The following is a 576,716-nucleotide window of genomic DNA, read 5'->3' on the forward strand; positions in this document are numbered from 1 at the left end:
CACTCAGGCTTCAACCCCTCTGGCTCCTGAGAGAGTCTGATAATAAGCCTGAATTACTTTGCCTGTTTCAAATCCGGTGCTGAATAAAAGGGTTTTGTGTCTTATCAGTCTCTGCTATCTGTCTCTTCCCTCTCTGCCCTGGGAATCAGGATACAATACAGAGGAAAAAGAAAAGAGGAACATTCTCAAGTGCTCACTACAGATCCTTGGAATGAGGGCACGACACTGCACCCGTGAATCTCTTTGTGCAGCATAATGTCTCATTGAATCAGGATAGACTCCACATCCACACACCTGAAATAGAGCTCTTATGAGAGAGGGAAAGGTGTAGGGGGCAGGTGTGCTACAAGGTGGGCTCTGACCAATGCTGCTCAACCTTGTCAGACAGCAAAGGGAATACACCTCTGCCAAGCTTTTAAAGAACCATTACTGTCATAGGGAGTGGTCTGACACAAGCTAGGAATGGGACTACAGAGGGAAATAACACGATAACCTTGGCTTTGTAGTGCACACACTCGGATATGCTCTAATGGTGCCAGAAATACTGGGTGCTGCTCCAAGCTGATACGCAAAACTTTTGCACAACAAGATTCAACCCCTTCTGGTTCTGATTTTCCATTTACACGTTCTACTGGACCTTCAAAAATGTGAATGGCCTACAAGCATTATCAGGCAGTAAGTTCATTTGTGACGGACAGGTCAGCCTCCTTAGAAAGGTCTTACAAAAACAATACAAATCCAAATGATGCTACTCTTAAAACTATCTTAAATTCTTAAACTTTAATTTCACATTGAAGGATAACAAGGCCTTCATATCAAAAAACAAGACTTTTTCGCTAAATAGTCATTTCATCATTCATTCTCAAATGCAGTTCCTAACTTAAACCATCCATTGTTTTAACACTGGCCAATATTTGACAGTTCAGAGTATTCAATTAGGGTGCATTTTTGTTTTTTGCCAAAACACAGACCACAAGAACTCTAATGTCTTCTTTCAGTGCCAATTCTTCAAACATGCACACGTTGACATGCAGTGTTAATGCTACACACACTTAAAAGTTTAGATAATGTAACTGGTTGCCTATACACAGGGTCCAAAATCACCACCTGCCACTCGCCAATTGCGGTGTAAAAATCGTATTTTGCGAGTAAAATAAATTAGCTCAGGTGCCATTGGCGGGTGGCCTGTTCAGTACAAAACATAGCCTACAGTAAGTTTTTGACCACAATTTGTTTTGCATTGACTGCACATTATGGGCATGTGGCTGTAAATAATTGTGCAGGGCTACTTTGATTGACCCTCGCTGCGCATCATTGGCTTGGTCAGGTCGCCTTTATTTAGCAAGTCCAGTTTGCTAAAGATTTTTTTGGAGGAGTATGCGTTTGCACTGGTATCAGCGTTGCGCCTGACCATTTTATATGTCTTCTATTTGATATTTACCGTTTAAAAATACTTTAGCTAGTAAACTATTTGGCCTACCTGCCATTGGCAGATACACCAAAAAGTTAGTTTTAGACCCTGCCTATACATTAAGAATAATGTCCATATGGGCTCAGGATTCTTTGAGTCAAGTAAAAGTAGTAGAATCTTTTAACCTTTCTTTTCTCGTCCTGAGCCATAGAACATAACGGTGATTCCTACGTTCTTTTGTATGATGCAACTTTGAGTTGTACATTCTGAAAAGGCATCGAGTTCACTTATAATTTTTCTACTGATATTGTGTTCTTCATTATTATTGGTAACAGGACTCTTTGAGCTCAATTATGCCAATTATTGCAATTAGGCTTTAACACAATGGCACACATTTCTGTATTCAGCTTTCCTCTTCTACTCTTTTGTTTTGTTAACAAAGGTTGATCTTACATTTTGGCTACTTTTCTCTTAGCCATTTACTCTAGCCTACCTCTGTCTTGAGGAAGACATGGAATTATATTACTGAGAAATATCTGCCACATGCAGACTGCAAATGCATGGCCACAAAAGCAAACTTAAACTTGTTGACAGTACTATCCAATAAATTCAAACTTGACTTAAATAACCAAAGTATAAAAAGATTAAAATGCTCCGCACATTTTAGATACTTAATAATTATGTCAGTGCTGTTTAGAAAATATGGAAAGCAACTTGGCCTTCATGGACCAAAAGGAAAAAAAAGCATTACCATGGGTTGGAGGAAAATATAAATGGAAGTGGAAGAGCTCTGTGGCTTTTAAATCCTTGGCCTAATGGACTGTATTGACCACATTAATAAAACAGGATATGTGTTTCTAATGTCCTCTCCGCGGTGCATTAGACTTTGCTTGGACTGTGGTTCCATTTGTTTGTCTGGATGGCGGCTGGGTGCACACAAAAAACGAATATGATCATTTGCAGTCTGATGTTGAAAATCTTTACCACATGCTACACAAGGTTTAATAAACATTACAAGAGGACAGCATCTAGGAGGCAGATGCCTCAAGGAGACCTTAACACCAACCAGCTTCCTCTTTGAAAACGCCCCCACCAACCCTCATTTCTTGCCATTTTACAGAGGTTTTGAAATAATGCTATAAAGAAGAGCCATCTGTTATGCCAGCTTTATATTCTACGATTAATTAAAATAACGCTGGCAAAAGATGTGTGCCGTGTAACAGTTCAGCAAACAAAGCCCTGTTCCATCATGCCAGTTCTTCCAGTTAAACATATTTCAATTCAGCTTTGGTAAGTACACTTCAATATAGAACTGTGAAGTTTCGTTCTGCCTTAAAGCAACTGTGTAAATGGGCCTATAGCTATACAACTTTACAGCTTGTTTTCATGTTCGCCTTCCCTTTTGTCTGTCAGTTCCTGTCTTATGGTTTTTTATGCCTTTACTGATAGACTGCCTGCTGACCTCTGCATCATTACAAGAGTCAAAGAAGCTCCTTTCCTCCCAGCCTTCTGTCTCTCAAAGTCTTCAAGTCAGAACTTCCACGACCAAAGCCCCTGCAGCTAAGCTAATTATCAAAGAAATCAAGGTCTGGTGCACAGATAGCCATTACATATAGTAGATATATCTCTGTGTTTGGGTTTGCACTTAAAATAAAGACATTAAAAACTCTCCAATTGGTCTAAAAGACGACCTTTAAACTTTTTAAACCACTCAAGCACAAACTCAATGTTGCGCTCGGGCCTTTTTCACCCTTGAGCGAGCATAGTAGAGGGGAGATTCATGGCTTTGCTAATTAAATTTTTGCAAACCTGGTGGAGCCCCTGGCAGCCATTATCTGCCAACATGATTTTGATTAACTGGACATGAATACACTATTATCTAGAGTTACTGTTTGGGGCTTATAAACATCGGCCCCCTAATTAAAAAGAATAATGCATCGCATATCATGTCCAAAGCAATCTGCATCGTGCTTGGCTATCATGGGGAGAAAAAGAGGGAAGCCAAACACCTTTAATTTTTTGCATTATAAAAAATCAAAGCTAAATGATTATTACCTATTCGTTGTGTATTGCAGAAAGAGAACAGTGTTTTGATCTTATACAAGACAACGTAAGCCTTGTTCAGACAGCAAACCCATGAGAATGTTTTTCACAAGTTTAAATCACTGTGGACTCTTTATAATACATGATCCAGATGATGCACCATTATCTCTGATAGTCAGTGATATGTAGGGCGACATTCTCAGTATGAAGGGAACATTGCTTAGAGTGTGAAAATGTAGAGTAGTAAAAAATGTAGCCTGGTTGAATAATCTCACTCTGAACATACTGTATGTAGCAGATTCATTTTACATAGCATGGCCTAATTCTCTCTGTGACAAATTGTAAACAAAAGCAGTTGTTTGGCACCAACTACACAACTCTATGTTTACTATAAAATTCATTAATGAAATGTCATGTTGCCAGGTCTTTATGCTTTGATAAAAAGTCAGTTCTTCACAATACACAGTGACTTTGTAGTAGAACATAGACGGAGTGATCAGTGAAAAAAATAGGTCAATGAATAAAGTGAGAACTATAATGAAAACCAAGTCAACAATTGCCATTATCAACTTTTTAGATACAGTTGGCCATGTAGGATGCTAAGCAAGATAAAAGTCTACCTCCAGTGGATTGTAACCCAAGGCTTGGTCTATGCATTTTTTAGAGGTTGTAATATGGAAGTGGGAGAACAAGAAATAAGTGGAGGGGAAATGTGGTTTCAAATGTTGTGTTAATGTCCCACAATTCCTTCTTTATTCGCACTGTTGTGGAGTTGAACCAAGAATATTTCCAAAACTAAACCCCAGAATTTAGAGGGAAATGGCACTTGACATGTAAAGCGGGTAAAGACCATACTCTTTCTGTAATTTATTTTAAAGAAACTAACAAATCTACCATAATTAACTACTAGCAAACAAGCCAGTGGAGGCAGACACCTCTCGCAGAGCATGGCTCATTGATGGATAGCCGCCTGCCTTGGCCTGTTTTGAGCCCATTGATATCAGAGATGCAGGTAAAATTTGATTCACAGAAAAAAAAACCACTGATTTTAGGAAATACTAGATTCAGTAACACATAACTCTCACTTTTTAGGCCAATCTGGTTATGGCAGATGGCTGTCCAACAATGAGTCTTCGTCTGCTCAAGGTTTCTGCCTGATGTACAGAAAGTTCATGTTGCCACAGTTTCCAAGTGCTTGCTGATTTTCAAAGACCATCTTTTTTTTGTCAAGTGTCCATTATTATGACGTGGCGCCATCTAAAGAAAACTTACAATGTCAGTATTTAAGGTGTGGATTTTTTTCTGATATCAAAATGTATCAAAGCCAGAGAGATTCAAAACATATCACTACATTTAAACTCAGAATAGTCAGATATGAAACAAGTTCCATGTTCCCACTTAATTAGCTCATTTACTGTCAAAGTGACATTTTGGAGACAGCAAAGAGGTAGAAGCTGTTCAGCAGAAAAGCTTACGAACACAGTACACAGTATTTTCCCCGGGGACATGTCAGGGTAGAAGAAAGAAGTGAAATATAATGAAAGACTGCCCGTCATTGGAGGCCTACAGGCCTCACATCTTATTCAGAAATCTATTGTGTGTTACTCACCTGCAAAGCCAATCCTTTTAGCCATCCACCACGAGACAATGACACTTTAAGAATTACTGTTTTAATGCCAAGGATAGGGTCACAAAGGTATAAAGGTATTTTAAGGGTTTTCAAGTGCATTGCTGCTGCAGGATATGCCTTTGTGAAAAAGAAAGGGAAAAATCTTTTGCTTTTCTGGTGGGGTAGGTGCATTTTCTTTTTTTACCTATGAAAGGCAATTTATTTTCCCATTTATTTTCTTATGGCAACTGAATTAGAAAGTTCAAAACATTGGCAAATGAGTACCAAACATTAAAAGTGGGGGTGTTCCTATTTCAAGTCAATTAAATGTTTAAATTCAGAGTAGTCGACTAGTCTAAAGTTATGAAAACAGTCAAAAATGAACACAATTTATTTGACACTACTAAACAAGTGATCGCTGCATCTGCGGTTAAACATTTTTTAAATTGGTTTGCTGCTATTTTGAGTGTGGCTAACATTAGCAGTGCTAGCCAGCCTTCCGACTTGATGCTGGTGGAGATGCGCATGCTGGTTAAGCATTGCCCCATTAGATTATACCAGTTTAACCAGGTACAGCCTTCATCCAGGCAGTGAAGCATTATGGCAGTAGCCAATAACAGGAGTTAGAGCCCTTGCTAGAGGTGTGCAATTGAGTCACAGTTAGGACACAATATTTAATCTGCATTGGTAGCCTAGTGGTTATGTTGCGTGCCCCATGTACAGAGGCTATAGTCCTTGTTGCAGAGACCACAGGTTCAAATCCAATCTCCACCTTTTTCTGCAACAAATAACATGCCTTGCGGGCCTTAATAAATAAAAAAAAATGAATTTGCGGTCAGTTTAACTGACTAGTAATGCTGGTACTAACAATGGGAGGGGACGACAAAGTGTTTAGTCAACTATTTTTGCAGATTTTTAATTAAAAGATCTTGATTAAGAAAGTGTTTGATGGCTCCTTAAGGTTGGACCCAGCACATGAATCTGGCTCTCTTTGAACTGTGGCTACTCGTGTTTTCAGTCGGTCATTGTTACTTTTTGCCTCGCTAAGTTTTGAAATGCTATTGTATAAGAAGCAAATTACATATGTGACTGTGTAAAACTGCTGACATTGGACAACAGCATCTGTCATCCAAATCCTGAGCCAATTGGATGCAGCCTGCAGCCAACAGGCATCTACCCCCATTCCCCAGGTGCACTAATCACCTGATTGAAACCAATCAAGGAGTCAGTCAGAAGGCAGCAGGAGACAGTCATTCCTAAAACAGTCAAGGAGAACTTGTGGAAGAAAAACACTGTGCTTTCAACACTGGACACAAAGCTGGACTTAACTGAACTGAGACTTCAAGCCCTTGAGGAGCTGCTGTGCTGAGGAGGAATGTGTCAGGGCTGAACACTGGTGAGACATCCACAATAGAACATTGATTAAATTGCTGCTCCCAAGTTGAGCAGACGTGTAATTTAGTTACCTGTTTGCCTAAACAGGTCAGGCCTTATTGCCGGAGCAAAGAAGATGGCGAGCTAAAGGAGCAACTTCAAAAGACTCCAGATTCCCTCAAAAGGGTTAGGGTTAAAGGGTGTGGTACCTAAATAAACATTTGAATTCATTGGACATCTGCACACACATAACAAATAACTGCAGTACGTGTAATGTGTTTGGTGCATTGATTTATACGAATAGAATTGGGAATATTTTGCATATGTTGTATGGAGGGTAAAAAGTGCCCTTAAGAATCTGTTAATTGAAGGCCTATTTTCTTTTATTTAAATTGCGGTATTTTCCTTGATGAAGTTCAAGTTCTTTTATGTTATTTGTTAAAAATTGAACTTTGAAATACAAAACCGGTTATCAACATTCTGTGTCGTGTGTTTAATTAATTCTCCACCAGCTCCAAGAGTCTAACCTACATTAGCCCAGTACACCTTAATTTGTTACAGCTTGTTTTTTGATGATTTATTATTTATAAATACTTACTTTAGTAAATTTTGTATCCTGAGTGTTACAACTGGGTTTAAAACCCTTAAGGTACAGGCGTTTGTGGGAAAGCAATCTTCACAAGGTAGTATTCATTTAGAGGAATACTCATGGTTAGAGAGACGGAATATAAAACAAAAATGCAACTTTGATGTTGATGAAAACTGTATTTCTTCTGTTTTTTTTTTTTTTTTTCAGCTATAGAGTTTAACTTCAACCCAAGCAAATTAACTGTTAAAATTGGAGATTTCACGTCGCAAGAATATATATATATAGACTACAGAGACATTTAACTGGCAAAATCATAAAAATAACTTCACAACTAATCAAAGAACATGTTGCCTTTGTTCTACTTTTGGTTTCTTGTAATGAAAACATTTAAATTTTTTCCTAACCTTTTGACATTGAGTATAAAGTGAAAGAAAATACGTGTTTGATGTGTCATCAAAGGTTAATTAGTTTGAAAAATGTGTGCTTGTGTGCTTATATCTACTCCTATTGCAACTTACAAGTTTATCAGCATTATAAGGTATTGAATGAATAAATGGAGCAGAGTAGGAAAACACACAGGATTTAATTTAGATTTGTTCTATTAATACAAATGTTGCTTCAAGATTTGTTTTAGGAAACAGATTTCCAGGAACATATGTTGAACCACCGAGAGTAACATAATTCAACATGGATGAATCCGAACCATAAGTTATATATAATTTAGCATCAACTGATTAAAAATGCCATGAGCCAGTTAAAAAAAAAAGCTTCCTGTGATCTCCGACTGATACAAAACCACATACAGCAAACCTTCGAAACGGTCTTATGTCAGTCCAGCTCTGGAAAAAGACGTGCAATTACGTTTGAGGATTGCCCTTTGAAGGTTGCCCTTTGAGGATCATATCTTTTACTCTGGCATCAATCTCAGGAACTGGTACGGAGCTTCCACAGGATGTTAACGCAATGGACTGTAGATATCATCCACACAGCTTCAAAGAGACTTAAGATTTATTGATATGTTTTTCATCCCCTTGTGGTAGCTGCTTAGCTCAGGTGCTCTGGAATTATGTGCATCTATTATGCACAAAGATAGTACACTGCCCGACATTAGGTTTGTTCCATTAAAATACTACTTTTATACTTAGAGTTTTAAAGCCTTCTTTCACCCAATAACTGTTTTCTGTCTGAATACTTTACGTTTTAAGGGTTAATTCCACCAAAAATACTTACAAAGTACTTCTTTTAAACAGTTTCTACAATGAACTAACTACTGACTGCCGAAAAGGAATATAATTCCAACGCTTTGATTTCCAGACTTCTACTTGAACTTTTTTTTTATTCACATCTTTTTATTTTCATGTTGACACATTAGCCTGCACTGTTAGATACACACAACAAATACAAGAGTTCAGTGTTTTTCTCCATACTCCTCCACTCTCACCCCATCCCAATGAAAACACCAACAAAAACAAATGTACAGAAATGAATAATAATCAAATGAATGTCATTAAATAAAACAAAAGATAGAAAAACGTTTTCAGTTGGTGAAAATATTCTTGCACATACACAACACCTACATATTTATATAAAATGAAACACAAAACACCAGAAACTAAAACAGCGACAGTTATGCTGTCAGTAGCATAACGTGTGTCCTGAGGTCTTCACTGTTCCAAGTCTATCATTGAAAACCACTGGGGGATCTTTCAGAGTAGGAAAATAATGGGAACCAAAGGCCTTGAACCATGTGTTCTCGGTTGTATCTTTCTAAAGTTAGTTTCTCTAAATGTAACAACAAAACTTTACCGATATGTCATTTGATGAATACTGAAACTATCATGGACAACTTCCACTACATATATAGGCCCAAACTGTCATTCTTACTGTCATGAGAATATATACATTTACCACTGTTTTTCATTAGAAAATGTCTTATCAGTATTGAATTATTGCAGCAGTGCTCTACCATCAAATGTGTACCCTGCAGTTTCATTCCTCTTGCTTTATTTGGCATTCTCTGTCCTGTGCTCTGATTTATCTAGATTCTAAAGCATGGGCCCTACAGCAACCGAAGCTTCAGCTCACTCCCATCCCCCAGTGTAATTTTGTTTTGGCCTGCCATAGGCCACAACATAATTTGACATAACAGAGTTTTACCTCCTTCTTGTCTGCAGAATATTGTGACCTTTCATTACAAAAGCCCCAATGTATCCAGTTCATCACCATAGCTCAGGGATTAGGTCCAGGGGATGGAGTGGATTGGTTTGAGAGAAACCTGCAGGAAGCACTGTTCTTAATGCTGGCACTGAAGGGATGTTTTAACGTGCTCCAGGGCTTTCAAGCAAAGACCCTTCCCCTCAATTAGATTGATTCAGAAGCCTGTGGCTTTAACCTTTCCTGCAGCACAATTTGTCTAGTTTCTCTCTGATTTCAGGATGTCTTAAGCAGTCTTACAATTGCCTGCAGATTCCAGAATCTGTAAGCTTTTCGCCCCTCCTTTTCATCCCATATCATGCATTTACATACACAAGATATCCATTTCTGAGAGGTACAAGTAATGATGGATAACCCAACATGCATTTATATTTAAACAATGGAATATGTTGATTGCAAGCGGCAATCTCTGACAAATGAAGCCAGTGCAGAAGTGTAATAGACTGCAGATCGTCACGTGTCCACTTGAGACTGTCTACAAAAGTCCCATACACACTCATTCAGAAAAGCCCATTTCTACAGCAGAAATTTTCACAGGCTGGGACAATAATTCTGGTCTTAAAACTTTATGCTTTTATAAGCACACACTGTACTGGGAGGGTTTTTTTATTTTTATAACTCATTTGTTTTGATTTTGGTCTGGCTGATATGTCTGCGGGTACGTAGTAGCTGTTTGTGAAGAGCGTGAAGGCCTGCCACAGCTCCAACTCTTTGCATATGTCGAGGTTGACCAAAAGATAGTTTGAGACAGCATTTCCAGCATGGCAACCGCCATTGATTTGCTTCAAAACTCCCGTTCAGTAACCAATGGGAAATGTCACTGATACTGTTTGATACAGTCCACAGTCAATGACTCTCAAAATACCATTTATGGCCATTGAAAAGCACATTTGACAGGTGCAGCTGACGAACAACATGGAACACAATAAAGCCCACACAGCTCACTTGTGTTTCCGCACTAAGTAATTGGTTTAGTTTAGAAACCAGAATCTGTAGGTTAATCTTTCAGCACGTATTTGCTGTTTGCAGAAAAACTGTCCAAATGGAGAGCAAATCGAACCAAACTCCAACCTTTCCTCTCAAATTATTAGGGGGACTTCAAACTAAGGCAATAGACAGAATAGGATATCTTTATGGAAGTCCTATCTTCTAATCCTAAGCTACACAGTTGCTCCCGCAGGGTTTGTATTTGTCATCTGACAATAGCTAATGGATTTCAAGATTTAGGAAACGATCACCGTTTGCAGTTCACTTGTGAAAACTGATTCCTTTTTCTTTACCATATTCAATGTTTTACATTTTAAATGATCATTTCCAGTTCTGTCTCAGCATTCATTCCACTGGGACTTTTACAGCAAATGTTGCAAAAACATCTGCTTCACAGTTTTGCGTAGAAGTATGGTACTTCATGGTACCCAGTGTCGAGTGAAAGATGCTGATCTGGGACCTTATAAATAACCATTCTCAAAGGCCAGAAAGCCAATAACTACTAGCAAACAGTTGTTGTTTTTCAAAGAATCTGTGTGTCTATCTAAATGAACTTAATGTATTTGCCATTAAGAGCAGATGAAAATGGCTCAGAAGTGAGACTAATTAGTGTTATACCTCGCCTAAATTGGCAGTCGTGTTGAACAAGACTGACAATGACAAGGGCCCGGCAGTGATCTCTACGACACCGATTCAGATTAATTAATGCTGTTGTTGGCTCGTTCCTACACTCGTCCGATTGAAATAAAATCAATTACAGCCCCTAAACAGCTTAATTCAATTGCCTAAAAGCTTTTCTTCAATGAGATAGAAATGGAAACACATTATGGGAATAAAATCAACTAGAGTCATTGTCCTTGCCCAATCTAACCTGCAGCACTTGACCAAACCAAAAAGAAACACCCAAAATGCATTTCTGAAAGAGCTCTTCACTTTCAGTGTTTCCTTTTTGGGCTAAGATGCTTTGTGAGTGGCTATACTCTTTACAAGTATGCAACTTGATTATCAGAAACAAAGAAAATGTCCCCACTTTAGGAATGTCTTTCAAGGTTGCTACAGGACAAAACCCTTCAGATGCTAAATGGTCATGGTAAGAAATGGTGACCGTGTGCAAAAAAACACATTCGTAGAACAGGCAGAATCAAAAACAGCACCAATGGCAGAAGTATCAACCAGTCAACTTTTATTAGCATAAAACCCAATCACAACAAAAGTTATCTCAGCAAATTTTACAACAGCGAGTCTAGACTGTACTAATTGTTATTGTTTAAAAAGACCCAGCATTGATCTACAATGAGCAAGCACTTGGCAACAGTAGCAAGGAGAAACTTCCTTTTTTAATTGGCAGAAAACAAAAACTGAACCATCTGACGTGACTAGGCAAAATTGTTTTCAATTAAGTTAATTGCACATCAGACTTTTTTAAAAATAAAGAATGATATGATATTTTCTTGTTAGAAAGCACTACTAACACATATGCAGCAACAGATCAGCAAAGAGATACGACTCACACTTTGTCCACAGGGGGTGCCAAAATCGACATAACCCAGAAGTTCCTCCCAGGAGCTTTAACCCTCCCTTATTTTTGTCCAAAAACACAATCATGTTATGTAGATTATCACACAATGTAATACGATTTTATTTCGGTGTGAAGCTTGCGGTTCATATGTGAGAAATAATTTAAAGTAGAGAAAAAATGAAAGCTGAGGCGATCAATGCTACCCTCCTATGGGGAACCTTGAGGAATTAGAACCAGCAGGTGGATAATTGAGCAGTGCAACATGACATGCATAAGTAAGAGCAGAGGGGAATGAGGAGAGAGTTTGACACCTTAGATTAACCACCCTATTGATGATGACAGTATGCACACTCAGCAGATCCTTGACGCAGCATCTTGTGGTTGACAAAGGAGACGTCTCTATTCAAAACCTCGTGTGGTTTTTCGATTCCAGAGACCAGATGCGGCCCCTCGGAAGAAACAGTTCTGCTTGATATTTTTGGAAAGCCTTGTATGAGAGATGACAGGGTTGTAAATATTTATAGAAGTATATCCTCACTCTTGCGTTGAAAGAAACATAAACAGCAGGGGGGAGCTGCATGGCTCATTTGCCTAAGGAAATAGATTGATATAATTGCTGAGTTATAAGGCTGATAAACTCATTGGTGCTTAACTTTAATCTCTGCTTACTTAATGGCCCGCTAGCATAGATTGTTCAATACAGGGTATAGATAAAGGTTGGCTATCCTTGTGGTGATTTGCTGTGTAAAAAAACACTTTTTAAACTGACCTTAGTGGATTTGACTTTGATGACACCGTGACTCTCCGCATTGTCTCTGCTGCTGCATTCTATAAACAGATAGTGGCTTAAATAGGATTTTCTTCCCAGGGTGCGGTGGCAATAATCCACTTTGTAACGTTACCTTACATGACAGGCAAATTTCTCAATTTCCCCTAAGTGGTGTGGAGTCAAGACTTTGCTTAGGTTTGCGTTTCAAATGTGACCACACACACATATATTTGTGTATTAAGATGTGGAAGTCCAAAGCCAAGATTGAGACTCATGGCAGTTGAGTGTTTTTTTTTTTTAAATGGTATCTAAAACTTCACTTTCCACTCCAAATCCGGTAGAGCCATTTGGCCATTTTTCCCTCCCTCTTTTAAGCAGTGCCCGGCCATCTGTAGTTTCCTGGAGGGGTCTTCAAACATGACCATATATGCACACAAGAAAACAACAAGAAAACATATCATCAATCATAAAAGCTTAAGGCCAGGAAGGCTGCCGCAGCATCATGCCATTCGTCTCTTTCTCTTTCATCCCCTCCATCTTTCCTGCCTCTGTTTTATCCTCCCTCCCTCCATCCATCACTGCCTTAGCCCATCCTTTTTACTCTCGCCTTAATCCCATTTTCCCTTCATCCACTTCTCCTCCCTCCTGTTGCTTGCTTCCGACTTTGAGTCTCCGTTGAAGGCCAGATTTTTGTCTAAATGTTTACTGTTGCTAGGAAACATGAAAGTCCTTAGACACAGGACATTGATTTGGTCTTTTTGATTTGTGTGAGTGGTTGACCACAGAGCAGGTGTTTCTCTAAGTCATTTCCCAAAGCAATGGATACAAATCTGTGAAGCCAATGAAAGAAGTTTGTGTCAAAGATCATATCAGAGGAAAAAAAGGTTCAATACACTTTGAAATCAATAAAAAAAAGTTTCAGAAAAACACCAAAAAACGTATTTACCTGGCCATGATGAGACTCCCGCTTTTTCTGTTGTCTAAAAGGAAATATGAGTTCATGATAATTAAGATGTTCCAATACCATTTATTACTTTCAAATATGGGTTTGAGATCAAAGAGTAACCTAAAGAGCTTACTCCGACCCTACAACGTTTCACTGGTTTTACTGATGTAAATCACTGGTTCTCAACTGGTGGGTTGGGACCCAAAAGTGGGTTGTGAAGCCATTTCCGTGGGTCGCGAATGTGTGCATGGAAAAAGAAATCTCTTAAAAATTCTCGCTTGTTAAAGCTTCTTAAAACTGTTTATTTATCCATTTATGTGTTCTGTCAAGTTTTGTACCTTTCGAGGTCCAAACTGAACTGTTTCTTAAATCTAATGAATCGAATTGGTTGAAAAATATCAGAAATTTGGTGTAAATTACTAAGCGAATGTGTTTTGGTGAGGAAAAGATCCTTGGATAATTTAGTTCAACAGGCTATGGTTTCCTAACCCTAAAACAAGCAGAGCACCTACAAATTTAGCTAACCAAGCTATCCAAGGAACAGGTCTCTCCAATGTTTTTGAATTTTGACTGCAATACCCATTTTAAACACTAGGGGGTCAGAGTTACAAAATGCTCCTTTCCTTTACAGTAATTAGAAGAGCTCACAAAGGTGAGTTTGTTGATTCTAAATGTAAGGCTCTGTTGTCTTACACATTTCAAAATATTGAAATGGGTTCATGATCTCAACAGATGCACACAACAACACTCCTCAGCATATCTCCTGACTGACTATAGCTGTCTGAGCTGTGAGTCTGAAGAGTTATTATACCACCTGTAGTTACACACACTGGATCACATCCTTCATTCATTCTTGTACAATAATTCAATCTATATTTATGCTTTACAATATGAAATATTTTGTGAGAGCTGGTGTCTTTCTTCTTTACATACTCTGAACATCGTGCAGTATAGCTTTTTGATGAGTTTGTCTATCTTACCTCTCTCCTAGCCTGCTCCCTGAATTTAATCTAAATTCAATTTTCACTTAGTTTTTGTTCTGTGATGAATTGTTTGAAGTGTTGTGCAGTGCAGTGCATACCATGGCCTAGGCTTTTGCCTGAGAAACACGGTCAAAACAAGTAATAAAATAAAAAAAGAACACTGAGGACAGGAGATGTAATCCATGTGTGGACAGCGAGGCAGCTACATCTGCAGCTTCCAAAGAAATAATGGCTCTGGGAAAATGGCTGTAGTTTTTCAGCTGCGGAACAGTTTAATCACATTTTTCATATGATAGGGTAAGTATTAGAGGGAAGATAGAGAGAGGAAAATGTCTCAAGGACAAAAGCATGATGCATGCTTTGCAGTGTGATGACTGCAGATAGGGCCTATCTCCTGGATATCTTTTATTGCTTTTATATTTGCTCCTGTCCTTGGGTTCTTCATGAATTGGAATTTGTTTCCTTGAAGTGAATTTCTCCCTGCATGCAGAGAAACACATTCAAATTCTACTTGGGACATTTCAGATTACAGGTTTAGTCTTGTAGTGGATTGCTTCAAAAATGTGACTGGATCTCAAAAAGTTATTATTTTCCTTATTTAAATATTACTTTTTTTGTTGATATGACATCTTATCTAATTGGAAAAAAAAAAATTAAATCTTTTCAAATACATTTCACCCAGATAAAAAAAATAAAAATTTTATCTAGATAAAAACAGGCTTTTTTAAATGGGGTGTGTATGGGACCTGCTTCTGCAGCGAGCCTCAAGTGGACCTGACTTTAACTTCAGTCTGTGGGGGTTTTCAAAGGAGACTTCAATGACAGTAGTGTTAGTGAACACGCAGGTCGTGCTAGACAATCAGACCATATAGTGTGAGCATATACATCCTGAGCTTTGCTCGTGCATTGTAAATAGTACAGTGTAACCTGGAATTCCACCACAACATTTTAAGAACTACAGTGTATGTATTCCTGGCCTTAGTGACCACTATGGAAGGATTACATGGTCATAAGACTACTGACCAAAACAACCAGTCAACTTCTAAAACACAACCTTTACCTTTAGACCCTCCTACAACTGTTAAATACCATAAAAATTAAAAACCAGACAATTTTGTAAGGACATAGCAGGGGTGTAGCGCACGATTATGGGCCCTGTGCGTACGCATCAAACTGAATAAATTGCATCCACGACTAGTAATTCTATTCTCTTTGAGGGCCCGTTTGGCATATCCAGTTCAACACCCCAGTCCCCCATCATGCCACCAATTTCTAATGTCACAGAGGGAAGAGGCTGGTGAGAAAGCGCTTACAAGATGGTCAAAAAGTCCTTTTTAGCTGTCCAGCAGGCCATACAATACACATATACACGTTTACAACCAACTGAATGAATAAACAAGCCAAAGGTGCTCCAGCTCATGCCAGCTGCCTTCCAGATGTCATATGGGAGCGGCAAAACCGTGGGGTGCTGTCACTTACCCTGTGACAGGGAGCATGCAGGAACCTAATGGTTTGACCCCACTGTCAGCTGTTACCACCCAGCAGACCCCACCAAGGACTGCTCAGGAGGAGTGCAGCTTTGTTGTTTACTCCTCCAGAGACAGCTTGATGAATGGATTTCTGAGTGAGAGGATCAATTATTTGCCCCTATGGATTTGTTGTCTGCGACGGTTGTGGCCGGATCCCATGTGTACACAAATTGTTTCAATAAATAATCATTCCAACATGTCAGGAGACAATGCATAAAACATGCCCTCCCCATGCTCATGGCTGCCAAACAATTTTCTCTGGTAGGTAGTGGGTGTACATGATCAAAACGTGTTCTTGCCTCATGTGTTTTCAATCAACAGGGGTGGTTGGTAAATCAAACTCGGCTACCAATCAGAAAGCAGCTCGTTTAAAAAACAAGATGGAGATGGTATATGTAATTTTCTTTTTTTCTTTTTTTCTCAAGCTGAACTGCTCACCACAAGGACAAGAATGGTGAGACCATTTTTGGTAACACTTCAAACTAAGGTCACAATATTTACCATCAATTAGTTGCTTAGAATGCTGAATTAGTAGCATATTGGCTACTTATTGATAAGTGCTTACCTTGTTCTACATGACCTTAGTATATAGCTAACATGCCACTAATGAAGAGTTTGGCCTCAATACCCTCCTAATTACTGCTTATTGATAGTATAGTAAGTTTTGCTTTATTGGAGAGAGCTGGTAAAGAAACAGGAGGTTCATGGGTTCATGGGCAAGGCAAGCCCAAATAGGCAAAGTAAGTGACATAACAGAATAACAAGCCTATAATAAGCAGAATGATGGATATTATCTTGAAGCAAAGATGAGAAAATTACTGCCTTACAGGGTCACATATTGTGCCAAAAACATGTTTTTCAACACTAATTTGGGTCTCTAGTCTGTCTACAAACCCCCCTCAAGCATTAGAAAAGTCCATCTTCTCCATCTTTTGCCTGCTGCACTTTTTTATAAAATGTGTGCTCAAACAGGCTGTTTGGAGATTTTCCCTTTGTGACATCACAGAGTGCAGTAACCCCTCCCCCAGATGGGTGACACTCCCACAGCTAGGTGTTTGTTTTGCCCTCTGTGTCCGTCTTTCCATAGGGCATGGTGCAAGAAAGCCCGAGCCACCTCAGCCCTTCCAGAGAGGGGGCGTGGTCAGACACAGCTCATTTGCATTTAAAGCTACAGACACAGAAACAGCCTGTTCTGAGCGGGGCTGAAATAGAGGGGTTTATAGGCTTTTCTGGCAAGAAACTTCACAGACATGTTTTTGGGGAGCTCTAAAACTTATTTAAACTGAAAGGAGTATAATATGTGACCTTAAAAACAGTTCTGATTGAGTTTTATGACCAGCTCGACTCACTCCAAATGATCACAGGAGCATGCCCAAAATCTAAACAAACTTTCATGATTTTAGTCAGTGTCTGTCAATTTGAAATGGCTTCAAATGTTGTTGGATGTATGGCCATCATTAAGCATTGTAAGGTTTTTTGCCAGAGAAGAAAGTAGGAAATTTGCAAAGAATGACAGTGAACAGCACTTTGATACTTAGATAAGCTAAATTATTTTTGCATATAAAAAATCCCAATGAGGTGAGCTTTTTTAAATTTAAGAAATTAAGCATCATTTTAATTCTATTAAAAGTGTGTGCCTACGATATCTGTTCGAGTCACAGAGTAATGAACCGCCATGATTTGACTGTAACACACACATAGAAAATAAAATATGTATATCTTAATATAACTTATGGCTTCATATCCTCACTAGATGCTTTTATTGGCCACGTTGAAGCAAAGTGGCACTTAGCTCCATTACACTAGCAACTCGGTCCTTTGCAAAAGAGATTAGGGAGAATTTTTTTAAGTGGTTTGTACTTCAAAGAGTTTCAAATGGCTGCTTGTGATAGAGACATTTAAATTGTAATTTTTTTTACCCCCCATTCTTACATAATCACTACAATCATAATTCTAAAATATGTATGGTAATTTTGGAGCAACCTGTTGGTGGTCCTGCAAGATCTATTGAAGGTGACTACAGTGGATCTAGTATTCCTTTTGTCCGCCACTGACGTTAGACGCTGCAGATGGAGCCCATACCTGCCGACGTCAGATGGCTATAAAGGGAGTTAATCATCTGAAATTGCAGGCGCTACATACAAGCTGTTGTGGATGACATATGCTGTAAGAATCGTAAAAATCTACCCTTCATCTTTGGGCTTTACTGCAATAATGATGTTGAAATTGTACTTTCTTTTGGAAATGCAGATGTTCCTGCAGTTAACACTGAAAGAGAGACAAGTTAAACATACAGTAGGAAAACTGTATGTACATTCTGTTGGGGTGCTTCTGGTAATTATCACAAAGGAGATGACAGAATAAGGATGTGCTAAAAAAAAGAAAAGGTGCATCTTCACACTGAAAGTACAGCTAAAGACACATTTCAGTTCTTTTTTGTCTAGTAGCAACCCGATATATGGTCACATTCTTTATTTCCCCTGTAATATTAACTGATAGTTTATACTCCTTCTTCCATTTTTGCAACCGTTTTCAGGACCAATGTCCATCACATGCCATTGGAAGCACAACAGCGTGAACTATTCAAAGACGGGTCAGAGAAATGGTGAAGATTCCCAGAACGCAGTCGCTGACAACATCATCCGGTTGACAGACGGAGAGGAGCCAAATAACTTAAACCGAGACTGATGTGACAGGGGAGGCCACCATTAAGACGCTGACCAGTTGACAGACTGTGTCATACGGACAGACGGACAGAGGCGAGGAGACGACAGCGAGAGACATACACAGAGGCACCAGACAGAAAGCTGAGAGAAGGTTCTGATTGGTGACAGAAAGATGGACAGATGGGGAGAGGAAGAAGAAGTATGAAACTTCTGATTTAACGTGATATAAACTGTTTAAAAAGTGATGTGCCAGACACTTTTGAACTTTTCCCAAATAACACAGACATGAAACTATTGGTGAATATTTCACTCAGCAAATGCATTAACTATGACATTAAGTGCATAGACAGGCAGATATCAGAATAACAATTTAAATGGAAAGCTTTTTATATGTCTCCTTTATTTACACTTGAATATATGCAGTCTATCGATAGGCAGTACTAGGGTAGGTACAATTACAATCACATAGCAGATCTCTATGTGACAGCACATTGGTTATGTTGCCTAAGTGTCTATTTAGATAGTTAATTTATGGCTTCAATTAGACCTTGATGTAGGTACTACAACATTAAATAACTCTCTCCCACACACTCTCACTCGCTCTCCGTCTCTCTCTCACACAGACACACACACAGTCATGCACACACACACAGTTTACACAGCATCGTGCTTAGAGCGGTCTTTTTTTTCTGCAATTACCTGACATGAGTAACACAAAAATTGCTTATTTCAAATAAACAGGAGATTCAAGGGGAGTATACTGTGATACTGACGTCTGGAAAAAAAAAAAACACGTAGTTCGTATATACAGGACAAAATCAGCAAAGAGGTGAAATGTACCACTTTGTCCACCGGGTATATGTCGGCACCAACCAATTTTGTGTGAGTATATAATAGTTAAGAGTGTGAGGTGTTTTTTTATACTTGCACTTTCCTAAAAGCTATAATTACATCAGGCTTTCCCGCAATTCACACATAGTCCGTGCGCGCCGCGGTCCGTCAGCGCTGTGGTTTTGCTCCGACGGCTCGCGCCCACTCACACTGGATCCGTTTCTGGGATGTCAGCGCAGCGGAGCGCACCCATGACACATCACAGGAGAACTACAACATCCCGCGGGAATTAAGAGAAAAACATGCAAACAACATGTTGCTTTGTCTTTCTGAAGATGCATTGTTGTTCATTCGGTGTCTGTTTTGACGTCATGTTGATAAAGTGATGAAAAATACGATCGCAAGTCCGTATATTGTGTTTTATTTTTAAAATTGACCAGCTGCTCTGTGCGTTTCCTTGTCTGACTTCCTGTCCGGGCTGTCATATTCTGTCCAGCTTGACGCGTGCCTGCAGCGTACTCCGGCGAAAATAGACTCGCTGCGTATTTGAAACGGAACAGAGCGCCGGAGACGGACCGCAGCGCGCCCTGTGTGAACACAATGATTGACTAGAGTGGAAGCTAAGTACAACGTACTTTCCCCATCTGTACAGAGTATGTGTGAATTGGGCTTTAGAAAACAATGTTGCAACGACATCTGGCGGAATAAAACTGATTGAAGTTAAGTCATGAAACTTTAAAATTATCAGTAAAAAGGAAGCACCTGCGAGATATAAGACAAAAGCCAGTCAAAATGCAAAATTTTCAGTCCGATGGGTATGATTTGATTATCCCTGTGAGTCTGTCTGGAAGTGGAACATTGAAAACAAGCCGTCCACTCACAAGTATCACACTTCTGCATGTGGCTAAGATTACAAATTTCACAGTGGCTGACTCAAAGATAATGCAGTCCCCCGATACAGCCTCCCAAATCCATTCTGCCACCATGTTTCCATGAAAGATATCCAACAGCATCCCCTCCTCAAACGGAGACTCTATCACAAACGTCCCCGTTTGGAAGACATGGACAATCTAAACAATTTGGAGCACTGTGCATGAACAGTAAATCATACAAAGTGCGAAAACTCTTTGTGAAGTGAAAGTTTACTTTATCTCCATGTTCATATACAAGTAGATACTCTTTTATCATAAGCGCTGGTCAATGGGCTACATATTGGGCACAGCACTAACACTTAAAAGGAGTTCGTTTTTTGCCCTTGCCATTGTTATGGAAGCAAAATGGCAAGCTGTCAGTCATGTGAATGAGTAATGACAGAGCGTGTATGACATGATGATAAGAGTTGTTGTTTTGATGCCGGCAGAAAGAGGCAAACAAATACTGTTGGCGTAAGACCGAGAGCTTCATCAAACAAAGTTAGAAAAAAAAAATCAATAAACAGCCCTTGCATTCTTTTCACATTATTTATAGATTTGCCTCTCGAGTTGTTTGGGTTCCTCAAAATATCAGAAAGCCCAGTAACAATGGAAGTGACAGCTGTGTTTTGCTTTGCGAATTAGACATGTGCTTGTTAAGCCATTTTCATCACTCAGGTCTGTCAGGCGTTTCAGCATTCTTGGCGTTGCTGAGTACTGCATTAAAAGGGAAGAAATCTTTAATAGAAGACTGACCTGTCTGAAAATAGACATTGCTTCTGTACTTCGGTAAGCATCGGAAAATTCCAGCGCAGCATAATAATGACCCCACGCACTGTGGAGTATCAAAAGGAAGTGCTTCTAAAAAGCTTCTTCTGTCTTTTAACCTGATGGAGTTTTAATCACAAATTCCTTTGTGTGACCTTGAGTTTCACCTTCTGCTACCCTGAGTAGAGCACATCAAAGAAATCTTCAACCAGCACATCTGGCCCTCTAGAAAAAGGATGAAAAAGTGATGCAACCTGAGGCCTTTTCTAATCTCTTGTGGTTAAAGGGAGCTGGAAATATGAAAGGACAGAATTGTGAGAAGAAACGAGACTGAGAAAAATCCCTTAACCTTATTCGGTGTGCTTTTTCCTCTTTGTGCCAGTTAAATGTTTTATTATTAAATTAAGATTTAATTTGAGTTACAATTGTTGATTCTCTTGCAAGTATAGGGAGCATTTAATTGCTAAAATGGATAGTTTGGCGTTTTTGAATTGGGTTGTACGAGGTACTTCAGAATAGTAAGTATATTTGCTGCAGGAGGTTCCGGTCAGCGTGGTCCCTTTAAGGACAGAGCGCCCAGAGTGCCGGCAAAAAAAAATGGAGTCATCTGAAAGACCTTAATTTGGTTCCATCTTTCAATGAAAATGTGAATAAATAAGTCACCATAGAACTGTACTTTCGCCTGTATGTGTCTTTTTCAGGACAATGTGCATGTCTAGTTTCCTGGATCATTGCAATGACATGATCTTGATTTAGAGCAACACATTACATGCCTGGTTAATGTGTGCCGGTATTATCATCATGCAAGGGTCATCCTATCCACCCTGGGGATGTTGTGAATGGAAGAAGAGTTAATGGGTTACCCGGTGACCGTTTCTATCCATGCTTTACTCTAATGCCACCTCAATTTAATCACTACATTTAATAGATGGTGCTTGCAAGGTGTATTATATGACCTATCCTTGCAATTTGTGTTTCTTTGATTGCATTATAAATGTATATATTTAATGAATAAAAGGAGTGTTTGCAATTTCCATAACATATGTATTCTTACAGGAAACTATAGGTTGAAAAATTCCTTGATCCAGTCCCGCAGTCCCATTACTATTATGGATTACATTGGAAATGAATGAACCCGTTTGGACAAATAGATGGCTATTGTTTTGACTTAAAGAAATGTCTCCTAAAGCAGCAGCCCTTCCAATGGAGACCAACGATGGAATGGAAGGTCATTTAAAGGGCAATGCCATCCCCTAGATGGCCTTCTCACTTGTCAAACAGCCATGTTTGTTTGATTCTTTGACCTGATTCATGGATAGAGAACCATGTCTAAATACCCTATTGAGTTCAACTCAACAAGAGGAACTTTCCTATTTTTTGGTGTTTTGGTCATTATGGATTCTCACAACATTTAATATTATGAATAACTCTTATCCTATACAGTCAAAATGGATGAGTTATCATCAAGCGTTCTGATGAAGAAAACAGGTTTTTAAGTTTGTAAATGTGTTTATTTCTGCTGTAAAAATGTGCTTTTTAGAATAGCTGTGTATGTGACTTGTGGTGCTTTTGCAGCCAGCTTCAAGTGGACACTCATGGAACCGCTTGTATTTGAAATTCTGCATTGTCTTAATTTTTGTCAACAGCAGAAGTTGTCCGCTGGTTTAACCATAACAGCTCTTGGCAGCTACTTTCAAAACCTTTGCCTTCCAGAAAAATTTGCCCTTTTCGTTGTCCTTTACACCAGAAGGAACTTTTTGATTGTAAATGACTCTTCAGATGGCATTTAGATTAAAATTACCCAACGCAGATGCTTTCAGTTATTTTTGCCTGATTGGATGTCTCCTCAGGGTTGCCATCCCAGATGTGTTTGACATCTTTTAAAGTTCTCACACTGCTTTTTAGGGGCTGAACAACTCAGTGCCTGGCCTTGCAGTGTGTGCTGCATTTGTAGCATTATTGTTGGGGGCAAAATGTTAAGAAGAACGCCAGAAGTGGGTGCTACTTAGGAATGTTATCAGCTTATGATCAAACAGTGTGAGAATGCTCCTTAGAGCGGTTATAAAGCAATGCTTTCATCAGTAGCTGACTTTGATGAGTGCCCCGCCCATTTCCACACCCCTGACATAGACCCCAGCCCCTCTTATTGACTTTCCCCTCATCTGCTTGAACATATGAATCCACTTAAAGTATGAATACAAATGGGAGGCATTAAACAGAGAGCTGTTTGATTATTTAATCAGACAAAATTGCACTAAGAAACAGTCACACGGCAAACCTGATAGCCTGATTACACAGAGGAGGGGGGATTTGGGGCTGTGATCAAGTACGTGAAGGTGCAGGAGAGATAGGATGAGAATTACAAAGACAGAATGAAATAGCTTTAAATGGAGAAATTGAACGGAGAGAGCGAGCACATCAGATAGGGCATTCAGAGGCATAGAATTACAGAGAAAAAAAAAGTGAAATGAGATTAAAATTACGGCGAAGAAATGGACTGCAAGTCGAAAGAAAAAAAAAACAGGGAGTATGAATAAGAAGATAGACGATGCAAAAAATGAGTTTGATAAGAAAGAACATGTTTAATAAAAGCCGGAAAAGCCGACGAGCATCTCGACTAAAGATCCTTTTAAAGGTAACAGGGAAGATGGGTTCAAATATGGTAGACCAAATATGATCATTCATTTTGCGAACACAGGAGTCATTGCGGTTTAAATCAAGAGGCTATAATGATGTGTGACGGCGTGAGCGATTTGCTCAAGTTTCAGACGCTTTGAGGTCAGTCAGAGGAAGTCTGATACTGCAGATACTCCTTTAGATCTTAATGATAGAGCAACAGCATTAACGCAATAACTGGCTGCACAGAAAAAAAAATTGTTTAACCAATGGCAAAATTTAAGAGGCTGGATAGATAGAATGAGAAACTTTGGATTTCCGGTGATTGCTGGTTTGTGAGAGAGGGAAATATTAGGCAACATATTAGGCAACAGCATGCTTCTGAAATGCTATCTGTAACTGCAGAAACAAAATAAAAATATTGGGGGTGAGGCTTTTTATGCCATTCTTTTTAGAGATAAGACATTGGCTAGAGCCAGAAATTAGAGAGAGAGAGAAAGTTAAAAAACATGAACAGATTGTGCATGACATTCCTTAGGCCGGCTATACACACTAGCCAACCCCCCCTACTCCCAACGATCAGGGTGCGTGAGATTTGAGGCTTGTCGCAACCGATAATTTTGTCGAAATAGTCCTCGTGTGTGTTGTCACTACGATTTTTTTGACTGCTCCCAATCAAGTCAGAGCCTCTCCGATCTGACATCTGAAATATCAAGTATGTAAGCATGTTCTGCCTCTGACAGAATGCCCGCAATAGCCAATGAGAACGAGCAGACTGGAAAGCATCACCAACCGGATGCTGCGTACTTGCAACTTACCTCCAGTTCTCGCTGCAAAGTGTATAAGCAGCGCCTAAACCGTCTTCTCAGCCAGGATTTCATCCGTATTTTTTCTCATTTTCAATTTTTGTCACAGCAAAACAGAACGCAAGGCCGGACAGCCAGCTGTCCTCCATTTTTTTTTTTTTTTCTTCGGAAGTCACATTTGATCACGTGAGATTTTGTGAGATCTTATGTCTGTGAAATCATTATGACAAACAGCCGGTGTGTGGTCTGATGTGTTCGGATGATTATAATCTTAAACATCGGATGAAACTGATCTTATATCCGTGGGCTCCCCAAAAAATTGGTTAAAATTTGAAAATTAATCTAGTGTGTAGCCAGCATTAGACAGAGTTAATTTAAGATGTTTTCAGGTCTGCAATTATTTAGCTTCGCTTGAGGGAGGCTGTTGAGCAGAACCAACAGTTACAGCTTAGTTGCCCCAAGTTTTCAACCTTGCCCTTGGAAGAGCCAGGAGACCCTTATGTAAGGACACGCTAAGAATGAGGAAACAGATAATGGAAAAGATGGCCAGTGGGCAGGTCATTTCGCCAGAGGCAGGGTGATATTACTGGCATGCTGTGAGATTCTGTCTGATCTGGTAGGCATGGGTCATACTGAAAAAGAAGCATAGCAATTCTTTGCTGCTATGTAGGGACATTAGGCACGATGAAACATTGCAACATGAGCAGTCTTATTTGTTATGGGAATATGTAAAGGTCACAGCTCCATGATGAGGTGATTATCATTACTGGAATAGGGATTAGAATAGCAACAAGCACATTATGAGTTAATCTTTGGTCTTAAGGTCCTGGAATCAGCAGAATAAAACAAAGTGGTCAATATCACACTGAGAAATATTGAGCCTATAATGCTTTGGTGCACTCTGGAATCATTTCAAGGTTCAATATAAATTATTAGAACAGGCCTCAGCCCATTTATTTTGGCTACATGGTGGTCCCTGTTTTATTCTCTGAGTCTGATCGAAAGTTCTTTTGGATTGCATCCTAATGGTTCCATTATACAGTATATCACCTGGGTACGTTTTACAAAAAAAAGTTCAGCTTTATATCTATTTATCACTGACTGTAGTCTTGGACTCCATTGCACATTCTGGACAAAAAGAACAAAATACTATGAAATCAGAGCACACAATTGGATAGCAAGATAAGTGAGACTTGTAGTCTTCATTTTAAACGATTGATGTGATCATGTAAGTGTTTTTGACTTCTAGCTTAATTTGATCTAATCCTTCTTTTGCTTCACTTCTACCTCCTGTAATCCAGTGTCCTGTTACAGCTAAGTACGTTTAAGAGCGACAGGAAGTCAATCACAGTTAGTCCGGTTATGTAACCAGGAAGTTGGTGAGCATGTGGCTGAATCAAGCTGCGACCTCCAATGTTGAAAAATGAAGACAATGGAGAAGTGTTCAAACCTGCAGTACCTCAAGTGTCCACTTGAGGCTGGCTGCAAAAGCCAGCGTCCATGTTTTTTTAACAGTCTGTGGGTTGAATGGTGATTGCATTTGAGTTAACCCCGTGAAATCATCAATTACATCTCATGCATTTGGTAACATCATGGGAGTGTAGAGATTATGTCAACATTATCGTCATTTGCAGAATTAAATTATTATTACTTTATTACTCAAAGTCACTTTTGCCTTTTTAGGGTTAGTACAGGTAAGGTAAGTATGTATAGGTAAGTACACCAATGCTGGTTACAGAGAATAATTTCAAGTTAAAATATTACATTTATAATTGATTACAAGCGAAACATGATGCTACGTATTTAATTTGGAGTTTAAACTCAACTAATGATAAACTAATAATACTTTAACATAAAAAAAAGCAGACTGCGTAGGTTGGTCCGATTGCGTTGCCTCCAATGTGCCCAGTCATTACCCAATTACAGAAAGGTCTTCATTGAAATGCAACAGTTATTCATGTAATCAGGGAGAACCTGACAAGTGGAGATACTGGAATCACAGGGTGTGAGATGAGGGGGATGAGGAGTTAATAGGGCAACTTCCAGGCTTACAAGTGCTTGAGTCCTTAGTCCACGTATAGCCGTCAAAATCGTTCCATTGCAGGTCAGGTCCTCAGGGCATCCACTCGATCAGTAATCAAGATACAAAGCACAGGTTGGGGCGCATAGAGTCGAAAAGCACTTGTCAAATTATCCACAGAGCATTGATCCGGTATTGATCTCCCCGCGCTCACACCAGATGGGAGGGCAGGACTGGGCGCTGTCCCTGATGCCGAATGGCATTAGAATATCTTGTTCAGGCTGGAGCTTACAGAATAGCGTTTTATCTTTTTCCCAGGCAGTATGAAGCTGCGACAGAGGGAGACAGATGACAGGCGATGATGAGACAGATAGTGTAAAAGCGGAGGAGAGGGCTAGAATCTTTTGTCAAACACGAACATCAATCCCTGAACCGAGGAAAAGGCCTGCAGCAGCACTTACCAGCTACTTACAACACCCACCCTGATGTCCCTTCTTTTTTTCTTTTTTTTGTGCTAGTTTCACACCAATTCACCCTTAACTTAATATTACTATGACGACTTCCATGGCTGCCGTGTATCCTTGAAAGGTCACATGTGATGACAGCAGGCCTCTGGTGACCTTAATGAGTGAAGAGCCCTGACAGCTCTAAATGTCTGTGAACTCCCCAGCTATAGCTGAACTGATGAGCTAACACTTTGGCTTAGTTCTTATAGCTTATAACTGATGTGCTGTGTGCTCCATACTGAAAATGCTTAAAAGTTTGAAAATATGTATGCAAATCCTCTCCTTAAGTTGACTTCTTTGAGTCCAAAGTGAAGGTTGCCATTACCTGTCAACATCAATGTTCAGTATTTTGAGTCTGCAGCAGCAGGGCATCATCGCTCCCGGCTACAAGTGATACTGCTTGCTGATACACAGCAGGCCGCTGCTGTCCACCTTTATAAACCTCACGCTGCAGTGACATAAAGCCCAAAAAGATGATTTGCATGATAAATGGATTTATACAAATTGTGCGAACCTATCTCTGCAAACTTAAACACTGATGCTGCTATTCTAAACGTTTTTCTTCATTCAGAGGTATAGCATTCAGAGATAAAACACCACCAGTGGTGCTTTCACACTTGCACAAATCTCCTGAAAACTTTCTGAAATTTAAAAGGAAGAATGTGCAACTTTTCCAACCAGTAGATTCTGCCCTTGAGCACCAGCATTAAACCAAAACCAACAACAAACTGCTGTTTGGCGATGCCTGCGCTATTCTGAAGCCTCTGCTCTCCTCCAACGGAATTCCTCCAACCCCCCTCCACTCACGCTCACACCAACAAGTTATCAATTTGAAAGCACCATAATTAAGCACCATTAAGCGCAAGCGGCAGACAAAATTGTCCTTTGCTCAAGCTGCGTTGTTGTGTTAGCAGGCTAATGTTAGCACACTTTGGTTAACTCGTAGCTTCATACTGAACAAAAATTGACATTGAATGACTGTGATCTAAAGACACTTATGTGACATCCAAATAAGTAGGGATTAGACTATGTTATTATTCTTTTCTCTAGTCCTTGACTAAAACAGCTTTATACACAAGGCCGTCCCGTCCATCTAAACATGGTGTAAACACAGCTCTGACAACTGTACAGCTGTCGGGACTCGCACTCCTCACTCATTGTAGACAGTCATGACTCAGAGACATTTACAAAGGATATACTTGATTCCTGGTGTATATATATGTATAAAATGTTACACATTCTGCCTTTAAGGATAAGCTAAATGTGTGAATGCAAACAGCTGAATACAGCTGAATTTTTCACTCTGACTTTACCCGGGATGTTTCTTGTCAGCTGTCTAGTAAAGATTTTAACTAAACAGATGGCAGATAGAGTTCTTTCAGCAGGACATTGAAAAAAACAAAACAAGAAATGTTGTCTTTTTGAAAAACTCGTACTGGCAAAAACAATTAGTTTGTGGAGCAGGACTTGAATGATTCCAAGACGGTAGCCAAATCGACTTAAATCCAAGAGCGGGTTTAATCCTGAGTGAAAGATTGTGCTAACATTAGCAATATGGTGACCATTCTGAGAGAATTAAAGGAGCCTTAAGTTGCTGGAGGATGTTGCTGGTCTCGTTGTTTATTCATGTGCTTTTTCAGTTCGACTTCATTTGAAAGCAGAGGGCAACAGGATACATGGGAACAGTTTTGGGACAAAGGAATACAAAGGTCCTTGGCTGAACCCAAGCCAAAGACATGGTAGCACGGTATGCCTCCCAAGTACTGGGCAAATGCAAAGCCGCTATTTTTACTCACTGACGGTGCAAGACACACTGTTCTGTTCGGCCTAAGGGCTGTAAAGTTCCTTAATTCAAATGCAAAAGGTTAAGGAACACGTGACCGACACAGCTTGCGCTCAGGGTTGACTTTTTTTGTTTCTCAAGCTTGTGGCTGGCAGATGTGTCAAAGGATAAAGGAAGGGTTTTGAATTTCAGATGTTCACAGTGCAAGTTGCAGTTCCATATCAATATTCAAAAATGTATGTTTCTATTTTTTATCACAAGTCATTTTGTCAGAGTCAAATCTTTCGTCTTCAAGGCAAATCGAGTCTGAAATGGAAAGGTGCAATCTCTGGCATTAGACAGTGCAACATATTGAGTTGGCTGGAAATGCATGGATCAAGTTCTTACTCCTTAAGTAACATTGGCATGCAGTACTTCCTGTTGCTATCCTGCAACATATTGAGTGAAGACTTCTGCACATATCCTCAGATACGGGGCATTGTGCAGACAGCATTAGTAGTAAATCGGGTGTATCAGGCGGCAGCAGTTGTGGGAGGACAGTCAATAGATTTCCATAGCATTGCAAACAGCAGCAGATGGTGGTGATGTAACGGGCGATCAAGTCGCAGGCAGCAATTCTTTATGCCCTCTTGTTCACCTTGCTATCATGCAGCTTTTGCATAGAAGGCAGCTGTCAAGAACAAGCATTCACCCACTCAGCAGAGCAGAGTAAGAAAAATTAGACTGGGACGCAATGTGCATGATCAAAACAGCTGCATTTTTTGAGAAGCTCAAAAAAGAGGGCAACTTGGAGACATTTATGTCAAGAAATCGACTACATAAGAGACAAATGGCTTTACAGTTAGATCTGTGCTCTTTGAGGTAGATGTAAAAGAATCTGAAAAGCAAGATTTTTCAAAGAGAAGAAATTCTCCCAACACGTGCATAAACATGGGATCTAAATTTGATCAAAAACAATCAAAAAGTAGCACAAACCCTTCAGAGTTGTGTTAGAGGGAGCTGCAATTGCAAATTGCATGAGTGTATCACTTATAAGTCACTGGTATAAAATATAAATTGACATATCTGGTGACAAATCCTCTCTACTTCGCTGTTTGTCGCTGTCTGAAAAATGTGGTGCTCCCTCTAGAGGAATCCTCCAGTAACACACTTTGAACATAGGCAAGTATATTTGAAGCCTAAGAGGGGTAGGGGTAACAGCACCATGTGTCATGAGTATGTCTTATGACAGTGTAGTTGCACTCAAAGACCTTTGGTGGGTGCCAAAGCACACCAAACAGAATTCCTACATATTGTTGCTTTGGTATTTCAGTACAAACACAGGAATTAAAAGTTTGTCTTTACCCTGTACATATACACAAACAATTACTTATCTACTTTAATACCGATGTTAAAGTATCTTGATACTGTATATATTTATTAACTTTAAAAAGTAACGCATCAGAGTGGCAACATTTAAAGAGCCCATATTATGCCCTTTTTGGGGTTTGTATATTTAATCTATGTACCTACTTTTGTACGTTCACAATAGCTGAAGTCCGAAAAAAGTGTCTGTTTTCATGTACTGCTCCTCCTTGTTCCCTCTCCGCTCTGAGTCCGTCAGCTACGCTCTGCTGAGCCTCCACTGTTAGACCCCACGTGGGCCAAGTCTGCTCTGATTGGTCTGCCGATCCGCTCTGTCGTTATTGGTCAGTTGCTCAGCACGCGTCTCGGAAATTTCAACATGAGCTGCAGGGCTTGCCACAACGAGCCAATGGGCTTAGATCAGTGATCTCACACTGACAATGATGCCGCACTGACAAATTTTTATCAAGGGGGGCTAGAACCGAGCGTTACATGCAGCTCATGCTACAGCTAACAGGAGGACGTAGGAGAAGCCGCGTTTCCGCGGACTTTGAATTTCTGCACATAGATGTGCCTAAACATGCACAGGACACTTGTAAAACACACTAAAGGGCATATAAAACCAGAAAAAGCAAATATGGGACCTTTAAATCTTCTAGGCTTATTTCTTTGAGGAGTTAAAGTGAAGATGTATGTCCAAAGGCACAATTTAAAATTCTAACAAAAGCTTCATGTTGTGGGCGTCCTCACAGTTTGAGAAGCATTGGGTTAATGCAAGGGTGACCTCAGTGCTCTGCTTAAACTAAAGCTTTGCTGCTTTTATTGCTGCTTTCGCGTATAAAGCTAAACTAATGGCCCACTTAGCCAAGCAGTTATGTCCCAGCTCCTAATGGCAACATTTGCAGGAAACTGTGCTTAGAAGTTGCTTGCGAGAAAATATAAACCAAATCGTAAGTCAAACTTTTCACTTTAAAAGATTTGTCTTCAATCATGCAGCACAAATAGGCATTTGATGGCACAAGTGATTGCTGGTTGGTTTGTTTTTTAATGCACGGACGCTTTCTTGAGTCTGCCATAGCTTCCTCTTTCCTTCACTTAATTTAACTCCAAGCTGCAAATCAGTGCAAATCACACAAAACAACAGCATGTGCTAAACAGACAATTGTAGAGTGATTTTCAGCCGTATCAGTCTGCACCCCTTATACCCTTAGTTGTTTTTCCTGACATTATTTGACACTTGTTGTCAGTGCTTTTGCAAGGCCTTTCATAGTGACAAATGTTTAGAATACATCTGGGCAATATGAATGACAATATGGTTTAGTTCAAGCCCTAGAACCACAGATTTAAACATGTCTTTAATGTAGCAATATGTAAGATATCTCATGAATGAAATCATAAATTAACCTTTCTATATCACCAGACATTAAGGAAACATGCTATTGAAGTGCTGGCTTCTCCAATAGCAATGCAGCAGGCTGTATCTCCACCTTCTAAGTTTAGATTCCAGTCCTGAATGGTCTGTATTTGTTTGGACCAGAGAAGGTAGGCGGATTTAAGGCACCACCCCATGGGCGTTTTGGGAAATGCAGAGAGGTCAGAACGCAGCAAGGTTTCAAGACAGACGCAGAGCTGGCTAAACACTGAAGCTTCAGTGTCTGTGACATGGCAACTTGAGTGCGCATCGACTCTAGGGAGGGGGAAACAGCTCTCATTTTTTTCGTTGTTTTTATAACAATGACAATAAAGATATATTCTCTCTCCAATGTTTTGGAGAGAGAGTGTTAGAGTTACATATTGCTCCTTTAAAGTATCTGAAGTGAACCTTTTTTTTTTGGGGGGGGGGGGGGGATTTTAAAGATAAGTCCATATGTAATTAGTACTTACTTGCAAATTTTATTTAATAAACCCCAAAGACTGTCATCTCTTCTTCCTGGTTAGCATCTGGTCTGATGCAGACCAATAAAATGAGATGTCCATAAAAGTCATTTCCAGTGTGATTTACCGGCCTTTTGGATATTTGCCTTGGCAATAGGCAGTGACACGGTCTGTGCTTAAAGTCCCCGTTGGGGCGGTATGAAGGGTGTGTCGAAAATGTGCACATGTACTCTGAGGCAACACTATCACCACGCCATCTGTAGTCACTCCACAGGAACATAACCAGCACCATTTATTGCACATACGATTACTGGTTGGCATACCTTCTTTTTTTTTCTTGTCTTTTACAAGCCATCTGCTCAGGAGAGGTGAGAAGGGAATTGTGAAAAGAAATACTGTAGCATATTGATTTCTCTGCTTTAACACATAAATATCCATTCTTAGCACTTGGCTCGCTCTTAATTGTGTGAAGTGAGCCTGTGAATTGTAAGGGCTGTTATTAGTCTGATCTTTACAAAGTTGAAAGAACAAAGGATTAGCTGTTGTTTGGTTAAAACTAAAGGGAAGACTGAAGCAATCCTTTGAGTAAAGCTGTGACATCCTGTGCAACACAGACCCTCAACCTCACAGTATTTAGATGACATATTGTTCCTGTTTGTTCACAAACAAGCCGTCTGTTTGAGGTGAATGATTGGAGTTGGCGAGAGTATCTGAGGGGGCCTTTTTTTTAATGTGTGTCTGTTTGTTTTTGAGCCCATGCCCCCATAATGTCTGACTCATTTAAAAGCTTTGGAGTCATTTCTAAGAGGACGGAAAGAGTCTCTGTCTCTCTGTGTGTGTTTGTGTATGTAAAGCAGAGAATAAATGTCAGACTAACAATTAATGCAGCCTTCAGAGGAGGGACTTTGTATTCACATTGTTGGACTAGTTTCCAGGGGTTGTATTCACAAAGCTTGCTAAGCACAAAGAGTTGCTCCTTGTGACAGAATTCCAAGAAAACTCTTTGAATCAGGACATTTTCTAAGAATAAAGGTAGGACTAAATCCTTGTAAAGATAAATGTTATTCACAAAGCATCATATGCCTTAAGAGAGCTCCTGAGGAGAAAAACTGTTGGTTGAATTAGTCAGTAAGGACATTTAAATGTGTCACAAGCTGAGGAGAAAATTGAGAAATGTTCTGCAAACACTGAATGAAAAACATTATTATTGAATTATAGTTGGGCTGAACAGACACAAATTATTTATGCAGACGATTTAGTCCAACTTCGACTTTTTTCAGTGCAAAGTGTGACATGAACCCCTTTTTTCAAAGGTCCCCAGAACTAAAAGTTACAGGGACTTCTCTTCAAGGAACTACCAGGTGCCAGACTTTGATTATAAACAAAGGTTGGGGCGGGGGGGACAGTGGGCTGTCAGCTGCAGTCTTTTAAACACAGTGGGTGATCTAAAACAGAGCTGCAGGGGCTGCATACCCTGGCCTACCCACCTAGCAGGGTCTTTTTTAAGGGTAGATCTTTTACCCCAGAACTAAATTTAGACCCTGGTTCCTTTGGTTGAAAAGCACATAGTTCCTCAAAATGTCCTTAGTTCTGGGGGATAGTTCCTCCAGTCGAAAAGGGGCTATGCCCTGAAATATAACCATGTCAAGATGATCAGTCTTCTCCCTGATGTTCTCTTTTGCTTTTGTAGATCATATGGAAGCATCTGTATTAATTTCAGTCTGTACTGTTTTAGAACTGGATAAAAAAAAGTCCTCACATGAGCTTTAAGGCAAGATAGGAAAAACTATTGTGGTAGGCTGACATTGCCTTTGCCGTTGATGTTGTTCTGACAGGAAATCAATGCACTAATGTCAGTATATACATTTTAAAGCTGAACGTTTATGATGGGCAGAATAAGTTGTCGTTAATTGTCCTTCATTGTGACAGGTTTGGATTTAGTTTGTCTGAAATGAACAGGCCAAAATTTCTCACTCCAATCAGGTTGCACCTTATTGATGAATTGTAGGACTACAAGAACTCACAGGCTCAGGCATGTTTGAGTTACAGCAATCCAAACACGAGAAGACTTGAATTTGGAGTACAAAAAGCAGGATTAAGTCACGGCTGCAATGTTAGCCTAACATAACTGTTTGCTCTCACTTTGACTGCTTCCACACAAACTGTTCTTTGCACTTGTGATTTGAATTGGTCTGAAGAGGCAGCAAATGGAGACGAGATAACTTGCCAAAGCGTGCAGCAAAAATCACACTGTGCCACTGATCCGCATAAACACAACATCAGCTGTGCCTCACTCTGAAACGGGTTCATTTGGCAGTAGCGGAGCACCTTTGGGCCAAAGATCAATGACTGACTTTGTAGCTGTCTCATTAGGCGTGAGGTGTGATGTCCTGGGTGACGGGAGAAGCTGAGCTGTCAACTGATCCCCACCTGGTAGTGATTTAGATCAGATGATGAAGAAGGGGTTGTATAAAGTACTGACATTTGTGTTCCTCTATTTGCAGAGTGGATTCGCTTATAGGTGATGATGTCCGTCCAAATTATTTCTACTTTCGCCTACAAGCAAAATCCCACCATTTATAGGCAGAGGTTGGGAACATTTGATCTACGTTTAAACCCTCCAGCATGGACACCATCAGTGAGGGAGGATTTAAAACTGGCGAAGGAGGCAACCCAAAGCCTAGTTTGGGCAGTTTAGCTCCAGACTATGTAAAATAGTTTTACATAGGCCAAAAACCCCTGTGCTGTCCAAAGATCTGCTATGATTGCAGAAGTAAGGGTGTGTTTGGAGAGGCAATGGAGACTGAATGGTTTTAGTTTGATTAGCAGTTAGCCACTGAAGAGGTTGGTTTGGCCAGGCATAGCTGATTGATTGATTTGTGTGGTATTGAAATAATGTTAGTATGCAATAAATGCTCTAAAATCCTTTGACCTACCTGACAGAAATTGTGTTTATTGCACTGAAGTCTTTGTGCCATTAGCTGATAAGTACTCACTGACCCTCTCAACCACAAGTCACATTCAAACAATTCAGTAAGACAGCTTTAATAATCCAACAAGCTTTCCCTCTGACTCTCAATTTTCTGATCACGTATGCTGCCTATACATCTACTGGTTTCTGTGCTCTATGCGTGTGTGCGGAATTCTCCCTCCTCCCGTTGCACCGTCTTATTACAATACTTGAGATGGCGTCTCCTGCCTTGTGCATAATGTATGTCCCACAGTGCAGTGATGTACACCCTCTGGGTCCTCTTCTATATACTCCTTTTAGTATTAATGTACTCCCTCAGAATCTCATATGCTGCTTGGACTCATTTAGAAAGCCCCATCACACACAGAAAACTGATATATTGTAATTTAGACAAGCCTTCCTGTAAGAAGGTCCTGGGTTGGTATGCAAAGTTGGACAGGACGATTCCCTGCAAATTCCCTTGGTGTGTTCTTCCTGTGTCTTTTGGTTTTTCATTTGGATTCTCTAGTTTTCATTCTAATACTGCTAGATGTATATCTATTGAGTTGTTTAAGCAGCATGCCAAAAAAGCAAGCAGTCTGAGGTAACATTGTAAAAAATGTCGATAATAAGATGCTCGTCAATACCACATTTTAGTATGATACAATCGCCATTATTTTAATGATTGGTAATAAGAAAAAGAACCAAATATTTAAAAAAAAACTTAAGATCATATGTCATATTTTAAACCTAAACCTGCTGAGAAAACAAAAAGGATGTGAGCACTGTCTAAACTGCACAAATATGTTGGACACATTTCAATAATTAAATGTTGTCAACGTATCTGTGCAATTCAGACAGTGTGCAGATGTTTGCCTGCACTTTTTGGCATTGAAATCTATGAATAACAAAATACTGAGTGCCTACAACATCTATTTTTATTGCTGTGATATCAAAATTAGTATGGGTATTGTTTGATTTTTGGTAGAATCCTTACAGAGTTAAAAAAATGGGATCATGATAATCCTAGTCTTGGGTGTCCCTGTTACAGTCTTACTAAGTGTGCTTAGATTTGTTATAGTCTAGTTTGACCCAGAACCGATACCATCCATGAGTGGCAGGAAAAAGTCCTTAAGCCTTTTAAAATGTAAATAAATGTCACTGACACATCAAAGGGAAATGTTATTAGCATGCTAGGGGAACTCAAAATATAGTATCACATCATCTGCATATGGTGTTATGCAAGTACTGTCCTGAAATAACAACAAGAGCTGCTATAGCTACCTCTGCACTGTATTATTGCAGGACATAGTTTACCTCTTGGCTTCATGATTTAAAAAAAAAAAAATGACCGACTGTAGGGGAAAAAAGCATGCTCTGCTGAGGTAATATTTGCCCATGTTATCCTGTCTTTCAATCTGCCACATCTGCTGCACCCACTGATGGGTTAATGAGGGGCATACATGTCCTGTCCTATTTCCTGCAATCAGCTCACTCAGACATTTTGACAGGAGGCAATTATGGACGAAAAATACTGAGGAGGCTGCAAAATTGCTTAGACACACACACTCAGATATGTCTATTCCCAGGGTCAAAACTGCATGAGAGATAAGGCTCGGTGCATCTGATTGGCATACACTTTGGAATTAAGCCTGACATGGGGAGACTCTGGACCATTTGAACCCCAACCTCAATCACTTTTACTCACACTGAAGCTACTATATTTTTGCAGATGATTTGGGGGTCGTGAACAGATTTGAAATCCATATATCTGTCTTAAATGTTTTGTAGTGAGCATTTAGTATAGACCACAGAGTGAAAAAATAACCTTCTTTCAATACAGTCAACCCTTACATTCACCCACATGTTTAAGTCATATGGGTCATTGTATATTGCTTTTTCATCTTGAAATGCACACAATAAAATAGAAGCATGGCTTACATAGCTGTGCTGTTATGTGACATACTGTATGTGTGAGCACATATATAAGGAGGCTAAGATTACCTGCTGCTGACTTGGGTAGAGGTTGGAGCCATTAAACAGTCTGCCTGTGCATCTCCATCTTGCTGAGTGATTGAGCGATAAGGCAGTCAAAAATGATGCAGGCCAGTCATATATCAACCAAATACTTCATGCAGCCCACCTCCACAGCGTTGCTTCCCTCCCCCCCAAGGTGATATTGACTAGAGCTTGATAGAGAAGGGCAAGAGAAAAATGTTCACACTCAGCATGCTAACATCACACTTTAATCAACATAAAACATGTCACATGCTATGACTGCACTCATTTTTGTGTTGTTGATTGAAAGAATAACCATTACTGCATCAGAAGTTGTACCATGTTACTAAATCGTTTTCTTATCTTCAAGATGTGTCAAATAAGGACTCGTTGCATGCACAAGACCATTATTTGGGTATTTTCAGTAACAATCGGACACTGCTTGTAATTACTGCAGTCTTCCCTCCAAAAAGCTTAACAATCAATGTATTAAGAAACTTTTAAATAAAGGGCTTAAGAAACACATTAAAGCCCCCCAGAGTAATTCACAGATGCCTGGTTTCTGACAAGAAGCTGATTTAAACCCGTGAAGTGTCTCCTAATCTGGCCTTCCACCTTGGGCAATCTGTCATGATTGACAGTGTGTGCTCAGTAGTAACAACACAAACATTCAATCTGACTGTTAAGGTCCCACAAGGCATTTAATTCCTCTCCAATGAGACAGCTAGGGAGTAAACCCTGTGATTACAGGTATAGCACTGGTTAAAGTTCAGCTTGGCAGGATTCTGCTCTCTGGTGATTCAGGCGCATTAGCAACCCAGACACTCAAGATGATTTGCATGCATTGTCAGCCCCTTTAGAACATCACACAAAGTACTTGAACAGCTTGCTGCTACTGGGGCCAGGAGGCCTCAGACCTCCCTGCTGTCAAAGATTTGTACACTCACAACCCTAATCGTGCTTTTGGTGGTAAGACTAAACCGTATCTGAATAGAACGACTCTATAGGCAATTTGTTTAGTTATCTCACTTAATAGCTTTAGTTGGCATTAGTTATAAACGACAGTATAGCATGTCTGCAGATGTTACACAGGATACACAGAAGTCGTTAGTCGTTAACTAATCCCATTCATACACATTCATATGCTGCCGCCGAAACAGCGGGAGCAACTTGGGGGTTAAGTGTCATACCCAAGGACACATCGAACATGTTGCTGCAGGAGCTGGGGATCGAACCCTTGACCTTCCGGTTGAGAGACGACGACTCTACCACTGAGCCACAGAACACAAATAAGCTTTTAATATAAGTAATAAGTAATATAGTATATAGTATAAAACTAAAGGTCAGTTAATGATTGGATTAAATATCCACCAAAAATTCTCTGCAAATGTTTGAAAAAGGTTCAAACTTAAGATATTTTCCATATAATTCTATTCAATTTAAGTTGGTTTTGTAAACAAAAAATAGTGTCACTTGTTTTTGAAAAGCCTCGTTTTTATTTTTATTTCAATGAATGAACATGTCTTTGACAATCTCATTTAAGTCATCTTGTTTTCTATGAACGATAATAACCTTGTGGGTACACTCGCTAAAACCTGCCTAATCTGTTTATATTTTCAGGCAATAGGTGTTACACAAACCAGCACAATGAAAAAATATAAATAAATCATAGTGCACAAGTCCAAGATAAAGAAAATAGTATTGGCAACAAATGGGACTACAGCAAGCAGAACCACTGAATCAACAGACGTAGAGGAAGTACTGGCATCCTCTTCCATGTTTAATTTCTATGTTTGGGTTGGGGTTAATTGGCATCAAATAAAAAATGTTCATCTACACAAGTCAACATGTCAAAGTTGTGGTAGACTTATCAACTTCCATTTATATGCACTTGTATGATAAATTAGAAAATACTGTGTAACCTTGTAGCATTACTACCGAGATCCCTCAGGTTTCCGTTATGGGACCCCTCCTTTTTTCTCCTGACAATTTACCTTAAGTTATTTACTGACATGGTTTGTCTGAGAAGTGCATTGAAAAAATTAAGGAATAGGCTGTACATATAACTGACGCAAACTTGAGGCACATACACAAAAAATAATGCTTTGCAATACTGTTTGTGTGTCCATCCTGCATTTTTCTTCATGTCTCGTTTGCTTCACTAAATACATCTGCAAGATAACACAACCAAGCAAGCTACTTCTAATCCATCAGGACATCTGCTTGATCAGGCTTCTTGTCAAACAGAATGAAAGCTCCTTCCTCAAACAAAATAGCCATGTCAGCATTAGATAAAGGGGCCACTTCAGCTCTGTGTGCAGGGCCAGTGAGCATTAGCCAGTCCCTACTTGGCAGAGACTGGGAACTGTGAAGATCTTCATCTTGATATGTTAGCTGGACTTAGATTAAGACTTGACAAAAACTATGCCCTTGCCTCTATTAAGTCCCCTTGAATTTAGCTTTGACACAATCATATGTCTGGACAATAGTGCATTATCTGATGGTGACAGCGATTTTAGGAGATAAGGAGGTAATTTGGCTTCTGTTGAAGAATCTACGCTCTTTTTGATCTTTTATTTTAATGCAACATTCTGAATTTTAATATAGCAAAAATCAAATAAACCCTTTGTAATCTTGTGTTGTAGTTACTTGTTGAAAAGAGAGTGAAGGGAAACTCCATCTAGATTTGTTGTTCTCTGTTCTGTGTTCACATAGATGGGACAGCACTTCATTCAGCTTCAGTTTTTCAGTTCCATGTTTTCTCCATCCCTCCCTCTCTAACCGTTAGTCCTGCCACCATGTGGGGGGGCGAGTGAAGGCCCTGCCCACTGAGGGGGGCTATGTCTTGAGGCATAATAACAGAGTGTCATCACAAGAGTATAACAGACTTTCCAAACCAAAGAAAGTGCTTTCTATATTTCGAGATCATACAGAACCAATTTTGAGATGCATATCATTTCTTAAAATTTATTGCAGTTTCTTGTTTTCAGATGTATATTTGCACTTGTCTACGGCTGTCTCTGCCTTACAGAACCCTGCTAGTGAATCAGGACAGGAGGGGCAGGGAAATGTGGAGACAGGAGGGGAGGGAGAGCTGAGGGATGAAGGAAGTCTGTCTTAAGAGAGCATTGTTTGTATCTGAATATATCTTATTTTTGCTCAAAGTCATGTCTTTTAATACTCCTAATCTAATAAACATTTTGTCTTGATTTTAGTCGAAATAAAAGTGTACTTTGATTGGTTGACTGCTCCCTGCAACGCACAACTGGCAACAGCTTTGTCTTCAACAAACCATGTAGCAGCTTGTTTTTGTATAGCTTTAAAATAATTTACCAAAATATGAGCAAATGAGGTCACAGTGAATCTTAATTTCAAGTCTCTTTTCCAAAAATGTCACTATACTAAAAACCCTATGCCAACGACAAATCACAGCTCCAAGCAACAACGACATCTTATTGTGTGCTTAATGGATGCCTTTTCCAACCATTGATATTCCTATTTTCAGTGTGGATGGAAGTTGAGGGTAAGCCCTCAAGGGCATGACGTTCTTGGGGAAGTGTACCACCTGTCAATTCCTTTGAGGGAATCAGCAGTACTTTCAAGCTAAAATAAGCCCAATGTAAAAATGAGAGGGTGCAAGATGACACTATTATTTCAAGTGAAAATAACATTTTACATTCACAAATGATGAAATTGTGTGTTATCAATCCACAGGAGTTTCTTTGCAAGATTATGGACTTAAAAATTAATATAATCTTTGGTCTTTTTTATGCCACCTGCTGTCAGACTGATTTAATTTGAAGGGGTTTTATCTTAAATGTTTGACTCCTAGTTGCATCAGTTCCAGCAGACCTGCAGACCGCCCCCCCTTGCGTAAAGAGCTTAGATTTAAGACGCATGAATCACAGAATTATGGTTAACACAGGTCAGGTTTTTGAAGATGCTGTATATATTTTTTGATAATAATGATGTACTTTAGCTCCTCGATTACTTTTGGCACTGGATGTTGCAATAACTTGATAAAATATTTTAGTATTCAGTATTTTACCTTGAAGTGAATCAGATGTTTGATTTAGGCTCATCTGAAGTGCAAAATGGAGGGAGAAATGGTTATGATGTAATCCTGTCAATCAATGGGAATGCTTTGAATTATGGCTCTGTATTGGTAACATGATACTCAGCGATGAATCATATCAGTGTATAAAAATTAAGATTTATTACAAGCCAATATTATATACTTGCATCTCTAAAGCAGAACTCACATGTGGTTGAAGCAGATAGGTCCACCAACACACCTATTTATGACATATTCAATTGTGTGCTATCCTGGTGAATAGTTATTATAAGATTCCAAATTGGCATCCAGTGTATCACAACAGCATAAATTACTGGGTATGCTTTTTAATATACTTGCTTGTTTCACAATTTTAAAGGAAGAATGTGCGACTTTTAGATCTAGAAGATGTCGCCCTTGAGCACCAGCAAGAAACCAAAAACAAACTGCTGTTTGGCGACACCTCCGCCATACTGAATCCTCCACTCTTCTTCAGCGACACACCTCCAACCCCTGTCCCATCGCATTTGCACAAAGGAGTCATCAAATTGGAACGCACCATTATTAAGCGCTTAGCGCAAGCGGCGGACAAAAGTGTCCTGGTCTCGAGCTGCATTGTTGTGTTAGCCGGCTAATGTTAGCATGCTTTAGATTGCTCGTAGCTGAGCTAGCTAACATGGAATGACCAGGATTTAAAAACCCTTACTTGATGTTCAAATAAGCAGTGAGTACAATGTGGTATTCTTCTTCTCTATAGTCCCTCACTCAAACAGCTTTTATACGCATGGGGATGAGTCGTCCGTCTGTCCCGTCCATGTAAACATGATGTAAATACGACTGAGACAACATCACAGACAGCGGGACTCGCATGTCTCACTCAATGTAGACAGTCATGACTCAGAGAGTTATTTTCAGAGGATATACTGGATGTCTGCTTTATTTAAGGATAGGAAACTAAAATCAGTATGTTGTATTGTGTCTCTATTAAAGTATTACAATGGAAAAACACAACACCAGCTTCTTATCAAACACAAATAGATGTAGTGGTACTGAAAATGCCAGATCTCTCCCAGGCTGAAAGGACAGAGAGTAATCAATTCAGTTGTAGTGGTTGCTTAGTAACTGAGGTCACGCTTGGATATTTTCATAGGTTATGTATTTGTTCACAATGATGTCCCTGAGCAGTACACTAGCAAAGCTACTTCACCAGTTAAATCTGTCTAGCCTTGTGCACACATCAACACAAAGCATTTCAGTATTACTATCTCCCCACAGAGAATCAGGAGCTGCAAGTGGAACAGCTACGTGAGCGGCATGGCAGGCTCGTATTTTACCTGCAGGCGCTGACTGTCAACATCTCGACCACAGAATTACAAATGACGGAGCAGTTCCTGGAATCACGACCATCAGTTTCTGCACACCAGAGGATGGAGGCAATCCAGGGCTAGTGAATACTGTGTTCTGGTGGTATAATGTGGAAATGGAATTATTGTAATGCCTGATATTTTATTTCCTTTTTTCCCTTTTCTTTTCCTTCTTACTTCATTTTCTCCCTTTTTCACAACTTTTTCTTGCTTTGATTTTTGCCCCTTTCTTTTTTTATTTTTTTGTATTTTCCTTTCTTTCTTTGTCCACTTTTTTCATTTGTTTCCTTTTGTTCTTGTTTTCCTCTGACCCCCCCCTCCTCCCCTTTCCTCCTGCTTTCTTTCTTTCCTTTCCTTCCTAATCCTTTTCCAGTCCTTTTCCCCCGGCCAATCTTTTCTCCTCTCCTCTCCTCTCCTTCCCCTTTCTTATCTTTAAAAAATATATATTTTCTGGCCTATGTTGGAAGGAGAGAGTGGGGGATGGCATGCAGTAAAGCAAGACAAGGTTGGAATCGAACTCACAGACGCTGTGTTGAGGACTACGGCCTCTGTACATGGGGAGCGCACCATCTTTTGCCTTGCTTTTATAATCCATTTTTTATTTTATTTTGGTCTTTCTTTCATTTTTCAAAAGTGTTATTACTTTCTTACTTTTCCTCTTCTTGTTTCTTTTCTTCTTTTCCATTTTCATTTGTTTCCATCTTTTCCCTGTTTTATTTTTCCTTGTTTTCGTCTTTCTTTCTTTCTTTCACCAAACATAAATTACAGCTGTTATAGTTATCTTAAGTTGGTCCATCTGTACTAAATATATTCTTTCCCTCTTGTACTGATTCATTGGATATCAATGTGATGACATTTTATGCCAACAGTTTTGTATTTGAGAGAAGAATGGCCTCAAACACTATTTCTAACCTTTACAATTAAAGTGACTTTTAGCAGACACTACACACATGGCTATTGCTTCAAATAGAGCTCTACTATTGATGCTCTGTGTTAGTGGTGGTATAAAGTTTAGACTGAGTCCCAGGTCATGGCCTCTTAGTGTTTATAAACCAGCATAAGACTGAGACTGTTCTTAATTTGAGGAACGACATGAGGCAGTGAGGGAAGAACTGAAACAGGCATCAGGTGTTTACTAAATGTTTTTAGGGTAAAATTAGATAAAGGAATTTTCCTGTCACAAAATCTCCCCCCAAGCATTAGGAGTTCTTTGCATAATAAACAAAGTCTGTCACTAATGTTCATAATCAAACTGCGAGAGTGTTTGTCTGCAGCAAAAGAAATGCAAAGTTTAGGGCAACAGTTGTTCACTAAATGTTGATACCAAACCTGCTACATGGAGTCAAAGCCTCATTTTTTCATATTGCTCTGTTCAGAGTGATGAAAAAAGAAGCTGATGCGGAAGGAAAAAATTCTGCTGTTTGCCCAGAGTCTATCGTTCAGACTATTTTGGATATTTGCATTGCCATACTCCTGCTTCAGACAGAAGGTTTTAAAATATCCCACCTATTCAGCTTCTTCTGCCTATTCAACCATAAGGCAATGTGTCACACTCATAATTGTATCTAAATAAATATCGCTATGCTATCTGGGAAATTTAATGCTTTATATGATTTAACCAAACCCACTCCTGAAAAACAGTAGGCCTGTGAGTTTACAGAGGGTTATTGCAAAGATTATGAATCAAAGTCTGTTTAGTGGAAATACAAGCTACTGCATACGAGAGAGCAGGAGTATTTGTAGTTCTCTTGTGGATCAGTGGGAGCTTAGCTTGCCTCAAGAGATGTAACTTAAGGCAATGTCTCTTTTGCCTGAAGACAACAAGCTTTAAAGTGAAAATAATCTGGGTGTGTGGCGTTATGTTCAGAGGGAACTAGAGACTTTTTTTTCAGAGGCAATGCAATTATCTACAAACTCAATAGCTAGACATAATAAGAAGCGAACATGCGTCCAACTGAGTTGAAAATGTTATAGCTTGAGGAAAACATTGCTTTGCTCTTGGGCTTCATGAGTCGACTTCTCAAATGCACCGAGATAAGAGGAAAAACAGGAGAGAGACTGGAGGGTAACAGCAGAAAGAACAAGAGTTCTTATTGAGTATCTGAGATCAGCCAGAGGCTGCTGAGATGAAGAAACCAACGCAAGGATCCACAGTAATATTGACCTCACACTGGGTCATCATTTTTTGTTTTTTTTCTAAAACTAAGTTTGCTATTGATGGCTATGGGAAACAAAATGGAAGCTGTAATCCCAAACTCTTCATACAGCCTACTATACATTTTATACTGTAGCTAATGTTGTGTCGAACTCGCAAATTCTTCTTTAAGCATCTTTTTATTTTCAAAATGTCTACAATGACTAGCATCATAAGTAAAATGAACAAACACAACAGTACATTGAGCATCAACATACTCCCACCCCAACAATCACAAGAAAGTTGCCACATGGTGAGTGGGGCCTTATAGAGACAGCAGCTGAAAATAACCGTTTCAGACAGAGGCTGTAATAAGGGTTTTCACAGATGCGAGTATAAGACATGAACATTTAGTTTTCTGAGCTACAAATCATGCAAAGCTACTCATAGGTTTCACAGACTGATAACATGAAAGGTGAAAGTAAATAGAAAAAGGGATATTTAACATCTTTTTGAGCCAAATTATATTATTGATGATGAGATATTTTCTCAAAGGCGATCTGAACATTGCAAAAAAAAGTCACTATTGGTATAGACATGAAGCTAACGAGGCAAAAAAAACCTCTTCAACCATTTCCTGGTAGCAGCTTCTAGCTAGCTTGTACCCATCATCTGTACAGTTGTTGCATTTTTTGATTAGTTCATATAAAAAGTACACATTGCATCAAATTGTCAAATGATCAAATTTTCAACAAAAATGTGAAACAAAATCCTCCTTTTCTTTTAGTCTAAAGGCATCTTCATGAATATGTGGATGAAGCAGTCCAGCCTCTGTAGTCTCACATTTGTTGACTTGAGGAGAAAAACAATCAGTTCATTAAGTAACCACTGGGTGGTGCTTATTTTGTTTTCCATAATGGCCCTCTTGGCTTGCCATCTGACCACCTGTCAGGCAGCCATTTTGTTTGTCCTTGCACACCTTGGTACAAAGCACATTGAGAAACGTTGGGGTCAAAGAAAAATCAGTTTTAGAGCACATCTTAACTTTTCCACATAACTCTGGACTGATAACAAGGATCTATACGATAAAGGACCAATGCAACAGAAGGTGGCGATAATACTCCACCTGGTATCTTTCACCATTTAAAGAAAAAGTCAAAGAATCTGCTTCCATCTACCTCTGGATTCACTTTAATGAGCTTTATCTGTAAGTATAGAATTAATTAAATTATCATATTTTTCATAAATGTTTATGTTTCGTATGAATGGCTAGCCCATGCTTTTTGGGTTGTGCTCTAATATTTGCCACTATTTAACCTCTTTACAGCTTTTAGATACCTGTGTTTGGCAGGTGTATACTATGATGTAGGCTTTATGTAGCATAGGAAACATGCTGAAAAATGTTTTTTAAGATGGCCTACCATTGGTTTCATTCTATATTTATACCTCTAATGAGAATCGGTGGTACCCATATCACCTGAAGAAGACCTCTGGTTGAATGGTTGTGATTGTGATCAAATACAATTTTTTTGTGGCTTTCGAGCATTTGAGCAGACATTCATTCTTACCCAAGTAATTGCATTCATTGATTGTAGGGGGTCGAAGGAGTCATTTGTATGTCTAGTTAAGCTAGCTGTTTTGTTGATGATGGAAGAACACTGTGCTCATCTCTGCTTCAGGCTCTGCCTGCTACTTCATTATTCCACTGCAAATCAAATATCATAGATACCTACGGAGCTACCTCTGGAAAGTAATGTACATCATTTTAAATTAGCTTTGCCTTTCTGCCATCATACTCCAGTGTGACAGTTTAAAAGAGCTCACATCTAAAGAAATAATAGGAAGATTACTGTAGAAGGTCTTACTTAAATCTCAGAAGATTTTGTGTCCTCAGTTCTTATTCCTAAACACGTACTTTACATAAACGTTCAGCAAACTACTGCTGCAGTAGTTGTACAATTAAATAGAAGGGACGTGTATGCTCAGTCGACGCTTTAAAGTCATCACTTTTGTTAGTTGGCACAAGAATTAATAGTCAGTTAAAGAGATTGTTAATATTTTCACCTACAACGCCGGTCAAATGTTGTGCTGAAACTTCAACTCAGCGACCCACCACTGGCTGGGGCTGTAGCTACTGTATAGTGGCTCTGGTTAATGGGCCTGCTCTGTCAGAACTACTACCTGGATGTAAACAAGCACAGCCAGCAGATAGCATGTTGTCGGAGCAGTGGGGTTTGGCAGTATTTTAAGCATAACAAAAATGGAGACAGTGTGGTATTTTGGCTGTGTCAGGTTTAACTAGGCTATCGACCGGAGCAATCGTTAAGCACATTTAGCACAGGCATGTGGATGTTAAGCTGCAGGAAGGACTGAAGGCTGGAACATTCTACAAACTAATAACATTGTTTCCTTATAGAAAATTGTAAGTAAATTGTGCTCAACCTCAACTGTTTTCTGGGTGTTTTCTTGTCTTAAGACTAGACAGTTAGTCTGAATTAAGATTTGTATTTAACCAACTAGGAAATTAGAAAACTAGGAATTTTAAAAAGTTTAAAGATAGAGTGAAATAGAAAATGGTTGGACAGGCTTAGGCAGCTGAGAGATGCAGCAAGATTTGAAGGTGAGAAGGCCCTGCTCTGCAAAAGAACAGAGGATGCTTAATGCATTATTATTATCTCTATACTTGAGACTGCACCAAATCCTTCACTGTGTTTATTAACACAATTTTACATAAGCATCAAACAAAGGTCACAATGAGCTTCAGCAGGCAGTTAGGCTTGATTGGAAAGACTGCAGCATACTCAGTTAATGTTGAGAGGACCTAAAGGCCAATCACCACAATCAGTTGAAGGTCGTGTGGGTGAAGTCGCAAACCTTTGGGACATGTCACTTAAATAAATACGGAGGTAGACAGTCTTTGTCCCTGTGGGCATGTTGCATTATGTTGTTTGTGCTATTTGTGTCGTTCATCAGTCACTTACAATATTTGCACACTGTTTTTGTCTTGTCTGCTGGCCCCTGCTTTGAAATCTTCACTTGATTTGTAATGTCTGTGCCCCTCTCTTCTTCAGTTACTGACATTGAACATGAGAAGCCAAATGCAGATAGCACCCTCTGCTGGTTAAAAACCAGTATCGCAATACAATTTTTGTCTCATCGATTTGAATCTTCCTATTTTTGTGTCAATTTTAAATTGTATTGCGAGGTATTGTTAGATCTCTAATTGTATCTATTTTAAATGAAGTATACTGTGTGTCCTTGCTATTCTTCACTGAAGTACCAGGATTGCTATGTAACCTCAGATGAACCTCTGCCTGAGAATTTCACCTCAGGTCATAACACTTTAATGCAGAGCTCATCCCATATTAATTCTATTTTTCGAATGTATATTTATTCCAAGGCTAATGTGACTTTGCTTTTGGTGCTTGTCTGTTTGCATTTAGTATTCATTTATTAAAACATAGCCGAACTAAACTTGAAATATAAAGAGAAAAAAACAACAGAAACACTATTGTGCACTCCAACAGTCTAAAGTACTAGCAGCTGTTTTTCTCCAGCATGGTGGCACCATATGTAGAGGAAAAACAGAGTGCAAAAAGCATGTGCATCATCTGTTCATAGCAACTCTACATTATTAAAACATGAACAGGAAAATTACCATATGGGCAGTTTTATCTCCATAAACAAGCAGAATCATGTTTTTTTCATTTCTAATAGGGTTGTCCAACTTTTCCATATTTGGAACTTTTAAACTACAGCTCTTTTTTATAGTCTTTTGTTTTTACCTTAGGCTTCCAACAAAGAAACTGAGAGAGCAGAGGTGGGCTATACAAATTCACAGTTTGTAAAATATTACATTACAGAGTCTCGGAAGGCCCAAAACTTAATATTTATGTCTCTTACAAACAGAAAGAGAGCAGAGGAGCAAACTCTTGCTTACAAGTTTCTGGTAATTAAAACGACAAAAAATATTTCAATATTGGGTGCGGACTTCTATTTATGTTGCCATGGTAACACAACATGTATTGATATTACTCTATTTTTTTACTAGTATTATATCGATGTTTAAAATTCAAGTATCGTGACAACCCACAATAAAATGAGAAAATGGTTTTATTATTAGTATGATACATGTGTTAATGAGTGAGAAAGTGTTAAAAAAAGAGAAATACATAAACTTTTAGCAACGTTTTTTCTAGAGCCCGACCGATTCATCTGCCAGCCGATAATATCGGCCGATATTAGCATATCAAGTGATATCGGTATCGGGTCATTTTATCGCAGAGATGCGCCGATATTACTCCATTTATTCATCAGTCAAATAGCATTTCATTTCAGTGTCGTTGGACCAGCAAAGTTCGCTATATGGATTACAACAAGCATTACACTCTCCAGGGTGTCAAGTGGTGATGTACCTACATGCGCAGTTACTCAGTTGAGTCACCATCTTGTCTTTGTTATACTGTTTATCTTTTCCACAAATGTTTGATAGCTGCATTTAAGGGATCAAAGCAATACATGTGTTTATATCTATATCTATATATCTCAACAGATAAAGATAAGAAAGATATCGACCAATATATCGGTATCAGATTTTTTTTTTCTCCCCAATAGCTGCATTGGTATTGGCCCAAAGAAATCCCACATCAGTCAGGGCCTAGTTTCTTACATCAAGAAGAATCCCTGCAACTAATTTGAACTGTCTTGTCATACTGATGATTTGAACGATCTGGCATCATTCTTTGTTTCTTTTATGTTTATTTACAGATATTAGAAAAAGTTTAAGCACAGATATAATATCTCTACCTACTCTTTTTAGGATTATAGTCCGTGCTCTTGAAGCCTTTTTGCTTCTTTCAGTCATCATTATCATTTTAGATTGACTAATATACACAGAGAAATGCTATTGTTGTATACTGTGTCCAATGAGCTGCAAATTTAATTTGATTAACAAGGTGAACCAGAGGATAAGTTTTGTGCTGCTTTAATATAGTAACAGCCTTGATGCTTGTTATGTTTTGCATAGGGTTGTACCACAAGGTGGCATTGTGAAGACAGATGAAATACAACAGAGCCCCGTGACTCAAAGGGGGGAGAGTATAACTGTGTAACTGGGTGTTTTTCTTGAGTCTAGTCTGACTTCATTCAATGTCACAGGTCTGAGGATAAAATAGAAAAAAAAAAAGTCCATCTGTAAGGTATCTAAAGCAAAAGTGTCTAATGTATCACCTTATCAGCAAGATTTATTCTCAGTAGAAATATATAACTTCTGGAAGTGAGAAACTCAATTCGCTCAACCTGAATCATTAACACAAACCACCACAGGCAGGGATGAGTCAGAGGATCAATCTGTTTGGACACACACACAAATGACTCACTAAACAACTGTTGTGCAGAAGTTCTGATAAACATTCAACTTTTAAGCACTGGCAGAAAAATTCAAATTTAGCACCCATATATTTTTGTGTGAACGTTGAATAGTCTGATTTTTTATCACATTTTTTTCTGTCATTTGCTGTCCATATAAAAAGAATAAGGTGAGGGTTAGTCCAAAGTCCAAATTTGAGCCAGACTTAAAATATAACTTGTGCATCTTGGTTGGAAAAAGTCGGTAGCATCTCTTCCTGTGATGTGCTGGGAAATTTTCCAATCAAGCTAATACAAAAACGAAATCAACCTCATATGTTTTTTAAACTTTGGTGCATTGATGTTATCGACACAGACTTGATCATTTGAAACTGTTCATGTCAATTCCAGGAATTTAAATAAGCTTTTTGAGGCTTATTTTTGCATTTATCCCCATTCCTTTGCATTTCCTGCAACCAAACTGAGGATACAAAGTTGGCAACCCCCACAGATTCAGTTTCCCAAGTACTGTATAAAACATGAACGTAGTCTCAGTCACCCATTTGTTTCTGAAGAGCTGTTTTGAAGCCAAATGACGGTGGCTGCCATGTTGGAAATGCAGACTTTGCCTTACTTTTGGACAATAAATAAAGTTAGAGTTGAGGTGGGCCGTCATCCTCCTTGCAAACGGGTACAATGCACCCACCTGTCAGTCACTGTGTCATTGTGCACACACATTCATGGCTGTGTGTCATGGCTTTTTGCAAAGAGATTTACTACAAGCAGGTATATAGCTTTGGGTTTTACTCTATGTGCAGCTAGCATATCAATACCAAGATGTCACGATGTTTTCAGTTCCCAAGTAGGGACTGGCTATCGCTCACTGGCCCTGCACATAGCGCTGAAGTGTCCCCTTTATCTAATGCTGACATGTCCATTTCATCTGAGGAAGGAGCTTTCAGTCTGTGTGACAAGATGCCTGATCAAGCAGATGTCCTGATGGATTAGAAGTAGTGGTTTGGTTGTCTTGCAGATATATTCAGTGAAGCAAACAAGATGTGCAGAAAAATGCAGGATGGACACACAAAAAAAACATTACCCAACATTAATGGTTCTTTTTTTTTTTTTTGCATCATCTAGAAATATCTGACTGCCAGTTTGTGCAAGTTACTGTATATGTATAGCCTGTTCTTTAGGCCGTAGAATAGCAGTCTGGTGTGCACTCGTGGGAGAGCCTAGAAGAGAGATCACAAAGTAGTCACAACAACAGTGTCTACAAGTGGCTGAATAGAGCTCTGGTGTGCATCAGGGTGGGGAGACGTTGTATAAGCTGTCTGACACACTCATGTGATCTCCCACTGACATCCTATAAACAAAAGGACAGAAAGACATTGTGCTGTAGGATGGTACATTTTTGCAGTTCTTAGCCCATGAGAGTGTGGGATAATCTGACAAAAAACCTGAGTTTGTCTAAATTAGAAAAAAGGGAAGGAAGGGTGCAACATTGCAGTACACCCTTTCAACAAAGGGAAAATAGCCTCAAATGCAGGGTAAAACAACAGGTGGTTGGTATGTTACTATATCTGTTAACCTTGTAAACTGAACTCAGTTAAATCAAATTTTGTCTCATTGCATCACACTTATTAGCCTGACACATTAATTCAACCATAACACAACCCAAGAGTTTGAAGAATGGTGCAAGAACATGAACTTCTCATTGCCTCTCGTGAGCATGGACCGCTAGCAATCATGATTTAGTTTAGCGGTATAGCTGCATGGGGCCCCCTAGCAATGAGAGAGTAGCACACCAATTGGCAGCAGCTGATTTGGTATTAGACCATTTTGGGTATATGGTTCGACCATATGGTCATATCTGTAGAATCGTCCTGAGCCAATCCCAGTCCTTCCTTAAAAGAAGAGCCGCTCGGTCCTATCCAGTTAATGGCGTGCAGCAGTGTGTTGAGGTTGAAGTTGACTTTACGGAGGTATGCAGCCTTCAACTGAAACAAGACATTTGACCTGTGACTTGGCTTGGTTTCTGAAGAGGTGTCATGAAGCCCAATGATGGAGATCCCCATGTTGGAAATGTTGACTCTACTTGACTTTTGGTCAGTCTAGAAGAGTTCAAGAGGGTTTTTACTCTCCTGGCGAACAGGTACAATGTGCCCAACTGTCAGTCATGTCAGACATGCCCCTGATAATTCAAATTTATGAATAAACATCAATACAGATGAGGTATAAAAATATTCACCCCCATACTGTGTGTAGCAATAAAGAAGGAGCTACTGATACCAACCATTTCTTATTATGTTCTACAAAGTTGTGAACGCGTCTATTTTTTTAAAATGGCATTGTATGTATGTGATTAACCAGGGAATCTTTGGCTTTTGCAGCCAGCCTCAAGTGGATACTCAAGGTTCTGCAGTTTTTGTATTTTCGATTGACTAGAATTCCCTCGAAATCAACTTCAGGAGACACACGTTTAAGGAAGTGAATTTGACCACTCACTTGTTGAAGAATGAACCTGTCGGCTGCAGCTGAAGGTACCCGCACGTTGGTATCCCCCAGCTGTAGCTTTTCCATTTGAGGCAGCTGGCCAAAATAAAGCCAATTCTTTCAAGGCAGCACTTTGAGACGGTAATCCACGCCTTTGTTACCACACGGCTGGATTACTGTAATGCATTGTATGTGGGCGTTAGTGGGTCCTCCATCGCCCATCTCCAGATGGTACAGAATGCAGCTGCACGTCTTTTAACTGGAACACGTAAATGTGACCACATTTCCCCCATTTTAGCCTCACTCCACTGGTTGCCCATACAATTGAGGATCAATTTTAAAATTATTTTATTTGCTTTTAAATCTCTTAATGGTCTTGCCCCGCCCTACCTCTCTGAGCTTCTACACCCGTACACGCCCACCCGCTCTCTCAGGTCAGCTGATCAGCTGCTCCTGAGGGTGCCAATAACCAAGCGGAAGCTCAGAGGGGACCGTGCGTTTGCTGTTGCAGCTCCAAAATTCTGGAACGATATACCTCAGCACGTTAAACAGGCCTCTTCTCTGCCTGTTTTTAAATCTCGTTTTAAGACCCATCTCTTTTCCCTGGCCTTTGACACACACCAAGACGTCGACTTATTTATTTATTTCTTTTATTTCTTTTTTGCGTGCCTATTCATTTTTACTTATGTTTTATGTCTTTTAACTTCTGTATTTCACATGTAGTTTTCTTCTCATGTGAGCTGTTACGTATTTTATTTATTCTTCTGTACAGCACTTTGGTCAGCTGTGGTTGTTTTAAAGTGCTTAACAAATAAAGTTGGATTGGATTGGATTGGATTGGATGGTGATAAGTTCAATTCTGACCTAAAGATAGTAATAAAGAAAACAATGCATTTCCACTTACTCCTACTCTAATCATCAAAAAGTCTGAAAAAAATCAGCAGGTTGGCCTCATTCTCTCAGCACAAAACTATGAAATTGTCATACATTATCCCCCTTAAGACCAGTAATTACATTTAGCCAGTTGTTGCAGTGTGAATCGGTGCCTGCCTTAGCATTTTTTTCATAGTAATTGTTTCCTGTGATTCGTGTGTGTTTTTGTCACAAACAATGGTGTTGTCACAATGAACACTTCTCAACAATATGAACGGAAGCGTCCTGAAAGCTGCAGATGGATGGTGAATAGGAACACTTTGTGCAGCTGCAGAGGCAACGTGTTGGGCTGAAACGTGCCAAAGCTGAACACCAAGATGATTTCTTCTCTTTTCCCCCCCGAAAGACGTCATGCATCCAATCTGCAGAGGACAGAGTAGAACTGTGGAAGTGATTTAACTGAGAGCACGATGATAGAATTCTTCATCTGACTCTATCTCGCAGGTGCTTACTTTCATCCCCATCATTTTCCTACACACTTCTAGAAAACATTATGATGAATGTGTGGATCACAACAACAAAATTTTTCACCTTGAGTCATGTGAATTTTGAAAATACATTAAGCAAAAAATCATTTAAAGCACAGTTAAAGCCTTTAGACAAAATTTAAAAACTCGATTTACTCTGTCTCTGCATCATGTCCTTGTTATGAGATGAAAAGTGCCGGTCTCATGAACAGAGACTAGATATTATTCCACACTGGTGATTTCATGCTGTTGGAGGTTGTCAGTCACAGACGAGCTGAATGTTGTCTCTGTCTTATTTGACATGGAAAGTATTACCTTTGAAAAATATCATGCATGAGGAACCGTCTTTTATCACTTTGCCATCCCCTCTACTATCCTAGAAACTTCAGCGGGACACTTCTTTGTGCCCGGGAGAGCGGCTGACCTTCTCCACCAGAAAAACTCCACAGAAGGAACCCTTAAAAATGCTTCCATGATTCAGGTTTGGATTGGAAACTGCCTTTGGGATGTTGACATGAAGAATTAAGGTGAGTCTATCTGGTCAGAATGACTTTTTTTTATTACCTCCTTGTTGCTGCTTGCTTCAGTCTTTTGATATATTCTGCAGAGAACAGAAAAAAAACAGTAAGCCCACCATGATTCCGGATTGTAATTTACATGAAAACAATCATAACATCATACCGCTTCCACAACTTGTTAAATTACATTTTATTTTTAGTATTTTTTTGGGAGGGGGGGCTTTATTATAGGACAGTGGATAGAGTCGGACATTGGGGAGACAGAGTGGGGAATGACATGCGGGAAAGGAGCCACAGGTCAGACTCCAACCCAGGCCACCAGCTTGAAGGGCTACAGCCTCTGTACATGGGGTGCGACCTAACTGCTAGGCCATCTGCGCCCCTAAAATAGTAAGGGGGTGTTCTTATACTGCATGTTCCAGTCACTTGTTCCGCAAAATCTATGGGAAAAAAACACCCAGGTCTCACCTTACACAAACTAACCGATTTAAAGTTTACAGTGGTTACATTCTTAAACATTTCAAAATTGCATCCACCCTAAAAGAACGTGTATAACATGCACTTTGGATACGTTTTTTTAATCCTAAAAATGGGCTGCAACCTTTATACCTGTGCAATCAATATACCAGTTTAAAGCTGAAAAGAGGTATGTCATTGTGTAACAGCATTTCACCCAGAAGTTGGTGCTACAACCTCTCTAAAGCTTCATCACTGATATGGAAGACATGCTTGCATCATGCATGAAATAACCTATCCTCTGAGTTGTTTGTACATCATACATGTAACAGCCTTTTTAGAAACATATTTTGGTGTGTAAGAGTGTTAAGTCTGCTCCCTCAAAAGCAGGCTGAACTTCAGAGTCTATTATCACTTTCTGAAAATCTTTGCAAACTTCAATTCATATCCTCTGTATGTAATATGGCAAATCTATTTGAACTGGAGCTGGATATTAAAGGCTGCTGTCACTGTTGTCTTGCCGAACCATTTCTTCCAGGCACATTATTCAAAAAATGTTTACTGCAGGTGCTTGGCCCTGCTGCTTATTTGTTGAAATAAATTCCAGAGTGCTCTAAATGCTGTCACTGCTGCTGAGCTGTGCAGGTATTTCACAACACTAACCATGTGGCCCACAAAGCCTACAGAAGGGTCTTTGTTTTAAGGTGTGTGCGCTGTTATACATCCATAAAACTGTGTGTGACGAAGGGCGGGTTGGGGGAAGGGGGGGGTGGCGTTTGTGTGCTTTGCAGCAGGGCACAGCATGGCCATATTCTGTTAATGGCGCTGACTGCTACTGTGGGAGTCCGCAGCAGAGTCGTAAAATTACCAGGGCTGTTGAAGGTGCAAGAAGGAGCCAAGCCCACTGGTTTGATGGTTTTCTCTGGAGATACTAAAGTTTTTATCTCCTGGGATCATAAAGTGAGCTCATGGAGCTCCCAAACCCAATCCCGTGGAGTATCTCCACTTCATATTTAACAAACTGGATTATTTTCACGTAGAAGGTATGGTTTCCAGGCTTTCTCAAAGACTGAGCGGGCTCTCCTGCAGAGACACACCTGTTCACATTTTCTCTGATTTTCTCTGAAGAATTTATTAAATTACGCGCTGCCTTCCTGTCAGTGTGAGACCAAGATTGAGCACAGACTCTATACTTCCCAGCTGTCCTCCCTGTCAATCCTAATGGTTGTTGCTACAAATTTGACACCCAGAGGGCCAAAGCCGGGTTCCACCACGTAAGATTTCCCCACGGCGATGCATGACCGGGCCCATCAGGTGTCCTCGAGAGCATATAAATGCATCTTAGAGAGAAGAGGGACATCATGGCACTTTTATCACATGTACTTTGGGGTTTTATATATTGCTGAAAGGCAAAACTCTGGAGGAGACAGTAATGTCTTTTTGATGTGAGGTATGTTTCAAAGTACATTGTATCATGGCAGAGTGGATAAAAGGGGAAAAGCTTAGAAGAGAGTGTGCCAAACCTGTAAATTCAGTGACTATATTCTTCAGACATTATGTTTAGAACCCTTTGTGCAAATTTTATACAAGAAAATGATCTCAATTGCAGATAAAAATTTCTTCAATTGTAATACCTTATACATCTTGTTGGAGCATTTTGCATCTTCAACGCTATAACTATAGTATCTCCAGGCCCCGTGTCCACCTAGCATTTGTTCTGGGCAAAAAAAGCGCTGTAGCTGTGCACTCTGGGATCGTTGTGCGCAGATATTAGAAGCTCTGCATGTCCGACCTGTTTCTATGACAACAGCCTGTTGACAACAGCTGCTGTATGACCGACACTGCGCCGTTGCAGATGTTTTATTTGAGATGGTTTTTACCCAAGCAGAACTGTAGCAAAGAGGATTTGGGTTGAAGACACAATCCACAGGAGGCAAAAATATGGGGAATATCATACATTTTGAAATGAGCACCGGTGACGTGAACAACGTCTTTCTGAAAACACAAAAAAAGGCGGCGCGCTGGGCCCTGCACTTGTTCTCCGGGCAACCGCCTGCTCAAACACTAGGTGGACACACCTCATTTGCTTTGTTTTTTTGTTTTTTTTTCACAATTTATACCTAGTGAGTAGTTCTGTGTGTAGCCAAATGATCTCTAATAACGTAGCAGATGAAGTGCAGTGCAAATACTTTAAAGCTCCATTTTGGAACTTTCAGTTTGTGTTGATTTAAGCCCCTCCTCTGTGGACAAAGTGGTATCTGCATTTCTGATTTAGCTCTGCACATTTTTGAAGTTGTGTTCCATTTTTTAAAACCAAAAAAAGTCATCCTGCTTTCTTTTAACAGGCAAGTCTATCTTTCATTGATGGAATTAGCTTTGTGTTGTGTCTGCACCGGTGCTTTTCCACAGAGTTCCTAGCTGATGAATTTTATTTACTGTTGAAAATATAAAATCTGTTTCTGGAACTTACTTTTTATCCTTTTATCTTACACATACCCAGCGGCAGCACTTTCAGGCATTACAGTTTACTCTACAGAATTGTTCAATCTTTATGTTGCTTTTGACTCCCTGATAGTACTTTTATTCATCAGTCATTATTTATTATTTGTCAGGCTTTCTTTGCACCAAGCCTTACCCTCACCAGCTGGTTATGTTAAACCGTTTCCAACAAGAGTTCATATATTGTCTCATGTCAGAGTGTAAAGCTGTATAATAAAAATCATCAAACCAGCCAAAACTTCTCCGTTTGTTCCAAGAAGTGAGCTCAACATAGCATCCTAACCTGTGCAAGAGTTGCACCGACTACAGTTCACAAAATAATTGTTGACCACAAGATTTGAGGACATAATGTTGCCTATTATGTTGTTCTCTGATACTTTCTCCAACACACACACACACCCATGGCAAACATTGGCGAGTATCCAGCTGTGCTACCTTTGAGATGTGCAACATCCCAGCAGGCCTCTGTGTTTCTCATCATTATCTCTGTCTCTATTTATGAACTCATTATATTTTGGTGCAGTGGCCCCAGCTGTTACTCCTTCGTACCGTTAAGTGCATAAAAATCACACACTGTAAGTGATTGATGTAGCGTGAGAACATGCCAAAATCAGTGGCACGCACATTTGTGTATCTGGTTTGCTCTTTGATTTATCCTCCCACTTTATCCAACTTGTTTTTCTTCTCATGTTCTTAGTGTGTTTAAAGCATGTCCTGCAATGTTGAATAACTTTATTGTAATTCAGACTGAGCATCCAGACGATGTTTGTCGAACATGTGCTATGAATTTTAAAGCTCACGTGAGGAGTTTTTGAACTGGTTATGAAACGGACTGAAACGAAGACTGATGCATCTATATGATCCACTAAAAGCCTGCAGGTTAGGTGTCATATGAAGTGATTCACAGCACGCTACCAAAACAGCCTTTTTCGACAAAGATTCCCGATGAGTGATGCATTTGAAGATTAAAAGAAAACAGGATGAGGGGTTTGAGATTTTGCATCAGGAAACACTCATTTCACATTTACATCACAAGATCGGTAGAGTGATGGAAGGGAGTGAATCTCCCACAGGGGGCGCCAAAATCAACACAAACTGAAATGTCCTCATGGGAGCTTTATTCCGTTCCAAAATGTATGGGTTTTTTTTTAAAGAAAATGTAATTCAAAAAGGTTCCATATGGTTTCCTGCATAACAGAAAATATACAACCAACACCTAAAATAAAGATGAATACACTATTACTTGTGAAAAATATAGATGGTAAAATCTGGTCTATAACACACACTTTTAATACCATTTCTTTTCATCTGAGTGCAGCCGCAACCATCACACATTGCACAGGACCTGACCGATTGAAGCTCCGCCCCCATTCATTGTGTGTTTTAAACTGTGCTTGGATACATAACGACACAGATCAGGCTGGTTGTGCCACGTTTAAACATATTTTTTTTCCCCTCATTAGGTCATAATCATGCAATTAAAGAAAAGGCTGGTATATTGTTGAGTAAATAAATATTGTGGAGTGCTCCTTTTGATAAAAAAGACTCCTCAATTGATGCCAACGTGTGAACAGCGGAGGCGGGCAGTGCGAGTGGGAGCTGTGGGTTTGTTCTTCACATCTATCGCTGTAGGCTGAGAGATCAACTACCGCACTGTAGCTGGAAGGAGAGCAAACTCCACAAAGTGAAAACAACTTCTGTCTGTATTTGGGTCCATTCCCAAGTTACTCGCTCAATTAACCATTCATGAGAGAATCAATGCAAAACTGCAAACTATTAGAGCTTAAACTCCAATCATATTCCCCGCTTGATAGCCATGGTCAGGGCTGTAAACTTTGCATTCCATTTTTTGGCACCCATGTAATGTTTGTCTTTCAAGGGGCTTTGCTCTTGGAAACTGTCACTCTGAAACTGACAGCGATAAATGAGCCGAGCGCGTTCAACGCAACACCATCTAAAGGCTGACAGTAAATTATTGCAGTATGTGATCATCAATAAATAAAGTGTAAGTCACTTTCTAGCAAATCCTTTTGTAACTGCGTCCAGAGGCTTCCTCGCTTTTGAGTGTGTAGTAGAGCGGTCAAGATAACCTTTTCATCTTCAGTTCTATCAAGCAGGCAGACAACATAATGAATATTTCAACACTGACTGCATGACTTTGATAGATTCATCCCAAAAAAGTTATCTTCAAGTTCAAGTTTTGGCTTTGGGAGCTCTGATGTTATATCAGAGCAAGTATAGCTGTATTCTTAAATGTGTGTATCAGATGGGGCCAATTTTACCGCCATACTTTTTCATTTTCACGATAAAGAGAAACGTGCATCTGCACATATCTGTGAGAAATTCTCCTGAGATGTCAGTCTTTGGTTCATGATCCTACTCGAACTTAAGTGCACCAGAATGCCTCGACATGTTTTCTGTTTCTCAACCACATCACTTGCTAAGCTCGGTTGCTTTTTAGAAAATGAAATTCCGTTCATGCCCTTTGTGAAAGTGTGCCACGCAGCATCCTGGGTATATCAAAAAAGGGCAGCTTTTAAATGAGCCAGAGCTCAAATGACTCTCAAAGATACACATGCTTTGGTCACGCAGTTTCTTAATCTCTCCCAAATAAACTAAAGTGAGAATGTGTTTGAGTGTAAGATTCACTGAAAATGCAGGACTGCCAATGAAAAGCATTCAGTTATTTTCAGCACAAATTAGGCAATTCATTGTGAGTCCTAGATAATTAAAGTGTTTTATCTCTGTGACATTTATAATGTCCATCTCCTGCTCGGTAAAGGGCAGCAGGACTGATTAGTTCTAGTTAAATTTGTAGCTGGCAATGCCGTTTAAATCTTTAAAGACGGGCATGGGTGAAAATTGAATACTGAATCAAAAATGATAGTATCATATTCTCATCAGTGAAGTGAAATAATTCCCTTCTTGTGTTAACTGAGTAAGTTTGGTAAATTACGATTTAAAAGCTCTCCAGTCACAAGTTGACCGAAGAAAGTGGGCACATTTACGGGGGGGGGGGGTTAAAGAGACAGCAGCTTAGTAGAGAGTATTTGTAGACGCTAGTATAAGATAAATAATGAGTTCTTGATCTGCAAATCATTTCAACCCGTTTAGCTCTCAAGAATGTTTGTTTTGAAAAAGCATGTCTTCCTTGGGTGCTCTTTTTCCCCACACTAAGACGACTTGCTTATTAGAAATGGGTGAAAGGCTGTGTTATATGCTGGGATAGATCCAGTCCCTCAAAATGTTGACAAGGATAAGTAGATTGGAAAATGGAAAAAGTTAGAAAGAAGAAAAAGAAATAGACTCATATAGCCTACACGAGGTTTTGTGCAAAATACAACAGTTGTGTGCTTTCACACAAGCACAAAACTTCAGAAAACTCCCTGACATTTTCAGGTTGAGCTGCATGTTTGAACACAAACAGCCAAATATTTCACTCTGACTTCCCCTGGAATTTGTCCTGCCAGTTCCCTAGTAAGTCGGGGTGAATAATCCCCCTAAATATTAAATAATTTGGGAATATTTAGAAAAATCCCCCTTGAACTTTATTATGTTTCATTTTGGCCAGTAAGATTTTCCCCTGCTCTTTTGTTGATACCATGAATATGTCGAAGTACACGTAGAACTGATATATATGTAAAGGGCAAGAATTCTCATCATAGCGTTGTACTCTGTTGTTTTGTCTACCATTACCTTGTTGTAACTTTTGTGCGTCATATCTTGCCTCCTGAACTAGAAATGTTCAGGAGTGCATGTGTGAAAGCGGCTTCAGAAACATTTACCTTAGGATCCAATGTATACTGTTTCTTATTTTTTCTGTAGGAAAGCAGTAAAACCTGTAACTGCTAAATGACTGCCATGACCATTCAGAAGCTTCACACACCACTTATCTCCTCATTGAATTCAGCCGTGGTGTGTCAAATATTGCTTTGCAGCCTTGACAGCATGGCTATGCTCCATCCTGCTCTGTGGTCATATCTACAGCTGAACACAGTCACTGGCCTTGTTGGACGGAGCCCCAGATTTGTCAAAGACCAGCTTATGTTCATGATTGTTTCTTCTGTTGCCCGGCAACTGACCCCCTCTCATCACTGTATACCTCTCCAGACGCGGTGCTTCGAGAAGGATCAGCACGTTTGACAGTAACTGTCAATGGAGAGAGTGGGCTTTGACTTTCCATGTTATATGGCTGAGAGAGCTGATGGAAGTGTGCTAACCTAAGAAGTACATTATTTTATGTATCCCAAACTGTGGTTGTTTTTTTTTTTTTGGTCAACGTTTTTTAATTGAATTTTTAACATGAACAGAGCACAATCACAACATAACTGATACATAACAAATGGAGAAGGGTCTAAATCAGATTAAAAAAAACACAAGATACAGCCAACTACGACACATCAAAAGAAAAATAATGAATTAAAATACAAAATAAGTAAAATACTAAAAAAACAAGTTCACAGAGTACTATGCATACAAAGCAACATCATTTCATGTGTTAAGCGGCCTATCAAGACTCTCCACATACAAAATAAAGGTCTGCCAAACTACATCAAACTTTCCACTTGATCCCAGGTGTGTATCTTAAAGGTAAAATAATAGAATTGAATGACAATGTTTACATTCAAATATCTAAATTAATTAATAAATTGACCAAACCTTTGTTATATATTTTTGTTGTTGAATACTAACATTATCTCAAATATTTACAATAGTTATAGTAAGCCAGAGAAATCCATAGTTGTGTAACTGTGTCTTGTCGCGGCAGCCATGACGGAGAGAATCACTCCCATGATTCCCCGCCAGCCTCGACGCCATCTTTTGTTATTGTTTTGATTGAGAGCCCCCAGGCGGCGGATTTTGCAAACCGTGTGTTAAATATTTCTATTTTGAGAAAATGCATGACTTCACAAATCCACTTACCAAAAGGGCAGAGTGGGCCACACTGCTTTATTGTGGTTTTGTGAAAGTAATTTGACAATATACCAAAAAGACCAATAAGAGGGCACGGTTCAATGACTTGACCTTTGATCTCTGAGTAAATATTGAAGACGAGAATGTTAGAATCTGTGTTTTTTTTTGTTATTGTCATTGAAAAGGCCAAAAATACATCTGTTTGCCACATCTCTCCCTCTTCGCATCTCATTTTGTATAATATTTTTTCCCCGTTTTAGATTTGACATGATACACTTTCATCACTTTCAATATATTCCATGTTCACTCATTTTATAATTCTTCCGCATAGTATTCCCAAATTAGACAGAAAAAAAAACCTCTGAGCCACTTCTTATTTTCATGTATTTGATCCTTTCAACTTGACATTTGAAGAAAGAAAAAGCCATTCTTCTTGTTGTCAGCAAGGAAACATCAAATCTGCTCCCACAAATCAAAAGCTTCTTATACTGTACCTTGTCATAAAATGCAAATAATTAATAGAAGATTCTTATGACAACCAATGCTTCATTCCCACCGACCACTGATGAATTAATTTCATTATCAAACAAGCGCCTATAGAAGAAAACCTGATCGAAAAAAAACAACCGTTCACAGGTTAACATGTGAAATGAATGACGTACTGGTGAAAAAAGGGTCGAGGACTAATGGCAAACTGGTGAAAAAGGTCTAAGACAGCTCAACACTGACCCACAAATTCACATATAATTGCCTCAGTAGCCATAGCAACTGTAATGAATCATGTCAATATTTCACCAGCTGCCAAACTCTCTCTGGCAAGTGTTTTTTTTTTTCAGCTGCTTTTTGTACATGTCGCATCAAAATTATGGAGATTGCTAGCTGTAGCAAATGAATTACCAATTGCCCAATTCAAATCTCTTCCCTGTATCAAATATATACTGGTTTGTGTGATGGGTTCTTTTTCTGATTTGTCACAGTGCTTTACTGGAGAGCGCAGAAATTCTACCAAGAGGAGACTAGTAAACAAAAAAACTAGAAAAGATGCTAAAAAGCCGAAGTTTAGAGTACCACGTTTCTGAGCTAGATAACGTAAGCAGTCCGAAAGACATGTTTGGTCCTCTTTTGCCAGGATTAAGGGGCCTGAATTAAACATACCGCTTTTTTTTTTTTTCCAGCTGAGAAAAGCACCTGGTAAGCTTCGAGGAAAACATCCCATAAGCCTATGTGCTGCTGGGATAAACAGGTACAAGCCATTCAGAGACACGCTCCAAACACGGCATCAGAGGCCCATCGGAAATAGACCGGTCCAGCTGAACAGGAGAGGATTTGTGCCACCAAGCCAAGTACTCTGGAGAGAATAGACACGGGGAGGGGGAGAGGGAGGGGAGGGGTGAATAGCTTGGAAACTTCCCTAATCTCCCCGTCAGAATTCCTAGCCAAGCTTGTGAGAAGGAGGCGTAGTGCTCATTCCTACTAAGGGAGGATGTGCACTGTGATCTCCCAGCTATTGTTTCAATCAGGCATGGGTACCCTGGAGAGAGTTGACAGGAAACAAAAGTTGAAAAAGAAAATGGGGTCATTGCGAAGGATTGCATGATCAATTGAGTGTTAAATCTTTGTGAACTTTGTAATTATTTAAATCACAGTTTTTATAAGTGTGGGTGCTACAGAATTATACTGAATTATCAACAATTACGGTTATCAAACTTACAATACTTCCATAATTCTCAATAGCACGCATTTTAAAATGAATTTTTATGATTGATGGTATCAACAGGTACCAAAGCTTTAAAAAAAACCATTAGATCTTCAGTCATACTCACTGCCATGAGTGAAAGAGAGATTCCACTTTCTAAATTACACACATACATTGGAACCAAGCGGCAACCTCCGGTGTTGAAAAGGGAAGCCAATGCAGAAGCGCAAAATCCTGCAGTTCATCAAGTGTCCACTTGAGGCTGCCTGTAGAAGCACAGGAAGTCACATACACCCCCCATTCAATAAAGCCTAATTTCAAATAATGAGATAGGTGTAATAAACTAATTTCTGAATCGACACACACTGAACGAGGGGTGCATTTTTTGATAACTCATATGTTTTGATTTTATGAAGTATACGAGTTATTCACCATAAGGCTTGTAGCTGACCTGTTTGACAGGCGGTTTGTCAGTCAAGAGGCTTAAAACCAGCATCAGCCCCAGCTCATAGCCTGTTGTAAGGTTGACTGAAAGTTAGGGTGAAACAGCATTTTCAGCATGGCGACGGCCATCATTTGGACTCAAAAGCCCTCTAAACTAAAAATATGGTTGATGTCACTCAGGCTTTGTCCATTAATATTTACAGTCTAAGATTAGAACTGAAAAGTCGCCAATGTATTTGTGCAATTTGGACAGTCTAGCATAGGTTTGTGTGCATTTTTTGACAATGGAAAAAAAAACAATCTTGGGTTTCTGGGACTATCTATTTTTGTTGCTGTGGTGTGGAAATGGGTATAGATATCGTTTACATTTTCTTTCTAAAATCAATCCGAGTTGTTTTGAAAAATATGGTGTCATGGCAATCGTATCAGCAGTGACCCCAGCTAACCTTACAAAAGGTTTTCATCTTTTCAGAGCTATAAGAAAAAAAAATGGCCAACAGGGTACCGCATGGACAGTCTTCATTCTCAGGTTGTCGTGGCTCTCTCACTCTGGCTCCCTCCTGATTGAGGTTCATTCCTTTCACCTGCTCTCACCTGCACACCAGCTCTCCATCTCCTCATCAACTCAGCAGTATATATACCCCGGCTCTCCATCCACTCATCGCCAGATTGGTGTATCAACTACTGCGGTAGACGATGGCTCAGGCTAAATTAAGACTTTGAAAAATCTTAGAAATTAATTTTTTTGTGCTTGTTTTGGTTTTTGAGTTTCATCCTGTTTTTTCCTTTGCTTCAGGATTCAGCCACCTGCCTTCCTGCTCAGCCATCTGCCTCAACCTGCTCTCTGGACTCAAGACTGCTCAGCCACAGTCACACCCCAACTCTGATCTGGTCAGCCTTCACCCCCTTCACTCTGCTGACCTCCAGAATAACCTTCAACCCATCTCCATCTCCATTTGCCACAATAAACCTCATTACCAATCAACCCCTCTGTTTATGTGTCCTGCATCTGGGTCCTAAATTCACTGGTGGTAACACAGGTGCACACAGTTTCAGGAACATACCATGGAATATCAAATTAAAACCCTGCGGCACACTGAAAATAATTTTACTGTATTTTATTATGGGCGAACAATGCATTTCGCCTGTAGCTTCTTCAGGTTCACCCAGCACTGAGGAAGTGTTACATTTGTGCTGGAAACTACAATATTCACTTGTTATTTTACTTGGGCAACAACTTGTTAAATGAATCACCCGTACTGTACATAATGGAATCTATATTTAAAGTGCCATATATTCCATAAAGCATATTGTTTTCTCCTTTTTTCCCTGTTATATTAAGATGAATCACCCTGCACAGGATGCCGCTTGATTTTTGAAACTTTACTCGCCTATCTGACATCCCCAACCCCGCCACCCAAGACCTGCTGATTGTCTGAATCACACATGATAACCTGACCCCGAGCACGAAATGTGCTCCTCTCCAATTCAAAGCTCTCAGGGTTAAGTCCGTACTATTGTTGTTAGGAGCGCTGACATTTAATGCTTGGCTTCCCTCCTCTCTTTCTTTTTTTTAATGACAAAGGCCACCTCTATATATATAACTGTCTGCATGAAAGTAACAAAACTCAGCTTGCTTGGGGGCCTGTTTTCACAGAGACACGTTCTATCTGGTATTAATGTGTGCAAAGAGCATTTGGAAATTCTATTTACTCTGACGGATAACTCAGACTTTTATTCCCTGAGTCTTCTTGTAATGTAAATATTCCAATTTCTCACCTTAGTCCAAATGCAACTCTCGGAAACAACCATTTTTTTAAATGTTGTAATTTCAAGCACAGGGCTGAGTATCACAAATTGACTCCCCCTCATTTCATATACAGCACCTCTTTATCATGTTGTAAACTTATTTTGTTTTGATTAATTTCAAATTGCTTGCTTTGCTTCAGTAGAGTGTGAAATGCACTTTCCCTTTTGTACTTTTTCAATTTCTATCATTGAGAGCGAGGGAGGAAAGAGCACGGGGCAGGCAGAAGCGAGTGAACACATGGATGTCTGGTGTAATTAAGAAACTGAAGTATTAGAACAGGCAGTGCCTTCACCAGCTATAATTCATCAAACATGGTCTTAATTAAATTGTTTACACAGATGTCTGCAAGCTGGTTCCTGCAACAGTCATTCCATTCTACCAATGCTATATTATGACTGGATGCAGGAGGGAAAGTTTGGTGTTTACTTCAGTCTGTGTAGGTCACCATAAAATAGAGGAATGAATTCTGATGAGCTCGTTCAAGTGAGCGCTAGATCTCTTTAGAAGTGTGGAAGTCGCTTTGAAAAAAACAAAAGAGAGGCTCCGGTTCTTTGGAGCGGCAGCTGAAAGGGAGGAAAGCACTAATGTTTATGCAATAAATACCTCACTGTCAACACATAATTGAATGTTGATGGGCAACATGCTCGATGTTTATGACCATTCTGAACGTACTGAACCCATATATCGAGAGCCTACTTAGCATAACTCAAATGAAAGACAGTAGCCGACTCGGTGTCTGGAGCTGCAAACGTAGTTTTTAATTCTTTATGGTTGACTAAAATTGAATTTTAAAACGTTCTTGGCCCACACAGGGGACGACTTTGTATTTAGAGTATTCTTTTCATCATATGAGGTTAGTGAAATGATTCCACATGAATCACAGTCAACGGGGCTCCAGAGGAAAGAGAAGGGCTCAGGGCTGCTCCCCTTTTTAGGCACTTAAAAAAACACTGATTCTTTAAAGTCTGAGTCACACCCCCGATCCGGGCCACAGGAGGAATGCAACCGCTGTTTCAAACCCTCTCTTTTATTAGCCCCGACCAGACCAGTGGTCTGCCTGCCCTCATTCCCAGTGTTATCTCAGGGATTAAGGGCTCGCTCTCTTTGACCACCCTCTCTTCGCCTGGTCACACAGATATAAACAAGCACTCTGAAGACCCCCCTCTACCCATAAAAAAAAAACATAGGCATGCAAGCACACACTCACCCAGCAGAGTTTGATGGGAATTACTGACTTTATGACGGGATTTAGTGGATATAGTGTGTCCTTTTTTTGTGCTCAATATATCTCAGAGTAGCTTTTGTGGACAATATTGTTTCATAGAAGAAACGAGATTAGAGTTACATCCTCTTGATACTTTATTTTGTCGACCAGCTGTGGCCAGAAGAACTCGACCACAAGCTGATTAACACCGCCACCACATAAAAGTCTCATATTTCTACAATTTTGGTTAACCAGCTGTAAATTCGGCTGATAAAAGTAGAATTTACAGGCTGTAAAACCAAAACAAGGGGCTAAAAGAGGCTAAAATGCTCCAACTGGGATAAAAAGATTTACCAACTCTAATCCTCAATACAGTCTTGTTAATAAAATTACTTTAGAAATACCTGTAATATTACACATTGCAGTTTAACTTGAAGCAATGATTTGAAAAAAGGTTTATTGGGAAAATCCTCAATACTGTGACGCAGCAGGATCACTTGATCTTTGACCTTAACGGATCGCCTTCCACCATTTGGATGGAACGGTTGTGATCCACAGATCGATGAAGAATTTATCATCAGGGTGTAAACTAAAATGACCACCAAATCCCTGTGCAGAGTGTCAGTGAGAAGATAGAAGGATTTAAGTAGTGTGTGTACGTGCCGTGAAGATCAGCCGTACAAATATAGATAATATTGTTCAAGTCTTTCCTCAATGAATGGTCGGTTTCTCAGTTCACTCTAACCGTGACTTTGTTTACGATGTCAAAGTAATCGTTACAGACATATATCATTCATTTAAAAAATATCCATAGGTGTGAATGTGCTCCTCATCATTGGAAAGTTTGCAACTACAGTCTCTTATAAATACTGTGACACAGTTGCCACGTCGTCTCTACAGATGTTCTTTTGCTCCACTTTAAGTGAAGGTGTTTGTGAATTAGAAGCTTTTCGTTAATGAGACGGATTTTGGGAACATTTTTTTTCCCTAAATGACTGCATCATGGCTCATTTAAATACGCACAACCAGCACCTGTGTTCACAGTTAGGGTGACATTTAACCACCTGCAGGTGTTGTGTGAATTAGCCGAGTCTTCATTTGCACGGATTGAGAGGGCGCAAAAGCGACACAATCCTGTAGTGGATCAGGCATTGGAGGTGTTTGTGTCATACACTGTATAAGTCATGGACGTGGTCTCCGTGATTACACACATTGGGTTTTAAGGAGGCTTTTTAAAGCCAAACATTGGCATTTTCCATATTGGATGTGCTATCTCAACTCAACACTGGATCAATCTAGTAGCATGCAAAGAAGTCGAACCAATGTGGGCCTCACGACAAATAGCTACAAAGCTCCACAAAATAGCATTTTAACATGGGACCCAAAGGGGATCATTTTGCTTCTGCAGCCAGCCTCTAGTGGACACGTGAGGAACTGCATTTTTTTTGCATTTTGCTTTGACTTCATTTTCTGATCACCGGACTTTGTGTGCAATATGATAATGTGCTCATGAGTTTATCCTGTTTTTTTTTTTGTTTTTTTTACATATTCCTTCATAGTCAAATACACCTTCATACAGGCTGAGCAATGTGATTAAAGCACAATTCTGTTGTCAACTCCTTGACATACCCATGAGTCTCCCTCAAATCAGTTTTGTTCATGCCTTTCCGGGCACTTGAATTTTAATATCAACGTATTGTCATGCACTGTCAATAATGTCAGTAATGGAATAAACGGAGCTACAAACAACATCATCCTCTGATTTGACTGGCGTCAGAATTTCACTTTACCATGCAGACCATCATTTTAAAAGCCATATTGATTGGTCTTCCTATTTGCTGCATGTCACTCAAGCTGAAGATGTGAATGTGCAAATTGCAGACTGTGAAATTCCATCTTAACATCCCAAATCACTTGATCACAGCAAGAGGCTGCAGTCGGTGAGTAGTTATGGTGACAATATTTTATTAAGTCTTTCTTTTGTATTTTTGAAGGTTTCAGCTAAAAACAGCTCAGTTCATCATGTACAGACAGCTCTTTCAAGTTCTCAGGGACAAATGACATGGCCAATTGTTCGAGGTCAGACGCTGAAAACGGTAATCTACTGGTTCAATCATTGCAATAGCAGTGTACTGATTGAGGCCTTGTTTGTGGGCAGTTTGCTGGAAAACAGTAACGATAACAAGTCTGTCCCTCCACAACCCATCAACCCATCCAGCCAGCATCACAGCTGTGTACAACCCAGTGACAGGTCGACAGAGCTCGATAGATTTTGGTTGTTTTTAGGTCAAACTTAGAAGTTGACTTTGCAATGGTTTGTTTCTCTCTGATGCCCTTGTTTGACGTCATGTTGCTCTCATTGTTAAGTTCAACACAGGAATTTAAAGATGTCATCCAGAATCTGCTGTAAATTTCAGTTTCTTATGACTATGAGAGGATTAGATTGCTCCTAGCACAATGTACGATCCTAAAGGCAGGTATGATGGATAAATATGGATTAATTTCAACTTCTTAATCAGCCAAATGACAGTCATCATTATCAGTAACATACCCATCCAAGTAAAGAGGACAGTAAATGGGGTTAAAGATTGAAGCATTTCATCACAGTTGGGGCGGCTGTAGCTCAGCTGGTAGAGTCGGTCGACTCTCAACTGGAAGGTGGGGGGTGGGTCACTTTACAAAGCAGCCTCTACCGTCAGTGTGTGAATGGGTAGGTGTGACATGCAGTCTAAAAGCGCTTTGAGTAGTCAGAAGACTAGAAACGCGCTATACAAGCTCAAGTCCATTTACCATTTATCATTGCTTTTTTTTTTTTTGGACAGTATCAGCCAAGAGGGAAATACCTGAAATCTTACAGATATAGGGCTTCAGTTAGAGATATGCCATCCAGCCTCTCCTGCAGGTCTAACTCTTTTGTTTCTGTCTCGACACAAAGTGCTCACATACCCTCATGCAAGTACACACCAAGAGACGACAAATTAGCTGTCAGTTTTGCTCGCCATGTGACCTCAAAAGCAAAGAGAAGGGAGATAATGATCTTAGACTAAGGGCAACTGAAGAAAAAAAAACACACACACACACAAACATACATCCACACATTTCACCCCACACTGTCCAAGGACTTCAAGCTTCGAGATTGACGGATAAAGGGGGACTGGCATGAAGAGAGAAAAGGGTAAATGTGATTATCTTCCTGACAGGCTTTAGCTGTCTCAACCTGAGTTGATAAACTATGATGCATGCATACAATTATAGTTGCTATGATGAAAACGGTGGATCAGGACGGCACACCACCTATAAATGAAAAGAATGTTTCGTTGGTTCATTTATCATTCGTAAAAGGTATTACAGAGCAGTCATCTGCATAAAACGAAGAGGCTTATAATATATTTATAAACTAGACACTTTATGGAATTGGCTTACCTGCCCTCACCTTGTAATGGTGCTACATGTACTTCACTTTACAAAATAAGATGGGCATATCCAGACAATGGCGGGCTCTTCTCACTCACAAGTAAAAGTATGTATGAGTGTTTTTTATTCAGTCATCATTCATAATCATACAATAATTATAAACAATATAGACAATACTACATAAATGCCTATACCACATTCTTATCAGATAAAGCAACCAGCTTCCAGAAGTGTAAAGAAAAAAACAACAGATCAATCATTCACACGTTTAAGCCTCAACAATAGCTTTACGAACATTTTTTTTTTCTCGAAAACCAAAAATGTTTTTTTTACTTTATATTGGAATCTTTCCAAAGTTCACAACAGTAGAAGCTGTAGATTTGTGTTGGACTTTTTCTTAAGATTCATGTTGGATCTGAAAGAGTTAGCTTTACTTTTTGCCTTTTTAATTTTTTTTGTTTTTAAAATAAATATTGTATTTTTCTGTTATCTGCACTTGGGTCATCCTCTTCGTTTTTTCCACTGCATTACAGTTTCCACGTGTAGATCCACACAATTCCACACATTAGGATATATAACTAAGAACCAGTGAGCAATAGATTATATGCAAGGCCTTATAATTGAATATAATTCTAGATTTACACAGGATTATTTATTTAATTTTTATATAGTCATTAAGTTGTTTCCATGTTCATTTATTATCAACCACAACCCCAAGGAATGTGTACATTTGCACATATTTTTCACAAGTCATCAAGTGTCTATCCACTCAAAATCTGTAACTGTTGACCCTTTAGAGTCGTCTCTGGAAGTTGACCTCTCTGATATTGCTTCCATGTTTTTTGCACTGAATGGAAAGCAAAAGCGCAACACTTTTATGAAGAAGAGAGAGGTTAACCTGTGTGCATCAAATAGTCATTGTCTTCTATACAGCAGAGATCTTTATAAGGTAGATAAGAGACATAGTGTAAGTAACATAATATGTTAAAACTCGTTACACCATTCACTGGATTAGTTAAAGTGGCAGTTAACAACACAGACAGGAATGCAGCCAACCATTGTCACTGCCACACTGTCTCTGCAATCCAAACATTCTCCTCACAGAGTCACTGTGATTGGCTAGCCATGTGTAACCTAGCCCTGATTGGTTGTCTGATTCTTTAAGATTTTATAAAAACCAAGAACCATTTATTCAAAGTAACATTGCATTAAAAAAAAAAAGACGTTTCATGATTTTTCACTTTATTTCAACACAAACTTTAAGAAGATAATCAGGTTCTAAATTTCAGCTCAGGATGACATGAATCCTGCACAAAATATGCAATTCCTGCAAGTCTGGCCCTCATAATGCAGGAAGAGTCCCTGTAGATTTATGATGATGTCTACAATGCCCCTGGTTGTCACACAGCAAACGATTTACACAGTTGAGTCCAGGAGACTGTTCGGGATCATCACATCAGAATGAGCAACCTGAGTCTGGATCACCTGTGCACCAGCTCCCTCTCTCTCTCCCTGTTCGCAACACACACATAAATACATACATGCATGCATTCAGGCAGTATGTGTGCCGTGAATAGCGGAGGCGATTGTGTTACACAGCAGTGTTTCCCACACAGACGAAAACTGGGCATCCCGCCAAGATATATTAACAGCCGCCCAAATATTTTTGCCAACCACATAAGCATTTTATTTTATTTTTTGAAGATTCAAATAATCAGTATTCTTATGATGGTCTTGTAGGTCACATGGAGGCCTTAACATTCATTACAGTCGGTTTCATAACCAGATAAAAACTTCTCACAGTAAGTATACGTTTCTGAATAAAATTCTTCCCCTTAGCTTAAAAATCCCCCAGATGTTAAGAATTTAGGGAGGAACCAGTGATTAAAAAAAATGAATTCCAGGCCCTGATTATGATAAATACTGTAGATTTAAAAAATGTGGGCTATGTTACAAACCTCCATAACCATGGGCCAAACCATGCTCTTACCGATGTATTTTCCCCCCAACAAACCATTTAGCTTTGGTCAAAAACAACCAAGTACCTTAAATACATCCAAGTGTATAACTACCCAAAGCATGGGTTAAAAAATGGTGTGCACCCAAAAGTCCTACAATGTGTAGTGTTTGTCAGCAGGCTTATTTTTAACAGGATTTTGCTTTTCATTGCTAATATGAAAGCTATCTTTCAAAAATGACTGGATTCATGTAGCATATTCATTATTTCTTACTAGACCATGAGGCTCAATATTTGCCCATCAGATCCTGGAGTTCTAAATAGATTGCCCCATGTTCAAGCTTAGGCCCACTGACTAAGCTGCTGTTTCTGATTGTTTGGAGGGAGAACATGTTGACAGTTGGCACATTTGAAACACAGAGGAAACACATTTGAACAGTATTCTTTTTTTGTAAAATCACTGAAATCATAAATTGTGTTATTTATAATGAAAAGTGGCTAGCAGAGACATTGGAGGATTGGCATTTTGCTCCATTTCATCCCATAGAAATGAACTACAGCATAATGGGAGAGTGCATTGATTGCTCTAATCAGGCACCTTCAGCATATTATCTTCCCATTGATACTGGCACTGAATGTATCTGGAACATTTTTGGGCTTAAATGGTTGACCTTTCCAGTACACCATCAGCCTTTAATAAAGCAATAATTAAGAGTCTCTTTAGGATCCGTGAGGGCTTGCCAGGTTCCCAAATATGGGAGGAAGACTCTAAGCTGCTCAGTGACGGGAGGAAAATGCAAGCCATCATTTATCTGGGTAATGAGAAATCGCCCCAAATCCCCCGATGTATCATTGAGCAATGATACTATCCAAACACATCTTTCATTGGAAGAAAGGGTAAGGAGGACCTTCTGTCTCTTAAAACCTATAAAGCCATAGCATAAATTCTGGGGCAGATGGATGAATTTCCCTGAAGCCCTACCATATTCTTCTCTCAAAGGAGACTGCTTGCTCAAAAATAATACATGATAACAAGGCCCAAAGTAGACAATTCATCTTCAGACCTTTGTAATTATACATTTGAGAGTTTGCTTTTCAGAGAGCAGTGATTCCCGGACTGTCAGCCGTTGCCCAGCAGAGCTATTTTGGTCTGTCTACCTCATGGGCTGATACATTGACTCTGCTCTGATCCCTTTGTCCATCAGAGAGACAGAGCATTTTCAGCTTAATGCAACTGGACCCTGGCTAATGACAGCAAATAGCCCTGTCGGCAAGATGAGAGCAGCTGAGAACAATACTTAATGTTGACATCACTTGCTACGGGCATCTATTTCGGGTTTCTTCCTTTTATAGTGTGTGCTGTTGGAAATTGCTCTGTTGCTCCCCAGAGAAGGCACATATAAAAGCTTTAGAAGAGGAGGTGACCCTCTGTGCTCCGGAATCATTTCCAATCCCTTCAGACTCCAACTTGTTTCTCAGCAAGTCCCCAGCTCACCTCTGCTTCCCTTAACAGCATGCCGCCAAAGAAGATTGAGCCAAAGAAGCCCGAGCCTAAAAAGCCCGAGCCTAAGAAAGATGCCGCTCCGGCCGCAAAACCAGCACCGGCTCCGGAGCCACTGCCTGAGCCACCCAAAGAACCCGACTTTGACCCCAAGAGCATCACCCTTGAGTACTCCTCTGACCAGATCGAGGAGTTCAAGGAGGCCTTCACCTTGTTCGACCGCACACCGACCGGGGCGATGAAGATCACATTTGGCCAGTGCGGAGACGTGATGCGCGCTCTGGGTCAGAACCCCACCAACGCTGATGTGCTCAAAGTGCTTGGTAAACCACCACCAGAAGACATGAGTACAAAACTGGTGGACTTTGAGACCTTCTTGCCAATGCTGCAACACATTTCTCGCGCCAAAGATCAAGGCAACTTTGAGGATTTTGTGGAGGGGCTCAGGGTTTTCGACAAAGAAGGAAATGGCACCATCATGGGAGCCGAGCTGCGTCACGTCCTTGCGACACTGGGAGAGAGGATGACGGAAGACGAGGTGGACAGACTGATGGCCGGACAGGAGGATGCCAATGGGTGCATCAACTATGCCTCCTTTGTAAAGCATATTCTCTCTGGCTGAAAGGGACATTTAACCTGAAAGACTTCATCCTACCTTACTTATCATTTTGTCAAGTAAGAGGTGAGGGTGTCACCAAGTGTGTGGCATTACTCTGCTGTCAAGAAAAAGCAGTTAATGTTGGCCTTCATACCTATGATTATTTATTTTTCCATAAACACCCTGAAATATAATGAAATGCCAGTGAGATAAGTAAATGGACGTCCTCACAGAAAGCTCCATTAATAAAGGAAATATGATTACAAGCTGCCTCGCTAATGTCATTTCAGTACACCCAGCATTTAAATGTGAAGAGAAAATAACGATTCATGCAGGATTGCTGATAAAAGTGTTCATTTCGTGCGTCTATTCAACTTTTCACATCAACTGTGTTAATGTGATTAGGAAAAAGTATTGTTCGGATGAAAAGAACAAACAAATCGGCTTTGGCTGCGTCTGAAAATAGAACAGATTTGATTCTGTTTTGCGTTGCACAAAGAGGGTTTGAATGAGCGTGCTTGTCATTGTGCTTGAGGGGCAGCTGCTGTGGATCAAGATATACTCCCACATTCTGGACGCACAAACACACACACACACACACACATCCAGTTCCATTTGACAACTATAGGACAGGTGCTCCAAGGACAGGCCCACATTTCCTTGGCAGTGGCTGACAGAACGTTTTGTGTAGGATTTCTAAAGCAAAAAATGTATGCCAGAGTTCTAAAATTTGGTTTTCAGCATATAGATAATAGTCTTTAAAATACATTTTTTCATGATTAAGAACACACAGAAAATGTCTGGGCTCCTCAAAGGCCCAGTGAACGGGCCCTCATCAAATTTAATTTTACAATATCAACACATGCATGTTGGATCAGCAGTGTTGGCCTCCTGGATAAGACTCACCTCCTCGTCCTGTCTGCGATAGGCATGACGTTAACATTACAAAATAAAAGCACAAACCATTAAAAAAAGAGGGGCTTTAAATGTTGAAACAGGCTTAATTTTACTGAAGCAACAATAAATACAAACAATATTTGTTGCTTTAATAACTTTTGTTTGAGTAATAGGGTTTAAAATTAAAATGTGGTGGTCATTGCTTTAATTTACGATGGACCATGGTTTTTGTGAGGGGGCCCCCATGCTACAGGGCCCAAGAAAGCTCCCCCCCCCCCCTATGGAGCAGCCTTGATGTCTCATACAAACAGACAAAGAGCAGAGCAGAGATCATGTTTAAATTGCACAAATACAGTGGCAATGTTTCAGAACCAAATTAGTAATTAAAGACAAGAAAGTACCCATTTTAGGGTGACAAGGACTTCTATTTCCATTGCCGTGGTATCCAAACCACCAAGGTATCAATATGGTACAATTTTTTACTAGTATCGTAACAAAGTTAGAAACTTTGGTATCATCACAACCCTACTTATCATGGGATATGATCATCAAAGTGATGGAGTTAAATCGGAAAATTAGGTGAAAGCGATGTTGTAAATGATTCTTTCCTGAAAATTGTAAAAGAAGCCAGCAAGTGTTTTCTCAAACATCCATATCCACCACACTGCAATTAAAAGATTTTAAAGCTGCATTAAGCAAATTCTTACCACTGGGGGGCGTAAGTGACTCGGATTAGAATCCTACTTGTTCAGCTTTCTTCAAAAGTCAGTGGCACTCTTGCCCCCTATCATTTTGGGCTGAGTAGGTAGAAAACATTTGACCTGTTGTTCATGTAATGGAAACAGTCATGGTTTATGTGAGGGTCTGTGGAGAGCTGTTGGAACTCAACCTCACGGACCAGTGAGCTCAAAGTATTAAAAGGCTGAAAAAAAAAATGCTGCAGTGGAGTTGATAGTACACGGGAAACCCACATGATGAGAAATCTGTTACTCAATGTCAAAAGCAGACCAAGAGCAGGAAAAAAAAAAGACATAAAAGGTAGTATGTGAGCTTTGGGATTTTAGGTTTAAAAGCAACAGGGGTAACAAATCTCTTTCACAGTTCACAGTGCAAGAGATTTTCAACAATCGATGCCCAGCAAAGTTACTTAATGGTCAACTGACAGGAGAACTCCAATTTAGGCTGACTCAAGAGGACTTTCATGTCAGTTGCTGTAACAACATTTTAAACACATTTGTGGTGACCAACATTTCGATGAATAAGCCTTATTAGCTGTTCTTACACATACACTCCTGAAAATGCCTAGAACATGTCAGTAAAGTCAACCACTGATATCTCCCTGAGCTGTTTGTTCACACATGTCTCTCATAGCTTGAGGGTTTTTCCTGTCAAATGGGAGGGTGGGGGTTGGGAGTCTCAAGGGGAAAGACATGATGTAAAAAGGATGCTCAGAAAATGGCGGACAAAGTGACAGTATTACACTATATTTAAAAAAAAAAAAAAGCCCTTATAACCATGCTATGTGTAATTAGAGGTATTGAAAAAGTCAGCGAACACACGCACATGACTTATTTAGGTACTGAGTCGTTAAAAAATCACTAGATACTGTATGTGCATCGGATGCTGATGAAGAGACCAGTCAGGCTCGAAACGTTGTGTTCTTTAATGCATATATCAAATCAATAAGTATATCTTTAGGAGCGTTGGGATGCTTTATGCATCATATCTAGTAATTAGAGGTATTCACAGAGAAACCAAAAGTTCCTCAAGCTTTAAAAAACTTTAGTATATCAGTTAAACAAATACATTTTTCCAACATTATGAGTTTAAACTGGGTCTCATTTTCTGCCAACAGCGTTGAAGCCAATGGATACTCTCCAAAAGTTTATTTTATATCATGTATTTTACTTTATCATGAAGCTGCCTTGTAAGTTCCACATCTCAGTCACTGGGGGGATTATAGCAAACTATTCAGTTTATAAAGTGGTTAAACGTTAAAACTGTGCCAATACTGCAGTTCATTGATAGACATAGGAAATATGTCTAAGGAGTCTAGGTTTACTTTGCATCACTATCCCAATTAATTGAATTCCAATGTGTAATAGCCTTTTGATATACACCGTGTTTAAGGATCTATTTTTGGCTCACTGTAGAAGGAGTAGGAGGATGCAGCTAAACAGGCAGAAGTGGCACTTCGTCTATGCAGCTGTCAAGTACATGCAAAGGAGGTTCTTAGTGCACTGGGCATCCAGCTTCATACCCGGTTGAGAGGCAGCCAGTAATTTGCTCCCATCGTGATTAATCAGCAGCTGTTAGCTTTAAAGTCCTTTGTCAAATATGTGCAGCTCTTGGCTGAGAGGATCCACCAGCTTGTGTTCGTACATTTCGTTTTTTTAGTTGTGGGGAAGATTTCCTGCGCAAAGAGTGGACACAACATGTTAAATGTTTATTGAGTGTGTCAAGCGGTGACGCCTCTAATTTTCATAGCTGTGATTTATGTCGTCGTCGGGGTTTTGGAGAGCAAAATATTAAAATGTCAGAAATACAAACTGTTCTCTGCATGGCTCTAACAGCCCAGGTGGTGGCATAAAACAACACAGTATAAACACACACACACACACACACACTCTGATACACACACTCACACGGAAATACCAAGTGGCATTTCTCATTTAGAGTGGTAATTTGTGAGATCCTCATATTATGCCAAGGGCAACATGTGGTGTGCTGTACCAAGCAGTTATAGCCACCTCACACTGTACTTTATTTTGGGTGTCAAACTGTGTTACGAGGCCTGAGTTGTCTCTTACCATGAATTTTAATTTTCTATACTGGTCTTGCATTGCTGTTTATCTTCTGCCATAAATGCATCACATTGCATTATGGGAAAGATTTCTCCACTAAGGGGAATATAAACCCTTTATGAGCTGGTATGTCTTATGAGCATCCTTTAAACATAAGAACGAGTGAAATGGACATTTATCTCTCAGTTCTGCACAGCTCTGGTTAAGATTTCCAGATGTGCAATTTTAACACTGCTTAGCTCAGCAGTTACAAATTGCCATGAGGGTAATGACAAAGAAAAATGACAACCTTGATTATAAAACAACCCTGGAGTCAAACTAGGTGTGCCAAGGTCGAGGGCAGCCACCATCATTTGTTGGCAGTCGATCATTTTTCACAGGGAGCAACAAATTCACCGCTCTATTAAGAATAGATGAAGTAATTTCATTTACGCAGAAGTCTGACTGGATTTCTGATTACAAGAGCAGGAATCATTGATTGATATGGCCTCTTATTATGTGAGCCAAATTCTTTAAATATGATGAGGCGTCAAATTCGACCTATAAGCTACAAACTCCTGTGAACAGATTGCTAACTGCTCAGTAGCGTAGACTGGATTTAATAAGTGGTTGGAATCATTGTGACATCACTCTTTTGTTTTTTAACCCTCTTTTTGAAGCCTGGAGTTTGGCATTAATGGTCACTGCCATTTTGGTTTATTGACACCAGAAGTGACCATATTTGGACAGCATGGCAGATATTTACAGTCACTTAATTTGCTTTTGAAAGGTTGCCATGCCAATGACTTGTGCCATGCAATATAGCTTTGTCCGCAATTTCCCTCCACTGAGACTAAATGTAAAGCTCCTGTGAGAAACTTAAGGTTTGTTTCAATCTTGGCGCCCCCTGTGGAATAAACGGTAAATTTGATGATCTTGCCTTGTTGATGTGTAAGTATGTGTAAGTGTTTTCTGAAAAAAAAAAAATCTAATTCTGCTGTCTTTATGGAATTAGGACTGAGTGAGTAAGTGACGTCACCCATCTGTTCATGCAGGGAGCTTTGGAGTCCCATCGGTGGCGGTCACCATGCTGGAAATGCTGTATCACACTAACTTTGAGTCAACCTAACGACAGAGAACTGGAGCTGAGGCGAGTTTCAAGCTACTTGAGAAACCTTTATATTGTGTCCGCTGGTCATTCAGGTCACCTACGCTCCTTATTGTGACTAATGCTTGTCCCTCATATAAAATCAAAACGGATGAGTTATAGAAAAAATTCCCCCAATACATGGTGTGCCGCTCGAGACATCAGCTAATCAGACCTATTTAGTGTTTGAATCAGGCTGCAAACACGTTAATTTCTGCTTTAAAAACTGATTTTTTAAATGGGTGTGTATGTGACTTCCGGTGCTTCTGCAGCCAGCCTCTAGTGGACACTAAATGAACTGCAGGATTTTGCATTTCAACATCTGCTTCATTTTTTCAACATTGGAGGTTGCCACTTGAGTTAAACGTATCTTACCATCAATCTCTGTCACGGAAACTGTTTTGGTTGATTACTGTTAATGACAACTACCCTGCTGACGCATTTACAGGCATTAAAAACAACTTTACAGGAACAAAAAGTATTCATGCTGATGGTCTTTATTTGCTTTCATGGCTCAAATTGAGGCATAAGTATAATTTCAGTCAGTTTCATAACTGTTGTGTGCTAAATTAACTAATTCTCAAATTATTTCTTTATGGCAGCGTTAAATAAAAAATGTCCCTTCTCCTACATTGAAAAAAGCCATAACGCAGATTTGTACAACTTTTGGTGCGATTAATTCAGCCGCCTCTGACTAGCTGATACTGTCATTGTGATGCACAACACCAACCGGCTTGTTAGCACTAACGACATTAGTGTGCACGTGTCCTGTTGACTGATGACTGTTAAGTAATCACCCTGATGCTGTGCTTAACAGAGATTACAGCTCAGATATGTAATGAACCACTTCTTCGCATTTAGACGGATTTTGTCCATAAATTAAAGCGGGCTTCTGTCCCGAAACCCTGTGGGCTCTTAAAGCACAACAATTAGGTGGATTAATCAAACAACTGGAATTATCCTGGGGCAGCTGTATGCTAAATCACGGTGTTAAGCACATCAATTAAACACTTGATAATTATTTGCTGCAATTTTGTTACTTTTAAAACACATGCAGGTTAACATTTGAGGATCGTGATTGGAAAGAAGTAACACATTTTAATACAGTATGTGTCTGTTAGATAAGGCCTGTCATGGGAGACAGTTGGAACAGCAAAGCCTCTATATAATAAACAGTCTGTATCCTCACAGCTGCTTTCATTACCGCTCATTCAACACACAGCGCATCCAGGGATCAATACTTCTTCACCTTGAGCAGTGGAGAGGCAAGATTAGATGCAGCTCCAAGGACAATAATGAGTTCTCCTCGCCAACACGTGAGTCCATAACATTTCAACCAATCGTGCTTGAGAGAAAAATCAGGGCCAGGTGCTGCAGCGTTTTAACATCGTTTGTGATATTTGCATATAAATAGAGACAATTTGTCGTAAAGGAAGCATTTCAAGCAATTAGTCTTCAATATGATGGGAATATGACAGGATTTTTTTTTTTTTTTCAGCAGCAACGAGATTGAAATAGTGGCACATGGCTCAGGAGACGATACATGACGTAGAAAGAACGAGGGCAGAAGTGGCAGACGAAACAACAGAGATTTTTTTGCCTTTATATCAATGCAGTGTTTGGTTCAACACATTCACAACAACAAGACAAGGGTGGAGAGCAACATATAACAGAAAATGTATAAGAAGCTGATTCATGACATGCAAGGAGATCGCTGGTTGGTGAATGGTTGCCGGCATGCAGTCTATGGTTGTGTGCCAGTTTCTTGAATAAGAAAAGTCAACACTCCCTCCCGCTATAGAATATGTTGAATTTTCCTGATTCTTTTCTGCTGTGTTCTCAGGGGTAAAATCAGGGTAAAAACTCAGCTGTTTGTGTTCACACATGCAGCTAACCTAGAAAATTATCCATAGTTTTGTGCATGTGCAGAAAGCACCATTGAGTCACATTTAGCCATTTAGGGGGGATGGATTTTGACTGTTCAACAGCACACCACTTTCATTTTGGTCCCGCCTCGTCTCGTAAATTACTTGTCTCATCGGACTAATTCTGGTCAATTGTTTTTGAGCATTTGGCGAACATAACTTCCATTCATAAAATGAACACTGGTTATGAGCCTGGTCAAGCTGTTGATCAAATTGTGACTGGCCATGCCTCAGCTATCTAAGGAGCAGCTTTTTGAGCCAGGTTTTATAATCGTTGAATGATCATTTTCCCTTACATATCAAGGGATGTTTTGCATCATGTATAGCATCCATCCATCTATTTATCATTTATCTATACCGCTTGTCCTGTCGGAGTGGTAGAGGGGATAGAGTGGATCTCAGCTGTCATTGGGCGAGGGGTGGGGTACACTCTGGACTAGTTATCAGTTATCATGTAAAATTCAAGTATTTCAAATCAATTTACCAAAAATGTAAAATCAAAAAAAAATAAAATCTAGCTACCTCTCCTTAGTCAAGGTAAAAATCAGAGGTACACACAGTGATATTATGCAACAATATAGTATACCTGTGTTCTGAAAAACATCATTTTCTTTTGGTGTCGGTGTGATTTCAGCCTTCAGTGACTAATTATGGATTATTCAATAATAACTCTGGAGCTGCCAGGTTACAGCTCTTCCTCTGTGGTTTATGGATTGCACGCTGTAAAGAATTCTCTCAGATTTCCCTCATGGTTTCCTAAAATATGTTTTAATTAGAGTGTCTCATTGCATTATAGGCTGTTGAAAAGCAGAAGAGACCATCATCATCTACCTCATTTGTCTTATTTAAAGTTCTAAGGTTAACTCTTGAGTTAAGGGGGGGTTAGGCAGTGGTGATTCTACTGTCTATTAGACAAGAATTCATTGGGGGGCCCTTTCTTTGGTCTTTGGTTTTCAAAACAGCAATGCATGCTATGCTTAGCAGGGCAACGAGAGTGAGTGCTCCGTCGGACGGCTCGCGCCCACTCACACTGGATCCGTTTCTGGGACGTCAGTGCAGCGGAGCGCACCCATGACACATCACAGGAGAACTACAACATCCCGCGGGAATAAAGAGAAAAACATGCAAACAACACGTTGCTTTGTCTTTCTGAGGATGCATTGTTGTTCATTCGGTGTCTGTTTTGACGTAATGTTGATAAAGTGATGAAAAATACGATCGCGAGTCCGTATATTGTGTTTTATTTTGAAATTGACCGGATGCTCTGTGCGTTTCCTTGTCTGACTTCTTGTCCGGGCTGTCATATTCTGTCCAGTTTGACGCGTGCCTGCAGCGTACTCCGGCGAAAATAGACTCGCTGCGTATATGAAACGGAGCAGAGCGCAGTGCCGTCGGTGGCACGCGCCGGAGACGGACCGCAGCACACCCTGTGTGAACACAATGATTGACTAGAGTGGCAACTAAGTACAACGTAGTGCGCGGCGCTGACGGACCGCGTCGCGTGCGGAGTATGTGTGATTTGGGGGTTAGGCCTTCATTGGTTAATTCTTTGTTATGTATTAGGATGCCTAGTTAAGCTTTAGAATTGGCCAACATTTATTTTAATCCACAGTGGCTGAATCTGCATCATACTCAAAACAATCTCATCGCTGTTCTCTTTGGTGACACCTTTGGTTATAACTAGGAATTGCAGTTGGGTTTTTGGATGTAATCTTAACAGAGATCCAAACGGCATCAATTGGTGGAGTTTGACTGTTGAAAATTGTTTATTTTTCTACGTATTTGGGCGTGTTTGTGTAGAAGTCCACTGACTTTAGTCATCACTCTTTTCCTCTTAATGAAGATGTTGTAACCTTTCTTGACTCTGTCATCACTAGACAAACGTATTAGGCCAACAGAAAAATGACTTTACAAACATGTCTTGAACTAAAAAAGATATTGAATATAATAACTTGAATCCAAAATTAAACCCAAGCATTCAAACTTCCCCCAGAGGTTAATATAAAGATTCTTATTTCCTTCCCTCGAATGCCAAGAACTGTAAAGGGCCACAACAGGGCAATAATGTCTTTCTTGTGCTTTATAGTAAGACCAAGGCTTATATCAGAGTCACCACTAAGCCGTGTTTCACCTTTGAAAAAATCCTTCATTTGACATTTATAATCCTGGCTGGCCTATAAATAAAAATAATTTCTAAGTGAGGACATACTTTTTTATGCCAGTTCCCTTCCTGTCTGCCTATAGGGAAGGTGAGCCCTTGCCTAAACCCCTAGAGATGTCTCCTCTGCCTCCTCAGCAGCATGAGGCTATTCGTTTTCTGTAGTTTTTGCTCCTCAACAAGGAGTCACGCTGGCAGTCAGCTGGGAGGGAGGAAAAACTATAAACCAACTTTTATAAACCCAAAACTAGCAAAACACTTGTCTAACGTGTAGGTCTGAAGTCCTGATGTTAAAATATTGATTTAAATTTGACTTTCATTGTTCTATTGTTTTCAGACTTTTGTCCATCTGTGTGAGACCAGTACTACATTGAATCCTGCAGAGAAGGACAATTGAGATTTCAGTTTATTCAGCTTTCATCTCGATCACCCACATAGAAGTTTGAAGTTAAAAAGTCAACGGTCACTATGAAGTCTAAGCCTTGAAGAGTGTACTGACACATTTTATTTTGGAACTGGAGGGTCGCCGGTTCATGCCCAGGTGCGGACCGAAATACGAAAGTTGGTCTGGTAGCTGGAGACTGCGGAGGTGCCCTTGAGCAAGGCAACGCACACCAAAAGCTCTGGCGTGTGTGGTTGAAATATCCATCTATCCATCCATTATCCGCTTTTCCCGTTCAGGGTCACAGGGGGGCTGGAGCCTATCCCAGCTGGCATTGAGCGAGTTGTGGGGTACACCCTGGACTGTACACGAGCCAATCACAGGGCTGACATGTAGAGACAGACAACCAGCCACATTCACATTCACACCTACTGGTAATTTAGAGTCACCATTTAACCTAACGAGCGTGTCTTTGGACTGTGGGAGTACTCGGAGAGAACCCGAGTATGCACAGGGAGAACATGCAAACTCCACACAGAAAGACCCTGTCCAACGGGGATTTGAACCAGGAACCTCCTTGCTGTGAGGCAACAGCGCTTAATACTGCACCACCTTGCAGCCTGTAATACATACTGTATGTCTCAATGAATTGCCCTCAGGGATTAATAGAATATGTCAAAATAAATAAATTAAGAATTAAACAACAATGTATTTTCCTCTCCAAAGGCCAGCATGTTCTACAATGTGGGCTTTAATATACAGTATTATGTTTTGCATTCTCCTCAGAAAATACGAGAAAGGATAAAAGAACTATCACTGGATTTGACAAACTGCAAAGATGAATGCTAACTGGCTGCCTTTTGGCAAGTCACGCTGATTGGACATATTCATTTAGCATTTTATTCACTTGTAGGGATGCTACTGAACCAGTTTTTCTATGTTTGCATGTGGGTGTGCATAAATCAACAAAGATATTAGTTTCCAAACTGACATGTTTTGAAACCCTTTCTGAAAGGACATACAGTCTCTTGCTGAAAAAAAACAAAAAACTTTACGCTTCAAAGTATCACTTCTCAGCATTAGAAATATAAAAGGAAATGTGCTAAAATATCCCACAAACAGGAAAACATGTTGACGCCAAGTGCCCTGAACATCCATGTCAATCACAAGGAATTAAGTCATTGGGTTGTACGTCTTATTGATGTCTCGCACTTCTAAAAGGGAACACTTAATGTAAATCTATGTCCTCAGGTCTAATCCTAATTGAGTGTTCTAGACAGTGTTTTCCTTATTTTTTGCCGTAACTGAGAAACCATTGTAGGGATTACAGACGCAGCCTCCGGCCAAAACATCTAAGTAGCACTAAGAGGAAACACTTTCTTACATTTCTCATTAAATATTGCAAATTTACTTAGCTGCAAGTCCGCTTTGAATTCCAACATGAGAATGATTACATTTGCACTTCATCCCCCCCCTTTCCCTCCCCTTACAGGTGCAGATTATCACTCTGCCATTGTGCATGTGACCCCGGACAACTTCCCACTGAACCTGTGGCAGACATTTTAATAAGTGTTTTTTTTTCTTACCAGGCAGGGGAAGAAATAACAAAGTAATTATTTCAGGGAAGGAAATTAATTAATCCGCTGAAGTAGTTAGTCTTCATTACAGCAATGAGGATGCTGATTTCCCCCACTTCTTTTTCCATGTGGAATTAATTTCTTTTGATCACTAAGCTTTCTGAAAAATACATTTAATATCAGCATCAGTCGGAGCCACAAGCCATTTAAAAAAATTATAAAAAATAGACTGTTAAGTTCTCTACCTAAACAGTGACGTTTGTGATGAAGACATAGCTCCTATAATATTTGCTGTGGATAGATACACATGGTGGATTAAGAGAGAGGTAAATGACAGCAGCTGTTGCAGAGACAGAGTGGACAGATGACAGATGTTCCCAAAGCTGGAAACCGCTTCAATCACACCTTAATGCATTCGCAACGCTCAGCCACCAAGCTAGGTCTCACACTATTTAGAGTCAAGGTTTGATTTATTGGGGGGAAAAAAACGGCTTTGCACAAACGTGAGCCAGAAACACACAGATAGGGGCTGCCGGCTGCACAAGCATCTGTATATCAGGCACATCCTTTTTTTTTTTTACTTTCACTTTTTAACTTCATCAATATGTCCAAGAGCAGATCTATCAGTCATCATATAGAGTCTGCTACACCTGGTTTACATTTACTTTCCTAATGTGCAGATGAGAAAAAGATAAAGCATTCAAGTAATGCTTGTTTTATTATCTGTAAATATGTTTGACATATTAAAAGATACATGCTCAATACCTTCTGTATCAATATATATAGAATTTCACATTTAACCTTTCTCACCTCAACCGATTCCCAATTCAAGCACAAGACGATGTACACAATCTTTTGGGGGCGTGAAGGAACTACACATCCCACAATCCATTGCAATTCCAACGAGACCCAACAAACAATAATTTGACATGCTTCTTTCAAATCATACACCTTTTTTCTACATGTATCTTTATTGGTAGTGTTTATATTGTTAATAATGATGTCATATATTGTAGTTTGTGAATGTATAGTGTGTTGAACTTCCTGAAACTTCAGTAGGCGGAGGCGGTAATTGCTTTCTCCACTAATCTGATTCTGGGCATTGTAGTTATTTTCATGGAGATAACGGAATAAACCATGTTTTTCTTCAAATGAGGTTGATATTATTTCAACTTCTACAGAAGTATAAATCATTGTTTGCTTGTGGTTAGTCTACCACGGATGGCTATGACATTATGGCTAATATTCAAATCCTCTATGGAGAAAATGAATGGGAATTTTGACTATCAGAGCCACACTGTTGAGCTCTTATGCTTTATTGTACTTTAAAAATATGCTTGCAACAACTGCTGGAGGGTAAGTGTTGGACAGCTGGAGTTGCAGCATGCTGCAGAAACAGGCTTTTGTTTGACATTTTCCACAGCAAAGCTTCACAGTGAGTGATGCCTTTGACTGTTAAAATAAAGCAGGATGAGATTTTTCATCAGAAAACACATACTTACACATGTACGGGACAAGAACACCAAAGAGATGAAAGGTACCTCATTTACGCAGGGCTCGCCATGATTGACACCAACTGAGAGGTCCTCAATGAGCTTTAAAAAACACAGGTAAATGTGAGAAAGGGTCACGTGTTCATCTGCAGGTCAGTGTGTATATATTAATTTCTAAAAAGCCAGAGTCGACAGTACATACGTATAAAAAAAAAATTAATTTAGCAAGCACAGAGTCACTTTATTTCTGATGTGAAGTGACATGGCTGTTGTTATCACATCTGCTCACAGTGTAATTGAAACTGAAGTAATGGTGGAGTCTCCTGTCCTTCCACTCAGTGCTAAGAGCTCTAATACACAACAGTCCCCATAATGGCATCTATACTTTGCCTTTAATGGTCGGCTGCTGTGACAGCGTGCTATTTTCTAATAACCGAGGATGTCTTTTCTGTCTATATGAGAAGTTCTTTGTGGACTTTCAGCACATCCGAGTAGAAAATTGGATATGGATAGCCAAGGGGAGTAATTGATACATTTTTCCTCGTGTTGTTTACACTGAAAGAAAAAAGTCCAGCCAAAGCATGGTTTAACTATTTATAAAGCTTTCTCTGCAAATATCACCCGCAGATATTTTTTGTCAGAGTAACGTATATAACAGAAGTGCCACACAACCTAGTGTAAGTAGTAAGTAGGGCTTACTGTAGCCTGCAGAATGTTGCAACACAGACTTTAATCTTTGGCTGAAGGCTGGATAGAGGTCATGTAATTCTTCTTCAGGTCCCAAACAATAGGCCCATCCCAGTCTTTACTTGTCCTCCACAAGTGATGAGGTGTGCCGTGCTTATCTGTACGGCAATTTGTCATTGACTCAATTTAGAGAAGAAAGACTTATTTTAAATAGCAGCCAGCTTTATTAATGCTGACGCCCACAGATTGAATCAATTCTCCTGTATCGATCGAGCGGCAACCTCTGGAATTGAGAAATGAAGGCAATCCAGTGCAGTTCCTCAAGTGTCCACTTGAGGCTGGCTGTAAAACCCAATGAAATCCCATTAGATCCCATATTAAAATGCCCATCTTTTAAAGCAATATTAAATACAGCCTGGCTTAAAAATGAATTTGTTATCAATAACTTAGGCGCTTTGATTTTCTTAAGCCTAAGAGTTGTTCATACATTTGCATAAATAGGAGCGTGTCTGAGTTCACAGACTCAGACGCGCGCAGAGGCGCACCTCAACTCAAAACTCTTTGCCTGTTACTAGATTGATTGAAAGTTTGAAGGAAAAAGCATTTCCAATATGTCGACTGCCTAATGCCTCTTCAAAAACATATGGGTGACATCCCTGAGACTAAGTCCATGTTTTATACAGTACAGTAGTGATGCATCGAGCTAGCAACGCAATATTTTTAAAATTACGTTAAACTAAATGTTTACTGAATTTGTAAATGTTTTGTTTCTTCTTGTCCTTGTTCTTGTTATTCAAAGAACTAGTTGCATCATGGCACACAACTTTCACATTTGCTTAATTTTGCAGTAATATCACATTAGAGTTGCAATGACTTCAGCATTATGCATTGGAGTTCTACCTTTTAGACAATTCAATCCATATACTGTCAAAAATAAACCTTTAAAAATAATGTGCCTAGTTGCCTTCCGTCCTTGAAAATTACATTTAAATGTCATATATATTTCAAAAAAAGGAATAATAGGGAAATAGGCCTATTTGGTTAAATCTTAGAGTTGAATCCCGTTTCTCCTGAGCATTTATTCCAGGAATCTCATCCTCACTTTGATGTGAAGTCACTGTAAAACTGCAACTGGTTGATTTTAACCTATTTTGCATGGGCTGCAAACATAAAATGAGAGGTTAATATGTGAGCTTCGGGCAAATTCTTCAACTGCAGAAAGAGCCAGAATCCAGGTTTTTCTCTGCTTCAATTCTTAATGCCAAGCTAAGCTAACTCCACCTCCTCCTGGCTGTCACTGCCTATGTGATTTGAGATACTAGAATGGACCAGAAACCGAATAAGCATATTTTTTTATTCAATACAAAAAAAAATGAATGTGTGGATGATATTAGCTCCTGGACTCAATTTCAAACTCTCAGTGTGTCCTTGTGGGCAAAGAGCTGCCTTTTTTAAAGGGTGGAAAAGAGGAGCTGATGTGATTGTTACCGGTCCCTAACAATCCGTAACACACCCACTGAAATGCAATGTATGCTAATTTATTCTTCTGAATTTCAAACCATTACCAGTCGCTCTGTGAGTGCGCTGCATGCCTCCAGCCAAGACCGTACCCAAAAAAAAAAAAAATCTGTCTGCACACTCCCTTTTTTTCCCCTGAGCTGTTTCCCATGATTCACTCAAATAAGGCCCTAAATGTACAGAGATCTGTACAAGCTGCACCTTCTAATGAACTCCGTTAGGGGTCTAGCGTTTTTGAACATAGTAAGAGCTGTACACTAAAGAGCAGCAGGTGATTCTTAACATGCTTACGAGATATGCTTGGGACCTCAGCATGCGGCAGACAATCTGCAGGAGTCCACCGGCCCCCTGGAGTATAAAACATTCCCCGTAGAAAAAAAAAAAACGCTGAATAGAATTATTATACTATGTAGAAATGTTCTGGTTAGATAGCCTGAAACCATTCCGTCATAGATAATTAATATAAAGAGAAAGTCAATGGCAAAACATGTAATATGGATAAAACAACATAAATGTTTAAAATACAAGGGTAAATGATTTATAATTAATTGAAACTATATTATTTTTTATGCATCAGTTCCTCCTCATTACCTGCAGGTACAAAGATTTTGACAACTGTCCATCAACCGGGGCCTATTAGCTTAAAGGAAGAATGTGCAGCTTTTTGATCCAGTAGATGTCGCCCTTGAGCACCAGCATTAAACCAAAAAAAACTGCTGTTTGGTGACACTTCCTCTATTCTGAAGCCTCTGCTCTCCTCCAGCGACACATGACCAAACCCCCCTCTCCTCCCATTCACACGAAGGAGTTATTAATTGGAACGCACCATAATTAAACACCATTTAGTGCAAGCAGCAGAGAAAATTTTTCTTGGCTCGAGCTGCAATAAAGATAAAGATAAAGATAAACTTTATTGATCCCCCATGGGGGAAATTTGTGCAATTGCCTGTGGCCTGTGTTGTTGTTTTAGCATGCTAATGTTAGCACGATTTAGTTAGCCTGTAGCTTCTCATTGCATGTAAATTGGCGTAAAGGCTGTGATCTAAAAATGCTTACTTGACATTCAAATAAGCAGTGAGTAAGCTATGTTATTCTTCTTTTCTCTAGTCCTTGACTAAAACAGCTTTAATACGCAAGGCCCCATGTCAACATGATGTAAACACGACAACGGTACAGATGGCGGGACTCGCACGTCTCACTCATTGTAGACAGTCATGACTAAGAGAGATACTTACATTGGATATAACTGATTTCTGCTATATTTATGTGTAAATTGCATATTCTGCCCTTAAGAACCAGCTAAAATTTGTGCACATCCACCTGTGCAAGTTGGGGAGAAAAAATGATGGTCAATTGTTGTCTGACCTTGTGGTGAACGAAGACCTAGCAATTGAACTCATAGCCTTAGGTTTTGGCATTTTCTGTCAAGTGCACAAATAGAATATGACCAAATTAGATGCACCATGGTTGTTACTGTCCTTGGCAAGAGGTTTAGGGCAAAAAAAAAAAAAAAAGAGCCATTAAGGTTACTTTTTTTTTTTCTTCCGCAAAGAACATCCTATTTGGCAGCACTGACCATCTTTCCTTAAGGCTAGGTTGCTAATTCAATATGAGCTAACTATCGAGCTAATTAACTGTAGAGATAAATTCAAGGCATGTGGCCCGAAACAAACTCCAACAAAGTAAAGCAACACAAAATAATCAGACAGTCGATTTGTAAATCAACCTGAATCTTTTTGGGTTTTTTTTGTAGAAGTGCACGCAGAGAGAGAGAGAGAGAGAGAGAGAGAGAGAGAGAGAGACAAAACACACACTCAAGCTCTGATTTGACAGTTCTGACAACCACCCGGGCATCCATTAGAGGAAGGGGGGAAAAAAAGGCTGCAATGCAGGTTCGAGAATGCATAAAAGAGAGATTGCCTCTAGATTCCCACTGGCTTTACCTTTCCACATCTCAGATCAATATTGTCTGTCTTTGCGCGAGCTTTTGATAAATGGGGAGTCAGTGCTGTTTCCTGCCTCGCACCAACTGTGCTACTTTGTCTTTTATCCAAACCGAACTTGAATGCGTGTCATAATCAACTTTTTCAAAACTTCAGTGCAATTACTGTGAAAACTGAGAGCTAATGAGAGAAAAGCGCTGCACAAGTTCAAGTCCATTTACCATTTTACATTCCAAACTGAAAACAACGATTCGAACCACTCACCTCCATTCAGTTTGCCTCCATCATTAAGGGAGCACAATGCTGGACTTTTAAAATTATAGGAGACGTTCTGATTTAATAAATAACTCAATAGAGAACTTTTTAATGATTGTAGATATGTTATGTCTGCCTGGGTATCGACTACCGACTCTGTCTGCCTCCAAAGCAGTAAATCACATCAAATATTGAATGTCAGAGTTTTCAGAGAGTGTTTGAGTTTCTTTACAATCTATGGATAAAAAACAAACTTTGTCAATCAAACAGGCTGCCTTTCAAATATGCCAGTGCCATGCCAGTCATGTTCATGTTATAATACATTGTTTCTTGGATTACACCTTAATTATAAGTCAAACAATCAATATAAAGTTCAGTACATGTCAGTGTCAGTGTACACTGGTTGCAGCAGTACTGCTGTCTTTTTTCAAAGCTTTATTACAGGTGACACTGGTCATAATGTGGGAGCTTGATGTCATTGTTACTACGGTTTATTAGAAGTTAATTAGCGTTGATTGAAAGTGAATTCATTGTCTTTTGTGTTTTGGTATTTTTCAATATTCTGTAACAATTATCTTTAGCGTTATTGTGGTACATCTCGAGGAAGAGTAGTTTCTACCACAGCAGTGGCCAATAGGGAGTCATAATAATTAATTATATTAAATGGTAGGAGTACAGCGGCTCAAGTTGTTTCCTAATAAAGATTTTTTTTTTTAATTTAAAATTGGCTAAAATCACGATTCACCAATGCATTAACCTTGACTCTGATACATTCGGTACATGCATGCATGCACACACACACACACACACACACACACACACACACACACAACCCAAAAGTCCTTTACATGGTTACAAAGATAAGATTAGGAAAATTAAAGTATAGATAAATAAATCTAACAACTCACTTGACTTCGGTATATCTTACTGCAACACAACCAAAGGCAACTGAAGACGAAAATCATTACCTATGATGTAGGCTAGTAATAAATATTACTTGACATAAACAAAGGTGTGGAGGTGGACAGCAGCACTGACAAACACTATTAGCTTCAGCAGTCCACAGCATCTATATGCTGCGGGGAATTTCACCCGACACTAAAACAAGCAGAGGAAAAATATTGGCTATAATGATGCAAATGTATTTTACACAACAGGAATATCAATTGAAAGTTGTTATTTTCCTTTTTTTTCCTTTTTTTTTTAAGTTATTGCTTGAAGACTATTGGCAATCGCAAGCGCAGATGTATTATCAGATAGGCCTCGTCGGCTTCTTCCACATGGAATGGTATTGAGTGCATATTTGATTGTTTGCTGGCATGAGCATGGGATGTACTGCCCCGAGCTTTTCAGTCGTTTTTTTTTTTTTCTTCATCCCTGCATCAAAATTGTATAACACTTATCAACAGTGTGTCAGATCTTGGAGTTTTGAGCTCTGCACACGATGCTGTGCAGACGTTGAATCGAACGTCTTCACATATTCAACGACGGCAACAGAATTTATTTTCACTCTCTGCCTTTTCTTTCTCATGTCAAACAAGCAAATAGCAACTAGAAGCACAAAAGGCAAACAGTTGATCGAAACGTACTTTTCATTCAACACAAACATAGAAAGATAGAAAGGCATACAAATGTTCCCTGGCAGGAAAATATTGGTGGAAGGTCTATTTTCACCGTATTGTGCCTCCATCTAATCCCAACAGAATGTAACCATATGCTGCTCTTTCTGACGACACATTTACAGCCGCGTAATCCGTCAAGTGTCAGAAGGGGACCTAACACAGGTATCGACATTCTGGCAGCATTGGCGTGCCGGTGTGACTCATAGAGCTCTTCTCCTGCTCTCACAGTAGAGTCTGCGTTGGGAAAAAAAAGCAGACGTGTTAATCCGACTGTTGATAAAACAAACTGTAGCTTTCTTTGAGCGAGATGAAGAGTGTGAGTGATGAGAGGGCGCAGACTGAAACAGTTTGAAAGTGCTCCAAATATCTCGTGGTGTGAAGGCGAAGGGGCGTCGGAATTTTTCTATTTAATTCAAGAAGAGAAAATCTGAGTGACTGGAGGTTATAGTTTTTTTGATGTAGTCACTCTCAATTCAGTTTTATTTGTATAGCACATTTCATACAAACATGAACTCAATGTGCTTTACAGAAGACATAAATAAACAAACAGAATACAAACTCATTCAACATGAACAAATAGATTCAAAAGCACATTTTGATTCCATAACACATTTATAATAAGGACCCTGCACAACATATACACCTGTTCCTACTAGAGCACACAAACAGGACAATACACCCAGGGGCGTGTACAAAAGGGTGGGGTGGTATCTGATTGGCCACCCCAAAATTCCTAAACTATGATGACTCTGACCCTGACAGAGGCCTTAAACTATTAGGTCTTTCATTGCAAAGGCTGCAAGTATTTTTCTTTACATTTGAATGTAGCATTAGCACACTGTCTTACTTGCAATGAACTAACTGGTGACGTGTCGCGACCAAAACTTTGCTAATTAATGTGTTTTTGCAAGTTAGACTGTGCAGAGGTTTGCAGGCAATTTTTAAGTACTTTAAATTGTGACTTTGAAGATAAACCTTCGTTTTGCCGTTATCTTGTGTTATAAAGTAGAAATTATTGGTGAGGTTAGAGAGCATAAATAATGGATATTTATTTGTGTATGTTCGTACAAACATTACATTTCAGGTGACCCCTGGATTAGTTCAGTGCCCTATAGTTGGGCCACCCCAGTCAAAGAAGTCTGGACACGCCCCTGAATACACCAGCCATACATATGTACACACACACATGCACACAAAGATAAACTAGCAGCCAAAGGCACGAGAGAAAAGCAGTGTTTCAATACTGCTCTTAAAAGAACTTAACGTTTCTGCAGACAGTTTGTTCCACAGATCAGTGGAACAACAAGTGGCTTAATGCACCTTTACAAGATTTAGTGTTGACTTTAGGTAAATTGAGAAGACCCATACCTGGGGATCTGAGGGATCTGATTGGGATCCGATTGGATGGATGGATGGATAGATTGATGGATAGAATAGATGAAAGAATAGTTAGACACTTTATTGATCCCGAGGGAGATTCAAATAGTCAGTTACTTGGTCAGAAAGATAATGTGGTGCCGTACAATTTAATAATTTCTAAACCAGTATTTGATTCTGTACTGAACTGGAAGCTGTCAAAAACGGAATCAGTTTCATTTGAACATAGTATAACAAGAACAAATGTGTGGGAGGAAAAAAGCATACGGAAAAAATACTGAACAAAGCAGAGAAGAATGTAAGAGAATTGCATTATGGTCCTTGTAATTGACGGTATACGCCTTCACGGACATTCACACTGACAGCTATAAGAATTCATGAATGGAGAAAAGAGAAAAACTAATCCATTAGCGTGTTCTCGGGAGCAGGATCTCTTCCAATGTGCACCTTATCTGTCTTTGGGAGACATATCTAACTACCACCCCATTGCTCTCCCATTATACGCTGCCACTATGTGGCATTTTCACAAAACCTTTGCTTCTGTGAGAAAACACGATGGCCCCCCGATTGAAAGCATGTTAAAAAGGTCACGAATCAGAATAAATGCCAACAACGCCAAAGTATTCCCCCTCTAAACAAACACTCAGGAAAAACTGAGGCTTGCTGCACACACAGGGAGAGCCCGGGCTGGTTGAAAGGACTTGATGCAATGTGAGCTTGGCCTTTAATTAAATAGCAGAGGATTGATTTTTTTTCTTTCTTTTTGGCCACAGCTGAATGGGACAGCATGGAGAAGCTGGGTTTCATTATGGCATGTCAGAGTGTCCAGAATCATTGGATTACTTTAAGAGGGGAAATAATAGTACATATTTGTCTGCAAAGTCAATAGACTCTGAGAATCCTAAATATTACTTGTCAGGCCCTGCAGGAGTTCAAGGACCTTTTCATTGTGATTATGTGATGCATAAAAATGCATTGATAGTTGCAATGGTCACCCAGAACTTCCACCACATACATGTGCATTGCTTGTCTGCTCCGCTCAGTTATGGCTCCATGCTCCCTGGCTGTGTTCTCCGTGCACAGCACAGCCAGACAGCTGGTCTAAAACTGTATAAAAACCCTTATAAACACAAACACAAACACACAAAATGTCGTCGTTCTCAACCGTCAAAACGTAATGTTTTATTCTGAAAATAAACCGGATGTTTTAATGTGGTTTCTGTGTCTGACTTCCTGTCCCGCTCCATCTTTTTTTTTGTGGTAAGTTGATGTGCATGCTTTGGCATCTGGCAAAAAAATAGAAACCTTGCATATCTGCTAGAGAGGGCTCCAGACTGCCGGAGCTGAGACAGAGCTGGGACGCAGCGCATGAATTTGTAAAAATAGTAACAACTCTTTTTGGTGTTCTTAGTAGCTTTACAGCCCGTCCTAACAGCGAGCGACATGAGCGAGCGTCAGCAACAAAAACAGCTTGATTCTATTGTTCACTATTGGAGTGTTGAGGAAGGGGGGGGTGGGGGGGCTCTACACGGCATTGACACCCACTTTTCAACAGAGCTTGTTAGCTTGTTTTGCAAAGTGGAAATAGTGGTGCATTAATAATATCCACATCTGTGATTGAAATGTTTGACTTTGACTTGTGTCAACAATAGAGAAAAACCTTTTTTTGGGCTCACTGGAAGAGTGTTGTGATTTGAACAGCTTGTAAATACAAAGCAACACACTTCAGTTTGTACACCATCAATATAAAAGCTGTAGATGTTAAACTGTTTGCAAGGGGGGAAACTGAAATACACAGTGAGCATGCTTAATGCAACATAATATCCAACATAGCATGCTGTTAAGATAAGGTGTTACAGAACAAAAACACCCTTGATTAGAACAATTTTCACACAATCTGCTTCATTTGCATAAAGTTATTAATGTTTAAAGTGCACAACACAGGGATACATGTCAGTTAGAATGTCAAACCTGGTCTTTAAGTACAAATGTTTCTACAAAAATTATGAAGTAACAGATGTCATCTAACTTTTTTTAACAGTAAAAAAGCATGTGAAGTTTGTAGAACTTTCCTTACCACTGAACATTTCTAAATATTAGGAGTTTACTCGAAATTAAGTGCCAATCAAAATCTTGATTAAAATAGCCTCAGGGCGTTGGTCTTTATTTACTCATAAAATCAAAAATGTTCATCAATACTGGCAGCTAATGCACCTGAACACACCGTATACACGCACACACCAGACATTCTTCAGATGTTTGGGTAGGAAAGTACCTGTTGAGATGACTGATGTTTGTGTTCAACCCCAACACATCAGGAAGTTGACTTGCATGAAATGTAGTGACATTATTTGGTAAATGTGAGCTTTTCATGTCCCAGGTAAGTAGGTCTGATTAATAATACGGGGTTAAGGTGATAGGTCACATTTGCAGATAAGCTGGACAAACTTTTACGGCCCTGCAGAATTTGAGGGGATTGGTTGAATTTGCAATCGTAGTTGCATCACAACATTGCAACTTCCTGGAGCGACTGACTTGTTTATTTTAGAATATGTCACCAAATATCAACACTAAACAGATATATTTTTGTTTCTTTGGATTGTTGGTTGTCAGTGAGAGACGGAGCACAGCTTGCATGCGTGACAAACACCAGTTATGGCTGTTGAGAGAACATCCTGTGCATTTGACTTCCACCCCTAAAGCTTGACAGCCCAACTTGCCAGGTATGTATCCAGCGCGACTTTTTGCCAAGGTTATAGAGACATTTATCAGTGCTGAGTTCCTGCTGAACACGAGAGAAGAGGAAGAAGAATAATGAGGGCACTCTTCTGGAGCACAGGGCACTGTGCTGAGCCTGACACCTGATAAACAAAGTGTTTGGACGAAGAACGTCATCATAGAGAACACGGTTTGATTGATCTGGTCTTCCAAAAATCAAGCATTCATTATCAACCGATCAATCATTATTTGTATAGCGCCAATTCATAACAAGTGTTATCTCGAGACGCATTACAACAGAGCATCATGGGATAATATGCAGGAAGGATCTCTCCTTTGTATTCCTCGCGTTCCTGTTGTCCACACTTCCTTGCGGCTGAGGTGGAGGTCGGAGCAGGCCGTGCATGAATGAGGACGGGGGTGGTTGTGGGGACGAGACAGTCTGATTGTGGAGGCTGGGCGTCAGGGACGTCGGGTGGAAGTAGTGTCAAAATCGCCTCACCGAAGGTTGCAATGCATCTCTGGTTAAAATACCCACAAGGCAGAGGTCACAAAATAATATGTGACTTCTTGGGTATTTCCAATATATTGGTTTGTTTTGGTTCACTTTTGGTTTGCCAATGACAGCGCACAGGTGAGTTAAGGAGTGGATACAATTATTGCACGCGATTCAAACCTGAAAAAATGGCGGACGTCGAGGCAAGGAATATAAAAAATATCATCTAGTGAGGAGAAACGAAGCTTGTTCTTAAACTAGGGTGAACCTTAGGTTGGCTTTTACATGCGCTTGCAGAGTGCATCTCCCTCGAGGATTATTGGCAGATTCTTATGATCAGTGTAAAAAAAAATCAATAGGACAAGTACATTCATTTTTAGCATACTTTTGCAGGGTCTCAAATGACCCGAACTGTATGGACAGAGGTCACGGAATGATGTGTGACTTATTGGGTATTTCCAATCCAGCATGGATGTCTTTGGGGAGGTCGTAGGAGCACCCGATGCGAGCACACACTCTGCTGCAGTGCGATGGCTTGAACCTATGTACTTCTTGTCATAGTGCAGAACTATAATATTGAGCTACTGAGATGTGAAACAAGTATATTTACCAACTTCTTAACCTTAAAGTCAACATTAATTCACAGCACATGCAACAAGGCTTTTTTTCCGGCACATCCAATTGCAAAATGTGTCCCAGCAACGTTTTCTATCTAGATCAACACTCAGTTTGAAACACAGCACAAGTAAATGGAGCATAGGATGCAGCATTTTGAGTGTAAAAAAAAAAAAAAAAATCTGGTGCTGTTTTAAGGAAGGAATTAATTTGGATAAAGTCACATTGGTTCCCTGAGATTTTTTTAACATCCATAATGGCGGTATTTTGTCAACATAATGACGAAGTAAATGGTGTGGGGTAATAAACGAGTTTGTTAAATGAAATGGAAAATGAAAGGTTGATGTAGTATGAGTCGTTCTGCGTTTTCATTGTTTTTCATGCCCCACCGTGCTCAGCCCACCACCATCAGTGTCACACAGGCAGACCTGGCTGCAGATGACGGTGATGACCTCCAAGAGGAGACTCGACCTCAGTGAAGAGTATAGCCAGGAATGCAAAAATATGAGCTGGATGTGTTTTTCCACATGAAATCACGTGTTGTAAATATGTACACTGCAAAAATCTTACCAGGTGTACTTGTATTAAAATATGTTTTTACCATTTTTTTCATCTGACAAGTCCAGATAAACATCTTAAAGATAGAGTCAGAAGCTTTTTCATAAAAAATGAAATCTAGATGTATACAAAAGTATAGCCACTCAATCATCCCTAATGGGCTTCCATACACATGTGGTGGTGACTGTGTCTGCAGAGACCCTTTCCTCTGCCTGGATTCAGGTGTTTTGGTTTGTTTTGGTTGACATTTTGGACATTTCTGGGCGGGGAGCTGATGTGTTTCCCCCCCAGCCAATGACAGCGTGGACAATTAGAGAAAAATATGATCTAGTGGGGCAAAACGAAGCTCGTCCTCAAACGAGGTTGAACCTACATATAAGGTTGGCTTTTACCCAAGGCTGTGCAAACAAATGTGTTTAACATATTTGAATGCATAATGTGTTATTAAGTTGCATGAAATGACTCATGCTTTCATAAGAATTGTATGGAGCCGGTGCATGAACACAACTCAAACATAACATCATGCAAAAACTTGTTGAATGACTTTTATGAATTATAATAAAATGTAACAGGTCGCTTACCTTACTGTGTTTTATACACTGTCATATGAATTATTTGATGAGTTTTTAAGTAAATAAACACCAAGCATAATTTTTATTTATGACTAAAACAACAATTCATTCGTAATAATATTTACAGCTCTAATTAGCGTTATTTATTATTGAGTGTATAGGCTACAAGAGATCACAGAAACATTTGCAGGGAAGAGTAAACATAAGCCACATTTCTTTCATATGAAAGCGATTTGAGCTACAAATAATTATTTAGTTTAATTATTTTCTAATGTTGTTGATTTGTTTTTCTTTTACCAAGCCAAAAAAATGAAAGCATCTTCTACTTCTTGTTTGTTTTTTCAGAATCCTGAGCTTCTGTAGTGACTTTAAGAGACAAAAAGCTCTCCAGAGCCTCCGAGTAAAATGAAATAAAATAAAGAATGTAGCCTCAAGCTCCAGGAGAGTACAGTGCAACAACAAAGAACAATCTATTTCCCACACACTTGGCAACAGCTTGACTTGATTGATTAACTGCATTGCTCATCTCCTTGGGTCCTTGATATTAGAGGGGAGTAATAAGTGCCCATGCCTCTAGGTATTTTGGAGAGCTGTTCAGGGCAAGATAGGATCAAATTGTTTACTGCGGGGAGAGGAAGCTTTTCAGGATTCTTTTGGCCATTTACAATGATGAGTGTACAACTGACCCTACAGATATTCTCAATTCTTTTCAAGATGTTGCATGAAAGAGGATTAAAACTTTAGTTGATTCACAATGAAATGATGATACTTAAATATTCATTCCTTCCCATGACGGCAGAGAGCTAGACACAGGAGATGATGTCTTCATTGCATGTCAATATGTGTCCAAAAGATTTAACTGTGGAATAATCCTTCAATTTTTATTTTCACTATCATGACCCAGCTCACAAGACGTGATAAACAAACATTTATATCCAATAAATTACAACAGCATATTAAATGAATTGGCCTTGCATTCCACTGTGTGCTGCATAAAGATTTTCACTGTCCAACCTGTCTAAAATATCCTGACGGACATGCAGCATTGCTGTGTGTGTCAGGTGGGAGGAGAAGGCAGCATGGGCGGTTCTAGGCAGGGGCCAACAGGGGCCAGTGCCCCTGTAACACTGAGCTTGCCCCCCCCCTCTGGCCACCCCTCCAAAAGGAAGAGCCCCCCTAATAACACATTAACACAGTATTTGACTCATCAACCGGAATCACAATCTAGTATTAAATTCTGTTACTGAAACAAATATCAATCATGGTATTTCATGTTGTGGTATTTAATGATGTGCGCTATTATTTGGCATAATATATTTTTTAAAGCGATCATCTTTGTCTATTTTTCATCGTCATGTTCCCCTCTGACAAAACAACTGGCCCCAGTTTGGCCCCCTCAGTAAAAGTCGTCTAGAACCGCTACTGGAAGGCAGGTATAACGTTGGCAGACCCATTCATACAGCCTAGTTTTAAATTGATATAGACTGAAAACGTCAAGGTCATTTTTTCTACAGCGATTTGAACAAAGCTGCACAACTTATTTTTTTTGCTGATTTAATCCTGTTCATGTGGACGTAGTGCAACAACAAAAAACTCATTGTGTTTCGTTTTAATGTTCAAACATCGAAAATGTTCACCATGCAATGTGCTTTTCATCACTCTGTCTGACACCTACCCAGTGGCAGTAATTTTAGACATTTAAAATAAGCACAAAGAAACAATCGATCTTTCCAGTGATAGTCTCATTTTCTTTTGTAGGTCACAAAGAAGCATCTGTTTTAATTTCATTCTGTTTCATAACCACCTACAAAACCCTCACAGGAGCTTTAACTCATGATGATCATGATGATCAGATGCTGATATAAGATGATCTGGTGGTGAGGATATCACTGCAGGTCATTACAGATATGTTTCATCTACATTTTGAGTTTTAGCACAGAGTAAAGGTCAGATGATTATCAACAAAAAAAGAAACACACTTCCCTTGAGGATAAATGAACATACACAAAAGAAAAAGAAAAGTCAAAAAGCAAGACTGATCGTCACAGTTTGTGGTCTGTGTGGCCATGTGTGAGTTTAAAGGGTCTGTTCAGTGGCCATTAGTCTGTCCTTCCTCGCTGCACTCTCTTACAGATCCTTTTATTCATTCTCCAGCAGCCCGCTTGCAAAGAACCGTCCTCCCTCTCTGCCCTCCATCCTCCTAATGCCTTCCTCTCTTTGCTCTTCTCGCTCCAACAGTCTCCTCTCCCCCCACCCTCTCTCCTCTCCATTTCCTGGAGCTACACCAGCCCCGTCTGGCTCCTCATGCTTCATAACTAGTGTGTCCTCCTCTTCACAATCGGCCCGGTCTTTTGCCCTGTGCTCGTGGTGGAGGAGAAACCTCTGCTGCGTCCTTGGGGGAGTCACACCGGGCAGGAGGATTAATGTGATGTTTAGGTGTAAGCGTATCGTCCATCATCCTGTACCACTTCCAGGATGAGGCAGTAGGTTCTCTTCCCTCCGTCAGCCATCCCTGTGGGTGGTTCCTGTAGCTTCGAAAAGGAAATAAAAAGACATTGTATTAGTTTAAGGAACTGTAAAATGTCATGAGCTGCCATAAAAAGGCATGACCTGAACGTTATTTTTTGAATGCTCTCACTCTCCTTTTAACTACTTGGCTGTGTGTCTCTTTCATTCTGGCTGTATAAATATTAAAGCAGCATGGTCAATTAGAATCAGAGGTGACTCCCTTTTGACTCTTGAAAAGTGATCCAAACTTGCAATTCCTCACATCCAACTGCCTGTTCTTTGAGCGCTCTTGTTTCAGTGACTGTGTCAAAAAGATCTCAGGTTGGTAAGGCCTAGCATGTTTTGGCTAGCATGTCCAGTTTTCTGTCCCATCCAAGCTTTCCTTTGTAGTTGTTAAGAAAATAATGGGACACACACACACACACACACACACACACACACACACACACAAAAAAAAAATCTTTGAAAATGGAGTCAAGCTAACTACAATAGCACAAAGGAATAATACATTTGCCAGGTTATTTCTTTTTAATTTTGCAGAGGAAAAAAAAAGACGTTTTGATGATGTTCTGGGTTGTATCCTCTTGACTCAGGCCGGGCATACGCTGTACAACTGAATAAATATCGAGGTGGAATGCCAACCCACACTGCCCGACTGAATCTTTTATGACGCACAACGAAAGCTCACAAATGATGTGCTCACATAATTGTGAGTCGATTTTCCGTGGAAAAGTCTTAAAGACAGAAGTCAAAGTTAGAGAAGAAGGAAGCTGTTTGTTTTGCACGCAAAGATGGTTCCAATGCTAAAAAAGCATAAACATGCCATGGCCAGTCGCCATTGTGTTGCTTGGGTCTCGCCATGGTGCTTTCAGATGCTGCCTGTCATTTTGAACAAGTGCAATCAGTGTGAAAAAATTGTTTGGGACTCAGCTCGTGTTTGAGAATATGCTGTTGGAAGCATCTGATTGGGCAGTGATTGCCCCCTAGTGGCCCCCTGTACAGTGCACAGTAAACAACGTGGGATCCTCTCAACTTCAAAATGATGTGTCACAGGTTATATATTTAAATTTGTTTGATCAAAATTGAAAGTAGAACTCTAGTGTTTGTTCAGAATTTCTGTGGTGCATAAGTAGCCAGAAACCCAAATTTTTCAAAGCTACGGTCAGAAACCTTTAATTTCTGTAGATTTTGGCGAGTCCTGTGGATATGTCTTGTGTCGTTCATTATATTGTCACGTATCTATAAGCAGTATTTTGTGAAAAAAAAAAAATCCTCCTGCTGTCTTTTAACTGTTACATATAGGCATTTCCAGTCTTCATGCCGTAAACCGCCAGAAAATTCAGTCTGTTTTATAACCAGCCTTTAAAATAACCTCACAGGCGTTTTATGAGTTTTCCCTGAACCTTAGTAGAGCTCCCTGGAAATGAATAACCTCTATATTACCAATACCAAGATTGAGACTTGTGCTCCAGGGAGGCCCCAAGCCTTAATCTTCCCAAGGCCTCTGGTATACTAAATCAGCCCCTGTATACAGCACACATCACATTATGGTTACTTAATGAGAGCTGGTTCAATCCATGGAGAAAAATATAACATTAGCTGGATTTCTATGTATTTTGTAAGGACACCTCCAAGTATTAAATCAGTTGTAAAAACAACTAAAAATGTAGTTCAACCACTTTTGCCCAAAATGTTTTGCCTTTAAAAAATTGGCAGTACAAAGTCCAAGATGCACTATTTTTAAGGTCATATTGAGTAGTTTATTGGGAGAATTCCAACTAATGACTCAGACACAGAAGAAGCAGTGAGTCAACAGGCAGTGCATGACACATCACAGACAGGGGAATACTGTCATCTGACTCAAAGGGCACAGTCCCTTCACCCCTCACAGTTTGTATCCCGACTCCTCTATGAAAGGTGAAGAGACAGCTGGGTGATTTACAGTCGGCTATTATTCACTGCCCTTTTGTCACAAAAATGACTTCTTCGTCTTGGTTTTAACAGTAAGTGATGGAAAAAAAATAACTGAATCTAATGTGAGGGCAGTAGGAAGACACTTTGACAAGTGAAAATACACACTGCCATCAGTTATGATAGTGTTTGGGTAAATCTGCCTTATGAAATGTCTTATGCTGAATCTTCATGGAAAATATTTCATTACAGACTTTGAGGCTTCTCATACAATACTACCATTCTACAAATATTATAATAATATCTTTATTTATATAGCACCTTTAAAAACAAATGTTTACAAAGTGCTGTGACAGACAAAGCAAATACAGCAAAAACACAACAGAACAGAGATCAACAGAGAGGGTAAAAATGCAAATAACAGGAATAAGACAGATTCAACAGGCAGGTATGGAGAGGCAGTTCAGTACAGTGAAGGAAAATTAGTTTAAAATCAATCAGGAGAGAACAAAATTAAAATTGAGGGAGAGTGGGACGACATATTGCACATAGCATGTCATACGTTTTTATTATCTTAGCAACATCAGCCAACATTACCAAATGTTTGGTTGTTTGGCTTATGGTGTTATGACCAGCTCGTCTAGGCCATAGCAGTCAAGAGAGTTCCACACAGTAAACTTGCTTTTTAAGTATATTTTATTCAATAACAAACCGAAAAACACCATGGCAGAAGTTTGTCCGTCTTGGATATCCAGAAGGGGAGAGAAGAAGAAAGCTGTGGAAGCCTGGCTGATATGCCCTTCCACTCAGGTGAAGCCCATCTGTAATCACAGGTAGGTGGGCGGAGTCTCCCAAGTAAACAGTAGGCATACCACCACCACCAACCACTGGGAAGGAAGCTAAAACTAGAACAGTACCAAGCAAAACACCATGGCCAGGGCCGTCACAATGGTGCGAACTACTTTCATGGTAACAGAAAACCGGCGTTGTGAAACATATATGCTAGCCCTTTAAATCAGGTGTGTTTACTCTTTTTTTCTTCTGTTGATTCTTTTGTATGTTTAATCCATTTTGTTGATTTCATTGAACCAAGTTATTCTTGGGATAGTTTGAGTATGACGGATTGTATTTTACACCGATGATGTGACAGTTTGAAATGCATGGAAGCCCAATTTAGCATGACATTGTCCTTCCAGTCCTTAGGTGTGAATATTGTGAGTTTCTCACAATACGTTACGATATCATGTGATACGCAGCATGTGGCCCAAGCTAACAATAATATCCAAATACAGGGATTCTGTGATAATTTATATACTGCAAGCTAATCATGTTATGATGAACCATGACATGTAATTAATTGAAGAATATAATATGCCCCTAAAAAGGGTCAAGAGCAAGATTAATGTATTTATTCACAGCAATTTGGTCTCAGTTTCACCCCTTAATATGTTCCGTCCGTCCTTTGACTTATCCCTCTCTGACAGTATCCTGTTGTTGTCTTTTATCCCATTGTCTTCATCTTCATTGGCCATTAACTCCCATTCATTGTGCTACTTTCACTAGTCATGAAGTAGTGTTTGGGGCACCGCAGTGTTTTTTTTCATCAAAAATTGTATCAAAGTATCAAAAATTGGCACCAACAATTCGAAAATTGCATCACACAAGTTGGAATGATGATTTATTGCCATGTCAACATTTGGACCCATCCCTGAAGCCTATTGAGACCACCTCTAATCGAATTAGCATCTGCAAAGGATATTTTTTAAAATGTCAAAAAAAAGTAGATCAGGTAACCAATGAAATCAAATGCAGTTATCATGTGCGATGATGCACGAACATTTTAATCTCATTAACCCAAGTGAGTCATCTTTACTGTGTAGAGCTGTGGGAGAAGGAAATCACACTTCACTAAATGTAGTACTCAGGGTGTCTTTATAGGCCTCTTCACACACAACCATCGAGCTTGTTAATCATGTAGCCCATAAAGGCTTTAAAATAATCATTATGTTATTTCACCTTCTAATTAAATGAAATCACAAGTTAAAACGTCTTTATTTATGGGAAGCTGGTATATACAGAGCATGCGGCTTGTATGAAGACAGTGACACGTTCCTTATTGCATCGTCTTGAGTCCACATAAATACATCAATCCTTCCATTCTCTAAACTGTTTGTCCTGTGCAGGCCGGCAGTAGCTGGAGCCTTTCCCAGCGCGCACCGGGTGAGAGCGAGGGTTCACCCTTGACAGGTCGTCAGCCTGTCAGAGTGCTAACACATGTAAACAGACAAACACATTAACACTTGTGGCCAGTTTAGAAGGCACCAAATTGCTTTACTCGGACGTCCTTGGACTGAGAGGAAACCATCCCATCAGAGGAAACCCATAAACAAGCGTCAGGTGTCTACTGAGCGGCCTTGCTGTCCTAATGCAGTATTTAAAAGTTAAAAATAGCTACTGTTTAGCCCCAAACACAGATATGTGAGTGTATTATATTATTTAATTCACACACAAATTATCTACCACTCGCAAATTGTAGATTCTCACAAGCACATTCACTAATCTGTCAAGCAACTTCAAGCATGAAACTCAACTGGTATTGTGAATGTGTAGTTTCATGCATTCACTACACCGACAAAACGATTGGTGAAGAACATATTGGTAAACGGACTTGACCTTGTATAGCGCTTTTCCGACTACTCAAAGCGCTTTTACACTGCATGTCACACCCACACATTCACACACTGATGGTAGTTGTCGCTATGTAGTGTCAGCCATCAGAAATAACTAATCCCATTCATACACCGCCGCCTTTTAGCAGCGGGAGCAATTGCCCAAGGACACATCGGATATATGGTGCCCAGCAGGGGATCGAACCCTTGACCTTCCGGTTGAGAGACAACGACTACCAACTGAGCCACAGCCGCCCCATTGGTGAACATAAACATAATAAGTGTGGCTTGATGTGGCTCAGTTGGTAGAGATGGTCGTCTTCTAACCGGAAGGCCAGGGGTTCGATCCCCAGCTCCTGCAGCTACATGTCCGATGTGTCCTTGGGTAAGACACTTAACCTCAGTTTGCTCCAAGTAGCTTTCACTGCTTCGTCAGTGGCATATGAATGTGTACAGATAGGATTAGTGACTTCTGTAAAAGCGCTTTGAGTAGACAGAAGACTAGAAAAGCGCTATACAAGTTGTAATCCATTTAAACATTTGTTTCATTACATATCGAGAGATCCCACCGGTTGCGTGCACTACATAGCATATATGCAGATGTAGTTTGTGCTTCTATTTGAAGATACAAAATCATTGTGTCAACGCTCAGTTGTCAAAATAAAATACATAGTAGTTTGCAGATATATATCTTCATCTGTGCAGACAATTTAAATACATCATACATGTCGTGTGTGTGTGTATCCACAAGTACATGCATAAACAAACCTACAGTACAATATAACACAACTAAATGCTAACCCCTCGTTTACTTGGTGAGGTTTTTATTTTCATTTTATGCCTTTATTTTAGAGACAGGAGAGTGGACAGAGTCAAAAAACTGAGGAAAGAGAGTGGGGAACAGCTCTTGAGTACATAAGCCTCTGTAGAAAGGGCCCGCACTCTAACCGCTAGGCCACTGGCACCCAAACTTTTTTTTTTGAAAGAAGGAAGAGATTTCTTGTCAGAAAACACAAGGAACACATGTTCAGGAGAAGATCAGCAAAGAGAAAAGGGGTACCTTTTTGTCCTCCACGTGGGGGGGGGGGGCGACAAACTCAAAGTTTCTCACAGGAGCTTAAAGCAAAAAAAAAACTTTGTACAGTAATTGAAGGTTCATGCACACACAGACATAAGCACAAAACTTTAAGCGCACCAACTTTTGCATGAATAACACCTTGCTCATCTCACAGAAGCCCATCTGGCAGCTTGGAAACCAAGTGACCCTCTCAATATGGAGCAGGTCAGTGATTTTGTAATGACTGCCATTAGTTCTTGCAGCACAAATTCGAAGTCTTTCTAATTATCTGAAGGAAGAAATAGAGAATGGGCTCCTGCAGGAACAATTGTGTAAAAGGGAAAAATACTGGATTATGACAAAAAAAAAAAAGGTTAAACAACGGAGAAGAGGATTTTGGGGGGAAAGTGAATGTAAAGAGAGTGACACAAAGCTCAAAAATAACTGCATTAGTGGTCGGGTGTGGTGTTTAAAGCATGGAGAAATGAATGGCAGCGTGCTCCCTACTCATGTGTGCGGATTGACAGAGCTAATTATAGCCATCAGGGAGTTCTTGTGTTCAAAAGAACAAGAATAAGCCAAGCAACGCTGAGAAAATCCTCAGCAGGTGGAAACAGCTGTGCATGAATCCCTGGAGGGCAGCAGCACATTCGTTAGCACGCGTGACTCTTCTTATTAGCTGAACTTCTCTTTGCATAAGAACTGTAACACTGTGTCCTTGTCACTTAGAAGGTTCAACAACTATCACTATTTTTACATATCTGAAAATGAACCTCTCCTTACGGAAACTTCATTTTCTGAGAGAAATTCCTTTTTCCCTTCTCTGCACTTTACAACTCTTCTTTTTCCCTACAATGTAACGCAGACTAAACCACAGTCACTGAGCGTATAACTGCAGTTAAAGGAGGTCGAGCGTCTGCCAACAAGTCAAGGTGAAAAACATTCAAAGGATTATTATATTATATTATTTTCCTTTTAGATGTTTTCAGCTTTTTTCTGCCTCCATGTTTAAGAAAAAAGTATAAAGGCAAACAGAAATAACAGCCAATTCCACCTTTTCAATTGTAGCTATAGTCGCCTGGGTGGATCCAGGTTACTCAAAGGTGTACTAGAGTATTGACAATTCACAAGAGGTTACCTGACGATGACTAACTGACTTTCATGCTGAGGAGGCGAGTCTGCTGAGTCGGAGGAATGAATTCCACTTATGTCTCAGTGGGAACTATTTTAATGAGAGCATAAGAAATTATATATTTCTGAAAACGTTCTTTACTCAACGTGTTATTCAAGGCAAGCAAAAACAGCCTATCAGGGATCAAGTGTAGACAAAGAGAAGGGGTTGACTGGGAGGGAACCACTAAGGCAGCAAAGAAACAGAGAATGAGCTTAGTGTGTGACGGATTAAATAGGTCGCTCAGTTGTTGGTAGCAAAAAGCAAGCTCAGCTGCGATACTGGCAAAAGTTATCCAAACACATCGCAGATCTGTAAATGAACACTGAAATGGGATTGGGTTAACGTATCCAACTTTTATCAGATAATCAGCGTGGGTTTATTTCAGATAAGAGCAACATTACTGTTGACATATGGAACTATTTCCCTCCTTTTATAATCATTATCCACATTTAATCTTCTCTGCAATTGTAAATGGTTGATTTGAGTGATTTTTCAAATGTTCTATTTCAATGTTTATTTGTCCCTTTATCACGATGCTTTTGATATCTCGTGTGAAGATCGTTTAAGCGCCTTGATACAGGCCTACACTAACAGTGAACTCCTTGGACTTGCAGATATGTTGAAACATATTAACATAGAAAGTGATTCCAAAGACGATGTAATGGACTATACCCTATTAGGATCGTGAGCTATTAATTGCACTGTATGGGAAAAAATTCCTAACTCCAGGTCTCCACCCCCCCATCAATTGATTTTTCTTTCATTCCATCACACAGAGCAGAAAATGCCCACTCCATCTCAATTGTCAGAGGTAGCAGGATCCACTTACAGGTTCTTCTCAGGTAATTGCAATGCAAATGAGGTTCTCCAAAGACAAATTAGCCACCCTGAAAAAGAGAGGCCATGTCCTCTGTTGGCTGTGGGGTCTAGTGACTGGTCCAATGCTAGGTTAAAAAAAGAATAGTTTTTGATTAATAAAACATGAAAGAGAAATCCTGATGATCTGCATGGGTTGACAGCTTTGATCTCCTGGTATCTCTTGAGAAACACAAGCATTCCGCGCCCGCTAGGCTTTGTGACATCCCGCTATGAATTGTCAAGGCAATGCTACGTTTTAAAATATGAAGAGAAAAATAGCTGGGGGCTAATGGGTTTGCCATGTGTTCTGACATGTTCCAAGTGAAAGCTCCTGTCAGGATTTTTTTTTAGACGGTTGTGAAACAGACTGTCATTAGATATCCTGGAACTTTTGATTCGTGTCAATTGTTGAGCCCCCTTGTGGACAGAGCTGTATGTCTTTGCTGAATTTGTTCTATGCATAAGTAGGGTATTTAAACGGAAATATCTCACTCTACTTTCTTTAAACAGTCAATTATATCACTTGCCTCAAATACTTTCCATGCAAAATGTAAAGTAACACTTTGTCTGCACCATGCTGATACCCACTTCATTTGACAACTACCCCACAGTAGCAGTTTGAGACTTAGAATTACCAATACAAAAATATTCATTCTATATGCTGAAGGGTCTCATCTGTTTTTATAGGTCATTTAGAGGCATCAGTATTCATTTCAGTCTGTTTCATAACTTCATAAAAACTCCTCACAGGAGCTTTAAACAATAGTACCATTACTTTAAAGATTTTCTGAAATGCCTGTAACTGATGCCACTAGGACTGTGTGAGACCAGGGGATAAGAAGGATGATGCAAAACCTGCCTTGGTTTACATGTGACATTAAAAAATGTCTCACTTGCACATGTACAGGACAATATCTTGCCAATTTGTCCACTGTGGTTGCCAAAATTGACGCTAATTAAAGATCCTCACTGTAGCTTTAAAGCAAGTCCTTTACATTTAATTTATTGATCTACATCTATTTTTTCTCCCTCTTAATTAACAGATTTTTGTCTCACAGTGAATGTTTCTAAAATAAGAATAACATGTTCCCTTGGTTAAATGTCGATGTAGAATATGTATAAACACGCATAGTTTCCGCTCTTTGACAGCAGCATTGGTTAGAATGCACGTCCACTCAGCCCTTGAAACATTCAGTCTCATTCAGTCTGTTAACATTAGAGTCATGTCGGGTCTCCAACTGGGATAACACAGAGCGAAATCACTCATGTTAATTTGTGCATACACAAGGTGCAACCGTGTGAGTAGCCTTGCATTTTAATGAAGCTGACACCGAACTCTTGGGCGGCAGTGTGTTCAAGTGTGAAAATATGCTGCTTGGATGCGTCTTTGGCACTAAAGCATTAGTTGGCCCCGAGAAGGGGACACAAATTGTAGAGCATGTCCGCAGAGGATGAATGTGTGTACTGTCTTATTGCAACTCAATTTAATACTGTGGTGACTAATGAAGTCCTAATTAGCCATTACTTACTCTTATCTTTTGCATTTCTTCAGTAACAGCTCCGATAGATACTTGTTCTTCCTATTATTTAGCGATATGCTGGGATTCTCAATCCTGCAGCGTTAGATACTTTACAGCAGCAGATGAAACACCAGATTGCATGTACTTTTTTATACAAATATCATCATATTTTGCAGCATAGTTCGACAGATGTTCGCGTGTCTAAGATTTTAATGAACATGGACTCAACCTGCTTTGAGGGGCAAACAACAGAAACGCCATGGGAGTTTTTGACTCTTTTTTTACTAACAATCTCATGAAAGGCTGGTGGTGTTGCTTTATCGGATGTTTTGCAGCAGTGGTCCACAGAGTCGTCCCAATTTCTATAGCTCATTATCACCAAACAGACGAAGTAAAAAGGCAATTAATGAAAGGTCACGCCCGTCACTTCCTAGAACCTCCCACAGAATGTACGGCACCTTGCCAAAACCTTCAGACAAATCAATGAGACGGTGTCCCCGGGGATTTGCCGGTGACAAAACGGATTACTTACATTATTCAAAAGATGTTCAAAAACACGGGCCTCAAAAGGTTGACAAAGTCTGGAGCAGAAACTACGCAGATGAAGCTGGAGTATACGTTTTAAAAATTATTGTACATTTTTGTGACTTAGTTTCACTTCAACACATTGCTTTAACTCCTACAGAGCGTAATATAATGCATTCCATGAAACCACAACAATATAATACAAGACGTCCTCTTAATTGAATGACAAAAATAGGCACTTTGTATGCTGTTTTTTCAGATGTGAAGACATTATTCGCAGTATTAAAATGTGTTTTGGCTTTCAAAAATCAAAATAAACCCTTAATGCAAAAATCAAACTGTTCCTTGTGGGAGTGTCACACACATCGGGGAGGGGTTACTGCCCTTTGTGATGTCATGAAGGTAAAATGTGTATGTGTATGTTTACTTTCGAACATTTTTAACTTTCTACTCCTGTAGATTCCTTGGAGACGATTTGTGGACATTTCTCACAGTTCAGTCTGAATGTCTTGAGAGCTGAGGATGTTTGTTGTTGTGACATTGATCGGCCCCTTTAACCCGATAACAGATATGTAAATTACGTCAATGTCAGACCCCATGCCCATATTACATCAGAGCTGTCCGATCTCTAACTTCTGTTTTAAGACATTAAGGCATTGGTATGATACATTTTAGTGGGGATAATTATAAGTACGTCAATTAAAGCTCACATTGTGAAAACAATGTTAAAAGCTTGATGGAGATATCTCATCCAGTTATGTTTTGTGTATTTATCGGGCTTCTTTATGTGCATTTGAAAATGTGCATATAAGAGGTTGATGTAGACAATTAACAGCGACAACACACTATTTTCTCCTGTGCTCCCATGGGACAGGAGTCATAATGCATAAACATGTGTTGTTGTGACACAATAGTCAGAAAGACAAGTGGATACTTTATTCAAATGTGGAACACATGGAGGACAAATTGTAAGTCAGACAACAAACTTGACTGAGCATAACATTATCAAGTTTAATGTACCGGCAGAGTAAATTGTTGTGTAAGCCAACAACATAAATTTGCATGTGGATCAGATGATTCCAGAACTTCCCAAGATAGCCATCTATGACCTGTTCAAAGTGACTGGAGATACGTTAGTGGCATCATTAATCAAAGGAGGCATCAGCCCACGTGTTTCCCATGGAATCCTGTCAGACTGTCTTCCTGCCTCAACTTTTGATAACAATGCCCACTGCTGCTGGGCCTTTGAAAAACTCTGAAACACACTTCTTTTTATTAAATAAACTCCACCATTTTTTTGTCGAGCCAATCTTTGTTCCCCCTCTCTGAAAATCGTTCAGAAGAACAATCACATTGCTTTTTGTGTGTGTTTGTGTGTGTTTTTTGAGCTCTTCTGATGGAATAAAAGGAATACTGGTGCGATAATGTTGTGGTAACATTCATGAAAAACATGTTCAGCGTCATTAACTATTTGCTTTTCACACCCACAGAGGATTGATTTTGCCACAGCACAATTGGATTATGCTGCACAAGCTGTTTCTGGTGTTCTAGAGGTCTCTATGTGGTCTCAGCAACTATTGTTTTGTGACTGGAGAAGGCTGACACCCAATTACTCTAATCTTCTATAAATTGTGTTGACTAGAGAGTTAATTTTTTACAGTTGAAGGCCATGTTTAGTTCTGCGTTCAGACGGCGTTTTGAGAACAACTGCCGTGCACACTGATCAACAAAAATGACCAAAAACCCTGTTAGTACACATGCCAGCCCAGTTGTTGGCGGTGTGACTTCGTAATGAAAAACACATGCATGCACACCTACTCATCTTAGGAACGGTGGGGTGTATACCAAATGAAGCCAATGCTGAAGTGCAAAATCCTGCAGATCGGGAGGCTGGCTCCCGGAGCACCAAAAGTCACAAACACACCACATTTAAAAAAGTTTTTACAGCAGAAATGAACATGTTTACATCCTGGTGCAGAAAACAGTATTGGTCTGATTAGTTATCGACCTCAGGGACACACACTGTACGGGGGTTGATTTTGTGAACAATAGGTAGCTGACATGATGATTGACAGGTGGATTGACATGTCGTTACTAAAGTTACTAAAGAAGTTAAGATGACTCAAGTTAGGCTGAGACAGCATTTCTAGCATGGCGGCTGTTGCTGATGAGCCTCTGGAGCCCCCCGCAGTAACAGATGGGTGATGTCACTCAGACTTTGTCCCTTATTTACAGTCTATGGTATTAACATACAAAAATGGATTAAGGCTATCGCCTCTTGGCTGCCCTCTGCTGGCTTTTAGGTGGATTCAGTATTGTGTTCATGTAAGTAATGTATCTACGCAGATCAAAGTGATGGTGCAGAAAATCTACACTTTGCTGGAGAAGCTTTAATTTAAATTCAAGAGTGAGCAGGCACATCAGAACTTGGGCGTCCTCCATTGTTGTTGTTGTCCACCAACTCGCATATGGCTATTGACTGGAAGCTTAATGGACACCATAATAGCTGTTGTTGTGCAAGCAAACAGCCAAAAAGCAACAAAATGTAACCCTTTACTGCCGTTAATGTCATGTAAACAGGGCCTGAAGCTCCTGTGAGGAGCTGTTATGATTGCTTCCATGGCAAATATTCAAGGTGAGTGAAACACTTGACTGTTCAAATAAAGCAGGATGTCATATTTTGCTTAAAGGCTTTATATGTGATTTTTCACACTTAAATGTAATATAAATCAAGTATATCCTCTGAAAATAACTCTGTGAGTCATGACTGTCTACAATGGGTGTAACACGCGAGTCCCACTGTCTGTGATGCTTTCCGAGTTTTCCGAGTCCTATCTTCAGTTTGTTTACGTCACCCGGACGGCCGGCCGACTCATCCCCTTGCGCATAAAAGTTTTTTAATTGAGGGACTAGAGAAAAGAAGAATAACATACTGTACTCACTGCTTAACTGCGTTTCTAGATCACGGTCATTTCGGGTAAATTTACATGCAGTGTGAAGATACGAGCATAGCATTAGCATGCTAACACAACAATGCATGCTGTTTCATGCTGGTGCTCAAGGGCAACATCTGCTGGATAAACAAAAATCACATATAAAGCCTTTAAAAAATCCACTTATGCATGAACAGAGAAAAAAAACACCAAAATGATGAGAGGTGCAGCTTTGTCCACACGGGGCGCAAAAATCAACACATATTGAAAGTCCCTAACAGGAGCTTAAAGTTTGACCGACATTTCCATTCTCAGCTTCCTAAAACTTCTCCGATTTAAGGAGCCCAATATGCATCGAGGCAACACTACCCTTAAAAAAAAAAGCAATGTTATTCTACATATTATTCTCTGTCCTTTAAGGCACCCTGCAGGTATGTGTGTGCTGCATGCAAACATCTGAACAGAGAAGCTGCTTGTAACTAAGAACATTTTCAATTTGAAAGACTTACCCAATTCACAGGGAAAAGTTATGTGCTGCTGCCTGCAAATACAGAGTGATTCATTCGGTTCAGAAGGTTCATTGTGAAGTACTTGCAGATGGCCATGGAAAATAAATGAGATTTTCAAAGTACGTGTAGGTGGAATATTTCTGTGTAAAGGCGCGCTGCCTTAAACACAATTATATGTCTAACCCCTGGCAGCGGGTTGAGAGACAGAGATAGCAATAGTGTTTGCATACATCAACTTCTCTGACATCTTGCATGAGTGTCACTGAATAGGCGTGTATGTGGTTACAGTGGAGGCAACCCGTGGACCATACATTTGCATAAGCATATTCAGAGCGGCAGCAAGACTACATACAAAAGTTTGAGATGATTCGGTAATCTTATCCAACGAGCAGTTGAAGCCGCACACAGGGAAAGACACGCTGTTTGTGTTGGCATTGATCGTTGCCCATTAAGCCTGAGGATGCATCGGCTCTGTTGAGGAACTAATTACGGTGGATTCCATCCAAGACGGACCCAAAGTACATCCCTGGACTGAAACGCAAGTGTTTGTGTAGTCTTGTCCCTTGATAGAGGAAAAGAAAATCTACAAATGAAGCAGAAGAAGAAAGGCTTTTTCTTTTGACAAACACATTCTAATCTGAAACTCTGTTTTCATCTTTCTGTACGAGCATGATATTCACAGGAGCGGAAAAACTAGAATTTGACTGCTGATTAATAAGTATTAGATTGATTAAACACTACAAAAGACTACAGCAAACACATTTCTGCATTTATCTGAAAACCAACAACTTTCTTTCTATTGGAACTGTTTCCATTAAAAGTTTCTTAATACAAAGAAAACAACAAACTCCGTCTCCCTTTACTCGTCAAGTAATGGGAAATAAGTAATTCCACGTCCCTCCCCTCCAGAGTTAGCTTCCACAGGTAATGGCTTTCATGCTTCACTGTCAGAGAAAGTGGAAAATATGACAACTACAGGTGACCGTCAGCGGTGCACAGGGGATTAACCACCTGTGAGGGTGTGACTTTACAGAAAGAGGATAACAGACAGTCATGGACAAGTGGCTTTTGCTGCAGGTGGTTAAAGCAGGGCAGAAATAAATGATTTTATCAGCTGGACTGTTGGGAGGAGACTTTTCATAGTGAAGGCAGACGGGGACTTTTTTTTTTTTTTTTTTTTTTTTTACATGATATGGAATAAAAGTCCAGAAAACAGCAGCTGATACTGATGATGTTAATCTTAGTGATGTAAATAATAGACATTGACTTCCTATATAAACACATGAACACAATGACTGACTTTTCTATGAAGAAATACTTTTTCTAGTTTGATTTGATTTTAACCCATAAATGACTCGGATGGTAAGGAAAAGTCAGAGAGATTTTTTTTTTCTGCAGGAGATTTAAAGAAAATACACAAGCAGGCTGTGGGAACCGTAAGAACATGTCTTCACCAAGCAGCAACATCTGGTGCTGATAAATGAAGCCAATGCAGTAGTACAAAGAACTCCAGTTCCTCGAGTGTCCACTTGAGGGTGGCTCCAAAAGACCCTGAAGTCACATACACAAACAAAGAGTTGTAACAAATTATACTCTTTTTGTAAATTGTCTTGAGATCATTTTTATGAAGGATAAGAGTCATTCATAATTTGGCGTGTGGATGATCTGAATGCAAGCTGCTCGTTGGAGCGGCTTCCCAGGAGGTCTAAGGCCCACCTCAGCTCCTCCTCTGTCAGATAGGTTGACTGAAAGTTAAATCTTTTAAGTATTTTTTGATAGACATTGACCGATGACACGTTCAAAGTTTTATGCACAATTTGACCAGATAGACTCGTGTAAAAAATATTACTGGTAAATGTACTTGGACTTGTGTAGCGCTTTCTGGTCTTCTGGAAATAGCTAAATGAACAATATTTCCCAATAAATACCTAAATCAGAACTATGTTAACTATTTATGTGGAAATTGTATAGTTTGGACCATTGATATTTCTGGGTTAATCCAAATAATTTAAATCAGTTCACACTTTAAAAAAAAAACTTTATTTGGTCATCGCCCTGTGCAAATAAAGATGACACCCCACAGCTAAAAGTTAAGACAAAACATATAAGACAGTTTTGAAACCTAATTAGCTACATGGTGTTGTACTTTGCAGTTCAAACTAAAAACTCAACAGGGGACATTTAGCATTAAACCCAGTACATGTCGTTTGATTTTACCACAGTGGATTATAATATAATTAATTAAGTTAGTCATATCCATTTAATTGTATTTTTCACGACTAATCAGGCATACAAAAAAGGCTCACGTGTCACGGTTTGTTCATGCATGTGTGTGTTAGGTTAATGAGGAAAAATAACCTGCAAAGAGAGTTATCTCCCACTCTTATCTGAATTTATTTAATTGCCTCTCTGCTTATTAAAAATGTGTTTTTCAGACGGTATGATTTATAGTCAGATGGCGGGGTAGGAAATGGTAAATTCATTGCCGTGTGTTGCACCAGCTAAGGCACCACCTGCTCAACAGCATGTCCAAGGGGAATCACGGCAATCTATTACAAGCTCTCTCCAGAGCACAGCTTGTTTTGTCGCTCCATGCCCGGTGGGTAATTTGGATCCGAGCCCACTGTTTTCTAAAACATCCAGGACACTTCTCTGACAAAATATTTCAAAAGCAGAATCACACTCATTTCCATCAGTAAATAAAATGTAATTATTAGAAAGTGCTCTGTTACACATGAAGATGCTTTTTGGGAACACACACAGTAGATTGAGGATAAACATAGCTCATTAAGCATTACCGTACATGCAGTGTTACTACTTTCCAAAGGAGTCTATCAAATTATCAGTACATAATTTTTTTTTTTTTAATTAAAAGAAACTATGTTCTAGGCTATACAAAACAGTGATTTACATTTTTGGTAGTTTAAAGGTCCCATATTAAGCTTTTTCTGGTTTTATATGCCCTTTAGTGTGTTTTACAAGTGTCCTGTGCATGTTTAGGCACATCTATGTGCAAAAATTCAAAGTCCGCAGAAACGTGGCTTCTCCTACGTCCTCCTGTTAGCTGTAGCATTAGCAGCATGTAACGCTCGGTTCTAGCCCCCCTCGATAAAAATTTGTCAGTGCGGCATCATTGTCAGTGTGAGATCACTGATCTAAGCCCATTGGCTCATTGTGGCAAGCCCTGCAGCTCATGTTGAAATTTCTGAGAAGCGTGCTGAGCAACTGAGCAGAGCGTAGCTGACGGACTCAGAGCGTAGCTGGAGCACGGAGGAGCAGTACATGAAAACAGACACTTTTTTCGAACTTTAGCTATTGTGAACGTACAAAAGTAGATATATAGAATATACGAACCCCAAAAAGGGCAGAATATGGGCTCTTCAAGTAAGTAATGTTGTCACACTGACTGAGACACAGTGGCCCACCTCTATTAAAGCCACAATATGCAACTTTTCCATCTTAAAATAGACATTTTAAAGGTTGATTTACTAGAACAATAACTTTCAACAGGGAGAATGACATCTTTGCCATGTCTCCATCACGGCCAGATTAGCCGTTTACTGCACTATGTAACTTTGGCAGTGGGCCGAGGTATTTTTTTAGATCACTTGTTCACACTCAATCCTTCAAAGAAGCCTGTTAGTCCATCTCTGTATGTATATATGTATGAATCAATGGCTGAGGCTTAGAGGAAAGGATATTGATGCGTGAAGCTAACAAGAGACATAGAGGGAATGACCTAGCAAGAAGCCGAACGTACATCCCTACAGATATAATTCATAACAAATTACGACTTAACGCTAGGCTGTATTGTTATGTGTGACCCTGTTGTCTCATATTTTCGTCTCCACCTCAAAGCACACCTTTACAAAGTTGATAGGGGGGGAAATCGTTCCTTTACATGATGAGTCGATCCGATTAAATTCTCCAGATCTACGATCCAACTCAGGGATGATCCATTAAAATATAAATATAAATATAAAATGTTCACTAAAGTCGTCAATCCCGACTGCAATGTTGGGCCATTAACCTTAGCCATACAAAATTATTATAGGCACCGTGACTTCTGCGAGTTGTGGCATGGAAAAAGTGTTTTATATCCTTGTCTACTTGGGCAATTGCTTGCGAGAGTTAGCATGCTAGCACAGTTGTCAATTGGCCATCTCAACTGGTGAGATTTGTCATTCTGTCGTATTTAGCATACAGACCAGAATACAGACTTCTGGAAACTTTGGCTTCCTGGATATCAGTTCACATGACATGCAAATTCAAGCCTCTGCGGACCAATTCATTCAGATCCTTCACATTAAGATAGTCAACTATTTAGATTGGTTTATCTTTACACCTCTACAGCTCGCACCTTTTAAAGGCATATATATGTGTGTTGAAAGATTTCAAATCAATCAATCAATCAATCAATCATTATTTGTATAGCACCAATTCATATCAAGTGTTATCTCGAGACACTTTACAAAAGAGCATTATGGGATAATATGCTGGAAGGATTTCTCCTTTGTATTCCTCATGTTCCTGTTGTCCACACTTCCTTGCCGCTGTGGCTGAGGTCGGAGCAGGCCGTGCATGAATGAAACAACAACAAAACATTAATTTTGCATGGCAGCACTACAACATGTGTGTAAGATTTATTTTTACCACACTTTAAGCTAAGCTCATCATAATTCCTCCACATACCTAGTCTGACCTCCAGCACCAAAACAACTCAAATGCAACTCATTGCCAGTCCGTTGTTATTACTATTCTAAGCGGTCCACCTTAATATTTAAAAATAAATATGACATTGTGTTGTTATTCACCGAGTCGATAAATGTAGTGAAGAGAACAGACCAGTGTTGATGTTACTTCATAAATACCAGGCGGGAAAATCCAGGCATGCAAAGACAAAAATAGTGCACTCCAACCTCTCTGTCAGTCTTTTTTTTCTTTGCACACATGCCAGACCAGACACTGACATTTCTTTCATGGACTGATGGATCTGTGTGGATCTGTGTGTCAACATAGCAGTAGAGAGTTGCAAAGACAAGCTGGGCTGTCATTTTGACCAGTTATTTTCTGTATGTGGCATCAACGTGAGTCTTTTTTAAGGGGTGTTTTATTTGATCTGAAAAGTGTTGCCCCAAAAAAGGTTTTGTCTCGTGAGGAAACACATCAGACAAGAATAAGCTCTACATTCAATTTTCATTTCCTTTTCAAAAGTCTTCTGAGACCAGCACAATTACCATCATCAAACCTGCAGTGCTCATCAACCCTATCCAGCCATTATTCTGGCTTTGATATTTGTTTACACATGACATCCATTATTGCATCGCACCATTAGGCAGTAAGGTGACCTGATATTTTGCACAGGAGCACAGTAGACAGAGGTGAAACCAGCACCTGTCATCATACATCTAGGGAGAGGGTAAAGTTGTTGCAGCAGAATGGTCTTGGAAAAGTAATTGCACACATTAAAGCCAAGTGGTGTTTGAAACTATTGCAGTTTAGCTATAGCTAATCAGAATAAGCCCTTTAAGTCTTCACTGCAATGTGTTTTCACCAAATAAATCTGTTTACTATCTTGTGAAATATAGCAGCTGTGTCAGTTTCCCTAAACTTGAATATATGAAGATTCAGGTTCCAATGTAGAAGCAGTTTTATACATGCAGGGCACCATTTTAGCGATGTTAAATATGCTTTTTCTAGTGATACTTTTAAAAAAATCAGTTAAGTAAATCATGATAAATAAACAACACTCGGTTAGATATTTAAAATAAAGCTTGCCAACATTTCACATTTTATAACTTGACTGGTGAACTTTGTCTGGGCTGCAGTTTGGTTATGTCCATGCACCTAAACTACTCTGCTAGATCTAAGAAAAAAGATGTAGGTTTCAATTTGAATGAGTAGAGTAAACAATGTGTTACATAACTAACACTAACTAACCTATAATACAGAACTGATGTTAATTTGTCTTTTATTCTAGACATTAGTTTAATTTCATAACCCAAGGTTGGATTGATGTCAGAACCAGACAGTGGATTGACTTCAGAGAATTGTGTTGATTTGACACCTAAACCAGACATATGAATGATGTCAAATCCTGTCATGGAAAAGATGTCAAAACATTGGATTGGTATTAAATTCCGACATTGAATTGATATCAAAACCAAACTTTAAAACATGTTATTGATATATTCCAAAACTTGTCAATGGAATTATGCTGGTTAGACGTCAAACCCCCACTTTGGATTGACATATAAACCCAACATTGGTTTGACACCCAAACCGGACACTCTATTGACATTAAAACCAAATGTTGGTTAGACGTCAACACCCAATTTTGGATTGACACCAAAACCCGATACTCGATTGACATAAAAACATAGTGTGGGTTTGATACAAAACTCTGTTGGATTGACATCAAACACCAACATTGGGTAGATGTCAAATATTGATGTTAAAACCTAACGTTGGATTGATGTCAAAACCAGACGCTGGATTGACATCAACTACCGATGTTGGACTGACAGCATGTCACAATAGTGTGTTGATGTCAAATTCCAGATATTTGACTTCAAAACCCACAGTTGAGTCCAACAGTACGGCCACAGATGTAACCTATTATGCCATATTTTTTTTTAATTTTAACCAAAGGGACACTCATCCTTATAGTATTAATGGTTGTGTGATCCAATAAAATAATTAAACAACCAATTAAAAACAAGTATAAACAGCATAATTTAAAAAAAATAAAAATAGGCTACGCAAGGAAAGTACCAATACCTTAGCTTTTTAAATAATTACAGTACTGTAGAAAATTAACTTTGCTACATTGCACCATGAGTAGTCTAACTGTGTTTAATAAGCTGTTGGTGTAGATAACTATTAATCTTCATAACAGAAGTCTCACTGGTTGCACATTGGAAACAGTATCACTGGTTTAAATGGCTATGGTTATAGCATTAGACGGATATAAAGCGTCTCTGTGGTTGGGATCTCCAAAGCCCTTTATATATGATCAGACTTTACCATAGGCTGAGATAATGATGTTCCATTTTTTATAGCTCGTTGTACATACACAGGGACAGGTACAATACAGTGGAATTATTCGACTACTTTAGATTTACAAGAAGTTCCCACACCACTTACTCAGTAGAATTCCCTCGCTATCATGTTGTATGTCCAAGAAACATGAAATTATAACCATGGGGGATTTATTCAAAAGGTGTCACCTCACTAATACCATTTCCTGCTTGCTGTATGTAACACCTAATTAACTTACCTCCAGTCCTATTCCTAGATTACGACTACAGTCCCGTCGTATCTCCTCTTAGAAAGATTACCTACGAAGAACGAGTGAAAAATAAGTTATAAATGTCCTGGAGCTTGTCTTCGTCGAATGCGAGTTGTCATCCGACGCATGACTTCTTTTTATCAAGGTAGCTTACTACCTTCATTCTTTTGATGTGTGTCATCCACGCAGTAATTGATTCCACTCACTTCTGTCATGCTTTTGCCTGCAATTTGCACTGCAATATGCCACCCTGAACTTTTTGAACCCATAGCATAATGGAAAAGCTGTAGGGCCTGTGAAGCGTGAATTATCACCTGGTCTTGCACATAATGCTGCTGGCACAAGAACACAGACTCGCAGCGTGTCTTCTGCTCTAAGAGAATTACATTTTTGATGAAGTTAGAAAGAGGAGCCATTGTTGCTTGACTGTGTAAGCTTCAAATGCTTTAGCAACTTAGTAATAAAATAATTTCATCTCTAGTCTTCGGAGCATCCGTCTAATTGCCTCTGTTTTCCATCACCAACATATAAGGCTGGAATTTAAACCTTATTTGCTTCTCAGCAGAAGAGATTGTGCTCATTATAAATGGGTATGTGCATAACTTTTAGCTGCATACATTGGACTAAAATGCCAATAGTCTTAGAATTGTACACGTATTAAGTTTTTAATTCTAAAAGAATATCACATTTTCTCATGTATAGAGCTGGTAAGAAATACATTTTTTAAAGTGTGGCATGAATGGAAAGATAGAACACACAATTGGGTGTCTTTTCTGTCTACCAATACCATCTAGTTCCATTTATTATCCATTAAGGCTGTGTTTTTGTCTGTGCTGATGCTGCCCTTCACTTATACAAAACCCTTTGACAGGGGGGGAAGCAAAGTTTGCCGCTGCCATAATCAAGAAAGTATTTGAGATACATAGTACTTATATAAAAAATAAATGTTGTTGTGTTTATTCTGTCAGTCTTCTGATTACTCGGATTCAGTGATATTTCCAAGATGAAACAAGTCACAAATTTGGTTTGACAAGCAGGGAGGCGTTATGTATGAGAAGAAATTGGGTTCATATTATGTTTTCTTTTTTCCTTTCGCATAAGTGTGTTTGAAGAAGGTGTGGGGGTTGGTGGGATGAAAACAACGTCTGTCTTGTAACTTATTTCCTTTTTGTCAAGTATGACAAAGTGTAAGTCCTATAGTTTTGTTCCATGTTTTTTTTGTCTGAAATATCAGTTTAGGCGAAATGTCTTGCCTCTTTCTTATTTAACAGTTTGACAAACATGCTGCAGTCTTGAAATCAGGGATGTGTGGGATTAGACGTTTGAACAGTTAAAGTCAAATGCTGTCCAAACTGTAATACACCTTCCTGCCACTAAGCGGGGCTGTACTTCTTGTTCATGGCTATTTATACTGTTGGTATTGGAAAATGGAGATAAAGTTGGAAATGCAGTAGGCAGTGTCAAATTAAACTAGCGTCTCGGTTGGAACAATGCATCACCAGCACAGACGTGGGGCTGGTGGAGCTAGCACTGCTAGCTTTAGCCACTCTCTGCAAACCAATTAGAAAATGTCTTACTCATGTTAAGCAATGTTAAATATGTTGCTCAATTTAGACGATTTTCTGAGTGTTTTGCTTTGGACTTGTCTGTTCCAACTCCACCTACACAGAACATGAAGTGTAAATAGGGCCTCATCATCTATGGGGGCCCTAAAATTTGCCGCGGTTTGTTCCCCCTCCTCATCAGGCTGCTGCCTATATGATAATTATCATTGAAGTACTGAACATCCAGCGTTTCTCAGATATAGACGTTACAAGGGCATCACACCGAGGTATATTATAATCTGAATATATTTTAGCAATAAATACATTTATTTATTTTCTGATAGATATGTCACACTCGCTTGTTTCCCTCTGATGTTGTAGAGTACCGTACGTGTGTTCTGTCATGTGAGCCGAGGTTGGAGGTGCAGAGGACCTCATAACATATTCTGCTCAGGGCCCCACCTGGGTGAAGAGCAGCCTTTGGATTAGTCATCTGAACTGAATTTAAATTTGCGTTTAACTGACTTTTCAATGAGTCACCAGGAAGATCCCTTCTTGAAATATCAGTGAACATTGATATACTCTATATTGGTTGCTTTGGTGGTTTTGTATTACCTTTGATTTGTGTTGCTAGTTTCTGCCAAAGCTGCAATCAATCAATCAAGAATCATTATTTGTATAGCGCCAATTCATAACAAATGTTATCTCAAGATGCTTTACAAAGAGCAGGTTAAAGACCTTACTCATCGTTATGTCACAAAAGAGAAATGGGATGGGGGAAATGGGATAAAATGCAGGGAAGGATTTCTCCTTTGTATTTCTTAACGTTCCTGTTGTCCACATGTCCTTGCCTCTGAGGTGGAGGTCGGAGCAGGCCGTGCATGAATGAGGACGGCAGTGGTTGTGGGGACGACACAGTCCGATGGTTGAGGCTGGGCGTCAGGGGCTGAAGGTTGGGGTAGCTCCATCTACTCGAGAGCTCGGCGTCTGCTGCCTGAACAAGGCCTCCTGGGCTTCCAACACACTGACGCTACACAACACTTTCTTTCACATACTTAGCATGTGCTTAGTATTTTTAACTCTTGCGCGACACAAACGAACCAAACTTGAACTTAAAATATTTCATTATTTAAAGCCGCAGGGAATAGAGTGAATATAACATGCCTGATGCAGCAATGTAACGATGCAAACAGAAAACTTTTTGAGAATGAAAATAGACTTGACCCCTGAAAAACCTCCTATATAAAGTCGTCAACAACAAAAAAAGGCACAACACTTCACACAGCTAGAAAACAACATAATGCAAATACTAACCCAGAAACAAACAGAGCCTAAAGTAAAGGAGGGTAAAAAAAAACAGAAGATAAAGTAAAGTTACTGTGCTCTTTTGCACTAGCAGTATACACTGTAAGCTAAAATGTTTTTCAAAGTCAGCTTGGGGCTAAAAGTCATTTGTTTAATAGTTTTGGCGCAGCATGAGGCCAGCAGTCTGCTTTGCAAAGAAAGAGTGATACTGATAGGAAAGGCCACACCTTTAGAACACCCCGCACAATGCACCATATAGTGTGGCCCTAAATAGCCTCTGCAGAAGTGCATTTTGCTCAGATTCAGTGCTTACCTCCACAATAAGGACACTGAAGCAGGATGACTTTCTGAAACAGTGCATGGAGACTTGAGTGAGAACAATGGGAAAAGGGCAGGAGAGAGGAAAAACGAGGGGTAGAGATTGGAGAAAAGAAAGAGACGCCTTAATCCACTGATCGTCTCTTTACATCAAATGTCTTTTCTCTCCTCTCCTCTCACATGTCTTTGACTATTCACAGTTGATCTTCTACGTGGCCGCTCAACCTTTTTTTTTTTTTTTTTACTGTGACTCTCTCTCTCTGCGTGGTGCAGTACAGCTCCCCTTCAGAGGAGACAAGGACTGGAGAGGATCTGAGTGGATCTCTGCTACCACCTAGAGGTTTTAGGGATAGTGGCGTCACATCAGATTTCAGCTGTCAGAAAGACTAATCACCATGCAGAAAGCATTAAGACTCAGACTGTGGGTCTTTCATTTTAAACTGAGTGGAAAATTAGCAATCCAAAATTATGTTTTTGGTATCAAAATCCTTTGATTTACAACGTCACTTAAAATCTAAACTTTTTCATACATTTACGGTTTTTGTTCCAAGATGTGACTCGTGCATTTATTTTTTTCCTTCCCTGCCCATTAAAGCCCACTGGCTGCAACAGAAACTGTGGAGGCTTCAGTCGGTTAAAGGTTCACTTTCAAAGCTTCTACACCCGACAGAAATTTTCCAACACCACCTTCTACATTTGAGCTTCCACTACCTTCATTTTAGAAAAGGAAAAAAAAAATTCACTGCTCTATTACCACCGCTTGAAATTTACATAACACTCCCAGATAGGCAAGAATATGATATAATAACTTCACAGGGGCTTATTCCTTACCTGGTGAGACCAGGAGCTTCTTTGATTTTTTTTTTTTTTGCCAGTGCTTTAAAACCATCAGGGCTTCTGCTGCTTGGGGAGAAGCTCATAGCAAAGCCGGTGAATGGAGGTGGGTATGGGTTTTTTCTAGAGTTTTAAAGTTTCAAAGGTTGTCTTCTTGGAGGGCAATGTTGCCGAGCAATGTGAGGGCAAACAAGGAGATCTGTACAGTCACCTCAAGCTGCCCGGTCAGTACTTATCCATTCATTGTGATAACTTCACAGTTGCAGAAAAAAAAAAAAAAACACTGGTGGCAAAAAATGTAACCGAATGAACAGAAGCTTTAAGGGTAAAAAAAACAAAGAAAGTGAAGTCGGTTGTGTGGCTGCGCATCACATGGACACCCTGAAGGCAAAAGCACTGGGTAGAGTAGGGACGTAACTCAATTCCATCCGGGATATCAACTCCCTCTCCCATTATAATGAGCTGATGCTGCTTTTAGGAGCTCGCACCTCCCGGTCCCTTCTTCTGAAAGGTGCAAAATGGAAAGTTTTAGTCACTCAGCCGTCAGCGTGTGCAAAACACTCCCTCCATAAAATGTCCCAGCCTCAGCGGTTTTTAGGATGCTGGCGAAGCAGGACACCTTATATTTAATAGGATTCTAATAGGACTATCACATTTCTCTGCAAAAGACTAATCCATGCGATATGTATGTAGTTTCTGCAGAGCCATGTTATGAGTCAACCTAGCCTGTTACCACATGCACAGACACTTTAAGATAATGAAACGTAACACATGCAATGTAGTGATCCTGAGAGCACAGCCAAAAAAAAAGTAGCTTGAGGTATCTATGTTTTTTTGCATCAAAGTGCACTTTTTTACACTTTCTCAACTAGTTCCATTTCCCCATTTGGAAGGAAATCTCAAAGTGCATAACAATGATCATGAACACAATTCCTACATAAGGTATGTATGAATTCTTGGTGACCCTAGCGACATTAATTTCCAATCGGTATTTTGTTTTGTTTTTTGTCTCCTTTGCAGTGTCCTGGTTGCTTCTGTAAGAGCCGAGGACTGTCTGACAAGAATCTTGCAACATCCTGTTTGACATTCAAATCGAGGCCAGATAAGCTGCGGGAGTGCTGAATGCACCAATTTCTTATTAGATAACATGTAACACAACTACCTTTGTAACAGTTGAAGAAGGTCAAACATTGAGTCATCCTGCAGCCCAGGCAACAACACGTTTTTGTAGGGAACTTTACAGTGTAAACACTTTTTGCGATCTCTCCCTGGGATACAAAGGGGGGCTTATGGTTAATTGAAGATGTCAACAAAAAAATCATGCTAGATAAACCTTTAAAATAATTACAAAGCGCCTTTAGAGCCTTTAAGCCCTTTAGATCCAGAGACAGAGGAATAAGAGCTGACCACTGGAATCGGGGATTTAGAGATGCTCAAATCACAGAACTGGCAGATAACGTTGAATGAGAACAAAGCTGTGCAGACGAGACAATGTCTGCCCTTTGAAATATGTTGATTGGTTCCTGCTTTTAAATCTTGTAACAGAGTTTTCTGAAGAATGTAAATGCAAACATGGTAAAAAGAAAAAAACAGACACAGCAGTTGTTTTTCTGGCAGATTGGGGGATTCGGCTCAAATAGTGTCACCCAATAGTGTATCATCTTGGGGACTGAAGCTGTAGCTGGAGATAAACCTTAATCAGGTGAGGGGGAGCTCTGTAATATAATAACCTGAAGCTACAGAGTCGCCAAAGATGCGCCGATAGACACAAAAGAGCACCGTTTTGATAATCGTGGTTCAGGAGGCTTACTTAACCTCCATCGTTATCAAGGCCCACTCTCCACTGGATAGATGTGATTGGAGGACTTAATGAAAAATAACATTCAAGAATGGAAGGGAAAGAAAACAAGACATGGGTGGAGATGGATACGTTTTAAAGACACAGTTTGGATTTGTGTCATGTCGTTCTTTACAGTAATATACAACATATTTGTGATGGTGTTCGAGGTGTGCTTTTTAGTGATTGTCATCACTGTCACACACTGTATGGGGGGGGGGATTTTTTTGTGATATCCATAGTTAGACGCGTAGCTGACATGATTGACAGGTGGGCACGATGTAACGGTTCTTCAAGAGGCTTAAAACCCGCCTCAGCTCCAGCTTTCAGCCTGTAGTTAGGTTGACTGAAAGTTAGGTTGAGACAGGATTTCCAGCATGGCGGCTGCTGCTGAAGAGCCTCTGGCGCCCCCTGCAGGAACAGATGGGTGACATCACTCCGGCCTCGCCCATTAGTATTTAAAAATACAATTTAATTCATTTTTGCGTCATAAATAAGGTAGTCAAAGTGTGATCCCCCTCTTCTGGTAAATGGTATATGCTCTTTTTCTAACATGACGTCTTGGGCTTTAGCGTTTCGTATCGTATCATTTGGTATCATATAGTATCGTATCCTTCCATCGTATGGTATTATCTCATAAAACCTGCTGTGGCTCAGTTGGTAGAGTTGGTCATCGCTTAACTGGGAGGTCGGGGGTTCGATCCCCAGCTCCTGCAGCCACATGTCCGATGTGTCCTTGGGCAAGACACTAAACCCCAATTTGCTCTGCTGCTTTGTTGGTGGCTTATGAATGTGTGTGAATGGCATTAGTTATTTCCGATGGTCACTTTACATAGAAACCTCTGCCATCAGTGTGCGAATGTGTCGGTGTAAAAGCGATTTGAATAGAAGACTAGAAAAGCTCTATACAAGCTCGATTTACCATTTACCTATGGTAAATATCCTATCATAAGGTATTGTAACATATTTTAAATAACACTAATATGTATTGTAACTATCATATCCTACCGAGGGCTGCACCATGGATCAGTGGTTAGCATTGATGAGAGAATTCAGAGATTGTCCCTCAGTGTGGACTTAGCATGTTCTCCCCTTTGCATGCGTTGGATCTCTCCAGGTTTTCTCCCACAGTCCAAAGATATGCTCGTTTGGTTAATTGGTGACTCTAGATGTGAGTGGCTGGTTGTCTGTCGGTCTGAGGGTAAACCCTGTCTATCGCAATGTCAGTTGGGATCAGATCCAGCCCCCCCCCCCCTCGCGACCCTGAAACGGGGAAAGCGGTATGAATAATGGATGGATGGACATCTATGGAAATGTATTGTGTATTATTAGATCCATTGTATCTTATCTTAATACATGACTGCGTTCCTGTAATCTTCACTGTTCATTCACTGTTTCAACAAATTTAGACCTCAGTCAAAACCTGGCCGAATCTAAAGGCTTCTTTGCATTGATATGCAAACTGTATCAGCCGCACAAAGTCTGAGGCCTGCTTATAATTCAATACGACTCTCATTAAATGACTAAGCCAGACTGAAGAACAAAAGGAGCTTATCTGTCTAAACTCAATCCTCAATAGTTTAAAGACTGTATTTGACAAATTTTGTTCTTCTATTGTAACCAGCTTTTTGATTTATTTTAGATAAATGATTTCACATTTCTTTACAATGATGGAGTCTTTTAACCTTATCTATAAACGATCAAGATAAAAGAGCGGTTGGAAGTTCCTTTTTTTAGCCTGACACTTTAAAAAAAAAAACAGACACTGCTGTTGATGAAAAGACCCGCTGATTGAACCTGTCATGTCTTTGTCACCAGAGAGTCACTTCTCATTTGACCACTTTGACAACGTGTACACAGTTTTCCCTTGATGTTTTGTTGGGGAATGAGAGAATGCTGGATGGTCTCTGTGACTCTCTTGATAGCATGTTTAAGTATAGAGAGTCCCGTCTATGGAGTGTGTGCATACATTAAACCGCAAAATACCTTTGATATTCCCATTACAAACCTCTGACATTGTTGTAGAATTACAGACTTGACTTGATTTTGTTCATAGCATTCAGTCATGTGAACGCCCTGGAGGCCTTGTGGGCATAAAGAGCTTTCGGGAAGTGGCGGCCACCATTGAACGCTCAGTGGAGATGCAGCACTGCAGGCTTGTTCATTTCACCATCTCTTAAAAACAGCACATGTTGTTCATCACTGAACAATCGCAGCAAAACAGAGATATTAAGATAAACTGCAAGTTTGGGGGCACTTGAGACCTTTAGGTGGCTACCGCGATACTCTCAGTCTTTTAAAAAAAACAGCCAAGTCTATGCCAGAGCTTCCCTTCAGTGTATTATCCACACATCTAGTGGATAATACTTCTCCTTACAAAGCTGCAAGGATGAAAGCCCACAAAAGTGCAGGCAGCTAGTTGTGTTCTCATTGTGGCTGGGTCAATAATACTGTTTGGGAAGAAAAGGGCAACACATTTGTTCTCATCAAACCACAGGGGAGTGCCAATTAGCTTATATTTGCAAGTTAAGATCACCTAACATTAGCACCGGGATCACTGTCGGCTGTTACTTTCACTCAGTGTTCTGGGACTGTAGGTTAAAAAGCAGTTATATTTTGCTCAAGTTTACACAATATTTTAGGTCAGGATTAGGAGAAGACTGTAATTTTGTTCCCCAACATGACAGCCGAGCATCTAATAGCATTGTTACACAATTTACAAATTCACAAAATCTGCGATTTCCTGTGTCCTGCATTGATGTGCTAGCAGGCTAATGTTAGCACACTTTGGTTAGCTCATAGCTTCACATTGCACGTAAATTGACACAGAAAGACTGTGATCTAAAGACACTTATGTGACATTCAAATTAGCAGTGAGTAGTCTATGTTATTCTTCTTTTCTCTAGTCCTTTATACACAAGGCCGCCCCGTCCATGTGAACATGACGTAAACACAGCTCCGACAACAACACAGGACTCACACTTGTCACTCATTGTAGACAGTCATGACTCAGAGAGACATTTACAGATTTACTTGATTTCTGCTTTAAGCAGGTAAACCAGAAAAACACACACAGTATCCTTTAATATGAACTCTGTGACCAGTATATGTGAGACAGACATTTCAAATGTCTCCAGCTTGATATCTGGTCGACGCTCAAAGAGAATTAGAGCGCTTGTCAGCATCCGTTGTGGACCTCACTCGATGAGAAATGTCAGGCTTTCAATCAATCTCTCCTTCTCGCAGGATCCCACCCGCCTCGCCTCGCCTCTCGCCTCGATTATTCTCACAGAAATACTACACAGTGAAGTTAATACACACGCCTATAAGACGTGGCTTTACATTACATTACAAGATAGACATTAGATGATGGGAGGGGGGAAAACAATTGTGTTAAATATTAAAATAAAAAGCCAAGATTTTATTGAAAAAAATAAGCTTTTGGATTATTGAAATATGAAATAATCACTTTACTGCTAGAAACTGCATGTGCCAGGTAAATTTGGATGATTAAGAGTTAATCAACACACCTTGTGTGTGGACCTTTATTTTCCTTTTCACAAAAACACCATAGAAAGGATGTAGAGACTGATTTACTTACTGTTAGACTGTAAGTAAGTTAAGCCTTCAACAGCCAGAATAGCCTTTAATCCCCAATCCGCAGAAAAAACATTTTTATTTTTCTCAGGAGAAATCAGCCATTGCACATCTGTCCCATACGCACAAACAAATTAAGGGTCTAGCGCTGTGGTTGTGTATTGTTCAGCCAAGCAGAAAAAAAGCATTTAATAAGAAATTGCATGATGGATGATCATTGGGATTGATAAAAATCTCGACTAAAACAAAAAACACAGAAACACTGGTAGAAGAAAGTGGTGGAACAACAGATTTGTCTTTGTTCCGGCGCTTGTTTTGGGCCCTTTGCACGGGAAAAGATAAATCCTTGTGTTTCCACTTTGTACTCGTTCTGACTATGAGGCCGGTAGTTTTGTTTCTCTGACGATGAGCGTAGTGAACATATGTTCTCCCGTGTACAACAGATGAGTCTTTCAGTTTGTTTTGTGAATACTAAGAAGTCAAGATGTTCAGAAAATGCAAAGCAGTGATTTAAAAAAAAAAAGTCAGCATGAAAAAGGAGCTGTTTTCCATTTGTCTCGCAGTAATATAACATCTTTTATTGTTGTTTACATTTCTCAGTGATGTGTATATGTCTTATTGTTGTTTATGTCTTGTTGTTGTTTATATCTTAATGTGTATAAGAGTAAAGTCTAGAGCAGTGGTTCTCAACTCATCTCGCCACACGGGCCACCAACAACTCATGATGGGTAATTGCGACCCAATTTTTTTAAACCAATCAGATTTCTTTCTGAAGTTTAGACCTCGGACTGTACAAAACATTCATCAGAACAAAGAGATGGAAAAAAAATCAAGCATGTTTTAAAAGCGCTTCATAATCTTTTTGACACACACATTTGCCACCCACTGAAAACAGCTCTGCAACCCACTTTTGGGTCCTGACCCACCAGTAGAGAACCACTAGTCAAGAGAACAGTAGACCAGCTCTTTAAGTAAAGTGTCTTGAGATAGCATTTGTAATCAATTGGCAACGTACAAATACAAATGCACTGACAGATAGAAATCTGAGGAAGAGAAAAAAATCCGATAACGATATATCGGCTGATAACTTTCTTAGATCTGTAGAGATAGATGTTTATATTTCTTGTTCTTATTGTTGTTTATAACTTATAAATCTAATGTTTATATTTTTCATTCAGATGTCTCTTATTTCTATTATTCTTCCTAGAAATAAGAAAAACTGAACGCCAGAAATTCCTCCTGGGGTTTGATAAATTATTTATCATTTTGATTCTGATTCTGAAAATAAACAAAAAATAATTTCAATACAATTCCACTAAATCGGTGTGATTATTTTGAACCAAACATGCCAAAAGCTACACCTGTAGTGACAGTGAAAGTGTAACTCTGCAGTTTTGACTGTTCCTGCTGAATTGGGTGAAATGAAGGCTTCCATTAAGTGTCCAATAATGACCAGAATGAGTCTCTGCAAGCTGAGACAGAGGTGCTTCCTGCAGGGCTCTGCCAACACGCTCTGATGATATTAAGTCCAGTCTTCGCCAACGGATCAAACAGTGACCCTCCAGTTCATCAAATACTCCCGAGCTCGGCCATTCATAAAACATGCGCTCCCCAGCTAGCTCTTGGCGTAGGCTCAGATGTAATAAATCTCATACTGTATATTTTATAACCTAACTGGTCCAGGGTTGTATGGAGGCTTGTATTGAGACAGTGGCCTCAGATACTCGAGGCTGCATTTTTAATTATGGATTTAATCCTACATTAAAGACCCCTCCCCACACCATCCTCCTAATATGAATTTAACATCAAATGCAATATGCATTTCCAATATCTGAGAGCTAAAGATACATTTAAATGTATTTCTTTGACTCGTATATGTTTAAGTACTGCAAGTTCCCTAATCATTTTCTAAAAGTTGAACAGCTCTAGCATACTTATGACCCCCTTATCTTTCAAAATAGCGCCAGCACACACACACACAAGTTCCACAAATGAACCATTTTCCCTTTTACTGCCTCCTTGTTATCGCCTGTAAACTGCCCCCTTGTTACTGCCTCCATGTATTTCCAATTATTTTATATGTGAAAGAGGGCAAAGGGACAAATGGAGTGGAGACAAGAGAGAGAGAGAGAGAGAGAGTGTAGCAAGCCAAGACACTTTGTAATGCCATGGGCAGGTTATAAGGAAGATAAATAGCGTGACACCTTAATGGAGCCATACAGTTATCCTTTATGAATAAAGTGAGATTGCTTCATAAAAGGTGGCGTCCATGATTAACGATAGGGCCGCACCGCTTGCATCGATCCTGGACATAAAAGGACTCTCCAGTATTTACAGCTGTTAATGTTATAACAAATGGCATTATAAAAGTTGGATGCACAGTGAGGCCAATAAAACGCTACAGTCTTGGGAATTATACTGAGACTCTGGTGGCCGTTGCTATTACTGTGTTTCTTAGGTGAGTGGGCAATGCTAACAGTTGAGAAACGCTAACACACTGGAGGACTGAATGCAGCAGATACATGCTCGCCCCTGCGGATGTGTATGAATGAACTCGTGCAACTTTCCAAAGATCGATGAAGGAACTTCAAAGTCTAAAAAGGAAAGTTTCAAGTGGGTTTGCTGGGTTTTACTGTGGTGCATATTTCATACAAGAATCTACATTAAAGCACCAGTGAGGAGCCTTTCAGGTTTGTGTCCAATGCCTGTTGACTAAGCAGTATGAACTGTCTCTTTGCCACACCATTGACCATACAGTATGTTGATATGGACAACATGTCTCTTGCTCCGTCTGTTGTAGAAAAGTGAAGCCAAAAAAAAAAAAAAAAACCATTACAGGGTGCTGGCATATAGCACTAGTGATGTAATTTGGAGCCAAGACATGAGCAGAACAAAGCTAGCTGGTGGAACAGAGGAATTGGCGCAACTCCACCTTCTGCTAACTGAAGCATATATATATAACTTACCGATAAAATGTCAACTCCATCAGGTGGGTTCACTCACGTCTTCACTCACTCTACTCTGCTAATCCGCTTAGGAACAATGCGAGGGGGCCGCATTTGTTAGCAGAGCTGCCAATCATGAAGTTGCATCAGCTTTCTTTTGTGTGTGCATAAAATAACTAATTAAAACAAAATTACTCAAACTACTTGACTATCATGATAGACTTTGACCCATGCCCCAACTGTTGACATTGAGGGGGCGGGGTTTATAATCTTTACTGCAGAGGGAGGCTTTTGCGTTGCTATTTTAATAGGTTTGCATATTCAAGAGCACAAAAAAAGCTTAAAAGCGTATACTGATACTTGACACTTAACTCTACCATTCATTTCAAATTATGATTTTTTTTTCTCCATTTGATGTACACATCAGACAAACAATCAGAGCAGATTTGAAGCTTGGCATACAACCACTTTTCTTTCTGCCATGTATCTTCTGTTGGTGCTGAAGTCAGAGGTTAGTATCTCTGTGTGAGCGCACCGTGGTAATAAATGACTTAAACAGATGCAATCGTCCCTCCGTCTGCATTCCTACTGAGCGAGCCAGTAGCAATTTTCCAAGGTTTGAAGCCTGGATATTAACATCACAAAGTCGTGCCATGTTGGCAGCTGCGCCAAAGCTTTGCAGAACAAACAAAACATGTCCTCTCTGAAGCAGACATATTTGTAGAAATGAGTGCAAAGCTCTGACTCAATTAGACAAAGATGGACAACAGTGTGTCTAGGAGACTGGTGTTGGAACTCAATAATCATAACCCAAAAGGACTACAGCTGGTGTGAAAGAAGCTGCACGAACAGATGCTATGATAAAAAAAGGGGAATGGGAGGTGAGTCAAATTATGAACACTGAGTAAATGTTTTGCTTGAATATAACTTGTCTTGATGCAATTTCAAAGACAGACGATCACGATGAGCTGAGGTCGTGCACAACCCTGCCAGAGCTATTCTAGACCTTGATGTTGACGAGGCCTGCATTAAGGAGAGCCTGAAGCAATGGTGTGAAATCAAAAGTGCTAACTCACTGAAGCCGAGTCCATCCTTAAGAAAATCTTAATATGCAGACATCACCTGCATGCTTTAACAGGAATATCAATACAATCCCCTCACTCACTCACTCACTCACTCAATCAATAGGAATCACACTCTTCAGGTTTGAAAACCCTGTTGGTGTTAGCTGTTGGCACATTTCCTCAAAATATTATCTCACTCCTCTTACAACTGGTGTGTTCATAATCCAAGATAAATCATTGTATATATATATATATATATATATATATATATATGGAAGCTTTAAGTGAACATGCATGAACATTTTGTTTACTCTCGTGATTTTTACGTGTTTTCTAAAGATCTCTACTTATTTATCTCATATCCCTCAAGTTTCAAAAGCACAACATAAACATATAAAGATATAGGCCTTATTGATTGGTTTGAGCATGAACAAGAACATAGGCAATACATTTGGTCAACAATTGGCTACGAACACATGGAGAAACAGGTTACATCGTCTGCATAATGGCTACAATATAGACTGGTTACCAGTTAAACAATCTCGGAGACCATCAGCAGTCATGGTCTATCATCATCTGATAGGTGATATATGCCTCTGGGAACATTTGCACATTTCTCAGTAATTCAAGTGAGGCCAGCAGTGAGCGTAAACGATTTTCAGTGCAGCGTCTGAAACATCAGCGCCGTCATTTCATGGTCCATATCATCTGGTGAGTCACAATTAAACAATACAATATAAGCAGCGACTTAACTCTGGTTTACTTCATGTGGTATGAGCCTGAAAAAGAAATCAAAATTTTCTTGGGATTTACTCGCAATTAACAGGAATTAAATTTGAGAAATTACATCATTGTGCAGATTTGTGAAAAAGGAGAGGAAGCAAAAAACAAACTTTGTCAGGTCTGTTCTCAAGAGGAGAAGAATACAGCTTTTGAAATGCTTGTTTGTTGAATTGGGGACGTAGCGATCGTTTCTGAAGAAATCCAGGAAGTCATGGGTTCTAAACCCTGATTGGCTTTGTGACACAGAGTTTGGCAGACTTGTGGCTCGAGTGTAAAAATGTTGATTTAAAACCGATTGTTTGCTCCACTTTAATGCAGATATCTGTTTATGAAGACAAATAGTTAGAATACTGTCGATTTTCTTCTGCACACACCAAAGCCTGCTTATACCTGATTGGTCAATACAACTCCAAATGCACTACAAACGGAAACTAGAAAAGCTCCATGCTGAAACTCCAGACCCCCAATGTTGAGATTCTACATTTCTACATAGAATCTGTAAATAGAGATGACCACTTGAGTGGACTTCCAACCTCCAACCAATTATCTTTGACTTTCTTGTCCTGCTCCCTCTGTTTATAGTCCCCATATATTTGTTATTTAAAAAATCCACAGAGGAAAACAACCTCTTACAGGTTGAGTATGAGACTAAATGTCTTGTTAGGATGTAATTTCCTGCTCTGTGTCACTGCCTCTTGGGATGATGACCAATGAGAGGTGACGTGCCTCAGATCAATGCTCTTCTGGATGGCCTGTTGAACCTGGATCAATAGCTGCTAGTTGACTGAGGACTTGTTCTCTGATTCGGTGTTTCTCACTGTCAGACACTTGCTCATAAGTCGCAGTCACTCTTTCAGCTATCCACCCCCGCACACACACATAAATACACTTCCCTCTCCATCTCTTGCTCTCTCTCCTGGCTAAGGAGTTTGCTGGCAGTCCCCAGTGCGACAAGGTTAAGTCATCATGGCGTTTGACAGAGATGGAAAGGGTTATTATCTGACGCTGCTTCAGATTCATGCTGTGTGAGACAGAGGTGCATTTGGATCAATACAAGTATAAGTGCTGCAGCTGAGACAATAAGCTCGGTCTAGTACATCATATGTACTAATATAAATGTGACTCAAGAGGTCAAGGAAGCAGACAGATTTAATATCATTTGATTTTTTGATTTTTGATTTTTTTTGCATCCGCAACCTTAAATAGCTTTCAAACTGCAGGTAGACTGGTCTGAAATGATTGAAAATAAAGGATTTAAGAAATGTAATTTAACAAAATAGCTTTAGGTGTAAACATGGGGTTGGAAAGAAGAGTCAAATACAACCTTTATTGTTTGAGATTATTTTTCAAGGGGTTTCAAATTTCCAATTTTCCCCCCAGTGACCTGAACACGGTCGGCAAGAAACACACTCATGCTCGTGTCCAATTATGTTTTGAAAATGAAATTATCTCTCATTGGAAACCACTGACATTTTGTCCCTCACTTGCAAGCAATTCCAATAAAAAAGAAAAAGATACCGCAGAAGTAATTGGCTAATCGAGTTGCCGGTGACAGAGAGAGCAGAGGAAATAATTGCATTTGAATTGCAGATTCCTACAACTACATCCTAGGCAATGGAAGGAACAAACATCAGCATTTCACCCTAGGTAAGGGAGGGAGGAGAAAAAAACAGCCAGGACAGCAAGATGGCTGACTGCTGCTAGACAATAAACAGCTGACGCCATGGGTTGCCATGCACTGATGTGCTCCCACTGCTATGTCTTGTGAGGTAAATCTTGCACAGAGAATTTCTGCTCTCTCAAAAGTCATGCATAATCCCAGCTTCCCAGGTGAAATTTAATGATATCAGGCCAGTGGCTTCTAACAGCTTGTGAGGACCTTTGGATTCCCTGTAATTTGCATTTTCAGCTGTAAAGCTGCTGCTTTGCCTTTGCATGGGGCCTGTGAACACCTGGAGAGAAGCAGTGGTGTCATCAGGATGCTGTTGTTTTACTATCGTAGGGCTTTTAACACAAGGAACAGCTCATAAATCTGAATGTCAACACTCAATAAAAATGGATTCTGGTCTCTAACCGAGCTCAGTTTGTTACTCGCAGGAAACATGACTTCAGATTAGTTCTCCATATACTTAGAGCCCCATGTCAGGGGGCTATGTTGTCAGCTTTCTTGTTTATCTTGTACACACTGGGCGTGAAACACAATCAGGAAATGAGCCATATACAGATATTCTCCAGGGATATTGCAATTGTCACTTTCATCTTCAGGCTGTGATGAAAGGAGAGAAATCAAATTATGTTTCGGACAATATCCTCTGTCAAAGACGGTCGGTGGTTAACTTTTTGGAAGGAGGGAGAGAACAATACACATTACACTAAACCAGTCAATGTTTGATGACGCTAGCAGCTATGTGAGACTGTGTTTAGGCCTGGATGAAATTACATTTTGAGTTTACATTAGCTTGCTAAAATAATGATACTAACATTAATGTGCTGAAGTTAAATAAGTAATGTACAGTGTTAACCTCGTCATCTCTCTTGGTTTGGTTTGGCATCATGATGCACCTGAGTACAGAGCTAAAGTTATGGTACAGTGTATTAGCCAAGAACAAAGTGCAACAGACCTCCACTGCTATCCTTAGAGCTCAGAGTTTAGAGCTCCCTGGAACTGTAACATTGAACCAAAAATTATAATATTCCTCAAGAAACTTCCCATGGTTACAACTATCACTATCACTATGTTAAAGCTCCTGTGAATACATCTGTTTTTGTTGATTTTGGCACCCCCTGTGGACAAAGCTGTACTGCTTATCTCATTGCTGATGTTGTACTGTACATGTGTAAGTAGTGTTTTTTTTATATCAGTCCCCTATTGCTTTATATTAACAGTCAAATGTATGTAATATTTGCAACAGAAAACATGGAAAAAAGGCTGTTTTCTGCAGCGCAACGTTAATCACATTGTGTGACACCTACCCTGTGGCAAAGGTTTGGGGAATTAAAAATAACTATGTAGAAATAATCAATCTTTTCACCAATGGTCTTGTTTGCGCTGTTGGTTATATTGCTGCTTGAGTATAAATTTCAGTCTGTTTTGTAATATTCTCAAATTGACTCATAGGAGCTTTAATGTTCCAAGTTGGCCATGTTAAACATTTTCATCAAAAAGGCAGTTTTGTCTGATCTGCAGTAGGTTTTCACTTTCTCAACATTCCTCCCAGTAAAAGCAGGCAGAGATAAAAAATGTGAAATGTTCAATGTATTATTTCCTGACCTTAAACTGATCTCGGACATGGTGAGTTGCACATGTCCTGTACAATATGTTCCCTTTGTACTAGGGTTTGTATCTTCCCTGTTTTGTTTTTTTTTTGTGCACAGGGTCATCTATTGCTGCGATAGAAGATTTCAGACTTTATTGCACTTCACCAATCTGATCCGCACAATCCTCTTCACCATGACCCATTGTGAATGTCTCAGTACTCTCCAAGCTCTTGCTGTTGCCTCTGCCTGCCCTTAACCCCATGAACACACTCCCTGCAACCTGAAACTCATATTCACCCTGTTTGGTATTCCGAGGACAACACTCTGGACCCAATCTCCTACCAAGAGAGTTCTTGATTTGAACTGTACCATATTGATCTTTTGCTACTTTTTGGCACGGAAACTTTTTTTTTCCAACCCCACACCTTTTGGTTCTGTGGTTTTCATTCACACAATCCCATCCCCAACTGAGACCTTGTGTTTCACCCTGTCAGACTCTTGTGTTAATTCATCTGTGAGTTTAATTTAAGATTTCTGTCACCTGTGGAGCTCGCCTCAATCCATAAAAAAAAAAGCTAGGCCAATGTTCTGTTACACTCCAGTTGGGAATTGTGTATAAAAACCATGAAACAGCATCATGCGGTTGACTGATAAACTTATGTGACCCTTACTCAAGAGCCCTGACCAAAGAGTCCCCGATCTTTAAATCTTAGAAGATTAGATTAGAAAGAAGAGGGGCAATTCGGCACAAATCTTATGCTCTGTCTAACACAAAAGCCCACGGAGCACCACAGCGACTCTTACAATAGGTTCATATGATATAAAAGAGACAAATCCAACTACAACCACAATCTGTATGTCTGACATTATTCCTACATTGATCACAACCCTTAGGAATACGACGTTATTTCAATCACGCGCGCCAGGCGGCTTTTGAAGAAGAAACGTATTGTTCTGTCAGAGAGAGCATTGATGTGCAAATCAACCCTCACAAAGTCCTTCCTCTTGGCTGAATACAGATGCCGTTCACTTTCCATTAAGTAAATAGATAAATACAGTAGAAACAGAGACATTTTCCTCCCGGGGACGGACATGCTATGGTCCCTCAGCCCTTTCAAAGAATTTCAGAATTGGCCAGGGAGACACAACTTCAAAAGAGAGTCACTCCCAACTGAACCCATCTCTTGACTCTTTGATTGTTAGCTATTCTAGCCATGTTTGAGGTATTGTAGCGGCTATGAAAAAAAAAAAAAAGAAAGAAAGAAAAAGAAGTATGACCTCATGTTTTATTCATAGCTTCTCCACTGTTCATAAGATAAGGAGTGTCATTGTTGCACCAGCACAAATTTAGCAGAGCTTTCTGTGTGAATGTTTCACCTTCAGCTTTGGGAGCTACAGCATTCTTCGACTGCATATTGGTGGAATGATTTATGGGAAAAAGAAGCTCTCTTTATCAGGTGCTTTACCAATACCATGCACAATAATTTAATACTGCACTGATGTCCCTGATATGTTTGACAACACATTTCATATGTTTTTTTTGCACGTAACGCCATTTGCATTGGCGATACAATGCAACATGCATGAAAACATACACACCTACACGGGTATCTATGCATATATACATGCAGAAATAGCGAATCAAACATGCAGCAAACAGATTTGTTGTAGATGGAATTTCTAGTGAGGTCAAGGGAAACACAGAAAAAAGGGCTCCCTGGATTTTTTTTGCATGGCTGTACCTGGCTCTGATAGCTTGTGCTGATATATGTGCTCTGACATTTATGATAGCCTCACTGTATTCCCTAATTATTGAACAATTTCAGCATAAAATCCGATTTAGCGCTTTAAATGAAGCTGCCTGAAGTCATTTGGCACTGCCCGAGACTTATCTCCTCTGGTGGTTTTATTCATTTGTTTTGCTATATTTTCCTTGTGTGTGTGTGTGTGTGTGTGTGTGTGTGTGTGTGTGTGTGTGTGTGTGTGTGTGTGTGTGTGTGTGTGTGTGTGTGTGTGTGTGTGTGTGTGATATACAGTGTATCTTCCCACTGTATGGGCTCCGTAGATGTTTCAGCACTGGAGTCTCAGGTTGAGGCGATCAGTTTAATCACAGAGCAACATTGCCCCCTGTTGGTTGCACAAAAGAAAAGCTTTAAAAAAAATATCCTCACTGATGCAGCCATCATATGTATGCTGTAACAACCCTTACCCCCCACCACACACACACACACACACACACACATTTTTCGTTGCTAATGCTGATCACTGACCTTGTGTGCCTTTTGTAATTTTGGTATCACATTAGCAACACTGTATCTGAAGAAAATACACACCAGGTGCAGTAATATGGTCCCCATAGTGACTACAGCTTCTGGGTGGATGCGCGGGGGGGAAATTATTGTGATTGTCAAAAGGGCAGGCACCTTTCCTCTCTAATGTTTCAATGAGTTACACTACATACATGTAAATAATGCACAACACGATCTTACAGATTCATTGGCAAAGATGTTCAATAAAAAGGCAGACACTTCATTATTGTTGATGGTTGTGGTTTTTTGGAACTGCTGCTGCTTGTGGACAGACTTAAGTACTCCAAAATAACATCGGGACCCTCTTGATTTATAACCATGACGGTTAGAAAATGGACTAAATTGTTTTCATGTGGGTGGATCAGATTAGAAGGGTCAAGCAGCATTAATCCAAGCAATACACTTCAATCTTAGCTTTTAGACATTTCTCTTTGAAGAGACATTTTGTTGTCATCTCTTTTTCATGTGTGGGTATATATATATGTGTGTAGCCGGCCTGAATAAACTTTTATTTCAACTGAAAAATCTGCAACCTTGTTGTTTTTCCTTTTCCACTCACACTGCCTGACATCCAGACGTACAGCATATTGGATCAGAGTGTCTTTTCCTCTGCGTCTCGGAGCAATAATGTTATCTATTTCCATAAAAAAGCCATTACGAGCTAGTAAACAGAGGAGGTTAAAAAAAGCATTATTCGTCTCAAATTTCTCATCATCATACCATTTTCTGATTCCCATCTCTGTGTTGTTTACCTTAAATGGTTGACTTTTATCAGTATCTTTAAGTCCCCTTTAAACCTATGCCTGGCAGAGTGCTAACAAATACAAAAATAGCATATGATCCTGCAGGAAGGGTTAAGCTTTAGATCCTTTTGGGAGAGCGTACTCTTCCTCGTTGATGACATTTGGCATTTCCACAGAATATAAAATGGAAGGCGAAATTAAATTTGCAAATGCACAGAGCTCAGAATAAACACTGACTGACTGTGCCAGGGCTCTTTCCCCCTGCCTCTTTCCATTAACCAGTATTAAAACAAACAAAGGTGTATGTACAGAGGGAAAGCCGGTACGTGTCTCTAATATTAAATACATTAAGTATGTCTTTACACCGTAATAGCTGTCATTTTATGGGACATTAGGTGTCCACAGCCACTGTAGTTGCACGACACAACATCCTGGTGTGCCTTAGAAAAAAAGATAAAATATGCTCCAACCTTTCTTACAGGCAAAACAAGACAGAACATTCAAACCTAAATCAAAGTCTAGCTCTGAAATTTTGCGACTGTCTCTCTTAAAATAGTTTTTTATTTTCAGATGTTCATATTGAACAAAAAAAAAAAAAAAAAATATCCCAGCTGTATTTTGCACTAACACTAAAGCACTGCAGCCAGAGGCACATCACTGTTTGATTTAATACATAATCCATGTGACTCAGCGAGTGTTGTACTGAGGAGATAATCCACCTGGATAGACGTTTTCATGCTGGTGGCTGGTCCCTTCTTCTACATGCCGGAGGCCCATCAAAAGCTTCCTGTGTCGGCTGTTGAAGTGAGTCCAGTAGGCGATAGAAGCAGCCCTGATAATGCCGTATATATGGTACGGTTAATTTGTGCAGCATCCTGTGTTGATTGCAGCATATTGATTTATTATTCTGGTGTTGATAATGCGGTCTCCCATTGAGATGTTTATGGCTGTCACAAAATAACTGCACCAAAGTCTTGTAAACAAATTGCCTGCTATTTACAGCTAATTCATCATAGATTGATGAGGACTCTCCAATAAGGAGGTCTTAAAGTAGGTATGCATGCAAAAGATATAGTACATTTAAGTATGCATCTGATTTTGTGCATCACATACAGACTGGGAATGAGGGTTTTGAAAAGTGTGCACCATTACCTGAACCAGGCTGATATCATCTTACAATGATGTATGCCTCTGGCTACACTGGCCAACTTTTTAGGGCTTCCAGTGCAGCCAGCAATGCAGGAGGCACGGCCAAGACTTCTCTTTCCTTCCATGTGGTTCATAGTCTAACTAGAAACCTGTGAAGTGAGAAAGGTGTAGGTGGCATGAGAGTGATGACTGGATTTTTTGGTTGCACATGCATGCAGATATCTCTTTAAAGACATCTTGTCTTAAAGTGAAATGGTCTAAGGTGTTGGTTCCCAACTTTTTTTCCTTGGAACCCCCCCCCCCCCCCCCCCTCCCCCACCTCAATTTTAATTCTAACTTCCTAAATTCCTTCCTAACATTATACTGTATGCCTTCCACAGGCTGCAACCTCCAGTATTAAAAAATTAAGCCAATGCTGAAGTACAAAAAACTGCAGTTCCTCGACTGGTACCATTTAAGTTGTGTAAACAGGGACTTATCTTTGCTGTTAATCTTTGAGGTAATACAATTTAGAGTCAATTTTTATTGTATCTCACTTTGTCTGACACCTACTGGCAGCAGTGAATTCAGATATTAAAATAATCAAAAAGAGTCTTTATGCTGATAGTCTTTTTTTCTTTTGGGGGTAATAGAGTCATCATTATTACTTCCAGTCTTTTCCATTACCAGCAAAAGACTCCTCAAAATCCATCATAAAAATAAGGATTCTCCTCTACTGTACTTCTTCTACCTTCCCAAACAGCTACTGTATCTAATCGTGTTCCGCTGAGACATCCAAAATAAAACTTCCAGGCACATATTTAGTCACAGCATTAATTATCAGCTGCTCTAATTGCATTCTGCGTCCATCTAATTAGTTTGAAGGCACATATTTTACAGCAGTCACTGTGTGGGAGGGTCATGTTGGGAGCTGCAAATTAGGTCTGGGGTCTTGCTGATGAGCCAGGGGGGGGGCATTGCGGCAGATACCAGGGAGCACCATGACCAGATGAAAGAGATACAGAAGCACTCTAATAGCCCATGCTGCTGCAACATTAGTGACTCAAGTTCTCCCCCTCTTCCTCTTTTGAAATCCTGTACGGTACATTTAGTTTCTGTATCAGGTCAAGAGTACAGTTACATAAGCAGATCTGGACACTGGAGATAAGCAGTGTGATACGTATTGTTGTTTCTGAGCTCAGCTTTTGCAGTGAGATTCTCTTCTCAGGGGGGATGTACTTCTGCAGTGGGATGATAATTTCAACTTGTTACACTTCCCCTCTAATTCTCCGCCGTATCGGTCGCAGAAAGGTTAAGATACAGATAAGAAAGGATGGCAATGAAATGTGGGATGTGAAATTACAATTTTTAAGAGAACAAAATGCCTATTATGTTTGTGTGATGCCTCTCATATAAAAAACAACACTGGTTTGGTACTTACTGCTGAAATGAGAAAGCTGTATGACTTAGAAACCTCCTTTTGTTTTCTGTTCATTGTTCATAAGATCTTTTATAAGAAATTATTTTAAGCATATTTATCTTCAGACACAAGACAGAGTTTACATGCAGCTATGAATCCATATTGTGTTTTTTTGAATAAGTTTTACAAAAAATAAACTTTGATTTTATAACACATTTAAAGTTCCTGTGAGAAACTTTAGGGTAATGTCACTTTTTGGGCATTACATTTTTTTGTAAAATGTTGCTAATCTCCTCCTCGGACACCTACCTCCCTGCAATGGTTTTAGTCATGAAAAAACACTATATCAAAAATAATCAACCATTTTGCTGATGGTCTGGTTTAATTGTATAGCTCATATAGAATCAGTATGTCAATACTGTATGAGCAACTGTATTCAATCAGTATGAAGTTCAGTCTGTTTCAAAACCATCTAAAAAACCATCACAGGAGCTTTAAGAAGAATAACTCCCATTAGCTTAATAAAAGAGTACACAAGATAAGTTTTCTAAATCATAGGTATTACTGTAAAATAGGATACATCTATTTTAAGTACTGCAAAAATAATTATAAAGATATACAATTTCCAGTAGCAGTGGTTTAAATCTTAATCCTGGAAAACCCTACAGAGTTGTTTCTATGGACTCCAAAGCAGTCCAGATAACAAATCACCTTTGGCCTTTAGTCAAGACCATGGGACCGATAATATAGCTGTGTTAAAGGGTTTTAAGTTAAGCCCACTAATGGGTGCTGGAGGCTCATTTGCTGTTTTATGGCCTAATTTGTCATGTGCAAAAAAACTGCCATTGGGTAACACGTAAAGCTCCAGTAAGTCGTTTTTAGCTGGTTTTCAAACAGATTGAAATTAACCTGTATATGACCTTCTAAAGCACACAAGACCAATAATAATAAAATGTATTATTTATATTTTGTATTATAATTGCCTCATATCTCTGTTGTAGGGTAAGCCTAACATGATAGCGCCCCCAGCTGGTAAAAAAAAGAGTATCCCAGTGTATATATTTGTCACATGGATTTAAATTGTCCATATTTTTATACTTTTTGAATAGTACCACGAGGTGTTGTTACATCCTTAGTATAAATGTTTCCTGAAGTACTGTACATATAAAACAATTATGTAGTTTTTTAGCTAATTAAGCAGTTTAGCTAAGTTACCAGCTATTCTATGACTTGTCAAAGTGAAGATGTAGCCAAGGTTATTCCTATTTTAAAGATAAAGTGTCCAAGATCATTTTCAGTTTTATTTCCCAAGAAGGTCAGATGAGCTCTGCAACATTTCAGCCGGACATTTTTATACGTTATAAAGTTGAGGTTTTCACTATTCCAGAGAGACAATACATTTTACCAGCAAGGTTATGGACAGAAATGTTACAACCAGAGGAAGAGGAAGGACATAGGCAGCTATGAGTACCAATGATATCGAAATTAGACCATTAAGCCAATTACCACCAATGTGACCATGATTTGATAGACAAAACAGTTGGTGGGGGTCGATTTGTTCGAGAACGTCTAAACAAATACATTAAAGTTCTCTTTAAAACTCTCTGAGCAACTTTCTGTGGTGGAGTCCAAGTTCAGCGGCTTAAACACTGTAATAAAACACGCCTGGGGTGGGAGGAATATATTGCTGTGCTATTAATGCTGGTGACAGATGGATGGGGGGGGGGGGGGGGTGGGGGGGAGCGGGGAAGGGGGAGCTAAGAGTAATGGCAGTGAACAAGGCCAGAGTACGAGAGTAAGACCATACTTCTGACCTTGCCTGACTGTCCCACCTACCCCGTCTGTCACCAGCACGACTAACGGATGGGTGAGTCAGTGGGGCCCGGGATGTGGACGGTAAACACGGGTGACAGCTGACCTGGCAGTTCTTGATGGGGGGCGATGGAAGAGGATATGAGCAGGACGGTGGGAGGCTGGGGGATGGGGGATGGCGGGTCATCCAGAGGTAGATTTTCTAACTCTCTGAGTCTTTCAGAGATCCACAGACCAGGAGGTGAGTGGGGACATGGCCCTGAATGACAAAAGTCCATGGCTCCAGATATGAATTAGTTTCATGGATCCACTGCAGCAGAAATAAAAGACAATTGCCAGAGTATTCAGTGTCACATAGCTGGCTCTCTTTTAACCTGGATAAATTGCCAAAGTAACATATGCTGCACACCTAATATGCTCCATATGAGGTATGTCCTTTCCCTTTTTACACAGCATTAATCACTGTGAACAACATGGATATTGAAATGAGGAAATATGCACATGAAAACGTGTTAAACCATCATTACAAAGTGCTTTTTACAAGTCATAAAAGAAACAGAAACCTATATTGTAGAATAAAGATAGAGTAAATGTTTTGTTGAATAAAGGTGTGCAGCTTTGATAGCAAGAACTAAAAGCATTCTGTTGCAGTGTTTTAGGCCAGGATTCGACCTGCCTTTTTGGGTAATATTTTCACTTTCAATTTCAGACAGAATATCATCCATACTGCTACTTGATGAGAAAATTAATCTATTGTTCTTTTTCAACAGAGGATTTCACTTTGATTTGGCTGAAAACTGAGTCTATTTTCTAGAAATCTTCATTATTGGACAGTGTGAGACCTTAATGCACTTTGAATTTTAGGAGCTCTAAAATGAAGAGTTGTCACATTAGAAATAAACGGAAATTAGTCATTGTGTATTAGGTAGGAGAAGAGGATGTTAATTTAGGGGTGGCTGTGGCCACCGTTTAAACTGAAACACTCATAATTACTCCCGGTGAAAATTATCTTTCCTGATTTCATAAAATGTGCCTCTACTGATAGAGCCGTTTCTGGAGAAATATGAAATTCTTCAAGGCCTAACCCCCACACGTGTTACATCACTCAACAAATTATGGGAACAGATTTCAAGTTTCGGTATTTTGAGCTAAAAGAACTTATCAGTCGCCTGCTGTGCACATTTGTTGGAATGTGTGCTCAGCACCGACTAAAGCAATTTGTTAGACAGTGTTTGCTGTGCACCCTGTATGTTTTGTGGGTGTGCAATGTTGTGCGTTTGTCCTGCAGGTGTAACCCAGTTTCTAATCGAGGGGCTCTATGTTTACACCTGCAGAACTGGGGCAGTCTCCAGATAACTTAAACTAATCAATTAGCAAAGATAGCACATGAAAACACTGCCAGTCTCACACAGCTCTCAGCGCTGTCTCTACACAGATGCAGCTCATGCAGAAAAAACTGTAAGTTAAAGTTACATGTTCAACTTTGTGCATTTCTAGGATCTTCATGACACAGTTTATTTAAGTCATCCTGGAGGCACCACTCAATACAAATTTAAACTTTGGTACACAATGAAATAATCCAACATATAAAATGTATTTAAGTCTTCTGATGTTGATGATTCACTCTATTTTCCTTGATGGCACCATGAGGTTCATATTCGTGTTGTTTTTATTTTAACAACTCATTTCCATAGTGCTTGAGATAAGTCCTGTGTTCCTCTGACTTTTCCATCTTCATCATGATGTTAAAATAAGTGATAAAAAAATCCTCAAAATAGTAGATAGATCAAGCTGGATGAAATCGATTATCCACAGGTCCCCTTAAACAGTTTTGTCATGCCTTGGTATATTACATACAGCGCTATGAACATGTCAAAATCCATGATAAAAGTCATTAAAAACTCATTATATTTTAAATGTCAGCTGCACTTGGTTTATAGTGCTACTGTACTTTTACCAAACTAATAAATTAAAGTAAGATGGTAAACATTGTTAAAATTAAATCAGCTGAAAAGTGGCAAATATGTTAACTGCATAACTGCTAACATGTTAACATTGGCAATTAGCCTCAGGACAGCTAGAAAAACTGTTTGTCAAGCTCTTTAGTCATGCTTTTAGATTTACAGAGCATTATTATTATTATTATTATGTCAAATTGTATACATTAATTATGATCAAATTCATGAAACGTAAAGTGCTAACTAGCGGATTTTACAAAGCTAACAAGCTAATCCACAGTTTCCCAGTTTGGGATCAATAAAGTAATTCTATTATATTCTAAACTAAGATGGTAAAATCCGCTAGTTAGCTAAATCACTGCTAGCATGCTGACATTAGTGTTTAGCCTCACAGGTCAGCAAAAAATACTTTAACCTTAAACATTGTTGTCATGCCTCAAGATTGTACATACTGTAGCTCCACCATTAGGCTTTGTCAAATATCATCATACTATCAATGTCAGCTGGTGTATAGTACCGACTAGCTTATAATACTGTGCTAACAAGCTTAACTAAGGCGGTAATCCAATGTTTTAAAAAATTAAACCTGCTGGAAATTGGAAATTTCACGTTAGCATGTTGATGTTAGCATTTAGCCACACTAGCAGCAAAAAAAAACGTTTTTGTTTTTTTTGCTAAACAATCAGCAGGAGACTAATTTCCTGGAATTTATTTAAATAATAAATGTTATTTCCATCTCCCAAATGACTCTTGTACTATAGCCTGCCTATTTATCAAGGTGTGGACTGATGGAATGTTGAAAGAAGGCTATTATTTAGTAAATAGCTAGTTGTGGCTAAAGGAAGTTAGGTTAAGATTATAACTATAACTTTTTATATATTCACTTTGCTGAAGTAGACAATATATATTAGAAGGAATATTTTTTATCTATGTGTTGTATTGGGGCCCTACTATTATTATATAGTATTTTTCTACATTTCCATTTTAATATCTTGTATGACTGTGATGGATTTTGAACCTATTTATGTGTATAAACATAAACCTAGGCACAAAAGTCTACCTATGGGTACAAATAAAGTCACCTGAACCTGAAGTCTTGGGCAAATGAGTTGGGTGTTCCGCTGTTGAATTAGAACTGAAATGTGCAGAACAATAAAACCATCTTTGCATTATGGAATTTCCTCATATGCTCAGTGTGCAAAGCTAATACTGACCTTCTAATTCCACCCAGAATAGAACAAATATGTCACTCTCTCAGATCATGTGTGCTTTTCCTTTGGTACCTATGGGATCTCAGTCCTATTGCAGCCTACTAACCTGTCTCTACAGCTTTAAAAAAAAAAAAAAAAAAAAAGCTCTTATGGCTGTAGCTTCCACAGATGCACAGGTCAATGGGCCATTAGTGCCTCACAAACACACACCCACATGCACTTTTATTCGCATTTACACAATGATTGAGTGTACATCCAAGGACCTCAGCTAGCCTTAGCATTGATCAACTTAAAGATCTAGAGTGGATCAAAACATATACCTTTAAATAACTGACAAAGGGGTGCACAGTCATTTTCAGTCTTTCTTTTGTAGACAGTTCTGTACAGAGCTGTACTCACAGTCTGGTGTCTAGTGATTCTCAAACTCAAGGGGAAGAGCAGCAGACAGACTCTTCAATCATTTACTGACATCAAACAACACTCTCCGGTCCTGCTGAGAGACGCAGAGAGGGAATGGGTTAGGTTCTTCGCTCATTATGCCACAGAAATCTGTTTAACCATCTCCGTCTAGGTGCACTGGACGCTAGCTTGTTGTCTATCAAATTCAATTTTGCACGAGACGAGAGGCTACGACGGCATTCAGGTCGAAGCAATTTCCTGAGCAATAAATCTCATATGACCAACCACAGCTCTCCGTCGGCTAATAACAATGCAGCTTTCCTTTCTATACCGTTGTCGAAGTAGCAGCTCTCAGAACACAGCAACATCAATGAATCCAATCTAAAGCCCTGTTACCCTTCGCCCATTTTAGACAGACAGTGTTCAATGAAATCTATCAGTAGAAGAGGTTATGTCTGCGAACAAGAGCATGGAACCACACTACATATCCCCGCAGTGTCAGCATTTCCAATGTTAGGACAGCAAAGCTTGTCAAATTTGCCCTTTGGGCTAATCCTTGTAGCCAACAATTCTATCAGGAAATCATTATGACAGACTGACTCAAATGTCAAATAAAGACAGGAGGGAAATGGAAAGAAAGAGTCCAAATGCAAATGTAGGGGTAGCGGATTTTGCAGGGACTTAGGTGGATTTGCTTTTATGTTAGCTCTTAAAAGTATGGATTAAGGACTGGAGCAACAGAACTTGAACGGTGAATTAAATCTACAAATAAACTAACTCTGTGTATACATTTGGTGTCATTAGCAAGATGGATAGGCTTTGGATTTTACCTTTTGAAAGTGTAAGAACACAGCTAACACAAATGAATGAAAATGATTTTAAATTGTAGTTTTTGGTTTGCCAGTTAAAGAAAAGGGGCCTGTGTCCACTTGAAGTGTTTTGTTGGCCTTGTAGCTTGAGTTTCTTCTTTTTTGTGCTTCATTTTCTTGCTTTTTTGCCTTTATAGAGAGTCAGGAGAGTAGATAGTCAGAAATCAGGGAGAGCAAGAGAGAGGGGAATGACATGCGACAAAAGAGCCACAGTTTGGATGGAACCTGGGCTTTCTGCTTTGAGGACTGCAGCCTGTGTACATGGGTCACACAAACTAACCATAATACATCGGCCATTTATAAGGTAGGTGCCCTACAGCTCTCTTTTCTATACAAAACCAGTACAGGCCAACATTTAAAGAGCTCGGCAACCACAGCGCACAAAAAGGCTTTCAGCATGAGCTGTTTATTTTGTCGCTGCACTTATACCACTCACTTTTGGAAGAGGACCTCAGTTGTCAATGTCAATTCTCCCTCACCGACCAATCAAAATCAAGAGAGGGCAGGACTTATGAAATCAACTTTTGCGAACAAAGGAAAAAACTTTTCCTTGCACGATTCGAATCATACTCTGACCTGTTTGTTTCCAAGGGTACAATTTGTCCATCACTTCACAAGGAGCCAGTTGAGGTGTTCAGGAGGCATCTGATTAGGATGCCTCCCTTTGGAGGTTTCCCCGGCATGCCCAACTGAGAGGAGACCCACAGGTAAACCCTGAGTTTGCTGGAGGGATCATATATCCTGTCTGGCCTCAGACATCCCATTTGGAAAACTTAACTGGGGAGAGGGAGGTCTGGGCTGACTTACTGCACTTACCACTGCAACCTGACCTCGGATAAACAGAAGAAAATGTATGGATGGACAATTTCCAGGCCTCGAGCTGCTGCTAATGCCAGGTCATGATTCCATTAAAATGTTCTTTATTAATTTTCTTGAATAAGAGCTATTAGTTATTAGCTATAGTAAGCATATGTAGCAAACGGCCTTAGCGATCACGAGGCAGTGAAGACCAAGTGCTGTGAGAGAACTTTCATAACCTAGTAACAGTAGGTGGCAGTAAGTGCAAAGCCAGAGCAAAAAAAGTTGCCAGTCTACGCCTTTGGTTGGAGACTGTGATTGAAAAAAATAATCTAAATTGTGCTGTGTCATTTCTGTGTGTTTTGAATATTTCATTATTGGAGTACATTTTTTTATTGAAAATAATTATCAAGTACATTTAGTAATGGTTTAAAAAAGTTAAGATATCAAAAAATAAAAATGTAAAAATTGTGTTTGTATAAACAGTATGCTGATTGATTTGCATTGAGTCTGGTGCGTGTGTGTTTTGGATTAAGGTGGGTTTACAGGGATAAACAGACAGCGACTGGTTTTGAATGTTTCAGCACCACAGAGAGAGGCTGAGTTTGCGAGCAAATACACGCGGGGCTCATCTCATTTGTCTTCATTCTCTGTGTCTTTGTTTATCCTGCTTTCCTACTTTCATAGTTTCCTCTTGTCTTAGCTCCTCTTGTTTAAAAATGCATGCAAGAGATACAAAGAAGAGACAGTGGAACAGAAGAAAACACATCTTTGCCTTTCCAAAGTCATAAACAAAGTTAGCGACTTGTGACAGTTTGCGTAGCTTGGTCAGCTGCATTCCGAGTAAAAGTGCTGCCTCGAGAGTACAGATTGAAGCGTGCACTGTCCAAATAATAAGGCTAACTTCTTTAAAGCTACTTCTGAATAAGCTATGGCACGACTAGACGGAATATGAAAAATGAAATTGCCTGTTGTCCCTTAAGATCAAAATTCAAACAAAGAGGGCCCAAAGTGAAGATAAAGCACACATACAATATTTACACATGCAAACATTCTGGCAGTTTTTACAGATAAGTATTTTAGTACTGATTATCAGGTAAGCCTATCCTTCTGTAACATATTACACTGTTCTTAAGTAACATATTGTCTTTCTTTTGTGTAAAACATTGCAACAATAAACTGAAAATCAAAAACGTATAATTAGGGGAACTGAAGCTGTAATTGAAAAGAAAAATCTGTGATATAGTCTTCAAGGCTCTGCCATAATTTCAAAGTGATTATGTGAACAAAATATGTTTTGAAATTGCTCTCGCTTTCCCAGAGTACAAATGGATCAATTGAAAAAATTACTAATTCTGAGGCGAGATAAAACGGTTATAATGTTTTGTATCACATTCAGCTACAACTTTTCTGAAAGATAAAGTCATCATGGATCTTCATCCAAATTAACTTGAGAGAGTCTTTAAGATTTTTATTACATTTTGTTAAGAATATTGTTCCTCTTTGTATGTTGGTGTGAATCAGTCTTCTCTTGCAGCTGGTTCAGAACGAGGCAGCGCGTCCTCTGACTGGGAAGAGACGACTTCTCTCCACTTGGCTTCCTGTCAGCTTTAGATTCCAGTTTAAAAAAAAAAATATTTCAAACTTTACATGGGTTGTCCCGTTCTTATTTATCTGAGCTGTTGCACCAACATGCTTAAGTCAGAGCAGCTCGGTCAACACACCAGATGCACTCTGATTTCCCTAGATGCAGGCTTTAAAACCCGATGTGACAGAGCCTTTGCGATGGCTGCTCCAATTTGTTTTGGGAACAGTTTACCTGTTAACATTAGAACTGCTCAATCAACAGAAAAGTTTAAATCCCTGCCGAAGACACACCTCTTTGCATTGGCTTTTAATACAAGTTTAGCTTGAAGAATTTATATTCCTCATGGCTTAAAAAAAAGGACAAGTAAGATTTAGTTTGCAGCTGTACCAATAGTGCACATTAAAAGGTCTAAACATTAGATATTTGACTGAAATAACATGTCAAGCAACTAAAAGATCCTAAATTATTTGTGAGTTTGCAACATTTAGATTACCAATTGATAGGGCACCGGTGGAATAGTGGTGAGTGCGTTGGCCCCATGTACAGGGGCTGTAGTCCTCTGGGTTGGAATCCGACCTGTGGCTCCTTTCCCGCATGTCACTCCCCACTCTCTCTCCCTGATTTCTGACTCTATCCACTGTCCTATCTCTCTAATAAAGGCACAAACAGCCCTTTAAAAAACAGAATACCAATTGACAGGCGCATTAATAATGTTTTTACATGAAAAAAACAGGCAGAATTACGGTCAATCAATCAAAAAAGCTCTTACTGCTGATTCACAGATGTATTTGTGTACCTCTGCATCAAGTTGAGGTTAGTGTGTGTGTGTGCAGGCATGCGCTTACTAATCAGGTGGCATGTGAAATAGCACGTAAGTACTCAGGACTGCGAGTGTGGGTGCCGGGACGGACCCTGTGACTGAATGTTTCAGCACCATGGAGAGAGACCGAGAGGGCGGCCGTGTATTTGAATATTTCAGCACCACGGAGAGCGACAAGGAAAGAAGGCTGGTGCTTGTGTCCTTTCCTGTGTTAACTCTAGATTTTAAGAAAGAGCAGTGTGTTCATTACAAAAAAAAGAAAGATAATAAGTAGTCTCATAGAGTTAAGTAAGCATGCAGAATGTGTATTGGATTTTTTTTGTGTTTCTTTTTGTGTTGATGGACACTCTTGTTCCACAATGAAGTGCTATAAAGGGAGTGATTCATAGCTGCTCACAGGTAAGAAAAAATAAATAAAACCAGCTGTTCAAAATAGAGAGACAGCTTGAGATGTGTCTTTGAAAGCTTAAAATAAAGAATTAAATATTTGGTAAATCATTTCGTTTTGCCTTTTATCGAGTTTGTTGACAACTGCTTTCCAAAGTCATCGTATGATGAGGAGTTTTTTTGAGGCACATTTTGTTTTTTTTGCTCCTGTTAGCACGACAGTGAAAGAGACTTAAAAATAAAACCTTATGCAATTGCTACATACGATGTTGTACTTGTGTACTGCATGGCATCGGGAAATATGTGAAATGTAATGATTCAGCACCATGGACAGAGCACCAGGACACTCCAGGTCTCCTTTGCCCTCAGGGGCCAAATAGAGTTTTAACAGGAAATGTATCACTCGCAAAGTAAACATTTAACTCTATAAATTTCAGATATAAACAATATTTAAAAGTTAATGCACTGAATAAACATTCCATCTTTTTTTAAAAGATTTTTTGGGCCATTTTTATTAGATAGGACAGTTGAAGACCGAATATGTTGGAAGAGAGAGTTGGGGATTACATGCAGCAAAAGGCTGAGGTCAGATTTGAACCCATGGACTCTGAGATGAGGACTGTAGCCTCTGTACATGGGGCCCGCAACATAAACCCTAGGCCATCCGGCGCCCTAACATACTATCTATTCATTCTCTGGGCTTTGAGGGTTGAATATATTGTACAGACCGCTGGTTATAAACTCTCTAATCCTATTTACACATCATTCTTCATAAACTTTACCTATATGCAAAGTACTCGTATCATTTCAATTAATGGATTGTTGGTTCTTGTTTGTTTAATGTAACCTCTTCAGTCCTGTCTAGAACACAGTGTGAGTTAGTTATGCAAATTGGCCCAGTTTCATTTCTGGCGCAGTCACCCGAGGTGATTTATTTCAAGGTGGGATGAATTCTATTCAGTTTGAAGTCGGTTCCTGCAGGTGAAACTTCACTTTCAGTCAAAGTAGACAAATAAAATTTGCTTTTCTTTTCATTTGAAGGGAAGTGTTTTAAGTCGACAGGAGGTGTTCACATAAATGAAAAAAAATGTTTGTGGTGCACTTGCTGCCAGAGTCTTCAAGGCATGCTAAATGAAGACCTCAGGCTAACACTGAGGGCACTCATGCTTCTGTTTTTAAGTACAGTTGATGATCAGTGAGGTGATTCAAAGTCAACGCGGTGAGTGAACCATTGATCTTTCACTTTTACCTATAAATTACAGACAGGGCCTCCGGCTGCCCACTGAAGATTTGGTTTCAAAAAGTGTTTGAAACAACAACACAAAAAAGGGGGTGACTTTCAGAGACACCTTTCTGATATACTGTTAATACTCTTAATCAAATAAAAATACTTTGTTGGAAGCATCTTTTATTTAACAAATGAAGCTCTACGGTCAGACAAAAATAAAGATGGTATTGACATTAAAACAAGGAAAGAGTGCCAGAAAAATAAGGGGGAAAGTAAAAGCCACTTGATAATAATAGCAATATAAAAGATGAAAAGTAAAGAGTACTAAGTAAGAGATTTGAGATGACAGTGTTTTTTATTGGCCTTTATTGAATAGGACAGCTGAAGAAAGACAGGAAACATTGGGAGGAGAGAGCGAGGGATGACATGCAGCAAAGGGCCAAGGTCGGATTTGGACCCACTGCCGCTGTGATGAGGACTAAAGCCTCTGTACATGGGGCATGAGATACAACCGCTAGGCGATCAGTGCTCAATGACAATGTTCTCTAACGGTGGCTTTTGAGGTCAAGAATGAACTTGGAAGTTATTAAGGAGAAGAAGTCCTTAAAAAGGATAAAAACTAAAATCTTAGGTGACATGATCAGAGATGATCATGCCTTTTAGTTAAACCTCCAAAGCTACATGAACATAAAGGTTGTTTCTTTGATAATTAGGCTAACTTTTATTTTACAGTCAAACGATTGATTTCATTAAAAAAGGTCAAATATAGAATAAATGTTCTTCTTATTTTCATTTCTTCAGAATTAATTCACACATTATAATAAAAGACTATTCTTACTGTCTTACTAATTCATTATGGGTAGAGCCTGAGGCTGCCAACTGAAGTTCAATGTGTTTCAAACCAAACAAAAACATTCCTATTTTTAAATGTAAGTACTGAAACATCAGAGGTTATATTGAGGTAAGACTGCTGTTTGAAAGATCAATAACGTCCATATTTCATTAGATTTACAGTCAGCCCACACACTGCAAGTCTTTAAAGTGCTCAGAAAGAAAAAAAAAAAAACATTAACTGTCTACCCTGACAAAAAACAAAAACATAAAAAGACAAAGGCCTAGATGAAGACCATGCTATTACATGTAAAGCTCACAACAATGTAATGAGTGGTCTTTAAGGTTGTTATTTTCTTAACATCCTTTGATTTAAAAACATGACAAGATACAAGATGTTAGGCAGGAATGAAAATAACAATGAAAATTGCAAAAAAAAAAAAAAATGTTTAAAAAAAAATGTGCAGCCTTCATGAGAAAATGTTTAGAATTAAAGAGAGGCAAGTGTTGCGTTTGGGCATTTGAGTTATTTAAACTATTTTCTATTCTTCTACCTAAATTAACAGGAAAGTTAAAAAGTAAAACATATGCAGTATATGTTACTGCTTAAAGATAAACTTAAGAAATCTAATTATTTTTCAAAAAAAACTTGGAGAAAAAAATTAAACATTTTTCTATTGATCTTCTCTTGGGACATTTTCATAATGGACTAAACCACGCGACAGAAATGTTAACTCCCCTTCATTTGTGTCTTAAACAGGACACGTGCTCGTCCATGGTGGGATTATTTGTTGCCCCACACTGAACACAGACGGATTGTGTGTAGAGGAGCCGGGAGATGTCATCCTCACTACACCTGTGCTGCCGCCTCCTGGACGGACGCGACTCCTTCGCAGCGACTGTACTATAAGTGAACGGACAGCTTATGAGCCCCACTCAAAGCGAGAGAACCCACACACACGGAGCGGGGATGGCGAGGATACCACTGCTGCACCTCCGCGTCCTCCTCGCGGGGCTTTTACTGGCAGACCCCCTGACTGTCCGGGCGAACAGAGGGGCGACGTTGCCGGACGAGGAGAGAGACAAAGAGAGCGACGCGGAGACGCCATGTGAGGTGAAATCCGTTACCGTGTCTACGCTGCCCGTACTCCGGGAGAACGAGTTCAGCTTCACCGGCGGAGCCTCGGGGAACGTGGTCGGAGGAGGAGGCGGAGGGGGTGCTGGTGCTTCTTCTTCTTCTACTGGAGCAGGTGGAGGAGGAACTGGGGGAGGAGGAGGAGGAGCAGCAGGAGGAGGAGGAGGAGGAGGAGGAGGAGGGGGGGAATCCCGACTCCTGTTATTCGTTAGGACCGACCTACCTGGGAGAATTTCCGTCATGGATGATCTTGACAACACCGCGCTTCCGTACTTCACGCTGGGTAAGAACTGCTTTGGTTGCTGTGTTTTCCCTCCAAAATGACAACCCAGTCAACCCAGCTTCGCATATTGTGTGTATTAGTGTCCCAAATCATGCTCTCAAACACCCGACTCTTTGGCGTTTCGTTCCCTGCCCTGTTTCCAGCAGCTTGTTTCCTAGCTGAAACGTCATCTACCAGGCAAAAAGTTCAACAAATAACCCAGCTGGAATCATAAAGCTCTCTTCCCGTTATGTTGCTTTAAGAAGTGCTGCCTCTGCTTGGGATACAAACTACCAAAAAGTAGGCTACCACTCCTGTCCAAGTGTCACTCCACCTCGCGCCTGGCTTTCTCATTTTGTGGTTTAATATGATTATGACTTCAAATTTCATGCATGCCCCCCTCAGCATGGCGCCCTAATCAAGGAGTGCAATTTGGCCCTTCAAATAGGCATAAAATTGGTGTTTTATTCTCACATGAGCACGTGCATTGCTGGTGGTAGAAATTGGACAGCGTAAAACACTACAGGGCTGCACATACACACACCTTTCTTTTTGTGTGTGTGTGTGTGTGTGTGTGTGTGTGTGGGTTTAGTCACAGATCACTGAGAAAATCAAAACAGCGCCACGCCAGCCTTTGACAGGTCATCTGGAGTTCTCTGTGGAAGCCATTTACTATCAAATGGTTTTGGCAGTGGCATCCCTGATTGGATAATCATTGTGGATATAATAGCAGGAAAGTATTCCTACCTGCCTGACACCGCCTGCGAAAGATATTTGCTTTGGAATAAAAGGCGGAGTATGCATGAAAGGGAACTTGCTTACCTTGCGTTTTCCATGTTTTCCCACTTATGTCACAGAGTCATGCGAAAGATGAACGTCCTTATTCTCCCCCCCCACCATCTCCCCCATTTGGTGTGTGAGCCAAGAAAGTGTAGAAGTGCGGCGTGTGTTTGGCTCCGAGTGCTGTTTGTTAATGCAATAGGCCTCACAAGGCGGGCCATAATTTGCGAAATGCTGAATGTTTTCCAGTTCTGTTTAGGGCCACTGTGTTGGATCATTATGACAGAAACCCAGTTGTATGGCAAACACAGAGATGAAAGTCTCCGTAGAGGTCAGCGATGAGAGAATTCATGTCTCATTACTACATTTAAGGCCTGTGGTTTGCTGTGTTTTTTTTGCTCTGTGTCATTCACAGTATCAGGAGTGCCGACTAAACTGGCTGCGCGCAGCAAAGGCAGGGATGGAAGGCAGGCAGGCAGGCAGGCAGGCAGAGGGCTGGAGCATTAAGCTAGTAAATCACTTTCTATTCTCATTAAGGACAGCCGTTGACTGGTGAGAAAGGCCTCTCTGTCCTCCCAGTCAGCCAGCTAGCAAATTTGCTGCTTCACCCTTGCAGTGCACGACTACAAGCCGTGAAAGGGGTGGAGGAGGAGAAGGGCTTCCACAGTTTCAATGCAAGCATGCTGACCACATTGTGAAACTAAAAACCTATTTTTCGGCTTGTATTATCTTTGATGAAACAAAGTATTCCTCCTAAAAAAAAACAAAAAACGGAAATGTATGATGATAAATATCACCCGCTCAGACAGTGCTTACCATATTTGTTTATCTGAAATACCATAGTCAGAATATTTCTATTAAAGCGTGTCTGTTTGGCACCCGATGTGGACGTGGACGTGGAAGCACCTTTTTTATTCATTGCATCTTGCCGGTCAGATGTGTTGGTACTTCACTGAGAAAAGAATCTCATCCTACAATGCGTTTTTTTTTTTTTGCATCGCCAAGGAAGAGAGAGCACGACACAACGGGAGCTTCACATACACACACACAAGTGAGACATGCACACACACACACACACAGCGCTGTTCTCCTTGGCTGGCTATCAATCACGTCTCGCCCCTGTTACGCCTCTGTTACTACCTCTGAAGTCAATACAAAGGGTGGATCACATCGTCCCCCCCAATTATGCCTCAGTGACCGCAAACATGCATAATGAAAGCAACGCGTCATGGCAGTCTTGATAGGGCTTCAAGTTGTTTGACACCTACCCTGCTGGAGCCGTTTTAGGCTTTAAATATGACACCTTAGAAATAATCAGTCTTGTCGATTATTGTCTCGTTTGCAATTGAGGCTCATTTAGATGCATCAGTGTTACATTTGGTCCATTTCATTACCTGCTAAAACGTCTCACAGTAGCTTTAAATTACATGTTTTCAGGTCGCCCGCACACTATAGGCCACAGTCTTGGATGTAAAATCTAACTCTTGTCCCTCTGCTACAAATTATTCCCCCACTTTCTCCTGCCATCTTCTTATTCATCATACCAACAACAACAGTCAAGATAATTGCCAAAATGAAATCCAATTTTCATGCTACAAAAAGTGTACGATTATCCAAAACCATGAAACGTGTTCTGTCCAGTATTGACACTAAATGATACTACCGCACATCAAAATGTAATAGCATAGAGAGAGAGAGGGAAAAAAAATCAGAACACAACAATAGACATTTCCGCGTCACCCGCGTTCTCTTAAGTGTTCCATATTCAGCGGCGTAACACATAAGGTCATGTCGGCAGCTTTTTCCGCTGATGGATGTATTCGCGGCAGGGTTCTTCCTGTGAAATTAAATGTTGTTCCTGACATCAGAAAATCACACAGTGTTGTTGATTCCGTGGGAGAAAATGAACAGCGTGAATTACACAAACACACACAACAGTGAATATTTATAAAGCAGGATTTAATTTGCGGCATCGATATTCCACCTAAAAATCCCTTAAAATCTGAATTGCAGTTCAGTTCAGCTCAAAAAACACATGTTATGTGGGCTAAAGCATGGGTGTTTTTTTTCTGTTCACATAATGTTTAATACTCTCTTAAACATCATATGGGACTGTACAGTATGTGGCAAAGGAGAGAACCACCCACCAACTCTCCATTCGGTTGTTTAAGTGTCTGTTGTGTTAACAAAGTTACAAAGCAGTCTCTCAACTACAGGGCAGAACATTCCAGAAAACAAATGTAAACAGCTTTTGTTCTAACGTTTTCTCACTTACTGTGATGGCAGAGAATGAACATATTGAAAGTTGTTCGCCTTGTCTACACACTGCTTGCTTTTTTTCCTCGTATTTCGTGGACATTTTGACCTCTTGCGCTTACATTAACACAAATTCTGCTTCCAAATTTAAGCCACATTAGCATGCACTCAGTATTTGAGTGCATTCAGAGTGAGCTGTTCCACACCATGCTTTACATGTTCCTGGTTATAGACCACGTGTTTCATTTCCACCTCCTCACAGCCGCTGTGTTTGCAGCGTATAACTCAATTCACTTACTAATTATTGAAAAGGGTACCACAGAGATCCTCCTAATTAACAAAATGCCATCCGAGCCGTAATGAGCACAGGCTTGTGTCTGATCTCTCCGATGCTGTCAGATGTCCGACTGTTTCGTCGAAAGCGACCAGTCAGAGGTTAGAAAAGAGGGGCGGGGTGTAAAGGACAGCGAGTCACCTCTTCCAACTGTGGCCTGCCTGCTCGGCTTTGATTTATCACCTCAAGTGTCACGGAGAACGGATGAGCGGAAAGGGCAGTGCGGAGGAAATGTGCAAGGCTTCTTCCCCTCCCCCGATTTTGTTGTTCTGTTTGCCCTGCTTTGTCTTATTATGTGCTATTGAATAATAATAAAGCTAATATAGAGAGAGCAATGTTTGCACAGGGCATTGGAGTTGCTGGTATGTTTTTTTTTTTTTTCTGGGTTTATGCACTAAAGCGCAATGGGAAATCTTTTTTATTTATTTCAGCCCATTCAAGGAAATAAGTGTTTTATCTTTTCTGCTTCAGGGCTTTTCTAGTTTCTTGACCAGTATCGTCTATTTTACATTTAAAAAATCTGTGTTAACAGGGCTGACTGGATTTTTGGCACCAATATTAAGAAAAGAGACAATCCAATACCGATATATTGGCCGATATCTTTCTTCGATCAATGTCCAACCTGTAGAGCTAGATAGATTTAGATGTACACATTGCGTGCGTTGATCCCTCAAATGCAGTTATCAAACTCTTGTGGAAAAAACACACAGTATATGTATATGCATTTGTGTTGATGCATTTTAGCAAGCTAGAAAATTAGTTTTCATTACGACACCTTCAAGGAAATAGGTGATTTAACTTTTCAGCTTCAGGGCTTTTCTAGTTGCTAAACCACCATACCAATCTTTTACGTTCAAAATTTAAGTGCAACCAATTTTTAATGCTTAAATGCTTAATTAAAACTTTAAGTTTCACACTTTAAATTTTAAATGAATTCAGTGGAAAAAAAAAAAAAGAATCCCTGTGTTTCAATCATGATTGCACCGTGATTCTTTACATACCAAAACTATGTGTGCATTGTTCAGATTCATATAACAAGCTTGTAGAAGCATACTTTAAAATTCCAGATATATACGTCCAACTGGAGATGGGGGAAAAAAACGGTGTATGTAAAAATCAAGATTCTTCTCTTCTAAGATTTAAAATCAATTCATAACTTCCAAAAATCTGTTTATTTTGGCCAATCAGTCACTCCCTGCTAAGTGCTAAGGCTAGCTCTTTAACTCAGTAGAATTCCAAATAGAGCAGCAAGGAATTCAACCAGTCTCACAGATCGTCTTGAATTGAAAATCGATTCTGAATCGAATCGTGACCCCGACAATCGAAATTGAATCGAATCGTGAGACACCCAAAGATTTCCAGTCTTAATACCTACAGTTTTGCTATGTCCTGGACTAATGCTTCCATCATGATTCTTAAAAATAAAAAGGGTTAGAGCGCTGCATTTTTAATGCATTTTTAGTGCACACTGCTCAAAAGGTATTTCTAATGCAAGGAGAGAGAATTCCTATGCTGCTATGCTTTGCACACAGGATAGTTTTCTCCCCCTCATTAAGTGATGTGGGTTGTGGTAAAAAAAATCAATGTGGTTAGCAACATGGCTGACTCTGTAAACACCTCATTAGGAGTTCACCTTTTTAAAAACCTTCAAGCATATAAAGCTGGATCGAAGCCATTTAAATATCCCCCCTATCCTTCATCGTCCCTGTCCATCGTACTGGCATAAATCTTTACACGTTTCATTTTTCACCACATCTTGGTCTTTTTTTCTTCTTCTTCTTCTTCTTCTTCCTGCGCATCTTATCAAGTCAGGCATGTCATCCAGCCTTCTCCTCGCCTCTCCCCGCCTCCCCTCGCTGCATCATCCCAAGCAGGACTTTCAGAAAAACCTGCTCGCTTAGAGATGGGAGATTAAAAGCAACAGTGGTAGAGTGAGGAAAAAAAAAAGAGAGCCTGCGCTGGACCACTGAGCTCCCTGTGGCATAGAGACATGTGCACTGCACTACATCTCAGTCTTATGTCAGGGGTTAAGCTTAGCACTGCAGGACCAACTATGGAGAGGGGGAAAAGGTCAACAGGAGGGATGGGAGTTATTACACGGTGTGGCGCTTAGAGAGAAGTGCCAGTGATCTTTTCTAAAATGTAGACATTGCACTAAAATTAGCGCTTTTTGAGATTATGTTAGGAATACTATAAACAAACTGATAACTGATATTCAGATGGTTTTCAAAGACTATAGAGAAAAGGCTAAAAATGGACAAGTGGACGATTTGTCATCTTTTGACCATACATAGAGCTGTAGCTCCCTGTCTTATTGAGATGGATGACTCATTTGTAGCATACATCTAATGCACTCTGTCCATTGTTATCAGTCGTGTCTTTCGGTGCATTCGTATCAAGCAGCAAAAATTAAGACAATGCTGAAGTGCAGAATCCTGCAGTTCATTGAGGGTCCACTTGAGGCTGGCTCCTGTTGGCACATGTAGGACACAAAAGTCATATGTCCCATTTGTAATCGGTAGACCGCATGATCTTTAGAGCAGAGCTTCCAGTGCCAAGTAAGACTGTATTTCAATTTATCCTATGATGAGAGTTCCTGACTGAAATTGGTCTTTATAAAAATGGGCATTTTGAAAATACATTATAGGCCATATGTACGCCCAGTGTACTACCGAGGAAAGATGCAGTAATTCAAAATAAGGTGAAAGATAGCTTTTGATACTGTTTGAAAGGTCTTAAAGTGGGCTGCATAGTGGTGCAGTGGTTGCTGTCTCACTTTAAGATGGTTCCTGGTTTGATCCCTGTCTGGACAGGTGCCTTTCTGTGTGGAGTTTGCATGGTTTCCCCGTGCATGTGTCGGTAGGAGTGAGTGTGAGCATGAGCATGAAAGTCAGTTTGTCTTTGTATCAGCCCAGTGAATCGACTGCGGCGAACAAGTCCAGGGTGTAACCCGCCTCCTGCCCAATGACAGGTGGGATTGGTTCCAGCCTTTTACCCCAAACGGGATAAGCAGTATCTATATAATGTATTGGTAAATGTGTTAGAGTCTACATGGCCACAATAATGATGAAAGAAAAAACAAATGACATGCCTTTGCCCAGGCTTGATAATATTTGAAAATTGAGAGCTGCTGGTGATGACAGTAGCAGGTGTGAAGGATGGATGACTCTGGGTGTTAAATGCATCCACAGCTTTGTGTAGCAGTGGTGTATCAAGGATGGCAGCGCTGACGTTGTTGGACAGCTTTGCCGTGTGACACAGGATGTGAGAGAAATTAAAGGAATAAACGACTGTGTGTGTGTGTGTGTGTGTGTGTGTGTGTGTGTGTGTGTGTGTGTGTGTGTGTGTGTGTGTGTGTGTGTGTGTGCGCACAGAAAGGTGCTGGGCTTCTATCAGCCTCGTTATCAGCTTCAGTGGTCCTCTGTGTGAATTCCACCGGTCCATGGAGGGATGAAACGTTATTCCTCCAAAATATATATATATTTTTTTCAAATATAATACTGATGTGAGCACAGTAAGGTATCATTGGTCCAGAATGTTCTCTAGGTTGTAAACTGAGGTGAGGAATTGTGACGGCGAAGCCAACAGCGAGTGATTCACACTGTTTTTCATCCTCATTAGTCACACCTGTATGCAAGCATCAGCATTCAACCGGTTTCTCATCTCGTTAATTCCGTTGTTAGTCTTTCAGTTTGTTGAAATGTTGTCAAAGTACGCCTGTTCTTTGTTCACTTCTTTAACAGGTTTATAGATAGAAGACAGTGTCACTCTCAAACAGCTAAATAGATAACACATCCACATCATATACAGAATAACTAACAAGAGTCTCCTCCTCCAGAAGAGCATATTTTAACTGATCTCAGACTCCTCCACTGTACAGTATTTATCTTTTACTATCAGTACTGGGAACCTCTCCAACCATTATATCTATGTTTCCAACAGAGCTGCTGTGGTCTTGACTGTACTGTCGTCTCAAAAAAAAAAAAACATCCTAAAAATACATTTTGAAAGAAAATCCCTGATGCTTAGGCCCAGTGGGTGGTAAACTAAGGCCAGGGGACTCTCCTGGTGAGCAATACACTGGTGGAAAAAAAGCTGCTATTTCTTAAAGTGGAAATCAAGGCTGATTGCACAGTTTCACAGTTTCATAACTAAGATTTTAAAAACAGAACCAAGGAAACAGTCCACTCAAGAGGGTTGATGCAAAGAGTGCTTCTGCATATTCTGGCTCTTGTGCAGCTGCATAGATCCTTATCAAAAACTACAGAAACAGTTCAGTTGTCACTACAGATTTTTTTAACGTTAAAGGTCACATGCCATCCTCCTTTTCAGTTTAAATAAGTCTCAGAGGTCCACAAAACAATTCTGTGAAGTTTCTTGCAACGAATCCACTCCGATCCGGTATTTTAGCATGTCTATAAACCCTATTTCAGCCCTGCTCAGAACAGGCTGTTTCTGTGTCTGTAGCTTTAAATGCAAACGAGCTGTGTCTGACCACGCCCCTTACTGAAAGGGGATGTGGCTCCAGATTTCTCCCACCATTCCTCTAAAGTTTACAATGAGAAGACTTCATGACATCACAGAGGGCAGTAACCCCTCCCCCAGGTGGGTGACACTCCCACAGCTAGGTGTTTGTTCTGTCCTCTGTGATGCCTCGAAGGGAAAATCTTTAAACGGCCTGTTTGAGCACACATTTTCTGAAAAGTGGAGCAGGCAAAAAGGGGACTCCAGCACACTGAAATCTGAATTGCACAAATACTTGGGCAAATTTTTTTATTAAGTTGTCAAAATGGTTGTACAAATAGTGCTCTTTCTTGCTCGCTGCAGATTTGCTTAGAAACATGACTGAAGAGCTAAACTTCCTTTTTTAAAGCAAAAGTATAAAACATTTTTGTAATCTTGTAGACAAGCTGTTTGACTGTAGTCTGAACATGCCAAATGTTGTTTTATTGCTGCGATAAAAAAAAAAAAAATCTTCTTGGGGTGGTTTTGCAAAGAAACATTTCTCTGAAAAACAAAAAGATTGTAAGGTTGTATCACTTCACTCAACAAGACACTCATTCAACCGGCAGAGAGTGAAGATTCACACTCATTTAGTTTAATGGTTATGTGGCTGAGTAATGACATGGAAAGGATGAATGACTTGTGCTTAGTGACCCATGCTGCTGCTTCTCCTGTGCAGAAACTGTGTTTTGTAAATGCTTTGTTTGACTATCAGCGTCAATAGACTGCGGTGGTTGCTTTTGATCCTGAGATGATAATTTGATCATTACCAGTGCTGAGAGGCTCGTTGTAGATATCTTTGATGACTGAACAAAGAAGTTTATGTAAATACTTCTAATGAATGCACAAGCTCGGGTTCCCGTGCCTTGCCTTATTTTCTCAGATTAATTCAAACAACAGAATACAGAATTGTTTGCGTTTCATTCCTGTTTTATTAATTGGAAAAAGTTCAAAGATATTGTTCTGCAAAGGAGGGGATGAGGAAATTCAGCTTCAGATTTTTTGTTGTTTTCATGTGTTTTATGTTCTACATAAGTCTGATAAGATTGGACATTTTTGTGTGATTTGCTCCCCCAGGATAGACCAAAAAGCACATCCAAGGAAAGTGTGTAGACGTATGTGTAGAATATGTGATATGGAACGTGATACGGTACGCGATATGATGCGTGACACCAATTGTATGTGATACATGATACAATACGTGATAAAGGTGATACAATACTTTATACCATACGTGATACCATACTGGCTGTGGCTCAGTTGGTAGAGTTGTCGCCTCTCAACTGGAAGGTCGAGGGTTGTCAACATGTCCGATGTGTCCTTGGGCAAGACACTTTACCCTGAATTGCTCCCGCTGCTTCGGTTGTGGTGCAGTGTTTCCCACAGGATTTCATGAGACTACTTGTACTTAGAAATAAAGATATTATAGTTGATAATAATTCCCTGACGCTAGCATGGCAAATTAGACTATGGTGCCACAGTCTAGTTAATTAATGGGAAACACTGTGGTGTATGAATGGGATTAGTTACTTCTGATGGATGATACTACATAGCGACCCAACCATCAGTGTGTGAATGGGTACGTGTGACATGCAGTGAAAAAGCGCTATGAGTAGTCTGAAGACCAGAAAAGCGCTATATAAGCTCAAGTCCATTTACAATTTACCATTTAACATACATGATACCGTACGCGATACCATACGCGATATGCGGTATGATACGTGATATGGTACTGCTGAGTCAGCTTGGCAGGAATGATCTTTTAAGAGCATCCTACTTTTTCTTAAAAATTTAAATTGCGGTACTGGTCACCAGAGATACGATAATTGTATCACACGGTAAGGCGACTATGAATTGCCCTTTTTTTCATATTTGGTCCCACTCTTATTACTGTTATAAGACACAAATGAAGATGTCTGTTGTGTGGGTGATTGGGGAAGCTCTAAAAAAATGCAAAGTTTAAATCTAATATTTGGACATTTTAGCTGTGCAGCTGGTTTTAGAAAATGTGTTTTTTGTAATGATACAACCATTGGTACAGAGCCATTCAAGCCATTAGAGTTTTACACAGGACCTCACAGGACCACAGGACAGAACTTTAATGGATTCAGTGACAAGCCAAGGGACTCTCAGCTGTACTCTTATGTCTCTTTCCATGCAATTTAAAACCAGCAGCTTGCATTACATAAGACAATAGCATATAAAATGTCTTTTTTATGCAGACGCTCTTTTCTAAGTCCCACACAACTTATCTTGAGTTGTAAAGCCGACTAGTATCTAAGAACAGCCAGCATGGTGTGTCTAACTAGAGCGCATGCCGCAAGCTGGTTCCCCAAAGATTCATAAACTTTCAGCTTGTATATCGTGGAGGGGCTTTCAAGTCTGTGCACTGAATGCATAATTTGACACTGATTTATAAAAGCAATTCCATTTAGTTGCTCTTTTTGCTCCTTGGGCTCCTTGGCTGTGTCCCCCACCACACAATAAAAAGGCCCCTAGTGACAACAAAAAACTGTGTAAATGCATTTTCTCTCTCTTAGTAAAATACTTTTTATAAAGCCAGCCGGACGTTTGGGGCACAGGGAGTTCGGGTGAAATCCATCAACTCGCACAAAAAAATCTTTAAAAAGCGAGCATGATATACTGACACGCTACATTTTTTACTAAGCAGAAATTTGCCTATGGATCACTGAGGTCAACATCTGTTGGCAATAAATACTTCAGTTCACAGCAAGAGGGGCACACACACACCTTTCAAACAAATATTGGATTAAAGACTGAAAAGAGAAGAGCAGCTTTTCCATTCAAGGTAAATTGGATACAGAGAATAAATCAGCTTAAAAAAGGGAAATCAAAGTTTTCATTCAGTCATTTTAAGCTTAATATCATTTAACCAACCTGAATACTCTTGTGTGATTGTTTCGTTTTTTAAAGTTAGCAATCCAGGTGGAACATATTTTTCTCTTCACTGCCTCTTCAGAGCGATATTTTCTCTCCGGGTTTTAGTTAAAGCTCCTATGAGGAGTTTTAAGCTGGTTATGAAACAGATCGATATTAATATTAACGGTTTTCTGACCCCCAAAAAGCAAGTAAGATCATCAGCGTAAAGATTTGCTGTTTCTATATACTTATTTTTATTGTCTGAAACCACCAGCGGGGGAAGGTAGGCGTCAGACCAAGTGATAAGAGGCACCAAGCCAAAACAGAATATTTAGCATGTTCCACAGCAATGAAAGAAGCATGGGAGAGGATTTATTTATTCATTTATTAAAAAGCACTTATTACACATGAGCAGGACAAAATCAGCAAAGAGATTAGCGTTGCCTCTTTGACCACAGGGGGCACCAAAATCGACACAAACCATAAGTTCCTCACAGGAGCCTGAAGTCAGTCGGATTAATTCTGACGCCAACTATTCTGATGTTTACTTAGAACTACCGATCCCAAAAGAGAAATATTGTTCCTCAGAATTTTCTTTAACAGCAATTTACTTAATAGTGAAAATATTCAGGATGGCGTTGGATTAAAAAATAACAGCACACACTAGGAAGGAATGCAATCATTACTTCTTTAGGTTCTCAATTTTGAAAGATACGGCATCTTGATGGTATTGTTATAACCATACGATATTGATATCAGGGAGAAAAAAATCTGATACCGATATATTGGCCAATATCTTTCCTTGATCTATCTTGGATCTGTAGAGATACATAGATAGATAGATAGTGCAGTTATCAAACACTTGTGGAAAAGATATACAGTATAATGAAGACAAGACGGTTACTCAACTGGAGCAGTAATTGCGCATGTTCATGCATCACCGCTTGACACTGGAGAGTGGTAATGCTTGTTGTAATCCATATAGCGCTCTCTTGCTGTTGAAGAAAACTGCTAGTGTAATACAAAGCAACTCAAATGAAATACTTCTTGACTGGTGAATAAATGTAGTAATATCGGCGCACATCTGCAATAAAATTAGCCGATACCGATAGTCACTTGAAAGCTAATATCGGCTGGCTGATTAATCGGTCAGGATCTGCTTTATAGTTTGGTTGATAATTGAAATAACTTCAATTGTATTGGTTACTAACTGACATTTGGACTTGAGCTTGTATAGGCCTTTTCATGTCTTCTGACTTTCTAGCTTTTTACACCACATGTCACATTCTGTTATTCACACACTAATGGCAGAGGCGGCTATGTACAGTGTCCATCAGTATTAACTAATCCCATTCACAGGCCGCTGACATAGCAGCGGGAGCAATTTGGGTTTCAGCATCTTGCCCAAGGACACCGACTCTACCAATGAGCCACAGCCGGCTCAATATATGCAAAGCAATAAATAATGTGATACCTACCTACACAGGCAAAAAAAAAGGATGCCACATGTAACTAATCTGCGTAATTGCTCTAACCTGCTCTTGTCTGAAAGGCAGACCGAGCCAACGTGGGGACTTTGACCAACCAGATGACATGAATAAACAAAAAATATGCAGAATAAATCCACTCCTAATTGCATGAACTAAATGAAACATGAGCAGAGAAAGAGACTTGGAGGGGAGTCAGAGTAATATTGTGTGTGTGAGATGGACACCGTGTGCTCCTCCAGGCGCTCTGCTCTCACATTCGGATTCCTGCTCGTAGGCTCCAGTGCTGCTCAAAACGTGAAGTTCATCCTCATGTGTGAGCTATCAGGGTTTTTAAGAGCAGGTGGATTTTTTTTACCAGGCTGGGGCTCTTACTTGTGTGCAAGTCCTTTACTTATCTGGCTGGAAAATGTGTTGGAAATCCTGCTTTTACCTGCCTGCTGATACTGAGCCAGTCCTACAGTATATGCAGACTGCGCTCTGTGTGACACTGAAAAAAGCAGCTTGAACCGCAAGTTCTGCTTACATCTGACAGATTCCTCAAAAAAAAAAAAAAAAAAATGCAACTGTATTTTTTTGGGCATGCTGTTCATGGATTTTGTAACTTTTTTTAAGGGATTTTCGATTAAGTTGCACAAGTAATTCAGAGCAAATAAAACCATCAGTCACAAGCAATTTATTCTCAAAGTCCATTTTTTTCTCCATTCCTTGCCAGTAACAGAATGCCAACAAAGACTGTTTTAATCTCTCTGGATTAAGAGGAATAATGCAAAACAGAAAGAAAAAAAATGCATTGCTAAAAATAGCCTCTTTGGCCCATCATTTCCCACTTCCCAGTTTCAGACTTTTTTTCTTTCATATTGAATTTCATGCTCTGCCTAGTTATAAATTAGTCTTTGAGGTGATTTTAATGTCACAACGTGTCCTTTAGCTAAGAGGAAATCATTTTTTTTGTTTTTCTGTTAGCAAGTGCATCGGTGGGTCCATCCAAATAAAGATACATGAGGTGCTAAAATGAAAGTGAGGACCTCTGCGTAAAATTGTCAGCATGGTTATTTCTTTTTTCCCTGCCAGAATCTGGCTCACATGAATTCACTCTCACCCCTCTCTCCATCTCTGTCTTCAAACAAACCAAACGGCCTGTAAATGTCCTCCTACTGTTTGACAGGTTAGACTTGGAGATCATAGGCGGGATGAAAGCTCTCTTTCACTCTGTTCGGGCTTCATGCAGTTGCTCTCTCTCTCTCTCTCTCTCTCTCTCTCTCTCTCTCTCTCTCTCTCTCTCCTGTCCTTGCTTCTTTCATGCACACTCTTGTTCACCCACCTTTTATTCTGAACTTGTCATACTCTGTGTTTTTTTCCTTCTGCAAACATGCTGTGCTGTATTTTTCAATTGTTATAGTCATTTTTTGAAAAACAATTCCATCCAAACCCCACTTTTTTTTTCTACATCTGTTATTTGAAAGCGTTAAGGAGAGTATGTATTGTATCAATATGATGCATATTAGCTCATTAGGACCATATAATGTAGTAAAATAGTCCCAGCTAACCTAGTTAATGGAATTATTGAAATCACGAGGGTCTTATTTTGCAAACATGACAAGCAGCGTGTGTGTTTGAGAAAAGGCGAAAGGAGCGTCATTGTTCATATAAGCTGGTCACAATGATGCTTAAGACCCATAAAATTTGATTCCCACCAGAATTTGCTCTGCACCTTGGAGACGAGCCAGAGCTGCACAGCTCACTAACGTCATATTATCTCCACGGCTCCTACAAACAGATTCTTAAACCTTTTATCTATGCTGGTGTGTTTGTACCTATTTGCATTTCACTCCAAGCCGCACGATCTCTTTAAGATTTCCTTCCAGATTAAGATTGTGCACCATTAATCTACCCTCGACTGATAGCTTCCCCCTCTCCACCATATTTTTTTTTCTTTTAATGCACCGTCATGCACATCTGTACGAGTTCCAGGTGGCTTTATCTGCACAGAGACACATGTTCTAGCGCTTCTGTTTTTTTTGTTTTTTTTTTACCTCTCCAGTCGGCAGTCTGGATAAAATCGGCCCATTGATTTCTAACAAAACATAGACATTTTCTCCACTCTGAGTGCTCGGTTTAGATGTGAACCGACATTCTGTTCGACTTCAGGAAGGGTAGATTAAGTTGAGTTCAAGGCCTGTTGTTTATTGTTTAAGACTACGGTGGCATTGAAGAGGTTTCACCAAAGAATGTATTTTTTAAGAAAGCAGAAAAAAAACGAGTAGAATTACTACATTATTTGTTTGTTAGCAGGAATTATTGATAACTTTCAGTAATATATTTCAAATAATACCAACTGTTTTAGATCAGGTTTGTGCTCATGTTTTCAATACTGTTTTTTTTTCTTCTTCTGCACGGCTCATGGAGCAATGTTTACATTCATTGTCAAAAACATGTTTCCAGGTCTTTGTCCACACTTTCTTCTTTCCTTCAAACGGCATCAGACGAAAGGGAAAAGAGGTGTTTTCAGCACAAACGTGCGCTTCTTGATAAGCCTTGAGGGGTTGGAAAACAAGCATTTGGCCTCACACATTGTATGCTTATCCAGAGGAAGCTCATTGGTATTTCATGGCTGTATCCCCCCTCCAACCCCCCACCAACCATCTCCTTTCATAGGCACAGCACACAGTGGGCTGTTTCTTTTTTTTTTTGTTGCAGGTATTTTGTCTGGCTCTGGATTAGCTCTGATCTAACAGCAATTACCCTTGGAAGTGTAACACAGCATAGCATGCTCTGCTGAGGTCACTGCTAGGTGATGTGCCTTCGGACTGGGTAAGAGCATTGTCAAGTTGAGCAATGGGCTAACGCTGATATGCAGCCTTTGTTGTTCATCTATAGGGCCGTTATACATATTTAAGGGGTTTCTGTCATTGTAATTTTTGTGAGTAGTGGGCTGCTTTAAATCTGTACAACATAAAGCAGATTTGTTTAGGACTAACATCATAATTACCATTTCAATATAGCTGTCTTGCATAGACCCAATGGTGATAAAGCAAGTGTTGATAGCTTACACAAATAGGCATGTAGACATACCCTCCGCCCATCTGTTTTACAATACAACACATTCAGGCAGAGACAAATGTAGCACGTCTGTTTTAAAATGTTAATGTCAGCTCTTCTCGATGAATAAATCACGCAAGGGAAAGGGAAGCAAGCTGTTTTTAGTCAGTAAGAGGCAACATGGTAGCTTCAGCCCGAAAACCTTTGGCTGATTGTGAACCGATGTTACAAACAGTTTTCTCTTCCAACATACCTTAATAGCCTTAAGTCTGAGAAGTCATCAACAAAAAGATATGCCATAAAACATTAAAGCTACTCTTAGTGTTTTTCAGCTGGTTGTAAAATCGACAGAATTTTTGACTTGTGTATTCAATGACCAAAAGCAAATCAAACAAATAGCATGGAGGTTGATTATTTTTATATGGTTATTGTCAATGCCTGAAACGTTGCCGCAGGGTAGGGGCCAGGTGAATTTACACCACCTGCGAAAAACAAGATGTTTACAATTTCTACAGGAAAGATTCTTTACATTTTTTTATTTAAATTTTTTGGATTTGTATGCCTTAATTTAGAAAAAGGACAGTAGATAGAGTCAGAAATCGGGGAGAGAGTAAATGGGGAATGACATGCGGGTCAAGGAGCAACAGGCTGGATTTGAACTCGGGCCACCAGATTGGAGCACTAAAGCCTCCGTCCATGGGGCGTGTGCCCTGACCCGCAAGGCTACCGGTGCCCCACATAGCAAAGATTCTTAGTAAACATAAGCAGGGTTAGGTTTTTGTAACGCCACTTACACATGTAAAGGATAAAACCAGCAGTGAGATGAGATGTACTGCCCTCCCCACAGGGGGGCGCCAAAATCGACTTAAACATGAAGTTCCTCACAGGAGCTTTAAATTGTCATTAATTGTAGTCAAAGTCCCTTAATTTGAATCCTGACATCAACAGCTCGCATCAACCTTTTTTTCAAGAAAAAGTCAGGATAGATGAGGCTGTTTGACTCCCTTATCTATATATTTTAAAATTCTCTATAAAAAAATCCCTAAAGGCAGCAATTTCTCTGTGAGGAAGTCAGGGCTGCTTCTGATAAAAACTGCCAGAGGGAGAAAAAAATGACAATACATGATTTGTCTTTGCGCTTAATTTTTACAAACTTTATTTCAGACTCAAGCTTCAAATTAAAACTTTGAAGATGACTTTACCCGACAGTTGAGTTCAATTAAAACTTTTTTTGGTACCTGTCTGAACTTGTCATTTTCATTGTCAATGTCATTGTTACAAGATAATTTTCAAGTTCTCCCAAAACGCCTCGTTGAATTTGAACAGTTAGGAAGAAAGTTTTTAAGTAGACTGAGGTTTCACTGAGACATACTAACTAAAGGCTAAAGTGCAATGTAGGGCTAGCTAAGCTCATGCTTTCAATTTCCTTGTGGCAAAAAGGAAAATACACATGTTGAAGTGTGTACACTTTAAGACTTACAGACTGTATCTGAAACCGTATAATTTCATACTACTTATCCTAAATATGACTTCCCATTGAGACATCACATGTGAGAAATGCCAAGGTGTGTACTAGACTGGCTAGAATTTTTTGTTGTTGATTTCTATTTATGGACCCACGGATCAGTTAGCTTGGTGATAGCTTGTTCAACGTAGCTCGGACTGGAAATTCTTCATGTGGCCGTTAGTTTAGTACTTTGATAGCATAAGGTCAGATTAGTGAGCGGTATGTAGTCTATACTGTTTGAGTAAGTATTATTCAGTATGTGGTTTTGGATCATAGCATCTAATTATCAATGGAAGAAGCCTGAGTGGCACCAACCATTGGTTTCTGAAGGAGTGTTTTGGAAGCCTTTCCATAGAGGTCACCATATTGGAAATGCTGACTCTATCAAACTCTCGGTCAAACTAATGACGGGCAAAGAACTTGAGCCTTAAGCCTCCTGACAAACTGCTCGAATGACACAAACTGACATTTAAATATTGGGTGTGCATCTTTTGGAACCATCATCAAGCAGACAGTCAAGGAACTTTTTCTGCACTTCTGCACTGGCTTGATTTTTCAAAATGTTTTGCCACTTGTTCCGCACAGCCCTGTAAGGAGCTTTTTAAAAAAAAAAAAAATTGGAGTGAAGCGACGTTTGTGTTCCAAGCGGTGTGTCTTATGTCATTGCTGGTCTCGTCCTCTACATGTACAGTGCTTTATGATGACAAATCTCATCCTGCTTCATTTTCACGGGGAAATGCACGACTGACAGCAAGGCTTTGTCATGGAAATTGTAAACAAAGGCTGCTTTGGAAGCATGTTGAAAATCGCCTTATCTGACACCTACCCGCTGGCAGCAGAAACAGACATAAAAAAAAAGAATCTGAATGGAAATAGTCTATCTCTTTGGTGGAAGTCTTGTTTGCCTTACTAGCTCATAAAGACACATCAGAATCAATTCCTGTCTGTTTCATAACCAATGCAGCTTCAAAAGACTAACTTTTTAGTGGGTTTTTTTTTTCAATAGAATTATAAAACAAGTGATTTAAGAGATGTGTGTATAAATCTACCCACTGCTCTCTGTACAGATATAAAGACATCACTGTGGGATGTTGTGACTTAAAGGGGAGTCTGTAATTACTTTAATTAATGACCCAGCGGTGATTAGAACCTGTTTGTGTTAATGCGGCAGAAGGCAGTGAACATGATTACCACTGACATGACCTGACTCACTCATCCAACACATGGTTACGTGTTATTTACTGATTGGATGATTACATGTAATTCATGGCATACAATGGTTAAACAAATTGTTCTTAGTGTTTTTTTTCTTCTTTCTGGTAGGTATACTTTAATAAAAAACAAAAATATTCAATGTACTCTTGATAGGTCTGTATAAAGTCTTCACATTAACCCATCTATACCAATTGCCCATTGGTTATATATGTGTATATGTCGATGGTACTACTAGGTTAATGAAGCCCCTCTAAAATGGATCTCAAAATTGCACCATTGTAGTTCTAGGGATTATTTAATTACAATATAATTTGAAATGAGGAAAGCAGTGAGATCCTCATATATGGCTTTGTGTGTGGGGGGGGTGTGCCTTCCACCAGTTAATCTAACAGTGTGATCACTGTTCCATAACATGACCGCAATCAGGACAAATGCACTATTAACTCTGTAATGAGACAGCTCAACAAACAGAATTAATGGGTCCATTCAGAATGGCACTCTCCAGCAATCAGCACTTAGTTAGGCTTGTAACTACGGCTGTCAGAAAAAGGGGGAGCGCTCTGCCTGAGCTGAAGTGGAGACAAAAATGTTGATTGATTTTTGTTGTTTAGGCAACTTTGAAAGGAACATATTAGAACTTCTCTTGTGTGCTTTTGAAAACACGACTAAATCTGATACAAGGACACGGCAAAGGTGGTCTCAGTCTTTGAATGTTCATTGAATTCTGAGTGTATTTACTTGGCCTTGAAATCCTTATTAGATTCGTCAAACATTTAGACATTTTTAATGAGTCTAATTGAATCTACAGCTTTTCCAAGAGGCCGACGAGACTAAAGATCTTTTTGTTGATTTTATAAATTGAACCTTTTGTTCTTATGTTGGAAGGGTGTGAAATAACTTGCAAAAACACTTGCTGCAATCAGTCTATCAAGAGCGTGCTACCAACCATCTGCCTCTGAGTCAGGGAGCTGTTAGACAATGTGTGATCTCACACTTTAGTTTTTACAGTAAATACTTGAGACATTCTCACCTCACTTGTTTTTAAAGTGTGATGTACTGTATGTACTGTCGTGTAAATCTTGAGTTGATTTAGAGTTACCTTTGGACACAATCATTTAAAACAGAAAGCTGATATTTGCAAGGTTCGTATCTGTCCAGTCGTTGCAGACGGCTGTCCACAAATGAGTCTGGTTCTGCTCGAGGTTTCTGACTGTTTCCTTGACACTGTTGCCAAGTGCTTGCTCATTGGTGGATTAATACTCATTGGTGTGTCTCTGTTAATAAAAGGGGTTGGTCATGATTTTCGAATATATTCTTATCACATTTTTTTATTTTATGAGTGTCCTGGCCAAGAGGGGCAGGGGCACAATGAACAAGTTACTGACATAAAACGCAGATCAATTACATACACAGATCAATATGTTCTGAGTCAAAGAGGAGAAAAGTAATTTAATTTATAAAAATCATCATGTGATCTTATGTGATCTACCTGATGTGTTAGCATCAAGCTAACAACCTAAGAAGAACATCCCCGGTCCACCAAACAACATTTTTTTCTGTGTTAGTGTGAAAAATGTTGTTTATTTTTTGACATGATTTGTCACATGATCCATATTCTTAAAAAAAAGTATTGGAAAAATTGGAATATGTATCTAGACTTGTTGGTTACTGTCAAAACCAGATGATTCAACATTTTTAAACCCCTCCGACAACCCAATGATGGATTCATTCCTTCGCGCTTTCACTATTACATCCCCTGATCTAATGGGATTTTCCAGACTGACTATTATGATGAAGTAGGCGAATGATTGTCAGGATGTTGCCACTCATCAGTCATATTAATTGCATTTATATGTCATTATTACAGCCTCCTAATGGATGATAGCTGCTTGCAGGCTGTCTCGTTTCTCCTGAACCTAATTGAATTTGAGCCAATGTTTTCCTCTCCCCATGCAAACTGCAACTAGAGTGCTGTCTTTTTCTGTTGTCTCCATATAAAAAGGAAAACATTGCCTCCTTTGACTACTTAATGCTATTTGTCAGTTGATTTAAACAGGCTTCTTAGTTTCCAACCTATCGATCCAGCCACTGTTAAAGGTTACATGGCTTAAAAAAAGTCAACATCTAATATACAGGGATCAAAACAAACATATTTTTGGTGTATTGATTTTTCCTCACTGCAGAGATGGCTCCTAGACGAAACAGGAAAGCAGAGAGCCTGCTTCTCTCTTGTTTTCATTCTATTTAGTTATGCTGAACTGACAATGAGATACCCCAAGCACTCACGAGTTGAATGATGAGTGGATAAGAAAGTCAACCTGCAGAATTAATAGCATTCTTTTAAAGGTCAACTGAAATTTCCAAGACACTTTGAGAAATGATTTGGACACGATAGTAATTTAGATCCAAACTGACTGTTACGTCTTACATCAGAGATAATGCCCAACGAGGAATCCATAACTAGGTTTATATGGGCGATGTGGGGGTCAGAATAAAAATCATTGGCTATAACAAATGGGTGCAGTCTCAGTGATGTCATCCATTGGTTTTTGAAGAGGCATATGATGGCGGTGGCCATGTTCGAAATGCTATCCCAACTTAAATTGCGATCAATCTAGAAACAGACGGGGAGGTAAAGCCGAGGTGAAGCCTTCTGGCAAACACCTAGAATGCGTCCTTCAGTTGGTCAACTCAGCCACGCCCCTTAATCATATTTTGTCATAAATCAGGCTAAATAAAACCAGAATGGATGACGTTTTAAAACACTTGGACACTCCTAGTACTGCAGGTCTTTGCCCTTACCCCATGTGTTTACTTTTTAACACTGGAAGCTACTGCTTGATAAAGTTGTGAGGTTTTAATAAGCCATAATTTGGTTTCCTTGGTATGCAAAGGGTCTAACTAATAATTGTTAAACTGATTCCCATCCCTCAGGGTTTTAATGCAATGCACCTTTTTCACTTGTCAAGCATTTTATTTATCAGTTTATTTGTCTGGGACAATACATCTAATTAAAGTGATACCGATGCAATATAGGACTTCTAGCCATGGCTAATTTAAAGTCTCTGGCTCAGGATAGGCTATTTATAGAACGGATTTTAATACCACCAGGCAAAGGGAGATATTTCCTGTTTGTGACTCGCTTCTGCTTAACTGTGAGCCAGAAACCTAACAGTATCCTAGCAAGATACAAAGTCATTAACTTTGCATACAGCGGTCATACGGTAAATATATGATAGCTACAGTGTTTAGCTACAGGCCAGCTTAACCATCAATGTCATCAACCCCAAATATACTTCATTAAAGTCATGAACAAATTAATGAAATGCCTACTTTTGGCCTGCATATTGTACAATTAGAACCATCCTTCAAAGTTCTAATGCAATGGAAACAAGGTTCACTATTCCAGATCAGATCTTACTGTCGATGGCTTGGCAATGGTAGACATTTCTAGTCCGTGGCTCACCTCATAGAGCACCAGGAAGCTAACGGTATACTTGCACCATTCAAAGTCAATAATATTGTGTCCAGTTGACATGCTGTAAATATGATATGACCTCCCAACAGGTTAGCTAACCATCCATTTAATTATCCCATAAAACAACTTCCAGACTTTCATGAACAAATGAAAATGACCTTGCAGTATGTTATGAAACAATATAGCAATAATGTGTCTGTGTACAGTGTTGTTCTTACCAAATCATTACAGTAAGTCCCATTGACTGGTACTCAACTCAAGGTTTGTATTCTTCATGCACACCATAGCACTCTCAGCTGATTGATTTTAATTGCATCGTACACCAATGTGCTGTTTCATGATTACATTCCTGGTGCAGCGCTCGGCCTGTTTGACTGGCAGAAGCCATTTGATTAGCCGTGAAGCCATATCCCAGCTAAGGTCAGACAGATTCCTAATGATGTGTTGTGTGGTTTTATGGACTCCTCCCATGGGGATTAGGCAGGCCACTGTAATAAGCTGTCACTGAGGCTAGAATCAGCCATTAGAAGCCACTCGTAAATGTCCATATATTCTCCAGACGTGGAGGGCAAAGTGCCTCAATCATGTCACGATCATGACATTTCATGGCTGTTTGTTTGGCTTGCAAACGTTTAACCCCTTCAACTGAAATGGGCTTGTTAAATTGACTTTATTATCTGAGATGTAAAGTCAGGAATGCTGCATCAACTTGTGCAATCCACAACTCATTTCTTATTTCTCTGAGGTAAAGAAAAAAGGCAAGGACACACTTAATGCAAAAAAATATATAATGATCACAACTTTTTGCTCCTTTTCATCATATATATGTTTGAAAAAATGGAAAATACATTCATATTTGTACTTGCTGTTCTCTAAAGTCTGCCAAGGTCTTTGAATGCTTGTGTGAGTTATCCAAACCAATGTGGACGATAACATCCACCAATGACGGAAACTCATTAACCATATTTAAGAATAATACATGGAGTGAAAAAAACATTATTACAAAATTGTATTTCAATGGCCTTACTTTAACACATACAAATCTTGACAATATAGAAATGTTGACAACAATTCACAGTACTTCAATAGAAAACATATTCTCGCAAATTGCTTTTAAGAGTGCTACATCTGGTGACTGTGGTTGTACATTTTTTATTTGTAGTCTAATAAAAAAAAAAACAAGAACAGTCTTTGCTCTTTCTTTTCCAGAGTTGACAAGATATTTGTGATCATAAAATGTACTCTCTCATATTGGCATAAAATAATATTTAATATGTTTATATTGCTCTCCTTTGGTGTTGGATTTTTAAAAAGTGAAAACCCATGGCTACATTTTAATTTTATCAGGCCGTGTAAAATTCAGTTTGTTTTCTCAGTGACATCACCCATTGGTTTCCAAAGAGGTGTTTTGAAGTCAAGTGATTGGGGTCGCCATATTGGAAATGCAAGCTCCACCTAAATTTTGATCAAGAGGAACACAAGTAAAGACTTGGAGTTAAGGCCAGCCTTAATAAAGCTCCCTGGAAAATTGCTACATCCTGCCCACCTTTCTGTCAATCAAGCCCCTAATTGTGCAGATTTATGCAGAACTCTAAGACTTAATAAAATCAAAATGGATGATGTTTAAATATTTTTTTTTCTTCATACAGTGTGTACCAAGAAATAAAATTAGCAATTCAGACCAGTCTTTTTAGAACCAGGGTGTTAAAATGTTTCATTCTGTTGTAAAATATGGGCATTTTAACATAGGCGTTAATGAGGATTCATGAGCTTTTGGTGCTAGCTTCAGGTGGACACTCAAGGCACTGCAGATTCTTTTACACTTCTCCATTCTCTTAATTTTTCATCACGGGAACTTGCTGCTTGGTTTGTTTGGCATGGTGTGTAATTACTCTTGATCCACCTCATGGTGTTTACCTCTATGTGACAAACAGATCTTGTTATAATGTTGTCAGTCCCAACACACCATGAATGTTGCAGGTCTTCCACTTTCAAGCGAGTGGTTGTTGTCATGACTACATTGTCATCGGCTCGGGGCACATGGCATTAAGAGATGATTTCAATGGATGCCCTCAAAGCGGTATTTGAAATTCATCCAATGGTGTATTTCATTTCTGTTATGAATGCACTTCAGCATTTGTACTTTGTGCCCCGTCCTTTCAATTGCTGATGGTTGCAGCCAATGTTTAAAGCAAAGAGATGTAGTCTCTAGCCTGTTGCCAAATTGTTTTGCAGTTGTTGCCCTGCTCTGCTACAAACATTGTTATTTTTATGTAATGCACACAGCACCTTGGCCCTGTATTAGTCCTTTTTTTTCTACGCCATGTTGTGCAGCAACAAACAGTGGAACAGGTATGCCCTCTGGGGATGCTATAATAAAATCTAACGGTGAAACCCTGACTCACCGTCTGCTAGGGTCTTGTATTTGTAGCACCTGTGACCTCCACTTACCCTTTTAACTACTAAATCAAAAACTTTACACATAAATCACAGATTATGTAATGTAGTGGAGGAGTCCCCCATGTTGTTCATGAGTGTGACTTTTTACTTTTGAAACTCTTTTCTCATCTTTTCTTGATTTACCGTAGCATTCATCTGTAAATGTGTGACATCATTAGTCTATAGTAAAAGAAAAAAAAGGTTTAGTTTGTTTCATCATGTCTTCATTAATAAGTATTTGATGAAGCTCTAATTCATTGTGTAGATCAGTGTACTTCTAGTGGTTAAAGATACAACAGAAAACAAAAAGTACTCCGTCTTTTTCGATTCTCTAGTTTTTTGAACATTTTTAGACACTTTAAACACTGATTTCTTTGCTGATCCCTTTTTTATCCTTCTCTACATTTCAGATGCTTTCTTATGATTACCGCTATTTGCCTTTTAAAAGCACATAACGTGCTTTTCTTACCATAACTACGGTGTGGCATTTTAATTTGGCATCTGATTCTGGGTGTGAAATTTCCACAATACCCACAAGCAATTTCCATGTCATGCACTTTCAGCTTGAATGCTCACAATGCAACGTGACACTTGAGAGAGGCCAAAATAAACCGTTGTGCAACAATTCACCTTTCAGACGCATGAAGATGTATCATAAATGTTTCAAATCTAATTTGAGTCATTACTAGGGATGTTCCTAGCGACTAATTCCCCTTTAGATTAAACGTAAATTTAAGTTCAGACTTGTCAACAATTCGGGCATCAATGGCCTGGGGATTAGGGTTGAACCCCATTTGTGAAGGTTATCATACTCCAAGCTAGTGGCCAGGGTTCAATTCTGGCCTGTGGCTTCTTTCCTGCATGTCTTTCCTCCTCTTACACTATCCACTGTCATATCAAAAAAGGAATAAAAACACCAAAAATAAATCTTTGAAAAAAATGTATTACAATTGATTTAACAGCTTAACACAACAGCTTAAACAATTTTGAATTGGTTTGCCAAGTGTGGCTAACGTTAGCAATGCTAGCACCACAAGCCTTTGTCCTCCTTACCGGATGACGTCCACATGAATGTTCTTGTTACGCCATGCTCTGGTCGAGTGGTTATGTGCCAGTTCAACATTACACAGCCTACATATAAGTTGAAGTCAATCTTCTAGATCAAAACTGCCAAGCCGCTCTGCCCTATGAGATGCCATCCGTCCACTGTGCTGGTTTAAATCCAAGTAGTAGAGCAAATATGAAAGTATAACAGTAGCTATAGCCCTGGCTAGTTGTAAGCGGCTGTGCTACAGCTCGCACTCATAATGTGACAGGCATTGCAGGCCTGAAGAATATAATTAGTTTAACCATCTATTTTTTCTGGGGCAGGCTAACAAGAGTGACAAAGTAAATTTGTTTAGGCGGCTTATTGTTCAAATCTTTAGTGATTACTGAATCACTAATTTCTACTGATCAATTTGAATTCTGTGGTTAATTGACAATTACTTTCCTCAGAGGTTCCTTATTTTATAAAATCCCTCTTACAATTAAAGGTTAAAAACAAGGGGGGGAAAAGTCCCGTCAGCCTCAGTTAAGACTAAATATAAGCTTGCTTTTGTAACTCCCTGGGACTGCCAAGCTCCTACATCTACATTTGTAATGCCAGGTTTGGAGTATGAGTACTACTCTTATTTCACACTCTGCATAGCTCAGGGGGTGCTGCATAATTTAGTGATCTGTAGCGGTGACCTCATCCAAGTTGTGACAAGGAGCATTTATTATAGTCTTAGCCTTTTTTTCATATTTGTGTGGCCTCTGGGACTCTAAGCTTTTGTTCCCTTACCAGCCACATTTTCAAAAAGGTGATTGATGACGTCCCGCATGGAGAAATGTGTGTGTTTGAGTGTGTGCTTTGTTCCCTCTGTGAGATTTAAATGTCTCCATGAGGGACATTGTATGCCTATAATGTGTTAATTTAACTCGTAGTGTTTGTGCAGATCCTTTGGTCTTTGCCTTGCCTCTTTTTTTGGGGGGAAAAATAATTAGTATCTACTTTTTAAAGAAAACAAGTGATGATTAAGACATGCTTACATAATTTTAGAAAACCATCTATGTGATCCTTTTAATCACCACTGGCAGCACAAGTAGAGGTGGGGGAAAAAAGCGATTTATGTAAAAATCCAGATGCTTATCTTCTGAGATTTTAAATAGATTCATAACTTCCAAAAATAGATTTCTTTGGGCTAATCAGTCACTCCCTGCTAAGTGCTAAGGCTAGCTCTTTAACTCAGTAGAATGCCAAATGGAGCAGCAAGAAATTCAGCCAGTCTCACAGATGACTAGAGTAGATCCTGAAGTAATTCAAAAATAGACTTTGAATCCAAGCATCAATGAGTCCAGAATAGTTTTGAATCGAAAATAGATTCTGAATCGAATTGTGACCCCAAGAATCAAAATCGAATCGTGAGACACCCAAAGATTTCCAGCCCTAAACACAAGAGCTATGTTTTTGCAGCACCAGACAGTTCTCACAACACTGCTAACACATCCTGTCCCAAAGTGCAGTTTCAGCACTGGAGAGCTTCTTTTTTTTTTTTACTGCACTGTGTTGTACTCTTCTCTCAGACTATTTCCCACCGGCTCTCAAAGCGACATTCATTAACCCACTCTTAATAACAAATCATCTAGTCAACTCATTCATGAACAATCACACGCTATATGAAATCGCTTATTGTTAAGTCAATTAATTGAAAAGACTTCTTTTCAGCCGCTCAACACCCTGTAGACCCCTAAGTTTCCCGGTCAGGATTATAACCACAATACAGCAGCCAGAAATTTCTTACAATTTTGAATGACATCCAGTTAAACAGACGCAGTGAAAGTGGAAGATTGGAAGTCAAGGGTACATTTGTGTCTAACTATTATAAATTCCTACTTCAATTCTTCATCTAAATCACGTGTTTACTAGCTCAGTGGAATTGTGCCAGGCAGACAGTTTGGGTTTACCTGAGAGACTTTGATATATCTGTCCTTAAAATATGTTTCCACCATAAAACACAAGAGGAGAATGGAGATGTGTTGTGCTGCTCTAGGCAAAGAAACATGTAGAAAAAATCATAAGCAATGTGTCTTCTCATAAACAATGTACCACTTCCTGTAGATAATTCATTGACTTCATTGTCAATGGTTTTGAGAGAACTATTTCTTTTTCTCATTCCTGGAAAAAAAAAAAAAAAAGACCCATTTTGTCTGACACAGTATTTTAGAGCACTCTGTGTCTACATCAGAAAAAAAAAATGTGAATCTCATGAAAGTGGAATAGTTCTGTTTAATCTGAGGGCCAACGCTGGTGAAGCGAAGTTCTGCTCTTATTAGAATTTTTGTGCGACTGTTGCAAATTATGCAATCGTTAGTTCCAACTAAGTTCCATCTAATTGGACAAGAGACATTCCATGAGTACGGATATAGAGTACAACACCACAGGGACTTTTCACATTATGTATCACTCTGCATTAGCCAGGTGTTCTGAATAAAGTTAATTAAAACTGCAGCAGGCAGTGTTTGCAGAGTGAAACATGAGATGTTTAGTCAGAAGTGCTGACGTTGAGAGATTCCTGTTTTTCTGGGCTAAGCAAGCACCGTCTATCCGTATAGCAACTTTTTAAAGTAAGGCAGTTGAAAGTGTCTTACCTTAGACGATCTTTAAGAGTGTTTTATATTCTTCATGGGTTCTTTATTTTTCCTTTAACATGGATTGGTCATGGGTTATTTGCTTTGTCATGGTTTTAGTGATGTATTGCTTCCTTTTTTCTTCACTCATTAGCCCCATTTCCACCAAGCAGTTCAGATTGGTTCAGTACAGTTGGGTACAGTTCCATAAGGTAAACACTGAACTTGCTTGCGTTTCCACAGCCGACTGTACCATTATTTGTTAAACGTAGTGTAAGTCAGATGGAGATAGCTGTGTCTGCTATGTCCTAGCAGCAGAACACAGTGTATCCCGCTATTAATTAAGTTAAATGTGACACAGTAAAGGGAAGGTCAGATTGGTACCCTTGGAACCACAACAGAAGGGTACTAAGAAAGTATCACGTTACAGATCACTTATTTTGGTACCATTCCCAACTTTTGACGGTGGAAACGCCAATAAATGGGTACCGAACCGGAACGCTTGGTGGAAACTGGGCTATAGACATGGGCACATGCCAAGAACACCTTAAAATACATTAATAAAACTGTTCTAAAAGTTATTTATAGGCATATTGTGTAGGTTTGTGGGGACTTTGTGTACAACCAACACAAAAATATTTAAAAATCGATCTGTGAGTCCAACATTTTCCCTTTCAATGCTGATTTGGTTAGCTTGGTTTTGTGTGACTCCTGATGCTTTTATGTAACACTCAGGATACAAAATTTACTTTAACTAAAATATGTCTTTATAAATAATAAATTATCCAAAAAACAAGATGTAACAAATTAAGGGGTACTGGGCTAATGTAGGTTAGACTCTAGGAGCTGGTGGAGAATTAATTAAACACACGACACAGAATGTTGATAACCGGTTTTGTATTTCAAAGTTAAATTTTTAACAAATAACAAAGAACACTTTAACGTAATCAAGGAAAATACCACAATTTAAATAAAAGAAAATAGGCCTTCAATTAACAGATTCTTAAGGGCACTTTTTACCCTCCATACAACATATGCTAAATATTCCCAATTCTATTCGTATAAATCAATGCACCAACACACATTACACATACTGCAGTTATTTGTTATGTGTGTGCAGATGTCCAATGAATTAAAATGTTTATTTAGGTAGGGGAAATCCTACCACACCCTTTAACCCTAACCCTTTTGAGGCCATCTTGAGTCTTTTGAAGTTGCTCCTTTAGCTCGCCATCTTCTTTGCTCCGGCAATATGGCCTGACCTGTTTAGGCAAACAGGTAACAAAATCACACGTCTGCTCAACTTGGGAGCAGCAATTTAATCAATGTTCTATTGTGGATGTCTCACCAGTGTTCAGCCCTGACACATTCCTCCTCAGCAGCAGCAGCACATCAGCTCCTCAAGGGCTTGAAGTTTCAGTTCAGTTAAGTCCAGCTTTGTGTCCACAGCTGAAAGCACAGTGTTTTTCTTTCAGAAGTTCTCCTTGACTGTTTTAGGAATGACTGTCTCCTGCTGCCTTCTGACTGACGCCTTGATTGGTTTCAATCAGGTGATTAGTGCACCTGGGGAATGGGGGTAGATGCCTGTTGGCTGCAGGCTGCATCCAATTGGCTCAGGGGATTTGAATGACAGTTGCTGTTGTCCAATTTCAGCAGTGTTACATTTACTCCTACTTTTTACACTTGCCAATAAGTTACATAGCTAATACATCGCAGGTGCAACGATCTTATGTGATACAGGCTAAGTGTGGGATTTTGCAGTCTCATTTGACACAACAATCCTTTGCTCTAAATACAGATCATCTGGTGACTGGGACCTTCATCATGTGGAGCCTCTGAAAACACTGAGCTACTATTAATGCTAATGCATATTTAATCTTTTTTTTTTTCTTTTCCAGAGCGCTCTCTGTAGTCTAGCTGTGCCTATGATGGTTTTTGCTTGGCACATTAACAGCAGGAAACATTATGATTCTCTAATTGTAGCGATTTCTTGTTCTATGGATTTTTTTTGGCAACTGTATGTGAAAACCATTAAAAGTTGCATAATATATCTGATGTGTTTGGTTTATAAGAGGAAGCAGCCAGCTCTATATCAGGAACAATTCTGCAACTCCCAGTGCAGTTGTAGGCTTTGGGATATTTAACAGGAGGAACATAATACTTTGAATTACATCCATACTGTTGGTGGACTTGAAACAGACACTCATTAAAAAGAGTCTGCATTTCTGTTTGTATTTCTTGTTTGATTTGAAGATTATCTAACACTAGGGGTGAGAAAAACTATTGATACAGCAACGCATGGTCATCCTTACTCTTGTGATACGATTATCTAAAACACCGGCGCCAGATATCAAAATATATTAAAAATTTTTTAATATATTGCTCTAAACACATTTCCCCCTTATGTTATGAAAAAGGGTATGTGAATTGAAAGAAAGAAGTTGACAGCAAGATTAAAGAAGACAACACTGGCATCATGTCCAAAAGCAGTGAATAGAAATGACAGTATGAAGAGTGATTAGAAGTGAAACTGACACCAAGTTGCAGGGAATAAATATATTGGTCTTGCATTTTATTTTTTAATCAGATTTTTTGATGCGTCATTGAATTATTGTCTTGCATATATATCATATCAATTATCAATATATCAATATCAATTATGGCAGAATCCCTGTATGTTATCGTTAGCGCCGGCCACGTATCATGTACAGTTTCGTATCGTACAGTACTGTAAAGTACAGTACGGTGTTGTACCGTGTAGTATCTTAGGGTACAGTACCTTATGGTATGGCATCATAGGATACTTAGTTGTACTGTATTGTATCGTACAATACCATATACAGGACAGTACTGTTGTAGAGTACGGTAACTTATCGTATCGTACAGTAGCTATCATACAAAACAGTATTGTATTGTATGATACAGAACAGTACTGTATCGTACGGTACGGTATCTTATCGTGTCTTACAGTACAGTACCGTATCGTTTCATGCAGAACAGTACTGGTTTCATACAGTACTGTACCGATACAGTAGCGTACCATACAGTACTGTATGAAACCAATACTGTATGGTACGCTACTGTACCGGTACTGCGTCATACTTTATTTTATCCTATAGTACTGTCTTGTATCAGACAATATAGTATTGTATTATAATGTATCATATTGTGAGTTACTCTGTCATTCCTGAACTTATTTAACCCTTTGGAACTATTTTTAGTTTCTTCGGTTGTAAAAACATCAAGATTTGTTTAATGGTGATACAAGGTTCAGATGTATGTTTGCAACAAACTACATCTTTTTGGATATCCATTGATCGATTATTTCCATAATCAAACAATTAGTCCTACTATTTTCTAAAATGCCCCATAAAGTAATTAGAAATGGTAAAGACATTTCCCAAAGACCATGAGGTTTTAAAATTGTAAACACTTTGAAACCGGCCTTTTCACTTTACCTGCACAAATCATCAACACAACAACATATTGGGTTACTAATTCTAGTGTAATAAATTAACCATTGCATCTTTATTCAGATGGATTCATAGAATAAGAAAAAACATCCCAGAAGAATCCTACGCATGTAATGATGTTGATGCTACTGGTGACCATGAAAATACTGAAGAAGATTTTATTGAAGATGGGGTTAATGTTTATTAGAATATTCATGATGAGGGTGATATTAATGATCAAGCTGTTGATGATATAAATAATATCTATTCTATTCACCCTGTGCATTTGCACCTGTGCACTTCCGATCAGCACTCTCGTCCAATCAGACTTAAAAGCTGTTTTTTTGGCTCTTACTGATGTTGTCTCCTCCTTTCTACATCCTGGTTTGTTTTGTTCTTGCCCTCAGGTGTACGTTGCTTTGGACGAAAGCATCTGCAGAATAAAATTAAAGAGTTGTAGAAAGATTTTGTCTGAGTATATGGTATATGCAAAGACATGTGGTATGGTATATGCACTCTTGTAAAGACATCAACTTAATGGAAATGTTGACTTTGAATGTGGAGTGATCTCGGAGGCGGCAGCACATAAAAAAAACAGAGCAGAAGGAGGAGAGGGACAGAGCCAGAAACTCACTGAAGCTAAAAGGAGGATAATCCAAGTGGTCGACATCCGCTTAAGTAGCCTGCTTGGCACTTGACAAAACGTCGAAGCACAGTGTGTTTACATGCATTTTAAAGTCAGCAATACTCGCATGCAGAAGTCAACACATGCTATAACCAATTTCAAAAGTTGGTAACTCTTGCTGAAGTCATTTTTCATGGCTGGGAGAAATACTTCAGACACACATTTATCTTACCTTGAGCTATGTTTCTTAAGGCTAGCCTTCGAGGCATTTATCAGAGAGATGGGAAAAATGAGCCCGTGTCATTGGCTAGGTTAGTACTGTGCGTATTCTGTCACACAAAAAGCAAAGTGTGACTCCCCTTTGAGTTAAGTTGGTTGGGGGAAAAAAAAGAGCACTTTCAGGTTCGATTTCCTGCTGTATGAGACAGGCTTGCTTTGTGTTTGCATTCAAACAGCTGCATGTGTGGGTATTTACTGTCTTGTACGCGGCTGTTCTGTATGTTTGTGGTGTCTGCGTCTCTTCCGTTTGCCGCCTGTGCATCTTAACACTGTCTGCTGTCTAAAGGAAACAGAACTGATTGCTAATGACTTCTGACAGAGCCCGTCTGTTACGGTCATGTGATACACTCTCAGAGTACCGGATGCGTGCTTTATAGATGTGATATGTCCATAAATCCATGGGAGGAACTGTGGCCACATAGAGGAGGACTCTTCATTATTCATGTTCCATGATGGTGTGGCTGATTAGACTAAATATTTCATAAAACTAGGGCTGCGTCTTACAGCTATTCTGGATGCAGATTCATTCATAATTATTTAAATTAATCACTTTGTCGATATACAGGGTTTTTCCTGGCTGAGAATAAGCCTGAGAGGCTATCTGACTTAACCCTACATTTTCCAGATGCATGTTCGGTCCGTCCCCGCTCCGTTACGGCCGCGGCGCTGATAGGTGATTACTTTATTCAATGTGTGTGCTTCCGCTGGCTCCCCTGCGCTGCGTCTCAGCTCCGTCCCAGCTCCAGCGATCCAGAGCGCTCAGTAGCAGATACGCAAGGCTTCTATTTTTTTCCGGATGCTTGAGCATGACGGGACGGGATGTCAGACATCAAAATCACATTAAAACAACCGGTTTATCTTTCAGAATAAAACACTCCATTTTGACGGTTCAGAACAATGACCTTAAGTGTGTTTTAAATGGTTTTATACAGTTTTATAACACGTACATCGTATTATCTTGCGCTGTTACTAGCAAATTTGTATAATAACCACGAGAATTCCTCTGTCTCAGCACTCCAGCTGTCCGGCTGTGCGGCTCCAGTGCTCCATGCTGTGCACTGAGAACTCAGTCTGTGGGGTGTTGACGGATGAGGGTGCACAGAGCAGTAATGAAGCGGAGCAGACACGCAATGATCACGGATCTGGTGGAAGTTCCGGGTTACCGTCTGCTCACTCGTGCATACACTGCGTACAGCCCTGGCCTAACCAAACACTTTATGCCAAGCGAGATGTTTTCGGAACTCTTATAATTGGAACATTGAAGAAAGTCCAATTCTCACATTAAAGCCTTTTTCAAAAAAAAAAATAATGTGCCCTGTTAAAAATTACATTTAATACAACATAAAAGCTAATGTGTTGCTGCACAGGGTTGAAAGCTAGGTTGTTTAAAGGCACAGTACGTAGATTATTGCCAGAGGACTCTCAATCGAGGTCAAATTGTTGCTTTTAAGAAATTGACTGATTTTGCTTGATCAGTCAGCAAAAAGATTTAAAGAGTACCCAAGTATTTACTAATTATTTTTGATTAAATCAGTTTATCAAATATTTGTAGCTTTTTTTATATAAAGACCAATTTTGCCTGACTGTCAATCTTTAACATCTCTAGTTATTTGGCCATTGTGGACATTGTTGCTGTTTGATGCTTGTTCACATACAAAGATAGATATTCTGTATACTAGCACAGTTGATTTGAATAACTACCCATCACCACTATGTCAAGCAGCAGTTAGACAAACCCTAGACAGTGTCATCATTCTGTAACCTAAATACAGTATGAGCTTACGCCAGAGACGGAAACAACTGTCTGTGAACATCTGTAATACATTCAAAGCAAACACTTCCTGTGAGCCTCCGAGAGGAAAAAAGAAAGCGAGCAGCAGTGTGTGTGTGTTTGCTGTTTCATCTTCAAACAGTTTGCTTCTTGAAATGGTAGATATACCAATTACTGTATGACTGTGCCAGCCATCTACAGCAGACACACTTTTGTCTCATGTTAAAGTAGCAGGAAATAGAACAGAGTGTTAGCGTTAGCAGGCGAGACATTGGTTTTCTATGTATTGGAAATTGAGTGAATGCTTACATTTTAAAGAGGAACTCACTCAATTGTTTTATGGTTTCAACTGACATACGAATGCTGCAAAACACCAGAACTGTTCAGTTACTTTTGGAGAGAGCCATATTAGAATAAAAGGGAAACACCAATTGTGCCCAAACATTCACATTTTCCAAGAAATGTTAACAAAGTGCTTAATCTTAAAACAGAAGCTGTGGTTACTATGTTGCATCTTATTTTAAAGCTCCTGTTAGCAACTTTTGGAGGATTTGGCCCCCTGTGGACAAAAGCGTTGCTCTTAATTCTCATCTAATTTTGTCCCATGCATGTGTAAGTAGTGTGTTTTAACAGAAGATCTCATCCTTCTTTCTTTAAACGGTTATATCTATCACTCATTGAGAACATTTGCAGTGGATGGTCGTTTCAGCAGTTGTTTAGCACTTCATCTGACCTCTACCACGCTGCAGCAGTTTATTTTAAAATAAAAAATATAGAACTAACTTCTCTTGGTGGTTTGATGGTTTTGTTTCCTGTTGAGGATCCTAAAGAGGCATCTTTATTAAGTTCAGTCTGTTTCATAACCCACTAAAGTGTCCTTATAGGATCTTCAAATTCAACTCTTCTTAATGCCCTTGTTAGGGGGTGAAATGGAATTGATTTGTCTGGCATCACAGCAGCTCCATTTATAACATAAAAATTAAAGACGAGACACAAAACTTTAAACCTTTGACACAACATTCAAACATCAAACTAATACTGGATTCAGAGGCTCCAGCTCCAGATTAGATTTTAGGATTGACTGGTGCACAAGAGAGTGAGTGCTTCAGTCTTAACGTATCAAAAGGGGGGGACCCTGTATCTCATGTTTAATGGTAATACTTCAAATTCACTGTTCAGGGCATTATTATGGTCAGAGAGGATGCTGTTAGCCAACCTAAACATGTTTTTATTGTAGGCTGATTCACAGAGTCTCTCCAGCGGCCATGCCTACAATATTTGAGCAGATTTTTAATTGGTGGAGCCAAAATTCAAACTGTGTAAACAACTGTAACCTTTATGAAATCCACTTTTCCTCTGTATAAACAGGCTGTGTGGTAAAGAAAAAAAATAAATGAGGAAAGTTTCTCCTTGCCAAATGTTCAGAAGGCTGGATTGAGTTTGTTTTAGGCTCACTGTGCCGGCGGGTAAATGGGTTTGTCTTTAACCATGCAAAGAAAAATCAAACCAGCTCCTGTCATCCGAAGATTTCATAAAACATGGATGTATCCTCAGTGACGTCACCAATTGATTTCTGAAGAGGTGTTATGAATCTGACTGACTTTCACATTTAAAAAAAAAAAAAAAAAATAGAATCAGCACAAACAGGCATTTATTCACCCATCCATCACGTGCGATCCAAAATCATCTCATCTGAAGCGGCTCTGGCTCAGATATGAATCAATGTACCAGTCAAGTGAATCCAGGTGCGATTGAAATCCACTTACAGACCTCTGATCACAATCAGTGGCGGAGAAACCGCAGAGAGACAGGTCTACCTTAGCTTCAAAAAAACACACAGGGGCCGATGCACAATGGGGGAGCACTGTGGAAGGGAAAGCAGAGGAGATTACATCTCAGGCTCAGCATGTTGCTCTGCGGGAGGTGCTGGGGGTTCTCAGGAAAGAACACACGGGGCTGATTTCAGTGAGCTAACATGGACTGACTGCAACTAGTATGTGGTCTAGGTTAGATAAGTGGTGCTGGTGATCTTCTATGAGTGTAGTAGCATGTGGTGCACCAGGTGTGTTTGTGTAGTTGTTAAAAGAAGAGATTTTCTAAAACAAAGAAAGCTAAATTGATGATCTATTGGACCATTGGATGTCCTTAATGGAAACTGTTATATAATACATTTCACTCAAGATGTTAAGCTATCAAATGTTCTCATTTTGTGCAATGAGGAAGTCAGCAGGAGAGCACACCAGGGTGACATTTCTGATGTGATCGCTACATGAATCATTCGGGGAACATGGAGTGATAATTCCGACTGCTTTAACATCTTTTGGCTGTGTTCGGATTCACTTTTTCTTTTGTACCCTGTGGTGTGCTGTGAAAGTGTAAGGCACAGAGCAGTCGTTTTTTTCTCTATGAAAACAGTATTAAAACATTTACTGGCCACAAAATTGGGACAATAAACTTGAAGGATGTGATACATTTTAAGACCCACAGAAAACAAGAGGAAAAAGGAACAGTGAATATCTAGAACCAAAAGTAGGCATTTGACTCTTAACATAAAGGTCATTAGCATTTACTCACAGTTTTTCCTTCACTTTTTAAATTAAATTAAAAAGGGACATTAAGATACTTTGCAATACAATTAACAATAGATTAAAATAAGGGACAATTCAAATCGCTTCGGTCCTCCAAGCGCGTGGCCTGGGTTCAAATCCGACCTATGGCTGCTTCCCCCCACTCTCTCTGTCCCCAATTTCTGAATGTATCCACTGGTCTATCTCTGCAATAAAATGCATACTAAGCCCAAAAATAAACTTAAACTTAAACTAAAATGTAAATTAATTCATATTTCTCAATCTTGTCGCCTTAAACTTGAGGATTCTTTAACGAGTCTCTGAAATTCCCAATCAGCATCCCTAATCAAAAATGATGGCACCCGTTCAAAGTGTAGAACTGAGCATAAGTAAGCAGCAGCCCATACCTTTCCTCTCTCTCAAGGGACTAAATATACCGTCTCCCGTTTTCATTCCATGCCAGACCACTTGGCTTGCATTGATGGTTGATCCTGCCAGTGGAGTCTGCTGGAAGCCTCTCCAGGAGGCTGTCTGCCACCGAAAAAATAATTGATATCTTGCTGCAGTAGGAGGCCAGAGTGGAATGATGAAGACGTTGGAAGCCAGACAAAGAATTGACACCTTCATGAGATTTCTAGTTGTGGCTTTGTGAGTCACAGTTGTTTGCCTGTTATTTCCAGCCACTTATTTCTGTTGTTGCTTTTTCTCTTTCCATGCCTTTTCTCTTCAGAAAACAGAAAAAACCTTCTTCACAAGAGGATCCTGTTCATTTTATGTAACACACCTCCTCACACCAATTATGGAGTACTCAGTAAATTTAAGTGCAAAGTAAGGTTGAGCTACAGTTAAAGCTTGATTACTTGGTGATTTAGTTGGACTACTGTGCTTGTCCCAGTATACAAGCCCCATGGAAAATCAATTTATTGAAAACATGTCCAATTCCACTACAGTAGGTAATGTTATGCCCTTACTATTAGACCTTCTTCTGGTTGACCTATTGCCTCACACACAAATCAGTCAATAAAGAAGTAAGAAAAAGGTGACTGGGTTCTATATCAAACAGTGAAAACATGAACAACATTACTTTTCTGTACATTTTGGGTGTCTGTCCAAAAATGCTTGGTTCTCTCTCTAGCAATTGCCAATACTTTGATACTTTTGTGTTGTTTTCTTACCGGCTTTCTTCTTCACATTTACGCTGTTGGACTTCCGGGTCATTGGCGTTGGAACTGTTGAGCATGCACAGAATGTTAGACTAACATGTTAAAAGTTTTAGTCATACTAAAACAATGAATCTGCTTTGTCTTGAGTGCGTTTCTTTTTGAGAAAGGCTTTAAGACGAGAGTGAGTACAAAGGAAGTGATGGACGTGTGTCCATTTAATTCCAAATTGCCTCTCCATATTGTTTCCAAGCTGTTTCCATAATGGCAATTTGTCTCAAAAACGCATGCACAATTCCCTCATTGTGCACAACTAACAATTACAGATGCATTCATTCCCAAGATCTGGTGCTGAATATCTGAAAGATTTCCAAGAGTTCCATTTAAGAACTTTATTCATTTTATCACCAATCAATGTTGAATTGCCTCCAAGAAGCTCCGCTCTGAGACTGCTGTCTGCTGCTCAGTGTTTTAGGTGGAAGTGCAATTGTAAGCCAACATTTAATAGGAGACGTCTATTCAATAGTCTACATGCAGGCTGTCTGTCTGTTTCAGCAAGGCATTTTAAGTGCTTAATTATCATAAATACATGCACTTTTATCCTTTCCTGAGAAATGGAACAAGCTATCAAAATAGTCTGTCTCATGTGCCTACCCATGTGTCAGCTCTGATGGTGTGCATGGGAGTAATTTTAACCTGTCAAAAACGTATAAGCTAAAAGATCCACTGTGGAATTAGGTGAGTGTGGGTGTTTAAAACAGTTAAATTACAGCCAAACAGCCAAGACAACATTTTAATCACTGTTCTAGATTGTACTGCTGCTTAAAAGATAAGATAGGACACAAGGATAGGAATTTAAACCTCTTAAGTTATGCCATTGTTGTAGCTCCAGGAATGACAAGAACTGGTCAAATCAACATTCTATAGCAAAATCTGAATGTGGTGCAATATTTGATCTATGAAAAAGATTTATTTGAATGATTTTGGGATGGGTTTTGGTGGTCATCACGGCCATGTTGTAGAGTAGTTAATTCAGCATTGCTGATATCTGGAGCTTGCATGAATGGAGCATGGGTCTGATGAAGGTTGCTATGCTGTTTGAGTTATACTGGCTACCAAGGGCAATTTGGTGGTGGAAATTCAAGTTTATACACTCTGTTATTGAGAGACACGCTACCTACTCACATTTCCTAATACACAAATGCACAAAGAGAACCAATGGACATGCATTATTAGAAAGATGTCAGAGTGAGGGGGTTGCCCACAGGGAGCACTCCTGAGCTGGTCGGAGTCCAGTGCCTTGCTCAAGGGCAGTGACCTGGCACCTCTCCAGCAACCAGACTAATTTCCATACTTTAGACCGTATCAGAACTTGAACCTGCAACCCTCTGGTTCCGAACCCAAGTCCCTACAGACTGAGCTACTCTCACCCATGCAACCTATTATTCAGCTACTTATTCGAACAAGAGAAGCCAAAAGCAGATAGCGCACTCTGCTGGTGAAAACAGAGTATGTCAATGTATTTTTTGTTTCATCGATTTAAATTGTCTGTTAGTATCGTCCATTAATAGTAATGGACAATACTAACGGACAATTGCTAATGTTAACAAAGGACATGCTTAACATGTTAGCTTGCATGTTGTGTGCATGTACGCATTCAGCACAACCTAAATGCAGGTGCATCAGGTAAGCTGCTGTGAAACATGCCCCTTGAACACTACATACTACTTGTACCACTCTGCTACACTTACATTCAATCATCTTACAGACGCTTACTCATAAACATTTAAAGTAAAGTTAAAGTGAAAAGTAACTGGCATATGGTTGAGATTGTTGGGTCATTAGCTATGTTTGTTTTTGTACAGGCTTACAGACATTAAGTAGATAATGAATTGAATCAATACAACAAATGATGAGGGGCTGATTGTAGCAGCAATCAAGTGGGAAAGACAGGTTGAAGCTATTAAAGAGGAGTTGACATCAAATGATGATATGATTGTGAATCATTACTTCACGCTGCCTCAAATGAGAACTTATGGAATAGGTTCAAATCTATCTTCCCTTACAATAACAATTATTTATTATCAGCTGTAATGAAGAGGGTTGAATTGGACAAGAAGAATCCCTGATTGATTGCCTACAGTTAATACGTGAAAGACATTTCCCCCTGCAGTTCCTCCTCCATAACAGATGTCAGTGTGAATATTCATCATTCACTGTACTTTTTGCATACACTTTTCATTATGTCTGATTTAATTTTCTATCAACCGTGCCGCTGAAGGCTCCATGGTCCTCTGCAGCTTTTCCTAATCTTCTTCTACTTTTCATTTTTCATTGTCAGTGTTGCGAGTAGCCAGCGCTGAAAGCTTATACAGTACTGAGTGATATTGGAACTGGTTCCTATGCTGACGATAAGCCTCTTACGCTAATAAAGTATACCACGCCAAGTTGACTTGGATTCCCCACATGTCCGTTTATCTAGAAAGGAGTGAAAAACAAAATAAAGGAATTGTGTGCAGTTTCATTCATTTCACAAGGAGGTGGACAGGGTGTTTAGGACGTTGGATAAGGTTGGAAACCATATTTGGATTATTTGTTTTAGGTTTATTGAAGTGTTACTGAATTGAACAAACATTTTCTTTATTGCATTACTTTGCAATTTAGCTTTGTTAAATTTTGCGGAAAGGGTTCTGGATTTTCCAGTGAATGTCACAAAATATACTTTCTAATCTTGGAAGGAAACAACTCTTAAATAAAAAAAAATCTGAACATCTTGATTATCTTTTCAATTTAACAAAGCTATGATCCCGAAGCAACACTCGCTGCTGTGTGAGGCTGAAACCAAACAGTAACTCTTTCTAAACAGTAGGACCAGCATGCTAACTTTCTCAAAATACTACCCAAATGCAGACTCAAACTCTGACAAGAATGTACTGTTAATATTTGTTACCCTGTCATTTAGATCCAGGTACTGGTGGTAAGTATCGCCATTGCATATGCATATTAATGTGTATGATTCACCTACCTGCCAAATGCAATAAACCGGCACATGTTGATTCTGGAGTTATAACTTTATAACTTTTTTGGAGTTGTGTGGTTTACTTCTTTTACATATTGTGAAAAACACAACACAGATGGCTAAGGCAAAAGTGCTGCTGAATAAGAAGGTTGATTAACACACACACAAAAAACAAAGAATGATGAGCAAAATAAGAAAATAAATTAAACAGCCAAGAAAACAGTCTGGGATATGACAACTGCAGCTGGGGCTGTTTGGTTCTTCAATGTCCTTTGCCAGTCAGTACTTATTTTGTCCTATGTATTTTGGCAGGCATTTTAGAAGAGAAGTATAAAATTCATGAATGCAAAATCACTTTTTTTTTTTTTTTTTGTCAAACTGTCTCTTTGTGAAAACAGCAATCACAGTTGTCATTATACCTGAATCAGACCTGTTTGTTTGGTGAAAAATGTTCCCTTGAAAATCAAACAAGCGTCTAAGTGACTGTTATTGTCTGTATTATTTGTTGCAAACATCTAAACATATTAATTGCAATTATGAATGTATCTTTGTAAGAGATGAATCTGCTGTAAAAGGAGAGAAAAAGTTCAGTTCTTCATGCATACACCTGGAGAGACCTTGTTTCAGGTAGTAGTTTTCTGTATGAAACATGAACAATATGCTTTGCCTCCATTGTCATGCACAACACTTCACTGGAGTATTCCGCTTTTTTCATACTATTCCATTGATTCTAAAATGATTGTTTATGTTTGAAAGTTGCAGTTAGTGCCAGTAGTGTTGTGACAAAAAAACAATAGAGCTAAATATTTTCGTCCAAACTCATGTGATACAGTCCTCAGATAGCAGATGGCAAATATTAATATTATGGTAAAAAAAAAGATAATACGGTACTGTGTAGGGGTGTTCCTAGGCAACACATTTTTTAAGTCTGTTAAACAGAAATTTTAACTCAGTCAGATTAGTCTAAAGGTTTTAAAAATCACTCAGAAAACAGTCAAAAGTTAGCAGTCTGCAGGTAAACAATGGAAATGTGTTTACACGTTGCTCCGATCAATATTCCAGTTTACACCGAAACAGCATAGATACTTTATTTTTACATACATTTTTATCTCAATTTTTTTTGATCATAATAGTGCCAACCGTGGCACTTCTTCTACGTGATGCTATCCGCTCACGGTGCTTGTTTACATCCGGGTAGTAGAGCAAGGCGAGAAGGCCCATGAACCAGAAGAGGGGATTAACAACAGGTGGTCAAAACAGCCCTTTTTAAAATGTCCCTCATTTTTGGAGTTGATAAATAAAGATTTAATTTCTGTTAGAAAACACACCTTACATATATAGAGGAATAGATCATCAAAGAGAGAAATCATCCCCTTCGTCCACAGCGGTCGACAAAATGGAGAAAACCAGAACGTTTCTCGTTGGAGCTTTAAATATTTTTTTATTTTTAATGCTAACCTAAACAATTTTGCTATTATCCATAATACTAACCTATTATCGGTGTAAGCACAGATATTTCTTAATTTTTCTTTGACACAGTCATACAATGTAGTTATGTTCAAAAATGGATACTACCACAAGGGATACAGGGCTGGAAATGTCTGACTTAGAATTCATTTATTTGAAACAGTGCTGTGCTTTTTCCCCCCTTAGGCTCCACACACACCCAAAGGACCTGACCTTATACTTGTATGGTCTAATACCACTTTTTTGTGCTCTTTGTAACAGGCTCTCTTATTGGTGGTTAAAGGGTTCAGGGCACAACTTCTGTCCATGAAATTATTTTGCCTCATCATCAGATGACTACATCCAACAACAAGCTGAATGAGAAAAACTTTTTAGACTGTTTAAAACTGTTTAAACTGTAAGGTCCAAATAAGATCATTTAAAAACAGATTATTAAGACCAAGAAATTGAGTCTTTGGATAACCAAATAAGGTTGATATCTAACAATGTAGGTAGTAAGGACCTAGAATATTATTAAGCTTCACAGCCTCATGAGTGACAACATACTTGACTTATGATCATGCACACCCACACTCACCCTCTTGTTGTGTTGTAGGTCAGCAAGCCATGTTGGACACAGCTGGGGCATGACGCCTTGCAGTGCAGCACTGATTTATGTCCTGTGACAGGGGACCCAACTCAGCATGCCAATGGTATTAACTTCATTAATCAGGCGAGACACTGCCATGGCCACAGGAAATTAATTAACTCTTTAAAATCAGCATCGGCTCATTATTTATGGTGGCTTATTTATGGCAGAATAACGCATATCATCTAAACCTTTACAGTGAGGTTTTGGACGTGCAAAAATAGGAAGAGGACTCAGTTGAAATGGAGGAACAGAAGGAATAAAACACAGTACTCTTTCCGAGACTGTCAGTGTCAATAAAGTGTGTTGCACTGATTTTTAATTAGCAAAGGAATTTTCAGCTCTGAATAGCTGTCAGTGCTCCAGATGAACAGTTTTAGCAGCTTTGAACACACTCCTAAACGTCTGTCCATGAAAGGGCTGACTGCATAACGCGGGACATGAAATAGCACCACTTCCTTTACAATAGAGTAATAGCCCTTCTTCCTGGCCCTTAGCCATGACCCTGTAATAACCAATAAAATGCTGTGGATCCAATTTCATGGCCAGTTCTTATTTCTAAATCATTTGGACTATATTTCCTTGCAGAGAGATTTCCTTCTTGGAGGAAATGTGACTGTTTCAAGGACTTGGAATAGAATTCAGTAAAATGTTCTAGAGTGGGTAGCCATAGTCAATGCCAGTGTTGGACATATTGTGTGCCCAGCTAAATCCAGTGGTTAAGTCTGTCTGGAAGCACATACAGCCCCCATTGGCCAAGGACAAATCCTGCCAGTTGTTCCCCCCCATTTCTCCTTTCCTCCATTCTGCTTGCTTCAAACAACAACTGCTGCAGCTTCTATTTTTTATTAAAGAGTGCTAACATATTTCTTCATGTGTTTTTTTGCAAGTCAGCGAAGAATGAATACATACTTGCCCCTTGAGAGTAGTGGGCATTCTGTGTACCACAAGGCCATGGGTGCATAACTAATTCATCATGTTAAGTGTGCCTTGGTCGGGGTTAATTTCAACCAAATATAGAATAATTTACTGTATTCATAAACCTGCTTTATGAAGTACCTTTACTGTATATACATTACAAATAACCAGTTGAGCATGCTCATGTGTATGAGGAATTCTTGGAGGACAGTTTTGGGTCATAGGGTGGTTAAATTTGGTAATAAATTACATTGATGAGTGTAGTACATCAATTCCTTTTGGTGCATTACAGTAGTGCCAACCATGAACACTGAATTTGATTGGTAGATGGGGTAACTGGAGTCATTGTTAAAGGGCATCTGGGGCAATAGGTTGCCAACCCAACATTGTTTCATAGAAAACAAAACCACACTGAACTACACACTTACAACAAGCTTTACATTGTGAGGGGAATAAAGGGGGTCAGATCCAAGCGTGGTGATGGAATTGAACATTTTGGACATATGATGTCCAGCTTGTGCAAAATTTGGCAATCCAGACTGAAATTAACAACTTCAAACTAGACAGCAGTTTAGTTGTTTTTCCTAGAGAGTCTGAGAAGGAGCCAGACCTTGAGCCAATAAATATTTCAAGAAGACACCTGAAAATAAATGAATCGAGGGACTGCAAGATTATAGATCCTTCCATGGATATGAAGGATTGCCTTCATGCCAATGCTACCGGTAGTTTGACACAATAACAATATCAGCAAAAGAGCGAAGGGGAACTAATAGAAAATATAAAGAAGCAGTTTCATTACGTGCCTGGCGATCATACTGGTTGCATGCATAGAGTCTATGATTGTGAGCTTGTCATAGGAAACATTGTCAACCCCTGCCACTAACTTACAATAAATTTTCCAGAATATTTACAGCTACGTTCTCCCATCAGCTAGCCCCGACTACTTGCAGCAAATTCACTCGGGGGCTGGCAGGAAGAAAGTCTGTGTAGAGTTTGAGTGAAAATGTGGCTGTTTGCATTCACACATGCAGCTCACCCTGAAAATTAACTTTTTTCAAATTCAGGCTTCTTATGCAAGTCACTAAAAGATGCACTACTATGCCATACAGGCCATACTCTTTGCATTTTATCATCCACTTCTTTGTTGAAACTGAACAGCTGGCAAGTGTCAAGCACCACTTGTCAACCTAGATCACCTTCTCTAAGGAAATAAATAGCTTTAGACTGATTTACCTTTACCTTCAAAAAAGTTTTCAGTGCCAACATGATGACAAAATCCATTAAGGGGTAAAAGAACAGGCTGAGACGTATACAAGAAATCCAGGGCTTGTGCCAAGACCCGAATGGCTCCGTAAAATCTGTCCACGGTGTATGGCTTCTACTGAGAGTTCATGATGTGGCTCTTTCAGCATGGATTCTCAGATGTGCATTAATCCAACCCTCATGAGCTGCGACTACAAAGTAACTCTCTAAGCAGTGGAGAACTTTGTTGGGTCTTTACAATAGAGAATTAATAGAAGAATACCAGCACACCTGGGTAGCGTCACCCCTTTGACCGTTCATAGTCACACATAATTGGAACAACCCAAAATCAGAAAGAGAATACTGAAGAGGCAAGTCATTAGTATGCAGACAAAGAGATGTAATAAGTAATGCAGCTAACTGAGTCAGAGCTTTCTACAGAATACTAGAGCAAGACTTGAAATCATGAATCTCCACTACAGTTAAATGTTAATGAGCAAAATATTAAGTTCAGCAAAATAATAGAAGCACAACTAAATGGAGGCCGGGGGTGGGAACTTCAAATGTTGTGACTCCCCCTGACCTATTATGTATAAAAACCTAAACTGTGATTTTCTCCTACTCCCCAACTGCATGCTACAGTCCCAACTGAATTCCCAATCTGAATGCTTTTTACCACTGGTTTTTCAGTTGGATACGCTCAACACAACATGCTCTGGTATTTCAAAGCCATAACTGTCGTTGCAGGAGATTAATTTCTGTTGCTACAAGGCCATTACTGTTGGCCCTATTACAATGAGGCTGGGCATTCAAAGAAACCGTTATACAACTGAAATCAGTTGGTCCAGATTTGTTCAACTCAAAAGCATGCAGCCAAAACCCATATCACCCATTAGGGTCGGGTATTGGCAATGACCTCGCAATACCATACATGTTTTTTTTGCATAACCATATTGTCCATCAACATTTAGTCAACCAATACATTGTAAAGTTTTTTTTTCGATTTATTCATTGACACATTGGTAGATCCACAAGACACATTTGTAAAAGCTTGTCTTTGAGGTAAATTAAGTTCAAGTAGTAATGTGTTGCCAACCAAACCATAGTCAATCATTAGTTCCTGTCGGCTTCATTAGGGTCCTTCTGTCCAAGAAAGTCCTAGAGTTCAATTGCCAAGTTCATTCGTTGTTAGATCATGTTTCATGTATTTTATCATTCAATTGTATTCAGCCATTTTTGGCTGACTAATAAGAGGTATCTAACTCCCAACATATTCAATTTTCCTTTGTAGAGCTAAAGGCACTGAGCCATTAACTTAGTATATCCTCACTTGTATCCTTCCTTTGTGGGAAGAATGTAATATTGTTCCAAATGTGGCAAGTTTAAAACTCATATTCCAAGTCCTTGATTGGAAAAAAAAAGCTTTCCAAAAATGAGCAACACGTGCCAAAACATACTGAGATCTTCTTAACTTTATGCAAAATCAAATGAATTGTGACTGGGTCCATTTACATTTGTAATATGTGTTAATACTGTGCTGAATTACAAAAATTAAGAGCTTACATAATCTTTGAGTCACAATTGGAAGTATATCCAAATATACCAGCGAAAGCTTTTACAGTGCCGAACTGAAGAAGTGAATGAGAGAGGACCTTCCACATTACATATTTCAAAGGTAGAAGCTTTTTTGTTGGAACATCTTCATGTCGGCAAAAGTTATTTCTGTTTTATTTAAACTTGTTTCCCAAAGGGTAACATCGTTACTGTAGCGTAGTTTAATAAGTCAGTGCATCTTCTGCTCCTATTTCACCTTCCCTCAGTTGAATAGGCGTAAACAAAGGATTACTAAATCTTAATGTGTGTACTGTTAGACCCAAGCCTCCCACTTTGGCACTGGCAGACAACCCCCATTGGTGAAAAAGGCCTTACACTGTTGTAAGCAAGAGATGTGAAATCAGAAAAGGTCTTGTTAATGGGATTGTAGTGTTTTAGAAGAAGCCTATGCACTCAGCAGATAAGGGGACTGTTTATCCTGTTAATGTGTCACTTTAAATACATTAGGAGTAGGAGTGCGCCTGATTTTTTCCCTCTTTTTTTTTTTTTTTTTGGCACCCTGCCTCTCTAATTCTTAAGAGCGCTGGGGACAAAGCATTTAAAGATCCACACATAAATTACACTTTAACTGCCTTTTAGTGGGTTAATGATGCTATTTTCCGAAACCTAAATTATAATTTCATTTAATTGCACGATAAAATCTGCGAGGGGACATTTTTTCCATGAAAATGATCTAAAGGATGATTTGACCTTCAGCAAAATTATAGGCATAGATATACACACATAAACAGTACATAGGCATGTGTGTGTGTGTGTGTGTGCGCGAGTAAATTGTGGTTGACCCACACACACGAGCAAAAACGGACACAAGAACAATGTCACACAGGACACAATGTATTCACTGCTAATGAGAGATAATCCAGACCCCACTGTGCCACAGTGGGACCAATGGCATGCAGCTATTTATTTATTCTATTTGCACCGTCCCAACATTGTCACTGGTCCCAATGGTCCCTTAGTCCCACTACAGAACCGTTGCTTTTGTGTGTGTTTTTCTTTTACTTTGGTGTTGAAAATATGAAGAATGATGTCAGGCAGTGCTTGTGGGCATCATTTTTTTCTGTAAAAAGTACGATGCATCATGAGGCTGTGACTTTCACTTAACCTCTGTAATGTTTATTTGGTGGAAAACGGGATGAAATATCTGCTTTCTTTAAGACACTCTCTTTGACTGTCTAATACTGTTACAGCCACGCCTTGGTGTGTTCTGAAGTCATAAGTCACCTTTTCCTCCATGCTGTGAGGTTCACCGGCTGTGTCTCTGAAAAAGAAAATGATTGGATTTCAGTAGGAGGTGGTCAGTGCGCCGTCTACCAGCTGCCGCTGTGATTGAGCGCAGTAGGAGCTAGCGTGGGTGTGGACGTGGCGATAAGGCCTGAGTGGCACAGGCTGGGCTTTTAGTTAGCAGGAGATCCTTCAGAGAAACCCGCTAAGATCTCACAGGACACAGTTTTTTGTCACCGTGTCAAATCTTTTCACATTCATCTCCAATGATGTTAACAAGAACGGCTGTTTTCCATTTCTGTAAATACCTTTAGGACAGTCTGTCAGTGACTAATGTAGAGGCAGAATGAGATAACAGGGAAGTGTGATTTTATCAGTCGTATTGTATCACAACAGAATAAATAAGAATAATAAATCTGTTTCCTAGAACAAATGCAATTCATTTATGGACTGCTGTAATTCAGCGGCTGGTTAAGTTATCAGTGGTGGCATAAGTGCTCCTTATATGTTTCAACTTGAAAAATATCCGGTGTATAAAGGGACTACTGCAATGAGAAGCGTACAGGAAAATGAGGTGAAAAACAGTTCATCAAGAGAAACAGGTGGTGAGTCAACGGAATTGGAAACCACAATGCTGATTGAGATGGGGAGTATTGTGACAGCAGTGTGCAGTACTTTAAAGGCAGAGTGAATAAGGGGTTTTCTGACAGCCCTTTTCTTTGTTCATTTGTAGACTAAAATGTTCCAAATGCTGGATGTTACATTTAGCAGTAATAAAACATCAGAGCTTAAAACTACTTTAGATTGATACCAAGTATTTAGTTTTACACTTTTAAAAACCAGATATGAAACACATTGGAACCCTTTATTAATGTCAGAGAATGGACCACAGAGAATCTGAAGAATCTGTGATTTACTACTGCTATCAGATATACGATTGTGACGCTGGACACCAATGTATTTAGAAGGGGATTAAAGGGGATTATTATCAATGCTTGGCACTGGTGACCTATCACAGTGGATAAACAGCTGTTGTTGGTAATATTGTTCAAATTAATTACGAACACCCGATGTTACAATGGTGAGATGTAAAAGACTAAAAGTGACACATAACCCAAAATCTCTCTCTCTGGCATGCACTGACTTTTGGGTATTTTTAGCTGTTCTAAATTGGAAATCATATTTCAACTGAACACAATACTAAAACAGCTAAATTCATTGTGTGCATGGAAAGACATTTAAGTTGTAGTCCCCAATAAATCACATCTTTTGTAGTTTGTTCAGGTACAATTTTGGATCAGAGACTTTACAAAACATGGACGTAGTCTCTGTGACGTCGATGGCAGCCGCCATATTGAAAATGCTATCTCATCCAAACTTTGAATTAATCTAGACACATTTAAAAATATCTCCAATGCGTCCGTCTGTTAGTGAACTCATCCAAGCCATGAATTTGATTTTGTAAAAAAAAAAAAACAACCTCCAAATTTGTTGTTGTTTGTTCATCCAGGCTGTAACAATGACAATTAAATTAGACTGTCAATGCTGTACATCGCCAAATTCTCACAACATTTAGCTAAAATGTTGGGTTCCCTTTCATTCCTTCATGAACCTTTAATGGAAAATTGATGATGGAAAAAATGGTACATAAATTCATGTAAATCCAGGACTAATAATATTGACAGAAACACACACATATACTATGTCAGGCCTGTATATGGTTTTGACATTCCTGAGAGAGCAAAAGTCTTGATGCATTGAACTGTTCATTTCCATTGGCCTGTATGCAAATGCCAGCTTTTCATTAGCGTTAATGATGAGACATTAAGGTGGCATTTAGTTGCATAGGTAAAATAAATTGGAAAGGAGAACCCTTCCTGCCGTTCGTAGCTCATCCTTTATTTTCCTAAATATTCCATAGGTGCTATCGGGTCATTGTTGAATGCTAATGACACAATTAGCATTTCGGAAATGGGAGGCGATGACGTCCAGATCATTAAGTAGTTAATCAAGCATAGATTTTTTTTTTCCAATGTGGTCGCTTTGCTGCAGACGAACACTTCCTGTCGACAGCCAACGGAGGTTGAAAAGTGAAAACATGTAAAATGTGCCATTGTAACGGCTGACAGGCAGATTTTAAATGTCTAGGAGGAATGCAAATATTCTTGAACACTTTTGATGAGTGTCAGACTTATAAATCCTCTTTCCTTTTCCTGTCTTTTTTCCTCAAGTGCATCTCTTTCTATTTTACATACCCCCCCCTTTTCCCTTGCTTTCATTTTAGACCAGACATTGAAACCAATGAAATGATCCTTATTCTCATACATGAATTATTGAATATTCATCTCCCTATTGTGTTGTCACAGGGCATCCATACTGTAGGCAGCCTGAGCAATGAGAACGCAAGTCAGTGGAAGAGGATCACGTTATTCTGCCACGTATGTAACGACAGGAAGCAAAATGCCTTTAGGGTGCCAGCTTACATCATTGTAAATGTTGATGACACGGGCTTGTTGCCGAGCTGACAAACTGTCATGAAGCTGTCGCGCTTGAACAATCACTGACTCGGTGCCGCTCTGATCACCTTTAAACTGATGAATGCCAACGTTGTGGGAACATGTGTCGCTGTGTGTGGGCGAGCAGAAGACTAAATGTATGTGCATACATATGTGAGCTCCTGGTTGGTATACTCTGTGACAGAAATTTGTCAGCTGTCTGTCAGACTGTCGGGGGCACTGGTCATAGCCATTGAGAGTGATTAACATTATCAACAGCCTGGCTGTGCAATAATTGGTAGTCATGATGTTGAATATATTTTCTCTTGAAAAAATCAGATTGGAAGATTGAGTGGTAGATACAGTGTGGGCAGCAATCTCAATTTTACTCCACCTCTAATTTAAACAGAATTTCAAATGCCCTTCCCAAACTAGGGAGTAACTTGCTATGATACATTACAACATGACACAAGACGATACAACATCGAACAATACATTACAATACGAAATGACATGAGAAGACACAATATGATACAACACGATATGACTCCATACAATACAACACGTCCACAGTACTTTTCCCACGACAACGAAAATATTACAATAAAATGAGGTTGGCATACATTGCTGGATGGATATTTGTCCCATCCCTAATGCAAACACAGACTACAATCTCTGTGACTGGAAATAAAAGCAGTGAGAATTAAAATGATTGTATTCAGGCAATACATTTTGGAAATGATACATTGCCACTTAATAAGATTTAGACTCTATGAGCTCAAGAGACATTTTAAGACATATTAAAATGAGTCCCAGTAGAGTTTCAGAATGATAATGCCATATCAAAGTGAAATAATCATTAGTGCTGTCATTGTCTTAATGGATTATTTTCATTGTTCATATCTGGTCAAGCAGTTTGTCGTGAGGTGACATTTGTGATTCTGCTGTACCGGATTGCCGTCAGCTATGTTTCAATGTGTTCATTCATTCCTGTTCCTATACTGTATGGATCTATTGTAGCCAGGGCTTTCCCTGGTGCTTAGTATGAGGAACTACTAACCCAGACTAATTGGACTATTAAACTGTTTACAGAATATGTTTTAAGTTTCCAGGTGGGTAAAGCTTGATAAGGTCTTTATTTGAAGGCTAGTATCTTAACCTCTGTACAGTCTGTTTTTATTTTTTATTTGAGCAACCAGTTTACATCTACTAAACTGACTGTCTTTTAGCTCTCAGAGGGGTGGCTAAGCAGGTTTTGAAAATTCAGCATTTTGTTATGCTTTATCCATAAAATCCACTGTCCCCTTGCAGCTGATTATATTCACTGAAACGACATCTAGGGACTTAAAGACTTCAACTCTTTTTTTTTTTTTTCAGGAGACAGTACCTTAATGGCACTCTGTCTGAATTTCGGACTCAAGTGTGTATGGTTAGCTTGTCTCCGCTGAGCAGTGGCTCCAAGGCTTTTTTTTGTTATTACTCAGTGGTTGTGGGCAACCTCATCTCACCAGATATCCGACTCTGCGAGAACCAGACTAAGTGGAGAACCCTGTTGCTACAGGCAGAATGTAAAGGATATGAAAACTACGGTTTGATCTCCCAGCAAGCTCTACCCAAACCTTGCAAATGATGAAAAGAAAAGATTAAAGATCTTAACTGAAGCAGAGAGAGAGAGAGATTAAAAGAAAGGGGATGAAGAAAAACAGAGTAAGGCGCAGAGTGAGCACTTACATGATCACCGGCTTTTGTAATAAGAGTTCCGCTGACATTGAGATTTCACTTATATCTTAAGCACCTCCAGATAGGACTTAGCAAAGAGTAAAAGAGGCTTTATCGAGGATTTGGGCCAAGCTTTCAATGTCTCTTATCCAATGGTTGTGCAAACTTTTTTTTAAAAGCGGAGGACTAAATCAAGGTTTTGATATTTGTTGTTTGAGTGATCATGGCTCTTTAAAAAAAAACAAAAAAAACCTCATTCAGTAAATACTGAAAAATGAAAGGCCCACCCACTAATGTCATGAGCTGAATCAAGGGTCAAGAAGCTCCAGAGTATTTTCAGTTGAATCAGTGCACTTTGCCCAGATACAAACAATAGACCAGCTTTTTTAAACTATGCGATTATACAAACAGACCTCTCTTAAAATTACAAGAGTAAACAGAACGGCGAGCAATGATTAGCTGTTGACCCTCTTTGCCGTTTTCTAACCTGTTAGCAAGGTCCACGGGAAGAAGGTCCACTGGATCAGCTGGAATGGGGCATGTCACCACCTACCGTAGAAGATTCTTACATATTCAGTGAAGGAATCGCTGCTTGCTTGGTGCATGTATACTGGGACAAGGACAAGGACAGTAATCTAATTAAATGTCCTTCATCAAGCTCTAACCGTAGCTCAACACAACTGTCCATGTAAACGTACTGATTGAACACAACATTTCTCCATTTGGTCAGTTTGATATCTTGTCATTTGTTTTTAGAGTCAAATATGCTATGAAGGAAGGGGACAGTGGTTAACAGTTCCCCGTGGTGGCAATATTTCAATCAAAGGAAACCACACACTAAAGCAAACCATACTTTGTCATCAGTTTTCCTTCAGATGGGACCATTATTTGGGAAATAAAGGTCATGCAGTATTGAAGAAGACTTAATAAAATAGTAATTGGCACAATAAACTCATTAGGGAAATGTTTATGGCAGTAATGAGTCAACTGAGAAGTAGCGTATTTTCTCCCCTGGTTTCAAACCAGAAATCTGAATTTCTTTTTCCAACAAGTGGAGTCTCCTGCTGCTGCTATAAGGCATTCATTGACTTGTGTTTTGAAACCAGAGGCTTGGCCCATTTTCTGTTAAAAATCAGTGGTTTGATTGCATGAATGAACGAGTGTTATCTTGTCAATGATTCATTGGTGGCCCCATTCGGACTTTTTCAACAAACGTAAAAAGTCTTTAGATAAACAGTACAGGTATACGTGTTGTGATTCTTTGAAAAATGGTCAGCAATTATCTTGACTTTCTTTTTTTCAATACAGTGGTTTTAACAATGCAAGGCCCCTTTTCGATTCAAGAGAAAATGTGTGAAGCAGTTTTGAATAATGTGACAACCATTATGTCGTTCTGTCTGCCTCCTCCTGGAGCTTTATGGCCACAGTTGTGATAACCCAGAAGAAAAACACAAGCACTTCAAATGAGCTGTTCTACCCTGTAAGGATCCAAGCCTTGCACATGTGTCACCATTTCTTTGTGATCCTTCCAGTTAATGGAGACAAGTTTCTTTTTCCCCCGGGTCTATGAAATCTTCACAATGGCTCCCTTCCTTTGGGTTGTCCTTGGACTTAGTTATAGAGACGCTGTTTTGCTGACATCCTTGCTAGAAGCACATTGGCTGTAACTACACACACATACAGTAGACACATACACACACAGTCATGCACATATACACATTAATAATGTCCCTCCTAATGAATTACAAGCAGACCTTGAGGCCATACACCTATATTCCAGTAATGTCTGGCTAGGCGCCCAATGACAAGCTTCATAGCACAAAAGACAAGGACGGACACACACACTCACACTCACACACACAAACCTTTTTGTCTTTAAATAGCATGCTTACTGCGCTTCCTCATCTACATAACAATTGCACAAAGGTAGGTAACAGCCCTAGAAACTCTATTACCGTCCATCCATCCTGTATGTGATTGCTTCTATTACTGAAAGACTGGTGCTTTGCAGTTATTGTACATGAATGTCTCTTGTAATTTGGATCAAACTAAGTGTCATTGTTGTGCATAAGTGGGAGTTATTTAAAGCCACATGAAATGCATATCAAGCATGTGAGCAAACGACCCAGGTAAATATGACAGGGTCCTGATAAACTCTGTAGAAAGGCGTGACAGATGGCAGAAAGCATCTTACTGTCGACCCGGCAGACAAAGCTATCTCTTGTCAAGGTTGAAAGGTCAAGCAGTGTGTCTTCGGCCCAGCGGATTAAACATAAAGAGTTGAATAGCCAGCAGTTATGGCATTTAAGAAATTTCACACCCTACAGAATTTTATCATAAGCTGTAGTCAGCAAAAGTAAAGAACACCGACTATCGCCAAAAGGAAGTGTGTTTTCAGAGGGGAGGACGTCTGTAGGACGAGAGATAATGTTTCTTTTCTTGACGCTAAGTAATTTCAGGATATAATTATAAAGAAAAAGAAAAGGATGGTAAAGATTGTAAAACATCTTTTTTTTTATTAAGGGTAAATGGAATTCTTTCAACATTTTTATTTTTTGCAAGACAAAAGTAAAATGAAACTGCAACAATGAACTGGACTTTATGTTGGTCATTTTTCTCTATAACGGAAATGTTGTTTAATGCATGGCTGTTGACATAAAATGCATTGACCTAAGATGGCCATGAAAGTCAATCAGTCTATCTGATCAATAAGAGAAAAGCTTTTACTTTATACCTAGTTGAAGCAGGGATGATGCATGACAACTTTTTTTGTAGTCATTAAATGGACATTTTAACTCAAACTAACAGACTTGTCTAGAGGTAAGAAAACTTGTTCTGAATGTGTTGACACAGTGCTCTGGTTGATATTCCAGTTCAACCTGACAAAGCCTACATATATTTTTAGCTCAGTTTTCTAGATCAAAATACTGCCAAATCATGCTGGCTGTTCACTTTGCTTGTTTACAGCCACGTAGTAGAGCGAGGAGAGCAGACCTATTAACTGGAGCTACAGCCAATCTATGGCTACAGCCAAGGCTAGTGGTGGGTTACTGCGTTGCAACATGTAAAAATAATAATTAATTTAACTGACTTTTAACTCTGAATTTCTGGTGCCAACTAGCAAGGGTGATGACATTAAACTTTTCAGTGGACTAAACATGCACATCCCTATTATTTATTGTATAGAGTGACTTTTATTATTCCAGGTTGCCTAATGTCATTTGCTCACAATCTGTAGCTTAATGATATCAGGTCTAGGAACCTCATTTAATGAGATCTGCCAATTTCCTAGCAGCTGTCTGTTCTCCATTCTCTCTCCCTGCACTGGAGGGGCCGTGGCACTATTGAGCATAGCTCACATAACCCTCCCCTGCCATCCAAGTCCTCTGACCCAAAGTCAGTGGGTTAATAACCAGCTGCAGCAAAAGCCATTTGTCATTTGCTACCTGCCGCTGATAGGAGATGTCAGCACATGTCTATGCCCTTGTCACCCAGCCTCATGACAAATACTGTATCAAGGCTCACAATCTGAGGCTCCCTGAGGCTTCTTAGTACTCCTCTACTGAACAACCACTCCCACTTGATAGCATTAGATTCTTGTGCCATGATCCATATCGAGATAAAGCAGTGATCCCTCTGCTCTTTTTTCATCTCCTCTTTTCATTCCCGAAAATATATTGCAATTGGGTCTGGTTTTCCTTTTCTTTTTTTCTCCAAAGCATTTTTGCTTTTTCTTGAGTTTTTTTTTCTGTTTTCATCTTCCCTTTGATGTTTGATACTTAATGCCTGCACTAGCCTGAGGCTAATGGTTTATATTGGTAGAAAATGTATAACGATTTATGCAGATAAGAAGGGGACATTGAATGGTGAAACAGCAATTCTACAACTGCTTCGGACACATGGATTTAATCGAGCTTGATAAATGCATTATTTTCCATTCGTGTAGAGTTCTGTTTGTATTTCTTGGCCGACAAAAAGAGGAGTGTAAACAAATGGATATTAGCGGGAGTAAGTCTTTCCAATCCATGACTAATTTTGCCTATAATTGAAGTGCAGTATTGATTGTGATGGCTGAAACATTTGTGAGGCTTGCCACTTATTAATTTTGAAATTAGACAAATCTCCGACTAATACCGTCAGTGCAAAAGTTGTCATTATGAAGATTTCATCAAAGCAGTTAAGCAATGCATTGGCTTGACAGTAATCCCTCCGAGCCAACTGCACAAATGCATCAAATTTTGACAGCCTAAGAAGTCTGTCCAGCTATTCAGGAGTTCAGGGTTTCTAGTTGCAGCACAGCGTTGATGTCAGATTGAACTACACTAGAATACTAATTCACACCAAAAAGTTACATTTGAGCCTCTGTTACAATCTAAAACTCAACCATAGTTCAGATTTTGACCAAAAAAAGGAATCATGGTGACCTTCGTCTGTCATAGTTGCTTTTAAAGCCCTTTTCCCCATCCAGATAGCACAGCATATTGAAAAACGTTCATATATCAGTGACGACCTTCATCCTATATCAATATAGATACCCAGTTGTTTTACTGTCTTTTAAGCAGTGTTTATGGTGTCCCGCAAGGTCTCTGTTTCGTCTCCCTTCTGTTTTCATAGCACTAAACTGTGGGACATCCCCTGTTGGGCCTTGAAATCTTGAAACGGAAAACTCTTTCGTAAATAGATAGATATAATATTTAAATACCGCAAGCATCACACTTGGTTTTTCTACATTTTTGATACTTCAATACATTTGAATGACACACTTTCTGTTGATTAGGGATCCCTTCCGTCCATTGTGCTTGTTAACATCCGGGTAGTAGAGCAGGGAGAGCAGGCTCATTAACCGGAGCTACAGCCTGTCTACAGCCGCTGCTTATGACAAGTGTCTGTGTTGCAGTTTGAGCATAACATTGGAACCGCATCGAAAGCCAACATACTGTATAAGAATGATTAGTTAATGTCAATGATTAGTTTAACCCACTATTTATTTTGGTGCTGACTAGGGAAGGTGATGACGATTGCATGCTGTTAGGACACGGTGTTAATGTGAAATTGAATAAAGATAAGCAGAACCCCTGCAGAGTGAATCTGAGTTAAGTTATTGTTATCATCTATGGCATTTCCAAGTTTTAAATGTCAGTTCCTTCATTTTAATCAAAAATAGATTCTCATACATGTTTTGTTCTTTTTTCTTTCCTTTTGGTCTCTGCAGAGATGTCTGGTACGGGAGAGGATATTTCTCAGGTTCACTGGAAACAGCAGTGGTTGGAGAATGGGACGCTGTTCTTCCACGTGTCCATGACTGAGTCTGAGCTTCTGCCTCAGACAACACAGCCCACAGCCCGAGAGCCTGCTCACGTCCTACACGAACACATGCATCTGCTGCACATCTCTGTCATGGTAAGTACTGAACTCTCAAGCCAGAGAGATATCTGATTAAATGTGCACACACTACTGCTGGTTGCTGAAAGAATGGCCTTTTTTCTGCAAGTCATTTTCACAGCATATCATAACTTTCAACACATAAAAAAAGGGCAGTTGGAAAGTGTGGACATTTTAGTCTCTAAAGGGAAATATCTTCCTTTTTGATGGTTGTCATATAATGTCAAGTCAAGCTTTAAGTGAAATCACACCAGGAAAATGGCACCACAAATGTCATCCACCAATCTTTAGTGATGTAGGAAACTGTACGGCTAACACACCAGTCAGCCATAAACTGCTGCGCTAGTCAAAACAGCTCCTCCAGCTTTTTTACTATTTCCATTATGTAGTGCCAGTTAGTGCCTTGTGACATTTGTTCTCACAAATATGGACATCATTCAAAAAGATTTATTGAAGAAGGAGGCATGGCTTGTTACAGCGGTCAGTTAATTATAAGACATTTGTACAACGGCCTGCTGGCTTGTAGAGCAGTTTTATATTCTGACGGAGACAGTTGGTTAACATTTCACAGTCCCTCGCAGATATTTTGCTTCAATATCATCGTCTTTTTTGCACTCTTGGGCTTTTGTTCACAGAAGGTCATAACTGTCAAGACAGATTGCTATTGATCAACAGCAATCTAATCGATTTCATTCAAATAAATCATTAAAATCACCAAGATTATATTGTTGAAAGATGTTTGGTATCAAAAACGCCTCAAGTATCAAAGATTTGAACCCCTTATATCTTCCATATTTGATTGAACTGACAATCAACAGGTCTCTGTTTGCGTTTAGCACCGTCATCTCACCATCAGAGATATTTTTGAAGTGTGTCATCTCCTCTTGGTATCAGGTTGTGAAACCCCTGGCTGTGTGTTTCTACAGCTCCCTCCTCCCCACGCACTTCTTACTTTTCTTCACCTCACCTTCACCTACTTTTAAAATTCTAACTTTTTCAGGCTTCAATTCTTGTTTTTTTTCTCTTTTTTTTCGCACTTACTCTTCTGTTGTTGACTTTTTCAAACTCACCTCTCCTTTCACATCCCACCACCTTCGTTATTTCTGCCGAGACCCCCCTCCTTCTTCTTCTCCTCCGTGCGCCCTCTCTGTCGCTCTCTTCCACCTCCACGTTCTCTTGACAACCTCTCCACCGCTCCTGCTCACAGCTCCATCTCACCCTCCATCACCCTCAGAACACTGCTGGTGACACTTATCTGAAGGCGTGTGCATAACACTGCTCTGACTACACTGTTAAAAGTGACATAAACATTGGGAATAAATATGGCTCCCATTTGGTTCGTATGTCAAATGTTGTGTTAAATTGACATTACAGTCGGAGATCCCAGGTTTGACAACTTGACATTTTTTTTAACCTGCATTTAACCAGGTTTGTCCCTTTGGGAGTAGAGATGTCTTTCTAAAGGAAGACCAGGCTAAGAATAGCACAAAAAATAGACACCTTCATTCTGGCCTCGGTACATTTCAGCGTCTTTTAAAGCTCCTGTGAGGAGTTTTTTTCCACTGGTCATGAAATTGACTGAAATTATTTTTGATGACTCTTAATAACCTAGTTAAGCAAACGACATCATCAGATACAAGATTGATTGAATATAAATGGTAAATGGACTTGAGCTTGTTTAGCGCTTTGCTAGTCTTCTGACTACTCAAAGCGCTTTTACACTGCAGGTCACATCTACCCTTTCACACCCATTCACACATCGATGACTCTACCAACTCAGCCCCAGCCGTCCAGAAAACATCTTCTAAAAATCTAAAATAGTGTTCCCTGCAAAAGTTTTTTAATATTTCCATTTGAAGGTCTCATCTATCACCTTGTACATTTTGTTCCCTACATTTTAATTTCTTGGAACTTCTTCTTTTGTTGGCAGTCCATTCCCATGCTGCGCTCAATTGACTCGCAACTCTAAAATGACCATGTGAATGTGGTTATCTGTCTGTGAGTAAAATGTTGCCCATTCCAGGATGGACGATGAAGCCCAGAGTAGGACAAACTTTTACAGAAGAAGGACTGATTCATGTCTCTTTTTTATCTTACTTTACTTGGTGGCACCATCTGTTATATTTCAAAACATCACAGTTTTATTTTCACCTTTTATAAAGGAATTGGGAACTTGTACACTGGCTCATGACATTGTGGAAATGTGAAGGTCTGCAGTTTCACTGTTTTGGGTCATTTAGCTGATGGACCCTAAAATTCCAAAAGAGCTCAGGCGACTAGCCTGCGAATGAGAATCTGAAACCTTGTGTTTAATATTTTTTGTTTTGTATTTTCTCAAGAAGAGGTGCCAGTCCTCTTCTGATTCAGACATGTTTCCATGCAATCAAACCAGTTAATTATGCACCATCATGCATCATGTCTGTAAACACCAAGATAGCTGTTTTTGTGCCTCATTCTCAACCTGCTATAGCGTCAGTATTAAACAAACAGGACAGCAGTTCATGTTATTTTAATGGTTTTGGTGGGTTTAGATTATTTGAGAAAATGCAGTGCAAAGTATTTCAAAAACAAAAAAACAATGCTATCATCTGTCGAAAGTCTTTTTTCTTCACTCATAGTCCCTGGACAAGGTGTTAAAAAGGTACCAAATACAATTTCTATCAGTGACAAAAAAAGTAGTTTACAGAGACAGAACAGCTAAAACAAAAAGCAGCAGTAGTGGTGTGTTATTTATTTTCAATCAATAGGAATTATTTTTGGTATTTATATGTTTTTTTTGCAGTGTAATTTGGAAAGATATCTTGAACTCTTTGAATATGGGGCTGACTGGTTAAATACTGGATAGGATCCATAAGTGTTAGCTACAATGAAGTTCAAGCAAAACGTTTGTGTTCGGTGTAAAATTCTGATTGGTTGGCATATCGACCTGTGCTTGTATTTGACACAGCTCAAAGACTTTTGGGGTTTTTTGTGCCTCCACTGGAGAGACAGGACAGGAATCCAGGGCGAGAAAGAGTGGGGAATGACACCCGGGAAAGGAGCCACATGTTGGGCCTTAACCTGGGCCGTCTGCCTTCAGCCAATGACGCCCCATTGAAACTGAAACTTCAAAATGAATAGGAAGTTCCTGACACGGTTTGTTGGGTTTGTAAGTGCTTAAACATAACATTCACAAATCTAAGGAACTAAAAACGTTGAGAAAAAATATACTTGTGTTAGTCAGTGGTTGTCTTTTTCCAATCTTGTTTGTCAGCGTCGGTTTAAAAATAGACAAAATGCATTTGAAAAAGGAAAGAAACGCACATTGAGGCAGGCCGGAGAGGACAGAAGGTGAGGTGGTTTGGCCTTAAGGCCTCGAGGTGTCTCCTGACGCTTTCAGTGAACATTACAATGTCTAATGCTGTCACTTCTGGCCCAGACTGAAGTGTGAGCACTCTATTCTTCTGGCATTGAGCTGTCAGTTTCTCACTCTCTCACTCACTCCTGCAATAATTTTGCCCAACTCTGTCGCCTTTTTTCTGTCCTTCCACGACACTTGTCTCTGTCTGTGTGTCGCTTGAGAATTGCACACAGAGACAGGTGTCTGTTTTAACAAAGGTTTTAAATGACAATTGACTGACATAGCAAACAGATTTTATTCAACAACTCGCGCTACCAACCAGTTGTCTTTTACAACACAAGAATATTTATTTTTATTATTGTACAAGCATTTGTTCAAACATTCATGCAAGTTTCATTTTATATTTCCCTCCGTCATGGTCACTGAAGTGCCTATTTAATAAAACATGCTTTCTGTCAAGGCTTGCATCATCAAACATTTCCCATAGATTTGGTGTTACAGTGGTTGTTGACACAATTAAAGCTTCTGTGAGGAGTTTTTAGGTGGTAATCAAACAGACTGAAATTAATACAGAAGCCTCTAAATGACCAACAAATACAAACAGGACCATCTGTGTCAAGATTAATTATTTCTATATAGTCATTTTTCATTCCTGAAACCTCTGCCACGGGGTAGGTGGCAGAGTGCAGAAATAGCCTGTTTTTTTTCATGTCATGCTTATATATTACTTACATTTGACTTTAAAAGAAAGCATGATTGGAATTTTTGTTAGAAAATTTTACTTCACATGTACAGTACAAAATCAAGAGACTACAGCTGTGTCCACAGGGGGCGCCAAAATCAACACAAACTGAAAGTTCCTCACAGAAGCTTTAAAAGAATTAATACAGTGTATACTGGCCCTAAAATACATTTATATTCTGTTACTAAAAACATGTTCACTACCAAAAGGGGAGTGTATTTCACACTTCATGGTGCTCCCCTGTCCTTGTACTTGTATAATCACTGGCTTAAAGCAAAGCCTTCAAAATAAAGCTTCTTTTAATTTATTTTGAAGGCTTTGCTTTTCCTCCAAAACCTTGGTCATAGGTTATATTATTTTCAAATAGCTTTCAAGGACATAAAAATAATTCACACTTCGTATGAATACATTACATGCTCTCTGCTTTTGACCCAAATTTATTCCAGACTGCATCCTGGTTTTACTTAACATGACACTATAATAGTACTGAAGCCTAAATTTAGACAGACTTCACAGAAGAAAAAATCTTCATAAGAGATAAGATATTCAGTTATAGCTTGCATCTAAAAGCTCAACACAGTGATGATCCCTTTTCAACACACTTTCACGACACATCTACTCTTATGTCGTCTGGTGAGTGAGTTTTTCAAAAACGACTATGACTAACACAACTCCCCCATTACCAGCCTTCAAAAGAGAATAAAATAAAGAATCAAAGTAGTGTGGGTTGTTGCATTAGTTCACATTAGCAGAGACACTTACTGCCTGTCATATGCTGTTTATTTGTTGGATTATGAATGTTAACAAGAAATCATATTTTAGAGTAAATCATATTTTACAGTACGCCTTCATTGTTAAGCTGTATTTAATGGCATGCCATTAGTCTTATAAAGGCAGTGTTTAATTTGATGCCATAGATACATTGCACAGGTTTGCATAGTGTACAGTTCTATGTGCATGCCTCCAAAAACATTTGACTCTGTGTAACTGTAATTAAGGCATTGTTAATCATTCTATTCACTAAAGACATTGCTATGGTGTGCATTTGCGTTAACATGAGTCTTGTATTAAAGATATCCAAAGTGCTCTTACCTGTATGTTGTCAAGTTTAGTCATAATCTGTGAAAAAAGAAAACTCCACACCTTAACTGTAGTTTTCTATAAATAACCATATACTGGTTTGTGATGGCAGCCATGCTTCCAAAGTTAACTGATTACTGTACTAAGTTTTGAAGCATTTCAGAAAAGGCTGACCCCAACAACTGATTTTTCAATCGACCATTAGTCTTTGGTTTAAACCATTAGTAGTCCTGGCAAGGTTGTGATATTCATTTGATTTCTAAATGTTTTAGGATTGGATTAGAGTTTAAAACTCAGGGCTGATAAAATATTCACAAAAACATTACTACCAGTTGGAACAAAGAAGATTAATACAAAATTCTCTTAAACTTTCTTTAAATACTTGCTAACTTGTAAGCAAATGAAGAATGGTTCTTAGATCTTTTGGTAACATTGCGTAGTATTGTTCTTAGTTCACTCAGTACATTGTACGTCCTCATAATTTTCTGTAACTCCCACACAGAAGAGACTCACCTGTAACAAAAGCATCCAATGATACGCCACTCGGATTCCCTACCCACAAGGCCAGCCTTTACATAAGAGGAGAATCTGTGTCCTTGGAGCACTACACATATAGCCAGACAATGCTTTAGCATGTAAGGGGGTGGAAGTTATATATTTTTTTTTTCTGCAACTTCCCCCACCAATCAAACTATGGACAATTAAGCCTCTCTTCATTGACTTAGGTTTGGTCAAGCAGGCTATAATCTTAGATTTACAACATATATTCAGCATCGCTTTTTTATCTGCAGGGGTGTGTCTAGAGTTTTTAGATTGGGGGACTCCAACTTGGGCACTGACATCCACTGACTTATGCCTTAGATCTTTAAGAACTCAAAAAGATGATGTATATCCAGAAGTTACAGTAAGCTTGACCATCAAGAGAAAATGGGGTACTTTAAAATTAGTATATACTATAAAATACTAGTTGACAACTGAATACATGTCAAAAGTTGTGTTAGCTGTAAAGCTGCAGTCGACCTATAATCAGGGATCAGCGATATAGCTCAGGTTAATAGTCACTGCTAATGCTCTAACTACCTTGATGTGAATGTTTTCTGAGTATTTTCTTACCTTTAGACTTGTAGACCAGTCTGGATTTAATTTGAGTTGTTCGCCTAGGAACATCCCTACTCTAAATGCCACAAAGCTACCAGCAGTCTGACACAACAAGGCCCTGTAACTTGAACTTTTGCTCTGCCTCTGATTGGGCGGATAACCAATCATATTTTATGGGTTGGCAACTGGGGTGTCCAATCAGAATTCAGGAGGGGCCCATGCCAACCCTCACCAATCCCTGAGAACACGTTTGTTTATCGGAAGGTGTTGGCTTTTAATTTTGTCAACAAAACCTCCGCCTAAGCAAATGACAAATTTAGCAAGGTTTTATTTATTTGTATGGGTTGGCTTTCTGTCAAACTGCTTTAAGTCTTCCCTCTGCTCTTTTTGATTTGTACCACTTGAGTTATGTTCTATCAGGAGCCAAACTGCGATTGTAAATCATTGGTGGGGTACTATTCCTTATATCAGTGTCAGTGATGTACTTCATTGCAGTTCAGTGCTCTCCATCATTGTCTAACTTCAGTGACACTCTGTTGATATGTGATATTTAGTTTTGAAATAATTTTTTCTTCATCAAATTGGTGGCGTCAGAGGAACGTCTTACAGGAAATTTGAATCCTAGGCACGCGTACACACACACACACACACATATGCACACACCTACAGCTATAGCTACACAGTAATACATCTGTTAACAATATCATAGGCAAAAGATGATTGATAGAATTTAAACAATTTCAGATAGAACTTATGCGGCGCTGTGGAAAGAAAATGAGAGGAAAAAAAAAAACTGTGATTCATGGAATTATTAACATCTAACACAAGACAGTTCGCCTCCAGAAAAGAAGTCATAGCAGTGGGTTTGATCAGACCTCAGAGATGTACTGAAGCAGCCGTTAAACAAAATCCCCCATCCCACTGCCAAGACAGATCGCTGAGAAAAAGCAATTTCCTCCACTCAATGCAACCTCTACACCGGAAACCCTCCATGATCCACAATGCATGTTGCAATGGAGAAGGTTTTTTTTTTTTTTTTTTTTTTTTTGGAATTCAATTTGTTGTCACTTCCATAATATACTCTCAGATGAGATGGGAGCGAAATGCCATCCTTCTCAAATCAGGCAGAGTAAAGAATAGACAGAGATACATACATAAATAAAAATGTGTATGTATTTAAATACATTATATGGAAATAATAAGGTGTGATGTAATTGCGTTTGACTCTCATCAGCACCGGGATGATTTAGTGCGGGGAGGAATCTGAACATTGAGTTCAGGAGCAACCACGATCAGTCATAGTGGGCATTTCACTAGGGAGGGTTTTTCAAAGGAATGGCATGTTTGAGTTCACTGGGAGGACAGGTAGTATTTTACCAAAATGAGATGCAATAAAGGCTGGCAGTTCAGAGCCTTTCATATGCCACGTTATGGAACATAATCATCTATTCCCCCAGAGCTGGGTGTCTGTAGGACAACGGAAAATGGAAATTAGACATGTTTCATTGAATATTTGGACATTTGGTTGAATAAACCAGTTAGAAAGCCACCAAAGAAAAGTCTCAACAACAAAAGAAAAGAAAAGAAAAAACCCATAAATTTGAAATTAGTCTCTGTTCTTATAATTGAACATATGCCTGAGGTCATTTAATATTCCTGAGCGCACAGAAAGTGGAGGGACTACTATTCTTATCTCAGTCCTGATAGATATGCACGGAGATTACGGCACACCCTACACGCTTGAATTGGCGTCCTTATAATTAAGAAGTCGCCGGTGATATATGATCATCAGAGCAATGGGTCATCAAGGCGTTTGAGGCAATTGTGGTTCCCATGGAATTAGAGGGGGGGGCTGCAGAAATTAATTTAAACTAGACCCTGGTACTGGCAGGCATTATGCTATACTGTGGGTGAGGACACTTTCAATGATTACATTAAAGTCCATGTGAGTTGCATTTTAATTGCTCCGGCTTTAATTGTTTCAGTCACCTTTCGGATTCTATCATTTTACACGTGTGTGTGATCGTACCATGGATACAGAATCAGCACTAATTAAAAATGGCTGGCTGAAGAGACTGACATGAAGCTTAAGAGCTAGGAATGATTACAAAAGTGGTTTTCTAAAGAAGTTAATGGTTCTTCTGTGACATTAATACAGTTTCTTTGGGTAATCACTGCTCAGCGAGTAACTGGTAAATGGTACTCCGACTACACATGAATGTGTTTGAAGTGTCAAGTCTTAAACCCATTATGCTCATGCGCCATTTTTTAAAAAGCAAAAGTACCACAAAAGAGAGTAATTCCAATAGAGAGTAATTATAAAATAGAGTGGTTATAATAGAGAGTGATTATAATAGCCATGATGCACATTCATTCTTTTTTTTTCTAACTGCTTGGGGCCCCTGGCTAGTAGGGGGCCCCTGACAGCTAACAAACTTTAAACCATAACAGGGGCTTAAAATGTGCACATTTTGCAATGACTGTAGGAAGCAGGGGCGGCAGTAGCTCAGTCTGTAGGGACTTGGGTTGGGAACCGGAGGGTCACCAGCTCAAGTCCCGGTGCGGACCAAACATGGAAGTTGGTCTGGTAGCTGGAGAGGCGCCAGATCACCCCCTGAGCACCGCCGAGGCGCCCCTGAGCAAGGCACCGAACCCCCTCCCCACCATCAGCCCAGGAGCGCCTGCCATGGGCTGCCCCGTCACCCTGCCCCCCCCCTCCCCCCCCATTAGCGCATGTCCATAGGATCCTGTTTCTGCATGTGTGTGTTCAAGACTTACAGAGTGTAAAAACTGAAATCAATAAAAAAGTAAATCTTAATCTTAAATCTTAAGCCTTCCTAAGAGAGCCCAATCTGACAGTGCCACGATGTTCCTGTGAAACTTAAGTTTGTAACTTAAAGTCAGCATTGGTGTCAGGTTATTTATAACATAATGGTGATGAATGCTTGTTGGAGGGGCGCCCTGTGAGTTTTTGCATAGGGCCCCAACAGAGTCTAGAATCGGCACTGCCTCTGACTTAAAAGGCGCTAAAAACTTGATTGAAAAAGAGAGTACCAAAAGCATTGGGTTATAATTTTCTGTTACTCCACTGATACATTCAGCAATAGTTTAACCAATTTTATGAACACAGAAATAGAAATGATCCCAGCAGTAAACAACACAACAAAGAGAGGTTTGTGTTTTTTTAAGTCACAAAGAATCATTGATAATCTACCCCGATGGGTGAAACGCTTCACCAACATTAATGAAGGGAAATACATCGGTTACATTTAAGTGGGCTCTGTGAGAAAGACGATTGTCAGCTGAAAGCAAATGCCAGTGCTCTCTGCTTCAACCGAAATTAGATTTTGAAAGATGAATGTGTTTTGTTTGAATAATTTGAATTTAAACATATTCAATATTGTTATTTGTTCATTCGCCACTAAAATGTAATCAGCACTGAAGTGTAGATGACCACTGTGATGTCAAGTGAGTAGCATTCTCAAAAAGACACCATATATTGGATGTCTTTCCATTCATTATCTCTCTTTGAGCTTACCATGTGTGCTGCTGTGGATTAGGAAGTAGAGTGGTTCGCTCTCTAGTCAAAAGATCGGCCGCTTGATCCCCGGCTCCTCCGATTTTTTTGTTGAACTGACACTGGGCAGCATACTGAACCTCAAATTGTATTGTGTGTATGCGGGAATGCATTGATGATGCTATGATGCTAAATGATGGCTTTTAGTGTAAGCTCATGCTTTATCATTGAGCTAAACCCCCTCCCACTGAATGTCAATACAAACTCCCATAATAGTTCATCAACTGCTGGCAGTAAATTCCTGTAGCCAAATATAGACGACCACAGTGGACACACAAGAACCAGGGCTGTTAGTGATTACTTGGACCTTTCATAACTGAAACCAATACTGGTGGTAAACAGAAAAATAGCTTTTGTACTTGTCCTACCATTTGATCACATAATTCTTCATGTGATAAATATCCAACATGAACACACCAAATTTAAACCCAATATCAGTTTCTTCCATGATGTTTTTTTTATCTACCTTGAAAGTATTGTCTAATATTTTATTCATACTTATATATATGAAAATAAGACTCGAGGTAGGTAATAAGTTTCCTTGGATTTGGGTTGCATAATGGCTTTAACTTTAACTATAAACTGGCACTTTAACAATGCCAGTTTATGAAAGATCTTATTCAAATAACTCTACTCCTTTCCCATATTTCCAATACAATATGGATGAATCCTGGTCATTTTACAGTTTTTCAATCACTTTGCATCATAACTCCAAATTCCCAGTAAAGTAAATGTACCTTTAACCAGTGACCCAGACTTAAAGTGATGTGTCTTACGTCCAAAACCCATTTCTTTCTTGAGTGCTGCAGCATCCTATATGACACCTTTAATTATCTGCTTCAAGGGTTAGGGATAACATCATTATCATTGTTCGTGCTATGATGAAGTATAATATCTAATATTAGAGTCTAATGTGTGTTATTTCATTGGACTCCTTATCCGAAGGGGAGAATATAACTAGACGGTGAGTGACAGCAGGGAAAGTATGCTTTGGTGGCCATCAGAATAAATTTGCTAAATTAATTCAGAACAAAATTTTCTTGGAACCATTTGGAATGAAAAACAATACATTCAAAAGGACGAGTTAATTCATTATTTTTTTTAATTTTTTTTTATTGGTAATTCAATTTCAGCTTTCATGGGCATAAGGGAAGTCATTTTCTCTGTAGCTGCCAACTGTGGACTAACACATTTCACTTAGAAAACAACAAGCCATGTGGCACCGTGCCTCGCTCATCACTCCAGACACTGACCAAGTCTTCGTCTCTCCAGTCACTGAAAGACTTGCAATAAAGTATTAGTTGCGAGTATTTGGCTGGGAAGATTGAGCATATTGGCTTTCTACCAATATGGCACCAATGCCTGGCAGACATGTAGCTATCTTTGGATATTTTACAGCTGGAGTCTGCCAAGAGAAGCACACGAAATGTTCTCAAGTTCACACTACATTATAGCAACATTTAAATCCATGACAACCTAACGATATCCAGGGTGTTCAGCTCTCCCCTTAAGCTTTTCTTCTAACCCAGTGAATGCTGCCATGTTGATGAATCGCTTGCCTTTGGTCCAGAGGGCTTATTTATTATCTTAAGGGGGTTCCCCAGTGTTCTCTGCACCCGTTCTGACAATTAAGGTCTTCTGAAAGTCAACCTATATGAACTCGTTGTAGCCTTCTCTGCTGCAACTAATGCCCCACAACCTGCTGGAATACTTTTCTGTTTTGACTTTGGGGTAACACAAGAATGTCAGAAACGCCAAAAGTGATTAACAACAACTGATAAATATTGTTTACAAGGACGTGTTGTTCCAGCAAGCAGAATTAAAAATATCTCTTGTCTTCTTCACTTAGCACCCTGCCTAGAAGATGCATATTGTGTTCCAATATTAGCCTCATCTCCAAATTTACCTCCAAGGCTGTAGTCTATGCATAATGTATCTTTTGCATCATTCAAACAATCCAGTCATTATGTGATTGAACTTTACATTAACTGTATGAATCCCTAAGATGTCTCTGTAAAGATTACTCTGTGAAGCTACTGATTATATCTCCAAGGGTGTCGAATGCAGGTCGTGTGTTTCCATTTTCGAATCAATTGCGTCTTCGTTCCTGCCACTGCTCTTGCCTCGTTGCATAGTGTGTATTATGGACTGTGCATGTCAAGGAAGGGATTCGATAACAATGCCCCACATGTGCTAAAGAGAGCAGATATCCCTCCCAATAATACCTCTCCAGGCATTCGAGTCACTAAAGTGGCCATTTATGTATTCAAGCATGACTATGGATCTGTAGGAGCCGTCCTTGCCGTCCTGCTAGCCGTCCTAGCAGCTCACAATTCTCTAGGAAAGCAGAGGACCTCCACTTGCCATTAGCAGCTTACCTAGAAACTGAAGTTATTACCCTCCCTTTTGGAAAGCACGCAGTCACATTGGGCCGACCCTGTTATCCATTGGGATTCAATAAATGTTCATAAGGGCATGGTATAGGGGTCTTTTTGAAAGACTATTTGTGCTCGTGCCTGGAACTGTTTCACCTTGCACATACTACAAAGGCTATACAAACATACCTTGCAGCTAGAACAAATAAGTCAAAAGAACACAGCTGGTTTGTACTTTACATGCATGATTTATTTCCTATTTCTGGGTTTGTTCTTTGTGTCATCTAAACTTCGGCCTGGCAAAAAATACACTGCTCCCCACTGAAACAATGGTCCTGGGTTGTAGTAGCTCAGTTCGTAAGGGCTGGAGCTGAGAACTGGAGAGTATAGGACCAAAGTAAGAAAAGGGTTTTGTTGCAAGATAGGTGCCAGTTCACTTCCCGAGAACTTTCCAGGTGCCCTTGAGCATGACACTGAACCCCAAAACTGTCCTCACTCTGACATCTTCCATTAGTGCTTGTCCATAGGTTCCGGTATGTGGCATGTGTGTGTAATTCTTGCTAATATGTGTGCTACATGTTTGAAAACGTAATACTTGATAAAGTATACCTTCTTCCTCATCATCTTCTTCATCAACTAAACATCTACTAAGTACTTTCAGATTGAAAGCCATGTTTTAGGCTTCAGCCTCTTCTAATGGCCCGCCAGATAAAAAAGAACAGGTTGTTGACTGCTTTTATAGGATACAAATGTATTAGGTTGCACCTTCCCCACCTGTCCATCAATTCAGTGAATGACCTGCCTTGCCGTCCTTTTTCCTAATTGTTCTTAACAGGAGCCATTAGTCCCATGACATACCATTGTGAGGGATAGTGTTGATGTAATTACAGAACAAGAAACCTTTTGTTTTCTCATTAGTACTTGATATATGTCTTCATGTCAGTTCAGTCAACAGGATATTTGAGTAATTGTTTGTTTTGATTTGTCATTGCCATACACATTTATATCATATCTGGGAAATCTCTGAAAATCTGCCAAGAATGCTGTTTCCTATTATAGTGGCGTTTTTTTGGCTGGTGCACTTTTTCTCCGCAAGGGTGTTCAGTCATCTGATTAATTTAGATGGATCAGGATGTATATTTAACGTGCTAGCGTCCCTGGTTTGCACTACAGTACTGAACAGAAGATATTACTACAGTGCTTGGGCTGTTGAAAAAAGGCTTTGAGATACCCCAAGTGTTTTTCTTGTAACTATTAAGTCAGGTTGCTTGTCCTGGTTCCACCAATTTTTAAAGCAATCACTTGTAAGTAATCTGAAAACTTATTTTATCATTCTCATTGAATAAGAGAGAGAGGGCTGAGCCCTGCAAGCCCATTTATATCAGCAGTCCCTGCTCTTTCATTCGGTAATCTGTAGTAAGTTGTGAGATAACTGTAAATGTCTGCTGCATCCTCATTCAAGAACACACTCCTCCCTAAAGAGGGAAAAATTAACTCTCACTCATATGAAGCCACTGCACATTTTTTTTTATGTTTTACAGTAGTCCGTACAGGCCTTTCTGCCTCCCTCTGAGCATTGATATGAGGTCAGTTGTACACTTGGGGCAAGTGCATAAAGTCTAATTTCCTTTAATTAGTCCATAAGGAGGACAGTAGCCTTGTTACGGACCACTATTCACTGTTATCTCTAACAGAGAGTGACACCATATGTGCACACAAGGTCAAGGTGTTCTTTATGTGTTCTGCTTGGCTCTGGCTCTGGCTCTCACTTGTATCCATAGGGGAGAGAATGATACAAGCAGCTCGTAATGGAAGCTTTCTGGCATGGTTCCCACATGTTCTCATTCATTGCTGTTCTCTGTCCAGATTTTAGCAGGACACTAAACACATGGTCAGGTGCTGTGGGCTGTTTCAAGGACTCTACCACTGTCGTGATGGCTTGAATCCAGGGTTTGGTTGTGACATGAGTGAAGAAGAGAAATTACTGTTTCTTTGTCTTTACAATAGAACAGATAATGTCATGTATTATGGATTAATTTGTACATATCTCCATTAACTCTTTATTCAAATGTAAGATTTATCCTCCTCTCAATTAGAACATACCATTACTCTTTGTCAATGATATTTCAATATGAGTTTTTCCATTCTTGAAGTGACTGTTCGGTATGCTCTGGTGATTACCCAGTGCACTCTGATTGCTTGCCATCTGCATTTTTAGATGCACAGCATGTCATGGAACTGATTTGTTATTCAGTATGCACAAAAACATTCACTCATATTTAGCAGGCCGCACATCCCTCCCAAGGAAAGCTGTTGTGATTTTGTCAGTTTTGAAAATGCAAACCGGTACTTCCTATAGGAAAGTGTATGATGGAGGTATGTTGGTGTGACTGTGAGTGGAATAGATAGCTGCCGTCGTCTCACTCTCTACTACAGGGGTCTCAAATCTTATTTAATCTGAATGACTTTAAAAAAGTAGAAATTGCCATTTAAAATTGTTTTTTCCAGCTACTTCTTGTTTACATGGTTGCGTTAATAGACATGTTTATTATGTGTCATCTGCGTATTTGATTGAACTAAAAGGGAAAGGCTCGTAGAGTAGACACCGTCAGACCTGTTGGAGATCCCTACTCTAGCATTACCTAAAGGGAATAAGTATTAAAGTTACCATTGGATGGAGCACATCCATCCCATTCTTGCAAATGTGATATCTCAGAAACTCCTTGAGGGAATTTGTTAACTTTTGGCACGAATGTCCACTTGGACTCAAATATGACCTGCTCAGATTTTGGTGGTCAAATGCTGAGGTCAAGGTCATTCAGATCTCCAAAATGTTTCTGGCCGAATGATTAATGATTTTTACCCAAAAGGCTAAAAGTTAACTCCACTTTACATCACAACGTCTTGTAGAAACACCATTTTCACACATTTTCCCCCATATATTTTTTTCTAAATGTGCTAAGAAACACCTTGAAATAATATTTATAACTTTATCTCTATATCAAGACCTTGATTATTTAGCACAAACTTCCACATGAACTGATAGTATCCGACTGATACTATAAAAATCATTGGGACCTCAAGTATTACCCCATGTTTTCAAGCCATTTACAATCAATTTGATGATCACCTCTTGCTTCATCTAACTAAAAATTGATGCTTTGTAGAGACAGAGAGAGAGGTGTAACATATTTGAGACACTTTATAATACCACTAAGACTTGTTTGAAGAATATCCAAATCTGTTGTTTGTTTGCTACTGCAGTCTTCCACATTTTCTTCATTGTATGTGGTGGTACAAACTTGTGCTGCAACTACTTTATTCCTTGTCATAAGATATGGCTTCTACAAGTCAAAACCACTGCTCCTGTCAGTTTTTGTTGCCTTTAGGTGTCACAGGCTGGATTGAAATTTCAGGGTCAGAATTTATTTAAGTGGTTAAGCACAAGTGACCCTGTGTCCTTCTTTGTTATGGCTGTTAACTTTTGGCTGTTGAACATTCAACTTTGCTCAACTTACATGCATTGATAAAACTATAACTGAGTGTGTAAACTTTGGCGTCCTTTTGGTTTTCTTGTAAGGCTTTATGTGGAATATTTGTATGTGTGCATGTGTGGGTGTGAAGCAGAGCGACAGAGCGTGCACCAGCTGATGCAACTACAAGCGGTAACATGCTAACAATAGCCTGCGGGAGTAGCTAAGGTCTGAATGGTGTCATGTAAGTATCCTATTAATGCTAAAATGCTCAAAAATATTTGTACAAAAGCTGTTTGGTAAGTTACATATGTAGCTCTTTTAACAAAGTAGGCTAACTATTCCACTGTCCTATTGCTATCAAAACAAGGTTCCCCATTTCTCATGATCTAACCCCAAAAGGCTCCAAAAAGCAAAATTGTCATTGACAAAACTTTTCATCTGAGGGAGTATCCCCCCCAGACCCCCTACCTGCATCTATTTTATATATTTTTATATATTTCACTTCTTTAGATTTTACTTAACCCACTACTTGCTGACAGTTAATTTGTATAGGCATCCAATGCACTTGACTGTGCGTGACCTTTCCAGGCATTCATATGTTTGAAAAATGAATCTCTGAGTTATGCCCTTCTACAGTCAGTGAGAAGCACGAGTCCCGCCGGCTGTGTTGTTGTTGTCGGAGCTGTGTTTACATCACTTTTGAATGGACAGCAGACATGCTCCTCCTGTTGCGTATAAAACCTGTTTTGGTCAAGGACTATAGAAAAGACGGATAGCATAGCTTACTTTCTGCTTATTTGGGTGGCATGTAAGCGTTCCTAGATCACGGCCATTCAATGTAAATTTATATGCAATGTGAAGCTACGAGCTAACTAAAGTGTGCTAACGTTAGCCTGCTAACACAACAATGCAGGCCACAGGCTATTGTAGCTTGAGCCAAGGGCAATTGTGTCCCCCGCTTACGCTAAACTCCTTTGTGCGAACGCAAATGGAGGGGGGTTTGTGGTGTGCCACTGGAGGAGAGTGGAGGCTGTTTGCAGGACGGAGGTGTCACCAAACAGCAGTTTGTTTTGGTTTCATGCTAGTGCAAAAGGGCAACATCAACTGGATCAAAAAGTTGCACATTTTTCCTTTAAGCTAGCCTAAAACTATAAGGTAAAAAATATTCAAATGTGATTAAAACTAAGAAGCATTTTTGTCTTCAAAAAGATGAAATCTAAAATAGCTGCCAAAAGGAACACTGGTACCAGTTTAATTGCTTTGATACAGAAGTTCGTAGGCAGTTTGAACACTCCTAAATGTTTAACAATACTGTGCATGATTACATGTGGGACTGTTTGAGTTGCAAGTGCAGACATGGAAATAGTCAAATACTATGTACATATGCATAAAAGAATGCGATTGTTCAGTAGGTTTCTTATGGATCTAGTGTGTAATATACTTTTCAAAAACGTATTTAAATAGATAATATATTCGACAACTGTGATACTGTTTGGACTGTTCCCTAAACATTTATTCTTCTCCGTTCAGAGGACATTCAGACACAGATGTGCACCACATACATAATCTGCCTGTCCCTCTTGTACACACACAGCACGTGCATGCTTGAAAACACAAACCATTGTTATAGAGCTCTTGTTTGACTGGGCAAGTGTCATGACCATAGCAAATGAGTTCCCTTTAGACTCCCCGTTGTAGCGCAAGTGGAAGAGAAGAGGACACGAAAAATAGAGACAAACTCAGGCAGAAGTGGTTTATATCCCTCCTATCTTTGTCCTTTCTCCCTTTTCTTTCTGACCATTCACTCACCTGCTCTCCTCTGTTCTGTTGCTGGGTAACAGTTACCGATGGAGACCATGAGTTCAGGTAACAAAAGGAAAGTCTGCTACTGAAGGGAGATGATAATTGAATAACTGTGATGGTGCATGCTCTTCTGACTGCTTGTTTTCATGTGAACACACTTTTTTACATGATTTCATAGAATCATTCTAAAACAATGTGCACATATCAGTGAAGTTGTTAGTGAAAATAAGATGATACAAACTCTAAAAACATCCATAATTCATTTAAAATCGTGAAATATTGCACCTTTTTCCGCAGTTATTATATTTTTTGCAATGTGTGTGTGTGTGGGTGGGAGCGGCTGTGGCTCAATTGGTAGAGTTGGTCGTCTCTAAACTGGAAGGTCCTGGGTTTGATCCACACAGTTGCCACATGTCCAATCTGTCCACTTAACCCTAAATTGCTTGCGCTGCTTCACCAGCCTTGTATGAATGTATATAAATGGGATTAGTTACTTCTGATGATCACTTTGCAAAGCAACCTATGCCATCAATGGATGTGAATGGGTAGGTGTGACTTGCAGTGTAAAAGTGCTTTGAGTAGTCAGAAGACTAGCAAAGTGCTATCCAACCCAAGTCCATTTACCATTTAAGTACGTGTGCGTGTTAGCATGAGTGTGATTGAGATTAATACCTTTTTAATTGATGCATTGTTCAGGGAAAATCAAATCAAGCAATTTGCGTAAACTGTAGAGTTAAGCATCATTTAACAAAACAATTACAAATGATGCGTCTTTACAAATATCTAATCCCAATCAGCATTTCATTCTAAAAGCCAGACTGCAGCATCCAAACTTGATGATCCCCATCCCTGTTTTTGACGGAAAATACAGTCTCATGTTTCAAATGTGTTGTAGTACTGAAATCTTGAAGGTCTCGTTCTCGTCTTGGAATCGAAAACATTCTGACTGGGTCTTGTCTCTGTCTCAGACTGGGTGGACTCAAGATTTTAAATTAAGACTGGTCAAGACCACCGCTGATATTTTTCCATGTCATCACTGTGATTAGAAGAAAACTCAAATAACTTCACTAATTCATAATTTAATTTTTAACTACCGGTTACGGCCGCTACCTTCCCGGTGTTACAGTCTAAGCGAGTTGCACGCCCGCTACACACAGGATGTTGATTTTTCAGTGATATTTATGGTCTCTGTCTCACCCTACCTTGGTCTCGGTCTTGACTTGGTCTCGATCCCTAAATGTCTCTGACTTGTCTGGGTCTCAGAGCACTCCGGTCTCGGTATGTCTTGGTCTTGGTTAGTTTGGTCTTGACTACAACACTAGCAGTAGTGGTGGATGACATGACCTTAGAATCACATCACCGCATTTTTGTTGTTGTTGCTTTTTGCGGGAAGAATAGGGTATAAAAGTATTGAAAGGGATCTGGCCATCCACCCCAGCCATCTTATGTTGTTGGGTTGTTGTGTAATTTAGTTGTCACTACAGCATTGTGAGGAGATTTGTTTGGTAATAAACATTTCTAATGGACAAAATTGGGAATAATGGTAAAGGGGACAAAAGTTTCATAGTTATTTAACTTTCAAAGAATCGGTATAATCTAGGTCATACATTTATTCCCATGTTTCTTTTTCCACATACTGTTTGCAGAATCGTCTCTCTTAGCCATTCCCTGGAACTTTCATGTGCAATAATGAGCATAAACTACTGTTACTTAACTCAGGTAGATGCTCTGTTTGAAAGTCAGGGGACACTCAGTGCTGGCAAATGAGTACATTTAGTTGAGACGCTTTCTTATATATCGACGAATGACTTCAGAGATGTTTACTGTTGGGAATTCGACCATCCCAACTGCATATCTCATTAACCTCTACGAGCTCTTGAGATAACAACGCCAAGCTTTGCCATACTAACTACCTTAAGTTGGCAGACAAGTGACTTCGTCTGCTTCTATACCTCACTATTGATTCATCCCTTTTCCTGCTATTCTGTTAATGGCCCCTCCAAGCCCAGTGATTAAAGTCTTAGGGAAATTTCCCATTAATGTATATTTGAACTGCTTGTTTTTCCCTCCCCTTAGTGCTAATGATAGCAGATGTGTTGTGCTACCAACCATTAATGACTCAAGCACCAATTGGGAACATCTGTGCTATTTGAATTGGCCTTGGAAGTGTTATGCAGACCTCTGTTATCTATTAGCATTTTCTAGAGAGTGATCTGAATGTATTACAAAGTTGTCACTGCTGTATTTCTATTTCCTATCTCACTCCCTCCAGTGTTCCCAAAAGACAGACTGACATGTTTCCTACATACTCCTGTTTCAACACTGTGCCGACATGGAAGAAAGTGTCAATACTAACACTCTGTACTGCATGAAATGTGTGTTTTGTCGAGCTGCCAGCCAAGTGAGGAGACGTTGCAGTGATATGAGAAACATGGCTGAGTCCAGAGATAGGTTTGGAGAGGGTGAAAGTGAGTTTTTGATTGCATCTGGCATGAATGGACAAAGTCTACCTTCTCTCTCCCCCCCCCCCCTTCAGCTCCTGGTGCTCGCTGACAGCTCTACTCGCGCAAGCTGTTGTGGCAGCACTTGGCCGACAGCTGCAGACACAAATAAAGGCCTCACTTTCGAGCTAAACGACAGGGAATATAACAAGGGCTGAGGCCCCAGCTGCCTCTGATGGAGGTACACGGGCGCAAGCACACAGTCACACATAAAAACACCTATAATCACACATAGCTTAATTTCGCCCGCCGGCTTTCAAGGCAGGGATATTTCTTTTCTGTGGTGGAGAGGGATTCATGCATTTCACTGCAATCTTATGTTTATTCTGTTTTCTATTAAACACAACACAATTGTGACTGCAATGAGAACAATCGAAGTAATCCTTGTGAGCCTCAGACAACATTTTCCTTTTTAAATACAGCCCCCCTCCAAGCAGTATGGTGGAAACAGAATGACCCTGTATGTGTGTCCAATCTGTCCATGGTTATCCCCCCTCCAATGCTGCTCTTTACAAGTATACACCATTGTCCACAGTCGGATGCCTGTATCTTTAGAAAAGAAAAAAAATCCATTCCCTGGCCCTTTCACTCCTCAGCACTTCCTTTTTTCTCAATCAAAGTCACCCCAAGGGCCTCATTGTCCAAGGCCCTCTTATTGCCTTGTTACCAACAGCTGTACAAAGCTTATACAGCCCCCTTGTGAGGCTACTGCAAATATTGGCATTACCTTTCTAATCACTTTTCTTTCTCTGAAATGTCACCATCCCAGGCGTCTGTGTGCTTACAGTCTGCTTGCATTTGCCTCGGTGTGCTGATATCATTCATCTCTTTATAAAAGCAAATAAAAAAGCGGTAATGTAGTGCGGCTAGGATGGGGTGGTATCTCTTTTTTTTCTCCAGCAGCACTAATTTGCCACAGTAATGAGCAAGCAGCGGTGCATGGTCATCAGGCAATTATATTTGGTTACCATGCAAACAGTGAGCATCATGGGATGTCATTATACTGAGGAATATACCCATGGCCCCATTACAATGGTGGGGGAAACAAACAAATGCTAGCTGTTCTCTTAATGTACACTGTTTATTTTTATTTGTATTAAAATCTAGCTTCTCCTCAGGGGATGACCTCATGGGTAACAAACTGATGCAGTCAGTCATCAGTTTTTCTTTCCCCACTATTCAGGTACCAATTTACTTTTTAAATGCAACTCATGAAGTGTAATTATATCAAATAAAAGTCATGGTGGGAATCTGTGTGGTGGGCTCTTTAATTGTTTGTTTGTAATGTTCAAAAAATACCTAGCCAAGCCAAGAGTTATAAATAAAAGGAACAAAAAGCTTAATTTAATATGAATCATCTGTATCTACAAACGGGGTGTTCAGACTACGAAAATGTGTTTTCTGTCCTTACAGGAGGCCAAACTAATTTAAGTTTGATTATACCTTGAATTGCCCATTGGGTGGTATAATGGAAAATGTTTAACTGAATGCCCCTGGAGATTTCAGTAAATACTGATGTTCTCACTCTCAACCACGCTGCCCTTAGCTACATGAGTCATAATGCTGTGGTCCTGTTTTCTCTATTATAGAACAAAACCGATGTAATTGTTGTCGTGCTCTCAGCATTCACTATTTACAGGACATAATGGCAATAATTCAATAGTATTAACAATCTGCAATACTGTAGGATGCTATTTAAAAAACAATAACAAACATAGTGGGCGCAGATAGTGGTTAGGTCGTGCTCCATGTATAGCATTTTTATTATAAAGCACATTTAATTACCGGTTAGCTCAATGTGCTTTACATTGAGGTTAAATACAACCAAAAAATCGTTTCCACAATCATGAATACGATACAGAAATCAAATCAATTAAATCATACTCACCACAAAGCAAACATTAACAACCACAGAAGTGATCAAATTATACACACACACATTCAAAAATTAACTATTTGTATGCCTGGGAGAATAAAGTTTTGGTTTTGAGTTTAGCTCTAAAAGTACCGACAGTCGTTTTGGACCTCAGGTCAACAGGTAGCTTGTTCCAGGGCAGGGATCACAGTAACTAAAGGCCCCCTCTTTTGGACTTTGATCTAACTCTGGGTATGGCTCAAAGACCTCCACCTGATGACCTGAGGGGGCCAGGTAAGGTTGTAGAGTGTGAGTCTGTGTGTATGAAGGCTATAGTCTTCCAAGCAGGCGGCCCAGGTTCAAGTCCGACCCTTTGCTCCCTTCCCATATGTCTTTCCCCCAATCTAACTCCCTGGTTTCATACTCTATTCAGTGTCTCCGGAACAAAGGCATAAAGCCCCTAAACAAATCTTAAAATAAGTAAATCAATAAATACATTTGAGTGTAGCGTATTATATAGTACCGTTCCGATCCAACTGTGTGGTATTTTATCACGTGATATCTAACCCTATTGTTTGATATCTTAGCAAAGTGTTAACTATATCGTATCGTACCATATTGTATCGTATCGCACAGTACTGTACGGTACAGTACCGTATAGTACTGTATTGTATTGTATAGTACCGTAGAGTATCGTATCTTATCGTATTGTATTATACCGTATCGCACGTATCGTTTTGTATCGCACGTATCGTTTTGTATCGTTTCATACTGTATCTGTTTTTATCCTACTTAACACCGTATTGTACCGTATCATACCTTGCTAAGTAGTCGAGTCATAAGGTCACAACTTTTAATTCAGGAACATTTCTAATGTGTTCCTGATCAAAATAACTTCACTGTTGTTGTCTGATTAAGGTGTTTTTATTCTTAGGGTTTTGGCTCTGCAAGTGCTGCATGTACTGTATATCTACAAATAAATTGCAATATATAGTGCTGACCTCTTCTTAATGCCCCAAGCTTCGAGACGCTGAAACAGTCTTATTGTTTGGTGGATGGAGGGTGGAGGGTGGAGGGTGGAGGGCGGAGGGCATTGGCTGAGGATAGAAAAAGCCTGGGAGAAAGGTATATTGTGTGGGCGGGAGCAACACACCAGCAAATCAGCCCTAATTCTGTGTTATAATTCAAAAAGCCAGGGCTCAGTACCGCATTATCTGCCCTCCAATCTTCTCCCTGTGTGGGGTAGTGCATCATGGCATGTAAAAGGGGCGGATGGAGAGGTGGAGTGATGAAGGGATAGAACACCACGGAGATGATGGAGATATGTATTAGTTCCCATGGTGAGTGGGAACAAAATGGAAAGGTCGACCCAGTGCTTTCCAGTTAAGCTCCAGGAGATTTTCATTCACTTTTCAATCACAGTGTAATCAGATTTTATGATTAGGTACGGGCTTTTGGTCAATGTAATTTCTCTGGTGATTTAGATAGCCGAGGCTATGGACTTTTTAGATTATTTTCAGTGGCTGCAGAATAAATTATTTCTTTTTATCAAATAATGCCACATAAAAAAATTGAGACAACATGTATTTGATTTGATTTTTTATTTTTTTTATGGTGCTTTTTTGTGGAATAACAACACAACATAAATTATTTTTTAAGGTCTACTCAGGAAAAAAGCAAAGCAACAGGGAAAATAAGTAAAATAAACCAGGGCCTGACCGATATGGGATTTGTGGTGCAGATACCGATATTAGGAAGAAAAGAAAACTGATGCCGCTATATTGGCCGATATCTTTCTTAGATCTATGAAATCTGTAGAGATGAATAGATATATATATATATATATATATATATATTTACACATTATTTGCTATGATCCCTCAAATGCAGTTATCAAACACTTATCCAATATATTGTGTTTATTTTCCACTATAATATCCAATCATTTATTTTCTTAAGCAGAATAATGCTCGATTTTTTTCTTTGTATATGTTTGGCGCTCAGAACACCTCAGTTATTCTTTGATTGCATGACTAGGAAAGGCCCAACTGGGCCTGTTTTCTACAGTAGTTAAAGCAAAATCACACAACATCTACACCAAAAATCTCCCATCTTAAGAATACAGATGATGTACTTCTAGTACCAGTCTGCTCTTTGAGAAGGACAAGCAGTTATTTCTCCCAGGTATGAGTCCAGGTAATGGACAGGCATGCTTTCTCCAAGGTGAATTAGCCGAGTGGAAACATAACCCAGCGAGCCAAGTCCTGTCATTCACGCTGCGACTTCTAGTTGGACAGAGAGAATGAGGAGCAGATGCTAGAGCACATGCCACTTTAACTTCCCGCTGGGGGAAGAAGGGATGGGAGAAACAGATACAACACCGGCAGCGGGGGACGGTAAGGTAAGGAAGAGTGGGAGGTAGACAAATAAAAGGTGGTGACAGGAAAAAGGAAAAAGTTGCAAAGAGAGGGGGAGGACTTGTCCTGACTTGGAGGTTGTTGCCTGGCACATTGTGTATAATGGTTTATATGATGGTAGTCCATGTGTGGTCACCTGTGCCTGCTAGCTTTTTATCAGGTATCTAATTCTAACACGTTTGTCATCTGTGACTTTGTTTTTAGCTATAAAATCATGTTATCTGTTGTTGTTTTTTTGTTCCTAATTTATCCCCTAAAGCGACAAATTCAAAAGTTGTATGTTCTCTTAAGAATACCCTAAAGCTTGCTGTTGTCCAGTCTTCCCTCGGTAGCAGGAGGTGGTTTGTTAGCAGGGTTCAGTAATCTGCGAACTCCGCTGTGCACAGATGGTGGCTAAACCACAGAGCATGTGTCGGATGTGTTGGCTCTGAGTCGTGTTATTTCGCTGCATAAAATAAGATCATTGGGATTATAAATGAGTCATTATTCCGCCAAAGTCTTTATGAAATGTCATTTTTCTATTCATATTTTCATTTTCCACAGGAGCTTTTGAACCAGGTGAGAGAGTGGATAAGCATAATAAACCATCAAACTTTGGTGGCTTGTAAAGAACTGTATTCAGTTTGAGGGTTTGGCTAAGTGGCACTGTTATCCATTAGATTAATGCAATGTTTGTTTGCTGCTTTATAACCAGATGCCACTCAGGCACAACGCATACTGCTTTCTTTTAATTAAATGTGTATTTGGAATGAACACAAGGTAGAGAGTAGTGAAATAATGCAAGATAAAGAGTAACAGAAATAAATCAATGTTTCTATGAAATAAATAGGAGCACAACACCTGATTTGATTTTTTTATATATATGACAATATAAAAAATAAATGTGCCTTTGGGAGCGATGTATCTTCTATGTGATTTGTTTTTTTAAGTTGATATTGCATCCCTATGTAAGAGGATTAAGGCCACTGGGAAAAAAAAAATTGCTTTCTTTTTTCTTACTTTAATCTCTTTAAAATCTACTTTAAAAATTCTGATTTTTCCCCCCCCTGAATTCAGACTTTTTTCTCAGAGTAAGAATTCTTGGAAAAAAGTCAGAATTCTAAAAAAAAAAAAAGTCAACCCAAAGTTTTTTTCTTTAAGTGGTCCTAATCCTCTTCCGTAGATCCCAAACAGTTGTTACCACAATGTTGCTTTACACAATTATGTATTATCAAATTATTTGGCTATATTATTTTTTCCCCAGATCATTTCAATCAATTTCAGAACAGTTTACCTGTGCAGTATTTTCACTCAGCGAAAAAGTGCTTCACACCAAATAACCATCCACACACACACACACACACACACACACACACACACAAAGCAGTAAATGCATAGTTGACTCTAATTAATGGAGCACAAAACAGTAAAGACATTCAATAAAAAAAGAAATAAAGCCAGGAACTGAGAAAACAATATCATTAATCTTGTTTAACAATGAGGAAACACCACAGTAAGAAATGTAATGGTCCTTCTTTGGATATAGCAGCAAAATGAAAGCACAGTCCTGTGATTATAAAACAAATAGATATTAAAAAGTTCAATTAAAAGCCTGAATAAGGGGATACTGCCAACACATATTCAAACAGATGATGAATTAAACTAACCAGCAGTTGTACCGTGCAACGCTTCCAATGTTTGCATTTTCAGTCTGCATTAAATGCAGCTCATCTCTTCAGAGTTTGGACATTTACAGAGAATATTATTACGTCTTAGTAGTGACTCAACCATTTACGCACAAGTTTAAGACAGATTCATGATAGTCACTATAAGATAAGATAAGATAAGATAAGATATACTTTATTCATCCCAGCAGGGAAATGTAGGTGTTCCAGCAGCCAGCATACATACAAACACACAACACAACACAACACATATATACATACATATCCCACCCATACAAAAAAACATGAGCCCACAGTACAGTTTGATATATGATATATGAAACTCAGGCTAAAGTTTAAAAGTTTAAATGTCTTCTGTCCTTACTTAAAGAGGAGTCGTTATAAAGTGCAATTGCAGTTGGTAAAAAAATCTGTCCTTTTTGCAGTTTAGCTGCCGTAGCCTCCCACTAAAAACACTCTTTTGTTCACACAAGATTTGTAAGGGATGCATGTTATTGTCCATAATGTTCAACAGTTTCTGTATCATCCTTCTCCCCATCACCACCTCCAGGGGCTCCACAGCAGTCCCCAGCACAGAGCCAGCCCTCCTAATCAGCTTGTTAAGCTTTTTAGAGTCACAAGCCCTGATGCTGCTGCCCCAACAGACGGCTGCAAAGAAAATGACACTTGCCACAACAGTCTGATAAAACATGGGTAACATTTTGCTACACACATTAAAAGACCTAAGCTTCCTCAAGAAGTAGAGTCTGCTCTGACCCTTCTTGTAGACAGCCTCAGTGTGGTGCTTCCAGTCCAGTTTATGTTGCTGTTATGGAGTTCATACTGCTCACTTTGTTTGTTTTCAACACAAAATGAGGCAAAACGTCTGTACAGACATCAGCCATTCAGTGACTCTTTTTTTTTTTTTTTTTCTGAAAGAGGCAAAGAAAGGTGACAAATCGGAGCGATCCATGTTGACAGATTTATTTCTGTCCTCAGTAAATGTAATGCCATCAAAATGAGTGTCACATGGCAGAGAAAAATATGACTGCATAAACATGCAGGAATAATATCACAGCAAAAACATTTACACAGACACATTGAAGATGTTTCCTCTCTTTTTGCAAAATGTTTTAACAGTTATGTTTGCTTCACTTTACAAAACAACCAAAACTAGTCAAATGCAGACTCTACTGTGATTACTGTTCTGTGGAACCTAATAGGATTGTCACAGATTTTTAAACTTTGATTCAAGTCAAAATGGAATGATATCGATACCTGATTCGATCCTACAGTACCAACAACAACAACAACAACAAGTACTAGCCAACCATTATTGGGTCAATCCTAGAGATGCACCGATTGGGCCGATCCAGACTAGGGCTGTGTATTTCCAACAACCCCACGATACGATATGTATCACGATACGATACATATTGTGATATACATTGATTTTGGATAATGACCATGTCTTACACAGACTACAACAGCTGTTCTTTATTGTTGAGAATAACAGTAGAGGCATATTAAGGATCGTACATTTTAAAACACTTCAATTCAGGTCCTCAGAGATCATAGAAATACATTAAAATATTTTAATCCCAGAGATATGGCTATGGTCTTTTTGCTAACTGCACCATAGGGCAACTGTCTTTCCAAACTGTCATCACAGCTGTAACATCTGCATCGATACATGTATTTGCAGGGAGCACATGGCGATATATTGCCATATGAATTTTTTTTAGCACAGCCCTAATAAAGAAGCCGATGTTTGAAACAGATTGAACTGACCAGATTGCTGATTCCGATATCTTTTTTTTTATGACTTATTATGATGTAAGACCACAATGGCACCAATTTCTCTCATGTTTGACAATGAAAACAAGTCAGAGTTTGTTCAGCAGTCACCTTATTTAGCCTAATAAAAAACCTCTTCTCCGAATCAGTAGCATTAGATTAAACTGTATTGTCTGTCTTAACAATAACAGAAATTATAAAACAATAAATATAACTTAAATTCAAACACCACATGAAGTACAGACATTAAAAGGGGACTGCTACAAACAACAATCAGGCCCTGGCACATGCACTAAAATGACAGTAATCTGAGAGAACTGTTGGGGTAAATAGTGTGATCTGAAGGACACAGTCATGAGTTCATAGTGCTTACGGCACTCGGTCTCCCTCACTATGAAGTGTGTTTCCCACTTGCAGTTGACATCCACACAGAGCCTGCCCCCAGTTGACTTCCGCCTTTTTCGCCATATCTCTGTCAAAGCGAATGATGTAAAAAGCCATCCATATGAAAGTCTGCAACCCCAGTCAGCCATGTCTCTGTGAAACAGAAATGGCTGGTTTGAAGATAATCCAGATCGAACATGATCGAGAGTGGAAAGTTCCTCAGCTTAATTCCGTAGCGACCGCACGTTTGATAGGGTTATGGCAGGTAGAGGTCTCCGGCTGCCTCTCCTCCTTAGCCTGTTCCGTATCCCTCTTCTTGAACCTCTTTTTCTTCATATTCTCTTTGCTTGTTTTAGTGAGGAGGGATACCTGCGCTGGCTCTGGCTCTAAGCGCCTCAGCTCCAACAGGTAGCCCCTTAAGTAGGTGAGCCTACCTGGGTTTAAGGTGAATGGCATTAAATTGATTTGGCACAACAATTAAACATTGGCTACTGATATCAGCTCATGAAACATTACATGTTACATTACAACATGTGTGTCAACAGGGCCGATACCGATGTTGGACCAATGCATCCCTTGTCATTTCTTGTATTAATTACCCCCAAAAAATCTAATTAGACAGTGCTCTCTAATTTGCTCACTAAAGCTTTTGGTTAAAAATATGACTGTAGCTATGAAGGGTTTCAACGCTTTGTTACTTTTTGATTCTATTGATCATTATGGTTTTAAAACCAATGCATTGAAAAGTATTGAAATAATGAACATTTTTATAGTCTTATGAGTTAAGACAACCAGTTGTGTAACCAGTACAGATGACTCAACTCTCAGACTCAACCCTTTGCTTGAAATGAGTGAACAGTATTACCAGACAAGTGATCACATTTACATTATAATGCCTATAGATAACAGGTTGTATCATGACCAACACAAAACAATGCATTCCTGCATTGCATGGCTTTTTTAAAAGCCTTAAGAAACCCCAACTGTGCATTTTGCTACTTCTTTCATCAGCACACTCTTGGGGCTGTCTCTATTTAATTAGTGATTGATTATCTTTAATTCACATTCCCTTTTATCAAGCTTAATGGTCAGGTCTAAACAGGCTTTGCGGTGGATTTTTTTAACCTCTTAACTCTTCTTCTTCAAGTAGTAACAATAGCAATAATGGTGTCCCAAGTTAAAGTGGCCATATAAACTGTTCGATAATTTATTACGTCCATAAAGATTATTTTAGTGACTCAACTATTGTCTCACTCGGATGTTGTTGGATTCACATCCCGGTAACTTTCACTGTCAAGCTTCTTTCCCTTTTATGTCCCAAGTAAATATATCATGACTTTCTAAAACAAGAGTGAAGTCAAACTCCCTCTGGGTTTGTTGTTCTCAGCTCTGTTGTCACACTGACGGGATAGAACTTCCTTTAGCTTGTTTATTTGTCACTCGGTGGCTAAAACATGTTTTTTTTTTTTTTTTACTTGAGCCCATTCCCTCTCCATTCATAGTGGCAGAAAAATGCAGAGGTTTTGTTACAAGAGTACAATTCCAGTAAAACCAATGGGCTCTCAAAACCTAACAAAAGATTAAGTTTGCTCTAAAATAAAATATAAATAAATAGAACAAATTCATCTTTGGACTGCCTATCTGAAAAAAAAACAAAAAAAACATGAGTTCTACAAACGCTCCCCTAGGTTGGAACAATGAAGGTTGGAGGTGGAGGGGAGGAGGGTGTGCTGAAGGACAGCGGAAGTTTGGCCAAATAAAAGCTTTGTTTTGGTCTGAGAGACTGGTGATAAAGTGGGACATCTACTCTGGAAATTTCACATTTTACCTCAAAGTCAAGTCTTGTGGTCAAATGATGCTTACACATAGCCTGTTTCACTCAGACTGTGTCCTGCTTAAGAAGCACTCTTTTGTCTCACTGTAACTTTAACAACGCCAATGGCCACAGAAAACACATTTCTGGAAACAGCTAAGACGCATAATGTTGTTTATCTGAGCCAGCCATGATAACATATCCTGATTATTTCTCTCATATGGAGTTGGGAATTTCACGGTAATGCGTTTTTGGTGAAAAAAAAAATATTCCCAAAATGTATTATGCTCATATTTCCAAATGTATTGTATTGATTTTTGTTTTCTCACCCAGCCCATATACTTCATCACACTGTTTTATTTCAATGCGGCCATAGTAAATACTATATTACTGTAATGTAGTACAGTATCTGTTGGGGGAAAAAAACTTCCAAAGCTCCTTTTTTCATATAACCAAGACATTCATAGCATTCCACTACATTTTTAGATCTATTCTAAAGGATGTTGAGTTCATCTTTACTTCCACTGGAAGCCATTCAATACACCAGTAAAAAGGGGAAACCCTGTACTATTCATCTCTTGTAGTTTCAACATGTCTTTCATTGCTAAACCAGGGTAATAGTTTTACCTGAGGATTTTTCTAGTATTGTCTGTTGAAAATACGTTGCCAAAGCGTTGAATAATTCATTGCAGGTGTGTTTTTTTTTTTTTTTTGCCAAGTTCGACATTCAATCTGTAAAAGAACAGAGAAAAGAATATGTGAGAAAAGATGAAATGGTAGTGAGCCAGCCCTGCAGGGTTTGATAAAAGGAAAGAGAAAACATTATCATGAGAAGAGAAGGGAGAGAAAAAAGGGGAACATGGGAAGGTGGGAAATGAGAGGTAAAAGCTGGGGCAAAAAGTAAAGGATGGAACATTTACAATGCTAGGGCGGTAAAATGGACCAACGATGGAACAATAAAATAAGTTGCAAATGGATTTATGGGAAAAAGGAAATGCACAGTAAGTAATATGCGACCGTTGAATAGAACTTCCAGAATTTCCAGTTGAATTTGATTTGGCTGATTAACATGGAGTTAAACACACAGTATGTCAATTCCACCGCCAGGGGGCGCTCAATCAAAACAATAACAAAAAGATGACTTCAAGGCTGGCGGGGAATCATGGGAGTTATGCAGCTGCCTTTGACGTAACATCTGGTGTTTCCTTGGCAACAATAAACATTTTCTGACTATCATGGCGGCCGCCAAGACAAGATACGTCCTGTTTCAACTATAAGGCAACTTGGCTTTAATTTCAGTTCAGTGCCAAACACCTTGAGCAGCCTACATTTTTATTTTCATACCTTAAAGACTGTCATTGAATCCCTTTCATTGTGAACCTTTAAGATATAACTTAAGATATAAGTTAATTCCTCGTTATATCATAATGCACAATGAAGCTGTTAGTACTTCAATTATTGATAGTGCAGTCATATATTCCTTGACGTAATATTAACTTATATGACAATGCAGTTTATTGTGTAACACGCTGAAGGTTCTACGTGCGTTAATGAGTCAAGAAAATCAGCTAATACAAGCTGTCCAAAAGTATTGACTTGAATGTAGAGACTTTTTATTGACTGATCTGGACTCAAATGTCTTGATTTGTCATTGATTTTAAATATGACTAAATGACTATAATGTGACTTAAACCAATCAGCATTTCCAATTAAAGACGAGGACTAAATGTAAAAGAGCTGCCAGAATGAACACTGGACCAATCTTTCATTCCAGGAGCAGAGCATCAGAGCAGCCTGCAAACTTGAGCTGTGCTACCTGGCCTCATTCTGCATGGCCTCGTGCTACCTTTCCTACTGTTGTATGGCCTCAATAAGCTGCGTTACATTTTTACCACTCTTTTCGGCTTCCATGGCTCCATTGACGGTCATTGCCAGAGCAGAGATTTGGTGGAACAGCCAGCAGACTCGAGATGCCTTTCCCCAGAACTAACTGATGTTCCGATTTCATCGACTGTCAACTCTAGACTCGAGATCGCTGGAGCAGTCAGGCCTCGCCTCACTCTGCCCTTAGTGTCAACCACCCTTCTCAGCTTCCATCACATTATTTATGTGGTTTGAGGTCTTTTTTTGTTTTAGACTTTCTTTTTCAAGTTTCCAGCCTTCCATATGTGGCACCTGCATTAATCCATGTACAGTGACACAGCTATAAAACAAAGGTGCTGAGAATTGACAGATGAAATAAGAGTCGACTCAGGGTACTCGCGATTGATGTTTGCATCACAGAGTTCCCAGGGGCCGCCCTAAAAAATATATATATATATGTATCGCAGACTGAAGAAAACCTATACTCAGAAAAAAAAGATGTGAAATGATTGGGCTTCCAGCAGCTCTCCTCCTCCCTGTGAAGTCTCTTAGGGACTAAAGCAGCAGGGATTTGTAGGGGTCTGAAGACGAAACAGAAAACCCATTTTCCCTCATGGCTACATCTGCCACTGCAAATTTATATGGCTGTTGTTCTGAGGAGTGGACGACAGATGTGATCAAACATGAAGGCGAATGGAGACTGAGGGACACAAAGTAATCGAGAAGGGAGGAGGGAGAGAACAAAAGCGAGAAGGGAGGGGAAGTGCGGAGGAAAAACATTGTGAGATGAGACGGGAAAGGAAATTTGAGAGATTCTTAAGGGCACTGATGTGCCAGCGACCGAGTCAAATAAACAGATATGAACTGACAAAAGCTGACATCGCTTTTGCTTGTGCTTGCACTTTGCAAAGACTTCCGACTGTCTGCACTGAAGCAGTACTTTGGTACCAAGGCTGCATTATTCAAATTGAAATGTAAGAAGGCTTATTAAGGTTTTGAAATGTCAAACTAGTGCATGGTTGGATTGTAAAAGGTGCAATTACTTAACATTTCCATGACAGAGGGATAATTCTTTCTTTACTTTCCAGTCACAATCCACTGACGTGTTACCGCAGTGCTCACACCAATAAAGACATCACAGAGCCCCAGAAAATATTTCCGCCTTGTTTTTTTTTCGGCTGTTAACGGGAGAATTACTTTAAAACTGAGACTTCAACTTTTTCATTGCAATTCTACATCATCAATTTTTCAGTGATGTGCTGCAGAGAAACACAATGTCACTCCATTATCACTCCCGCTGCTAGAAATGAAACATAAGCCTTGGTACGCTTTTGCTATTCTTCAGAGGGAATTAATGTAGGAGTGCAGACTACGGGGAGTTTTTCTGGACTGCAGTTCTGCAAAGCTGCCATCCTATCGGAGATTAATGAACAAGTTTGTCCGTGGCACTAGTCCTCTCCGTGCCGCCTCTCCTCTCAGCGTAGTTTGATTTATGGACACCCGGCAGTGCATGAGTTATAATTTCAACGGGGTTTGTTTTTCCTCATGAAGATGGAATTTTAAATGTTGTGATGAATGACCCCTTGTGGATTTTATTTATTATTCCGTCGTGATTTAGTTTGTGCAATGTGTGTGTGTGTGTGCCAACGCCTTCCCTATGTGACCGGAGTTCATGCACGTGTGCTTGAATATCACATCTTTGAATATGCGCTAGTAAAATTGCTGATGCTGCATTGCTGTGCAACATCACAAATATATCACCTGTCAGTTGCCATGTCTGGATGAATCAAATACTACGTCTCACCTATTGAATGTCATTGTGGAAAAAAAGAAAAATCAAAGAATGAGTCATGCCCTTCTCTTTTCTTTCTTCCCAACACTCTGTCTGTGCATATGGATTTACTTTATCAGCCACACCATATGTGGCAAGGTGTTTGATGTTTCTGTGATGGTGAGATATTGAATGAACCAAGGAGGAATGGGGAAATGCTCCTTGGTAACTTTAAGGCACCATAGTAGAGGCTTGTGGAAAAAAGGAAGGGCTAAAATAGCAAAGAAACCCTGAGGCATAAGTGTGTGTGATGCTCTACAGATGTGAGTGCAGATGCAGCAGTGAAACTAAGAGAATAACTTCTTTATATTAGTGCTGGAGAGATGATATATGTAGGGGAGTCGACACATTAGCAGGCATCAAGTCCAACGCCTACAAGTAGCTGTACAGTTAAAGCATTGTTTGATTATATTAAAGCTCCTCTGAAGAATTTTTTTCCTGTTCATGAAACAGGCTGAAATGAATTATCATGCCTCTGTATGACCTACTAACACAAACAACGTCGTCAGCGAGAAGGTAGATCATTTCTATATGGTCATGATTAATGCCTGAAACCAGTGCCACAGCGTAAGTGTCATATCAAGTTAGTAACTGTACACTGTAGAAAATGCTTTTTTTTTTTAATTTAAAAGATTCTTTATTACTGACACATTTGACTCATAAAATGAAGAAGGTTGGGATTCTTTGTAAAAAAAAAAACAAAAAAAAACTGCTTACTCACGTATAGGACAAAATCAGCAAAGAGATTAGAGGTGCCTTTTTGTCCACTGGGGCGCCAAAATCTATACAAACAAAAGTGTCCATTTCTATATCTGTATTTTTTGCAGGGTCCCAATTTTTGACTTTTGATAATATGCTGATTAAGTGCTGATTTTGAGAACCGGAGCTCCAAAATTGCGCTCCACTGCAATTTTATTTTCCTCCCTAAATTACTTCCTAATGCCGTCCAACCACAGGGCTGTCCTGTGTTCCACTCGTGTTCTCTGTTGTCCTTAAAAAAAGTTAAGAAATACTTCAGATCCCTTCAAAGAGTCTAAAAATAGCACAACAAATTAATTAAAGATGATTTTAACTTAATAATAATAACACTATTATATGTCACTTATAATACTGCTTAGAAACTTTATTACATTTTAAAGCAGACCTGTTAGTATTTGTCAAGCTTCTGGAAAATGTACTTGTCTGACATTTCTTTGTTGATTTCATCAAACTTGAGTCTGCTGTTTCTCTATGAGAGAAACCCAGAAAGGAGCCTCACCAGAGGGATATGGGATGGTTGAAGAGGGGGCCTATTCAGGGGAGTTATATCTCCCCTGAATCTAAACAACCAGATGTGAAGATGTTTTTTTGATTTATTGTGACTGACACGTTCCTGGGATATCAGTATCTCTGATGGCCCTTTTCAGCAAGCATCCATAAATTGCTTTGAAAGAAAGACAAGAAAAGACACTCTTATGGATGCACTGCAAAAATGTAGAGACATTCATTGTAGAGATAGGATAGTGGATAAAGTCGGAAATCAGGGAAAGAAGTCATTTAAGGATACCTTTCCGATAGAACAGGACAGCTGTCGTTAAAAGTAACGCATTAACACCAAGATTCCACCAAGTGTTTGTGTCTGCTCTGCTGGGTTATCAATATTCACGATTGTTCTGGTTTTCCATATTGGATAATTATATTTGAAAAAGTGCACATCTCTCCAGTTTGAGCACAAAATGATTTTTTTGTCTCTGTAGGCCTCTGTTAGCTGCCTCACATTACTCTCACATATTGAAGTGCTGATTGCCAAAGCTCTTCAAAAGCTGGCAAATGGTGCTAATTGGCGTTCAACCTAATATAACTGGCACTAGAGCCGTGATTATAATTGTTATTGTTCGAGGTGGAGTCCATTTTCTATCATGTGCATGTGTTATTTTGCACCACATGAAATATTGACGTTAACAATTAAGTCTGATTATCAAATTGTTGTGCCTCCCTCTCTCACAATCTTTAATCCTGCTTTTTTTTTCCCCCCACAGGGTGGCCTCATCGCCCTCCTCCTCCTAATTCTCCTCTTCACCCTCGTCCTGTACACCCGCCACCGGTGGTGCAAGCGTCGCCGGATCCCCCAGAAGAGCGCCAGCACCGAGGCGACCCACGAGATCCACTACATTCCCTCTGTGCTGCTGGGGCCCCAGGGTAGGGACAGCTACCGCGGCTCTAGAGGGACGCACCAGCATGGGAGCTCCGTCATCGGCATGCCGATCCGCGAGACCCCCATTCTGGATGACTACGACTGCGACGAGGAGGACCCCGGTGGACACTCGCATAACTCCACGCCCAACCAGCTCCACAACAAGCTGAACGATGGGAAGTGCCAGGAAGACTATGGAGTTAATATTGGCATCGGAGGACACACTGACATGATGTGCAACCAAAATGAGATCAAGCGTAATTTTGATAAACGAGGTAAGTCGCTTGTCTAAATACATTATCCTTTATGAACAATTTAGAATAATGGAAATGCAGATCACAGTGTGCACATAATGGAGATTGATAATGCGATAGCTGGAGGATTAACAGCATGATGCTGGTTCTGTCTCAATCACTCTGCAGCATACACTTCCTGCCATAGAAAATCTGTTGCGCTCAGTGGTAGTTGTCCTGCTTTTGCAAGCATGATTTGTACATCCGTTAAGGCTCTCAGTGCCAGCTCCCCAGATGGACCAGCTTGGACAGTTCACTTTGGCTCTGGCCAGCCCACCCATGTTCCTGATACTGTAGCACAGCATGTATTGCTTACATTTTGTCGCGAATAAGCACTTTTGGGTGACTCACTTCTTAACTTCACACTGTTTGTGAGATAAGGAGCCTGTGTTCTGTGAGTCATGTTATCAAGAATGACCTGTGTCGGAATCAGTACCTGAGTCTGAGTCAGGATCAGCACTATTGGACAGGTATGTGTACATATACAAAGTCTTACTTTTTACATCCCTCTCAATGAAAATACACAGAACTAGTGGTTATTCTAGAGTCTGTTAGGGCCCTAGGCAAGAATCAACTGAGGGGGCCCTAAAACCATGGTGCATCACCATCGCGTCTGCCAGCTGACGCTTACTCCTCTTCCTCTTTTTTCTCTCCTGTAGACGGATGACTCCTCTTCATTTTTCTTTTTTGACTTTCATAGTCGAACTTTGGTTTTCACAGCAATAATGCAAGCACAATTTGCCTTGAAGGGCATTGACAATGAGTGCTGTCAGATGGTTCCCCCCTTAGGGAGGTTTCCTACTGTCATTGCAAAATTTGCACATTAAGGGCCACTGCTTTGGTTTAAGTTTTATGAGCCCTCAAGGGCCCCCCTACTGGTCTGGGGCTACAAGCAGTTGTGGTTCGATATTCACTTGCAATAATAACAGGCTAACAGATAACAGGCTAACAGATTTGGCATCACAATCGCTGTAATTTTGACATAAGAAACGTTAAATTAATTGATCATTTAGTTAGTTAACAATGTGGTTAGTAAATGATCAGTGGCATCGCATTGCAACAAGGTCAGTTAAAAAATTTAGAAAAATGTCAGAGAAGTTGATTGAACACTCAGATTTTTTAGAAATAAATGACTATTCAAATATTCGAAAATTAAGACCAATCCCTAGGAGATTACAGGGTTCCCTTCGGTCCTTAAAAAAGTCTGAAATTAGATTTTTAAAATAATACCATCGACTGAGACATATCTTTACTTTTCACAGTCTTATGAGCAATATATGAGTTTATTTATTTGTCATTTACTGCTGCGTCTTACGTGCACAAACCGCAAACAAAATAGAAATGAAAGAGTAAATTCAGGATGAATGAAATTTGGCTTTAACATGAAACATTAGGATGTTTGTGTCCAATTATTATTGCCCAGGTATTGCTCCTGACACTCTGACTGCTGTTAACTGTTAATCAGAGCAACAGCCTGTGGAAAGAAACTGTTGCTGTGTCTGGTTGTTATACAGTCCTCTGTATTCCCTACAAAAGGGTGCGAAGAATCCGCAGTGATGTTTTCTGCAAGTTCCCTGACTCTTGACATGTATTAGTCCTGGACAGAGTGCAGGTTGGCAGCAGTGATTCATTTTGCAGTCCTTGACAGTCTGTTTTTGTCAGTTCCTGTCTTGTTTTGTGCCTGATCCAAACTAGACAGTGATGGAGGTGCAGGCTGAATAATAGTGATGTAGAAATTTGATCAGCAGCTCCCAAGGTAAGCTGGGCCCATTTCCTGCTTGTGTCTGCACTGGAAGCCCTGATAACTTGAGTCTGCATAGAACAAACTTGTTGGCATAAAAACTAATTAGTGAGTGATGAAAACTTGAGGAGAATTATCTTGTTAATTTAAATTGAATAAACTAAATGCTGAGTTGATTGGAGGGTGTATTTTTTAGCTAAATCAGTTGCTTGGCATTTAGTTGGCGGACAGTTGAAAACTGAGGTGCTCAGTTTTGTCTCTTTTCTCAGGGGTGCAAACCTCCAAGTGGCCTGATGAACTGTACTTAACACAGTAAGGGGCCTCCAAGCAAGGGCTAAAATGATACAGTTCCATGAGTGAAACCTTTTAAATTGTTCGCTGAAGAGATTCCTGACACAAGTCATCCAAACGTAATAATCTCAGGCTGTGTTGCATTTGTTGATATCACATCCTGTTGAACCTGGGGTGCTCCTCTGCACAGTCAGTCTTCAATAATTAAAGGGTTTCTGGCAGAGTTGGAGGGTGCCCTGGTTCATGTCATACTGAATTATTCATAGGTGAGGTTTGCGAAATGGGTAAGCATTGCATGCCGTATTAGACTCTTAGTATTTATCACTTTACATATCTTTATTATGACAGTTGTCTGAAGTCAACTATACATTGCTTGATAAAAATAAATATAAATTAATACATGTACAATACATGTTTCTGTTCTTTTAAGTTTTTATGACAGTGTTTCTTCTTCATTCAAGTACATTGAAGCTTTTGACGCTTGAAAATAGTAAAACCAAGACTTTATTGCACAAGAAAATAATAAAATAAACATTTACAATCAGAGGCGCTGCTTGTCAACAGGCATGGCAGGCAACTGCTTGGGTCTCCAGACCAGTAGGGGGCCCCTGAGGACTCACAAACTTAAACCAAATCACAGGCCCAAAATGTGAAATTTTTGCAATGACAGTAGGAAACCTCCCTAAGGGGGCCCCATCTGACAGCACTCACTCACATTGCTATGCTAAGCATTGCATGCATTATATCCTGTGAAATCCAAAGTTTGTCAATTAAACTAAACGAAAAATGAAGAGGAACTATCTGTCTATAGGAGAGAAAAAGGAGACAGACGAATAGGAGTAAACATTGGGACACTGGCAGAAATAATGGTGATGAACCCTGGCTGGAGGGCCCCCCAATTGATTTTTGCCTAGGGCCCCACTAACTCTAAAATCCCCACTGTACCATTTATTATAATGGTTGAAAATGTGTTACATTTTATTTTTAAACACTTTTTATTTTATCTGACTCTCACTGATATGAATCTTAAATTTAAATATTTATTAGTCTCACCCTAATTCTGTGCCTTTTTATGAATTCCTTGATTTTCCAGTTTTTAACATGCATACAGATTAACTAAGGGATAAGCAAACACTAAAAGGTATGCAGTAACCTGCCTTATTAGTGCTGACCTTGCAGTGGAGTTATGTTTTAGGCTGCAAAATGACAGTAATTTAACCAACTAAATAAGAACTTTTTTTGTTCCATTGTACAAAGATCATTACTTTATTGATACTGTAATGTTTTTGTTCTTGCTGGTTGGCTATTTCATTCTTTAAATCAAACAAGCACATTTTCATTCAAAGCCCTCCAACCAAATATTGCCATGGTTGATAATAATGCAGTCTTCATTTAACAGGAAATTATGCAACAAGGATAAGAGATGAAGGTTAATATGTGATCTGTTCCCAAGCGGAAGGGAGAACGCTGGGATTAGAGAAGAGGAAAAAATACTGTAAAGCAGTGAGGGCGTAGAGGTCAAGGCTCTCGCTGTGCAGGCCTGCCTCTTGGGCTAATCACCTAATGATGCCATTATTTCCGGACAACAAAAAGGTCACAAATGGTTCAAAAAAGGGAGCCAAGCAAAGTGGTAATTAGCAGCAACATATCACATCAAGCAAATACAATGTATGGACTACCACATGTATGTATACTAATGCACAGACACATGAAAGATTTATCCTGAGTGATGCCACGTGTATCAAAAGATAGGTCAATGTTCTAATTTGCTTATTTGTCCTGAATGTGCAAGTTGAGCTTTTGATCCAAATTTAATATAATTAAGTCCATCTGTTAAGTCCATTTTCGTAAAAAAAAATGAAAATGTAAGACATCATTTGATTTAAGTTCTGTTTAGTCCAAATGTGGAGTCTCTAAATATTAAAAAAGCTGTATCTAATACCAAAACAACAGGTTCTGTAGTCTGTCAGTGGCTAAAATAATAAAAGCAAACAGTTGCGATGTGTTGGAAAAGATGGATTTATGGATGGATTGATGCACATATTGACAGATGGATGGATAGATGGATGGACCAATGCACAGATTGACAAATTGATGGATCAATAGATGGGTGGATAAATGGATAGGGGTAGGGATGGATGGAAGGATGGATCAACATAGGGGTGGAATGCCAGATAGACAGATTGATGGACTAATGGATGGATGGATGGTTTGATGGATAGATAGATTGATGGACTAATGGATGGATGGATGGACGGACAGACAGAAAGCCAGACCGACAGATGGATGGATGAATGGCTGGATGGATGGAGGGATAGATGAATGGACTCAATCAATCCCAAACTGGGAAATTATGAGAAAGAAAAGGGGATTGAAATGTGAATAATGGCGCCTACAGTAGGGTTTCTGTTTGATTGACATCTTTCCAGGCCAAGTTTGCGTTTTCTATTGGGTCCTTGACAAGCTCAGTTTGAGATCCATCTCTATGCTATAGAGATGGATAGTGATTGATAGGTTACTTCAGGGGTCAAACTGAATTTGATGAGGGGGCAGTCAAGTGCAATTTGTTACACTGGGACTCTTTAGTTTAAAATGGTTAATTAATGTGACGACAAGATATAATAGTATGTTTTATTTTTGTCACACAGCTCTGGACATGCCCTTATATCATCATCCTTCAAACAATGTGGCATTTTCCGGAAGAAAGAACAAAAACAATGTAATTTGAAGCCTCTGCCCAATCTGTGTGAGACATTTGAATACATGCTTGATTAACTCCTGTCCCACCTGTTTGGCATCCCAGAAGTCTCCAAACACCAGTCATCCTTTATCTGTCTGTCCTTGCTGACAGATAACCCCCCATTCAACTGAACTCAATAGTATTACCCCGAGGGATCGTGGATATGCCTCACAGGGCTGTGCATGACATTGGCTTTTTGTTACACAGACAACCAAACAAATGAGGCTTGTCAATTTCACTATTCAGCTGGATTCCCGTGGCTTTGGGAATGCATTGGGCAGCATGGAGGGTGTAAATCAGGAGCAGAAAAACCCTTTGCTCCATGCTGAAAATCTTGTTAGTCCTCAGGGATCAGCTATCAACATCACACATACCTCTCCAAAAAGCAGCAAGCTACATCTCCTAGTGATAACATTCCTGCCTGTAGCACGTGTTGCCCGGTCAAATCCTGTAATGACTTTGAGTCATCCTACATTCTTGTAGGGTTGTCACGATACCAGAATCTTACATTTTGATACGGTACTAGTAAAAATCAACAAATATGTCTACCTGTTTTGATACCATAGCAACAAGAATACAAGTCCAAGGCACGCATTATTGGGAAACTTATTGTTTTAATTCCCAAAATTGCAAGCAAACTTCTGCCCACTGTATACAATGCACAAATACATTGGCATTGGTTCAGTATTGCAAGGTTGCCAATCTATTTGTGCAATTGAGACGGTCATCTCCACTGCTCTTTGTCTGCTCTCTCATTTTTTTGCAGTGTTAAACATATGAATAAAGACCTACAGTTTTTTTTAAGGGTTGACACTTTTTAGCTAGTATCAAATTACAAAATTAAGTGACATTTTATGGTTTGAATAACTCATGATATTGAAATGTAACACACAAATATCAAAGTACTGAAGTATCAGCAATTTTAACAATATTAACTTCAACCAACAACAACCTTTACTATTAAGAACGAATCATGTTGGCAATACTGTGCTTCATTGTAAACATGCAGTAGCAGATGAACACAAGATAAATAGTGTTTCACAAGTTTAAGTCAAGTCAAAATGTATTCATATTGCAAATTTCATACACAGGGCAACACTATCTTCTTTGCATCAGCTGACAAAACAATCACAACAGCAGTGCTCATACCTACATACACATATTCATGCATGCATGGACACATAAATGCATACATACTCTCCCATATGCACGTACAAAAAAAATTGAAGTGTCAAGATAAGCACACATTAAAAACAGATACAAAAATAAAGGTTTTTAATCTGCTTTTTAAAGGCCCCTCTCAGGACATCAGGCAGGAAGTTCCATCCACTTGAGGCATAAAAACTGAAAGCCTCCCTTCTTTAGAGTGTGCTCATGGGATGGTCAGAGAGGTTCTGATTCTGTCCGGGCTGCTGCATTTCAGGATATAAACACTTTAATGCAATGTTTTGCTTTCAATAATGGTACACTTAAGTACATGCATACAATATGTTTGGTTTGCATGACGAGCCCAGTGAGAGTAACTTGTGATAACACAAAGCTCGTCGTCTCAGGCTGCCTGTGATTCACTTCATCATGCGTGTGTTGCAGGTGTAGCCGCTCAAAATAAACGGTCAACGGCACATCTGTACCAATTTATGTGGCCCAAGCTTTAAAGCGTGGATGCCACTGATAGCGGAAATACACTCATTTTAAATTCACACACATAAATCATGCCAGTGTATCTATGATAACAGCAGTGTCTCAGACTCCACATGCACAACCGTTATCTGACTACTGATGGTGATATCAGGCAGACTTTTATTGTAAATTAGTCATGGGAAAAGAGAAAATTGGTGGATTTTTCATTTGAATCAAACAACAGAAAAGTAGCAGTGTGACGTGCTTCAGGTCAAATGATGAATGGTGTATCAATATACTGTTCAGCTGTTGTTGTTTTTTTATATGCCAAAAAATGCTTTATATTCATATAAACAGACACAACTGACAATATCACAGCAGCAGGGACTAGAGCTGATGGCAAATGGGGATACATGGCTAATGCTGCTATTACAATGTTGTACATGGTCAACAACATCCCTCTGAGATGAAATGGGCCTGGCCCCAGGCTCAATGTGTGTATCTGGAGAATACATGCCAATGGGAGTATATTGTAGGGCATTATCACTGACTGTAAAACCATTACATTTCTACTTGGCTGCCATTGTTCCAATGGTTGCTGGCTGCATCACTGGACACGTTATTAAAACTTTTTTTAAAGTATCCACATTGGAAATTTTCCATTTTTGTACGAAACAAATCTGTGGGTCTGTGTTTGGTTTTAAGTATATTCACAAATATGCAGGGACTGGGCTAAAATTACTAGTTTCATATTGGATGAATGCAACACAGAGAAATGCAATACTGAAAAACAGCTTCAACTGTGATCGGGTTACTACTTCACACCAATACACTGCTCACACAGTGCCAGAGCTGTCTTGACTGGGGCCTTGAACCAGTACTCACAGTAATAACAAACAATTCACCCAATTGCCATGCAAAATAACTCCCATCAGCCCTCTCTAACACTCACTCTGATGCCATTTAAGCAGCACATCAGTTTAGCTGCCTGAGTTCATCTTTGTCTACTGAAAATAATTCTTCTTTTCTGGCGCTGACATTTGTGTTTCTGATAGAGACGTTCAAGGTCGCATTGTTCTACTTGGAACGCACTGACTGAAGAACAAAATCAATTTCAAGCTTTGATGATAACTGTACAAAGTCTGGACTCTGGAGAGAACATCTTCAGTGTGACATATGTTTACTTGAGTTCTAAGCATCCAAGATAGGTTTTTTTCAAAATACTCAAAGACGTTTTACAAAATCATATTTTTAAAGGACAGCTAAACACATGAAAACATTGGTTAAAAACAGCACCATCAGCAGTTTAAAGCAGCTCTGAAAAGGTGTCTTTTCATCAGTGATTTGAATTTCTTGGCAGACCGGTACAGGTGCAGATTTGTTTCGGGAGAGAGTTCCAGAGGGAGGGAGCAGATATGGAAGAGGGCTGTGTACCCCAGGTTTGGTTCTTGATCTAGAGTGATGGAGAGAGAAGGTTGATATCAGAGCAGCGGGGATTACAGAAGGGGGGAGGAGTAGGTCAGTGAGGTAGGAAGACGCCTGCTATGGAGGGCTTTGTAAGTTAGTCGGAGGACTTTGAATTTGATGGGTTGTGGAAATGGGAGCCGGTGGAGGTTCTGGAGGACGGGGGTTATGTGGTAATGGGTGTGGGAGTTCTGGATGTATTGGAATTTATTGAGTACTTTAGGTGATAAATCATACAGCACGCTATTGCAGTAGTCAATTATGGATGTGAAGAATGCATAGATCAGAGTTTCGGCAGAGGAGAAAGAGGAGAAAGAGAGAATTGGGTGGAGACAAGCTAGCTTTTTAACATGGAAGAAGGCAGTTCTGGTGATATGATTGACATGTTTAAAAGGGAGGTTGCTGTCAAAAATGACTAAAGGGTTGTGGTGATGGAAACAGAGTGGAGCGGTCGATGGTAAGGTAGAAGTTTCAGTTTTGGTGAGGGGATTCGGGCCCGTCTGATATGTCACAGATGAGTTGAAGGAAGCTGGCTTGCATCCATGTTTTTATACCAGTGAGGAAGTTGGTCAGTTTGGAGTTGGGATTTGCACGTTAAGTCAGCTAAACGATTTAGCAAAGTTCTATATGAGTCTTTTAAATCAATTAAACAGTTTTGTTGAAGCTAATGATCCAATCAAATTCATCCCAAATTGATGTCCCGCCTTCTATCTTGTGATTAGTTCCATCCCGTTTCAGTTGGAAGCAAATATTTCAACATGTTTACACTTGATCCTGTACATATGGGTTATACTCAAACAGCAACTCGGCCACCTGCCACTGAATGGGGCTTTTGCCAGATTGGCTGTAGCTCTGGTCAACGGGCCGGCTCTACCCCCTCTACTACCTGGATGTAAGTAAACAAGCACAGTGAACAGATAGCATGGTGTAAGAGCAGCACAGTTTGGCAGTATTTTGAGCTAAAAAAATTAGATGAAATGTAAAGGCTGTGTCAAGTTAAACTGGCATATTGACCAGAGCAATTCGCAACTCATTCAGCACAGACATGTGGATGTTAACCTGCACGGAGGACCAAAGGCTATCAATGCTAGCACTGCTAATTTCAGCCACACTCAGCAGTCCAAATTACAGAGTTCATCTGCTCACAATCCAAATAACTTAATTTGTCTGTTTCCTGAGTTGTTTTCTTAACTTTGAACTAGTCAGTTGGTCAGAATTTGAATTTCCGTTTAACCAACTAGGAAATTAGTCACCTATTAGAACATCCCTAGTTTGGAGTGAGTGACCATGGTTAGAGGTGATAAAAATATTGATTTATGTAGAAATCATGATTCATATCTTCTGAGATTTTAAATAGATTCATAACTCTCTCTATATATATTCTTTGCTAATCTGTCGCTCTCTGCTAAGTGCTAATGCTAGCTCTTTCACACTGTTATTTTTCCTATCAAATGGCTAATCTAAACTTTATAATTACCCTTTCTGGAAAATGACTATAAAACATTATAACATCAATGTGAGCATTCTCTTGAAAGAACCAGTGATGTCGTAATCTGATAAATATGAGTTTTCTTAATTATATTATCTACGTGGATTCTTCTGTTGATGACCAAACAAAAAAAAGCTTCAAGAGAAAGTAAAAGTTTCTTTTAACAGTCTTTCCTGTCGTGTCTTTAATTCCTTTCTGTGAAAGGATGTTGCTTATATAAAAAAAGACTGCTGAATGTAATTACTGGTTATTTATATTGCATTGTAAACACGGAGAAAGCCTTGGGCTCCACATGCAACCCGCTGAGAATCTGCGGAGAGATACTTAGATTTTACAACTCGGAAGACATAAATGTGTACCTAAATAATGCTTAAAATTAGACAAACCAGAGACGCACACGTTGGGGAAAGATCCCAAGCTAGTGCTGAGGATTTTTTTCATCTCCTCCCCCTCCCGTGGAGCCACTCCACGTAAGCTAAACAAAATGCTCAGATTTCCCTCTCGACTCCAAGAACTATATGGTAAATCAGTGTGTTGTTTGCTTCGCCTCGACTAAAGCGCAGGGGAGAAGACAGTTTAAGAAAATAATAAGTGTACCTTAATTCAATGTATAAAACAACTAAAGCAGAACAATAATAGTGCCAGGCGGTGGTAATCCCCATTTGTTTTGACCTGTGGGAGAAGATCTAAAGAGAGCAGGGTCATTAAAAGGATGAATCATCCAGTAAACTAGCTCAATGCTTCTTGCAATTATAACTGCAAGAAAAGGCAGCCCAAAATCGGAGACTATTTTAGCTATACGGTTGTAATGATCTGCACTGTGTTTACCTAAAATCTTTCATTACAGGAGGGATGCTCACAAGAGAAATTAAGCAACATCCAAGAAATGAGAAAGGCATCTCCTCATCGCCCACAAGACCACTGTCATTACCGAGCTTATCAAGTGTTTACTGAGCTCTAATTGAGCTCAAGACTGGAGAGTAATAATCCAGTGTCGAGCTTTAGATCGCTAATGTGACATCATTGATGAGGAATGGCTGCCAGCTTGGCATGCGCAAGCTAGCTCAGGGTAATGTTTTGATTAATACTGAGTCAGCCTTGTCATCCTTCCCCATGATAAATAGATGGGAGTTAATTACAGAGACTTCCCATTCTTCTTCTTGCTCTATCAACGGAAAGCATTAAAGTTGTGTGTTGTCAATGAGGGCAATTTAGTGAGATGAATAAGGTGATTTAAGGATACAAATGTGCAGCATATGTACCAGTGAATCACGGCACGATCAAGACTGAGCATGTCTGCCGCATGTTAAAGACGGTTTTTTTTTTCACCTTTTATTGACGAATGTATTAACAAAGGACAGACAAAGAGAGAAGATGCAGTATGACAAGACAGAACAAAACAAAGCTTAGTAGTAGATCCAAAGAAGAAGAGAATACCTTGAGTGGGTATAGTCAACAAACCAAAATCAGAGAAAAAAAAGCCTGAACGCTTTCGTAACATAAAACATAAAAATAACCTAACAAATCAAAGGAAACACTTGGACAGTTTGTTCAGGACTTGTGTTTTCATTTTCTAACCTAAGCAAACTGAGACTTAAAGCTCCTGTGAGGAGTTTTAAAATGGCTATGAAACAGGCTGATAATAAAATAAATGTATCTTTATGACCCACAAAAGCAAGCTAGATCATAAAAGACTAGATTGACTATATCTGTACAGTTATATTTATTGCCTAAATCGGCTGCTGGGGGGTAGGTGTCAGATAAAGTGATCAACAGCAAGCTGCAGAAACTGTGTTTTTTTCTTCTATTTTTGATTTATATTTGGGCTTTCTGTCAGGATTTGGACAGTGGATAGAGTAGCATATCAGGAGTGGGAAATTAAATGCAGGTAAGGATCCGCAGGTTGGACTTGAACCCAGACCTAATGCTTGTAAGACTAGCCTCCGTACATGGTTGGGGGCGACCTAACAGCTTGGCCAGCAGCATCCCGCAGGCTTAGGTTTTATTGTTAGAAAACCCTTCTTACTTATGTACAGGACAAAATCAGCAAAGAGATACGAATCACTGCTTACTCTGTCTACATGGGGTTAAAATGAACATAGACCAAATGTTCCTCACAAGAGCTTTAAAATAGTCGGAAAAACACATTTAAGTCAAGTTTCTTTGTGAAATTATTTTCTTTCTTGTCAACTCTAGTGTGAAACAGCCTGTCAGTTTCTGCGATCTTGAGTGCATTTTTGTTTTCCAGGAAGTTTGAACGGAGCGTAAAGTAAAGCATAAAAGAACAACATAACTGCAGAGTACAGCAGCTGATAATATGTTATTTAGCAGAAAGGACAAGGAGAATGATGAAGAAGATGGTGGGGAAGGGGGGGGGGGGACCAGCACAGGTATAGAAATAAACGGAGAAATGGGGTCTTAGTAATCTGATCCTACACGAGGCCTTTGTCAGAGACAGAAATGGAAACAGAAGAAGACATGCCAGTATATGGGTTTGTAAGCACCAAGGCCACGCCGGATCAATAACTGCGGATTGATCGCATGCCGACTCACGAGCCATCTTTACGAGGCTGTTTTGAAATGTGGTTTGGACTGCTCACCCACGTTATGGTCAATAGATCCCTCAGCGTTCCTGCGCTCCCAGAATTTCAAAGACTCCAAGTTCATTAGAGTGATTATGCTACTTATTCAAACTGTTCACATAGACAGGGTCTGTGAAGGCTTAAATGGAGTTACTTTAGGGAAGACAGCTGGAGGATTAAAGGCATCAAAACATCTTCTGAAATTCATATCATAGGCATCACAACGTCACGCTTGGACCCCATTAAAAGTTCAGGGTTTCTCTTTGTGTTCAGGAATAAAGCAGGAATAAAATGCAAGGCAAACAATTTCATTTTGTATTTACGCTAACAACTTACGCTATCAATGGAGGGGGAAGTCTGGGTTGACTTACTGCGCCTGCTGCCACCGCGACCCGACCTCAGTTAAGCGGAAGAAAATGGCTGGATGGAACTAACGCCATCACAAATTGAAGACGATTAAATATTACAGATTTGAATTAATGCAGGCGGACAATAAAGCGTGATACTGGCCTGTATCCAAGCAACCATACCCACACAAAAAGAAGTCTTCAGTTTCTGGGTTTTCCAGGAGACAATCTAGTTCCGCAGCTGTTCACCTCACCCTGCCCTTGGTCAATGTGCAATTGGAAAGAAAATACTGTTGCCTGCAGTGTATTAAATTAACTGGATTGTTTCTGGGCGTGATGAATTATCTCTGTGTGTGATAAATTGGCACCCTGTCATAATTATATTTGCATAATGTCTTTTCTGCTTCATTTCCGCTCCTACATGTGCCGGAAATTTCTGCAGGAGCACAGTTGCAAATAACTGGTAATGTATTTTGTTGTCTTGGGAATCTGTCAGAAGTTAAACATAGTTTGTGCCATGATGAGATTCATCAGTGTCTCAGTATGCAAACACTGTTTAGAAACCTGGAGCTGTACGTTTTTATTAATATGCATGAAAGATTAATCAAAGTTGAATATTTCCTAAGTGATTGATCTGGATTCTAAGGTTCCCTTTCTGTCTCTTATTAAATTCCTCGAGTTATGAACAGAAGAAATGTGAAGAATAAAATCACACTCTGAAAGAATTAACAGTACTGAGAATAACTATAAGTGGGGTACACATTAGAAGATAATCGGGACGATTTTGGGCCCAATTCCGCCTTCCGACACTCTTATTTCTTGATGGTTCTTAAGATTACCTGCCAGTTTTTCCTGGGTTGTGAGGTGTGTTAAGAGTGATCCTATCAGCTAGGAAGGACATCGGGGCGGCCTCATGTTCAATATTTACACTCTGATCTCTTTTTTGTGTGGAACAACAAGCACCCGCTCCGTGGATTGTCACTTTGAATAAAACAATAGCCAACTGAAGAAGGGAGCGCAACAACTGCAGCAAATCTATTTATCGCTCACCTATACGGCTCGCAAACATGAACAGTATATGGTTACATATAACCTTACATTTAACCCTTCTTTGTGATTTTTCAGGTACCGTAAAATCCGGTCCATGAGACGTGATATGGCGTTCAGTGTTTCCTCTACCATTATCTTGGGGGCCCGCCCCCCCCAACGGCCCCCCCCGCCCCCCCTGAAGGTCAAGTAATAAAAAAATGTTTAAAGATTTATTTTTGGGCTTTTTGTGCCTTTATTGTAGAGCTATGATAGTGGATAGAGTCGGAAATCAGGGAAAAAAGGATACCTTTCTGATAGAAAAGGACAGCTGTCATTAAAAGTAACACATGAACACCAAGATTCCTTCAAGTGTTTGTGTCGTCGTGTCGCCGTGTCAGCATGTCGGCTTGTCCCCACCCCCCCAACGCTGTAAACCTAGGGGAAACACTGACGTTTATCCACAATAATCAGATCACTCTTAAAACACAGCACACCAGGAAAAATCTGACAAAATCATCTTTAACAGCGTAAAAAAAAATTAGGACAGTGCTAACTTTTGTCAGAAGAGGGGAAATCTGGCCCGAAAAATGACCCAATTTATTATCCTGCAGTGTGTACCCCGCTTTAGTCAGTTATCAACCCTGCTAGTCTGCTCAGTCCAGTGGTCATCTCTGTAGATCCTCATTCAAGTGCATTTTTGAGTGCCAAGCAGTGGAAGCTCCAGGAGCAAAATAGATGGAGTTTTTGCCCATATTGCTATACTCAAAATCATTTAGCCTTTAAGACGGGGTAACGACTTAGCTATTTGCTGCAGTCATGCAAAGAGTTTTCAATCAGGCGTTAACAAAAATATCCTTACCGACAAGGACCCCATCTTTATGAGGTGTAGATGAATGTGTCCAATGAGACACTGAACAAATTTATGTCTGAAATGGCAAAAAGATGGGATGAATACTTGGTAGACATTTTTCGCTTTCTGCTAAGGCGATGTCCCCTCGAGCTCAGCTGGAATCATGCCATTTGAGCCGAGTCCATTTGGTCAGAGGCCTCTCTGCATGAGCTCTGTGAAATGTGTGAGGAGGGTGACTCACCGAAGAATATGAAAACATCCTAGGGGCTGATCGTGGATAAGCAGCTCATGAAAACCACAGTCATGGCTCAATAAAAACCTTGCTGATGTCCTGGCCCAAGTAAAGCAGCTGGTGTGACTCCTCAGCCAGAGAGTATATAACCTGGAGTCTTTAGAGAGCTGCACTTGATGCTTTTACCAATGTCTGGTCAAATTAAAAAGAAAATGCCTGGGAGGAAGAATGTCGGATTGGGGTAGGCTGGGATGACCCTAAACATGCAGAAGGTGGAGGAGTTGATTGCCAACATCACATGCCAGATCACCAACAATCCCTAATCTCTTTCAAAGACGTGTTCTTTAAGAGAAGTTTCAAAAGTTGTTTTTGTTATTTTAGTTTGAACATGGGGTGCAGTTTGTCAGGATGAAAGGGGATTCATTTTTTTAACACATTGGACTTCATGAACCAAAATATGTCAAATGTAGATTATACTTTTGAGGCTTATTTCTACTCTCTCATATTAACAAAACACTAATATTAGTTCTTATATAAACTATTCATAAAATCCAATATTTTGAAGAAAAATGCCTTAAACTCTGCACTGTAACTTTTAACTCTTTTTATATTTTTACTTTATTTATTTCAATTAATTTAATTAGAATTCTTTTTATTTGAACATATTTTCAGATTTACTAATTGTAGTGATTTTTAAATTTTCTATTTTAATGTTTCTTTTCTTTCCTCTGTCATGATGCTTTTGACAGGGGTGCAAACGTGTCACCTTTCGGCGAAATTTGCCGTTTTGGATCCCAAATAGGTCATTTGTGAGATTCATTTAGATCTGTAATAAAAACATTGGGGGGGGGGGGTAAATCTAATTTACATAACGTTATTTTTCCTTGAAAACACTGTGGAAAGATTTGAAGTCTGGCTAGCAAGCCAGCCTTTCTGTTCAACATCCTGTCTGATCATATTTACTGTTTGGTAGCCAAAGGTAGAGCATGTGCTAGCTTGAAGGTAACTTCATACAGCTTTCTGGTTCATTATTATCTCAGGCAACATTAAAGTGACAGCTGGTCAACACATGTAATAATGCCAGAGGGAATATAAACTTAATGAAAACCAGCAGGAGCAAAACATCAGGTTCATATATTGATAATGTTACACATTTAATGATAGAAGATATTTGACAATATTGTCATACTTGATGACTGCATTATGTTCTCTCAGTCTCTGCTCTGAGATCTACTTGCATAGTGACTGCCCTTCACATCACCCCTTAGTAGAACATGGTAAGCCCTGTTCTGCAAATTCATCCCATTTATAAAAAGGGACTCAAGGTTGGGAGCACGGGTTCTTAATGTTTCACTGAAGCTTGATCAAAAAGTTAAAACAGAACATAGATATCGACAAGCAATTGTGTTTTTCTTATTGTTTGCACTGCTTCTTTAGTAGGTTTGAATGCTAAAATCGTCTGTAAATTCACATTTTAAAGGTGATATTTAAAAGAAATCTTCCCGGGGGAGCATGCCCCCGGACCCCCCTAGAAGGTTTGGATCCATGTCACCTTTTTCATCCCTGATGAGTTTGCACCCCTGTTTTGATGTCTTGCACTTTGAATTGCCTTGTTGTTGAAATGTGCTATATATATAAACTTGCCTTGCCTTTCCTAAAAATGTAATTGCACAACATTGTGTAAATATGAACATACATAGGCTACAGTATGTGCATTTTTAAGGAAACAGTTTGCCTTGATGACTTTTTTTTTCTTATTATTTTCAAAGATAAGAGCAGAATTGTGGTCAACAAAGCACTACGGGAAGGGTTCATTTTTTAGTCAAATAGTGTCACAGCCGTGTCTTTGTTGCTCTGCGTACTTCAAAGGTTTGCATGCTCGTTGGGGGAGAGAATGTCTTTGCATGCATTTTGTTTGGCATGAAATCCTGGCTCCAAGAACCATTGAAGATTGAACTCACAAAGCCATGTTAGTCACGGGCAGATCGAAGATACCATGCAGGTGTGCATAAAGTCGTCCCTGTTCTCTTCTTTTTCACTGTGGAGAAGTCATGTCTGAACAATAAAAAGCCGCTGATCTGCCAAACTTCAAAGGCACTATAACACTTACAGGGTTTACGGTAGGTGTTTTCAGGTGTTTCCTGCTAGAAATAGGCTCTGCGCCACAGTGGCATTGTTCCTTATAAAAAATTTAGACGTAGAATAATTCTCCCATACATTTTTTAAGTCAGCATCCTCTGCACCTTCAAGGTAGAAAAAAATATACATTTGAAATATCCTTACATGTCGGATCTTTTTCTTTCTTTAACTCTCGTGACCTGGACTCATTTGTTTGTGTCGGTCTTGAGCTTCAGCCTTTCAGGAGCAGTTGGAGGTCAGATCTTGGACTGGTGACGTTCAGCTGGCGCAGCAAGGGGAGACACATCCATATTTTATTCTGGCCCATGGCAAGTGCCGGGCTATAGATAGCACTTTATTCCTGCTCCCCTGCAAACAGCAGAGGCCTTGAAATATACAAGCAGAGGGAAAAGGCAGCAGAAAGCACAAGTGTATCACTAAAAATATATGAAATAGCATGGTTTTCCCAGTGGTTTGAATCCTGCAGTTTTGTCTTCTTTTTGTCTTTTTCTAACTCCTCCAAATCGCTCAATGTGTCTTACTTTGTCTATATATTTTCATCTGAATGTGTCTAAGAAGACACCATTAAAGTAAAATGCACACATGCCTGTCTTCCTACGTTTTACAACTCTACAATACAGTATTTGTCAAACTTCACAGTTTATCTCATTTTTGGAGGACCCTTCAATTTTTGTAATGTCCTGGAAAGTTTTCTTTCCAAACTTCTTCTACAATGGCAAATATTATGTGCTATGAGGACACCTAAGGCAATGCTTTCAGTGTGGCCCATTACAAATGATGTAATGTCAGTTTGGGATTAGAGATTTGCCCTTGATATTTTTTTAGGAGGCAGTTGCTATGGTATCACCATGTATGCTTTGTTTTGTTTATTGGAACTCATTTAATTCTAGTGCTGCTTTCCCATATTGAAAAATTACCAATAAATGTTGGATCACAAAAAAAAAAAAAAAAGAAGGAAAGCCCCCAGTTGTCAGAACTCTGACGTGGAATTTTGTAGAAACTTCAGTAGACCTAGCTAAAATCCATCATAGCATGCAATAGAATTTTCAAAACGTCAACACACAGATAGCAGTAAGGGAAAAAAGATATCATGCAGACTTGGCAGCCAATGGCAGGCTTATACACTCTACATCCTGTAATCAGACTTATTGTAATACAGTCATCTTAAACACCGGCTTTTCAAGGTGTCCCACCGTGATTGATTTATCTAGCTGTTAATTAGAACACAGTAGCTGGGACCATTATATCCTAATATGAATATTAATTATATGGAGGGAACCCAACTATTGAACCCTTGCCCTGTTCCAACCTTCTTAACGTACTTCAATACACAAACCACTTGTTATTGACAGCACTGTTTGAGGATTTTACCTTCTTGTTCGTGTCTTTCCCCTGTATCATTATACATTTGATTGACTGGTTTATTATTTTCTTCTTTCACACTGAGTCCCTTTTAACTCTATTGTCTCTCACTCTCACATTATGAGTGTCATTCATGCTCTTCTTCTCCTATTATCATTTTCTTCTCCTCATTTCCCTGCCCGTCTACTCATATTTTCAGTGCATGCTCTTTTTTTACCCGTGTCTTTTTATTCCTTCTGGCTCCCATTATCAGCTGTTCATCATCCACTTCCTCTTTTCCTAGCATCCATTGTCAACCCATCTCTTCTTGTACAGTCACTTTCTCTTTTGTCCATCCTCTGTTCATTTTTGGACCCCTTGTCTTCCCCCCAAAGGATCCTCATGTTGCCCGTCACATTTCCAGAAGCACTGCTGTCAAAGCTTTCCTCAAGAGCTCGACCTGACTCTTCCTGTTGAAACAATGGCGAATTTAACAAATCACAGAGGGAATCAGCTGAGATGAATCCCTGTTTCCTCTCCAGTGATCTCCTCTCCCCTCATTTGCTTCCCCAGCCGTGAAGGGGAGGAGAGAAAAACAAGGGAACAGTGTGTGTGTGTGTGTGTGTGTGTGTGTGTGTGTGTGTGTGTGTGTGTGTGTGTGTGTGTGTGTGTGTGTGTGTGTGTGTGTGTGTGTGTGTGTGTGTGTGTGTGTGTGTGTGTGTGTGTTGGCACCCGTTGGCGGTACAGACAGAGAAAACATGTGCAAAAAGGAGTCATGAAAAGGAAATTCAATAAAGAATAGAAATCAGATGGAATTTAATTTCTTGGACTCTCTGTTTATTTTTTTCTTCCCACAGATTTTCTCTAAATTAAAACAGCAGGAGTTTTTAGGGTCCAAAGATCCACAGATATGTTCCCATCATGTCTCTTGTGGATACATCTGCTCATGTGAATATGAATGATGTTTGGGTGCCAGATAGGATAGCTTTAAAAAAAAAAAAAAAAAAAGGGGTCCACAACTTCCTAATGTCTACTAGCAGTATCCCAATGAATACATGGCCTCAAATTAACAGTAGAGCAAATACCAATTTAGTGATTAAGCTATCACTTTGTTGTTGTTGTTTGTGCTCTAAAACAGACCGATAAGCATAGAATGGGAATATTATACAGAATATGAATTATAGTCCACTGCTTTAGATTTAGAGTCCAATCTAGAATGCATGCTTTATAAGCACCTTCATACGAGCACAGAATTTGTTGGACATAAAAAAAATATTTGTCTCACTGGCTTTCAGCAGGGTGCAAATATCTCCTTTAGCCTAACAGAAATAAGGGTCGAGCACTATTTACTGACATGGAGTCATGGTCAAGGGTTTCAGTTTCTGACAGTAATTCCCATAGGCTGTATCAGCGATTTGGGGGGAAGTCGGCCTAGTCTTGTTCATTTGGCTTTCTTTGGAGGAGAGAGGGCTTCAGTGTATTTTTTCTCGCTGACAGAACAACTGTTCTCCTTCCTGGTGCTGGGTATCATTTTCTGTGAAGCTACAGGCATCAGGTACAGCCATCTCTGCATCAGACTACCAAGAAATGTATTTATAGAGACCAATTTTCTATCTATGATCTATCCCCCCTTTGTTGATCATAAAAAGTATACCATACCATCAATATAATGTTACCATTGTTTTAAGTAGAAGTTACAGCAGCAACCGTTATATAGCAGTGTCTGTGAATCGAACAGAATTGATTGTGGCAGATGTACTGAATACTGACTGAGTATTTTAAAAAATCAATTGCAGTGTTGGAAGTATTATATTCTCCTCTGCAAGTTTACAGTCTTACCTTATCGAAAAAAAAACATATGTACAGTAGATGTTGTTTTATTAGCTGGATCTCCCTCTGGTGAGAAAGATGGTCATTGAATAAAAAAGACAGTAAGAGCTGACTGTGCACCTATCCATCATTGAGGCATATAGTAGGTCTACACTCTGCCAGTAAGTGCACAGCTGTGTTATAAAGCACTTTTGGGATTAGTCATTGAAGGAGAAAAGTATCAAGTTATGTTTTGATTATCGACACTCACCACTGAAATGGATATAATTTGGTGGACAAATAAAACAAGCAGCTCTCCATGTAACTTCTCCATTTAAGATTTCCTTTGCTTAGTAAGGCTTTCCTTTCACCTTAGTGGAACCAGAGTAAGACCACTGAGTTCATGTAAGTGAAAAAGGAAACTGCGGCACACTTTACCTCTCTGGGCCTACATGAGTGCAGTGCTCACCAATGAGGTCCCAGGGGAGGCCAGAGTATGAGAGATGCAGAATATGGAGAAGGCCAGAAAAGCAGGCTGTTTGTTGTATGGCATGGACCATAATACACATTCTCATCCCAAAAGCTGTTTTACATACGCACTCATGAATATATCAAGAAAATGTCAGGCAGGCTGCGTCCGAAATCTACCTGACTTGCTGGTTAACACATGCACCTCACAGATGGAGGCTCAGAAATGTTATTAGGGGACTGGCAGAAAAAATTCTGGGAAAGTCGGAGTGAAATATTGTGCTGTTTGCGTTCAAAAATAACCAAAAGTTTTCTGGACTTTTGTGCATGTATGAAATCACCACAATTCCTGTATCTCTAGAGCTGTCCCATCAAAAAAAGGGAAAAAGCCCTCAAAATAATCTAAAAAAAACAAAAAAAAAAGCTTTAATGTTCCACTGCTTCACTTACAAATATGGTCTGTACACCACTCCAAAACTTCTTTGCTTTCCACAAAGCTGTAAAGCAATATGCTTCATGGATTGGAGGTAGTTTTTTTTTAGACCCGGTGGGATTTAAGAAATGCATAAGCAATTACATAAAACTAGAACATACATGCACATGTGGACACTATTCCATAACTGCCTGCCTAAAGCAAAAATCACGTAGCGAACAAAAGCTGAAAACTGAGTCGAGTTCTCTTCCCGTACTAGGTCCTGTGAGACCACCAGGAATAAGTTGACTGAGGCAGCATGCTGTTGACATCCACTGCTTATGAGACACTGTTAACACATATTCAGGGCTGATAAGGCGGTAACTGCTGATAAGGGAGATGGAAAGGAGGAAAATAAAGGCACCAGAGCTTTAGCTGACATTGAACTCAAAAAGAGGAGCCAGTGTGGACTTGGTGTCGAGGGGAGGGGGGGGGGAATCTAACAAAAAGGAATTGTGGTTGCTGCTTCTGACAGAAGACAGACATGGGGAAATATCAGCAAAATGGTTTGAGAACAACATCAAAAAATATTGTCCATCTAAAAAAAATGGACATATAACATGAGGTCTTGTAGGACCATCCTGTTTGGAATAAAGACGAATGTCCACATATTCGATTTTGTCCATAGAACGTGTGTCAAGCTATCAGTATGAGCTGTGCTCTGCAGACCTGTTTTCATTATGATGGCTGAGTGTTTCAAGATGGTTAAAATTTAAGATGCACTCGTGTATCAGATTAGTTCCAGCAGACTGTGGCTTTAGTCAAACTGACTTGGCCTAGCATCTCTGCTATCCTCAAAATGGAACAAAGAAAGAGAGATAAAGAGAACTCTAGGAGGCCATGAAATATGCATGCAAGCATTTAACCTCCGACAAGCTGTCACACGCTCTCCTCAGTCAAGCTAGGTCAAGGCTTAAGTGCCATCCAGCTGTTATTATTTATTTTCTTACCACGAGTACCTGTATTAGCCTAGCGCTACCTGAAATGCCCTCAGGGACTGGAGCTGACTTCAACGTTTTTCAGTATCTGAGTCGTGTCCACACTTTCCTTTTAATGTTACCCCTTTGGCCGGTTGTATTGACACTGTGTGGACACATGTTGCATTTAAAAATAAAAAAAAAGGAATCAGTGTATTTTGTTTCACTTTGGTATACTTCTGTCATTCTTTCATCCTTGTGTTTCTTCCAGGTGTTGTTAGGATACCAGAATTGTACACATCGTTACCATGCCAACTATAATCTTAACCTGTTTTGGTACCACTTCAACAAAAATAGAAGTTCCACACACCTAAGAAGGGGTTACTTCTTTTTTTTTTAATTACCACAAATCGGGAGCAAACACCTACACAGTCTGAATTGCACAAACAAAAAGGCCACGTTTTGTTACCAATTTCTAGTGTTTCTGCACCTCCTATGTTCTCCATTTGTAAGAAAAATAAACTAAGCATTTTCACGAGACGCTAAAAAGACTTAAGGAACATCAGTATATTCCAACCTGTGAATTTGAATGGTGCTCTCTCTCTTTCTCTCGAGGCAGCTTTTGGTTAAAAAAAACAAAAAAAAAACATGATTGAAGATCTGTATTCTTTTTTTTTTTTTTTCTTCAGAACTCTTTGATGCTATCTATTATTAAGATAACAAAGAGTGTATCATTTTAAAACACATGGTATCTATTATTAAGATAACAAAGAGTGTATCATTTTAAAACACATGGTATCTAAAAGTATGAAAGTATTGAAAATTGTTAGTGGTGGTCTGACATTTGAAATCCATTATACTTTCCCCCACTCCATGTTTAAGCTGTCTATCAAAATGCAAGCTGAATAAAGGAGAGGTTTGTGTGCACTGCCAGGCAGAGAGTAGAAGAAGCATGCATGTGTGTGTGTGTGTGTGTGTGTGTGTGTGTGTGTGTGTGTGTGTGTGTGTGTGCGTGTGTGTGTGTGTGTGTGAGTGCACAAGCAGTGAGTGAATAAGGTCTGTATATCATAATCTTAGTAACCTTATAATGCTATGGCTTCCATTTATGAAGATTAGGGCCTGACCGATATTAGGTTATTTGGGCCGATACCGATTCTGGTGCCCATATATCGGCCGATATCTTCCTAGATCTATATATTCGATCTGTAGAGATAGATATAGATGTTCAAATGTATTGCGTTGAACCTTCAAATACAGTAATCAAACACTTGTGGAAAAGATATACAGTATAAGGAAGACAAGATGGTCACTCAACTCTGAAGTTACTGCGCAGGTACGTGCGTCAACCCGTCACCCTCTTAAGAGTGATAATGCTTGTTGTAACCCAGATAGCACAATTAGCTGTTGAAAGATAACTGGTGAATAAATATAGTTAAATCGGCACATAGCTGCGATAAAATAAGCCGGTACTGATAGTCACTGGATGTTAATATCGGCCGATATTATCGACTTGCCGCTTAATCGGTCAGGCTCTAATAATGGTATTTATAAAAAGTGTTTGATAGGTAAAATGTGCAGCTTTTTTTTATTGCTGAAAATGTTTGTCCAGGAAGGAAGTCATACTCTTATCAAACTGTTAAAGTACTCATCTCAGGTACAAGTACAAGTCATTCTTATTATCTGTATTGTCTTCAGAATGATGTTTAAGTTCTCAAAGTTTTGATAGTGCAGAAATATGTTCCATGTGAGGGTTTTATTATTATGGGTATTCAGTTTATAGCTTCATTAAGATTGATGATATGCACAATATGCAGATGATATTCAACTGTATTTTTTTAAATGGTGGTAAAAATTTGCTTTTTTTTCCCCCATGGATCTGTATTATGAAATCTGGTTCTTTTCTTATGATGGATTAAAAATATATAACCAGTGTAGCTTAGATGTAGCAGAATTTGTCTTTGTTTCTGCCATAGCTGGGTTCAAACATGCAAACAACAATACTTTCAACAGTTGTCGGGAACATTGTCTGGAAAAAGAAGAAAATGGTATTGACATGACAGAAGCAAAATGTGTTGCATCAAATCCAAACAATAATGGAAAAGGGAAGTCTAAGTGGAGAGGCAACATAGACAGAGCATTCATCCTTAAATAGACTTCACTACAGTACAGGTGTGTGGATCCTCTCTCATCTATCTTCAAGGCAGGATCAAAAGTTGTATCGACACATGCCTCAGGGAACATAAACACTGGCTTTTTAAACACCAAAAAGAGCCGGTCCAACGGTCAGCTGAATATGCTGAGTTTGTATCATTCTATACAGTAGACATATTTCACTTTTAACACATTCTGCTGTGCCCAATGGAGAAAACGACTCCACTATAGCTACAAATTAGATTTTTTTTTTTTAAGGAAAAAAATCACAGTAAACTGATGCATGTAAGGAGAGAAGGATGGGAGGCTTTTTTTTTTTACAATCAGTAGAGATGAAATACAAGAGACGGGTTCCATGTAAAAGCCTAGAGTTATCATCCCTGTTGTACAAACTGCTGTACTCTCTACAGATGAAAAAAATATTGTTCTAATAGGAAGCTTTTTGAAATGTGTTTCCTCTGCTGGGCACTTACAACTCAACATTGTGTTCGAATTCACCATTTGTGCCTGAAATGCAAAGACGGAGTGTTTACCCATGTAGCCAAACAAAGATGCCACCTCTTTTGCATCACAATTTATCATCCTACACTCTCATGTGGGACTCTCGGCAAGGTAAAAACAAAATAACAATCTTAGAAGTGGTTGGCTCGAAGGAAACATTGAGGATTGGAAATATTTCACAAAGTGTGTGGCAGAAAAATCAAAATGTAGGGAACTCTGTTTTGGTTGTTGTGTCGTGTTCAGATCCTTCCCACTCACAGACATAGGTTGATGTACACTTGAATTGGTTTTCAACAACATAGCCCAGAGCTGAGTGCTTCAGCATCACAGGCAGTAGTACGCAAGCTAGGAAAAAAAAAACAACATTTTATCACTCAAAACTATTTTTGTTTTATTAATAAGAACTTCTCGGCCCAACAGTGCCCGCATTTGGTGAACAGTTCAAACATCCTCAGACATCACACAGGTTTCTTCCATAACAGAAGAACTTTTATATGGTGTTGTATTTAGCTGTAGGAGATACTTGATCATGCACTTGTTCAAAGTCGCAATGGATAGCATACAAAACAGCTGCTGTTGTTGTAGCAGTACATGCAATACTTTTTTTGACTGCAGTGCCTTTCATAGAGTCGATACCGACAGTACTTGCTTATTAAAAAACCATGGGCTTGAGCATGTGGCTGCCTTCAGGGCATGTTCTGATCAATTAGTATAGTCATAACACAACAGTACACTGTTATAATAGATACATCTCCAGAAAGGACGGTACATATCCAGCCCTCTGGCTAAAGAGAACACGAGACAACAAGGTTGAACTTTTTGGAGTGGTATTTTCAATCATGTATGAATCAGTGTTTCGATAAAATACCTCTGGGCAGTGGCTGGAGTTCTGGTCAACCACCCATAGACAGTGGATAAGCTACTGTATCTAAATAGGGAATAAAACATATAGATTATGAATACAACTGCTGATTTTAGGATGAATATAAGTGTTGAATGGAAGTGATACATGTTCTAGCTTTCCTGCAGTTTGAAATTTCAAGGGCAGCAATTCGACACACTTAACTGAAACCAAAACAAAGAGCTAGGTTGAATCGTAGCAAATGCAATTTAAAGATACAACTCAATTTTGTAACTGTGTTGTTTTTGGGTTTTTTTCAAAGAAAGAAAAGGATCTGCTCTTTTGTCTAAGGTTTATTCAAGGACCAAGGTCTTTTGTCAATCTGGTAAAGTGAAACAAAAACTTTGCAAACTTCAGAGGGCGTAAAGTTTTCTTTGACTTGACAGTTCAAGGGGTTTCGTATTGTCATTATACAACACAGGATTGCCAACAGCTGTCCCTGGAATGAGGTCATGGCCACTTTGCATCATCTCTTGCATCTGGTTACGGGGGCCCATTTCCATTTCCATACCAGCAGCAATTCCCTTGCTTGACAGAACATTACCCATAGACGAGCGAGCTGAGGGCAGCCACGAATTAATCCAAACAAATATGTATTATTGCATGGATAATATTTGCACACAACACACAGCAGTGCCGCCGTCATTGTTGGCGTTCCATTTATAATCTCTCAAAACAATACAAATGCTTGTGCCTCTTCACTTTCACCCTCGTCCTCTTCATCTCCCTCCTTCTCTGCTCTTGCACGCTCATCGGGATGCATGATGAGGCATCCACTGGGAGCAACACATCACCATTATTCATGGGAAGACTACACCTCCGAGCCAGACTGACAGATCAAAAGATGTTGGCGATAGGTGGGGGTGCAGGGGGTGGTTAGGGTGATAAATGGCCCCAATCTTTTTGGAGATGGCTATGCTTCTGTAAGTTTGGTGACAGAGCTGCCTAGAGTTTTTCAAGCAGTTGCAGATAAGACCCTATATAGCATGAACAAATCATTACTTAGCGCTCCTTTGGAGAGTTTTTAGCTGTTGACGAAACGGACTGAAGTATTTACTGTTGTCTCTACATGCATTTGACATATAATGCAAAAGACAGCCAGCGAGAAGCTTAATGTTTTCTATTTACTTACATTCCTGCAAACTCTGCTTAGTGGTAGTTGTCACCCGAAAAGTTTGACAACATGCTTCAGAAACAGCATTTGTTTAGATTTAGAAGTCAGTAGTAATGCCAGTAGAATTTTATATTTGAAAAATCAAACCCTATAAAATGACTTTCAGACTGTAAAACATGGCCTTTGGAACATTTCTTTAAGAGGTTATAAGTCTTGCTTGCTCATGCTTGAATGTCTTTGTGAAAAGTTCAAATATACTATGTCATGGACAATAATCATTTTCATAATCAATAAAAGTTCATCTTAATGGTTTTTGGGTTTTAAAAAAAAAAACGTGTCTGACCTGATTGATTAGCGGGCATGGTGTAACGGTTCGTCAAGAGGCTGCTACCAACTGGGCTCCAAAGCCCCCTGCAGTAACAGATGGGTGACGTCACTCAGGCTTCATCCATTAATAATCACAGTCTATGATCTCAACTCATAATTAGTCTCTGTTGGCATTATTGAGCCAGAACATATTTGGATACATCCAAGGAATTGTCCCACCCTTTCCTTTTTCCGTTTTTGTAATCTGCCATGGTGAGAAAAAAGGAAAGCAAATCTCTCACTCGACAACCCCCTCCATCCCCACAACCAGTTGTTTTGGAGTCATTTATCAGGAAGAGTGAGACTGAGCCATCAGAGGAAGCGTTGGCAGGATCCCTGTAGAGATGAGGCAATATTGAATTGATGGAACCATTTAAAGGCCTGAAAAAAGGAAATAGAAGGAATAATAATGTGCTGCTATTTTAAATGGGACAGCCTAGTGGCTCATGATGCATATCATACTCAAATCAAATTCTTATCTTTCCAGTAAAAAGAAAGCTATTTTTTGTGTGTTTGTGCCTTTGTGTTCATGCACATACTTTACTTCTTTGTCTGTCATTGTTTGCAAAGGGATTTCCCCCTGTAAAGCCGTGTGACATGCCTGCCATTTTCACTTTGGATCTCTGTTTCACAGCCATTGACCCAAACACGGAGTCGGTGGAAGATTTAATGCAGAGGTTCCAGGACAGTTTCCGTGTTCCCAACACGCCGACGGACATGTCTCACTACCAGCATGTCATGCACAGCTCATCGACAGGCCGCCGGAGGGTCCCCAGCCACACCAGAGGTAGGACAAAAAGTCAATTGAAAAGTTAACAGCTTTGTTGGCAGCATGTTACAGGCCTCGCAGGCACTTTCTTTTAATGTTTTCTTTCATTTTAAAATTCATAAATTCATACTGGACTTTTTAAGATTATTCCCAGCTCCTCTGTGGGGCTAATATTGTAGCTTTTGGTGAGGAATCATTGCCTTTTGAAGCACCTTAGATGGAATCATCCATTCATCCATTGGGCAGTGTATGATATGAAACCAGCTCTGGGCATGAGTTGTAATGACTTAAGATGGCACATCTTTTCCCCAAAAAATGTCCAAACACTTTTAAAGACCCAAATCTATATTTGTATGCAAAAAAAATGCAATAATTTGGGAAAAAACACAACTATTGCAAAATGGCCTGGTATTATCCAAATAAAATAGTTGACATTATAAGGGACAGTTGTACTGTTCAATAGATTTTGATGCGTCAATTTCTGTATGACTGAAATAAAGCTGCTCCAATTAAATGTTAATGGAAATGATCGCCAAATGTAACGTTCTGGGCCCTCAGCCTCCATCAGACATGAACAAGTAGAGACACCTCCACATATATATATATATCTACACACCTGAGGTCACCTGACAGCTCATGTGATACAAAGCAAGGAACACAAATTCAATATAAGCTATGCAAGAAATTCATAGTGAAGATCCAGAGGACCTATATGCATAGACACTACAAATACACACAGCTAATGCCAAATGTTTCCCAATTCATGGGCTGTATCCCTCGAAGGTGCATTGCAAGACAGATTGTGTGAAAGAGCCACATCAAAGACTGTCCCATTTCAAAGACTCCTTCAAATTAGACCAAGAAATAAATCATACTTTTCCAAGGCCAGGAAAATTGCATCCGAAGCATCCATCGTGGCCCGACACATCCTGAGAATTAATGTGTGCCAATTATAACGAGCTGGCGGGCTCTAAAGCGGCAGAGTGATACACTTTTACAGGTAAGTAATTGGTTCCAACTCAATGGACTAGCTACCAATTATCATTACTAATGTTAGAAATAAAGGGGCCTTGTAACTTTATACAGTCTTTAGACTAATAGATTAAGTTAGGTGATGTTAGTTTTGTTAGCCCGCTGCAGCTGTTGAGAATTGCTAGGCGACACGTGCGTCACATAGAAACACGAGGGTAAGGGCGGGGACAGCCGGTGACGTAAACAGGGAACCCTACATGCCACCAGACTGTCTTGTTTTAGTTAGGCCTGATTGGTCTACACTGGTCAGAAGGCTGGGTCTTTTGTAGATGGGGTCCTTTGAAGGATAGAGGCCCTGAATTGAGACACAACCAAAAATCAACTAGAATCAATATTTAAATGTGTTTTTGAAACCATGGCAACCATGCTGCCCTGGAAAAATACCTACATCAAAAATTTGACCGAACATTTCATATCTTTCTGGCATTAATAAACCATATACAAATATGGGTTCATTTTTGTTTGTTCAACATAATGTGTGTTTCTTTCCTGTTTGATTACACATGACAAACACCAGATCAAGCTTAAGTTATGGCACAAAAACAAAAAGCACAGTGCAACTTCCAAGCCAGTTTTAAAATGTGTGAGTAAACTAGAACCATGTCTATATTCATCATTCAGATTTACATTTAGCATAAAGAGACTACATACATTTTTCTGCCTAGAGGGAGCGCAGAAAAACAGTTCAAGCATCACTTAAACACAAAACATCTTCAAGAGAATGGGATTTAAATTTATCGAGCGTAGCGACATTACCTAATGCCATGACGCATTCCAAAATTGGCCTTGCTCTGCTGTTCTAACCTTTGCAATCAAGTGTTTACATACTGCTTTGTAAATATAGTTGCTGTAAGATTACTCAGTGGGCTTTTCGCTTTCATTGAAGATCAACTTGAAGCACAGTTTCACACTTGTTAAAAGAATAGCTTGGTGCACTTCAGAGATGGGGTAACTGTTGTGACATCACCCCTTGCCATAGCAATAAATTCAGCTCATTACCAGACGCACACTCCCTGTCATTTTAATCAGGCATGTTGTGAAATATGCTTTCCGTTTAATCATGCCATTATGACCTGTAGGACATTAAAACTGAAAATGAGACATTAAGAGTGATGGCTTCACTTTACCTTGGCATGATAGCTTCATTAACCACCCTCCTCATCACTGTCAACTAGAATAGGTGCAAAATTAAACACTGAGAACATTGCCTTTAAGAATTTAGCACCATATCTACACAGCCGTTGGCTGAGAAATAGCACATCAATGGTTACATAGAACACTTTCGCTTTCGCCAATGCCAGCATACAATTCCTTTCCGTTGTTTTTCCATTGTCTTCGTAAAATGTCCTTGGATAAAGTGAATATTAAGCCTAAGGAGCAATTAAAAAGATACTCAACAGTCACTACAAAGGGACGAAAAAGTGCCAAGGGTCAACTTTTGTTGGCTTGAAACAGTAAGCACAGTGGAAAAGAACTCCGAAAATTAAGGTTTTGGGCACTTTTAGCAAAATCAGTTAGTCGACCCCGGCCCCTGAGAGGGAATATCTTCAAATCTGGTGCAATTGTTCACCTTATTGAATTGTGACTGTTAAGTTCATGGTGGTCAAACGTCATAAGTAAATGTTGTTGTGACCTCACATCCAGCCTGTTTTTAGAAACGTGTTATCTAAGCAAACCCTGAGGGAATGTTATTCCTCTTGGTTTATTTGAACCGTATATCCAAACCCCTTGCCCTTCTCACTGTGTGACTGTTTGTTTTGATGTCATAACTAGTCTTAATCACTTGGGAATGGTATTAAATTTTTCCTTTTCCTGTATGATAGTGTATTTTTTTTTTTTAAAGATTTATTTTTGGGCTTTTTTTGTGTGCCTTTAATGGAGAGATAGGACAGTGGATAGAGCTTGAAATCAGGGAGAGAGAGAGAGTAGGGAGTGACACGCGGGAAAGGAGCCACAGGCAGGACTCGAACCTGGGCCGCCCGCTCTGAGGACCACAGCCTCCATACATGGGGCGCGCACACCAACCACTGCGCCACCAGCGCCCCGTGATAGTGTATTTTTTTTATCGCAATATTAGAACATTTTGAACCACTTTTCAATCCAAGCCCCAACTTCAGGGGTTTTGAGTACCACAATGATCCCCCCTAAAATAAGTAAGAGACATGTATCTCTATCATGACTGAACAAACCTGGGCTCCTGATCCTAAAGGCTAAGATGATAAATTCCCATTTTTAATCTTCAAGCTAAGATCATTTTATATTTGCAACACCATTAGTATCCCTATACATGGACATATAGGACAAGTAAAATCATCCCTGCCTACGTATTAAAAGAAGAGCTCACAGCTACATCTTCCAACCTAGCATGACGCTGCCATCATTGCAATCATTTTCTCCACTATGTTGCTGCTGTGTGACACACAAGAAAAAGAGGGAACATGCTGCTTTCATGATCACAGGAACCATTTGAGAGCTCTGCTTGAGAGGAGTAACATTATGTTCTTTATGGGTATGATGCATGGAAGGAGCTGCGTCTAGCGGCACACAATCATTTAGGGAAAATAATGATTGCAGGTTTTGTTTTCTTTGAAGCTTTAGAGATGGGGGCGACGTGCCACTAATAGCGAATTAGTGAGCCCGAGGGCTATCTGCATTGGAGATTGTCCACAAATCTGCGACGGAGTAAGAACAAGAGCAGTATAGAAACAAAATATCCGTGTGCCTTGTTGCCTGGCGATACTTTAAAAAACCAAAACCACCTCTTTACATTAAAGGGGAAAGCACGTCTTAATGTCCTCTCAGCTGGAAAACTACAGTCGCAGTTGTGTCTGCTCAGCTAAACCCCGCAGCTGTTCATCTACTCCCCTCCCGGTGTCCGCAAACCTGCATACTTAATTCTCTTTTCTTTGTAGCAACATTCCTCACCTCTTCGGGGCAGCTTGTACTGCCCTACTTTCTTGTAGGAACCATCTCATACCTTGACTCTCAGAAATTGTTGGCTCACGCGCATATATTACAGAGTCGCTTTCCAATTTCTCCAATCTTGGCAGCTACTCGTAGAACCTTATTTGGAGGGATATTTCACAAAGCATGATGAGGAAGTCGGCCAGGTGTTAAATTGCTATCAACATGAATAATTGATCAGATATAGGATTATGCAATTTCATGTAATAATTAGGAGATTGGAATTCTGCTTGCCCTGCAATCCTTTATTGCACCCTATGACTCCTGACCAGATGTCAGTTACCCTTTTAACACTTGGCAAATTCTTGCATCTCAGACAGGTAGGATGTTTTTTTGGCAACAAGAAAAGCCAAGGCAAGAGCTGCCAAAAATGTAAAACAAAGAGCCAATGTCTAAAAAAAAAAAAAAGCCGAGAGCTATCAAAAGGCTAATGCTAATTCATCCTTTTAAGGTGAGTTTGAAAGCGCTCATTAATGGCATCATTTCTGCCGTCTTGACAGAAGTTTGTCCCTCCAGATTTTGATATCAAGACATTATCTTATCTGCCTCATTTCGCTACAGTGAATCTAAATTGACACACCATAAATCCTCATTGGAATTTTATCTTAATAAGAGGCCCATGAAAAGGCTCGTGTAAGCAGGGTCCGGAAGCTCTGTGGTGACTGAACTGTCCAATTAAAGATCCCTTTCTTCCTCTGCTATCAAAGTGCATGAGTCAGCCGTTTTTATTTTGCCATGTGAAGTTTTGGAGAGAGAGGTTGGTTTTCATGTTTTGATCTGAGAGGACTGGTCCATTAAAGTGAGATGCACACAGGAGCCCTTTCTTTTGTTCTCCTACAACCCCCTAGATATTCCTTTTTTTTTTTTTTTTTTTCTTCCAGCTCTGTGAACACTCGTTCTAATGATGTGGAATTGACATGCTGTGAGCTGCTGTTAGTGTCCCCCTTTTTACTCTGAAGTTTGGGAAGGGGTAGTGATTTATCCTACACTTTCTAATGTTTTGTTCAGTGCTTTGATTGGACCTGTGTCTGTGACTTCCATGCAGAATTCTAATTACTAGGTGTTATAAGCGGCATATGCTTATTGTCTGTAGATGTACGTCCCTCCCTCCAGAGGCCTGTGATCAGCATTAAGACGCGACCCGAGTAAGTGGGGGGACTTGAGCTGTGATGTTGCTGTGTTCACACTTAGCATGCACATTATGCTCGGTGCCACAGTGTTGGTCGTTTTTTCCTGTCAAAAGTTCTGTACACATCAAAGACTTACTGTGGGTATTAAGAGTCTTTTTTGCTTGTAACATTCTGTCAAGCCACAGTAAAGCTTAGAGTCTGCAAGAAAGGTTAGAAAAAAACCTGCCACCTAGAAACTCTTGCTGAAGAAAATGTGCCCTTTTCTGAAAAAGGAAACCAGGTTTGACAATGGAAGAAACAAGACTGATGTACGGTTTAAAGAAGGGATGTGCTGATTAGTCCACTAGATGATTAAAGTCATCACCCTCGCTAGTTGGCCTTTGAATCACTCCTTTGTTCATTTCATTATTAGTATTTTTTAATTAGAGTTGGCTCACAACGTCAGTGAAATGATGTGTCTCAGCTTGGCCTGATCTACTGCCCAGATGTTAACAAATGGCCACCTCCGTTGTTGGAAGGAAAATCCAACACAGAAGTGCAGTTCTTCCAGTGTACACTTAAGGTTGGCTGCAAAAGACAAAGAATCACCATTAAGTCCCATGATAAAAAGCCCATTGTTAAAGCAGAAATAACATGTTTACGATGTGGTTTATATGTATATGTACTATATACTATATACTATACATACACTTTACAGTGTCCTTGAACACACCATAAAATTTTGGACAGTGTTTAGCAGTGTTAAATAAATTACGATGTTTTTAAGTGTTTTCTCACATTTAAAATACTAAACTAGTCTGCTTGTAAACTTCTGCTAAATCGACAGAAATAGTTGATTGCTGTGTCTCATGTTTAAGACCCAGATTCAGAAGTCGTCTGTGTGTATATATTCAGTATGAAGAGCTGTGAAATAAGAGGCATTTACACTGCTCATTTTTCCACCACTGACCACATAGCTCTTTACACTAAATTTGATTCACCCCATTCACACAGTTTTTGCAGCAATTTATGGTTTTAAATGTGTCCAAAGTTGCTGGGAATAAACTCGCCTAGCCTCCAAAAGGTACCCCACTCTGTGTTCAGCCTCAGAGGCCAAATAAACATTTCAACCATACAAGAAGATCTTTACCCTAAGGTAAAACAAAAACATGTTTTTTAACACAGTTCTGTAAAAGCGTACACAGATAAACAAAGAGCTTAGAGAATTTCATGCTTTTGTTTGCATAACTAGGGTAACAGAATGAAACCATCGTCGTTATCTCGGAGGCAAAAGTCTGCAGAACTCTTTGAAGTCCTAACAAATCGCAGCTTTGTCATATTGCATTAAGATATGTCCTTAAAAAGTTCCTACCTCATTGGCATGCACGCCGCTCCCTGCTGTGTCGGGGATATATTTCCATGTGCTGGCTAGAAGCTGCGCTGGTGTTTTGATGTGTCACAACCAATACTTTGGCTCATTACGATGAGGATAACCTTATGGTTATTATCCAGCTCTTCTCCTGTTTAATTGACGCTTTGAAGTAGCACATGAAAGTAGTTGTGCTCCATGTAGTGTGTGTGTGTGTGTGTGTGTGTGTGTATAGAGATGTGCAAAGAAAGGGAGAGGGAGGGAGAGAGCGTGTGCATGTGTGTGTTGATCCATGGTGCGTGGTTTCATACTGTGCTCGGCTTCAATTTCAGCGGTCCTCAATCTTCGCTGCAGACAAAACACGGCGATTACAGCTCGGGGACTGCAGCCCGGGGGCTTCTCCACGACGTGCCATGCAGCTGATCTGCTGCCAAGGCAGAGCAGCGTGTGACTCTGTTCTATATGTATACAGAGAGGGGAGGGTAACACAGATAACAACTGTTCTATCAGACCATCTTTCTTTCCTCTGATTAAACATCTGCTCCTATTATGGCCTTCAGTGTGGTTAATTTGTGTCGCATACTTTTGACAAATGACGCAAATGAAATCCTTCAGAAGACATATTTCATTTCAACATTTTCTTAAACGGATGTATTTATAATAAAACTATTTTCATCAGGATTTTAATCAGTGTTAATTTGGTCCAAAGAAAATGTCGCTCATACTTTTGTTGACAAGCTTTTTTTCTTCTCATGACTTCATTGGGGACGGCGATTTAGAAAGTCAACGCATGTGGGGCGGCTGTGGCTCAGTTGGTCGAGTCGGTGGTCTCTCTCAACCGGGAGGTTCGATCCATGTCGAACACTTTATTTGTCTCCGCTTTCAATACATCACCATGGAAACCACACTCGAATGGCACCTCAGTTGGCCAATTACAAGCTTCCATTCACTGTTCCAAGCCTATAATAGACAATGAGAGCCTGAGTTGAAAGGAGGTGTCTGCCCATATTCTGACTCCTCTACATGTAGCCAATTGCTCACGTCTGTTGCTGATGATAGCCAATGAGATTCTGGAAACGTGAATATGCTTCTTCAACAGATACCTTGCATTCTGCCAATCAGTCTGCAGTCTGTGACGAAGCCCTGTGTTATATCAGCTGCAGATCACACATTTTAATGATATATGGGAGCATTTCAACACATCCTGAATCTACAGAATGTTCGCTTTCAAAAGACATCTTATTTGTGCCTGTAGTCCATACGGTATGAGAATAGCAAGACCTTTTGTCACCATACGTCTGGATATATATTTTTGGGACGATTTTACAGAAAGTTGAAGCAGCTCAGTGTCAAACACTCATTGGTCTTTTATGTTCTTAAAATACATTTTATTACTTGGATATTTCTCTGTGAAGTATCTCACTTCTCAAAAAAAGTCATGCTTTCCTTATAGCTCTGTACTTGAAGTCAGAGAGTCCTAGGTTCAAACCCCTGCTATGACTTCTCTCACTCTTTCCAAACATGTGCACAAGGGGTTGTTGCTACTTAATGGGGTGCATTCAACCGAGTCGAACTTGGGCCTAGCGGACCAAAAGTGTGTGAGCATGCCCACCAGATACCTACCAGAAAAAGAGATGTTTGTATAGTCTGTTGGGAGAGGTTGTCTGTTTGACTTCAGGAGTCTTTCTATGCTCACTTCGGTAACAAAATATTTCAGTTTATTTCGAGAAGTGTGGCAGCGGCTGGGAATGCTTGCAGGTGTTGACACATGGAGGAGAGCAAACCGCCAGCCCTTGTCCTCGGTTTATCTCGTCTGTCTGTCTCAGTCAGCCCGGCTTCTGCTGTCTGCCTGAGACCGGCTTCTGGAGCAAGCTGCTGCTAAGACGATCCTTTACTCCTCAAACAGAGTGTACTTTATGAAGTCTTGCTAGCTGTGCAGAGTTGATGCAGGTTACAAGTGAAGTTGCTTCTTTTGAACACTACTTGTCTCTGCCTAAACCCCTGTCCCTCTGAAATCCATCGTGAATGTTTTGTTGAACTCCTACGCAACCCCAAATGTGTTTTCAAGGCAACCGTTGCAGACGCGCTAACTGTGTTCTGTTTTATCATTATAAGGAGATTTGGTAACTAGCCTATCGGTCAAAACCTCAAGACTTTGAATCCAGAATCGTTTTGAATCAAAAATAGATTTTGAAGCAAATCTTGACCCCAAGAATCGAAATCGAATCGTGAAACACCCAAAGATTCCCAGCCCTACTAAATAGTGAGATCCCCACACAAGTAAGGGGTTACATGCCTTGCTAGATAGATAGAAAGATAGATTGATAGGAACTTTATTAATCCCTCAGGAAGGTTCCCTCAGGAAATTCAGATTCCAGCAGCAGGTAACACCAAAGGATAGAATAGCACACAGATACAAATGATAAAATAAAAACACAAGTTATATACAAATAATATACTGTACACAGTAGCAGCAATAGACATGTCTAAATAAAATATACCGGTACAAATTTATAATATTGCTAAAGGGTAACTCAACATTGCTCTGGAGGTGAATTATCCACACCTCCATATCAATGGCTCGTGCTGGCAAAGCCAACAACCCACAGATCCAACTGCTACCATCCCTTTCCCTGTGACTTCATTCATTTAATGAGATGGAGTAAATTACTTCCTGGGGAAAAGAATGCAGGCAGCAAACACCTTTGTCAGCACAATGTAATTGAATGCAGAATTTACACCTATAATTCCTAGGATATAGGGTAGTGTTTTTCACATACAATACATTTTGTCCAACATTCCATTAATGCAACCCATCCTTTATGAAACTGGGTGTACTGCATGTGTAAACACCTGACATAAAATAGATGCAGGTCACGTTCAGTCCCTTTTATAACCAATGATAAACAGCCACGGTTTGCAGCGGTTAAATTTTCCGGTCGCACATTCAGGATGGTTCTTTACATGCCACCTTTGAGTCTGATCTGTTGATACCGCGCTTGGTCCGGACAACACTCTTTGATACTTCGAGTCAAAGTGTCTGGGGATAGTCTTTCATGTTGCCTACAGCAGTGCCATTTATATTCAAGAGGCAGGTGATTTTTTCTTGTGTGTGGTATTGAGCGTCTTTTCTTTTCTTTCTTGGTTTGGTATTATTGATGGTGGAGAAGTGATAGGATTTCATTTTTTTGCAAATAAAGTGTATGAATAATTTAGAGGTCCAACCAGAAAATAAATGACAAATCACATGCATAGAAAGTAGCGCCACAAATGACCTTAACCTCCATCAAAACAGGACGGTGTCTGCCAATGGTTATATCCACTGCTTGTTCAAGTCATTGCCTTTGAATTACAAATTTCATTTGACTCCGGATAATTTGACTCTGTTCTTTGAGCGACTCACAAATCCCACACTGACGCGAGCTATTTTAAATAGAGTGATTAAAACTAACAGCCTTTACTTCTAGACCATCTCTTCTAGTTCGGCAGTGAGATTTAGACCAAAATAGAACATTAGCAAGTGATGCGTGTTCCTGGTTAGACTTTTACATCCAAAGTAAATTGATTATTTTGGTCATTTGCTTTCCATTGACAGACATTTATAAGTTCCTGTGAGGAGTTCTTGACTTGTAATGAAACAGTCTGAAAGTAACACTGAAGCATCTTTATGACTTAAAAAACAAATGAGACTATCAGCGATAACACTGATCTCTTTATGATTAATTCAATGACCTTAAACTCTACCAGTGGGTAAGTGTCAGGCGATGCGATTAACAACTTTTTTTCAATTTCCACACCAAAGATTCGCTGCAAGTTGCATTTCAGACATTTAGAGTAGAGATTCTTTTGGTGTGCTTAACACATGCTTAAACATGTGCAGGACAAGGTCAGTAAAGTGATACATCGCCCGTTTATCCCCCACTTGGGTCAGGGAAATTTGATAAAGCCCAAGGTTCCTTGCAGGAGCTGTAATCCATTTTGGATTATTACAACAAAAAAAAATTACCTGTTGTATTAAAAGGACATCTGTCTCCTTTTTCCCTTGAAAGATAGCCGTAATGGAATGGAGAATCTTTTTTTCTACCACTCTAATGTCAGCCTCCCTGCAGTGGCTGTCTTTTCATTTTAGGACTGCTTTTATAATATCAGGCCGCAGCATGGTTTTTCCATCATTGGAGCTACATCTACATTATTCTGACCTTTTAACTCCCTGTGAGGCAGACAGTACCTGACTCTCCTGCAGAGTGATCTACTATCTTTTCATCAGTCTAAAATATAGCGCAAACTTACTCGGGAGCCTAACGATAAGTAGATTGTGGACTTTTTTAGGCATACACTGTCAAACTTTCAAATAAAGCTGTGCAGTAAGGAATTGTCCCTTTGAAAAGAGCTGCTTAATCTCAATGGGACCAACCTGGTTAAATAAAGGTTGAATAGTAACTTAATAGCACTTATTTACCTTTTTTTTTTTTTTTAAATACAAAAATGTTGCCCCTTATGCCCCCCCTTGGTGTCGTTAACACTGCACAAGCTGCTTAATAAAAGGTGAGAAAACAACATACAAACAGGTGCAGTGGGCTACTGCATGTGTAATTACCCATAACAAGCTGTCACGCCTTTTCAGCGATCACATATCTAAAATCCATAAGTGGCCCACACACACTTACCATTTGCTTATTAGCTCCAAATTGGCGGGGTTTGCTCTCGATGCAGAGGGGATACGATAAAAAGAATATAGAGGTTAGTGAATAAATACAAGGCCCACTTGAGTACAAGAGGCAAGTGGTGCCTTGTTAGGCCTCCCACCTTTTCAAGTCCTTCCTCTCCCTTGTAAAAGGTAGCGACTCATAAATTTCAGTTGTAAAATGTGTCAGCGGTGCTTATATTGTGATGCCCCCTGTAATAACTTTTCAGCCTGCCCTGGTTGTTTATGTATAATAGGATTGTGTTTGTGAGTGCGCCGACTATAAAAAAAAAAAATACAAAGTGCAACAGCAGAGTGAAAGAGTATTGATTGGGATGCTTTAGGATTGGCAAACAGAGCAGCGGGAGACTGAGACGAGGAGACAAATGAGTGAGAGACGGACAAAGACAAAGACAAAGACAAGGGGAGGTAGACCACTGTGACTAACCTGCGGGTATCCTTTAACAATCCTTCAACTTCAGAAAATAAACAGGGACAGACAGAAATCGCAAAGCAAAACACACTTTCCACCACCTAGGATTTCCTCCTATCTCTGATTTCCTGGTTTCCAATATATTGAATCCCCTAGGCTGGATGTAGCAGGGCTGTAGATGTACCGCCGCAGGCCTTCCTTCCAGATCCCTACCCCCTCCAGGACTGTTTGTGTTTGTGCTTGCTATATAATAATACAAAAACACTTCTCCTCAAATCATCATAGAGTACAACAAACAATTATTACCAATTCTGATGTATCCAATGTTTACTTTTGATTCATAAAGAAGTTGTGAGAGAAGAAGAATGATGATAAATTATTAATAAATCTTTTTCAAAAGCCCCAAATTGTCTCAAGTGTCAGGCACAGTGGTGTAGTGCAGGTAAACAGAGTATACCCACTTATTTATCAGTCTCCATAGGGTATACCCACTTCTAAATCCCAACAGATTGACACCATTAATTGATTGACCATATTCGGTGGGATGCTGCAAGTCCTAGGGTGTTGAAGGGATGACCATTTCTACTCTGTCTATAATTGGCTAGCATGGACTAACTAAATGTTCAAGAGGAGTCTTGTGTCACTGTTAGTAAGCGAGGCCGTTTATCCCCCACTGAAAAAATTATTTGGGGAAAATTAAGAGTGCACCCACTTCTTCAGGCATCACTACACCACAGGAAGGTAGGACCCAATCGTAAAAGGATTACATGCAAATTTTTTGTGAATAACATGGCTTAAAAGCAGGTATGGGTAGAGAAGAAGACAAGAAAGCTGAAAATAAAGGCTGGCAGGTCAGGTCCAGTACTTAGGAAAATGTAAACCATGCATAGCAGAGCAACAAGGCAGTAATAAAGATGGGGCAATTCAGCAAACAATAGAAAGAGTCTACAGCAGTGGAGACGGGTCAGCAGTGTAGGGAAGGTCGGGACACTTATGGGCTCATTAGAATAGGGAACAGGTGTTGCGATGGAGAAAAGAGGGACATTTGAGGGCATCTGGTGTAGCCGTGGCGCTTGATAAAGGACCTTGGGAAGTGGGAATGTGTCTTTTGAGGGGGGCAGACTGAAGCTGTGTCCCAGTGCAGGGGCTGCATCCATCCTTCCGAAACCGATTGCATCACAGCGGCGCGGAGAGGGCAGTCCCATTTCAAAGGCTCCTTCAAATATGGCCAACAAATCCGTCCTTCTTTTCCCCGGACCACAAAGGATCCATCTGGTGCGTCCTTCATGGCCTGACGTATACAAATATTAATTGGGTACAAAGTCAAACAAGATGGTGGACTCTAAAGTGGGCCAGAAAAACACTTTTAAGTAATTGGTGTTTACTCACTCAAAAGTTTGGAAAAGAATGGAAGGGGCCATAAAACCCTGACCATGTTCTTAAGGTACGAGACTCTGACAGTGACACACAACTTATTTGGGGGAAAGAAAGCAACCTGCAGCTTAACAGCCATCAGACAGACTGACATTGACTGGCTAGAGAAACACATGTTTATCTTAAAGGCCCAGCAACCCAACAGCAGACTTTGGCAAAGCACAACTCAAGCAATCCTATGTTGTAAAATGTATTAAAACAATAATTATTCTGTGAGGCAATTAACACACTTAAGTCTTCCTATAACAAGGGGCTTTCCTGCAGTGACGATGGTTATGTTTGTTTGTTCTGATGCAGCTGTCGGGGTTGCCATAGGCGACAGGAGCAGCACTAAGGGGGGAATGGTAAGGCAGGGAACAGCTGGAGACACAAACAGGAAATCCTCCGTAGACTAGATTGTATCGGACCAGTTCAGCTCGGTCAGCTTCAAAGGATATTACCCCTGAATTGAGGAATAGTTCACAACACAAAATGCCATCCTTCAATATATTTGTCCACAATTTAAAAAAAAAATTGGTTCATTTTGATTTGCTTGCTTTGTCTAATTTATTAATTATGAAAATACCTGGTGATGAATCCACTACTGCAACTATTACATTATAACTTTGAGCAAGAATTCATCTGTAAAATTGAAATACATTGTAAACATAAAATCATGATCAAAATTTCACACAAACTTTGAGGTGTTTTAACCGGATATGAAAGCAACTCAGTTAATTATGATATATTTGAAAAAAGCAAACCAATTGGCTAATATGAAACACTGCCCTGTCCACAGGGCCAGAAATTACACGTAATGACATTTCCACACAGTTGCCTGGAGTTAGAATATTAGAGGATGCAGTTAATTTGCAAACTGGTATTCAAATCCATTGACATACATTTTTAATCAAGTGTTCCAGAGACACAAGTGAATGAATACGACTTCCCAAATTTGCTCTTACATGCTCTCCGATGCGCTCAGTGCATTATAAATGACAAATTTACATACTCTCACTCCTGTATGAAGATGTAGACGTCAGTTTGTGTTGGCTTCGAGTTGAAAATATTTAACTTTCCGGTGTCAGAAAGCCTGACTGCCGAATGCAGCTGTGCCTTAATGTGATTACCAGTTGCTGAGCCATGTGGGGACTGGTGTTGCTGTCAGCTTAATTTACTCACAAACACATTGTCAAAGATGTATGTATTCAGGCACACACGCACACACACACACACACACACAGGGTGAATATGCACATACAAAAGCATATACAGTGCAGTATACAAATACGGGCTGACATTTAGCTTAAAGTCGAACAGCCACAAGTCAAAGCAGTTCGTCTTGCTCTGACAGTTACAAAAGTCAGCGAGGTCATATTGGAGTTGTGTGAAAGCAGTTTGAGTCACATGCACACATTTGCATAAATTAAATGAGTGCAAACTCAGACAGTAATTATAAACATAACACACTGTAATGTAAAAGCCACCTGTCACCCAAAACACTGTCTTCACACTAACAGTATTATTCACCCTGATCTGTAAAAATTCCTCTCACAATTATTACACCTTCATACTCTTTTTACACTTGAAAATGAGTCAGTCAAATCAGATTCAAACTCCTATTACCATAAATTACTCTTCACGTTTTCATGCTCGTTTTTGTCCAAAGACTAAAATCATTCCAGTTTACTTTTTTCTCAGTGTATCATGTCATTTCAACATCTTTTATGGCTATTTTATTTGACCTGAAGAATTTTAGTCAGCTAGTGGGCAACGTTAGCTAAAGCGCTGTTCGCAGCCATGCTAGCTCCTTCAAAGGGGGTCAGCGAGTGTGTTGTTGTTTTTAACTTGATACCGTTGTGTTCAGTGTTAAACAGTTAGTAACATTTACTCTGTTTGTTCTGGAGATACTGTGTGTACTTCAAACATTTAAAAAATAACCTTTTGGAAGTTGAATACTGATGGAATTCTTACCTTAAAACAAGCTAAGCACCTACTAATAAGCTAGCTGCATCTTGCTTGCTGGTAGACCGTCCTGACAGCCTTTGAGGCTCCAACTCCAGTCGCCTTTGACTTGAATTTGAGTTTGGTGTTTACATTGGTTTTAATTACTTTGTTTATTTTTTGGGGCCCAATAGAGAAAAATTTGGAAATTTGTCTCTGGGTGAAAACCTTGTGATCAATGATCCCTACAATAAATTATGAAGCCTGCTTGTGTACAATGTGTTCAACCGACAAAATACAAGCATACCTGAGGTTATATCAACTGTTTCAGTGGCTTTTCATTTATGGGGAAGACTTAATAATTATACCATGTTGTTCAAGAAAAACTGTCTTTGTCCCTTTCATTTCAAAAAGTCTTGATCTACAGTATGTATATAGTTTTGCAGTTTGGATAACCACAATTGGAAATTACGTTTTTCTGCCAACCTGAATAAACAATTTACTGTAATACAGTTTACTGTATTGTACATAATAAGCCATACAGCTGCCTTTTGATTGGCTATGTGCATTCAGGGCCCTGTGCAGCCAAACATCTCATCAGCCAGCTGAAGGATTTCTGAGGACTTTGTGTCCTGGCAGCTCAACTCCATGGTTGTGTTCTGAAGCTAACCCCAATTTATAATTTATTGTTCAATCCATAGACTATTAATTTCAGCCTTCCTTGCACTGCCATATACTCTGGCACTACTTAACAACCAGCGCCCAGCCGGGCAGTAATTCACCTGCTGTGTATACTGAATGTATGTTTGTTTGGCTTGTTATTCGTCTGTAAATAAATTTAGCTTGTATTTTGTTTTCTACTGAGTACATTGATTGGCACGGCGTTCAGGCAGAAACTGGGCCTTTAATCAACATTAGCCCTGATTGTTACTCATAGTGGCTGCTCAATTCCGATTGGCTACAGTGGTGTGTGTTATTTTTTATTGAAATATTGGCATACAACAGGGCTATTCAGCTTGAACCAGTAAGAGAACCACGTTGAAAAAAATCTCTGAGGGTTCGCGGGCTACAAAGAATATTTTGTGAAATAATGGCTTAAAAGCTACTTCACATATGATATAATACTTACAGAATAAAATTCCATTAAAGTTCACTGAATATCATTAGGTTATGTCCTGTTGATTGGACAAAGACATTCCTGCGAGTTGTTCCTGCAACTGCCGTTTCTGAGCACCCCTGAATGCAGCATGCTAACAGCGCATCCCTTGAGTAACGGCAGAGAGAGAGACATGCCCAGAAAAGTCCGAAGTCAACTAAGCCGACTACTTTATTTTCTGATGCTTCTTACAGACTTTTTATTATTGTGTGTGTGTGTGTCCGTCAGACACAACCACACACACCCAGGCCTCCGCTGATGAGGGTGTACTCACCTGTGTGCGCGCAAGTGTCTGTGTGTGTGAGAACGTGTCTGTGTGTGTGTGTGTGTGTGTATGTGTCTGCATTGGGGCGAAACTCCGCCGTGCACGACACAGAGAGCAGAGGAGAATTGTAAAATGACATGCCGTCGTGTAAATAAGATAAATAACATGAGGCTATTAAGTTTGTTTGATAAAAGGACGAGGTATAGACCTGTTCTATAGGAAAGGTATCCTTATGACTTCTGTTGTGATCTGGCGCTATATAGAAAATAAAATTAACTTGACCATCAAGGGGGGCGGGGGGTGCCGTTGGGGGGGCGGGCCGTCCCCCTAATATGATGGTAGGGGAAACACTGGAGATAGTTGTTTTGGTATACCTTCACCGAAAACAAGAATTACACACTAATAGGCTCCCAAAACAACGTAAAAATCTCTTCTCAAAAAGTCTTCAAATTCGAAAGGCTTACTTTAAGGAACCAGTTGCTATGCTCGCAACGTGGGACAGAATTCATGGCAATCTGAAGGGTAAAGAGTTTAATGCAATCACTGCTTTTATAAAAGTACACCAAAGGAGAAGAGGAGTTCATAAGGTTTGATGGTGAGAGCTGCTTATTTCTGGTGCCGTGAAATAGTATATCATAGTTTATACCAGTGTTTGAAGTGTTCTCCTCTTATACAGGAGATGATTAGCTTTTACCATTCAAATTGAACTCATCTCCTCATCTCCCTACTTTTCTATAACCATTAGTTTTTCTCATTACAGGAATTGAGTTAAAAAAAAAAAAGTCTACTTCATACTCTTCCCTCTCCCCTGTGGATATTTCTGATATCCTCAACATATTTGTAAGTGTATTATTTCACTGTGCAACAGCAGACAGAAGTTTTTTTTTTTATTATTATCATCATAGCACTTTTCAAATTTTCCTTTTCCTTTTCCACTGCACAGCTTTGGTTTCTTTTACAATTTTTTTTTTTATTATCTCTTCTAGTGTATGTGCTCCATCTAACATGAACTGTCTCTGACCCTTTGTTATCCATTACCCAACCCAGGACCTAGGTCACATGCACTGGGTGATGATGGTGGCTGCACTTGCCACCAAGGTGCATGTCGGTGGTAAAGCTTGAGATAGATAATGGTGCCTTGAAAATACCTCTCTCAGCATGTTTTAATGGTACATAGGACTTGGCCCACTTTTAAGATTTTTTTTTTGACAAGTGTGTCTTACACACAAAATTTTACATTTTGTTAAAAACACCAACTGGCTTAATCATTTCTCAGATGCTTAAGATATCTTTACTTTGGCCAATTAAAGTAAAATCTGGTGCTAAAGATGCACTTCCAATCCTTTTTTTTCATCTAAAAAGTCGGCTGTATTCTATATAATTGTGCAACCAATATACACCTGTTGTCATGACAGCAAGTGCAGCTGCCACCGTCACCCACTACACGCACCCCTGAAATTGAACAGCTTTTTATCTCTCAGTAGGTCATAATCATGAATTTAAAGAAAATTGATGTAACTCAGGCAGTTAAGTAAATAAACCTTACGGGCTTGTTTGTTTCAAAAACCTGCTCAATTAAAGAGGCCAGTAGAGATGAGCAGCACTACTATAGGCCCATAAGTCGCAGCCTGTCTCTCCGTACTTCACTACTAACCAAATTACTGTAGGCTGAGAGAGTACCGTACCTTTAGCTAGCAAACTTGCAAAATCCACATGGCAACAACAGTCAGTATCACAAAGTGTGTGACTTCTTTAACTGATTGTGTGCTTATAGGACAATGGTGAACCAAAAAGCTGTGCGATCGTACAATTTTGGCCCAGTAAACCTCCTGATATGCATTCCTTTCTGTCTGTGTTTGTCATTTGATTCCTGCCCAACATTGAAAACATTGAAGTAAAGTGCGATTTTCCAGTCTGACAGAAATATGCATTTATGCACGGAAACATTTTCTGTTGTCATTGGTGAGAAGAATGTTAATGATGCCAGCAGGTCCCTTTGCTTTGCTGAAATCAAAAAGTCAGACTGGGAGACTGAGAGGAGTTTGTAATGAATTATGTATTACTTTTTCAGTTTGACAAACTGTGAGGTGTAGATTGAAGAACACTTAATTACATTAAAGAGGAAACTGTAGATACATGAGCTGTTTATTTGGGGGGTCGGAGATTCGCCTGAGTAGCATTGTTCTGTAGGAAAACAGATGGAATTGGAAAGGAGGGGGTATGGGAAAGTGAAAATAGACCATAAGGACTCTGAAATTATCCAAAGGACTTCAGGATTGTGAAAGAGGGACTGTAAAAATGAGATGGGTATGCTCTGGTAATTGAAATTTGTAGCACTGACATGCTGCAGTTTAGCCTCAGCGTTCTGGGAGTTGATGTTTTATGGGTCTCAGTTTTGAAGGCATTACCGCTACGGGAGTAAAAAAAAAAGGAAGATAAAGACAAAGAAAATAGACTGAAAGAGGAGGAAATGTGGTGAAGCGGTGAAATAGAAAAGACCTAGGGCCAGTTTTCCAAAGACTATTTCACCTTGTTTGAGACGTATTCTTCTGTGTGCTATTTATCAAACCTGAGCCCTAGCCTGGGAGCACAATTCACCTGTCATGGATCAAATACACTCACACAGCATCTGTCAACACACCTTTTCTTTTGTGTGATCAGTGAAATGTTACTCTACCCTTTCTGTGAATGTATTTAAAGGAGAGATCATGCAAATGACTTTTTTTTTACTCTGGCTTTAGCTTAATGCAAATACTAGGTTCCTTTGCTACTAATGAAGGAACAAAATGACAACTTGTACATGGGGCCTGAGTCAGAAAGTCTTAAAGGCTGCAAAGTTTTTCAATCATTCTGTATGTGAAGACTTTGCATTAAATGAAGGTGTTTGTAAAAGAAGAAAAAACATGTGCAACAAAATTCAGATAGCTGAGTGAGTCAGACCCTCAGTGGGCTCCAGGAGAGTCCCAATGTTTATGTCCAAATAATGCAAAAGACGGATGAAACACATTGTAATATGCACGTTAATACAATATATACAAAAAAAAGGATGCTCAGTTTGTCAGTGCCCTGTGGATTTAAAATACATTATTTTGGGTGGGATGAGCAAAAATGTGATGACATGTCCTTACTAGTGCATAATAAGAGTTTAGGACATAAAACCACAGGATCAGCTTTAACTGCACCTCAGCTTTGGGACTGGAAGTGAGGTGCAATTAACTTCCTTGTAGGGCCAAAATGCATAGGTGATATGAAAGAAAGTTGGCGATGAATACGCAGACAGAAGGTGAGAACATAACAGCAAAATGTGCAAAGGAGCTGCACTGAGAAATAGGACCAGACCAATATATATTGTTAATGGTAATTGGACTTGAGCTTGTATAGGACTTTTCTAGTCTTCTGACTAAAAACACTTTTTACACCGCATGTCACACCTACACATTCACAACCATTAAAACACTGATGGCAGTGGTTGCTATGTAAAGTGACTAATCCCAAACTAATCCCATTCATGCACATTTGTACGCCGCTGATGAAACTTGGGGTTAAGTGTCTTGTCCAAGGAAACATCGGACATGTGGCTGCAGGAGCTGGGGATTGAGCCCTCCAGTTGAGAGACGACCGACTCTACCACCTGAGCCACAGCTGCCCCCAAATCTTGAAATCCATACAGCATACTCTGCTGGTGAAATAGAACTGCTAGTGTAATATGAAACTCAAATTAAAATGCTATTTGACTGGTGAATAAATTTAGTAATATCGGCGCATATCTGCAATTAAATAGCCGATACCAATAGTCACTGAATATGCTAATATCGATTAATCGGTCAGGCTCTTAAAAACAGAATATGCTCACATAGAACATTAAAAGAGATGTGGCTGTGTAGTTATTCAAATTGATTTTGATGTTCACTGAGCTGTTAATGCACTGGGGCTGTCACTCTAAATATATATCTAAATATTTTAACATTTAAGGCAGTGTCTTTCTTTTTTGACCATGAGTTCATCGCAGCCGCACCGATTATCAAACCTTGAAAAGCTCGAGATGAATTCAATGCTTTGTAAACGTGGACTTCTCTTACAGCATCACAACAAAGAATATAGAAGGTCGTGCGAATTACTGATCCGTGCAATTAGCTCGTGCCTTGGCAAATCAGACCCTAATTCGATGCAGGTTGAAAGTGCAGGTTTAATGGAAGGCTAATTTGTGCTGCGCTTTCATGTGTGTGAAATCAGGTCGAGAGTGTAAATGGTACTGACATGGCGTGCATCTACAGAGTGTATTAACATTCTATTTCAGTGGCACACTGTTTATACTTGAGACTTTCAGAGTGGAGGATGTCCTTGCAAAGTGAGGACATTTCAGCCTGTCCTCATTTCATGGAAGGGCTTTTAAGGGGTTAGGGTTGATGAACATATCCAAAAATAAGTCGGTCGCGTTGGTTGCCAAACTGAAAATATAATCCCAACTTTAATTGAATCAACACCTCAGGAATCATGTGACAAAACACCCTTGCCTCTTCTCAGTCACTACCAGTCTGTGAAAGATTTTATTTCTAACTTTCACAGTTGAAAAAAGCCCGGGTTACATCATAGTCCTTTGTTCACCTGAGTTCAACCTCTGATGACAGTGGGCTCTTTTGGAAATACAGCTGTTGTTGCTAAGGGTGACTGTGTTGAAAAGAAGGCACAAGCATCCAAAAAAAAAAAAAAAAAAAAAAAAAACAGGCGTCACATCTCAGAAAAAAAAAAAACGGTTTGTTAAAGTTTTCTTTTTTCCTTCTCGTGCAAAATGTGTATCTTGTCTTTGTGAATAAGTATAGGGTACGGGTTTCTAACTGGACACCAAAGTTCTGAGCCAAAGATTAAAGGCAGGGTCGGTAATTTAAAAAAAACTAGCATGATTTTGAAAGTAGCATTCCCTCAGTGCTCCGTCTATGTCGTCTCATGTCCCATTCAGTCGTACGGAAACACTAAACTTTATCATAATACATGTAAAAAAAAAAAAAAAAAAAAACCTGACTGTTTTACTACTAACAACGGCCAACGACAAACTCACAGTATAATACACTCTGTCATCGGTGACGAGCTTTGAGTGTGGGCTAGTGCACGCAAGGGGTAGAGAACGAGCAGGGAGACATGGAGGCGCCTGATTGGTTCTTCAAATTAGTACCTGGTGGCAGACATTGGTCGAAGTTTTTACAGGCTTACAACTGCTACAGATGATGGATTTTCTTTGTTCCTTTTTCAGAGAACATGAGTTACTAATTTCTGTAAGGACCTAAAGACAATTTTAACCAAAATCTGAAAAAGTTTATCTGGAGGAAATTACCAACCCTTCCTTTAATAGAAAGTTTATACAAAGGTCTGTAGATAACACTTTGACTTGTGATTCATGTTATATTGAAATTGATTACAATTTTGACAACAATGTATCCCCATGGGGGGGTCTCAGTTGAAAATGGAAAGGAAGTAAAATGAGCAAATTAAAGTTACGCCCACTAAAACAAGTTAGAGAATAAAGCACCTATAATATTTATATACAAACCTCATTTTAACATATACCCAAACCTGACATATTGCTGCGTGTAACATTATGAATCCAACAGAAGTAAATAATGAAACAGTTTATTTTTGTACTGTAAGATCAGTCCGACATTGATCTTCAGAAAGAACGTTTGAATTACTCTCACAGTTTGAGACGTTCGCCTGTTAATCGGAGGCACTTATTCCCGCTGTGAAAGTCTTTCAAGGTCCAAATCAAATGTAAAGACAGCACTGAGAACACTTTGGTTTCTTGGTAGTCTTTATTTTAATGTAGCATTCAAAGCGGAGATGGAGATATCTGGAATTCCAAGATTAGACCTGAAGCACCTCTTTGCACCGAAGGCTGAAAACACTGACGGTAATTACTGATTGGAGGCCCTAAGGGAAGAGAAAAAAAAAACAACCTTTGAATGATGCAGAAATTGGTGAGATAAAGATTGAGCCACACAATATTCAGTCATTGCAAAATGGAACTGCAAAATGTGAAAAGAAATTCTGAGTGAAATGAAAGTGAGCTTACGGAGAAGAAAAATATCTCATGGAGAAAGTTTGAACATGAACCAAAACTCTTGATTTTTACACTTATTTTATAAATAGCACCTCCATGAGAACATGTTGGCAAAGTAATGTGTAACTGTGCTTCAAAAATTAAAACTGTTTCGATAGAGATGTTAAAAGTAACACCATTTTTTTCCAGCCATGTGAATGTTTTCAGGCTGATCTGTGAATTTGTTGTTCTTCTTTTCTGTTTTTTTTTTTATATATATTACCTCGACTTTCAGTTTCTGTCTCTCATTCTCAGTCTGTCTCTGCCTCCATCTGTCACCTCTCTGGGCATGTTCTAACACGATGCATAAATTCAGAACCAATTTTACACCACATTGCCTTGGCGCCACTCTCCAAATACCGCCAGAGTCTCGCACTCCAAATCCAGCTCTCGACTCTCTCAACCTGTTTAAGTGCACCCAACCAAAAGAATGACTACAGCTTTCCGTGGGCAATTTTACACGGGCTTAATAGAACTTTTAATCATGTCTAAAATCTTTATGGTGCAGGCCGATTTTCATGACATAATGTTTATGAAGTGAGTAAAAGGTGGGGGGGGGGGGGGGGGGATTTTACTTGCAATGCTAGGCATTTGCTCAGGAATTATGGCTGTGTCCAGTGAACAAGGAAGAGGAAATATGTTGCTCCATGGTTGGCAATAAAATTCTTTTAATAAGAAAGGAATGAAGTGCAGAATAAAAGAATCGATTACACGATGAATAAAAACAGGCTGATGGAGCGTCCTCATGTACCCCCTTAAGATGTTTCTACCAGGCTGTATTAAAGCTCCAGTGAGGAGTTTTTAGATGGTTTTTAAACAGACTGAAATCACTACTGATGCCTCTATATGACCTACACAAGTAAACAAGACGCTAATTGACTAGACTGATAGTTAATAAGTAGTAATTATTAAGAGCAGAAACCGATTCCGAGGTGGGTGTCAGTCAAGGTCACAGGACACTGCTCAAATAAATTATCTGAATGCTGTGAATAAACTGTAGAAATAACTCGTTTTTTGGTCTGCAATGACTTATTACGAGACAAATCATCAACAAATGTGCAAAAAATATATATATTCCATGAATCCCCATTGTGTCTAAATTTCAATACATTTTAATTACTATATACCAGAACAGACGGAAACAGAAAGTCAGAATTATCACGACCCTTTCAAGTGAGAGCACTTGAAGCCACATAGTCATTCCTGTGGGGGACAACCATTTGCTTTGTCCCCGCCGTTACCAACTGTCCTAACACGTCATGTGTATGAGTATTGACTCACCTTCCCAATTGGAAATGTTCTTGGTCCATGCTTCCTTGTTTTAATTTGCCGTCAACAACTAAACCATTTCTTCTTAGGGGCTCCTTCATTGCCAAGAGAAAAGCATTGATTTTCCTTCTGTCCAATATCCCCTTTCCACTCCGGGAGATTAGGAAGTGTAATCACTATGATCCTTGGGATTATACAAGCAAAATATGTGTACAACCATGAGGAAATGAGATGCAATGTATTAGCATGAAGACACTTTCTGGGTGTGACTTAGCCTAACGACCTCGTTTAACGTGTAAAAAATGTGTTAGGAGAATTAAGACTAATATACATATTTAGCAGAATGTCCCTTGGAAACATTTTTCTTTATATCAAGTTTTGAATTAAGTGCAATATCATCAACACTTGTTTGGTTATTTCAGATTACTTATTTATCCATCAGTGGCTTAACACTTTTCAAATCCCTGGCAATTATCACTTTGAGGCAGACCCTGTGCAGCCAGCAGGGATGTGTGTTTTGATGTTGCAGTGGCAAGGCAGCACAGACAAAGCCTCTTAACTTTCACTGCCTTGCTCTCTCGTCCTCACTCTGACTAAAGCATGGAAGTGAACACACACAGGCACACATTCACGTCCCTCTGGGAATGGGACCCAATTTGATTAGTAAGCTGAGCTCCAGAGATTTGGTGATGATCGACGAATTAACAACACTGGTGGACACGTGAGGCAAAAAAGGGAAAGGGTGAAGAAGAGTGGAAAACATTACTTTCCAAATGGAGGCTAAATATAACCACACTCGGAGGTGCACAACACTTACTTTGAAAGGGTAGAGCAATTGTGAATTGAACAAAGAGAGGCAATGGGTTGGTTAATGAAGATATGGTCACTATTTTTACCCTTAGCCTTGCATTCTTTTAATTCAAACCCACGTTTCTGAGACTTAATCATTGCTAGTCATTAGCATTGGGAAAAGAGAAAAAAATACCATGCCAAGGTAAATGTCATGTTTTATTTTGATTTTTTAAAAGCAGGCCTGCTCTGTGACAGGCTGCAGAGAGGAGGACTCTGAACAAACTGTTGTCCATTATGGATAATCCTGAGCACCCTCTGCACACCCTACTGGAAAAACAGCAGAGCAGCTTCTCCAACAGACTGATCCAACTCCGCTGTCACAAGGACAGATACAGGAAATCATTCTTACCGAAGGCCATAACTCTGTACAACAGCTCACCTCTTGCGAGCAATGAATTGTCATCATGATAATATCTGTGTCCTTACTGTAATCTGTTCTGCACATGTTAAATTTACAAATTATCCCTGCACTCAAGTTCACTTCATTTGTCTGTCTACTCGCCGTTATATTGAATAGTTTCTGCTGATAACATGTCTACACTCATGCACTTATCATTAACTCATTAACTTATGTATCACTGATTACACAGCTCTGGACAGCTCCCTATGTCAATACTGTCCATTTACAACTCTGTTTTTGCACATTTATATTTAATCTTTCATATTTAAGACAGGTAATGCTAAGTTAAATCATGGTTGTATATATTCCCATTCTTAGTTTTGATATTTTTAGTGCTTATTTACTTTGTACTTAATATAATATTGTGTTTGAATTTGCTAATATTGTGTTTTTTTGCTCATATTGTGTGTTTGGACAACCTGCTGCTGTTATGCCACAATTTTCGCAGTTTAGGATCAATAAAGTAATTCTATTCTATTCTATTACTGAAACATAAAGCAGAGTATCATCAGCATATTGGCGGAGATGGAAAATTGTATATGATTTAAATCGAGTGAAATATCAGAACTAAGTTAAGTATTGTAAAAAGCCATTCAATGGCCCCTGGAGAACCTCACTGGAAATGGGAAAAGTGGGAATAAAAGAAGACAGAGCAAGATTCAATTGGAAAAATTAGAACGGATGCAAGAGTTTGTTAAATAATTCATTACTGCAAACAACCAACTGGCTTTGTAATTTGAGGAAAAATGTTACTTATTTACACACATAACACACGTAAAAATATGCAGTTTATGTAATTTTTAATTCAGAGATCAGATTTCCTAAAATGAGCAATAATCAACTAATGAAGAACCAATGCCAAAACTCTTTTTTTGGTTGAGTTTTATTTTCTTTGTAGAGCTCAGTGCCCTGCCCATCAATGTAGCGTGAATTTAATCAACTCTTTGAACCCTAACTGATTTGAATTGAAATTATACTGATAGTTAAGGCCATTTTGTTGTACATACTAATAATTCTGCTCAATAACTTTTTTATCGTCTTCTTTATTCTGTTCTGGCAAATTTTATAGAATGTGTTTGCTTTCATGTAGTCTTCTCCAGAGTTTTGAAGTATTGATTGCATGAAAAACTTACAGTTGCCATCTTTTCATTCAGAATGTTTTGATCAGGAACTAACTTCAACCATTGATTTATTGGTTCCTGCCGTGTTACTTCTTACATATTCTCTCTGATCTTCCCATTGCCAGTAACTGGAGGCGTGTTTGGACCTCAAGGAGAATCAGGGTCGGAGCCTGAAGATGACGGCCAAATGAAGTTTTACACAGAGCAGCACAGAGGAAGAAGGCGCAGCAAAGGTGAGAGGGAACGCAGGTGTTCGTCCTTCGTATGGTTATAAATGCACTACATTTGAAAGACATTAAGCTTCACAGGGGGGCAACCCACTTATCCGCTGCATGCTGGCTGAGAAGGCAATAAAGTCAAGATGGAAGGAAATACAACAAAACATTTAGAAAGCAAATGAATTCAAGCCATTCACTGGTTCAATATGATGGAGAATAATAGAGGGGCAACCTATAGCTAAGTGAAATGAAGCAAGACATCTTTGGAATTGTAAGCGTAGCTGGAAGTAAGAAGGAGTCGTGCACATTCCCGATGGGGTTTAAAGTGATCTCAATGGCACAGCTCAATGACACTCAAAGCAGATACATGAGCCGATGTAAATGGAGGGCTCAGTGATGAGCAAAGATGTGTCATATTACCGTGATAGGAAGCAAGATTTCAGCCTCTTGTACCACACTGTGATATGTGATATTGAGGGCTGTATGTGGATTTTGTATTTGTGTGTGAGTGAGTGTGTGACCGAGATGAGAAATTTGAAATAGAGAATTAGTATGTGTCCGTCCATTTGGGAGTTCACAAAGTGATTGAAAAATAATGGAAATCAATGTGTCCCTGTTATGTCCAATGCCTACACTAATACAATACTTTGTCAGAGGAGGAGAACAAGTCATGCCTCACATATTAATCTTCTTACAATTACTATTACAGATCATAAATGTCTCATCCTTTTTGGTTTAGGAATTAGAACTACATCCTCCCACCTCTTGTTCCCTTGTGTTTGGTCTCTGTAAAGTATACTTTAGTGGCAACGTTTGGAAGCAAGAAAATGTCCTTCAAGTGCCTGCAAATCATTTTTGGTTGGCTATTAAATATACTTCAAAGTGCCTTTTTATGACCTAGAAAAGCAAACAAGACAATCAACGTGGAAGTCGAATTTGGAAAGCTAGAAAACCAAAATACTATCAATTAATTGTTGTAGAAACCACAAAACCAAAACTTCAACCAATTTGTAGTGTAAAAACACGAGTAATTGCCTACCAACTTATTCTCTATTCATCATGCGTATTTATTTTTAGCTCTTTAGATTTACTGGACACGTATATAGTATCAAAAATAAATTACTTGCTTAGAGGGATTAGTTGCTATTGAAATTAAAGCTCCTGGGAGGAGTTTTTTTCTTGTTTATGAAACAGACTGTAATTATTATTGATGCCTCTTTATGACCTATTAAAGCAAACAAGACAATCAGCGACAAGATTGATTATTTCTAAATTGATGCCTGTAATGGTTGCCGCGGGGGGTAGGTGTCCGCTAAAACGGTAAACAGCACCCTGCTGCCGAAACAGGATTATTTTCAATGAACATTTTCCTAAGAAAAGATTGTTGATGAGCGATACATTGAACTGTTTAAATAAAGCTGGCTGAGATTTTTTACTGAAAATAAAAGATTACTTACTTACTTACGTACTTGCCAAACTCAACAGAGATATACGATTTACCACTTTGTCCACAGGGGGCGCCTCATCACAATAACTTTTCTGTTGTATGGGATCTTTAGAGCATACAAAGGTGGTTGGTTGAATATTGGTTTATCACCTTTTATACAGGCTCTTTGTAGAATGGTGATATTGATCATAAGCCTTGGTTTATGAAAACAAGAGGCTCTCTCTGACTGACCTTAGAGTCTTCAACCACTTTCATACCGAATGATGTCCGCAAGGTAAGAGTGTATGTGTTTAGAAAAAGCAACTCATCACAGAAAATGGTTGACTGTTCACAGACAAAAACAGCTGAAGGGACCTTGTCTGAACTGTCAGCTCTCACTGAGACTTTATTGATAAAGCACATGAGCTCATGACTGGGAGAGACATAAAACCCATAGGCGTGATCTGTGTTAAAGTTACAGCCCGTGTAAAAAAACAGGTAGCTCTCTCTAAAAGATGTGCAGAGAGAAATAAATGAAGGTGGACATTTTAACTTTACTCTCGTTGATGTTTTTTCGTCGACATGCCTTGCTGTGAGTGTTTCTGTGTGTATTCCCGCACGGACTGCCTGTTTGGTTTGCAGCCATAAAGTGTTTGCAATCGTGAGTATACATGCTCTTGTCTACTCAGTGGGCTTTTACTGTAATTGAGGGACCCCTTCACAAGCCCAGTGACACCACCCGAGCCCCAAAGGGGATTAGCTGCTCTGCCACTTTTGCTGTAGATAGCTGTTGTTCCTGTCGCTTCCCAATTCTGTGATATGTGACTCAGAGCGGGTGGGTCCTCTGTCCTGAATTTGACTTCTTGGTTTTGACCTTGAGCTGTATTAAACTGCTCCCTAACTTTTAACCAAAAATACATAGATAAAGCAAAAGACACATAAATAGATGAATAAATGAGGATGCTTTTATGCATTTAAAGGAGATCTATTATACTCACTTTTACCAGTAATAATGTCAGTCTGGGACACCTATAGAGTAACGTTGCGAGATTTGCAGCTCAAAAACCTCCTTATGTATCTGATACAGACGTCAGTGAAATTCCTCATTTCAGCTTCTACCTGAAACATTTCAGCTGCTGTCTCTTTAAGGCCCCTGTCCCAAACATGCCCAGTTTCCTCCCATTTGCCTGCCATGTCTGCAGTAACAGGGATATTTAAGTGAGCTTCCGGGATGGCCGTGTCCTTGAAAGAGCTGGGCATGTCCTCAATGCTTTGCTCTTTGGTCGCTTTTACATATGAAGTCTGGTGGATTCAGGTGTGAAGTTGTGACATTGTTGCATTTTTCATTTGGTTTGGTTTGCTTGCACATTGTACTTTGTCAAGCGCACACCAAAACCTGTGTACGGCAGCCACCCACCACTGTACCTCCGGTCAATACTTTGATCTATAAAATGGAGATAAAGTTATATGTAGGCTGTGTCAGGTTAAACTGGCGTATCGGCCGGAGCAATAAGTAACCACACTAAGAACAGGATGTGGACATTAACCTGGAAGGAGGACCGAAGGCTGGTGCTGTTAGCAATCCAAATGTTAGCCATGCTCAGCAATCTTACTCAACATCGTTTACAGACAGCCAAGGTCAACCCACAATGCACTGCATTTTACGGCGAACCGAACTCTGCTGCACTCGGAAACTAATCGAGACCCCCGTTTTCAACTGGACCAGAGTTCAGATCTTTGGGCCACACCAGGGTTCGTTTGAAACGGACCAAACGGTTAAGGTGTTAAGGCACCCAATAATGTCCAAGTTCTTGTAACGTCTCATCCAAAGCAGCAGGAAACCCTTTCCAAGGATTACGCCAACACCTCTGAATATCTTGTGTTTAAATAAACTTGGCCGAGGTTTAATGGACATCGTAACATTATATGTATGTTTTTAAATATGGATCACCATAATAGAGCTCCTTTAAGTAAATCACGTCTCATTTATCACAATGAAACTTACTGTAAGGTAACTTAAATTGTATTTTCTAGGCTAAAACAATCTCCTATTATCATTATTCCCCAATTTGCAATACAAAAAGGTTTGCACATTTCTCCATTCAACTGAAACATATTTGCACATTCTGAATGAAATTAATACTCAGCCTTTATTATTTTAAAGGACAGGAGCAGCGAAACGAGAATGGGTCTATTATATTGACTTTCCCAACAGCTTCCTCCATAGTGATATGATAGTGATAGTGCAGGCTGAATACTGTGCAGCACTCTTCCAAGAAAAAAATAAAAATCATTTTTTTCAGAAGCCTGCAGATACCAAGACATTGTGATGTATGATGTCTTTTCCAGGTCAGAACAAAAAACAGGACTACATTTTCCAGAGGTTCCACAGGGCCGATTCATTTCAAACTGTAAAATTTGAGTTCAAACAATATTTCTAAACCAACACTATCACTACGTTTCCCCATCTTACACCCTGGTAAACCTCCTTTCAAACACGCCCCGACTTCTCTCCCATGATAAATGCCACTAGACAGAGGTTAAGCGGCTAATTTCATTCTCTATATTCTGGCTTGGAAATGGGAGCCCCCGACAGAGCCAAAGGGCAACCAAAACAACTAATCTATAACCCTGTCAGTGGCAATAAGATCATATATCACCCTGGCAAATTAATCTGGGCTGTTCTGCAGGAGCACAGGCATTCTAAGTCATATTTTACTCACTCGGGCACAACTTGAACCTGGGTTAGATTCATAAATCAGAAGTTCAATTATCTGCCGTTTCAAGGATTTAAGAGGGCTTAAAGACTGCACTTTCAAAAAGGTATAGGCCTTCAATGGAGGATTTAGATTTTGTTGTGTCCTCCTGCGCCTGTGCAAAAGTGGGAAATGTAGATCAAATGCAATTATTAAAACAAAAAAGGCTCCTGTCAAGCTGCTCCACTTTACCTTTTGTTTTCTCTCTCTCTTTCTCCACCTTTAGGGCACCCACACAGTCCTCTGAATAAGGTCACCCTGACGTTGATCACCATCAGCACATGTGTCACTGCCATTGTCTATGCCACGCAGGATTCCTGCCCTCTCACCGTCAAGGTCACCCTCCACGTGCCGGAGCATTTTGTCGCGGACGGTAAGTGCAACACATTCATTAGACCATGGCGGGATATTTAACTAAAAGCCTGTGAGGACAAAACAAAATCAGTTTAGTCGCTTTTCTTCATCGCCTCAAGTTTTTCCTCAAGCTTTTATTTCTTAATAAGAGAGATATTCTGCCGGCAAGGAGAAGAGGCTGGTAACTGAAAATAAATCAGAATGAAACTTAGGGAAGAAAGTTTTATATTACACCAAAGGAATTGTAGAATTGCATCCAATAACTACCTTCCTCTGCCTGGGGCAATATTTGTCTTAGTGTTAGACAATGAATGGATATAGCTTGTGGAGCATGTTATTATTATGGCAATACTCCATCATTACAGGCCTTTGTTTGTCTGTATTTTCAAGCCATGATTGAATACGGTTGTCCTTCAAAAGCAGCAATACAGTGTTGGTTAGTTGCGCACAGTGAAAGCCATATTTAACTTTGCATATTTTGTTGTTGTGAAGGAGAGCGAGTTAAGCAGTGACAGCTCCTCATGCTTTCTCAGTTTCTATTCACAGATGTCTCGCAGTAACACTTCCACGCCCTGAATTGTGATTTGTGGTTTTCAATTTCAGCACCTTTCAAAGTAAAAGCCCCCTCTGCACAACTGATAAAGTACACAAGATGCACATTAAGGAAAAATAAATAAAATTAGATTGTGTGTCAGAGCTAAAAAATGTGTAAGAAATCGGGAAAATAAAGACAACACGATAAGGGTCCCCAATGGAAGAAAATGTACAATAATCTCAACAAACAGCTGAATGACACTTGGAGCCATCAGAGTGATGAAGAGCAATGTGGATTAAACATTATTTGTTTTTGGCTTTGGTTTTGCACTAGCAGCTTTCAATGTGCCTACTTAATATTTGTGACAGCGTACAAAAAATGGGAATAATAACTGAGCTGCACTTTTTTTGTTTAAATTCCCTTTGAGGTTTGGAGTGTTTTTTCTTTCAGTGTAAATGTGAAGGATACATTTTGAGATGACAACTTAGATGGTATACATAGTGACAATGAAAACATGGTGAAATCCATATGACCAGATGGAAACTTTGGCTTTGTTCGGGATGGACAACCAAAGTTATGATCACTTATCTGCAATTGTGCCATGGATACTTGTTCTCACTGTCTCCATGCAGGGGCGTGTCCAGACTTTTTTGAGTGGGGTGGCCCAACTGGGGCACTGATGTCTGCAAGGGGGGCATAAAGTTTGACTCAAGTAATTACTGTAAATAAATGTAAGGAGTTTTTATGGACTTGGAGTCCACAAAAATCAGACTAAAGCTATGAAGGTCAAAAATCACTTGGCATTTTCTTCTAAAGACGAAGACTTAATATAAATTAGCTTCCCATATTAACACTGGTTATGGTGCTATTGTAAACTGGGTTATTGTCATGTCATTGTCCATATTCCACAGTCTAAACTTTACAGTGAGGCAGAAGAGCACACTTTAGAAAATGTGAAAAGAGTTAAGTGAAGTAAGCGGGAGTGAAGAGCTGAAGCAATTTAACTGATGATCGCCACATCTCTGAAAGCTCAGCATTCACATATCAGTCAATCAGGTGCTCTTGTTGCCGGGACCTCGTTTTCTAGTCCGCCCACACATCCATCCAACATTTGTGTGCACCTGGACACACAATAAAAAAAGTACAGTACACAAAACTTAAGCTTCAGTAGTATATCGCTTCACTATGTCTAAGCTGAACACCCTCAATTTGTATTTTGTTGAACATCAAAGTAGTTATAGATTTTGTTTTGTATTGCATTGAAATATATTTTTGGGAAATTATGATGGTTTCCCTTCTACCAGATGTACCCAAAAATATATTTTACTCAGTATTTTCTCATATGAACAAAAATTATGAGTGGTCCAGACTTGTTGCATGAGTCACGTATAAATAATCTGCAAATTTCCCAGGAGGGCAAAAAAAACATGTAAAAATAAAATCAAAAAAATGCAAACCTTCTTATGAACAGCTGGCATCAATTAGGCTGAAACAGGTTTTTTTATGACTAGTATGTACAGTTCAGAGAGTTTGGTGAATCTACTTGGATTAACAAGGTTTTTACAGAAAATAAAGTAAGAGTGGTTCTGAACAAAATACCAAAAGTTTGTTTGTCCCTCTTTGACACAGAGAAGTTCATTGCGAGAGATCTCTACAACTGCAAGTTTGCATTCTCTGAAATTCAAACTCAAAATATATAATCGTAGTGCAAAATTTTGCAAGGATTTTGGTGACCTCTTGATCTTTGTCCTCCTACTACCATTGTGGCAGAATTCCACTTCAACACACTCGAAAACTGCTTTCCAGAGTGTTGGATGTTGAGCTGACCCCTGCCCTAATGTTTAGTTCTCAAATTCTGATTGATTGGACTTCCATGAAATATTCAGTTATTCTCAATATTCACCAACATTATATTTTTTTTTTTCCTAATCTTGATAACTCTATGACCTTACCTTTTCGGCCATCTTGAGGTGAAACTTAACACTGCAACCTCGCTACAAGTACAGCTCTCTCCGAACGAGGGATGTTCCTATAGGCGACTCATTTCACTGTTGGTTAGATGCCAATGTGAATTCAGACTGGTCAACTAGTCTCAAGGTAGGAAAAAAAAGAAAAGGCCATATTTAGCACAATTCATTTAACACAACAAATAAAAAAAATCACTGCATCTGCAGATAAAAAATGTCAAATTGTTTTCCCGAGTGCAGCATATGTTAGCAGTGCTAGCAACATTAACCTTTTGTCCTCCTTGCAGATGCCATCAGTCCACTTTGCTGGTTTACATCCAGGCATTAGAGCAGTATGGCAGTAGCCTTTTAATGGAGCTACAGCCCAAGCTAGTACCGGGCTGCTGCAGTACAGCTTAGACACAACATTTAACCTCCATTGCAAGCCTGAATTTATAGAAATATTAGTCATTTGTTTTACTGACTGACATTTCTAATGCCGACTAGCGAGGTCGACAACCTTGATCGCGTACAAATCGCGCACATTCCAATTTAAAAAAATTAATCTAATTTGTATGTTTTGAGTTCCATCTAATTTAATTTACTTTTTTTTTCTTTCGTAAAAAGATGTAAAATGTGAACCTGAAGTGAAGCACCTTGACGGAGCTGAAAACAGGCCTTTCTCCTTCATGTTCTGTTTTTTTCTCTCTGTAAACTTGTGCCTACCGTAATTGGACTGAGAAAAGCAGACACCTGAGGCAGAGCAGATGTGATAAAAAGTCGGCTTAAGCCATTGGTCTGGCAGGCGTACAGTCGGCAGCTGGCAGGTAGTCAGAGCAAACAAACAAACAAATCCAACAGATAAACAAACAAAGCAAATGCAAACTGCAAGCCATGTATAAATATAAGTAAGGTCAGGACAAGAACAGGCAGCAGGCAAAAGGACAATGACTTTCCAGCGTTGCTGCAAGACAACACGTGGGATCTGACAGACATAAAGTGAGCCTTTATAAAGGGCTCTGTGTATACTGGGGGTGTGCGGAGCGACTGGAGACAGAGGAGCAGACAAGTTCGGGGATCAGTCAGAACTTTTATGGGTAGTGGTAGAGCGGTGGAACAACACACAACACATACTAATATGTAGTTAGATATTGTTTAATATTTAACATGATTTGTTAGTGGGTATTAAGGGCTCATTCTTTTATGAGCTAAGTGTTACACTTGTTTAAATGAAGAAATCACCATCTGATAGGCCCATTTTCTTTTATTATCTTGTCCCCATGACACAAACATGCTAGATAGTTCCCAGAACAGTACAGATAGTTCCCACTATATGCACCGTTAAATTGCCAGCAATCAGCCATGTTAGTACTGCACAGGTCTGAGAGAAACCCACCCATAATCACTCTCTGTGTGAGATGAAGCCGTTATTCTCCCCTCTCTCTCACCAAATGAGGGCTGCTGCCACTTGTGCTAACTTAACTGCAGTGTTGCAGGAACTGGCCATGTTATGCTCACCTTTTGGTCAGACTGACCCCGGAGATGCTTTAGGGAGCCCTTTTCCTGTAAAACCATGTGTGTAATTCAGTCTTTTTGGCTTTTACCGCATGCTTCTTTTTTCAAAAGCAGAATAACTTAGTGCTTTCATGGGGTTTCAGAAAATCATCTGAATTATTGATTCAGTTCCTCACCTTTGGGCAGTATTAGCGAGACATCATTCAGTTCTGTGAAGCAAACTCAAACAAGCTCGACCAGGAAGCCTTGTTATAGGGAGTTTCTTATTCCAGACACTGTTACTTACTGCAAACACTTCCCCAAATTTACCTCCCACATCCAGCACTAAACTCACAATAAAGCTGTAAGAATCTTTGTGCTCACCAGAGAGCTGAAGCCCAATCTCCTCTCGGCTCCATTTGGAAGTAAAAGTCATTGGCATCAATTAGGGATAATCTTGTTCAGTGATCAGACTTTAACGATTGGCCTGGGAGCAGTAAGAAAAGGAAGGTAAGTCAGCGTCAATGAGCAGAGCATTTACTGATTGACTTGTGAAACTCCTTGAGCCCCTCTACTGCAATTACCAAGGAAATCTCATCAATACACACATTATAGGTCTTAATTTTCTCATTTAAATTCAGCCTGGTCAGGAGGGGAATTGAAATTACAGTGAAAACAAAAGAATAAGATATATTCCAATGGGTTTTGTAATAGAGTCAGAACTAGGAGCTGTTAACAATACCAACAATCAAGCTTTTTCCTTTTGCATTTTTATTGTTTTTGGAGTTTCTTTACAAGCTAAGAAATCTTCTGTTGTGTCTTGTTTTTTTTTTCAGGAAGTAGTTTTGTGGTGAGCATGGGCAGCTTCCTGGATGTTTCTAACTGGCTAAATCCAGCCAAGCTAACCCTCTACTATCAAACCAACTCGTCTACACAGTGGGTCCAGGACTACTGCGGCCAGAGGGCTACTGAACCATGTGAGCAGATCTGTGACCAGGATACAGGTCAGTAGACGCATGCACACACCAACGAGTCAAGTTCCAGGAGAAAAAGTGTAATTTCACTGATTTTGGGCGATTTTTGAAGGGAAAAAATCATCATCATTAAAGCTGAAGCAGCATTGAAAGGGCCCTCACATTTAGAGGGATGTGAAGAAAGTCGTGGTTTGCTGAATGTTGGGATAAGCTGCATGTTGGGGTTTGGTGAAAATCAGGATGCAGAGCTGGTTGAGATCTGGTGAATGTCGGGATGTTGCACAGCTACAGAGTGTGCTGCAGCTTTGATGTCTTATATCAGACACAGAATGATCGAAACAGCTTTGCAAACTGAAAGCACACAGTGTAAATAACCAATTGAAACATGTTACACAAGGTTAACTTGGCATCAAAATTTGATGACCTGCCATGCCCTTTGAATTTTATAGACAAGTTTAATATTATTTCATCTCTTTGAGCTGTCCACAATATTTGCAGTGGACTAGATTCACCCCATATGAGAAGTGATTTCCAAGTAGGATCCCCGGGAATGTCTGGTTTGACAAATTATTTAACAAACAAACAAAAATGGCACGCTTCCTATTGGTTTTAAGAAATGGTTCCAAGTAGTGGTGGGCGATATAACGATCTTAGATCGTGAAGGATTTTAACTTGCTGACGATCTGCCAAAGCAGGGAGATCGTAGAGTTTATTCTATCATGCTGCAGTTTATGCTCTTACACAGACGCGTCTCACCCCCTCCTTTTTTTGCTCCGCAGCGGTGAAAAGGAAAACGAAACTTAAAAGTAAAGTCCGCAAAAAATTGTTTAAAATATTGCTGTCAGTGTTTTCTGCTCTCTCTCAGTTTTTAAAAGTTACTATCAAGCTTCTCCACCCGAAGCTCACCTGTTGTGATAACCAAATTTATAGGGGTTACACTAAACAACGTTACAAAGCAGCAGGCAGGTGAGAGTGAGTAACCATGGTGACTGTCTGTCTGTCAATCAACAATGTCCCGCCCCCTCTATGAATTAAACTCTTCTGTCAGTAAAACTTATTTTGATCATGTGCCACAGAATGAACACATTCTGTATTATGTTTGATTATATATAAACAAAACTAAAGTTAGTCCAATGATGTCATAAAAACAACAAAAAAGGCTGCAGAGCCTGTATGAAGCTACAGCTGCAGGGACTGTGCAGGTCTAAATAGAACAGAAACACAAGAACTCAAAGTCTACATGTTTTTAAATGAATGTATCACTGCGTGAAAATGTTCCCGATGAACATAAAAAGAGGACACATAACTAAATCATCATTTCAAAGTGGTGAGGAAAACCTTCAAATTGTACATAAATATTGATCAAATTGAGGGAAAGACATTTCTGGTGCTAAAATGTTCTGGGTGTGACCTCCAGACCTCCTACAAAGCTGTTTTTCAAATAGACTAAACTTGTCAGCGCAGTTTTTGTGCATTTAAAAACATTATACAGGGAAATAAGTTTGGTTGAACTGGTCAGTAACTTGTGATATGATATTTTTTCCCATATCACCCACCTCTAGTTCCAAGAGGCTTTTTTGCAGGTCATAGATATGCTTATAAAACTTCATAATTCTAGGGCTGAATTTTGAAATTTTGTGTTGGACGCCAATCAGCCGTTTGACCACGCCCATTCACATTTCTCATAGTAGACATCTTGTGTTTCTTCTGAGCTCATGTCCACCAAAATTGGTTACTCAACAGATTTATAAGCTCCCTAAAAATACTACTTCCTGTTTCAAAGTGTACATTGCATTGTAATGCCATGGCAAAATAAAAGATAAAAACAACAAAACTAGTAGGCTAACATGTTTACCTTTTTAAAAAAAGTTTGTCGCAATTCAGCAGCTAAAAAAGGTACATAATGTAACATAGGGGACACAATGGAAAGGTCCTCACACTTCCATGACTGGCAGTGAGCTTGACTGATTAACCTGTCACGTGCCTTTTCTATTTAAGTCCTCGTGGTGAAATGGGACGATATGTTATATAGGTCATAAAAGCTCCATATATCATTAACACCTTGTCAGCCATAGGTAAGAATTAGACAGAGACATTAATAGAGAATGTCTTACTTCATGTTGCAGAAAGGTAAAGATTTATTATCAGGCATAAAATATATTAAAGTTAAATCTAAACATAGATTAAACATAAAGTTTTAACCTTATTTAAAAATGTGATTTAAAAGCTAGTAAAAAAACATTTCTGAAGCCAAGCTGAGTATGTAGTTATTAGAAGAAAGAATGTCAATATAGCCTCTTTTATGTTGTGACATTTTCAGGGATGGCAATAACAAGAATGAGGAATAAAGGACGTCTCTTAGGTTACCTTCATTAATGTTTCTTAATGGTCCTGATCTGTAAAAGAACATCCTTGCAGGAGCCTTACAAAACTTCTTTACATCTATCTGACACGAAGAAGAATGGCAGGGACGGGATAGTGATGAAATGCTAAAAATTCATGATTTAATTATTTTGAATAGAAGCCAAAGGGGAAGTCACTATAGCCATGTAATAAACACTAACTCATGAAATCTTCCTCCTGATCCAGCTGCCATCTAATACAAGTAAATTGGGGTTAAAAGGATGCAGAAAGTGATTTCCAAACCAATAAACATTTGGATTCATTCATGATTGGCATATTGTAGCTTATCATCAGAGAACCAGAGAAGTTTCAGCCAATCCTTTCTCCTCTATTAAAATGAAAAAACTATTAAATTAGGTTTAATTTAAGCCTTTGGCAGAGCCACTGGTCCAGTTAGAAGGCAGCAGCAGCGGTACCACAAGAAGCTGTCGATAAATAGCAAGATGGCTAACCCCTAAATTCCATAACATTACCATAACTATCATAAATGAAGTCAACCAAACATCTACTCCCTAGGTCTCAGTAGAATGTTGCTGCGCTTAAATGAGGAAATAAAACAGATAGAAATACAATATCATATTTAATTTACTTGATAAAAAATGCATATTTTAAAAGACAACACACAAAACAACAAATTGCACTAAAAGGAAGAATTTGGGCATTTTACATATAAATATAGCAGAAATGAAGTATAGCCTATGTAAATGACTCTCTGAGTCATCACTGTCAGCAATAAATGAGAAACGGGAGTACCGCCAGCTGTGTTGTTGTCGGAGCCATGTTAACATTTAAAAAACTGGATTGCAGACTCCTCTCCTTGCGTATAAAAGCTTTAATAAAGGACTATAAGTAAAAGAAGAATAACATACTCCCTGCTTATTTGGATGTCATGTAAGCGTTTTTAGAAGGCCATTCCGTGTCAATTTATATGCAATTTGAAGCTACACGCTATCAAAAGTGTGCTAACATTAGCCTGCTAACACAACAATGCAGGCCACAGGCAATTGCAGCTCAAGCCAAAGAAAATTTTGCTCGTCGCTTGCGCTAAACTCCTCCGTGCTAACGCGAGTGGAGGGATGTGGAATGTGTGTCCCTGCAGGAGACTGTAGGCTTCAGTATGGCGGATGTTGAGAAAATTTGTAGAAATGGACTTCACACAAGAAAGATTCAGGAGACTCAGATGGCTTAAGTTGATGTTTATATATGACTCCGGTGGAGAAATGACATTAACAGCACACAGTGTCTAGCCAAGCCAGTTCTGTTCAACCGTCCCATAGGCTCCATATTTATCCTCAAGATGTTGCTAAAGTCAGGGGCATGTTACCCTACCTACTCTACCTTAAGCTTGTGATTTGATACAATATTAATGTGACGTTTTCATCCATAAAAACAGCTTGTTTTCAACTGTGCATTTCGGGTCATGCCTCTTTTATAACAAAGTTGTATGACCTCAAACAGTGAATAAAGGACATTCACGCCTAGCCGATGGAGCCTTTTATAATGGATTTATAAAGGAACATGAATGGGAACCAGTGGGGAAAAAATACTTATATGAACCATATGATGTAATTTTCAAAGAAGTACCAACAACAAAAAAATTGGACTTTCTATCCATAAGATACTTTAATCACGAGGGTATTACAACAACCAACCAAGTTAGGAAAAATTAATGTGTAGGTTTTTTTTTTGTAGGGGACCTTGGTGCTTTGTGAGAAAAGATACACTTGAACTAAAGTAGCTAAGCGGAGCTCTAGGTTGGAGTATGTTTTCTTTTATTCTTCAATTGTTGAAGCAATCTTCCAGACCTCTATCGCTGGAGCGAAACCTTAATGCATCTAGCTAGTAAACAACATTGTTAAGGTGCAGAAGGAGAAGCCCCCCCCCCTTTTCCAGGTAAATAGTCACATCTTCCACCTGAATATACACTAACAGCTCGTACAATTTTGAGCCTATTTGTACTGACATTTAAACCACTGCAACACAACTCAAAGCGCAGTGAGTGGCGTGATGGTATTTATCTTCTCCTGAGTGGTGTAACTCTCCTGTGTATTCCGTGCCAAGCTAGATAAAGTCTAAGCTCATTAGAATGGATTACATCTGTAATGTATGTGAAATTTATGTCACCCCGGTCAAGGGCATGTTGAGGGCTGATGCATAATGTATTAAGAGCTGCAGACACTTTACTCACTCGCTCCACATAAAGATGCCAAAGATGGAGCGTGCATGTATGGGTTGGCAGATTTTGAACACACGCAAACAAATACGCATACATCAGTCACTTTGCATTTAGAAACTGTTAGATCAGTAATGGTCGAATTCAATTGCAGACCAATTTACTCGCCGTTCTCACGTTATTTTTACCTCTGTCTCATTGTCTCCCTCCATTTATTTCCTCTTGTCATCTGTACTCTCCGGCAGAAAATATTGTTTGATGAGTAATTGCCCCCAAAGTATGTTGTATCTCCTCGGGGCAACCTCATCCATCCAGCAGCAGAAATTAAAGGTGTTCTTCAAAAGAGCTTTCTATTTCCATCACCATCCTCTAGCCTGTATTGTAGCACCTGCACAATAGCACTCAACAATGATACACACACACATACATACACACTCGCACGCAACTGTGCTGTTTCTGAAGGGAGGCTACCTGAAATGAACTCTTTTATCCCGGCACATTTATTGCAGTTTCAACAATAGGGTGAACACTGATTAAAGAGTAAATCACATCACATGGAAAAGAAAAGTTCAGCTGCATGAATCCTCCGACCATTATGTTTTTCTGGGAACAACTATAGACAGCATTAAAGGGGTTAATTAACCTTTTGACAATATAGGAAAAACTGCTCTATAAAGTGTTGTTGGAAATGAAAACTAAAAAGCAGTACAACACTTTATTCAATCAAACAATCATTATTTGTATAGCGCCAAATCATAACAAGTGTTATCTTGAGATGTTTTACAAAAGAGCATATGGGATAATATGCAGGAAGGATTTCTCCTTTGTCCACACTTCCTTGTCGCTTAGGTGGAGGATGTAGCATGCCGTGGATGAATGAGGACGAGAGTGGTTGTGGGGACGACACAGTCCAATGGTGGTGGCTGGGCGGCAGGCGGTGTGGTGGTTGGGACGACACAGACCGATCGATGGTGGTGTCTGGGCGTCAAGCAGTGGTTGTGGGGACGACACAGTCGATGGTGGTGGCTGGGCGTCAGGCGGTGGTTGTGGGGACGACACAGTCTGATGGTAGTGGCTGGGTGTCAGGTGGTGGTTGTGGGGAAGACACAGTCCAATGGTGCTGGCTGGGTGTCAGGTGGTGGTTGTGGGGACGACACAGTCCAATGGTGGTGGCTGGGCGGCAGGCAGTGGTTGGGTTGAGACAGTCCAATGGTGGTGTCTGGGCGTCAGGAGGTGGTTGGGTTGACACAGTCCGATGGTGGTGGCTGGGCAGCAGGCGGTGTGGTGGTTGGGACGACACAGTCCGATGGTGGTGGCTGGGCATCAGGCGGTGTGGTGGTTGGGACGACACAGCCTGATGGTGGTGGCTGGGCAGCAGGCGGTGGTTGAGGGACGACACAGTCGATGGTGGTGGCTGGGCGTCAAGCAGTGGTTGAGGGACGACACAGTCGATGGTGGTGGCTGGGCGTCAGGCGGTGGTTGAGGGACGACACAGTCGATGGTGGTGGCTGGGCGTCAGGAGGTGGTTGGGTTGACACAGTCCAATGGTGGTGGCTGGGCAGCAGGCGGTGTGGTGGTTGGGACGACACAGTCCGATGGTGGTGTCTCGGCGTCAGGCGGTGTGGTGGTTGGGACGACACAGTCCGATGGTTGTGTCTGGGCGTCAGCGATGTCAGGTCATAGTAGTGTCAGATCACCTCTCTGTAGGTTGGGGGAGCTCCGTCTACTCGAGAGTCTTGATTCTCCTGCTGGGACAAGGCCTCCTGGGCTTCTAACACACTTACAAAGAACAACAATCTCAAGGAACCTATTAGACGTGAGAGCTCAGGAGCTCTCTTATTGTCCCCCAGGGGGAAATGTGTTTGCTTTGCACAGCTGGTACACAGGTATACAAATAGGATAACATAGCATGGGAAGAAACATATAAAAAACAGGAAGAAAAACAAAGACAGACACCTGTCACATTCATCTCAGGTACTGCTTAAGTATAACTGCCATGATAAATATTCATAATGAAAATAACTATGAACTGAACAAAATGTATTTACAAGAAATTCAGGTTAAGGTGTGTTGGAAAGTGCTTCACATGAAAATATATAGAATGAACATGAAAACGAGGATGTAGTACCATGTAGAGCATAAAAGATCAAATACATTCCTTAACCGTTTATGTGTACATGTGACCACAGCATTAACGAGCCAATGCTGATGATAGAGGAAATAGTCTGATTTTATATCCACCTCGCATAAATGAGCGTCATGCTAGGGCATGTGACGGCAGTAGCGTCTTCTGTATGTCTATATTTTACATGCAGAGACACACAGACTCCTCATTCTCTGACTAACTGATGGTGACAGACAGACTTTTATTGTAAATAAGTCATGGAAAAATTAGAACAAACAAAAAAAAGAAACAGAGAAGTGGCAGCATGGCGTGCTTCAGGCAACATGATTGACATCACCCAGCCTGCGATGTGACTATTGCACATGTGCACATCACAACTGCGATGGTAAAACGATATGATGATCAGATTATGATATGATAAGTCAGTTAAAAAAAAATGTGAGTTTGTTGTTTTGAGCATCGAATGTGAGAAATCAAATGAAATTCAACATTTCAAAAGAAGGACAGCAATGCAAAGCTAAGCTGTTGTTTTCATTAGCCTGCATCAGCCAAAATATTAATTGTTTTGATTTTATACACTTCAGTGTATCCTCAGGGAAATTACACATTTGCACTCGGTTATTGTGGGAATGGGTACACACTAAGGACGCACTTTAGCCAATTTCTGAATCCAATACCAATGTTTTTTCATTTATTTTTCTGGTTTAAGACTCCCACAATATACCAACAGTTTTCTCTCATGTTTGACCGTGAAAACGACAGAGTTTGTCAAAATGGTGACTACTACCAACAAACCAACAAAAACAGTGTATCCCCTGTTAAGTAGTCAGATATGCTTGAATTCTTTGTGTTCACACGGTAATCATACAGCAGTGTCATCAACCTTTGTGCTTTGGTTTAATACTGTACATCCACTGCAATAATTGTCATCGTGAACATCGTGAAGATTGTTTAGGATACTAAAGGTTTAAGAGTCACTTTTGCATAATCAACACAATCCACAAAGTCTACTGAGAAGGGGCTGCCATGTGTGAACAAAAAACAACTAGAAGTAAACAGAACACTATAAAGCATGACTGAACAATACATCAGATACCCCATCAGAATATTCCTCATGACAGCAAGCAGCAAAACAACAACAGATATATAGCCTTATATTCACACCTTGTTCTGTGACTTTTTCCACACTGCTGCTTCAAATTTATATGATCTTTGGGTCATTGTATTACAAGCTTCCCTAGAACATGTTTTATTTGTACCCGACAGTAACAAATGGTAGCATCCATGTCCAACCTACCTTGATGTTAATAGCTTGAGACTAATTGTCGGTGACTATTTAATGTGCGTCGATGATGAGTCGTCCCTGACTTCACCTGTACTGTACTTCTTATGTCTTATGTTAACAGAAACAACAGCCTGATGCTGAAAATGTAAATACAAAAAAGAAGGTTAAAAGATACAATGTAGTATGTAGTGCTTTTTTTATATAATGTAAGATCACCATTACTTCATAACTGGCAATTACGAGTTTAATGGCTTTAGAAAACATTTGCCAAATAATAAAGTCAAGGTAACATGATGACTCAGTTATGCATAGTTTGGAGCGTAGCAGACCTGGTTGACCAGTGGGCGTGATGTAACAATTTGTGGCTCCAGCTTTTGGCCTGTGGTTAGGTTGATGGAAATTTCGTTGAGCATTTCCAGCATGCCGACCGCCATCGATGAGCTTCCGAAGCCCCCTGCCGTAGCAGATGGGTGACATCACTCAGGCTTCACTCATTAATATTTACAGGCTATGGATCTGACATTGGGAAACCACTTTCATCTGAATAAAACGATCAAATGTGTCTCATACTACAGCTAGAAATAAGTATCAAATCATGTTAAAATGCATCCGAGTGCAGAAAATTCATCCCCTCTGTAAAAAATGTTCTAGGATTGGGCCCCCAGACCCTCCATTAAATTGTGCCATCTAGTGTTTTATGCTTTTGACGCCCATGGTTATAAAGCATACTAAGGAGAATAGCTTATTATCACTACCTTCCTGCCAGCACCTTTCATCTATCATCATAACGAACCTCATAAAGACCTGTGAACCTCCTTAGCTGCTTTTGTTTTCCCCATTTGAAATGCTGTCTCCCTGACTCCTCCAAACCCTTATAATTGAATCTGAAACTGCTGGAGTGTTAACATATAGCCCTATTTTATCCCTCTCTGTACATCACATACACAATACACACGTACTCCTACGACTATGTTGAATCTTGCCCAAGGTCTTTGAACAGGATGGCTTCTCCTGGATATGTTATAACAAGCGTAAATTTGCATCAGGACAACAATAATTCTTTTCTGTCCTCACACCATGAACCTTGAAATGTGAAAATCATCCACGCGGCCACAGCAAGATACGAGAAATCATTATGATGGAACTCGTCATTTTGCAACATGAGGCTGTTGATACAGGTGGGGGAGTGAAGAGAAATGATTTGCGGCCTCAAGTGATTGCCACTTGAACTGCTGTACAGTTTCTGGCTGTTATTTCAGAACAGAAGAATGCTTAAAGAGAGAGAGAGAGAGAAGGAAAAGGAGAGAATGGGGACACAAAGGTGACATAATAGGAACAAATTCAGACGGCTATCTAATGTAGGTGTTTACAGAGGATAGCACTCTATTCCCGTGTGCTGTGTCAGGTCGTGTGAAACCAAAGACTGTATGAAAAGAAGGATGACATGACGGCTCCGTAAAAATGAAGCCAAAACATTTGGAGCTCCTCCTACTGACCAGCTGCAGTATAGGACATAAGCTCCGCCTCCTCCATGTTAACAGATGGTATTTGTTTTATTCAAATCAATCATATGCAGGATGCAAAGGCCAGCATGCTCTCTCAAAGCCCACATTAATCTCCAATTGCTCTTGGTTGTGCCAGCTTAGACCTACAGTATATGGACTGTATACAAATGTATTACAAGAATCCACCCTGGAGACTGTCATTATGTTCTCATGTGACCCAGCCTACCTAGCCGTAATGCTTAGTGAAAGCAGTTCATTAGTTTAAGACATTGAAACAGAGATACTTCTGTACTTTTGAGGCTCAAACAAGCGGCACGCTCCGGAATTGTACAATGCTCGAAGCCAGAAGCAGAAGAGCAAAAGCCTGCAGTTCCTTGAATGTCACACTGAGGCTGGCTTCAAAAGCAGAAAAATAAACATACACACGAAAAAGGAGTACATCTGGTGTATGGTGGCAAGGAGTTAGACTCCAGGTAAAAGTAACTTTTGAAAGTTTATAATTAAACTTAAGGGAGGAAAGCCACCAGGTTATCTTCAGGCACACTTGCTTAGAGAAAATGATTTAATATTAAGGGCAAAAACAACCATATTGGACATATACTTACTGTCTGGTTAAAAAAAAACTGATTGGTACCAGTAGATCATTTCTTTATAAGTCAACACGGCAGATGATTTTTAAATATTTCATCCAGTTTGATTTGTAAAGTTAGTTATTCATACATTTCCATATAGGACGTGGCTGAGTTACCGATAAGTCAGCTCTCTTTGTCTGTGTCTAGATTGATTGAAAGTAAGTTTGAGACAGCCTTTCCAATATGGCGACTGCTATCGTTGGGCTTCATAACGCCTCTTCATAATACAATAGTTGACATCAGGGTGTCTATGGACACAAATCATTGTGTGTGGAATGTGAAGAAGACTGAATAGATATCCAGGTCTACTCTCACAAGTACCTCATATTGGCAATACACTGAGCTGGAGGACCTCTATTGAAAGAATTTGCCCAGGCTGTTGCTGTTTGGAGTTCACCAAAAGTTCACGTGGCTATCTAACCATTCAGTCTTACAGAGTTTTTTTTTTAGAGATATGGGAAAACATCATTGTATGGAGACTTGTCTGTAAAAATTAAAAGCATATTGCTAGTCTGGGACTGAAAAATGAAAAGTATGATGGTTAAAAAATACACCTACAACTCCTCCAAACAATCTATGGGCAGTCTGTTATCAGGCCAGCACAGAACATAGCGTCTGATCCAACCTTCTAACAGAAGATTCAGGGTCCCCCAGAGCAGGCTGAAACACCATAAAACATTCTTTCCTGCTTGTGACCATTAAGATTCTCAACACTAACAGGTAACGTGGGAGTCCGGCCATGGGGTTTGTAATGAAATGTAGGATGTTGACTGTGGGGGTTTTGTAATATATTGCTTTTGTCAGAAGGTGTAAATGTGTATGTGCAAACTGTTCCATGGAAGCTAGGCGTTGTTTGGATGTGGATGATTTTCTTTTACTATGCAGTGTATGTGATTGTATCTTCTGTGGAGCTGCAGAGCCAGAATAAATTTCCCTAGGGGTACATTAAGGTATATCTTACCTTATCTTGGGAAGAAAAAGACCCTGGAAAGCAGGGATGAACCTCGACATAGTCATTTGAAGAAAACATGTTTTCCCCAGAGCTTTTTCAATTGTCAACTTTACCCTGCCTTCACCCTGGCTTGGGGTTGGGCAAAAATAAAATGCAACAAAACACAGACTCAACCCAAAGAAGGTATTCCCCTATGGATATTGATTAAAGATTAAAACTTTCTGGATTTGATCTCGCCCTGAACCACCTTGAAACTCTCAGTGAGGTTATAGCAAGGTTACAAAAACAAGTGGAGGAAATGGCTACACACCTATACTAAGAAATATACACCCACAGATGTGCTGATGGGATTAAATATACAGACTTCAAGGTTGATTTCTTCAGAGTAGGCAGCAGTGGGTCGGTACCCTTTCTAGGTTGGTCCCACATCGGAAGGCAACCCCCTCCTTTGAGCTCCACGCTGCTTTGTGAAACCAATATTCTGATTCACACCCACCTCCCCAAAACATCCCCCTCACCTAGCTCTTGATTACTTGAGGAAATTAGTTTTTGAAAAAAATAATTGGGCTTCTCATTTTTTACAGAAACAAACAGTTATTGGTGTAATTAAAAGTGTGAATTTATAGGCTGCTAACACTACCTAATTAAAAGGGGAACAGGCACAAAGGTAATTACTTTCATTTTAGTTGAAGAGAGTCTTTTGTTTTTTTCCCTGTCACAGATCAACACACCATATATACATCATACAAGTCTGTTCAATCATTGAAACTTGTGTAGCTTGTGCACAATGTTAGTGGATTTTATGTTTTGTTTGTTTGTTGTTTTGTTTTTTGCCAAACGATAAGATACAATATGGTATGGTACAGTAGGGTAGGGTACGGTATGGTACTGTACTGTACGGTACGGTAGGTTACAGTACATTTTATTAAAAAATATGTCTTGGACTTAAGTGCTGCACACATTTAACTGCCTCTATGGTAGAATCGATTAATGAAACAATGGGAAAAAACTTCAATGCACATGTAAACAGAGTGGAGCAAACCAATGAAATCCACAAACAACATATGTTGCACATCACCCTTATTGCACCGGAGGAAAAACACAATACATATGTAAATAAGATAAGAACACCATGATGCCAAATTACATTATTCATAAGTTTTCATCCTGGTGGGTACAAACATGTTTTTCACTATGTTTCACACCAATGACCTGATGCATCAGTACAAGTAGAACCAAACAGGTAGTGATAGATCGAAAGTGTTGATTTTGCCTTCTAGGAAGTTCCTGTAGTACCTTCTCTTTCTTATTTTGTTTTTTCTCTATTGGCCAATTAAGAGAAACTCAAGCTGTCTTATTCGTTTTCCATTTAGTTGAAAATGAAAGATGCTGACATGTTTTTTACTCTTCAGCATCCAAGTTTCCCATCCATTCAAAAGCCAGAAATAAAAAAGTACCCTCAAATGTTGAATGTCAACAAATGAGTCGATTCTGTGAAACATCCAGCTGTTAATGACAGCCTCTGACTCACAGACAGACATCTACATGTGAGACTTGTTAGAGTCTCATTATCAGTCTACAAAGATAAAGATGAAACGTTTAAGAAAAAAACAGCAAGCCAGTGTTCCAGACATGACTGTCTAAAAATGTGAGAGTTCTACAAACTCGTTAGCTGATGTCAACAAAGCCAAACTGTAAGCCAGGCCAAAACAAGAAGAAAGCTCTTGGACAAGATTTCAATCAGAGAATTCAAACCGGGGCAGTAAAAACTAACAGTTGTTTACCTTTGTACCATTGGTACTTTAAGTCGAAAATTGAGCAAGCATAGAATCCATCAGGATATTTCGATGGTGATATCAGGTAGGACATTACCAGTGAAGTGTATGAACATCACTGCAGCCTTTTCTCCGCCAAAAATTAGAGACATATTTGATTGTATCCTCCATGAAGAGGGTGTATTCTCACTACCCTCTATCATTTTAAAATCACCATATAATTAAGTCCTCAAAGACAACATTGTTTGTCCAAACGCACTCCTCTGAAGCCCCCGCCTCATCACCCTCTTGCAGTGTTTAAGCTTGACTTCATTGTTGTTGCCTTCTGTAGTCGCTCTTGCTTTATAAATCACGACCATTAAGGATACGGCACATTTAGTATGACATCATTGTACCATACTTAATCTGAACACTGGGAACTCTAATCGACTTTCATTTCCCCTGATGAAAACATTCAATTTGTGCTCGCAATCGGCCTCAAAACAAACATCTGACTTACTAAGGGGCATCATGAGGTGGTAAGAATAGCTCGCGAAGCGACCGTGATTGCTGGGATTGGTCCAAGATTAGCAAGACGGAACGAAATGTTGTGATGCCGCGAGTCAAGTCATGTCAATAAAGTAGTTAGATCCAAAAATAGGAAGTTAAAAAAGCGTGTATAATTAATGCCGTTGGAGTCGTTTAATGATCTCTAAAGATGATTTATAAATAGAATGATAGATCGCACAGATAAAAGCAAAATATAGCTCGTGAAAAATAAATTACACAATGAGCATCCACATCAGAAACCGATCCAGACTCATAAAAACAGCAGATGGATGGAGCGATATGACTAATGTCTTCTGGATCCAAAGTCACATCCAGCCAAATGCCTGCTTTAAATGTGAAAATAGAGCGGTTGCCATAGTGCTTTAAAGGAGCTCTGTGAACTTTAAGTTTAATGACATAATCACTGCCCTTACTTCACCCATTCCTCGTCCTTGTGTGGGATTTTTACAACCACTATTATCTTTTTATGAAGCTCCTTTTTTTATCATCTATTTGAGAGCAACTCCTCCCACTCTTTATACTCTGTTTTTTCTAGTACACTCACCTTTTGTTTGCTGTCATAAAGAATCAGTCAAATGTTCTCCTCTCAAGAAACAAAACCCCCTTTCATTATGCCGATACTTCACCGAAACAGTCTTTAGGGACATTCAAAGCGACGCAAAACAGTTCTTTACATTTCTCTAAAGGGGAGTTAATCCAGTTGAATTTGTAATCAATGAGAAACATCTCTTCCTGTTAATTGCCTAATCCTCCTTTAAACCGATTTGCATGAAGGGAGCTGATTTACAGATTTACTTGCAAAGGTGCGTCTCAGATTAAAGGCAGACTGCGCTTGCAGGCTGCTGCAGATTTAGTGAACGTCTCCCTCTGCAGCCCTCCTGGCCTACACACATATGGTTGACAATATTGTGCACTTATGTTTAAGCTATTTATCTAAATCAACCATCCACGCAGAATCCATGTGTGATCGCTCCTTTCTGCCATCGAAATACATTTGCCAGTCTTTGTGTTTTTTAATGGAATGATGTGGACAGTCTTTACTTCTAAATGAAGCCTGGAATCGAGACAGATCGTCAAGCTTATGTTTTCTTTATGATGCATTTGGTCCCCCTTCTGTTCAGACTAATTCCTATAGACTTTTTTTTTCTAAAATGCCAGCTTTACAAAATGACTGATTGCAAAGAGGAGCGCCCTGAACAACTAAGACGGCTGCTGATGTGAGAACTTTCTAAATCTAACGTTGCCTTGTTCAAAAAAATCCACATGACAGAGGAATTGGGCATTGCTCTTTCAGAGGTTTTGTGGGATAAGAGTCTGCCTATGATACATTCTTGCTCTGTGAACAGTAGACACCAGCTGATTCAATTTAAGGTGGTCCACCGACTTCACTATTCTAAACACAGTTTGCATCGATTCTATTCTTCTGTTTCCCCGTTGTGTGACAGGTGCAATGTTTCAGAGGACACATTGACTCATGCCTTCTGGTCCTGTCCTTTGCTCACTGGATTTTAGTCCAACATATTTGACTGGTACTCTAAGGCCTATAATAAACTCTTTTATCCAGATGCTGAAGTTGCAATCTTTGGCTGCTCACAGTTAACTGAAAGTCTTCCTTCACACCTGCAATGCTCCCTAGCACTGGGGATAATTATCGCTAAGAGACTCATTCTGACAGACTGGAAGTCGTCTTCCCCACCTTCTTTTCAAAAATGTATCTCTGAAATGATGTCAGCCATACGAATGGAAAAACTCAGGTTCCTGAGGACCAGTTTGATTAAGAAATTCTTGGCAATCTGGGACCCATTTCTTGCGCATTTGGACAAAGCTGATGTGGGTTGAAAACTCACCTTGTTACCACCACGGACCTCTTCTTAAGAGACTTAATACGCAGCGTATTTGGGTTTACTGAGTGTCTGGCAGCTATGCAAGAAATTTCTGTTTACTTTTCACTTGGTTTTTTTTCACCTAATTTTTTAATGTACATGTCTGAGCCATGTTTGTTTGTTTGTTTGAGTTCCTGTATGTCCTTGTATTATTTGTATTATGCACAAAAGATAAAAACTACAAATAAAATATTGAAAAAAAAGAAAAATCCACATGAATACAAGTTATAATTAGTTGTAGTTGGTCAGCATCCCACAGAGTAAACCGGTCCAACAAACAAAAAGATGTTTTGGAATTGAATGTTTCAAATTATTATTACACAGCAGAATGAAAGTGTAGCATCCAGCTCTGTAACTGCCACTTGACTCCAGAATTGTTTTTCCTGGCCCCTGATTGAACCGACAAACACTGGTAATAAAAGTATTGATTAGCTTTGTATGTGTTGTGTATGCATTCAGAAAAAAAGACTTTCCTATTAAAGGTTTTTCCTTCAACCAAGCACAAACTGAGCTTCACCCTTTTCTTTTTTTTTTTTTTTTCCACCGCAGGCTCTAGCTTGTCAGCGGTGTTTCTATATCCAGCCCGCTCTCATCTCTCCTCTCCAATTAATCAGAGGTGCAGTCAGGCATTTTCACCGGCAAGTCAAAGTTTGCGATGTAAATCTATTTTCCTTTTGCATAAAGTCAGGGAAAAGTCAGGTCACTATTGTTAGCAAAGCTGCTAGCGAACTACAAATGAAAATGCCACTTCCAGCGTCTGGCAGTCCAGAAAGGCAAAACAGAGCCAGATGAAAAGGTTATATACATTTTGTCATCACCTCTCCAGAATGAAAGTGTGTACGTGTGACCTGACTGTACATGATGCAGGATGAGTTTTTATTAAGCGCAGCCTCTGGCAGTCAGGGAGAGTTCAACAAAACTAGGTTAAGTGTGTATGTAAAGAGAGGCAGTGTGGAACAGAGGTGTGTTTGTGTGTGTGTTTACAATATGAAAAGGATACATGTTGGTGTGCCTGCAAGCGTGAAAACAAAGCAGACTGACATCCTGAGAAAAATGACACATAAGTCATTTCACAAATGCCCTAAAAACAATATATGTTTATGTCTTTTTAGTCATCTCAGGGAGGAAGGAATTATAGATCTACAGGGGAAGGAGGTCAGGTAGGATGAATGGGTTAACAAAGTTTTTCTACTTAAACATGTAAGACTGTTTGTTTACTGTACTACACCAACAGTCAAGGTACCCTATAAATCAACTTATAGTCATATGCTATTTATTTTCTCTATAAGTGCAATTATACAGCAAGAGAAAAAGTGACATAAGAGAAAAAGAGAAAATAAAAACAAGACAAGAACTGACAATGTACAAATGTGTCAGTAAGGATGATGTAAGACATGTTATGTGTGAAGAAATCATAAATGAATAATGGCAGTTGTGTTAAATGTGGATTTTTTTAATGACTTTTTAATCCACATTTCAAACTTAAGCAATTCAAACAGCTATTGTTTACATTTTTGCAAGGGCACCAGATATAAACCACATATTAAAAAAAGTGTGTTGCTTCTGTGTGTCTGAATCCTGGTGGTGCGTCACTCCGGGAGGAAGTCTTATGGCTTTAAACTCGACCCGTAAATTATTAAACACCAGGTGATAAAATGTGAATGGTGTTGTCTGGGTGGCCATTACACATTATTCCAGTGTTATACCTCCATGTAGGTCAAAAAGAAAAGCCTTCAGCATCATTTATTCTGGGAGCGCTGCGATAGAAAAGACGAGAGAGCTATCAATGACTTCAGATTCCACAAGTGCTCCTGTCCATTTAAAAGGCTTTCCACGTGCAGTGTAGTCTGAATATTTTATTTGCCATACATGACACTATAAAGATAGTCCGTCTGTGTGAAACAGAGAGACATGCCCACATGAAAAAAAACAAATGAATATTCAGTAGTTTTATCTAAGAAGGCAGCAGATAGTGTCTGTAGAGATTTATATCAGTGCTGGCAGCTATTTTTTGTGTGTGCAATATTTATAATTCAGTCGCATGCTAATAAATGTCTAATTTATGTGATTAAGCAGAAAAAGAAAGTGATGATAGGGAAGGCAATTTGTGTTTCATTGGAGATCATGTTACACACATTGCTCGACTGACACATTAGCTTCTGAAATGAAGACTGGCCCTTTGGAAAGGATCGCAGTTTGCACGTGAGCGAGGGAGTAAGTAACCTGTGTGTAAATGTGTGTGTGTGTGGTCTAAAAAGGAAAATAGAGAAGTCCTCTGACCGTACATCGATTCCATAAATGCACCGATCATTTTGATACTGTAGCTTCTCATGTTGCTGTGTTACGTTTTTCTGCGGCTGTAGTGATCGTTGTGACACATCATGAGCGTCATAAGCATCATAAGCGTCATCATCATTAGGCCGGACCCCCTAATGTGATGATGGAATGCCAAGTGAAACTTTTCAAAACACGATCGGTGTAATATGAGCTTCTCTAGTGTACTGCTGATTAGTATTTTCTAAAAGAGACAGAAAACAAAGCTAAGGACTGAGGCGGGAAAAGCTGCGGTGTAAAAGAAAAGGAGAGGTGCAGGTGTGTGAAGGTGCGAGCATGTGGGTGCATTTGTGTGTGGGTGAAGGTGCGTGTGTGAGCATGTGTTATGGGAAATACGGCATCTGTTTTACTAAGTAAAAGGTCATAAAACCAACTTAGGGAAACTCAATGTAATAATGTAATGACTTAAATACGCAGCAGTCCAGTGCATGAAGAAATACAAAGTAAGTCATTGGCAGCGCGAAAACAAACTTGCTTTCTAATTGTAGATGCATTAAAGTGAAAATAACTCAAGAGATGCCAGAGCTGCTCTGCTGTGCTGCATTTGGACGATGCATGTGTTGATGTCGGAGCTTGTTAACCTGCTTGTTTAATCAAGGCAGGCTTTCAAACAAAACATAGAACTGAAACAAAACAGAAAAATATAGGTGCTTTCCTGCTGTATGGAAGCAAACCTATTCTAATATTGTACTTTTTAACTGACGGTTTTCCATGGATTGTTACATAGAGGCCCATAGATGAATAAAGAATGACTTTAGTTGGTGCAGTGGGTAAGAGTTTTGCTTAAAACTCCTTTTCCAAGGAAGAAAAAATCAACACACAAATTACTACCCGTTAGGCGTGGTTAACGATCATGAAAAATAAATGCATTATCATATCTTTAGACATTGACAAACAAGTTACATTACGGCACAGCAGCACCAGTCAGGTATTCGAAAAAAAAAAAAAAACTGACCTGAGCTGCACGACTGCGCAAGCCTCCTGTACCAAAACAAAGCTGCTGTGCTGTCTGAATGTCTGCACTCGTTCTGCAGCGGGAGCTGTCCAGCCGGCTGTGGAGAACTGAGAGGAGATCTTGTACACAAACACGACACCCTCAAGGACAAAAAAATACCTGAGACAGGATGATTAATACTTACAGGGACACTGGGAGTAAACAGGAACCCACTCACTTTTTGGCCAACGTGGGGACTCCATGTCACCGATTTCAGAGTGTACAAGTGTGTGCAGAATAGTAAACATTAAAGTCATTGTTTTCTTATTTAAGTGCTGACTTATGGTGGCCTCAAAGCTCTCTTTTGTAGCATTAAAATATACACAAATGTATGCAGACGTCTCATCTTAAAGGGGACATATTATGAAAAATCCACTTTGACAGTGTTTTTGAACATTTGGGTAACCTGTGTCTACCAAGCCACAAAATGTGAAATAAACCCACCTAGTCCTTTGTTTGTGGTCTGCAACATAGAGAAAAATGCTCCGTTTCAAATTTGCTCTCCTTGTGACATCACAGTGGGATTCTGGTAAAAAAAAAAAAAAAAACCCTCCCCTCCCCTGGTATCTCCACCCATGGACTCCACCCCCAGCCTAGAGCGAAACGCAGGTCTGCCATTTTTATTCTCGCTAGTGAAGGAGTGATGTTTACTGGGAAAACTCAGGGGGGGCTCATTGCATTTAAAGAGACACACACACCAAAACGGAGCGTTCTGAGAGAGCTGGTTTATACAGGGTCTCAAACCTCCTCTGGTGTTGATTCATGATATATTTTGACCAAAGCACATCACGGATGTTTCATTTAGACCACAGGGGGACTGTTTGAAAAAGTGGGAAAGGGGTTTAATATGTCCTCTTTAATGTCCTTAAACATGCCAATAGAGCTTTTGTTCCCGTTGTATTCTAGGAGAAAAATCCAAAGCATGCAACTGATTCCCTGATACAAGGATTTTCTGATGTCTGAGATGATGATTGCTCTAATGTTCTTTTTCTATTCCAGGAAATAGCCCAGCTAATGGTACTGGTGGACTTGTAAACATTCTTAACTTTGTTTTCTGGAGGGAATTTGTTGCGAAATGAGGTATCATGGCAACAGCTTATCATGGCCTGCTCATTCCCTTAATGAATGAGCGGACCAGGGTGGCTTAAATGTTAATTTATTCAGCTACAGATGATAACTAAATATCTGCCACTGTGCGCCCCTGTCCTTGTTGTCTGTGTCGACAGGAGAATGCAGCTGTCACGAGGGTTATTCCCCCGATCCCGTCCATAAACACCTCTGTGTTCGCAGCGACTGGGGTCGAAACGAAGGGTGAGTCCTGTCTGCTTGATGTGCTCATATCTGACAAGTGGCTTGTACTTAAATGACCTTACAGCTGGTTTGGAAGTCCCAACTCCCAACTGTATTAGCGCAGGATATTAACTTTGAATAAAATAAAGGTGAATTGTTAGCTTTGATGGATTAGCTATCAGGAGCAAGTTCCTCCAAGTAGATTTTTAGAGTATTAAAATGATTACATAAAGGGAAACTAAGGCAGAAAATCCATCTAATAACTCCCTGTATGCTTTCCAAAAATTGGAGAACAGTGGTGTCAAATATAAGCAGTTTGTAGTTAATTGGCTCAAATATGCGAATTCACCTGTGTGGTCTCTTAACTTGAGGAAGTAGGCTTAATGGAAATAAGGAGGGAAAGTTACAGTGAACAGTAAGGACAGACAGACAGAGAGAGGAAAAGTTTAAAAAAGAAGAAAAGACTGAACAACGTGGAAAAAAAGGAAGCTCAAATGGTAAAAAAAAAAAAAAAACAGACGTAAAAGTGAATCAAATGAGCCCTCTGTCTGACTCTGACCTTGTTTGACAATTAGCTGCTTCTCCCAATCACCGGTACATTTAAAAGGTCCCACATTGTTATTCTACTCCACCTGTTATCTGCTGGATTCAGGCCAGTCTCAGATCAGATTTCCATTCACTGGTTTTGTAGCAGTTACAGCTGACAAGAGAGAAATCTTAGCTGTACAAAAACACATCGTTTGATCAAGGGATGTCAGCTATGACCTTGTATGACTTTTTTAAAAGTGTTTTAGTTTATCATCTGTGCAGAATATTTTAACTTTGCAACTGCAATGAATGGAAAATGACTGGAAAAATCATAGATACACATTATAGTAAAGCATCAGATATCTTTTAAATAAGAGAAAAACAAAACCCCCAGTCTATCAAAATTGAAAGATGCATTAAGAATACACTTAAAGCTACTGTGACCCTAGCTACAACCTCAATCAATCATATCAAAGTTGACAATCTTGATTATCCTTCACAAATGATCTTGGATTTCAGTTTCAAGTGGCTTTATGAACAGCCTAGATTTTTCCAAAATTCCACAACCTTTCCAGTCTTTTGCTGCTACTGTCCCATCGCTTTTTGAAACATGTCGTCGGCATCAGATAAAGATGTGCTCATCATTTTCAAAAAACAATGAAATTTCACAGTTTATACTTTGAGTATGTTTTCTTTGTGCTAAGTACGGGGTTACAGTTTTTTGCAAATCAGTGCATCCTGTTTTCATTTACCTTTTACACAACGTCCCATTTCTTTAGGAAACATGGTTGTAATTGTGTTTTTAAAGGTTGTACATAATGCAATGATTTAAGAGGAATTTTCATATATTTCTCTCTGATTTTATTTCCCCCTCTGTCCTCTAGTCCTTGGCCATACGCTAACCTGGAGAAAGGCTACGACCTAGTTACGGGAGCGCAAGCCCCAGAGAGGATATTCAGGTGAGTCCTCTGCTGCATCTCCTGAGTGCACGACTTCTGCCGGCCATCTGTGACTTTTTGGGATGCACACTGAAATCATCATGGTGTTCTTGGCGTGTTTGTATGTGTGTGTCTGAGCATACAGATAAACAGCACAAATTCAGAGGACTCACATACACACAGCTGGATGGACACACAAATACAACTTGTGCAGGGCTCAAGTGTTACCCATGGGCGCTTATGTAGAGGAATAGCCCGCGGGGGAGTCTCAGTTCAGATGCTTTTACTGCCATTATTGTTCCACTTCTTGTTGTTGATGGGGTCATTGTGTCTGACATTTCTGAAGAAGTGTAAAGCTCATAGGGCCCATTCAGTGACACACTGCTATTTTTTTTTTTAAGTTTATTAAACCACAAACTTCCTTATGTGTTTACACATTTGTATTTAATATTGTATCTGGACCCTCAAAGCAGTTTTAACCCATTATTTTCCATCTTAAATAAGCTGCATCAGCCTGACTTAGTGCATTAATTTCGCTTTAAGACACAGGCCTTTTTGAACAAAGAATGATTGATATAAAGCTTTTTACTGTAGATAGAAGTTAGTAGCCACTACATGGTATAGGTATTTAATATTAGGGATGTATTGGTTCACAGAGGTCACGGTGTAGTCTGTACCTTGGTGTTGGGGTCATGGTTCAATATGATTGGTTCAACAGGAAAAAAAAAAGCAACTAAACAACGGATGCATAATATTTAGGTTTCTCTAAATTTATTTTGGACTGACAGCAGTGCAAGTTACAGTTTGTACCATCTTGTGTTAATTAGAACTAGCTGGGATAGTTGGTACAATCCATTGTGTATGAAACATATAAACTAAAAAGAAAGGAACATATATCTGAATAACGTCTTGAAATTGTCAAATAAATACTTAAGACCTAAGACTTTATTGTCCACATGGGGAAATTCCTTTTCACAGCAACAAATCTGTCCAACAGACAAAACCCACCAACGACAGTACATACACAAAACACATTGTGTCAAAAAATGTCAAACAACAATCAAATGTTCCCACTCGGGCCCGTTCAGCGAGGCATTTTGTTCAGGTCAGCTATGACAGCAGAGATCAGTCCATTCCCGAGGCGGGCCCCTCTGCATCTCAGTGCTCGTCCAGAGGGAAGTCGGGTGAGGTGGGTGTTAAGTGGAATGTGTGATGTCCTGTTCTATCGAGGTTGCAATGTGTGTAATGGCCCTGTTGTTGAGTTCTGTTAGGTTGGGTGTGGGGAGACCAATTATTCTGGCAGCTGTGGTAGTGATGTGTGTGAGTTTGGCCCTGTTTTTAACAGATAACTTGTTGAAGAAGCAGGTGGAACAGTACAGTAGGATGGGCTGGCTCATTCTCTGATACAGCAGCAGGAGAAGATGGGGGGGGGGGGGCAACATAAAGTCTGTTTCATTTTGCCATGCTCAAGGAATTGACACATCTGGGTGATGTTGACTAGCATTCATTAGCATGTTTAACGTGTTTCCAGTGACATACTACACTGTGAAACCAAAGTTTCCACACTCAACTGATTTAAAGAAGCAGGGTAGGTCTTCTGGCTGTGTTTTCATGTGTATGCTTCTTCTGCTCCGTTTGTTGTTTGTAGCTGTTAGCAAACAGTTACCTGCATTATCGCCACCTGGATTGGGTTGTGAATACTGCCATGTGTGATTGCCTTTTTTTCGCTACTCATTTGTCGTATGACTGCGTGCAACAAACAGGAATATCCAAACTGTGACATGCTTTCTGAATATTAATATGCTTAACTTTTTTTTTGTTAACCAATATTAATTTAAATCCCCAAATATAGCGCTTATCTAAACCAATGTGAAATGGACTGAATGTGACATTTGCTCTAGAGCTGTCAAAATGAAGGGTTAATTACGATTGATTAATCACAAACAAATAATGGGTTTAAATGTCATATGTCACTGATAATAAAACTGTAACCAGTAGTTGTATTAATATAATAAAAGCCATTGCTATAAAGGCTTTAGATTTCTTTTTTTTTTGTTTATGCCAGAGAAGAAACCACCAGGGATTGACTGATAAGTCTGCCTGGCTCTCTCCTCTCCCATACATGATGTTAGGATCGTCTACACACATATCTGAAGAGAATCACAAACACACATACAAGCTTACATACAGAGATGTGCTCAGGTACTTCCAAAACCGCCAATGCTTTGATTGATGGGCGACCTTTTCCATTACATACTGTTTAAAACTACTGCAGTTGCTTTTTTTTAAAGCTTTAAAAAGGTCCTGTGTCATTCAGAACTCCTTTTACTGGATTGTTTTTATACTGTATGTGGTCTACCACAATCCTACTCCACACGTGACTCGCATGCAGTGGGGAAACCGAAAGGCTAGATGGTCAACACTCCAGACGAATACAACGAGGGACTACTATGGGAATAGGGGGTGGCAAGCCACTGTGTGCAGAGGGGTGGTGACGGGATCAAATTTCCCTTCCAGGGACACTAAAGATCTGAACTGAACTGAACTGAAGGTGAAAAAATTCAAGTAGTTTGTGAAGTAACACGTGATAGTGAGGAATAAAGTACAATAAAAAAGTGGAAGTGGAAAAAAAATTGAAACAAGTTAGTCAGTTTGCAATGCTAATATTAGTCACATTGTTGATGTGATTATCTGTGCTTAGTTAATCAGGATGTCTGTCATTTATGATATTATTTTTATCATCATCTTCACAGCAAATATTTTGACATTCAGTGTTGATACACCTTGGTAATTGGTGTGTTTATTTCCTTTCTGTGTTACTTCACATTTTCACATTGAGTTTAAGGACAGTCTCTGATTTTGAGCTCTATCCTGATTTCATGCTCACTTCCCCTCCAGTTAGTAGGAGTGATGACGTCTTTGTCACAGTGATCTTGCTCCCTTTATACCCCGCCCTTGCAGAGATAGCTTCTCAGCCTGAATCCACTTAAAGAAATTAGGTGCTATCCAAAATATTTTAACAGTGCACCAAAACACATCCGATCTTTCAGGTGTTCATTGCACAGTTTAAGCACGACAGCATGTACCAAATCTGCTCTTTGATCCAAGCAATGCATCTGTCCAGAGTCTACAGAAGAAGAAAGATGAAATGACAACAGCATACAAATACTTTCAGCTATGTGTCCAAAATTCACACAGATAGCAAACAAATTGAGTAAAGATGCAGCAACCAAGTGGAAAAAAACCTCAGCAGGTTCCTGTTGGACGGTTTAATATCAGGGCTGTGTCAGGAGAGAGATAGTAGAGACTGCACTGCTCTCCAGCTGGACACTGAGCCAATCCTATGACAGTAAAGAGAAGCTTAATAACTGGGATTCTTTCCACAGATGGGGATCCTTTTTGGAACCAGTTCGGCCTCCTACTTGTTGTTTTATTTTATTTTTATTTTATAAGTACTACCTTGGAAGCAACTAAATTTGTGTAGTACTTAAGTCCAAGACAAATTTCCATCAGGGGACAAACAATTTATTGTATTGTACAAAAAGAGATGGTCTAGACCTTACACTTCATTATATTACAATACAATACATACCATACGATATATGATACTATGCAATACAATACGATAAGATTTTTGTGATTAAGATATGATGCAATATGGTACAATACAAAATTATGTAACACACGTTATGATATAATGCAACGTGATATATAACACTACATTAAAATACAGTGTCTTGGGATAACTTTTGGTTGATTGGTATGGTATGGTATGGTAATATAATGCAGGGGAAAGTGTCTTGAGATAACATTTGATTGATATGGTATGGTATGGTGATATAAAGAGAAAGGTCTAGACCTACTTTTTTGTGAAGTGTCTTGAGATAACTTTTGGTTGATTGGTATGGAATGGTATGGTATGCTATGGTATGCGATGGGACGGTGTGGTATCTTAGGATATTGCACTTGTTGCTTGTTGCCAGAATCAATGAAAAATGCATCTTCAGGCCTGAGGGTTCCATTAAAAAGGGGTTGGTTGCAATTGTAATGCATTAAGCGTAATTTTTTTCAAATGTTAATGAGGTATTGATAGTAAGGGTAGGTCAGAATGAGTGTAATGCATTCAGAACGTCTGATTCTAATTATTATTCTGGCAGCAGTAATTGTACAAGCTGAAGGTTTTCAATGATGAGGTTTGGCAGCCCAGAAAAACATGCTGTTCCAGCTATCAGGAATTGTACATAAACAAGCATCTGGGACAATTTGGATGTCAGCAGTATTTAACAGTGGATACACTTAAAATGAGGCAAAATGTATGCGTGATATATTTTTATTTAGGTCTGAAAATAAAGGGTTGGATGAGATTTTACGCCCATGTCTTTGACAACCAAAGCCTTTTGAGCTTGGTTTCTTGGTGTGTGGTCTTGTCTCCCTCTCTTTTCTTATGCATTCAATAACACATGATGCAAAGCACAACCTGTGCCGTGCTATTTGCGAGCCATTACCAGGTGTTATTTTGTATTCCATAATGAAAGGTCTAGCCCCCCTGCAGGCTATCCTCCTGAGGATGCTAATATTCATTCCAGAGAAAACCAAATGAATTTTACACCACCTTGAACATAAGTCGTCAGCAAACACGCCACACGCATGGTAAGGCATTGTGCTGCAGAACACATTACTTTTAGAGACAAGGCTTTTCTAAATTAGTAGGTAAAGGAGCCAGGCAAAGTCGATTTTTGCTTCCAGCTGTGCCATAGCTGAGCCACATGCAAATGCCAATGTAATTAGTTACCACACAGAATTGGCAAGATGGCTATTATTCACATCAAACTGTGTCGATTTAATTTTAATTGCTAAAAAAGTTATTAGTGGCTATGTGTGTAATTTCCTACTGAATATGGTACTACTTTATAGTGGCATGGTCTTTCATTCATTTTGATACATTACATATTAATGTGTGGTTATCCCTTAAGAAACCAACGGCCCATGTATATTGATTTGTATCTTGAATATCACAATATGTGTAGAAGCAAGCAAAGAACAATTGTGCCAGACTCTCATCGAATTGTGCCCCAGACTCTCCCAGATTCAATATCACACCTACCTGGCCTTGTTAGGACATTCAAAGTGTATTCAGGGAAACATTTCTAGGAAGATCATCCATAAATGTATAACCATCAATATTTAACAACCTGCAATATGCCAGCATTAAAAAGAAAAAGGGAAAAAGAAGCTTTGGAGGCAGCTTAATGTGTGCAGCTCTTGAGTCTAAGACATATTTCCCTAAGGGAACAATGAAGTGTGTCGTATAGTTTCACATAATATTGTATCGCATCACACTGTATCATTTTGCCCCTGACCAGACCACACTGGACTGAACCATTGCATAGCTTACTGTAGATTATTTTAGCTTAGCTTACTGTAGTTTATCTTACTGTAGCTTCATTTACTGTTGCTTATCTTAGCTTAGTTTACTGTAGCTTAGCTTAATGTAGTTTAGCTTACTGTAGCTTAGTTTACTGTAGCTTAGCTTACTGTAGTTTATCTTACTGTAGCTTATCTTAGTTTAGTTTACTGTAGCTTAGCTAACTGTAGTTTAGCTTACTGTAGCTTATCTTAGTTTAGTTTACTGTAGCTTAGCTTAGTTTAGTTTTCTGTAGCTTAGCTTACTGTAGTTTAGCTTACTGTAGCTTAGCTTAGTTTACTGTAGTTTAGCTAAGCTTATTTTAGTGTAGCATATCATGTCCCATCCTATCCTATCCTATCTTATCCCATTATATCATTTTGCATCGCGTCGTATCGTAACATGAAGTAACGTAACGTGTTGTTTTTGATGCTATATTCAGTGAGCATAAAATCATTTTCACAACAAAACACATGAGAGCTACATGAAGAAGTGGTTGGATGGAAGTGTAATGGAATAAGTGTTAAAGTCGATGAAGTGTTGTTTTGTAACCTCCCTTTACGAGCTGGTCATAACAATGTTAACAAGGTGTTTTTTTAAGGGTAGGTCAGAATGAAAGTAACACTTTCAGATTCACACCTGCTTGCCTTGTCTGAAAGTTCGTAGTGCATTAAAGAATATCTGGACGATCATCCATTTCTGCATAACCATCAATATTCATCGTTATGCAATATGTCAGCATCCACCCATGTGCCCACTCCTTTTAGCCAGCTGTTTTCATACTACTATATTGTCTCTGTATACATATGTATGGCCACATTATACAAAAGGTGTGTATTACTAATATATTTTTATGTGACAGTAGTTTGATTGACATTTATTTTGTCGTGCCAACACAGATCATTCTACAGTCTGGGTCAAGGGTTGTGGCTGCCTGTCAGCAAGAGCTTCGTGGTGCCACCGGTGGAGCTGTCAATCAACCCCATCGCCAGCTGTAAGACGGATGTGTTGGTGACTGAAGATCCAGGGGAGGTCAGGTCAGTCGGAGTCGGCTTCATGACACCTGTGCTGAAAGATGAACTGTGTGTAACAGTTTCCCCGATACATTTTTTTGGCATTCTAAATTCTCCCTCTGCAGAGTGAGCAGCACAGGAACACTGAAAAAAGCTCCTTAATGTCATGGAGTGTACAAGCCCAAATAATTTATGCCATTACTTCATTTGGGAGCTCTGCCTGTGGTGCTTGTTAGTGTTGATGCTTCCATTCTGAATCTAGCTTGGACTGTAGAAATGGCAAAGAGGAATGTCACAGTTATTTCAATGTTGGATAGGTTAGCATTAAAGATTAGCATTTTTTATGTAAAAATAAAATCATGTTTTAACTAAAAAATGATTACAAACCTAAATAAAACTAGTTTTCCTTTTATTATCTGATTAAATAAAATGCTCAAAACCCATTAAGCATTTAATCAGGTCATTTAATCCTGACTCACTTCTCAGAAGTGGCAGAGAAAGTAGCATTACATAAACTTAACTCTGAGCTATGTAAAATAAGGATCCAAAACACAAACTCAGACTACAAAGTTAGTGTCAACAAGTTTAGGGATTTGGCAATCCTGCTGTGCAATGACAAAATGCTGGCAATGTGAGGCATGTTTATGTCATCAAAACCAGCCAGTAGGCACTGGCATGCACCAGTGCAGCTGGAAATCACAAAATATGTCAGAGCATCAGCTGCAGATTAAAACAATCACCCAACTATGGAATCAGCCGGGGAAGTGACATTTCATTTGAAAACCAAATTGTCTGCCTTTGTTGCATAAAAAATGTTGTACTTCTCAAAGAAGAGGATCACACAAATGGAGGATTATATGACCGTTTATCATTTTAACCTCATAGTCATCAGACACAAAATAAGTTTCCACCACGTTTAAATAATTGTAACCAGCACACACAGTTGCTAATATTGCACATTTATAAATATTGCCCAAAAATTAAGAAAATTTGTGTTTGGTAGATTATTTCTTTGTTGTAACGTTGCTTCTTGGCAATAAATCGTATACAGCTGGGAAGCCTGTTAATTTTCCTTTTAAATGGTGCCACATTTGTATGGAACATACATTGTGGGATAAGAAGCAGAGCTGAGTACGTGGGTTGCACCCATAAAAAACTAGACAAATCTTCTCTGCCAAAATCACTTTTTGTGTGATGTTTATGAGATAACTATTCACTGACGCACTTCACAGATAGTAGAGGCTGTTGGGGTGTAGCCATATGATCTAACCCTATATATATATAATATGGTACAACATGTGCACACTGCATGATTCCAGCCACACCTGGAATATGTACAGGTGTTACTGCAAAATAAAGTGCTAATCAGATAAAGAACATACATTTCCAACACACTTGATACTGCAACAGAGGCCTGTTGCATGATGGGAGCAGAGCAAGGTGTCAGCATCCAGACTGAACCGGGGACAAACCTAGCAGAAGAAATGTGCATGAAATAGCTACTAATGTACCCCGTGGGACAACTTACACATTTAAGACAGCATTTATCACGGTGTACAAAGTGTCTCATCACCCCCAGCATGTCAGCAGCAGCTATAGAACATGAATATCTCTGATAGAAGGATTGTCAGCCACTGCATTGAACATGTATAAGTGTTTATCAAAACACCCTTTTTTAAGACAAGGCTTACTTTATCTGCATGGTCGATGTAAATTTGAATTTCTTCCTTATTTTCTCATATCTCATTCTCTGCACCAAAACACCCGAAGGTGCTTCTGATGCCACGGATTCAATAAACTCATCACATTCACGAAGGATAAATTGCAGTAATCACTGAGCACGGTATTTTTTTGTGTCTTATGTTTGTTGTATAAATTGTTGCTGCACTTTCTAGCTGCTCGCTGCGATTATCCAAACTTTTTCCACAGGCTTTATGAAATTGCCTCAGGAGCCCAGAATCCCTAGGCAATTGCACACATCTGCTTATACTGATGTAAATGGAATTAATTAGCCAAGGTATGGGACTTACTTTGAAAGAGGGATGGTGCGTTTAAAAAAAACAAAAAACGAAGACATGTCTAAGAACGGCAAGCATCTGACTGCTTCATCTGATCACATTTGTATTTATCACTTAAATCACAAAAAAATCACTGTCACTTTTTTTCAGGTAGGAGTTAGGTAATTACTTCTTTTGTACATTATTTCTTTCCTTGAAGATCACTCAAGTGCCACCATTATCGCGGGATAAAGAGACCTTGGAGGGTTATGTCGCATCTGCAGGTGCAAATTGAGCACTTTAGCAGAGAGCATGAGATGTAGCTTTTGTTTACTTTAAAGTAGAAGAGCTCCTTTTGGGGGCCATTAAGGTATTCATCAGTGATCGGACGTGCCTGCATGAACGTGGTGAATATGTCTGCTGCCGTCACTTCTCTCAAGTCTCTTTGAATGCACGTGCTCTGCCTCTCTGTATGAGGCCTCATTTAGAGACAAACAGAATTTCATATTTTATTTATGTACAGTTAGCTTCAAGTGAGATATCATACGTTGCTTGTCAAGGCAACATGACGTATTACATATTGTAACAGATTGAAATAAAGCCATCTTTTGTTGTGTTCCAAACGGACTTGTACTACGGAGAGATTAATCAATTTCACCAGGAAAAATACAAGAAAACATCTGAAAACATGAGGGAGGAATACACATTGTTTAAATGATTAACAGCCTACTTCAGTTGGAATAATAAGTTAACGTTCTGTATTTGGTTGATGATTAGTTCCTGTAGCATTCGGGGGGGATCTGTCAGATAGTCATGAATAATGCAGATAACTCATTATCCAAAGCATTTTGGTGGAACAAGGTCCCCAGAGACCCTCCAGAGTTTCTCGCGGAAACGTTTTCCTCGAGCGTTTATGCAGACAGTGATGCAGGCAGTCAGTCATGATAGACATGTTGATGCAGGAAGTTGTGCAATGCACTGTAGCTGGGGTGTTTAAAAAGGATTCGCCTCGTTTAACCACTGCCAATCAGCTGTCTGACTGAAAACATTGAAAATGAGTCAGGAAACGATAAGATGGTATAAGGGTCATTTTAGGCGTAACTTAACTAAGCTTTAAACTTTAGACTGACCCTCTCATTGATTAGGCTGTTTGAATCATTTTATAGTATCCTTTTATATAGTATTATTGTAAAATTTATTAAATCTATATATCGATAGTACGCGTTATCGATTATGTAGCATTTTTCAAAGACTATGGATCGTATATTTAAAGGATACAATATGTAGATTCAGCCACCAGGGGGCTCTTTATCAATACTACAATAACAAAAGATGATGTCGAGGCTCATGGGGGTCCCCACACCCCTCGTGAAGACTAAACGGCGAAACAGACCTGAGGCAGACAAAATGTCAACCAACGATGTATCCAAGTATGATTTACATGAAGTTTTTATCACAGCAGACATACAGCAACAGTAAGCCGGCTTTCAGTAGCAATTCTCGCTTCCTTGTGTAGCGGTCTTTGAAGTGACATCCCGTGTTTCCACGGCAACCATAAACATTCCGTCTGTCATGGCGTCTCTGCAATGGTGGCGGACACAACAAGACACGTCCCGTAACAACTATAAATTACGGAGTTCTCTGGCTTTGATAATTGTTGGAAATATTTGAGGTAATGTAAGTACTGAACAAAAAAATATATAATATAGGTTTAGAACATTTTTTATTAATTAAGACATTTTAATGTAAACATTTTTTTAAAATCTACATATTGTACGTTTTAAACGACCCAAAGCATTTCTTCAAATATTATTTTTGGGCTTTTCATGCTGGTAAGATCTTTTTTATTATCTTTGACAAATTCAATTTAATTTAATTTTTTGTACTATACTCAAAGCTCGTGGGGAACTTTCACTTTGGTTTGATTTTGGCGCCCCCTGTGGAAAAAGTGGTACATCTTATATCTTTACTGAATTTGTCGCAAATATTTGAGTCACATGTATCACTCATGGAGAATCTTTGCAGTGGAGTATAAATAAAAGGTTGTTTCTTTTAATCACTTCTTTCTGACACCTATGCCGTGACAGCAATTTCAGACTTTAAATATAACAACAGAGAAATCGCCAATCTTCATTGTCTTTTTCTACTTTTGTACGTCATAAAGAAAGCATCTATATTAATTTCAGTCTGTTTCATAACCAGATAAAAACTCCCCACATGGGCTTTAACCTAAAAAAATATATTTTAGAAGTTGTTTTTGGGATTTTCAATGGAATACTGTTTTGAATTATTTTAGTATTTTTTATTTCCTGCCGGAATTGAATCACAACACTCGCATTGAGAAATCATTTATATTCCCTCTTTGCGATTATGCAAACGGGGCCAAGAGGGTCAGGGTTGGCTCAGATAAACAGAATCAAGGACCAACCTTCACAACAACTCCTTTTTTTTCTGCGAGATAAGAAGATACATTGTTGTTAAGGAATCAATATTTAAAATACAGCTTCTTGTGGGAATGTTTGGAACATCCAACCTCAGTGACTTAACCAGTGCATGCACATTTCATTGCCCTGCTCCTCAGGGGTAAGTGTGCAGAGCTTTTAAGAGGGTCAGACCTGGTTGGAATAAAATAAAGTGCCTCCCTGGTTTCCCTCTGGCTTTGTACCTTCTTTTTAATTTCCTCTTGACACAGTATTAACTTGCTTGACCTAAAGGTTAAAAGATCGCTGGTTTGCCTTCAACAAAAGAACAGTTCAAATGCTTTCATTGGAAAGTTCAAGCCACTATAAAGCCATTAACTTACATGCTTTTATTTATAAAGATCATCTTACTTTATATCTACTGTTTCTAAACTACATTACATTTACCTATGGAGTCTGTAAAGCCAGAAACTGTAGCGACGGATTTATGTCGTATGTGAATATCTTTACCAAACTGAAAGGTGTACTTACATTCTGGACTATAACTGAATTGCACACATATATTGGCAATGTTAAGCTACAAAATTGTTCCCAATGTATTTGTGCATTTTGGACAGTCCTGTCCCTATTTAAGTCAAACATAGGACTGAAGATCTGCATTTTTTGTATGCTTGGAGGTGTAATTTAAAAACACATGGTTTTAGAAAGTGTTGAGATATTGACATTTTTAAAACCCTAACTTTGAGCCAAGTTTTCTTTATTAATCAGTGATTCAATGTTTGGGAAAAAAAATCTGTGCAATATATCATTCTGAAGGAGGCACAAGCGGATACGCGTTGGTGTATTTTAATGTTTCTAGCCCAATGAATTACAGGCCTTTTTATATTTTCAGACAATTCTGAGTGCCTGGACCTGGATTATTTATACCTATATTTTCTTTAAACAAATTTATTTTTGATGGAATTACTCTCTGGGCCCTATTATACCTAACCAAATTTCATATACAGTTCAGTGGAACTGTCAGATAGTTTCTTCACCGACACAGTTTTCATTTTCATGCCAAGCCACCATATTGTGATCCATCCACTCATTGGTGCATTTTCCAAATGGTACACACCCACACAGTCAAACACAAGAATGGTTCCTACACTAACACACAGCAGCGCCTCTACTCGTCAATAAATATAATTTTAAGTAGGTCAGTTGGACAGACCATAAAACTGCACTTGCCCCTTCAGGCTAATAGATGTATTGATTGGTAAAATAGCGTCCTGTGACTCACTGTACCACTAGCAATAAAACACATTTAGTCTTATTAAATGTTACCAAGCCATTTGGCTACTTGCTTACTTCGATAACCATTAATATATTATAAACACTTGGATATCAGATTATACCATTATACAGTCACAGTAAACTTTGCCCTAAGACTCACTTTTTTGCCAGTAAGGAAAGGTTAATAACTCTGAGTAGCTGCTGACAACCCACATTGGAGATTAATAGCCTCACTCGCTGTGATCAAGTGAACCATCAAAATATGTCATTGCCAATAACCCATTGCAACTGCAAGACATTGTCACCAGGGGAAAATCAGGTACATAAATCACAGTCTCCTAACTCCAAATCTCCATCAAAGGTGTTTTACAACTCAGCACTCAACCAAAGAATAGATGTATCAATCTTTATTTTTATCACTTACCTGCTTTCTTCGCTCGCTAGATTTTCCCTCAGTGATTACTGCAAGCTTAAAGAAAATGCACTCTATTCAATGACAAAAGTGCTTGATGAGAGTCAGCATATTTTGTGGGGAGCTGGAGCAAGAGCATTAATCAAGTGCAGGGGCAGACCAATAACAGGCTCTGTAATCATGCTGGAGCAGCGCTCTAACTTTGGGCTGCATCGCCTGGTCATTCATCATCGGGAAAAGCAAGAGGAAGATTAATAACAAGTACATTAGTCAGTGTTTAGATGCAGCCAATGCGCTTTTGGGTCAAGCCAACAGAGTCAAAGTGCCAAAAGAGATGATCTTGATTTGGTAATGATTTGGAAAAGGAACACTGATCAGACATTGTTGCTTTTGACAAGATAATGACTGTGGAATATATTTGTAGGGTGATGTAAGGTTTCTTTACTTGTCCAAACAACCTTTATGGATCACTTCTCACACTGCTGTTAATTAATAAGTGAGAGGGCAACGTTTATGAATACTTCCCAAAGTCTTTAGACTGATTTAATAGGTCCCACATTTGAAGAAACCTTCCATTGTTCTTACTCTGAGATATCCTGGACTTTTTTTTTCACCATTTTCCTCCTTCTGGACTGTCTTGCAAATGGCATCCTGGAATTGATCGTTTTTTCATCTTCGACTGACTATTGCCTCGATCCAGAAGGAGAGCCTGTTAGCATGCACCTCACAGCTGAGGCAGGCCATTATTTTTGTCTGCTTCACCTTCCCCACCCTCTGTTTTCCCCCGAATTAAGGAGTCATTTGTCAATGCTTTGAGTGCCTGCCAGAAAGAACTGATGCACAGAATGCCATGTGTTGTCTGTCTAATTCGTAAAAATTGAGTTGCCAAGTAAAGAGAAGAACAATAAGACATGGGAGGCCGAGACAGAGAATGGACCTTTAAAGATTCGGTACAATACAATAAATGTGCAATTTTCCTTCCTGACAGTGCTTAACAAGAGCACAATCCAGAGGATGTTACTGGACAATTGCAGGGTTTAGGGCTAAATAAACACATAGTTTAAAGAATCAATTGGTCTCTAATGCAGCATCTGCTGTCAGAGAGAGAGAGAGAGAGAGAGAGATTCTGCCTACAATAAAAAGGATCAACATTTTAATGATTGTTCGCAACTGGCCAGTGTGAAGGGAAAGTGGACAATGACAACCACCCATTGAAGCCCTGTACTGTTGATGACTTTTGAATTCCCCTCTACCTTTAACCCTGACAAGGAGCACATGTCCTGAAAATGAAGCAAACCTCAAAATAATTTGAGTTAGGTCTTGCTAGGGCAGCCACATAATATAGCAACACTTTCTTAAAGATACCTACTTATATCACAGATGGTACAGACAAGTAAGAATGACCACCAGTTGGCCTCCAGATGAACATTATTGGAATAGTGCTCATTATTTGAATTTGAATATGTGATGATTGTATTGAGAATGATATTTACAATTAATGTATTGAACCTTTTTCAACAAGGAGAAACTCATTGAGATTACAAATCCCTCTTTAGAATGCGGGTTCAGACAATCAATGGGCAGGCCATACATACAAACGAAGAGAGACAGGAAATGATGGGAGTAGAGGGTTGGGGTTGACATGTAGCAAAGGGCAGAGGCCGCATTCAAATCCAGGGCCGGTGCAATGAGGACTATAGCCTCTGTATAATGGGTAAACACTTCTACCACTGAGCTAAACTGGTGCCCCATAAAGGCCTCATTTAAACAAGGAAGTGGATTATAAAAGTTTAGCCTTGCTCATGGGGGATTGTGAAGAGTGCACCATAGAGTTTAGCTGTAAAACCTAACATTCATCCTAAAACAGAGCGCCCTCCAAAGACTTGTTTGAATAGATGCAAGGTGAAACTTGAGAGGATGGGGTCTATTGGATGGGAATCAGTCTGAGAAAGAGCAAGTAGAACTAGAACAAACCATGAAGAATCACAGAGGACATTAAAAATATGACAATTTGTTAAAAAATAAGATCCAAAGGGAATAAATCAAGAACTGTCATTAACTAAGGTTGTGTTAGGGTGTTTCCATTGTCAGATGATGCTGGCTTTCCTTTTTTTAAGTTGGTCTATGATCTCTTACGTGCATCAAATTGTTTCCCCATTGACCCATTGGTAAAAAACCCAAAGTACCCAAATCTGCAATCATAAATAACAGGCCCAAAATGTCTTGGTGTCTCACAACAAGCTTAGTATCAGACAATGGTTGTGAAAGAAGATTGAACACAAAAGGCAATTGGCAATTTTCTCTCATCCCTATTTTCTATTCAGTCTTTGGCCTGACCACACACCTGCGCATACATTTGAAAAATCAGACTGAGAAAATAAGCAGTTGGGTCTTTCAGAAGATGGCTGGCCCCACTCAGCATGATATCGTTAGAATCTCAAAAAATCAAAGAACACCCAGGATCCAGGCTTCTACTCCTCCACTGAGATGATGTGGTTCAGCAATCTGACATATTAAGAAAGACCCGATCTATCTGTGTGTACAGCATACAAATATCTTACCCAGGATAACTTCATTTGTCAGATGGCCTTAGAGAACTTTTTGTTCCTCCAAGTGAACATGGAAAAGATTGCTGCAGAAAAGGATATAGACAGCACTGGACAATTGCCCAGAAGACTCCATTGCAATCCATTTTGTTTTCTAATCAATTTGAAAAAGAGAAGTATTTGAACATGTGTCTTTCTGACCCCTGTTTTGTGAAACATTTTTATTTGTACTCATTTTTTACAAAAGGCTCAACATTTAATTGATGGTTCATGTAGGTCAAACTCTTCCAACTATCAAAGTAAGCATAAAAGTCTGGCAGTTTGGGGAATTCGAAAAGTATTTATTTAGGAATTTCAGTGCACATATATGTGGCTATCCATGAAATTCTAATACAAACAAGTCTGAATAAACACAATTAAATACATGTATCTGAAAATGTATCCAGTGGCTGTGGTTGGTGGACTAAAGGTTAATAAACCCTGTTAGCAAATATAAAGTTCATTTGCAAAAACAGATAAATGTTATTCTAAATCAAAACAACTCAAACCCAGGTGGATAAATATCTGTACAGCAGAACATGTATGCTATAACAAGGATGTTCTTTTAGATACATTTTCAGAGACTTTAATTGGCCTTTGAAAGGCCACTTTCTTCTCAATGGTTTCACTATTGCAGAGCTGCTCCTATGGCAGGAAAGTTGTAAACTGAGAAATAGGGTCAGCAAAAAAAGTCTGTTTGGAGGGTTGCATTAGTACATTGGTACTTGGAATTGCTGGATGACATCAATACTTCCATTGCACAATGGGTCTGCTATAACCACATACCAAGTCCCTATTGGGAGCCAATAAACTTGTCTTAATTTGCTGCAAGCAGAAGGTGAAATTTTAATTATCTTGAAATGTTTTTAGTATGCATAATCAAATTCTCAAAATCAGTGGTACAATTTTATCAATGGTTTTGTCATCTGAAATCCTTAAAATGTTGGTGTTGTAAATGTTGTTGATACTGCCTTGCCTCATTAGTTGATGTCACTCATATCCTGTTTTGATTTCATGCTCAGATTAGATGGACCCGCATGGTTTGGGTGGAGGTACTGTAGGTGGCCATTAAAAAATCCTAACGCATATAGCCATCGGAGCACAATATACCTACAGTACCAAACCACAAGAAAATATGTGTTACTTAAATTATCCAATGGAGGGATACTCACATTTGACCTGATAATGTACTCATTGGCTCATTTGGTGTCAGTGCTTTTATCTTAGTGTGACAGTGAGTGATTGAAAGAATGTGTCAAGAAGGTGTTGTGCCAATGTGCTGTTGATGAGTGATAATACTTCACTGCCAACAAAAATTAGATGAGCCAATTATCTGCTGATGTGCCATACATCTAACATAAAAAAAACTGACTATTTAAAATGAGGTGTCCCTGGCTCAAAACATTGTAAGGTGTGTCACAGCATTACAAATTCTAATCACACATGAGCAGACACTTTGAAAAAGAAATAAAAGAAACCATTTTGTGATTGAGTAGGAAGGTAGGCTGGGTGTCTGCCCACGCATGCCTGCAGTACATACCTAATGAGATATGAATTTTAAAGTTATTTTGCCAATGCTGAGGAGCATGTTCCTGACTATTTTATTATTTTTAATGCTTTGCACTTCATCTTTGCCTGAAGCCCATGACAAGGTCACAATGTACAACTCTTTCTACAGAATAAATAGCAATAGCGAATATGCAGTTGGAGTGGCAACTACAAGTCAAATAAGTCGATCTGTTGTGACATTGTCAACTTTGCTCTTTTTAAACCTTTGCAAGATAAATAACTTTTTAGTAGTTTATGTCTGCTTGGAGAGTTGTTTCACAGGGATATTTTTAAATCACATTATAAGCCACATCACATTTATATTATTGGGTCAGTGGCAATATTTTCAGAGCTACTTTGGAATGACATTGCTACTTAAGCACCCAAGTACACAGAGAAAAAGACACAACAAACAGTGACAGTCACAGTGACAATACACCCAAATCCTCCATGCTCAGCAGGGCATCTGTCTTCCTATCATCCAAGATCTATCTGCTGTTTGTAGTCAAGTCACCCTCACAACACACTGAGTTCCCTGTGGTCTCATTGCAACAGACAGTCCTTTTTTGTTTCTTTGCAAAGAGAAACACCAGGGTTGCTTACCCCTTCGTTCTCTCTGACAGCAGGCCTGCAGAGCTCAGTGTATGGTTACAGCTGAGCATGCTGAAGTGAACACAGCAGCTGATCTATACAGCAATGGTCAAGCTGACATTTCCCAGAACAAAACAGAAAGATTCTGCTTCTTAGAAAAGGTAGAGTCCTCCTTTATGTGCCCTTGCATGGGCACAGTGGCTGACGTACATACACAGTGAAAACAGATCAATTGATCCGGAAGCAACTCTAAGACTTTTGCCTGTACAAAATCCCAAATTTATGAATTTCAATGAAAAAAAAAAAGAACCTCTACACACTAGTACTAGGACTGTCATTGTCCTTCTTAACCTACTAGCATACTGACATTAACATTCAGCTCAAAGTTCTGCTTTCAAGCACCGCCACTCACAGTTGCTAGCATGGCTAATTGACAGACTCTTCAAATTTTAAATGGAAAAACAAAACCTCTTGCACACTAGCAATGTTGCATTGTCATTCTAATCCTACTAGCATGCTGACAACATTTTACCAAAAGTACTTCTATAAGAAGGCCTACTGCATTTAAGAGTTGCTAGCATAGCTGTTTTCCTTTTTTTCCTGTAGGCCTACATCCTTTGTCTGTATGAATAATAAATGTGTGTACTGTGGCTCACTGGCAGACTGCTTGCATCTCAACAGGAAGGTTTGGGTCTCAATGCCTAGTTCCTGTAGTCACTTGTCAAAATTTATTTTCAGACAAACAGCAATTTGGGTGATTATGACATGTGTAAAAGTGCTTTGAGTGGTCAAAAGACCAGTAAAGCAATATACGAGTCCAAGCAAATGTGCCATCAAGTTGAATTATCATCTAATAAAATGCCATTTAGCCCACTATTGAATCCCACAAATATAAAATAAATTAGCATAATGTTATCCTATTTGTCAAGATGAGAAATAAATCAATTTGCCTTTAACTGTCAGTGCCTCTGTTTATCTTTGAGTGTGCATTCATGCAGTTGTCCGTTTCTTTTTTGTTATTTCATCATTGTTGCCAGCGGAGGCGGGCCTGCATGTCTTGGCCTTGGCTTGGTCCTGAGAGTTTATGGACACAGAATGCTGATTGCTTGTGCTCTCCATCACAGCACCATCACAAACGCGTCCAATTAATGCCAATTTACCAGCTCCTCCCAGACGTGACCCGACCAGTGTCAACCCCTGCAGTCAAAACTTTTGTTGTTTGAAAACTGCTTTACTCTGCTACAACATACCGAAAGCCGTAGGGTACATCTATTTTAAACCACTACTGGATTGGGTTTATTAATGTTTGCCTTTGCACTGCCTGTCATAAAATCAAGTGAGTGCTCACAAAGGAAACACGGCATGTTGGGGAAAATATCATTAAAAACGCTGTTATTGCTGGTGTTCATTTTGATGAATTTACATTTTTTTAAAAGTGTAGACATCAGGCACACTTGAGAAACCTTTTATGGAAGAAGTACACGCGTTGATTGCAGGTGGATGAGTAAAAAGCAACGAAAATGCCACTAATGCTTATAAATTGTGCTAGAAACAGCAACATTATAATGGCATGTCCAGGCACTCTAGCATTTATTTTCCTCTCTCAACCTTTTTTTCTCCTTATTTTTCAGGGAAGAGGCCATGATGTCCACTTATTTCGAGACTGTGGAGGACCTATTGGCATCTTTCGGACCGGTTCGGGACTGCTCCAAAGATAACGGTGGCTGCAAGAAGAACTTTAAGTGTGTGTCTGACAGGCAGTTAGAGTCATCTGGCTGTATGGTAAGTGTAACGTTTCTTTGATGGACTCAGCTTTCAACCATGACTCACTTTACTTCATCTGTGTTTATAAAAAGCCATGTTCATAAAAAATGTATGTAAAACATTTAACAATGGGGCGGGTTAGGGGCAGGCTAAGAAATCCATAATAACATACAAAGAAAAAGGCGTTGTTAGTGGGGTAAGAGGAGGTGTGTCCAGTGAGAGGTGTGCTTGCCAGTGATAGAACTGTGGTATAAAAAGCCTAGTAGTAGCATTTATCGTCCATGCTAGCTGTCACTTGAATGGGTGCTGAGCTGTGGCTAACTAGCTATCAAAGCTCAGAAGGTGTTGACGTGTGAGATCAGTGAGGCAGCAGACTACAGCCTCACTAGCAATAGCAGACTTAAGCCTTCAGTCTGGCCCGGCACACAGCCTCATAGATATGCTGCCTGAGCATTAAAAACTTGTCACGTTGAGCTGTAACTCTGCACCATCAGTGTCCCATAGGGGATCATTGAAAAATTCAGGAATCAGGAGTCTCATTCCGGGGAAACAATAAAGTTGAAATATTGAGCAGCGCTTGTGCTACTTAGTAGTTATTGCAGGACTTGTGTTGAAGTGATGGATTTTTTTAAAAAACCTTCATTTGCATAATCACTTCTTTTTTATGTTTCTCTCCAAAGATATTGCCACTCATTAAATTTGCATGCCATCTGCTGTATACAGTAGCATTGCATTTATGTGATATTTTCTGAATAATCCATTATAGTTTAGGTGCTGTTTACAGAAATAATGAGTATTCTTTGGTGTTACTGTTTTTGCTGTTTAACGGAGGGACACTTTGGGGCCTATGGTGAGCAGCAGTTATGACTCAAGCTAAACATTTGACAGGATAAAACCATGTGTTCTAGTAGATTAAAGGCAGGGTTGGGTAATTTCCTCCAGATACACTCTTTTGGATTTTGGTTGAAATTGTCTTTCGAAAACGGGGCTTAATGCTACTTTCAAAATCGTGCTAGTTTTTGAAATTTACCAAGCCTGCCTTTGATAGGTGCCAGTAGAAAATAGTTTATTAGGAATAAAAGTAAAGTACTTGATGAGTATTCCGATTATGGATATGTATCTATTTGTGTAGAAAATCTATTAAATATGTAACTTTAATATCTATTCATGAGCTATCTTAATGTGTTCCTCTTTGATTTATAACCCCTTTATTGGATTTTACTTTGTGAACTGAAGTGCAAAAGAGCTCTCCTCCTGGCATATTTACAAGTTCAGGGTGACTGGAAACTTCCATTGCCAGGATTTTGACAGCATGGGGCGGGCCTGGGTTGTAAAGTAATTAAATTGATGAGCCATCCCAATTGCTGGTGGATGGTTTGGTGAGTCATTAAGAGCTGGGTCGGGGCTATAAATTGACAGCTAGTTTTTTTGTGTGTGTGTGTGTGTGTGTGTACAAAAGGCAAACACTGATACTGAAATTTTATAATTTTTGCTTGCTCAAGGACTGGTTCTACCCAAAGAAAATTTCCACTCGTAATATGCATGCAATCCTTTTTCAGTGAAACATCTCACCTTACACAACGCCTGACATTGAGTATGAATGACGAATAACATTCTTGATGCTGTAGGGAAACAGTAGTGCATACCTTCACTGAAAGCTCTTATAAAGCACGTACCTATTTATTGTTTGTAACATTTTCACTAAGACCTTTGTTCACCTTTCTTTTTTCTATAGAGAAGTTATTCAGCCCCTTTCACTCTGTAAGTCGTCCTCGCAATTTACCTCCTACCGTGTTACCATGGCAACAAGGCCATATTAATAAAACTGAGTCATATTCCCCGATCATTCTTCAGAACCAGGACTGTTACAGCCTTGACACAATAAGTAGCTCCCGGCAGTTGTTTTTTTTCCTTTTTCTATGCCTGAGATATGTTGTTGTCTACTTGTAGTTATTAAAAACATGTTGACGGTATTTTATTCATCTTTTTGTTACTTTCACTTGATAATAACCCTGGGTCTCTGACATGTTTTAGGTATTCTTCTGCTGGGCCAAGCGGGGCCAGAAATATAGAAAATGTATTAAAAAATATGCATGAACAGATGTGATGCAACGTGTCCGTCTTTTCTGCGCAACACAATTAAATGTGGCTTCCAATGGTTGAACACTTTATGCATCTCATTTGTCAAACTGTGTTATGACATATTTGATATTGTGTTGCTTTGGCTTAAAGGACTGGGCATGCACCTTGGCATAAGTTAATTTTCTCTCCAATTTAAACCAACCAAATTCAACATTTGACTTTATTAGTACAGAAATATTTGATTTGTGCCACCACATGCTTTATGTTCTATAATATCACAGGGCTTTTTATGCTGTAAACGGGGATGGATCGTATATGCTCCACATGGTGGAAATAGCTGATATTTGTAAAATCATTTACAGTGACACCTGCAACAGTATTCCAAACCATGTTTTATGTATTCTCTCATTGGTAGCAGCATTTGCATCGAATGCAGGTCTGGAGAAACAAATGGGAATGGGCAGTTTCTCTTATGAAACGCGTGCTAGAAAGATGAATCCTTATTCGAACCAGAGGTGGAAAGAGCGTGTATGAAATATAAATGAATCTTGGCTAATAAGAGCCTTGGATTGTTTGCTAAACTTAAGCTCCTGGACATATTGAAGGGCGTTTTTCATATACATGTTTAAGTGAGTATGCATGGTCCATCTTTGTTTTCCTCTTCTGCAGCTGGCCATCAATGCATGCAGAACCGAACTCGCAGGAATGAGTACCAAAGAGAAAAAGGAATTGAAGGAGATTTATTTTCCTTTGCACCTCTTCCTAACGTATTGAGACCTTAGAAATAATTGAACTCACTCTTTTCAGAAAGTCAAAATGAATGAACTGTTGCACGAAAATGATTCAGATCCGTCGCACACCTTCGCATGCTGATTTATACGCACACAAATATAGTGACAAAGCCTTCCAGCTCTCACAGATTAACTCTAAGAATCACAGACACAGTGATATTATTATTTTTTTCTCCATGACTCTTTTTGTAATTTTATCCACCCTTGTCAGAGCGGGTGCTAACACAGAGCCGCGACATGCCACGTGGAGGGCTTAGAATCCATTATCAGAGTCGGTCCCCGAAGGTTGTCTGCTGCTCTTAAGACAGTTGAAATACATTTTCCAAAGATTTAATTCTAGTCTGAGACATTTTCTGAAGTTTTGGAGACGTTGCTTGTTCCATTTTTTGTTGTTGCCTGTGTTCCCTTTTTCTGCCTCTGCTGAGACAATGACAGGTGGTTTTTATTCTGGTGCTCGCTAACCTCAGTTTATAACAACAGCTGTTGGGCACACACACACACACACACACACACACACACACACACACACACACACACACACACACACCACAAACAGAACAGTAATGTTTTTGTGCCATACTTTTCACCGCTTGGCTCGTCAATCTACAGTGTCACTCATTGAGTGACACTGTAGATTGTTTTTGCTGTTTGCATTACAGCCTGTTCTTGTTTTTTAACTCACAGTTTACAATGAAAATAGAAATGTTACTTTAAAAAATGTTCTGCCAATTTCTTTAGAGGGTAATTCATGGTATACATTTTAATTTATTTTATTTGATTAGAATGAGGGTTCTAATTCTTTTGCAAAATTTCTTCTCTGTTTTCTTGTTCGTCTATTAACATTGATGGTATGGGGGGCACTGATGGCCTCATGGTTAGCGCATGTGCCCCATGTACGGAGGCTAGTCCTCCAAGAAGGCCGCTCGGGGAGGGGTTGCTGAAGACAAATACTTGCCGTTCGCATCAGCTATTTTCATTTACTTTTTGGAGCTGCAGTGAGATCTTATTTCTGTGTTTTTTTTTCTTTCAAAATAAAAGCTCTTGTTAATGCTTAATGCAGTACAAAATTCAAAATAAAAAGCATAAGAAAAACATTTTAAAATGCAAAATAATGGAACTCAAAACACGCTGAAAATTAGATTTTGATGAACAATTGTCTTTCAGGGATTAATTACGATTGAACAAAATGTCTAAAACCTACAGAGCCCCTAAAGGGACGATAAAAAACTATTTCAGGTGAGCACCAGATAGTGCTTACGAGAAAAAATTGACTGTGCACGTTCTTTCCCCGTTAAACTGTCTCACGGGACACTCGCCAGGTCTAGCTAGTGATAACCTGACTTAATATTTGCACGCCTTCCCAAATCTAAAAGCAGAGGTAATAAAGCAGTTACATGTAGATAAAGCCAAATATTCTGACTGCTTTTCTAACAAAAGAATAGAACTCTTCAAACATTCAGATACCAGACTTTATGGGAACATGGTGTGAAACTAGTGAGGCACCTATTCTTCCTATTACTGCTTCTTACGTTCCTCAGGCAGACAAAAGCGAGCCATGCACTTACTATAATTACTACTCTTTCTTTCACTCTCTCTTGATGAAACATGAAGCTCAGTTTAAGACGTGTCAACATGATACAAGGTGAAGTTCCAAAACCTCTTATCACCTTGTGGCTGTCGACCATGTTGAAAAAACCAAATATCTGAATCCTCTTTTAATTATCTTGCAACACAATAGCAGAGAAGTGAACAGGATTTCAACGAGCAGATGTGTTTCTGTGGGCGAACAACAACCATCTAGCTTTTACCCAGCGGTGTGGAATGAATGGTCAAATTCGTGTTGGACCTGTGGTCAATGTGCCGTGTCATCCGCTGTGTTTGTGAGAGCGAGGGGGTATTACTGATGCACTCGCTGAACTCTCCCGAGGCTGCTTTGGTGAAGTTCAGAACTCTGTGAACACGGCTATTCCTGGTCGCTTGCCATTTTTAAAGTTTAACTTTGACAACTACAGCAGCCTGTGGTTTCTCTGCTTTTAGGAAATAGTGGCATGTTTTTTTTGTTGTTGTATTTCTTTATGGCACATTGTTGTATCAGTATCCGTCTTCTTAATGGAAGTACTCAGAGGATGAGCAGATGGGAGCGTATTAGTAGCCTATCGTTCATCAGTTGATGTCCCTTTTGGGACGTCTCTGGTAAAGTTGTACGGCTGCACGGTTGGCAAAGACATATTTCTTAAGCTGCAACCGCTAATGAAAGGTTTAATTTTGGCCTGTCAAACCCCAAGCAGTTTTTAAAGAGTTCCGCGAAGACAGATGTTATTTTCTTCCAATCTCATTTGAAGGTGCTTGTATAATGTGCGAGACGAGACGAGTTTATTAAAATGTGCAGCTCACTCCAAAAGTCAGGAATGAAATGATGAGTTGTCAGTGTGGAGCCAGATTTCCACTCGGTTGCTTCTGGTTTGCATAAAGAGTCAGCAGGGAGGGAAAAATGGCAGCTCCACCCAAACAGAAGTTTTGTGCAAACCCTATTCCTCTAATCCCTCTACCAACACCCCCCCTCCCCCCTCCCCCCGTATGTCCCCACTGTGCCGTGTTCCTGACAACAGAGCATCATGGCTCCCCCTGCTACGCTGCACAGCACAGCTCAGTTTACCTCATTGCCACTGACTCCCAAAGCTTCATGATTTAAAGAGAAATGTTAAGAATTCCTTCAGCCTTGCACTTTGACACTGTTTGACGAAATGTTGCATCAAGTGCGTCGTTCACCACAAAGATCCTCACTGAAGACTAGATGTGGAGTCGGAACCTTTGCACAACAAAAAACAGTTTAATAACGGAGACATTTGAATGTTTTTGGAGTGAAACTTCAACATCTAAACTTTGGGTTTTTTTTCATTTTCCTCACACAACTAAACAAAACGTGAAAATTCACATCTGCCAAAACATCTGAACCCATATGAGACATGTGGACCCCGTGAAAAAATAGACTTTGCACATGGGAAATATTTTCCTGGCATGATGTGGGAGCCTCACATAGATGTAACAATACCTCACAAGGGATGTCATTTTTTATTCAAAGTGCATGGATAAGTTCATATTCGAACTGTAATGAGCCGTTTGAATTCAAAATACACAGTCAATCAGCTCACCAGGCCGTCTGAAGTAGTTGATCCAGCAGAGGGCGCTCTCAGTGTAACTTGACCATTGCATGCACTATTGACCTCAGTAAATGAAGACGGTAATGTTGTGGCAAAAGTGATGGGCCGGGGTGCGATTCAGGAGATAAATAATTAATTAAGGTCTTAAAATGAATGCGATCATATTTTTTTACTGTATTAATCGCGTGCTATTTTGTCCCTTCAGGCGCACCATAGTCTCCGCAGTGTCTCCCTGTAGTCGCAGTGATGGAAAAGAACGACCACGCTGCTCCTTTAAATATTTAATTTCATTCTCAGACAGCTCAGTTGCCAGTCAAGAGTAATATCCGTCAACACGATGCAGCATGTAAAACAGAGGGATGTTGGGAAGCACGAAACACAATAATATGCTTGGAAGCAGGTTGACACCCCCACCCCTCCCCCCTCCCCCCACACTCCCCCTCGCACAAACAAGTGCAAGAGCCACAGAGATTGACCCAACTTTTCAAAAACAGGAATGTATAATGTGACTCAAATTTAGTTGTTGGAAAAATGTTGTTTCTTTTCAGGCTTTGTGTTTTTCAGTGGCAGAAACGCAGGTTGTACCTCGGCTTACTTAAAGACAGGGCGGTAAATGTATTCATTGTATATATTTTTTTCATATCATTTGTTTACGTTCAACCCAAAAAAATTACGGAAGACAAAATATGAGTGTCACTTTTCAAAAAGAAAATTGTGTGTGGTTTATTAAATACAGTATTTTTTTTAAACACCCTCAAAATTTCTCAATAATGAAACCCCCCTCCCCATTGGCTCGAGGTGAATTCTCCGGATAATATCCTGCTGCATTCTCACATCAACTCACTCGGACTTGCTGCAAAAAGATACTCGGGGGAGGGGGGGGGGGGGGGAGGCTGGCAGGAGAAACTCCGGGTGAAGTCTGAGCGAAAAATGTGGCTGTTTCTGTTCCTATACGCAAAAAAACGAACTTTAGTTACGTGTCATAAATGCATCACGGCCAAGTCTAAAGGCACACGAGGGATCCAATATTTTCTATTTGATTTGAATTTTTTCAAAACCGTTTTTCAATGGGAATCACTGGCAGTCAGTTCATGCTGGCAAAGTCGAGCAAACGCTGAAGGAATGAGAAGAAGGACTTTTAAATCAATCCAGACTAACAGGTTAGATAACCCCGAGGAAGATTGCTTTTTTAATATCCTCTTCCTTCTAATTTAATAAACAAAGGTGGAGTGTTTTTTCCACATGAAATACAGATAATATCTCATATTATTTGAGGCATATGGTGATACGTGGGAAGCAGAACAGCAAATAATTGTATATTGCTATTATGACTCGTAATAACCTGGAGGTGCCTCTTTTATTATCTGTCTCTCATACTCAAAAGCTCCTTTCTGAAAATCTATAGAATATAGATTTTCATAAGTAAGCATGATCCAAACAAGAAAACATTTGGAGTTCTAATTCTATCTAAAAACAGCCGTAGAGTTCTATTTTTTCTGTCAAGGTGCAGCGTCCATATTTGTCTCTCTGCGCTTTCCTGCTACAAACATAACAGAGCTCATTAGCAGACGATGTCTCCATGGTCCTCGTGATCAAAGAAAGCAAATCACAGCAGCTCCTAAAAAGCCTTTTGGCAATCAAGTTGAGCTGATAGCAGCAGAGTCAGACAAAGCTCCCCTTCCTCCTGTCGCGTTATTATCACTGGAAGAAAAGGTGGAGGAGGAACAGAAGGCAACGTGGCCTTTAAATACAGACATTATCCGGATACGCGGAGCACATACAGACAGATTATCATTGTGCAGAGAGACAATGATATCATGTTTGTATGCCAAAAAAAAAGAAAAAGAATCAAAACCCAGTAACGCAAGCTAAATATATCTTTATAAGCATAGTATATTTTTTTCCGCCCGTAGGCAGAAACATCCCAAAAAGCTGGGCGATAACTCAGTGTGTTTTTTTTCTTTCAAACAGAAGATTAAGTATGAAGTCTGAATTCACATAAATCTGAGGAACAAACAGCTGGGGTTGAGACTCCTTTCTTTTTTTTTTCCTCACATGAGATATCGCACCCTTGCAAGTTCTTTTTTGCTCATGCAGCAATAAAAGTGTTGTGCCTAATTTAACCCGTTTGAGCTGCACAGTGGCGCTGCGGGGCATGCGTCCCCGCCACTTTTTTTAAAAACCAGATTAAGCTGTCACATATGCTTTTTAGAGTATTTGATTTTCACCCTCCTCCTCCACCCTCCCCCTCCCCCCAACACCCTGTCACTGTGATTTAAAGCTTCTCTGTTCCCAAGAATCTGTCTTTTTTTTTTCCCCCCTCTGTGATGTTTTGTTTATGTGAGTGTCGCGTTCTCATTATCTGTACTTTTTTTTATCATCCAAAACGGCGTCTCTAATCTTCAGTGTGTACAGCATTTTTTTTTTTCTCCCAAATCCGTGCTCTGTCGTCAAGGCGGAGGTCACATTGGGGATATTGGAAAAAAAAATCTTGATCACTGACTCTTAAGACTTTTGGAAAGCGTCTCATCTTCCTCTGAAGTGTGCAAACGTAGGAACATCTGGCATCAGCTTATTTTGACAAGATTATTACGACGTACACTTCTCAATGGATGACGCTCAGTTCCTGATTAAAGCGGTGGACACTAATGGCTAATTAGGAGAATGAGTCGCATCAATTCAGATAGAGTGAGCATCATTTGGTGTAGGTGATCTATGTGCGGCTCCTAATGCACAGGATGATTTCAGGCATACCGGTGCTCATGTATTCCTCAAAACCTGCTGAGTTTGTGTTTTAATCCCTGGAAGTATATTCAGGAGTGATTTACCATCACTCTGCTGTTTAATGTCGTCATGAAATTCTCATTTGGAATCGACCCAAGAGGAGGCAAACATAGTCAAACTTAAGTGTTTCACATGCTTAAATTTGTGGATTAAGACTATATGCAGGCAGAGAAATGTCAATATGAAGACGCTCCATCAGATTCTTTGCGGCAGTAGCTCAGTCTGCAGGGACTTGGGTTGGGAACCAGAGAGTGGCCGGTTCAAGTCCAAAATCTGGAAATTGGTCTGGTAGCTGGAGAGGTGCAAGTTCACTTCCTGAGCAATGCCGAGCTGCCCCTTGAGTAAGGCACCGACCCCCCATCCACCAGCTCAGGAGGGCTCGCTGTGGGCAGCCCCCTCACTCTGACAACTCTCCATTAATGTTTGTCCATTTTTTCATGTATTTCAAATTAAACGTAGATTTGGATGGAGATCATAGCAACGTCTCAGTCAACAACAATGTTGTGTCTGTAGTTAAAGACTTACTATTGCGAATTTCAGAGCAGATTGTCAGACCAAAAACAGATTTTCTCTTTAGACACCCCTCTTTCATCCCTCAGCTCCCATCCTGTTTCACAATCAGCGTTCTGTAAGGCAGAGACAGCACCAGCAGACGACTTCTGAACTTCTGAAAACAAGACTCTGCGATCAATTTCAAGCAATGATATCCCTCTCAACGATGTTTAGATTGTGATATGTTTGTCTTTTTTGGACAGAAGCATTTTCTTCGCTTCTAAGAGACTGGTAGTTCTCCTTCAGTTGTGCTGTTGCGACGAAACTGTCAGAATGCAGCTACAAACATTTTACTTTAGTGGGCAGTGCTGTGACTCTTACCCCAACTTGTGGCAGGGCTAATGGTTAGGGAGGGGGTGGGATTCACTCAAATAAAACATGTGTGAAACAAGTTTGAGGTTGCATTAGTTGGCAAAGACTCATAAAACAGTAGAAGGTGGCTTTGCGATTTTGCTCCAAAACAATTGTGCTAAAGAGGGTAAGGTGCTAAAGAGCTGCTGTATTGTATTGTGCTGGTATGGATTGCACATTTGCCCTTATGCATGTTTATATAAAGTGCTGGTGCGATTGCACATAGCTACAGTATATTGCACAACATTTGCATATACAGATGTGTGTATGCACACTGTATTTGGGGATAACTTTTTCATAACTCATCTGTTTTTATCTTTTCTATTCTAAATTTGCACAATTATGGGCGTGTCTTGGTCGACCGAGCGATGGGCGTGTTACAGCTGCTTCAACTCCACCTCTGTGTCTGTTACTGGATTTGCTAAAAGTTAGGTAGAGTGAAATGGGGATGTCAATGAGACTATACGTCGATGATTTTTAGAGGTTGATGATCTGAACAAGGCAACAACGTTATCGCACATGCCGGTGTTTGGCAAGGATAAAAAAAGGGCGACGTTTTTATCTTCTTCATTTTTTCCAATTTGAACATTTCTGCAGCCCTGAGAGATCCCATGTAACTTTATCGTCTTGTTCATTTCCCCCCCATTTGTGATACAATTGCTTTCATCCAATCTTATGAGATAGAGATCTTAATACGATAAGGCAATCTTGGCATTATAGGAAAGCTAATTATGAGGAAAGAGCTGCGTGATTACAGCGTGTTGAGTCACTTCTGGTATTGGTTTTTCACTTTGGCTGTTCGTCTTTATAATAGCATTGAACAGTCCTACGACCCGTCACCCCTCCTGTGATTTAACTGGCTGCTTCTATGTATTTATATACTTCTACTTTGGAAGTTTCTTGTGGAAATTAGAGAGAGAAAAAAACATCCTTGAGGTGATGATTAAAGCCTGACATGTGACATGAGTGTGCAGGTCTTCCAAATCATGTGAGTAAGCTTAAGGTGACATTGTTGGCTCATCTGTTTGTTCCCTCTCCAGCTTGTTCCCGACTGTGTTAAAAAAATTTCCTGGATGATTTTTGTAGCTAAAGCCTTGGATAACTGGAGCACGGCAGCTGCTCTGAGGGCTTTCAAGGCTTCACAGGTCTCAAAGTTGGGAGGTGTTTGCTTTCCACTTTGATACATTATTGCTGAGGAGATACCAAAAAAGTTGGAAAATAGATTTGTGTTTCCAACTGAAGTTTTAAGCCTGAATTTGATCAAGTCCAGAGCTCTTATATGAAGTTTAAAACATTAAAAACTAGTGTTTATTTCCTCTCCACTCTTGTATATATGTCAACAAAACCAACCTTCTCTTTATTGTATCCTAGACGTGACTGCCCTTCTTATTTCCCCTGTCCAACATTACATAACCCACCAAATAAGGCTTTCATTGGTGCTGCGACCTCAGTTTTATCACAAAAGAAATAAACAAATCACAGCTGGCATCAGGGTGCTTTCAGCGCAACATGTAATGACATTAAGGATCAGTTAGTCGGGCTCTTCGTTTTTTCCAGAAGCTGACTTTCACCCTGTTCAGTCTTTACAGTCAGACACAGCCGCAGGGCAAGAAAACCAATTTACGCCAACATTATGTTGATCTGTTGGCAAAGTCCCAAGAAAAAAGGAGAACAACATTGCATGTTGAATGTGATTAATGTTACAATGCTGGATGTCATTTTACTATTTCTGGGCAAAATTGGAAACAGTGAGGTCTCTTGTGTTCAAATTTTACGCAAACTTGTCTTGCGAGGGTCCAGAGCCTGAATTTAGGCTCTGCCATCTTCTTCCCCAGAAGAGGCGTATTATGAGCAACATCAGTGGGGAAAATTAATTGTTCTGTATTATAGGCTACTATACACGCACCTACAGTGCATTGGAACTGTTTCAACAAACTGTTTCCCCTTGTGAATTCAGCTATTTGTTTCTAATTCTTTAATGTAACAGCCAACTGAGAGGGGGAACAAACTCCCTTCTAATTGGAGGTCGTCTGACAGCAGTTCTCAATAAAGTTCCTGTCGTTAACATTGGTACCAAATGACAAAAGACACCATCAAATGACCAGACGAGCCTGATCAAGTGATGAGCAAAAAGAGATGACCATGTCAGGGTCAATAAAACATCCTTGATCAGATTTTTAGCGGTTGAGTATGCTGTCTCTAGAATATGTTTTTTCTTTCTACTAAATTCCCTGTTGAATATCCGTATCAAGATCTATTTGACCTTCTGAAGGGGGGGACTACCGGGCTTTAGTTTGGTACGGAGCAACTGGGTCTAGTGTGAATGCGCCCTTAAAGACACGTGTCCAAATAAAAGAGCAGAGCATTTAAAACAAGTCATTCTATCCTAGTTGAATGGCTTATTTGAAAAGTTGTCATTACAGTGATAAACCAACCGAAACAAAGTTCTCCAGAATAAACAAATCAGTGCTTGTCAGTGATGTGTCCCATCAGCATTTTTTCTCGCCTCTGAGCTGAGCCAGCAGTAAAGTTCATCAAGTGTTCCCTCTTTGTTTAGTGTTCAACTCTCTTTTGTTTACATACAAGAAGGATAATGGCGCCCAAATCCTAAACTGGAGGCAATTAAGCAGTTTTTAATGGTTAGTACATTAACATTTTTAATGGAGTCGAGCTCTGTTTTATTTGCATCTGCTGATAATGCATTTATACTTAATTTGTATTTATTTTGCTGGAGGAAATAAAATTCATTAAGAAAACATACGTTAAATGCTGTACAGTAAATCGGCATGCAGGAATTGGACCCGCTTTGGATTTCTGTGCAGGGGTTAGGGTGCGTGAATTGTTGGCTCACAGGTGAATTTTGCATTGTGTCATAACCTAAGATTTTAACTAAAAACTGAATAATTAGATGAAATTAAGACTTTAAATAAATGTATCCCTTTTTAAACTGGCAATCTGTAAGCACCATTTGTGATGCTTCCCCCAAGCGGCAACCCCCGGCCTTGAAAAATGAAGCCAATGCGGAAGTGCAAAATCCTGCAGTTCGTCGTGTGTCCACTTGAGGCAGGCTCCAAGAACACCTGAAGTCACATACACACAACAGTTAAAAAATCCTGTTTTTTACAGCATAAATTATGATGTTAACACCCTGGTACAAACAACCAAATAGGTCTGATTAGCTCTTGTCATCACTGGCACACACTGTATGGGGGGGTATTTTTTAAAACACCTCTGTTTTGATTGTATGAACGATACGTGTTATCCATAGTTAGGCGCGTAGCTGACATGATTGACGGGTGGGCTCGATGCAACAGTTTCGTCGAGAGGCTCAAAACCCGCCTCTTCTCCAGCTCTCAGCCTGTCGTTAGGTTGACTGAAAGTTAGGCTGAGACAGCATTTCCAGCATGGCGGCTGCCAGTGAGACTCCGGAGCCCCCTGCTGTAACAGATGGCTGACGTCACTCAGGCCTCGCCCATTAATATTTACAGTCTATGGTTTCCCCTCGCCTTCCCTCCTCTACTCTGCTAATCCAGTCCACACAGCGCCGCAGGAGCTGCCTTGGTCCTTTTCAGAAAAAAAGATAATCTGAGCACAAATCTGCGTGATAATAACTACCTTTTGTGACAGAAACTGGGTTTAAGAAAGAAATATTGTATTTGTATTTGTATTTTAAAGTTTGTACAATGTCCCATCTGTTAGCATGGAGTATGTGGGTTTATGATCCGAACTACAGCCAGTCAGTACGGGCAGCCTAAAATGTTTTGGCTTCCTTTTCTTTTTTTAAATGCTTCCTTTTTGTTTGTATTCCACGGCAGAAACATTTAATTCATTTCTTACGCCTTGTTGGCGTGCGTAGGAGAGGACATCCATGTCTCCTCAGCTAAACCTGTAGGCTTGGAGCTTAACACATGTGGAGTTTTGTTTTCACCGTGACAAATGGCTCTTTGTTGACTGACAATTCCATTCAACTCGATTTCTTTCACCCTGCTTGAGACTTCCACAGTTTCTGTATGGTATCAAAGAACATAAATGCCATCTTTCATTTTTCATTCACTGAATCTCTCTCTCTCCTTACTCAAATTCCCACTGCCCACTTCCTCTCTCTGATCTCACTATCTGTGCCTCCTCAGTGCTGCCTGATCCTGATTAAAATGCACACGCTGACCTCTGCGCCTCACTCTCTTCTTCCCTCTCCCTAATTTATGCCTTCCTCCTCACCCTCTCTCTCTCTCTCTCTCTCTGCTCCCCTTCCCGTCCTCCCACCATCTTCTCCTTCTTCCTCCTCTGTGTCTCTTTTTTTTTTCTCGCAGTGTCCTCAGGGGCTGAGGCCAATGAAGGATGGCTCAGGTTGCTATGACTACTCCAGGGGCATTGACTGCACGGATGGCTTCAACGGAGGCTGCGAACAGCTGTGTCTCCAGCAGCTCGTGCCCCTCGAAGATGACCCCAGTTCCAGCAACGTGCTCATGTTTTGCGGGTGAGAATAACTTACAGTGGAAAAAAAGAAAAAAGAAAAAAGGAAAGGTGTCTGCGGGCTGGAAATAAAGCTTGCTCATGAAATTGGCTCTGTGATTGATATTTCTATCAAGAAATTCTTCCTCAGGCAAAAACCCACATGAGGGAAATTAGATGTGTAAATAAGGAATAAGCAGTGATTTCATACTGACTAATTCAAATACGAATATGCTGGAAGATATTTACCCAAAATAACAAATGGAACAATGCATTGTTTTAATAAATATCTATCTTATTCAGAGACCTTCAAGCATTTCACTTTGTCCACTTGTCCAATAGTTTGCAGCATCATGTCATAACTATTTTAACACCATGGCAACCAACAATTCCCAGTTATGTTTACCAAAGGGCATATTGTGTGGCTTTAAAACCATGTTCCAAACTATACTGAGAGTAGCCTTTCTCCAATGGTTTCACTCTCAACTCTTCACATACAGCAGCTTCATCAGAGGCCATATCCTTCTTAACTATTACCAAGTAGGCACCCGTCTAGCATCAGTTATGAGCATGCAAGTCTCTTCATTCATGTAAGCAATAATTTAAGGCTTTTATGGGCAAAAAAAGAACAGATTCAGACGACCTTTGCCGTGATGGCATAAAAATAACAGCAACCAAGAGGCACTGGTTTGGCTCAGTCAATAGAGCAGGCACCCCGTAAACAAAGGCCACAGATCACCCCGAGCAGCAACCTCCAGTTTTTGTAAAATGAAGCCAATGTGGAAGGGCAAAAACCTGCAGTGTGTCCACTTGAGGCTTGAAGGAATCTACCTATAAAACTAGGTTACTTTGCCAGTCAAGTTGATGTTAACCATTGGTTTCATGAAGTTAAAGGTAAACTCCCGCACACTGTCTAACTTGCAAACAAACATTTATTGGCAACTTTTTGGGTCCTTCATCAGGCAAACAGTTTGTCAAAATGGGCATGACACCTTAGCCATAGGAAGTGGCTACAAGCCTATCATCATTATGACGTCAGCCCTGAATCAAGAAATTAACAAACAAATAAACATCAGCTTCCCCGGTTGAGAGCACACACACCAGAAATTCAAACAAACTGCCAAGAGGCAACTCTTAACTCAAACAGAACAACTCTGGTGTCCTGAGTAAAAGTCGTGTGTTGGATCCAATCACCCATACCAATCTCTTCCCACGTCAATCTTCCGTATGTTTTTTTATACTCTTTTAAAAAGTTTTCAAATAGTTTAAACATTTTGCTGGACTTTAAGCAAGATCAGAACCTACAGTGTTATAGTAAAAAATGGAGGTCAATGGACCATATTTGAGGGAGTGGCTTCTTGTCAAACTTACCAACCGAGTTGTCTGCTCGCTCTTAGCACTCTTACGAATCACGTCTATTTCATGACAGTGGTGTAAAAGAAGTCCAAGATGTTCACACATTGTTTGGTCTCCTGGCTGACAGGTAAAAGATATTCTAATTCCTTTTGGAGGTGTGTGAGGTCCACCGTGCTGGATGGCTTCATTTCCCCCAGAACATTAGGCCCTCTTGCTCTTTAGGCCAAGATCAAAACTCTATTAGCAGCAATTGCTCTTTCCCTAATGTCATCAATGTAATCGACTCTGCCTTTTCTATGGGAGAACCTCAGGAGCTTGAATCAGGGTTGGTCAATCAGAAACATTTTCATCTAATCAATTGTGACACCCTCTGGAGTATAGAAATGTCTCTAAATATCTGTTGCAGATTGGCGATGGTAAAGCTATGACAGATTCTTTCTTTGATTTATCTGCACCGTCAGGATGAAAATATGTAACAGCTTGCTACTTATTTTATCAAGAATGGGTGTATAAAAGATGACTTAATTATTGTGTACAGAGTAATGGTGTTGTACTTGTTATGTTGTTGATCAAACTGTTGGTATAAAATGAAGTAAATGGCTTTGCTTTCGTGCCAAAGCCTGCAGATCTGCTGCAATTTGAGGACAGTACTGCCAACAGCTGCAGAGTCCTTTTTCACACTGAGGCCTGATCAGCTGTGTGAGCACAAAAGTCTGTGCCAGCCAAACAGTAGAAGTGAATCAAAGTTGTCTGTACAGGAGGATTGGGCAGATACGTGGATGAGATATGATACGTATGACTGATTGCACAGTCTGCTGAATTCCACCCCATTGGAATCTGTTTCCAGATCAGCAATTATGTCCAAATTCTTTGCAACGACAATGACAGCGCAGTGTTTCAAAAAAAGAAAACATTTTGGCAAGAGCTTTGTGACTACGAGTCAGATTGTTTAACACAGCCGGGATGTTATCTGACAGCTACTGTTTGTTATTTAGTTGAATGGATCATGCTGATAGATTTGTGGTTTATGAGTTACAGATGGCATGAATGCAAAAAGAAGGCTGAGATATTGGCTCTGTTGACTTCTGGTGATTCATTTGCAATTCATTGAGCAGTTATGTAATCAGTCACTTTTGCTTACACTGTAGGGTGAAATCACAACTAAAGTAATTTCAGGACACTTTACATAAAAAGCATGTGTAGACCATATTCTTTGTTGTAATCATTTTCAGACCCAATAAACAAATCCACTTTGCAACATTTGCAAGTTCCACTTAACAGGCAGAAAGCTCAAACAGAACCAAGATTCACTTTGATTGTCCCACAAAGTGAGAAATGTGTCTAGGGCACTTTACCCATTCTGCCAGCCATAAACAGACAACATTCACATTTACATTAAGCAACCAGAACCAGAATTAGTGGACTGCCATCTGTCTAAGTGAATGGGTTGAGAAAGTTGTAGACAATCCCAATGTTTAAGATAAAACGTGTCAGTATCAGAAATGTAGAAGTTGGAGTCAAGCGGGTCCCCGACAGCTGCTGGTGTGCATCAACGATCCAAAGGAATCCACAAGACTAAAGAGCTCCAGGTGAAGGTTCAAAGTCAATAACGTCCAATAATGGTATCTGAAAAAAATATAGACAAAGAAAGAGAGGTTAAGACAAGAGCTCAGTATTTCAAGTCCCCAAACAGTCTAAGCCTATAGCAGCATAACTAGGCCTGGTACAAGCCTGTGCCAATCCCAATCATTATCAAAAGATAAGAAGTTTAAAACTAAGGAGGGTGTCTGCCTCCAAAACTGCTCCGACACTGCTAGATGATTTCAAAGAGTGGTTCCTGATAATTGAAGGCTCTACCTCCCATACTACTCTTGGATACTTTGGATCAGTGATACTCAACCTGAGGCTCATTTGGGACTAGTTGTGGCTGTTTTAGGTCCTAAGTAATTAAGGGAAACATTGTCAGCAGAAATTATTATTTGCAAGTCATGTCACTGTGTTTCCCACTCATATTTTAGGAAAGAAATAGGTTTTTTGATTGTGGCGCTTGCAGAAATATTTTTTGGTCAATGGGGCTCTTAATTCTAACAAGCCTGAGTATGAATGCTTTAGATCAAGTAGGTTCAACTTTGTATTGGTTCATGCTGTGCTAGTCATCCATTTCTCATATGGTTTGCCATTTCTTTTTAATTAAACACAAGATACCTTCGCCCTAAGAGCTTAGTGAAGAACCCTTCAAACTCATTCAGCAGTGCCATTGCCTTACTGGCTCTGTTTATGCAAGCTCCAGGTATTGAGAAGACCGATACTTTCTACTCTTACCCAACCACATGGCCCCAACAGCCCAACTGAAAACGAGTAGTGCAGCTAACACATCAACTTGGTCATCAAGTAGGTGCGTTTGTTCACCGCTGTTTAGTTAGGCCCACAACACCTTAGAAAGTCAACAGGGTATTGAGCTCCGGCATCCCAGAGCCATAACCCTTCATGCTAGTTCTCTCTGCCCGTTATAGCCACTAGCAGTGCTGTCATGTCCTTATGTAAACAGATCATACAAACAAACAAAAATGCAACTATTCTTGGTGCAAACATTACACAAAGGAGACAAGAAAAACGTGTGAGAATGTAAAAGAGAAGAGGGAAGGTAAAACCATGGTGGGTAGCTTGCACATCTTCCAGATTTGGCTGTATGTGCTACCTCCTCCCCCCCCCAAACCCCCTCCTTTAACATAACCATCAATGTGAAACGTAAAGCGATTCCTCTGATTCTAATTCTTCTTTCCAGTAGCCATATACATTTTTTCTTTCATCCCAGTTTTTATTAAATCACAAACGTGAAATCGTGAACATTGTATGACGGGCTTTCCCTCTTATCCTCAGGTGTGTGCAGGAGTATAAACTGGCAGGGGACGGCCGCTCCTGCCTCCTGCAGTCAGACAACTGTGAGGGACCAAAATGCCCAAGGCAAGATGCTCACTTCAATGACACCCTGTTCGGTGAGATGCTGCATGGATACAACAACAAGAGCCAGCAAGTCAACTTGGGACAGATATTCCAAATGACCTTCCGGTAATTAAAGTACATTATTCACACACTGAATTACATTGTCTTTAATGGTGTTAAGAATCTTGTCTTAGCTTCTAACTTGACCCCTTTTCTGTTGTCTTTCAGAAAAGCATTCTCTTATTATCTGCATCTACTGTTGTATTTCACACTGACAAGCCTCTTCCCTTGAGATCTGTTGTTTCACATCACAAATGTTTACACTTTTCTATCTCGGAAGACGCAACATCAGGGGCGTCTTTTATCAGTTTTTCTTGGCTTGTAGGAGAGATAGAAAAGCTGGAGATCTCAACGGAGCAGCTCTAAGAACCAGCAGCCAGGGTTCACTGTTGGGGTGCTGCATCTGTGTTTGCACAGATGTGTGTGTGTGTGTGAGAGAGAGAGAGAGAGGGAGACAAGGAATGAGAAGGAGCGTGAGGGAGCGATGGTTGAGTGAGGATTGAGACTTATCCCATGGCAGTTCTCCCTTAAACTGTCAGCCGTCTGAAAACCTGGCTCACTCTGATAAATCGCACGCTGTTTGTGCTGAAATGCTCCTGTAATCATGAAGAGACGATAAAGGTCTATCTATGCGCAAATGCAGGCACACATGGAAGAACACACACAACCTATATCTGGCTTTCATTGTGTCTGTCTTAGACGCACACACACACACGCTATATACATCCACACAGTCTTTCAAGTAACCATGAAATGCGTTTCATCTCTCCTGCCCTGTGGGTCACAATGGTTATGCTTGGATAAACGCAGCCACATGATCGGTCTGCTGTGTTTCTTCAGGGTCAGGCCTTTGTACTGTGTTGCAGTTATGAATTTGTACAGCATCTTCCATGGAAACCGAGAACAGTCTCGCAGCGGTTTCCTTCAAATATTTTTTTTTTTTAGCAAATAGTAATAAAGTCATTGAAAACCCAGACTGCATTATGGCTCTAATCATAAAGTCTGCTTTCTATTCAAAGGAACCACATAAAAGTCTAGGTTGAGTGATGTGAGATGACTCTGAATCCATTGTGAGAACTTTTCTCAGAAATGTTCTATAATTCAGGGGCTGTCATTCTACATAAATCTCCGAAGCTGTCAGCGTTTAGAGTGCGTAATCCACAGAAAAGTATACGATGAAGCGCCTTAATATTATTTTTATTCATTTTTGAAGTACATTCTCTAAGATGAAGCCGGTTCAAATTTATATTCAATTGAATGCATTTGAGTTGAAAAGCAGTAGTGCTCAATGGTGTCTTGTGCCTCCGTCCTTGAAGATGTCTGTAGGACGTGGGCGTCTTAAACTACCCAAAAAGAAGGCTGATAATCATGGAATAACATTATGTGCATATATATACCAGTACACTGGTTCTAGTGTGATTTGTATGAGTTAGAGTTATGGCAGTGATTCCCAAAGTTTGAGGCTAGGGGGGAGCCCCGGAGTTACAATATATATATATATTTTTTTTTTGTGGCATAACTACGCAAAAAAAGTGTACAAAGTTCTGCACTGCCAGCAAAACATGGCCAGCTTTATGTAAAAGGACTGCCAGTTAATTATTATGACAAGGAATCTACACCAAATGTCACATACTGTATAGGGATGTGAGTGTTTAGTCTGAGACTGGAATTACTAATCGGTTAAACAGATTATTACTATGTTGTCCCTCGATGCCGGTCAAATGTTGTAATCAATCTGCTACACAGCCACACACCACTAGCTGAGACTGTAGCAATAAACTGACTCTAGCTCTGGATTTTGGGCCTGCTCTCCCCACTCTACAACCAAGATGTAAACGAGCAAAGTGAACGGATAGCATCTCGTTGGAGCACTGGGGTTTAGCAGTATTTTGATCTAGAAAATAGAGACAAAGTTTTACGTGGTCTTTGTAATCACAATTTAGCAAGGACATGTGGATGTGGATGTTAAGCTGCAGGGCGGACCGAAGGCTGGTTGGTGCTAGCGCTGCTAATGTTAGCCACACAATTTTTTTGTAAATTGGGCTCAATTTTGAATGTGTTCTGACTGTGTTCTCACTTTTAAACTAGTTGGTTACATGAAATGTAATGTTCCGTTTAAGTGACTGGGAAATGTCTGCTGGGAACATCCGGACTACACAACAAGTACTGTCTTCTGACATTGTGCCGTCAAACAAGTGAAAATACCATTCACAGGCATCACATCAGAGTCAGTTAAAAGCAATAAATGCTGTTAAATGTTAAACATTTGGAAGTTACTTGCCGACTTGACGTCATAGTCATCATCGCATTTTGGCAAAATATGTTTTGTTGATGTTAAGATTCTTTTCATGAATTCACGTATTGAACATCAACTGTTTGCTGGAATATAACTTATAACAGAGACATTCACACATCCTCTTTGTAGCATCCACGATATTTGTTGCTGTCGTTCCAAACTGAAATCATTTGAACACACTGAAGTCGGAATAACGACTTCCCAACTCAGAAACTGAGACCATCTGAGGAGCACATGAATGCAGCATTAGGGCCTGGAGGATGCACTCAGCAACACACATACACAAACTCACACACACAGACACTCCAAAACGGAGGTCAGTCACACAAACAGGAGAGGGGGTGCGGCTGGGGCCGTAACAGAAAAAAAGTTTTGGAACCACTACCGTATGGTAAGTTCAAAGATTTGAAGAGCTGTCAGCACAGGATCTTAAAGGTAACACTTTACCTCTCTTCTTTGTCTTTAGGTGGATTTGTACTTAAGAACTAACATCTTAAGATGGGATACTTTAGAGCGGGACTGAAATAAAAAGTATTTAGAGGGGGATTATCTTCTTTGATCAACTAAAGAGCTCTAAGCTTGAAATAAAAGGCTTCAAATCCATCTTAAGAGAATTCCTTGGAATGACTGACATGTCTGCAGCCTTGTCTGGGAAAAAAAGACTAAAAGCCCCATTTTCCCAAAGCTAGCCCGCTTGGGGACTAGCCTTAAATACACCAAACATGGCTCAGTTTGACAGATAAAACAAAGGCAAAGTTTGAAGGTTTTTAAAACCAGGGGGAAGCAGTCAGTTCATCCATTTGCCCTCAAGCGGTGTGGAGCACAGTGGGTCTCCTGCCACCGGAATCCAGACCAGCGCAGCACACTGGGCTACATCAAACCATGGCCGGTAAAGAGATTTGCACTTAAGCCAGGGCTTGGGTGGGGTTACACACATGACAGGGTTAAAACTATAGTCAAAGATATTGGCAGCTCTCAGACACGCTACACAAGCATTGAAGGATCTGAATATTATTAGGAAGAAGTGTATGGCACAATCGCACATTGTTTCAATGTTTCAACATAATTTGCTTAAAAAGTTTCCTCCAAAATAGGAAAATTGTCAGCAAGAACTAAAGGGGACATTTTCAATTTACAAGATTTCATTGATTGTCCAGTTGTTGAGATATCAGTCCACATCTTGAGAAACTCAGCATCCTTCTACACTTCCAAACATCCTCTTCTTTCAGCTACATCATTAACAAGTAAAGTAACGAGTAACGTGCACATGGCATTAAAAAAATAATGTGTTAGGAACTTGAAGCGGCTGTTTTCTTTTGCCGTGTAAATGTAGTATTTCATTACTGAGTCCAGTATTTTGGCTCCGTCCTGGATTGATCAATCCAAGACAATTTACCCCGAAAGCTATAACACTGCCAGTACAATAACTCTTAACTTACTTACGAGATTACAAAAACATTTTCATTGGCCACAGTTTACCTCTGTCTGATAAAAATACATTTGTTTGTCTGTTAGGCCTCTCATAAAATTGTAATAGGGTGAAAAATCTTTATTGAAGATCTGTAAAAGATGGAGTCTCCCTCCAGTCATGGGGCAACTGCAGTCAAGTGCGCTCAATAAATATCTTATTAAAAGGGCACTATTTCCCCTCACTGAATACTCTCAACACCCCCCCCCCCCCACACCCCACACCCCACACCCCACACCCCACACCCTTTGTCCAATTGGCTGTTTGAAAGGTACTGAGGTTATTCTAGGAAGGTAAATCCGTGCAGTTGCATTGCATATGTTTTTTTTGTGATGGAGTTCCACGTTATCTGCTGTGAGCTGTCTGTAAAATGTTTATTTTTTTTTCCAACTCAATATTCCTTTGAATACACCTGTTCAATTTAAACCTGCTCCCGGAAGGTGGCGAAAAATTTACATGCTAATTGCAGGATCCCCTCTTATCATGTTCCCTGCAGTTGGAAGCACACTTCACTGATTACATGCAGACACATGAGAAAAGTGCACTTCCTTGCTGATGTGCTTCTTTTGGATAATAAACACGTGTGTCTTAGCTGAAGGATCGTCTGAAACGAAGCGAGAAAAGGGCGTTTAATGCAAACTTACCAAATGTACAAAGTTCAGCAGATATTGGAATGCCACAGAAAAATGAAAGGTAGGAAGAAAACTTACGTCATTATTGGACGAAGCTCCAAATTTGCTAGAATAGGGGTTGCCAAACTTTTTGGCACACGACCTCAAAAATAAAAGTAATAGAGACTGGGGACCCCCCACTGTCCTTGGTGATGGTTAATGCATATAAGAACAGAGCATCCTAAAAACCAATGAATTGCTTTAAAAATGAAGAAAGGCAAGAAGCAGAAGACAAGTAATCTCCATGAATGGACTGAAGCACTGACCCGACATACAAAATGAATAAACAGTTACACAGGTGATGTCTGTGTGTGTTTTTGAGTGTAGGGACCAAAGAACACCAACATTGTTGCAGTCATGTGCAAACTTACATTTTAAGATTGTTTTTACAAATTGCTTTGATTTCACTATAACTCTAACTTAACAACCAGGTTCTTCCTGAACAGCATTTTTGTATATATTTTCACAATAATGGGTAATGTATTCAATTTTAAATCATTCTAAATTTCTCTTTGTGATTTTGGAAGGCATCTTGCGACCCCCCACTTTGGGAACCACTGTAGCTAGAAAATGCATTGATTACTGTATGCACTATGTGTTCCTGTCTTTATATGTTGGTCTTGATCAAACTTATTCCAGCGAACATTTTGAAAGTCAAATTTTCCTTGAGCTATTCATCATCGGAAGTCTAACCAGACAAGCTAAGCACACAGGAGTATTATACTTGACTCCCGGTGCCTCTAATTAAACATGTGTAGTACTGCATGTCATCTCACCAAGGCACTCATTCTGCTTATCAAATCCACTGAGTCTTTAAGCCAAAGAACAATAGCTTTGTCTCCTGAATGGCTTGCTCCCATAAGACTCCACCACACACTCCCCACCTGCACGCTATATATTTAAAGTGATGTGCAGAGAGTCTTTGATATGCAGATGCTAGTCCCATCCCATAGCCAAGCACCCTTTTTTTATTTCTATTTTACTCGCCTCCACTGTCTACTGATTCTCTCCCTCTGCTTCTCTCTCTATCTCTCTCTCTCTCTCTCTCTCTCTCTCTCTCTCTCTCTCTCTCTCTCTCATACCATCCCTCTGCATGAGCAGCTCAAAGTTAAATATCTGATAATTGAGATTAATTATAAAATTTTCAGTCACAGCATCACAGGAAGTGTTTTTAATATAAAATATTACCCGTGATTTATGGCTGGTCTGCATACATTTTGTTTCACATTATTCTCACTTTACTCAGCTTCTTAAAGTAGACCAGGGGAGAAGATTAAGCAATTTGCAATTTATGAAATTAGAGAATAATACAATGCAATGGAAGCATGCATATATATGATAAAGTTACATGTGTTAATATGAATGTCACGGCTGAGAACAATTCCATTAAGACCTGATTGCTATGTAAAGATATGAAAATGGAACACATCCTCTAGGTGATGTATATGTAATTATCTTATTAAATTAAAAAAATGTTCTTTAAGTGAACTGAGGATGGATGAACATTAAGTAGTAGCCTGCTTTTTTGACAGCAAAAAAGGGTATGTAATAAACTTCACATATTTAAATGCAAACCACTTTTCTATCCAGCTTTTAAATCGATGTAAAGAAAAACACATCTTTCATCCTTTTTCATTCCAAATACATGTTCCAACGTATTCCTTTGTGCACCTTTATGCACAGTAATAACATATTGCCACTCACAGAGGCATGTGGATTGATGGGAAGTAGAGGATATGGATTTGTGAGGACTTGTAGGACACTCATAATGACTGCCCATCAGCTCTGGAGTGCGTTTTTGGTCTTGTCATTTGAACAAAAAGCACCAATCTGACATACAGAGCCATAATGTACACATATAAGAGGGTGTGCTATATGGGGATGTCAATTGAAATTGGGAAATACTGCAGAAAAGCATCACTTAAAGATGGCAGTGCATTAGGAAGGACATAACAACCAGACTCATTCACACATACAGTGCTCTGACACACTAACATGAACAGTTAAGTTGAGCTAGGTCATAGCTTGATTAAGCCATTTAATTGGACGACTGTCCTTGTCCCAGTATACAAGCACCGAGGGAGAAAAGATTTATTGATGGAAAAATGTCCAACTCTGCTGCAGTAAGTGGTCATATGCCCCCTTTCAGTGGGATTCTACTGGATCTTCTTCCAGTCAACCCTGCTTAGATGTTAGCAAATGACAAAGTGATGGTTGAAAACATGGACAACTTTACAGCTCTCTGCATTTTGTACATACTCTACTCTTTACTTTCAGTTCAAATATGATGCACGCTATCTCTCTAGCTTGTACAGTAGTAATATAGGAAGATAGTCGACATGGCTTCACATTTATGCTGCTCAACTTCTGGGTCAAAGGCTGACAAGGGAACTGTGGAGCATGCACAGAAAGCGTAGTCAAGTTTGGGTCCAAAACATGCAAGAGTCCATCGATCTCCAACCGCAGAATATTGTGTTATTCACTGAGAGTTTATTGGTGGATTTTACACTCCACCTGAAGACAGAACATACACAGAGCTGGTTGCCACAGGCCACAACAGCCCTACCCACGCCTTCCTGTTATCTATTATAATTATATTCCCTTCAACACAATCACGTAAAAAAATGATGTTGTACCATTATGAGCAATGAGTCATATTATCTTCTATGCAGATGACTATCGCATTTATTTCCCCTAATTTTGAATTCTTAATCAAGTGCAGTCATCAAGGATATATAATTTGTAACTCGCTCTCTGAGAAATGAATCTTATTTCAATCATGCTTCATCCTTCGACTTATAGATGGAAACCTCGTCCCGAGTGTTCATCTTCCTGCCAAACAATTGCACACAGAGTGAACGACTGACAGACATTTTTCTTGTTACAAATTAGAGGGAGCGTTTGAAAAAAAGAAGACAAAGACGTTTCACCTGCTTTGTGAAGGTGATGCTGCCACCCGTGTCACTATGATGTCAAAGACGCTTTTCACAGGAAAAAGGAAAAGACACAGTGGGGAAGAAAGAGACAAAACCGCTTTTGATATGCATTCTGTAACTAACTCCTCATCAACGTTTACCTCTCGAACTAAGACAACAACACAAAATGAATACTTTTTTTGAATCTGGGAGCCCACAAGGCTTACAGGCATAAAAACACAGCCACATTTCCATGTTTCTCTGTAATTTTCAGTAATTATCTCCTTGGTGAACACACGGTAGCTTCTACTGGGTAGTTGAGCCAACAGACATAAGGCAATCTCTTCCCACTTTAATCAGAAGCCAAGGGAAAGTAAGGCAGAGTGTGCGGGTGAAGGGTTAAGCTCCTTGAGGGTCATGACGAGCTTCTTAATTCAAGTGGTGTCCTTGCTTGTTCTTTCTCAAGCACCAAACATTTAATTTTGAATCTAAATTGCACAAGTCTATGCATGTTATCTATGCAGGTTAGCCACATTTTGGATCACATTCAGTGGCAAGCTATAGGAAATATTCAGACATATTATTCTTGTTTTTGCACAACAAACAGTGGGGCATAGCTTCAGAGAAACTCTGCTCCAATGGTGTTTATCGGTATGTGGTTTGATAACAAATAACAAATTCACTTTCCAGTCTCCCGTTCATAGGCCTGTCTGTCAGAGTCCATCTCCACAGACTGTCTGGTCTTACTCTGGTCATACTCTCTCCCATGAATAAACTGTCCCACAGAGCGCCCCTCCAGGCCTCCAGTATGTACTTCTGTTTCTCTATGTGCAGTCGTTTCTGAATGTGTGCGTGTGTGTGTTTTTGAATTGTTTGGTTTATGTATTTGCAGAGCGTTTGATGTCAATGCAGTTGTTTCGACTTTTGCAGAATGTTTGTTTCATTGTCAGCGTGTTTCAGCCCTTGCATTTCTTTTGTACGTTTGCATTTGCTTTTAAAAGTGCAGCGTCTTTCGATGTGCTGCGCATACTCTAACCACACATTTTCAGCTGTTGCTGAGCTGATGCACCTACCGGCCACCATAATATGAGCATAATCTGAGACCACCTGGAGATCTACTGCACCTTTTTCTTGATAATATACAACCAAATTCCCCAAACAATTTGTGACATTGTGACAAATGTAAATGCAGCAAAAATTACATTAACTGATCCCTTCAGTTTCTAAAATGCTTAAAGTGTTTTGTTAAACGTAGAGGCTATGCAGCTAGAGCTGTGACCCTCTCCCAACTTTTGTGGAACAAATTTGTTGGCATCAAATCAAAACAAGCACATAATTTTCCTTAAACAGTGAATATCCCAGTTTCAATATTTAACAAGTTGTCTTCGGGTTTCAATGTTTTACAAATCAACATATTCTGTTTTTATTTAAATTATACACTAAGTACCCCTGTGATTGATTGGCGAACAGTCCAGGGTGTAACCCCCCGTGAGCCCAAATGGGAAAAAACGGTAAAGATAGTGGATTGATGGATGGACTATTTACCCACTTTTTGGCAGCTGGGTTGTACTTATTATTGTTCTTAAAGGGTCAAACAAACCCTTGCAAAAAATGATAAGGATCGTAATGTCCTTGCTGACAATAAATAATTAGGAGGTTATTGGGGGACATCAATGAGTAGTAAATATTTTGACTAAATGCATGTTTATAAACTACTTGCTAATGGTGAATATGTGTATTTTGATATAAAGTATGACATGTTACCACAGTAATATCAGGATGCATGCTAATGCTAGCACAAATTGAAATTCAGGTTAACTCAGCCTTTGTTGATTGATTTTTTATTAGCTTCTATAAAAGTGTTTGTTCTTCCATAGCTTTATAAGTCAGCTGAAGTGCTGTTCTAAATTGCTGACTTACATATTGCAGCGGCTTTCTTCCTGGAAAGTTTAGTTCTTGTTCACATATTGACATCTTAGCAGAGGGAATTTTGGGGGAAAATAAGATTGCGAGTGTAAGATGTGGTTCCGAAAGCCTCAGTTATCCCTTCATGTTTGTGACTTAGCAGACATAAGGTGAGCACGTTTGGGAGACTGTCGAGGCTTTGTGAGTGTGTGTGCTCAGACATTTGTGTGTTTACCTCGGTGGCGGCTTGCGTTTGCTGGAGTGAGTCAGCGCTCATGCATACGTGAGTGTGATCATTCCTGAGGCAGTCACTCTCTGCTCAATAACTCACATGGAAAAGGCAGGACCTAATAGACCCTGGCCTAATATCAGCTAATGTCAGAGAGGCTTATAGCTGACTACCTGCTGTTTGACTGCCGAAAAAAAGGGGGGAGAGAGAGTGTAAGAGAGGTAGAAAAAGAACGGATGGGTAGAGGCAGCGATAAGGAAAGAAGGAAAACGAATAGGGAAGTAAATGGGAAGAGAAAAGGCTAAATCAAAAGAGCACAGTCGAGCAAAAGTTAGGGAGCGAGACACTGGGAGGGAGTAACTGTGAGAGAAATGCAAAAGAGGAAAAAGCAGATAGCAGTAGTGCACCAAATGAGGAATGGACTGTGAGGCAGTATTAGACTTTGTACACCGACAGATGTAGTTACACCAGGCAGGGCGACAGTGGATTGATGCAAGGAAAATAAAGCCCAAACAACTGCTCAAAGAAGAATATATAAATCAAAAATCTGTTAAAATCTGTGATTATTTACAATGTTTCAATCTGTGAGAGACCTTTAAAGGTATAATATGTAAAAATCCATTAATTCAAAATTGACTAAACCTGTTATATATTTTTTGTTGAGTACTTACATTACCTCAAATATTTCCAACAGTTATCAAAGCCAGAGAAATACGTATTTTTATAACGGGACGTGTCTAGTCCTGGCGGCCGCCATGATGGAGCAGCCATGCCAGACACAAAATGTTTATCGTTGCCAAGGAAACACCGTGTTACATCAAAGGCTGCTGCATAAGGAAGCGGGAATAGCTACTGAAAGCTGCCGTACTGTTGCTGTGATAAAAACTTCATGTAAAGTCAAGTATACTTTGATACGTCGTCGGTAAACATATTCTCTTTGTCAGGTTCGTCTTGACTGCGGTCTAGTCAGAGTTCGTTTTAATGGGCTAGTAATAGAAAGTATTCCCATGATTCCCTGCCAGCGTCAACGTCATGTTTTTGATATTATTTTCACTTGAGAGCCCCCTGATGGCGGAATTTACATACCCTAAAGTTTAATCAGCCCCTAAATAAATTTTTCCTGAAAAAACATATTTGGCCAGATTTTTCTCTTTCATTAAAGATTTATGTCACCTCAGAAACAGACGGGTCGACCAACTTACCAACTTGTACACAAATGCTGACAGATACCTTTACTTTCAGGCAAGAATCTTAAATCCAGTACACCTGAAAAAAGCCTGTCACTTAATGTAGCCAAATTAACTGAGGGTTTGGTATGCAGGGTTTCTTTAATACATTTCTAGAATACAGGAAAAAAAAGGATTCCCTTCAGAGAGAATCTTGGTGTTGTTACGCCCCACCATAAGGGGGCCCTATGGGGCTAACAACAATCTACAAATTGACCTGGTAAAACACCTTAACCAAGTCAAAATCAAGTTTTTTCTTTTTTTAAATATAACACAAACTAAATGATAACAAAGATCAACTGAGAAACTAATATGACAAAACACAACACGACAATCCCTGACTGAGAGGCACAGCAGCCCCAACTCCAAAAGCCTCTCTTCCTGAAGCCAGCATTGGGCTTTTAGGAAACCGAGGCCAGGTCTGCCTCGTTGAGTCATTAGTAGCTTCACCTGGACTGGAGACAACAGAAGGGGAGAAGGGACAAACAGCACAGGGAGGCATACAGCCGTAACAGCGCTATTGCAGTTTCATTGTCTTGTTTTATTTTAGTCCCACAAAAGACCTGTTTCAGGAAGGTAAAAAGGTGGTCAAATCATACAGCGAGTACCGCTCTGTCCAGAATATACTATAGTCCCTTCCTGGGCCCCATTTGGAAAGGCAATTATAGGAGTGGGTTCTGTTCACAGTGCAACTTTACCACTAGTTATATCGCTCCCCAGAGGTGCATTCTCCAAACGCCGGCTGTTCCTCTTTTATTTGTGTCAGTGTTTGTCACCAGAAGTACTTTCACATTGTTTTGTTCAACTAGAGGTCTAATTCATCATCAAAAGAAATGGGATTTTTTTTATTGATTATACAGCCTTTTCATTCCTCCACTTAGACTCTTTGCAATTACACGGAACATTTGACGGCATACTCAATTTACCCTGCGCCTGGTTTTTATTTTAGCACAAATGACTCCCCAGTCGCTCTACGTAACCTTTACCTTATGAAGGTTCAAATTTCTATTCCACATAATTGAAGCTTAAGCAGCATCCAGAATCAAGGACAATGACTTTGTGTATTTAATTAGTTCTGCTGGTGATGCTGTTGTGCACTCGTGCTAGACTGATAAAATCACTTTCATGTGCAGCAGCCAGTGAATCAATAGTCGACTGGAGGGGTGAAAAATGAGAATATGCAGCAAAGAGATTTAAACCCTCAGCCTCGGAATGTGATGGAGTTGCCTCACAGGGGGGTTGATAACAATGCCGGTCCTCCATAATGGCTCCAGCCGGCCCCCCTGCTTTCACTGGAGGAAAAAAACAGCATGGAGTTATTTGTGGACCTGGGCTAAATCCTGAATTAGCGGCTAGATGTTTTTAGTATTGATTAATGAACTACCGCGGCAGAAGTGAGCTGCAGGGTGGCAGGACTTGTAATTTTGTATCCCCTCTGGACTCCTATCTGTCTTTACTCTTCCTTTTCCTCATCCTTCTCAACCTATCACTTTGCCCTGCTTTCTCCAAGATTGTTGCCTTCTGCTGTAAATTAACCATTCATAAATAATTCAGAACTATCAATTCATAAATAGATGGCAGCTCCAAGCCATTTTCAGCTTCATTCAGCCATATGAAGTTTGCTATACTGAGCGTTCGCCCACACATATCTCTGCAAGGCCATAATATAAAGTAGTTAATTACCACTGCTGTGATGTGATTTCCAGAGCCTGCCTATTAAGATTCAACTTCACAAACCAGCTCTACTTTGGTTAGACATATCAAGTTCATAGACAGACGAACAGATAACAAATGACATTTAATCATCCCTTCATGTCAGTCATAGTACTCAGTTGTTCTATCAAATTAAACAAAACACAGGCCACCTTCATGCCTTGGCCCATAACTGCCCATCAAATGCAAATTCAAAATGGTGATGAGATTCTTAAACGTCCTTTGAGCATCTTTTATATACCAGGATGGCAGAGGGTAAACCAGACATTATTAGATCAGGATGTTTGCTCTATATGAGGACGCACAAAGCTTGTTTGCAGAGATGCACTCTCATACACCAATATAAATGAATATATATATATATATATAGATATAAACACAAAGGTCTTGTGTCAAAGTTACAGAGCGAGTTCTTGTATTGTCAGAATTATTAAAAAACTTTATAGATCCCTCGGGGGAAATTTGGTCGCATTGGAGTTGCTCCTATTATGAAAGAGAAGTATAAGATACATTGCAAGAAGTAGGAAACATACACCCAAAAATGGGCAATAATTCATGTTGCATCCTTGTCTGAAATAAGTCCAAGAACTAGCCTATTGACAGAAAGTGCCTGACACTTTAAGCAATGATTTAAAGTTGTATGGCCACAGGCAGGAATGACTTGTGTTGGCACTCTGTGGTATTATTTCTTGCTGTATTGACTCTTGCTCTGAATGCACTATGGCACTTGACTAGCATATCATTGAGTGGGTGAGGGACACTGTCCTTGATTATGTGGGGTTTTTTTGGTCAGTAACTGCAGCCAGAAACTACAGTTTCTTGGCCTTTTTAGAACAGTTTGTTGATTCTGTTGGTGTTGGCTTTCTCTAAACCCACTGTCACAGAAGACAACCAAAAACAGGACAGGAAGGACCGCCACTGACTTGCTCAGCAATGCCGCACAAATGTTTTAGGAACTGAAGATACTAAAACTGTGAATGGCTCTGTCCTTACTTGTGATCCCAACAAAGTCAACAATGGCCACTTTGTTGGAAACAGAGGTTACCATAGCCTTGGCCTCAGATCCACAAGTCTTTGTCTTTATTGGGAACGATATCCATCATCACCATCAGTGTTGGGCAGTAACACATTACTATTAACGCGTTACAGTAATAATATTACCTTTACTAGTAACGAGTAGTGTAACGATTAACTAATGACATTCCAGTAATAATATTACAGTTACCCACACAAAAAGAACTTGTTACAACCTTACTGTTGTTGTTATTACCCTACTAATGATTTAAAATGCAACAATCCCCAGATTAATTATGTCGCGCTCGTCAGCCAAGCAGGAAGGTAGTTTGCTTCACTCGTTTTTTCCGGAATTGGGCTTCTTTTTAGTTGCTGCCTCGGGTAGTTTTTTTTTTTTTTTTGGGCCATTGTGCTTGTTTTGTCAATTGTTGTCACACATACCTGGCTACCCTTGCTATCTTGGAAGATGGAAGCGCCCCCGTCTACATTCAGCCGCTGGAAATATTCCAATTACTTTAGTTTTGTCGAGAGGAGAGATGACAAAAACATTGTTGTCAGATCCACTTTTAAACGTCCTAAGCCAGGTCATGTATTATCAAATTTCTCTCCTGGGTAAACTGTAGGACTCAACAAAGTCCATATCAACACCCTTGATGAAAACAGTTGGTCGGCTGTGCCTTGGATCTCCTTAGATCCAAAACCATCTTGTTTGGCTTTGACTAACTGAGGTACAGCTGGTTTGCGAGACATGACTGTGCCCTGTGGGGTCACACTGTTGCTAATCACACTTTTGCAAGCCCACATACTATGGCCTGCCAGTCAGGTAGTTGACAATCTAGGCATGCACTTACATTGCTGTCAGTTTCTCCCCCTGGCAAGAAACACTCCAAACACTCCATCCATCCATCTATCCAGCCATTCGTTATCTATACCCCTTATCTGATCCCATTCAAGGTTGCAGGGGACTGCAGTAGAGGCGGGGTACATCCTGCACTGGTTGCCAGTTAATCACAGGGCTGACATAGACTGACCTACAAACATTCATGCTGACATTCACACAGACAATTTAGAGTGACCAGTTCACCTAACGATCATGTATTTGGACTGTTGGAGGAAGCTGGACTACCCGAAAAAGAACGTATGCATGCACAGTGAAAACATGCAAACTCCACATGTAGAGAGGCCCCTGTTCTGTTAAGGATTCCAACTGGAACCTTCTTGCTGTGAGCACCATTGTGTGGCCAGTTCAACAAAACAAAAAAAAATACTGCATTTTCAACTCCCTGTCAGAGCTGATAGGCAAACTTGAGGGGTTCTTGATCATGGTTTGGAGCTGCTCTAGCACAAGTCTTATTCTTGTTTCATCAGGCCAAGTCTCATTATTCTGAACCTCGCTGTTCTGTCAGCATAAAATATTAAAGCGCTATGCAGTTCACTGTTTTGTCTTAAAAATAGACTGGGAAAAACACATTTCTGTCTTTTTGACAGCTTCATGAGTTGTCTTGATTTACTCACAACAGAAGAAATGTGATTTGATTTGCCTCTTGATTTTTGTGCAAAGTCAGAAATACCCGTTGTAGTATCCTCTACGAAAGTCCTCTACCAAACCCTCTGAAGTGCCCCTCCAATTTTAGGATGATGACTCGAAAGCATGTCAAGAACAGTTACACTGCTGGTTAGGGTTTAGGGTAACATTGTGGCATCTTTGCATGAGTGAATAAGAGACAGAGTGAGACAAGGAGAGAGAGGGTGAGACTGAAGTGGACAGAAGTTTGTTAGGATTGATGGACACAAACGGGGGGGGGGGGGGGGGGGGGTTAGAGAAAGTGCAGGCAGAATAATAATAAGAATAAAAGCAATAGCTCTAATCACTTCCATGGCTAGCTGGCCCGCATGCCCCTCTCACACTGCATTTCTAAGCTTCATCTCTATGGTAATACTCCAGGCCACCAGAGTTCATTTCCACAATTTCTTAAGGCAGGCCAACAGAGATATATCGAAGAACAAAAAGAAAAAACAGAATGTCTATGCTCGCTCACATTGTATTACATTTTTATGCTTGGTCCAGGGAAGTAAAAGTTGAGGTTGAGTGGATTCTGTGCGAGAGCCAAAAGGGGAGAGAGGATGATAAAAACAATATGTAAAGTCAAATTTGTACAACAAGCAAAACTTGTAACACTTGTTTTATCATCCCACTCAAGATGTCTTTGTATCTCTGTAAAGGCATATTTTAAATACTACATTTTCAAACTTTTCTTTCCAGCTAAATTAGTGCCTTTATGGCACATGCTTTAAAATCTGACTAGCACCAAAGAAATCACCACTGATTTTCATTGGATTGTCAGAATGCTGTTTACATTTCTGTTTATTATGCGCTGTCAATCTTGCACATGTAGGAGCCTGGACATTAAAGTGGTTAAGATTAAGCCAGACCAGATCGGGAGGTTGATAATCAACTGACACTGTCAAAACTGTCGTGCAAAAGTTCCACAAACATTTATTGTAAGTTTATCTTCATTTGCCTTTACATATACAAAGGAAAAGAAAAGGAAGCGAAGTTAGCTTCTGTAACCAATCTAGACACCAAAACGTGTGTATTAATAATGTTCTCAGTTTTGTGACTTTAATTGTTGGACTACAAAACTCAAGTACTATAGTCCACTTTTTTATTTTTAAATTTGAATGGTACTTGGGAATAAATTGGTTAGGCAGAACAACTGAATTTCGCTACATTTAATAAACATGATGCAAATGTCAGTACCCAATGCTTACTACTTGTTTAGCATGGCCACTTTCATTGTCTGTCATGACTCTTGTTAAACATGTATGCTAACGGCACCTTATTACTTACTTTAGCTCAGTTAGCATACTGCGTAAGTGAACTGACCCTGACCTGATGGGGCCTATTCTGATATTTTATACTGAAGGGGTTGGGATGTCTGTGTATTTGATGTAATTGAAATGGGAAGAGGCACTGTTGTCATCTGAATATTTTTTGTACGACGTCAGTGAACCGGGTGGTGAGCTACTGAAAACCCAGCCGCAAGCTAGTGTTTCTTATAATAATATAATAATAATTAAAGGCCGTAATCTTGCATTAGCAGGAAATGAGGCAAGTAACAATGAGTCAAGTCAGCACAGGACAGTCAGTGTGTCAGCTTAGGAAGTTAATATTCCTCCAGGACTGTCTTTCTGTTATATTTGCAGTAAATAAAGTCACCTGATAATATGACACCTTTGCCATTATTTAGAGAAATAATCATACATTCATACATACACAAATGCACAGGCAAACAATCGCTAATGTACACATGCTGAAACTCAGCAGTGTACTCTCCATTTGAAGCTATTTCATTGACAGCATCACCTCCCAAGCCTAATCAATACTGGCCTTGAAAAGTCACCAAATCTCCTCCTCTCAGTGGAGTCATTCATCAACAGAGCTGTGGCTGCGGCTTTAATAAGGGATTGTCTCAAGGTAAACATCTCTGACTGTTTTATTACGCTTGGAATTAGCCTGTTTTTTCGGATGCTGTCCTTTAATAACTCTTTAATCCGTCATCTGGGGCCTGTGTCCTGGGTGACACTGGGTGCTTTATCTTTGTTATGACTCATCCGACGGGCCCAAACTCGCACCAAGCGTTTATTCAAATAACAGATATTACAGCTATTAAGCATATTACGTGCAAATTGGCTCGCCAACACACCCAAGCTCTCATAAATCTTTGATTGCGCAGTCCTACAAATTGGCGGATGGCTCTCAAGGGCAAATGTGGCAAGTATCAGCCGTGAAACTGCTCAAAGAGAGTCGGTTGGATTGATTGATTAAGTGAAAGAATATATTAAATGTTTAATTCAGAGGTTATATAACGTAGTGGTATAATTGAGCTTCGTTCATTTCATAGTGAACTGACACATTGGACTTTTCCTGCCTCTCTCTAAGTTTTTTAAAGGGTGGGTTCACTGAGGGGACTACTTTTTTTCGGTATACTTCCACCAAAAAGTTTTCACAGTTTTATTTCTAATTTCGTGACCTATAACTGAAAAATGGTGTCCAATATCGTGAAAACATATATTTTTTTAAAGTTCCAAAAAAACTGGTTATAGGGATGTTTGTATCTGGAGTAATCTGGGTACGGCTTTTGAAAATACACACATGAAATTCAATTAATGGCTGTCTGAACACCTGAGCTAATATTCTACAGTCTGCATGGATGAATATCACTACAGGTACAAAGAGTAAGAAATCATGTATGGAATTTGGAAACCCAAATTTTTACATAATTGGAGTGATTGGAGGTGTTGAGTAGCAGGTGGCTGTAACGTTTCGGCAAAATTGAGATCCATCCATCTTCTTCTGCTTATCCGAGGTCGGGTTCAGGAGGCAGCAAGCGCAATAAGTCAACCAAGACTTCTGTCTCCCCAGCAACGTTTTCCAGCTCCTCCTGGGGGAATCAAAGGCGTTACCAGGCCAGACGGGATATATAACCCTCAAGCGAACTCTGGATCTACCCCGGGGTCTCCTCCCAGTTGGGCCGCCCGTACAAACCTCCAAATGAAGGCGTCCACCTCAACTGACTCCTTTGCAAAAATTGAGATGTGTGGCAATATTACACGACATGTGTTTTTCCACTCTGCCAGCTGGCCTTCAAATGACGCTGAGTTACATCAACATTGAATTTGAATGTATGTGAACATTCTAGGCTCTGGTTTGTCATTAGCATAGTGTCTGTATTTAGTGGTAGAAACAACTGTTGTCAACAAAGCCTCTTTGCTTTTGTCTGTGCTGTCTTTTGTTGTACGCTTCTCTTTCAAATGTTTGGTAATTATCCCAGTTAGGAAGGCGTCCTAACAGCTCTGCAGCCATAGCCACATAGTTGTTTTGCCACACAATTGTTTCGTGTCATGCTACATGTCAAATTTTCTGAGGGACAAATCTGACATTGATTTGTATTTGCAATGGGGTAAATCAGAAAGATATTGTATATGCACTATCGAATGCACACCACGTGAGTTTAACGGCAATTATCCACTTGCCCCTGTGTTATGATGTATTTAAATGTAATACATTGGAACATATTAGAAGGGATTTAGCATTATAGATTGCAGATCTCTCTTGTGATTCATGGTCAATGTGATTTCTAGCTTTTCCAGCATCATTTTTGCAGTGGTCCACACTTTTCTATGCTTCTACTTTTAGTCTTCACGCGTCAAAAGCACAGACTTCAATCAATCAATCGTTATTTGTACAGCGCAAAGTGTTATCTCGAAACGCTTTACAAGAGCATATGGGATTATATGCAGGAAGGTTTTCTCCTCTGTATTCATCGCGTTCCTGTTGTCCACTCTTCCATGCCGCTTAGGTGGAGGTTGGAGCAGGTAGAGTTTGAATGAGGAAGGCGGTGGTTGAGGGACGACACAGTCCGATGGTGGTGGATGCTGGTCATGTCCGATTAGAATTCTTAGAAACCGCTAAGAAATGTTTCCTTTGTCCAACCAGAAGGACTTTATCTACCTCTATACTTCATAGCAAGGGCATTTTCCTCCTTCCCTTTGGTCCTCAAGCATCCATTCTGACAACTTTTTAGCTTACCCAGAATGCTTCAGCCATGTTTGACTTAGTCTCCAGAATCCCTCCCAACATAACCCCCACACCCACCTCCTCACCCGTCCTTTGTGCACTGCACTGGCACCCAGTGGCTTCTAATATGCGGTTCAAAACTCTGTTGTTAGCATCTGATGCTACCATGGGCTTACCACCCCTGTAAAAGCACATCTTGATTCAACAGTACATTATTCTCAGTGGAGAAATAGTCTCACAAAATAATTCTCAAAATGCCTTAGGACTCACTCCCTGCTCCCAACCCAGCCCTTCAAACCTTGCGTCTTTGTCCCACAATCACAAACAATTTTATTGGTATTATTTGAGCACCTGTTTATTAACTGAGCATAATTGCTGAGGGATCAACAATTCTTGCACTTAATGATTCAAAAGTTTTTGTTTACCATCCCACTTACTGTGCTTTTACACACAGGCAGTCCCACATGCCCCCCAAAGAAAACCTGTACTTTTGTTTTTTTTTCCAAAGATTCTGACAGAGCAGAAACAAGAGAACCCTGCAGTGTACGCATAAAGTGCAGTCACATAAACACACAGAAACACTGATGCTTCTTGACTAATCATGTTTCCATGTGTGGTTCCTTTGCCACAGAGAGAGAGCACCCTCTAGTGGTGAAGATTATAACTCTTCCTTCTCTACTGTATTTCCTTCCATTCAATCAGTTATTTGCTCATCATTACAGAAAGTGCAGACTCTTCAACTTCACACACACTCACTCGCAGTTTCATAACTTCTGCACTCCAATGGTATTATATACTGTAAGTTGTCATCAGAATGTGGCAGGATGCAGTTTATTCCTGGATCATTTGGGGTAGATTGAGTAAATGGAGCATGACTATTAAACAGTCAGAGACTGATGTCAACATTTGGAAGAAGAAAAACACATTTTCTCTTTAATATCTCAACTGTGTCTTACAATTGCCAACGTATATCTATGAGGTTTTAACAATAAGCTGTATGGATCTTTATACATGAATTACAATCATTCTGGTTCCTTACCTCAATCTCACTCTTCACTAAAGTTGCCAACCCTCTACTCAAACATAAGAATGATTTGTTTGATATCACAATCTTTAACTGATGGCTCTGTAGAAAAGGAGGACATTTGTTTGGCAGAATAGCATCAGTCCCACTCCCAACCCCCCAACTCCATGAAGAGTTTAAAAAAGCTCCAGCAGCACTTGTAGTATGAAGATCAACTTTATTGACGAATCAGACCGACGCGTTTTTGGCTTGTGGCCTTTATCAGGGTCATCAAGACACAAAAAAAAAACACAACTCCTCAAATATGGTGTCTTGATCATTGGCAGAGTGAATCAAAATATGAATATTTTTTTTCTTTTGCTTTGGAAGATAAATAGCTTTCATTCTCTTCAGACTTTATTGTCCCCATGGGGAAATTCCTTTTCACTGCACCGTTTCTGTCGAAACAGACAATTTCCCCCAAAGAACAGTATATACTTGATACTTTGTAAAAAAAAAAAAAAGGGCATGAAAGTTCACTTGTAGTGAAAGCCAGAGGGCAATATTGATGTGTCAATAACAGGAAACATTTTCAACAGAGACGCTGTTTGTAGCTGCACAATGGCAGAGTGTGTAACATGAGTACAATTCAAGGAGAACAAACACATGGAAGACAAGAAGACATGGCATCCGTGGAAGAAAAATGACAACAAAACAGATAACCTTTTCAACATTGTGCTGCATCATCACTTGAGATGAATCACAGTATCTTGTTTCCGACGTTCATTTGCTTCCTTGCTTCCTGTGCCTCACAAACACTTGTGGGTGAAAAAGGACAGGATGGGCAGGGAAAGTGTGGAGGGACGAGCTCATCACTACACTATCACAGCATGATTCTTGAGATATAATGCACAAATTCAGTCACTTTGAACCATTTATTTGAATGTCAAACCAAACATGGTTGATATAGAAATCATCCAAACTACCCCCAGTAATTCTCCATGATCCTTGTAAGAGCTGCTTCCTTATTTAGCTTTGACCCAAGAAGGTTACACAGGCCCAATTAGCAGGGGAACCAGAGCAGAGACTCTAATAATCAGAATATAGCCTTTGTAAGCTTGGCAATAAGGATTTGTGTGTATATTCAATACTCATTACCTCTGGGATTTAGGGAATCTGTGTTAATGCTTGCATCAGTCTACAGAGGCAGCTTCTAAATGGGTGGAGAGGAGCAGTCTGCCTGGCTTACAGTTTGCTGAAATGGTGCAGTTTTTTAAACGTAAATGGACTTGAGCTTGTATAGCACTTTTCTAGTCTTCTGAATTCTCAAAGCGCTTTACACCGCATGTCACACCTACACATTCACACATTGATGGCAGAGGTTGCTAGTGAAGACCATCAGAAGTAACTAATCCCATTCATACACATTCAGTTCATAGAAGTTCATTAATCTATGGAAACTATAGACACACATATAATACATTTCCTGAACTAATAGATTGGCTTTGACAAAAATTTCACCAAAACCGAATTTGATTTCTGAGTGCCAGCTCATGCAGAGTCAACAATTCTCTGGTAGATGATTGCATCGTCTGCATACGACTTTAGTTGCTGCGGTTTTACAAGTGTTTAGGAAAAAGCTAATCCTTGAAAATGTTGGTTCCTGGAAGGTGTGTTAACCTTCACACGGGTAATAGGTTATAACATTGAAACAACATGGCAGAAAAAAAGCAATGAAGTCCTACGATGGATGTCATTTTCCAATAATTGAAAAGTACGATCAGCCTGTATTTACGTTGAGATGAATCAGTGGTAGTTACAAAGACTTGTTGAGTATGCCATTATGTTTCTTATCGTAGCTTGGATGTGATGTTGAGGTTTGTACACCATACAGCACAACAGCCAATTACTCAAGCCAGTGTTTTAGATAAGTAAGGCTCAATATCAGTGACAATGACACAAACGCTGATAAATGTGCTCACTCAAACATATGTGCAGACATCTGTTCTGAGACTCAATGATAAAAGCACAGACATGCATTTGATGCTAAATACTGTAAATTCAGACTAAAACAGATACACACAAAGAGAGGGATGCACAACATATTGGGAAAAATGGACTTGTAAGTAGTTTTCATATGCTCTGTATGTTTGATTTAAGAGGCAGAGAGGAGTTATAGCTGGGAGGGTGAATAAGAAAACAATCTGCAGAAAGGAAATAAGATGAGGTTACCTCTGAAGACAAGGCAAACAATAAAAACAGTTGCTAAAATCTACAGAAGGATAGGAATTCTAACATTGAAGCAAGAGAAAAACAAAGCTATTTGCACCTGAGACTTGAGTTTCAGAGTATGCTTTAACAAACAAATGTACCTGCACTGTGTCAATCGAAATTGTCCACACGTGGGGGGACTTATTATATATGCATGAAGTGGTGTTGGGTATTTGGATGGGAAGAGTTTGCCACGAGTAGGTCTGTTTGGCCAGGAGGGAGCCCAGTGTCCGACAACCTTAATGAACACACACGGGTGCTGAATGATACATGAGTAAATACACAAAGTCTGCCTGCAAGTCCACACTCACATGTGGTCTGGTGTTTGGGATATTGAGTGTGGCGAGCCATGTGGATGGTTGTGACTGTGTAGTGGGTCGGCTGGAGTAAATAATGAGGTGGATATCTGCTAGACATACAACCAGAAGGCAGATTGTTGTCTAGAATAGCTAATCGTGTTTTGGTTTTATCTGTATTTTTTAAATTATTTTTCAGATTTGGCGAATATATTCCTCAATAAAGTTTTACAATAACTGTCGATTAATTTCTGCCAGCTTTCCCCGTTTAGTCTTTATTAGAGGCAGCGTATATACACACAGCTTCTGCCTGTTTTTAATTGAGCTGGAGCAGAAAACAAACAGCCCGTACTTAAAGGGGACATATAATGAAAAATCCACTTTGACAGTGTTTTTGAACATATATTTGGGTAACCTGAGTCTCTACCGAGCCCACAAAATGTGAAATAAACCCATTCAGTCCTTTGTTTGTGGTCTGATTGAATAAATCTTACAACACAGAGAAAAGTGCTCTGTTTCAAATTTTCTCTCCTTGTGATGTCACAGTGGGATTCTGGTAAAAAAAATAATCCCCTCCCCTCCCCTGGTATCCCCAGCCATTGGACTCCACCCCCAGCCTAGAACAAAACTTTTCCACAGGTCCGCCTTTATTCTCGCTACAGAGGATTGATGTCTACCAGGAAAACTCAGAGGGGGCGCTCATTGTATTTAAAGAGACACACACACCAAAACGGAGCGTTCTGAGAGAGCTGGTTTATACAGGGTCTCAAACCTCCTCTGGTGCTTGATTCATGATATATTTTGACCAAAGCACAGCACAGATGTTTCATTTAGACCACAGGGGACTGTTTGGAAAAGTAGAAAAGATTTGTAACGTGTCCTTTTAAAAAGAAATGGGAAATAAAATAATGCAAAGGGTTGGGTGCTTCTAAATGGGAACCTCCATCCATTTTTCACATGTTATAAAACAGACTAAAATGAAAAGGTAGGCTATGTCTCTTTGTGACCTTAAAAAGTAAACATGACCTTCAGTGACATTATAATGTGATTCAATACTGTAATGTTTACTTCATGTAACTGCTGCTGTGAGGTCGGTGTCAGACAAGAAGACAGCACACTAAAGGAACAGGTTTGTTATGCAGTTTAATGCTTTGATTATGAAAGGTATTTATCAGGACATGTGGTGTCTTAGTGCCTTAAAAAATATTTGTCTCTGGTCTCAGGCCCAGAAATGAGTTTGATATATACTGTATCAAACTGGCTTGTTTAAGGGGGAGTGGGAGGTTTACTGCATGAAAATGAATTCATATACGCAACGCCTGTTTAATACTGTAGCACCACGTTATAATGAGGTTATCTCATAAAGAAAAAAAACGAATCAACGTTATATAAATCCCAGGTTGTATTTCCTTCTGGTGGTATGTTAATCAGCCAGAATCTCTTGTTGTTACTGTTTTAAAAAATACATATAAAACTTCTTCCCATATATGTTTAAAAGCTGTTTACAGTTACTGAGTTCATACAATAGAGCCGAGACCTGGGCAGGGAGGTTCAATTATGTCACCATTCATTGTTTGAATTAGTGTAACATGTCAAAATGTCTTCTGTTGGACAGACATGCAGGAAACACATTGAAGATGCAGAGTAAACGGTCAACAACTTAACAACTTGTTAGCGATTTTGTTGAAGGAATTCATCATTCTTAAAAGAGAAGCCACTGACTCGTGTTGTGAGCCACATTGGTATGTTCGGGTTGTAGTGGTACAGATAAATGTCTCCCCGTTTAATGAACTGTCAGGAGAATAGATGCTTCAAGCTCTCCCATGCTTACACACACACACACAAACCGATGTCTCACTAAAAACCACGTAAACAGAAATCCTAAAGATTGACACTTGGACTCTTTCACCACCAAACCTCTGCAGAAAAACAGCAGATTCTACAACAATCGATACTTGCCTTAAATATCTTCCCCTCAGGAGTAGAAGAAGAAGAAGACGAAGGTTAAAGACATTTAATGATTTTATGGGCGCTCGGGTACTGCGAAGTCCTGAGGCACTATTCTTTAAAAAATTTTCTTCTATCCTTCAAATAGTCCGTTTTGTTTCTCGAGTAACCCCGCAGCGAGGTGATAAACTCATACCTTTCACATTCTATGTATTTGAAACCTACAGTGTCAATAAATGTTGTGACGAGAATGGTTAAAGAAAAAGGAAATCCTCAGAGCATGTCAAGGACAGTCCAACCCAAGGCTTGAAAATCCATAAAGCTTCATATCGTCTTGGTCCACACGGTCTCCAAAGGTTCTCTCAGCCTCAGCGTGAGGCCTGGCTGATTTAATTTAGCAATCAATATGTTTTCTGTGAGCATAAGCCACGTTTTTTTTTAAAGCACCTCTTCGCTCTCTTCCTCCTCTCAGACTTTACCCTTGAGTCAATCCTTCCAGACGTCCATTGTAACACTAACACTGTGATTGCGTCTAACAGGCTTTGTGGTTAGCGGACGCAAAGAGAGAGAGAGAGAGACAGGGGGATGGAGGGGGGGGGGGAAGGACAGGAACTGTATGAAAAATTGATATCAAAAAGAGTGAAGCCACCCACCCCCACCCCCACCCCCACTCTCAACGGCACAAGGTCTATGCTTTGAGACTGGGTCTGTTAAAAGTGGATTATGGGAATCGCTGCTGCTTGGCATGCTCTCAGGATGCAGCGAGACAGCTCATCCTTTGGACAGGAAACGCACTGATTTGGTTCAACACGGGGGGGTCTATCGAGGTAACGGAAATGAAGCTAAAAATACAACCCGTAGGAGGAGTGTTCTGATATAACATGAAGCTGGAAAAAGATGGAATAAAAGACAATGTTAATCATTTTTGGAGCCAACATTCTATGAAGAGACAACAGCTCTGTGTGCACTTTTGGACGCTCCATGCTTCTTTCCATTATTGTACAAAATGCAGGTCTTCAGGACAGAATTCTGGTTTATCTTCTTTTCTTTTTTCCCTCTCTTCTCTCTCCTGTCTTTTCTTCTTATTGCCGCTCAGTTTCTATCCATTCCTTCTTTTTATTAATTGTTTGTCTTCTTTGTTTCAGGGACAACAACTTCATTAAGGACTTTCCCCAGCTAGCAGATGGTCTCATGGTCATCCCTTTACCAGTGGAGGAACAGTGTCGGGGGGTTTTGTCTGAGCCCCTTCCCAACCTGAAGCTCCTCACAGGTGTGTGAGTTTGGAGGATTCGGTCCTCTCTCCCTGACACTGTTACAGACACATAGATTTGATCCAATGTGTTTTTTTTTTACTTGTAGCACTGATATATCTCAAAATCAATTCAGAATCAACCTGCTTTGTTTTTTGTTTTTTTTCTGAATTTAGTCACACATGGAAACCCCAGCAGCTATCTAGCACCTGATCTAACAGAGACATGTCGCTAGAAAAGCGTTGCCAGCAAAACCATTGTTTCCCTGTGGGACAGCACGCTATGGGCGCTCTTCTCTGCTGCTGCGTGACGCTTTTAGCTCGCAGTTTTGGGGCACATAAAATTAACTTTTCAGCTCAAAACGCGGAGTCCCAGCGCTTGTCAATATCAACTTTTGGCAATCAAACAACCGTTTTTCCCACTAGAGCTGGGTATTGTCCACAACCTCACAATTCAAGTCGATTTCAATTCTTTGGGTCACGATTCGATGTGATATCAATTCCATTCAATATTGATCAATATGCTTCGATATCGATTGAATGAAACGCAAAGATGACAGAAATACCCAGATAACTAATACTAGTACCAGCTGTTTGTCCCCAAGATGCAATCAGACGTTTTAGGAGGGGCTGCTTTCAAGTTATGGTCCCCATACAGAGTTAGTAATATAAGCATAAAGCTGTTAGATTGGCTTAAGGTCTCAGTCCATACAGGTATTTGAAAGGACAAAAAAAGTAACTGAACATTCTGTCTTTCTTTTTTTTCTCCATTTTGTAGGAACTGGTTAACCAGAAGGTCAATGTGTTCTTGTTGCAAATGAATGTTTTGTACAGATTGGTTATGCAAGATGAGTTTTAAAAAGATATGAAAATGTCCTTGAGCTGTGCCACTGTGCTGTTAAATCCCTAAAAACTCCATCTTAACACTCATGTCATTAACAGACTTTTATGCATCATCATGCCCACACACTTCCACAAGCACTGGACCTTGTAAACTCGAACACTCAACCTCCCATTTCATCCTTTTATCCTTTTTTCTTTTTTTTTTTTCCTCCTCCTCGTCTTAAGGGGGACGGAGTCACTTAGACATTTGGGCTTAAAAAGCCCTACACCTCCACCTCTGCTCCCTAATCCCTCCATTAGCTAAATTGGCATTCAGTCCACATTGACCCTGGAGATTTCTGCTTGGGTTCTGCTTTCATCGGAATTGGACACACACACACACACACACACACAAACTAAATTGCTCCTTTTTTCCGCGGACATGATCGTCTCAGGTGTAAAACGCTTTCCAGAGGCGCAGGAATCGAGGTTCCTGTAAGCACTTTTTTTTTTTACCTCCCCCCCTCCTTCTGCAGCTTTAGTTCTAAACTGGTGTGAAAGTTTGGTAATTGAATTGCAGAGGAAGGCGAGATTGCTCCCTCTTTCTAATGTCAGCAATCCAATTGGAGTTCAAGTTGCGCTGTATATCTGCCATTGATCGGGCTCCAGCTGGGGTATGGGCTGTGATAATAAATGATGTTAAGGTGAGAAAAACAATAAGAAAAAAAAAGAAAAAAAAAAGGTGTGCAATAAAACGGCTGAAATGAAATTATGGATTTTTATTTGTGATTTCATTTATTTTGAATTTCAGCTGCTCTCTATGAATATGAGTTTGGTTATTTTTTGTAAATTATATTTGTGGTCTTTCTGTTATCTTTACCCTTGTGGTTATAGCTTATATGTTATATCTCTATGCATATATTCTGTATAGGTTCAATTGTAATCTCAAAACCCAGGTGGCTGTGGCTCAGTGGTAGAGTCGGACGTCTCTCAACCAGAAGGTCGAGGGTTCAATCCCCAGCTACATGTCCGTGGGCAGGACATTTAGGCCCAAGATGCTCCAGCTGCTTTTTTGGCAGCGTATGAATGGGATTATTTTATACTGATGGGTGTGAATGTGAAGTGTGACATGCAGTGTAAAAGTGCTTTAAGTAGTCAGAGGACAAGAAAAGCGCTATACAAGCTCAAGTCCATTTACCATTTACCACCCCGACTCCCGCTCCCTGGGTATTCATAAAGTATTTCTGATTCTGATTCTGATTCTATCTCTAAATCTGCTCTTTTTCTTTTCTTCCCAGGGGATGCTCAGTTCAGTGAAGCGGTGGGTTATCCTATGGTGCAACAATGGAGAGTGCGCAGCAATCTGTACAAAGTCAAACTCAGCTCCATCACCTTATCCACAGGTCAGTGACAGATTTTTTTTTTTAAACTAGAGGTCATTTAATTACATCAAAAAGCGCCAAAACTTATAATTAAAACTCCCACAGTGGCCAAGAGGCTTGTCGTGGTGCGTTTACTGACTTCTGGCGGCCAGCATGTCTTTTATTTTCAGCATGATTTTCTTCCCATTGTAAGTTCATCTATCGGTCACGACAAAGAGACGTCTGCAGCAACAATTTAGAGGAATCTCGAGACAAAGAGAGCTCATGAACTCCCAGGAAAATAAATATTGGAGAGACCGGATAGTGGATTTACTCAATGCTTCTCTTCTGTGTAAAAACTGTAACGTCTCACTTCATCTCCTCCCAGGCTTCTCTAAGGTGCTGAAGACGCTGTCAGCGGAGAGCACGCGCGAGGAGCTCCTGGCTTTCCTCCAGCAGTACGGCAGCCACTACGTTTCCGAGGCCCTGTACGGCTCCGAGCTCAGCTGCAGCATCTACTTCCCCAGCAAGAAGGCGCAGCAGCAGCTCTGGCTGCAGTACCAGAAAGGTGAGCCCCGCTGACAGACGGCGAGGAAAGCCAGAAATGCAAAATTCTTGAGGCATTGATCAAGAGGTGAAGGTGGGTGAGAGGGGGGGGGGGGGGTCTGTCAAAGGCAGAGAGCTTTTTGTAACTTCTTGTTTTTTAACACATATTTTAGTCCATATTTGTTTTTTTTTACAACTGAGAAATATAAATGTATCTAAAAGTGTTCTTTCACCATGAACATTGAAACACAGTATGCTCCTGGGCCTGCTTGTTTAAAAGTTGTCCTACAGGATCAAAGCTTTCAGATCAGATAAAATCTTCAAATTATGTTGTGTTCAAAACATCAGATTATGCGATCATGTTATCAAAAGTGTTGGAAAATATCTCCAGTTTACATTTTTTATGGCTTTATTAGAGTGACAGGACAGTGGATAAAGTAGGAAATTGGGCAGATAGAGTGGGGAATGACACCTTGGACAGGAGCCACAGGTTAGATTCGAACCTCTGTACATGGGGCGCATGAGCTGACCACTAGGCCACTGGAACCTCTCATTCAAAACTTTTGAGTTGGATAAATTACTTTAATCCAAATATCATGATTATCCTGATATCATCAGGTGGCTTGATGCAGACGGGATTACAGGGAGAAATGTGACAAAACTGTTAAACTGGTCACATAAAACATTTTTACAAGGTAATGTATATTTATATATAATGCTGTATGGCTTCAGTTACAGATAGAGGAGATAAAGGACATAAAAAAAGAAAGATTTTGTCCCAATAAAATATCAGACATTGAATATCTAATTTAAATGATCTTTTAGGATCTTTCAGTTTGTGTGGATTTTTGCGCCCCCCTGTGGACAAAGTATGTAGTGTAAAGTTTCCTTTAAGGCACTGGTAAGCCAAACTTGTCACTCTGTAGCTGGTTCAGGTTGAAACAATCCAGGTTTAGAATAATAAGCATAAAAGTGAGCTGGATGATGGAATCCTCTGTAAAAATTTGAAAAAAGATAACCAAATCCAGATTGCAACCCAGGTTTTAAAATAACTGATTGTGGTAAAGGCACACTTATGTGGCAGAGGTTAAGGTGGAAAGGTAAGAAAGAAGAGCCCACCTTAACCTCTCCCACACACACGTGTGCCTGTAACCACTTCAGAGACCATTCCACTACCAAACGGAGGTAATCTGGTCCACTGTTGTTTGTTTCTGTAGTTTGTATAGCTCAACATTACCCGACACACAATGAACATGCCATCTTATATTCATAGTTTTTTACTAATTTAAACCATGTTGATAACTCTATAACTAGATTTCTTCAGGGGTCACACAGAAAACTGAGAAATGTTACAACATTGTAAAAGGTGTTGAGAAAAGACCGACATTCAAAGTGTTTCATAAATCTTTATTGCACTCAGATTATCGATGGTACAAACATTAATAGGACAACACGGAGATGTCTGTGATGTGTTCGACACATGTTTTTTTTTTTTTTTTTGAATTCACAGCCTCCAAAAGGACATTACACTTCAAACACATGGGAGAGTGGTTCATGGAGACACAGCAGTATTGCATTAACATTTAATGGTGTCAAATATTAAACCTTAAAGAAAAAGCATGAGAAGAAACGACATCTTTTGAATGACAGAACGAGGAGATGAGACACACTGTGATGTTCAGCACACCGACACAAGGACACTTGATTTTTCTGGCATTTTCTGCATTTTTCTGTCACTGTTTAAGGTTGAAGATTCTCCAGTTATTGATTACTTCTAGTGGACATTTGGGAAAAGTGTATACAGTGGGGGGACAGTTTTAATGGCAAGGTTGACATGCAGCTGAGTCTATTTTCTCTTAAAGTCGTATTAGTTTTAATGGAAATCTAACGATGAGCAAACTACAAACTAACATGTCCAAATTAAAAAAAAGCACAAGTATGACTGTGACAGACTTCACCTCATAATCTTTATCTCTATGTATCTGTAGAAACATTAAAAACACACATTGTTTGATTATCAGATATGTATATTTGCACGTTGCTGTTTAGTAATAGGGCTCCATGTGCAGAGTTAAGGTCAGCTTTGTGAACTGATTTCATCTTTAAGGCTGAACGGAGTCAGTATGCATTACGCTCTCGTGAGCAAAGCTTGTCTGGAAGATCCGCACGGCCTCAGTGCAGGCGTTTTTATTATTCACAACTTTTATACACACATACATTATCTTACATATACAGTATCAACAAGCGGGTTTCAATGATTAACTTGATTCCCCATATTTCGGCCACTAAATAATTGAATAAAGGAGTGTTTTTATTGATGTACCTGAACTCATCACCTTCTTAATGCTTTATCTTGACTCAAAAAACAACTGAAGTAAAATTAAATACATGCAGATATACATGAATTTAAAGTTATACCACCCTTCTAACTGACTACATCCAAACTAAAGAGAACTCAAATTGTCTGCTGGGGGATAGCAGAACCTGAGGGAGACAAAGAAGCATAGCACCGACATCTCAGTGTAAAAACACAAAAAAACAAAAACAACTTTTGGCGTGGGAATAAACTCATCATGATACCAGAATTTAAACTAAAATATGATACTAGTAAAAACAAACAATATCAACCAAGGCAACAAAATTACAAGTCCTGGGAACCAAGTTTTGGGGGATTGCTTTTTTATAAATTACCTCAAATTGCAGGTAAACTCCTGCATACTGTCTAAGATGCTCCAATATGTCCAATATAATAGTCTCCCGCTGTGAGGAGCATATGTGAACAGCCAGGTCAGGAGAATCTCTGTAGCAGTCCTTCTGAAATAACTTGTATTTTCAGGAGTGTATAAACGGCTTTATTGGTGGAATTTTGACAGTGCTCTTACTTCTGCTTACAGCAGCTTTTAAAAAAAATGTTTTTAAAGCTTTGGTACATTTTTGATAAAATCAATCATTAAAACAAAGTAGAATGTATGGTTTCAAAACATGCGTCTTTGACAAGTATATAAGTATGGAATATTTTGACGATCTTGGGGCTGATGTTGGACTTTAAACGTGCTTTCACTCGAGCAGTGTTAAGTCTGAACACCCGCGCCATTGATCCAGAGGTTGTGTAAGCGCTGAGCTGGCCGTAAGGAAAGAAAGGCATGGAAGAAGTTCTATGGAATAAAACGCCAGGCTTTCAACAAAGTCTGTTCACCTCATTCAAGTTGAGGACTTCCGCTGCCGCCTCTGGGTCAATGATGTCACGGTGCTAGAGCTGTTTAGTTGTATAGCTATAAATGTGTTATGTAGCTAGTTCAAAAAAGGGTAGAGAAAATACAAAACCTTGACATCTCACAGGCCGTACAATTACAAGATCATCCGAAACCTTAAAACTTAAGCTTCTCTCTTCAAAATAGACACAGTTGGACACTAAGAGAGAAAGCTGAAAGGGGATTGTATGACTGAGCAGACAAACTGGAAAAGAATCCTGAGCAGTTAAAAAACGTTTAACTTGCAGATAGAGGTCGAGGCTGGAAAACTTAAAAAGTTAAATGTAAGAAAAGCAAAAAATAACTTTTAACATTGGCTCTGAAATATCCTACAAGCTTATCCACTGCTCTAAAAGGTGATCAACTGCTTACTCAAGGTCTGGCTAATATACTAGCTCGGGCTAGTGTTAAAAAGTACTGGAAAATAATGAACAATGTGTATGTGATCTATAAATCAAACATCAGTAACCTTTCAAAGCATTTGACAACACACGCTTAGTTAACTTAAAATTATAGGCCCCAACAAAAGGTTTTCTTTACATGTCAGTCAAAGCTGGGAGCCCACACAACCCCCGTTAATTACTTATCACGTCCGCTCTATTAACTTAAAATCCTACACTTAATGCTCCCTGAATGTAATTCAATGGATGCTGATACTTTGGTTACTGTTTTCGCCCGTTAGCTAACTGCACAGTAACCCCTTAAAGCTGCCGGCTGCTTTCAGCAGCAACATCAATGTGAGTCTGTGCTACTTCAACCCAACACTAGTAGGAAACAGTGCCGCGTCGACAATAAAGTGCTTCACAGGCCAAAAGCCTTGTTATGATTAACTGTATATGTAAATGCATTTTCATTTTCAGCTCTTTCCTCTCCTTTTTTTTCTTCTCCTGCAAAGCTGAGCCAAATCTGTGGAAGCTACGCATCACAAACAGTCGGCAATAGAGGAAGGAAGTTCATCTGTACTCTGCATTAGCGTCGACATCACCTGCCCCTCTGCGTGTTATTATAATTGCACAGATGCCAGATTTTTGGATGTTACAACTCTGTTTTAAGTGTTTGAACCATTACAATAATAAGGAACACACAGTTTAGGAAGCTGATTTATAAAACTAAAATCCACAAGGCTTTAAACTGAATCTAACTGACTGAAACATTCTTTCTAATAACTCAATGAAAGCTAGAGTGAGAACTGTTTGGATTGAAGCCAAACTAAAGTGACAGATAACAGTGTTCTTCTATCTTTCCCAAACACACACACACACACACACCCCCACCAACCAACACTTACTAAATAAACCTCACGTGCTCATGTGCAGATAGTCTGGATTGTTTCCTTACGAAGTCGAGGAGTGCCTCCTCTGAATGTATGTGAAGACTTTCACACAGTGGTCCCAACAATCTAGCACCAGCAGTTGTCCCTTGTGCGTGGTGGCCACCCCGACAGGGCAGGTCAACCCGTCCTGGATGAGAACTTTGAATCCACCCTCTTTGGGAAACTGCAGGATCTCTTTCCTGCCGCTGTCCGTTACGAGTAAATCCCCGTTTGCGTCCACACACATGCCTGTGATACAGCGGAAGTCCTCCGTCTCTGAGAAGAAATGGCTGAGCTGCTTTCCTAGTTGACCGTCGGTATCAACGGAGCCGATAGAAAAGCCGCCCTCCAGGTGGGGCTCGTTGTGTCTCTTCTCAAAGTTCAGGGCCAGACCCTGGGTGAAATAGACTGTCCCAGCTGCGTCACATGTCACAAACTTTGGCCGCACGGCAGAGCACAGTCGGTTGTAGCTGACCACACCTACGTTGCGGTCCACTGCGAGGCACCACAGCTTTCCACCTTCCACATCCGACACCACAAACTGACCTGAAGGCATGGCAGTGATGCCCCATGGCTTGATCAGCTGATTCTTGTGACAGGCCACACAGTGTCCTTCCATAGTGTAGACTTTGACTGAGTTATCATAGTTGTCTGTGATCCCGATCAGGCCTTGAGGAGTGACAGCAATGGATAAGGGAATCAAATTAGGCAGGTCGGCACCGAGGAAGCTCAGGACAAAGTTGTCGATGCTGCTCGCATTGCGGCGGATTTCACGTTGGAATCCTTTGCGGTTGAAGATCTGGATGCGGTAATTGCCACGGTCGGCCACAAGCACCTCTCCTTGGGGTGTTACACAGATGCTGACGGGTAAATTGAACATGCCGGGTAGAGTTCCCTTGCAGCCCATCTTCTTTACAAACTGGCACACAGGTGGCCCGGTGCTTGACCCAGCTCCTCCAGGTGATCCCCCACCAGCATCCATGGATTTTGACTTAAAGTTGCCCGGTGAGCCACACACATCTACAGCAGCAACCATGTCGATGTCTCTGTAGAGATCCGCTAGAGCCCCTGGTGCACCACCTGTCGCTCCAGCTACACTCTCTACATCGGCCTCAATTGGAAACTCCAACCCACTCTCCTCATCATCTGTACTCGCAGTAAAAGTATTTGTGTTCAAATGGCCCACTTCTACAGGTTTAGAGTGCTCTGTTCTGACCAGCTCTGGCTCTTGCAGGTGGAACATGGTGGGCAACGTGCTCCTCAGATCCAGCTCTTCGTCATCACAGCCTCCTCCTTCGTCCTTTAGCAAAGCTGTATCACTCTGCCTCACCAGCATCGTCAGATAATCGCAGCGAGACACAACTTTTACCTCTGCAATATTAAGGAGATACGTCTGCTCCTCCATGACGTGCCCATTTAACTTTTCCACATCTGCCATGGCGGCAGTGAACGTCCTTCGAGACCTCTTCAGTTCCTCCTGAAGACGTAGCTCGGTCGCAGTGTAGTCCTGCTGCACCGCGTGGTACTTTAATCTCAAGGACTTGGAAATTTTATCAATTGCTGTCTTTTTCTTCTGAATTTCCTCCATGACATCACGCAGGGCCGTCAGCTTGCCGCCTAGCTCTTTGCGCCGCTGTTCAGCAGCCACCCTTATCGGCTCCACTGAATGGCCCTGCTGCAGGTGGCCCTCCCCTTTACAGAGCTCACAGAGAACAGAGGCACAGTCATGGCAGTACTGTCGTGGCAGGCGGTTACAGCAGGATTTGCACATCAGGGCAGCAGCAGCAGCACTGCAGGATGTTGTGCAATCTAGGATCTTCAGCACAGTGAGGTTATCGGCCAGCTGGGAGATGTTGCTCATACGGGAGACTCTGCTGCAGAAGGGGCAGCGTACACCATTTATAGTGTTTGCCAACAGCTTCTCTAAACACTGCCGGCACACTGTGTGACCACACTGCAGCAGTTTGGGTCTCATTTGATCCTGGTTGTAGGTCTCCAGGCATATAGGGCACTCAAGAACCTCCCTCATGAGATCTGGGTCCAGTGGGGGAGGTGCTGCCGCCATTATGGCTCTTTCCTTAACTGAGAAAAAAACGGAAAAGAGATCATGTTATGTGATATTTCACTCAATTGTATGCAACTCTACTATGACTGGAACATATTGTCACAAACTCAAAAGAGGAAAAATGTCTCATGTGCCCTGTGGACATTTTCTAACTGTAGAAGTGTCACACTCAAATAACACAAGAAAGTTTATCACTTATCTATGACTGTGTGACAATAAGGATACAGTCCTCAACACTGCCATAAAAGTTACGTGAGCCTGATAACAACTTATTTGCTAGGTCACATTTGTATATATGTATGGAGCTCGGAATAACTAGCAGAGACAGCTAGCTTCTCTCACTTTCAAAGCAGTCAGTCACAGCCGTGTAGCCGACATTAAGAGGAAAGTTGTTTATTATGTGACCAGTTAACATTGAAACACACTAAAAACCTGTCTGCAGAGAGTGACCAGGTGTGTTGACAAACCAACGCTAGCATTAGCTCTAATTGACCGTCATTACACCCTGTTGCTACAACAAATATGATATAAGTTACCTATAAAAGGCAATGTAGCTTGATTATGAGTGGATATTCACCTGTGAGCCAAGTGGCACAAGCAATATGTGCTAAGAAGGCTAACTAGGTTATGTCTTAGGGCACTGTGTTGCTCTCATGATGGCTGAAAATAAATCGACCTTGCAGCACAGACAACAAACACATTACATAAAACATTTCGCTTATTTTAGACGAATGCATCGTAGGCCTCTCAACTGCACAACAAACGATAACGCTGTCCCTTGATACGACGCGACAATGTTATTATGACACTATCACATGGCTTGTTTTTTTGGTAAATTACAGAAGAAAGATAATGCAGCTCGTCGTAACGATAGTCGTTTTCTATTCCTGCTCCAAAAACGTTACCTTTTCGTCAATGTTAGCTGGTTGGGAGTACAGAGGTTTGGATGGGCGTGCTGTGCTTCTGCTACTGCAGCTGCTAGTGAGAGACTGCAGTGTTGACGACGTCACGTACGCAGAGCCGGGGCTGTGACGTAAGACGCACAGCTCTGAGCCCTGCGCGTGTTTTCATTGGCTTTCGTTCAAGAGCATCAGAATAGAATAGAATAGAATTACTTTATTGATCCCAAACTGGGAAATTGTGGCGTTACAGCAGCAGGTTATCCAAACACACAATATGAGTAAAAAGAAAACCACAATGTTAGCAAATCTAAACATAATATAATATTAAATACAAAGTAAATAAGTACTAAAAAAATATCAGAACTAAGAATGTGAATATATACAACCAGGATTTAACTAAGCATTACTAGTCTTAAATAGGAAGATTAAATATGGAAGATTAAATGTAAATGTGCAAGAACAGAGTCATAAATGGTAGTAAATTAAATATGGAAGATTAAATGTGACAGTATTGACATAAATCAGAATCAGAATCAGAAATACATGTATTAGGATAGAAATGCATCCAAACTAATGATGCAGTTACTTAAAATGCACAATTATTTGACTTTTAACATGAATAACTCCAGATAAATGTAATTAACATTTTTTCGTTGTTCCCAGCCTTTCCATTTCTTACAAAACAAAGAGTCTATCAGGAAATGAGTATTTTATTGATTTTAAATTAGATTTACCTGAGTGAACAAGAAAGCAGACTTCTTCAAAGTTAATATGTCCCACAGAGAGAACCTGAAGTACTGCCTGCAGGCCAATGCTTCTGAAACTATCCAGATGTGGTGACTTGTGTGTAGTTTGAAGTTGTGAGCCAGTAAGCCAGTGTAAGTACAGAAAGAGTCCACTAGATGGCAGTGAGAGTCTTCGAGTAAAAGTCAGCACCTCTGCACAAAAGATGATCAAGATGAAATGGGTCTAAGAAACTGGTTTCTTTTCTCAGGTCAGGTGCTTTCTTTGAAATTATTGATTTATCTTATTTTGATAAGACAATTAGAATATTCGATAAATGTTATTGTAATTTGGCCTTCTTTCTTGTGGGATAACAGCTGTTTAAAATTATTCTTCTAACAAGGTAAAACACAATTTAAGTGGAATGATATTTTGTTAAGTAGAAGTATATAAAATATTTCTGGCACAAGTTGTCACATTATAACTCTGGTACTAAAATAAGTGAAAGACGCTGACAATGTCAAAGTGATTGAATGATTTGTACTCCTCTAACTGATTGATATATCCACAATTAAGCCTGACTGTTTGGAATACATGAATTCTCTAATTTGGCCCAGCTTTACAGAAGAAAAAGGAGGCAAAATAAAGCAGCTGTTTAAACCAACCAAAAACAAACAATGCCCACAGTTAATAAAGCTAACAACATCTGTATTGTAACTTCAATGGAATAGATGTGACGCCTCTGCTGTTGTTGCCTGGGCAACATAACCCTGGCCGGAGGGGATGTGTCCCTAATGAGTAATTAAATTGCAACCCATCTGCAAAGACATTTTAATTAACAAAGACAGTGGAAGATCAATGGCTGGGTAATTTTTTTCCATTTATCTCCTCACTATGTGTGATGACAGGAAAGTGTTGCACAAGCATCACAATTATTCCACAGAGCAAAGAGATGCCATAATTTATCTTCGTCCTCTAACTGTATAAAAAAAAATACTCGTGGTCCAATTAAATTTTTCCTTGAGAAGAAGGGTGCCACTGCTGGTCAAATGGTAGCAGAACTGTACATTGCACAAACAAGAATAAACAGACACACACACACACACACACACACACACACACAAGGAGACAAAGTGCTTTAGTGATCCCAGATGGAAATTATGTTACAGCGGTTTGCTACCAGATTCAAAACAGTCTTTATAGTGAAGACACTTAAATAAAACAAGAAGAAGCTGTAAAGTTCCCAAAGTAAATAAAGATAAATAGGGGGCTAAACAATGTTGTGCAGGAAGAAAGTGCACTTTTTAAAATCCAGCTGACTCTGACAATCACATTACCTCGGCTTGTGTTTTATTTCCCCCATACACTCCCAAGTGCCAAAACCTTTCATGAAACGCATCTGTTTAGGTTGTAAACAAATGTAGTGCGGGGTGAAACGAGTTAAAGCGGGTGAGAGTGAATGGGACCGGCTGGCTGCAGGGGCTGCATATAGTGAAGGCTCATTTTCGGTGCCTGTGTTTCCTCAAGAAGTGCATGTAATTGGGCTCGTGGGCCACCCCTTGAGCCTGTTTACATACTGCACATGAAGTTACCGACCCCCCGCCACCCTCCTCCTCCTCCTCCTTCAGCTGTTTGCCACTGTGTGTGTGTGTGTGTGTGTGTGTGTGTGTGTGTGTGTGTGTGTGTGTGTGTGTGTGTTGCAGAGGCACACGGGGAGGAAGCCACAAAGACATACATAAATAGACGTATGTACAGACTTATTTCTCCCTCGTACACAAACATATACACAGCAGGGTCAGAGCTACGTTTCAGGACAGAGACGTCGTGTCCTCGGTGTTCTCGTCCGGGAATATGAATGTCTCGGTGACCTGAGGTGCCGTTTACATTCCAGAACTGGATATTGCACACACTATAGGATTTGTTTTTTACCTTTTGTTTTTACAAAGCTGATTCCAATTTACTTCAGTTTCGTTTGATAAACAATGTTTGAATCCCACTTACCAGAATCCTTACTGGACTCATGACCCCACTTGTCCCTGAATAATGGCCTCAGCGTATTTGTTTTCCTACGGCAGCGTATTGTTGCTATACAGAATGATTGTTTAGTCTAGCCTACAAGCTTAATCCATTTACATCCATGTTTCCCTCTGATAATTCTGTTTCTAAACTGTTTATTCTTCATATATTGAGTTACATATTCTTCATTTAGGCAAAGTTTCATATAAGCTAAGTGTAAATTGACTTCAAATTTGTCTTTCTCGTCATCCAATGCATATTTTCATCATTACAGACCTTTTAGAATGGGGAAAAAAGGAAATTAGGTGGAGAATATGCAACTTCTTGATCCAGTATGTCGCCCATGAGCACCAGCATTAAACCAAGACAAAGCTGAATACCTCCGCTATTCATTAGCCTCCGCACACCTCCAACCCCTCTCCACTCGGGTTCACACAAAGGAGTTATTAATTCGAAAGCACCATAATTAAGTAGTATTAACCACAAGCGGTGGACAAAACTGTCCTTTGCTCGAGCTGCAATTGCCTGTGTCCTGCATTGTTGTGTTAGCATGCTAAATGTTAGCACACTTTGGTTGACACTTTAGGTGATCTAAATTCACTCAAGTGACATCCAAATAAGCTCTGAGTATGTTATTGTTCTTTTCACTAGTTCTTGACTAAAACAGCTTTATACTGTACCCAAGGCCATCCCGTCCATGTAAACATGATGCAAACTCGGCCCGACAACAGTACAGCTGGTGGAACTCACACTTCTCACTCATTTTAGACAGTCATGACTCAGAGAGACATTTACAGAGGATAAACTTGATTTCTGCTTTATGTATGTGTTGCACATTCTTTCCATGATATATGTAAACATGTATGGAAGGATCAATAAAAAAAACTAAACATTCTGCAGGGTTTGATTAACTCGGAAACTTTTTGGTCATTTTACTTTAGAAATTAAAAACCTGATTGAAGATTCTTTTTTTCCCCCATGCTATATTTGCAGGGCTTAGATGTCGCGTTAACCTCACATTTTTGTGATTTTTCCCTTGAAAATAATCCTTAAAAAAATATCTCCACCTGTATTTACTTTTTCTCAGAGGTGTTAAATATCTGCCCCGGTAAAGCAGATGTCAGCATGTGTTTTCAGTGAAAAATGAAAGACTGTAAAGTTTATGGTCCCTTAGCATTGCTGACATAACGGGAGTGAAATTGCACATGTAGACACATTGGGTTTGTTTTTCACCGTCTCGCTCACATGAACTGTACAGGTTGTTTTTTTTCTTTTAACCACGGGGAACAGTTTGACAGACGTTTGAGTTCACTGTCATTAAAACTGTTAAGAGGAAATAAGTCATTTAAAATATTAACCCTAATTGCTCCCATTACCCCGCCTTGAATAATGTCCAGGGCTTTTCCTGCAATGTCACCCAGCTCAGGTTTAGGGTTTCTTTTTTTTCTTCTTTTTTTAAGTGCTCTGTGTGTGTTTATGAGATATTCTTTTCTCTGTTTGAATGCACTTATGCAGCCTTCTCATCGATTTAACCAACCAGCATTTATGTCTCAGGGTATTTGTGTAATTGTAGCTGAAACATTTGCACATTCGTGTCTCTTGACATTCACTTTTTTTTTCTTCTAATGTCTGTTACGATGGCCAACTAGGACAACTGACATGCAATTGACATATTTGGAAACGAGCGGGCAATTCAGAAACCATGCAAATTCAAAAACATACATGCAAAAGTCTGAACAAATGCATCAATATAAAATTGCTATGAAAACAAAAACTGCTGCAAAGGGCCGGGACAACTACGTTAACGTGAAAGTCAAAAGCAAACTAACACAGAAAACAAACTTGCTGACAATCCAGCCTTCTAATGGATTGCTCCAGGCCTGTAGGGGGCGCTCACTGGAACTCTTATTTATCATTTAATAGTATTTAAACCCTGACCTCTGACTCATAGTGTCTTCAAACTTCACCGTAAGCCACACATTCAATAGGTAATCACTTTTCTATCACTAGAGAGTAATTCCTTTCCTCACTCATTTATAAAGACCTGCATGTGGTCTCTGCTCTTGTTAGGTAAATCAGCACAAAAGCACATCTGGGAAGTCATTAGCACAGATGTGCGCCACTGTAATATGTGGAATGATGTATCCTCTCTAGTTGGACGCACAAGTAGTTCTCTACTGTCGCTGCCTCTTCTTGCTGCACGGTGTGTTGTTTTGCTCACTCACAGAGGAAACAAGGAGAAAGACCCCCTGCGCACACACACACACACACACACACACACACACACACACACACACACACACACACACACACACACACACGCACACACAAACACAGCTCCAGTGAGAACATCAAACATTTGTAATTGACACTCAGGAGAAGAAGCCATTGACGGCCCCCTCCTCCCTCCCCTCTGTTCATTCATCTTTTGTCTGTGAAAGCTGATGACAGAAAGGGATTAGTTGTTGTTTTTTTCTTCTTTTCCTTGGCAGCAAGTAAAAGTAAATCCAGATGCGGGGGTTCATTGCGCAGCTGAGGGACTGTGAATGATCTCTGCTGCGCCAAGTGATGATTTATAAATCGTTTGATGGAAATAAGGATGAGAAAAAGTTTGAGAGACGTTAAAAAAGTAAACGAGGTGGCCATCGTCCACCTCTTTAGATTTGATTCTTTACTTTGTTTATCTCCATCTGCACTTCCTCTCATCCCTTTCCTCTGCTGCTTCACCCTTCCCGCAGAGGCCACCGACCAAGGGGTTGTCGGGGGCGGGCGACGCGAGCTGAAGTCGGTCCCCTTCATCAGCTACCTGTCGGCGCTGCAGAAGAGCCAGCTGCTGTCTGACGACCTGGTGAGCGGCGTGGAGATCCGCTGCGAGGAGAAGGGGAGCTGTCCAGCTGGCTGCCACCTGTGCCATCACCAGGCCCTGATGGGGGGAGTGACGGGGAGAGGCCATGCTGGGAGCAGCAGGAGCGGGGAGCAGCCTTCCCCCATCCCCGTGCTGCTGGAAGTCAGCCGTGTGGTTCCCCTCTACAGCCTGGTCCAAGATAACGTCACCAAAGAGGTGAGAAAGCAGCATGGGGGCGAGGAGGAGTGTGTGTGTGTGTGTGTGTGTGTGTCCCTTCATCCCTTGTGTTTATTTTGTCTCATTTTACTGCTTACTGTTTTTTATTACTTGAAGTCTAAAGCTGTGTTCACACAACAGCCTGCCCCTGATGTCTTCCTGAGTTTCTTATATGCACTGCACAGTCTGTCACTGTGTGTTTTCTCTCTCGTACGGGGGCGGGACCTCAGGAGGCAGCATATAACGTAAAAAGGACGCTGCAGAAATCAAAGATGACGGACAAAGGGACAGAGTCCGACGCTTTAAAGGCAGTTTTCTTTACCTTTATATCAGTGCTACAAAGAATTGGATGTATTCACTGTATCACAGAAAGAGCAGCAAAGAACCTTCTGACAAGCACAAAATTGTTTGAAACAATGTTCCTTACATGCTTGAAGGGCACAAGCGACGCCCAGCGCTCATTTTAAATAGACAAAGGGGAATTTTCTTTATTATTACCAACTGCGTTCACACATCAGGATTTATTTTACTGTTGCGATTTTTTATCCATTCAAAAATCAAAACTTGAGAAATGCTTTAAAAATTGCAGTCAAATGAAACTTACAGGTCATAACACCGCAAGGGGAAGCAAAGGTGAAGAAATGGCAAATCTTGTGAAAGGTATAAAATTAATTGAGCAAAAATATAAGAATGAAATTCATGTAAAATCTGAAATGACTCTTAAAGTAAAAGTTCAAAAAAGGTAAGACGGGAACTCAAATAGTTCTCTAACTCTGCTGGGTTGATCAGTGACCTCTTTTAGGTCCTGCATCGCAAATCGTAATTATTGTGTCTAATCGTCTCGGACCACAGACAATCAAGTGAAAAGATTTAAATGTATCAATATATTTACAGGTGAAATAAGTTGTTTTGGATGAGTGGAATTCAAATCTATAACCTAAACTGTTGATGATTTTGTGTTGAATGTGACAAGTGATGCGACTACCACCTCTGCAAACAGATGTTTATTGTACAATAAACACATCCGTAATGCTGCCCTGTAAGAAGATAATACTGTCTGTTCTGAAAAGTTTCTGCATTTATTTACTTATTTTTTCAGTCTTATTTTATTTCTATACATACATTCACACATTGTCATGCCATGTGGAGGTGTCGTAATGCTCTCATCCTGCACACATCCATACTGTAGTCCTCTGCAGTTGGACCGAGTCACCTCTAGGTGGCATTAGTTGGTTAACTTTTACCAGTGAAAAACGAGCACTGTAATACAGGGGGCATAAAAAAGATGACATCATACTTTTCTCCTCTTGTGGGAAAGTCGATGTGTGAGATCTGTGTGTGTGTGTGTGTGTTTGTGTGTGTGTGTCTAAACACGCATACAGAGTTGAATGTAATATCAGCCTAATGGCCACATTTATGATACATCCTGTTCAAAAAAAAGTCTTGGAGTCTTTACGCAGGGGAAACTTAATCAGATTCCATTTCTTTTCCATAAGGTGATTCAGGGAGGGCGCTCTGGCTTCACTTGACATTTAGATTGCCATATTTTTGCTCTGTTTGGGTTTTCATCTTGACGTTGTCTTGCTATTATGCCTAATATCCGGTGCACAGCTTCTCTGTGCTGTTTGCAGGTGACTCACACCCAACACACACACACACATGGGAGCACACCGTAGGGAGCAGACTAGTTCATGCTCCCCCCAATCAAGCATCTAATTACCTTTGCTTCTGAAATTACTGCGAGCAACAACAATACCAGAGGCAAAAAAAAAAAAAACAACAACACACACACGCACACATATGTATATGTTGATGCACACACACACACACACACACACACACACACACACACACACACACACGCACACACATACATCACAACAAAGCCCCCTGTACGTGCCGCCCATAACAAGCACCACAGCCCCAAAGAAAAGAAGGCACAATCAATAGCAGACGATCCCTAGCGGGCCTCATCGATAGCTAAGCGTGAGGAAGAGCAAAAAATGTCTCTTTTCCCCCTCTCCTCCAAACACCTCACTTTCCATCCTCCTCTCTCCTCCCTACCCAACCCCGTGGTCTTCTGGGGCTGTAAGGAGTGAGATGTATGAGGAGGAGGAGGAGGAGGAGGAGAAGGAGGAGGAGGAGGAGGAGAAGGGGGTAGACTGCAGTGGATCGCTCTGGCAAGCCCTTGTGAGGTAGCTGGAGGTAGGATTATTAGCTTCTTATTGATGTCATCGACCTCTTGGGAGGGAGGGGAGTCCATCACTCTGCTCCCTCTTTTTTTTTTGTTGCTCTCCTTCGCTTCTTCTCTTGGCTGCGACCGCTGCTGAGGCACATACGTATATTGCATTAGAGACGAGCGACACAACAACCTGCCCATGTACACAACACACACACACACACACATACGCTCTTTCTCTCTCTCTCTCTCTCTCTCTCTCTCTCTCTCTTTCTGTCTTTGTGTGTGTCTGTCTCACACACACTTATGCGTGAGAGTATCTTTCTACTTGGCTGCGTCTATCAGAAAAGACAGATGCCATGGTGCAAAAGCTTTCTCAGTGATGAGGTTCTTTTTTTTAACTTTAAACCCCTAAAAAGACATCAAAATAGACCTCATGTTGTCCAGCAGTTACTCCTGCATGTGTATACATATGTGCATGCATGTGCACGTGTCTTTTCATCCCCATACGATCGGGTTTACATATTCCTTTCACTCCTTCTTTTCCTCCTTTTCCTCCCTCCTCTCTCGGCCACCTGCATCTTTCAGTGGCCTCTCCCTGGCTGCCTGACTGTCTGACAGGACATGTCATGTCCCTTTCACATAAATCCCCTAATTACTGAGCCAAAGGAGGATTTTGTTTCAATGTGAAATTACCCCTTCCTAGAAAAGACCACTACCAAGACCGAGGAGAAACAGAATTAAATGGTCAAATAGAAAACTGCCGTATCTGCCGTCTTCCAAGCTTGGTCTGTGCGTCTCTGTCAAAGGGGGAAAGAAGTTTTTTCTTTGAACATGTGCCCCGTAATGACATTACCAATGACTAGTTTAGGATTTGGGGAAAATAATACCTGAAAGACTGATCCTATCTGCAAATATCTGATTACCTAAGTTTGGTTACCTAAGTATTTCCTCAAAACATGTCCCCAAATAGAGAGCAAAAAAAAGAAACGAAAAGAAAAGCCACAACACAAAAACATATTGTTTCACTTTCTTCTCTTGTGTCTCTCCACGCTGGTTTGTTTGGGTTTGAAGTGTCCAGATTTGAAGATGCCTGTCCCCGGTGTAACGAAGATAAACGGAGAGTGGTCTGTGCGGTGCTTAAAGCATTGAAACGTGACGTTTAAAAAATTCAGCAGCAACATCTCTTTTCCAAAAACAATGGCCCCTCCGGAGTATCCGCAGTCCTTCTTCTTCGGGAGGATGCCGTTCCAAAGACAACGACGAGAGCGCTCGCTGATGCATTCATAAGTGTACTGCATGTATGACAAAGTTTGTAGATACATCTTTGTGTTTGTTTTCATTGGGGAGGAAAGCTTTTAGGTTCTGCTTCCTTTTTGTCTTGGTGAGCTAGTTCCTGGGGTCTCTGGCCTGGCTTACTCTTAACCAGGTCTTGACTTAAATTCGACTGGAACCGGTCTTGGAATTGGCTCTGACTCGACTGAGGTGGTCTTGCTTACAGGCCTGGCATGTGTGCACGCAAACACACACACACACACGCACAGATACTCCCCTGTTTTAGTGCCAGAGAAAAATAACTCAGTGGATAAATAAATAAGCTCATGCCTATGGAGCTTGCCAGTAGTCCTATGCCCTGTGCTGCTTTGACTGAATTATGGCAAACCTTTTGAACAAATTGGTTGTGAGTCTAATGGGTCAGAATGCTCTATATCTTGGCGTGTGGTGGCTGTCATGCTCTCACCATAACGTACTACCGCAGTTCCTCGCGAGGGCTTTTAGAAGGTTTTCAGCTTGGGCAGGAGGGTGGGATAGAAACAGAAGAGCAACTGCCTATTCGTGCTGAAATAGAGAGAAACATACTGTACATGCAGACATAGGGAACATTTGCAATGGGTGAGGGGAGGATGCTTTAGGGCAATGATTCCCAACCCTTTTTTTTTCCTTGGCCCCCTCCCAATTTCTATCTTGATGAGCTGAGCCCTGGGGGACTCACACAAAAAAAGGAAACATTCCAGTTACAAGTTAAGTTCAATTTCCATAGTTTTCATTGATAAAATATCAACAGATGGGGCACCGCTAGGATAGCGGTTAGTGTGTGCGCCCTATGTGCAGAGGCTGTAGTCCTCCAAGCAAGCAGCCCAGGTTCAAATCCAACCTGTGGCTTCTTCACTGCATGTCATTCCCAACTCTCTCTCTCGCTCATACAGTTTTTCTGATCCTAATCACGGTCCATTCTTGAAAAATAAAGCCATGGAAAGCCCACAAAAAATCATATAGTGGGCGGTTGTAGCTCAGTTGGTAGTCGGTTTGTCTCTCAACCAGAAGGTGGGGGGTTCGATCCCCAACCCCTGCAGCCACATGTCCAATGTGTCCGTAGGCAAGACACTTAACCCAAAGTTGCTCCCGCTGCTTTGTCAGGGGCGTATGAATCTTTATGATCGGGAATAGTTCCTTCTGATGGTCACTTTACAAAGCAACCTTTGCGATCATTGTGTGAATGGGCGTAAATGGGTAGGTGTGACCTGAGGTGTAAAAGCACTTTGAGTAGTCAGGAGAAGGAAAGTCAAGTCCATTTACCATATTTACCAAAAGTAAATGTATAAACTATTCAGCTTGTTATCGTGATTTTAGTTAATTTGTGCAAATCTGATTATGACTAGCAGACAAAGCCTTCTGTCCTCCCTGAGATGTTTTCCACACATCACCAGCCCCCACCCCACCCCTTGGGGGGCCCGGACCCCAGGTTGGTAGCCAATGCTTTACTCCACATATTCAACATCTAGTGAAATCTTTCCTTTCTTTTGAGGCGTAAAGGGACTGGTTGGTGCAATTTTTGTGTCTGAGCTTCACGAGGATTCCTAAACAATGCTCACCTCATCTCAAAGTTTACATGCTTTGGACGCTGTATATCAAACAGCTTTAAGGTCCATCACCAATTTTAACTGATAATGTTAATTCTTGTCAAATGTATGTATTTCTACAGTCTCTCACATCTATTTTTCTTTTTTTTTTAATTGGCTGAGATGGTTATTGTGTAACATCTAATAAGATAGCAGACCAACAAATGATCTTTTCTACTAGAGAAGGTCACATCAGCTTAAGAGAAGTCCTATAAACCAATACCTGTGTGAGGTTACTCCAATGACATGGCAATCCCCCATCAACCTCTGGGTGAACCAACCCTCCAGCTGCCCCCAGTGTCCTATTTCCTGGAAATACTACTTCTGACGTGGTTCCTAGAAGCAGCCCATTGGTTCCTTTGTTAACACCATTAGCCCTGAATGATTGGAAAGGATACATAAATGCATGTGTGCGCACACACATATACACACACACAGACATAGGCATACACACTTAGGTCACTATTGATGGTGTCCTGTGTGTGCTGACTTAGACTCTTTACCACCACTAGTGATCATCTTATAAATCAATACTGTGGGCCAGCTGGCCAGTGTTTTCATGTATTAGCTTCTGAAGATAGACAGTAATATGGTCAGTTTAGACTAGACAAACAGATTAATAGATTGAAGAGGTCATGATGGCCTCTGTTCACTTCTTGTAAGACAAGCTTCTACGAAAGTGAAAGGTTCAAATAGTATTTTGGTGCCATCGAGTCTGCGGGGTCTGAATGATGTCAAGGAGTGGAATCTGCGGCTTCAGTTGTTGCTGATGCTCATTGGCCTCGCCGTTCACTGATCTTGCCTTCTTCTTAAAGCCTGGGGTGATTACATTACAGCTGAATTTGTTCAGTATTGATAAGGTCAATGGTGAAGAACTGTGGCATATTTGTGAAACGGTAGAACCGTGTGTTATTGCAACAGAAGGAATATCACCGTTTCCCTGAAAGTGAATCTGTCATGATTCCGACAAAATCTGTCTGACGTTGTTACGGTCAATAGTCAGACAGAACCATCTTTGTCAAAACACTTGTTTCACTAATGTAAAGCTTCATGGGATGAGGTTTGTCTTTACCCTTACACAGAATGTATATGGATCCATAGTGTTCTGGGAAATGCATGATCTGTGGTTAATCAATACAGTGTAAGGTGTCCTCCTCTTTTCAGCTTTGACTTATCTACAAAATGCATCAAACACCAAATGATTCTCTCTAGGGCCTTCCAGAGTGGCTGCACATCTTGCTAACGGAATCTCCTTAGGGACTCAACCATATATATTGTTTTTTTTTCTTCTAATTTGCAACAGCAGAACACAATGCTGTCTTCCCCCATAGCACTTCTTGGCATATTATCACCTCAAATGTTATGTCACGTTTTCTTGCTCTTCTAGAAATATGTATCTCTTGGGGATTTCACACATGCATAAAACGTCTTTTTTGAATGCAAACAAACATTTTTCAACCAAACTCCACCCTGACATTTTCCCTGCAGTCCCATCTCCCTAGTACATTTTTAGTGCGAACACAGGGCGGGCTGAAGTGAGAAGGCAGCAGGAACAATTCAGGAAATCTATGTGTAGGTATTGAAGAAGCTTCTTGTTTTCTGTTCGCCAGAATACTTTTGCTTTGTTGATATATGAGTATGTCAAACTACAGGTAGCAATGATGTAAAGGCAAACATTTTCATCATAATGTCAGACTCTGTTTCTATGTCCGCCATCATGTCCTGCCTCGATACCCACCCCTGACAGGGATGGCCTGCGGTGAGGTGCATATGTGAACAAGTAACTCGGGAAGATTTCAGGGACAGCCTTACTACAAATGTTCAGAAGTGCATATGTTACTTTGCTTCTGTTACCTCCTGTGCCCCTCCCCCAACCCCCACCTTATTCTCTAAACCACAATTAGATCCCCTGTTTACCCAGTGGAGACTGGCTTGCATTTCTCTTCAAACATAAACATGGCGGTAATCGCTTTGTCTATTTTTCACATGTGCAGCCATGCAATCAAGCGCACAGACCCATATGGGGTTTTTCTAGGAATCTGGTGGAGGTAAACGCAAGTTGGCTCTGTGGTCTTTCTCTCTTTTGCCCCTAGCAGCGCTGGTCATTTCTCATTTTGCATATTTGTCTAGTCTGTGTGCGTGCCTGGACCTTGAGTCCACATGCCTTTGTCTGTGGCCTGCTTCCCATTGACATGAGGTGGCAAGACCCCTGCTGCTGTTGTTTTCTGGCAGCAGTTAGCCACATGGGTTCAGGCAAGGGGGAGAAATGTAATTACCTTTTTCCCCTTTTTGGTTTTCAGGGGGTTATTATATGGCCATGGATTACAGTGCTTACCTACCCCTATAATAACTGTTCATTCAGCATGCTCATTTTAAGGGGCTCGGATTGGAGGATAAATGATGGGAAAGCCTTGACTACTAAAGGATCCTGATCCTCTGCTAGAGTAAGGTGTGGACTCCTAAGAGTCGGGAGACAGCACTTTTGGTTCCTTCTTGGTTCTTTCACAGTCACATTTCCTTTGCTCTCTTATATCTTTTTTTTCCCCCCCTTAATCTTTCTTCCCCTGCTGGTCATTTAGGTCACTTTCACCCCTGAAGATCCTTTGCTTAAAGTGAAAGCAAGGGGTAATGGAAGAAGTCAGTTCCCATGAAAGGCAGTTGAGCTTCCTTTACAGCTAACAATGCAGTGCTGTGGAAATGCTAACATCAGCTTTTAACTGCATACCCTAACCCTTTTTTTGGCCAAGCCTCCTGTCTTTCTGGTCAGGGCTTTTGCCCAAAGTCATCTCGAATGTCACTTTCGCTAATCAACACACGGCAGAAATCTTCCCTGGCGTTTTGCTAATGAAATTATACAACCAACCGTGGAAATCAATCTTTAATTGGAGTGTTTGTTCAGGATTTTTTTTTTTTGTTGCATTGACCATGTGTGCAAAGATGTGTGTGGTCTCATCAGTTCCTTTGCGTTCAGATAAGAGAATGTCATGGTGTATTTGAACAAAGAAGAGGCTTCCTTTTGCTTTTTGTTGGATGCCTGGTACCCAGTGATAATGGTCCTGTGTGGTTTCAGTGTCCTATTTTTGTGACTATGATCAACTGTATCTCTAAAGTTGCCTGCATGAGGCAGCACTGCCAACCAGTTGGAGCACATAAATAACTGAGTGCTCCATTGATCCAAAGTGTGACAGGGGGAGCCAGAGTGCTTGCGAACTCCCTTGAACTCGCTCTCTATTATGCCTGTGGCTTTAGGGAAAGCCCTGACATTATACTTTATTGCTTTGACTGTTATATTGGCATTTTGCTGCCTTTTAGAGGATGACTGAGCTTCTGCCTTTGATTTTTCTTTCACCCGTTAATGAAGCAGCACACGGAGATGTTAGAAGATGATGTCATCTCCTAACATCCCCCCCCCTCCTCCATCCGCCTCTCTCAGGCCGTCAGCACTGCCGACTGATCCTTACGTGCGCACGCTCACAGACACACACACACACACACACACACACAAAAACACGCTCACACACAAACGTACGCATAGAACGGAGGAGGTGGGGAGTGTCACAGCTTTCACACCTCCATCATAAAAGTAACAGTGCATCTATGATATCACAGTGTAAGCCTGCTGATGTTAGTGAGATGTTCCTGCCTCCCGGTAATTGGGAACGGTGGATATAAAAAGGTCACTGTGTGTTTGTGTGTGTGTGTGTGTACTTGTATTTCCATCTTTGTGAGGCCCATGTTGGATCTAGACCGTTTTGCAAAGTGGGGATATTTTTGCCAGTTCATCAAAATGGTTATTCATGTTTGGCTGAGTTTGATACTTAAGTGTTGATAATTTTATTGGGGGAAGGACACATGAAAAACTGGAATAGTCCATGCATGGGTTAAAAGTAAAAAGATGTGTGTCTGTTCACGTCTTGGATGTGGAGGGCACTGGTTGAGATGGTGGACTGAGATGGGGGTTGGGTAATCATAGATGGACAGGGAGCGCATGTTCCGAGGGATAATTGCATTTCTCTCACCTGTTACCCTTTACAGGCCTTCAAGAGCGCCACAATGAGCTCATACTGGTGTGCTGGAAAGGGCGATGTCATTGATAACTGGTGTCGCTGTGACCTGAGTGCCTTCAGCAAAGATGGCCTGCCTAACTGCAGTCCCCTCAGGCAGCCAATGTAAGTGTGAGGTGACACCATGACACCTAGGGATTCATGCACAAGAGAGATTTCATGGATGCATGCTCGGCTGCACCACAGGCACATTCACAAAAGCACATGGACATGCACATACATACACACTTACCTGTCTCCACTGACTCCTGGGGCACTTGAGAAACTTGTAGTCACAAGCACAGTCCCCAAAGTTGTAATAGCTGTCAGTCAGCCCTTACACTCCTCTGAAAGGAACATGCTCTGTTTCAAGGTGTCCTAATAGTACTCTTGAGGCTTTTATGAGTCATCAGCTCTAGCCATTGTTGCTCTGAGAATGTTTAAAGAGAAACAGTACGGTAAAAGGGCAAAGCTTCAGAGGATTTAGCTACAATAGACACAATTAATTTAAGATTTAAATAAAATATGCCTTTTAGTTAATTGCACTCCAGAATGAGCCAGGAGCAACATTTATTGGGCACCAAACAGAAATGATAAAAGCAGAAGAAGAAGAAATATTTTGTTGTTGCAAGAAATTAATCTTGGGGCCAAGTCATAATAATAAAATCTGCATCCATTTTGATGATCAAAGATTTGGAGAGATGGCCAAACTACAGCACTGGCTTGTGCAGAAAGTTATCATTTCTACTTTAATTAATAAGATTCAAGTTTTATGAAGATTTTTTATTATTATTAAAAAAGTAATACAGCAGATTTCTCAACATATAAATCTTTTTAGCTTAATTTCTTAAGGACTCAGAAAGAAGAACAAAGGTTACACTTTATTTCACTCACAAAAAAGTTTGCCACATTGATAAGCAAAGGAAGCCACGAGCACTCAGTTGCAACACAGCCCCAAATAGTTGATTTTAACACAACTCTTGTCACCGACAAGTCAAACAACCAATCACAGTTAGGGATTTTGAGGTGGCACCGAGGGGTGGCAAATCAGATTTCAAGGGGTGCTCATGCCACCCCTTGCCACCCAACTGGACACGCCCCTGGCTTTCAGATATAGCCAAAGGAAAGTTTTGCTTAAGTCATTCTCCCTACATTTAATCATTTCCCATCATGTGGCAGGCAAGATGAAAGCCAATCTAATCCTAACTTTCAATATTTCTGAACAACTTAATTTGAATATTCTCTTTAGTCCACTTTAAATAAAACTACATTTGCCAGGACATCTTGCAATAGTTGGTATAGATTAATAATGTATACCCAAACACATATTGATATATTACATATTTATATCAAAAGGTAGGGGGCAAGGGCATTGTCAGTCGGTGGTTATTGCTCATCAGTTGGAGGCATTGCAATAGAAGAGATATCACAAATGTGCATAATTTTAAAACATCTAGCATTTGAGATAAATATAAAGGATGGATTCCAAAAGGTGACTGGCTAAGAATATTGTAATCCCAAAACAATACCAAACTCAGATTGGAACAATCTATTTTGTTTTACAGCTGCTTTAAGGGGCTCTAGTCATGGTCTCACAATGGTCACTGTGGCCACTATGTCAATAATGCCTAAAGGCCTCCAATTGTTTCTGTGGGTATAAACACTTGAGTATTTGATATAATTAAAATGTATCACAGGTCAAGAATGAATGTCAAACCTCTGCTTTTAAACCAACATAGATTAGAAATCCTATAATTCCACAAAAATGCTATCTGCTGATAAATATCATGAATGTCTTCATAGCAGCTACTTAATGGACCTTGTGTTGATATTGGTCTAAAATCCTTTGCAATAATTACAAAAATACTGGTATTCAGGACATTCAAAAGTATACTTAAGACTTAGATTATGCTCCACAAGTATTGCACAAGTAGTTTGAGGGCTCTTTATGGCACTTTTGGTATTATTTTTGTGGCCTGAGGTTTTGTAATTGGAGAGGAAGGGCTCAGTGCCACAACCAGAGTTTTGGTGAGGCCTCCTTGTGATTTTGCTTGCTGGCACGAAAAGGCAAGTGAAGAGTCCCTGCAGCAGCCAAATCTCCAACTCTAGCCAGTGCTGGAGTGTAAAGGCATGAAGAAAAAAACTGAGCAGCATGCTTTTTATGACAGCGGGGTAACCCACTCCTTTAGCCATTGTCACAGACACAGCCTGAGGGCGGGGAAATGGAAATATTGTTCTTTTATCTCCTTTGAAGGATTAAAGAGGGGAAAACAGCTCATGGAACACTGCTGGAGAACAGGTGGCATCGGAATGCTGTTTCGTTTGAAGCTCCTTTTGCCATCCTGTTGTCCAGTCAGATATATAAGCAGAGCTGTTATGGTCTCCATTCTAAAACAAAAATACATTTAGTTCTTAGGCACATTGACACAGTTTAAAAATTCAAACTGATTGAGAGGAACAAACAGGAATAGCAGCGTTTTGATTTCACTGTTTGTACTGATCTTGTTTCCATGTGTTTAACCCTGTCTTCTTTTTGTTGCTCTATTAAAGTTTGCGTCTAGCCCCTTACCTGGAGCCCTCCAGCACAATGGTGGCCCTGGAGTGGATGGACGTGGAGCCTCTGATTGGCTGCAAAGTTTCAGATTACATCATCCAGCATAAACGAGTGGAGGATCCCTCGGAGGCGGAGGTCTACACAGGTAGAACAACCGAATTGCAATCCTCTGGCATGATTTCCCTTGGTGTTTTTGGAACTATAACTGCATTGCTGTTACTACATCAGGATCAGCTCTTGTAGTTAGTTTGCTTTTAAAAATACCTTCGTTCGACCATGTTCATGTTCTATTCAGTCCTTTAAGCAGTGTTGTAGATAATACATGGATAAGTTGCTCTTGATTACGTCCTTGGAAAGACCTGCAAACAGCTGAATTAGAAGGTTTTTGATCCTGATTTTAGCGGCACAATTAGTTTTAAACAGCTTGATTGATTTCTGATTGCAGAAAAAGAATTGCCAACATCGGTTTAGTTATTGATGGGAAGTCAATAAGGAACTAGACTTGAAATCAAACTGGAGCAATAACTAAATACTCTTTAACACCTTGTCCATTCTCTTTTGCATTTACTCCTCACATTTTCATTCTTTAGAAATGTTGATTAAAAGAATGAAAATGGAAATAATGATGAGACCAGACAGCAGAGTGAAACGCCTTTCAGGGATAAAATAATAAAGATGTTTGATGAGTTGACGTAAGGAGTTAAAGTTAGAACTGGAGGAAATGAGGTTAAACTTTTCGTCTGGATACAGAACAGAAGAGGGAGCTTTCAGTGAGGATGGGAGAAGATGACGTCTGGCAATTTATCAAGTGCCATAAATGGTGCTGACCATTGTGCTGCAGGGCTATAGGGAAGTGGTCAGGGTTGTGACGAGGGGCCGGGGTGAGTCAGAGGAAGGGTGATAGGAAGGAATTTAATAATATTCGAGAAAAATTAGGTGGTCTGGAAGAAGCTGGATTTAGTCATTTGGGAAGTATGGACAGGTCATCCATCACCCCTGGGAGGAGTGCTGATAAAGCGTGGGCACCAGCGAGAGAAGAGAGGGTATAGACAGTTAGACACAGGCATGCTGGCAGAGGTGAGGTAGGAAGGGGCAGATGGTGTGGGTGACTCACTGTGCTATGTGCCAGTCACCACTATAAATCATGTCAGAAGAGACAGTATAATACAGATTAGAAGCCATTGTCTTTGTCTTTTGTCTTCTCTCTTGTCTTTATGTCTGTCACTCTTTATCTCTAACCATTAATGATGTCAGTCTTGTTTACTCTCAGCTTGTTTTATAGTACCAGCACAAAGCTGAATTACAACTTTAGTGGATGCATTAATATGTGTTTGTTCAGTATATGGCCCTCTTGGAAAGGAGTAGTTGGATGCTAATTGGCGGGAAACTTTGGCAGACTATGAGTTCTGCTTCAGTGGAAACATCATACATTATGAAATGTATAGGTACGTATCTGGAAAGCGCCAACTTCCACTGCAAATACTCAAAACTGTGTAGCTACACAAAACCTTCATTGTTCTCTAAAAAACTGGGGGTGGGGGGGAGGGGGGGGATCAAGATTGCTGATACAAACTTGGAAGGCATTACAGGGGTCGATTTATGAAATAATAGGGGCCTCTTAAAACGATGAGATCTTGTTCTCCGGACTCAGCAAATAAAAGCCATAGCGTTTGAGAAGTGTCAGTTTCTCACACTTACTCTGACTTATTTTCAAATTATTGGATTTGTACTCCCTGTACCCACTGCTGGCTTCTTATTTGAGGACCAACATTTGAGGCACATTCAAGGTAAATGGAAGTCTTCATAATAAAAAAAAACAAAACTGGTGATAGTAAGAAGTCCAGTGAAGCTTTGCATCCCGCAAACCACGCACAAAGAAACAAACTCCTCTCATGCTTTAAAGCGCCGTCATTCTTTGATGTGTTTTTCTTTTTTTCCATAGTATTTCTCTCTGTAACGTCACACACACATACACAAACACACACATACACACCCCCATGCCAAAGTTGCCAGTGAAACCAGTCTTGGCCACTGTGCAGCTCTAATGGAGCAGTTTTTTGGATAAATACTTGGGTAAATACCTTGCTCGAGGGCATCTTGGTGGTTTTCTGGAAAGCAAGTGTTACTCCTTCATTTTCCCTATTCATATTTTCCAAGACTGTGTGTTGATTTGAACCAGTGAGCTTGCAGTCAAGCCCTCTTCAGCAACATCTCTGGGTGGGTCCACACTAAAGGATTATTCGGCTTATTTACAGTGAACCATATTTAACAACCTAGACCGTTGCAGGGGAAAATCCTGATTTAAAGCTTAGTCAGAGCAGAAATTTGGCAATATAGAGCAGTATGAGGTGTTCAGATGCAAGTGTTAAACAGAGGATATGATGGAAAACAATCAGTGGTACCGTTTCAGTATGAAGTGAAAGTGAAGCACAAAAATGGTGCTCCTCTGTTGTTCAGCGTGTTCAAACAATCAAATTGCACCATTTGAACAACCCATTCTGAACTGGAATCTGGTTTGATGACAGTTTTTGGAATACTGTGCAAACAACAACTTCCAGGTCTGGATCTGGAGAACTTGCCAGTCAGTAGTCTATCCTAGAAAGACATTTGAAAATACAAATAGCAAAAATATCCAGGTAAATATAACACAAGAAATCCCCAGGCTGCAGTATGTGCCGGGATAGTCAAGTACAAAGGACAGTTGCATGGACTGTGCCATTAAAACCAGAAGGCAGATGAGACACAGATGGTGTGGTGGAGACTCTGACCATCCACTTACATCGTCAGTAATAATGGCAGCCCAAGCGTCCAGCGGATAGGATTCAGCCGTCGCCGGCATCGAGAAGCTGGGGCTGCTTCCACGTCCATTGCCAAGTTGAAACACTGCTTCGGGCTGGTGTCTGAGAGAGAGAGGAAAGATAAACAGACAGCCACACACACACGCAAACACATTCAGCCATGCTGAGCATGAGTCACACAATCTGAGCACACACATTCAGCCATGTGCACACTCATACAGATGGCAGACAGAGAGTGAGTGTGGAGATGCAGACGCTTGGATGCCGCTCTAACTGGGTTCCTAAAGCCATGTTTCTATGTCAGAGCTGTCTAGACTAGGATAGGAGAAGACACCGTTTCCCTCCTGAAGTAAATATTGGTAAGGTCTGTCATTAGACAATGAGGATGAATAGGTCTTGTGTTTTTGGCTTGAATGCTTCCATAGAATTGGCTCCTCTAATGGGTAAAGGGACTTGATTTATGAGATTCATCTCGTTTAAAAAAAACATCATTTTCTCCCTCTTTTATTAAGCTGTTATATTTCTGCAGAGATTTCTTTGCAACCCAAATATATAAAAGAAAACAAAACACCTTCAACCAAAAGTGTTATTAATAATAGTTGTGTTAAGGTATTGTACATTTCCCATCTTTTAGTGCTCCGTGCACATTTTCTGTCCTCTAAAAACCCCAGCGTCATTCCTGTTATCACTGCAGATGACGACTTGTATCTGCTCTGGGATGCGGTGACTTTTCCCCAGAAGCTGGATGACAGTTTTATCTGTGTTAATAAGCTTATTCAAATGATGTAATGTGCCACCCTTTTGACTCAGGTTTTTCATCCGTAACAACTTCCTGCATGAATGGATGCAATCATGGGCTCCTTGAAAAACTTGCCAGTGAATGGAATCTCCTTTTTAAGTTAATATCCACAAATGTTGCTAATGCAACTTGCTCTTGCTTTATGCAAATGAGAGAAATGTTATCATCCATCTGCTCATAACATAGGTGCACCTTCTTGCAGTGGGCATTAGTGTTGAGTGGAAAAGTCATGCCTGAGTTCATGTGTGTTGTTTAGATGTTCCTTCTGATGTAATAAAATACTGGTAATTATAGTGGGTGGTGTAAGGATATACTAGGTTGGCTTCCTGACTGCTAGTGCTGCCTCAACCTGCAATTTGTTTAATTTCTTGCTGATTCTGGGTTACATGTGACTTTTGACACAAAGGCATCATAACTCAGAACACAAGAATTATGTCTCTTCACTTATGGTTCTGAATGAAGCAGTCTTTCTCACTCCCAACTGGTCTATTATGAAATCTTGGTTGGTGCCCCAAGATAATAATTTGATGCCATCAGTACCCCTCTTGGGTAATTTCTGGATGGCATCCTCTAGCATACAGGATGATCAGACGATGACGTCAGGTGGTGTAGTATGGACTTGGGTTTTGTCTTAGGAATGATGAAAAAGGAAATTATTATTTGATCCCCCACTGATTTTATAAGTTTGCCCTATTACAAAAATGAGCGGTCTTTCAAGCGTAATATTTAGGCGACTGCGGCTCAGTTGGTAGGTCGATGGTTCGATCCCCAGCTGAGCAACATATCCGATGTGTCCTTGGGCAAGACACTTAACCCGCATTGCTCCCCCTGCTTCGGTGGTGGTGTATGAATGGATTAGTGTTGTACTTACTCTCTGATGTACGTCACTTTGAATAAAAGCGTCTGCTAAGTGAATTGTAACATTGTAACCTTGTAACATTTCCCCCACTGTACATCGCTACAGATGGAACAGGTTGTGCCACATCATTTAGCTAACATTAAAATGAAAAGATTACCAATCATTGCAAACCAATGTTGGGGTAGGTGTACGCTATATTTAGACATTTTTCAGCAAGCTACTTTGCTGTAGCACTATTTGGCAACGCAACACATACGTATTGGCTGTATCCGAATTGCCTACTCAATCTTTCAGTAGGCAGTAGGCAGTATGCAGTACCTACTATCCATGCTGTATACTGTTAGTACCTACTATTCAGTAGGCGCGCACAGTAGGCAGATATTTGTTCCTACTTCTTCTGAGTCATTCAATAAGTTAGTGGCGTCATTTACGTTTCCCCAACCGGCCGCATCCACCCGTTTTTTTGTTGGGTTTTTTGTTTAGCTTTATTCAAGAAGAGTAATGGGCATATACAGTCAGGTAAACAAAAACAATATCACAATGTAACTCAAGTAAAAGGCAGATTAAATAACTAAATAACATACAGTAGCCTACATAAAGACAAGTACAAATGAAAGACAGTAATATACAGAATATAAAGTAAAATAAACAAATAAAGACGCATTTAAATAGTGAAATCATTATTTAAATAGAGGGAGAAAGGTTTTATAATAATGCAGATATTTGTTATATTTTCTGTTGTTAACTAACAGTAGTGATTTCAGTCGGGACTTTAAATTAAGATTAAATTAATCCACGCTCGTTTGTTTTGATTTGGAGGCGGACATGAAGTGACAATTTCCGTTTAATTTCGCACAGCATTGTGGGTGGTAAAATACAATTCATTTCCTGAAAGCACGCATCCAATCCATACTGCATGAAACCCGGAAGTTAGTATCCATACTGAAATGTTCAGTATACTGAGGTGGACCCAAAATATGCATACTGAATGACCACGAGAGTTCAGTATACTGAAACTCCATACTGAATAGTACGTACTGCCTACTGAGGCAACACTGACGTGACAGTAATACACCGTCTTGTTTTGAAGCGTTGGCTCACTGACCAAGCTTCAGTTTTTGACAGGATGGGAGTGCGTTTTTGGTTGTAAACACTAGAAGAGACAACATAATGCCAACACAGTTGAGTCCAAATTACACTTAACTGTGTTGTCACCTTGATATGAGAAACTAGGCTCCACTAGGTTCCATTTTTTACTTTCTACATTCTCTCTTGACATCTCTAGCGGTTCCCCTTTCTTGTGCCTTGTTTTGTCCCTCTTTTTTTATACGAGTAAGGCTTAAGAGGGGTCATGTCTTTTATAGCATCACCTTGTACCTCTTACATCTGTACAAACCATCAGCAACAAGGCCCCTGCCTCTAAACCCCTCAGATTGCCCCACTTATCAGTGCTGTTTAGAAGGAAGTTGTCATCTCTTGCTGAAGGCCTCTCCCTGGTCACTCACAAATCTTCCATCTGAAGTCAACAGTGACGGGTAAATCGACCTGCTGCTTTGATATGAAAAGAGGCCAGCCGATCCCTTGGTTCATACATCTTGTTGTTTATATGAACATAATGCTCTCCTCGTCCCAAAAACAAATCCGGACCCATATATACATGGTTGTAAAGTGTGCATGAGAGAATTATGGTCTACCACTGATAATGTGAGACACCTGATGCCTGGCACTTGTTGTCCTTTCCCAACAGATGGCATCTTTTTAAAGTGAATATATTCTGTTAGTCTGTCATTGCCAAAAAAATAAACATCTACTGTGCACAAGCAGTACCACAAGGCTTCTTCTATAAGTACTTTGACATACACCAGGGTTGACCTTTGTGCTCTCATTAGCAGTTAATCATGACAGGTTGCCTGCCCAAAAAAAAGAAGTAATGTCAGATGTATCTCCATGTCAGTTGCAGGTACTCCACCCTTCTTTCCTGGAGCATACCGTTTTTTAAAAGTCAGGTCAGCGTTTCCTCTTGAGAATGTGACAGGAAAAGTATCCATTAAACTTTGTAAAATCCTGAACTATCCTAACACTGGAACCTTGATGCTGCTATTCAGAGTCAGACCTATCAACCGGATGATACCATAGACAGCTGGAAATATATATATTTCTTTGATAACTATAACATTTATAACACTACCCACAAACTTTCCCGTCAAAGTTCTGAACCTTAACTGGGACTCCCAGGAATATCTGCCACTGTCCATTGGAATTTTAACTCAGCAGCCACTTAGCACTAACTGGATGAAGTGGTCATCCAACAGCCCAACAGGCTTCCGGCAACTGACCATGAAGCACTACATGCAAAGGTTAAGTTTCCCCAGTAAGCGATAGAACTGGGCCTTCAATTTATAATAATGCAAATAAAAACTGCATCTACATGAAAGCTTGTATTCTCTCAGGACGTTTGGGCAATCTATGCTAATCATGCAGAGACTGCGTGACTAAAGCGGCTTGTTTCTATGTGAGTCTTTTCCACTCATTAGTTGAAAAAGCAACTCAAGAAGATTTCTGGGGGAGGCTGTCCCAACATTTTCTAGAGTTGTTTTGGGAGTGCATGCGTGAAAACAGCTAAAGACACCATACAGAATCAAGGCAGGTCCATTGAGAACTTGTGGTCGTCCGGGCTCTGAGCAGTAAAAAGTAGAAGGTGAGGACACTGTGACATTAAACAGTTTCCTGCGTACATTAAGCAAACTAATCAGAAGGGAAGGAGTAAAGAACAACCATCATCTAATTAGGAGATGTTTAATGTCACAAGATCTTTCCCGGGAATGGGGGAAGACCAAGATTTATAGTTAAGAATAGGTGAGTCAGGGACTATTAGCACCGTTCCATTGGACAGTGTTTTTCCACATTATTTGTCACAAAAAATGTACATAGAGAACATTGTTGTTACTGCCAAGATCCAGGCTCTGCATGTGAACATAGAAGACAGGGCACTGCAAGTGCCAGTTGTACAGATGGAGCAGGCAGAGAGGGATCACCTAATCCAACAAGGCCAAGAAGGCAAGAGGGACACTGAATCACTGAGATGAAGTGTAGGTAAAGATGAGGTCATCCCGGGTTTCAGCTCATCATTATCTCAATGGTGTATTCAAGTTCTGAATGACTCTGGTTAGGCAGGCAGATTCAAATCAATTGTTAATATTGGTGCCTTGCTTTTCCGGAAAAAACAATGAAGCTTGTAGATATGTCCTTTTTTGTCATATACACAAATTAGCAATTACATTCCCTGGCATCATCCAACAATACTCAACACATGGCCCTGACTGAGTGGAATTGTGCTAAAGGAATCCTGTACCATCAACAGTATTTTAATTCCCAAGTTCTAGGAAACATTTACATCTATTTCATCCCTCCCTGCCACCTCACTCCTCATGTTTCAAGATATGGAGCAAAAGTAAAAGGACACCCGCTTGGTGGTTTGTCTGCCCAGAAACATGATTCAACCAAGTGACCAAAGGTATAGGCAAAAGTATCATATCTTTGACACCCTACCTGTAAAGAATATTTAATTGTGTTTCGTCTGATAAATGATGTCAACTGCAACTATAGAAACATGAACGTTGGTTTCAGTGTAGGAGAACACCTCAATAAAATGTTATATATCATTTCTACTATGTCCCACTTTAAGTGTTTCATTTGCTGAGTTTATAGTCATTTAGTTTATTTGTAACAATTCGAAAGAAGTCATCTAGAACTGGGGCACTCCTATTACCGTACCCTGAGGACCTTGGACCCTCGTCTAGTTTATTAAACATGTCTACTCTCTCCCTTTTTGATTTCAGTCACATATATGATGGATATGAACCATCCACCTCAGTGGGCCTCACACAGGCCTCTAGATGGCACACCAAGGCAGAGACAGCATTCACAGAGAAGCCGGTGAAATGGGCAGTGCTGATGTATTAGTGAGGGGCTCAGCATTCCTACACAGCAGTACGTCCAACACGCTCTGCTGTAGAAGAAGAGGAATCGGACATAATATTAGGAAATATAAGAGCATTCAAATGGACAAATGGTTGAAAACCTGTTATAGCTGCTATACTTGCCTTTACCAAAATATAAGCAATATCAAAGAATAAGAAACTATAAGTATGTTAAAATGCAAGCAAATGTTGGACTGGTGCTTTTGATTTGTGCTTTTAATCTCTGACAAAAACAAACCCTTTAAGAATGTTTTTCTTTTGGCGTTCGTTGCTTGGCCAATTATATGGGGCTCATCTGTTTTCAGTTAAAGTACCATAGCCAAATGATTAACCTCTACCAAAATATCCTCTTTGAAACTGAGTGAACACCTTGGAATTGTTCCGTTGATGTGTCTATATTGACATCATTAGTGGCTTACCTTCACTGTAATGTCAGACTGTTTCCTGTGACCCGGACCAGCAGTCCCCAAAAACACGATGGAAGGCTCTGAATGTGTTCTGAAATTTGTCTAATAAATGGCTGAACCAAAAACATCTCTTATTAGATGAATTCAGAAGGCTACTGGGTTCCATTATCACATTTTTACAATCCCTCCATTGTCTCGTCAGTTGCTGATTTGGGCGGCTTGTCCTTAAATCACAGTTTTGCTGAGGTGACACTTTTGCGTGAATGCGTTCATCAGCGTAGCACCGTGCTTCCTACAACTCTCGCACAAATGCACACACTTAGCACTAATTAAAAACCTGTGAGGCTCTCGACACCTGATTCTGTGGTACGAAGAACAACTGAGGGCAGGGGGAAGGGGGATGGGGTGGGGGGGCGGGAGGAGCAGGAGAATTACACAAATTGGCAGGAAGAGGAAAGTGAGAAAAGATTGTATGAAAATGTGGCAATGGATGGCGAATGAAGAAGAACAGAGAGAGAGTATGGACAGAAAAGAAAAGGCAAAAGGAGAGGATCACAATGTAGAGGAATAAAGGAGGCACGCAGACAGAAGCAGAACTGGGGGTTACTTAGCAGTGATGTCACCAAATGCTGGCACTGTTGGTCTGAGAAGAAGATTAGCCATTTGATCTCTGCCCCTTATTTTAGTTCCATTTCCCCCCCCTCCCGTGCTCGCACAGCCGACTTACTGTAATACATGACATGTGGATCTTCTTCTGCTTTACATACCTCATACCTCTCTACTCTCCTCATGTCCCCCGTTCTCTCCTGCAAGCATGGTCAGCGGTATCCCCCTACCCTGTTTATGTAACAGCTCCATTATAGGTTGAGACCAAGAATGCCCCCCGATTCGTCGATAAGCCCTCATTCAAAGAGATTGAATTATATGGAGATAAACTGTGTCCTTGAGCATGGGTGCAGATAACAGATTGGAGTGACACAGCTGACTCTCTTTGTTTTGTTAATTAAAGATGACCTCATCGCTAAAAATGGACGCTGTGCACCTCCTCGTCACGAGCCTCGCCATCAGCAGATTGCAGATTGCAGGCAGGGGGCCAAGGGCTTTCTGCATTCCCTTTCCCTTTTTGCTTCCTTTCCCATTTTGCCTCTTCACACACACATTGTTAGTCTCTCTCTCTCTCTCTCTCTCTCCGTCTCACTTGTCGTCATTGGTCTAGACTCTCCTGGTTTCATTTTTTTGTCTCTCAATCTCTCAATAACCAGGACACTCCCTTGGTCCCGTATGTAGACGAGTGTGTATGTGTGTGTGTGTGTGTGTGTGTGTGTGTGTGTCAGTACACCTAATATGGTATGTGAACTTCTGTTGGACTGGACTTCATCTTTGTTTAATGTCGCTCGCTAAAAAATGTATTTGAATAAATCTAGGCATTATATTGAAATTGATTTGTCTCACTTAGCAATTTCAAGCAAGTGGGAGAAATATGTGTTCATTGTTCATTGTACAACTCCCTTAAATAAAAATAAAAATAAAAAACCTCAAATGACAAGCTTCAAATCAACCTTGTCATATTTTGTTCCTGCTAATTTATTTGTTCTCCTATTAGCCACGGCTAACACTGTTAGCAATACCTGTTGCTCTTGCTATGTTCCGTCTAGATTTACTCTCGTACACCTGATAAATGCAAAAACATTGGCATAGCTACCATGACATAAACCACTGATTTTTGGAACACCCCTTTTGAAACCTTGAGTTCGCCATTTTGGTGTTTTCTCTCCTATATTTAACTTTTTTAAATGTTTCTGCAGATTTTCACTTACATTTCAAAATCCTGAGGCTGTCTGCAAAAGCTGGAACATACCCATTGGATCCCATATTAAAATGCAAATTTGTACCGAAACCAAACATTTCTATAGATGTTTCTGGTCTCGATAGATTTCTTTAATAGAAGATAGAAATCAAGAATTTTAACTAATGTGTTTAGATTTCTATGAAGGCTAAGAGTTATGCATGCATTTGCATTAATCATAAATGTGTGCGTAGTTGAGTTGACATGTGGGCCGGTGTAGCTGTTTGTCATGAGGCTTAAGGCCCGCCTCAGTTCCAGCTCTTTTCCTGTTTCTCGACTGATCAAAAGTTAGGTGGACATAGATTTTCTAACATGGTGATCCCCATCTATGGCCTCCAAAATGGCTTTCCAAAAACCAATGGGTGACTGAGTCACTGAGACTGTTTTGTACAGTCTGTGTTTGCAATCAGTGAAGTCACCTCTAGTTGGCTACAAGAAAGAAGGCGTGTTTAAGACACTTCCAATTGGCTTCACTCTTTGAACCAGAGGCTAACCAATCTATGTTTAAAGCAGAGACGATGTAAACATGTCGGGTATTATAAATAGGCTAATTTAGACTTTAGTAATACAGTGTTGTTGAAGGGTATTTCAGTATACTGAAAGTTTCTTCGAATACTTTATCCATCCCTCAAATAAACATTTCAATTCATACATCAACATGATTAAAATTCATGTCCTAAAAAGCTAAGATGACACATGTATGATACAAAAGCCAACTCAATAGTGAAAGCTTAACTTGGGGTCATAGAACTATATGGTTGGAATAAAAAAAAAATGTTTTCTGCTCCACATAAGATTTGCAACTTTGTTCTAACTGCCAAACTCCAATGTTAACCGATCTTCAACAACATTAGATGCACAGAGAAAGTGCTTTTTGTGACCTAGTAGGAAGTCAATAAAGTCGATGTCAGGGGCAATGGATGAACCAAACAACAGAGGGCTGTCTCCAAGATGCCAGTCGTGTGTCAAACCAAAAGTCTAGGTTGAGTTATTGTTTTTTTTCCAGCCCATAATGTTATACCTAACCTGAGCCATTACATTGCCCAAAAAAACTCAACCTAACAGACCGACTGGGTGTCTGTAATTTACAACCTTTGGGAATGATGTAAGTATACATAAAGTCGTGTGGTCTGAGTGCAAGAGACAAGCAACAATTGCTCACTCTACACAAGGATTCTCCACAAATCCAGCTAAAGCCAACAGAGCCCACCAGCCTTTGTGGGGCAGCAGGTGAAGGATGGCACAGCACATCGACCAGTCAATACAGTGCAGCATCAGAGTAAGACACAAGCCAACAGCCTGTCAACACCCACAGGTCTATTCTTAGTCCTAAGTATGGACACAGGAGGAGACAAAGCCACAGTAAAAGGAGCCGGGGGCAGTAAACACAGACCACACACATGGGCCTCATCAAAATGATAGACATGAACCCAGGGGGCCATTAGTCTGTGACGAACTACCACACCTGACCCAATTTCTTGCTATGCAGAAAGGGCGGAAGGGGAAACCCATTGTCAAACAACACATCTTTCTAAGGTTGTTAGAGCGAGCACGCCAAACAGTCATGGAGAGGAACCCATGGGGGTCCACAACGAATAATCCGATGAACAGGCAGGGCATTGATTATGACTCTAATCAAATTAACAATCACATATATGCACATTAATAACTGTGGAGATTAGTTAGAAAAATAGATTTAATGAGGAATGACTTTTTTACCATTGGAATTTCAGCCTAATTTGACCTTAAGTACATCACCCCTAAAACATCTTCAGAAACATAACTGTAGGTTGTAATCGAGGAAGCTCAACTACAAATTTGCCAAAGCAATGATCAAGCAATGTATTAATCAAATCTTTCGATTACATCTGCAAAACTTGTGTTTAACTCAGACTCATTTTATTCAGACTCATATTGTCACTTTAGGTTCAACTCAATTATGATAAGCTTGAGGGAGGTTGATTAATTTCAGATAACTGCAAGGCTCTGATGTGATACTCTTACTACTACTTGTGTTAATCCTCAAAGCATTATAAAGATGTAAGATTTTAACTGAACTGGCTATTCTGTCGCCCACTGCTCAACAACTAAACATCTCAGAAGTCAATACTTTAGAAGCGAGAATATGTTGAGTTTGTTTTGAGAAACGATGACTTAAAAGTATATGGTTACCTGCACGTGCCTGCAGATGTCTGTGTATAGACATTCCTACACAGCAGTGTTAAATACTTGATCCTGATTGGACAATTCTTGGTTCCATGATTGCAGCAATGCTGATGCATTCAGGCCCTTTTTGGTCTTCATACTGACTGTTTTCCTACAGTACATACAGCCAATGTCACTTAAGGGTTGTGACAATAGTACTTGAACTCCAAAAGAAAAACCAGAACACTTCTGATACCATATTCTAATCCCACACCTACAGATTCTCAATGTTTATGCATGATGTGTTAATAGAGATCAATGGAATTAATGCCATGAAGTCTGTAAATATTTATTGCCTCCAAGACAATCAATCTTGATGACTTTGATTCCAAGCACCACAAGCAAATCAAAGTTTTCACTCATACGTTCTGAATTGCCTGGTACTTGGGTTGACAGCTGAATACCTGCTAAAATAATAAGTGCAACATAACATTCTAACACCGGAGCTCCTTGTTGTCAGGTGAAAAGAAGCCCGGCTGGCGAGTTAACATGTATCAGAGATGACACATGGCACTCTACTCTACACCCTGAACAAGACAAGGGACTCTCAATGATCTGTTCCAGAATAGCCGTTCAACACTTTGTTGTCACGTTTTAATGACATGAAAAATAAGCGTTTAGATGCATATAAGGAAAATCCAAATTTCACTTAAACACATAAATCTGCATCAAAGAACATGCTCATAGTTCCATTGCAGTCTATTTTAGCCTTCTCTCTCTCTCTCTTTCAAACCATAAAAAAACAGTTTTCATAAATAAATGATGCATCTTCCTGCCAGCACAATGCCTCAGCGGGGTTGTCCAAAGGGATGTCCCTCTACCTGATTAGAAAAACTTGGACTATAACGTGCAGCTCAACCTGCCTAGAGAGAAATATTTCCCACAGTGCTTTGTTCCTACCTTTATAATCTGCTTTGGTAGCCATTACTATTTCCCCACAACTCAATTGCAACCCCCTCCCGCACATGACGCAATTAAATGTGTCTTGTTCCCCCTCCCCCCCCCTTTTCTACCTTGAGTTTCCTGCCATAGGTGGCATTAGGTTCCATTTGACAGCTTGTGTATACCTGTGTAATGTCTGCTGTGTGTGTGTGCGTGTGAGAGAGAGAGGGAGAGAGAGAGAGAGAGAGAGAGAGAGAGAGAGAGGAAGGGAGGAAGGTGAAGTTGTGTACGCTCAGTGCTGGGAGTTGAAGGTTGAGTGCTGACAGTTTAACAGAAAAGGCCCCTCGCCGGTTTGGCAGCCCACAGGAAATATAAAGCATGTGATTTGTTTGTCAATATAAAGCTTGCATTTTGTTTGTTTAAAAAAAGAATCCACTGGGCAGTCGGCCGGACAGATAGTAGGACGACATAGACAGAGAGAAACAGTCAAACAGAGGGGAAAGGGAGGGGTTTGTTTGAGGACGTGAAGGGTGTCATTGTAGATATGATATATTACTTAAACTGGAAAAAAGGCTGAGATGCATTTGCAGCAAATTACAGAAACAAGTTTGTCACACAGATTTATGCTGCAATAACTAGTTATTAGGCCTTTATTTCATGTAAAAGAAATGACTGGCTTCAGATATTAGCCCTCATTATATGCTGTTATTGAATGTACCTCAATAACAGCATACTGTATGTATTCAGAAACCTTTGGTGGGCGCCAAAGCTCACCAAACCATATTCCTATATAATGTTGCTTTAAGAAAATGTCATATCAATGACAACTCCTTTTTTGTTTTATATAAAAATACAAAATATACATATTGACATTTGTCATGGCTGCCATTGGCTTTAAATTAATACTTGTGTTTTTTTAAGCCATTGTACTGGTTGTCCATTGGATTTAGTGTCTTTTTAATGTTGTATTTATTGTTTTCTGGACTAATGTATGTTTAATGCTGACGGCAAACAAATTGCCCTCTCACAGGGGCAATTAAGACAATCAGTGAACCTTGAACAGGAAGACTGAATTAGTTAAGGTGTTATTAATGTTAAACCATGGACTGTGCACGTAATACAACAATTTATTACTGCATTCATTCAGAAAGAAGTGGAATCACCAGTTTCTTACTACAGTGGCTTTTTTTTTTTCTTCTGCCACTTTCCTTCTAATTTACTTTTTCTGCAAAAAGTGCTAACGTGTGAACCCACTGACCTTGGGAGTTTACACGTACACTCTCACTCTCAACTCACACACACTTGTACACACACACACACTCACACACACACACACAAACATGCACACGCAGCTAATGACTGAGGCAATTACACCATGCCTGAATTCAGTAGTGTAATTGAAATGAATGTCTGGGATAACAGTAAAGCAAGTCTGGCTTCCAATATCAAACGAAATGCCACAACACTCGTCTCCATGTCCAGCCACAGAAGGACAAATAAGGTGAACATGTGTTGTGCATGTAAATGTGCATTATATGTTCTAAACATAGTGTATTGTATTTACATTGAACTGCATGCATGGATTGAATTTTAATCCTTCTGTTATGTTCTGATTTTTCTGCTTATGCAGCTTTCTGTGACTCTGTTTGGTTATCCCTACGTCTACTTTTCACCCCAAAGCTGCCCTCGGAAAAAAGAATCTCTCAACGAATTTCCCCGTCCCCTGCCCACTCACATGTTTTGTTATGCAGCATTCTTTTTCAAAGGGGTTTTCCTCGTCTTCTCAGAGAGTTTTGGGTGATTCTGGGTCAGGCACTTTTGATATTGTGGGCCAGAAAAGCCCTTTGAGGCATTGTATATCACATTGGTCTGTACGGATAAACTGTACTTGACTTGTTTGAAAGTACATCATAGTTACGAGGACTGTGTGTGTGTTTAAATCCCAGTGGTTCCTTTCTGGATGCTGTCGGTCAGCCTGGCTCATCATGTTCTCGGGATTTTGCTATTATTTGTTCCCTTCTCTGCTTACTAAAAAAAGGTCACCTGGCATTTGCCATGAGGTTTTAATCGGCGTGTAAGCTGGAGAACACGCAAAATGGCTTTTACCGTAATAGAATTTCGGGGGCCTTAATTTTTGCCAGCTGTGTGCTTTTTTGGCTTCGGTATTGACAGAAATGTTGACGGACCGCAGGCCTACCCCTGAGGAACCCCTCCGAAGGGTAGAACCGCAAATGCTGCTCCTGGGTGGGTTTAAATATCCTATCCTTTGGTTAATGGGTTTGATTTTCAGTATTATTAACTAATTCTAGATTGGTATGCAAGCAGTTAAAAGCTACCACCTTGGAGGAAGTCGATGATTGAGGGCCCTCAGTAAAAATGAGCAAGCTTCCACAAACATACCCATACATGTGTGCTAATGGCTTGTAAAAGAAACCCTACAAGTTTAGGAGTTGAGTCATACCACCATTCTGCACGTGTGAAAACTACACATTCAATTCATCACCCCATGTCATTTCCTCCATCCCCCCTTTCTCACCTGCGATAATCAACGAAAGCAGGTATTTTTCTCCGTCTTCATCTCCAACAGAAATGTGCTAAGCAGGAGCGAGAAAGTGTTAAAGGGAGGATTTTCAAGTACACAGAATCCCGGCATATGCTCAGAGGCTGCGAGTGATGAATGATTACCACTGGGATACAAGAAAGCAATATTTATTTTCAAGTCCGTTCTGTTTTAGCATGCTGCCTTTGTCAGGGCTTGTTCGAACATGTGTTGCTGATTCAAACACTTTATACACCAAGTGTTGCTGGAATTTCCTCTTTCGCCACTTTGAATGAAGCAGTGGTTTGATTAGGAGAGATATAGAGTGCGGTTGCTGCCATATGTTTGAAGTTGAGGCCATTTTTTAAAGGATTAACACATTTAGTGTCGTTCAATCTAGAATTCATTTGTGCTTTTTCTTAGGTGGGGCTCAGACTGCAAGAGTTTGGGTTGATTTATACTCCATTCAGCCCTTTAAGGAAGCAGACAAGGACTCCTATGGTCCGTACCAATTGTCACTCCAGAATTATCTGAACATCTTGAACGACTCACAGACTCATAAAGGCAATTTCAATAACACAGAACATGGATTTCAAATGTAGAAACTTTCTGAGCAGTAACAACACAGCAAATGTGAGAGAGGCGACAGAGCTGCTTATGTTAATTGACATTTAACTTACCGCTGTGGCTCAGTTGGTAGAGTCGGTCGTCCCTCAACTGGAAGGTCTGGGGTTCGATCTCCAGCTCCTGCAGCCACATGTCCAATGTGTCCTTGGGCAGGACACTTGAACCCAAGTTGCTCCCGCTGCTTCGTCATCGGCGTATGAAAGTGTGTGAATGGGATTAGTTACTTCTGATGGACACTTTACATAGAAACCTCTGCCATCAGTGTGTGAATGTGAAGGTGTGACCTGCGGTGTAAAAGCACTTTGAGTTGTCAGATGACTAGAAAAGCGCTATACAAGCTCAAGTGGATTTACCATTTAATCATTTATCCAATGTTTTATCTTAATTAAGATTTTTTTCAGCAATTAAGTCTCATTTTTCTCTTACAAACTGACATCTCCACAAAGAGAAAGCCACAACCGATGCTGTACCATGTGCTCAGAATTGTACATTGTGTACCCCTGAAAAGCCTGCTCACTGTTCTTATATGTACGTAATTGCATAACAGTTTATAGCTTTCAGATGGCTCTGTTTAAAAATGTTTGACCCATGGAATGTGTGGGTATAGTTTGCTAGGTAAGGGTATATGATTGTGAAGTGAACTAAAACACATGCTGTGTTCTCCTGCTGAGTCCTTAAATTGATAATTACACAGCAAGCCATTCAAGTGCCACTGACGACCAGACCAAAGACACTTGTCTTGTGTTCCGTCTTCCAGATGGATCTGAGTTACTTAAGCACTTCCTTGTGCTGTCAGGGACATAAGTGGTGTGTTCACACAGCGCATGTAATTTCCAATTATGACACATTGCCTTGTGTCACTAAGCTTCACAAAGCCAATGCTTCCTCTCTCATATCTACCTATGGGAGACATAACATATTTCAAACTCTGTTGGTACACATGGATGTAGTCATGCTAAGTTTATTTTTAAGTGCTCTCTACATGAACTGATTACCTGCATACTTTGAATGTCCAATGATGCACAAGAGGACAATACTATTTGTACTATAGAGTGAAACCAAAACACTTCTGATACCCAAATCAAGTCTCACACCAACTGCCAATTTCCACACACTCCGTCAGCGCCCCACACTATGACGTGATGTTCGCTCCAACTCTATTCAATGCTCGTATTTCCATAGAACATGCTACGGTCCATCTCTGGAGCTTTACAAGTAGCGGCACTAACGCTCCAGTCTATTTTCGATTTAGTGCGCTGCAACCAAGCGTCAAGCTTAGCAGAGCACATAGTCCCAGACAGGAAAACAGACACAGGAAAGCACAGAGCATTTGGTCAATTTCAAAATAAAACACAATATGCAGACTCTTGATCATATATCCCATCACTTTATCGTGAAATCAACAACAGAAAGACACAGCAACATGTTGTATGCACGTTGTTTTCTTTATTCCCGCAGCATCTTGTAGTTCTCCTGTGATCTTGTGAACCCCTTGAGTACTGATGCTCATTGCCGCGCTCCGTTGTGCTCATGCTAAAGAAACGGACCCAGTGGGGCAGGGCACATGACATCAGATGGAACAAAAACCGTAGCTCTGACGGAACGCAGCACTCGGACTATGGAAGTGGCAACAACTTATTTTAGCTCGTAATTTTTTCCTCCTCCTTTCTCTTCCACTTTTTTTCAGAAGCTGTGTGCACGATTCCATCAATGTGTATGTTTATCCGTATGTCCACATATTAAAAATGGGGCTGTATAAGGAAATCAAAACTTGTGACCCAGCAATGGTAAATATTAAGCCTTTCAGTCGGAGAATCAAAGAGAAGCCATTGATTAGCTCACTCTTTATGCTACACAAGCATGAGCAAGTATGTCGGCCATTTGATTTCTTCATTTTGTGATTTTCTTGAAGTCAGGATTATGTTATAATTCCATACATCAGCTCACAAGCGGTTACCCCTGAACTGCTCTCTAGTCACGCATCAGATCCTTGATTTATTCTGATTATCAAAACATCCACTGACATCATCATTCCTCTCCGTGACCACATCCAAATTCATAAAACATCAGAGCACTCACCGGCCTTTTTTTTCCCCCTTTCCTCTCCCATTGTTTGTCTTCTCTCTCTTGACCCTCCTTTTACTCCCCGCTGTATTTGGAGCTGTCTCTTTCTACTTTTAGCCTTTGTGAAGTAGCAGAAATCTGGCATTTAGTTGGCATTCCTCACATTGTAGCTCGCAATAAAAGATGGGGGAATAGACTTAAAAGGCATAATGAACGCAGGCCAAATTACGTCAACGGTCAGTCTTGAGTAGATCGTTCAATCAGGTATTTTTTTGGAAAAGATTAAGTGGTCTCCTTTGGATGATTTATTGTTCAGCCTGTTACTAAGCCTCCCTTGTACACTAACTGCAAGACAATTAACAAATCTTTACACCTGCATTGCCATGGTGTCAAACAGGATTTAAAAAAAAACTTAACACACAGCAAAAAATGTTGGTTCACAGTTCTGAATAAGTATAGCTGCCACTTACTACTTTAAAGATGGTGCTGATTAAAAACACTAAGCCAATTTGCCAATGGGAAGCACCAGCTATAGGCTTAGGACCTGGATTGTATGTTATATTTGTAGATATGTTAAAGTAGGGCTGGTGTCTCCAATTCGATTTGATTTGATTTTGATTCTTGGGGTCACGATTCGATTCACAATCTATTTTTGATTCAAAATGATTCTGGATTCATGGATTCAAAGTCTATTTTTGAATTAGTACATACTTCACGATCTACACCAGTCATCTTTGAGACATACATCTTTTTTTTTCCCCACCTCTATGTGAAAGGTCTGGATTTCTTAATTTTCTGATGTCAAACATAGATCTGTTTAAAAAGTAATCAAAACATATAGATACAGTGTGCTGGTGGACATTTAAAATGAAAGTCAATGATGATATACAGTATGTTTTTTACAGTGAAACGAAACAAAAGGGAATTCCAGATTGAACTGTCGAGCTCACACAATAATCCTTAATTTGCATCTATTGACATTAATCTACAATCAAAACAAAAAGATGATGATTTCAAAGTAAGACATATTGGCAGCCCCTCTTATCAGCCCTTAGCAGGTCTTCACTTTAGAATAAATGCATCCGAATTGAAATCAGAATTGTGTTTTTAAAAAAAAAAAGGCAAAAAATCTTCGAAAGAGCAAACCTGCAACACTGCAGGAATGTGTTTGGGGAAAACCTCCTATACACAGAGCTCTTTCTGTGAAAAGGTCAAATCATTCATTTGTGCAGTCCTTTTTCCTCTCCTCTGCAACCTTTTCTTACCATCCCCTTGTGCCCTAGCAGCCAGACTTACTCCCTCTGTTTATAAGTTGGCCCATGTATCATAAGCTAAAACTAAGCTGCCCTTTACCTCGTGTAGAAATAGTTGGAAATCCAACCGTTTGAGAGCTTTTAAACTATTTTGACAGCTCCCTCTTTTTTTCCATCACCCCCATGAGCACTGGAAACTGGCGTTGTGTGTGTGTGTGTGTGTTTAAATGAACAAGTGTGCGTCGCTCGCCTTCCCGTTAGCTGACATGAAAGATATTTCACAACTTGTGAAGTAGTGTTTTGTGAGAGGCGAGGGTGCTCAGTGAGATATCATTGTAACACTACCATATGCCCATAAAGAAAGAAATCCTGTTTTCTTACAGTTCTATAATGTAGTGTGTATGGGAAGCTGCCAGTAAAAAGTCATATTTAATTTAGCCTTGAGCTTGGTGCTTGGGAAATGGCTCCCACTGGACCGGGCAGAGGTAAAACTCAAACACATGCCGAAGCAAACGGTACAATCGTTGATAAGGAAAAAGGTGCTTTCCTACAACTGGGAATGTATTCATGACAAAGCTGCGCACAATTCTTTTTCCTGTGTTGAAACATGTGTTAGAACAATACATGAGGCCTTATTTTGTTTGACAAAGACCAATAGATGAAAGAAATGTTGAAAGACAGTTTCCCCTTTTCTTCTTTTTTTTGGCAAAACGTATCGTAGTTTGTAATACTGTATAAGTTACATTTCTAAAGAGTCTGTTTTGTAAGAACTTTAACTTAATTTAATCTGTCCTTGTTTAACCCCACCGTCCTTTCTTCTTTGCTCCTATTTCATCTCTCTTCCAGGTGAGGTCCTGAGCTTGATGGATGATCTGTTCTCTGGACTGGGATCACCCTGTGTTGTTGCGGGACGGAGGAGCGGGGAACATCCTCACTCTGTGTTATATTCAGTGGTCTTCAAGTGCCTGGAACCCGACAGTCTCTACAAGTAAGTATGCACATGCCTTCTGCCAAGTTTACTAAGCTGGTTTAATTCTGATTTTATTGTGGCTGTTTATTATTCCAAAGTATGAATAAACATGAGTCATAAATTGTATTGTGTTGCAATTAGTACAGAAATAGTTTCAAAGGTTCATGCGTTGGTCTTTGATGTATGGAAAGTCCCCATATTATTTCCAGAACTCAATATGTATATTTAAAAAAAGAATACAGAATAGAGCCTTTTCCCCCGTATGACTTTGTGACTCCTAACAGGGTCTACATAAAGGTAACATAGTCATATATGCACTCTTGAAAATTTCCAGAAAAAAGACTTCCTGAGTTGCTTTTTCACACAAGCAGCTCACAGTGAGAGACTATCCCTGTCGGTCAGAATTTTTCCTGCTGCGTTCCTCACATCAGCTCACCCCAATTTCAGGCAAAATATTTACTAGGGGCTGGCAGGAAGATCTCACACATTCACGCATGCGCTCACCCAAAGAAATTTCAGGAAGTTTCATGCATGTGTAAAAGCAATCTGGGCAATCTTTATATTAATAACTTTAAAAAGGCAGGCTTGCCTAGATAAGACAACCCAGGCCCCATGCTGGGGCAATGGAGCCCTCAGGCGAATGCTTGTTGGCTGGATCTTTACCCATTTGGCCCAGTAAGCTTAAGCCTGAAGAAGGAACTTTGGACCACTAGCTGTGTCATTGGACGTTACCTGATGGGGCATTGTAACTACAAAAAAGTGTTTTTTGGACATGGACGGTCACCTTTTTCAGTGCAGAGGGTGTGAAAGCTAGAGGTAGGGCATTGCCAGTAAGCTGGACCATCTCTGTTTCCAAATTTGCTAGCATGAGAAATACCAAATTGGTGGAAACTCAAAAAACCACGTTCCAAAGAGAACCAGAGTCTCCATTAGCAAGCAAGATATTCAGTTGTACCTTCCTAATGCAGCCACTTGAAGGTGTGGCCTATGGCAGCCACCAATATCCAACTTGTAGGCACTTGTGGTGAGGGAAACTGCAGAGCCAAACAAGAAGAATTTTAGACGTAGATCAGAGGACTCTTTGTCGGTGTAAAGTTTCAGGAAGTTTCTGCACTAAATTTATTCTCTGAAGTAAATACGAAGAAGATGTTTGGTGAAACTCCAGAGAACACTTTTGTTTGGCTTCACAACGGTTATGCCAATAGGCACTAATTCAGAAAGAATTAGTGGGGTCCAATTAGCTGGGTCCAGGGCAGCTAAGGCGAAACCAGCAGGTGAATCTGTGTCCTTTGATAAGTAAGGCTCTGTCGTTAGTAGTGTTGTAGTACTTGAGATCAGTTTTGGTCTTAAGACCACTTTTTGAAGGTCTCGGTCCCGTCTCGGAATCAAAATAATTAATAAGACTGAGTAATTTTTACTCAGTCTTGACTCGGTCTTGGACTGGAGGAAATCCGGATTTAAAATCAAGACCACCACTGATGGGTTTTTTTTCCAGGTCATCACTACAAGGAAAACACCCCTTTCTAAAAGAACAAATAAATTCACTTCATTCATAATTTTGTTTTTGTGTCCTGATTACGGACACAACCTTCCCGGTGTTACGGTCTCAGTGAGTGACATGCCTTGGTCTTTGTCTTGACTCTGTCTCGAATCCCTAAATGTCTTGGTCATGTCTCGGTGTTGCCTTGCTTTGGTCTTAACTCGGTCTCGATCCATAAATGTCTTGGCCTTGTCTCGGTCTTGGAGCACTCTGGTCTTGGGTATGTCTTATTCTCGGTTAGTGTGGTCTAGAGACTGCAGAGCCCTAATTTTACACTTTTAGGTGCAGAGACCAGGAGGATATTTGAATATAATGTTTTTTATTTTAACGTCTAATGTTTTGCTTAATGTGATTTTCTTTGTTTTCTTTTTTTTTTATCTTCAGTGTTAATACAGTTCATACTTGAAGGCCTTTGTTTCGCTCAATGTGATATGTAGGTTGTGGGTATGAATGATGCTATATAAATAAACCTTGCTCTTCAAACTAGAATTTTTTTATTTTCAATTTCAGAAGGTGATAACTTTTTTTTTTCCCACTGGGTATTTAGTGCATTTCCTATGAGTACTATTTATCTCCCTCTACATCTTGAAACAAATTTGCAAGTGCAGCAATAATGAGTGAGCTAGACAGGACACAGATGTTGTTGTGGCTGTCACTGGACATATGAAACACACTGTCCTCTCAGCTTTTTGGCTGTCCTCTCAGGCTTTGTTAGCTGTGTTGTGTTTTTAATGCCCTTGCTATTTGGTGGCCTTGGCTTGTTTTGGGAGTCCCAATACGAACCTTCTAAAAGAAAGCAGCCAGGGTTGAAATCTATGGGAAACGTTATCCAAAAACATTTTTTGTATTCATACGCTGCACCAGTAAAATTTACAAAACACTACGTTTGAAATATGTCACGGTTGTCGCATTCCTGCCCTCCTCATGGGTTACAAACATTGGCATTGTCGGAAATTAAATGCAAATCAAACAGATAATTTTAAAGAACACAAACCCACATCTTACCTACTATAAAGGGTTAATGCTAGGGTTCCGGTTAATAGAAAAATCATACCCACATATTATATGATGGTGTATGATATAACCTAAGATTAAAAAACAGCCGTCTCATTTAGCCCCCAAAGTGACCTCAAGTTAAGTTTATTTAGTTGTGTCAAACACTGGCAGAGCGGGGATACAGGTGAGGCCTTTTTATTGCAATATGAGTGGGTGTGTATGTGTATTTAAGCCAGAGGGAATGTGATTGATGGTTTAATAGAGCAATACCAACAAGCTATTTAACTTAATGTCTCCCAACTACACAGCTATAACAGTTAAATAGGTTCCATGAGATGTTTTCTAATTCCTCTAACATAAACAGAGTATGCAGTAGCTAATGAGCCTGTCAGATTTACATAACAGATCGATTCCAGGGAAGGGCAGAGAAGCACATGTTTGGATAGATTTTCCTGTTTCTGACGCAATAGAGAACTTCTAAGAAACTGAGTATTTAAACAAAAGAAAAGGGTAATAAAAATGAAGCAGTCAACAGTCATGTCTAGAGGCTGATGGCCAAGGTAAAGCACAATTAATATCTATTTAGTTAAAGGAAAAATAACAATTTTGAGTTTACTGAAGGCTTTGGCAGGGGAGGACAAAAAGTGAGAGAATAACTATTAGTTTGATTGGTAGAAGCCATGACTCCACTAACAAAAAACCTGCAACAAGAGCCTAACATCCAACTTTGTTGCAGTGTTATCTTTGTTTAGGCATTCTCCACAGTGTTGTTTCTCTGATAAGAGCTGAATTTACGTCGGAATTACGTCTGAGGGCACATCTGTTCGCAGCCAGCCCTTCTTGTCTTAATCAAGAGACTGATAAGGCCTTTTACTGGTATTGGCTATACACTTGATCATGACCAAAGCTGGTGTGGTCCCAATGTACTCCTGTGAACTTAAACCTTGTTTTCTCCATGAAAAGTTACACACCTCATGTTTAAAGCTGAATTTAAAACAGTATAACAATCAATCAAGTATAAATGGACCGGGTACGATGTAGCAGTTTGATGGGACCATTGATGCCTAAAGATGAAGTCTTAAAGCTGAATATACTTACAGAATTTGTATAAGAGCACAAACCAATATGTAAAAGGACAGAAAAAAATCTAAAGAAAGTTGTGTGAAGAAGTCAAAAACTAGGGGAACCAATATGATGGTTTTTAAAGTTGGTAAACAGCCAAACTTTTCTTCTTGTGTTATTAATGTTGTGTTGGATTGATCAGGTTCTCCTTTTTTAATGGACCCACTGAATTGTCATGGAGCCCTTCACTGCATTTGGAATGCCTTATGATACCCTAACAAGAGTGTGTCAGAATTATTTTTTGTCACATTGAAGAACAGAAGTAGTGGCTCCTTTTTTCTGTATCTTAAGCTGACACATGCTTTTTTCTGAAAATGTCTAGAAATTTCAGGACACTCTGTCTCTGATATTTTCCTGTGTTGCTTATTCACATTTGTCCCTCATAGCTTGAAGTTTCCCTGTCTGGTGTGGATGTGTTCAACACTATAAGGACATCTTGCCTCTAAATCAATGCTACTTGTAATTGGGCATATTCACAGTATCAAAGAAAGAGTGGAAAAGAAGATACTGTTGAGCAGAAAAAAGTGTGACGCAACTTCATTGAAGTGGGGATTCAAAATTGGATTGGTTGCATTCTCAGGAATGTGTGAAAACCCCATTAGTTTCTATGTTGGTTAAGTGATGGTAATGATACATTGTTAGTACGCATTTTCATGAATTCATTCATCTTGGTAGTATTGTGTATATTCCATTTAAATCTGTCTACCATATTACGGTAATACTTCTTTTAGGTCTGTATAGATGTAACAGTATGTGTAAGACATCTCATAGCAGTAGACCTATATTTCGATAGGAGCCACGTGTATGTTGTGAGCTGAAAAGGAAACAATGTTTGCTTAGACTGAAATGTATAAGTCTTACATTTACAGGTCTAGGTAATGTCCCCTATCTAGCCTTTTAGAAGTGTACCCAAATAGAAATGTAGGCTGTACCTTCTAACCAAATATGAGCAAGACTGTGACATGAAAACTCTGTAATCCATGAATTTTCTGAAAATGTTGTCTGACCTCTGGGGAATAAATTCTAAGACAATCAACAGTCTCTCTCACAATTTCCTCATTGAATATTTACAACAGAAACACCCCCACTTCATTCATAAATAGATACAAAATCTAGCATTTTCCTTCAAACAGTTCAAGCCTTTGTTGAAAGACGGTGAGTAGAGTCACCAGGAATAATATAGCTACATATGATTGAAAATCAGAAGCAGTGATTGTAGTCAATCCTGTCACTGGTTACCCAACAAGCCCACTGATCGTGGCTTGATTATGTCGAATGCTGTTCAATGTGATGTTTCCAAGATGGTCAGGTCTATTTTCTGGAAATATTTCAGTCTCCAGAAATATCTGCTGCCTACATTTAGAACTGCTGAATGACTTCTAATGGGGTGTTTTCATCATTGCATTCATTTGGACTGTGGGTCCTGCTGAACTGCGAGTGAGATCATTCAGAGCTGAGCTAATTTTTCTCATTTATAATGGAAGGCAAACCAATTTTATTTAGGGCTGTTGTACCAGTCTAATGCCACTTAGATCTGAGGATTTCAAAGTCATGAGATACTGTAAGCTGCCATAAATTCTTCAGGCCAGCGAGAAACGATTCTATGTGGCTGTGATTGATTTGTGGACTGGTTCGACTGATGTGTGTCCAAACGCTGATGTCATGGAAAAGGCATCCCCTACTGCCCTGGCTTCTCCCGGCATGCCAAAAATACTGCCCTAATTGATCCTCTCTCACTCTCACTTTCCCTCATTCATCCTCTCTTGCTCTGTCTGTCTCCCTGCTCTCCGCCTTGTCATCTCTTGTTCAGCCATCGCTCCACTGTCTCATTAAATTAGAAGACAATGGTTACTTTAATGGCAACATTGTTAATTTACAAAAACATTAATCTGCCATTCGTCCACCTCATTGTTTGCTGAGCTTTCAAAACCAAGGGAGCCAGACAGCCCTGGAATAGATGTGAGAGGCCCTGAATTAGAGATGGGGTTAGACAGCGTTGAGCTATATGCAAGCAATGTAGATAGAAAGAATAAAGAGACAAAAGAAAGAGTATCCGTATGTGTGTGTGTTAGTGGGTGGCCGGGATGGTTGTGTGTGTCTTGCCAGTTCTGTTACTTGATGTTTTGACATTCTCATGGCAGGTTATGTGGCTAGTTCCTTTGTTCTCCCAGGCGATTTTTATCATCACTGAGTGCATGTACTATACTCAGACACCACACTCTGTCCATCCAACCCCCTTTACTGCTACTATCTGTGCCTATGAATGAAATTCTCACAGTGTGAAAGACTCCTGTCGAACTTTCTATTTGCATGATAAAGAAAGCCATAAAGGGGTGTTGTTCATTGTAACATGACACATTTCTTTTAATAACTGTTATCCCACTTTTTACACAAATAAAATGCAGATTTCCAAAGGTGACTCACAATGAGGCTTAACCTCCTGGCTGTAACAGCTTTATTACAGTACATAATGATCTTGTAATTGCTTTAGGGGGTGTGGAAAGGGAAACAGTACCTGTCACTGATGCCAACCATTTAAAAACCCACCAAAAAACAGCAGTAAAAGGCTGGCAAGCTCACATCCTGGGTCCCAAAGAAAACTTTTAACAAATTGCCTTGATAAAACCCCTCTTCTCCCCTACCTCATTGTATCCATCTGCACGTTATGTGGCCACATAATTTAAACAGTGTGACTGTTACATGCTGGCATTGTTTTGCTGGGCAGAGGAGCCAGTGAGGCCCGTGTGTCTTTTGTGAGGTTCTTGGGGAATACCACATCTACCCCGCTGAATAACAAGAGCAGACAAACTATGCAAGCTATGTCCAAACAGGTCATGTTACAAACAACTCAATCATTGGACAGCATTGGGGCAGCCCTCAAAAGACATTGTCTGAAAAAAAAAAAAAAAGCAAATGGGTTTAGGAAGAAAATAAAGTTTTGTACAAACAATAATATACTAATTTCTTTATTTCCATGTATTCTTTAAGGGCTTGAAATTGGAATGCCATCTCAGTTGTTCATTTTGTCTGACTGTGTTTTGTGGTTTCCTCTCTGTTGTTCTGTTGTTTTTACAGTGGTAGCTCTGTGGAAATACTGCTGAAAGCTTACAGTTTTTCATAACGACTCAAACATTTCTCAATACTAGATTCACTTTTACAAAAATTTGGCAGGAGTCGGAAAAACAATGCATGTGGTCCAAAGGATGAGTGCCACAGCTTTTTGCATACCTCATTACTGTCTTGCTGCTTTCAGTGAAACAAAGCTGAAAGGATATTCAGGCATTACTACACTTAATGCACCAGACGTTAAAGCACCAGTGCTTTCTTTATATTTGTATAATAAGTACAAATTAAGTAATCTTAAGGTGTAGACAGTCCTGAGACATTTACTAAGCAGCCAAAAATCAATAAAATCACCTGTATCCTTCTCACTCTTGCACATCATTGGCCACAACCAAAATGTATTCCTTTAGGTTTTTTCCTTTAGGTTTACGCTATGCACTTTAGCCAAATTTACATTATGCTAACATGTATTTGTCTTACAAGACTATATACAGAGTATTTTTTAAGTAACTTTATTTGCTTTTTTGGTAGCGAGTCAGATGAAAGAATTCAGACAATTCTAAAGGCGGTCTGTTACAAAGGCTACAACTAGCTAGCAGCAGGTTAGCTAGTTGTTGCAAAGTGACTTAAAAAAAAGGAAGAAACAGCTAGCCTGCCCCTGTCCAAAATTCTGTCTGCCAGCCCCTCTAAAGTTCACAAATACTTCATTTTATTTTGTTTGTTTCGGTCTATTGAAAATTAAAAATGTCAAACCACCTTTAAAAGTCATTATGTGCTGCATTTTTTCTTGGTTAGGCAATGTTACTTGTGAAAACCTTTGCTGGTTTCCTGGTACTGGCTCAGTAAGAGTCCAACAATGGTTTTTTAACACTTACAGATAATGATAAGCAGAACTTGTTACCATTTGTTTGCCAGACTGAAGCTAACTGTTTTCATGTGTTTCCAGATTTTGTAGCAAGCCTAGCTAGCAGCCCACTGTTGCCTGATGAAATCTGTTGAGACATTTAAAAAAGCTAAATGTGATAGTGTGTTTATTGGCTATGGTAAGTTGGTTATGGTTCAGTCGAGAAAGTCCAGCAACTTTCTTTCCTTTTTACTCTGGTTTTGTGGAATTTATGTTTAGCAGAATGTGCTACTATTATTAGCTAGAGACAAGCTAACTTTTTCTGCCTGTTTTCGAGTAGACCTATTTCTGGTTTAGCTCAGTTGGTTGAAACGGCGCACCATATGAAGCAACATTTGTCTTTTCACTGGTCCCAGGTTTGACTCTAGGTCCTGTTGCTATTTGGTGCACGCCATCCCCCATTATTTTCTTAGCACATTTCCTTTCTCTCTTAAGCTGTCCTATCAAAACGAAGGCAAAAAGTCTCAAAACTGAACTTTAAAAAAAAAAATATATATATATATGTATATATATATATATATGTGTATATGTATATATATATATATATATATATATATATATATATATATATTTACCATTGGCTGGAGTACAGTCGGCTTGTGCTAAGCTAACCCTCTTGAACAAAGTTGTTGATATTTACTGTGGCAACCTTTTACAAGGCATTATTTGCTGACCACTTTCTCTGCTTTGCATGCTAACTTCCAGTAGTCTTTACTGGTTGCCTGTTAATGAGTCTGAGTTTTTAGCAGAATTTGTAACCACTAGCAAGTGCTGGGCTAGCTGTTTCCCTCTTTTGCCCTTGAAGTTATCTAAGCCAAACAGCTTTCCACTTTAGCTTGACAGTTAACTCAATAGAAATACTTTCCAACAATGTTGTCAGAAAGATAGGTTGACATAGTTGGCCATAAGGTACAACACAACACATATATGGAATATAAGAGCTAGTACTTATATAATTTACACCTGTGCTAATCTTGTTTTGACAAGTCAAAATGTCATCTGCATAAAAAAGCTATAGAGCTGGTTGTATCTTCACAAAGTTAATAGCAAGTTAAGCTAAAGACACATTAAATGCTACAACAAGGCTCTTTTTTGTTGAGTTGCTTATTCAGGAAACTCAGAGGTCAGTAAAGTAGCTTGTTCATTTATTTTGGTGTGGTTCCTGTGGTTGCCATGGTCACACGAGGGGAGCCGCTATTGCAAGTTAAAAGTTCAAAACTGTCATGAAGACAGCAGTGGACATTAGCTCTCCATATTTGTGAGTGGCATCAGCCCTTTTTCTATCTTAGCAGTTGAGCATATTGATGTTAAATCTGCACCATACTTGCTCATTTTTTAGATTCAATATGACTAGTTCCTCACTGCACTTGTTCTTATTCAAGAGTACACACACTGGCATTTTCAAAAGGACATGTAAAGGTCATATGTTTTCTGTTCCCAGCTGTGTGGCCCTACATTACTTGAGATGCATTACATTTTCCCAGTGTGTCCTTTCTCCTACCGCAATGTCTTGAACTGTTCACTGGTGTATCTTATCAGGATTCTGAGCAGCCCTGAAGTCTGTCATGGAACCCAAAAATTCTGATATTTGGCATTTTCGGAAAGAGGAACTTTGTACTCATAGGGTGCTTGGAGTCAGGCTGGATGCCCTTTTACTCCTCTCTCCTTTGCTGTTGTGGTTACAGGCTGCACTCATTTTTAAATATCATTCAATCTCACTATCCCTGCCTTCTGGTTTCAAAGACATTTTCCCAAATAAGCACGGATGTCAGCGTATGCTTCTATATGATCAAATATAATATAATCCGACAAGACCTTCAACTCATTGGGCACATTAAGGAACTTTGAAGATTTGAAATACTTCCATATTTTTTGAACCAAATAACTTGGATGTTTTCTTAATCACAGCCATTTGGGAAATAATGTGTAATTCCGATGAGTGTTAAGGCAACTATCTGTGGAGTTTAATGTTACCTGGTTTTGTATTGACTGTGACAAATACTAAAATTACCTCTGTTGTATTCCTTTTCTTTTTACACTTGCAGGTTCACCCTCCATGCAGTGGATAGCCGAGGCAGCCAGTCGGAGTCAAGCTTTGTCTCAGTACGGACATCTTGTCCAATGGTGGATGACAGTAGAGCTGAAGGTACGATCACCTTTGGTTTCATATGAAGCCAATGTCATCAATTATCACTTTATATGATGTTTTGTCTCAACTTACCAAGATCAAAGTTTTATAAAACATTACAGGAAGGAGGTCAGGATTCATATCCAGTTGTTTTTGATCATGATGCAGGCTTTATTCTAAATATGATTATAAAAAACAAGCTGTGCCAAAATGTAAAGGGGCACTCCAGCAATTTAACATGTCAGCTTAAGTTTACTAATTGTGTGGAGTTTACCAGGCAGACTTGGCCTGTACAAGTCAAGTTGCATTATAGAAAGTTCATGAGTCAATACATATGAGGCTTGACCTATTTTAAGGGATAAAGATCTGGATATCTCAGCCTCTGCGGGATATATTTTCACCATCCTTATGTTATCACTTTTCTCTTAAAAGTCCCCAAACTTCAACTTTGTCTGTCTCTTTCCTCCTGGCAGAGATAGCAGACAAGGTGTACAACTTGTATAATGGCTACACTAGCGGCAAGGAGCAGCAGATGGCCTACAACACACTGATGGAGATCTCGCCTCCGCTACTGTACAGAGTGCAGCATCACTACAACTCCCATTATGAGAAGTTTGGAGACTTTGTGTGGCGTAGTGAGGACGAGCTGGGTCCCAGGTGAGGAGATCTGGAAGCATAAAAGCAATGTGACACATTTCTATGTGAAGCCTCAGAAGACACTTCAGATTTTTTCACTGACTTCCACATTTTTTCGGTCTGCTACTATTTATCCGAGAGTCCTTGTCATTTTGCTTGATGGCATTGTTTTGTCATTTAGGATCACTTACAGTCATTCTGAGGTTTCTTACATAACGAAAGCCAAAGCTGTCTGGACTGGTGCTGCCAGATTCCGACCATTGAGCCATTTCTCATTGTGTGATCTGCACCCCCTCTGAGCTGGAGAACCATTGCACAATTACCCCCCCCCCCCCCCCCCCCTGCCCCCCCTTTTTTGCCCCCTTTTTTCCAGAGTGCTTCTACTGGAAAAGCAAGTGGGCAAGGTCACTGTGAAAACTGTGGGGTTACATGCACTCCTCACATTACCATGGTGATGCCAAAAAAGTGTTTGACAGCCAAGGAAAACACTCCGTTTGACAGGCAGCTAACACCAAATCCACTTCCAACTCCATTTCCTCTTCTTTCTCGTAAAAAAAAGGTCCCTCCTTATCCACAAAAACCCCACCCCAACATCCCCTCTCTCCTGACCCTTCTAACAGGGTTACCCCCATTGATAGTCTGCTGCTTGAACAGACGCTGAGACATTACGACAACTTGGAGACATAGGAAGCTTACTGACTAACAAAATAGCGAAGAAGGGGGTAAAAACAATAAAAATCCTTTAAAAAAAAGTTTAGGGGGAAAAAATTCATGTATGAAAGTCTGACAGGAAGTTGGTCTAGTGCTGATGATAGCAACAGGGGATCTTAAGTTACGGTCAAAATGTTTTGGTTTGTCCACCCCCACTGCCTGGAAGCTGTCCTTTTCAAGCCATAAATAAGATAATAATCGTGGAATAACTTTGGTCTGTAGAAAGATTATGCTTCTCTCTGATTGGTGAAGGGGGGTGGGAGGCAAGGGTTGGCCATTGGGACTCAATATGGGGAATTGGGGTGGTCGGATGGTGTGTTTGTGTGTGGGCAGTAGCGATGGAGGTTGGGGGTGGATGTGGGGGTGGGGGGTTGGATGAGCGAGCACAGATTATTTACTGCCTGAAGTTGGCAGGGTTGAGCCTCGTTGGGGTAATTTACAAGCAGGCTCTATTGGTGGTGCCTTTTAAAAGGTAACAAAATGGCCAAGTGAGACGTAAGCACAGTCAGCGCTCCCTCCAGGAGACAAGAATCCCAGGAGCCCCCGAATGTCCACCAGCGTTGTTAAAGAACAAAAATAAAGAAAGTAGCTCAAGTCATAATTGTAGTGTACTTTGAACATGCTGTGATACATGCTTACTGCTATTTTTCTGGCTTTACTGTAAACACGTCTATTATCTTGTTCTGCAATGTACTCTTTCTCTTTCTATTTCCACACATCCTCGATTCAGGCTTGTTTTTAGTTCTGGGCTCCGTTCTCTTGAAGCATTGTTTGTGTCGTAATCAATTACTCAGGATAGAATTACACCAAATCCCATGATGAAATCTTTGACTTACAAGCTGCCTTAGTTGCAACCTCAAGAGAGTTTACCAAGAGATATTATTTGAAGTGTCTTTTTTTTTTTCAGTGTTTGTTTGGATTACTTTTAATGTGGTTAATTTGTTCCTCGCCAACGTGCCTACAAGCCTCCCTTGATTATGTGTTTGGTATTCTGTTGTTTCAGACGTAAGAATTCAAGGGAAATGAGAAAATGTTTAACCCCCCCTTTTCGGCAAATAAGTGAAAAGGATGTCTGTAGTCCTTGCTTAACTGAAGACAGATGTTGATGCTCAGCAGACACTGCTTTTCAAAACAAATGGAATTCTGCCCCTTCTCCACGTGTGTTTTCCTCATTTCAGCGTCCATATGAACTTAACAACCTTGAATGCTTGTAGCCCACGGAAGGTGTACGTGTGTTTTACAGAAAAGAAGCATTTTTGTACTGTGTGTGTGTGTGTGTGTGCGTGTGCATGTGTCTGTGTTGTGAGACATCTTTTCAAAATTAAAGGTGACCTGACATATGGCTCTTTCATGTCATAAACAGCAGCTCCAGACTCTGGACCACGAGACAAAAAATTCACTGACTTTAGACAGCTGCCTCTGGTGAAGTGTTCAACAGAATCTGTATCTGACAACTCAAAATGCAATTGCCTGTGGTGTTTTGTTTTTTTTATTGAGTCTGGCATTCCCATCAAAGTGACAGGAGAGATCCCGTTACATTGTTATTCAATACTGGTATCATTTAAAGCTGTTGTTTGTGTTGCAAACAAAATGCCAGGGGAGGCGAAAATGAAGGGCCGAAATCTGGCATTTGTCAGTTTTCTTCTTTGTTTTCCTAAATATATGTTGACAATGAGGCACCAGATGAACGACTGAGCAATTTTCCTGCAAGGTCACACTTTGAGCTTCTGTGCTGATATAATGTTGACCAGCTTTAGAAATTGTTTAAACATGGAGAACTCACACATTGTAATTTCACAGTACATTTTTGAAAGCTAAAAGAAAAAGGATACTAAAAACGGCGGGGAGATCGTGTCATAAAACCACCTATTATAGATAACCCTAGCTGCCATGTAACAGCTAATGTTAGCATTCTTCCTCTTCCCAGTTCACACAAGCTACCTTTTGATGGTGTTACAGGGGAAAAGAGGGAAGGGTTCATTCTGAACAAGCAGAAATATTAACTGGCAAAAAATAATGATAGATGGCAAGGTAAAATGTTATGCTAGCAAACGGAAATGTAAGCTAGCATAGAGAAATGTTTGCAGCAAAGGAAAGTGTAAGCTAGCAAAGGGGAATGCTAACTTAAAAATAAGTAAGATAGCAAAGAAAAAAGGTTAGCTAGCTAATGGAAATGTTAGCTAACATATTAAAATGTTAGCAAGCAAATGGAATCGTTGCTAACAAAGGAAATGTTAGGTAGCAAACACAAATGTTAGCTAGCAAAGGGAAGTGCCTGAATGCTTACGTTAGCTGCTGTCAAATGAAGGCGGAGATTTTCAAATATATTATTCTACAGTGAAATATTGCCCCAATGCCCATTATACTTTGTTTCTCATCAGTGTTCAGACTGATATAAGAGTTAAATTCAGTCATTATTTTGGCAAATGTAGTTTTTTTTGCCACCTTGATTTATTATTTATTTGATTTCACCAATACTTTTAATTACAACTGCTGTCAGGCTGCAGTAAAACTTTTTTTTCCCCCATTCAGCAGCAAAACTAGGGTGTATTATTTGCAGTCCCTTTTGACATGTGCTTGTCCAGTACATTAGTAGCCAAAGTGCTTTCGCTGGAAATTCATGCTTTCATTACCCTAATTCACTAAAAGAGCAGCGAACAGAAGAACAAATGTCATGTTGATGTAAATGGACATAATATTTCTGAGATCCCATGATCAATTTTTCTTTGTTTGTTTTTCTTCAATAGAAAAGCCAACCTGATACTTCATAGGGTGGAGAAGATAAGCCACTACTGCCGGTCCCTCCTGCGCAGCACCCACATCCAGAGCCGCACCGACACCATGGCATACGTCTACTGCAGGAGCGAAGAGGGCCGACCTCCCGGTAACACGTGGCACAGCTCTTTACACGAAAGTCGCACCACCTGTATGGAAAAGCTGATATCTGTACAGCGAAACACTTACAGCAACACCAAACTCCGATGAGACTGGAATTTGGAGACGAGTGGTGCGTTGTTGTTTTTTCCCACTGCAAAATGACATCACTGACTAATGTACCTCGTCGACCTCTCCGCAGCAGGCGTCTCTCAAGTGACCAGGGGATTTCAAAAACCAGGAGAGCCTGAAAAACCTCAGAATTCACTGGACATTGTGTTAAAAGCTACTGAGAAACCTGTTTTTCTGTGGCTTACTTTTACAATGAGACGGATGATGATGAAAAAAAAAAACCTTCAGCGAGCATATTTCTCAACAGCAAAATGGCAGTGATTGCACATATCAATGAGAAACTGCAGTGTGAACATGTAAAATATCATTCAGCCAAGAGAACATCTGGTTGGCTTAAATACTTTGAATGTAATATTGTAGTTCCCTTTTGGTGCTTTGAAGCTTACCTGGAACACTTTAAAAGAGAAAAAAAATGAAAAAAAATCCACAGCATAACTTATTTGCCTTTACTAGTTTCAGTTTGAAAGAGAAATTGAAATGCGTTAAAGCCATTTGAAATGTTTTCCTTTTTGCACAAGTGAACATGAATATATAAAAAAAAGCTTTGTTTCATGAATTTAAATTCCAGTAAGTGAGAACAATGCAGTAAGTCTTGTAATGCTTCTGACAGATTCAGTGGAAATAACAAGGCTTTATGTGGTAACAGCGTTGGCAGATAGGCTACAACAGCCTGTGGAAAATTATGCAAAGACAGAATGGCTGGAATTCAAACATCAATTTCATTCATGGGCTCTTGCTAAGCGCTAATGCTGACACAGCGATTCTTTTGTCTTCATTTTGTTTTTCAATACCACAGTACCGAAAATAAATATCAGATATTAACTCATGTCAAGGACAGTTACTTCTCCGATTAATTGATGGACCTCAAGACAAAAAAGATACAATGCTTTTGCCACATGGTGATGCAAATACACGATGATGTGTTGGATTTTACTGGTGACTTGACAGTAAAGTCACAATGTGATTGCATTATAATAACAGGCAGAGGTAGGCACACAGTTAATCAAAACTCTGTTAACTGTTAATCCGTTCACAATGACATTGACTTTGCTATCAGTTAATTCTTCAAGTAATTAACTGAATAAAAACATTAACTTTTCACAATGTCAATAGATTCTAGTTCCTAAGATTTCGAAAACTACAAATGACACACATGTATTGAAAATCTACAAACGATAGAAACTTAGTGATATATCACCTCCCCCGCTGGTGGTTATTGTGTTTTCTCATGATCGCCATCATTTAAACAACTGCTCTGTGCTATTCTTGGATAGAAAGATATGATTATTTTGATTTAAATCATGTAAACCATTTTAAGATCCAACCAACACAGCAGCCACAATCTACACATCCGTCAGACCATCGACAACCAAACAAGTCTTTCTGATTCACTTTTCTTACCATCTAATGGTCTATTGTACTCTGTAAGTCATAATATTAAAACAAGAACAGTCCTGCTGCATCGCCAAGGGTCCCCATGATTCAAATCCAGTAGAAGATTTAATCCAAACACATTGCATCCATGAAGATCTACGGACTGCTGTTCCAAATGTTCAACTGTCTTCTCTGTACTAATTCATGTACTCTGACCTTTCGATAAGGGGAAAACAATCGGGTTGGCACTCTCGTCTCTTTGGAAAGTCAGGAGCAAATGAGGTCCGCTAACTTGAGTTTGCAAAATTGAATTAAAGTAAAGCAATTGGCGTTAACAGAAACCAAATGTACCAGAAGTTAAATGTTTCAATAATCATTTTTCAAATTAACATCCACATTAAAAATTACAAAAGAAAGTCATACACGATAATTAATGATTAACAGACATGACATAAGGAAAGTCAAAATAAAGTAGAGACATTTGTAGGATATGTTCTGGTGTCCAAAATGTTAACATGAGGTATTGTCCTCCTTTCATTTTCAATCCAATGCCATATCTTCAAAGCCATGGATATTGTTTTGATGATGATAAACAATGCCTTTTTTTCAATACTTTCATGCCATGTTATATGAATTGTAAGAATAAATTATTATATTGTACATTTTAAATTGTAAAAAGAAAACATATGTATTATTAAGTGGCTTTGATTGTCTTTTTTCTGAAGAATGTGAAATAATAAATATGTATATAAAATCAGAAGACTTTTCTTTCTTCACTTTAGTGGAGTGATAAAATGATTTGGGTAGAGGAATGACTCTGCAAATATCTGCAAACAAAATGAATAGTGATGACAGAGGCCTACATTTATTCTGAAATGATGGAACGTGACAGATTTCTCATTTGTGTACCCACGTGTGAAGGTAGGTTTTTATTGTCGTTAATAAGGGTTTTATCAAAAACTTCTAAGTTTATTCATAATATAACACTTTGCATTGAAGATGTCAAAGTGCTCAAATATGAAAAATCACAATCGCATACAATTTCGTTCTGGCACATCAGCACTCCAATGTGCACTCGAGTTCTCTTAGATGTTGTTCTTAGCTAATAACAGATCCCAGATAAGAAACTTTGTTTTCAGAATCTTCTCAAAATGTGTGTTTGTGGGTTTTAAGAAGACATCTTTTGATGAACGGTTGGTGTATGAGGCCCACTGTCAGCAAGTTAGCATATTTATGTTAGCTTTAGCTCCAGTTTAAGGCAGTCTGTAAGTAAGGCTATTATATAAGTGCAGGAATGGAACTGAAAGCTATCGTCAGCTAACATGTAATGGTTTGAGTTACTGTGTTAGAAGTGAATGGTTAATAGTTTAAGTTTAACTCATAGACTGTATTCAAGCTTGATTACTAAAGTGAATAGTCGAGGGAAACAATCAGCACCATCCTGTAGTAGCAAAAAGAGTACTGTTGTGTTGACTTCAATGATCGGCCTTGTGAAGAGGTCAAACTCAATCTGACAAGGTTTTCATCAGTTGAGGTGGTGCACATGACTCATATGTTCAGCAGCCTGAGCTTACACAGCGGAGGGAAGCCCCCGGGGTTCAAACCACAACACATGAGATGCACAACATTGCCACAATATTTTGATCTGATGGCAAAATGTTGAAATATGACTCAGATGAAAATAACTACAATCATATTTTAGCTTAGCAATTGTGCAATGCAGCACAGTGTTGTTATTGCCCAGATTTTAACCCAACTGACCAGCTAAAGAAAAATATTGACATCGAGCTGAAAAGAGTGGAAATCAGTCCCTGAACTCACAGACAGCTGTCCTCTATGAATGACTCTAATTGATGCCATTAACTGAAGGTGGCTATGCCTCTGCATGTGAGCTGCTGGGAAGCGTTTTCTTTTTCCATCTCCTTCAACAAAACTTTTCCTTTAAGCTCAGGTCCAGTTTCTCCTTCCAGTCATGCAACATTAACTGCACTTAAAATCAGTAGCTTGATGTTCCTTCTCCCAAATAAGGCCATTAATGTCACTGGTGTGCCAGGAACAGCACTCAAATTTGATGCCAATTAATCAATTAAGGCTTAAGAATAGGTTCCTCTTTTATGACCACGTTTTCACTTTTCCCTTTCTTGGAAGGTCACTTTGGATGTTTAGTGCCTCAACGATTTCTTGAAGTGTTAAATAATACAAATAAGGGCCTGTGTCCACCATAGTGGGGGGGAGGTTGAGCTGGCAGGATTGTTTTTTTGTGCTGGCAGCGCCCATTTTCAATACAAAACCAATGCAGTTCAGCATTTTCCAGTCTAGTCTTGTCATCGTCAACTGTTTTTTGTTGCTGCGATCACATTGCTCTCAGTTGAAAAAACCCAAACTTTTGGAACACCGTTGCATTTGTCAATGTAACTCCTCCCTCAGTGACCTATCAAAATCAAGAAGAGGCGGGACTTCTGGTTTTTGCTTTGTCAACACAAATGGTCTGCCTTGACTTTCAGGCCTCAAGCTGCTGCTAATGGCAGGACACGATTTATAAAGCTGTATTTGAACTAACCTAGCAGTTACTACTGAGGGAATAAGAAGCTCACTTTAGTAACTTAGCAACAATAAGCACCAGTGAGAAGGGCTATGAAACAGGTCGTGAGCGCTGCCATCGCTAAATATGCCTTAAATGGACACAGATCCTAGTGCGTCCATAAGATGAACCTCAATACAGTTTGGTTTTTTTCAGTTATTTTTTTGGGCCTGTTTGCCTTCATCAGATAGTGATAATGGAGTCACAGGCTTGGATTTGATTCTGGGCCACCCACTTTAGCCTCCGTACATGGGGCGTGCTAACCGCTAGGCTACCGTTTCCCCCAACCTCAATACCTTTTTTGCAGGATGTGTCAGCAATAACAAAACAAATTCAAAGAACTGACAAAAAGTCATTGAGTTTATGTTCACTTTAACCAGTGTTTTATTTCTACACAATAAATGACAGCAAAATGAACATGATACTCATCTTTATGACTCTTCCTTATGAAAATATAGTACACATCAGACATGTTTTGTCATGTACCAGAGCACCAAAAAATATATAATTGCAACTGTGAAAAACAGAGAGAGAAACATCGACTGTAACATAAAAAGTCCAATGTGTTGTATATGTGCCTGAAAAAGTGCATTCTGTTTAAGAACCAAAGAGAGAGGAGGCCATCAGAGGGAGGAAAGGGACTACTGAGTCGATGGCTACCTTTACAGTGTTGGTGAAATTCTCAGCGAACACAAAGGCATCGGGTTAAGACTCGACAATGTACAGTATGGAGTGTGGAGGAGAAAAAAAAAAATGAAATGCTGTTGGTTGGTGCCAGACAGATTTGGAACAAACTTCCTCAAAGCGTAACAAAGATCAGTCAAGTTTGATTGTGAGATTCTACAGACTCCCAAGACCCAGAAATGACCATTAGGACTTTATTCATCTTGGCAACAAATAAATAACTTATGAGTCTTTGTGATGGATAGATTCATGGTTTAGACAACTGACAACAGTGCTTGTACTAAGCCATTATGAACAAATAAATGCTGACAGCGAGTGGTGTGGTAAAGCATCACAGGTCTTTTTTTTTTTTCTTGATTTTCTGTCTTGCAGGTGATACTTTGACACAATGCACAACATATTCACGGTTCATCTCTTTGTATATAGTCATGATAAAAATCAATCCAAGAGCTACTCCCAAACAGTTAGTACATGGTTTGCAAATACAATCATCATATAATATTATTATTTACATCTTAAAATATATTTGTTGAGCAATCGGGTACGAAACATTGCAGTAATACCACTAGATATCCATATAATATGTAAATACACTTTTTTTGTACTTCCCACTTAGAAAAAAAGGGACACTTCACCTTTTTTTATTTATTGAGGGATTAGGAAACAGACATAAGTGGACCATTCTATAACCAGAGGCCTGTGAGAGGTACTTCGTGTGTTACAATACACAAAGAAAAATGTCTTACAACAAGATGGCACATCAGTATTTTTCTCCACAATGATCTGAGCCAAAAACACGAGGGCTTCAGACACTCTTCCTCACCCTCCCCGTCGCTTTGTAATGACTTCGACACTACAAAGTTTTCTGCCATTTTTAGACGAGCAAATACAACAACCAGGTGTTAAATTAGGAAACAAAGGAGCGACTGTTGGTGGAAAATGTGGAGAGGTATCAAAGCTTGTCAAATAAAAGACTGCTTTACAAATCATATTAGGTGATAAGCATTAGGCTCCAAAGGTGAGGAGAGCTGTGTTCCTTCAGCCTAACTTCAAAAGGCTCTATAAGCTGGGCAAACATCCTCTCTCTTTTTCACAGGGCCAGCTTGACCCTGGCAGCCCCGCGAAGGCTTACCTGACAGTGACAGATGAGCCAGTGTGTCGAGAAGTGGGGAGGTGGAGGTAGGAGGTGGGGGGGGGGGGGGGGGGGAGTCCCAGAGAGGGATGGCTGCCACCCCCCGGGAGAAACTCTGACTCATTGGCCTCGGCTTGTTGCCAGTCAGCGCTGGCCACCCTTTGCCCAGGGGCAGCCTCTGTGAGTACACATTTTCACACCTGGACAAATAGCTCGACAGGCCAGGAAAAGCAGCCCACCCATCCCTACACACCTTCCAACACCCCCCCCCCCCCCCCTTCCTCCCCTCCAAGAACACTCTATCTGTGGCACTGTCGGCTGCCTTCTAACCTCCAGTCCTGCTTTTTATTTTTCATTTTTTGATCCCTCTCTTATGCCCGTTATCATCCGGCCCTCAGCCGGCTGTGTCCATATTCGGCGTGTGCCTTGCACTGGTCTCTCAAAAAACATTTGTTATATTATGTATTTATGCACTTGAACATCATATACTTGGTTCTCTTTTCACAACTCCTTGTCCATATGGCTAATGTGTGCATTTGAAAAAAAAATAAGAAAATAAAAAAACTTTACATTCTGGTTTTTAAAGGGAAAAGAAGTTACTCTGCACTCAGTAACATTGAACATGTGTTGAATCCTCATTGGATGCAAGCAGTGTCCTTCTACACTTAATGACCAATGAGACAATGAGTTCTTGCATGGTTGTGAGTCGGAAGTGTACGATATACGAGATCATTGCTTTTTTTTTTGCTTTTTTTTTTTTCAAGCAATGATCTAAAGCAATTTAAGCAATGTGACGACGACAGACACAAACTGACAGTTTGGACTCACAACCGATCATGTTTTTTGTGTTTATACCAACAATGTAAAAAATAACTTACATGGACATTAAATATAACTTAAAAAAGTATAACACTCTCAATAAATAGTTCTACTATTTACACCATTGTTATGAGACGCAAAAAAAAAAGTCACTAAAATACCAAAAATATAGAAGCAGCAAACATTACAGGCATGAGGTACAGCAAGGGATCCTGTGATGACTACAGTAGAGAGGTGATGTCCTCATCCAATGCGTAATCTTATACTTCCTTCCATGAATATCTGTGTTTTATAATGGCTTATGGGTACCCTTCTCTATAATAAAGAACGGCATTTTTTTCAAGTTGACATGGAGTCACATTCTGAAGCCTTCCTGATAGTATTGGTTGTTTAGGTATTCAGGTTTTAAACCGATGATTCTAAGAAGGAAATCTCTTGTGTATTCGTTGGTCGCGCGAACTCTGATTTTTGGAATGAAAGGGATCCAATGATAGATTTCAGATCCATCCATTCGAAACAGCTAAAATAACTTCCCAGTGACCTCACTGGCGCATGATGAGCCACAGCACTGCATGTCATTGGCATAGTGAAGTGATTGCAGGTCAGTTTATCCTCACTAGAAATATTTGTGTGTAAAGCAGCAGTATCTGGAGTAAGACATAGACAATCTTTTGATGATATTAAAATAATACAAGTCTGTTTCAGGGCATCTGTGTTGATAAAGCCTCTAAAATGTTTGTGTTACATTAAAGTAACAAAGAGTTCCTTCATTTAAGCATTACTTCGGTGCTACCATCTTTAGGTTTCTTCTTCAAATTATACATATGTACAACCTAAGACAATTTACTACAAATACATCAGGACGAAACAAAAATGGGAGAAATTTGCTGTCCAGAAAGACCTTGAATGAGTGACAATATTTTTCGACATAAACATATTTGACAGGTGGCTGTCTACCAATGAGTCTGGTTCTACTCGAGGTTTCTGCCTGTTAAATCACTTGCCATTGATCCAAGTGCCTGCTCATTGGTGGATTAATGTTTGGTGTTGGGATATTATTTTTTTTTTTCAAAGAGTACTGTCTAGAACTGCTCTGTATGTAAAGGTTCATGAGATCATTTTTGGATTGGCGCTACATAAATAAGAATATCAACGGAGTGTGGTGATGTGAACCCTATACTGTAGTTTTGGAGGGAATTGGCTGGATGGTTGGTAGTGACAATACCTCTCTACATCATTGATAACATGGAAAGCAAAAGCGAGTTTGGGTCGCGGAGGGATTAAGTACGTCCAGGTACAAATAAAACGAAAAGGACAGGAAAGCTAATATAGCGACACAGGAAGTCGAAGGACCGAATATCTTACAGTTTGTTTCAGATCACCATTCGGACAATAGCAGCTTCTAAACATGATTTTTGAAAGATATACTTTTTCTTCTTACATGGAAACTAAAAAAAGTGCAGTAACTGAGGTCAATAATACAAACACTGATTAAATATGACATTTTGTAAAAAAAAAAAAAAAAAAAAAAAAAAAGGAAATACATGAATAAAAAAAAAAAAAAACATTTTCCACGCTCCTTCCCTTAAAGAACATATAATAATATTTACATGATATCTTTTTGTATGTAATTGGTGGAAAATAATACCTTCACACTTTCTCTGCGTGTTTTCGTTCTGTCAGAGTTCTTCAACTCAAATGTCATGAAGTTGGTCTTACGTTGCCACTTGTACAGTTTCTTGTTGAATCCAAAGTTTGATGAGATTGATCTGGAATGCTATAGCAGCCGTATATGAGTCAGAGGGACTGTGCCATTGGCCCAGGACGAATGAAAAGACATAATCATGCTGATTGTTATACCACGACTATGGATGCAGCCAAATAAGAGCAGCAAAATTTGGACCAATATGCCAAGCAGCCTTCATTATTTCATGTGCATGAGGGTGAAAAAACTGGGTGTATGCATGTGTCTGGAATGAAGATTGAAAAAAATAGAAATGGCTACCATGGCAGCCATATGATCTAAAGAAATGAATTAGTGGGGGGATGGACACCCAAGTTTACAATACTGAAAAAGTGCTGATCAGAAGTGCACTTTCATACAGACTTATGGTTAAAAGAATGAACTAACTAGACCCAGCAGAGAATATCATTATTATCATAGTGTGACTGACAATGCTGTGTTGACATATACATCCAAATGCCATTTTCATGTACATTGTTGCCTGCAAAGCTACAGCAAAGAGTCCACACTACTGTCACGGTGAGAGAATGAGGGATGTGTGTGTGTGTGTGTGTATGCATTTGTTTGTATGCATGTGTGTGTAAGATGTCCTTCCACCTTTATTCATTCTCACTAAGAGCCATGGCTGATGTCCAGCCCCTTTTCCTCCTTTGCGTATGTGTTACTGTGCTATGGAGAACTGTGCGTTACAAAAAAAGCTGCAGACTCCTAACAAGCATTGACTACATTCTGAGCAAAGGCAGGGATCCTTTTAGTTTCAGTTTAAACATAATGAATCAGCGCTTGAGGTTTCAAGCACCATGAGGAGGAGGAGGAGGAGGGAGGGGAGTTCAAACTGAAAGTAAAACGGACCCCAACCCGAGGTGAGGTGTTATCGATGACATTCTTTAAGTCGTGGTCGATGTGTGTAGTATTTTTCCTTGGGTAGTTGGGTTGAAGGGGACATAGAAGTGAGGTTCTGGGTTTTCTTTTCTTTTTTAAAGTTCTTAGTGCATCATTATGTATTCTCTGAAAGTATTATAGACTAACATGCAAGTTGTGAACGAATGCTATGGAGAGGTACTGAAAGCAGCAAGGCAGACAATGCTGTCCAACCCTATTATGACGTGAGGATGGCGAGTAGCAGCAAACACGGTAGCAGAAGCCATGCTGGAAATGTTGTGCATTCAGAATTTTGCTCTAAGTATAAAATCGTCTTAGGAAACTGTGTCTGCGGCTGTTCAACTATTAATCGACATTTGTGTGTGTGTGTGTGTGTGTGTGTGTGTTTTATGCATTCTAATTTGGCTTTTGTGTTCAATCTGTGGCTTGAAACTTAACAAGATGGCTGTCTCCTTCCCCAGCGAGCTCAGATAAAAACCTCTATATCCTCTAATGTGCCTATATGCAGAAACACACTGTACTGAAAAAAGGATGTAGAGATACAGAATGTCTGACCTGTTTGGAAAACCAGGAATGATGTAATCGCAAACTTCTATAACCTCCCGGGAAAAAGCTGTCTAACATGCCTTCGAAGTGTCTGAGTATAACCTTCAACGTTTGATTTCCTTCATATTTGCAATAACCGGAGCCAACATCAACACGAATCCCCTACTTGCACATTTTGATTTACCTTTGGTTCAACCACGTGATTGTAGAGCGAGGTCACTAAAATAGACACTGAAGCCAGCACAAAACTGAACAAAAGGCATGCTACCTAGGCTTGGTTATGTTTTTGTTTTTTTGTTTTCTTACTCTTTCAGAAAAAAAAAAAAGTCAGTTTCATGTATTTTTTTTTTCCTCCTTGCTATATATGTTTTTTTTTTTTTGTTTTTTTTTCATGATGATATTGCAGGGTTACTTTCCTTTAAGCTGAGAAATGAAGTTTTTCTGTGAAGTCTCATGAGTCCCGGCCTCTAATCTAGATCTTCCTGTGATGTGGAGGCAAATATTTCAGCTGGTTGGGTTTGCAGTATGGATGGAGAGGTATGCCTGTTAAAGCAGCATGTGCAGGAAATCGGAGGCCGAGAGAGGGATGAAGAAGGAGGAGGAGGAGGAGGAGGAGGAGGAGGGAGGGGGGTCAGCCTCGGCCACTCTGGCTGTGTTGTGTTGATGCGAGGGTCCTGGGACACCGAACAGAGGTCCCCGCTGCAGGCTGGTCACCCCAGGGAGTGGACGTGTTCATCCTTTCTGTTCTCTATGGCGTTGGGATCCCGACAGGAGCACTCATCTCGTATGTCACAGGACATGGGGAATGGAATCACCTGTGGATGGAAGGGAAAAAGCAAAAACGTTATTGTAATTGTGACGTAAGAAAGGCACAAACCTGCAGCGAGGATTTCAAATATCGAAGTACAAAGTTTCCAAAACAAGGTTACAAGCGGAAGTAAAAGAAAAAGAAAAAAAACCCTCAAGAGCCTTTGTTGCAAGCTGCTCAAAACTTTTGAAAAACTTACTTCAAAATGTCGTTATTCGTATGACGTTCAATATCGATTTAATGTTTCTCGTAAATAAGCACATAACCTGGCTGTCCCAGTTTCACTAAACACACATGTGCACACACATGTGCACACCCACACACACACACACGCACGCACTGGGTATCTTTCCTAATAGTTGATGTAGAGCAGACTCTTGCTAATATCAAACAGGCTTGAAATTGAATCAGGGTGGTTTTCATTAGGGCAATTTGTAATGGGTGCAATAACTCTGGGTACAATGTGTACCGGGACTAAGAGCTAAACTGTTGGACTCTGAAGTCTCCAAGCTATTGCATCGATTGAGAACAACAGAAGAAGAAGAAGAAAAAGTTGTGTCAAAGGTGTGCAGTTACATCACAGTAATGGACCCCTGCCATCCAATTACAATCAGCAATATAAACTTTGCTATTCATGTTTAAAACAATGCCGTAAAGTATCAAAAAATTGATGTTCTCCTTTTCCATAAGACCAAATATCTACTTGAAGGTTGTGTTTTTTGGGGCGTATTTTGCCGACATAGAAGACCCTGTCTCAGACTATATGACACTTTGACATCTCTGATCGTCTGATGTCCAGGTGAAAATAGAACCGGAAGATCAGAAGCCATTGCCCGCGGCGTTTGACATCACTGGACAGCGTTGGCAATGCGTCATCAGCACCAGCTGCTGCTGCCTTGTTGGCTCACCTCTCAGGGGGGCCTGCTTCAGCTGCTTGGGTACACAAAATGTGTCCCCCGTCTCTGCCGCCGAACAAGGAACACATGTGGTCTAAGTCATGGAAGGCAGGCAGCAGACCAAGGGCATGTCTGCATTGGTGTCCTGGTGGCTTATCAGATCAATCTGTGGGGGGGCTGCAGACAGTGTCACTTCTCCCTGACAGGGCTGATTGGTGTTGCCTGTGTTGCACAATGGACCTCTGTGCTCAAAGTAACAAAAACACTGGCTATGCAACCAATATAGATACTTAGCTGAATACATGACTCATGCCAAGGAAAAGTATTTGTTCAGTACTATTAGTGAAAGTTGTCTGCCAGGGTCAGATCACTGCGCTATTATCTGAATATGGAGTAGCTGCTGTTTAATTACCCAGAACATTACTGTAATGCCATCAAACAAATTGAATCATGAGCTCATACCAACTGGGGAAAGTTGGACAGGTAATTACTAGATGCATTAGCAAAGAATAAAGAGAGAAATGAGAATTTTTCCATCCACTGAAAGATGCATTCATAACAATAGTGTCCATTATGTTGCACACCATCAATATCAAAGGCTGGGACTTTGAAGCTGAGTCATTTCCCAAGTTTCACGTAAATCCAAGATTCATCTCGGTTTGCCAAATATTAATGGAAACCTCATTGTGAGTCATGAAAGGTTGCTTACCACTAAAGGTAATTGTTTAGATTTTTTTTTGAGAGATTCAAGCGAACACTCATTTCTTTAAAAGAGCTGATCTCTTAAAATATAGATTTATTTTTTCTAGATTAACATTCCAATTTGCCTAAAGGCTGCTGTTGTTTCCACTACAAGAAGGCCATCATTAAACAAGCTTAATCATTCTTGAAGATAGAAAGTAAAGGGATGAACAGTCTTTCTAAAGACGTTGAGATAAAATATGAGCTAAGAGACAAGATACGATACAATATCTATGATTATAAGGATATGATTATCACAATACCATTATTACGATACAATACGATTGGATACAATACGATTGGATACGATACGATTAGATACCACATGAATCCATACAACAGCATGTCATATGACAGAACACGTTTGGTTACATCAAGTAATATAAGAAAGATAACATAAGTTATCCGGTGCGCCGGTGGCCAAGTGGTTAATACAGAGGCTGTAGTCCTCGAAGCGGGTGGCCCAGGTTCGAATCTGACCTGTGGCTCCCTCCCTGCATGTCATTCCCCACTCTCTCTTGACCCAATGTCCAACTCTATCCACTGTCCCGTCGCTCCAAGGCAAAAAAAAAAGCCCATAAATAAATTGTTTAAAATAAAGGTATGACACAATGCAATATGGTAAGATATCAAAAGATACGATACCAAATGATTTCATACAATAAGATACCATACATTAGAATACATTTGGATGAGATCAAGTAATATAAGAAAGATAAAACAAGATATGTCACAATACAGTTCAATAAAATATGATGCATACAACAAAATACAAAATGTATTGATCCACCATTTGTGGAAACTGACTCTTTAAAAAAAAAAGTATTACATAGCTTTTAACTATCAAAGTTAATCGTGTGTTACAAATTGCTCTTTTGCTCCATAATAATTAAAAGACTCTAGACCCTTTTTAAAACTTACCACTTCCCGTCTGATTGGCCCTAACTTACAGTAACTTAAGACTGGGATCTTAGTCACGGTGTAAAACATTATAGGCGGTGGTAAATGTAACACACAGGAAACACCTCCAGTAGTCTCTAGGAGTTGCTCATTTGTAGACAGCGGTTCTGTGAAATGACACGGGGGAGCATGCAAGTCACTGAGACGCAGTGACGCAGGCTCCCCTTTGAAATGGGGTATAAAATAAGTTGTTTGTGTCGGGGAGGGTTTCCTAATGCGAGGGCCAGGTGGGCAGTGCCCGGACTCCTCTGAGAAAATTAGGCCTGCATGTGACGACTTTACAAGACCAGGGCCGGACACACTTCAGAAACAGCTGTCAGTGTTTCCTCTGTGGCATTTTGAAGCCAAGAACACAGGGTGCCTCGCTCCCAACTGACCCTATCTCAGTTTAATTACACTATCTCTCAGTTTCACACTTTCACCTTGTCTCTTTTAGACTCTCTACCTTGCGTTATTACTCCTCTCACATTCCCACTACTACTCACACTCCCTCTACACCTCACTTCTCCTCCAAGGCCACTTCTGTTTATCTCTCTATCTAGAAAATGATGGTGGGTGGCAAATTTGACATGGTTTCCTTTGACCTTGACCCCGAGGGTGGCTGGGCCAGCTGCCACATCTGGCCCTGACTTGAGGTTCTCGCAGGGTGGCTGGGAAATAGGATTGGCTGGCCTTGTGGGCCTGGGGGCCCTCATGCTGCCCCGTGTCCTGGGGTTGGAGGAGGGCTGGGGGAGGACACCCACTAACAGCAACATGAAAGCCCTTCGGAAGAACGCAGACCTTGTCAGAGCCCCATCCTACCATCTCAGGAACAGGTCAAAATAACACAGAGTTCCTCTCAGCTCTGTGTGCGCAGTATGTGCGTGTCAGTCTCTGCTTAAAGTGAAGAAGGTGTGCAAAGGGGCACAGGCCCGTGAGAGGGGAAACTGGCTGACCTAGGGAAGCATACCACACTGTTCATTAGAAAGTAACAGCTGTAATTGGAGTGAATTACAACTAGCAATAATTCATCAGTCTTAAAATTATACCAGGAAACATTTAAGGGAGTGCCAGGTTTTTTTTTTTACTGACCCAACCTTTTTACGTAAACAAAAATAAGCATTTCCAGCGAAAATGTTATCATATTTTTCAGTACACTGATAAAAAAGCTGGGCTTCCAAAAAGGAGGCAATGTCAGTGGATAAATAATGTAGCAAACGCAGACATTTCTCTGAGTGACCACTTGAGACTGGCTCCAAAAACGAGTCTCTCTTCATCATGCCCCTTACTAAAATCACCAAATTTACAACAGAATTAAACATGATTACGACCTGGTAAAAAAAGGGAATCACTCTTAGGCTAATTTCTCTATTCATGACAACTATACAGGAGTGCATATGTGAAAACGGCTTAGATTAATTAGTCTCAAGAACTCTGGTCAGATACCACGACAAAGACAATCCCGTTCTGTTTAAAACATCAAGGTCAACTTTCTAGCTAACGTAATTGGGTATAAACTGGATAGCTTTGGTAGCTTGGTGTTTGCCAGTCGGCCCTCCTTCTTGACCAAATATGGTAACGAATGGCTCCACAATAAAAAAAAAAAAAAACTGCAGGGTTCCTCAAAATGCCAACGTAGCCAAAAATCAATGGTTAATGTTACAAAGGCTACATAAATTATATAAACAGCATATGGCTTTGACCAACTGTTTCACCTTAAATCAGCTGTTGGAACCAATAGCCAAGTTTGACATCTAAGATATATCCCCGTATCGTAAAATAATTCCCACATACTTGAAGAGATTCAAATCACAGAGACAGAACGAAGCTGAGCAAGAAGAAAGAGCTCTAATGAATACGATTAAAAAAGGGGAAACAGCAACTTTAGAGCAAAATAACACATAACGAGATTTGGCAAAATAAGTGCAAGCACTTAGCATCAGCAAACAGCCAAAACCCCTAAAAAACAGTGGGGAGCATGTGACCCCTGGTGTGTAACTACCTTTGCTCAGCTGTGAAGAAAAGCCCTGCTCCTCCCTCTACATTATCCTTGCTTTCCCTCCCACTAAGATGTGTTTTGCCTCAGCCCCACTCCCCACACACAGACAAATACAGGAAAGTTAGGAATAATGGGGGCTCTTGTAGGCTGCTGATTGTTTAATGATAAGCAATGTGTTGCAGGGGGGATAAATGCCAAGAAAAGCTACGTTAAAGCTCCAGTGAGGAGTTTTTATCTGGTTATGAAAAAGACTGAAATTAATACCGATGCCTCTATATGACATACAAAAGGAAATAAGACCATCAGGGACTAGATAAAATAGTTCTATATGATCATTTTTAATGCCTGAAACAGCTGCCATCCTGTCAGTGTCAGACGAGAAGCCTTTATTTACATCTTCCACCGCAAAGATTAACAGCAAGTCATACATTTGACTGTCAAAATGAGGCAGCATTAGGTTTATCATCAGTAAACACTACTTATGCAAGTGTAGTAAAAGATTGGCTATTAGATAAGATGTACTTTTTTTTATCCACGGGGGGCGCCAAAATCAAAGCAAACCAAAAGTTTCACAGTTTCACTTCATGTGCAATGAAAATCCCTGAACTGTATGCACATGGATGCCCTTACTCTTCTTTAACTACCCAGATAGAGCCATTGCAACAGGAAGTAAAGTCAACTAAGCTGTTCAAAGGCATTTCAAAAGCCAACAGCCCCGAGTGGGGACTGGCAGTAAAGTGTGGAGGGTTGGAATTGAACCCTGGCCACCCACTTTGAGGACTATAGCCTCTGAACAGACGAAGGGCAACGTGACCGCTATCAGGCGCCCCAATGACTATCTTTACAGTAGTATGAGACACGTTTACTGCGTGGTACAAAGTACAATTACAGTGTGTATTCATACACGCTGTAGTTTTTTGTTTTTTTTAACTAACCTGTTTTGACTAATTAAGGCTATGAGTTATGCATACATTTATTTGTATAATAAGGGGTGTGGTTCAGTTGACCGACTGGTGGGCTACAACTTTTGCCTGAAGACTTAAAGCCACCCTTAACTCCAACTCTTTGCCTGTTACTTGGAAGATTAAAAGTTAGATGCTGATAGCACTTCCAATATGGTGACCACCATCATTTGGCTTTAAGACACCTCTTTAGAAACCAATGGGTGAAGTCACTGAGGCTACGTCCATATTTGTATTGTCTATGGTCTTCACCACTGAAAAACATCATACCATCTATCTATCACAAGTGTCCAGATCCAAAAGAAGATCTGTTAAACAAAAATGTGTGGATGGCATTGGAAAAACTGAAATGTTAATATGTAAAGTGTCAAAAACCATGGCATTTGTTAAAATGTGTGCTTTTATTTTGAAAGGGCATTGAGAATTGTCCTCAGGGACAGATATGTTTAGTGGTCAGCTGTAACATCAATTGTGACAATTAGCTAGTCCATGTGTCAGACTGAGACTTGTAAACAGGAGTGAGGGACTGGGAGGGACCCCGGTACTTACTCCTGACCCCACCACCAACAAAGACAGAAAAACCTACAGGCAAATTGATAAAAAGTTGTTTTAGAAAGGCCAAGTCATATAACTATATAATGGGTGCCCTCTGCATACTGCTTCCAGCATCCAAGAAAGGAATTCCTTCTAAACTAGTAGGGGAATGGGGTTTAAGTAGGGGGGGGAGGGGGGGGGGGGGACCTGTTAAAGGGGGTCTTGCTCAGGCAACCCTCGGAAAGCATACTCTACACCCTCGTCTCCTCTCCTCCCTGCCTCTCCAAAACCAGCCAACAGCTTGCAACTATTAAGGGGAGATCCTGCGGTGACCTTACGTGCAGGCAGTCCTTGCACCTTCAAAGCTCCTGGGAAGGAATAATACGCGGCAAGTCATCCAGAACTCTTTAATACACAAATCTCACTCAAAATACGAGTCAAGAGAGAAAGCATATGCTGGGAAGGGAAGTAGTAGAAAATAAGTGAGCAGCTGAGTTCCGTTGCTTTTCACGATTCTGCTCCATTTTCTCTCAGTTATTCGGCTCTTATCAGGATTTAAGTCGGAACTGATAAGTAAAAAGTAAAAGCGGAAGAAATCTGGAAAACTTTAATAAATGCTAATCACCTAATTCTTACAAAGAGATTGTTTAGAGAAGAAATTGCCCAATTATTGTATCTGGAAAGAAATGAATACATTCTTAAGATGATGATTTTTTTATACTGAAACAATGAGTCATTTTGGAGATTTTAAAAGTCCTGGTGTTTGTTATGGAAGCCCTGAGCGGACACGCAGCCATACATTTTAATATCTCTGTTTCCTGTTATTTTCTCGAGGTCTCGACTTGTTTAACTCTTATCCCCAGAGTTGCAAAAGCACAAACCAAACACAGAAATAGTCTTTACGTATCTCATTACTGTGTGCAAAGGCAGCATTGTTTTGTTGTCTTTATTGCCAGACAATGATCCTGTTATCACGCGGCAACATGTGATCTCCAGATAATGAGATAGGTTAATGAGTTATAGTCAAGAAACCAAGAAATGAAGAGAAAAATAAGTCTCAAGAAAACAACCAGAAAACACTCGCCGTCCCAGGGAAATGGAGTTAAAAAGTAATGAATGCATGTCCACTTAGGGCTTCTGTAGTTAAAGTTGGGAATCACAATATTGCAACCGCTGTAAAGAAGTCAATTGAGCATCTACGGTTAAGGGGCAGATGTTTTTTGTCAGTGTGTTTCATCTCCTCCATCAGTGGACTGAAGACAACATATTGAGAAGAGAAGAACAGTTGGTTTAAGTTCAGAGAAAAAAAAAAGTGACATTGATAAGGATGTTTTTTTTACCCTTAAAGGCGAGAGAACATGAATGATTATAAAAAATGTACAACCGCTTTTCTTCTCCCCCAAAATTCCCTTTGCTCTGTTTTTCTCCCTCTCAGTCATGACCTAAGTTCATGGGGCAAGAGTACATATGGAACAAATGAGAGGTGTATTTGAATTGTGTGTGTGTGTGTGTGTGTGTGTGTGTGTGTGTGTGTGTGTGTTTGTGTGTGTGTGTGTGTGTGTGTGTTTGTGTGTGTGGATGTGTGGATGTGTGGACGGGCGTCATATCATTGGTGTCATATGCCGTGCATCAACACATAAGGGACAACAACACACGAGCCAGATCCCCACTGAGTCACCACAACCAACTGGTGGCTGGCGTGTCTGTTCATGTGCGATGTGTGTGTGTGAGTGTGTAAAAGAGAGAGAGAGAGAGAGCGAGAGAGAGAGAGAGAGAATGTGAATGAGCAGGAGGAAAACTGAATGAGACACACTTGTCTTTCTGTCAGGTTACTGTCAGGCATCATGGGTACAGTGTCTGTTGTTCTTGACTGCTTTGATAAACTACTGGGGATAAAGATAAAGATTGTTTACTCGTGGTTTTGACCCCCCCCCCCCCCCCCCCCACCCTCCAGCTTCAACTTATGCAACATTCCTGTAAAGTATCCTTCATTCATTAAGTGGTTAAAAACGTGTCCATTCAACTGTATGGTAATTCATCCATTCATTATCTATACCACTTCTCTCTTTCGGGGCTACAGGGGGCTGGAGCTGATTCCAGCTGTCATCAGGCGAGAGTTGGGGTACACCCTGGTCTGGTCGCCAGTCAATCACAGGGCTGACAGACAACCAGCCACACTCACATTCAAACCTCCCTGTCCGACGGGGATTCGATCCAGGAACCTTCTCACTGTGAGGCACCAGCACTAAACACTAACCACTGCCCCCTTTCTTGGGCTATTTATTATTAAAAAAAAATCTTTCTATTACTTCAGCAGCAGAACATAGTTTGTGTTTGGCGTCTTGGCTCCGACTGCGTCAATAGTTCTATTTTACATGTCGAAATTTGAGGAGGATGGGATGATATCTTAAACCTTCCAGTGGGAGCCTACAGGTGGTTGCTGGGACAGTGGTGGTGGTGTGGCTGAGCGAGAGTGCAGTACTGGTGCAGGTCAGAGCTGGCAATGAAAGAGCGGAGGGACAGACCGGAAATCTTGCAGCTTAAACAGACGGCTAATTGGAAGGAGGTGTTTGTCAGGTGATTGTGAATAATGACGCATGTTAGGTGTGAAAATAGTGCAGCTCCAGTTGTCTGCCTGAACTAGCTTGCAGACTAGACAAACTAGCTTTTCAGATGAAAACAAAATGGTAATAAAAGTGTGTCTTTTACACTGAATTTCATGGTAGTTGTTTGTTGACACCAAATTAACTCTGCTCTGACACAGACAGAAGAATTTGTAACAACAAACTCTGCATTCAGAAACAATTAAACAATTTGGGACAAAGTCTTCAGTTGTGGTCTGAGGAAGAACATTGATTTCCCGCTAAAGAGGAAAATACTGCTTGTCTTTCTCACCCAGCAAGTGTGTTATTCAGCAGCTCCGAGGGAGTGAGGGAGGCTGTCATGAATGAGTTACGGATTCCTGTCATATATTGTGTCATTTTTTTTTACAGGTTTTTATGTGACTTTGGCCTTGGTCGTCTGCCACACATGTGTTCGCTTTTGGAGAAAATCAGAATCAGGTGCAAAAAAGAAACCCTGTTTCTGTTTTGACTGAGTTGATCAAATGGGGATGGCGGCGAGGAAAAACTTTGCCCAAGAGGAATAAACAACTGCAAAAGCCTAACCAGACGCATGTACTAAAACTGTAATAAATACACTGGAGATTTAAATGCAGACAAAAAAAAGTAATAAAAACGACAGGATGAAGTTGTCTGGCTTATCGTTTTGAAACTGCGTGTCAGGTTAATTTGAGTTTCATGCATATGTTTTAGGCTTTAAGAAACACGTGTGTGCAGGCAAGCAACATCAATTAATTAAATGGGCTCACATACGAACAAGCGCAAGGGATTATATCAAACATCTGGCTCCCCTCTGTTCCCATATCAATTTCCCATATCAGCTTCATTCCTAAGAGTTTATTTTTTGTTTCTCACCCACAGTAACCTTCCTCATCCCTCGCTTCTGGCAGCCGATAAATCACATTTTGATTAGTTATTTCAGAGCTATTTTTCCTATCTTTTCAAGTAGTTTCCTGGGGACCTACCAGTGGAAAACACCAGCCAGACTATTTTTCTTCAAACAATGCCAGGGCTAAATGTCTTTAAGTAGAAATTTGGACAAGCCGTCTGGAGTCCTGGAGCGCCAAGTAATGCACTCACTGCATCATACTGTAGCCGTCCACTGAAAAAGAAAAATGTGCTTCAGCTGGAAATGAACGGCTTTTCACCAAATCCGCCTTTGACTGAAGTCAGTACCAAATAGGTCATTCGATCCTCTATTTGCCTGTCATTATTGTTTCAAAGAACTGGTAACACCTGTTCTGCAGACACTACTTTTGACCATCGGCATGTAGCATCCTTGGCATGGAACTACAGCAGCAGTTTGGCCAGAGTTTTCGATGAGGATTAAAGTCCAACTTTAATCACATTCAGTCCTCTCTCCATGCAGTCAAAAGTAATGAATAAATGGTTTTATTTAATAGTTTTTACTGCAAGAAAGACAGGGGAAAATGCCACTGGAGGGGCGTGTTTCTGTTTGATGGACAGCCGCTGACAAGCTGAGTCCCGGCAGGGAATAGGATGAAAAATAAACAAACTTTCACTGTATTTTACAAGCTGTAGACTGACAGTTTAATGTGAGCAGCTATATTAAAAAGATATGAACAAACCAGCATCGGACTCACAGAGAATATCTTTGCCTGAAGTAAATTTTGCAGGTATGTTGTCTGACGGGCAGCAGCTGAGTGGCTATGTTGCCTGTACACTCATGTTTGCAGGGCACTGGGTCGCCCTGTCCCTGGTCTTTCAGGGAAAGATGTGTGTTAATACATGTAAGTTATGGTGTTTTCACACATGCACAAAATTCCTAAGAAGTTCTCAAAAATTTTGGGGGTGACCTGCATGTGTGAACACAAGTAGTCAAATTCTTCAGCCTGACTTTACCTGATATACCTGATATTTTCCTGTATCTTGCCCCCTAGTAAAATTCATTGTGAAGCCAATGTGAGGAAGACTATACTGTGGTTCCATGTGCATTGAATTTTGTCGCTTGTCTGATAATCAACCATTGGAAAGAAGGACAAAAAAAGTCCAAAACATCAATATTGTGCCTTGCTCCCTATCTACCAGCTCAGACTCGTGTTGCAGTAGTAATTCAATGGAGTCTATCCTCCCACTGGGGGGTGTCAGTAAAAGTGAGTTATGCTGGTTCTGGCTGGGCCTCTGCCATGGATTGGGGCCAGAAGATGTAAGGATAAGATAGCGTCAATCAAGAGCAGGGAAACCACTTCAGGAGTGAGGTCACTTCCCAGCGGGCTGCTCACCCACTTTCCTGCTTCTATTGACCTCAGGATACACCAGCTTACATCTGACACTGAAGTTTTGAATAAAGGAGAAACAAACAAAACCTGGAGCTCCTGAACCTTTTTTCAAGCCACAGGTTGGTTATAGTTTAAATTTGAAAATTGTATGAAGAATCGTTTTTTTGCCCCTTTTTACGTAAGAACTTTTGTTTCATACATCTGTTATTTGTGAAAACTACAAAAGTCTCATTGACCCTTTACAAACACTCAGCAGGAAGATTTGTCTTAATTTGATAGCTTTACAAATGTCTAATTCAAATCCAGGAACATTGTAGTTTCCAGTTGTAACTGCACATGGATATTTCATTTTTTGTCAAGCTTTGTCATTGGAAAGCTTTACAACAAAATGGACACCATTTACAGGTTGAACATTAAACTTTCTAATGACTTAGTTTGAAGTCTACACTGTTTCTCTGTTAGCCCATATAGAAATCTGCTATCAAAGCCCTGGTCTGCCACTTCACCATTGGCCGTTTGATACTTTTTTTGGTACCCTGAATAAATACACGACACAAAAGACTGCTAGTTATTTTTAAGAAGTCCAACTCAAATCAAACCAAGTCAGCCCTTAAATGTTAAAAATTATAGTTGATTTATTTGGATGGATGGATGGATGGATGGACGGACAGATGGATGGAGGGATGGATGGATGGAGGGATAGCTTTATTGTCCCAAAGGTTATGTTATAACATGACTCCTACTGGTATGGTACTAGGAGGTACTAGGAGGTAAAAAGCCTTTCAAGGTGCTGTTTGATGACCATGCTCTTTTGGCGAAAACCTTGGTGATTCTTTTCTCAAAGTCACAAGGACCATCATTGTTATCATGACTAAGTTCCCAAATGCACAATCAATGGTGTCAAGGTGGATAGAACCAATCATGAAGTGGAAGACATCAAAAGATGTTTCTTGTTTGTTCATTTCCCCTTATGAGGAAAAAAGGACAGTCTCAGTCAAACGTACTAGCAGAGCTAGTGAGACACATAGACTGCAATATAAATCCAGGCAGACATACGGATGGATATGCCAGGAGTACAACTAAAGTCCCTCGCCAGATTCACAGAAACAGGCCAGGCCAGAGAAGCAGATGCTGCAGCACAGAAGCTACAATACACTTCCAATCATTTTCCTTTCCAGCAGCTGGCTGGAATGAGCAAGACAGAGCACCTCCCTGAATTAAGTGAGCTGCTACCATAAGGATGATGGAACTTTTTGTCATGCTCGGCTTCATGCTGAATTACAACTGGGCTGATGGAGTAGCGACTGAAAAAAAAAATACCCCATACAATGAAGATATTCCCAAAAACAGTGAACAACTTAATTATACTTTTATATCCATGACCCTAAATCTCTGTAATAACTCATATCTATTTGATTACAAATTGAAGATAGTTGGTCAATTTGAGATGTTTTACACATTAGGAAATTGAATACCACAAAGAAACAAAGAGTATTGATGAAGTCTACAAACTCCCACTCTCTTGGATGTGGAATCAGTAATCTATCTACCAGTAATCTAAAGTTGGACTCAAGGCAAAGTAAGGAGGAATTTGTTTGTAGATGTTCCAAAAGGTGAAATTCAACATTCTTCAAGTATATTCACTTGTGGTTTCCATTAAACTTACCTTGCGTAGGTAGAAATGGTCATTGAAAAAATCTCAAAGGATGTACAGTAAGTTAAAAAAAGAAGTCCAAGTAGGTTAATCTTAGGGAAATGGAAAAATGCTCTCATGTTGGGGATGGGATTTCTCCCTAAGCTAAGTGTGACTGCAGGGTAAAAGCACAAACACTGAACGTTGATCAGTGTGACCAGAAGCAAATCCAACATTATCTCTTTTTCTGATGGGAAACAGCGACCAGAGGAAGGTTGCTGGCTGGGTCTTTAGCTCTATCTGAAAACGCTTGGCTCCCCTTAACCCCTCTCCAATACTTTTGTCATAAATACTTATTGTTTTAATCATATTTTTGATCAACATAATGATGTTCCACAAACACGAGTTATGTTTACCATTGACAAATTATGTTTTTCTGTAATTAGATTTTTAGTTTGTATCATAGTTCCAAGTCTGAAGGCATCCGTGAGATGAGATAAGAATACTGAGTCTAGAAGTACGAAGGGAAGCTACATTAATCATGAGCTGTGTGCCTCAAGCTAACGTAAGATACAGCTGACAGGCAGCTGCTAGGCTAGCAGAGGTAGAGCATCGCTGTTTCAGCAAGTGCTAAGGTCGTTTTTTCTCACAACAGAAGTATTTTGTGATTCCAGAAGCTTAGTTTGTGTGTAATATTTGTGGTTATGAACTTTTTTTTGATACATTTGATAAAATAATTATTAGTTTACAAAGTAAAGTTTTGCTTTCTTTGCCTACTTTGTAATGTTAATTTCAATTCTTTATCTGGGATAACAGAATCTTTTTTTAAAGTGCATATAATATTTATTGTGTCAAAAATTATTATCTTCTGCTATAAACACACCGCACCCAAAGCTTCCCCAGTCACTGTTTCCATGTGCCTCTGCTGCTTAAGGGTGAGGGCGGTTTGTGTTGAGGTTAAGTCAAACATGCCACTAACCTTCTTGGTCTTGACAGTGGATTGGCAGCAGTCTCCTCCGTCGTAGTTACAGAAGGCTCGGTTGTTGATTGAATCACAGTAGTTGTCTCCCATGAATGGCTGTATCAAAAAGAAAGCATTTGAATTAAACAAAATGGCAAGGAACAAAATCCTTCGGTTTCTTGTAGAGCATTTTTAGGAGCTTTAAAAGGTCTCGGAATAAATTTGCTGATTAATCTAAAACATTAAATTTCCCTCATCTTTCAACGTGACTTTTTTAAGCCCTCACACGGCCTGACCCATAAATCAAACTGAGGATACCATAAACTATTCACGGCACAAAACACTCCAATAAGGTGATTTATTGGGCAGGCTCCACCCACACCACTTGGGTTACCAATCAGGTTATCCAGTTGGCCTAAACGGAACAGGTGATGTCATCCTTCCCTGAAATGAGTGTTCATATGTGTTCACATGTGAATGAACCATTTTATGAGGACATGTAGTTTTAACATAAGATTCAAATTAAAATATTATGGCAGGCTAATATTTTAAGGGTCAGTGTTCTGATACCAGAAACCCATTCAACAACATTTGAACCCACTTACAAATGCTAACAACCACCTGTGCCCCATGTGCAGGGCCTTAGCAACTGACATCAGAGAAAAAAAAATGTGGAGAATGACTTGCCAATGTGTTTAAAGTTCTGTTAACTTCACCCAGACATCTGCATGCTTAAAAAAATGTTTTAAAAAAAACTCGGCACTGATCTCAGCCCTACCTGGAAGTCTGTTTAGACCAATAAATCAAAATATTCTGACAAGATTTATTCTTCACCTACAGTGCAGGTCATATTGACTTGCCCAGCATCTGCTTATCCATTGTCTGTTTAACTCTGTTTGCCAAACACAGCAAATAGAATATTATGAAACTACATTTGGAGTTTATTAAGTCTGAGGTTCTTCTTTGGGTGGATTCAGTTTGGGAAGCTGGTTATTTCTGTTTGAGCATTCAAATATTATGCTTGTATGTAACATTTTATGACCATTAATGTGGACCATGCTCTTGTATTAACATGTACTGTACCAGTGTCTAAACTTATAACTGTGAACATTTTTCAATTCAACAGGCAAATTTCAGATAAAGTTTGGTTTGAGATGAAGGAAGGTGCAATGATTAAAGGAATACAGTCTGGGCATGATTTATGAGACTATACCTCCACAAATACAATCAGCCAAAAGTCAGTTGGCGATCTTACCTCACATCCTTTGATGCAGTGGAGCAATTCTGGGTGTGGATACCATTTCAGTCCCATTGTACAGACTATATTCTGAAAGACAGGACAAAAAGTGTAGTTAAGTTAACATGAGTTCTGGTGGAGTTGTTTGGGGTTTTGTTTGTTCAGAATGTGCAGCAATTGACTGTGATCTCTTTCACCTGCATTCAAGTAAACATAACTCTTACTGTGACTAAAGACACTTGGCATTTTCTAGCCACAAAAAAGACAAATACACATACCTAATACAGTGAAACAAAGGAGTTATCATACGGCTCATGTTCTACACATGGAGGCTTTCAGTGCAAATCCTTTTTTGAATAACCCTGACCTTTTCCCCCTTCAGAACAAAGCTGAACAAGTTAGTTTTGACCAGATATAACTTGATAAAAATTGCATTTCCCCCCCCTGCAAAGTCCTAGCCTCAGGAGTGCAAGAGAGAGAGAGAGAATGATCAAGAGACATAGAGGTAAAGGGCAGCATGTTCTCAAATATCTTTGCAGAATGTGTGGAATCCCATCCTGTTCTCCCACCGTGCCCTTCGTTGTAATGTAACAGGAAACATTTTTTCTCAAGGCAGCTGGGCAGCACTGTGCAGAGAATGTTAACCTGCACAGATGCATTCCTGTATAATGTTAGTACATGAGATTGCATAAGTTCACTTGACTCTGGATGGGTAGCGTGGCCTATACTGTTGGTTAGGAATAGAGGCTGTTGTATAAAAGAGTCACTTGAGTCAGCAGGTGGGGAAGGGTTTTCTTTACTGCAGACTGGGATAGTAGTGAGCGTGATTAAAAGTGCCATCCGAAGCCAAGGACAAGCTGACCTTAGATGGTCCATTTCTTGGACCCCCTGTGCCCAAATATCTCCAAAAGTTGACATGCATTTCTTTCGTTGCTGCAAACTAAGGTATTTTTCATTTCAGTGCTGTCAGCAAATCAATGCAAAAACACAAAGATGGGGGGGTTGGAGGTGGAGAGAAAGAACAACATGGCGTCAGAGGACGACGGAGAGCTGTGGGAGCGACTGATCTATACTATGGCAGACCTGTTCAACTTGGTATAATCTCAATCTGGCGAATTTCCTTTAATTAAAAAGCTTCAGCTTAACATACTGTTTACTGGAATTTACTGTTTTAAGGAATTCATGATGGTCAAACTGAAAAATAAAAGATATTTTTCAAAGCATTGTGATTTTGAATCAGCTTTATCAGCTTGTAAGATTGAAAAGGTGCTTTTTAACACATTTGATTTCTGTTTTTTACAGGTTAGAAATGTGAGGTCCCTGTGCACTTTATTGACCTTTCTTAAAACATAATAAAACAGACTTGTATTGGGACACATTAAGTACTGTAGAGCTGCTTTCAGAGACGTCTTTCTGTGTTTAAAGAGTGAGGGCTATGATCCTAAGTCCCAATATGATGGAAGACTATGCACATTTTGTCTTATATGTGAAACTTTTTGCAAATATTCTCTTTTTCCCCCCCATGCGCTGCTATGATGATGTCATCCAGAAACTCCTTCTCTACCCCTCTCTCTCTCTCTCATTCTTTTTTTCCTCTTTCAGCAAGACCGTAAATCATGATAATCCATGATTGTGGCCTGGCCTCACCCCTCACTACGTATAGGATCCTCACCCTCTCAAGCCTCCCTGGGGCGCTGATACCACATAAAAATAGATCCCTATCTCAGCGCCACCACAGACGAGGTCATGTCATGTAGAAAATGACTAATTCTGCAGCAAGCCCGACAGGGTAATTTTGCTGATAAAGGGGGGAGGAGGGTGCTTGGGGCACAGGATCGTTAGAGATAGAGGGACAGGAAAGAGAAGAAGAGTAGGTGGAGGTAGGGGAGCAGGAGAGAATTCTAAGTGGGTCACACTAAGAACCAAAATACAACTGGTTTAAAGGCAATAAATCAACATCACTTAAGGTGGGAAACAATTACTTCAAACTCAGCAAAGTAGAACTAGAAAGTACTTTAGTGGACATGAATTCCCTTTGAAATACTGAACGAAGCATCCCATCCAACAGGGGAGTTTAGAAGTATGCTGACATGTCTACTCCTCCTTACTCGTACTACAACATAGTCATGATTAATTTCTTTTTCAAATACAACTTCTTCCTATCCGAGTTTCTCAGTAGTATTTTTTACATTCTGTGCATGCCTTTGTATTTTATGTGTATTTAGGAATAGGTGTCTGCTAATGCGTTTGTTCTTAATCTCTTTTCTGCGTCTAGATTTGAATGGGCAACATTTCAAGGCAGACTACAAAGGCGTATAATTCACCGTCGTCACACAGTGGCCATTTCCTCTGACACCATGCTCAGGGCTTGAAGATTGAGTGCTGTTATAAAGTTGTACAGCGATAGTGAAAGATCAGAGGGATATCAAGTCCTATTAAAAGATTCAGAAGAACACATTTTATGCCCGTTTGGGTACCATTAAACAACAGCTTATGTTAGCATTCAACCACTACTTAGCTAACATGACAAACAGATAGTGTTAAACCATAACACTAGAAATGCCATTATTCTAAGCTAACTCTTAGCTAGCAAACAGAAATGTAATCTAGAAGTTGGCTTGCTAGAAAATCAAACAGACATTTGTTATATTGTTAATCAACAGCTAGCATTACATTTAAGCAACTGAATTTACTGGTTGATATGTTCTATCATACCCTGGGAAAGGTTCTCCTAGCTAACAGTAAAGTTAGCTAGCTAATGGTTATGTGTGTGAGGAGATGGTTAAAGGCTAACCTTAGCTGTTTTGACACTTGTCTATGCCTAAAAGTAACCATATCTGTTGTTTTACTTTGACAATGACCTGATGCTCTCTGAATTGTCACTGTCTTTAGTTTTTCTCTGTTAACAAAATTTCATTCTCAGATGAAAATGATGGTGAACTGGAATGTTTGTCATCACTCTTGTGATTGCTTGATTGTGTTCCCATGTGTCAATTAAGATTACTTTGAATTAAGTAGCCTATAAAAGAACACTGGTGTTAAACTATAGGCCTATCGAGATGTAAATTGAGAGATTGTAGCCCAGGATAAAACATGGCACAGATTAAACAACAAGTAGAAACTCCTCTGTTGCATGTCTGAAAAACTCGCCCCATAGAAGCCCCTCACCCCTTCACCCTCACCTCTCCGACTTCTCTTATGCTATCCACTGCCCTCAACAGCATAGCCCCTGGTTTCAAATTACCACCGAGCACAAATGATATCAGTTACACAAATCCATGAAAAACAGATCATTTCATGTCCACGTGGCCCAAGACACCCCTCTCTCCCGACATCCACCACAAAAAGCTGCTGACTCAGTGTGACTCTGAAACAAAAACAAAAGGAGTAGTAGGAAAAAAAATACAGCGAGAAACACATTGTGTTCTTTTACTCGGCCGTGGCTTCTTTTCTCTCTTTCTCTAGTTACAAAACTTGATGCTATTTAGCAGGATCTTTTACCCGACTCTACAGCCTGGGCTCGCAGAGGGCATTAAGCTGACACAAACACTTAAAACAAATTGCACATCATTGACATTAATCAGGTTAAGTGGGCAGAGTAAAATTAGAGGAGTAGGTGTAGTCTGGTACACTGTGTGGACTACACACACACTTACACACTATATCCCAACCCCCATCTCTTATCCCCCCCACCCTCAACTAATAAAAATCCCAAATGACACCATCAGGTTTGTGTAGGGGTGGGGGTTACTCCCAAAGGCACAAGTTGTACAGTTCTGCGTTTAATGACCTCCCTTGCCATAACCTCTGACCTTTGTGTTTTGCTATCTGCCAATCTAAGCCAACGGTACTTAATCAGTAGTCAGCTGTGAGGTGTACCTAAATCAAATGAGGTCATTAACCAGTGACGTCATAGGTTTAATAAGCACGATTACTGATGATAGCCGTTCATAAAGATTTATTTTTTTGTGGGCTTTATGCCTTTTTTGTTGGACAGTGGGTAAAGTAGGAAACCAGGGAGAGAGAGTGAAGAATTAAATGCCGAAGAGGTCGGACCTGAACCAGTGCCGCCTGCTTGGAGGACCATATCCTTTGTATATGGGGCGCGACATGACCGCTAGACCATCTGTCCCTCTTGGTAAGGCTTCTTCTTCTAACTTCTTCTTCTTCTTCTTCCCCATGAACTTTGAATGTTTGTTTTCATTTAGTTTTTTTCACCGTGTGTAATTTTTGGTTATAGCCTTTGTGTGGCTTTATTAAGCAAATACAAGTTCAGAACTATTAGAACATTTGGTTCAAAAACAGGTAATCACCTTTAGACCATTTGTCAAGGTTTGGTGGGCATTGGCATAGCTGATCACATTTGTTTAAGATGATTTTTTTTGGCCCTTTTATGCCTTTGAGAGACAGGAGAGGGGATAGAATCTGAAATCGGAGGGAGAGAGAGAGAGAGAGAGAGAGAGAGAGTGGGGAATGACATGCGGAAAAAGGAGCCACAGATGGCACATCTACTTGTTTGTCCACTCTTCATTCCAGTACATGTCCTGCAGCTTTGATTTATTTCCCGAAGAAAGTACATGAACTGTCATGTTGAGGACAGCGGGTGTAAGAGGGCAGCAGCGTGTTTTTTACACTTACAATCAAAAACTAGAACTCAAAACGTTCAAAGGGTTGCCATGTGTCCAAGACAAACATTTGCATGGCATCAGGCGCAAAACACAGACACATGCTGGCATTTTGGATTGTGGGCGATGGAGCCGGGGTGTTGACAGCGTACGTGAAATTCCTTGCCGGAGAGTCGTGGATCACAGAACTTTGCGAAGTACAGCTCTGAGAGTTGAAAGCAGGGCATGGAGATGAAGGAAAAAAAACTCACTTTGACTTTGTGAGGGTTCCTCCAGTGCTCTTTTAGAACCCGCTCTACTGTCATGTTGCTGGGGAGGATCACCACGTCGTTGTTGCTCTCTCTGCAGGTCAGCTCGCACTCCTCGCCTGTGTTTGTCGGGAGAACAGAGGAAAAACAGGAAAGGGGACGCCGATCAAAGTGTGCACCCAGGAAAAGATCAAGAAAAAAGATCATAAACAGTGCAAAGCAAAAAAGGAATGAATGACGTGGGAAAATAAAGACTTTACAAAAGCTTTGAGATAGCCACAAAATAAAAGATGACATCATCATGAAAAAAACCCCAGAAATGTCAGTAGATAACATTATTTTGTTTTGTAGTACAGACCTATGCCGTGTCCTCTTCTGCAGGAGTACTGAAGGCTATAATGGAGGTTTTGAGGTAAAGAACATTGGCCTTTGCTGTGCGCGCACAGGCGGAATGACCCTGTCCAGTTTCCATCTTTCCTACAGCGGATCACGTTGGACCCCGCCGCCTGAAAACACAAAGATATTGACAGACAAAAAAAAAAATTATACACACACAGTGACACGCGAAACACTAAGCAGGCCCAAGGACATTGAGATGGCAAAAGGGGGGTGGGTGGTGATGGGGTAATACAATCCAATTTTTATCAGGCATCCAAGCCACAACGCCTGAGAGGCAGAACGGATTAAGAGGTGTATACATTTCAGAAGTCTGTGGTAGCAGGACTATTCTGGAAATCAATAGCAATCTAATTAGCATGGCGTCAAATTGAGTAGGGCTAAGGGAGACAGGGAGAGAGACGGCCGGGGAGAGATGCGCCTTCAGACGGGGGGAGAAAGTGTAAGAAGCACCAGATAAACGATGTCCCGATAGTGAGTGCATCTGGGAAAACATGTATTGTATATGTACAATAATCCAACAAAAACAAAGTATCTGTAAAGGTTTATAAAGTGATTATTCACTTCCTCCTGAGCTAAACATTAAGGATGCAAAGAGAGAGAAGAAGAGAGAATCTCTACTTTTTTTTTTTTTTTTTTTTACACACGTGACATAAAGAAAGACAAACACATAGGTAAAGCAAGAATAAGAAAGACAGGAAAGAGATGGACAGACCTGCTTGCATGGAGGGTGCAGCAGCCTCACCGTATGGGCAGAGCCTCCTGTGGCGGCGATAGCAGTATTACCAGCAGGGTCAGAGCAGTTGAGTCTGCAGACGCTGTCAAAGCGGAAGCCGTCGGTGCAGTGGTAGGAGCCGTGGAAGATGGGAGGCGGGGGATCACAAGTCACCGGCTCACAAGCCCCCTCGAGCCAGCTGCCGTCCTCGGTGCACTGGCGCTTAAATGCCCGCCTGAAGGGGGGAAGACGATTAAGATTTAGACTTGTGGGTGTTGTGCAGCTTTAGTGAGGTTCAAATACAGGTTACCAAACAAAAGTCTTTAAACTGAAGTTCTCTTCCTTTATTTACCTCTTAGGTTTGTTGGTGACATGGTAGCCGGGCTTGCACTTGTACTTGCAGAGCGTGCCCACTTTCAGGCCTGTCTCGTTGCAGCGCTTGGTCTGCAGCACGGCGTTGGGTACAGGAGGCGGAGCTGGGCAGCGGAGCTCGCAAAGAGCCTCCGGAAAGGACCAAAGACCATCCTCAAGGCAGTAGAGAGTGTTGTTGGTACCTGGGGAGAAAAGACGACAGAGACAGATGAAGAATGACAGTTCACTGTTTGAAATAAGAAGCACATGATCAGAGCTGAGAACAAATAAGGACCTTCGAATTTACTGGACCATGACCAACGGAAAACTAGTTATGATGATGTTTTAGTGACTGAATATGAATCAGATCACTTTCAAAACATTATATACCAGATTTCAGTCATTTTAATCTGTATGCGATGTGAGTGAATAATAATGTTTAAAATAACTGTTAGAGTAATATTCATATGACTCATTTAAAATCCTATATTGTACTAATTTTCACATGTTGTCGGTGTGTGAAACCTTTAGAGTAGGTCAAAAACGTCCTTATTTATCTATAACTCATGTCTGTGAAAATCCTATTTTAGCCTCTTCCTGAAGCAGTTCATTTCAGTTGCTGTCGCTTTAAGTCCAAGCCTTCTTCAGGGAGAACGCTGCAGGGCTGCCAGGGGACTGATGCTCTCCACAGCTGGGAGAATAGAGCCTACGGAAGCCTTTGTTTCAACAGCTTACCTAGAGTCTTTAAGCCGACTCGTGAAATTCTTTGTTCATAACTTCATATCAGGGAAGTGATTGCAGAACATGCCGTTTAGCGCACTCTGCAGACTTATCCTGGGATTACTACAACATACACTTACCCCATGATCTGAAACTTTACCCATGTTTCAAATGGCCATCCAGCATAGAAACACTTTATGTACGTTTTAAAATGAGGATCAGCATAATAGATCAACTTTAAGTCTTTGCAATAAAACGTATCCAGTTTTTCATTGCTGCTATGCACCTTAAAGATGTCAACCAGACAAAACAGTTACCCGTGCACGGCTTTTCATCTCACCTACGAGCTGGGCCGGCTCTTTGCACTGAAAGGTGCTCTTCTTGCCGTAGGTGGTGCCCTCGGGGAAGCTGAAATTTGCAGGATGGACGTGGTATTTGTCTGGCAGACCACAATCCACCGGCTCACACGACACCTGTTTGTTCCACTTCCCGTTCGCACAGGTTATAGTCACTGAAGAGTCCGACTGAAAAGTAATTAGAAAAAACAAAAGAGGTGAGATGGAGACATGATGCAAGAGAATGCATCGACACGAGCATTAATTGATGTTTGAATTAAATGAATGCACCAATTGAATTAATGGTGCATTATAACGGATAGATTGATAACCTTCAAATATCCTGTAAGTGTTTGACTCCCTGTAAGAGACTACAGCAATTAAGCACTAACTCCAACAAGTCTCCATCAGTGTTTTTTTCCCTGTATGTCAGTAAGCCTCATCGGCTACCCAGCAGCTCAAGTGACTGCTGATAGTGATTGCATGGTCAATGCATGGCACTCAGACAACTGATATCCAACAACTGCACAATCAGCCCGAACACAAAACAGATTGACTTTGGTGTAGGTGTGACAACCTCTGTGAAACACACACACACACACACACACACACACAGAGGGAATCTTCCAACCTCTGTGTGTTTATCTGTTTCCTACTTTCAAAGAAATGGTTTTAGGCCTGAGATAGACTTGCTTTTTAACCTTGCATTGACAAACACAACCAGCTGCATCATAAACGTGATCGTTCACACACTTGGCTATGCACTATGCGCGTTACTGGAGGATACCTCTAAAGGGCACCCCCTCTAGCTCAGACACTATGCAACTACAGGATGTGCGGAATGTAAACTACAGACATGGCGGCAACCTGCGGCCTTGAAAAATGAAGCCAATGCGGAAGTGCAAAATCCTGCAGATCGTCAAATGTGTCCGCTTGAGGCTGGCTCCAGGAACCCCAGAAGTTACGCACACACCACAGCCAAAAACATATCCATAGTAAGCGTAAGTAGCTACGCCATTGGATAGTCTGAGAGCTGCAATGCATTTTGGGGCAGTTTAATTATGAACAGTGTGCTCCCTAATCATACTTTTAAAAAAATCTGATGAATCTATTATACATCCAGGTTTTTTCTCACATGCACAAAATTGCAAACTGTGATTTGGCAACAGGCTATGTGACGTCATATTTAGTATGAATCTTATGAAATGATTTGGATTCGGACACAGTCTCTGTCACATCCCCTCTGGCTCTACACTGCCTCTACAGTACATCATCATACTGCATCTTACAACTGTGTATTATTGAGGATGTGCACAAGCAAAACAGCAGACAGATGCAGCAGACAAGGAGCAGCCATCATGCACACGCGTAGGCATAGTTAGAAGCAAGTATATCTTTGGTCTTAATCACTAAAATGTTGACTTTCTTTTGGCATTGACATCAAATAAGAACTAGATTCAGGTAATACAATGAGATCATTTTTGCAGTTCGTTTGGAAACAAACTGAGCAGAAGTCGTTTAAGTCAGGGGGGGGCTGTTGCACAAACTCAGCAAATAAGCAATGAAGGCGATAAAATGCCTGTGAGTGTACTCAAATTGCCTCAAACGGACATAGTGCATCCTGTGTGACTGGACCCTTACATGTTGTTGGAATGTGGGAGGAAACAGGAGAACCCAGAGGAAATCCACACATGGAGAGAACATGAAGAATTGTAAGCAACGAGCGGAATGGCTGGAGTCCAACTCGGCACTGGTAATGTACAGTGACAAACAAAGACAAACCTAAAGTACAATCTAAAACCTTGTTTTTTTTTTATAGATTAACATCCCTTCCTTTTTCACCATTGAGGGAAAACCCCCTTGATAAGAAACAGCAGCCGCACAGGTAACTGCTGAAGGAGCTACGGCTGATTTAGGTCTGACGGAGACTTGCCACATGTCTTTCATTAATTGTGTGTGCATGTGTCTGTGTGTGCATATGTGTGTTTGAAGCCAATATTTATACATCCTGTACACATATCAATATGTTACCATTCCTGATCAAGAGTGATGAGGAGATTGTGCAGAGAATTTACCATTAAAGAGTCAGTATTTGCTGCTATACAAGTTCCTGGAAACGGCGATGGCAACCGTACTGTTTGCAAAACATTACACTTGAAAACGGCAATTTCTGGTTCCCAACTTTTCCAGCTGAAAACGTCCTGATCCAAGGCCTATTTCCTATTAGAAATAGCTTTTAGCTTCCTGTAAATTATTTGGCCTGTGGTATGATATTTGCGGAGATGAGACCAAAATGGGGAGCCACTGCATCATCCAAAACCTCAACTGTTTTCATCCTCATCCATTAAATAGCACCATGTAACCTAACAAGAATGCTAAAATCGATAGCGCTTGCCAAGAAATCTCACAACAAAGCTGCCGGAGCGCAATAATTTTGACGAAACCTGTGTTTTTACCATGAATTACAGTCGATCCCTGTTATGGTTTACTTTGATTACACAAATCTTTCTAATGATTGGCCAAACTCTAAGGCCACACAAGCTGGACTCAGTTAGCATTACGGATCTATTGCTTCACAACCTTCTCCCTGTTCCCATGTAGTCCCTTTTTTTTTTTTCTATCTTTCATCTTGATCCCATTATATGATACTGCATAACAGTATCAGGTTCCCTCAAAATAAATAAGCTCCTTTCATATTTGGAAATCCAACAAAGTAACATATGCATAACATGTGAGTGCATGCTGCAACAAAAAAAAAAAGGTGGGTGTACAGTTGAATCAGTCAATCATATTAGGGGAGTCAAGGCATGGAAGAAATGTGGAAGGATCTACTTAGTGTTAATGTGTTGACCATAAACTTGGTGAAAACATTGGACGGTACAAGATTGCTGATCCTAAAACTTGTAACACCGCGCAAAAACACATTTTCTATTGCACATTCTACCATGAGCTGTTTTGGCATTTAATCAAGCATGTTTCCCAGAATGCATTTGGATTCAGTGCCTTTTTCTGTATCATCAGTATGTGTAATTGTGTAGGCATTCACAGAGACTTTGTCTCTACCAGAATCTTCTTTTTTGCCACTCTGCCTAATTCAAGACAGATATACTAAAAGACAAACAAAGCAACATAGTGACAACCTCTTCCTTGAAAGAAAGGGTTTTTCTTAGTTCAGATGGAACGCAAACACATAAGTCATTTAAAAAAAAAAAAGAAGTAAAGAGTTACAAACAGTTGCATATTGAGTTATTATGGAATGACTTGGCAGTGGATTTAAGTGTAATTTGTGTGTCTAGTCCTCATGGAAAAGCCCTTATGAAACAGTTTTGGAGAAGGAGAAAAAGAAAAAGCAGCTTTACTTAGAAGCAAAGAGGTTTCATTTGCCTGGAAGATCCAGACTTACTGTTAGAGAAGGAAATAAAAAGTTGACAGTCACTCAAATAATTTGAGAAGAGAGAATGTGGTCAGGACAGTAACATGCGGCTGGGTGTTACAGAGAATCAGACAGTTACTCAGAATAATAAACTTGCACGCTTCCAAGTACATCAAATTCTGGGAGGGATGAGATTTTTCTTAAAATAAAAGATAACAACAACTGCTTGGACAAAAATGGAACTCAAACCAACTGGAGTTACAAACCATCTTGATGACCTTCTGGTTTTGAGGGAGAGCGTTTAGAGTTTGCATTCATCTGAAACAGGAAGCCTTTCTTAGGGGGCATGTAAGGATTCAGAAGGTTGGATCAGTCTTCAGTGCAGCACATGGATATGGATAGTGAAAGTTCAGGGGCCAAACATTGGTTGGCAGATGGAAAGAATTGTCGGATTTGGAAGGACTTAAAACTGATCTATAATATCTTCTCTTCTTCCTAGGCATGTATGTAATGTCTCTATTTTATTCATGAAATAGATTGTAAGACGAGGCTGTGTCTAGTTCATGGACGTTAGCGGGAAGAAAACTGCCAAACAACTGGCTTTGATGTAAGTTTTCAAAAGGTGTTCAGAAACAGATCTTTACAATTCCAGAACAACCCCCACCCCACCCCTACCCCTTCCCCACCGGATCGTGGGTTGGCGGCCTGCTAGAACAACCCCCCCACACCCCCTCCCCTCCCCACCGGATTGCTGACGGACGGTCTACCTCCCCCCACCCCCTTGCTCTCTATCCCTCTTCCTGCATCTTATCCCATCTCTCCCCCTATCCCTTTCCAAGCCCGGCGCAGTCTAGGCCTGTGAAGACTGTTTCGTCATGAGCCGGGGAACTGGCCGAAGATTTCTGCCTTTTAATGAGGCAGTTTTTTCTTACCACTGTAACTTTTGCTGCTTTGCTAAAGTGCTCATGATGGATAGGCCGGATCTTTGTAACATAGCAATAAGTAAGGTCTTTTACCTGCTCTTTTGTAATGTTAACAGACAAAGAGTAAGGTCTTTTACCTGCTTTTTGTAACATAATGAGTAAGGTCTTTTACCTGCTCTTTTGTAATGTTAACAGACAAAGAGTAAGGTCTTTTACCTGCTTCTTGTAAAGTGTCTCGAGATAACACTTGTTATGAGTTGACGCTATACAAATAAAAGTTGATTGATTGATTGAATTCAGTGCTGTTCCCATGACATGAAATGAAAGTTCCTCATAGCTACTTTAATCACCATTGTTTTTTTTTTGTTCTCTGCATTCAAACCAATTAGGACTTGCAATACAGAAACTCTGGATCAACTGCAGCTCTCAGGCCCTGATGAAGGATACGAGTTAAAGGTGTTTCCAGTTCAAGAAAACCAAAATGGATTTGGAGTGGGAGAAAATTAATGCACCCTGAGAACACATCTAAACTCCAATATTGTTCATTTCACTTAAAGCTCCTGTGAGGCACTTTTGTTGTTTGGTTTCCTGTACAAGGGTAGGTAGTGGGGTTTTTTTTCTGGGGAGACCCCTGCTTTTTTAAACTGTCAAATGTAATCCCCATTGTGAATCTTTCTGTTGAAAGTGTAAAATCGGTTGTTTCAGCAACATGCTGTTTATTTATTCACCTGACACCTCCCCCGTGGAAGAACTTTTAGGCCAATATTTTAGCAATATAGAAAAAAATCACTCTTGTCAATGATGGTCTCTTTTGCAGAGACATCGGTATTGATTTCCGTTGTTTTTATAACCTGCTACAAACTCCTCACAGGAGCTTTAATGATGCATGTTAGCCAAAAAAAAACTTCTTCACACTGATCATTTTTGGTGCCAATGAAACGTGCATATAAAGTCGTTTAGATTGGATATGATGGAAGCAGGAGTTACTTACAAGCGAAAACCTTCAGTGTTCAAAAATGAAACAAATGCGGAAGTGCAAACAAAGTGCAGTTCCTCGAGTGTCCACATATCCTGTTTTACATCCTTGTAACTAATTTCTCTTTTGGTAAAGACACTATGGGGGGATTAATGTTTTTATAACTTATCTCCTTTCATTAAAGATGAGTTTTGCAAACATTTGCAGGATTGGGGTCGTGGTTAATTTGACTGAAAGACAGAGGCATTAAAGCTGTTTGCTAAGAGGCTAAAGACCCGCCTCAATTCTATCGCTTTGTCTGTTCCTTGATTGATCAGCTTGACTCAGCATTTCCAATATGGCCTCTTCAGGAACCAATGTGTGATGTCACTGAAACTACGTCCAACTGTAATAATGTGATTATTCCCTAATGCACTTTGAAGATGGGTATTTAGGTCATTTAAAGACAGTGGATGAGCAGTCCTATACTGGGCAGGTATTGTTGGTTTGATGGATTTGTTTTTCGTCAAACGGCAGACGTCAGCAGAAAATAAAAAAGTGAGAGAGAACGGTTAAAGAGAGAGAGAAAGATAGGGAACACAGATGGCAATAAAACACACACATATACTTGTAAAAGAAGTGAAGGAAACAGATTGTTTCTGAAGATAGTGTTATCTAAGAAGGTGGTGTTCCCAGAACAGCTTAGACATCACCCAAACAAGAGTGTAATTGGCTAATGAAGGGAGACAAGAACGTGGTGTCTCCCACTGCAGAGTTGAGGTGTGTGTCTTTTGGAGTGCGTGTTTGGAAGAAAGGAGGAGGAGATAATTAAATAGAGAGACTTTAACTGAGGGGTTTAAGGCAAGGTGAAGTTGTTTCCATTTTATTTTGTCACTTTTTTGATTACTTTGAAAATAAGTCTTCTCACCTATAAACCCATCAGTGTGGGGAAACTTGAGGTAGGAGTGCTCATTGACTGTGGGCAGATTGATTTATCACCGGCCATTTGACGATTTTCCTAAACTCGCTTGACACGATCGTTTTGTACCGCTTTTGATGTTGAATGGATGTGTTTCTCTCAAATCTCTCGTGTCCTCTTTGTCAATTTCTGTCCTGCGGTCCGACAGTTCATTCAGTCCCAGCTATGTGGTTGCTGCAGTCATAAAAACAACATAGTGTGCTGTTCCCTGATGGGTTACAAACTACCAACAAAGCCTGCTTTAGGATTTAGCATACTACATTGATTAGCCAAAAATAACAAACAAACATTTAAAGATGAATGGTGTCTTTGTGTTCCTGTTGCTTTCGATGCGTCTTACAAAGGCTTTTTTTGGGAAGGACTCGTGTACTGCTCCTGGGGGAACGGGCAACTGGTGAAGTCATTTCCCAGTGCCGCTTACTCTTTGAGGATAAAAGAGTCTACTTAAAACCAATAACCAAGGGCAAGTAGTAGAAGAAATCTCCTGCTATGGACGACACGGTGAGTAAAGGAGAGTGTTTGATTCTGTTAGGGATTATTTTACGCATTATTGTTTTTATCTTTCAAAGTGTATTCATTTGTTTATCATGACGGGGACAGTGTACAGCCACTTAGCTGTACCAGAGCTAGCTATGAACTAATTCATTTTTCACCAGCATGTCTTTGCTCCCCCCCCCTCCCCCCACACACACACACAGACACACACAGACATTCACCGACCCTTACTAAAGCAACTGCAAAATGATCGTTTGATATCCGACCAACAAAACCGACCTGATGCCTTTCACTGGAGTGCGTGCGTGCAAAAAAAAGTTTTTACCATAAATATCAGGTCCTCTAAATACCTTTGAACTGTCAATCATCGTTTGTGACGAAACCTTTTCTATTCTGTCCTGCCCCCCCCCCACCCCCCCTGCACCCCACTTCCTCCGTACCCTCCTGCCCGTCCCTCTCTGAAAAGCATAATTTATCACAAAATGAATTGACATTGATGAATGGCCACATTGTGCACAGAGCACTGTCAATCAAAAACGTAATGCAATTAGAGGTCTTTGCAGGCTGAATGAAGAAACCGTTCTGACAGTGTTTGTACATAAAGTAGGTATAATCAAAAGTGGATGCAAATGCAATTCTGTGCATGCACACACACACTTACTTAATATGTGTGCAGAAACATTATAAAGTATCCATATGAAAGGTGAGAGAAAGAACTGTTCAGGCCACGATGCTTAAAAAAAAGTCATTATTTCCCCTTCCTTTGAGCCTGTAAAAGTCTTTCCTCTGCCTTCTTTTTTTTCCTGATTTAACCGTTACTCCTATAAAGCCTCGCACACAAAACCCCCACACATACAGTTCCAGACTGAACTGCACATTAAAAAACAAAATTTACCTTGTTCTCTGAACCTCCCGACTCTCTGAGGGAGCATTAATAGATTGTCTTGTAGACTGCTTTACAGAGCCGTGGAGGAGGATAAAGCCTTTATACGGGCCTTTACAGCAGCTTGGCCCCCGTCCAAAAGGCTTTACGATGCAGTGTCAACCACCCTGTTTATTTGTTTACTTGTGGTGTGTACGCATGTGTGTGTGTTTACTGTATCTGTTCACATCTGTGTCCTGTTTATACAGTGGAGATTGTCTGCGCTTTTTACTGTATGTGTGTTGGTATCTACATGGGAGCGTTTAAGTGTGTGCGCGCTGCTGTGTGAGAGAGCGCTAGCAAAATCTCTGCCCTTTAACAGAGGCTTCAATGTGTGCGAGAATGAGCAGGGATGGAGCGAGCGAGGGAGGGAGAGGGAGCAGACACTATGCGATGATGTCATCGTCCCGGCGGAGTAGCGATACAAAGTGACTGTTTGAGGTGATGGTGCAGCGTGCTCAGCAAGAGACTAAACACTATTATGTCTGTGCTTGTACAGAAAAATGTGTGTGCGTGTGCATGTATATATATATATATATATACATATATATTTGTGCGTGTGTTTGTATATGTGAAGCGAGCCAGCAAGAGGAGGAGACTGGGGCGTCTCCGCTCCTCAGTGCAGCACTCATCTACCTGGATGTTCATGATGTCATCGTCCCTGGAGGCTCGCCGTGCCAAGCCTAGTTTCTGCAGGTGACAAAATAAACGCAGAGATAGAGGAGGAGAGGAGAGGAGAGCAGACGGAAAGAAAGAAAGCAAGCAAGCGTGTTTGCACTCCTCTTTTTTTTATGGCCATATGTGTGCTCGAGTTTGCATCGATGCATGTTCATGTGTGCATTCACAAATTCATGCCTGCACGCATGTTCCCATATGTTGCAGAAAATGCTTTTGCACTTAAGTGTTTGCATGTGTACATTAATGCACCCATGTGCTTCTTTGTGCAGCTCTCTCTCTCTCCACCCCCCCCCCCCCCCCCCCCCCCCCAACATGTGTGTAGCAGCGTGTTTACCTGGCTCTTGATGATGTCATCGTCCTGGTGGATTTGCAGGACGTAGCCGGAGTTGCAGGAGATGGTGCAGCGGTCTCCGTTGTAGAAGTGGCGGCCGGGGCTGCTGCACTTGAGCTCTGCATTGCGGATTAAGGGTTCCTGGCAGTCAATGGCTTCGCACGAATAATGTACACAACTACCGGCGAGCGTGTATGTGTGTGGGGGTGGGTGGTTGTTGGTTTAAAGAAAGTGAGAGAGAGAGAGAGAGAGAGAGAGAGAGAGAGAGGGGGAGACAGGAGGAGAAAAAGAAACCACATTCGAAGTTACAACCAACACACATTTGGAGTATAAAATAACAGTGCAAACATGGAAGCAGTCACAGATTTTGCTCACAAACAAAAACATCCACGCATTGACTCGACCACGTCCATCAATCAATGCCTGCTTAACATATCAAATCAATAAACCAAATGGAGAGAAGACAAAAACAAGGCGGCCATGTTTGCCATGTGCATGAAAGCAGCGTCTGTGTACTTTGGGAATTAAGAGAGAGGAGGATATATTATGTGCGAGCTACAACGGTGGCGTTTGGCCTCGGCTCCATGTTGGTAGCCTGATGGAGAAGGCATTTAATAGTGTTGGAATGCTCGGATGCCCAAGGCACCTTTTTACAACAGTCCACATTTTACAGTATAGGGTTCCCTTATGAAGCCAACAGAGAAGGAGGGGAGAGAGAAAGGGGGGGGGGGGGGGGGTGTAAGAAAATACAGGTCTGGAGAAACATTGTTAAACTTGCTCCTGCAAGAATGGAATCCCTATTTGTTCTGTTTTCATCTTCTTCTTCTTCTTTCCTGCTTCTGTTGCATACATAAGCTTTCTTTTTTTCTCTCCAAGTTTGATCCCTCAAAAGTATTGATGATCAAATGTCTAATGTTTGCCCCGTGTACCTCAAATTCAAAACACTCTTTCCCCCCCCCACCTAATGCTCAGAGGTAGTCAATGACAAATAATATCAAATTAGGTCGTATTTCAAAATCTTCACGCTCAATCATGTTGACAAGATGCAAACAGAATCAGGTAGAGACAGTTTACATTGCATAGGAGTCTCAGAGTCTTATGTCTTCGCTCTATGAGGACAAACTAAGGAAGCCTTTAAGTCTAACTCTGTGGATGCTTTAGGTTAGAACAAAATGTCTTTTTTGATTTTTTTTTGTGCTACAGTAGCTCTGGAATTTCTGACATAAATTACAATTAACTACCTGGGAAACTCCTCTCCTGCAAATGAGAAGCACAGTACAATAGAAAAGAAAGTAGGGCAAAAGGTAGAGATGAACGACAGAAGAAGAAAAGGTGATGAGTAGGAACATTGGAGTTAGGAAAAAGGTGTGAAAAACTAAACAGAGCGAGAGAGGGGGGAACACATACGTGCGCATGCATTTGCAGACAAGCATGGAACATAAAACTGAGTCATGTTAATAGCTCCTGTTGTTAACAACTCGGGGAAAAAGGGATGTGGTGTTTTGTGGAGGCACAAGTATTACGGGAAATGTGCTGCAAGAAGCCCAGGAGAATGAGAGAGGGAGAGCGGGAGCAGGAGGCACAGAAAGGGGAGAAGTTAGGAACGGAGAAGGGATGTGGCAAACAGTTGGAGGGGAAGGGAGGATGACGTGAAAGTGAGGGATGAGAAGACACCAAGGGAAAACACATGATATTATGAAGGGGAGGAAGGAGAGAGGAGATGTGGGAAAGGACGGGAAGTCAAGACGGAGTGACGTTAAAAAAAAAAAAAAAAAAAAAGGAGGAGAAAGTTGGGGAGTGGGGTATTAAGGACAAAAGGCAGATGATGAATCGGAGAAGAAACAGACGAATGACAGACATAAAAAGACAAAGAGAGTCGAGCCAGGATTCTCCACTGATGTTGTAAGGACAAAAAAAAAAAAAAACGGTCGATCGTGATACTAAAATGTCTTTTTCACCTTGTGAGCGTGTGCAAGTTAAGCTTCTGGAGATAAAATAACATGTCATAGGAAGCAATCATTTCAAAGAGAAAGCTAGACCAAGTCGAGGAAATACGAAAAGAAAAAGAAAGTCAGCAAGAACTGGAAAACGCAACTAGTGTGTCCGTGTGTGTGTGTGTGTGTGTGTGTGTGTGTGTGATAGTGTGTGTGTGTGTGTGTGTGTGTGTGTGTGTGTGTGTGTGTGTGATAGTGTGTGTGTGTGTGGTAACAAAACAATTTCCTGGCTGATACAGATACATAGCAGTTTTAATCTATTTAGGTGCTCTTGGATGTCTTATTGGCACACAACAAAAGCCACAAACAGCTCTATCTCCCGGCACAGACCCCCTCCCCCCACCCCCCCAGTCGTCCATTCTGTTGTGCAGTGTTGTTTGTTGAAAGGACTGTGGGAGCATCATCAGTACGAACGGTCTCATGCATGACAGTGGTGTGCAAATTGGTAAATTGGGACTCCCTGGGCATGTGTGGTCTGGTTCAGCAATGTTTGTGGGGATGCAGTCGACAACATATGTTAAAGCCGTTCAAATTCAATGCGGAGTGTCAGAAAAAAAATGTGAATTTGTAGCTCAGCGGGTGTTAATTGTTTTTCTTTTTTTGGTGGGAAAAAACCCCTTGAGGAATTACTTTAGCAACCATTGTAGCGCCTTTTTAAAAAAATTTTAAATCTGACCGTCTATTTATCTTTCAGATGCTCTGGGGAATGCTGCGTAAACCCCGGCTTGCATATTTGAAGCCTCATCGACGGGTTGTTTGATGACTTAACTCGCCAGGAATGAAAAAGGGCAGCACTGCAGTGCAGAAAAAAAACAAAAAAAACAATGCAAAACAACTATTTAAAAACGCATTACAAAAGAAAAATAGGCCCGTTTTGGCAGGACTTTGGAAAGGAAAAAAATATATATTTGTATTCAGTGTGCACTTCAGCAGAACTCCACACAAAACAAACTGAGGTGGTAAACAAGATTTAGTGCTGGGGGCAGCGGCTCTATTGTTGCAAATGTGTGGAGCTCAGCAACAGGTCGGCTTAATTGTAAATTTCCAGCGATAATATATTTGTTGGCCCTCGAACATTTTTACTGTTATAGCTGTGGCTTTGGGCAGACGTCTGACATTAAACAGCTTGTTGGCATCATTAATTAGTGCATGCCTCTGCCTCGCACTGGAATAAATACACACACACACACACACACACACACACACACACACACACACACAGCTCCTTGCATCTCTAGCCTCTTAGTCAGGGTGGCACCTGAGAGTTGCTGGACATGTTTTCAGATCATCAGCCTTAACTACAAACACTTTTCACATGTTGCATGAAAGGTTGGATCTCTGTCGCTATATTGGATTTCATCCTAAGGATTTTAATTCTACTTCTGAAACCTCTCTGTGCCGTCTCTACACCGCAGTTATTGCACGTTTGGTCTTTCTGGGAGAGGAATATTTCCTCCGTTGTGATTTGTCAGCCAAATATCAGTGGATCAGAGCCCTCTTAGTAGTAGAAATAGAAAACAACTGTAAATTAGCCTGGAGCTGCACCATTTCAACTATAATGTGTTATAGGCCAAGTTTGACCCTTTAGGGTAGGTGGCCATGTGGGTAACGTATCCATGTGGCGTAGTATGACATGTTTTTCAAGGGCAGTTTGTCTCTATTGTGTGTGAGTAACATAAAACTCCAATGGTGTACAAAAAATCCAAACTTGACCCAAAAGGCAACTGGACTTATTTGAAGATCTTGAAGACGTTTCACCCTCTTCTTCCAAAAAGGCTTCAAGATGTTCAAGCAAGTCCAGTTGGATCAAATTTTGATTTACAATGACCTGGATGATTGAGCATTAAAAGCAAGCACAGTAGACATGTAGCTGTCTTTGATTTACTAAATGTGTTGTGATTATTCTTTCAGTATAAAGTATCCAGATTAGCTAAGGTTTAAGTGAAGCAATTGTGAAAACGGGGCTGTTTAGCCCATGTTTTAAAAGATATTACCACAACGTCTCGCCATTTTTACGCACTAGTTAGCTGGGTAGCAGCAACGAGTCAGGCCAAAGCTAAGTGAATAAGTTGCAGATACTGTGTTTTAAGTTAATAATCTTGGGTCGTCTTTCTGGGTTTTTAGACACGTTTAGAATCATAAATGATAACATCTGTATTTTTTTTGTAGTTTTGAATGCACTTTAAAATGCATGCACAATGATTTTTATTTGTGTATTTTTCTGTGATGTAGCACATTTTTTCAACCCTGGAACTGCCCTACACCCGCTACACTGAAAAGGTAAAAAATGTACAACCACGAGTCTACAAGGAAAGACTTACTTACTCAGTAACAGTCCTAATATAATTTTTTTTTTTAAATGTGATATTAAATCAAGCTTTCTTTCAAAAATGTGTGTTTCCATGCCAGTGTGTGGCAGCATTCTTCTGTAGATCATTTCAGGATTTTATATGCATGTCTTTGCTTTTGATAGCCGTGTAACACATGCAGGCCTCATGTTCACCAATCTTCCCGTTCCCTGTTACTTGGCCTCACCTCTGGCCTGTGGGGTTGTAGATTTCATTGCTCTGGCAACCGCTGATGGTGATGGGGTCGAAGGACTGGAAGGAGCGCAGGCCCACGCCGGAGATGGCCACGAGGCGCGAGGCAAACATGACGAGGATGGCCTTGGTGTGGTAGAAGGCCACCGACAGGTCGTGGCTCACCGGGATCACCAAAGGGTTGGTGCGGCAGCTGAGACGCCACTCACCTGTAGAGGGGAATGTTAAGGTTGGAGGAGATAAAAGAAAAAAAGAGTCAACAAAATGTACTGCGGGCAAGGGAAAGTAGAACGGATCATGCTTCAGGTGAATCAAATAGTTTTTATTTAAAAAAAACATGACAGTCAGTTGTCACCTAGACTATGGATGCCCTCCTTGGTGTCAACCAGCTGAACGGTGATGTTGCACTGAGTCTGGTCGATGTAGCCGGTCCCATCAGCTGCCAGATGTATAATCACCGCTGCTGCCACCATGGGATGGGAAAAGTGCGCCTGGTGGAAGGAAAAAACACCTTTTTGACAAGATTCCAAAAAAACACTTTTTGATACGTACATTACAAATGAAACAGGCTTCGTTTACAATTTATCATCCTGACCAAATTTTTTTTTTAAATTTACGCAGTTACTATAAAATAAGAGCGAAAAAACACGAGACAAAAGCAACAATGACAGACAACCAAGGCAACATTTTCACAGAAGCATCACCTCCTGCCATGATGCCTTTCAGTCCTCAGAGGACGAGAAAAGACAGTCCTGGTGTTAAGACTACGAGTAAGCATAAGGCATAGGTTTCAAGCTTGAGCTGCCTGAGGCCGCCAGGCTCTACAGCTGGTCTCTAACATTCCTTTCTGTAAGATGGATAGAGAGGAACCAGCAGAGTGAATACATTTTTAAAACTTTCTCTCCCAATCCCAGCAACCCTCTTTTTTGTGCACATCGCCCTCTGAAGTTGCACCAAAGTCTACTGACAGTGTAACATTTTGTTATTAACTTTGGGTAAATGGTAAATATAGTGATTTTCTAGTCTTTTGACTACTTTTGACACCACCGGTCACACCTACACATTCACACTCTGATGTTAGAGGCTGCTTTGTAAAGTGACCATCAGAAGTAACTAATCCCATTCATACACATTCATACGCTGAATGAGGAAGCAGCGGGAGAAAGTTAGGGTTAAGTGTCTTGCCCAAGGACACATCGGACATGTAGCTGCAGGAGCCGGGGATCGAACCCCCGACCTTCCAGTTGAGAGACGACCGACTCTACCCACTGAACATCAGCTCTTGGAGCTTCAAGAACAAATAACGAACTTTGGTAATTTGTTGACAGAACACTGCTGAAAAGTCTAAAACGCTCCCTAGATAGATCCTACCTTTAGCCAATAGTTAGGATATCCCCAGGTCGACTCATGGGCCTCGCGGCAGGGGAACCAGGCGTACTGAGACACTCCGTCTGACAGATCGAACACCTTGGACTGGCACGTCTAGGGAGAAGAGAGAAAAAAGAAGATGCATCCTTGTTGTGAGTTACATGTCAAGAAATATATTCAATAATATAAAGAGATAGGATAGAGCCCCGGAAGTCCCAAAAAGTAGACATATTGCCTTGTGCACACTTAATGATCTTGTGTGAACAAGATAATAACATCTGCACACAAAGTAAAACAAAAATTTAATTGCAAAAAAAAGTAATTTTGTGCATCTGCTGAACATCTGGGGCTCCGTAGCGTACATTTTCCTTAAAAAAAAAAAAAGATACAAGATTTAAATGATATGCCACATTTGCTTCCACTTGACCTTCTTATTACCTAAAACAAGCTGCGCTGCCAAAACTAAATCCTTTCTATTTAACCTTCTTAGGAGAAAGTGATGGACCATGCTATTATGATGATATTGTTATAAATTTGACCAAAATACTAACAACTTATACCAACTTGACAGCTAATGAGTTTTAGCACATGTTCTCAATTGTCAGTTGTCAATCACTTCTAAAAATCTTGCAAAGTTTCTTTTATTTTTTTCTCATCACTGTAAACCAGAATTAAAAGTTGAGGAGATTAATAGATTGCATTCCTGTAGATACTGCAAGAGAAGGTAAATCGGATCATTAGCTGCGTAGTGAACCGACTTGTATTTTACTTGACAGGCTTTGAGTTTGTGACTGCCTTGCCCTTAAAGGCTGTGACCTGTGTTTTCCACAATTGTCAGCTGTTTGTCTGCTGCTCGGTCTGACGTGCAGCTGACGTCCATTCAGTGCAGCGCTGTTTGTTTGTTTGTGTCTTGTCAACAAACCCATCACCTTGGTATGCATCACACGCACCATGTCCCTCCTCTCCTCTTTCCTCTGTATCTGATACTCACCCATACTAGTCTCTGTGAGAGAGATACTGTTTAAAAAAAAAAAAAAAACTCTGTCATACCACACCTGCCCTCTAGAAACCCTCAGAGAGTTTTCAAGCTTTCAAGAAGCACCTGAACTAAACACCTTAGACACCTGTGTCACACAGATGTACCTCATTTAGTCATCATTACAGATTGTCCCCCCTTACTCACCTGTTGCATAGTCTTGTAAGTAATCTTCTAAAGCGTATTAAGATGTGTATGTCTAGTAACAGGCAAACTGCATTACACCTGCATCAATCTCCATAACACCTGGAGAGACAACCATTTGCAGGTTGTTTCAAGAATCTGATGCCTTCTTGTAGTAGAAATTACCCGGAGAATATCGATCTGAGCAAATATGCCAGTACACTTAATGCATCGACCTGTACAGATTTGTCATACCATGGAGGAAAGGTGTGAGTTTTGTTGAATGGTATATAAGCGAAGAACATTTGGGTGGAAAAACACTTACTCGAGTCCTTTTCTGGACAACATTTCAGTAAATATGACCGAAGTCTTTAGTGAAGGCTGAGCAGGAAGGAAGGCAACGTTTAAAAACGTCTTGATTTGTCACTTGATTTTCCTACTACTCTGGTAAATCACCTGCACATGGAGTATATATATATATATATAGGCAGAGATGATTTGGCACTTTTTTTTTACTTTTTGTAATATACGATTCACTTAGCAGATGCCTTTATCCAATTGGAGACAACCAATACAATCTATTTTATTCTCATGATTGGTATAATAAAAAAAATTCAGATCGTCAGTCATATTTTTAACTAAAAGCTGCTGTGAGCAAAATATAAAGAGCATTGTCTATATTTCACACAAACGTTGGCAACGTTTCAGTATCAAAATGTTGGCAAGATATTTGTGCATTTTAGACATTCTGCAGGAGTTCATCCTAAATGTGGGTGCCTAAGACTTATATATTAGTTGCCATGGTTTCCAATACTTTATCAATATTATTAGAATTGTACTAGTATGTTATCCAAGTTTGTTATCCAAACCTGACAACCCCAGGTAAAAGAGATCAGGAAATGTGATTGGGTTCCTGACTGCGATGTCATCATAACAGAATCTGCAATGAATGCTCGGCCAAAATGTGAAGCACAGGGGAAGCGGTTTCAGTTTAAAAACGATGGGAAAGTCAAGCTATCATAAATTCTACAATGTCAAAGTTGCCTAATTACTGTGGCATTGCTGAAATATTCAAGATCAAGGACCCCATCCGGGAATCCGTGTCCCACACATTATCACCTCATTAGCTATGTCAGGATGAAGTCTGGCAGGGTTAAGGCGAGAAACATAAAAGAAAATGGAGAACTGAGATGAGATTACACATAGTCTTTTAACTAAAAAAAAAAGATGAGAAAAGGCAGCAAAAAAAAAAAAAAAAAAGACGGGGCTGTAAAAGACAATTGAGCAATATATAACACAGAGGGGAGCAAGGGCACATGCCCAAGGACGGTGAGTTTCGCCCGCTGCCCTGAGCTAGTGAAATGAGACACCAGTAACATGAGAGTTTTGCTAGGGAGGCTACTGTAAGATCCTGCCACTGTGGAAAAGTGTCCAGAGCAGCTATCTGTCTATATATCTGTCCCCTGGATCTGTTGATGTGACCTTTTTGCTCAGAGCTGAAGTGGCAGAAATGAGAAATGCAGGTGACAAACACCTGAGATCAGTCGCCATGAGACTTTGGCCTCACTTGAGGGCAGCTGTGTTGATCTCCAATTTGTATTAATCAGGGGGGGAAAAAAAGATCGTCATTTGCTGTATGTTAATTAAATAACTACAGTAACAATATTGAAAGTAAGGCTTAGTTTACTCTGGCAAGTGGAAGGCTTCCCAGAATCCAACATTTCTTCCAAGCCCAACACTGACTTCGGTCTGGACTTGACAAAGAACCCACAACTCTCTCCAAGGCTGTATGACTTAACCAACCAATATGATTTAAACTGACTGTAGGCTGCTAATGACTTACAGTCAAGAGTGGCTGCTTTCCATTGCTACCCTTACACTGACAAGGGTGACAAAATCCTTTCCACATGCAAACTGATGACTTATTCATGTGAACACAGGTGGCACCAGCTACACCTTCCTCCACACCCCTCCTCCTCCTCTATTCCTTTCCTTCTCATCTCCCGTTGTGTTTTTCTAACAACCCACTGTTTGAGACAGACAAACACTGCTTGGCATGCCAAAGCCCCTGCACTCAAGCATACAACCCCCCCCCCCCCCTCCCCATAAAGCGTCACACCAGTAGGAGGCAATTCACAAGTCTCCCATGGCTCATTACACTTCTTCCAACCTCCTCCCCATGCGATGGCAAGAGAGTCAAAGCACTCTAAATAGATTCATCATTGATTTCATAATGTCATTAAAACGAGGAATACGAGTGGTGATGGTGACACACACTTCTGCAGTCATACATCACTTAATGCATTGAATGAGAAATTCGTTACACCCAAGATGCATTCCTGGACTTATTCAAGGACTTTGATAGTCAGTACTGTAACATGCACAGTTAAGTTCCAAGTAGGCAAGCACCAGCGGGAAATTAGTTTTATCTCCTCTACAAAAGGTGGTGATATGCTTCCTTTCATATAGTTACTTCTTCTGGTTGACCTCTTACATCACATACTAAACAAGCTGGCAAGCAGAAAACTGGTTGTAGGTTGAATGGTAAAAACATGGACAACTTTACAGGTCTGTATATTTTGTACGTACTCTACACTTTACTTTTGGTACAAATATGATGCATGCACTCCCTAATGCCTATGCTGATCCAAAGGCATCTGCTAAGCTACGCATTTATGTTGGTCGACTTCCAGTTGAAAGCCCAGCGTGGGAACTGGGCTTTTCGCTCAGACTAACATGTTTACTAGCACAATATAACTAGCTTACTCAGCAATAAATCAATTTTTCATAACTGCATGTAAACATACCGAGAGTTGATCACTTTCTTCTCTTACTCAGGTAAGCTAACATCGGGTTGTCTTTGAAAACTATTCAGCAGTTTGAAAACTAGTTTTAAAATGAAAAGTGTCAAAATTGATTGTTTAGATTTTAGACTTTTAAATATACCAATGGTGTCCAACAAGGGTCCATACTGGGTCCTATTTTATTCATAATTTCTACCTGTACTTTATACTTTATACAGGGTTATGTTTTTATGCAGTTGACACTATTACATTAATCTCTGCCTCTTCTAACCAAAATAACTCTTTATAATTGAGACTGGTACTAAATGGGACTAAAAGAAAGGGGCTGTGTTCACCAGGTCCAAGAGATCAGAGTCTTACTTTAATCAAAGCCTTACTTTAAACAACCAGGTGACTGAACTTGTCTCAACAATTTTTAAGGCAGTTTTTCTGCCAAGAGAAACTGCCTTTTAAGCATCATATCCTCCGTCTTACAGAACAATTTAGAGTGAAACTGGGCTTCCTTTAAAGAAACAAATGTGGATTTCCTTTTGGATCAAGAACAAATTAATTCAAGCAACACTGTTTTCACACTGCAAGGCCACCAAGCATCTAATCATTCACACTGAGGGTGCATTCGAATTGTCCCTCCTATCCACTTTACCTTAACCCCGGGGAAATGTCATGAGGTTAAGGAAAGATGTTAGGAAAATTCATAAAGGACTTAGGGAAAGGCAATCTCGTTGCTCTTACAAACCGACCACATTTCCACTAGGCCACGTCATTAAATGCGACGGGCCGGCGGAGGTTAATGACGTGGGTCTGCGGTGTTGAAACTACAATGTTCAGAAAATGGACTACAGAAAACACATCTAAAAAACTTTTCCCTGTGCCTTCTTACCGGTGAAATAATCCTAATCACCACAAGGTTGGGATTGAAATAAAAGCAATATAGACCACCAGGCTACAAGTAAGAAAAGTGAAACCATCAGCTTCCTGTCCACTCATAAATCAACATCAACATAAGTATGATCGTATGAAATGAATTGTTACATTTATGTAAGATATAACCTACACATAATGTTTGAAGCATACAAATGTACAACTGCACAAAGCATTCTTAAGTGAATTAAATATGTTGAATAAAACATCATCTTGATAAAAATGTCTCTTATCTTTTTATCCCTTGATCTGTGTCACTTTACGATCATCGTTCATTTCCGTGAACAGTCGGATGCGCGACTCGCTTTAAATGTTGCGGCCGCAAGGAATTGTGGGGCGGCATATCTCATCTCCTTTCGTAAAGGATGGTCCAGTGTATCCTATGCTAAAGGAGGTTATAAAGGAAGCATTGACCCACCTTTCCTTAACTTTTAGAGAATTCGAACAGCTCTTATCATGGCCGCCACTTAAATGCTTCCGGGGTTAAGGTAAAGTGGATAGTGAAAGGAGATAGGAGGGACAATTCGAACGCACCCATAGACATACACAGCATTGCATACTTGGACGGTACTTCCTTGTAAAAGAGATAATGTTTTTCAATAGGTATATTTCTAGTATTAAGGCTAAATATTGGAAAAGAAATTCTAAGAAGTTGGTAGAAACCCGACTTAGTACAACAAGTACATGCAAACTCAAGAAGCCCTGGCAGTCAACCTTGGGATTCAAAACCAAAAACCTTGTTGCTGTGAGCTGACAGTGCTGAACACTGAATCACTGGGCTGACACATAATGAAGTCAGTAGTTCTGTTTTCTTTTCTTTTTACCCCCTTTATTATTAAAATTTAATCTAAAAAAACACGAGTTGACAAACCACAGCAACATTTTTGAATTTTTGGTCAACCAGGCACCAGAAACTGCTGACGGTGGATGGTTCACAAAACATGGTAGACATTTATTGAAAAATAACAGCCTTTATTTTCTTAATCTTCTTTTATTTTATTTTATTTTTTTATTAAAGCAAAATGTTACAGAACGAAGTTCGTAGGGTTTTCTACTTTCCCAAAGAAATGAAGTTGGCTATCCTTGCACCCACATTCATCACATTTTCGGATGTGTCTGTGATCTGACAAATAGTAATAATGGTTGTCAACATAAATTTACTGGCTCAAGTTGCTGATAACAAACACTGATCTTTGTCCGTTTAAGTTTTTATCACAGAATATGCTGATTAAACTTCCCGCAAAACAGTCAATAGAGAAACCTTTGAGCATACACCACTCATGGTTTAGGAATTTACCTTCGATCATGTTCAAGCAAACAGAGAGACCCCCCCCCCACCCAACCCCCATCTGACCAAGAAAAAAGCGGACCATGTGTAAATAAGCAACTCAGGAAGATTTCATGGGCAGGCTGCCTGAAATGTTTTAAATCTATCCTCTAATCGAAGTCAAAGCTGCTGAAGAAGACGACTAATAATTCCATTTTCATTTGGTCGCACGATCAGGTGTTAATTACAGACTGAGGTCGATGCATTTTCAACTCAAAGTCTCCGAGGAGGGGGGAAAAGACATGTGCATTGATTAATGCACTGAGAAGCGGTGGATGGGGGGGCCTAGAAACATTAGTATTATGTATACAATTACAGGTTGGGTTCTCAACATACACCTACAGTTACAGTTATCGATATAAAGGTTACTGCAAACACCTGCACAATACTGACGATAACACGTGTATAAATTGAATTCAGACTAGGAAGTAGTAGTGACTGAAAAATACAGCTGAATTCCTCTATATGTCTTGGTGTGCCATTTTTTTTTACCCTTTTTTTTAAAATCCATCTCTGAAACAATACGACTTTTTAAAAATAAACTTTTATTGCTCATACATCAATTGAATCAAATGAAACCCAAATAAAAAACAGATGTGATTTTATCTATCATGGAAATACTGTAAGCCCTGATCAATCCACCCGCACAGAATATTAAATCACTGGAAAACATTGGGAGATAAAAAGTAATTGGTGTCAAACACATTATTTACGGTATCTTGGCAAGGTGTGGAACTCAGAGCCACGCAAGGATTTACAAAGTTCGCTTGTGCACGTCTCTTTACATAATGTGATGTGACACCAACATACAGTATATTTAATGTCATTATCTCTGTGTTCAGGAATGACTTTGAATGCACCAAGCCAATTTAAGAAGCCCAAACAGAGATGATAAAGATCACTCACAGGTGGAAAAAACTTGGACATTAAATCATGTAGGGGGGTTTGAATAGATTGGGCATAAATTGAGAATATATGGAAATAAATAAATGAATAGCACTTATGCCTCTTAAATATGAGCTGTTTGTGTTTGAAAAAAAGAAACCTGTCAGCATAAGGATTGATTGATTACAACTCAAACATTGCAGCAGGAACTGTTGACAAAAGACAGTTTGCAAAAAGTCCTTAAGAAGTCTGGGGAGGACACTGCAGATTTGTTATGAGAGATAAAATGTATTACAAGTGATGAGAAAAGCTAATGTTGTCATGGTTATAATGAGTAATACCTGTTTGTGTTGTTTGCCTGTCAATGGTGGAGTTGTTTGTTGTGTAAAGAGGAGGGGAAAAAAGGTTCCTATTTGGTAAAGTTATAAAACAAATGATTATTTCTGAAAGCGTTCATTGCCTCGAGACATGGTCAACATATGTTTCCCTTGTTGTGATTCATAACAAGGACACAACAGTCATTTTTTTAAGATACACAAGTCCAATTTTGAGACATTTAGTTGGAACAAAACAACTTCTCGCCTTCCTTGGAAAACACTAACAGCAGCACATAGAGATGAGTTCAATGTCTAAACTCAAAACACACACACACACACACACACACACACACACACACACACACACACACACACACAGACACACACACACACACACACACACACACACACACACACACACACACACACACACACACACACACACACACACACACACTTACACAATTAGGAACAGTTACACACATGGTTTTAATTTGTACCAGCTGGAGAGTCAGACTGGCAGACAACAGCCAATCCAGGTCTGTAGATACAAACTGGTGTTTGTAAATCACCACTTCAGATGAAAGGAAAGCTAAGTGACTTAAGCCAAGAGGAAACCAGAGGAGATAAAGGTAAGGAGAGAGGGAGTGTGCAACTGTCAGCCTCAATACTCTGAAAATATGACTGTACTGTAAAAAAATCAAAAAAAATCATTAAAGTTATAAAGCAAAACATTTAAAGTAAAATATTGATAGTGGCTGTAAAAAAAAAATACAGAGTAATGACAATAATAATGGCTTTAATAACAAATCTGAGGACACCAGCCCTTTCCCATGTGATGGACATTTGGTTTCAGAGTGAAGTCAGTTCATCACTATGAAAATAAACCTGATGTGGCACAAATCAATGTGCAAACACATACAAAAGGTCCAAACTCCAAGTCTGCAGTTAATGCTGGCCTTCGGTGATCTCACTCGTTTTGTGGAAGTGGTCATAAAACTCAATCATAGCTGTTTGGAAGGCGGTCTTCTTTTTCTTGTCTTGGCGTTACAACAAAGTCAAACATGTTTAATATTATCGCAGGTCCATGATCTTGTCTTGTGCAAATTGTTGTCTAATGACGTGATTTCTCTTATTTCAACAACCAATAGGAGCGTTCTAGCCAGCACTACACAGGGAAGCAGCAAACTAGTTAACATGGCCAGGAGGCGAAGGAACGTGCGGTTCACCTGGTCTGTGGAGAAACTGGTGGAGGTGTGGAGAGAGCAAGAATATCTCCACAACTCCACCAGTTTTTAATTCCTTTCAGTTTTCTGCTCAAAAGTTGGAGTTGTACATTTCCAACAGGTGCATGGTGGGAAATAATCTCACAAGAAATCTAGTTGTAGTCTTGCAGTTAATGATCCTGCAAGATCCCCAGTCTTTGCAAAAAATCTTTGGCTGTGACTAATAACTCTGAGTTGCTGACATATTGTCTTAAGATCTGAGAGGGTGTCCAATGTTAGTCTTTAAAATCTCTTTTTAAGGTGTTTTCAAAGTCCTCTAGTTTATGGAAGTCACGAGTAGAGTTTTCAGGTATCTCTACTCAAATCTACCAGCAGCCTGTTGCAACACATTTCAATAGTTGATTTTAACACACGTTCTGCCTCTGACAAGGATTAGGATTTGGAGTGTCACCCCTGGCCAGCCATCTGGACAAGCCGCTGTCCGTACTTGGTGGGACCATAATGCATAAGAAATTGGTCTCTTGGCGTATCAGTGCATCAGTGCTGTTGTTTTGGGTCTGTATGGGGAGAGATCATATCTGCACCTTTACTGTGCAGGACTGTGCTCTCATGCTGATGGAGCACTTTTTGTCAACATAAAGATGATGAGCTAGGAGGAGAGGGGGACGTTTCTTTAAGTTTGTTGAGGGGCCAGACTTGAAAAACTTGATATTAGTTTCACTAATATGATACAAAGCTTCCTCCAAACCTAAATGTAAATGAGCAAAATGCTCCTGTCGACATGCTGACAGTCAGTCAGTTTGTAAGTCGATGCAACAGTTCGGTTAGGTTTCTTCATCTGCATGGCATAAAACTGATGCTCAGTGTGATGCCCTGGTTTTTGTATTCGGTTAGCGCAGTGGTGATCCCGCGAGCAAAGAGCGCATCCACACAGACAGACACAAGGACGCCATCGTGACAGCATAATGTCTCACAAACAATTTGCCATGTGGAGGAATGGTAGATCGTATCAGTGGACTGGCTTGAAAGAGCGTTTTTTGTTGTTAGCACTGTTGGAGTTTTTTCTTTGTCAACCGACTTTCCCACAATCCCTCTTGTCTTCACCAATTTACAAGTCCCCATTTCCGAGAATGATTTGCAAACCCCATCGTCTTAAATCTCAACATCCTGCACGTGGCATTTGCCTCCATTCAGTTGCTCACTTTAGCAGTAAACACCAAAACACATACTAAGATATTCATTTTTTTCCCCACTATCCATTGAATTGCGTTATGAATTGAAGTATTAAGTCTCCAGGTTTCACCTTCTGTGCAATCTATTTAGCACTCATCCATAGGCTTCCTCGTCTGCAAGGCATAAAAGTTAGTTCATGGTTCTTAGTTTATGGTTCCGCTAAAGGACTCTCTGAGGTCAGACACTAACCTAGTTAATTTCTTATTTTTGGGAAATTTTGAACACATGCAAATTCAGAAAACAGTTTCCTAAGAAATATGTATGCCCCTCCTAAAAATGTTTATTTCCAACAAAAGGTATTCCTCTTTTCTTTCTTTCCACTCTTCCCTCTGCCTTTGTCAAAGGCCTACATGCAAAGTTGCAGGAGAGAGCATCTGTGAGGCATTTGTGGGGAGAAGGAGAAGAGCAACAGAGAGAAACTAGTATGAGTTTCCAAGCACCATCCCATGGTTTACTGGAATGCTGGTGAGCGCCTGGTGTGTGAGGTAATGTCCTGTCACCCGGCCCCACCCATACCCACCGAAGCTCACCGTCTCATAGGTCCTGTGGCTAATGATGGACCGCTTCCATAGCCTATACTGAAAATGGGGCTGTTAAAAAGTTAGAAGGCTGGTGAAATTATGCATTTTACCTTTCCCCCGTCCTCATTATCCTCATCAGAGCCGACATGAGCGGCGACTGGGTGGACATGAGCAGAGTGACTGGGTGGTAGGGTGCATGGACCGCAAACGACCGTAAAGATTGGTGAGTGCACAATGTTAGAAAGTTGAAAACAGATGGGTCCTGCAGAGATTATAATGTCCCTCAGTCAGTGGTCCCCTATGCTCAATAAAATAGCAACAAAACCTGCATGAAAACGTTACAGGGGGTCATCAGAGCCACAATTTTTTTTTTTTTTTTTTTTTTTTAAACCCAGCCGGCACAATGAGGTTTCCACATGGCAGAACCACAATAGTAATTGAAACGGTAAAAGTAAAAGCGGTGGGGGAAAAGGAACGCCATCCCAGAGGTTTTCTTTTTAATGTTACCACACGCTTATGTCACTGGCAGCGTGCCTGACGAGGGCCCTGCGGTTTTAGGGAGGGCAGGGGGGGGGGAGGGGGGGGGGGGGGATGTTGGTAAGAGGGACAGTGCCAAAGAAGCTGGCCGTCCTGTGCTGCTGAAAGCAACAGCTCTGCTACTGTATGCGCTTTTGTTTTTGTAGGCATGTACATCTTTGTTCATGTGTGTGTGTGTGTGTTTGAGTTTGTGCAAGTGTTCATGTGTGTCAATGCGTGTGCACGCTCGGCAATAGCCTACATAAAAAAGAGATGTGAGCAAACGCTGCCTGATTTTTTTTTCTTTTTTCAAGATCAAAACTGGGCCAATAATTGTTTTTTTTTGTTTCTACCAGACACTTTTCCTTTCCGTCTCCGTTCCCTTTAAGCATGACTTACCTATGATGACGAATGCGGTGAGAGTTAATTTAATTCCGACCTCATGCACATATGTTTGTTTAACATGTGAAGATGCCTGAACTTCATACATGGGCAATTTCTTGCAGCGTGAGAGGACTAAAATGTTATCCCTTCTGTTGCTTATGTATAATTAAGGTGGAGTGTTCTCCAGGGGTGCCCAGGGGTTGCGTCAGAGATTGCCTGGGCAGCCGCGCTCTCCGGAGAAATCACCTGGCTCGCTGTTTGATCTCGAAGTTTCAATGTACACGCACACTCCTTGAGAAACACAACCTCATCTACACATATGTACCTGAAGGCAAGGAGCATGCACACAAACACACACACACACACTCAGTCACAGGTTAGTTGCTAGGGCCAGCTCTCCAATCCAATCCCCCCAGAGCAAGTGGAGCTGGCTCACCGTATTCCACGGTGTGGTAGTGGGGGAACATTATGTTCTGCTCCACAAAGACAGCAGTAGTACATTTCAGTCCCCTATGGACCTGCCCTATAATCCTGCATGGAGTGTGTGTGTTTCCCTGCGAGTCTCCGTCTGACTGTGTACCTGTGTGTGAGCTTGATCAGTGGAAGAAGGAAGAGCCATTTAAATGTACTGTATTCGCAGGTAGCCCCTTATTAGATGTTCTCTACTACGTTGCGTCATGGGTCTGAAAATGAAAACAACCTGAACTACAGCTGGAATAATCTGGCAGTCTTGTTGTGATCATTAATATGTCTAGATTTTATTAACTCCATACATTTTCTGGTGTCCATATTGTGTTTTGATTGGACAAAGCTGCACATTTGAGGACATTTTGATGGGGGGGAATGGGCCTGTAAGATTGTTTTTGGACCATATTCCTCTTCCACATAAAATGTTAATTCATGATACATTTTCTGTTGAGTATCAGTTAGACTAATTGACAAAATGTTTACCATCCCTTGCAGTACAAGCAGTAACTCTTGCGTTTTCACGTCCCATTTGAATCCATACATAATTCGTTATGTCATTTAAAACCACTGTATCACAGGCCCTAACGGCACATTGGTATTTCATTTCATTCAACCCTAACCCTAACCAAATCTGCATGTGATCCTTTCATATCATCAGAATTGTGCAAGCTACTAATTCCTTATAACACTAACCACAGAAAAAAATCTGCAATTATACTTCAACAGTCTCCATAACATTCCAAGTAAGTGCTGGAATTCACACTCTATGACCCAAAAAAATGAATGAATGTGTGTCATCCTCACAAAGATCTAGCACACATCTACACTCTGTTTAAGGCAGACTGCAGGCTACTAAGCTGTTGGGTATAAACGTGCAGGATGTATTTATGCATCATGTATTCTGATGTTGCTGAGATCTGGTGCGTTGAGTTTAAGAAGTGAAGAAGTGAAGTTCAGCACAATTGCCACATGTGCTGATCATCTGTCACAGTGGCATCAAATGGATACATTGACATTTTTTTCCAGTCTTTATAGCTTTGCATTCTCACAACACACTCACAACATGTACACAACACAAGTACATTACACTTGAGATTTCATGCAGATACATGATCTCTCTTTCTGCTCAAGTGCCTTGTTGTGCTGTTGTTGCTTTCTTGCATCCGCGAAGATCCCTATCACTGATGCCCGCCTCACTTTTTCTCAGACACACACGCACACACACACACACACATACACACACACAATCAGCAGTGTCTTGAGACATCAAGCAGATCTGATACCCAAAACCAACGCAGGGGTTTGTTTACTAGATCAGAAGGAAGTGATGAACTATCCTCTCATCCTGTCCCTAACACAGTCATTCAGAACAAAACTCTTCAAAACAGAGTCGGTTAAACTTAACTATCGTCCATTATCAGGCACACATCTTTATCCTGACTTTCCCCAAGAGCTGTAAACAACAAAGGAGGAATAAAATATTGGCATAAAAGGCTTACGATGTGCTGTCAGATACGGATAAAAGTTAACAACTTCAACCAGAACAGACTCATTTTTAACAGTCCTTTTTTTTTGTAAACCGCTGGACTTCGTAAGGCCAAAATTTGGATGCTTCTTTTTCTAGCTCCACTTTTTAAAGGTATGAATTGAAGATGTCAAATGTTCTGTGACTATTGCCGCATTATTTTTGAGATCCTTCCAAAAGAGTATTAATCCCTGAACGGATGTTTTGTTTGAGTTGCTGATTATTTTTCTGTCTGTCAGCAGGACGACAGAAGAAAACTTCTGTACATCTGAATTGTAATTGCTGGAGGGGTACAGCATATTCCAAAAAAATGTACACTTTCAAATATGGACACGATCCAATTCACAAAAATGCTCGGCTATTAATTGCAAATCTGATAAATATATGCAGACAGATATAGTAGTCGTGCTAAACATTAGTACATCATGAAGACTGTACTGTTTACATGGTGATGTTTTAGTTGTATTTTGATGACACTGGTAAACTTTAACGTTAATTTTAACTTCAGTCAAAAATTAATGGAAATAGCTGATCAACTGATGTTGAAGTTAATGTCTTTGTTGAAAGATTAAGGGATAACAAAGTTCCACCTCTGGCTAAAAGAGTTGGTGGGTCACCAACAGCGGTCTTCTAAGTCAAAGTTAACACTCTGCCCTATCAACCACTGTGCAGACTTTGTTGTCTCACAGCCTTTGTTAACCTTTTCTCCTAACTGACGAGAGCCATGACGACTTTAGTTTCCAGAGGGCTTTGTCACTTGCGGATGTCGTCTTTGACTACATGAATGGCTAATTTATGTGTCTGTTGGGAAAACTGTCTTGTCCATGGGGTTCATCTTACTGGGGAAAAAAACAAGGTATGAACATAAAAGCAACCGCATTTGGGATTGAAGTATTCAGTGTTTATTCAGTACATTTCATAGACTTAACCATTCTGAAAATCTGTGCTCTCCAAACTCAAGAGTCCTTCTTGTTTGATCTGGTATGGGAACAAAGTCAAGACATGGTAGGGTTTGGGAAAGACTGTGGTTATGGTAAAAAAAAAAAACGAAACCAAGGTTGGCTTATGGTTGGAAACAGGACGTGAACAGCGGTCTACCATACCAAAGCCCAACATTGTGCCCCATCAAACACTGTGTGGACTCTGTGGTCACTCACTTAAATCACCTTTGCTCCAAACTGACAAGAGTTGTAATTACTATGGCTTCTTGACCGCTTTGCCACTTGAACAAAAATGTATCGTTTTTGACCATATTGATATATTAAAATGACTGTTTTGTTGTCTTGTCCTTGGATTCTTAAAACCTGAGTTACATCACCCCTCTGTTACTGCAGAAGGCTTTGGAAGCCTTCGATGGTGGTCTCCATGCTGGAAATGCTGTCTCACCCTAACTTTCAGTCAACCTAACGACAGGCTGAGAGCTGGAGCTGAGGCGGGTTCTAAGCCTCCTGATAACCAGTTACACCGCACCCACCTGTCAATCAACTCAGCTACGGGCCTTATTGGTAATAACGCTTATCCTTCATAAAAAACCCCACATCATCCATAGCAGATAGCTTGGGCAAATGATGTGCAATTTTTGGAACTATTAGCATCCACAATGTGTCTTCATGAAACAGACTCTAAGTGTCAAATACTTTGAGTACACAAAATAGCCAATAGCCTTTAACATCTCTTGGTCCTCACCATTTTAAGACATGATGACAGTTACAGTATATCTACAGTAAGTACTTCTAGACCCTGTCAAGGTCAATATTTCAATCTAAATCGGAAAAAGCCATCGGGCTTTTGGCAGACTCCACTGTTCAGAAAAAACGACATTAAGTTTTCCACAAAGATTTCAGACACACAATATACCATAAGTAACTACACAGCTTTGAGGCTTGGACTCTGTTGCTCTTGGTTTTATCACATTCGCTTCCCTTTTCGAAACCAAAGAAATCTTCAAAGTCACCCAAAGAAGTCAAACCACTTATGTAAACAATTCCTGACAAACTGAAAACTAGAATGAAGTACTTTAGATACGGAATGAGATCCAGATGCCTGAAAAAAAAAAAAATCACGATCGTTGGGCACTCTTTGGCTGATTCTTGGCCAAACGCCAGACATCACTAAAAGCCTCTTCTAAATAGGTATTACCTTCAATAACATTGTTCTATATACATATATATATATAAATATATATATATATTGTTCTAAAGTGGTCACGTCTAAACTGGATCCATGAACAAAGGCCAGTCTACATCTCCAGAACGAATCCACACATGCTTCATCTGTGGCATGAGCCTCCAGGACACTCGCCATAGCCCCATGCTTGCAGTTGCACAATTGCATTGCCTGAACAAGAATCTCAACTCCGTTATTTGAGGTCACGCTTTGTTATCTCTCTTTTTTTAAGTGACCACAACAAGCAGGTACCCGTTCACAATTCTGTGTGCAGACTGATGTGTTATCTCAAAAACTGCAAGGACTGTGTAATCAAAGTTAATTTGAACTTTGAGAGATGGCATTTGATGCTGCTGGAGTGCATGTTGTTGGAGAGGAAAAGCAAATGTCAGTGATTAAATTAATATGTACTGATGCTGGATAGGGGAATGGGTTTTCAGAACACAGTTTATGATGTAACATGTGTAGCAACTAGCTTTCCAACTCGTGACATTCTGGACGGATGAAAAAAGTGCGGGAACTTATTTGCGAGTGCAATAACAAGAACGGCGATAGTGATAAGACAGATGTGTTTTGTGAACCTGCGTTTGCATTTCTTTCCCCACCTGCAAATGTGCACTTATGTGTCCACAACGGGTAAACAGTCAGTGGCCTTGCAACAAAGTGACCTCATCACACGTGATTCTTTGGGGAACATTGTGTTCTTCACAGTGAAAGTGCTTTTTTTGTGAACAATGTGTCCCTCACAGCAGACGTACTTTCTTTTTTGGTAAGATGGAGATGTTCCACAGGTGTCTCATTTCCCTCCGAGACCGGACCCCTTGCAACGTCGTTAGGTGGAACATATGCCCTCTCTTTTTTTTTTGGTTCAGACAGAAGTGGTGCCTCACAAAAATCAAACCGATAAATGGTTTCCAATTTAAACTCCTATCTTTGTTTGCACAGATCCCAAGCAAAGCGTTCTTGAACAAAGCACCTGACCGCAGCTGTTCAAGAATACCAGGTTCACTGGCCTTGTTAAATGGATCATAAGCAATGAGAACAAGCTCCTCAGCCAACAGCACACATTTCCAACGTCACACACTCCTCTAAAGAAGAAAGAGTTGTCTAGTTGTTAAGCCTCAGCATTTCAATACAGTCTCATCTTTAAAGTGTTAGGTTGTATATAAAGTAGCAGAAAATGTAACATTTGGTTTTAACAAATACCCTTAATGCTTTTGGAAAACTCAATGACAAAGACTAAATAGAAAAGATAGCAAAGAGATCGTGTATTTCAACAGCATGCCTCAGCTTTGACCCCCCCCCCCCTCCCCCCACCACCACATTAAGGGAGAGGATTAAAAAGGATTTAGCCTAATGCACTTCTACATGTCCAAAGCTTTGAGTGTGTGCACATGAATGTATGCCTCACCCTAATGTTTTGGGAAATCGGCCTCTTTTTTTTTTTTTGCATTGAAAGTGAAACAGAGAAACGCTTTGTAGGAATCCAACTCCTCTTTGGTTGTCTTCAGAAAGGCCTTACTTTAGTGAACAAGCAATCTTCTTCGTCCTCACTGGGTGACGTACTTTTAAATGTTGCAATCTCTTACATGACTTGAGCTGGCAAACGAGCATTGTGTTTTTCCCCTCGAAAATTAAAGCTACATTATCATCAATGTGTGAATTGATTAATGGATGATAGGTACCAAATCATTAAAGAGCAAAGACCAAACAATTTAGAAGATTGGCTGTTTTTAAAAAAAGCCCCATTATAAAGTCGTTTTGTCAGTATCAGATTGGAACACACGACTCTTTGATTGATCTAATTGTTGTTTGATGATATTTGATTGAGAGTTTTCATATGGAAAGCTTTAGTGCTTGTTAACCTCTGACGTGACAATTTACATCAAAGAGTCTTCCTCTTTGGACTCACACCAAATGCAATGTGTAAAAAAAAAATCACTCAATCAATTCAAGTAAAGGCTGAAGAAAAATACATAACAGATTCGCTCAGTGTAAAATCTGCCTTACCTTAGTGACAGCAGGATAGCCAGCGGACACCTCCCCGGAGCAGTAGGGCTTCTCTTCGTGGGAAACTTCCACAGTGGAGGCCCACTGGTCGAGGAAACCGTTGGGCGTGTAGAGGCCGCAGTCCCTCACTCCGGTCTCCCGCTCGAAGTCTTCACACACACCATCACCGTCGTAGTAGTAACACATGCTGGGCTCCTCTGCGGGTCAACAACCAATGGGGAAGAAAATCACACATTCAGTTTTTTTAAATATACAAATGATTCTCCAAGAGAAACTGAAGATTGGGTATCGTGGTTCATGTTCAAGAATTCACTTGCTCTTGTCTAAATGGTTAAGTATTTATGTAACACTTCTTTTTTTTACACTTCTCTATAGACATGTACCCGATCCTTTGGGCTACACTTTCTAATGTTTTCAGTTTTTTTGAAGGGGGAAGATGGAGAGGACCAGGTACAGAAGCAGGGAGAAGTGGATAGGGGGAAAATGGGCAATGAAAAAGGTGAAATCATGTTGTGAAGGTGAGAATCTACAAACAGTCAAAAGAATATGTAATCAGGAGAAAAACAACAAAGAAAGAAAGGGAGACGGTGATAAAATGAGCGTGTGAGAGTCAAACATAGTGACAATGGCGTGCGGGGGGGGGGGGGGGGGGGGGACCAGACAAAGTCAAGAGTAAAGAAAGATACAGCCGTAATTTTTACAGACGTCCCAGCTGGAGTTAAGGTCTGGAACTGGAGGCTTATGGACAGGAGGAGAGGTGGAGGAGAGGTGGAGCAGAGCAAGAAGGTTGCCTGGGCCTCACTGCTCTCAGCTCTCAGCTAAAGCAGTGTCAGCCGGTGGGGTTCCAGTTAGGGGGAAAGGCGGCATTCTGTGCCAAGTTGGCCGGGGCCTCCTCCTCGAAATTCCAGCCCCTCTCCAGCACGGCCAAATAACTAAAGTCAGTTCTGTGTTCTGGCAACGGCGAAACGAGGGGCTACTGAGGGGGCATGCGGAATACGCTCCCGCCACTCACTCAGCGGGAACGGAGGCAAGTGAGAAGGCTAGGAGCGAGACTGAGAGGAAGAAGACGAGGGAGCTCAAACAGTGGCTCGAGAAAGCCGCACGTGTAATGGAGCTAAAGAGAGACGAGGGTGGAAAAGGAGACAGAGCATTGGGACCGGGGTAGAATAAACAGATAGCAGGAAGAAAGTGGAAAAGGTGATAGAGTGCGAGAGAGAAAAGAGAGACATACAGCTGCAGAAAGAAAGAGAGCGATGACATGCACAAAGATGGATAGAGATTGAGAAAAGAAAGGTCTGTAAGCTGTCAAAATAAACGTAGCAATCCAAGTTACACTGACAATACATGAAGCTGGGACAAATCTGACCTTTCCAAAGTATTGCTGTTGTTTCAGCAAGAATGTCAATAAAACTTATTAAAACCAAATTGCAATTCCTCTTCATCATTTTCCGATACCACTTTTCCTTTCCAGACACTCACTTCAATAATAGAATTTAATATTGGCGGATAACGAGTACCCTGTGATACAAACTGCAACCTTGGGTATTGAAAAAAGAAGCCAATGTAGAAGTGCAAAAAAACTGCAGTTCCTAAAGTGTCCACTTGAAGCCGGCTCTGAAAGCCAATGAATTCACACCATAACCCATAATGAAATGTCCATTTTTAGAGAAGTCAACGTGTTCACACCCTGGTACAAAAAAAAGACAGTTTTACAGTCTATAAGTAATTTCTGCAGAAAACTGTCTGTAGTGGTTTGGCAGGAGGCTAGGATTCACTCTGACCACAACTGTCGGCTGACACCTGTCACTCTTTTTACTGTACATGGAAGTGATTTGAAGAGGATGCTACCGTGCTTGGGGTTGTAAAAAAAAAAAACGAGCCCATGTAGAGCTATTATGGGTTTTCCTTCAAACTTTTAGGTTTAGTTGCTACGCTAAAGGCTCCACCAAAATCTTTAAAAAATCTGTTGTAAGTTATCTGAAGAATCATTTTCTCATCTTCTTTTCTAAGAAAGAAATGGCTTAGCCCATCTATACCAGCCATCCTTGAAGATATTCATTCAACCCGCCTCAACTCAGCCTCTTCTCTCTTTCGTCAAGGTTGCCCAGAAGTTGGTAGGAGTCAACATTTCACAAATGGCAACCACCATTGGCAGGCTTCGTAATACCTCCTAGGAAACCAATAGATGACGCAATATTGATGGAAAAACAGTAATTGCTTACATTGTGCTAGCATAAGCTAACATACCCCTTTGTGTTAGCACCTAATAATTTAACCGAAAACCACTCGTCTTTGTGGGCTAATTGATTGTGGTATTGGTTTGGTCATTGACTGGCATACTGTCAAATACAAGCCCTACTGAGCCCTGGTGAAAGCCTACAGTCTCTGAGATTTTAAAGCTTCCCTGAGGACCTTTTAGTTTGTGACGATTTTTGCGCCCCCTGTGGACAAAGCAGTACATCTTATCTCTTCACTGACCATGTCTAAGTAGTGTTTTCTGACAGAAAATCTCGTGCTTTTCACTATTAAAAGTCAAATTTATCAATCAATGAGTCTTTGCTGTAGAACATGTAAAAATGCTTTTCCTTGAGTTTGCCACCTTTGGCATTAAATATAACTACACAGAAATTAGAAATCTTGTTGCTGGTGGTCATATTTGCTTTTAAAGGTCACAAAGAGGCAACGATAACAATTCCAGTCTGTTTCATTACCAGTTAGAAACTCTTTAACTGTTGGCGTCATTGGGGAAGAAGTTGACAATATCGTCAATTTCAGATAATTTGACTCAGTCGTGTGAACAGCCTATTAAAGCTCATCCAGACTGTGGCCCCCTGGCCTGTTGTGTACTTTGTATCAATTCTCCATCCAACTCTATTTCACCATCCAACACACTGACAGGCAGACACTCACTCACACATGCAGACAAATGGACAGAAGGTCCCATCATTATAGTGTCAGATTTCTTCACAAAACTACAACTATGTCAGACAGTGTCCTACTCACACACATAATTACACAAGCCCCTGAGCACTGCAGTTGGTGGAAAAAACAGCGCCGTCGATGCAGTCCAGCAATCTGACAGGGATTAAGTGGCCACTTCACAGAGGCTCAGACATGTGTGTATGCATGCATGGACTGTACATGCACAATCGCACACACACTCACAACAGGGGGGCGAAATGATCGCCAGACAGCAGGGGAAGTGAAGAGGAAACCATCCATCTCTTCATAAAAAAAAACAACAACGCAGGAGATGCCAGTCACTCAACTGTGTAAAATGACTCACTCTTTTAAAAAATAATGATTCCCAGATTTTTATTTTAAACAGGAGGCTGAAGTGATTATGGTAACTAATGTTTTTTTTTTCCTCTCTCTCTCTCTCTCTCTCTCTCTCTCTCTCGCTCTTTTGAGGAAGGCATCAAGCACTTGGATAAAAGACACCCAGATGTCAAATGTGTTCATTCACAAAGTTACCACGTGCATCGCTTCAAAAACTTTACAACTCTATTGTTTTTCTATTCGAATAATCCCTTTAAAAGAAAGTAAATTCAGACAATAAACACATCCTGTAATGTTGTTGGTTTAATCTGAACTTAATCAACGCTGAGACATGTTATTGTTGCATGCTTCTAAAATTTAACTTTTAGCCGTTGAAATATTTCAAAAACCGTTGAGGAAAATGATACTCAAAAATTGTGAAAAATGCTAGATACAGTTCATTATTTTGCAAGAAATAAGTACACATAGAACAACTTTAAATAAGGTGTGTATTCTTTAATATATTCTACCCTTTCCAATCTGTGTCAAACATTGTATAATGGCATACTGAAACCATCTAAACAAAGACTAAAGCCGTATTCACTTATTCACTCTTAAAAAATGTTCAGGCCCTGAAATCTTCTTGACTTGCTTGTTCACACAACACATGCGCCTCACAGTGGGAGGCTTTCCCTGTCAGTCTTTGCTTATGTACACAAGTTTATCAGTGCAACATGTAGTTTGACACATTCACTGTATCAACCAAAACAAAAGAAGCAAAAAAAGGACACATTGGCAAGAAGATAGCATAACGAAGCAGTTTCATATTGAGCGCAGAGCTCACACCAGATGCTTGCTTACAGTCAGGATACAAACGCCATCGCCCCTTTCCCCCCACTCGTACCCAGTGAAATTTACTGAATATTTACTCCTGCCTTCTCAAATCATCTCACCCTGATTTCACATGGAGTATTTATTAAGGGGCTGGCAGGAGTGAGAAAGGCGGTTAATGAAGTTTGGTGCATGTGTGAAAGCACCCAAGGCCATGTTGTGTCAATGCAAAGAACAGTCCAGTACAAGTCTCACACCACATGACATACGTTCAGTTAAAAACCAGTAGATACTCCTCATTAAACTGAAAGATTCCTATTTGCACAAAAACACCCACAGAAAACAAATTAGTAATAAAAATGGTTTTGGGGACTAATGCCAATCTCAGGTCTAACAACAGTACTACTAGTATGAATATACTCAATTTTGATAGAACACAGAAATAAACCAGTGACTGTAAACATTCCCATTGTAACCTTGACTTACCAATACAGTTGAAGAAGGGTTCTTTCTTGCACTGACTGGAGCAGCCATCCCCATTCATAGAGTTCTTATCATCACATTCCTCCCCTTTGGAGCTGAAATTGCAAAAGGCAAAGAAAGCATCGACACACGAAATCCCATGGCACATCTTTATGAATGCATGCATTTTTATACAAATAAATATATCTCGATCATGTTGATGTAGGTGACTGGTACCTCTGGATGCGTCCATCTCCGCAGTAGGGTGCACCAACGTCGTGCACCAAAGGTGGGGAAGGCTCACTCTCACTGTTGCTGGAGATGGTCTGGACCTGGTAAGTGTACATGACGTGTGGCACCACATCCCTGCACAGAGAAAAGACAACAAAAAAAAAACTATGAAATTGAGTATTTATTGGTAAGATGAAGCCTTGTAGAGTCTGAAGAGGAATGACATAAAGGAAAGATACACCGCCAGGTGGTGAAGGGTCAATAGAACTACTGCTCTGTTTGCAGGTGAGTGCAGAAATCTTTAACAAGAATAATTACCACAAGTGAACACAATACATTTTACCTACCACAAACTTCCACACATCTACATTTCTATTCATGCTTTGGATCCAGATCTGATTTCTTTCTTTATCATAGTAATTCAAGAAACCATCACAATGAATATATACGTTGACTGAAAAGAAAAAAACACAATGAAACTACCAAAAACTTCAACCTGGAAAAAAACGGCAGCAAATTCAAAAACTTACTGAAAAACAAATGCCAGAGGAAATGCTGCATATACAAGCGTCACGGTGGAAGTAATCCTGGCCTGTAGGAGGCGCCATTTTAATCTTGATTTAGGGGTAAAATGTTAACGTGACAAGGATGGGAAAATCGGCAGGTTACTTTTACGTTGATGTTACTCCCTGTCTTCAAAATCCACCAGTTTTAACACCACCCCTCCCAATAAGATGTTTCCATCTGCGCCCCCTACAGGCCTGGAGCACTTCTGTCATGATGTCTGGATATGAAATGATTTTTGTTGTTGTTGTTGTTGTTGCATTTGTTTTCTGGGTATTGTGTGTTGTTGTCTGTGCATCATTCAGGTATTAACAGTGTGTATGCGGCTCAATTGTTCTCCAAATCAAAATATTTGGGGCCCCAGCACATCGGCCCCTGTTGCCCACATATAATTAAACAATGGACAGGAGAAATATGGTGGAGGGGGGGTGGGGGTGGGGGTGGGGGGGAGGGGGCTACTCACTTTGCTGGTGTAAGTCGCCATGATGGTTTCTTGAGTCACCATGATAAGGAAGTCTGAAATTAAAGTCTGAAAGGAAAAAAAAAAACATAAATGAGAAAACCAAAACCATAAACAAAAAAAAAAAAGAAAAGAATCAAATCCGTCAGTGAGGAACCAAAACCATAAGCAAAGCAACAAAAACAAAACTCAAGGAAAGAAAACTGTAAAGTAGAAAATACTGTACAAGTGAGGGTGCTATTATGAAACGAGTTGTCCTGTTTTTATCACTTTCACTGATTATGCTTAATCTCTGTGATCTGTTGTTTGCCTTTACATGCTGTTAGCCACTTATCAAGTGAACTACACACATCGGGGATTCTTTCAGTTTTATCATTTTAACGTAACAAGAAACAGAGCTAAGAATAAATGTTGGTACTAATGATAATAATGAGAACATGTAAAGGCACAACACATCTTGTATTCAGTTTTATTAACTGACTGCAGTGAATAGAACAATAAAAACAGGATAACTGATTTCACATCAGCACTCTCATTTGTGACTGCATCGTTTACAGTTTTCTTTCCGTTTTTTTTGCTTATTTTTTCCCCCTTTTGCTTACAGTTTTGGTGTCTCATTTCGAGTTTTGATTTGTCGCTTATGGTCATGGTTTCCTCTTTCATGGTTTTCTTTTTTTTCTTTTCACTTTCAGAGTTTTTGACCCTACCAATTGTTTTTTTGTGAGCGTGTGTTTAAACAAGACAGAAGACCTAGGTTCTGTGAGGATTCAGACGTGACATATGCCCCCTGATCGCTGCAAATGACCTGTGATAGGGAAAAAAAAACACCCAGCAGTTTCTGATTCTACTTTCAACCTTGTAACAGATAAATACTGGTATGATGGCTTTGTGCAGCTGTTGGCTTATTTTTCCCACAAAAAGGGCAAAAAGTCTGTTGAGGGTTTTAAGGTAGTATGTCGATACTCCTGTTGATTCTGACAAAAGTTTGTTGGCTGGATTTTTCACTTTGTTTTACATGTCTGTCTCTGTTTTTCCATCTCTACTTTTTTTTATTACACAGAATCCATTTATCAAATTTCTGTGTGTGTGTCCCCACAGAGAGCGCTGCACTCAATAAAATAACGAAGAGGAAAGCATTTGGTTGCTTTCTCTTCCGCAGACCGCTTCATATAATCAATGAAGGCATGTTTAAAATGTTTATTAAAGTAATGTCTTTTAAGGCACTATGTGCTCATAGGATGTTTGTGCAGGTGCATGTGTGGAAGAATGGTTTAACTGAAGAACTAGAATAGATTTCTTAATAAACTAAAGACCGAAGAAATTGGAAACAAAGTCCCAGAAAATGTGTCCAATAAAAATGTGGAGTGGAACAATAGAAAAGGTTTGTGGTAAAAAGATGCCCCCAGAATAATGGAGCTTCATTTTAAAAAAAACGGCTTTGTTGGGACCATTGAGAAAACGAGCTGTGGAATGTGCATGATACAAGTTCTCTTTGTTAATCAATGCAAGTTGAAGTAGATGGAAATGTATGATTGTTGTGTATAATCATGGCTTGTATTGGTAAAGTAGACGGCAGGAATCATGTATATCCGAGGGTTACATCAGTAAATAGGGCTAAATAGAAGCAGTAAGTTAGATCATTTCATGTGGACCATCAAGTACAGTATGCCTCATTTTGGAATGCCCTCTGCGGTGATGTAACTACAGTGACATGCATGCAGCGATATCGTACCGCTCACATTAACATGAGGGCATACTTATGAATCACATGTTGCTAGCATGCCAGCTTGGTTGCCATCAGTGCGTGAGTGCCTGTGTGTTTTAGTGTGTGTGTTTGAATGGGTGAATGAGAGGCACATTTTTGTCCATTAAGATAGAAAAGTACTGTTCATTATATATAATTGCAGCCCAATAATACCAGAATGTTCTAAAAGACAGGTTTAATAAAGTAGACATTTTTTTTATGTACCAATGAACACAAAAAAATGGCCTGAGGTGTACCAGTTCATGTTTGCTCTTAAGTACGCATGATCTTGCCCGTCTTCAAGTGATTTATTTTGAAGACAGCAATGCTTATTTTCCTCACGACATGTCTGACAATGATCCATTGCTTTTGTTTTCTCCCCTCATTTTCATTTCTCAATGCCTGCCATGTTTGTTCATCACATTCCAGCAGATAAAAGTAGACCAAGTTGAAGTTGACCGTGCTTTCCTAATATAAAAACTGATGGACCGAAAGATCAAGTAACAAAATGATTTTTTTTTCCCCCCCCACAGTGAAAAACTATGCCTAGGATGAGATATTTATGTTGGCCTTATTATTATCAACACAGAATGTTTGACCTGACAGAGTCTCTTTTATACCTCAGTGTGTCCTGTTCTGCGATGTTGGCTCATGCTAGTGGAACTCCAGGATACACTCAAACATGCCCCCACTAATTGAATTAGTTTAGCCCCTGGAAAAGTCAAGCTGTGGGAGACTTTATCTTTGAGCAGAGCAAACACAGAATAGACAAGGAAAAAAAAAGTGCAAGATATTACTTTTCAGCAAGAAAGCACATGAATTCCATTTGTAGATATAACTGAAGGTAATCAAACAGTGTTGTATATCAGAGATATCTGCGCATAAATTCAGTTGTGTTCCCATTACTTTGGTGGCTTTCAGGAAAACTGCGTTGAGTCTGAATGCACAGTGTGTAATATCAAATCCTGCGCTGACAGCACACATTTTCAAAACCAGTGAAGTTCAGGGTTTTGAAGTGTTCAACGTCCCAAACACAAAGGATGGTAGTCATCAGATGTTTTCTGTCGCTAAGCTCACAGTGATCTCAGCTGAGAATAGTTCACATTGAGGAACAACACAGCGCATCAATGTCACTTCTTCCTCTACCGGCCAATCAGAACCAAGAAGAGGCAGGATTTCTGATATTAGCTTTGCAAACCACGGGATATGAAAAAGCTCATTGTTTAGGGGACAGTACAGTATCACAGTGCTATCGATTCTCACCTCTTGATAGACTGACATGTAGACTGACAGGGACATCAATAAAAAATAAATCTGTGTTGGGGTGTTTACAGCTAGCATTATCAGTTTGTCTCGCTAGTTCGGGAACAGTGGTACACATGAATTCAAAGAAAACACTGTTATCTGTAACCTAATAAGTTTTATAGCTTTTATGAAGTCACAGACAAAGTTTCACACCTTAAGATTTCATAATTCATGCTTCTTGGTGCATCCAGACCTTCATTTTTATGGAGCCCTGCAGGAACAGAGGTTTTATCTTGGCTCAAGCTCAAAGTCAGGCACGGTAATATGCCTTTCAAACATGTTTTGATAGCACCAGGTGATTTTACATGCGAGCATGGTGCTAATGGATGTGTCTCCTACTGAGCGCGAGAACAGTTTCAGGTGGGTGTCTGCGATCGTCTGTGTGTGTGTGTTCCCCCTTTCACTTATGTGCGCACTAGGCTCATGTGTGAGCATGCATATGGATGTGTTTCCGTTCTGTAGCTGTTTGTTGCTCTTGGCTGAGAGAGCCCAGATGAGAAAAGCAGATAAATTTAAGGAAGTTGAGAAAATATCATAATTGAGCCTGCAAGGACAACAAACAGGGCAATTCTCCCTCCCTAAGCATGGCAGCTGACATGCATTTGAGGTTTCACTGCCATTTTACACCAACAAATAAACAAATGTTTATCGCTAAAAGAGGTACATACATCGTTCTTGTTAGACGGGGTTAGAGTCAGTTTTAATTCTTTCACAGCCAAATCTTTGTGACATTGGCGGGTCATACATTGAACTAAAGACAGAGAGCCTGATACAGCAGTTCCCTCTTTACCACTTACCTGAATTACAGCTTGCATCCAGCTCACAGCCAAAGCCGTACTTTACCATGGTGCATTTATTGTGTATGCCCACAAATTTGCAAACACACATAAAACAAAAAAAATTTGTTTTTAATAATGAAATAGATTGCTGATAAGTCTCTTTAGTGACTTAAATGCAACTTCTCTAGTCTAAAATGTATCACCTGCAGCCTCTGCCCAAGAAATTAAATCTTCCTTCTTCACATCCCGTTTGATTCCTATATAATTTATCTGTGTTATATCCTGGAACACGGAGGGCTGGAGAAATCCTGGTGAGTGCACCAGACATCCTAAGACTCCCCACGAGGACTACACTATTCACTCTGTCTGCAACCCAAGAATATGTTTCATATTAGGAGGATTACGCAAGGCTCATTTCAAAATGTCCAACTTCCTTTAAGGGCGGGGGATGGCAGGATGTTAAGAAGCAAAATCAATGAGTGATGAGAGGGAATTAACATTTATGAGGAAACTAAAAGTGTTGCCAAATCTCTCATAGTTTATTTAAAATATTGATTTTGTCTTACACTGACGCTAAAAGCTGGTCTAAATTCAGGATGAATGCAGTTTAAATTTCGATATATAACTTTATCGTTGTTGACAATACCAATGGAATAAAAATTCTCTCTGGCAGGTTCTTTCCATGTTCAGATGTGGCTCCCAATCCAACAGCATCATTTGGTAAATGTTGCACTTCTTTCACGTGTAAATGGATTTGCTGGTTCCAGAAAGTAAGTTGTCTTGCACAGACTTTTTCTCAATTGCAAACAAACATTCAGATCTTGACCCATCATTTTAAAAGTAGGCAGAAGGTAAACTGAGTTCTCAAGCTGCAGCTGACTTTATGTGTTGGGCTACAATGGGCAAGAGTTGATTAGGGCCAAGGAGGAGACCAATTACAGCGGGGGTATGTGGTAGTGGTGATAGTGGTGGGAGCTGCCCTCTCTCTCTTTTGGCTGGGAGGTCTCTTCACATCAGCTCTGAGATCGGCTTTGACTGAATGACAGCTCTGAATCCCACATCAGGAAGAGGATTAGCCAATGGGCCAGGGTGCCTCAGAGGAATGGGGTCAAACCAACCCCATCCTTCTACCCTCTCTCTTCATACTTTCTCGACCCCCTAATGTTCTCCTCCATCACCTATTGGCCCCCTTGAGCCTCGCAATGATTTACCCCCAACTGGTCCAACCTTCCACCCCATGCGTCTCCTCTTCACTTCACCCTTCTTACTTCCCACCATAATTTACTCTGTCACACTGACCTCCCAGCCCTTAGCCGTTCTAAACAAACCGCCACCCATGGATGGAGCCAAAGAAGCCAAGATGTCAGTTGTCCTCTTGCTCAGTTTGCCCCGGCTCAGGTGAAGGCCAGTGGCCCGACAGCGGGAGGTCAATCACCCCCCACATCTAGACCTCCATCGCGCAATCCAACCCCATGCGAAACATGTTGCAAGAAGAAGCAGCTTACTGTGTGGTCAACAAAGCATTTCAGCAGCTGGGCCGAGGCGATCAAACAGAGCACTTAACGTCAGATTTTTGGCGTGTGAAAAACAGCTGAGTGAACTTTGCTCTATTCCTTTGCCATGTCAAAGGCTATGTTTGTTGTGACACACTGAGTGCGATGGGGCTTCATGTTAGCCATTAGAACAATGTGTCAGACAGTTTGACTTTTGGGTCTCCTTTTGGACACATCTATTTTTTTTTTTTTTTAGAAAAATGTGTTTAAAAGTACCTTCTTGAACCTGCTTGCAGTCATTTCTTTTTTGGTTTGAGTATAGCAATGAAATGCAGATAGATCCCAAAGCACAAAATATAAAATATGAATGTATTGGTTTCCCTCTCAAAAGAGTAAGACACTAAATCAATGCATTTACCATTTACTGATGCTCAAACATTGGAGTTAACCATCCCCACAAAGTATCCCTTTACAATGCTCTCTCTTGTTTGCATCATTACTTTTTATTCCCAACTTTTCTAAGTAAATGCTTACTAAATAAACAGAGCAATATATCTCATGTTGTATATTTTACGGTGTTGCACTTATTCTAAATTGGAACATGTTAAAGAAATTGGTGGCTAGAATTCTTAAGAGAGACAAGATCCCATATGCTCTCACTACAGAAAATAGTCAGCCAGTGCCACTGACCACCACCACTGGAATGCAACCACAGCTAGTATAATATACCACAGCAACGAAACTACCTACAGTACATCAATAATCACTGAAGTGTGCCAAACCCCAAATAAATACGTCTTTACTGCAGACAGCCTTCTACCAGTCACTGCCACACAATCAGGAAATTGTGTAAGTCCACTTAATGCAACTTGGGTATCATCACTCAATCTTGCATAACATGCATACTCACCCTTTCGCCCATTATCAAGCACTTTCCTTCTCATGTGAACCGCGCTGACAGCACGATAGTGAGATGGCATAACACGCAGCGGTGCCATGTATAGCACAATCTTTATCGAGTCAGCAAATTCCATGAAAGCAAAGCACTAAACTCTCACCACAGTGTGCAGATAATACCTTTAACAAGCCATCTGTTTGCCTTTGCTTCATGGAACATGGAAAAAAACAAATGTGGGCAGGCATTGACCTGTGACATAGGAAACAAATGTTGGACTGGAGATTTGAAACTGCAATAGCAGTGGTGGCTAGCTAGCGCTCCTGGGGGTATTGGGAAGGATATCTGGTATTACACCAATATTTTTTGTGGATGCATTCCACAGACAGACAAACGGCTTCTTACTAGGGCGTCCAAAATACCCTAATAACATCACTTAAGCAGGAAGCCAAATGGCAGTCACTCAGCCATTCTAAACTTATAAAAACTAAATGCTTTGTTAGTTTTTTCAAACTAAAGCATGTGCAATGTATCTTCAGACTATCTTCCTCTGTTTAAATGCTTGGCTTTCAAACCAAAACAAAGACACAACCATATGGAGTCTTATGCATCTGGCTGACACATTCAGATCTGTGAGCATTAATATCCATCCATCAGTTTACTCACCTGTCTGTGTATCGTCGGGTAGGTTCATTCAACAAAAGACCGTGTGGAGCATGGTTAAAGGGAGGTTGGCGCAATAGGTGGTAGCGAAGTGGCTGGCAATGCCGACAGAGTGCACAGTCTGGCTTGGATGCCATGAGGGTGGCATCAATCTCAAGGTGTTGTTCCATTGTGAAAAACTGAACCCCGTACACCTCTTCCTCTATGTCTAGCTTCAGAGTTAGTGGGGTGTCACAGAAGACATTACTGGGGCCCAAAGAAATGTTGTTCCCCCTGACAGTCAGTAGTAAGATGTTGTGGATTGCTGGTAGTGCCGTTTCCTCGGGACTGAAGAAAGTGACCCACACAGTCAGGGAGTCTGGAACCAGCGGGTAGAGGAACTCCAGCTGAAGCATGCAGCCTTGGAGGGGGCATTCCGACAGGCCGACAACACCTTGCTCGATTCCTGCGTTGGGACTCCAGGTGCGCACACTTGGCTCACAAGCCTGCTCCACATCTGGAGGGCCTATGGGATAGAATTACAAAAAGACACAGACGGTCACACTCAACATATAAACCACTCAAACTACAACCTCAAATCATTCGCAGATAACAATGTTAGATGTAAATCAGACCCAATGAGCAATACCTACCTGGCCGATCCCTAAAATAACATGACATTTCTGTTATTGGCACTCAAAGTCTCATAATTGTACTTGGTAAAGTGGATAAATCATGTTGGGGCCAAATCACTCCAACTATTCTCAATATTTATAAGGGTAAGTAGCCCTGTTTGCTGGCTTGGAATGGTACGTAATATGAGCCACCTTGTGGATCACTTTTGGCAGAACTTACACTATGGGATGAATCGTTGAAAGATTCATGCACATTTTTGTGCTACAGGTCTTCAGATTTCGGATGCAGAGAAGTAAGGCAGCTGTTTCACACTAAAGCGATCAGTGTTCTCGGAAGTGCTGACAGATCAAGATTTTGCATTAGTGATCTTGTTAGTGCACCAACACTTCTTGCAACATCAAGGTAGAGGTGAAACTGAGAGTTCATTGTGAGTCCATCTGCAGAGGAAAGGCAGAGCTGAGGTGTGTACCTTTTAAGAGGGGCCTGGTGCAGGGTTCTCACTTCAGCACAGTCATTACAACGCCTAACAGTCACACTCCAGCCATATTTGGAGTCCACACAGCTAACTCGCATTATCCCAAGTGACGTACACTAACATTCATCAAGCACTTTTAGAAGCCAGCAAGCAGCAGACACTATGTTCTCCCTCGATTTCCTTTTGTGCATTTCCAAGCTGGCAACCAACGAAGCCATTTGCTAACCTCATTTCTGGGCACCGTGCAAAATTCCAGTGTTTAATCAAGTGAGGACTGAATACGGTTTCCAAGCCACATTATCTCAACACATTTATTATTGTACTGTAAGTGCGTGTGTGGCCAGAGTGGAGGTGAATTAAAGAAAACGAGGGACAGAGAGAAAGAGAAAGAGAAGGAGGGAGGGAGGGAGAAAGGGGGGGGGGGGGGGGGAGGATGGGAGAAAATGAACTGAGATACTCCAAGAGCTTGGCTTCACTCAGCTCATGTAGTCCCGGCTTACTGGGTAGATTTTCATTGAATTTGCAAGGAAGGGAGCTGAAGCCACTGAAAATATTTTGTAATGTCAGCTGTTATGATGGGCCCTACTCCTGCTTTGGCGCTGTTGCTAATGTGGTTGGAGATTTAAGAGGAGACAGAACAGCGGTGTCATCCACTGTGTTACCTTAGGCACTGCAAACTGTATTTTCTGAGATGTACTGTATCTGTGATTGGCAGGACAACATGTGCAAGCAAAGGGTTTGTAACCGCCTTTCAATCCATTATGATTTATATTTAATCATCTGTTTCACTGCTGACAGAGCAGCTACCTGCAACGGGCCATCAAAAGAGCTTACTTCTGATGTTTGTAGAAGCAAGCTGCTTACTTCTACAAACAGCCCAGATCTCAGAAGTGTTGGATCTATAGTTCCTTTATATTGGAGAAGGGGCCACAAGGTGACTGGACCATCCAGACCTAGTCTTTAAATAAGACCCATTCATTCCCTGCAGATAAGCTGATGTAAAGTCTTTTAACATTAACATCCATTCTTTTTTGAAGTGATGTTTATTTAACATCATGGAGCTGTAGGCTAATTGGTGCAACATAAGCCAATTTTTCTGTTGTTATAGGACTATTTAAAATCCCTATGGGTTTCTTTCCCGGAAAGAATCTCATGGCTAGTTTCAGAATACACTCATAGATTGTCTAATTCATGGACGTAGTCTTAGTGACATCAAATGGTTTCTGAAGAGGACTTTTGCACATGGACTTTTAGTCATTTTACTAACAGGCAAAGAGCGGGATCTAAGGCGGGCCTTAAGCCTACAGCTACTCCCTACAATGGTAGGCCCGTCAGTCAAACGTTTGAGTTATACACACACACATACATATTTATTTCTGATGATAAAATTGACATTTTAGAATGGGTGTGTATGTGACTTCGAGGGTTTCAGTAGCCAGCCTCAAGTGGACACTTAAAGAACTGCAAGTTTTTCCACTTCTATGATTGCCAGATGAAATGATTGAAACATTTCAGAGTGGCCAAAAATGATTAATGTAGCTTTAGATAAAAATATATCAAACACATAACAAACCAACAACAAAAGAACTCATGAACTATAGTTCTGGTAGTGACTTTGCCCTGGTCTTTTAAGTCGCCTTTGGGAATTTTACAAAGACAATCCGACAGCGTTGCAACCAGAAAAATGCCCTATATCTTTTTAAGTGGAATGCTTTACTGTATTACAATCAATTACTTAGTTCATACTAACACACAGACTCGGGTCGGTCCTATCAGCCCCCTAAAAACAATTATTCATTTATTAAGTTTAATGATTGGATCAAACAACAGATCATTCCATAATCAGTAATTGTGTCCTCATTTCATGCACAGGTAAGAACTCTGTTCTTAAGAAAGCATGATCAGTGTTTTAATGCAACCCACTGAAATCTGCTCAAAAAAAAGACTAGCTGCTTTATAAATATGATGTTCACGATAGACGCTGGTGCCGGCCCAATTTCCCGCCATAATCTGACAGCTCTGGAGCATCATAGTGATCTTCAAAAAAAGCCAGAGAGCCGGAAGAATAAACAGACAGGGATATGTCCGGGCATGCACGCTTTATGCTTTCTAAGAAGTGTCTGGCTCTGGCTCTCACTATCAATGACTCACTGTCACACACTGTTACACACTTCCTCACTCAGAACACAGACATCAACCCCCTCTAACCCTTTGCCCTGACGCACACACAAACAGAGCGACACTTCACAGACACACTTTATTAAGGCAATAGACACTCTATGGCTTGGGAACCAATGTCACATCATATTACATTCAGGGTACTTCAGGGGTTAATCTGTCACAGCAGTTGGCAGCTGTTTTTTCATCATATGGAGCAGTGCTACTTTTGAGTACACACTTTGTGAAAATAAGAAGAGAAGCTTAATACACTGATGTGACAAACTGATGAAGGAAGCAAAGGTAACTCAGAGTATGAGAGAGATGACCTGCATTGGCTGGAAGAAGACTAAATAAAAGCTTTACTTTTGCGTTCATTGAATGAAACAAACACCTCAAAATGTTAACCTGAGCAGACGTTAAAGGGAGACAATTAAAGTCAACAAGGAGTGCATATGTTATCATACATTTTACAACGGTGAGTTCAGAACAAGCAACTTAATTGGACAAGAGGCGGGGATGTAAAGAACAACAGCACCGGGACTTTTAAAGATGGCTGTCTGCCTCAGGTGTTCTGAAAACAGCTGAAGTGTTAGCAAACAATCTGTCTATGTCTATTGGTTATGCTGATACCTCAGAATCAAATATACCACCAAAGGAACTATCAACAGACTCTTATATCACTGCTTCATGATGTATGGAAACATACAGATACATGTGAGTAAGTGGATGGTCAGTATGTTGTGATAGAAAGTAAGTGTACAGGAAAATGCTTGGGTTTGCTTGCCCAGTTTAAATTGCACTTCAAGTTGCATTGGTAAAATTGTGTCTTGTAGAACTATTGTGTGGTACTGAATAACTGCTGTTAATAACAAAGTCACTTTAACTGCATTTTGGCCATGATTAGGACTATGAATTAAATGTAGCTAGTGTGCTAATTCCAGCATACTTACATAGACGTGAATTGCTAATATGTTGATAAATGTGCACTATCCTAATTGAATAAATGAAGGGCTCTAGCTACATCAGACATCTGACCAATTTTCTCATGCATTAATAAAGAGAGACTGGAGTGGATGAGAACAATTTACTGAGAGTCATTGGGTCAAATATTGTAAAAATGTATGTTATAGTGTCACCCTTGAGCACTTTGTATTGTGTCATACATTCTGTGAAGTTAAGGACAGGGGATATTCTTCTTTTTGGGAACGTCTATGGAGCAGGACAGAACTGAGTCCTGTGTTTTTCTTAATAATGTCTGACAACTCTGTGACCTTGCATGAACCAGCTATTCATGACTCGACATTTCTACAATTCCAATCATGTCTGAGACATGTATGGCACCAAACTCATGCTGTTCAAATTCCAGCAGGGTAAAAAAAAAACTATCCTCATTCACACGTAAGCAGACATTTTGGACGCTCCACATATTGCAAAAGCACATGAACATCATTCTGTAAGTGAACCTCCATCTGCAAAATAACATGCACACATTTTTACATTTGACGGCGCATATACACATCCTGGACCTTTCACTTCCATTCATGCGCACTGCTGTTTTCAATCAAGCTAGAAACCTCGCTTGTGAATGTCACTAACCACATGCAATTCTCCTAACTATCTTGGGTGGTTTCCACCCCGCACCCCTCCCTGAATCCGTATCCATGTGTGTTTTCTCCCTTTTTTTTTCATTCTTGCTTTTTTTTTTTAATGCAGCCACTTCTCCCTGGGGCATAGAGTAGTCAAGATTTATGAGAGTTAATCCAGCGCTCTGACCACGCCAGTGTTTCCAAGTCGAGTTGTGTGAGGACACAGCCAACATATCCTTAGATAACAGGTGCCATGTGTACAGTACGCATGAATGCTGATGAGTGCAAGGAGACCCACCTGCACAGTCGCACAAGCTAATGTGCTTATCTCGGAAAAAATACGACTGTATGCAATAAACTCATACAATGCTTTAACACACTGTAGTGAGGGTCTGTAGTTTGCCAGAATGTCTTTTGGAAGTCGGACACATACATACACCATCACAGCAGGAAACAGCAGCTGCAGTATGCAGAGAGTAGCTGCCCCAGACAGAGCTAACAGGGAATGGGGATCTGCCACAAACAGGGACCCCTTCCAAGAGGGAAAATAGAGTACAGTTTACACACACAGCATGTTAGACAAGCCCAGACTTGCCCCTGGTACACACACTATAGCCTGTGTGACGGCAGGGCTCAGTGAAGAGGGAATCTATGAGCATCCATAGAGACACCAGCATGCACACAAACTATCAGACGAAGTGTCACAATAAAATAAGAGTGACTTAAATAATGCATTGAATCAATTGATGATAAAAATATTGATAATTTAGTTCAGAAAGGCAAGTTGTTTTCATACATCTCTCAATCGGTGGTCTTTATAGATGTTGATGAACGATTGAACAATTACTTTGGGGCTTTCACTGTATATTAGGGGTGTAACGGGTCACAGAGGTCGCAGTTCAGGTCGTCCCTCAGTTTTGGGGTCACTGTGCAGTACGAGCTAGGTTCGTCATGATTTAAAGAAGCATGCGGCTCTTCTTCATTGTGTCTGTTTCCTAAATGGCTATCTCTGAACTCATCGAAAACTTAAGACGCTGAACTTTAAGTTGGTCGCGGGGCATTTCTTTGTTGTGTTTCCATTTTGTCAAACAGACAGTTTTCTATACTTTCAACATTAGTATTTTCAACACTGCACTACTTGGTGTCACGGCTGCAGCTGCACCCCCCTCCCCCCCCCCCCCCCCCTCCTCTCCAGTGTGTATGCAACTAAACTCTCTTTTGGAGATTCTGTGCGTGTTTGTCTTTGTGTGTGTGTGGGCTTGTGGTTACATCCCCAAGGACTCGTAACATTCACCTGTGCTGCTTGCCGGAGAAGCCGTGATTGGTGCGAAGCTGCAGTTAAAAAATGAACCAATCGGAGGAGAGCGGCTGCCGAAAACACTCCTTAAGAGCTTGACCAGCCTTTACTCGGGGCGCAGCTTCATTTGGCTTCAGCTTGCCACCGTGCCGCTCGTCTTTCTGTAATTGTTAAAAGTTCTGACCTCCATGTCCCTATGTGTTACGAGGCTCTTGTTTTTATGTGGACTGGTCCTGGATCAGTTTAGTTAAGAAACACACACATTCTCACTTTAGGATTCTACTCTTTGTTTAGAAAAACTAGGTTTAGGGGTGCTGTTCATTTGTTGTTTGATGTGGTTAGTTAGTGTAGTTAGTTTAAAAAAAGTCACCAATTAGAAAGTTCATTTTTAGAATCCTTCTAGTTTACTTTGTTATTGATTCGAGCGGCACTCGTTAACCCTTTCAGTTACAGTTTGCCTCACTTTGTTTTTGAATCTACAATACATTAAGCAGATGCTTTTCTCTAAAGCGATGAACAGCAGAGAGTAAGTACATCACAAGCAAAGATCTAGAAAGGAGGAAACGACTTCAGTAAGGGAAAACGCACAGCTTCAAGTCCGATTAGACACAGAGGTGCTGACAGGCAGCGCACAGAGGAAGAGCACTTTTTTTTAACTTAAAGTTCATATATCATCATCAACAACTACATCGACAGCTGTTCTTGAGAATTCTAGTCAGCATCAAAACTACTCTAAATATCCTACATACCGGCATCCTCAATATTATCACCATTATCCTCAATATTATCACCATTATCCTCAATATTATCACCATTATCACTGAGTGTGTAGGCATTCATGAAAGAGCTGGGTCTTTAGCTTTTTCTTAAAGGTGCAAAGGGACTCTGCAGATCGCAGGTTGAATTCACCAACAACATCTGGTTTCACTGTTGCTTCCCTTTTCCCCCCTCAAGCCGGGTCGTAACATTTGGTCACCAAAGAAATGACTTTGAATCCCATCATGAAAACGCAAGAAAATAGCCTCACCTCGTTTCAATGCATCGCACATTTGTTTCCTCTACGGAGCATTCACATGAGCTGATACCTTACAATATTCACTTTACGCGCTAACAAACTTGACATCACATTATACATAATAAACGAAAAGGGCTAAACTTGTTAGCGTAGAAACATTAAGGTTACAAACAGTCCATGGTGCAACATGCTCTTAAAGCAACAGGCTGCTTAGTAATACAGCTGGTAGAGGATTGCTCCATTTAAAGAGAACATCTGCTGGTGTAAATAAGTCTATGTGTAGCTCAATGTAGGGGAAAACAATGTCCTAGATTCAGGTCAAATACATATACAGTATATACAAAGCTCCACACACTTTTTCTCAATCATGCTATACATGGAATGAGTCTGGCACAACCTTGTAAGGCATGATGTCTAGTGTAACTGACATTGACTTTAAAAGTACATGTATTTCAATATGTATTAGACAGTGCGTCATATGGGGGAACAACAGCTTGCACAAAGAGTATTCAGAGCTGCACAGATGGGACAACAACTATTTTTATAGCATAAATACCTCACAATAGAAAAACAAAAGATAAAAAAGGCTTTTTTTTCTGCTTAAAATGATCCTGTTTTAGCATTTATAGCTCTTAAAATCCCCTTTAACTGAGATGTAAAAAAGGATGGATTTACTAGTAAGACATGATCTGTAACCTTGTTTTTTTTTTTTTTTGGGCCTGAGCTGTCATATGGGAATTGTACCATACAGCACCATCCAGTGGGAAGCGACCTCACTGATCCGTCCATGTTGTCCCACGACCCAAGTGTCATGAATCCAGTGAGTCATTTGCATGTTTTAAGGTTGAGTCAGTTTTGAGAATTTTTAGCATGTCAGAGTATTGACGCCCGAAAATAGAGAAGAAAACCTCAGATGTGGTAATCATGCTGTAAATTTTGGATAAAAGGCGGATTTGGCGTTTGCTTGAGTATTCAATTTGATTTCAGTAGAGAAAGGTGATGATATTAAAAACTGATTTAAGACTGATAATCAGTGCAGAGGGAAGGATGCGTGAGAATATATATTTTCAACTTTCACTCCAGGAGTCTGTACAACACTTAAAATAGCAATGAACATGCTAAATGGAATGACGTCCTACAACATCAAGTGTAGAATAATGTATCTTGTACTGTACCTTCGGCCTCTCGGGGGGACCAGTGTCCAGAGGGGGCACAAGGTCTCGGCGAGGACGAATTGGAGGCGTACTGCAGCAGAACTCTCCCTTCAGTGCATTTATCACACACTGATCCCACTTCTCTAGGAAACCAACAGACAGGCACAGCAACCAACTTAGATACAGGCCAAATACATCTCATTCATTTGAGATAAGTTACATTGGTGACAAAGAGGTACAATTCAATGAGTTAAATGCTGTTTGGAGTTGGTGCCTTTAAAGACTTGGCTCACTCTAAGGTTGTGTGGTCAAGAAAAAAGAAACCCTACTTCAGTAACATTATGATTATATTACCTCAAGCGATAATGTCATACTTCTTAATCAAATGTATTAGCATACACACAAGCGTCTGATTGGCAACCAATGTAGCTCATTTCACCTGTCATAAAAGTGTCCAGATATGGGTGGAAACCATTCCAGGGTGATTGAATTATGATGCTGCTCAACCACTTGGGGCGCCATGGGCACTGGAGGAGGTTTGGAGGCGGGTTGCCAGGTCTGGTAGATGAGATCCAGGTAGCAGTGCATCCTCGCCACCTGGTTCAGTGTGAAGGAGTCTGTACAGGCGTCATCTGCAGGGAACAGGGGTAGTGGAGAGGTGATTGGGTTTTTGGATTGATCCAAGACAAGTAAAGGTTTACAGCTGTTTAAATCAAACACCATCTTTTCTTAAGAAACTCATGTTTAGCTTTTGCACAAAACATGACACAAAAGGAGAGCCCGCTGAAATGTCTGTCAAATTCCACACCTGTCCAAGTATGCACAGACTCTACAAATTCCTCTATAGTGATCACTGTGTGTGTAGGCAACTGCATGCAAGAGGTACCAAACACACCGGAAAGTTTTATCTCACCTGCATAGCTCATGTAGTTGTTAAATGGCGTGTGCGTGAAATGCCGACAGCCGCAGGTTTCGTTGCCCGGCTCAGGATCGTGGCAGCCCTTGTATTTGGGAGTAGGGTTGGTGTCCGCGCACAAATCTCCGGTCTCCATCGAGGGCTCGGTCTCCAAACACGCGTCGTTACACGACTCGATTTCGGATATTCCTCGAAACACGTGGTAAAGTCCGAGACTGTGGCCGATCTCATGGACCATCGTGTCAGTGTGACCGAATGTACCATAGAAGGAAGGGTTGAGCACAATCCCACCTGAGAAGAAGAAAAACAGAGAACGAAAATACTTGGTATTCATTGTGGAATCAACCCAAAATCCTTACCCAGAGTAGAGTGGTGTTATTATGGATGTGGAATAAGATTTAGACTATGCATTATTAATGGTCCTCCTCAGCTTCATTATCACCTTCTTTCCTGCTCAGGGCTTGACCTGTAATTAGTCAAAAAGCAACGGTCCCCGTTTGCCAAAGAAGTGTGTGCCTGTGAGTTCTCCTGCATGCACATATGTGTTTGTATTTATCTGTGTATTTGTAGTCTACCCAAATGTGTAAGAGCCTCTTTGTCCCAGGGCCAGGTGGCAACCCCCGCCAGGTCTTCATCAGAAGAATTGGCAAAGAAGACGTTCAGGTGAGTCGAGCCGTCCAAATGCAGGATCTCTTTCAGCTCTTTCACATCCAGATAGGCTCTGGGAAACAGAAAATAAGACACAAAGAGCAACCCACATTAAGTTAATAGTGCTACAATGAGGATAGTCTCTTCCTGATGAATGGAGAATTCACCAAGGCTACAAATAACAACAAGGTTTCCTAGTAAGAGCGAGTTTTTGTAGTGATGTCTTTCAGGAAAATTGTGCTCAGAATTACGTCCCTGTTGTATTCAAATATTTCCTAATTTAGCATTTCTCCAGCCAACACACTTAGTAATGTCAAACACATCCTGCAATTTGACTATCCCACAATAATCCAATTTTCCTTTTGACTCATAAAAACAATTGTCTAGCAGTGATTTTGCACCTGTAGTGTTGTTATGAATGCTCTCACTGAGGTAAAATATATGTGAATCAGCCTGGTATCAATTGTGACTGATCAAGTCCTTTCTCCACCTCCCATGCAATTACATCACAGTCCCCGATAACTCACACTTGAGTAATGGGAGCAGATGAGAGACAGTGTTGTTGTTGTGTTGTCTAGGAAGTGCAGGAGACAAACAAACAGCACAACACCCCAAAATGTGTCGCTCTGGGAGTTGAGTGCTTCTTAGAGTGGAGCTCTCTTTTGAGGAGACATGGCACGCCGAGCCGTAATTATTTTGTCTGAATGATGATGTCAGATGCTTTATGCTGGGAGAAAGTGAATCATAATCATTACAGTTTTTTTTTTTTATATTGTTCCGTCTGTTTGTGAAAATCCCTTTGAGTGTGCTCATTCTTTATTATGAAATACAGGACGAGATGTCAGTGCGGGTCCCACAGGCACCAAACAGGTGACGGTGGGGATAAACCGACTGCAGCAGTGACACTGAAAGTGATGAAGGACTTTTAAAAAATAGTGTCATAGCCTATTGCAACCATGCATTTCGGAAATGCAAGCAAGATCAGGGTTGACTGTTGCCAAAGCCCCGTTTCCAACAAGCGGTCCTGTTCAGTTCGGTTTGGTATGGTACCCATTTATTGGCGTTTCCACCGTCAAAAGTTGGGAATGGAACCAAAATAAGAGATCTGTACATCATACTTTTTTGGTACCCTTCTATACCGATCTGTTCCTGCTCTTCTGGAACTTTTAACTTAATTAATAGCGGGCTACACTGTGTTGGGCTGCTATGTCACACTATTACGTAGCTGACGCGGCTATCTCCATCTGGCTTACACTCCGCTTACCAAATAAGGGTATGGTTGGCTGTGGAAACGCAAGCAGGTTCAGGGTTTACTGTACCAAACTGTACCAAACCAAACTGGACTGCTTGGTGGAAACGGGGCTTAAGGTACCGTACCAAACTGGACCGAACCAAACTGGACCGAACCAAACTGGACCGAACCAAACTGGACCGCTTTGTGGAAATGGGGCTAAAAAGTAGCATGGGAGGTGGAGCCGTAAGTTATCAGGTCCCTCTCCTTTGGAATCATCTACCAGTTATGGGCTAGGAGCCGGACATCCTCTCCATTTTTAAGAGTAGGTTAAAAACTTTCCTTTCACTAAAGCTTGTAGTAAGGGCTGGTTCAGGCTTAGACCAGCCCCTATATATGCTGCTATAGGCTTAGACTGCGGGGGACCTGGCACAGCAAGCTCTCGTCCCTCTCTCTCGCTCTCTTTCTGTAAGTGTCTGCATTTCAGCAACTTTAAATCTACATTTCACATGAACATGTTTTGCTCATGGTGAATTAATGTTGGGTTTCTGTAAATAATAAAGAGTACGGTCTACACCTTTTGAATCATCACACTAGCACTACATTTCCTGAATAGAACAATAATGAATGGGAATAATCGTTTCAAAGGATATGAGATAAAAGCGTACTGTATGGACTGCCGCATGCAATACTGGTTCATTTTGCATCTGAATGGTTTTTTTTGTATCTCCTAGTACCTCAGAGCAGCCTTACACATTCATTAATTGTTCAGCTGTTCGGATGTCTCCCCGTCCGAGACATGATGTTTTGTCTCAGCCCTGGGAATGCTAACAGCAGCGCTAACGACTGCAATCATTCAACACAATGAGATCTCTTTTCCAGCAGTGAAACTGTCATTCATTTTATGAACACATCAAACACGTTTTACTCCATGAGCCTGGCTGGTGGTCCTGGCACACAGCATCAGCACGCTCAGTCATCTCTTGGAGGAGTCGATAATGAGTTGCATGTGCCGAAGTGATAGTTTATCATTTCTCTTGGCTCTGGGAGGCATATAGATACGCAGTAGACAAGGAAACGGGAGTTTATCAGAAACAAAACATGACATTGGCACTACTATTACAAATTAGATCCTCTTTCGATGTTTTGACCTAGTTTGTGCGACCTACTTGCCCGCCATATATTTTATACACCTCTTTCATTCGTGCTTAGATCTCAAGACTAGTAACACCAAGCATAAAACCACATGCCTTTACTGCACCTGATCGCATACAGCATGGGGAGTTTCTCCAAGAAAGAGCACACTGAGTGATTTAGCATTTCCTCCTTTATGGTTTGATGTGTAACACACCTGTAATCTCTCACTGGGATAAATGAAATCCATGCTGCTGGAAGTTTCTTTGTGAATGGTACCCTGTGTCTTACAACCCTTCTTGGTCCATGTGACAATTACCCCCAAGCTGAATGCCTGGGTCAAAATCCGAGTAGGAAACAGTAGCACTGCCAACATCAAATATTCAATCAATCAGGTGAAAAGTACGCTCAGCTCTCCATATCATGGTTAGCAGTTAGCATTCACATGCATTGTTAGCTAAAATGCTCCTGTCTCAGAGTGAGGGATGATTCTTCAGCGTTATCTAGTGTTATGATACTACAGAGCTAAACTCCTGATTATTAAACTGCTCATACTAAACTCCTACAAAGAAAAGTCAGTCAGAAATTGACGGGAGAGAGTTGGGAATACATGCGGGAAAGGATCCACCGGTCAGATTTGAACCCGGGCTTCCCGCTTGGAAGACCACACCTCCATACGTGAGGCGCACGCACTAACCACTAGGCTACCGGCGCCCCCTTTAAAGAACTTTCCAAGTGAAACAGGAGTTCATATTTGTCTGACTGCTTATCTTCATTTGTAAAGAAGTAGCCATGTGCAGTAATAGGGAAAACTGAGGATGCATCGTTGACAGGATAATCATAATCGATTAATGAGACCAGTGAAGATGCCAAGCCCTGATACAGATGGTGAAGATATTTAATACTGTATACCAAAGGAACTAAGGATCCTGTCTTTGAACTTCTTGGTTATTTCAGACATTCAAAGTATTACTTTGGTAACATTACAAACCATTGACACATAAAAGCATGTTAATTTTTTTTGTCCTGCATCATTTTGTTAAAGTAAATGTCATGTTTTGTTTTTGAAAGTTTCTCCTCACATTTGTCCCACTTAGGTGAGCTCAAGTAAACAGAGAGGATAAAAGCACACATTTCAAAGACGCATACCTTTTTTGAAGTGCGTAATCCTGAAGTGTGCTATTTATATTTGCTCTTCCACTCAACAGCTGACTTGAAATGAAGTGTATTTGCACTACGCATTGAATTGCTTTTGTAAAGGTACGAGGTGGTGTAAGGTGTATCTTTCCACTGGCAAAAGGAACTTGACTTGATTTCATACGAGCAAAGAGGGTGAGGTTATCGCTGATTGTACACAGTGTGGTTAAAATTCACTTTTGTGCACTACTAACATTTGAACTATTTCTGAAAAAAACTGTTCAGCAAGAGAAACTGACATGCAACATAATTTATGATAAAAATCCTTGTGATAACAAAATCAATATCTGAAAATTGCAGTTCAGGCTAAAAGGGATAAAACTTGACATGCTGTGAATTCAGCTATACTTAAGCAGAATATTTGGTTGCCAGAAGTAGTAAAACTGCACAAGAGTTACCATTATAGTTCACTTAGTCGTTATAGGCCAGTATTTAATTGAATATGACAATTTATTTTTCTGCTCCTAATTCTTTGGAGGATTTATATTTATTATAATCAAAAGATCATTTAAGTCAGGGCCAGGACTCAGAAAAAATCGAACAACTTTACGAGAGCTAAAGAATCGTGTGTGTGCCAAAACATTTTTGAGACTCATTAAATAAGCGCCTAAAATGAGGCCAGCTGATCCAAAGTGCCCCATTTTCTTTCTTTAAATAGTTAATACAATAGTTTATTATACTTCTGTATTTAAAAAGCAAATGTCTGAATAAAACATTAAAACTTGAGTGTAAAACCCAGCGGTCTCATAACATATGTTCAATGTAGCCTAAAGGAAGCAGCTTAAAAGTCAGTGAAAGAAAATGCTCTGGAAGACTTTCTACCAGTGATATCATTCTCCCACTGCGACAGGCCTGCTAAGGTTACCACCGATGCACAATTCATACACAGAATGTTTCATAACATCTCTACAACCCATGTTGGGTTGAAAAAAGTCAGCCTGCCTCAAATCACAAGTTGGATGAGGAGCTGCTTAGCGAAGATGCAGCGTTAGCTCAGAAACAGACGTTTTGAATAAAGGGTTCAGTTGCAGCGAGTGCTGTCTTGAAGCCCGTGCAAGAGCAACTGGGGGCACTCTTTGGGGCCAGGTCTAAGAAGAAAGAGTGAGGGAGGGAGAGAGAGAGAGCGAGAGAACAGATAATATAAGGTCTCTTGTCCTAATCATTTCAGGAATTTCATTATTTCCTTTGAAAATATTTGTCCAGAGTTTTTGGACATGCATGACGGAGAACGGGGTCACAGGGGTTTGATGTAGAAATGATTGAGTCAGCAATGAACACGAGCATAAATTCTACTGTAGGGTCAGAACAGAACTAATCTGAGTTCAATTATTCTAACGCCCTTGGCCCTGTTACAAAAACACAATGTGCATCACATGCTTCATGCACAGTGGAACTTCCAAAGAAGACAGTTAAATATAATCAATTCCGCTTATTTTTGATTCATGCTGTCACTGTGACACTAGTGATGACCACTTGAGTTAAGATTTTGTGCAGCTTTGATTGAATGTCACTGTAGGTCATCGATTCCCAATGACATCATGGTGAGGTTGTTAGAAGTCATAAGAGTTTGGAGTTTTCAAACACTGTCTGTCTATCTGTCCATCAACATCTTACTCAAACCTTCTTGCCAACAAACATTTACCCCCCCCCCCCCCCCCCCCCCCCCATTTCATCCCGCCCTCTATGTTCTCTCCCTCTCTCAAACACCCCTAAACTATTTCCCCCGTCCCATAGCCCCTGTTCCCCTCTCTTGCCTCTCCTCATACATTTTTTCGGCCGAGATGAGCCACTGGGGAAGAACAGGATTTTCCATGCATTTAACTTCACCACTTTCCAGACATGTCCTGGGAAGCAAAACTTTTCAAGGCACACAGAGAAAGGGAACAAGAGTGATAAAGGAGGGAGAAAAAAAAGGTAGATTGAAATTACAGAGAGCCTAGACTCAAGCATCACTACAGAGGATCTGGTGCAGGGAGATCAGATGGTGTGGGATTATGACTTCATCCATTTATCACATGTATTATTCATAAAAGCCCATACATTTGCCTTGTATACATATGTCTGAGGCAACATAGTGTGAAAGCAGGGGGTTAGCTGGCATGGCCATGGCAGTCTCACAGCCAAGAACACTTTTGAAATTGGAGGGGGGCCCTCCACTGCCCTGTCATCAACTCGGTCAACACCACAGCCCCTAAACCCATCATTCATCTCTGCCTTTATTACTATACTAGCACTCTCCTCTTTAACCTTCCAACTTACTTGTCTCATTATATTTTTCTTTTCCAAGGAAGACACTTGCAAAGGAAATGTGCCAACGCTTGGATTCCAGAGATCTTAGAGATATATGGGATGGACAATTGGACAGTTCAAATGATGAACAACTCTTCCAGTTCAAATTTTGATAGAAATTCTTGATCTGTGGTACTTTGATGTACACTCTCTCAATTTGCATACTTCTTCATCAGCCTGTCTTAACTCCTGGACCATAATAACATAGCCAAGTTATTAGAAGCTAAATTCCTTTGATTCATACATTGATCAGTCGTACCAAGCTCTGGTGTTGATAAGGAAGCCAATATGAAAGTGCAAAAAATTGAAGTCCCTCTAGTGTCAACTTGAGGATGGCTGCAGAAGTCCCATACATTCCCATTTTTACAGAAGAAATGAAATATTTACAGCTAGGTTAAAAAAAAAAGCATTTGGTCTAAAAAGCTCATGTCTTTATCGGCACACATGTAGCGGGTACCATTTGAATATAGCTTAAGACTTGTGCACAATAAGGGGAGTGGCTGATGTGACTGACAGGCAGCCCATTGTAGCTGTTTGCCAGGAGACTAAAGCCCGCCTTAGCTTCAGCTTTTTGCCTGTTTTCTAGGTTGACTGAAAGTAAGGTTGAGACAGCATTTCCAATATGGCAACTGCCTGTCGAACTAGGCTTCAGAAACCGGTATGTCGCCAAAACATCATGACCAACGTAATACAATCCTATACAACAATTCCTCCATCAATTGGACTTCATGAAGCTTCTACATTTTCAGTTTTTGTTTGCATGGTCAGAATGGGGATGATTGTCCTTTACATTTGTTATTGAAGTCGTAGTGGGTAGTGATGTCGATGGTGGTGTAGAGTGCTTAAAAAAATATATAAATTTTCCTAATATTTTGTGCACTCCTTTTACATACACGAGGGGGGCCAAAACATTAGGAACACCGTTCATAAAATACACTCCAGTAAAACAGCACCCACCAAGACTTCAATGAAAATGAAGAAGCTTCCTAAAGAGTTTTATGGCAGAACAGTTGGTTTGTATTGTACAAAACAATAGGTAGTAATACTGCCACCATGTTATGGCTGATGCGTGTACAATTACACTCTCTCCGCTAAAACCGTCCAACTTACTCATTTAATTATTTTTTCCATTCCAAAAAAAACAGATGCATAGGAACTGTGTCAAAACTTGGATTTGGGAGACTTTGCCATAACGGCTTGTTGCTCACAGTTGTTAGAAAAAGGAGTATTTGGAGACAAACGGACTGGACAACTGGACGCTACAAATGATCCCCAACTCTTAACAGTTCCAAACCTAAATAGAAATTCTCCAAAAATGTAATTTGTGAACACCTTCATCAGCATCTCTTGTCTTCCAGACCTAGAGGACATTGCCAAAGCATTATCAGTTGAATTCCCTGGTGTGTCATGTGTTCAAAAGACCACCTACAGTATCTGGCAACATACATTCCCATCAACGCCAGATGCAATTCCTCTGGCTGCCTTTGGGCACAAGTAAAGCCCCTCCTCACTGCAATTTCCCCTCTGTCTCCAGAGGAGCAGAGAGATTTCTATCACCCCCCTTGAGAACACAGGTGAAACCTCCACAACAGGTGCTTTTATAAGTGTGCTGTGGCTTTAAAGGGGAAGTGCAAAGTCCTGGTATTTACGGCCAAGCACTCCATTATGTTTTATGGGACGGGGGCTTAAGGTTTAGACGACCAACTGTAAAACACCCAAGTCAAGGGCCCTGAAGATTAGCTCCCCTCTCTGAGCTGGAATACTACTGAAAGAGGGAGTGAAGGGAAGAGAAAGAGCGGTCCATCCATTAACCTGCCACAGTGAGAGGTATTGAGTTGGGAAGGAGAGAGGCACAGAGGCCAGGGGAGAACAGATAAGCGATTAGCCTCCAATAGCCAAGGTAGAACTTAATTTCCCAAAAACATACTGAGACTGAAATTGTCCTTTTATTCAATTAACAACATGTGTATCCATCTGTCTGAAAAGTATAGTCTGACTCTGATTAGTTCTGGTATTATGTGATCAACTTTTTATCCATTTGCTCAAATAATACATCAATAATTAATAAGCCTTTTTCACATATGCAACTCTAAACATTTCTAGAAAAACTAATAAGTTCCAGACTTGCTTGTTCACACATACACCTCACAGCGGGAAGCTATTTCTGTGGGATGAGGGGGGGGGGGGGGGGGGGGGGGGGGGGGGGGGCTTCTCAGAAGGCAGTACATGACGTGAAAACAACAAAGCAGACGTTGAGATATTAAGGGTATCAACAAAAGAAGAGCGGAGGAGGACATACTGGCGAGCAGAAAACATAATGAAGCAGTTTCATTTTGTGCACGGTGATTGCACCGGATGTGCACATACAGTCTATGCTGGTGCGCTTGTCGCAGGATTTAAACGTCATATCCCTCTCCCATTTGCTCGCTATCCGTTGCATTTTCACATCCGCTGACCCTTACTTCATGAGAAAAATTTATTAGGGGCTGGCCGGAAAAATTCTGGGGAAAGTGTGAGTGAAAAATTTGGCTGTTTGCATTCACACATGCAGCTCGTTCCATAAACTTTTCAGGAGTTTGGTGCATTTGTGATGGCACCAATATAACATGTCAAATACACACATAAGCTTCCCAGACAACTTTTTTTGCACGTCTTTAAACAAGATATAAATTCACATTGTATACATTACAGCCATAATTTCAGTTGTCCCTAGCTCCAGACACAAGAATGTCAAATACCACCAAAACCATAAGAAGTGTTAAAACCAAGGGCTGTGAAAACAATGTGAAAGGCTTCCCTGAGGAGGGAGTCCTGTGTAAGCCGGATTTTTAAAAACACTACATGTAAGTGGTAACAGGCGCAAACGCTGCAAAAATAAATTCAGGACCTCACAACCATTGTTCCCCAGCATACGCAGTACATTGTTCATCCAGAATTCCATAATTAAGGAGGAATGTTGAACTGTTTGTAGTGCAGCTATCTGCAAGTCTCTCCAGACATACCATAATCAAAGCAAAATAAGCAACCACTTGAGGAGATTATATCTATTTTTTGTCCTTTTTTTTGTCTATGTCTCCCACTCTGTTGTTGGTAACCTTTCTTTCACAAGCCAATTCTTGAAATGCCCGCAGGGAGGTTTAAATGTTGCAAAAGCAAGCGATTTGATGTCTAAATGAAGTAGTTTGCCCACCACTTGATGAATGATCTTCTAATGATGACTAAGCTGGAAGGGATTTGGTAGGAATTGAGAGATGGAAGCATCGACAAACCCACCTGCTTTCCCGTCTGATGTTGTTAATTAGATGTCATTATTTAGCTATTTAGCGGTCATTTTAAACAACAGGGTAGTGCCAAGCAGACAATGCTTCCAGCTCAACTGTGATTGAAAACAGCCGGGTTTCCTTGATTCATCCTATCAGAAATACCCAAACAATCCCACACACTAGGTCCACTCGTTTTTCTTCCTTTCGCTTGTCCCCACATGGCAGTGGCATGAAATACTGACAAACATCTGAATTTCAATCATTTCTGTCTCTTTTTCTGGCGTAACCATGAAGACCTCCTGCATTGCCCACAAAAATGTCTCAGTCTACTGCGTCAAGTTTCAGTGTACCAAGAATCAAACAATCCAGCTATTGGAGGTCTGGAAGAAACCTTATTACAGAGGATTCCAGAGATTTGTTCTCCTTGCCGGCTTTTACTCATCAACTACAAGCCACAATGAGATAACCACAAAAACAAAAACTTGCATGCATTCATGAAGGCCTGTGTATTCTCTTAGAGGATCTGCATGAAACCACATAATCTAGTGCTTCATGTACAGTACACCGAAGATATATTGTACTACTGGTATGCACATGCAAGTGAAGTGGACATTCTCCCGTGTTTTCCTGGAAAATTCTTGCAAGCACCCATGTTTAGGGAGCCATACCTGCATCCACAGGAAACATGTCTTTCAGTGGTTTCCTGGAGAGAGCAGTATGTCTTTGAAACTGTTTCCACTGCTACTAGCAAAAAGCCATACTGCACTCTCTTCTCTGAACTCTAATTGCCCCCATACTCTGTTTAGAATCTCACTCTTTCCAAACCAACTCCTCCTCCAATCAAGACGGCTTAATTAAGACCACTTGGTATCGGAGACGTTGAGTTGAAGAGGGTGAAAAATTGATACAAAAATGAGCGGTCTGGCCTGCACATTTGCTACCAGTAAAGTCATCCGGTTGTGTTTGTTTTGCTCCGCTTAAGTGTGGAACACTGATTGAACCAGGCCAAGGCTAGATTGGACTAGCTGTTCCCGGAGGATTTCCCAGGCCACACAGGCTGGGAGTTGTGTTACACTCAGCCTCAGCCCAAATGGTCAGGAAACAGTAGGACGAGACGTTAAAACCTCTCTTCAGGGAAACATGTATGGAAAGATTTGTTTTTTTGATTTGCTCCAGGCACATGAGACCACGGTGTAGAGTTGGTTTACTAAAATTATTCAGTCGTGCCAACCACAAATGTTTTAATTAAATAAGGACTGCTGTGGTTAGTCAAAGCCTTTCAGTGAATTCAAGTCATGTGTTTATTAAACAACATCTTAAGGGGATTTAGTAGTGCTGGAAACATGATTACTTGTAAAGTTTACAGAAAGTGATCTTACTTGTGTGGAGAAGAGCGGTTGAAGCAGGTCTTAGTCACATCCGTCACGTTGGGATTACAGCAGTCTCCAAGGTCATAGAAGAAGTTTTCCCAGTTACATTCAGGATCACATACACCATTCCCCTGCTTGTGCTCAGGGCAACGACTCCGGTGCCCGGACATACAATCACCTGCATCATAGCCTGTCAGGGGATGGTTGCATTCCGGGTCGCATGCATCATCCCCAACTTTGCTGATGTCGCAGTTAGCGAGAATCAATCGGTTTCGAAGGGAGGAATTGGTCACATTGTGAATGCTAAGCTCCCATGTGATGTTGTAGGGGCTAAAGGCATCATTCAGCTGCTGGTGCTGTAGGCTGATCTGGTGATCTGATACGGTCGGCCGTATTCGTGCATCATCCCAAATATTTATGACTCGATATCGTATTTTCTTGGGCCGACGGAAGGTCCAAAGCTGGTTGTAGTTTTTGATGACCTCGACATTGTCGCAGACAGTTTGCCCACAAGTTGGCGGTTCCAGTTTTGTGTCCAATAATTCCTCAGAATTACCCGCTCCACCGCCACCCAGAAACCCTAATCGTCCAATCCCTCCCTGCTCAGGCTGAGGAAAGCTACCATCTTTGACAGTCAGCCACTTCCGACCTGGGTGCTCGAACGTTTCCCGAATTACCAGCTGAGGTAGATCTAGGGGGTCCTCGTGGCCCTGCATATCCCTTATAATATGCCTCTGCCCTCGGGCCTGCCTCCATAGTCCCACCCTTTCCACTGCCCCCCTGTAATTGTGATTCAGTGCATTCCCTCCAATCATCAGCACTTTGCACTTTTTGGTCAAATGGCTGAATACATCGCCCGATTGCTCCCGACTGACGCCAACTTGGGCGCCATTGACAAAGAGCTTCATGTACACGCCGTCATATGTCACTGCCACATGTGCCCATTGGTTGGGAACATAGCGAGCATTGGAGTGGATGGAGGTCACTTTGTGGGCACGGTCAGTTTTCAGGGAGAAGAAGAAGCGGGGGTCACGATTCCCATGCTCACTGACTGCCTGGATGCCAAGCAGCCAGCCCCGGTCACTGGAGGCGTAGAAACATTTGTCGTAAAGGCCTGGAGAGAGAACGAGAAAGAAGTCAATTAATATTTCCCTGCTTGTGTGAAAGTGATGATTTGTAAGGGAAAAAAAGGCACAGCATCTAAAAAATGTTCTTCCATCACTTTTGAGAGTGCTGACATATGAAAATTTCTGTTTATTTCTTCTCTTTACAAATATGCATCTACTTAATATTGGGTTTTTTTGTTGGAAAAATGCACAAAACATAGTGTAATGTTCACATTTCCTATATCAGTCAGTGATGTTGAGAAAGTATTATTTCCAGAATGAGACTTAAATCAAGTGGAGATACAGAAGCAAGGAATTAATATGATGTATTTGAAAATCTATGTGCATGTTGTCCTGGAAATTGGGTTGAAGTGCATGTTTAACCAAGGGACACCCCATGGAAATCTCTCTGTATAGGGTTTTCATGAACACTGAGTGCATTTAAAAGCCGCTCGTGTAAATGCCCCTTGCTAGTGAGGTAGCCAGAAAAGGCTAGTTTTTCTGTTTTTGTAGAGGCACCAAAACACCTTTTTCCTGTTTCACTTGGACCGTGTATGTCAGCTTCAGTATGGTAATGTGTTTTCACTTCTTAGGGGATCTCTGAATGTTAACTGTTTGCTTGTTTTGTGCTTGTTGAGGTACGTGTGTGTGTGTGTGCCAGAAACACAGGTTCATGTCTGTGCGTGTGCATGTGTTCCTTAATGCATGGTCGTGACTGTGCGCATGAATCCATACAGTCCCGTCAAAAGTTTGTAAAGATTACAAAGCATCTCGACACACCTCACACAAGGCCCAGCTCAGCATGGGAAAGTCTGTGTGTTCACAGGTGATTCTAAGAAGAGGGCAGTACTACAGTCTTGCCACAAGAATTTACTCCCAGGGTTTTGCCAACATCCCTTCTAACCTAGAGCTTTCTGGCAGTCGCATCTATCAATTAAAAAAAAAGACACTCAAATGTGACCTTCACACCCAGCCCTTATAGGTATGGAGTGTCCTTTACAGTACAGGTAGCTCCTTTGATCTATGTGCGTCACATGCCTGTGCATACCCTTCATATTTATCTCTGATGACTTTGGTCAGGTCTGAAATTATAAGCTGATTCCATAGTGATGGTCACACGTCTTTTCTTCAACGTACTTGTCCACTCAGATGCCTTTGTTCCCCATCGATTAGGAGGCTACCTGAGCCGGCAATAAGTGGTGTGCTAATGGTGATTGCACGGACATCTTGCTAACTTTGACCTGTTTCTAATTAGATGCACACTCCAGTATGCATTCATTAACTTGGTATTTCAATGGCCTAATGTTCAAAGAGAGAGGGCTGGGTTCAGCGTCAAGGTCAGTCCTTTGGTGGATGACGTTTTCAGGCTTTCCACAACACTGGAAGGAAAAAGCCTCCCATCTGTCAGCTAGTGCACTCAAGGCTAAAAGGTGTGCTAAAATGCTCGTAGGGCTCCTAGTGTAAACAGCTGTCATAATTCTGCCATGCTCAATTAATCTAACACACTCCACTTTTCCAGACCCTGCACTGCGACTCCTTTTGGCTCACACAAATACACATACACACACATACACACACATGCACATGCTTATACAGACATGCTGCATACATTCTCATGAACAAACACACACGCACTCTCATCGGATTGAAGCGCCGAAGTACACATCTGTGTCCCTTCTGAAACACACTCGCACACACGCAAAGGGATTTGCATGTGCACACGCCACGGTAGAGAGCTGTTCCTGTCAGGTTCAAAGGCAACCTTCCCTGCACTTGCCATTTGTCTTCTTCCAAGAAAAACACACTCAGGGAAAAAAAGAAAAAGTCAAAAAAACACACATGCACACACAAAGAAAAATGTCACAAGGACTTGATAAAAAGCAGGGAGGAAGGGAACAATGAAGAGTCCGTTTACTTTTGGGCTGACCTGGCTCGGAAAGGTCAAAGAAAGGCACTTCTCATATTTATACTGAAGTGACCGCCACGGGCAGGACAATGGAAAATTCCATTAATATTTTAAAAAACAATTCTAAGAAAAACAAGACTTACTGACTTTCAAAAAATGTCATCACAACACTTAGAAACACTTGACTTGAACTGTTTAACTGAGCTGTCAAATTGTCTGAATTAAAACAATGTTGGTCTTAACCAGTCATAAATCTATCCAAAGTTGCACTTCGACAAGTTAACCAGTGTCAGAGGATGTAAATAATCACCACTATTTCTGCGGTCTTAATTTTTTATAATGTGGCACTGTCACCACAGGAAACAATTTCAGTACATTTGTGAGAACATAAGTCAAGACTTTGGGAACTCTTATGACGGCACAGAAGGGCGCAAAAGAAGAGTGAAGATGTTGAGGCAATGATAACTGAGGATAAGTGTTACAATCACTCCGACCACTTGACAGGTCACGATCTTAAAGCTCCTGTGGGGAGATTTCAGCTTGTTATGAAACAGACTGAAAATGTATCTGATGCCTCTTTCTGAGCTACCAAAGCAAACAAGACCATCAGAAATGAGATTGATCATTTCTGTATTGTTATTATTAATGTCTGTAATGTCTGCAGCAGGGTATGTGTCGAACTGATAAAAAAAACTCTGCTTTAACAGCCTTTTTTACATACATTTGAAAGTTAAAAGTCAGTAAGACGATAGTTTTATGAAAGCATAACTTCATCTGCAAAGAACCTTTTGTCCACAGGGGGCGCTAGAATCACCGCAAACCAAAAGTTTCAAACGGGAGCTTTAAGAGAACCAAAAGTCCTCTTGGAATCGAAGTTGCGCTCAATATGTCTAAACAGAAATAACAAACTGTTTTTAAAGCTTCTGTAAGGAACTTTCAGTTTGTGTCGATTCTGGCGCCCCCCTGTGGCCATATTATATCTATGCTGTTCTTGTTCTATACATAAGTAGGTAGTATTCAATGACAAAAAAAAATCTCAACATGCTTTCTTTTCACAGCCAAATTTATCACTCATCATTATAAGTAATTGCTGTGGAAAATGTAAAAAAAAAAAAAAGTTTATTTCCTGAGCCGGCTGCAAATTGTCTCCTCTGACACCTACCCCGCAGCAGTGGTTACAGGCTTTTAAAACTACAATCTAGAAATAGTCAATCTTGTCACTGATGGACTTGTTTAATTTTTGATGACATAAAGAGGCATCACCCTTGATTTCAATCTGTTTTATAACCACTTAAATAATCCTCACAGGAGCTTTAAGTATGTTTGAAGTCATCCTTCACAATTTAAAACATCTTTTTGTGTATCATCACTCCTGATGACAGCGCCACAATATATCTGTTATCGCAGCTATTATCTGCCACCCTCTGCAAATAATTGTCCCCAGCAGGCAATGGATGAGAGCGTCTGTTCTCTTGACATTTATTTTCCTCCTACTTTGAAGCGGGACAACCCAACATGACCCGGATACAGGGGCTAATAGGGCACAACAAAGTTTGCATAACATTTGGACACAGAACCTGATGATCTGATTGTGTGGTTGCATATGCATTTGTGTATGGGTGTGCATGTCTGTGTGAATGTGTGTATAAACTCTTATGATACTTTAAATGTTTTTTAAACCTGGGATTAATGCTAACCATATGTAGCTGATATGTCACAGAGGGAAATGACGGCACAGGAATCACTTTTTTCTCTGGAAGTATTGGGGTTCAATTTTGAGGACTTAAGTCGATTCCACGCTTCTATTTGATAAAAGAATTGACTCAGTGGAGTAGAAAGCAAAAATGATTGATTTCTGAAAAATTCTCTTTTCACTCACTTTGCTCTACCTCTCCAAGAACTGATGCAAGAAAACATATAAGTTCATTATATCATAAACCTAAACAAAAAAGTAGAAATACAAATTTGATAGTGTGTAAAGAAAAGTTTCTCCATTATACTTATATGGGACTGACAAGTGGAAACTTCTAGTGTTGAAAAATGAAGCCAATGTGGAAGTGCATCAAAGCTGCAGTTCCTCAAGTGTCCACTGAATACTGGCACTAAAAGCCAGGGAAACCCTGTTAGGTCCCATACTAAAACATTCTTTTTCACATTAGAAATAAACATGTTCACAGCCTGATAAGGGAAAAAAAAGGTTTTGGTCGAGACAGATCATTTCTTTATTGCAGAGATAGGGGTGAAGAAGTCACCTGTTATATATAGGTATATCAAGGCTGAGAGTTATGCATACATTTGCATGATTAGGGGCAGGTTGAGTTTACTACGTTGTAGCTGTTTGTCAGAAGGCTTAATGCTCGCCTCAGCTCTACCTCTTTGCCTCTTGCTAGATTGATCAAAAGTTAGGTTGAGAGCCTTCCAACATGGAGGCCACCATCAATGGGCTTCAAAACCTCTTTTCAGAAACCTATAGGTGATGTCACAGAGACTACGTCCATCTTTTATACAGTCTGTGGGAATTGATTTTCTTAGGAGGCCGGTTACAATTCACTCGTTCATTGTAACAATATGAAATCGTAACACATTTATAGGTGTCATGCGAGAACAAGACACAACTCAAACACAAACAAGAGTGTCCAAAGTTGGTAAAGGATGCAAAAGTACAAGGGGCTTCACGATGACATTTTCCAAGCAGACTTTGCTCACTTCCTGATTACTGCAAACAGAATGGAAAACAACAACAACAACATGGGTAAACATGCAACTAAAAGGTAAACTGAAATCTGGAAGATGGTAACATATAAAAAAAAAAAAGAGAGAGAAGTGGCGGTGGTCAAAACAACACAGTGTGAAAAACACAGATTCTGCAAACAACACTGTGCAGGGATCAAAACAAGTGGATGGAGTATTTTCAGAGGCACTGGGGTTTTTGAGTCCTGAATTGGATTTAAAAGATTAGGCTTTATTGAATTTGTGCGGTCATCATATTTGTTCTCTTTATAGGTCCCTCTTTGGGAGCACATCTTAAAAAATGGACACACAAGATTACACATTAATATTAATCTCCATCAAGCGCAAGTGGGGGGGGGGGGGGGGGGGTGGGGGGGTGGGGAGGGGCGGGGGTGGCAAAAACAACACCTGTAAAAGAAATGGTGTTCAACGATGCAGACAAAACATGATAAAGTTGTATTTTATATAATAGGAGAGTGCCTGAGAGTGCCAATGTTTATTGAACTCACTGATCGGTGTGGAGGTCGTTTGTGTTGTTGTTGTACAGGATTTCTTTATACTATGCAGATGTTCTTGTTATTGTGTCCATCCCCTGTAAATCTAAGAGTCACTCAGGTCATAACAGACCCTCTCACCCCCCCTCTCTCCCCCCCAGTTTGAGACTCTTACAAGGGATTGGTTTTACAGAGCCTGTCCCTGCCAACTGGCTAGCACTACCTAGAAGTGTGCTGTATCTCAAAACACACACACACACACAGAGAGACACACACGTGATTGTGTATGTGTGTGTGTGTGTGTGTTAGGAGGGGGGGGGGGGGGTGAAGTCAGACAGACGGAAAGTAAAGGAGCATGTAAATTTACTCATATGGTTCAGTAAAGTCCCCAAACGTGCAGGCAGGCTGGCATTAAGGCGGCTGAGGAGGACTGAGTTCAATTCAGTTCAGTTCAGTTCAAAGGCAGCCATCTGCACAAGTACTGTAGCAGGCAATGAGTTGTGTATGCAACGCTCCCTATCGGCAAGGAAAAGCAACAATAAAACTGTCCGATACTGTATTGCACAAAAAAAGCGCCATTGGTCAAAAAAAAAAAACCCGATGATGCAGAACTGTTTTTAACACCTCTCTATTGCTCTTTTACGCATGGCTGCAGGACAAAAAGGAGTGCGCGCAGATGTCAACCACAAAGTGTGAAGCTTTCCTCTGACGACAGACATCTATTCAAGTGCGTGTGTCCAACACTGCGCAGTCAGGATACATATATAAATCATCCACATCTGATTTCGCCCTTTCTAAAGCCTGATTTTACACACGAGTCGTGCGTTTTTGGAGAGACGCACGACTGTTAACGGCACCATAGCACGAACACATGCATAGCGGGACATTTTCAGACAGGAAGAAGGGGAAACCCTTGGTCTCTCACTCCTGTCCCGTAACTCCGGTAGCCAATCCAATAGGTGTCGGTTTTGGGGGACACTCAAGCTTGCGGCTCGAGCTGCGTGCTCTGAGCGTCTCCACACACACACACACGCGGCAAATCTCTCCCCTGCTTTGTGCCTGACGTGACGTGCTCGCTCTCAAAGTTTTGGCCATTACATCATAGTTTTAAAATAGCAAAGACGACTCGGAGAAATTACATTTTACGCACAGTGACATCAGCTGCCGGTCAAGTAATGCGGTATCCTATATCTGCTGCCTGTATTCCTCATTCGGGGCTTTATGATCATAACCTTTATAAAACGCATTTTTACACAAGTGAATAGCAGGAAAAGTAATGCGTAAATTTGCACATTGCATCGTTTTCTTTCTGCAAGGTGGCCAACATAAATGTGATCAAATCTTCAGTGACCCTATGCTTGCACTACCTAAAATATCCGCTGTACTTTTTATAGCATTACATCATTGTCTAGTCTGATAGATGAACTCATTTTCAACTCGCTGAAACTGCATGTTGCTTTCTTTGATTTGACTTAATGACACAGGGATGCATTATTTCACGTGTGCATGTTTTTGTTTCATTTAACTGGCTCTGGAGAAACTCTGTTAAAAGGAGTTTTGTTGACAATTTCATGGAGGATATTTAGACTGTCCTACCTGCAATCACTGTGGGTGATCGTTGACCTCCCTCCGGCTTGATCCACATCTCCAGAGTGAAATTTCCTCGGGGTATCTCCACGCCGGGCTTCAGCCGCAGCTGGTCCCCTCTGCCGGTAAAGTAGACCGCTTTCCCCCGGTCTGGAGAGTTTTCCTCCGCCAGAGAGGAGCGCCGACGCTGCCGGAGCACCCGTCGCTCCAAGCCGGGCAAAGAGCGTTTGCCCCGGGGCAGACGTGTGGCACAAGCCCCTGGGATGGTGGCTTTCGCCTCCCTAATGCGCACTAACTCCCTCTTGGATCTCCCCTTTCTACGGACTGTCCCGCACTCTGATCCAAAACACAAGATGAGAATCACCAGGCAAGACACCCAGGGAGATGTCCAAAGTTTCATTTTTCGGGAGAGGAAAAAAATATTAAAAAATTAAAGAAAAAAAAATTAAAACAAAAAAAATTAAAAAACGGAATACCTAGAAAAAAATATGTCCACAGTGTCTCTTTGGAATCCTCTCGAGTTTTTCCTTCTGTCTTTTTACAGCCGTAGAATGTCAAAGCGTAGAAACTGTCTAAATAAACCCATAAAGCTATGCTGTTTTTCCCTCTTTATAATGCTAAGCCACGACCCCCTCTCTTAAGCAAAACTACTCTGGAGACATTCAGGGGACACAGGAATATTTGATTCATGTGTGTGTTCCACGTTGCCTTTTCAATGGGTTCCCATTAAGCCAAAGGGATGACTAATAAGTGATCAATCAAGAGGGGGGTCCGGCCGATGCCCCCCTCATCCCCTTTGGACGGTGTAGGAGTTACTCGCAGAAATCCACAGTTGTCCGCCAAGCTCTTGTCACACCTTTTTGTTGTTTCCTTATCCTACCCGTAAAACAGCATAAGAAATGGCACATATTAAATCCCAAAGAAAAGTGACAACAAAGCGACCTCTCATATTTATTACAGGAAACAAAGAGGTAAATTGGGAGCAAAAAAAAAAAAAAAAAAAAAAAAGGAATCCAAACTTCCCCCTCGCCTGTGTGCCTGTACAAAAGTTGAAATGCACTATAATATGTGCTAAGGCGAATGAGAGAAAGAGGGGCAGAGAGCTGCAGAAGTAGTAACCATCGCGGTCCTCATTGATTGCCTGGAGCAGATACACTTGGAGGAGTCGTGGCTCGGCGTCCAGCTCTAGAGGCAGTTTTCTCTCCAAGTCTTTTTAAGAACAACTCATGTTTCAAATGTTCCGGGGCTGTGTGTGTGTATGTGTGTGTATGCGTGTGTGTGTGTGTGTGTGTGTGTGTGTGTGTGTGTGTGTGTGTGTGTGTGTGTGTGTGTGTGTGGGGGGGGGGGGGGGGGGTTTTCAAAGTGGGAAGTCACACAGGTAGGCAACTCTCACTGACGGTAATTCTCTCTGTGGCACATAGTGATAGGATGGTGTTTACAGAGTTTTGAAAGGCGTATATGTATCCCTCTAGCGGTTACAATTTAAACAATCCAACACTTCCAGCGAGTCCACAACACAAGAGCACAAGCAGACGGGTCTGACATCATGAAGACTTTACTCAGATATGTGTTTCTCCTTCTTCAGATCTCTTCTCAAAGCTCCGCGTAAAGTCATATATGACAGATTAGAATGCTCCTTAATGCAAATACAAAATGTTTTAATATGAAATTTAAAAAAAAGTGTTAGATATCAAACAGTTTCTTTTAAATGAAAAAACAATATTGAGCAATAAAAACGATTTCAAGCTGCTACATTTGAAAATACCGTGGGGTTTTTTCTATATAAAAAATTATAAGTACTAAGTGGAACTCACTTATGCTACATTTTAACTTAGGCAAAAAAACATTTATTATAGAAATAGATCCTACTGTCGTCAAAGTCATGCTTCCATTAAAGCTCCTGTGAGGAGTTTGTAACCGGGTTTAAAACTGACTTAATTAATAATTAAATTAATGCAGATGCTTCAAAATAAAACAGATTATTTATGTATAATTATTTTTAATGCCTGTAAACACCATTGCAGGGTAGGTGTCAGATGAGATGATAAACAGCACCAAGTCAAAACAGCATTTGTTTACATTAACCATGGCAACGATTCAAGGTGAGTGGGAAGAGAGTTTTGATAATAATAAAAACTCTGCTTATGCATGTACAGGACAGAATACGCAAAGAGATTAAAGTTACAGCTTTGTCCACTAGGGGTGCCAAATTCGACACAAACTGAAAGTCCTCAATGGAGCTTTAATGTCTTTTCAAATAAAGTAAGATCCAGGAAGTAACAATGAACAATGGAGAAGTGAAAGTAGTTCTTGTCTCTGTTTTACTTCTTTAATTTGATCAATCATTTAAAGCTCCTGTTAGTGACTAGTTTGTGTTGATATTGACGGCCCTTGTTGACAAAGTGGTACGACTTTGCTGATCTCATTATGCACGTGTGCTAATAGTGTTTTTTTTTTTTTAACAAACAGTCTCGCTCTGCTTTCTTTTGGCCATGTTAATGTGTCACTCATCAACAATGTTTGCCGTGGAAAATGTAAAGGTGATTACAATTCTACAATTCACTTAGCAGACGCTTTTATCCAAAGCGATTAGACAGCATGCTGTCAATCAATTCATCTGACACCCCCCCCCCCCCCCCCCCCCCCCTCGGAAATAGTTTACGGCATTCATTATAAAAAAAAATTGGGCTAATCTTTCTTGTCACTTATGGTCTTGTTTGATTTCCAAGGTTGAAAGAGAGATTCATTTATGTTTTGTAAACCAGTTAAAAAGTCCTCACAGGAGCTTTAAAGTAAAAAAAAAAAAACTAAAACAAGTACTACATCTTTATGAAAGTATTCCTTCTGAATCACAGATTGTAATGACAAAGTATGATGTATTATAGTTTTTACTGTCTCACAATGTCATGTTTCTTGTCAATTTCCGTTTAGAATTAACTTTTATAAACTCAACTTCACTTGATTGAAATACTCACTTTAACTAACCAAGGTTGTCAAAATTGTCGATGTTTAATACTAGTCGATACCACATGATTCGAAACAATACAATGTCTGTTAATTTGATAATCAATAGTATCAAAAAGTACCAAAGCTTTAAAAAAACAACAACAGATCTTCAGTTATATACCTAAACACAAGCTGCCACATGTTACCAAGCGAGATAGCAGTGTCGAGTACCTTGGCAACTTTTTGGTTCCTCAAGCAGTGATGATTCTAGAGTCTGTTAGGGCCCTAGGCAAAAAATGTACAGGGCCCCCCCCCCCCCCCCCCAACGAGCATCCATCACTATTATGTCATAAATTAAAGACCACCAATAACAGTTTTTGCTTAGCAGCACAACAAGAAGGAGTGTTGTCATATGTGGACCCCTGAAGGGAGGTTTCCTACTGTCATTGCAAACACATTTTGAGCCACTCATGTGGTTGAAGTTTGTAAGCACTTGGGGGCCCCCTACTGACCTGGGGCCCCAAGTTGTTGCCTGCCTTGCCTGTTGACAAGCAGAGCCTCTGACCTTAAGTTAGACAGTGTGCTTTTAATGTAATTAAAAACAATTAAAGTACCTAATATTGGGAGCCTAAGTCTTCTTTTATTGTTGCCATGGAATTAAAACAGGTATCAATATAGATAATGATACCTGTTTTAATTCCATGGCAACAATGTGGTTGATTCTTACTGGTATCATGTCTCATTAAATTGGTATCTAGACAGTTCTAGTACTAACTTCTACCCCATTGTAACTTTGAGAAAGCATGATGTGTTATAGGAAAACTTAACTGTAAAGCCAAAGTCATGTTTCCCATTAGTTTTCTTTCAAATTATTATTAGCAGTGCATCAATGATGTGGAAGAACAATGACAAAGTCAAAGCACTTCTTGTCCTTTCTTGACTTTGCGTAAAGCTCCTGTGAGGAGTTCTGAGCCGGTTATGAAACTGTCTGAAATTAATACTGATGTCTCTTTATGACCCATCAAAGCACACAGCTCAGCCTTTCTTACAAACTGCTCTCACACTTCCACAGAACTCCTGACATCTTTCAGAGTGAGCTGTACGCGAGAAAGCAAACAGCCAGATATTACACTCTTGACTTTTGGAGTTTCTGGAGTTTCTGCATGAAGTCTGATGTGAGCTGATGTGAGGACGCAGCAGGATATAATCTGGAGAAATTTACCGCGAGCAAAAGGGAGGGGGGGGGGGGGGGGTGACATTTATTCCCTGCGATCGGTGCATGACCATCGACTATATGCACGCGACCGGTGCAATCTTCTTGCTTCTTCTCTGCTCTTTTGTTGATATTGTGAATATATCGAACTACACATAATGGCAAATATTCTCATTGTAACGTCACATAGCGGACTCTGTTGCTGATGTCTTCCGTTAGGAGACCCCCCCTGTCCCCCATCCCTTCCTATAATGTATGCGTGCATATGTCTTAAGATACAAGTCAGTGCGGGGGGGACTCCATGGAATAAGGGTTGGGAACCACTGAATCTTAAAAACTACGTTTTCTAACTATTTAAAAAACTCTCTTTTTCTCCGTTTACGCTTTGGAAAAGTTTGATGTATTGCAAAGAAAGATGAAACCGTCTTGTCAAAGTCATGATTCCCATTAATTTGCTCTCAAAACAAAGTTAGCAGTGGATCAATGGGGTAATGGGAGATCTAGGACGAAGTCAGCGCAGTTGCTGTCCATTTTTATGCTTCACTTAGTTTGATTGATCATACCTCCGTTCTTTTTCAGTTTAAAAGTCATAGTTTAATGTTTTTTAATCACAAAATGGCACTCACATTTTCTACCTGTCTTTTTTTTTTTTCTTTTTTCTCCAAGTTCATCTTATTCAATCACACCGCATTCTGAGGTTGATTAAGAAAAATGCAAGCGGGTTTGCGAGCTCCAGGTTGACTCACACATCCTGATGTTTACTGAGCCGTCACTTTAAATGGATGAGGGTTTTGAAACCACACTCTCCACTAAGGTTTTTTTTTTTTTTTTTAAGCTTTTGTGACCAATGACAAATCCTCCGTAATGCCTCGGCCGCTGAGTGAAATGAAAATGATGCTACGGCCAATGTCGAAGTATTTTCGACACAGAGAAGACGGTGACTTTACCTCTAACGGCTTTCCTTAGAGACAGTCAGCTGGAATGTCAGTTTCCTCTCGTTCCTCCCACAGTTGTTTGTCGTAAATGTGTGTTTAGACGGCCAAAACTTGCCACCTACCATAAAGGAAAGAGAGAACAAACATTCAATATTTGCTTTTCCTTTTCATATGGTGTTGCGACTTTGGGCCACATATTTCCCTTTGTGTTCTGAGCGGGGGGGGGGGGGGGGGGGGGGGGGATGACATATTGAGAGGTGTTTTACCTTGAAAAGTTGCGGGAAGCGGAATTTTACATCGACCTCAAACTGAAATCTTGCCCAAGGAGACGGAGGATAAGTTTGTGAGTTCCGAACCTCCACATGACAGGTTGTAAACACAAAAATTCCTCCGTCAGATTTGGTTGTGTGGCAACACTTGGAACTCGTTGACAGAGTTTTTTTTTGTTTGTTTGTTCGACCCCAAAGACCCCTAACTTTCTGAGGGTAGGTTGCTTTTGATGCGCACTTTGTGGTAGACTGCATGTTTTTCTTCTGGATTGACCTTTATTCTTTCACTTGGAAAACACAGCTGGGTCAAGGGCTGTACTGTAATTCAGTGTCGCATTGAACTGAAGGTGGATTTTTCACAGAGCGTACTTGATATCAGAGGTTTCACACTGAAGGGAAAATGGAAATCTAAACCCACAAAGGTGCCAAAGTAACAAGGCAGAAAGTGAAAGACTTCCCCTAGTTCTGTAATTACATTTGTCACTCTCTTTGTAAGGGAACATGAGTGTTACAGATAGAAAAGATGACCGAATGTTACAGTCAGCATCCGCTCAGGTTGGTACATTATGTACAGACCAGACGGGGGGGGAGAAGAAAAAAAACCCTCTGAAATATGCTCACATAAAGGTCACTCACCATCCCTGTGTTATGTAAGGAGATTGAGTTGAATTGTTGTAGTATAGCCTTGCACCCGCCACTCAAGCCCATCAGGGCAGCGACAAATCACCGGGCGCAAAGTTCAAACTCAGTGCCTCCCTCGAGCTCTACCATTCGCCGGTAAAAGAGCGTCACAATATCTCTCCTTTTATCAAAAACAGGCACATTCCCTCGTTTTTTTTTTTGTTTTTTTTTTCCAGGAAGACAACATCCCATCTTAACCTAATGACCTGGGATGGTTTGTGTATCTGAGCCCGTGTGCAGTTGTGCAAATCCCCCCTGCAAATCTGAGTCTGTGCGTAAAGTAGAACCCGCTGCAGCGCTTTCAGAGTTAAGATCAGTCAGGGGTCAGCGGTGAATAAAAACCACTGGACAAAGACAAACCATGACGGACCATTTAAGACACATGCTGCAGTAATTAAAACATCTCAAACAAGATAATATTTCATGGAAGTAATCGTTTTTTTTTCTGCCTGATTCACAAAAAAAGAAACCTTCACTAATGGACAAACCCAAACATCTATTTGTGCGTTTAAAATAAAAGCCATTTAATATGGACTCATCTTTATATTTACACAGTAAAAAGGGAGTTTTATACAATATATATAAGGGTAACACTGAGTGACACTCTTTGGATTATCGTCTCTTAGTATCCAAATGCATGCAAACACATTCTGGCTTTTTTCCCCCCTATCTTTATTTCACCCACTTTTGACCCAGAAACACAACAACTGTGCAAAGTAATAGCTTAGCTAGATGGGCTAAATATGACAAATAAAACAGGAGAAAATGGTGGCTCTTTAAATCGTATTTCCATCCATTTTGATGTGTTAAAAGAACAAATATAACTGTGTCTCACAGCATGTTGATTAGAAGTATTCTCAAACTTTTTCTCTCGCTCGAGTCTGTTTCAGCGGTGCAGCCATTGCTGCCTCCCTGTCGATTCTGTTCGGAGAAAAGTGGTTGCAGTATAGTCCAATAATCCCACTACGTCATCCGAGTGACTGTGGAGCAGTGCGAGTCAAATAGGAAAAAAAACATTGTCGCATAATCCATTAATGCACCCGGCTTAATCTGTGACTGTGGCTGTTCTAAAGCACAAACCTAAATGGCTTTTGCCTCAGTTTTTAGTGGATGATCAGGACGGTAATATGATATACACTCGAGAGTCAACAACGTTCACACGTGAAATGCAATGCAGATTAGTGTTAGAGTAAATATATAGGAAGTCTGAATGGTTGAGGGAAATGTAAATAAAACGGGGTGTGCAGCGTTATAGTGACAATAGGATTCAACGTGAACAGTCTCTACCTTGTGAGGCCGTGGCTCTTTCTAAATCAGCAGCCATTAAAGCCCTTAAGAGTATAATCCGGCGCTACCTACAAACCAACACCAGGTCGAGTTTTCAGCCATTCCATGAAACTGTCACGCAGCCCCTTTCCTGTAAAAAGATTCCACTCGGCCATCAGAGAGGTTAGAAGTGAGATGGAGGTGTTGTTTTGTTACTTTTATAGAGAATATCGAAAAAGATTACAGAAAATGTATACATTGGCATAAATCGGGTTTAATCTTTTTTTAATGCTTATGACAGCTGTCATTTATATGCGCTTAGCATGGAAGGGCAGCCAGTTCAGCTGGACACTGGCGTACTATATATGGACACTAGAAAAATACAGACTGCTATTGTGTTGTGGTGTGATAGCAAAAACATGAACTAGTAGCCTGTTCATAGCAGAGAGAGGACAGATCACTGTCATGTTGATGTTTGGGGTTGGTAACGGTGACGACATGGGGGAATTTTCTCCATTGTTCATGTGTATCTTTAAAATGATGATTTGTCCAAGCTACTGGAAGCCTGTAATACTGGGTGCAAAATCTGCAATTGTCAATAAAAACTGCAATGAAGAAGATCAAAACTGAAAATTCTTGACTTGTCCCTAAGTTTTCGGGGGTCAGCCACTACTCACTACCAATCTCTGCTCTGGACACATTGGTACAGCTGCCTCTTTATAAATATTAAAACTAGTGTGTCAAATGATTGCATTTCTAAATCCAGATTAATCACTAAATTTCAATAGTAAATCGTGA

General features: G+C 40.1%; 6 protein-coding genes across 6 annotated transcripts; 2 read left to right on the forward strand and 4 right to left on the reverse strand.

Moving 5' to 3' along the window:
• Positions 1-74,172: 74,172 nt before the first annotated feature.
• On the forward strand, positions 74,173-75,118 carry LOC132992425 (myosin light chain 4-like). Its single transcript, XM_061061686.1, has one exon. The coding sequence runs from the start codon at positions 74,268-74,270 to the stop codon at positions 74,874-74,876; it is 609 nt and encodes a 202-aa protein (XP_060917669.1). The 5' UTR covers positions 74,173-74,267; the 3' UTR covers positions 74,877-75,118.
• An 82,344-nt stretch (positions 75,119-157,462) lies between these two features.
• Positions 157,463-465,135, forward strand: LOC132992124 (astrotactin-2-like). Its single transcript, XM_061061275.1, has 23 exons — positions 157,463-158,934; positions 215,878-216,065; positions 251,661-252,090; positions 279,307-279,459; positions 305,669-305,776; positions 310,170-310,316; positions 315,109-315,276; positions 335,083-335,167; positions 336,559-336,633; positions 342,916-343,053; positions 355,489-355,639; positions 369,653-369,819; positions 374,031-374,219; positions 399,834-399,958; positions 402,058-402,162; positions 402,509-402,688; positions 415,674-415,996; positions 425,111-425,244; positions 427,669-427,817; positions 448,778-448,919; positions 458,572-458,672; positions 459,128-459,311; positions 462,749-465,135. Exons 1-23 carry the CDS (start codon positions 158,442-158,444, stop codon positions 462,984-462,986), a joined length of 4,173 nt encoding a protein of 1,390 aa, XP_060917258.1. The 5' UTR covers positions 157,463-158,441; the 3' UTR covers positions 462,987-465,135.
• On the reverse strand, positions 404,060-409,328 carry trim32 (tripartite motif containing 32). Its single transcript, XM_061061279.1, has one exon. The coding sequence runs from the start codon at positions 409,292-409,294 to the stop codon at positions 407,252-407,254; it is 2,043 nt and encodes a 680-aa protein (XP_060917262.1). The 5' UTR covers positions 409,295-409,328; the 3' UTR covers positions 404,060-407,251.
• Positions 465,136-467,887: 2,752 nt separating the features above from the next.
• LOC132992607 (pappalysin-1-like) lies at positions 467,888-511,283 on the reverse strand. Its single transcript, XM_061062036.1, has 13 exons — positions 511,218-511,283; positions 510,292-510,402; positions 509,276-509,411; positions 508,916-509,129; positions 504,390-504,564; positions 495,736-495,919; positions 494,677-494,878; positions 494,355-494,559; positions 493,572-493,719; positions 493,217-493,332; positions 488,359-488,430; positions 487,122-487,220; positions 467,888-473,584 (listed from the first exon to the last, which is right to left on the reverse strand). Exons 1-13 carry the CDS (start codon positions 511,281-511,283, stop codon positions 473,480-473,482), a joined length of 1,833 nt encoding a protein of 610 aa, XP_060918019.1. The 3' UTR covers positions 467,888-473,479.
• Positions 511,284-539,219: 27,936 nt separating this feature from the next.
• On the reverse strand, positions 539,220-562,946 carry LOC132992608 (pappalysin-1-like). The gene is made up of 7 exons (XM_061062038.1): positions 562,940-562,946; positions 560,795-561,899; positions 550,229-550,374; positions 549,651-549,944; positions 549,177-549,369; positions 548,759-548,880; positions 539,220-540,940 (listed from the first exon to the last, which is right to left on the reverse strand). Exons 1-7 carry the CDS (start codon positions 562,944-562,946, stop codon positions 540,435-540,437), a joined length of 2,373 nt encoding a protein of 790 aa, XP_060918021.1. The 3' UTR covers positions 539,220-540,434.
• A 5,475-nt stretch (positions 562,947-568,421) lies between these two features.
• LOC132992184 (pappalysin-1-like) lies at positions 568,422-569,577 on the reverse strand. Its single transcript, XM_061061361.1, has one exon. The coding sequence runs from the start codon at positions 569,006-569,008 to the stop codon at positions 568,604-568,606; it is 405 nt and encodes a 134-aa protein (XP_060917344.1). The 5' UTR covers positions 569,009-569,577; the 3' UTR covers positions 568,422-568,603.
• Positions 569,578-576,716: the final 7,139 nt, after the last annotated feature.

This window comes from Labrus mixtus, chromosome 17 (assembly GCF_963584025.1).
Source record: "Labrus mixtus chromosome 17, fLabMix1.1, whole genome shotgun sequence".
Lineage (NCBI taxonomy): Eukaryota > Metazoa > Chordata > Actinopteri > Labriformes > Labridae > Labrus > Labrus mixtus.

Excerpts from the sequence above, each read along its gene's own strand:
- trim32 (XM_061061279.1), bottom strand. The coding sequence starts at position 409,294 with ATGGCGGCAGCACCTCCCCCACTGGACCCAGATCTCATGAGGGAGGTT.
- LOC132992607 (XM_061062036.1), bottom strand. The coding sequence starts at position 511,283 with ATGGGTGAGTATCAGATACAGAGGAAAGAGGAGAGGAGGGACATGGTG. Across the intron at positions 509,412-510,291 it reads ATCCTAACTATTGGCTAAAG|GCGCACTTTTCCCATCCCAT; the intron begins GTAGGATCTATC and ends TCCTTCCACCAG. Across the intron at positions 494,560-494,676 it reads GTCACCAACAAACCTAAGAG|GCGGGCATTTAAGCGCCAGT; the intron begins GTAAATAAAGGA and ends TCCCCCCTTCAG.
- LOC132992124 (XM_061061275.1), top strand. The coding sequence starts at position 158,442 with ATGAGCCCCACTCAAAGCGAGAGAACCCACACACACGGAGCGGGGATG. Across the intron at positions 310,317-315,108 it reads GGAGCATTTTGTCGCGGACG|GAAGTAGTTTTGTGGTGAGC; the intron begins GTAAGTGCAACA and ends TTTTTTTTTCAG. Across the intron at positions 335,168-336,558 it reads GACTGGGGTCGAAACGAAGG|TCCTTGGCCATACGCTAACC; the intron begins GTGAGTCCTGTC and ends TCTGTCCTCTAG.
- LOC132992608 (XM_061062038.1), bottom strand. Across the intron at positions 549,945-550,228 it reads AGAGGCTCTTACACATTTGG|GTGGGATTGTGCTCAACCCT; the intron begins GTAGACTACAAA and ends TCTTCTTCTCAG. Across the intron at positions 549,370-549,650 it reads CAACTACATGAGCTATGCAG|ATGACGCCTGTACAGACTCC; the intron begins GTGAGATAAAAC and ends TGTTCCCTGCAG.
- LOC132992425 (XM_061061686.1), top strand. The coding sequence starts at position 74,268 with ATGCCGCCAAAGAAGATTGAGCCAAAGAAGCCCGAGCCTAAAAAGCCC.
- LOC132992184 (XM_061061361.1), bottom strand. The coding sequence starts at position 569,008 with ATGAAACTTTGGACATCTCCCTGGGTGTCTTGCCTGGTGATTCTCATC.